The sequence below is a fragment of the Triturus cristatus genome, chromosome 1_2 (genome assembly GCF_964204655.1).
Source record: "Triturus cristatus chromosome 1_2, aTriCri1.1, whole genome shotgun sequence".
NCBI lineage: Eukaryota > Metazoa > Chordata > Amphibia > Caudata > Salamandridae > Triturus > Triturus cristatus.
The window spans coordinates 919,888,327-920,465,042 of record NC_140580.1 but is presented as its reverse complement, the minus strand read 5'-3'; the positions used below and the strand labels follow the sequence as shown (position 1 = coordinate 920,465,042).

Below are 576,716 nucleotides of genomic sequence, written 5' to 3'. Positions count from 1 at the left end.
TCGAATATGCCTTGCATCTCCATGTCCTCCAGCAACAATTGAAGGTCTTTCTTCATACCGATGGGAACCTCTCATAATTTTTTGTTTTTACCAAAAATAAATTATTTTTAACAAAATCTGTCCTACGTATTGTATTACAAAGACCAGGGGAAATTGTATGACAATCTCCCCCCCTCAACCTGTTTTCTGAGCATAGAACACAACAGCATCGCATATCGCCAGGATTCCCCATTCTGAACAGGGTTAGATTGGAGCCACATGGTGGTGGAGGGACAAGCCAATGACCGCCTCTCAAGGGCGGGGGAGAACCACCAAGATACACCCCTGGGTTGGATGGGAAACCACCACCCCAACCACTGGCCTAATTCCACCGACCCATTATTTGGTGTTCATGTCTTGTTGTGGAATTGTATGACAATCTTGTATACTAAAGTCATTGTCACTTACCACCAGAAATTGTTCAGGAGAACAAGGAATTTAAATGCCTTGAAGTCTGCGCTGTTCGTTTTGTCTTAAAACACAAACTCCCTTGAGTGCAACATACATTTTTATTAAACGTTACCCATCCTATAAACTTCACTTCTGCTAGAAAATATCTTATAAATATAATCGTATTTCCCTCATACAACACCCCCTTTTACTTCACTTTCTTGTAGTTCAAATACAACTAGACTTAAATGCTGACAATCAACTCCTTTGAGATAATCTTATACAATGAATCAGAAGTCGCCATGACTTCTAAATCCTAAAGCTACATTGATGCATGTGGGAGGACCACAATTGTCCTAATCAATTATACTGTTTATAATTGTCACTATCAAGACCATTTAAAAAAAAATCTTGAATCAGTGTTCTTCAGACACCCTTTTATCCACTACCTGGACAACGCTAGCCTCACAGGATCTCCTCCCATCTTAGCACACTTTAGTAAAATGCTCCCTCTTCCAGCTCAGTTTAAAGTTTTGGGAGCAGGCAACACGTTGAAGGAGGCCAGATGGAAAATGCCCCCACAATGGCAGCACTGGGTTTTGCTTTTTCCTTTTCTTTACCTTCGTGTTTGTCTCCCATTTAATTGAATAGTTATCCCAATCAAAGATATGCGAAATTGAGTATTTTTTAAGTAAAATAGAAAAATGTAAAAAAAAAAACGATATAGCTAAATAGGAGAGAATAAATACTACTCCTGTTTGCAATGCATTCAAAAGCATTTTAAGGGTTGGTATAAGTAACTGAAAGTGAAGCTTGTGCTAAAAAGTGATCCTAATCATGTACATTGAGTAAAATAAAATGTGGCAAACCCACCACACAGGACCAACTGGGTGGGAACAGTGGTGTAGTGTCAGCTGTATCCTGGGCTACCCATCATTGGCGTCCCCAGTAAATGCAGGAGTAGGCAGTTGAGCTTCATGCTTGAGGGATCCTTCAACTATCTCCCTCTAAGCGAGTTCTATACAAAAAATAAGGGGGGGGGGGGTAATACGTTTGTGATGTAATGACTATCCTCACGTATTTAGGAGTAATGTATCTCACAGAAGGTATAAAAAGTGTATCCAATGAGTGAATAGGCTTTAATGGTTTCACTCACTGTACATATAAAAATGCAGTAGGACATATTTGAGACCAATTAATTAAGGCAGGTTGACATGTTTAATCGCCAGCAAGATATGGCAATTTCACGAGGACATGTCAGAAAGTAATGTCTCCAAGTACGTGCACTGTAATAAAACAAATAGACAAATGTCCTATTTGTCTATGTTAAAAAAAAAAAAAAAATTGAGAGTTAATACAAGGCCCAAAAGGTTTACGTCTAGTACCTTGCCTTATTGTTGATGCTGCACATACTTCCTTTGTTTTCTTATCAGACCTATCTTCATTAACATTCTTCACTCAGGACACATCCTGCTCTATAGTTTTGGTCATGGTGATGGCCACATCTAGCAAGGGATTCTCCCATAACCCACAACTGGTCCTCAATTTTCTTCGAATTTATGTTAAACATTTATTGGCCCCTAAAGAGTTTCTCAACGAGGTAGCAAAGTTGCATGCATTTGCCAAACCTCTTAAAGCTCTAATGAACTCATCTAATCATTATCCTTTCGTGAGCAAGTATAAAAAGTATACCTCTCCAGTGTCACACTAATGCATGGTTTAGAAACTATGGAGACAAAGCTTTATTGAAATCCTGATAATCAACTACTCCCTCCCACAACCAAATCTAATTAAAATCCCTGGTCCTTTGATTTAAGACAATGCAATAGTATGCATGTTTCCTTTTTCATCTTTTCCTAACTTTTTTGAATCGGTTAAATATTCCTTCTCCCATCTTTTCCATGGAATACGAGGATATCCCTTGCATTGTATTTTTTTTGTGGTAAAATAATATAATTACTTACAGTAACAGAAGTAACAGCATATAACCAGAAACAAATAATAGGATTTCTGCAAAGATAGTGCAAGTATGTAATTCATTCTACAAGAACATACAATAACAAATCATCAGTATTGCTCCATCCATATGACATTACAAGGCATAGAATTAACCCTTTATCTTACAAAAATGGCTACTACACAATGAACATCAAAGTATAATCATCTCATACATACAGACAGCACAACACATATGAATTGAAATACCTGAGACCTATAGATTTGAAGTGAAGAAATGTGGTAGTTCATTGATAAAATGAACAATAAAACTTCCATGTATGAGTTAAGAAAGTAAAAGAAGCTTTTCATCACATGTAACATACAGCATAAGTAGAAAGACATACAAAACAGCAGCGAAAATGAAAACCTATAGACATTGACTACAAAGACAAAAAAGTAAAAATTCCTGAATAGTCAAGATATGCTTCCTAAGCAGTGTAGTTAGGAACAGAATTACAGAGTATGAGTCTAAAGGATATAGGGCCAGATGTACAACCCTTTTTTAATCCGCAATCCTCCCATTTGCTGCCGCAAAAACAGGGTAATGTTATGTACAAATGCTATCTTGTGAGGCACTGACTCGCACACTAGCATTTGCGACTCTCGCTATCAGGAAGGGGCGTCCCTTCCTAATAGTGAGTCACCATGCCATGTACTATTGCCTCAAAGCACTCCCGGTTTACCACCTACCTCAAGTAGGTGGTAAACCACTCGCAAAAAGGAAGGGGTCCCCAGGGGACCCCTTCCCCTTTGTGAGTATGTGAGAAAATATTTTTTAAGAGCAGTTCGTGGTCTGAAGGACCACTGCCTGCCCTTAAAAAAATTAAACTGAAAAGTTTAATTTTTCTTTTTTAAATGTAACCCGTTTTCCTTTAAGGAAAATGGGGTGCATTAAAATAAAGTAACTGATTTATTAAACAAGCATTGGCATAGCCAATAGGTCTCGCCTTCGGGACCTTTCAAGTGTTTAGCCATGCAGCACTTTATCCTGTTAATAATATGGCCACACAATTTTACGCCCTATGATGTTTAAGGACGCGATCCCTGTGTGTCATGGATAGAAACATGCTTTATAATGCACCTTGGTAACACTGGGCTGCAGAAGTCAGTGCAGACTATCAGTCTATGCAGTTCGACCAGTGGAGATGTCTGTTAAAAGAACATATCTTCCACTCATGTGGTAAAATGCAGGCGTGTGCAAATGGTGGCAACACATCATACTGTAAGTACACCAGCCAGAACATGTGAAGTATTCTAGAAGAATCCCCCACCAGGGACCTGTCAAGAGCGTCCCCCCCATTGCTTAATGAGCTGACAAGTCACTAATGGAACACACTCAGCTCAGCTCCTGATTTAAGTGTGTGCCAAACCATCATATTCAGAGCCCCTGGAACTGTGTGGCAGGGTACAGCCAAATTATGCGTCAGGGTTGACTAAATTAAGTGGCAAGAAATGGCAAATTATGTGGCATCATCCAGCACATTTTCTGATAGGATTAGTTCATTTTTCTGTCTTTTTTTTACACTTGTTAATGCTGTCTGGACATAGGTTGCACCTATGTTTAACACCCAGATCCTGATCATAACTTTAACAAAACCAATACATTCTGTGTTGGGAGTAAAAGGCCGCAGTTTAATAAACAATTCAATTCTCATGGCCCCCTTGCAGGCGGCATGGCAAAGATTTAGTCACGTGAGGTGCTGTTTTTTTTTAGTCCAAGTTCCCGAACCCTGTAATGGGCTGACCTAGCTACTGCCCCTTTAAACACTAATTGCCGCTTGCCTTTTTATCCTCAACAGCACATCCACAGCCCCCCACAAACCATTTAGAGCAAGGTGATTAAACATGCCACGTCGCCACCCACACAACACCGCATGCAGCCACGTAATTGGTAATAATGTGGCTCAATGAGGCAGCCTTATTAGTCCGGACAACAGAGTAGAATGTAATAAACAGCAAGTGATTTTGCGCTACATTAATACAGATAATGCGCTAAACTAATATATTCCACCCAGCAGCTGTGCAGCGCCAACTATGACTGTGCAGCGCAATGCAGACATTTTTTTTTGCAGTTTTATAAAGCGCGAACTCAACACGAAGGTATCAGAGCGCTTTACATGAGCACCAGTTGCATTACAGACAGAAACATTCATTTTTAGGCACGGGGAGATTAAGTTATTTGTCCAGAATCACAGGATGTTTTGAGTCTCCAGCCAGACTCGAATCTGGTCCCCCAGCCTAAAAGTCGGCCGCTCTAGCCGTTAAGCCACACATTGCCAATGAGTGGGCAACTTGACTCCTCTCTGCGCCTGCCCCACATTCATGTTGGCACCTATTCCCTGAGAGTAAGAATGATAGCAGTTTGCTGTACAAATGTTGGGAACAAGACATGACACCCCGTCACCTTTGATATAACGTTTTGGGCTGAAATGCTGCTGAAATTTGTGTTTACTTTTGCCCAGGATGAATACAACAGTCTGTAACACTAACATCAAATTGCAAGCAGAAAGAGGGTTCAGATTTGAGGGCACTCCAGACGTACCACGTGGTGTAAAGGCGCTAGGCTACTGTCAGCAGTGCAGCTGCTGTTTGCAGTGGCGCTGTGCCCCCAGAGCGTGAGGTGGCAGTGCACCCTGATTATTTCTGTCTTTTACTATCCAGCTGGCGGGAGAGCAGCCTTTTCCTTGCGTACAGGCTATTGGCGTCCTTGCTACCTGCTGTCTGGGTTAAAGGTCAAAGGGTATTCGGAATCGGACTATGAGGCAATGCCCTCTCATAAGCAGACATAGATATGACGTGCTTCCTGATTTTGCTTTTAAAATCAACTTTAAAAATTCTAACTCAGCTGAAAGGAAGGAGAAGGAATGTCTGGAGCCAAGTAGGCCTAGCGTTAGTGGCAATGCAGCAATAAACCCATGGCAGCAGGCAGCACAGACTATCAGTGTCACATATACGAGCCACTCACTTTGAAACCATTACGCCGGTCCGCCGTTAGTTAAATAAACGGAGGAAAGAGCAAGACGCAGCTAAGAGAACGCATAATGTCTGCTGAGCTGAAACAAAGCACACATGTTTTTAGCAAAATCGTGTACACGGTTTTAAGACCAAAGAGAGAAGATGTGAGCAGATATAAACAAACATATAACAGCTCACGCCAAGAGAAAAACAAACCAGCGCGGCTGCGCAACGACCGCGCTAATTAGAAACATGATCCCGAAGAGATGGCGCCCCTGCTCGTAACCGCAAGCCGTAGGCCGTGGGCGGATACATTTACTGGGAAAGGTGGGACATGCACCTGCCTTTGCCCAATTGCGTGCTTTTTTTTAGGAAGATGCACGCAAAGCCCAATAGAAATAATGCAGAAAAAAAAGATATGCACGAGCGTGTGAAAAGTCCAGAGTGATTCCAAGAGGTCGTTTTAATATCACAGAGCATGCGCGCTGCGCTATGCTCGACCTAAAAAGCACTCACAGACATGGAGGTTTGCTGACCCTAGCAAGCCACCATCCCTGTGAGTGTTAGCCAATCCCAATGGGGTCGCAAATTGCACCTGCCTCATTAATATTAATGAAGCATGCAATTTGCAACCCCATTAAGAATCTGAGACACTGTTGTGCATCCCAGTTTGCGAGTTGCAAATTGGTGGGTTCAACATCTGGCCCATTGTCTTCCAAATGTAAATCCGACAAGCCAAAATCATCTTTCTAGGGTATTTCACCAATCATTGGAATAGTGAGGGATTGCCAGAAGATCTTAGACACAGCAAAAATTATTGGGCTTCATAAAGTTTTACTGAAAACTATTCTAGGTTGATCCTGGCCTCTACCTTTCTTGAAAAGTCAGAAATAGCCTAAAACGACTCACTGTCAAATATTTTCAAGGCACTAAAGGGAAGGTTTAAATCAGTGCATATACAAAGACAGAATGTTTTATTACCTTTTATGTGATTTTGTTAAACTCGGTCCATAGGCTTTCCCGTCATCAACTAGTGGCTACCCTACCACCAAGTGGCAGGACCGGAAACTGTTTGTCAAGCTGTCAAATAGAGCATTGTGTGCTGGTACTGCACACCATCCCCACATCCCTGCATGTATGTGCATCCACTCTAGTCCACTTATGAAGATCTGTTTGATGTCTGTTACCTGACCAACGAGTGGGGTTACCAAGTCATCTGCAATAAGAAAAGAGCCTAAGGCCAGATGTACGACCCTATTTTGCAGACACTGTTGTACATGGCATTTAGCAACTCGCAAATTGCGACTCGCAATTGAGCGCAATTTGCGAGTCGCTAAATGACATGGCCGTAAATCTGGCCCTTAATGACTAGGACTAACAGAGATGCCAGGAAAGCAACTTTTCCTACACTTATAGTTTGTTTCTTTTTTAACCTGTGGGGAGACTGCTCAGCAACTGAGACCTCAGGAAGAAAAATCTATATTGGGTAGTGTGTGCCTAGTGTGGAAATATGGATTTTTATGATCAGTTATGTCCCCTATCTTGGACCCCAAAGGTTTCATGTATAAATCACAAGTACATGTATGTTCCCTCCAGTTCCAGTTATGAAGACGCAAACACATGTGCGTCCACCGTCAACATGTCCTCTTTCAGATCCGCCATGAATGGGCCGGATATTCCATTCCTAAGTATGAAAGGCCACCGGCTTTATATGGTTCATTTATCCCATTTTACAGTCCAGGCGAGTAGGCCCTGATTCTGCCATTAAGCCTTTTCCTGCCTTCTGCCTCTGAAAGCTCCAGTCTGAGCTCGCATCTGCATCCATGAACTTTGTCCTACTCCCTGCGCGGCTAACGGTGCCTGACTCGACCTGTCTGCTTGCCAAAAACTGTATTTCACCTTCGAGATTATCTGCTCCGCTCCCTATCCAATGCATTCCTGTCTAGTAGTTTAAGTAAACATTCTTCCAGCTACCGAGCAAAGGGCCCGGCTTCTCTGTCTTTATGCAAGTAATTCATAGCCCTGTTACTATGGAAGATTTCTGCCCTTGCATCTCATGTAGACACTTAGACGCTTGTACACGCACTCACAGTCAGTATAGAATAGATTTTGTTCGAGAGACCTTTCCTTTTGGATAACATAGTTCTTTAAACATAGGATGTTAGATATGATTTGGGATTAGGTTGACTTGACCCCCCAGACTTCTGTCTCCACATGTAGAGCTAAATGTCAAGTCCCCTTCACCCCCTAGTTGCACGTCAATCACACGTCATGCTGCTGCGCGCGCATCTCTGCCAAGTATTTCTGCTGACATTGCGAAATTCTTTCATGGAACCACCCTGTTGTGACATCATACCTAATAACGTTCTTTAGTTACGCCCAGTTACACCCATTTTAGTTACGCATGTATGTTTTTATCTTTGTTATCAACTGTTACGCCTCCTGCATCTGTTTCACTATAATGCCTCTTGTATAAAAATGATTACCTGTCAATAAAGTATGGTCCTTCACTTCCTGAACCTTCGTGGTGATGGAATATGGAGTCCATCAATTCGAATTGATTTTGGAATAAAGCCCGTTCCGAACCTCTAATACCACGGATTCTGCCTCTTATTTTACTGAGCTATTATTATAGATTTTCCGCATCAAATTAAGTACCGGTAATTAAATTATTTACCACATATATGGCGCCCGAATAGGGACACTTTCTCATCTCACGCGCCGGAGGTGCGTTGCAGGCCCGGTCTCCTGTCACAGCTGGACGGACAACAACGCGTACCCACAGGATTTCCTGTATCTCCCTCCTGCCGAGCGGGGGTAACTGAGGCTGCGATCAAAACCCAGACGAGGCGGTGAGAAGTGCGAAGTATCCCGACCAGAGCCTAGCTGAGAGAGCAAGATCCGAGGTATACAGAGGCCCACCAGTTTCCGAAGTTTCCGAAGTTTCGAGTCGAGTCCAGTCCGGTTCAAGTCCAGTTCAGTTCAGTTCCGAGGCCTTCCGTTCCGAGCTACCCGGTGAGTACCATTGTCGGGGAGGCGTTCTGACGTGCACATAGGTTGTGCCGGTCAAGACGGGTTTGGGTACACAAATCCGGTCTGCACTGTTTCAGCAGTGTATCTGTACTGTTTAGCAGTATATCAAGTATGTCCAGTATATAATTCAGAATTACCTAGTTAGTGCCGAGTATTATGCTTAGTGACTAGTTCCCTAAATGGCCATCATTGCTGTTCATTAAATGTTAAATGTTAAATGTTTTAAATACGTTCTGCATATTGTGGTGTGAATGACTGTTCATTATTGTGTTTTGTTGTATTAAACGTGTTCAAAATTAGGTATCAGATCAGTTCTCAATATGCCGCTCTTTTCGAAATTAAGACAGATCAAAACTAGAAAAGGGGTACTCGAAGAAGCTGTTCCCATTCCTCCTAGGGACACTCCAGGGTACTTCATGTATCATAAACATGGCCTAGACGCCATATTATTTCTTGATTTATGGGTAGACTACACCAAGGAATTACCAGAAAGTCAGAGGTGGCCCGCAGCTGGGACCTGGGATGCAGACTGCATCATGAAAGTAGAGGAAGAATTATGGAAAAAGAAAGCTAGACAGTCACAGAAAGATGCCATTGAATTATGGCGTAAAGAATCATATAGACGTACAGAAAAAGCGCTCAGACAGGAAGAGAAAAGTAAGGAGAATTCAAATAAAGTCTGAGAAAATCTATTAATTGAAGAAGGTACTCGAGTAAAATCAGAACAAGTAGACAGACAAAGAAATGCCCTTATGAATGGTATGTATCCTCTTCTGGCCGAAGGGTTACCTAAGGCTACTCCGGAGATACCAAAAGACTTGCCACCCCCATTGTTTCCGATAAAAGCACATCCCAAAGGGCATCCCAGAACCGCAGAAGATGTTTTCCTTTCCTCTTATTTAGACGACGCAGCTCCCGAGTATGCCAATACTGCGCCACATAGACCGCCTGCCGAGGGGGTTCAACGCCAAGACCCTCCTCCGTCTGTACCTCCGCAACAACAAACTCCGACGCAAGTTCCGGCAAGCACATCTGTTTCTACAACTGTATCCACACCTATGGTTGCTATATCACGTTCAACGAATCCTTTCACATCCAGCACCCCAGGTGGTGCTACAGGAGGTACATCAAACATTTTTTCCACGCCACCCAGAGTAAATAAACTTTCCTTTCAAGAATTAGCTCACCAACGTACGCCCAAACTAGTAACTCCCGACACGCTTAAGGAACTTCTAATAGATTGTAGATACGACCCTGTGCCCGGCAGAGAGGACGAAATGCTGCTGGCATCATTACGTATCCGACGAGCTGCAATATATTTAGGGAGGCTACCAGGAATGACTACACATTTAGAAAATATATATCATTTTGTCCAGTCAGGGCGAGATTCTGAGAGTATTAATAGAGCCATGGAGTACCAGAAAGTGGAGATACAGGGGGAACTGTTACGTTTCCTCATAAATTGTGTGATCAGAAATCAAGACCGACCAGGGGTAAATCCGGAAGAAATGCAAATTCTTACCACATGGAGTCGGAATATATCAGAGGGGAGACATGATAAACGATTAAGTATAGTAGCTATGTGCCGAAAGATCCGCAAAGAAGTAGAACGAATACACGAAGAAAGATTAGCAGTAGACCAGCCTGAACAAACCGAGGAGGAGGAAGAATTAGAACTGCCCACAGGACAGTTAGAAACCATGGCCTATGTAGGTAGAGGAAGATCTTGCAATAATACTAGATGCTTTACTGATCCGATACGTCCGATACGTCCAGATAATAGCAGAAATTTCCAAAACCCTATAATAAATATAAGGTCCCCTGAACATTCGTTCCAAGCCGCTGACAAATTACTCCGAGAACGAAGGGGTTATCATATACTCGATTCTATGGACGAACAAGAATTAGCCAGGTCAGCCGTTCACTGGGTTGATAGTCCCGGAAAATATAGTGATGATACACTAGCGCACACGTTTTTGAACCTCACCCCAGATGAACAGCGTTTAGCTGGTATCTATATGATTCAACAACTCCTTATATTATATAAAAGCCAACACTCTGATCCTGGTCCCTTACCTGATATATTGACTGAATTACTCACGAATAAATGGAGAGGTTCAGGTACTGAGTTAATTAGAGAAATACTAGAATCCAGAAAGCAGTACATTCTTTTTGTATGCCCCGAACATGTCTCACTGCCCATCAAGGAAAGAACGACGTATTACATGGATAGACAGAATCCCTTACGCGAAGTGCACCCGATAAAAGGTGAGGACAATCAGTTTAAACGTGTGTTTGTATACACACCCATATCCAAAATAGAATATTAGAAATGAAGAAAGTGGTACCCAGTCATGACAAAGACCCAGCGGGTTTCCACCGTGAAATTAAAGACATGTTGCTCATGGGAGAGTATACCTATCCCGACATTATGACAATATTGAAGGTATTAATGCCTGCGGGCATTTACGAAAAACTCAAGGAAAAGGATTGGGAGGTGGGAGACCAAAAGATAGATTGGACAGCATTAGAAAACGAAGAAAAAGCTCGAGGTCCAGGTTCAGGGCTTGGGGACAAGACCAAAACACTACCAGGTTTACTAGTACAGGTACTGCCACGTTTATTAACTACGAAAAAGGAAGACTGGGGTGCAATCTCAGCCTGTAAACAAAAGCAAGATGAAGACACTAGTGATTTCTATGCCCGATTCGAAAAATGTTTTGGTATAAATAGTGGAATAAAAGCAAGTAGCGAATCGTATCCACATCTGTTTGTGACAAAATTAGTTGAAAATTCCTTGCCCCAAGTTAAGAATAGAGTATTGAAATTCGAGAGTACCTGGCAAGGTAACACTCCGTCACAAATGTTACAAATGCTACAGTACCATCACAATAGAATTAGAGAGGAACAAGAACATGAACAAAGACGCATGAAAGACACGAAAATGAAAATGCTAGTTTCCCAGACAGTTCCCGCTGACGGTCATAAAAAGGGTATGACACAGTCCAGTGTTTCAGCAGGTCCTGTAAAAGGGACATGCAACTATTGTAAACAGCCAGGTCATTATGTACACGATTGTCCAGTTTTAAAACATAATATCGCCATAGGTAATACAAAAGAAAGACCACGGCCACTTAGACAGGATCAGAACCAACAAGGAGCTCCGCAGCATGCACAGTCCATGCCAGCTCCACAACAGTCTATGCCTGCTCCACCACCGCAGCCTATTGCTGCCACACAAACAACGACACAACAGATGTACCAGACCGCACAGTATGACTATCCTGATTATCAACGATACTCATGAAACAGCCTAGAGAGGGAAGTTGGCTTACCCCTTATCGAGGTCCCTGTAGATCAAGAAGGACCTTATGTACACAGTGAACTATTAGGCCAAGATAGAAATTTTTTACTTGATACAGGAGCAAGCCGAACAACCATAAAACGTAGTGAAGTTCCAGGGGCACCCCTCTCAGGCTCACAGAATATTTCCCTTGGCTTTTCAGGAAAACCTATCATTAACGAAGTATCACAGCCTCTTCCACTTACGATTGGTCCCTTGACACGAACTACAGATTTATTGCTTACTAAATCATGTCCAGAAAACTTGTTAGGTATAAAAACATTGAAAGCTCTAGGAGCTATAATATGTTGTTCTCCGGAAGGAGTAAGATTGTTTTTACGTGATTTCAAAGGGCACTATGTGTCCCGAGACATGGATCACCGACTGCAGACTTTACCCACACATTTATGGGCACAAGGCCCTACAGATGTTGGTTGCATGAACATTACACCATATCGAGTCACACTAAAGACAGGAGTGGTACTACCACGAATGCGACAATACAAGTTACCCCCAGATGCTGTAATGGCTTTACTGCAAATCATTGACGAGCTTATTACCCAAGGAGTGGTTGTGGAAACAGACTGCAATGTATGTAATTCACCGATAATTCCGATTCTTAAACGAACTGATCCAAAAGCCCCGCCAGTATATCGATTGGTTATTGATCTGCGCAAATTAAATAAATGTATTGTACCACAATACCCCGTAGTCCCAGACATTTCTTCATTACTGACAGCCATTGATTCCGAAGCAACATTCTTTACTGTAATTGATCTCAAGAATGCCTTTTTCAGCGTCCCAATAGATCCGGAAAGCCAATACTTGTTCGGATTTAGTTTAAATGGACGAAGCTTTAAATTCACACGCGCACCTCAAGGATTCACAGAAAGCCCCAGCATCTATAGCCAAGCACTGAAACGAGAACTTGACAGTATCCACATGCCAGTCAACACTGCCCTGCTTCAATATGTCGATGATCTGCTGATCACCGCTAGAAGCGAACCTGAATGTGAAAAAGCCTCACTGACGGTTTTACAATTTTTGGCCAAAAAGGGGCACAAGGTGTCCCCTTCTAAGCTGCAATTCTGTGTCCAGCGAGTTGTTTACCTTGGGCACTCGCTGTCCAAGGAGGGAAGGCAGCTTACACCAGATCGCATCCAGTTAATTGCTAACATGCCAATACCCAAGACACAAAAGGAGGTGCGGGCTTTCATAGGCCTCACTTCATACTGTAGGCAGTGGATCCCTCAGTATGCATTTCTAGCAAAACCACTCATTCAGTTGACAACGCAGGAGGCAGCCACATCGACTGTTCTCCCTTGGACTCAGGAACATACACAAGCTTTTGAAAGCCTAAAGAAAGCTTTATGTCAAGCACCTGTTTTAGCAACACCATGTTACAATAAACAGTTTACACTCTTTGTTACAGAACGCGAAGGTACTGCCTTGTCAGTACTCACACAGGAACAAGCAGGATCACACAAACCATGTGCTTATTTTTCTAGTACCTTAGATCCCGTAGCTCAGGCTCTGCCTGCGTGCCTGAAATCAGTGGCAGCAACAGCTTTAGCAATCCGACAAAGCGATGCCATAGTGTTAGGACACCAATTGACAGTACAAGTACCACATGCAGTAGAGGTTCTCTTGAACCGCACACAAACACAACACTTGACTATAGCAAGACTCACCGGTTACGAATTAACATTGTTCCAGCCACACATAGAAATCAGACGTTGTAGTACATTGAATCCTGCCACACTGTTACCAGTAAACGGAACAGACCCACTAGCACATGATTGTATTGAAGTTATCACTATCACGACGAAACCTAGACAAGACTTGACAGACGTCCCATTGTCAGACCCAGACCTGACGTTGTATGTAGATGGTTCATGTATGAGAACAAGTACAGGAGAGTTAGTGGCCGCGTATGCAGTCACAACAGACACTGAAGTCATTGAAACAAATTGCATAAATACCTTGTCAGCTCAAGCAGCAGAGCTCGTCGCTCTGACACAAGCCTGTATTCAAGCCACAAATAAAAAAGTCAACATATACACTGATTCCCGTTATGCATTCGGAGTTGTACATGATTTCGGCGTGCTGTGGCGAGAGAGAGGTTATTTAACTTCTCACGGTGCCCACATTCAGCACGGACCCCTCATTCATGCCTTATTAGATGCAATACATCTACCCACTGCAATATCAATTATGAAATGTAAAGCTCATACGAAAGTTACTGATATCATTTCCCAAGGCAATGATCTAGCTGACAGAACAGCTAAACAGACTGCTCAAACTCACACATCTGACATGACAAAGACAATAGTTCCGACACCAACACATTGCATGATGGTTAAGGATCCCGCTCTTGACGTAATTGACATACAGACACATGCTACACCAGATGAAATAAAGAAATGGACTGAATTAGGAGGGATCCAAACGGATCAAGGATGGATGACGAAGGAAAAATCTGTGTGGTTCCTTCCTGATTCAATGGTCCAAGTTATCATTAATACAATACATAGTCCAGCGCACCTAGGAGAAAAAGCTATGCTAGACAGCATTCAACACATTTGGTTCAACAAACATTTACGAGCAGCAGCTAAACAAAAAGTCCGTACCTGTATGATCTGTTGTCAGTTTAATCCAGGTAAAAGCATTCCCGTGGAACAGGGTGGATTTCAGCCTCCTGATCACCCTTTTGAAGTCCTCCAGATGGATTATATCCAGATGGAACGATGTCGAGGATTCAAATATGTTCTTGTAGTTGTCTGTGCCCTTTCCCGTTGGACAGAGGCGTATCCCGTTTCAGATTACACTGCCCCGACTACTGCCAAACAGTTGGTTCGAGAATTCTTCCCACGGTACGGTTTACCACGTGTTGTCTACTCAGATAACGGCCAGCCGTTCTCATCAGAACTAATGAAAAACGTTTCACTTTTGTTAGGCTATCAGTGGAAATTTCACTGTGTCCGACACCCCGAGGCAGCAGGTCTCGTGGAACGACATAATCAAACTCTGAAAATTAGATTGTCCAAAATATGTAGAGAGAAAGGTGTCGACTGGGTAGTAGCCTTACCAGTTGCACTCTTTTACATGAGAATGGTAGCGCACTCTCGAACAGGGCTATCCCCTTATGAGGTGATCTTTGGCAGACCACCAAATATGTGGGGGACGCCTATACCACGAAAAATAACTGATGTTGACTGTAATATGCTGACAGATTACTTGGCTTCCTTGATGTCTGCACTACAATCTTGTCGTTCACAGGTAGCTGCAGCCTTTCCCGACAACACCGAGGTGAAACCCCATGACGTAGTTCCCGGGGACCTGGTGTTAGTGAGGAACTTTGACCGGAAGTCTCAGCTGGATCCTAGGTGGAAATCGCCTCAACTCGTACTGCTCACCACGAGGACAGCCGTGAAGATCGAAGGTCGCAAAGGCTGGATACATTCAAGTCATATCAAGAAATTTTATGGACTTCCGTCTGATGTAAACGATACACCTCGCGTGTCTTCACCGATTGACTCAAAGCTTCCTTTGATTGAACAGAGTAATAAGGAACTATATAAACTAAAACTACGGTCTAACAAGTCAGACTATTTGATTGTTTAAGTCCTCTCCAAGGTGAATCGGTCGAATTTGTCTCTGACATGTATCCCCTAGACCTGAATAGAGAAAGAAACCGAAAGATGCAGTTGAAACAACATGCGTACTGTAAATCACTGCGTAGTCATTGCACAGTGACGTTATTAATTTTGTTTTTCTTAAGTCTTTTAATAATCACTGCAAGTATATTGTTGCACATATATTATCCTATTTCTAAACATGTTTACAATGTTACTGCTGAACATTCTTTTAGTGAATTACCCCCGCATGAGTTGTCCTATAGATTTGCGCTGCGCAATAACACTTTTATCAGTATGTTACATCATTCCCATCAGGCTAGCAATGCTACAAATTGTTGGATATGTGGCCGACTCCCTCCCTATCAGAACTATAAGGGAATTCTGCCTCTCTTTCCATATCCGTTCACACACAATGGCTCCTGTGGAGCATGGTTTAGTTTAATTAATTCCTTAGATTCAAACTCAGTAACTTATCAAGACAATTGGGTATGGGGAAACCTGAACCTAGTTTTACTCAAAGTCTGCTACCCTAACAAGGAGGGACTTCCCAAAAGAACAGGAACTGATCTAGAAAATGAAGTATATGGATTAGGGAATTTCACGCTTAATCTCATGATCCTGAATGTTGAATCCGAAGCTGCACCAATTTTGCCCGCTATGTCAGTATTTCCAGTTAAAGGTGAATTATGTGTAAGAAAGAATGGTTCCATACATATGGGCCATAGTAGATGCACCACTGTAATAGAATTCAGTGATCAAGGCAAATCTACATTTAGAGCTTCTCGCCATTCCTACTTCGTATGTGGTCAGACTGCATATATACGTTTGCCTCTAGATTGGGATGGTACCTGCTACATCGGATTCCTTTTGCCACCTGTTTTCCTAGCTCCTCCAGATTATCATAGAAATACTCATTTAGTACACAATAGAGAACGGAGAGATCTCCCAATAGTCGACTACACTGAAACAGCATGGGAAAAATACACAGATTTCAATAAAGGTCTCTTTCCCTATATAGGTACAGTTACCAATAGTAAGCTGATACGTAGATTAACCAGAACCCTTGAAGCAGTAGTGAACAAAACTATTTCCGCCTTAGGCAATTTAACAGAAGAGCAGTCTGCTATGCGGATTGTTGTGCTTCAAAATCGTCTTGTCCTTGACGTCATCCTGGCCGATAGGGGCGGAGCTTGTAGGGTCATCGGATCAAGTTGTTGCATTTTCATACCAGAAAATTCGCCATCTGTATATAAAGCCATAACTCGCCTTCATAAGATTGTCAGCCAGATACACCAGAATCCAGGCACCTGGACTTGGTCCGGTTGGTTTTGGAGTGTATTGTCAACCTTTGGATGGAGGGTCCTATCCTTCCTAGGTATTGGCTTTCTCATACTATTCAGTTGCTGCTTATGCCTACAATGTGGACCAGCGATTTGTGGTCTGTGTGCCACATCGTGTATTCCACCACCAAGATTTCATTCATCCCAGAAGAAAAAAGAAGAACAAATGATGCTATATGAACAGATCAACGGATTGATGAAGATTGATATCTCTTAAGGGCAAGTAGGGGACAAGGAGGGAATGTGGAAATATGGATTTTTATGATCAGTTATGTCCCCTATCTTGGACCCCAACGGTTTCATGTATAAATCACAAGTACATGTATGTTCCCTCCAGTTCCAGTTATGAAGACGCAAACACATGTGCGTCCACCGTCAACATGTCCTCTTTCAGATCCGCCATGAATGGGCCGGATATTCCATTCCTAAGTATGAAAGGCCACCGGCTTTATATGGTTCATTTATCCCATTTTACAGTCCAGGCGAGTAGGCCCTGATTCTGCCATTAAGCCTTTTCCTGCCTTCTGCCTCTGAAAGCTCCAGTCTGAGCTCGCATCTGCATCCATGAACTTTGTCCTACTCCCTGCGCGGCTAACGGTGCCTGACTCGACCTGTCTGCTTGCCAAAAACTGTATTTCACCTTCGAGATTATCTGCTCCGCTCCCTATCCAATGCATTCCTGTCTAGTAGTTTAAGTAAACATTCTTCCAGCTACCGAGCAAAGGGCCCGGCTTCTCTGTCTTTATGCAAGTAATTCATAGCCCTGTTACTATGGAAGATTTCTGCCCTTGCATCTCATGTAGACACTTAGACGCTTGTACACGCACTCACAGTCAGTATAGAATAGATTTTGTTCGAGAGACCTTTCCTTTTGGATAACATAGTTCTTTAAACATAGGATGTTAGATATGATTTGGGATTAGGTTGACTTGACCCCCCAGACTTCTGTCTCCACATGTAGAGCTAAATGTCAAGTCCCCTTCACCCCCTAGTTGCACGTCAATCACACGTCATGCTGCTGCGCGCGCATCTCTGCCAAGTATTTCTGCTGACATTGCGAAATTCTTTCATGGAACCACCCTGTTGTGACATCATACCTAATAACGTTCTTTAGTTACGCCCAGTTACACCCATTTTAGTTACGCATGTATGTTTTTATCTTTGTTATCAACTGTTACGCCTCCTGCATCTGTTTCACTATAATGCCTCTTGTATAAAAATGATTACCTGTCAATAAAGTATGGTCCTTCACTTCCTGAACCTTCGTGGTGATGGAATATGGAGTCCATCAATTCGAATTGATTTTGGAATAAAGCCCGTTCCGAACCTCTAATACCACGGATTCTGCCTCTTATTTTACTGAGCTATTATTATAGATTTTCCGCATCAAATTAAGTACCGGTAATTAAATTATTTACCACACTAGGCAAACTGCCTGAGGAGCAATTCTCAGCCAAACCATGCATTACTTTAGCAAGAAAGAGCGCAGCAACAGTAGTGACCTTGAGAGGTAGCACACAAGGCTGTCTAGTGTATGTCTGACACATACATGACTGGAGAATACAGAGAGCTCATCCCTGGCTCTGACAGAGTGTGGATTGGCAACAGATAAATGTAGGGCTCTATGCAGGTTTAAGCAATGGGTGATGCATTTTTTGACTTGTATTTGTTTTATTATTTCGTTGTACAGATTGTGGAATGTACATGGATATTTTTCTTTAGTATATGATTGGTTTCCCTTCTCTCCTCTTCCCTGTTGTCTAGTACTACGTGGTCAAGACTCATGGGCCTACTTTATCCCAGCACGCAGTGATACAACTTTCGTTAACTCATTCGGCATCAGGTGTGTAGCTTTTAGTAAACGTATGACGGGTTATATGTTAATGATACAACATGGTGACACAGGACTTTTCAACATACTGTAATAATACTGGTTTATGTTTTTCTAGAGTTCACATTTACCCCTTGGGCCCTCGTGTTTCGGCTTGACTGTTCCAGCTAGCCACAATAATCAGGTAGTTCTGTAATACTGGTCAGTTATGCTCTACATAAGACATAGACTGAAGGGCCTTACTCCTTTTGAGATGTATCAATAGTGGTGATTTGACAAATTCTGACTTGAAATACGGATACCATGATGCTTTCCTTTCCTCCCTTTCCTTTCCAATCTTACGGCTTTGCTCTTAAGTTCACTATTAGCATATCACAATTTTTAGGTCGAGCCTGTAACAGCGCATGCGCTGTTCTGGCGAAGACTTTATGTAAGGGCTTTTTGAAATTTCCCCTCACGCTCGCACACGCTCGTGCATGTGCTTTTTTTTTTGTCCCCGGCTATTGGCGTTTGCGTGCGTCTTTTTACCAAAGACAGCACGCAATTGGTCAAAGGCGGGAGCATTGCTCCGCCCATGGCCTATTGGTTGTGGTTACCCACACAGGCACCATGTGTTTTGAATTATCGTGCACAGATGCGTGCGCGATAATTCAAAACACATGTCTCGGTGTGGCGCGCGCACCACTCTTCTATTCTACTTTCTCAGCCATGCCGTGTCGGGGAAGGTAATGAGCCGCAGAGCCCCGAAAACATATTTTCTATTTAGTTGTAAATGTTACGTTTTGTTTGCTGGGTGATTTGTAAGAGCTGCTTTGTTTGCATGTAAAAAGTGTTTGCTACAACACCGAGGGGAACCTTGAAATTTCTTGCGGGCAAGATTAACTTGTTGGCAGCGAACACAACCCCCTCGTACGTGCTTTCACATGTAATCTTCTTTGACATGCGCTGGGCATTCCTCGGGTGAATCACGCTGCGTGTATATCCAGCTTTCCCACCCTTTCCGTGCTTTTAAACCCTACGCTTCGAAAATCACGGGGCCCGTAGATGCTTTTGCAGCTTTTATTAGATTCGATGGGAAACCTGAGCGGTTCTGTCCTTGTTTATGAACCGTGACATCTGAGCATTACACGGGTGCTGACCCGGGGGGTCAGCACATCGCAGAAGATGTTAAGCTGGCATCCTTCGCCAACATTTTCAGTGTCAGCACTCTCCTTTCAATAGTGTTTAACAGTTCATGAAAAAGTTTAGTATGATGTACAATTAGATCACTTGCCCGATTAGTAAAGTTCTCCTTTTCAGGTTTTTGTGGATGTTAATACGTGGATTAAAATTAAATACATTTGGCTATGGTACTTTTCCATGACAATGAAGGAAATTATACACTGGGCATTTAAACACTGATAACTAAACACTTACAAGATATCAAAGGCGAGACCTATTGGCTATGCGAAAGCTTGTTCTACGTATCAGATTCCTTTGTAGTCTTGCACAAAATTTGGGTGATTATTGCACCATAAGTTGGGCCTTACTATGATCTATCACTTGTTGCGTTGGTCTCTTCTTGGTTGTATTGATCTGAATTGGTGACTTCATATAACCTTTACAACATGCAGGCATGGGAGTTGAACTTTGTGCACATTTTCTACTGAAAAATACAAAACTGATGTATGTATTTATTGAACTTACAGCCTCAAAAAAGTTGTGTTAAGACGAAACACATGTCCGCTGTCGTCTTATGTACAAACAATTCAACCACTGCTGAACTTTTAAATCCTTCGATGCATGAAAGTGAATTGGCAAAAGGGGCATTTGGAAAAAAAAGATATCCATCGATATGGGAAGCGATGGTTCTTCATTATTTGATTCTCATTGTTAGGATAAAAAAAGGAGCAGAGGAAACCTAAAAGGACCAATCTGTTATCAAGTGAAGATAATTTTTATGGAGAAGTTTTAAGACAATGCAAAGGAAGGATAATGCGAAATAAAGCACAATATTTTAAGGATAATTGGGGGGAAATGCTGGCTGTAATACAATCCAAGAACGTCCAAAAATTCTGGAATTTAGTGAGATTGGGTACTCATGGCAAGGAGATCTGAGCAGGAAGTTTGGTTATGAAAGAGGCATGGGTCAGTTACTTGTCTTTGATGTATAATGGTGAAAGTGGGGCTGAGGTACCCTTAGTCATTGACAACCTCTCTTCCTTGTTTTCTGTGTCGGCAGTGAAGCATATAGTTTCAGCGATCAGACTAACTCTGGCTGCAGGTCTGGATGCTCTTCCAGCTGTAACAATAAAATCCAATATTCACTGGTGGGCAACTTTTCTTTCCGAAGTGTTTAAGTGGTGTACGTCAGCTAGGGCTTACCCAGGAAATTGGAAAGATGCAATAATAAAACCTATTCATTAAAAGGGCGGCCCGGTGAACCCAATGAATTATTGGCTAATAAGTTTAATTGATGCGGGTGCTACAATACTACTTCAGGCTCTTAATGAAAGTTGTGAGGAGGCCGATAAGATTTCTGTGGAACAGGGTAGCTTTAAGGCAGGACACTCCACCTTAGACCAATGCTTTATCCTCTGGACCTTAGCACACAAATCTAGAGGAGTGGGGAGACTTGTATACATGTTCTGTGGATTTTTGGGCCACGTTTGACCTAGTCAGTCAGGAAGTGTTGTGGTCTAAATTACAATCTCAGGTTATCCCACACAACATTTGAACAATGCTTTTTAGTTCACATGCAGTCGTTGGATGTAACTTGTGCCTTGGCTAGATTTTTAAAGGTTTAAAAAGAAATTGTGCCTTAATTGCACTCTGATTGGGCTCATGCGGTTTCAAGAAGAGTTAATATCCTTTTAAAGAGTCGGTATTCCCACTATCAGTATAAACTTTATATAGATGTGTGTTTTGATTGTATTTATATTTGTTATAGATATATCATGAATTTATATTTTACGAGCTTGTTATAAACATTATTTTTGACTAACAGAAGAGCTGGAGGGAAATCAAAGAGAAACTTTGTCATTTAGTAAAACATTATGCTATCCCTAAGGGATCCGGTCTCTTGCCAATTAAAAAAGTAAACTGCTCACATTTGCATTGTTCAGAAGTATTACAAAGCCATCTATGGTGGTTTGGTATGAGCGTCAACTAGCCTTTCAGGAGATATTACCAAATGTTCTACTGCTTTGACTGTTCATCCAGCAGCTGCGTCAATGATCCACCAGAAAGTATTGTAAGAAACACATAAGGAGCTTGACATGGGGTATCACATGTTATGCAGGACTCACATAGTAATACAAGATGCTAGAACCATCAAGCTCACATTGCTTCATTGACCATGAAGAGCAAGTTGCTTGCCTTCAGTAATGATCTTTGTGCCTCATTATTTTTTTCACACCGTCAGAGGCAAAGATGAGGCTGACAAGATTAACAACATTTACTCTTTAACAGAAATATTTGGGACCTTTTTTTAAAAAAAAAAAAAAACGCAGGACCACTCCCGCCTCAGAAAGTTGAGATAGTGAGGAATTTGCAAGTAAAATATCCACCAGAAAGATCATTACTGAAGCGAAGTACTTTGTTCTTCTGATGGCGACTTCAACCTGCAGATTGTGCACCCTTTGAATCAATACCAATCCAGTACCTCCAAGGCGATGCCTCGGAGGAGATGGTCAAACAAAGAAGTCCTGAAAGACAGATCTGGCAAAATTTTCATTTCTGCAGAGTTGAGACAATAATACCTAATGAGGTGTAGACCGAAGCCCATGTTGCAGTTTGGCAACCAGGACTGGAACACCTTCTGGACTGTGATGAAGAAGCAGGTTTCTTGCTGGTGGAGTAGACCCTAATGCCCCGAGAAGGCTCCTTCTGGGCTAGGGCATTGCAGACCTTGATGCACACCATGATCTGCAGGATTGGCGGGCTGGGAGGGGGAGTTTGTCTGCTTTTGAATTACCTTGCCTTTTTTAGGAGAAGCATAGCCAACGAAAAGCTGACCATCAATCCAGTATCTGGTACTCAAGGAGCTGTCAATGGAAGAACTAAGGCTCCAGTTGGTGCAATCTCTCCTCTTTAATCGAAAGAGGAGGTTGTAGTATGTTGGTAGGGTGATGCAGTGACTCACATGAACCATTGTAATAATTTTGAGCAAGAAATACGTTTTGGTTCTAAGGAGCACCCATTGTAACAACCTTGAGCAAGAAAGAAGTGTTGGTTCTAAGGAGCAACCATTGTAACAACCTTGAGCAAGAAAGAAGTTTTGGTTCTAAGACCAATTTGTCTTGAAACATTTTGGTAAAAGGCCAAACTGTGACAGAAGATGAATCCATCAAAAACAAGAGCACCAGGTTAAGGTACCACAGAAGCAAAACAAAGGAAGAGGGAAATAAACAGGCCAACCCCTTCAGAAGATGCATAACCATAAGAGAATTAAACAATGGTGGCTTGTTTGGTAAATAAAGAAAAGCAAAAAGGGCCTTTCACTCTGCCCAATTCAAAAGTCAAAATAGGACAAACACCCAGAATAAACTGACAAGGTAGAAGGGCAGAGGGCTGACAAAATCATGCCCACCACCTCTACAGGCAGATCAAAAGAACTCTGATTTCCCACTCAATTTCTAGTCCTCAGTGCGGAAGTTCGGATGCATTACTTCATCCTCCCACTGCAAGAACATGTCAGCCATGAGCAAAAGAGAACAGAGGGCGTACCAAACCTGTATTACCAGTTTGGTGTGACTAAGTTTATCTGTGCTCATTACTGATGGCGCTTACTCGGAATCAGAGGGTTCCTGCATCAGAACCTACAGCGCACAAAACTGTGGGCAGAGATTATTCCTTGGACTTGCACAGACATCCACCCGAGGACTGCCCCAAAATGGGAAGATGGACAGGAATACTTCCAGATGAAGACGCCACTTGTGATTGGCAAGATGACGTCAACTTTGATCATAGGCTCAAGGAGCCTGTGATATAGGTTATGACAAACCAGATATCCTGAGCACGAGCCCAAGACCACAGTTTCAGAACTTCTAGGCACAGACAAAGCAAGCCCACAACATCATGCTTTGTTGTATACCACATTGCAATCTTATCTGTCATCAGGACTTAGACTGATCAACCCTCGATTGAGGACAGGATGCCTTGAGGGCCAAGTGGATTACCTGGAAATGAGTCAGACTGATGAAAGACTTCTGCTCTGAAGGAGATGATAGGCCTTTGATCACCAGTGGATCAAGAGGACATCCCCAGCTGAGGGAAAAGGCACCTGTAACCACCTTGCCACTGCTAGCCAGTGGCAGAAGGGCTTCCTGCATGCAAAGTGGTGCCACGCCAGCCACCACAAGTCTCTAACAGTTCAGCAGGATCCCACATTGCTCATCCCACTGAAAGCCAAGACACCACTGGAACAGGTGCCATTGTGTGTGCCACCAGCATCATCAGGATACAAGAGCAAAAGAAAGCATAGAAGGCAGAGGACTGTCAGGGAGGGAAACAGAGCGTCCTACCGAAACATCTATATCTTGCCGAAATCCCCATACTCACTGTGGAGGTGGTAACACCGTGAGGTAGACAGTGTCCAGATCTACCCTAATGAAAAGGAGATGCTAGGAGGGAAAGGAGGTAGGACGGGGGAAGGGTGCGCAAAAGCCCCAGGTCGAAACATCATGAAATCATAGCCTGCAAGTCGTCTGACACCAGCTGCTTTGATCCTGTATTCAGCAGACAGTCATCGAAATAAAGCGACACAGGGATCCCTGAACCTGCAAAAACCTGCTATGGCCACTGACCTTTTGTTGAGATTTGTGGGGCTGATGCTAGCGATCACCCCTTCCAACCCCCAAAGAGAGTAAGAATATTGTGCTGCAGAATGCAGACATGGTCATTTGAGGTGACATAGGGAACTGGGGGAATTTAAAGCAGCATCATCAGGAAGGGACAATTTAAAGGACCCAATAGTTCAAGGTGATGGATTGCCAGCATTCCACATCAAAAGACTCCGTCAACCGTACAGACAGCACATGCTCCCTTGAGGGTGGATTAAAGCAGTTTTGCAGGCAAAAGCAGTCAAGGAGGAGGGAGAAGAGAACTGCTGCCCTCAACTGCCTTTGGAGCCACTACAGTCCTGTGCTCCAAAATAATTTGTTGAACTGCTTCACTGGCTGAAAGCACTGATGTCCCCAAAAGGGCAGGCCTCGAGAGTATCCCCTTAACATTTTAATACTGCTGATGAAACTGGGAAGCAGGGTAAGCCAGTCTCAATGACCGAGCCGTTGTTTGACCATGCTTGAAGCTCACCAGCACTGAATCCACTTTCTCTCCAAATAGGCAGAGTCCCTCCAAGGGCATGTCTATAAGATTCTCTTGTACATCTACCAAAAAGCCTATGGAACCCATCTAGAAATGGTGTTGAATGACTATGGAAAAGATCAGGGACCCTAATGCTGAATTCACTTGTCCATAATGCACAACTTCTGAGACATCATCGTAAAGATGGTCCGGGAGGTTTGAGGTGACCTTTTCCATCTCCCATAGGACTGGGGAGTAAAGGGCCAGGGGCCCAGTTGCATTTGTGAAAAGACAAGACCTTCATTCCCATTGCCCCCGTCTTCTTCGACTCCCTGTCCATAAATGTAAAAGAAAAAAGATAGAGTCCCGCTTCTGTTTGAAGTAAGAAGATTCCTGTATCACAACACTCTTCAGAGTGGCGAGAGCAGTCAAAAACAGTGGCAGGTGACCTGGTGGTTCAGCATAGAGGCAGATGCTTGCTTGCACCATGCAACCATAATATGTTCCATCAACACTTCATTAACGGGAAGTCTAGGTTCAACAATGGGGGATGCTGCCTGTAGAATTCTTGTGAGGTTAGCCTTGTTCTCCTCTACGAAGGCAACTCAAAGAGCTTTGTTAAGCACATTCGTAAAAGAGGCAATTTCCATGGCAGGCCCAGAAGGACATTCCAAGTTCACCTCTGGTTAAGTGTTTAGGTCGCAGACATTCTACAGGACTGGATAGTAACCAGCATCCATCCCAGTGGTGGGAAGAAGGCTGCCCACTTCAGTGCTATCATTGTTGGTGCACATTGTTTGGTATCTGAATGGAATCCAAATCAGTAACATTTGATTTTGCAGCTAGTCGTCGGCTTTATTTTTCATTGGTATTTATGAATTCAATAAAATAATTTCAACACAAAAACACGGAATCCGAACCATATATCCCCTTCAGCCTGCCAAAGTATTCATCATAAAGTAAGGGCCTGTACGGGAACGTGTCCTCCATTAACATTTTTGCTTTGGGAGCTGAATAAAATGTCCTTGGTCTTCAGAAACGTAGTTGCGTTTTGTGGTAGATCTTAAGTCGGTTGTGTCAGGTATAGTGTCAGTGGCAGGCCAGCTCGCAAGACTTTCAATGGAGAAGGAGGGTTGGCCAGCACCAGACCAGAATCACAAAGAGTGCCAATGGAGTCAACTACACCAGAGAAGGAACTGACAGCAGAATTCCAGATGGGGGCCCCAAGGGTCATAGGGGCCCACATGCAAACTAGAGATAGCTGGGGTGGAGCGGAAGAGGACCAGCACCGCCTGTGTGAAACCCGCAAACTGTATGGGGTCAGCGCCAGGGGCAGGAAACTCCAGGAAGGAAGCAGGAGACTCCAGTTCTGGAGTTGGCACTAAATCCTCCACCAGGTCCAGGTACATCTCCACCTGGATGGGCTCAAAGGTCTATGTTGCGGGCAGTTTTGGGGAATGGCACTACTGACTCCAACACCTATCTTTGGGTGGAATTGACATCAGAAAGCTAAAGAATACCTCTTCAATTGTGCACTTTCCTAGAGTACTCATCATGGGAAGCATACTTCTTCAATGATTTGCTGGTTAAAGACAAGGCGGAGCATGATCTGGAGCAGTACCTGGGTCAAGAGCAGCACCATGGCCTATGTTTATCCCAAGCTTATGCTAAGAAGATCTTAGCCTCCTGCTCTTTGAAGGCCTTAGCGGGCATGAGGCCATGTTTAGCACACCAGAGACAGTGACAGTCATCTTGGTTTCAGAGAGTGACGTATGAAATTATTTTGGGAAAAATCTTCAGTGGATAGGAAATCTGGATAGATGTCAAAGGGTGCAGAAAAAAGTAACTTACCTCAGTGTGCCAGGGTAGCAGCTTATACGACTCTGTTCTGTCATGGGTGTAGGAGGACAAAGTTGATGATTTGGCCCTGGAGTAATGAGCCGTCCTTCCTTTCAGGGATTCTTTCTTAGCCTATGCATAGTAGGTCTTGATCAAGAGAATCATCCATCTGGATAGCGTCTGCTCCTGAAGTGCTTTGCCTTTCTTGGATCCACAGTACCAGATGAAGAGCTGGTCACTCAGTTGTATGTCTTACATGCGTTCTCGGTAAAAGTTGACCATCTGCCTAAGATCCAGCATATGAAGCTGTTCCTCCTCCTTTGTTGGGTGGGACAGAGGAAATGTGGGAAGGGGGATAAAATGGCCTAAACGAAAGGGAGCCACCAATTTAGGCAGGAAAGCAGCCCTGGTTCGCAACACTAATTTGCTAATTAAAATGACGGAAATGGGGAAAGGGAGCTTAAGGCCTGTAACTCACTGGTCCTTCTCACTGAGGTCATTGCCATTAAAAACACCATTTTGAGGGTTAACATACGCAACTGAAAACTGTGAAAGGGCTCAAACGAAGGGGCTCAAACGAAAACCCCATCAAAAGTGTCAAAACAAGATTAAGTTCCCACAGAGGCACACCACAGCGAGTTGGATGGTACAAGTTAGTCCATCACTTGAGAAAATGCACTACAATAGGGGATTTAAATAGCAAAGACTGGTGTAGAAGACAGAGGAAAGTCAACAGCGCAAATACCCTTCTACATTGTTGAGAAAGTGAAAACTTTAGTATCTGTGACAGACGAGCCTCAAGAAGATCTACATTGTTGTCTGCACACTATGAAACAAAGCTGTTCCATCTCTCAGAGTAAATAGAATTTGTGGAAGGGGGGGACACTCTGATGAGTTTGCAATGACTACCTCTGTGGTGGCAGCTGAAAAGAGCTAAGGTGTGCCTGCCCAGTCTTCCTGCATGAAGATGGGGACCTTGGAGATTGGAGTGCAGTACCATTTCCCCTGACTGAGAGAGAAGGTCTGGTCTGGTCTGAATAGCAGCTTGAGTAGGGGCATAGGGAGAAGCACCAAAGGACAGCATACCACAGCCTTCATTACCAATCAGGGAGAAATCAGAATGACTTGGGCCTGGTCTTGGTGAATCTTACTGAATGAATGAATGAGTAATTTATAAAGCGCGGCAATACCCTGAGGTGTCTAGGCACTACCTGAGAACATGTACAGTTGGAATGAAGAAAATTTTAATACGTTTGTCTCTCTCTTTAGAACTGCTGGAAGGGTGTCCTAGAGTTTTGCTGTGGTCCAGTCAAAACTCTTTCCACCCCACTTAGTCTTTATTATCCTGGGGACAATCAGATTCCTGAGTTCTGCTGATCTTAATGGCTTAGCCGGAACATATGGTTTTAGAAAACTTGCTAGTTGAGTTGGGCCCATTTGATTAAGTGCTTTGAAAGCAAAGCGAAGGGATTTAAATTGAATCCACTTTGCTACCGTCAGCCAGTGCAGCTGAGGGAGGGCGGAAATTACAAACTTGGATTCAGGGATTCCTAGGAGAACCCTGGCTGCGGTATTTTGTACTATCTGCAGTTTTTGAATGCTTCGTTTTGTTGCGCTAGTGAGAAGGGCGTTGCAGTAATCCAGTCTTGATAAAATTAAGACTGATATAACTGTTTTCCTAAGTTCTAATGGGATTGAGGGTAGGACCTTCCTCAGAATTTTTAGTACAAAATAGAAGCTGGAGGTAGTGGAATTGATCTGGGCCACAAAGGATAGTTTGTTATCCATGATTACTCCCAGGTATTTTGCTTTTAAGACCGGCGTGGGTAGCGGTCTAAGCTGGGCCGGCCACCAATTGGTGGTCCAGAAATGAGGATTGTTGCCAAACAGTAAGACCTCTGTTTTGGAAGAGTTAAGTTTCAGACAGTTGTCTGACATCCAGTTCCCGATGTGGCTCATGCAGTCTTGAAAGCTGCTAGCCGTGGAGTTAGAAGAGCCACTTACAGAGACAATTATTTGTGTATCGTCGGCATACAATAACAGGGCGAACCCATGACTTTTTATTAGTCTAGCCAGCGGAGTGACATATAGATTTTAAAAAGTGTGGGGCTCAGGGAAGATCCATAGGAACCCCACATGGCAATGAGAAGGGGGGAGATACAAATGTCTAGTGCGACCCACTGAGATCGCTCGGGTAGGAAGGAGCCAAGAAGGGAGAGCACCTTGTCCCTGATCCCAATGATTTCCAGATGGTCCATCAGCAGTCCGTGACTAACAGTGTCAAAGGCTGCCGATAGATCCAATAGGACCAGGGCTCCGCTACCCCCGCCATCCAACGTCCGTCTGAGCTCCTCAGTGGACGTGATCAGCACCAATTCTGCGCTATGGTGTGCACGAAAACCAAATTGAGAGGGATCCAAAACTTCATTATTCTTGATAAAAGTGGAAAGTTCTAAATTGATAGCTTTTTCTACCACCTTCAAAGGAAAAGGGTGTCTGGAGATAGGCCTGTAGTTAAGTGGATCCTCGATATTCAATGTGGGTTTTTTTAATAATGGAAGTAAAGATGCTTTCTTCCATTCTAGTGGAAATCTCCCAGAAGTGATCATGGCATTAAAGATCACTGTTAAAGGGGGTGCAAAGGTCTTAGGCGATAGGAGTAAGATATTAGGGGGACAAGGGTCTGCTGGAGAGCCTGATTTAATGTTTTTTTCAATATTTAGTGACATAAACGAGGACAAAATGGCAGATGGTATCTCTATTGTAGGTGTAATTTTATAGTATTGGACAGGGGTTTGAGTGTGGCCACTAGGCTGTTGTAAAAAAAGAATCATGGAAAGCTTTGACCTTGTTTTGGAAAGTGTCCGCTAGAATGTTACAGAATTCCTGGCTGGCAGCGGTGTCTTGAGGAACTGCAAGTTTGGATAGTTTTTTTACCGTGGTGAGCAGGATTTTGGGAGATCGATTAGTTTCTCTAATTAGCTCGGTAAAATAGGCGGCTTTCACTTTAATAAGGTTTTTATATATCCAAAGGGATTCTTTATATTTCTTTTTTGTGTCGACTCAATACTTGAAGAATCAAGTGGATGGGGAGACCTGTAGTGCAGCTGAAAGTTCCACCTCAACTGAAACGTGTCACCCCAAAGCTCTTCTCAACGGATACTGAACTGCTGGCATGGAGTATTCGCTGAGGAGGTGAACGAATCTATTTGAGGAGTACCCCAGTGGGTGAAGATGTCCTGAACTACTTCTGGTAGGAGATGCCAAGATAACGTCAGCTCTGACTGTCGGCTCTGACATTCAGAGATCCGGCAGGTGTTTGGCTGTTAACCAGATCCCTTGACGTGTGCTGAAGACCACAGTCTCAACGTGTCTAGGCAAAGGAATTGAGACCCTTTACCCCCTTGCTTGCTTACGTACCACATTGCAGTTAAATCTGGACTGACTGACCTTGGATATAGGGGAAGAAAGCCTTGATCGCCAGCCCAGTCACCTGCATTTCAATTAGGCTGATGTGAATGACCTGCTCCACTGGAGCACAAGGGGCTCTGATCTACAGGTCCTCCAGATGAGCCCACCACCCTAGGGTGGAGGCGTCCGTCACTACCATGGTCACAGTCGGAGTGGGACTGAAGGCCATACCACGGTGCAGGTTCACCTTGTTCCTTTACCAAACCACATGGAGCAGCGCTTGGGGAGATTATGATGATATCAGGTAGGTCTCCCAAATGCTGAGACCACTTCATGCAGATAGGGTGACAATAAAGGGATGCATGATAATGCTAATATGGGTAGCGTAACAGATCAAACTTTATACTTTTCAATAATTCAATATGGAAAATGTGACGTTTGCATGTATAATTAATGTAATTTAATAATAATGAAGAGCCAGACAAGTCCTCAATTAGAAAAAATTGTTACTAGAATGTATTACAAATAGTATTACTACATCAACTTCATAATATATTTTATATGTAATAAATCAATAATGTACAAAATGGAAATACATAATTAACAAATGGATATTAAAAAAAAACTTCCTGAAACCTACCCTAGAAAAACCCCAGTCAGATGAAAAATCCTTCACTCATCCTCTCTCATACATATACACATTTATCTACATACCAAATGTAACAAGCATTGGCATAGCCAATAGGTCTCGCCTTTGGGACCTTATAAGTGTTTAGCCATGCAACAGTTGCATAACTAAATACTTATACGGTCCCAAAAGCGAGACCTATTGGCTATGCCAAGCGGCCCTGCGGCCGCGAAAGTGCAAGTGATCGCCATCGCGATCAAATATCAAAGCGGCCCTGCGGCCGCGAAAGTGAAAGTAAATCGCGGTAAAACTCGGGGCGCGCGCCCGCGCACATGCACTGTAGCTCTAGGCTGGCCTGGTAGCACTTTTTGGAGCCCTCTCAATAAGTCTCGCCAGACCAGCGCATGCGCTGGGTCAGGCGAGACCTAAAAACCCTCAAGATATGGGTGTCAACATAAAGCATGCCACCACCCTGAGCCACTCTTAGTGGGGCTTGTATTTATTCTTTCACTTTGTAAATGTCTGTTATTTTTGTATCTCAACGCACGTTTCAGTGTACAAAGGTCCACTGACCATCCACCTACATCAGGACACTAAATCAAATAGAAAACAATCTTGAGGTAATTTGTGTGAAAAAGAAAGGGGTAGGGGAAAACCTGGTTTACAAAACGTGTCTTGTATACAAGCTGATGTAAGCACTCTATTGACTACCTAGATGCAAGCACGTCTCCCCCACAACAAGAATGGGCCTATTGGAACCTCCAGGGCTGGCCTCCAAGATCCATGGACATCTAAAGAAAAATCCTATAATGATGGATGAGTAACACTTTGATGATGGAAGAAACTTTCTGTATGCAGAGACTGGAATTAGCCAAAGTCCAACTATTGTAATTTTATTTAGTTGTATAAGCCTTGAGTCCCCAAAATGATCCACTTTATACTCCAAAATACTCCTTCTGATACATTGGAAGGAGTTTGCCTCTGGTCGTGCTGGAACCCCCTGGTCGAGTCAACCAGTGTTTGTTTATTTTTACTGCCAAGTATTTCCTTTCGCCTCATTTGGCCTCATGCTCTTTGATGACCATTAGGTGCATATAGTGGCAGGACTCACATGACCTGGGGTCATGGTCTGATCCGAGGCACCAAAGACAAATTGCATGGGGGTCAGTTATCAACATCGGTCCCTCAAACTCCCTATATGGCTTAAAGCCTGAGCACTTGGGAGACATTCTACTGCACTATTAGGCAATATCATTTTCTTTTGTGAGGAAAACTGCCAACTCTCAGGAGAGAGCGAGCTCTGGATAGGCATCAAAGGTGTCGAAAATGGAAACTGGTGTCACTGCAGCAGGGCGGGCGCTGTATGGGTTTGGTGACTCCAACCATTGTCATTTCCGATGTCGATGCGAAGCCAATCGTCCTCAACAAGTGACTTGAGAGGTTTGAAGCTTCCGGAATCTGTACGTAGAAGTATCCATCAGAATGAAGTCTACGATTGCTTTTCTTGCCTTCTCTTTATTTTGTTGGGTCAGGCCTATTGGATAGTGTGTTTATTTGGGAGTATTTGATTTCTGCCAGATAACTGGATTCTTCAATTGGATTAAATCTGAAGAACACCCTTTTCTTTTGATTGCTCAAACTGAATTCTATTTTTGTAGTTTAGCGTGCAAAATTCCGATATTCACGCGTACTCCATATTTCTACCAAGTTTGTCCAAATTTATTCCAATGTTTCGTCAATTTTTCACCATCACGTCAGAGACACAAAGTTTCTGTATTTTATGCATCTTAAATACTCTGAGAATGCCCATCCAGGCTTATCCGCAGGCAATTACTTGAAACTTCATGGCTCCAAAACATTTAAATCAACCCAATGCATTTCGGTCCGAGCGACCTTCTTCAGGGGTATCTATGGTATTAAAAACATGTTTCAATGAATGTGTACACAGAACAATTCTTATGCATATTAACTTTGCAAAAGCCATTTAACCCAAACATCCCTTTGTGGCCTTCAAAAGTGTAATTGAATCGTGTGTGTGTAACTCTTAAACACGATGTTCACTTTCCCATCCTACAATTTTAACGCTCCCGCTGAAACTGCCCCAGTTCATATGACACATAACTACATGTGCCCTCCTTGTCAACGTCACGCTTAAGTCTCTTTAAAAAATAAAAGATAAAATCGAACTAGTGTGACCCCTGCTCCCCGGCGAATATCCTCTCAAAGTTACCACCCCAAGTACTTACTCCCTTAAACAAACACTAAATCCCGCTGCGTACCTGCTACACACATCCTGAGTTTCAGCCAACATGACCTCCTCGTCTCCTTCCAGCTGGCTTTCTAATCGTGCCACTCCCAACGTAACTGGTTTTAACCTTATCCACCCACCTGTGTTTGAAAACTTGTCACGTGCTATCTATGCCTCGCCTTATTTCTTAAAGTGCCCCTACGACTAAATCCCGCGTATCACTGAAAACTAAACCCAGCCTGCCATGATCACCTCGTTCCCGTTGTTCATCATTGCTCAAGAAAATGATAATGTAAATAACTTCATCACCCCACACAGTCATCAAAAATTAAATAAACATAATTAAACAGTGTAATACAATTACATGACCTGAAAAATTACTCAAAAGACCATTGTAAAATTATCCAAAGTTAGTGGATAAGGTTAAAAACATTTACTTGGGGTGGTAACTTTGAGAGGATATTCGTCGGGGAGCAGTGGTCACAGTAGCTTGATTTTATCTTTTATCTTTTATTTTTTAAAGAGTCTTAAGCGAGACGTTGACAAGGAGGGCACATGTAGTTATGTGTCATATGAACTGGGGCAGTTTTAGCGGGGAGCGTTAAAATTGTAGGATGGGCAAGTAAACATCGTGTTTAGGAGTTACACACACAATTCAGTTACACTTTTGAAAGGACAAAGGGATGATTGGGTTAAATGGCTTTTGTACAGTTAATGTGAATAAAAATTGTTCTGTTTACATGTAAGAAAGTGGCTCTGTATATACTGTTCCCAAATAGGTACAGTGTGCACAGAGTCCACAGTCCCCAGAGGTTTGGCAGAGGCTAAAGTTAGATATAACCTTACTCTCTAAAGTGGTAGCTTGGTCGAGCAGTAAGGCAGTATCAGAGGACAGTGTAAAGCATTTGTTGTACACACACAGTCAGCAAATGGTCTCACACACTCAAAAACTGAACTCTAGGCCAATGGTTTTGTATAAAAATATATAGTTGTTTTATTTTAGAACCAACAGTAGGTATCAAAATATCCTTTCTCAGAAGGAGATGCTTTAGATAAATACTTTCAATATGCAATAGATTTTTGAATGCAATAAATACATTTGTTGCAATAGGCAACACAATTTCAAACAAATATAACATTGAGCTCAATGGGAATTTCTAGTTAAATGTAATAGATTACTTTTTGGATTACTTTTCTTACCACAGGACTGGATCCTAGAGTCAGTCTTGGGACATTTCCTGTAAACAGTTACGTAAAAACGTTTTGGTTACAGTTGTGATTTTTAAGGAATTTTATTGTATTTTAAAAGTTGACACTTAAAAACTTTTTCACATAGAATCACCAATGTTATCCTATGGGAGGAAATTCACTTAATAACCTCACTTACCTGCTGTTACTTTTTCTAACTCAGTGTTGGATCCTGGATCCAGCACTGGGGCATCTCCTGTAAACAGTTGAAAGAATGTGTTTTTGTTATACAGACGATTTTTAACGAATATTTGTAAGTTTGCAAAATCGACAGAAGAATTTCTGGTGAAAACCAGGCAATGTTATTCTATGGAAGGGAAATCAAGTTATAGGTAAGTACGGTTGTAATTACTTTTCAGGGTCAGTGCTGGGCACCAAGATCCAGCACTGGGATCTCTCCTGATAACAGGTGAGTAAATTAGTTTTCGTTATTCGGCTGATTTTAGATGAATATTTTAAAGTTTCAAAACTCGACACTTAGAAGAATTTCCAAGTGAAACCAGTCAATGTTACCCTATGGAAGAAAAGTGAGTTATTGGCTTTTGGGTAAGTACTCGACTGGCAGAGTTAAGGTTCTGGGCAAAGACTCAGGGGTCTCCCAGGGTCAGGTAAGTACAGTTGTTACACCCTCAGCGGCACAGGGGCAGCCGGGTGCAGAGTGAGTTAGGCCCAATGTTATCCTATGGGAGGCAGGGGGCCTTTGGTTGGTGGCTGCCGGCTAGCAGGCCACACGGCTGTGGGAGCTGGGCTCCTGGTCACTTGCTCAGGGCAAATGGGGGAAGTAGATTAGAGTAGAAGTTGCACTGCCATGGGCACTCGGGCGGCTGGGTGCAGGGTGCTTTTGAGCCGTAGGGCGCTCAATGGATTTCAATGGAGTAACTCAAGAACGAACAAAGGCTGCAAGCTCGGGGACGAAGATTCTTCAGGTGCGACCACCACTTCGAGAGGTAAGTTGGAGGATAGGTAGGCAGGAGTTGGCCACAGGGGGTCGCAGGGCGCCGGGTGCAGGGGTGACTTTTGGCGTCGGGAAATCTTACCCTCTGCTGGTCGCGGTTGGAGGGGTCCCTGGTTCTGAGGCTGCAGGCGTCGTCAGGAGCATTGAGGTGGGTCCTTAGGTGCTGGATTCGGGGTCACAGTCGCCTGGGAGACTTCCTCGTGGTCTTTGTCCACTCCAGCACAGGCCAGGCTTGGCGGGTGCAGAGTGTGCAGGGTTCGCGGTTCCTGGCTGGTGCCAGGGGTCAGTTACTTGCTTTGAGTGGTACCACTGCTCGTGGGAGTCACAGGTCGTTAGAGTCACAAGGCAGTCAGGTCCTCCGGGGTTTTTGAGGTTGCTGGCCACTGGAGATACCGGGGTTTAGCAGGAGCAGGTTCGGGGTCGACAGGCCGGTAGGGCTGGGGCCAAATCAGTTGGTGTCTTCCTCTTGTTAGCAGCTGCACGGCAGGTCTTCTTGTTCCTTGTTTCGGAATCTGGATTTGAGGAAGAAAGGTTCAGGGTGCCCCTAAATACTAAATTTAGGGGCGTTACAGGTAGGTAAATGGCAGGGACCAATGGGTCCCCTCCCTGGGGTGGGTACACCCCCTATCCTGCCACTCTCCTGTGGGATGGGGGGCAGTAGCCTAGTCCTGATTGGGCAGGGCTTCCCATCTTCAAGATGGCGAGAGCCCGGAGATGTGCTTCACCTCACCTCCACCACCTGAGGGGTGGGGTTGGCAGAGGCTGGCACACCTCCTTTCCTTCCTTGGGGTTTCCGGCCAGTCTTCCTGCCAGAGTGGGGGTCAGAACCGGTAGGGGCCAGTTGCTGAGTACAGCAAGTGGCCTGGAGAAGCTCACAAAGGCGGCATGCCTTTGAAGCTTCCCCTGCCTATCCTGGGGGAGGAGACCTAGCACCTCGCCCAGGATGTGCATTGTTGCAGGCCCAGGAGAGCGGATGTCTCTCTACCCAGGGGTCCAGCAACATGTCTGCTGTGTGGTAGCCTAGGCAGCCCCTCAGACAAGACGGGGATTGTAGGTTAGGTTCTGGTGGCATCTCTAAGATGCCCTCTGTCGTGCATCTTACAGTAAATCCCACACTGGCATCAGTGTGGGTTTACTGTGCTGAGAAGTTTGATACCAAACTTCTCTGTCTTCAGTGTAGCCATCATGGTGCTGTGGAGTTCGTGTTGACGACCTCCCAGCACCATATACTCTTAATGGCAGCACTGTACTTACAGTGCCCAGGAATGGACCTGGGTACTGTAGGGGCACAGGGCTCGTGCACCTGTGCCCACACCACTGGCATAGGGCACCCAGCTAGAGGGGTGACTGAGGTATGCCAGGGCAGTGTGTGTTGTGGGCATGGCACACAGGGATGTGTGCCATGTCGACTCTCTGTTTAGTTCTGCACCAAGACACTCAGCCTGCAAAGGCAGTGTGTGTGTGTCAGGGTACAGGGCCTCTTAGGGTGGCACAATAAGTGCTGCAGTCCTTAGGGGCCTTCTCTGGTCACAAGGCCCTGGGTACCTAGGGTACTATTTACCAGGGGCTGACATGTGACCAGAGATGTCAATTGGGTTTTGGCTGTTAGGCAGTTTTTAGGGAAGGAACACAGGCCCTGGGCACCTGATTGGCAGGAGCCCAGGGCACACCAAGGAAAAGTGCATCAGTTATCAGGCAAAAAGTGGGGGGGTTACTGCAACAGAAACCCACTTACTTACAGTACACATTCATTGAAACATGTTTTTTAATACCATAGATAACCCTGAAGAAGGTCGCTCGGACCGAAATGCATTGGGTTGATTTAAATGTTTGGGAACCATGAAGTTTCAAGTAATTGCGTGTGGAAAAGCCTGGATGGGCATTCTCAGAGTATTTAAGATGCATAAAATACAGAAACTTTGTGTCCCTGACGTGATGGTGAAAAATTGACTAAACATCGGAATGAATTTGGACAAACTTGGTAAAAATATGGAGTACGCGTGAATATGTACGTCACATGTGCATACTGCTGTGCATCTCCTTTGTGACATGGACATGATGTGCCACACACAGGACTCATAGATAATTGGATTCTTTCAGCAGTACAGGGATGGTAGCACTCCTGCAGAGCATACAAGAGATGAACCAGCTATTTTATCTTTGTATTCTGTGCAGCAGTTGTCCTGCATGCACTGTTCATCAGTACTCTTTTTTTGGGCAGAAAGGACAAGCACAGGTAAAGATGTTACCAACAAATGCAGCACAGTAGAATACAGAGAATATCAGTTTGAATTCCGATACATAAGCGATGCTTCCAAATGGCAAGTATGGAACCATGGGAGTTGTGAGTGGGGTATGGCATAGAAAAGTAACCATATGGTGCCAAAACACAGTAAGTGCAGCAAAATCAGTTTTCCAGTTTCTTCATTTTTTAAACTTTATAGTAATTTTCAAGACAATAAATCAAATGATATAGGAATTCCACATTATCCAAATCCATTCAAGACAGTCACATTGTTTTCTGATCTCTCTGCAATCATGTCAGGCGATAGAAACATAGAGCATAATATGCTGAGAGGAAGATGTGGGTAGTGGAAGACTTCAAAGTGGGTAAGGAAGAACACCAACAGGGGAAGAAGATATAAATATTAGCAACAATTATCTGAGTTATGAACATAAAATGTGTATTGTTATATTAGCGACTTGGTAATTATACTAATTTTAAGATTCCTGTGGATCTGGGATGTCCGCGCCTCTTCCTTCCAGGGACATATCCTACATCCCTGAATGATACAAAATATCAGACATAACCGCCATGTTTCCTCTCAGCGTTTGAGTTTGTCTCACGTGGGTGATAAATGTTCGAAAACTATCAAATTTAAGAACTCTATCCCAAAGTATAGCAGTTTTTCCATAGCAAAAGTGGTTCATATTTTACTCCACTACATGTTAATCTTGGGCACTATTGCCTGCTTCCAGATTTGGGCTATAGACAGTCAGGCTGCTGGAACCAGGAGAGAGATACATTTTCCCCAGTGGTGCTGTCAGCGAGAACACATTATTGTCTTCCGGGTCATCCAGAAGTAGAACGGAGGATTAAGTGGCAGTGGTATGCCTTTGATGTGGGATAAAATTCCACATCACAAAAACTTCTTTACTGGGCAGGACCACCATACGTGTATCATTGTTCCTCGCTTGCCACATCCTTTCTAGAATGCATTTAAAGTCCCATCCAGCAAGAGGACGATTGCCTAAGACACCTGTTCAGCCCTCTCTTCTAGGGCAGTCGCTGACGATATATTATTGTGTCTCTGCCTATTCTGCATGAAACCAGACTGGTGAACAGATATCAATTTAGGCAATACGGGATGGAGTTTTTTTTTTTTTTGAAAATTTTTATTGTGCAGAAAGAAGGGTACAAGCACGGGCCTACAACCGCTTGGGCCGGCCGCTAGTAGGTAAAAAGTTCAAACAGTGCAAACACAATGACTGGCCCACCGGGGCTCCGCACCCTACAGAAGCTCAGACTGCACATAAAGGAAAATCAGGATACACCATTTTAACATAAATAACAACTTAAAACAAAAAGCGAGGCAAGAAGACATGAGATGGGCGTGGGACCACAGCAGGGGCACTTCCATACCCGACCACCCGATGGCAGTCAAGAATAAGGGGAACTAAGAGGTAGGGGGGGGGAGAAACGGGAATACCAAATCTATACTCAGATGTGCCAGATAAGTAAGGAACCATCCAGGATCAGGGGGACAAGGCTACCTCAGACGTTTCCACCAGGGGGGGAGCACAAATACTTCCACGATACACATTCCACTGCCCCCAAATTCTACTCCAAGCCCCAGGTTTACCACGAGCCACATACACAGTCTTTTCCCTGAACATGCACCAGTCCATGTTCTCCTTCCAGACAGACACGGTGGGGGGCCGCTGCGAACCCCAAAGCTGCGCTATGTCCCTCTTTGCTATCATGTTCCCCAGGGCCGCCCACCGAGTCTGGGCCGCGTTATAGTCATTGGGCTCCCACACATTCATGACACAGCGACGCACCTCCGGCAACAGCGTGACCCCGGTGACTCGCCTCATAACCTCATGCACCTGACGCCAGTATTCCACCACCTCGCAGCACTCCCACAGGATGTGGAGAAAGGTGGCACTGAGCCCACAGCCACGCTTACAGAGCCCGTCCTCAGAAAACCCCATCGAGACCAATCGGGGACCCGTCACGTAAACGCGATGGAGAATCTTAAGCTGGACCAAACGGAGACGGGCCGGGATGGCAACCTCCTTAGGAGATGACAGCGCGGACTGCCAGTCCTCGTCGTCCAACTCAACCCCATCCCCCGTCCATGCCTCCCGTAGACGCACCAAGAGATCAGCCCGATTATTTATCAATTTTTTATAGATCAAAGAGATAGTACTATCGGGAACGTGACCGTCGAGTATGCGGTCCTCAAGGGGCGAAGAAACAGGGACCGTGGTCCCTTCCCCAAATACCGAGAGCAGGGCATGCCGAACCTGAGCGTAGCGGAAAAACTCCCTCTCACTAAGCTCATACTCACTCCGGAGCGCCGCGAAGGTCTTGACCGCGCCTTTAACCCACAGATCCCCCACTCTGCTAATGCCGATCGTGTCCCAGTGCTCAAAGCCTTTCGTCGTCCAGAGGCTCCCCAGGCGGTCTGAGGCAAACAAGGGAGTAGCACACGTTAAACGCTCACTCCAGCCCATCGCTACATTCGCCGCCTTCCACACCCGTACCGCAATCCTAGTAGGGCCCGTGAGGGTCCTACCAGCCGATCGGGAGTAAAGCGCTCTGTTATAATTACCGCCGGGAAGCAGGAATTTATCCATCTCATACGCCGGGTTCAGACCAGGAGCATACGTGGCATGGTTAATTGCCGACAGTTGGGAGGCCCAATAGTACCGTCTAATGTCAGGAAGCGCGATGCCCCCGTCATACCAGGGGAGAGTAAGCTTTGCCAGAGCGATACGCGCCCGCCCATCCCAAACCAGTCTCCTCTGCAGACTCTCCACCTCCCGAAAGTAGGCCACCGGAATGACATCAAAGAAGTTCTGAAGTGCGTAAAGAAATCTGGGAAGGGACATCATTTTAAACAGGGCCGCGCGACCAAGCGGAGACAGGGGCAACTTACACCACCGAGCCGTATCCACCCTCAAACGTCGGAGTGGAGACAGGAGGTTCTGCTCATAGCGGACCGCCGGGTCCAACGAAACATATACCCCCAGGTACTTAAAGCCGGATGAAGACGTTTGGATAGGAAGTAGAGGCGCCAAAAGGGGAGGGCCACCAGAGACAGGGTACACGCAAGATTTGGACCAGTTAATTATCAAACCCGAGTCTCTCCCAAAGGAAGTAAGGACATCAAAGAGAACATTAAGCGACTGTCGCGGCGAGGTGAGGTACAAAAGAATGTCATCCGCGTACAGCGAGACCCGATCCTCGAAGCCCGGGGCCCACCGGATCCCTCTGATCGAGGGCTCCCAGAGGAGCCAGGCGGCGAGCGGTTCCACGGCAAGAGCAAAAATCAGAGGGGACAACGGGCACCCCTGCCTAGTGCCCCTCCCGAGAGCAAAAGGCCGAGAAGCCCGCCCATTGACAACCACCTGAGCCATTGGTCCGGCGTAAAGAAGCTTCACCCAGCTAATAAATCCCTCCCCAAAGCCAAACTTCTCCAAGACAGCCCAGAGGAATGGCCACTCAATGGTATCAAAGGCCATCGTGGCGTCTAAGGAAACCAATACGGCTGGTTCAAAAAAGTACTCCGCCCTAGCTAGGACGCCGTGCAGACGCCGCAGATTAAGAGCGGTATTACGGTGGGGGATGAAGCCGCATTGATCCGGATGAATCAGATCACAGATAACGCTCAGCAAGCGGTTGGCAAGGACTTTAGCAAGGATTTTGGGTTCTGCGTTTAAGAGGGAGATAGGCCTATACGAAGCACAGCGGTCACGTGGTTTACCCTCCTTGGGAATCACGACTATAGTCGCCAGACGCTGGTCGGCGGGAAGGGAACCCCTCTCGATCGACTCCTGAAACATACGACGAAGGAAAGGCGCGATTTTATCCGGGCGTAGTTTATATAGTTCGATCGGCAAGCCGTTGGGGCCCATGGCTTTGCCCGAGCGAAGGGAGCTAATCGCACTAGCAATCTCATCAACGGACAAGGGGGCATCCAACTGCTCACGGTCCTCGACGGATATGCCGGGCAGGGCAATGTCCCGTAGTAGAAGACGAGAGTCGTCTTCATCTCTATCAGACACCGGGGAATACACCGCCCGGAGGTGGTCAGCAAAACATTCCACAATCTCGCCAGGCTCAGTCACACACACTCCATCCGCAACCCGGAGCTCTGGGACCACACGATTCACTCTCTCCTTCCTATCCAGCCAAGCAATCAATTTACCAGCCTTATCCCCGGCATCATACAACCTGCCCTGCTGCTCCCTATACATGGTCTTGGCAGCGTCAGTGACAAGGGACTTGTACTCGAACTGCTTCAGGCTGAGGGCATGTAGCCCATCCGGGGTGACACCCGTCTCCAAGGCCGCCTCCAACCCCAAGATGTCGGTCTCCAGCTTCACCACCGCCTCCATCTTAACCTTCTTAGCCGCCACTATCTGGGATAGGGCCTGCCCACGGAGTACTGCCTTAAAAGCTTCCCACAGGGACACTGCGGACAACACCGACCCATCATTCTCATGGAAGTATTGGTCAATCGACTTGACCAGGCTATCGCGGATCGTGGGGTTCCGCAGGTACCAAGGGTTAATAGGAGCGATCCGCCCAGCAGACCGCGTCCCAGTGTCAAAAAGCAACCACAGTGGGGAATGATCAGAAATACCCCGGGCCAGGTGCTTAACCTCTCGAATCCGGGCAGTCTGGGCCGCGGGCATAAGAAAGTAATCCAATCTGGAGAGACTCCCATGTGCCCCAGAGTGAAAGGTGTACTGACACTGTGTAGGATGCATTAACCTCCAGCAATCTACCAGACCGAAGGTCTCCAAGAATCCGCCAAGCCACGCCTGGGCAGCAGGGAGGGCCCTGGGCGGGTGGCGATCCCGGTCGCCCGAGACTACCGAATTGAAATCCCCACCCATAAGCAGAAGACTATCAGGAAGCTCAAGCAGCATTCGACTCAAGTCTGAAAAGGTGGAGTTCTGGAGGCCCGGGGGAACATAGACAGAGACCAAGGAAAGGGACTGCCCCTCCCACCGCCCAGTCAAAGCCACATAGCGCCCTCTATCGTCCGGGACTACCCTGGTGATCTCCAGCGGAAGTGAAGAACGCAGGAGAATGCCTACCCCTCTAGAGCCAGTGGTGAAACCAGAATGGGCAACGAGTCGGTAACCCCCCCTGTTCATGGCATGACAAACGTTACCCACCAGGTGCGTCTCCTGTAAAAACACCACATCAGGAGACATACGTCGCAAATACTGCAGCACAACACCCCGTTTGATACGATCCCCCAATCCATTGACGTTCCATGACATCAACCTCAACCCGTCCCCCCCCATCCCCTCCAAGAGATCAAGGGTCCCTCAGCAGATAGCGCAACGCCCAAAACTGGAACAGAACAAAGACCTCGCATTAAAAACAAAACACACAATCAAAACCCCCCAACCCCCCCCCCAGTTCCAACTCCCCCCACCCTGCACCCCTGCGACCCAAAAAACCACCCCAACTTGCAGTGTGCCTGTCGCCCCATAAACCCTATTCTACGGAAAGACCCCGGAGGAGGAGAGGGACCCGTCCCCGACCCCCCCCCACATAGATCATAATGAAACAAAATGCAAAATAGAAGTTGAACCCAGCCGAACAGTACAAAATGGCAAAGTCAAGGACCAAAGTCACTCCGAGGGAGACCCGCCATCCTCGGTACCAGCAAAGGGCCCAGGCCGGTCCCCGCGGCCCGGCAGCGAGTCAAGCCAGTCACTCACAGTCGCGGGAGAGTCAAAAAAGGTAGTCCGATCGTCGTGTTCCACTCGGAGCCTAGCAGGAAAAAGCATGGAGTACTTGAGACCCAGGTCGCGGAGGCGACGCTTCACCCCCTGGAAGCCCATCCTCTGTTTCTGGACAAGTTGGGTGAAGTCCGGGAAAAAGTTAATAGACGCATTCTCGTGGCGGACCGGGCCATGGGCCCGCGAGGCCTGCAAAATCACATCTCGGTCTCTATAGTAGAAAAGTTTGGCAACAATAGGCCTCGGGGGGGGGCCCCCGGCCGCGGCCGACCGCCCGGAACTCGATGGGCCCGCTCCACTGCAAAGAACTTACTCAGGCCAGTGGGGGCAAGCTGCTTGAGGATGAGCTCCTCCACCATGAGATCCACCGGATGGTTGTCGGAGGTCTCCGGGACGCCTATGACGCGAATGTTATTGCGGCGGGCCCGTCCCTCAAAGTCCTCCAGCCGCCGGGCCATCAGATCGTTGGCCGACTTGAGGTCGCCGAGAGTGGCCCGCTGGTCCGACACATCCGCAACCAGGGTGGACGTCCGCACGTCAAGCGATTGAACCCTCTCGTTGGTCTTAGAGAGATCCGCCCGAATCAGTGCGACATCAATAGCCACCGTGTCGATTTTACGGGCCAAGGCCTCATATTGCGTAGCAATGGTCTCCTTGATGCCGTTGATGGCGCCCATAATGTCCTGCAGGGACAGATCCGAAGAGACGGACGGGCCACCACCAGCGTCGTCCGGGGGGGCACCGGCCGCTCCAGGGGACCCTCTTCCTTGAGTATAGCGGTCCATGTTGTTCGTCTGGACCGGTCCCCCGCGGAGGGATGTCTTAGTCTTACGCCCCTCGGGGCCCCCCCTGCCACCCATGAGAACCACGCTCACCAACGGGGACCACCGGCCAAGCGTCAAGGGGGGCACCGGCAACTCAGTCAGGAGCCGCACCAGAGACCGTGATGAGGCCGGGCGAGAGAACCAAAGTCAACGGGCACACTGGTGGCAGGCGGAGACAAGGGCATCCAGCAGAGATAAACACCCAGCCGCTCCAAGCAGTTACGATCTCCAGCCCCTCAGGGATACAAAAGTGAAACCGAAAGTAATGGAGCGGCCGCTGGCACAGATCCGCTGCCGCTGTTGTTCAATTACGCCCCGGCTCCACAGTTCACCCTCGCACCGGGCACAGCCATCGATTGGGCCACGAAAGTTCAGACCACCTTAGATCAGGATTCCCAGGTCCGATTCGATTTCTGAAAGAAGGTCAACGTTCAGCCAGAATTCGCCTTCCAGATTCCATCAGCCAAGTCAGGATAAAGTCAGGATAAATTCCGAGGAGCAGCGAGGGTCCGGGGAGCCCTGTGCTCACGCGACCATCTTGGATGCGCGCTAGGCTCCTCCCCCTGGAGTTTTTGAACTAGTATCAAAGCGAATATCTTCACATTGCAGCTTAATAAATCTATGGAAGGGTAAGAGTTGAAGCGGGTCTTTATCTGGTTTCAGCAGTAGTGACAGGTGGGATGTGAGCATAGTATCGAGAACAGTTTTAGATGTGGGGAAATCAATTGAACACCCTAGCAAGGGGACTCACCAGAATGCTGATATACGCTTTATAAATAATGAGGCTGTCAAACCATCTGGGCCTGTAGACTTTTGGTAGGGCATTTATTTAATAGCCTTTTGGATCTCTTCTACAGTAATTTCTTTCTAAGCCGATACAAATTCCTCTCTGAGGTCTGGGAGGGAGTAATTGCTGAGATAATGATCTTGACTTTGCGAATCTATTTTTTGACGGCCGAATAGTATGGTATAGAATGTAAAGAAAACCTTTAGGATCTCAGCCATCGTAGAGTACTGAATACCTCTACCATAAGAGATCTCTTCTTTGTGATCCAGAATTTTGCTTGTCATGTTATGTTATGTGCTCTTATAACGTGCAACAGCTACTCCAAGGAGTGTCCCGGCGCGAATCCAAGAGGAGTCCCTGAGCTACACCGCCCTCAATTACGGAAACAGGACGGTTTTCAAATGTTTCTTGAAGGCTAACGGATCATGAGTATTGCGCAGAGAAAACGGTAGGGCATTCCAAGTCTGGGCAGCCTCAACAGCCAGGGAGCAACCGCCCATCTTGTGCTGTATAAAGCGGGGCACCCTAGCTTGAAGGAGGGCTGAAGAGCGCAGTTGTCTCAGCGGGACATAGAAGGAGAACCGCTTCTGTGGGTTGGCCAGCCCGAGACCATACAGGGCATGATGCACAATAACCAGGGATTTGAATTTAACCCGGTATGCTACGGGAAGCCAGTGGAGAGCGCGGAGATGTTCCCTCACGCTGCACGTCTTCGCGATTCCCAAGAGAAGCCTGCCAGCCGCATTCTGAATGACCTAGAGTCTATTCAAAGAATATCCAGGGATGTCTATGTACAACGTGTTAGCGTAGTCCAGTGGGAGAGAATCAATGCGCGGATGACCGTCTCTTTGGCCGGCCTAGGGAGGAGAGGTAAAAAGCTCCTTAATGTTTTAAGATGGCCGAAGCAGCTGCCTGACAGCTTTTTTACCTGAACGGAAAAGGAGAGGTTATCCTCAAACCACACTCCTAGGTTTTTTGCAGATATTAACCCCGGGCGTAGTACTCCGCTTCGCCCACGGAGTGTACGTAGTGCTGCCTGCTTCGCAGTTTTCGAAGTAGGCGTAGCAGGCAGCGCTACGCACACACCAGGCCGAAGCAGAGCTGCCTGCCGCCTGCCACCCGCCTCCCACCCGCCCTCCTTTTAAAATTATGTAAACTATAATAGAAACATTAAATAATAATGCCTTACCTGTAGCGCAGCGTCTCCGGGGCTCCCTCTTCCTAGTTGACAACTATGATAAAAACATTAAATATAATGCCTTACCTGCAGCGCGGCGTCTCCAGGGCTCCCTCTTCCTAGTTGACAACTTCTTTACACAAATGCGCATGCGCGGACGCCCGCACATGCGCATTTCTCGCAAGAAATGCGCATGCGCGGGCGTCCGCGCATGCTCATTTGTGAAAAGAAGTTGTCAACTAGGAAGAGGGAGCCCCGGAGACGCCGCGCTGCAGGTAAGGCATTATATTTAATGTTTTTATCATAGTTTACATAATTTTAAAAGGAGGGCGGGCGGGAGGCGGGCGGCGCGTAGTGGGGCTACGCGGAGCGCGCAAGTGTGCGTAGATTTGGGCACACTACGCGCTGCTCCACGTAGCCCAACTACGCCCACTACGCCCAGGCTTGGCAGATATACCATTAGAGGTAGGTAAGGGGAACCCAAGAGCCCAGATCCAGTTTCTGAAGCCAGGGGGAAATTTGCCGTAGAGAAGGACTTGTCTTCGTTACATTTGAGTTGGTCCGACGCAAGCCACTCGAAGACCGAAGACAAGCAATGCGTAAAGAAGGAGACAGAGTCCTCATCTTTTCCCCAGGTAAAGAGAAGCTGGGTGTCATCGGCGTAGGCTATCACCTTAGCCCCCAACCCCTCAGCCAGATAGACCAGAGGAGTGACGTAGATGTTAAAAAGAAGGGGGCTAAGGGAAGACCCCTGTGGGACCCCAGTGGTGACCGGCAGCGGTGGTGAGGCGGCTGGTGGCAACCAGACCTGTTGGGCCCCCTCCCTTCAAGAAAGGTCCTCAGCCAGCCCCAAGCAGTGCCTGAGACACCTATCTCAGAGAGTCAGGTGGGCAGCAGGGAGTGTGGTACCATGTCAAATGCCGCTGATAGGTCGAGCATCACCAGTGTTGCTCTCCCCCCGGCATCTAAGCACTCGCGGATGGCTTCGGATATTTCCACCAGCACTGACTCGGTGCTGTAAGAGGAGCGGAACCCAGACTGTGCTCGATGCAGCACATCAGACCCCTCAACAAATTCTGTAAGTTGTTTGGTCACCACCTTCTCACAGACTTTTGCTAAGCTGGGCAGGAGGGAGATAGGGCGATAATTCCCAGGGATGAGGGGATCAAGAGTGGGCTTCTTCAAGAGGGGAAGGATTTTAGCCTGTTTCCAGGCCTTCGGAACCTGTGCCTCACGGAGGGAAGCGTTTATAATCAGATTGACTTTGGGGTTGATGATCTCCGCGACTGCGGCAAGTAGTCTCGCCGTACAGGGGTCTGTGGCAAGCCCGATTTCAAGCCCTTCAGGATTTGAAGAGAGCTAGACAAATCAACAGATGAAAAGGCCAGCAGGAAGAGCCTGGTGGCAACAGGCAAGATGGCAATAGGCGCAGCGACAGGCGAGGGTCCGGGGCAGGAGGTGAAGGTGGCCTGAATCGTGCGTATTTTATCCATAAAAAAATTGGATAAAGTGTTACACCAGCCCACAGTGCCTGGGAGAGGACATGATTGTGCTGCAGGGGACGTAAAACTCTGCCATAGTTTGTATGGCAAAAGTAAATCTGTCTTATCCGCCTTGTAGTAGTTCTGTTTTATGGAGGGCATCTTTTTCGCTGCACTTTATCAAAAGGTGATCTAACTCTCCTCTGATTGTACGGAGAGCTTTCAGGTATCATTGACTACCGCTTTATGAAGGGATTCAGATTGTTGAAGCACATTTTCTAGGTCCAATTTTGCTCTCCTGAGATATTCTTTAAATGTTGCTGTGTGTGATAGTTCTCTCCTGAATACTGATTTTGCCACCTCCCAGAGTGTTGCCTGATTTACCTCTCCATTATCATTTTCAGAAAAGCCTATCTCGATTGCGTCTAATATTTTCATGGAGAGCAAAATCATGCAGTGCTATCTCGTTTAGCACCTGTGTCCTGGTGGTTGACCTCTGCTTTGGGAGAAACCTAACTTGCAACCAGATTGGGGCATGATCCGACAGAACCTTTGGGCCTATGGAGGAGTCTAGGGGCATATTATCAAGCCAGGCGATAAAATTATCGCCGCTTTAGCGGTAGAAAACTGCCGCTAAAGCGGCGATAATGGGCTTGATAATATGCTCTATGGAATTCCAATTGAAGCCCATGTTAAATGTGAAGGACGTCTAACATGGGCTTCAATTGGAACTGGAACATTAGAGTAGAAGGAATAGTCTCTCCCATCTTAATGTTGAGGACACCAAATGTCCAATAAATTAAGATCTTGACTTCCTTTTATAATTGAAGGGGTGATTGTGTGAGGGATCGACTTTCTCCTGTTCTATCCTAGGAAAGAACCAGGACCATGTTAAAATAGCCACCAATATATCTTCTGGTGCAAAATTTGGCAGGAGGTCGCAAAAGAATTATTCTTTATCTTTGTAGGGCGCAGAGACTGAGTACAGATGTTGAAGTATGAGCTAATCTAGCCCAGATTCCCAGAACTCTCCCATCTCTGTATTCACATTTTAAATCTATCACACCATGGCTAGCCCCTTCTAAAGAGTATTGCCACTCCCTTTGATTTTGTTTTACAGTGGTCGTGATATAGTAAAGAGGACCAGTAGGTGCACATCTCTCGGCCTGTTTGGCTTAGAGGTGGGCCTCTTGTAGGAGGGCCACATCTATGTCCCAGAGTTTAAAACATTGAAGAAGGGCCCTACATTTCATTGGTGAATTGAGCCCTGTATGTTCAATAAAATCATTGTTACTGGAGCCATCTATATATCCGAAGGGGATAAGTTTTGTCTGGTTTTCAGTCAGTGGTGATAACATTAAAGGCTCTATTGAAGCACCCAGAGTTAGATTTCTCCCGTCTCTCATAGTTCCACCCCCCCTCCACCCCAGTTATTGAAATATAGAGTTGATATAGCTGTCATTCCATGAAGTAATCTCCCATATGCAAAAAAACATGCAACGATACAACATACAATAAAACAAAGTAAGGGTTGAAAAACCAGGACAGTAAAAGCCTGGTCCGGCAGATTGAAATTGCAGACCAAAGTGAATGGGGCAAGCTCTATCAGGATAGAGTGGACACCAGCCCATGTTTGTGTAAGTTAAAGTCTGCTGTGCCAAAACTTCCACAAAGGAAGGCTTTTATATGGTGTCATTGAGTCTTGCATGGAGCGATCACCCTTTTTTCTTTTTTTTTTTTTTTAGATTTTTCAAAAACCTTTATTGAACATTAAGGCATGATACAGGTTTCAATTCCATCAGATAGCATAACATCTATAACAATCACAAATATAGTTGACACTGCGAGAGGCATGTTGACCAATGTGTACCACGGCTCGTCATATCGAAGGAGAGGTGGGGCTGCTTTATCGATGTAGAGTAGTCAGTCGGATGTTAAAAGTAAGTCTTGTCGGGCCATCTTCCGCAAACTGGGCATCGGTGATAGCGCAACTTCCAGTGAGTTCTTCCAGGTTGGCTAGTCGGTGGAGGTAGGAGATGAAAGGGCCCAATATATCTGGAGGTCTATTTGCCACAGGCATCAGGTTCCATAATTTGCCCCAAAGTACCGGCTTTGCACCAATGAATTGCCACCCTGCGAGCACCAGTAGCATCACGGTTAGTTTGCGATTAGCGTCAGAAATGTCCTTAACATGAGCCAGAAGACACAGGAGAGGATCAGGAGCTATGTGATGTCGCTAATCGCATTGCACACCTCTAGCCAGAAATCGAAGACCTTGGGGCACGACCAGGCCAGGTGCACAAAATCCGCACCGGGGGCCGAGCTGCGCACACATCTGCCACTGTCCATCAGTCTCATCTTGTGCAACGTGACAGGAGTGCAGTTGAGTCGGTGTAGATATTTGAAATGAATGAGTCGTAAGCAATAGTTGGGGGAGAGGCGATTGGTTTTATTGCAGCAATATTGCCACTGCGCGAGAGAGACCACCAACCAGGTCCGCGCCCCATGCGTCGCGAGCGCGCTCTGTGTCTATGGGGGAGGCCACCAGTGTGAAAGCATATAGCCTTGTGACCATTTTGCGTGGGGAAGTGGAGGAGTGGGTGTATTCGAGCGCAGCATTGGGCTGGGGAGCGAGTGGAAAGGCAGGGTTATTACTTTTACATGTAGCCCTAATCTGATAATAGAGCAGTTTGTCTATTGGTGCTGCATCAACAGGAAAAGTGAGAAAATTGTTATTGCGGTAGATGTCAGCGTTGGCGCGGATGCTCAAGTCAGCTGCACGGCGAGCCATGTCAGCAGTTTGCAACAGAAGGAATGAGGGGTTACTGACAAGCTACATTGAAGGTGCAAAGAGTTCTTTAGCACAAGTGTACCTGCACAGCTCATCCCAGGCCCATCGCACACATTCCAAAGGTGTCGATCTCGACTCAAGGGTTTCTATGTGGTAAAAACAGTGCTGTCTGCAGTGGCCAGATCTGCCTCGACCGCCCATGTGGCTGGAAAGGTGTTGGATGGATCCAAAAATGGAGAAAGCTAGCTTGGGCAAACAGCGCGTGGAGCCTGAGATCAGGGGCTCCCATCCCGCCATTGGCAAGGGGCAATGTTAGGACATCATAGGCAATGCAGGGCTGGCGTCCTGCCCAAATCAATGCAATAATATTGGAGCGTAGTCTTTTAAAAAATTGTGATGTAAGTGGAATGGGAATATTTAAAAGTAAGTATAGGAATTTCGGGAGAACGGCCATTTTAGCAATAGCGATACGTCTGGCTAATGAGAGGGGGAGTTTTTGCTAAGTATGGATCTTGGTTTCAAGTCAGTCCATTGCTTTGCCGAAGTTGGACTTCCACAGCTCGTCATATCTCTGCTCAGCCAAATGCTCAAGTATCTGGTGGAACCATTAGTCTAGATGAATGGAGAGTCTGTTGGAAACGGCTTGGTGATATCTGTGAGGGGGGAAGAGAACGGATTTGCTCCAGTTAACCTGTACCCCGGAGAGGCAGCCGAATCGGATCACCTTCCTAGTCATGGGAGCTAGATTCTCTTGTGGTTCGCGGTTATATATTGTGACTTGTCAGCGTACATCGAGGTCACCAGGGCACGGGATGAGAAGTGGATGCCCCAATTGGTGTGGTGCTGACGTAAGCGCGCCGGCAGAGGTTCCATAGTGATGGCGAATAATATAGTGAAGAGGGGGCATCCCTGCTTAGTGCCCCTCGTGATAGGTATGGGGTCGGTGACCTGCCAGTGAATCCTAATGTACGCCGTCGGGAGTGTATAGAGAAGTTGAATCTTTTGAACGAAGTTCAGACTAAAGCCCAATTGAGGAAGAAGATAAAAAAGAAAGGGGCATTCAAGTGTATCAAAAGCCTTAGTGGCGTCCAGGACGGGATCCACTGCAGGCAGGGCGGGATTGATCTGGTGAAAATGGTGCGCAGATTGTGTGAAGTGGCGCGACCTGGGATGAACCCCGACTGATTAGGATGGGTTATTAATGGCATGAGTGGGAGGAGATGATTGGCTAACAGAGTTTGTTGTCAGTATTGATTAGCGATAAGGGGCGATAGGAATCGCAGCTCTCGGGGATTTATCCGGCTTTAGAAGGAGAGTAATCATGGCCTTGCGGAGAAATTGGAGAAATCTGCCCGAGTCAAGAGATTCATTATACATTTCAGCCAGATGCTGGAAGAGAAGAGGCGCATACTCTTTGTAAAATGTGGGAGTGAGCCCATCTCAGCCAGGAGCTTTATCACCCCGGAGTCCCGCAATGACTTTGGTGATTTCTTCAAGGGTGAATGGCTCGTCCAGGTATTCCCGGTGTCCGTTGCACAGCCATAACAGCTTGATAGAGTCAGAAAATTGATCCAGGATCTCCGTAGGCATAGCCTCACCAGCAGTATATAATTACACGTAAAAAGCAGAAATCCTAGCGATGTCTGCAGGGGAAGTGTTCCTCCCGGGAGCCTCGTTGCAAAGTGCAGTGATATAAGAGGATGCATGTGGCTGTCTAAGAAGGTTTGCAAGGGTCTTGCCAAGGCGATCGCATAGTGCGAGCACGGGCTTCTCTGCCGAGGAATGTAACCTCTCTATCCGCTTCCTCGTGAAACTCAGTGAGATTAGATCTGATGGAGGCAAAGTGGCTGGGCTGGGGTCCTGGGATTATTGGAGATCAACGGTTTTGATGTCTTTTTCCAGGAACTCAAGTGTTCCTCTGATGGAATTTAACACCCCAGATTGTTTAGCAATGTATTCCACCCGAATTATGAACTTGAAGGCCTCCCAGAGTATCGAGGATGACTCGACGGAGGCGGTATTGCGCTCAAAATAATATATGATGGCACCCCAAATTTCCTCACGGAAGGCAGCATCACAAAGCGAGTTGGGGGGCAAACGCCATGTGAACATGTCGTTAAGGGTAAGCGGGAATCACAGACACAGGTGCACCAGGGCGTGATCAGATAATGTGCGGGCCAGGTGGTCCACTGAGGTGGCCCAAGAGGTGACATCATGGGTGATAAACCATAAGTCGATGCGGGACCAAGATCCGTGCGAGCCCGATATGCAAGATCCTTCGTGCACATCTGGGTGTGTTTAGCGCCAGGCGTCTGATAAGGAGTTGTCTTCTAAAATTGAGTGAAGGATGGCTATGGCCTGCGGGTGTTGGATGCGATCCCCCCGAGCGGTCTAGTGCCAGCGAGGGCACAATATTGAAGTCACCGCCCGTATCAAAGAGTGAGGTCCCAGAGTTTATGATTTGCCAGACTTGAGTGAAAAAGCTTGGGTCATCAATATTGGGACCATAGAGCGCCGCTAGTATCAATGGCTGGTTGTAGAGGGTGCCGGAAAGGATCACGTAGCGGCCCTCAGTGTCTATGAAAGAGTGGGTGCTATGCCAGGGGAGGCCCTTCCCAAAGAGGATGGTGACGCTGCACGCATAATTAGAGTAGAAGGCAGTGTAAGACTGCTCCCAGTGATGGGATTGCAGTCTGGATGAGGTGGCGGGGAGGAGGTGCGTCTCTTGGAGGAAACAAACGTCCACATTATGTCGGATGAGATATGCGTGCATAAGGCGTGTCTTCCCATAGTCGTTTAGACTCCTAATGTTCCATGTCAAAAAGGTGGCGTCAGTCATGTAGCAGCCGGGAAAAAATTATGCTGTAGCGTCAGTGGTCAACCAAAGGAAAACCAGTGTCCTGAGATGTAGAGCATTGTGGAATGTATGCAGCCTGTGACATGCCAAGAACAATACAAAAGTAATGACAAAACAAACCCCCCTGCCAGAAATGGAACCCAAAATTATAAAGCTAGGACCACCCCCACCCACTCCAAACCCCAAATAAGTTAAGCATCTGAACCACCCCCACCCAGGAAGCCCAAACTTGGAGAACTTAGTGCGGGTGTGGGAATTATCCCTTCAGGGTGCGTGGCCTCAGCCATTTACCCCTCGTCTTGTAGGCAGGGTGGCCGGGCTTTGCAAGACTGGGGGAGGCGACTTAAGGGCAGTACATACTACCATGTGTATACTTCATTGCGGCAGGCAGGGTGAATAGGGTATACGTAGAATGTCCCATATTCCTATAAAACGATACTAGACATTACAATTTTCAACCATTGTTGGACGCCTCAGAGAAAAGCAATCAAAGGAAAGTACATACAGCAATATGCATATGACATTTCAGCAAACAGCGTGAGCGGGGTATGTACAGAGAGAGACATACATAACTGTGAGGCAGGGCTAGGCGTGCTAGGTAGAGTCAATGTCACTTATGCGACTGTCTTCAGAAATGGTACGGCGGTTCCGCGGGGTGGGGGATTGGGGGACTTCTGTAGCTGCTTAGCAAAAGTAAGGGCGACCTTCGGATCAGTGAAAAATCTCGGGTTCGCCTCAAAGTCAATAAGGAGTTTTGAAGGGTAGAGCATGGCATAAGTGATGTGGAGCTGCTGCAGAATACACTTGGCGGGAAGGAAATCTCTGCGGGCCTCTTGGACGGACAGGGTGAAGTCAGGATAGAAGGATAGGACGTTGCCCTGATGGTTGAGCTCACCCAATTCCCAGGCCCTGCAAAGAATGGAGTCACGGTAATTCAGCAAGCGGACGATGATGGGCCTTGTAGGGGACCCAGCGGACGGATTGTGGGCCAAGAGACCTATGCGCCTATTCGATGATAAAGTGTTCCGACAGGACCGGTCCAAAGAGGTCACGGAGCAGGGATTCGAGGTAATCTTCCATTCTCCCGGTTGCACTGCACTCCGGCAGGCCAATGACCTGAATATTCAGGCACATGCATCAATGTAGGTTTTGCGATTCCTTAATTGCGATTATTAAGGAATGGCAATTAAGGAATTGCAAAAGCCTGTGCATGTAGGAATCCTATAAAATTTGCAATTCCCAAACATTCCTTAATTGTGACTCGCAAATTGCGAGTCGCAATTAAGGAATGCCTTCCCATTCATTCCTATGGGCCTACAGGCAATAGGTACTCGCAAATTGCGCATGCAATTTCAAGGGTGCAAGGGTGTCAAAAGGACACCCTGTTGCACCCCTGAAATTGATCTGTGCACACATGTTGCGCACACACATGCCCCAAGGGCATGTCTGTGTGCAACCTACAACTTTGAAAAATGCACTTTAGTGCATTTTTCAAACTTTTTGCAAATTACCATCAAGTTCAACTTCATGATAATTTGTGCCCCCCAGTTGCAAAATCGCTATTTTAAAGTGGTTAGTGCATCGCATTTAAGGAATCGCAAAATGTGATTCCTCAAATGCAATCGCAATTTGAGAAATTGCAATTAATTGCGAATTCTCAAATTGCGAGTGCCTTGAACCATGATGCATCACAAATGCCCTTTTTCGCGGGCGCAAACGGACGATTTTTGCGAATCGCACCATTTTGCTCCCAAAAACGGTTGATGCATGTGCCTGATTGTTCCTTCAGGAACGCGCCTCTAAGTACTCGTTCTTAGCGTGTATGACTTAGAGCATGGGTACTTACAAACTTTCTCTCGGGGGTCAAATTTACAGAGTGGTTTGTGGCCAAGGGCCGCACCGGTGGGGGCGGGGGCAGTGGGGGAGGGGGCGGGGCTAGAGCAACAACAAAAAAACTGTGACGATGAGGTTGAACACAGGCCCCTGCAGCGGACGCCTTCATCCACTGAGCCACCAGACCCGGCATTCACACACATCTCTATCTATCTATCTATCTATCTATCTATCTATCTATCTATCTATCTATCTATCTATCTATCTATCTATCTATCTATCTGTCGCTCTGTCTCCCTCCCTCCCTCTATCACTCTCTCTCTCTCTCTCTCTCTCTCACTCTCCCTCTCTCTGTCTCCCTCTCTTTCTATCTCTCTCTCTCTCCCTCTGTCTCCCTCTCTCTCTATCTATCTCTCTCGCTCTCTCTCTCCCTCTGTCTCCCTTTCTCTCTGTCTCCCTCCCTCTCTGTCTCCCTCCCTCTCTCTGTCACCCTCCCTCTCTCTGTCACCCTCCCTCTCTCTGTCTGCCTCCCTCTCATCTCAGTCCCTCCCTCTCGTCTCAGTCCCTCCCTCTCGTCTCCCTCCCTCTATCGGTCTCCCTCCCTCTCTCTTTCTTTCTGTCTCCCTCCCTCTCTCTCTCTGTCTCCCTCCCTCTTGTCTCCCTCTTGTCTCCGTCTCCCTCTTGTCTCCCTCCCTCTTGTCTCCCCTCCTCCCTCCCTCTTGTCTCCCTCCCTCCCTCTGTCTCCCTCCCTCTCTCTGTCTCCCTCCCTCTCTTTGTCTCCCTCCCTCTCTTTGTCTCCCTCCCTCCCTCTGTCCCCTTCACTCTCTTTGTCTCCCTCTCTCTCTCTGTCTCCCGCTCTCTCTCTGTCTCCCCCTCTCTGTGTCTCCCTCTCTCTCTGTCTCTCTCTCTCTGTCTCCCTCTCTCTCTGTCTCTCTCTCTCTCTCCTTCCCTCTCCCTCTCTCCTTCCCTCTCCCTCTCTCCTTCCCTCTCCCTCTCTCCGTGTCTCCCTCCCTCTCTTGCTCTCTCCCTTCCTGTGTCTCCCTCCCTCTGTGTCTCCCTCCCTCTGTCTCCCTCCCTCTGTGTCTCCCTCACTCTGTGTCTCCCTCACTCTGTCCCTCCATCTTGTCTCCCTCCCTCTGTCTCCGTCTCTCTCCCTCTTGTCTCCTTCCCTCTTGACTCCTTCCCTCTTGTCTCCTTCCCTCTTGTCTCCTTCCCTCTTGTCAGTCTCGCTCGTCTGTCTCTGTCTCCCTCCGTCTCCCTCCCTCTGTCTCCCTCCCTCCCTGTCTCATTCACTCTGTTTGTCTCACTCCCTCTCTCTGTCTCCCTCTCTCTCTGTCTCCCTCTCTCCCTCTCTCCTGTCTCCCTCCCTCTGGTCTCCCTCCCTCTCTGTCTCCCTCCCTCTCTGTCTCCCTCCCTCTCTGTCTCCCTCTCTCTCTGTCTCCCTCTCTCTCTGTCTCACTCACTCTGTTTGTCTCCCTCTCTCTGTCTCCCTCCCTCTCCCTCCCCCTCCCTCTATCTCTCGCTCTCCCTCTGTCTCACTCACTGTGTTTGTCTCCCTCCCTCTCTGTCTCCCTCCCTCTGTCTCCCTCCCTCCCCCTCTCTGTCTCCCTCCCTCCATCTCTCTCTCTCCCTCCCTCTCTCTGTCTGTCTTCCTCCCTCTCCGTCTCTCTCTGTCTCTTTCCCTCTCTCTGTCTCCCTCCCTCCCTCTCTCAATCAGTTTGTCTCCCTTTCTCTCTGTCTCCCTCCCTCTCTGTCTCCCTCCCTCCCTCTGTCTCTCTCTGTCTCCCTCTGTCTCGCTCACTCTGTTTGTCTCCCTCTCTCTTGTCTCCCTCCCTCCCTCTCCCTCAGTTCTCCCTCTGTCTCCCTCCCTCTGTCTCCATCCCTCTCCCTTCCTCTCCCTCTGTCTCCTTGCCTGTCTCCCCCTCTCTCTGTCTCTCCCTCTCTGTCTCCCGCTCTCTGTCTTCCCCCTCTCCCTCTCTCCCTCCCTCTGTCGCACTCTGTCTTCCTTCCGCTGTAAACTCACCCACTGCTCTCACTAGCTGCTGCCCCCCCTCACCTCACCCTGCTGTCCCTGTCACCTCACCCCGCGCAGAGACAGCTTCCCTGGAACACACACAGTCGCCGCACCCAAGTACTTCACAGGTCTTTTAAAGACCATTCACTTGTTAATGAGGCTTTGTTGAATTTCACCTCTTCTTAGCGCCCCTGCATCTAAACTCAATCAGAGTGGAGATGCAGGGGCGCTAAGAAGAGGTGAAATACAACAAAGCCTTATTAACAAGTGAAGGGTTTTTTAAAGAATCGCCCGGCCCCCATAGCTCCGCACTGCTGCAACCGGCGATATAAAAAAACAGAGGTATGTTGCCAGCAAGGTCCGCGGGCCGCCAAGGAAGGCTTGCCGGGCAGCTGGCGGCCCGCGGGCCGAACTATGAGTACCCGTGACTTAGAGGATCTTCTCCATTTTGAGGAACTTCTGCGGACCTTCGGCTCCGGCGTCCTCAGTGTCTGAGACCCTTAATTCGAGCTGGACAATATGGGCATCATGGGAGTCCACCCTCTGCTTGACCTGGTAAAGACGCGATGTTAGGTGATCTATTTTATCGATTGTCTTTAGACTGGATTTCACCTCTAGGAGGATGGTTCAAAGACTGTTGTCCTGTTCGCCAGGGAGGTCAGTCTAGGTGGATTGCATCAAAGGAGACCTCGCTGCTCCTGCCTGCCCCGCAAAAGTGAGCTTGGGTTGTCTAGTGTCCGTTTTCCCCATGGTGGGCTTGTAGGACAGTGGGGAAGATGTATAGCCAGAGGTGCTTGCCAATGATTGAGATGGCCCATGGCTTCTAGGCAGATTAGTCCGGGCGAGGATTCAAGATATTTGATGCGGCAGCTCCCAAAGAAATTAGTGCAAGGCGCAGAGGGGCCACGGGGGTGGCAGGAGGAGGTCCAAAGCCAGTTGTCAGGGCGTTAGAGGTGTCAGCGAGGGCACACAAGACAGCAGGTTTGTGGTAATGCTACCGCAGGCCAGGCTATGATGAGCGCTTGTGCGCCGGTGTGCAGTAGGTCGCAGCCAGTGTCCCCTTTGAAGCTGAAGTAGTGTGGGTAGATTTGGGGCCGCAAGGTGTCGAAGGGGGATTTGAGGGGCAGCCGAGCACCCCCGGGCAGATTGGGAGGGGGTGGGGCCAGCCAAGGGCAGCCATTTTGTGGCCTTTGGGCTACATTGGGGGTAGCCCAATTGTAGCCGAAATATAGAAAGGAGCTGAATTTATTTAAGGGGATTGCGCGCTTTCCCAGCCACCATGTTGGGTTTGGTGACCTGGTGGCTGGGAGCGCTGCATTGTGAGGTTTTTTGTCGGGTTAGGCCTAGTGTTGGGGATTCTATGGTGTGGATTATTCCCATCTTTTTCGGGTTGTACCTCGTGGCAGTGGATTAGTGGTAGAATGTCAGGTGAGGACTATAGGGTGTTGGAGGCAATCCGCCTCCTCAGCGAAGCCGGCCGTATGGATCTGCTATCTGGGGGATCGCGCCCAGTGAGGTGCGCGTCAGCGGGGGTGGCGGCCGCCGTGGTGGCCTGCTCGCCCCCCGCAAGGCAGCGAAGAAGGTGAGCGCGCGGATGCTAGGAGCGCGGCCCTGGGAGTGCGTCAGGCGGAGCGAGGGGCTGCGGGGGAGGAGGAGGCCCGGGTTGTGGACGGGAAGAAGGCCCGGCGGGGGGGCGCGTCTCGCGTCTCCCTCCGGGGCCGCATGTGAGAGCCGGCCGCTCCGGTTCGCAGTGAGCGGTCTCAGGGGGGAACTTGAAGAAGGGAGTGAGGAGGCCTGGGCCCGCGCGGCTGGGCCTCTGGGAGGCAGACAGGAGACAGGTGGCACGGCGGGGGAGGGCGGAGAGCCCCTCCCCAGCCCAAACGCAGGAGGAAAGGGGGCGCACGCAGGGGAGTAGAGCGGCCCCTATGATAAGCGGCAAGGTGGGCATGACGAGGCAGGCCACATATGGAGAGGAGGGCGTGGGGCCGGACGGGGGGGGGGGGGCATACAGGGCAGGGGGCTGAGGCCCCGGGTCCCAGTCAGGGAATGGAGATGTGGAGGGGGAGGGCTTCAACGGGGAGGGTGGAGGGCCTGGAGCAAGCGGCGGGGAGGCACCATCAGGATTTCAAGAGGGCCGGGGGCGCGGGGCCTGGTGCACAGGTGTGGGGGACATGTCCCTGTTGTTGTTGGAGTCGGATGGGAGCAAGAGGGACTGGGAAGGGTTGGATGTTTTTGATTCTTGGGCGGAGGGGGTCAAGGACGCCCACGTGGAGGGGAGGTGAGCAGAGAGCCTGGGGTGGGTTGTTTCCCCTTCCCCACGGGCCGGGGGGGTTGAGGGGTGTGATGGAGGGTGAGGGGGTGGCCTTACGGGGGGGGGTTAGGGTAGGGACGGGGGATCCCCAGGGGAGGGGGGGGTTGGGGCGGGGGGGTTGGTCTGGAGCGAGGAGGTGGGGGATGGGGAGGACGTAGGGGAAGGGGTCGACTTTAGCGTGGTAGGTAGGGCGTGGGCGGCTAGCACGTTGGGTGTAGGTGCGAGGCAGAGTGGGATAGGTAGGGGGAAGATGAGGAAATATGAATTTTGTGATCAGTTATGTCCCCTATCGTAGACCCCAACGGCTCCATGTGCATGCTATAAGTACATGTATGTTCCCTCCAGTTCCAGTTTTGAAGACGCAAATATATGTGCGTCCACCGTCAACATGTCCTCTTTCAGATCCGCCATGAATGGGTCAGATATTCCATTCCTAAGTATGAAAGGCCACCGACTTTATGTGGTTCACTTTCCACATTTTACAGATTCAGGCGAGTAGGGCCAGAATTCTGTCATCAAGCCTTTTCCTGCCTTCTGCCTCTGAAAGCTCCAGTCTGAGCCTGCATCTGTATCCATGAACTTTGTCCTACTCCCTGCGCGGCTAACGGGGCCTGATCCAGCCTGTTGCCTGCCAAAAACTGTATTTCACCTTCAAGATTATCTACTCCGCTCCTCATCCGATGCATTCCTGTCTAGTAGTTTTATGTAAACATTCCTCCAGCTACCGTGCAAAGGGCCAGGCCTCGCTGTCCTCATGCAAGTAATTCATAGCCCCCGTTACCATGGAATATTCCTACCCCCTCGCATCTAGGGTAGACACTTAGACGCTTGTACACGCACTAACAGTCAGTATAGAATAGATTCTATCCTAGAGACCTCTCCTTTTGGATAACACAGTTCTTTAAACATAGGATATTAGATATGATTTGGGATTAGGTTGACATGACCCCCAGACTTCTGTCTCCACATGTAGAGCTAAATGTCAAGTCCCGGAGGAGCCTAGCGCGCATCCAAGATGGTCGCGTGAGCATAGGGCTCCCCGGACCCTCGCTGCTCCTCGGAATTTATCCTGACAATATCCTGATTTGGTTTATGGAATCTGGGAGATGACGACCGGCTGAGCACGTATCTCTTTTCAGAAATTTAATCGGACCCGGGAATCCTGAGTTATCGTTGTCTGAACTTCTGAGACCCACCCGACGGAGGTGCCCGGGGCGAAGGTGAGCCGTGGGGCCGTGTCGCAGTTGAACAACAACGGCTGCGGCGCGGTGCCAGGGGCCGCTCGGCCACTTTCGGTTTCACTTTCAGACCTCAGGAGGCTGGCCGGTGGAGCGATTGAGGTGGCGGGGTGTTTCCCTGACCTCTGCACAAGCTTTGTCACCGCCTGCCACTAGAGTGCCTATCGCCTTGGGTCCCCCCGCACCGCCATATTGTGGCCTCGGGTGAGGCGCTGGTTTCCAGGGCCGGTATCCCAACTACTTTTGATCGGCGGTCCCCCTCGGAGCCCGTGGCCGCATGGGGGGCAAGGGGGGCCCCGAGGGGCGTAAGACTAAATCCTCCCTCCGTGGAGGATCGGTCCAGACCAACAACATGGACCGCTATACTCAGGGCAGAGGCTCTCCTGGAACGGCCGGTCCCCCCTCAGACGTCGCCGGTGGTGGCACATCCGTCTCCTCGGAACTTTCCCTACAGGACATCATGGGTGCCATTGATGGCATCAGGGAGACCATCGCCACGCAATACGAGGCCCTGGCCCGCAAGATCGATACGGTGGCGATTGATGTCACCTTAATACGGGCGGACCTCTCCAGAACAAACGAGAGGGTTCAAACTCTCGATGCGCGGACCTCCACCCTGGGTGCGGATGTGTCGGACCTGCAGGCCGCGCTAGGCGACATCAAGGTGGTCAATGAGCAGATGGCCCGGCGGCTGGAGGACTTCGAGGGACGGGCCCGACGCAACAACATCCGTGTCATCGGCGTACCGGAGTCCTCTGACGACCGCCCGGTTGACCTCCTGGTCGAGGAACTCATCCTCCAACAGCTGACCCCTGCGGGCTTGAGTAAATTTTTTGCCGTTGAACGGGCTCATCGAGTTCCGGGCGGGCGGCCACGGCCGGGGGCCCCCCCGAGGCCTATCGTGGCCAAACTGTTTTACTACAGAGATCGGGATGCGATTCTGCAGGCCTCGCGGGTCCATGGCCCGGTTCGACATGAGAACTCATCCATTAACTTTTATCCGGACTTTACTCAACTTGTCCAGAAACAGCGGATGGGATTCCAGGGGGTGAAACGTCGTCTTCGTGAGCTGGGCCTAAAGTATTCTATGCTCTACCCTGCCAAACTCCGAGTGGAACATGAGGATCGGACTGCCTTCTTTGACTCTCCTGTGGCCGTGAGTGACTGGTTGGACTCGCTGCCGGACAGAGGTGGCCGTCCCGGGCCCTCTGCGGGTGCCAACGGTGACGGGTCCCCTTTGGAGTGACTCTTGGTCCTTGATTTTGCCAATTTGCACTGCTCAGCTGGGTTGTACTTCTTTGGTTCAGTGTGTTTTGCTAGTACCTGTATGGGGGGCGGGCGGGGACGGGTCCCTTTCCTCCTCCGGGGTCTTTTTGTAGACTGGGGTTAGTTGGGCGACAGGCACACTGCAATTTGGGGGGGTTTTTTGGCCCGCAGGGGTGCAGGGTGGGGGGAGTTGGGTGTTGGGGGGGGTGGGGGGGAAGGAGGGGTTGTTTTGTAGTGTGGTTTTTGTTTGCAGGGCGAGGTATTGATTTTCTGCCACCTTTGGGACTTGTGCTACTTGCGGTGGGACCTCTGATCTATTGGAGGGGATGGGGGGAGACGGGTTGAAGCTGATGTCATGGAACGTCAATGGGTTGGGGGACCGTATCAAACGGGGTGTAGTTCTGCAGTATTTGCGTCGTCTGACTCCTGATGTGGTGTTTATCCAGGAGACGCATTTGGTTGGTAATGTCTGCCATGCAATGAACAGGGGGGGATACCGCCTCGTGGCTCACTCTGGTTTCACAACTGGCTCCAGGGGGGTGGGCATTCTCCTGCGATCCTCACTTCCGTTGGAGATCACGAGGGTGGTCTCAGATGACAGAGGGCGTTATGTTTGTCTGATTGGGAGGTGGGAGGGGCATCCCCTTGCCCTGGTCTCAATTTACGTCCCACCGGGCCTCCAGAACTCCACCTTCGCGGACTTGGGTCGACTGCTGCTTGCACTTCCGGATGGCCTTTTGCTTATGGGCGGGGATTTTAATTCGGTGGTTTCGGGTGACCTGGATCGTCACCCACCCAGGGCCCTCCCCGCTGCCCAGGCTTGGCTAGGTGGTCTGTTGGAGACCTTCGGCCTGGTGGATAGTTGGCGATTAATGCATCCGACCCAATGTCAATACACCTTTCACTCTGGGGCACATGGGAGTCTTTCTAGGTTAGACTATTTCCTTATGCCCGCGGCGCAGACGGGTCGAATTCGAGAGGTCAGGCACCTGGCGAGGGGTATCTCCGATCATTCCCCGCTGTGGCTTCTCTTTGACACCGAGTCGCGGTCTGCAGGGCGGATCGCTCCCATTAACCCGTGGTACCTGCGAGACCCTACGACCCGCGAGAGTCTGGTTAAGGCTATGGACCAATACTTTCTTGAAAACGAGGGGTCTGTGTTGTCTGCAATGTCCCTGTGGGAAGCCTTTAAAACCGTAATCCGCGGACACGCCCTCTCCCAGATAGTGGTGGCTAAGAAGCTCAGGAGTGAGGCGGTGGTGAAGCTGGAGACTGACATCTCGGGGCTGGAGTCGGCCTTGGAGGCGGGTGTCACTCCGGACGGGCTCCATGCCCTCAGCCTGAAACAGTTTGAATACAGATCTCTTGTCACCGACGCTGCCAAAACTATGTATAGGGAGCAGCAGGGTCGGCTGTATGATGCCGGGGACAAGGCGGGAAAGCTGATTGCGTGGCTGGACAAGAAGGAGAGAGTGAATCGTGTGGTCCCGGAGTTGCGTGTCTCGGATGGAGTGTGTGTGACTGAGCCTGGTGAGATTGTGGAATGTTTTGCCGACCACCTCCGGACTGTGTACTCCCCGGTGACTGATAGGGATGAGGAAGATTCTCGCCTTCTCCTAAGGGACATTGCTTTGCCTGGCCTTTCTGCCGAGGACCGTGAGCAGCTGGACGCTCCCTTGTCGGTAGATGAAATCGCGACTGCGATTCGGTCCCTTCGCTCGGGCAAGGCCATGGGTCCCAATGGTCTACCTATCGAACTATATAAGTTGCGCCCGGATAAACTAGCGCCCTTCCTCCGCCGTATGTTTCAGGAGTCCCTTGAGGCCGGTTCCCTTCCGGTCGACCAGCGACTGGCCACGATAGTCGTGATCCCCAAGGAAGGTAAGCCACGGGACCGCTGTGCCTCTTACAGGCCTATCTCACTGCTAAATGCAGAGCCTAAAATCCTGGCTAAAGTCCTTGCCAATCGTTTGTTGAGCGTCATCTGCGATCTGATTCATCCTGATCAATGCGGCTTCATCCCACATCGCAACACCGCCCTCAACTTGCGGCGTCTCCATGGCGCCCTCGCCAGGGCAGAGTACCTCTCCGAACCGGCCGTGCTGGTTTCTTTAGATGCCACGATGGCCTTTGACACCATCGAGTGGCCATTCCTCTGGGCTGTCTTGACCAAATTCGGCTTTGGGGAGGGATTTCTTGGCTGGGTGAAGCTTCTCTACACGGGACCCATGGCTCAGGTGGCGGTTAATGGGCGGGTCTCTCGGCCCTTCGCTCTCGGTAGGGGTACGAGGCAGGGGTGCCCGCTGTCCCCTCTGCTCTTTGCTCTCGCCCTGGAGCCACTCGCCGCTTGGCTCCGCTGGGATCCCTCGATCAGGGGGATCCGGTGGGCCCCGGGCTTTGAGGATCGGGTCTCGTTATATGCTGACGATATCCTCCTGTATCTTACCTCGCCGCGGCAGTCGCTTAACGTTCTCTTCGATGTTCTGACTTCCTACGGGAGAAATTCGGGTCTCACGATTAACTGGTCTAAATCCTGTGTCTATCCTATCTCCGGCGGCCCCCCTCTCCTGCCGCCTCGGCTTCCGATCCAAATATCTCTGTCCGGCTTTAAATACCTGGGGATACACATCTCGTTGGACCCGGTAGCTCGCTATGAGCATAATCTCCTGCTTCCACTTCGGCGTTTGAGGGAAGACACGGCTCGGTGGTGTAGGCTGCTCCTGTCCCCACTGGGTCGGGCCGCATTGTTTAAAATGATGTCCCTTCCCAGGTTCCTCTATGCACTTCAGAACTCCTTCGACATCATTCCAGTGGCCTACTTTCGGGAAGTAGAGAGCCTGCAGAGGAGACTGGTGTGGGACGGACGGGCGCGTATCGCCCTGGCCAAACTCACTCTCCCCTGGTACGACGGGGGCATTGCGCTTCCCGACATTCGCAGGTATTATTGGGCCTCACAGCTATCAGCCATTAACCATGCCACGTATGCGCCGGGCTTGAACCCGGCGTATGAGATGGATAAATTCCTGCTTCCCGGCGGCAACTATAACAGGGCGCTTTACTCCCGCTCGGCTGGACGGACCCTGACGGGCCCCACTAAGATCGCGGTACGGATTTGGAAGGCGGCCAATGTAGCCATGGGCTGGAGTGAGCGACTAACATGCGCTACTCCTTTATTTGCCTCCGACCGACTGGGAAGCCTCTGGACAACGAAGGGGTTTGACCGTTGGGACACGATTGGCATCAGTAGAGTGGGAGACTTATGGATGAAGGGCGCGGTTAAGACCTTCGCGGCGCTCCAGAGCGAATACGAACTCACGGAAAAGGAGTTCTTCCGATACGCCCAGGTTCGACATGCCCTGCTCTCTGTCTTTGGGGAGGGGACCAAGATCCCGGCCTCTTCGCCCCTCGAGGACCGCATACTTGATGGTCATGTTCCCGACAGTACTATCTCCTTAATCTATAAAAAACTCATTAATAATCGGGCTGACCTATTGGTGCGCCTTCGGGAGACGTGGACGGGGGACGGGGTGGAATTGGACGACGAGGACTGGCAGTCCGCACTTTCGTCCCCCAAGGAAGTTGCCATTCCAGCCCGTCTCAGCCTGGTCCAGTTAAAGATTCTCCACCGGGTGTATGTGACGGGCCCCCGTCTGGTCTCGATGGGATTCTCGGAAGATGGGCTCTGCAAGCGGGGATGTGGGCTCAGTGCCACCTTTCTCCATATCCTTTGGGAGTGCCGGGAGGTGGCGGAATACTGGCGTCGGGTTCATGGGGTCATGGGACAAGTCACCGGGGTGGCGCTGCTGCCGGAGGTGCGTCGCTGTGTCTTGAATGTGTGGGAGCCCAATGATTATAACGCGGCGCAGACTCGGTGGGCGGCCCTGGGCTACATGATTGCTAAGAGGGATATAGCGCAGCTTTGGGGCTCCCAGCGGCCACCCACCGTGTCAGTATGGAAGGAAAACATGGACTGGTGTATGTTCAGGGAGAAGACTGTATATGTGGCCCGCGGTAAACCCGGGGCATGGGGTAGAATTTGGGGGCAATGGAACGTGTATCGTGGGGGTATCTGTACGCCCCCCCTAGTAGACACCGATATTGCCTTGTCCCCCTGACCCTTGATGGTTCCTTGCAACCGATTGTAATAATCGAATATAGATGTTCCTTTCCCGTTACCCCCCCCTGATCTTTCAGTACTCCCTCCTGTTGATAGCTAATTGAAGGTTTGGAGTAAAAGTCCCCCGGATGTAGCCTGACCCACGCTTTTTGCCCGTATGCCTCGCCTTTTTTTTTTTTTTTTGTTGTTATTTATGTTAAATGTATGTCTCCTGCTTCTCTCGAGCTATCCTGAGCCATTTATGGGGCTGGGCCCTAGGGGTCGCCTACTGCTTTAACTAATGTACGATCCTTTCTGAATCTAGCGGCCGGCCCTGGTGGTTGTAGGCCCATGCTTGTAACTGATTTATCGTTTCAATAAAAATTTGGAAAAAAAAAAAAAAAATGTCAAGTCCCCTTCACCCTCTAGTTGCACGTCAATCACACGTCATGCGGCTGCGCGCGCATCTCTGCCAAATATTTCTGCTGACATTGCAGGATTCTCTTATGGATCCACCCACTTGTGACATCATGTATGATGACGTTTATTAAATTACACCCATATGTCCGCCTCTATTAGTTACGTATGCACATTTTATCTGTATTATCAACTGTTACGCCTCCTGCATCTGTTTCACTGTAATACATTTTCCTATAAAACTGATTATCTGTCAATAATGTATGCCCTTCCTTCCTGAACTTTCGTGGTGATGGAATAGAAGCCTGCAATTCGAATTGTATTCCTTTGTATAGGAATAAAGCCTTTTAGAACCTCTAATACCACGGATTCTGCCTCTTATATTTACTGAGTTATTCTTACTAGACTTTACCGCATAAAAAATAGTACCGGTAATGAAATATTTACCACATAAATTGGCGCCCGAATAGGGACACTTTCTCATCTCACGCGCCGGCGGTGCGTTGCAGGCCCGGTCTCCTGCCACAGCTGAACGGACAAAAACGCGTACCTGCAGGATTTCCTGTATCTCCCTCCGGCCAAGCGGAGGCGACTGAGGCTGCGATCAACACCCAGACGAGGCGGTGAGAAGTGCGAAGTATCCCGACCAGAGCCTAGCTGAGAGAGCAAGATCCGAGGTATACAGAGGCCCGCCAGGTTCCGAAGTTCCGAGCCCAGTCGAGTCGAGTCCAGTCCGGTCCAGTTTCAGTTCCGTTCCGAGGCCTTCCGTTCCGAGCTACCCGGTGAGTACCATTACAAGGGGAGGCATTTTACGTGCACATAGTCTGTGCCGGTCAAGACGGGTTTGGGTACACAAATCCGGTCTGCACTGTTTCAGCAGTGTATCTGTACTGTTTAGCAGTATATCTAGTATGTCTTGCATATAAATAAGTATTATCTAAATGTCAGTATTATGTCAGTAACTAGTTTTCTATTAGTTATCATCGTTCGTTAAAACTGTTAAGTGTTAAATGTTTTAATACGTTCTATATATTGTGGTGCGAATGACTGTTCATTATTGTGTTCTTTGTACTTTGTATAAAGTGTGTTCTAGTAATAAGGTCTAAAAATGCCGCTCTTTTCGAAACTAAGACAGATCAAAACTAGAAAAGGTGTACTCGAAGAAGCTGTTCCCATCCCACCTAGGGACACTCCAGGGTACTTTATGTATCATAAGCATGGCCTAGATGCCGTAATATTTCTTGATTTATGGGTGGACTACACCAAAGAGTTACCAGAGAGTCAGAGATGGCCCGCAGCGGGGACCTGGGATGCAGATTGCATCATGAGAGTAGAAGAAGAATTATGGAAAAAGAAAGCCAGACAGTCACAGAAAGATGCCATTGAATTATGGCGTAAAGAATCATATAGACGTACAGAAAAAGCGCTCAGGCAGGAAGAGAAAGGTAGAGAGAATTCAAATAAAACCCGAGAAAATCTATTAATTGAGGAAGGTACCCGAGTAAACTCAGAACAAGTAGATAGACAAAGAAACACTCTTATGAATGGTATGTATCCTCTTCTGGCCGAAGGGTTACCTAAGGCTACCCCGGAAATACCAAAAGACTTAACTCCTCCATTGCTCCCGATAAAAGCACATCCCAAAACACATCCCAAAACAGCAAAGGACGTTTTCCTTTCCTCCTATTTAGATGACGTAGCTCCCGAGTATGCTAATGCCATACCACCCACACCGCTTGCCGATGGTGTTCAACACCAAGAGCATCCGTCTGTATCCCCGCAACTACAAACTCCTACACAAGTTCCCACAGGTCCGTCCGTTTCTACAGTTTTTCCCGCATCTACAATCTCTATCCTACGTCCAACGAATCCTTTCGTGCCTAGCAACTCAGATGGTGCTACAGGAGGTACGACAGACATGTTTGCCACACCGCCGCGAAATAAACAGACCCTTAGAGATTTAGCACTCCAACGTACACCTCAATTAGCGACATCCGACATGTTTAAAGAACAGCTTGTGGATTGTAGATACGATCCAGTGCCAGGTAGACAGGACAAATTGCTCATATCATCACTACGTATACGACGAGCTACATTATATTTAATGACGATACCAGGAATGGTTGAACACCTAGACAATATATATCGCTTTGTCCAAACAGGGCGAGGTTCAGAAAGTATTAACGAAGCTATGGAATACCAGAAAGTGGATGTCCAAAGACAACTACTACGTTTTTTCATAAATTGCGTAATTAGGAATCAAGACAGGCCTGGGGCAGATCACGATACCATGCAAAGACTTGCCAAATGGGGTCAGAACATATCAGAAGAGAAACATGATAGACAGGCGTGTATAATCGCCATGTGTCGAAAGATCCGCAAGGAAGTAGAACGAATACATAAAGAAAGACGAGAAACAGACAGAGTAGAATCAGAAGAAGAGGAGGAGCAAGAATCAGAACAATTAGAAACGATAGCTTATGTAGGTAGAGGAAGACCCCATAATAATACTAGAGGTTTTAATGATCCGATACGTCCGATACGCCCAGAATATAATAGACATTTTCAAACCCCTATGTTAAATACAAGATCCCCTGAACACCTATTCCAAGCCGCTGATAAATTACTCCGAGATCGAAGGGGGTACCACATGCTCGATTCCATGGACGAACAAGAATTAGCCAGGTCAGCAGTACAATGGGCTGACAGTCCCAGCGAATACAATGATGATGTACTTGCACACACGTTTCTGAATCTTGACCCATACGAACAGCGTTTAGCTAGTATATACATGATTCAACACCTCCTTATATTATATAAAAGCCAACACTCCGATCCAGGACCCTTACCTGACATATTGACAGAACTACTCACGAATATATGGAGAGGGTCAGGTACTGATTTGATTAAAGAAATTCTAGAATTTCGAAACCAATATTTAACTTTCGTATGCTCAGAACACGTTCCAGTTCCCATCATGGGAAGAAAAATGTATCACATAGATAGACAGAACCCGTTACGTGAGGTTCACCCAATCAGAGGTGACGGTAATAACTTTACACGCGTGTTTGTGTACACGCCTATAACTAAACTGGAATTATTAGAAATGAAGAAAGTAGTACCCAGCCATGACAAGGATCCAGCAGGTTTCCACCGTGAAATAAAAGACATGTTACTCATGGGAGAGTATACCTACCCCGACATTATGAAAATATTAAAAGTCCTATTACCCGCCGGTGTTTATGAGAAACTCAAAGAAAAGGAATGGGAGGTGGGAGACCAAAAGATAGATTGGACAGCATTAGAAAACGAAGAAAGGGCCCGAGCTGCAGGAGCAGGGCTTGGGGAAAAGACTACAGCACTACCAGGATTACTAGTGCAGGTACTGCCACGTTTATTAACTACGAAAAAGGAAGACTGGGGTGCAATATCAGCCTGTAAACAAAAGCCAGATGAAGACACTAGTGATTTCTATTCCCGATTTGAAAAATGTTTTGGTATAAATAGTGGCATAAAAGCCAGTAGTGAGTCATATCCACATCTGTTTGTGACAAAATTAGTTGAAAATTCTCTGCTGCAAGTCAAGAATAGAGTATTGAAATTCGAAAGTACCTGGCAAGGTAATACCCCATCACAGATGTTACAGATGTTACAATATCACCACAATAGAATTAGAGAAGAACAAGAACATGAACAAAGGCGTATGAAAGATACAAAAATGAAAATGCTTGTTGCCCAGTCAGTTCCAGCCGATGGTCATCAAAAGGGTGATTCCGCAGGTCCAACGAAAGGGACATGCAACTATTGTAAACAACAAGGTCATTATATACACGATTGTCCAGTCCTGAAACATAATATTGCCACAGGTAGAACCCAGGAAAGACCACGTCCACCTAGACAGGATCAGAATCAACAACAAATCCCTCAGCATGCACAACCTAGGTTAGCTCCGCAACAACTAGCTCCGCAACAGGCAGCTCCACAACAGATCGTAGCACCACCACAAACGCAGCCGATTGCTGCAACACAAGCAACGACACAACAGATGTATCAGTATGCACAAGCAGATTATCCCGATTACCAGCGATATACATGAAATAGCCTAGAGAGGGAAGTTGGCTTACCCCTTATTGAGGTTCCTGTAGACCAAGAGGGACCTTATGTACATAGTGAACTATTAGGGGAAGACAGAAAGTTTTTACTTGATACAGGGGCAAGCAGAACAACTATAAGACGCAGTGAAGTTCCAGGGGCACCCCTCTCAGGCTCACAAAATATTTCCCTTGGATTGTCAGGAAAACCTATTATTAATGACGTAACACAACCTCTTCCACTCACGGTTGGTCCATTGACACGTACTACAGATTTATTGCTTACTAAATCATGTCCAGAAAACTTGTTAGGTATAAAAACATTGAAAGCTCTAGGAGCCATAATATGTTGTTCTCCGGAAGGAGTACGACTATTTTTACGTGACTTTAAAGGTCACTACGTGTCCAGAGATATGGATCACCGACTGCAGAATTTACCTACACATTTATGGGCACAAGGCCCCACTGACGTTGGTTGCATGAATATTACACCATATCGTGTCACACTGAAAACAGGAGTAGTACTACCACGAATGCGACAATACAAGTTACCCCCAGATGCTGTAGTGGCTTTGCTGCAAATCATTGACGAGCTTATTGCACAAGGAGTGGTTGTCGAAACCGACTCCAATGTATGTAATTCCCCGATAATTCCGATTCTTAAAAGAACGGATCCAAAAGCACCACCAGTATATCGATTAGTTATTGATCTGCGCGAACTAAATAAATGTATTGTACCACAATATCCTGTGGTCCCAGATATCTCTTCATTACTCACCGCTATTGACTCAGAAGCCACGTTCTTCACTGTAATTGATCTCAAGAATGCTTTCTTTAGCGTCCCAATAGATCCGGAAAGTCAATATCTGTTCGGATTCAGTTTAAATGGACGAAGTTTTAAATTCACACGCGCACCTCAAGGATTTACAGAAAGCCCCAGCATCTATAGCCAAGCCCTGAAACGAGAACTTGACAGTATCCACATGCCAGTTAACACTGCTTTGCTTCAATATGTCGATGATCTGCTGATCACCGCCCGAAGCGAACCTGAATGTGAAACAGCGTCACTGACGGTTTTAAAATTTCTGGCCGACACAGGGCACAAGGTGTCCCCTTCTAAGCTGCAATTCTGTGTCCAGCGAGTTGTTTACCTTGGGCACTCGCTGTCCAAGGAGGGAAGGCAGCTTACACCTGATCGCATCCAGTTAATTGCTAACATGCCACCCCCCAAGACACAAAAGGAGGTGCGGGCTTTTATAGGCCTCACTTCATACTGTAGGCAGTGGATCCCTCAATATGCATTTCTAGCAAAACCACTCATCCAGTTGACAACACAGGAGGCAGCCACATCGACTGTCCTCCCTTGGACCCCAGAACATACACATGCCTTTGAAAGCTTAAAGAAAGCTTTATGCCAAGCACCTGTTTTAGCAACACCATGTTACAGTAAACAGTTTACACTCTTTGTTACAGAACGCGACGGTACTGCCTTGTCAGTACTCACTCAGGAACAAGCAGGATCACACAAACCATGTGCTTATTTCTCTAATACATTAGATCCAGTAGCTCAGGCTCTTCCTGCGTGCCTGAAATCGGTGGCAGCAACAGCTTTAGCAATCAGACAAAGCGATGCCATAGTGTTAGGACATCAATTGACAGTACAAGTACCACACGCAGTAGAGGTTCTCTTGAACCGCACACAAACACAACACTTGACTATAGCGAGACTCACGGGTTACGAATTAACATTGTTTCAGCCACACATAGAAATCAGACGTTGTAATACGTTAAATCCTGCCACACTGTTACCAGTGGGCGGAACAGATCCATTGGCACATGATTGTGTCGAAGTCATTACTATCACGACGAAACCCAGACAAGACTTGACAGATATCCCTTTGTCAGATCCAGACTTGACATTGTATGTAGATGGGTCATGTACAGGAGAGTTAGTGGCCGCTTACGCAGTCACAACAGACACTGAAGTCATTGAAACAAATTGTATTAATACTTTGTCAGCTCAAGCAGCAGAGCTCATCGCTCTGACACAAGCCTGTATTCAAGCCAAAAATAAGAAAGTCAACATATACACAGATTCACGTTATGCATTCGGAGTCGTCCATGACTTCGGCGTACTGTGGCGAGAGAGAGGTTATTTAACTTCTCACGGTGCCCACATCCAACACGGACCCCTCATTCAAGCCCTATTAGACGCGATTCATCTACCTACTGCAATATCGATTATGAAATGCAAAGCCCATACAAAAGTTACCGATATCATTTCTCAGGGTAATGACCTAGCTGACAGAACAGCTAAACAGACTGCTCAGAATCAGACTCATACAACTGACGCGACAAAGACAATAGTTCCGACACCAACACATTGCATGACAGTTAAGGATCCCGCCCTTGATGTAATTGACATACAGACACATGCTACACCAGAAGAAATAAAGAAATGGACTGAATTAGGAGGGATCCAAACGGATCAAGGATGGATGACGAAGGAAAAATCTATATGGTTTCTTCCCGACTCCATGGTTCAAGTCATCATTAACACTATACACAGTCCAGCGCACCTAGGAGAAAAAGCTATGCTAGACAGCATTCAACACATTTGGTTCAACAAACACTTGCGAGCAGCAGCTAAACAAAAAGTTCGTACCTGTATGATATGTTGTCAGTTTAATCCAGGTAAAAGCATCCCCGTAGAGCAGGGTGGATTTCAATCTCCCGATCATGCTTTTGAAGTCCTCCAGATGGATTATATCCAGATGGAACGATGTCGAGGATTCAAATATGTTCTCGTAGTTGTCTGTGCTCTTTCTCGTTGGACAGAAGCCTACCCGGTTTCAGATTACACTGCCCCGACTACTGCCAAACAGTTAGTTCGAGAATTCTTCCCACGGTACGGTTTACCACGTGTTGTCTACTCAGATAACGGCCAGCCGTTCTCATCCGAACTAATGAAACACGTTTCCCTTTTGTTAGGCTACCAATGGAAATTCCACTGTGTCCGACATCCCGAGGCAGCAGGTCTTGTGGAACGCCATAATCAAACTCTGAAAATTAGATTGTCCAAAATATGTAGGGAAAAAGGTGTCGATTGGATAGTAGCCTTACCAGTTGCGCTCTTTTACATGAGAATGGTAGCACATTCTCGAACAGGGCTATCCCCGTACGAGGTGATCTTCGGTAGACCACCAAATATGTGGGGGACGCCTATACCTCGCAAAATCACTGATGTTGACTGTAATATGCTGACAGATTACCTGGCTTCCTTGATGTCTGCACTACAATCTTGTCGTTCACAGGTAGCTGCAGCTTTTCCTGATAACACTGAGGGGAAGCCCCATGACGTGGTTCCTGGCGACCTGGTTCTGGTCAGGAATTTCGACCGGAAGACCCAACTGGAGCCTAGGTGGAAGTCGCCGAAGCTTGTTCTACTAACTACAAGGACAGCCGTGAAGATTGAGGGACGTAAAGGGTGGTTGCACTCGAGTCATATCAAGAAATTTTATGGACTACCATCTAGTGTGAACGCTCAGCCCTGCATTCCCTCACAGACAGACTCAAAGCTCCCCTTGGCTGAATTAACAAACTCTGAACTTTATAAACTGAAGTTAAGGTCTAGCAAGTCAGACAATTTGATTGTTTAAGTCCTCTCCAAGGTGAATCGGTTGAATTTGTCTCTGACATGTATCCTCTGGACCGGAATAGAGAAAGAAATCAACAGATGCAGCTTAAAAAGCATGCGTATTGTAAATCACTCCGTAGTCACTGCATAGTAACATTATTAATTTTGTTTTTTCTAAGTCTTCTGATCATTATTTCCAGCATACTATTGCACCTGTATTACCCTATTCTTAAGCGTGCTTACAATGTAACTGCAGAACATTCTTTTAGCGAATTACCTCCGCATGAGTTGTCCTATAGATTTGCGCTGCGCAATAACACATTCATTAGTATGTTACATCATTCCCATCAGACCAGCAATGCCACGAATTGTTGGATATGTGGCCGACTCCCTCCCTATCAGAACTATAAGGGAGTTTTGCCCCTCTTTCCCTATCCGTTCACACACAATGGCTCCTGTGGAGCATGGTTTAGTTTGATTAATTCCCTAGATTCAAATTCCGCAGTTTATCAAGACAACTGGGTATGGGGAAACCTGAACCTAGTTTTGCTTAAAGTCTGCTACCCTAACAAGGAGGGACTTCCCAAAAGAACAGGAACTGATCTAGAAAATGAAGTATATGGATTAGGTAATTTTACACTTAACCTCATGATCTTGAACGTTGAATCTGAAGCTACACCAATCTTGCCCGCCATGTCAGTATTCCCAGTAAAAGGGGAATTATGTGTAAGAAAGAATGGTTCCATACACATGGGCCATAGTAAATGCACCACTGTAATAAAATTCAGTGATCAAGGCAAGTCTACATTTAGAGCTTCCCGTCATTCCTACTTCATATGTGGCCAGACCGCATATATACGTCTACCTCTAGACTGGGATAGTACCTGTTACATAGCATTCCTTCTGCCACCTGTTTTCCTAGCTCCTCCTGATTATCATAGAAATACCCATTTAGTACACAATAGACAGCAGAGAGATCTCCCAATTGTCGATTACACTGAAACAGCATGGGAACAATACACAGATTTCAATAAAGGTTTCTTTCCCTATATAGGTACAGTCACTAATAGTAAGCTGATACGTAGATTAACTAGAACCCTTGAAGCAGTAGTGAACGAAACTACTTCCGCCTTAGGCAATTTAACAGAAGAGCAGTCTGCTATGCGGATTGTTGTGCTTCAAAATCGTCTTGTCCTTGACATCATCCTGGCCGATAGGGGCGGAGCTTGTAGGGTCATCGGATCAAGTTGCTGCGTTTTCATACCAGAAAATTCGCCATCAGTATATAAAGCCATAACTCGTCTTCATAAGATTATGAGCCAGATACACCAGAGTCCAGGCACCTGGACTTGGTCCGGTTGGTTTTGGAGCGTGTTGTCAGCCTGGGGATGGAGAATCCTATCCTTCCTAGGTATTGGCTTTCTCATACTATTCAGTTGCTGCTTATGTCTACAATGTGGGCCAGCGATTTGTGGTCTGTGTGCCACATCGTGTATCCCACATCCAAGTTTTCGTTCGAGATCCCGGAAGAAGAAAGAAGAACAAATGATGCTATATGAACAGATCGATGGATTGATGAAGATCGATATCTCCTGAGGGTCCGTAGGGGACAAGGAGGGAATGAGGAAATATGAATTTTGTGATCAGTTATGTCCCCTATCGTAGACCCCAACGGCTCCATGTGCATGCTATAAGTACATGTATGTTCCCTCCAGTTCCAGTTTTGAAGACGCAAATATATGTGCGTCCACCGTCAACATGTCCTCTTTCAGATCCGCCATGAATGGGTCAGATATTCCATTCCTAAGTATGAAAGGCCACCGACTTTATGTGGTTCACTTTCCACATTTTACAGATTCAGGCGAGTAGGCCCAGAATTCTGTCATCAAGCCTTTTCCTGCCTTCTGCCTCTGAAAGCTCCAGTCTGAGCCTGCATCTGTATCCATGAACTTTGTCCTACTCCCTGCGCGGCTAACGGGGCCTGATCCAGCCTGTTGCCTGCCAAAAACTGTATTTCACCTTCAAGATTATCTACTCCGCTCCTCATCCGATGCATTCCTGTCTAGTAGTTTTATGTAAACATTCCTCCAGCTACCGTGCAAAGGGCCAGGCCTCGCTGTCCTCATGCAAGTAATTCATAGCCCCCGTTACCATGGAATATTCCTACCCCCTCGCATCTAGGGTAGACACTTAGACGCTTGTACACGCACTAACAGTCAGTATAGAATAGATTCTATCCTAGAGACCTCTCCTTTTGGATAACACAGTTCTTTAAACATAGGATATTAGATATGATTTGGGATTAGGTTGACATGACCCCCAGACTTCTGTCTCCACATGTAGAGCTAAATGTCAAGTCCCCTTCACCCTCTAGTTGCACGTCAATCACACGTCATGCGGCTGCGCGCGCATCTCTGCCAAATATTTCTGCTGACATTGCAGGATTCTCTTATGGATCCACCCACTTGTGACATCATGTATGATGACGTTTATTAAATTACACCCATATGTCCGCCTCTATTAGTTACGTATGCACATTTTATCTGTATTATCAACTGTTACGCCTCCTGCATCTGTTTCACTGTAATACATTTTCCTATAAAACTGATTATCTGTCAATAATGTATGCCCTTCCTTCCTGAACTTTCGTGGTGATGGAATAGAAGCCTGCAATTCGAATTGTATTCCTTTGTATAGGAATAAAGCCTTTTAGAACCTCTGATACCACGGATTCTGCCTCTTATATTTACTGAGTTATTCTTACTAGACTTTACCGCATAAAAAATAGTACCGGTAATGAAATATTTACCACAAAGAGAGTGGTGCCCAGCACACCAGACTTTACGTTAATTTTGCAGGCGGCAGACCGACGCAGGGCACCAGACTTGGCAGGGCTGGGAACGGCCCACTGGCACCAAGGAGAAGGGAGGGCTGAGCCTCGGGCAGCGTGCCCGGTACCGGCGGGGGATCCCGTCGAGGCTGGCAGAAGTAGGCCCACAGCGGGTTCACCGGCCCCACCACCCACGGGGCCGCTACGGCCCGAGGAGCACCTTCGGAGGAGGAACGACGAGAAAGTTGATTTGCGTGTGGTTCAGAGGGTGCAGTCGGCCCTGCCGGCTGTGAGGGCTGTTTGTTCTAAGGATGAGGATTTGATGTATGATGAGGATAGCATGGAGGAGGGAGAGTTGAGAGAAGGAGAGTGGGAGGGGGGCAGAGGAACGCTGTGCGTAGTATATTGCAGGTGTCACGACGCCAGGCGGAGCCCACGGGTCGGACATCGTGCTGGGAGGACAGGTCGGCCCCTCCAGGGGGAAGGGCAAGAGAACGGCGAGCGGAATCTCTAGCTCCAGGTAAACGGGTGGCTGGTGCGGCCACTTTTATGGTATCGGTGGGGGGGTAGGGTACGTGGGGGGCAGGTTACGGAAAGATACATATGTGATGGATGTTGGGGTGGGGACGGAGGACACAGACAAGGGGGGACTGGAGGACGCAGGTAAGGCATCCGGAGGGAAAGATGGCCCAGGTAAGGGGTCTGCAGACAAGGAGACTGATTGGGGCAAAGGGGATGACGGGTCTGGGGTGGACAAGATGGGGTCGGGCGACATATCGTCCAAGGAGGGGGGGGGGAGTCAAATTGGAAAGTAAGGAGTTGAAGATAAAACGTCTACCGTATATGGGTGTCATGAAACCTTTAATTTAATGTTGTCCACCAAGGAGCATATCTGGAAGGGAGAGTATGTGGAGATACTGAAGCTCCTACATAGGGAGGTCAGGGCCAAAGAAGGAATACGAGTTACAGAAACGGCTGAAGGTGCCGCTTACGATAGAGAACTGGACAGCGGCTTTCCTTATTTATGCCAGCGTGTACTGTGAAAAGTTCCAGCAGAGGTCGGTGGCCATGTTTAAATACATGGACGTGGTTAGAAAGGCCCAGATAACTGGGGGGGGGGGGGGGGGGGGGGATACGCCTGGGCTCAGTATGACGAAGAATTTCGGTCTCGCATGGCATGCGACCCGGAACCGAAATGGGGCGCGCTGGACTCAGACCTGTGGCAGCATACGATGGGGTTAGCTAGGTCTGGAAAGACCATTTTTACAGCCACCGGGTTGCCCATAGTGTATCAGCCCTTTCAGGCCTCCCCACTCGAGGAGGGGTGGGAGGCGTGGGGAGAGGACAGTCGGGATCCAAAGGGACCTGTTGGGACTATAATAAGGGTTCCTGCACACAGGAGTACTGTAGGTTTCGCCACGAGTGCTCGGGGTGTGGAAAGAGCGGGCATGCCTAGGTTAAATGTTGGGGGGTCAGGGTCAGCAACAGGGGGGACAACAGGGACAGGCTGGGGGGTTCCGGTATGGGTCCCAGCAACAGCCCGCGGGTAGACAAGGGGCCAAAGGGCTCGTACGCCGGTTAGGAGGGACAATTTGATCGCAGCCCTGCGGGGATATCCGGATGCGGGGGCTGCGGACCGTTTGCAGGTGGGGTTTCTAGAGGGGTTTTGCCTGGGGTACGACAGATCGAGGACACGACGATGGGCAGACAATTTGAAGTCAGAAAAGGAGCACCCCGAGGTGGTGCAAGATAAACTAGACAAGGAAGTGTGTGAGGGCCATTTGGCCGGACCTTTTGAGGATTGGCCGCTAACAAATTTGATTGTGTCACCCATTGGAGTGGTGCCAAAGAAAGAGCAAGGGCAGTTTCGCCTCATACAGCATCTGTCATGGCTCAAAGGTGGCTCGGTAAATGATTTTATTAATGAGAAAGAGGCAACGGTGGCATATTCATCAGTTGACGCAGCCATGTCGCTAGTAGTGACCGCGGGCGCAACGGCAATGATGGCAAAGTGCGACATTAAGTCGGCTTTCCGCCTGCTTCCAGTCCACCCAGACGATTGGGCCTTACTGGGGATCCAGTTTAACGGGCGCTGGTACGTGGACAAAGCATTGCCGATGGGCTTCTCTATGTCCTGGGCACTGTTTGAATGTTTCAGTACGTTCCTGCAATGGCTATTCTTAGCACGGACGGGTCACCAAGGAGTAACACACTACCTGGATGACTTTTTCTTCGTGGGCACCCCTGGCTCCGTGGACTGCCAGGAGGCGCTCAACAGGTTCCAAGAGATCATGGGATAATTGGGCGTGCCACTGGCGCCGGAAAAGACGGTGGGGCCTTGTACGGCACTTTCATTTCTAGGAATTGAACTGGACTCTGAGGCAATGGAGGAACGCCTACCTGCAGACAAAAAGCAGCAAATGCTGGAGCTGCTGGCAGCTATGTTGGCACGACACAAAGTCACAGTGACGGACATACAGGTGCTATCGGGTCACCTGAACTTTGAATGTAGGGTAGTGAGAGTAGGGCGGACTTTTTGTAGGCAACTGGGCAGGGCACTGGCGGGACGGAAACCTGCGCATCAGCACGTGTGTCTGTCAGCAGGGGTGAGGGAGGACCTGACGATGTGGCAGTTTTTTTTTACTGAACTTCAATGGCGTACCAATGATGCGGGAGGACGACATGGTCTGGGATGTGCAGATCTTTTCTGACGCGGCAGGTAGCGAGGGATTTGGACTATACTGGCAGGGAAAATGGTGCGCAGAACAGTGGCCCCCTGAGTGGGCGGGAGGGGGATGAAGCATAGCGTTTCTGGAGTTCTTCCCGCTGGTGGTAGCGATATCGCTGTGGGAGGAATTGCTGGCTCACAGATGGGTGACGTTCAGAATAGATAACATGGCAGTGGTGGAGATTGTGAATCGGCAGTCTGCGAGGGATGTGCAAGTTTTGAAGCTGCTAAGGGTGTTTGTGCTGGGCTGTTTGCGGCATGATATTGCCTTTCACGCAGTGCATGTGCCAGGATTGGACGATGACATTGCTGATGCTTTGTCTCGTTCGCAGTGGGGGAGATTCCGTGGGCTGGCCAAGGACGCGAACAGGACCCCAAACAGCATGCCGCAGCATTTGTGGTACGTAGGCAACACAGGATGTTGCAGCTGGTTCTAGGTTCGCTGGCGCAATCAACGAAGGTGGCATACACGGCGGCATGGGCAGAGATTTTAGGCTCGGGAGCAAAGGGGCGGTCTTCACTGGCAGGTCGGCAGGAAGATGTAATACAGTTTATACTGTCTTTGATAGAAAAGGGGCTCACGAGGGTGACGATAGCGGGTAACTTAGCAGGGATCTCGTTCATGGGAAAGCTTTTGTGGGGTTACGCGCAGTCGGTGGGGGAAATAGGGTCACGCATGTTGGAAGGGTGGGCCCGAGAGTGTGGGCGGGTGGCTCGGGCCAGGAATCCCCTGTCATGGGACCTTCTGGAGAGGGTGTTGCGGACTTTGCCAAAGGTATGCAGGGATGACTCGGAGCTTTGCCTGTTTTCCACGTTGATGTTGTGGATGTTTTTCAGGGCTTTTCGGGTTTCGGAGTTGTTGGTTCCAAATGGGGGGAGGGTTTGTTATGGACTGAGGTTTCCCTCCAGGGGAACAGGGTCTGCCTGTGGCTGAGGAAATCGAAAACGGATCAGAGAGGCGGGGGACGATGGGTCTCTTTACAGGCAGCCGATTCAGGCTTGACCTGCCCGTATAGGTTGGGGATGAGATGGAGGTCTTTAGCCTCAGACACACGGGGATTAGTTTTCAGGCATTCGGACGGACGGGTGGCGAAGGGGACCCAGCTCCTGGCAGTATTGCGGAAGGGTTTAGCCCAGCTGGGGATGGATGGCAAATGTTTTGAGACTCATTCTTTCAGGATTGGGGCGGCGTCGGAAGCAAACAATCGGGGTTGGGGGTGTGGGGACATTATGAGATTGGGTAGGTGGTCCTCCGACTGTTACCAGCTTTATGTGCGCAGCGCTCCCAGCCAATGGCCATGCGGTTATGTGTTTTCCCTGTGTTCATTCATGTTTTTCGTTTCAGGTTCAGTGATGGGTCCCCTCGCCAGGGAAATGGCCATTTGGATCGTGGGTCATTCTTTCGTGAAGTGGGCTCAGGTCCATGCCCGCACCAGCTATTTCGGGGAGAACCTGGGTTTTAACAAAGAACTTTTCAATGTTTGTTGGAAAGGGAAAGGGGGAATGCTCTGGAAAGAACTCTTGCAAGTGTTGAATAGGATGTTGGCGGCTGGTAGGTGGCCCGACGTATTGGTCATTCACCTCGGCGAAAATTCTATGGTGAGGGAGACAGGCTTGGCACTGATGAGGTGTATGAGGCGCGATTTGGACATGATCAAGCGGCAGTGGTCGGGGTGCGCAGTAGTGTGGACGGAATTTGTGCCGCTTAGAGTTTGGAGGGGTGCTGTGAATCCAGGGGCTGTGGACAAGGCCAGGAGAAAGGTTAATGTGGAGATGGTGCGTTTTTGCCGCCAGTTGGGTTTTGCCAGAATTTGACATAGAGACATTAGGTACGACACGCCAGAGTTTTTCAGGGGGTACGGGATCCATTTGTCCAGGCTAGGCATGGACTTGTTGGAGTTGAGGGAAGTACTGGCCAGAATGTTGGGGGTGCGTAGAAGCTGAACGGGGGAATTTTCTGGGCGGCTGTCAAGGGGTGGGCGGTCTGGGTAGGGGTTAAGGGGGCAGGGGTTAGGGCTAGGGGGCAGGAAAACGGGGAGGCGGCGTTTCGGCCTACTCTCCTGCCTTTTCCTGGGTGGCGGGGTTGTTTGGAAGTTGGCCAAGTTTGGCTGGAGTTTTGTAGTTTCTTGTTAAGTTTGGGGAGTTTGTGAACAGGAGCAGGGAAAGGGTAAACAGGCAGGAAGTTTACATTAGAGGTTCGTTAGTTACAGTTGCATAAAGGCAGGTAGGATTTTAGGTCATGGGAGGTTAGGATTTAGAAATGCTATATTGTAAGATTGTGTAATATTATTGTTATGGAAAGTTATTTATTGTATGTTGCAGGGTGGGGGTTTATGATGTGGGGATCGTAGGGGTGGGGGCGGAACAAGGAGTCGGGTAGTTTATGTATAGAGAGGTTTTAGTTTTGTAAGGCAAAGTGCCAGTGTTAATAAAATTGTGATACGCACCTGTTTCAATAAAGCGGCCTTTTTCACAAACAAAATGGGTGTCGGTGTGGCTTGCCCCCCTTTCCCTCCCAAGGGGGGTTTGGGGGCAGCCGAGCACCATGAGGTCTGCCCCCGGGCAGATTGGGAGGGGGTGGGGCCAGCCAAGGGCGGCCATTTTGTGGCCTTTGGGCTACATTGGGGGTAGCCCAATTGTAGCCCAAATATAGAAAGGAGCCCAATTTATTTAAGGGGTTTGCGCGCTTTCCCAGCCACCATTTTAGGTTTGGTGACCTGGTGGCTGGGAGCGCTGCATTGTGAGGTTTTTTGTCCCCGCCCTCTTTCCCTGGGGCTTGGGTGTTTTTGTGGGAGGCAGTCAGAGCAGGTTTTTCACTGGAGGAGTTTTGTTGGAACAGGTTCATAAGGGGTGGATATATTGGAGACTTGTCGCTTGGAACAGCTGCTGGCGGGGCTGTTTGGAAGTTGGCCAAGTTTGGCTGGAGTTTTGTAGTTTCTTGTTAAGTTTGGGGAGTTTGCGAACAGGAGCAGGGAAAGGGTAAACAGGCAGGAAGTTTACATTAGAGGTTCGTTAGTTACAGTTGCATAAAGGCAGGTAGGATTTTAGGTCATGGGAGGTTAGGATTTAGAAATGCTATATTGTAAGATTGTGTAATATTATTGTTATGGAAAGTTATTTATTGTATGTTGCAGGGTGGGGGTTTATGATGTGGGGATGGTAGGGGTGGGGGGGAACAAGGGGTCAGGTAGTTTATGTATAGAGCGGTTTTAGTTTTGTAAGGCAAAGTGCCAGTGTTAATAAAATTGTGATATGCACCTGTTTCAATAAAGCAGCCTTTTTCACTCACAAAATGGGTGTCGGTGTGGCTTGCCCCCCCTTTCCCTCCCAACGATCCGCTGTGGCCAGCATGCGGCGTGGGGCAAGCCAACGAGTAGGGACAGGCCTTGGGGTGGACACCCTCTCCCCACAGGTATGTGTGTGTGCGCAGGCCGGGGCGGCAGTCAGGAGTGCGGTGGGACGGCCAATCCAAAAACCCCAATTGCCGCTGGGGGGGCCAGGGGGACCGCCAGTTCCTGCAGTGCACAGCCCCGAGCAACAACTAGGAGGAACAGGCCACTGGGACCGGGATGCCGCGGCCGCGTCGATCCGTGCCGGCAGCAGGCGAGCCAACAGGGAGAGCTTTTGGGTCCCGCTGCGGCCTTACTTTAAGTGTCCCTGAGTCAGAGGCCCACCTCTGCCATCACTGCTCAATTCAGGCGGCCGTCCACAGAGAGTCTTCCCGCAGCCGCGGCCTCGATTGTCTCAACGCCTGAGGCCAGTCCATGCACAGGTGCAGCAGAGGCCTCCGCTTCGCCCATAGGCTGCGGCACCCGTGCCAACAGCAGGCTGGAGTTGCCGGGGGTGGGGGGAGCGGCTGCCACAGGAGCAAGACAGCCTCAGGGGAGCACTGCACAATGCCGGGCACAGGGATGCGCCAGGGAGGAGCCCCCAGCAGCACCAACAGAAGAGGCCGGCACCCGCGATCCCTTCAGAGCCTCCCGGAGCCGCAGTGGGGGTATGTGATGCTAGGTATCATGGTTGGAGGCTGGATGACTCCCTCTGATGACGGATCATGGCGGATTTCACAGACTCGGCTGGCAGACCTCGCTCAGCGCGCAGCCATCTTGCCGCTGGTGAGATCACGCCCCCGCAATCATCCTCTTTTATCCGCCTTCATCTGAGGTTACTGGTTGAGATTCTTTTTCACGTTGGCAGCAAAGTCATCTATTCGCCTTTTCAGCAGTTTTAGAGTTCTTGATATGCCAATCTTCTTTAGAGTCTCTTGGATCTGATGGGTATGACTCCTTTCAGTACCCGCTGGCAGCCTCAGAATTTCCGATCTGGTGGGGTATGTCTGCTGCACTTCATGCCTCTTTCTGTTAATTGTAACGATGAGCTGGAATGGGAAACCGCAACTGGAAGCATGTTTTTAGTTTTGTTTTGCAGGTGAGAAGTTATTTGTGCTTGGACAATGTGAGAGATAACATCTTGGAAAAGAGAGATGCTGACACCTCCAAAGTATATAGTTTCTTGCTTGCGAAGCGAAAGCCATTTTCTTTCCTGTTCTTGAATGTATTGATCTTGAATGAGAAAGTCAGGGGATAGGTGTTATACTTGTTGAAAACACCCAGTGGGTTCTATCCAATTGTACAGGTTGGACATCTGGACGATTAAGAAGCTGACCAAACAATGCTTGTACATAGGATTCCAGTTTAGTGGTGGGTTTATCAATAGGAACTCTGAAGAGGTGGATATTATTTTGACATGAGCGATTCTTGAGGTTGTCAAGTTTCTCTTGCAAAGGCTGAAGATGTTGCAAGGCTTGTTTGTCAAATTCATGCACTTATTCTGCTACTAAATTCTAAACCTTGTCATGTCAACTGTTTTTCTTGTACTGTGCAGGAGAGCTCTGGGATGGCTTTGTTGAACAAGTTACCTACCTTCGGTAACGTTCTATCTGATAGAGACAATATCTAGCCGCAGATTCGTTACCTTTAAATTGCCCGAGGTGTCAGACTGGATCCAGAAAAAGGTTCATGAGCAGTACCCCTGCAAGCCAGTAGGTGGCATCAGTAAGTTTCGCATGGCATCATCAGCATTGTACGTGTCACAAGTGATATCCGCGTCACCTATATAGGCGCCTTTACTTTTCAAGACTTTCCATGCCAGAAGCACAGAGCCATTAAGTGCACTGACACTGGTGTGTCCAAACTAGGGCCTTGAAAGGATATTGTCTCTACCAGATAAGGCGTTATCAAAGTGGAGTACCTTGATCATCTGATAGAGACTTCTTGCAGCAGATTCCTTACCTTTGAATAGATAATCAAGCAATACCATCACCGGTGGTGGGTCTGCAGTCAAATTTAAACTAGGAAGTCCTGCAGAACCGAACGGGTGAAAGGTCCATCCCTGCGGACCGGACTGTCCAGGCAGTAATGCTTGGTAAACGTGTGTAAGGAAGCCCACATTGCTATATGCCAGATGTCTAGGACTAGGGGGACAGAAGGTGGGTCAATGGACTTTTCTGTGGAATATAATACAAATCCCCTTTCAACGGCAGGCGTATGCTATCTTGGTGGAGGGACACCTAACTGCCAGAATTCGGGAGGAAGGTTGAAAGCCATCAACTGCAGCCTTTCAATCTCCACGCAAGAAGGCAGAGAGTTTACATGTTCGGGTGGAGGACCCTCCCATGCTGCTGCGACAGAGGATCGTCCCGAAGAGGTAGTCTGATCAGAAGATCAACACTGATGTTAAGAAGCTCAGGATACCAGACTCTCCGTGCCCAGTCCGGAACCACAAGGATGAATTGAGCCCGGTCTTTCCTGATCTTCATGAGAACTCTTGCAGGAGTGGTATGGTTGGAAAGGTGTACAGGAAGCCTGAGCTCCACTCGAGATGAAAAGGGTCTGCAAGCGAGAACCGCCGTGAAAACTCCAAGCGATACCAAAGGGGATGATGGACGGAGCGCTTGAGCAAATCAAACACTCACCCCCAGTCAACTGATCTGGGTTTAATCCATCATCATTCTTTAGCTCACTCCACCACCCCAGTTCAGACATGGCCATATGCAAATCAGTCTGACCCTGTGCCTCATGGGAACAGTCCAGCCTGAACTGCCATGCCATGTCTTCCCTAGACCGGAAACAAGCATCCTGGGACCGGTTTCGGGTTCATAACCCTCGTCAGCCAGGCTATCTTGAATCCAGTGACAAAGTGAGCAAGGGACCCACGTCTGGGCATACCCTTCCAACTTAGGGCGAACAAAGCGATACCAAAGGGGATGATGGACGGAGCGCTTGAGCAAATCAAACACTCACCCCCAGTCAACTGATCTGAGTTTAATCCATCGTCATTCTTTAGCTCACTCCACCACCCCAGTTCAGACATGGCCATATGCAAATCAGTCTGACCCTGTGCCTCATGGGAACAGTCCAGCCCGAACTGCCAAGCCATGTCTTCCCTGGACCGGAAACAAGCATCCTGGGACCGGTTTCGGGTTCATAACCCTCGTCAGCCAGACTATCTTGAATCCAGTGGCAAAGTGAGCAAGGGACCCACGTCTGGGCATACCCTGCCAACTTAGGGCGAACAAAGCGATACCAAAGGGGATGATGAACGGAGCGCTTGAGCAAATCAAACACTCACCCCCAGTCAACTGATCTGGGTTTAATCCATCATCATTCTTTAGCTCACTCCACCACCCCAGTTCAGACATGGCCATATGCAAATCAGTCTGACCCTGTGCCTCATGGGAACAGGCCAGCCCGAACTGCCAAGCCATGTCTTCCCTGGACCGGAAACAAGCATCCTGGGACTGGTTTCGGGTTCATAACCCTCGTCAGCCAGGCTATCTTGAATCCAGTGGCAAAGTGAGCAAGGGACCCACGTCTGGGCATTCCCTGCCAACTTAGGGCGAACAAAGCGATACCAAAGGGGATGATGGACGGAGTGCTTGAGCAAATCAAGCACTCACCCCCAGTCAACTGATCTGGGTTTAATCCATCATCATTCCTTAGCTCACTCCACCACCCCAGTTCAGACATGGCCATATGCAAATCAGTCTGACTGTGCCTCATGGGAACAGTCCAGCCCGAACTGCCAAGCCATGTCTTCCCTGGACCGGAAACAAGCATCCTGGGACCGGTTTCGGGTTCATAACCCTCTTCAGCCAGGCTATCTTGAATCCAGTGGCAAAGTGAGCAAGGGACCCACGTCTGGGCATACCCTGAAAACTTAGGGCGAACAAAGCGACACACAAATCTGTTGACATTGTGCATTCTCGGCAGAGGCAGACATATCTAACCAAGGCTCTCCCCACTACTGAAAGAGACCTTGCAACACCTCCGGTTGGAGACGCCATCTAGGCATTGACGGCTGAGATCATCCACTCTAGCGTTTAAAGAACCTGCCAGCTGTTGAACCACTAGGGATATGCTCTGCTGTTCCAGTCATGTCCAGAGACGCAGGGCCTTCTGACTGACCACCCTGTTTGTTGCAGTACCACATGGCAGTGGCGTTGTCCATAAACACCTGCACTAGCCTTTCCTTGATAAAGGTAGAAAGTCTTTCAATGCTATTCAGATCGCATGGAGCTCCAACATGTTGATTTGGAGTCTGGATTCCGCTGGAGACCAGAGTCCTCTGATCTCCACCTCTCCAAGGTGGCCACCACATCCCAGGAGTGACGCATCTGTCACTACAGTGAGATCTGGTTGGGGAAGGAAGAGGGGTCTGCCTCTAACCCAATCGCGGTTTGTTAGCCACCACTGCAGGTCCTTTGTCGTTCCCTAAGAGCTCTGGACCATGCCGGAGAGATTCCCCTGATGCTGCGCCCACTGGAACTTGAAGTCTCACTGCAGTGCCCGCATGTGCCATCTGGCAAGCATCACCAGCAGGATGCAGGAAGCCATGAAGCCTGGCAGCCTCAGAGCCAGGATCACGGAAACCCAGGATAGAGGCTAAAACATTGTTATAGCCTGAATATTCTGGACTCGCCACTCAGGAGGATACGCTTGAAACTGAACTGTGTCCAGAACAGCTCAAATGAAAGGGAGCGTCTGAGAGGGAGTCTGGGGTGGCATTGGCATGTTGATTGTGAACCCCAGCGAATGCAGGAGGTTAGCCATTGCCTGGAGGTGGGAGACGACAGCCTGGGGTGGACCCGCCTTAAGCTGCCCGTCATTGAGATAGGGAAAGACTGGCACCCCTAACCTGCGCAGAAGGGCTGCGACCACTGCCATCACCTTGGTGAACACCAGAGGAGCGCTGGTAAGGCCAAAAGGGAACAAAGTAAAGTGAAAATGTTTGTGGCCTACCGTAAACCACAGGTAGCGACGATGGACAGGCAGGACGACGATATGAAAATAGGAGTCCTACAAGTCTAACGCTACCATCCAGTCTCCAGGGTAGGCGAGAGCAGAGGCAATGTGTGCATCTTGAACTTCTTTTTGAGGAAGTAGTTGAAGGTTCGTAGAATAGGATGCAGACCCTTGTCCTTCTTGTGGACCAACCGCCTACTTCTGGCACCGGAACCCTCTCTATGGCTCACTTGGCCAGAGAGCTATGACTTTCTTTCAGAGCAGGGACAAATGATCCTCCATAAGCCGGCCATAAGATGGAGGGCTAGTCTCAAACGGGAGGGAGAAGCCACATTGGACAATCTGCAGAACCCACCTGTTCGATGTAATGGACTGCTGTGGTGGAGGTGATGGCGGATCTGGCCACCCATGATCTAGAAGGGCAAGATTAGGACGGTTTGGAGGCTGCAGCTGCTGGGGGTTGGGGTTGCTGGACCAGACCGCTGGCTACCCGATCCACGAGGCCTGTAGGAACCACACCATCATACACAATGAGGCTGGGAAGGTTGTGTGGCTGGGATAGGGCTGGTGCAACTGAAAGCCCCTTCTGTGGCCACGAAAGGAGCAAAAGGCGGACTGGGGACGTCGGGCAGCTGATAGGCCCAAGGACTTTGCCTGCGCAGAGTCTGCCTTGATTCCGAAGAGATGGGTGTAATCGAAGGGCATGTCTAGGAGGGAAACCTGGATATCCCACGAAAAGTCAGATGTTCTCAGCCAGGCCGTCAATGAAACCACTTTTCCCAGCGAGTCTGTCACTTCTAAGCCACTGCGTATAGTTAAGTTAGATGGGAAAGACGTAGCTAACTGCTAGGGAGAGAAAAGCCCGGGCCTCCTCCAGGACCTTTGGCAACACTTGTGTAACTATTTGCCACAGCGTGTAGGAATAGTGGCCAAATAAGGATGCGGTGTTCAATGGCCGCAATGCAAGGGTGTCAGAAGAAAACATTTTCTTTCCCAAGCTGTCCAGCCTCTTGGATTCCCGGTCTTGGGGAGCAGCAGGGAACGCACCATGGGAAGCGGAGGCTTGTGTTTTTTGTGCCTCTGACCTGAGTGGGACGAGGAGTACTTCGGACTCCTGGAACAGTCCTGAGACTTTTCTCCCCAGCAGGACCATGACTACAGTGGAGTCACGTCAGCTAGCAGCTTCAGGGACCGCTCCCTCGAAGCCTTCGGTGCCATGGCCTGGCAGTCGGAGCACGACTTGGAGTCTTGGTCGTGCTCCAGACACCACATACGAGCTGCGGGTCTGTCAACAACATGGTGCAGTGACAGGCGCCACAGGGTTTAAAATAGGTCTTCCTCGATGACATCGTCGACACACCAGGAGCAAAAAAAACACTCAAAAAAGGTCAACAAAATGTCACAAAAATCCTGTCAAAAACAGACGGGGTAGTTCTTCTCGCATCAGCGCTGACTGGCAAAAAAAGAAAAGAACGGACATCAGCGAGCCAAGGTGGCACCTATATAGGTGACGCGGTGTCACTTCCAGTATGGATAACACCATGCGGATCCGACTGGCGCGCAGGTGTACTGCTCACAAAAGATCTTCCAGATCCAGTTTGACACCTGGAGAAATTCAAAGGTAAGGAATCTGCAGTTAGAAGTCTCTATCAGATAAAGTCTGATATATGTATGAGATTCAAACAATAGGTTCTGGGTGGCAGTCTTGGTTCCAGGAGATGGAAATTCACAGCATCAGCACCTGCTGCTATGGGAGCTGGTTCGCTAGGGCCCTACGACAGGCCAGATCCTTGCACTTGTAGGCGTTTTCCAGTTTCCAATGAAAAACCAGTACTAGCTTTGGTGATATTTTATTGATTATAATCCATTTGAACTGAAAATCGGTTTAACAACAAGAAAGGACAAGGAGGAAATCGGCTAGCCTCCCAGAATCTATACAGCTCTACCAATGGGATTGTCAGGATATTCCTCCTTGTTGCAGATGCGTTCACAAATTTGTAAACTTGGCTCTCATTATATTTCACCTACATGTCATGGTCCACAAGGAAGTAACCTTCTGTGTCTTACAAAAAGTCACTTCTTTCAGCTCTAAGAACCAAGTCCCACAATCAATTGTTGCTGTTTTCCAAGTAGTTTTGCACACAAGACTATATCCACTCCGGAAACAGCCCACTACCGGGGGCAATCTATCAATTGTACATTGTATATGTTAGTTCATTTTCTCTGTATGAATGGACCACTCAACCTACTACATTCTTATTTATTTTAAACACAAAAACAAGTTTCTCTAGGGATGTCTCCAAGTTTGTGTTCAATAAATTATTCCTTCATGAACCTCTTAGTAGCAATCCTATTGATTTAGTCCATTGTAGTCCTTTTTTGAGCACACGAGATAGAGAGCTACAGCAGTCCTTGAACTTAGTGTATATCACAAAGTGTACTCCCCTTTGCCCTGGGTTGTGTCCCCCTCAGGTGCACCACATTCAGAGTAATTCTGTAAAATTCTATTTAAATACCACCAACTAGACATTTTTCAAACACTCAACAATACTTATGTACTTCCCATTTAGAATAAAATATATAATTTTAGTTTCATCAGTATAAAAAAATGTAATCAATGTAAAAGCGTGTTATGGTCTGTCAGTTTGGTGAACAGCTCTACTTCTGAATGTGCGGATTGTTCGATCTCAAGTTAGTGTATCCCAAGTTGAACTATATGAAAAAAATTGTTCAAGTATCTCGCTTTGCCACCTCCAAAGAAAAAAGATGTCAAATGTAAAACTGACAGTTATGGACATTTTTAAAATTATTAGGCTGCCTCAGCGTAGATATGCTTCTGTTTAAAGTTGGTTACATATATGCTGCACTAGGGGCACAAGCGCAAATTGTTTACCATAACAACTTTTCCTAGTAATCCGATTTTAAACTCATAAGAAAGATTTTCCAGGAGACCTCTGAGAAATTCTCACTTCTTGCACAGCTGCTCTTCGTTCAGTGTGACCAGGTATTCCCCATCTCCTCTGAACAAAAGACCCTCTATGTACTCTATTATAGCCACTTTCTTTTTACAGAAGATGAAATTGTTTGGATCAGCAGTCTCAAAATGTGATCCACGTGGTTAGATAAGAATTCCATAAGTGATTTTAAACTTGCTGTCTTAGGTTTAATTGGAGGATTATTTAGGTACTTGCATATACCTGGAATCTCATTGAAGGCCATTCTAATAGAGTCAGAATTAATTAGGAATTCAAACTCTTATTGACAAATGTAACCAGAGTCTAGCGCTTCATGTGTTGATGAATGTATTCTAACTTTAAGTTCTAATATTCTTCTATCACTGGTTTTATCACAATGTTTGTACATCAAGTTGTTTAGTCACCCATGTTTTGCAATCTAAGATATCAAAGGCTTTATGGTTATTAGTTTGATCTCTTTTTCATCTTGCTTTTCTTCTTTGGAAAAATGATCCTTGACCCAAGGTTGATCTTATATATTCACTTTCCCAATTATTATTATCTTTATAATTCAACTACTAGCCCTCATTCATTCACTGTGGGAGAAAAAGTAGAGACCGTCTCAGATCTGAGATTCTTTTGTTGTTCGATCAAAAAAAAACTTTTAAGCCTAATCTTTCTAAGTAATCAATAACATTCCCTATACTGTTAAGGCAGATCTTGGCTCGTTGATGGGACAAAAGAAAGACTCTTTACTAGTATTCTTTCTTGAGCTGTAAGGGTCCTACTGTAAAGGTGAATATTAGATATCTTCTCTACCTCTCATTATACCAATATCAGTCTCCTGGTAGTGATGTATTCGTGAAAAGCTATTTGCATCAGGCCCCAACAGCTCTCTCTCATCCTTTCTTCTGCCTCTCAGACCTTCTTTACTTTAATAAATAAAAATAAAAAAGTGCCTCTCCTTCAGAGATCTGTGCTTGCGTAGCTAGATTATCCCCACTCTTCCCTTCACCTGCTAAAATATCTCGAAGACCTCTTCCGAGGAAGAAAGTAACCACTTTCCTCACTCACTGAACCTTCTTAAAAGCGTTCTGTGGTTGATGCAGTTGTTGAAATGGGGGAGGAGGGGGGGGGGGGGTCAAAAATATATTCAGGGCTTACAGGTAGACAATCGCAGCTTTTAATACCTCACATCTTTCATCAATTAGTCTTTGTGAAATCGGATATTCACTGAAATCTAGTTTTTTTTAGATCTTCCAAATATTTCTACCTTTGGCACCTCTCTCTCTCAACTTACTGCCCAGTTCTTTGATTGAATTAGATTAACATCTTGTACTGTAGGTCTAACATCCAATCTCAGGAGCACTGAATGGCAATCAATGTTAAGTTCTTAAAGAACCTAATTTGATTATCGACAAAGAGATTCAGCTTGTTCTTTACTTGTAAACCAAGTGGAATGACCCCCCGAATTACAATACTCATTTACAAAACTTAGCATGGGACTCTGTTATTATGCTTTTCTTCTTTGAATTCAATAATGTTCCCTACTGTCTTGATGATAGTCATTTGTTTCACTGCTCATTTCTAGATGGGTTTACCTCCACTAATTTATTAAACATTTAATCTAAAAAAATTGAATGTTTTTAATCCTTGCATTACTATTGCACCTGGGCACCAGATGTACATTTTCATTACAGTCTTATACAGGAGAGCCTACTATTAAAGGACTTTTATTGCGACCTATGAAGTTATGAGAAAAGGGACAATAGAATCAGAAGTTTGGATTTTATTGGAAGAGATTTATATATAGCTATCAATATAGAAATGGTGGTCACCTAAATGAGGCAGAAAGGGACAAGGAAAACGGGTTAGTGTAGACACATCTTAAAAAAAAACCTCACCCAAGTTTGTTGAGTAATATATACGATTTTTACCTAGGAGAGCAAGGCCTTGCACTGTCCCAATGTTTTTAGGTCGAGCCTAGCGCAGCGCGCTGCTCTATGGGATGCCTATTGTGAGCGCTCAAAACTTCTCCGTGTGGGTCTCAATTCTCCCACACATTCGATTGGCCTTTGCGTGTGTCTTTCAATAATGAAAGCACACAAATGGCCAAAGGCGGGTGCATGTCCCACCTTTTCTCAAATGTTCACTCCCACGGCGTTTTGGTCTCGGAAGCGAGCAGCGGTGCGCAGGGGGCAGCTGCATTCCTTGACGCGTCGTGGATCAGGTTACTAAATAAACACAGCGCGGAAGCTTTCACTTTAGTGGGCGCATTTGTTGTTTTGTGTGGGCTTGTTTTATTTAACCAGCTGCACCTTTCTTTATAGGTTGCTCGCCATATTCAGGTTTACAAACATTTTTTTATTTTTTTTAAGCGCCGTGCTTTAACATTTAATATTTTTTTTCTATGTGCCACACGCACTACAGATTTAACATGGTGAGCAGATAATCTGGGTAACTTGAAGGCCAGGTGTTAATTAATAGGCAGGGGTGGCTCGGCTTATTAGCACTTTACAGTAGTATCGTGAACCCGACTGCAAGGTATTGGAGCGCTTTACGTGAGCAGAACTTCTAGTGGCAGATCGCCGCGCTTTGCTACTCGGCTCACTTGCCGGAAGCCATGACTTCTACAAAGGGCTCTCGCCCTGTTTTTCCTCCGTTTGTTACCCTGTGAAATGGATCCAAAAACAACACTTTGGCTGCAAATGTCTTCAGACATTTTTCTATGCGAACGTGCAGCCGTGGGTTTAGAAGTGAGATGGGGTGGCGGCAGCTCTTTTTCTCTTCCCTTTGCTTGCCCCATACATTTAAACTTTACCATTCTCCAGTGTTGTAGAGAATGCGCACTGCCTCAGAGACTTTTCTCTACGTGCTTTCGCCATGTTTTGGACAGCATTCATGGCATTTATTTTACACCAACCTTATCTTTCCCTTCCGTCTTTGCCTCTTTATGTTTAGGTCTCGCCTAGCAGCGCGCATGCGTTGCTCTGCGAGACTTATTGCAAGGGGGCTTCCAAAAGCTCACCACACGCTCGTGCGTGGCCTATTGCTTGCGGTTACCCGCACGGGCGACATCTGTTTACAATTATCGTGCCCAGACGTGTGCGCGATAATTGTAAACAGAACCCTCTTGCAAGCGCGCTCGCGCACTACTTGCGGGCATGTTTTAACCGTCTCCGTGTAAAGGGTTCATACCAGGTCATCTCTTAATAGAAGAAACTAACAAAACTACACCCTGATTTGTGCTCCATTTTCGAACTGCAGTACCCTTTTTGTGCCAGACAAGTAGAACACCTGCCAATGCGAACATCACTTAAGAACTCTTAATGCAAGGTGAGCTTGCAGGCAAAAGAAGTATGCGCGAGCGGACTCAAGCGCTGCAGCGACGAAAAGAACACTCCCGCTCCAAAGGACACCATGTACAGACAGCCAGCCAACACTGGGAGCAGATCACCGGCGGAAAAGGATGCGCAGGCACCGAGTCAAGTCTTGAGAAAAGCTTCTGCAGCAGTGCGAGGCTATCCCTGCCTTAGGCGGGAGGGGGCGCTGCTACTGCCAGCAAGATATCAAGAGGGCTCAGGCAGCGACTGCAAACTTCCAGACCTGTCGCGTGGGCACTTCTGCACTCCGGAGCGCACGAGCTAAACACGGCCATCCGAGTTAGACCCTGTAAGACTGGACAATGACAGAAAGCTCTAATTAGAAGGCGCTCTGAACCGGCAATAAAAACAAAGGACATGCTTTTCAACCCAGGCAGCTCAGTCAGTCTGCACTTCAGTGTCGGAGGTGGGCAGCCTGCCTTTGATCTAGCTGCCGGATTCTTGCGTGCCGTCTGGAAGTGCCTCGGTCCGGTGTGATGCACTTGCGATGGAGCCTGAATTAGAAAAGCACACCAGAGTCCGGATGAGACCTCGCCAACATCTGTGGAAAGAATGTGAAAAAAACCTCGGCTCAGATCCAAATTTTACATAAGGTCCACATCCTATTCCAGATCTGAGCCTGCTACAGTGGCGCCCGATCTATATTTAGCATAACTCTACTTTTAACAATATAATAATTTGCAGTTTCGTTGACAGATTACTAAAAATACACACCCTGAGTGCTCCATCCTTTCACTCTACATACCTGTGAGTTGAACTAAGATTAGATAGGAAAATAAGGATATAAAATCTAAGGTGAAATGAAAACCCAAATTAGGAATTTGTGCTAATCACCAGTGTGTCAGATGTGGTTTTCGAAATGTTTTTCAAACGCATTGCTTTGTAAGCCTGGATGGACAGTGCTTAATTTCAGTCAGTGGTTGCTGGTGGGATGCACTCAGCGGCGGCTCCTCTGCAATGGTGGAGGAGTGTCGCCCCACTGCCTGGCCTCGAGCCAGCAAATGAAAAACAAGCATTGGCATAGGATACCTATTGGCTATGCCAATGCTCGTTTTGGCTTTCCCGCTCCCTCCTCGCATTAGGAGCCCTCCCCCACCCTCCGAACAGAAATGCAGCTGTGGGTTTCTCAGTGCACGGCAGAGAGCGAACGCTGAGACCTTGCACTGCGGATTCCCCCTACCACCAGTACCCCCCTCCCCGTTGCCTACCTCGGCAGTGTGTGCAGGTCTGTTAACTCTTTCAACAGTGAGCAATTATAAGCAGCGTGCTGCAGATTTAAATTTGCCCTGCACTAAGTTCGCTGACTTGCTGCTGTTTTCAGACCCCTGGATGTTCTATAGACTTGGCGGTAAGATTTCTGCAATTTAGTTTCCGTTTTGGAGAGGAGGTAGGTGTGTGCTTTCGGAGTTGATGCAAATTTTTTTTATTTGCAGACCGCCTGCCTTTTAATGACACACACTCACACGGAGGGTAAAAAAACAAAAAAAAAACAGGGATGCCATATCAGCTTCTCCCCGAGCACCCGATCTCTCAGCTTTATTAGTATTTTTTTTTTGTGCCACTACAGCTGAGACTTCAGCTGTGTTGATAAACAGCACCAGGGAATCAGCATCTTTGGTGATTTAGACCGCCAAGAGCCATCTCTCATGTTCAATAACCAGACCATATTGAAACACCACTTCCATGTGCCAACTTTATTATATTTCAGTTGTATTTCCATAGCGCTTTCATACCCGATGTGAGGCCTAAAGGAAGCGCTTAATCCATTCAACAGACAGACTCGAGCAGAACTCACTGAGCCAATGGCAGCTATTTTTCTTCTAGCAGAGGGGCGCTTGTGGCCTTGGCAGCATCTCTTCCTGAGAGGCACCTTTCTGAGTTTTGGGTAAGGGGTGACTTTACATGACTGAACAAGAGTTGTCTTATCCTGGTGTCAGTGATTCCTGTAAACGCCTTTTATCGAGGAGTGGGTGTAATCATATAAACACTGGGTTGCTGTGACCATTTCCCCCTTTTTACGATGTTATCCAGGACCCTTTGAAAATACTAAAATTATGTATTCATTCATTTGACCCTTTTCATCCACTGATCTGTTGTTGTTATTCCCATTTTTCTTTTGCCCATTGCAGTAAGCACTATATAAATACAGTTACAGTTCACAACCTGATGCACTGGCTCATCCCACTTCAGCCATAGACTGATTTAATTGTAAGGGACGGCATTCTACTATTTTGCAAGGAGCACACCGACCCACCCATCTGTCCTTTCTGCGCCAAGTACTAATTATTGGCAATGTGTGTCCTTTGAAAGCAAGAAAATATTTCTTAGCCAGTGATATTTTTTTGTATTGATCAGGACAACTCCTCAACAATAAGGTTTTAGAAAAAAATACCTCAAAATAAGCATTCCCAAAGTCTAAAGGATGGCAGGCTAATACCAGATCTACTGGCTTTGCTAGTGCTTATAGGATATTGGTAAGTAGCTTGCTTTGGCTGATGTATCTGTGATTAGGTGATGTTCACTTTGTTTGTGGGCGATTGTAAACTTCCTTGGCAAGCAGCATTGTCTGTACCAGGGGTGAGGGCACAAGACAGACCATATACAATCTTTTACTTAGTCACAAGATCCTGGTTTTGGGTAAAATTATGAGTAAGATGTTGAGGATTCTATTTTATTTACTGGTTCTTGGCATTTAAGAGTCGGGATCCGGAGAACTTATTTAGTGAACCCCTCATGATAGTAAATCTTCCTTCCTATTTAGCTGCTCCTAGTTAGCTGCAATAGGCACTTTAGGCAACGAGAACCTCCTTTACATGGTGCTGAAATGTTATAGTGCTGTTGACTTGCATCAAGGCACTTGTCTTTCTGTCTGTGCATTAAAAAGCTGTGGAATGTGCCCATACATGTTTCCTGAGGCAAGCATGCATTCCTAAATCAGGCTGCATAACCCAGTCTGTAGTAATTATATAGCTCTTCAATCCCTGGCGGCATAGCACACAGGATAATGTGCTGCATGGCTAAACACTTATAAGGTCCCAAAGGCGTATTGGCTATGCCAATGCTCGTTTTAGAAGTGATGCAGAATTAAACTGTTTATTAACATGTTTAGATCATAAGGAAAAGATCTAAAGCTCAGTTATTAAGAATGACTTTAAAGAAAACCTGGAACAAATGAGAAATGTATTTACTCTGATTAGGAAGTAATAGAATGTTTTTGTACTGTGGATCCACCCTATTAATTTATACAGAGGAAAGAGCAGAAAATGTGATTTGTCTGAGTACCTAATCTCAGATTGCTCACTTTAGAATATTCCCCGGGCATCAGACTGGATCCAGAAAATCTTGAGCAGTACCTCAGCATGGCAGCAGGTGAAGTTGATTGGCTCCACATCATCCGAAGTGATGCCATGGTGCCCTTATAAGAGCCATCGCAGCACACTGACATCAGTTTCTTTCGTGACTGTTTCCACCACAAAAATACAGAGACATAAAAACTAATGTTTAGACTACTGTGTAGTTTCTAATGGGATCTTTGGGGTGAACAGCCCAGTTCCCACAGCAAGCAAGAGGGATGGTCAAGAGCGGCGCTAATTTGTAAAATATTAATTGCCAGGGCTCTGACCAGGAGGCCACTGCAGCTTGCACCACCCATTGCCCTGGTCATCGGTGGCAAAACAACTGCTAACCAGCTCTCTTGCATGTAAATGCAATAGTTCAGATTATTCCAGGTCCCCAAAGCAAGAGGAAAGGCTGGGGAGGCAGGTATGAGCAATTTTAATGTATATTGTATTCCTAAACAACCGTTGTTCTGCTCATCTCTAAATTAGATGAGCAGCGCCACCATGTGGTTCTAAGTATGGTGTTGACAATTGGGTGCTGGTGCAGAGCACCGGAAATCAATTAAAAGCTGGGGAGGAGCACCGAAAAGCACCAGCTCAAATTAGGCACTGGTCAAGAGGAATCTGTAGTTAGAGTCTTAACCAGAAAAAGCATTACTGAAGGCAAGTAACTTGTTCTTCTGATAGAGATTTTTAACCACAGACTCCTCACCTGAGAATTACCTAGCAATATTTCCAGTGAGGTGGGTTTGCGAAGTGGTTCACACCAGCAGATCCTAAAGGACAAAAGGGGACCATTTCCCATTTCATAAACCTCACTGCCCAAACGGTAGTGCTTCATGAACTTGTGAAGGCATGCCCACGTAGCGGCTTGGTAGACTTCCAGGACAAGTACCCCATGTGTCAACACAGTAGCAGCAGCCTTGCCTTTGTGGAATGGGCCCTCAAGTGGCTGCTTCTTATCTAATGAGTAGCAGATTTCAGAGTACAATCCATCAAGAGATGGTCCCCTTCTGCACAGCTTTGGCTCTTTTTCACTCTAGTAAAGCCGATGAAGAGCGGATAGTCTACTCGATGGTCTTAGGTGCGATCAAGGGATGGAGTTGTTTTTGGGTCCAAGCAATAGAGTCTCTCCTCCTCAATGGAAAGATGAGGTGGAGCGACAAACGAAGGCAGAGTAATGTACTGGCCCGACATGAAACAGCGCAACAACTTTTGGCAGAAAAGAGGCATACACACACAGAGAGAGTTTGTCAGGGAAAAAGATGGTGTACAGAAGGCAAACTAACAGAGCTTGAAGCTTGCGGACTTTCCTGGCCGATGTAATGACCATGAGGAAGACCATCTTGATGTTTTAGAGCCGCAGTGGACAGCTGCGTAGGGGCTCAAAGGAGAAAAACATGAAACATATGAGGACCAGATTAAGGTCCTATTGGGGCATCATGAAAGGGGGAGGAACAAGTGTGGCAAACCTTTCAGGAAACAAGTCACAACAAGTGACTTGAACAGGGAGGGTTGATCTGCAGGAAAGTTGAAATGGCAGACAGGTACCCTCAACAGTGCCCAGGGCAAGACCATGCCATGCTATAGACAAAACAAACAGCAACACCTCTGACAGCAGTGCAGAAAGGGGGTTCATCTGGTGTGAGGCACACCTAGCCACAAACTTATCCCAATAGCAGGCGTATACATCTTTAGTGGAGGGATGCCTGTCTGTCAAGATATGACAGATCTGGGAAGGAAGATCAAAATCCCTCAACGGTCACCGCTTAATCTACACACACATACACATAAAGGTGGAGAGTGCGCACGTTCAGGGGCAGGACCCTGCCCTTTTTCTGCAGCAGGAGACCCTCCCAGAGGCAGCCCTGATCGGAGGACTGATGTTCAGGAGGTCAGAATACTGAACTCTCCGTGCGTACCCACTCCTGAGCCAACAGAATGACTTAGCCCAGTTTGGTTCTGATCTTTTTCAGAACTCTGGTCAGGAGTGGTAGAATAGTGTACAGGAATCCCTAGTTCCACCCGAGATGGAAGGAGTCTGAGCGTGAACCGCGGTGGCAACAGCTCGAGCCAAAGTTCTCCCTACATGTGAAAAAGACCTTGTGCCATCTCCGGGTATAGTCATCATTTGTGATCCACAAGGGATCCATGGATGAGTTTATCTGCCCTGGTGGTGTTTAGTGGCAATCCCCCCCACTTCCCATCCAGGTGCTGCATGACCAGGAAGATGTCCAAGAGATATAGCCACGTCCAGAGGCGCAAAGCCTCCTGCTAGAGGGTCTACGATCCACCCAGCCCTATTTGTTGCAATACCAGACAGCTGTGGTGTTATCCGTTAACACCTGAACCAGCCTTCCCCTGATGGATGGGAGGAAGGCATTCAATGCCAAGCAGATCGCTCTCAACTCCAGCAGATTAATGTGGAGCCGAGTCTCCGCCAGAGACACCAAAGGCAACCCAAATGTGGGTCCAAGACAGACATCTGTCGTGACATGCCCCCTCACGGGTTAAACCCCATTGATTTGTTGGGAGACATGTCCCTAGCACACTGGGAGCAAAGGTTTTCATTACAATCAAACAAACAAAACGGACAACAAAAAGTCTAAAAGGTGGTTAAAAAAAATAAAAAAGAGACAGAGGTAGGATCTGCGCTGTTAGAAAGGAACTGAATATGTCAGTGTGTCGGGGTGGTGCCTTTATGGATACCGCAAAGTCACTTCCGACACAGACTATGTCGACCTGATCAGCGCCACCCACTGGTGTGCCGAGGTACTACTCAAGATTTTACAGATCCAGTCTGATGCTTGGGGAATATTCTAACATGGGGATTCTGTGGCTAGAAGTATCAGAAATGGAGTGTGCAAGGAGTTAAAAAGTTTGATAAAGGCTGTATGGGATATGCTTTGGCAATATGTATATGTGCATATTTCTATATGATGAAATGAATAAAGATATAGAATAATTAAATGAAAGTTAAGATCTTAGAATCTTTTTGTACATTATATGACTGGTGCAATATGTTCTTACAAATAGTAATGAATATGAAAGAATGAGAAGTAGGAATGACTTGGAGCCTAGGCTCTTTTAAAAAAAAAAATAAAAAAAAAAAAAAAAAAGAGTTCTGTGTGTCTTATTACATGTAGCAAACAGGTGCGCAAGAGGAAAAAGATGGGGTGAAAAAGAAAAACAGACTTAAGATGCAGAAACTAACAGCAGAAATGAGCCAGAAAGGAAGGGGGGGGGGGTGAGGGAGCGGAGGGAGAAACAATTTCAGACATAAAAACTAAATTTGCCGATGGGCAAACAGTCAAAGTCTCCGCAGGAGATAGTGTAAACAGGACCCTGGAGCTGAGAGAATGACTTGTCACAGGAGCCACAGATGGTGAGGAGACACCCACTGTAAGACACCGAAACTTAGCTTATACATTCTTGATGTGTTTGGGCAACTACTCCAGTACACACACATTCGAAACAGGATGGAAATGAGTTGCGTTCAGTAATGCCTTTTCTGGTAGAGTTTAACTGGATATTCCTCACCTTGTGAATATTCCCAGGTGTCAGACTAGATCCAGAAACTTTCAAAGCAATACCGTTGCATGTCAGTAGTTGGCATAGTGAAACTGCGATGGAACTTCCGCCCCTGAAACAGCATTGGGGGCCTCTATAAGCGCCACCTCAGTGTGTGGGCGTCAGTTTCTATTTTAACTCTGTCCGCGCCAGATATGGAGCCCATAGAAACCAACAGGTGACATTTTGCAGATGTTTTCAATAGATTAAACCTTATTAATGGACTCTAGGATTACATTCCACCAAAGGGGGTGGGGATTTGGTGAGGAATCTGCAGTTGAAGTCTCTATGAGAAAAGGTGTTACCGAAGGTAAGTAACTGGTCTTCTGATTGAGTCTAACTGTAGATTCCTCACCTTGTGAGCATATAGCTTAGCAGTACACCTCACCAGGTGATGGGTCCATGGATTGGCTCAGACCAGGAAATCTTGATGGACAGAACGGGCTAAATACCCACCATCAGACCAAACCCGGCTGTCTAGGTAGCAATGCTTAGTAAAAGTATGGAGGGATGCCCAATGTAGCAGCCTGGTAAATGGCCAATACTGGCACATTGTGCACCAGCAAAGTGGTAGCAGTCTTTGATCTAATTAAATGAGCATGCCAACCTTCAGGGGGTTTCTTTTGAGCTAGCCTATAGAAGATCTTGATGTATAGCATAATTCTTCATTCAGAAATATGTATCTTCTACACTGCTTTTAAATTGTTAGCTTCAGAGAAACCGTTGAAAAGTTGGTCATCTGGTTTATATTCCTCTGAAGAGCAGCGTAGAAACAAAGGGCTCTTTTCAAATGAAGACAGTAGAGCTGTTATTCCTCATTGGAGAGATGAGGTGGTGCACAGAAAGCCAGAGGTGATGGATTGCCCAATGTGAAAGGGCATAACAACCTTGGGCAGGAATGTTGCTTTTGTCCAGACGACCTATTTGTCTGGGAAAAATTAGGTGTACGGTTGCACTACAGACAAAGCCTGCAGTTCACTCATTTGCCTGGCTGATGTTATGCCGATGATTAACAGGCAAAGAGGACAGCTGGGCTCGAAAAGAGTGCCCATCGAGTAGGCGAGTAACAGGTTAAGTTCCCACTGCCGCATGAGAAATGGGAGTTGGTGGAAACATAAGGACCCACACCTTAAAAAAACAAAAAATGCATCACTAGTGATTTGAAAAGGGATGGCTGGTCAGCTATCCAGAGATGAGCTGCAGCCACCTCCTTCACTTTTGTTAACACCCAAGTTGTACTGGTCAGGCCAAAAGGGAGCACCAAGAAGTGACGCACTTGAAGCCAACCTGAAACGTCTGTAGGACTGCTGGACAGGAATATGAAAATAGGCGTCCTGCAAATCGAGAACACCCACCCTGTCACCTTGATCCAGGTCAGACAGAACTTGGGCCAGGGTCAGCATTTTGAACTTGTTCTTCCAAAGGAAGAAGTTCAGAAGGCAAAGATCTAGGATGGGACGGAAACCTCAGACCTTTTTCGGCTCCAGAATATAACCGGAGTAGCAACCAGTCCTGATGTTTGATGCTGGCACACTCTATATTGCTCTCTTGGCCAAGAGAACCTGAACCTCTCTTAAGAGTATGGACAAGTTATCCTCTGAAAGGTGTTGTGGTTAGGTGGCAGGTCCAAATGGACAGACAGGAAGACTAGAGAGTAGCCATGTTCCACAATCTGAAGCACCCATTGGTCGAACGTGATACTCTTCCATTCAGGGAGGTGAAAGGTGACTGGACTTTCTACCAGGTGATTGTGTGCCGCAGAGCACAAATTAAGGAAGGTTTGTGGCAGTTCCAGAAAGAGAAGTGGTGGGGGTTGGGCGGACTTTTCTTCCTGGGGGCCTGGATGTTAGTGGTCTGTTCCCAATCCTTTCGAGGGAGACGCAGGGGAGGCTTGCTGCTGCTGCTGCTGGGGTTCATATTGCAGCTTTGCTTGTAATCCAGTCAGAAGCTTCAAAAAGGTAATGTGGTTCGGGGGGGGAACCCGCGGACAGGCACAGCTTGGCCGAGAGTGCAAGCTGGCGAGTATCCAGGCATGGTGGCTGAGCATCACACTGGTACCGACTGCCCTACCCATAGTCAGTCAGTCATGTCCAGGCCAGACCTGATGGTGTATTTTGCTGCACCTTGCTCATCCAAGATCAGTCACTGTAATGTGACTGGATGTCAGAGATAGCTGGCAAAGTCTCTGCACACTTTATTCCATAGTGTGAGTGAATACCCACCCAGGAGGCAAGATGTATTCACGGATCCTAAGGCAAGGCATACGGACCAAACCATGAGCTTTGCAAATGTTTCTATGGGCTTTAACTCTTTAATCAGGGGAGTTGTTGGGAAGGCATCTCGGTTTGTTTGGCTAATGGATGCCTGCCCTACTAAACTCTCTGGGATGGGTGTTGAAGTAGAAATTCTGGGACTCTGGAATCGGATAAAACGATTGGATCAGTGTCTGCCATAGATGTCAGGCCCTTCACGGGACATTGACTGGTAGTGTTGGTCTTACTTCCGTAGGTGGCATTGGATGTGGCACCAGCCTTGAAGCCAGAGAAATTGCCCCAGATCTGAATGACTGACTGGTGTTGTGTCCAGTGGAGCAGTTGGTACTGGGGATGGATCTGCCAGTGGCAACCAGACTGGCATCCACCTCTGATCCTTGGGGCCTAAAGGAGCTCCAGAAGGACTCGGGTGAGGCACCAAAACTTGTATCCATGACCAGGCAAAAATCATAGATATGGTGCGGCGTCACCGTCCATTGCAGATTAGGCTGGACCTGCAGCAGAGAAAGTGTCTGTTCCCGGGCAGGACCTGCCTGGAGGTGCTTGGAGCATTGTGCGATTTCCAAGTGATGGGGGGGGGGGGGGGGGGTCGGGGTCGCAGGACGAAGGAGAGATATTTGGATTTAGTCTTACCAGAGACTCTAGATCTCCACCAGCCACAGGAGTGAGAGCGAGCAAGACTGCTTCTTTGACTTCCTAAGTTTGGTGACAGCAAACTGGCCTCTTGATAACGAATGGCCTTCCTATACATTTTGACAGAGCACTTGCATGGCTCAGAGCCCTGTTTGTTGGTGTGGCACCAGAGACAGTCATCATGGTGTCAGTAACTGACATCTGTAGAATACATGAAGAACATGGTTTGAACCCAGTTTTAGGGGATGACATGCTGCACACTATACGATTTAATTTTTTTTTAGGGAACAACTTGTCAGGTATGACCGGTTTTGAATGCTCTGGATCTGCATCAACAGGTGCGGAAAGAAGGAATCGACGTCAGCATGTGGAGGTGGCGTGTATATATAGAGGCATTGAAGCCATATATGGGTGGGGACAGTTCTGTAGCGGACCTCATTAACGCCACCTACCAACACGCAAGGGAATTGTTAAAAAAGTTTCTGGATCCAGTCTGCCACCTGAGGATATTAACAGGGTGAGGAATATGTACTAACAAGAATATAACTCTTAATGAAAAACCCATAGTTTAAAATTGTTGTTACTCAGGTACCTTTAGTTACTATTGGTCTGTATTTACCCATCGAAATAGCTGACAATCTTGCAATTTACCAGACTCCTTTGTTTTATGTATTCAACATAATTTCAAGCAAATAACCACAATAAATTTACTTTCTGGTGTACATTTAGGGCACTCTCCTTCAAACAACAATGCTGGGTGGCGTAAACAAAATATTTTACAACACTCCAGTGCCCAGGTAGGCATGGACACGCTCGACAAAACTGCATAAATATGCAGAATGAGCGAAACCAATGCAGTTGAAGCTTCTTTTGGGGGGTGACCCACTTTACAGACAGTACTTTTTACATGGATGGCTCTGGTGCGCAAGAGTGATGATGCTCATTCCCTTTATGGCCATCAGAATTTCCTCGTCACTGAAGTACTTGACAGGACCGACAATTGTGCACTGCAGAAATACAAATTTACTCCCTGGGTTTCTCATTTAATATCTCAGGTACAGTTCCTTATAAGTTGCTGTACTTGCACAATTTGAAAATGCAGGATACTGAATGCAGAAATAATACAAGTATGAAATTGATTTGTTCAGGATCCTGGTTTTTTGCTGGGTGTACAGATGAAGGCTTGCCAAATAACCTTGTATATTGAGACGCAGCAACGTGATACGCCGGGAGACAGAGAATGTAACATAATATCCCAGACAACATCCAACTTAAATTTAAGCCTGGCAACAGCTAGTGACAGCAAATTTAGATACCCAGCGAAAAGATTTATTTCACTTTTCCTTACCCTATCTATACAGAAGAGAGACATGGAAGGGAGCAATGAGAGGTCCAGTATGTTGCACATTCCCAAATCTGCAAAGTTCAAGAAAACGGTGCCCTAGTGACTCGCTCCTAATGTTTTTTAACACCCTGCAAACAGCAGCGTTCCCTTCACACAGCAGCAGGTCCTAGTGGTGATGTGGCTCCAGGCCAGAACTGAGGCAGTGCATGTATATGCTGCAGGACAGCAAGTTATGGCAGATAGTCCGAGAAGGCCAGCTGGCCTGAACATGGGAGTCCCTCAGCGCAGGGCCTGGTAGAGGTAGGCAGACGTGAATGTGGCATTTACCGCCAGGCTCACTGCAAGCATCACACGAATGAAGGTGTTCCCAAAAAATCCTAGAAGGACCATAAAAGGATAAAATGTTACATTTGGTTCAAATGGTATCAAAAAGTGGCAGTCAAAGTAGAAGGCAGAAGCAGATCAGAACAGACAAAATCATGCTAGCACTAGAGCAGATCTACACCATACTATCATCACTAGACACCAACATTTATGAGAAAACTACCCCAACAGTGGTTCCTCGGTATTAATAATCACAAACTGACAGTCAGCCCTTACTGTTGCAGAGATCTTTCTCATGGTCAGAGGTCACAGAAGTGCCCTTTTCTGACATGAAAAAGAAAAGTCACTTACTTGAAACACCAGTTCGTTATCAATGGTATTTTGATTAAATTCATAGACCCCGATTAGTCTGGCACACACACTAGATATCAGAATGCATAGGAAGTTAAGAGGAGAAAAGCCTCTCTAAAAAAAACATATGCCAATGAAAATTATAACTTTTACTCAAATTGGTAATCTTTTAGAAATTATCTAAATGAAAAATCTTCTAGACCTCCATTACAAAATTAGAAAGTGATATAAAAAGTTGCCATATTGTCTAAAAATGTTTTTTCTTTTCCTCATTTGTGTGACCCGGTTCCTTAAGCCTCAAAATGTAACAATTGGAATAATTTACCATTGATGTCCTGGGGACAGAGAAATACTGGACCCCAAAATTAAATGACAAACTGCCCTTCTTTAGCAATTATCTTGCAATGCTAGCGAGGCAGTACAGTCCAAGGTTCACCCAAGTAGGTGTTTCAAGTTAAGATACTTCAAATACAGAACAGCATCTCAATACTTATTAGTAACGGATTGTCCCTTTAGTGCTAACATCTCTGGATCTGACCTTTCATGTCTTATCTTGCCTAACCTTTCTCTTTAATCACTTCTAATACAGGTATCTATCCACATTGAATCAAATCTGCTGTAATCATCCATGAACTAAACAAAAATAACTGTTGGTCTATGAAGAATGCAAATACCCTGAGAATGCAAATACAGCCTAAAGAAATGGCCAGATCCCGAATCTTCCATATAGTAGCAACAGGAAACTCTCTGGCAGGCACTGTTGCTACTTTAACGCCTGGTGGGCCCCCCATCTAAAGGAACAAGTGTATGAGGCTTCAAAAGGGCAGGGGTCTGAACATGATGACTTCCAGGTCAAAGATGAACCTTTGGAAGCCTTGCACAAAGCCAGCCACAATGCTCAATGCCACCACAAGTGTAGTCCAATGGGCTGCATCGTGCACTTGGTCCGACTCACACTTCAGTAATCCAGAAACACACGGGTGTAGAGTATACATTGTCTCTCCATACAGATCAAAGAGAACCTGTAGGTACAGAACCCATTTCAGGGAGTGCGGGTGTACCTTTTGCACTGGGCGGGGGGCGGAGGCCACATAGGTACGTCTCCTTGAAGGATAATGGTAACTAGTTCTGTCTCTTCACAATAATCACAAGGCCAGCACCTCCAGTTCAACAGAACCAGGTAGAGAAAGCTGTTGCTGCTGTATGAAAGACATGTGCGCTTTTGGCGTCCCCTAGACCAGAGCACTACTCTGGAGTTTCAGGTCATTAATCATGTAAAATGAAACAGTTCCTTGCCTTTAAGACTAGTTTTATTTTTATTTTTTTTAAAGTTGTTTATTCAGGTTAGCAAGTCAATGACATTACAGTTGTTTACATTCATACTTCCATCAAAAAAAGTATGTTCTAATCAAATCAGACACTGTAAAACAGTAAGTAAACTAATATTGATTTCCCTTTACACCCAAATCCACTTTGGAAGAACATAAACAAAACGAACGATGGTACAAAAGGAAAGCATTAGATAAAAAACTTATTGCTCTAGTAATGGAGGAGCAAAACCTACGAAGGAAGCATCTCGCATTTAGTATTTGTGTACAGCAGCAAAAAATACACATATAGATCTGACTGTGGTACGGTGCAATAGGCGCAGGACTACACATTGTAATATACGGACTCCGGGATAGGCATTTCGTGGCAATACACCCTCTAGACAACGAGGCTCGATCTCAATCCCACCACCCACAGAAGTCATCAATGAAATTTGAAAGTGCACAGAGCCCAGCAGTACAGGTGAACACATTCTCCCGCCAAAGGGGGAAGACCCCGGCACTCAGCTGATTTATACACAATACACATTCGATTTGAAATTAATCATACGTACTGCAAGTACCAAATCGTAGAGAGAAGAACCAATTCCCATGGGGAGTTTCACAAGACCAACAAGTGTGAGCTGTGAATTTAGTTTAATAATTTTAAAGCACAGAGCATATCATCTTAGCATATTGCATCAAAAACTTAAACAGAACATCAGACAGAGAAGAATGTATCCCTCGTTAACATGTATATCCCAAGTCTTGTAGTTCTTATGAATGCTAAGTTTTGACACGTAGAGTGTTCTCTCTGAAACAGCCAACGCGCGTTTCGTCACCACCGTGACTTCCTCAAGGCTTCAAATATGATGTTCATAGAAGTATTGGCGATGGCTATGATAGGCCCGATTCCCTATGTATCACCGAGGTCCCCAGGGAGTAATCCGATGAGTCCAAGCCTCACTGTCCCCTGTGATCGCAAAAAACGTGGCTATAATTGTCTTTAAGTCTGTAGTGAAGCATATTATGCTTTGATGGGGCCGTCTACAACCTCCAAGGTTCTGTCAAATGTACAGATCCCATAAGCCAGACGTGGTATTACACAGTTTGGTAGAGAATGCACCCAAGAATTTTAGAAACACTGGTTTTTAAGATCCAGAAGTACTGAATGTCTCTTGTCGTTCGAGCCAAATAAAAAACGGACGGTCACCAGCGAGCTAAGTCTGCTCTGCTGTTCTTCAAATCTCCCGTGGATACTGCTTAAGGAGCCATGATAAGGTCCTGTAGTGTGGGTGTTACTTGGTTGGAAGCATTAGATCTCACACTTGGGTAATGAGTATAGTAGGCTTTATTACCAATTAACAGAATATATCTGCAGGGAGAGCACCGGGGAACATCCGACAGAATCGCGAGAAGGAAGCATCTCGCATTTAGTATTTGTATACAGCAGCAAAAAATACACATATAGATCTGACTGTGGTACGGTGCAATAGGCGCAGGACTACACATTGTAATATACGGACTCCGGGATAGGCATTTCGTGGCAATACACCCTCTAGACAACGAGGCTCAATCTCAATCCCACCACCCACAGAAGTCATCAATGAAATTTGAAAGTGCACAGAGCCCAGCAGTACAGGTGAACGCATTCTCCCGCCAGACAGTGTCAACCCATATCATCAGAGACCTCTCCAGACAGCGAATGTGTGGAATTAGGGGAGCTTGCTCTTTCTCGCGACCACTGTAGGAAAGGCTCCCAGATGTCTCTGGGCCGGGAAGCAGTCGGCATCGTTTCCCAATAGCGTTCGAGTTGCGTGTTACCATATGTCACATCCTTCACCCACTCAGTAAATTTTGGCAGTGATAGACGACCCCAGCGCACCGCCACCTGTCTCTTGGCATAAAGGAGCAATAGCGCATGTAGCTTCCTATTCTTTGGTATAGTATCTTGAACATACCCCAGCAACCCGAGGTGTGGAGATGGCGTATCTGCTCTGAGTAAGATTTGGTTAATAGCAATAAAAAGGTTTGACCAGTATTCTTCTAGCCTCGGGCAGCTCCATGCCACATGTATAAAAGAAGCATTTTCGGATCCGCATTTCCAGCACGTATCGTCCTCCCTAAGACCCATACGGTGTAACGACTTTGGTGTACGATAGTACCTATGTAAAAACTTGAAATGCACCAGTCGCAACCTATAGTTAGGCGATAGTTCCGTTAGCTGTCTGCAGCAGAAGGCCCACTGGTCTTCGGACAAGGGATCTTCCAATTCCTCATTCCATGCATGCATGGAAGAAGGTACAATGACAGGGGACTGTTCCTGCATACAGTTGTATAACCTGGACACGAGATTTTTTAGAAGATGCCTTCGAGAGCAAGTTTTGTAGCGCCTGGAGCTGCGGGGGTTCTTCTGGAAACTGAGGCCACAGTGCTTTACAGGATTCTTTGAGCTTGTGGTAAGTGAAGAGGTCAGAGAAGGACTCAGGTGGGTCAGCCTCTCCAGAACCGGGATCCCTGAAGGTGCCATTGGGGTAGATGTCGGCAAATGTATGCAGGGGCTCCCCCCTAATAGTGACGTCACCCCCTCTATCTTGTAGGCAGGGCATCATTGGATTGCCTCGCAGGGGAATGGCTGGCGCATAAAGAAGTGGGAGTTTTGCCCTCTTCTGTAATTCCCGCCACGTCCACCGGAGCATGTCCACTGTGTCCACGTCTTGTGATGGACGAGGCGCCTTCCCGTATAGTGCTACGCTCAGTGGCGATGGGGCAGCGACAGCCAATTCTACCGCAACATGTGGCTGACAAGGAGTGGGAAAAACCCAAAAGTGTAGAAATTGTGCTTGCGCACATAGCGAGTATAGTTTCATATGAGGGACCCCAGTCCGCCCTGCCTTAATGGGAGTGTAAGTAGCGCCCAAGATGACCTTGCCTGACCACCAGCCCAAACCAGCGTCAACAGTAGTGATCTTACTCGAGCGTGAAAGTGTGCAGTCAGGGGTATTGGGATGTTTACGAATAGATATAAGAATTTTGGAAGGACCACCACTTTTGCTAGGGCTATTCTCGCGACCAAAGACCGGGGGAGCTTGTTCCAGAGTTCTATCTTCCCTTCCAGCCAGTCCACCGCTCTGCCAAAATTCAGAGTCCACAAATCTTGCAGGTTGCGACTGATCCAAACCCCCAAGTATTTGACTGAGTCAGGTTCCCAGCGTAGGGGATAATCACATAACACTTCCGATGTTGTATTTGTCAAGGGGAATGCGACAGATTTGGACCAGTTGATGGATACCCCTGCCAGACCCTCGAAGCGGACGAACTCCCTCAACAGTGGGTTTAAGTTCACAGCGGGGTTGGTGACATACAGCGTGACATCGTCCGCATATAGGGAAATCAGCAGGCTGTGAGAGCTGAACCCTATACCTCTCGCTGTGTGATGTTGTCTGACTCTAGCCGCAAGAGGCTCCATGGCTATAGCAAAGAGTAATGGGGATAGGGGGCACCCCTGCCTAGTCCCACGGGAGATGTCAAATGGCTGGGATACAAGTCCGTTTACACGCACTCTTGCCCTGGGAGCGTCGTATAACAATCTTATCAAGTTGATTAAGAGGGGGGTGAAACCCATCCTGCCGAGGATCCTAAAAAGGTAGGGCCATTCTAGCGAATCAAACGCTTTTGTAGCATCTAAGAAAATGACCGCCGCCTGTATGGAAGGATGTAAATAGTGCAAGACTGAAAATATCGTTCTGAGGTTGTGCGATGTGGCCCGGTCAGGGATAAACCCAGATTGATCAGGCAGTGCCACCATTGGTAACAAGGGCTGTAGCCTGTCCGCGATGATTTTAGCGTAGATTTTAGCATCCACATTAATTAGGGATAAGGGACGGTACGAGTCTAATACTTGGCAATCCTTGTCCGGCTTTAGCAGCGTTATTAATGCTTCGCGCATCGAGTCGGGCAGGGATGCGGTCTCCAGGGCCTCGGCAAAGACAGAGTGGAGTCTGGGGGCCAATTCTTCGACATAGGCCTTGTAGAAGGCTGTCGTCAGACCATCTGGGCCCGGGGCCTTGTTTGCGGGCATACTTTTTATTACCCGAGCTATATCCTGGGCAGTAACTGGGACATCCATATACCGACGATGGAAGTCGTTAAACCATACGATGGCTATTGAGTCTAGGAATTCGTCTAGGGATGCCGGAGTAGTAGTCTGTCTGAAGGTATATAGGGTCGAGTAAAACTCTGCAAATGTGTTAAGAACTGCTTCCTGCCCTACAATGAGTTTCCCCTCACTGTTTTTAATGGAGTGTATATAGTTTGACTGTGTGCGTGGAGATATGAGTCTCGCTAGGGTTCTGCTTGGTCTGTCCCCTTCCCCGTATGTGCGTGCCTCCGCTTGTTTGCCAAGGAATTTTACCTCTCGTTGCGCCTCCTCATTGAATTTCATCAGTTTAGCCTTCATCTGTACCGCTAACTCGGGTGAAGGGTCACTGCAGAAGCGCGTGTCTAACTCTTTTAATTCCCTCTCCAAAGTGCTTAGAGTATTGCGGATTGCTTTTAGGGCACCTGCCTGTCTAGAGATGCACTGGCCGCGGACCACCGCCTTAAATGCATCCCACAGGACGGCCTCGGCAGTGACCGACCCTGCATTGTCTTCAAAATACTTCACAATGTCTGCTCTTATTTCTTCAGTGAAAGTGGAGTCGGTAAGCGTATGGGGGGGTAAACGCCAGGAGAACGCACGAGTAGGGTCATCTGGTACTTTTATCTCCAACAAGCAAGGGGCATGATCCGAGAGCGATCTGGCTGGAATGTCCACCCCCACCACCCAGGAAGCCACATCTGGTGACACCAGCCAGTAGTCCAGGCGAGACCAAGCCGCATGTTGACTCGTAATGCATGTCCCTACAGTGTCATTGGGGTGCCTTGATCTCCACACATCAGATAGTAGACCCTCTTCCATTATATCCAAGATAGCCTGACGGGCTCTAGTATGCGTAGGCCTCACTGCGCCTCTACGATCCAACGCATCATTAAGCACAACATTGAAGTCTCCACCCAGGACAACTGTTGAACAATCTAGTAACATGATCTGTGCCCATACAGCTCTGAAGAATTCTGGGTCATCCACTTTAGGGCCGTAAATGGCCGCCAGCACCAGTGTTCTCCCCTGAAGTGTGCCATGTGTAATAACGTATCTACCCTCCTTGTCTAAGATAGTGTGGTGCTCTTTCCAGTCTAGCCCATTACGGATGAGGATCGCCACCCCTCTAGCGTAATTAGAGTAAATGGCGGAGTACACCCGTGCCCATCTTGAGTGTTTCAGTCTGGGTGATGGAGCGGAGTTGATGTCTGTTTCCTGTATAAAACATATATCCACATTATGCCTAGAGAGGAACCCATGCATTAATCTAGCCTTTTTGTAGTCCCCGAGTCCTCTAATGTTCCATGTCAATATCCTAGCGCCTACCATCCCACTTCGCACTCTGCATAATATTTACAGTGCTGCTGCATAGCTTAGTATATACCAACCAGGATGCACCACTTGAGCAATGATAGAGCATAACCATATCACGTTGTGTGAAATCATTTCCATCGTACCAGTACTTAAGTAACTTTAAACTTCCCAACTCCCTCCCCCACCCCCCACCCGCACCAACCCCCCAATCAGGTTGTGGCAAATCCCCTCTGTATACACGCATAGCGTGTTGGCAACCTAAAAAAAAAAACAGTGGGAGACACCCCATGGGGGCGTGGTGCTCCAAGCGTACACCCCTGTTTGCACAGGATGGCTGCACTATAACAGTCCATCCACGTCACCAGTGCTGACCACCTCACACAGTTCACAACTTTCACCCTGGCGGAGCATTATAATGTTGGCTTATTCCAGCAACAAATCACCAAAAAACAGGGGCAATATCTCCGCGCCCTCTCATAATCCAAAACAGGCTCACCAGAGCAACTTTAGGTGTAGAGGAGCTTCTATCTGAACCTCAGAGTAAGACAACCTGTACATATTCGCAATGTGATCAGTCATTGTCACCCAGATGTCCGTCTTCCTCCCCTAATCTTGGTGACCTCTTTCTCGCCCCAGAACCACAGATATGTTTGGCAAATTTCAGTGCCGATTGGGCATCTGTGAAATGATGTGCGGTACCCTCATGCATCACCCTTAATTTTGCTGGATATAGCAGGGAGTACTGGACGCCAGCTTGAAGTAGCAGTTTTTTAGCCGGCAAAAATTCTTTCCGGGCGGCCTGCACCAAAGGAGTAAAGTCAGGGTAGAAGGAGATGTTGTTGCCTTTGTGCGTGATTTTACCCTTCTCTCGAGCCAGGCGTAAGATAAGGTCTCTGTCCTGAAAATTCAGAATCTTAGCAAGAATGGGGCGCGGTGCCTATCCCACCGGCGGTTTTTTCCCAAGCGATCTGTGCGCCCTTTCGACCGTAAATACCTGTGAGAGAGCTGGGTCGAAAATTTCGTGGAGCAGGTCTGACACGTACACCTCCATTCTGCCAGTGTTCGTTGTCTCCGGAATGCCCGTGATGCGAATGTTAGATCTTCGAGAGCGTGCTTCCAGATCATCAGTTTTAGCCCCGAGGAACTCCAGCTCTTTTTCTATATTTGTAAGACGTTGTTTGGTGTCCTGTCCAGCACTCTGTGTGCCTGTTTTCTAGGCAGTCCAGCCTGGTTTCGTGAGCGTCTACCTGTTTTTTCACCGATTCCAGCTGTGAGGACATGGCGTCAAGTTTGGTATCTATGCTTTTGAGGCTCGATCTAACCTCCATCATCAGTGGCCTGAAATCAATGTCCAAATCAGCTCCCTGTGAGGAAGACTCCGCCGATTCCAGGTCTGCCGCGTTTTGTTTGGCCTGGCGCTTTTGTTCGAAAGTAAGTTTGGGCTGTCTTGCATCATTTTTCGCCCCCATTGCGACGCCTCAGGCGTGTTCACTTTCAGTGTTTCACTACAGGCGTATATACACCAATGCCTGTTAGCTGCTTATCTATACGGCAGTGTCAAAGGCCGCACCTGGCCCCCCAGATGTACACCTCCTACTCCTCACGTACACTGCCTAGCCGCAACAGGGCCACCAAGTGCGCAGGGTTTGGTCTCGGGCTCCACTAGATTTCTCAGTGGGTTGTATGTCAGCGGCGGAGCACCCCTTCTCTTGGACACCAGGCCAGGGCAGGACAGTCGCAGATGCCTTAGTGCCCAGTCCTACAGAGTTGGCTTTGCACACAACGGTAGTCCCGCAGCGTCCACACCCCTGCAGGACCCAGGATTAGTGTACAGTACTGCAGCGCTGCCTCTGGTGTGCCATCACACAAGTACCCCGTGAGGCCTATGTCCTGGCCCTGTTGTGCCTTAGTTATTTAACTCACACTGGTGCCTGCAACTTCACTCAGCCTGCAGCTAGTGAATGTGTCCGCCACTCCGCCCGCACATATGCGGTGGGGCAGGGTCGGGTGCAGTGCGGTCTTCCCAGAAGCGGCGCCGCGTCCCAGGGCCAGTCTCCGACCAAGGGGGAGTGTCGTGCCTGCGCTCCCCGCTCTAGTCTTCGGGTCTCAGATCGTGTGAGGGTACCCTCCGGCGGCAACCGTTTGCGTGAGTCTTTAACATTAATTTACCGGCTCTCTCCGCAGTGTTTTCGCTTCAATGCGGGCCAGCTCCTAGGCCAGACCGGGGAGATCTCTCCCCCGGCCAGCCTCTAGCCGAGCACTGAACCCCCACACAAAATGGCGGTCCCGCCTTCAGGGCGCTCCCAAGTTAGGCCCGGGGGAGATATCCGCGACTACGCTCTTATCAGCCGGATATATATAGACTGGCGTTGCAGCCTCAGCGTATTAGTGTCCCACCGGTGCCGCTCAGAGGTGTTCCGCTCTCGCACCCTGGCTTGTACGTCGCGACACGGGGGTTACCTTCAGGCCCTTCGATCCCCGGACCGCAGTAGCTGTCCTCGCTCGCCCCAGGGCGGCAGGCTTCCGACTCTATGTCGACTCGGACAGGATGCCCAGGGTCACAGCTCGGCTTCCTCCCATCCGGCAGCCTCCAAAGTTCGATCGGTGAGGCACCAGGGCTTCCGCTGTCAACTGGTGTGCAAATCGGGACGCTGTGTGTGTCCGGAACAGGATTTTTGCAGGATTAATGAGTGCAGCCGGCGGAGCTCACTCACAGAGCGGCCATCTCGCTGCCCGGTTGGCCACGTCCCCAAGACTAGTTTTTTAAAATGTATTTTACAACTTATTTTCAAATAGTTTTCATGATACAACAGAACAACAGCCATGACATCCGATAATACTGCACAATGCTCAGCCTTTTTTCATTGTATAATCCCATCATAAGATACTTTAATTGCATATTCTCATCCACACTCCACTCAGGTACATATAATGGCTTGAGCAACCAATGCAACGCCTTCTTGGGCAAAGATCAGTATTATACATTTTTAGTAACAGTCTCCACTTCTCTCTGCTATGGCTCCCAAAAGTCTTTCAGGCATGCTTTTGGGTGCACTGTTTCACAACACTCGTCCATTGCATACTACAGTATGCCATATCCTGCACCTACTTTGCAATGGTAGGGGCCTGGGACACATCCACAGCACCACCACCCTCTTTTTAGCCAACAGTAGGGCCATGAATAAGAATTGGCACACCTTACAGAGTATAGCATCTACTAACCTAAATACACCATCTCAGGAGATGGAACACATCTCAAGTTCAGTCACCCTGCTTTCGGACTCAAGCAGGTCTGCCCAATACTAAAAAATGAGGGGAAAAGTAATTGCAATGTGTAGGAAGGCCACACTGATCTCTCTGCACTGTGCACACTTCACAGGGTGAATTAAGCAATGGGCTGATGTATAGTACAGATGATGTAAAAGCTTGTAAACCAATGTATGTCTATAGTTAAAAGTGGTCTAAGAAAACTACTCTGGGATTATCTGTAGATAGGTGGCTTGGAGAGATAATAAATATGTTATCCAGGTGTACTTCCTACATTGTTCTATGATGTACATTTTGGAAGCTTGGTTGACCCTAGTCATCTTCTTACACCCTCTTTTTGATAAATGACATAGTTAAAAGGCACCTCATTGACCTTTGCTCCGAAGTATCACCAGCATTTTTCTGATAATGGCTAACACAGGTGCACATTCCATGCTTGTTTAGCTGCACAATCTTGTACTACCGCTGTGTGTACTATTTCTTAGTGCATAAAATATTTTAAATGATTCAAAGGGACACTGCAAATAAATAGTCAAAGCGGGTTCAACTGTTTGGGACGAGGGAAGTTGGAGAATACTGAACTCATCTACTGCTTTAATTGGTGGTACAACAAAATTGCCAATGAGGTATCCACACATTTATTTTTAAATTCTTGTAAGTTTCTAATTTTACATTAGGAAATCGGTCAGCCAGTATCTCAATTCCCAGTTTGTTCAAATAATTCACAGAGGTTTGTTGAAGCAATGGGAAAAGTAGAGGCTTGCAGGTTATACTTAAGAGGGGCGAATAAGGAACATCTCCCATATACTCGGCGATTTCCAACCATGCCCAACACCTAATACCAATCACATCTACATCATTAAGACATGCCATTGGCCACCTGCATACTTAAGTTGAGATAGAGTACGGCATAGCTAACGTCTATTACACCTTGACATGCACCAAAGAGATAAAGTTACTAAAACAATTCTTAGCATGGTGTGAGATTAGATGATAAAGTTATAGATCAGGGACTGCAAGTCCTCCTCTGTTCACTAGCTGAGTTAAGACTTCCCACTTGATAAAGGGAAATTTGCCATCTGAAATCAGCCTGGTCAACCGTTGCGACTTCAGAAATCACTAGCAATTCATACAGGAAGTAACTTTAGGTAATATGACCTTTCCAATAATACACGCCCAAACATCGACAATAGGCATTTCAACCATTGCTCGACTACAGCTTTGAAATCCTTTCGGGTCACCTCAAAATATTTCTTTCTTCACCAAATCCACTGGGTCTCGAATTGAACACCTCAATACTTCACGACTGGCCTCCACCTAAGTGGGTATTCCCCGACCAATGGAGTAGCACTGTCTGTTAGTGGGAACAATTTTGACTTGTCTCAATTAATTTGCAACCCCGGGATTCTGATTATTCTAATTAGGTCCCTGATTATAGGGGCTACATTAGTTTCTGGATGTTGGACATATAACCCAATATCTGTGTATAAGGACACCAATCGGGTACCAGATTTGATATACATCCCCATCTGTGAATGGAACTTCAGCAGGCAACAAGCCAATAGGTCAATGGCCACGGCAAAAAAAAAATCTATGGGGACTGTGGACACCCCTGACGAGTGCCCATACTGTTGAAGTAGTTTTGCACCTTGAAGAATTTTCTGGATTCACATACATGCTGCGCTAAATTTCACATCTAATGTTTGGGTCTGGAATTTCCTTTCATAAATTTTTTTAAGAACTCACCTACCAGACAGCGCAAGCTGTCTGGTTGCAGGAGACCTGCATGGAGCTTACCAGAAACTACTTCAAGCCCGCCTATTGCTTACCATTGGTTGGATTTGTCACTCATTTGCTTGCTTCTTACTCAATGGTTTTGCTTTCCTCCTCTTCTTTCTCCCCTGGTGCATAACCACTTTGCCATCCCTTTGATTGGCTGACTTGCACACTTCCCCTGCTCACATATAGGGAACTTCGTTTTCCTATTTTTTTTCCGTATTCTTTCAACGCTCCAGAATGCACGTGTTTTGTAGCTCTCCATCATGTACTATTCCTTGCTCGCACCCCATTGCACCCGATACTTCATTACAGAATGAATGAAATTATAATACAGCACAGCTCTGCAAATCCAATCACCCCAGTGCCCATTTGGAGGTCTGTTGTTAGCAAATACCTTTTTATCTGTACTACAATTAGATGTACAATATACCTGCTTAAAAGGGATTTCAGCTAGCCCACTTCATCTATTGATCAGATAATGACAAAAGAAAACCTCCCCACAGCGAATGAACCCCGGCTGGGTGCGGATATATTATGGCATATATCTAACGAATACCATTCTGGACAAGTCACGTGTCTTTCTTTCAATACATTTAACACTGTCCTTTGTTGTGTTTTAGTCCTGAGGAAGACCAGACATGATGTATAGTCGATAACACTTGAACACGGGGTCAAAACGTCAACATTATGTTATGTCCTATATCAGCTAATCTTGGAAATATGTGATGGAGATATAAGGATTAACCTGAACAAAACCGGTTTTGGATATTTTGATTATATGTGGTTCCAAGGTCTCATGTCTGTGTATGTGATCACTGGTAGATTTTGATTTTCACTATGTACATGTTAATGTGGTATACTGTTCTTTATGTTTTCTGGACAGACCCTGAAAAGAGAAATATGTAAAGATATTGAATATGCTACTTACCAGTATGCATCTGTTCTTGGCATGTAGGGCTGCTGACATTCATATCTGTGCATAGATCGCCGCCTAGTGTTGGGTCCGGATGTTTGCACGTTGTTGTCCTGGAAGAGTCTTCGAAGTATCCTGGGATAGGTGACTCCTCCCCTGGACTACAGTGCGCATGGGCATCCTCTCCATCCTCAGATTGTTTTTCGCCATTGTGGCAGTGATGGAGTAGATACAGAAAGTGATGACCATGCTTACAGTAATTCTGAGAGCTGCAGCTGCTACAGGCGCCGGGGAGGAGGGAGGGCGATATGAATGTCAGCAGCCCTACATGCCAAGAACAGATGCATACTGGTAAGTAGCATATTCAGTTCGAGGCATGTGGGCTGCTGAATTCATATCTGTGCATAGAATACATAGCAGTGCCCTCTATTAGCGGCGGCTACCAGTGCCAGCTGCAGCGGTCTGAAAAAGAGTTTTGAGAACAGCCTGTCCTACAGCTGCCTGCTGTTTTGATTGCACATCTACACAATAGTGTTTGGTAAATGTATGTGTAGTGGACCAGGTGGCTGCTCTACATATATCATGCAGGGGAATGTTTCCTAGGAAAGCCATGGAGGCCCCTAACTTACGTGTTGAGTGGGCTCGTGGGGGAATCGTTAATGTGCGTTTAGCCTTTTGATAGCAAATTTGAATACATTTAACGATCCATCTGGCTATACCTGCTTTGGAGATAGCGTTACCTTTGTGGCGTGGCGCAAAGGCAACGAAAAGTTGTTTTGTCTTCCTAAAGATCTTAGTCCTGTCGATATAATACATGAGGGCTCTCTTCACATCTAGTGTATGGAGTGCTCTTTCTGCGACAGTTTGTGGGTTTTGAAAGAAAACAGGCAGTTCAATAGTTTGATTCATGTGGAACTGCGATACCACCTTGGGCATGAATTTGGGGTTGGTACGTAGTACGACCCTGTTGGCGTGAACCTGTATAAATGGCTCTTGAACGGTTAGTGCCTGGAGTTCACTAACTCTTCTTAAAGAAGTGATCGCTACTAGGAAAGCTACTTTCCAGGTAAGAAATTGAAGCTCGCATGAGTGTAGAGGTTCAAAGGGTGGACCCATCAGGCGTGTGAGGACCAAGTTGAGGTTCCACATTGGAGCCGGTGGGAGGCTTGGTGGAATGACTCGTTTGAGTCCTTCCAAGAATGCTTTGATGGCAGGCACTCTGAATAGAGAGAGGTGCTGCCTGGTCTGCAGATAGGCTGATATTGCGGTCAAATGGACACGTATAGAGGTGTACGCCAGATTGCATCGGTACAGGTGTAAGAGGTAACAAATTATGTTTTGTATGGATGCGTCTAGCGGGTTAATGTCATTATTATTACAATAAATGATGAACCTCTTCCATTTGGCTGCATAGCAATCTCTGGTAGTGGGTCTCCTGGCCTCCTTAATGATGTCCATACAGTCAGGTGGCAGGTTTAGGTAGCCAAACTCTAGGACTTCAGGAGCCAGATCGCCAGGTTCAGCTGTTGCGGATCTGGGTGCTGAATCTCTCCATGGTTCTGCGTTAAATGCGCGGGTTTGATCCGCAGCCTTTGATGCGGCACCACGGAAAGTTCGAGAAAGGTGGTGTACCACGGCTGGCGTGCCCACGTTGGAGCAACCAGGACGAGTGTCAGTGAGTGTTGTCTGAGTTTGCGTGCCACCAGCGGTATCAGTGGTGCTGGGGGAAAAGCGTACGCAAATCTGCCGGACCAGTTCATCCATATCGCATTGCCCTGCGACTGCGGATGTGGGAACCTGGCGGCAAAGCTTTGGCATTTTGCGTTTTCGCTTGTGGCGAATAGGTCTATCTCTGGATGACCCCACTGCTGGAAGTACGGTTGGAGTACTGATGGGTGTAACTCCCACTCGTGCATCTGGTGGCTGTGTCTGCTGAGCAGATCCGCCATCTGGTTGTCCTTGCCGGGGAGTTGTTCTGCCATGAGGAACATGTTCCTCTGAATGGCCCACTTCCACATGCTCTGAGCCAGATGAGACAACTGTGGAGAGTGTGTTCCTCCTTGTTTCTGTATGTAGTACATGGCGGTCATGATGTCCGTCCGGATCAACACGACTTTGTTGCACAAGTGTACTTTGAATGCCTTCATTGCCAGGAAGATTGCCATCAGTTCCAGAAGGTTGATGTGCATCTTCTTCTGTTGTGTTGTCCATAGTCCCTGCACTGTGTAGTGGAGTACATGAGCTCCCCATCCCTGGAGAGACGCGTCCGCTGTCAGTATTATTTGTGGAACAGGCTCTTGGAACGGTCGGCCCTTGCAAAGGTTTTGTGGATTCCACCAATGCAGAGAGTTGTATGCCCGACCGCTCACCAACACTAGGTCTTTCAGCTGTCCTTGAGCCTGATTCCACTGACGTGCTAAGCACTCCTGAAGCGGGCGCATATGTAGTCTCGTGTGTGGGACTATGAAAATGCAGGAGGCCATCATGCCTATCAACTGCATGAACACTCGCGCAGGAAGGGAGTGTTGGGGTTTGAACTTGGAAATCAGCATTTGCATGCTGTTGATCCTCACTAAATTTGGCTGAGCTGTGGCCGCCAGAGTGTCTATAGTCGCACCTAGGTACTGTTGTACGTGTGCGGGCTGGAGATGGGATTTTGGGTAATTTAGTGAGAATCCCAGACTGTGAAGGAGGTGAATGATGCGGGACATGTGGCTGGCACATTGCTGGGCTGACTTTGCTTGAACGAGCCAGTCGTCCAGGTAAGGGTAGACGTGTATGTGCTGCCTCCGTAGATGTGCCGCCACAGTAGCTAGGCACTTTGTGAAAACCCTGGGTGCTGTTGTCACTCCGAAGGGAAGGACTTTGAATTGGTAGTGCTGCCCCTGAACAGTGAACCTGAGGTATTTTTTGTGTGAGGGGTGAATGGGTATGTGGAAATACGCATCCTTGAGGTCCAGTGTGGCCAGGAAGTCTCCCTGCTTGAGCAGCGGGAGGACTTGCTGTAAAGTGAGCATGTGAAAATGCTCGGAGAGAATGTAGCGGTTCAGGGGTCTCAGGTCTAATATAGGTCTGAGTGACCCGTCCTTTTTTGGTATTAAAAAGTACAGGGAGTACACCCCCGTACCTTGCTCGTGGACGGGTACGACCTCTATTGCGCCTTTTAGTAGCATGCTTAGCACCTCCTGCTGTAAGAGCGTTAAGTGCTCTGAGGACATAGGACGGTGTTTTGGAGGTATTGTGGGTGGAGTTGAGGTTAATTCTAGGCAGTAACCGTATTTGACAATGTCTTTGACCCACCTGTCCGTGGTGATGGAGTTCCACGTGGACAGGAACCTTTGTAGCCTTCCCCCGACAGGTGTTATGTGGTCGGGAGGAAGGGAGAGGGCGTCGCTGTTTGTTCTTGGGGGAGGACCTGGTGTTGCCGTATCCGCGTCCTCTGCCCTTTGTGCTTGAGCCACGATAACCACCCCGGGTGTTTTTATCGTAGGAGCTTTGTGTGTTTCCCTTGTTGTAGGTTTGCTGTGACCCCTGTCCTCTACCTGCTCCTCTATTTCCGGGGCGACGAAAGGAGCCGCTCCGAAAGGACTGCGTTTGAAGAGCCCCCATGGACTTTGCAGTGTCCGTGTCCTTTTTTATTTTCTCTAGGGTGGCGTCAACCTCCGGCCCGAATAAGTAGTCGGGGTTGACAGGCTGGTTGAGGATGTTATTTTGTACCTCAGGTTTGAATCCGGAGATTCGCAACCAGGCGTGTCGTCGCAACATGACGCTAGTGTTTATGGCTCTGGCAGCTGTATCTGCGGCATCCAGTGCACACTTGATGGATGCATTTGTGAGGAGTTGTCCCTCCCTGATGAGGATCTCTGCACCTTCTTTGAATTGGTCATGGAGATGTTGGAGTAATTGTTCTAGTGTGTCGTAGTGTGCTCGATCGTAGCGGGCGAGGAGCGCCTGAGTATTGGCAATGCGCCATATGTTAGCTGCCTGGGCCGCAACCCGTTTGCCGGAGGTCTCTAGCACCTTGGACTCTTTGTCCGAGGGAGGAGCATCACCTGTTTGCGAGTGTGCCCGTTTGCGAGCATTCGCAACTACAATGGAATCTAGAGGTAACTGGCCTCTAATGTAGGTAGGGTCCCCAGGCGCCGACCTGTATTTCTTGTCGATTCTGCGGTTTATTACTCTTGCCCTGGTGGGTTCTTTGAAGATGTCCTTTGCTGGTTTGAGGACACCCTTTAACATGGGTAGAGTTTTTATATTCCTTGAGTCGGCGCCGACGTCGGCTGCTGCAAGCTCGGCACCGAAATCTCGTTTGGTGCGGTCGGCGCCGACGGGTTTTGCTGGCGTCGAAGGTGTGGTGGGCCTCGATCCGACCAGCGTCACTTTCGGTTTCTGGTGAACCAATGCAGCTTTCGGTTTCGTAGAAGGGAAACCAGCCTTTTGGGGTAGTAATGGCTGCCGCTGAATGTCCGAGGCCGGGCCAGAGGGCGGGGCCGAAGAACTGCGGGATAGGTCTTGGGTAAGGCCCGAAGGCGATCCCTCGACCGGAGCCATAGACTGGCGCACTGGGATATCCTCAGTCTGTACGGGTAGGCCTTGCTCGTCACCGGAGCTACTCTCTTCGGCCCCTAAGGCCTCATTGTAGTCTCCTACCTCGGTGTCGGCTTCATCTCTGGAAAAGAGTCGTTCTTCGACGTCTTCCGATTCGGAGTCGTGTTCGGAAGCGGGGCTGGAGGGTAGGTTCTCCACGTCTTCGACATCTTCGTCTTCGGCGCTGAAGATGTTGGCTGGGGCCGGTGCCGCTTGCTGCGCTTCGAGTCTCGCTGCTCGTCGATTCCGAAGAGTCTTCTTGGATCGGAATCGGGCACAGGCCATACATGTAGATTCGTCGTCATCCGGTGAAAGGCATTTGTTGCACACCGGATGGACGTCGATATGGGGATATTTCGCATTGCATACAGGACACCGCTTGAATGGTGTCCTCGATTCCATCGTCGATGACGGGTCGATGGTCAGGTAAAATGCGAAAAAGTTGGTTCTGGAAGTTAGTAAACTAACAATATACTATCGATACCGATCGGGAACAGTACCGACGCGAACTAAAGGCCTTTTGGCCTGGAAAAAGTTTTCCCTAACTTGAGTCAAGATAAGCACATCCGAACCCAATGGCGGAAAAAAACAATCTGAGGATGGAGAGGATGCCCATGCGCACTGTAGTCCAGGGGAGGAGTCACCTATCCCAGGATACTTCGAAGACTCTTCCAGGACAACAACGTGCAAACATCCGGACCCAACACTAGGCGGCGATCTATGCACAGATATGAATTCAGCAGCCCACATGCCTCGAACATATATATATGCGTGTTTTGATATATGAAAAATAATATATTTAAAACAATTCGATGTTTGTGTTGTGTCAGTGGATTTAAGATACTAATTTCTTCAAAGATTGGTATTAGAGTCAGATGTTAAATGGATTCATTTATAGGCCCTTACAGTTATTAATGTTTAATGAATAACATTATTTACAATTCCTTTACCCGACAGAACTGTTTGTAGTTCTTAACTGTATACAAAGACTATCATTTCTTGGAACAAACTATGTACTGTAATACTCCCATTTCTCACTGGAGTTTTGGTATATTCATCTTGATTAACTTGCATCCATTTTGAACAGAGACGCTTTCATACTGAAAATACAACACTGGTGCTCTGAATTTAGTCGGGGATATTTGTTTGGACATCCTGATAAACAAACGCTCCAGAAATAAAGAGCACTGGACATGCACGTTTATACTGAAGTGGACAACAAGGCCCCCCTAAAATGTCCAATGACTATATTCCTGCACTCAAAGTATGACTAAAAGAAAGCGATCACAATTTATAGCAGTGAAAAGAGTAAGTGTAGATGGACTCAAAGGAAAAGGGAAGGGAAAATATAAGTCAGCTTCATGATACCCTTCAGTGGCAGCAACACTTCTCTTAGCAACATAATTCTGAAAGTTAATTATAGAGGAACACCATCCTTTGTAATGGAGACATATTCACTTCGACTGTCCATAAATGCTTAAAATATTCCTTTTATATATCAATTGACCTCATCTAGGACTTCCAAAAAACAAGAACCAAAGTCTTTAAATTGTTTGGAAGTAGTTCAGACTTCTCCAGTGGTGCTTTAAAAAAGTAAAAGAGACTGTAAAGCACAGGCAGTACCTGCAGCTATAATGTCTAGAAGGATTCTGACTTTACCAAAGCGCGAGTGATTCGTTGATGTACACGAGTGCCTCAGTCAGCTTGCCTGTAAAGTCTGGAGCGCACATTTTTCCCCAACCCCATTTTGTGCATGAAGTAATGCCATTGTCCTCCCAGAAAGTAATTTTTTAGGCAATACCTAGTTTTACCCTTGCAATTCCTTTAAATGTGAGGAGCTCTAACAGAACTCCATTGCCTTCCAATGAAGGAAAGGATTATATTCAAATGACTATGTATAGGTTTCAGAGCAATTCATGAAAAAAGCCCCGTTTTCCTGCACAAGAAATTCAAACACTACATACCTAATAATAATTAATAAGGTCATGAAATCCACTGAGCGCCTCCACCCCACACCGTAGTAGTCGGTCTGAACCACGCTGGGGCAGGATAAGGATAGTTTTGCAGTTGGTACAACAGACTGGGTACTGAGATCATCTTAAAGATGGCAGATTGGCCGCATAGGGATAAAAGCAATAAGGACCAAGACCTGACCTCGGTCTAAAATTCGCCCTAGCAGGTAGGCTAGATTGCAGTTCACGAGACAGCTGGGACGTGTGTCAAGTACACTCCGAGATATTGAAATCAGTCAAGATAACCCCGTAGCCTAATCTATATACCCGGATGAGCCCTGCAATGGCAACAGTACTGACTTGCCAAAGTTCATGAAGAGCCGGAGGTCTCACTAAAGATCTGCATGATTCTCAATATCCGGGGTCCCGAAATTGCAGTGTCCATTATAAAGAACACCACATTGTTGGCATACAGTGCTATTCGCTGCGACACCTCAATCGACCATTCAAAGCCCCTTACGCGAGCGTCCACCCTTACCCAGGCAGCCAACAGCTTCACGACTAGCGCAAACAACAAGGGAGACAAGGAACAACCCTCTAGTGCCACGCCGGAGGGGGAACGGAGTAGACATCTATCTGGCCACACAAATCGAGGCAATCACGTCTGTATACAATAGCAGAACATTGGAAATAAATCTGGGTCCCATGTTAAAACGCTGGAGAAGCGCAAACGAATAAGTCCAACTTACAGAATGGAAGGCCTTATCAATATCCGCTAATAGTAATGCTGCAGGTCTCCCTAAGCGATCTACTAAAGCCATGGCGTTATGGGCAGGTCATATGTTATGACGAGTGGCACGGGAGGCATAAATCCCGCCTGATCCGGGTGGATTAGATCTTGCATGTGTGGCAACAGTCTATTAGCTAAGGTCTTTGCAAAGAGTTTGACTTCAGTGTTCAAAAGGGATATCGGGCGCTAAGAAGAATTAACCTCTGGCGGGCGTCAAGGCTTAGAAAACACAACCATCTCGGTGTGCCTCCAGTCTTGCAGTTTACGCATCTGAGTGCAGCCTGGGTTGCACCCAGCAAATGAGTACAGACCTGTTAAGTAAAGGCTCTGAAAAATTTGCTAGAGAACCTGTTGGGACCAGGGACCTTCCCAGGACTGAGTTCTGCAAAGGCAGCAGTGAGCCCCTCCACCGTTCCAGTATCGCCCTAGCTGTTGTGGACAATGACTCTGGAGGTACTGCATCTATGAACTCGCCAATTTGGGTGGCTGCAACACCTTCTTTTTTGGCGTATAGGGTCTCATAATATCCAGTAAATCTTCTAGGTACCACATCCGGACCGGATAACAAAGCTCCCCAAACAACACGCAGAGCAGAGACCTGGGGAAAGTCCAGAGAGACGTCTTGCTGAGTCTATGGAGTATTTTCCTGGATTTGTTGTCCCCACTACTATATGAGACTCTGGCAGGCCCGCCATGCACCCTTTGCCTCGTCCAAGAGCACCCTCTCATACTGTTGCTGGACCAAGCCTAGCTGCCATCGCCCCACCCCCTTCGCCGCCACCGTATGTCTTTAGCTTCAACATCTGGACCTCCAACTGAGATACCTACTTGAGCACAAAAGCGGACACCTACACCTCTAAGAGTGCGTTTCATCGCATCCCATTATACGATTTTGGAAGAGGCAGTCTCTGAGTTGAGGGAGAGATATTCTACCACTGCGTGATGCACGTGTGTTTTATATACCAGGTTTCGCAGATTCCATGGCGAGAGTCTCCATCGAAGGGGGGGTGGGGGAGGGACGTCTGGGACCCACATGAAGCCATAGAGTTACTGGGGAATGGTCCTACAAACCTCTAGGTAAAAACATCTACACCGGATACTCTATGTATTTGGCTAGCCAAAACCATCAAGTGATCTAGCCGAGAAAAAGAACTGTAGACTGTAGAATAATACCTAAAGCCATGCAGCTACAGCTCCACGGCAGTTCCATGGCCTCTGCCGTGGATCGCAGCCGGGACGCCCACACCTCACCTCAGCCCACCACCTATCGTACTCTGGGAACATATTATTGCAATCTCCCCCAATAATAGTCAAGCCACTCGGCAGTGTTACCCAGAGCATTAGGATGCGATAAAGGATTGTCCAAGTGGTGGGGGGGATTTTGGTGGACAGGTATGTGTATTGACATCCTAAAATGAGAGACTCCCCATAAAGTGTACCGGTCACAAAGACATATCTCTCCTGCATATCCACCCAGGTCTTTGGTGACAGAAAGGGGACCCAGCGATGAATAAGAAGAGCCACACCCCGCGACCCCCTTCACAAAACCAGAGTAGTATGCTTTCGTGAACCCAAATCAGGCCAGACATGGGACTTTAGATGCAAGAAGGTGCGTCTCTTGCAGTAGGAGAGGGTTTGCCTGTAGTCGTTTGGCCTGGCTGAGCACAGCCCTACGTTTTACTTTGTCTAGGACACCGCAAAAGTTCCATGTTAGAACACAGAGAGTCATCTGGCAGGACATACGGAATCTGCTTAAGCCATTTGGGCCAGAACTCGAATTGGCTTGGTTATATACGGACAGGGTTGAAGCCAGGTGGGCACTAGGATTGTGCATAACAAGTTTAAACAGAACTGTGTAACAGAACCTCCCTACCCTCCCCACACCCAAATACCTCCGTAACATTGAAGTATCTGTCGCGGATGGAGCTGTAGGAATATTTTAGGTCTAAATTTATCTGTCTCAGAACAGGCACTTTCAGTAATATGTCAGGCCAATTGACATTGGCAATTCTGGTTTGCTTCGTTTTGTTGCTGCACCAGTTTTTTTTTTTTTATGTTTGTGTTTTTTTCATGTAGAAGGCTTTTTAAAACTTTAGTCCAGACTCAAAATGCAAGTCAGGCATACTGGCTTAGCCATAGCTTGTTTAACGTTTTTGCCAATGCTGTTCCCTATCAACAGCATCGGCAAAGCCGAAAGGTCAGTTAATGCCACTCAAAAGCGAGAACTCCCTATTTTCTCTATGATAAATAGTAATATCAATACATCTTGTCTGGTTTTGTCTATATTTACTATTTAATAAAACCATGTCCCTACCACGGACGCCTTGTTTGTTATGGAGGGGGTGGATACTTCTCACCATCTCCATTATCTACATGGGATAGAACAGTCCTTTCCTTTCAATGGTTCCCTTTTAAGGTCTTGGTTACTTAATGGTGCATGCGCTGTCTGTTGCCAGACCGTGTTAGCGTACAGTGGGCTCAAACTCCGCCCTATTGTTGATCCGCTGGTTAACTTCAATGCCACTCATTTGCTTGCTTATTCATTAGCTTGTGTGGGCTTTCCCTACTTTTCTTCTGTTTGCCCCTCCCCTAGAGCATTAATGCATTACTTGTGTCCTTCCACTGCTAATCTTTCAGGCACTCCTTTTGAGGTCTCACCTAATTTGCTGTCTTTTGCAAGGCATAGTGTGGGCTAACCAAGAACATACAGGGGCTTGAAGCCTGTCCACTGCTTACTAATGGTTAGCTTCCCAGTCAGTCACTCATTTGCCTACTTTTTCATGTACCACCTGGTCAATCTTGTATTTGTCCCATGGAGCATTGCCCCCTTACCATCACTTTGATTGGCTAGCGTCTGTGCTTGCTTTTCAAGCACTACTTTTTTCTTTTCGGTTAAGCACTCACCGAGAGTGCATTTTTTCCATCTGGGGGATCTCGTGTGATTCTCTCTCCCTGCTGCTCTGTTATACGTGCGCTTCTCCACGCCCCTTCCATTTTGCACTTGGTTACCTTCCCTACCTCTGCTGCTTTCTTGCTCATGTGCTTCTCACCACCTGCTCCATGTAGCTTCTCCTCCCCACCTCACGTGTTGCTTTTACCGCCCCCCCCCCCCCCAAAAAGAAAGGACAGAAGATACACATTTTCATATTTTTTTCCTTTCTAGTGACTGTTCCTTTTCTAGTTGTATCCCATATTTATCTACAGATCTGTTTAGCCGGATGTTTGAAACTGTGATGTCATCAGGTGTGAAAGGGATGAAGGGTCCCTACTTTAGGGAATCGGTGTTGAGATCTCCCAATCTTCCCCAATTCCTCTGGGGTCTTGAAAAATACCTTGTTCATACATCTCTCCCTCTTAGAAGACTTTCTACTCTTCCTCTTGGGGGCCAGGTATAATTTGTGGTTGCAACTCTACATGCTCCTCTTCATGGCCTGTTTTCCATGGGTCTCCAAAGCACCTAGGTGAAAAGATACATCTGAGGAGCAACAAAAGAGCTTGTAGGACATTTTCCAGATCACAAGAACTTTTCAGGTAGGATATAAGTTTTCAAAATATTGGGGGGTGGGGGGGGGGGGGCAGTTAGGATCGGATTGCCTTGGGAAATTCAAAATCTGATAAGACCCATGAAAATATCGCAAAAGAAAATGAGGGTGAGACCAATCTTATTCCCCAAAAAGTGTAAACCCAAGTCTTCAATTGCTTTATGTCCATCATTAAAGATGAGAAGGATTCTTAGGGAATGTCTTATTCGTTTGTTTTATTAAAATGGCTACAGCATTACACGCACTAAACATTCCAACGTTACTTCAGTGAAAATAGCTTTTTTTTAAATAATGGCTCTCTGATCCACATCATGATTTTTGTTTTTTACATAGGGTGGTCCCTGAAAAGAATTTGAATTTTTAGCCATATTCAAAGTAAAGGGTACCGAAAACACTTTACAGTTCTCCACAAATACAGACCTAGACCTCGGAGGTCTCAAATTGCATGGTTTACTGCAAGTGTGAGAAATGTATATTCACAAACATGCAACAAAACAGGACTCCTATTTGTAAAGTGTGTGCCTGAATCAAAGGCCATTTAGTGCTAAATATCAGATAATTACTCATAGCCCACCCATATTTCCAACACTGATCACTGTGGAGAATGCATCACAGCAGACCAGAGTCACAACCTCTATACTGCAAAAATTGATACACCGACACAGGTCATTAGATCACACAATCTTCAAATTCAACGTCTGCTGTAACTAAAAGGTTTGGCAGTATTGCATAATCATCATCATCATAGTCTTTATTCGAAAATTCAAATTCATAAAAGACACAAATATCACAAAAATACAATTACAATAAAAGCATCATAATGGGTGCAAAGACCGTAGAATCCATCATATAATAAATATTAAAATATGAATATAAAAATACATTAAATAATAAATCCAACGACTAGATGGTGAAATAACATGGAAAATACAGAGAATTAAAAAGCAAGAAGATTCCATAGCCCTACCATGCAAAAGCTCGGAAAGAAACTAACAAAGTGAGCATGCCAGTTTATTCCTTAAATACCATGCCCAGCCCAAATATTTGGCAAGACCGACAGAAATAATCGGTAGTGTATCAGTGCGTAAAATCCTTAAGGCCACAAGACTACTCCTTGTGCCCAAAACTTTGCACAGTGGGGACAGCCAGATACGTCTTGGATCAACATAGGCGGGGCAGACAAACGGGAAGTGACCAATTGATTCGGACTGCATGCCACATGCAGGGCATATATCACTAACTGCACTTGACCACCTACTTGTAAGGGACCTGAGTGGCAACGAACCTGCTCGTAACTGGAAATATAATTTCCTGTCACTTGGTTTAGTAATCAAGTCCCAATAGGTTTCCAAAACTGGAGTAACCTTTACCTCCAGGTACCAATTAGTCATCCAAGAACAATTGACTTGGCTCCAAGTCTTATAATCAATATGTTCCCAATATAACGTTTTCAAGGCACTCTTGGAAGGGAATGTCGCAGACATTGGATCGCTCCACAGCCCCACCAAACCCAAGTCTGCAAGGGCCGCACGAAGCTTCCTCAGCCAACCGATCTTATGGGATGTATCAGACTTAATAACATCCAGAAGGCTCCTGGCATAGGAGGAGAGCTCCGGAGTAGACCACAACCTCCGCCAGAATAGAACCGGACGGAGATTGGCTAATTCCAGGATAGCTCTCCTACCTAGATCATATCTTAGAGGAACCAAAGGAGTACTCTGTGGAAGGCCTATAATACTGCGTAGGAATTTATTTTCGACTACCGTTAATAAACTTAACGAGTCAAAGCCCCATATCTCTGCCCCATATAAGGCAGAGTTTAAAGCCTTTGCCTCATAAACTTGAAGCACAGGTTTAATCTGCTTGGTAAGGGAAGTTTTAAACTCATTGAGTAGGACCCCAGTAATCTGCCGAAATTTCAAGGAGGTCATCATGACATGCTTACTCCACTTGTTGTCGTTAGTTATGTGCATACCAAGATATATAAAGCTGTTGACCTCCTCTAATGGCTGGGCATTCATAAAGAACTTCCTCACTCTATAACTAGGAGGTGGATTAAAAACCATGAGTTTGGTCTTGGATACATTTACTTCCAAACCATGTGCGAGGCAAAAGTCATCAAAGACAGACAGGGCTCTTTGCAGACCACTTGGCGTTTTAGACACAATAAGAGTGTCGTCCGCAAACATCAGTATTGGGGTAACTATCCCTGCCAACTTGGGAGCGTCTGTAGAGACACTAAGCATACGATCTACAATCCCATTTATATACAAGGAAAAGAGCGTCGGGCCATGGTACAACCTTGGCGTACACCGCGCTCAACAGGGAACTCATGAATAACTTCATCAAAACCTCCCCATTGGACTTCAGCAAAGTTGGGCTCGTGTAGTCTCATAACCAGGGTCAAAACTTCCGGAGGAAGCCCCAACTTTGCTAGGACAAGCCACAGCCTTGAGCGTGGAACTAGGTCAAAGGCAGCTCTTAAGTCAACAAAAGCAACAAAGAGACTGCCTTTCCCCAGAGTCACAACCTTCCAATATAATTGGATGAAGCGAAAAACCTGGTCCACTGTGCTAATGGATCTACGAAAACCAGCTTGAAATGTAGACAAGACCCCATTATCCTCTTCCCAATCTAATATTAAATTCAGGACCATCCTCCCAATGATCTTCTGAATTGTATCTATCAGACTAATCGGTCTGTAGTTACATGGGAGAGCCTTGTCGCCTTTTTTGAAAACTGGAATAATAGCACCCCCCCCAAGATTTTGGTACAGGGGCACCTTCAGCCACCGCGTTAGCCACTAGTGCAATGTACTTACTCCAGCAGGTTCGATTCTGGAGAAAGACATCGGACGGAACCCCGTCAGATCCAGGTGCACGTCCAGTAGCTACCGAAGCCAAGACTATTTGGACATCTTTGGGGCTGAAAGGACCTTTGCTGTAAAAAACATGTGGAATTGTCGCAGAGGGGATATGTAAAAGGCTACAGGCATATTGAGGCTTAAAATACTTAAACCACTCATCCTGTGTCACATAATTTAGGAGGGTGTCGGGCAGGCCACCCCTGTTCCATTTGATAATATTCCAAAACATTCTAGGATCCTTCCCATAACTTGCTCCCTTCAGGTCTTGCCAAAAGAGCTCATCCCAGTTTTTTTTAGCTTGTACAAGGCATTTTCTGTATGCCTGCCTTGCTATCTGAATGCTACTCAGGTGGCCGTTTGAGAGAGCAGCAGCTAAATTAGCTCTTGCATTTCTGCATTCCCCGTCATACCAGCGGAGCCGCCTAGGAGGGGGCTTTTTGTTTTTAGTGACTGGCTTTATAAAATATCCCTTTAATCCTTCAAAAAATAATTCATGAACGCCGGTTATTTGAGTCAAACCTTCACCAGAGGCCGCTACAACCTCTAGATGCAAGATAACTCTGGCCAACTCGGCGTCAATTTTTGCTATGGACATATCATTAGTTGCCACCTCCCGCCACCTGAGCCTACGCATGTTATTAGTAGGAACAACTTCTGGCGGATTAAGATCAGTTATATCAGCTATGGAAGAAATACCACTCCACCAGTGGTGAGTGACACAAATAGGATTCTGGTCGCTCTCAACTCTGGGTTCCACCACCATATCTTTGATGGAATGCCATAAGTTCTTACAGCAGAGGACATAATCAATCCTACTTTTAGAGCGGCCATTATCAAAAGTATTAGCACCCAACTTATCCCCCTGAGTTCTGCCATTCAAAGCCCTAAGACCATGCTCATAACAAAGGGAGTTTATCTGGACTATGACCTCCGACCATCGTTTAATTGGGGGGAGAGCCAGACCTGGAATATCCCATAGGCGATCCTACTCAGGATCAAGTCCCCATTCTGAATCCGAGGCTAATAGGGGTTCGAACGTAACGTTAAGATCTCCCGCAATGATCGTGCCATACGTACTACAATAAGTATCCATAAAGGAATCCAGAGTGACCAGGACTTGCGACCTTTTCCCCTTTGTCCCTCTGAGATAGAGGTTGAAAATAACCAGGTCCCGCTTTGAGGCCAAAGGCAGCCTAATTAGTTGAATATCCAGGGACCCGGACGACAACTCACTTGCCTTGGGAAATAGAGCCTGACGAGCCCAGGTAGTTAGGCCACCCATAGGACGGCCTTTAGATGCTGGGACATGGAAGTTTAAATAGCCTGGCAAGAACAAAGGCTCGACGGATCAGGTCTCCTGAAATAAGCGGACGTCAAAGTTACCCATGAACTCTACCCACGCGGGAGAATCCATCTTCGCCCTGAGGCCAGCAACATTCCAGGAGATCAAGGATCCAAAGCTAAATCCCAACAACCTATTCTGGGCAGCAAAACAAGATGTGACTACCTGTGAACTCACAGGCTGAATAGGCAGGTTCAACATTTTTCCCTTTAGAGGGGAGGGAGTACTAAACTGAGCCAGGGAAAGAACATCTGGGTGATCCCGTGACTTATCAACAGTAAAGCAGACACACCCGGTAACTGTTAGACTAAGATGACTTAGCTCCGGTCAATCTGTATCTTCCAAATTTCGCACACCATTATTACTATTGGAAGACAGAGCAAGAGACCCATAGTTAAATCCTCTCCCCATCCAGGCGTGGCCCCACCTATCCTCATGGGTAATGGGTTGCATATAAAAGAAGTGTAAATCATGCACCTGTATCCCCGAATGAGACCAAAAAGGAGCATGATCACATATAAAACTAGCAACACGGCAGTCTTTGAAGTTGATGATGATAGAGTCACCCAAAACATCTTTGGGTCGTGATCCTACCCAGCTAACCCTTCTAACAAACAAGATTTTCCCATCCATGTTGTTGGGGATAGGCGTGTTCTTATTTAGCCAGTGGATCACTTTGTTCTTTAGTTCTTCAAAGGATTCGGGTTTTGGACTTTTTGGTTTGGGGACACCAGTTAATACCACCACATAAGGAAGGGACTGGGGTGGTAGATGGATATGGGCCAGGGAAGAATGGGAAGTGCTATCAGTGGGTCCAATTTGTATGTCAACTTTAGTGTGATCAACCCCTGAGTCAATAATTGTCTGGGGAGCCTTCTTAGTAAATGCACAATTTTTATCCCTTAGCTTTGAAGGATCGAGGCCCGAGCTAACAAGTGTTGACACAGGGTGTTTACCAGAAGGATCAGGGGCAACAGATGGAGGGGTAACTGAGGATATGGAACTAAGGTTATCGCAAGCTTTTGTAGTAAGTTTAACTACATTCTTTAGTGAACAAAAGTTGTCAAGGATAGTCTGTTCTAGATTGTCAACTTTGTCGCTAACCAATTTGATTCTTTCCAGGAGGGGCAGCATTAAAGATCGAACCACCTGCTCAATCAAGGGAAGCATATAATTGGCCTGTGACCGATCCGGTGGGCTATTAAAGGCCTCGCCAGAGGCCGGACACTCCTCATGGAGGGGGATGACAGGCATAGACACATTTTTAGAGGTTTTAGGGATTTTACTCTGTCTTGTACCTTGGGCATCCACACCTCTCTTCCTCTTCGGAATAACTAATCTAGGTGCTTTGGATGCTTTATTATTAGCCCTAGTTAGCGGAAGGGTAACTACAGGGCTTTCAGGGCCCTCGATAGGAAGGGGGGGATTATTAACTTCAATGGCGCTGGCACTTTGCAAAGATATAATAGAACTAGGATCAGAGGTTCTATGCTGTAGCTGATCGCCACAGATTTGGTCAACTGACCTGGCTGGTGACTTAGCCCGTGCCAATGCGCCAATTGATGACCGCCTGGTATACATAGGCTCAACAGAGAGACGGCGTTCAGTGATAGAGATTTCATGTTCAAGCACGGAAACAGCTCTAGTAATGAACTGATCTAAAGTACCAGTCACTGAAGCAGTCCCCGTTGCGCGCTTACCTTTCCCTGCCATGTTACAACATACACGGGAATGAGCAACAGAACAAATACAGTAATTGGATACTCAACTTCGGCCACAGCAATCCACAAGTCTTACTTGTCAGTTACGTAAGCTCAGGGGATTGGCCAAGCCCAGCCTCTGTCAGCCCCTGACGGTCCCGCCCTTGTCCCGGGCTTCGCCCGGGCTCGTTCCCGCGCGCGTTCCGCGCTGCGGAATCGGTAAAAGACAGATATAGAGGCAGAGGGCGGGAGGCCGAGTAAGGCGGGCCAAGCCACAGGTGGAAACAGCAGAGGGTGCCTGGGTAATGAAGTCTTCCTCCCTTCCCTGCAGCAACGGCCGGAACCAGCAACGGAGGTTCAGCGCAGGCACAGAACCACAGATAGTCACACTGCTGGATACAATGTTGCAGCAAACACCAAAGGTCTTTCAAAGACGAAGCATAATCTAAACCTCCTAACCCTTGCTGTACAGAACTGGGTTGTAATTGTGACACAGCTAAAACATACAGGTTTTAAGAAACGCAGGTTAGGGTGGAAGACGCACTTGCTAGGAACGGTCATTCTGACCTCTTCTATCACAGAGATTATCTGTCAGCCAAGCACACAAACGCAGAAAGCACTGCACAAGAACCTAAACTGTCAAAATATTGGTGCAAGTAGCACTAAAAAAAAATGCCTACAAAAATAATATTTCGTATTAAAAACATCTCCCACAAATCTAAAGCCTATCACAACTAAGCAAAGTTTTAACATAAGCCAAAATGTTTTCCACCCTGCAAACCTCAAACAAACAATATAGCTGTATAGTTTGGTACAAACCTCGCCAGCCTCCAGACTCCTCAAGGTATCCCTTGGTCGTGGTGTCCACCTGGCAGTTGGATGAATGAGAAGAACTGTCTTCTTTTCTTCTTGATATCCCACTGTATACGCTCTGCCCATTGACAAATGTTTTCACATGCCCTGGAGAAATATACAAATGGTGACCTAGGTGCTCCACATATATCGGATTGAGCCTCATCTAATCATGCTGTACCAGGTTATCACAACACAGTCCCACTAACCCTGTTGCGTGATATTACTCTGTGCCCCCTCGAAATACTATACTTTTCTGCCGTGTCCCCAATTCATGGTTGCTTCTAAAGGTCACATGTCTACAACCCCAACAATTGGGTGCCATTTTACCGCTTTGGCTCAGCAAAGCGAGGTGTCGCACTATGATCTAATACTACCAGAAAAATGGGTGAAAAGGCATTCAAGCAATACCAGTGGAAACCTAATTCTAGCTAAAATGGATTCCAGTTAACACTGGTTCCCGTTTTCTGCACAACGGATATGCACTATCCCACTCAGACCATGTGCAGGTTAGCAGGCCGGAAGCAGGCCCCTAATACAGTGCTGCTGTCACGGAGTTCAGCCTGCCTGTACAAAAGCAGACTCCTTAATTGAAATTGTCTATCTATATGCAATAGAGTATTGTAGCAATTATGCCAGTCACCACAACATTAACACAGGGGGGCTCTGAAGAACAACTAACTCTTCATGTTACAGACTGGCAGACCAAGTTTGCCACCATTTACACTTATCAGATAAAAAACAAACACCTTACTACCCTCATCAGACTTCGAGTCACAAAGTTCAATAGCTATAGTTAGATACACCAATCCAAAGGTGGCATTGCTCTCTGTAGCAATCTCACTGACTTACCACCATGCTGTATAGGGAATGAGAGGAGCTCAGATGAGAATCCGCTGCTGTCGGGGAGGAGAGTCTCGTCCGAGCCAGTGGGAGTCTGTGGTGCTTCGTAATGGGAAGGAAACAAACGCAATTTCTGCCCCTTCAGGTTGAGGCGTGCTGGACTGATTAGGGGGCGACGGAAGAGAAAGGAACCAGAGCTGGAAGTGACTGATCCTGCAATGGAAGGAGATGGCGAGGGAATAGGAGATGTGGGGCAGCTGCCGGACAGGAGCGAGAAGTAATCTATATAAAAGAAAAAAAGAAAAAGGTTAAAGCTAAAAGCTTACCACAGTTAACAGATAGGTGTACTGAAAGTTTAAACATTGTTGTAATAATGATTTAAATGAAAGTATTAGCTTAGTTTTGATGGACACTTCCCTGTATCGGGAATTTACCCTTCTATAATAGATTCCAAAAATTACAATGTCTCTTGGGTAAGCGGCAACACCTAGGCTTTCTTTGGCATCTCTGGAGGGAAAGAGTGTTATGGGCATGTAGTACTTCAATAGGATCTATTGCAAGGACACCCCATCAGGGTAATCACTGCACTCTATAAATATAGATAATCATTCTGACTTGAGATACTGAGGAAAAGCAGCGAGTCCTGTAACTTATTTTATGCAAGGTATCCTTTCCACGTTTAGATCAAAGATCGGCTGTACTGCATTATTGTGGTCGTGCAACTTGGGTACAATGTCTACACAGCAGGCATTACATTACTTCTCCATCATGGAATATTGATTACACTCAATTATAGACTAATTTCACCCACTGTGTGAGAGCCAAACACTTTTTTGAAAAAGGAAATTCTTCCAAAAATAAAGTGTCAAAGTATTTAAGGTGCCAACCGCATGTTACCTTTTAGGACTGAGGAACATATCTCATTTAACTCACTCCATGGGCTATCTACTACTCAGGAATAGATATTCGAGGCCCTAGTACTTTGATACAATGCCATCAAGACACTCACCCCACAAACATACAACATGAAAATGCTTAATAAACAACACCTCCACTCTTGAGGTCTGAGGTCTCTATCAGCCAGCCTTTTAATCATGGTTACATTTCTAGAATGCTGCTGTGGTGAACTAGCCTGATGTATGATTAGCGCACATAACATGAACTCTCCCAAGAATGGAGATACATTTCTGATATCCTTCAATAAGGAAATGATTGAAAACATACCGCTTTACAAGTCGCTAAACAGACTTGATCTTTATTTGAATGGTACCGACATGAAAGGGCATCCCGTAGGAATTTAGTTCCATCAACCAACCTACCTCAGTAAGGCTGGTATCTGGACTGGGACAGCCTTTCTATTTTTTTTGTACTGGGAAACCTGACAAGGTTGATCGTCCATCCTGTGCTCCCTAGTCCTATCAATGTAGAAACTACTGGCCCACCTAGGGTCAAAGCGGTGTAGCCTTTGCTCCTTCGAGGAACACAGCCGAAAAAGAATGCAGGAAGCGTGATGGACCACATTAAAAGGTGACACCACTTTCGAGAGAAAGTGTGCCCAAATCCAAAGGATCAGCTTGTCATGGGAAAAAACGTAGCTGAACAGAATTCCTGAAAACCACTGACAAGATACGCAGAAGTGATGGCAATAATAACAAGGATTATGTTACTTACCCTGTAAGCATCTGTTCTTGGCATGTAGAGCTGTAGATTCATATGCTTTGAATACTCCTGCCATCTAGTGTTGGGTGGAGGATGTTTGTAAGTTGATTTTCTCTGAAGACGTCTTTTCCAGTCACGAGGTAAGGTGACTCCTCCTTTCGGTGATAGTGCGCATAGGCAACCACTCCATTGTTCGATTGTTTTCCCACAAGAGGGTGAGAATGGAGTAAGTAAATGTAGTACAGAGATGTCCATGCGTATATAATGGGAATAATAAGAACTGCAACAACCAGAGGTGTCCGGGGAGGGCGCATGTGAATCTACAGCTCTACATGCCAAGAACAGATGCTTACAGCATGTGTGCTGTAGATACATATGCTTTGCATAGCATTATTCTCCCAAAGCGGTGGCTAACCAGTGGGTTTTGTAGTTGTTTGAAAAAGTGTTTTTAGCACGGCTTGTCCTACATTAGCTTGTTGACGTGCGAATACATCCACACAATAATGTTTGGTAAATGTGTGTGGTGTAGACCATGTAGCTGCCTTACATACGTCAGCTAAGGGAATGTTACTTAAAAAGGGCATGGATACTCCTATTTTGTGAGTAGAATGTGCTCTAGGAGGTACAGTTAAAGTTCTTTTAGCTTTAACATAGCAAGTTTGAATACATTTGACAATCCATCTAGAAATAGCGGATTTGGAGATAGGATTTCCTTTATGAGGTGGAGCAAATGCAACAAAAACTTTTGTTCCATCAATATAGTATAATAGTGCTCTTTTGACATCAAGTGTGTGTAGCCCTTTCTGCTGCTGAATCAGGTTTAGGGAAGAACACAGGTAGCTCAACTGATTGGTTAATATCAAAATCAGAAACTACTTTTGGAAGGAATTTTGCGTTTGTATGAAAAAACACTCGATCTTTATGAAGTAGAAAGAAAGGTTCTTCCAAGGTTATTGCCTATAGCTCACCAACACGTCTTAATGAAGTGATAGCAATTAGAAAGGCAACCTCCCATAAAAGAAATTGTAATAAACAATTATGCAATGGCTCAACAGATGGACCCATAACCCTTGTGAGAACAATATTAAGGTTCCAGACAGGTGCAGGTGGTACCCTGAGCGGTATTATTATTTTAAGGACTACCATAACAGCTTTAATTACTGGACCTTTGAATAAGGATAAATGTGGTCTGTTGTACAAATAGGCAGGTACTGCCGTTAGGTGCAGTCGGTTAGAGGTGTATGCTAAGCCAACTCGCTGTAGATGCAAAAGATAACAAATAATATTTTGTATAGATGCATCCAGCGGATCAATTGTGTTATTACAAGATATAACAAACCTTTTCCACTTTGCTGCATAAGGTGCTCTAGTGGTAGGTTTTCTTGCTTCTATAAGAATTGTCATATAATCTGGTGGTAGATTTAGGTATCTGAACTCTATGACTTCAGGAACCAGATCGCTAGGTAGAGCTCCTTGGGATTTGGATCTCTGATTTCTCCATGGTTCTGCGTGAGAAGGTTGGAAGTGAAGTGCAGCTTTAGAACCACTGACAGTTCTAGTAGTGTGGTGACCCATGGTTGATGAGCCCATGTGGGAGCCACTAGAATCAGTGTGAGTGATGTCTGCCGGAGTTTACGAACCAGAAATGGAAGGAGAGGGAGAGCAAATATCCCATACCAGTTCATCCATAGGGCATTGCTTTTTGATAGATGGTGTGGGAATCTAGAGGTGAAGTTTGGACATTGAGTTCTCTGCTGTGGCAAAGAAGTCTCTGTGGAAATCCCTATTTTTGGAAGTAAGGAAGGAGAACCTGGGGATGAAGTTCCCATTCTTGTAGCCGCATCCTGCTGAGGTCGGCAGATTGGTTGTGCATGCCTGGAAGGTGTTCTGCTATAAGATTACTTTTGTGATGTATTGCCCAATGCCAAATGGTCAGAGAGGCGAGACAACTGTAGAGTGTCCCCCCCCCCCCCCCCTGTTTTTGTACATAGCATAGCATTCATGTTGTCCGTCTGGACTGGGACAACTTTCCCTAAGAGGTGAGGCTGAAAAGCTTTTAGTGCTAGATAAATAGCTAGAAGCTCCAAGTAATTGATGTGGAGACTCCTGTGTTTGGTGTTCCATAAACCCTGAATTGTTAGATGCTGGAGATGCGCACTCCAACCTGTGAGAGATGCATCTGCGGTTTGAACTACTTGTGGAAGCGGGTAGATTCCACGCGCGAAGAATGGTGAAGCGCATACGAAAACAATACCGACGAGGGTACAGTGGGTTGCGCACCGAGGGGATCCCGAAGAACGGCTTCGAACCGGAGCACCACACACACCACGTCCAAACTAGATGGTGTAAAGAAAACTATCCAACAATGAATGTGATGCCTGTGCACCCAAACACTGAAAGGAGGAGTCCCCTTACCTCGTGACTAGAAAAGACTTCTTCGAAGAAAAACAACTTGCAAACATACTGACCCCACACTAGATGGCAGGAGTATGCAAAGCATGTGCATCTACAGCACACCTGCCTCGAACACATCTTTAAGGTCAAACATCTCAGTGTGAAACTCTGCATTACAAAAGGTAAGGAAAAATTAAGGTCCCTCTGCAGGACAGAAAATAAGCAGGGCAAACACAGTTGAAAGTCCTTTTAAGAAACGGGTGACTTAAAAAAAAAGTTGGTGGATGAGGTCAAATGAAGAAAGGTCAAAAGGGCAGACAAGTAAACTTTAACTATGCCTTCATGACAGCCTTGCCGGACCAGAGACAAAACAAATAAAACTGCGGAGGTAAGGCCACGGAAAAGGACAGCGAGTTGCAAGTGCACCGATTCTGTAACAAACCAGAGACAACACCTGTGGAACGGAGACAATTTTGTGTTCTCAAGTCCAAAGATACAATCCAGTCTCTGGGATCCAAGGCCACCGGGACCAGAGTTAACCTCAACCTTTCTTTTGAGCTAGCCTGAGAAAGGTGTCTAGAAATCAGAGATCTAAAATCAGCCTCAGACCCCAGTCCTCCTTGGTGACCAAGAAGCATTTGGAGTAACAGCCTATGTCCCTCTCCACCTAAGGAACCACTCTGATCGCACCCTTGGCAAACAGCATCTGAACTTCTCTGGTCAGAATGGTGGCAGGATCCACAGAGGTCTGGCCACAAACCGAAGGAATATGTGGAGGGTAGACAAACAGGAGATAGCATAACCAAATTGAACCACCTGCAGGGCCCACTGGTCCAAAGTAACTGAAAGCCTGCTGGGCAGGCAAAATCAATTCGGATTACCACTGTTCCATTGGGATCATGTGAGGGGTAACTAAAGCAGATTGGTGTGGACTGCATTTTGGGAGTAGGGTAACTGCATTTAATGATGGCCACATATCCAACACTATCTCTGTAGGAGAGTAGGGTCTGCTTTCTATGTTCACCCCCACTTTTTGCTTTTGCTTCACTGGTTTTCGACTTAGATGTGGCTGTGGGCCTGCCAATCAGACCCACAGCCCTGCTGTTCTCTCTCTAAATTTACACTATGTACTTTAGGTGCATAACCCAATTGGTTAGGATCACCTTATTGGCCCCTGTACAGTGTACCTTAGGTACCCAGGGCATAGGTGTACCCTAGGCCTACCAGGGGCTGCAGCATGTATTATGCCACCAATGGCCTGGCCTTCCATTATGACACAACTGGCTGATCACTCAGCTGGGGCAAGGTCGTGTAATCACTCCTTGCTTAGGTGCAGTATTCCTATACCTACCTTATATATAGACACATGTGTACCTATCAGCCACTCCTATGGCAGGCCTTAACAATCCTGGAGGCAGAGTGCTTGGTAACATGTGAGATGGTGCTCTAGCATGAGCTGAGCCTGTCTGCAGCTTTCGGAACCATGTCCTTATAGCTGTTCTATGATATAGCCTACCATATACTCTTAAAGTGCCTTATAATCTTAAACGGTTATGGTAACTATGGTTTGGCTTTATCAAAACATGTCGTGTAAGGTGTCTAACACTTTGGAATAATACCCCCATACCATTTCTGGCCATGAGGATATTATTCCTCCCTTCTAGAGGGAGAAGACATGTTGTAACCTACTTACCCGGTTAAAGTTAACCAGAGCCCCAGCATCACAAAATGGATGCTGCTGCCACAGACACAAGTCTGACCTCCTGCTGCTGGGAGTCCTTCCAGCGAGGGAGGCTTGGACAATAGGTTTCCTGCCTTGGGAGGTGCGAGCACCACCCTAGACAGGATTTAGTGTATTGGGGCAGGGAGGGTTGAATGAAACTAGACACTGCCTGGGGCACACAAGGTGTCCCATGCATAGTCCAGTTCAAACCGGCGCTGGGGCACTCCAGCCCCAGCTCTGGCGCGAAACGGGACAAAGGAAAGGGGGTGTAACCACTCCCCTTCCTGGTCCCACCCATAGAAGGGACCTTGCAGGTAGCCCAGCCCAGTATATCAGTAGGTAGCTGAGCCCTGCTAAATTAGATTAACCTGAATCTGCAACTTGAACAGAAACTCTGGACCTTCGACATTCGACCTCAGGAAGAAGACTGAAGAAATCTCCCTTGTGGCCAAGGAGTGACCACCCTGGGCAACCAGGCACCATCCAGCGACCGCTGCTTGCTTCGCGACTGATCCTTCGAGGGACGACTGCAGAGACTGACCAGCGCCGAGACTTCCAGACACCTCTGACCCAGATCCACATCTACAGCGAAGCTGAGACCCGTGGAGGCGACGAGGGACGTGGGACCGGCGACTTGGGAAAAGTGGCTAGTACCTGACTAGCGCGACTTCCGAGGCTCCCTCGAGGCTGTGCTTGGGGAATTGAGAAGCCCCCATCCCGAGCACCATCTGCAAAGAAGACCAGCTCCCCACACTTCACGTGTTCTGCGTGGGGCCCTTCTGCACATGAGTTGCTCGACGTGTTGTCCGGTTGCTGGCCCGTTGGCTAGTGACCTCTGCGACGACAAACCTTTGTTTTCATCTTGCTGGTCCGGCTCCTCCAGACTGGCACCCGCTCCTCTGTGAAAGAGAAGCATCCCAGACCTTCCTGGTCTGCACCAGAAGCAAGTCCTCCATCCTGCGTGGGTTCCGCTTGCCAAGGCTTGTTGGGTCCTGACTCGACTTCGCCGACGCCGACAGCAAGAGCCTTCGTGGGACAGCTCACCTCCTGGTCCTGGTCGTCCTCGATGCCTCCTGGTACCCGTGACTGCTGCGACAAGCTTCACCTCTTCACCTGCATCTTCACGACATTGCCTGGTTCTTCCTGGTTCCTTCCCAGCTCCTGGCTGGTGACCTAGACTCTGTCCCTTCTGCTTGCAGGTATCCTTCCTTCTTGATCCCATCCTTGGGATCCACCGGACACTCTTCACTGACTGCCTGTCAGCAACTTTCCTTCAGGCATCCATAGGAGTCAACGACGAAACCCGACGCAAGTTCACACCTATGCACCCGCAGCCCGTGGGCTAGGTAACTGGAGTACTTCGGTGCTCACAAGGGTATTGACTATCCAAGGGTCTAGTTTCCGAGTCTCGACTTCCTAGCTATACCAGAAGTGTCCTAAAACTGTTAATTTCTAATAACTTCCATTTCTATCAACTTTTACGCATTACGCGTGAGTGTTTCCACTCTGCACCTGAATCCCATGGGCCTCCCACTTCCTAACCTTTGGTAGTATAGTGTAGCCCCAGCGATTCCCTAGGCCTAGGCCTATTCTATTTCCGTGACAGTGGTTATTATACCACTTACTTAGTATATGGTTTGCGTGGCCCCTAGGGCCTAACTGTATTACTTACCTGTGTGACGTAATGTATGCTTAAATAAGACTGTGTTGTACTTACCTCGAATCTCATAAAGAGTGCTGAGGGTTTGACTAGAATAAATACATTCTATTTTTATATATATCTGCTGTGGTGTCCTTTCATTTGGTATTCAAGGGATTACATATGGTATAACAGCTGGCTTCACATGCCATTCAGAGTTTAGCCTGAGACTGCTCTTGTCCATGCTACCACTAGGATAGCTGGTCTATAAGGTTGACTTTACAACCAATCACCATAAGGGTTGTTTGGACTGATACAAGGTGTACACTAGAATTAGTGACATCATATATCAGGCCAACTTCTCACAATCTCTTCCTCTGGAACAAAGAAAAGGCTGGACAGGCTATGAGGGCTGCCTTTGTCTGTGGGCAATGCCCCTTGAGTAACCTGGAACTCTTGGTGTAATGACGAGCAGGGGAGAGTAGTTCAAGAGTGAGCTGTAGGGCAGCCATCAATAAAACACTTGAGTCAAATCTGCCTTTTCGTCAAAGAACCTGGCTCATTCAAGCAACATGTCCATCAATGAAGCTGGGATGTCCCGGAGAATCCGGTAGCACACATCCAAGCACGCCATTTGACACCTTAGGTGGTACTCTTGGCACAGCGTTCTGAGTTTGTTGTGTCCAGACCAGCACTTAAGTTTGTACTTGGCCACGCCTTGGCTGTCATACTTTTACGAAAAAAACCTTCAAAAATCCTCAGGGTCAGGAGGCAAAATCTATCACCATATCCTAAGGCACCTGTGTGTATCGGCCCAAGATGCATACCGCATTTATGGATCGGAGGCCAAAAATGCCGAAAAACAAAACCTTTATTTAGGGCAACAATCCTTTTGGACTTTCTATTTGGAGGAGAAGCAGGGGATGCAGTTGGGGTTTATCTTACTTATCAAAGCCTTTACAACAGGACTCTCTGGAGTCTGATCTTGAGTTAAGACGCATGGGTCCCTAGGAGCAGGCCGATGGCACTAAGCAATCGAGCTGTTCATAAGCGGCAAAGAATAAGGGTTGGACGAGGCTGCACCAAAAGACTCAGTCAAGGCTTCATTAAGTGGCAGTTTTTAGCTCAGGTTTTAAAATCTCAGCAAGTGTACCTTAATCTCTACGGTTTGCAAAGGTAAATCCAAGGCCTTCACGAACCTAAATACTACCACAGCATAAAATGCATTCTTCAGTAGGTGGGGGCCCAAGGGAACTAATTGTTTAAGATAAAGTGTCCAAACCACTGCCATTTTGTTGTTGTGGGGAACCGGTTTGTGCACCTGGGTCGCACTGGAATCAGGACTGAACATGGCTTCCAACATTTAGTGCTACTGGCAAGGGAACAGCAGGGGAATCCTCCCAAGCCACGGCTGTGCTTTAGTTATTTTGTAGCAGAACTCAAGCTGAGATATTGCTGAAGCCTACGGCAGATCCAACACTGTAATCGGGACATAGCCTGAAACTGGCATCTCTTGAACAGTGGCTAGCACTGAACTGGGCATAGCCAAAGATGGCAGTGCCATACATTTTAAGGTGCGAACAGGGGGGGGGGGGGGGGGGGGGGGGACTGCAGTATTGCCTCCTTAATTGACTGTGAAATACAGTGGCCTAGGAAATTAGGGGTGCATTGCTAGATAACCAGAATAAAGTCTGTCTCAGGAATTCAGGAATACAAGCTCACCAGGCAAGCTGCTGAATGTATGAATGCTACGGGGGGGGGGGGGGGGGGGGGGGCGGCAAGCAGGCGGGCAGAACATGAGGCCCAGGCCGTGGAAAGCCACAATGGGGGAAGTCAGAAAGCAACACTGCATAGGAGACAAAAGGTGAGCTCAGTGCACTAGGCAAAGCAAAAGGGTTGAGCACACCTGGGTCACGTAAGTGGCCGGCATAGTCAGCGGTGCGGCTTGCGCCCGTTGCCCTCCCCCGCCCCTCCAGCCACATCCCAATCTGCTCCTTGGATGCCTAGTCGCCCGGTTTCTAGCCCGGTCCATGGTCAAATTCCCTTCTCCTCTGCTGCCTGGTTTCTGTGTTTAGCGTACACGTCCCCTCAAGCAGTTTGAGCAAGCTGAGCATTTGGATTATTTAGGACAAGCTGCTGTAGTCTTTGTTACCACACATCAGGCGTTTCAAAGCAGGAGACGCCTTTCACCTTGCACCCTTTACTTTCCGTCTGAACAAGCAGCCTAGCGCAGCTCAGCCCAGCTAGTGTCATGCACCAGTATTAATGTTGTGCTCAACACCTCAAAAGCAACAGACAGGGCTGATTCTGGTCCTAATGGTCTTAGGTTCATCTCGGACTTGAACATAAAGTCAGCAGCAGGTCCAAACTCGCCAAATAAGGCAAACATAAAAATAAATCATACATCGCTTTGGGCAACTTTTTTGGACACCTTGCAGGCTACTGTTGATGCAATGAACCTACACTCATCCAAATTAGACATCCAGGTCGATCTTCTTAACCTCATCGCAATATTAATCTCAGGAATCAATGGCAAGTTGGAAGCCTTAAACAGCTTTATATCGAGGGTACAGAGAGATCCTGATGCAACCTTTACCATTTGTCACTGTATGCAAATCCTAGAAAAGTGAAGCACATTACCCCACGTTTTGAGCACTTTGGTGATGGAGATGAAGAAAAGCAGCTGGCTGTTGACATCAACAGCACTACACGCTGCCAAAGGGAGCATCAGAACCCAGTCTGACGCAGATTTTCAACAAAGTAACAGAGACTACTGCTATAGAAACAAACTTTACCCAGAGAGCAAACCCACTTACGTGGAAGTAACTTCACGCTTGGTGAAATAATGTTATGCTTATTCTAGGACAACTGAACCAGCATTTCCTTAAAAAGCTTCAGATAACCACATATTGGAAGACTGGGAACATGCTCAAGAGATCTACGCACACATGTCCCCCATCGCAGCATCCCACAAAGGGAATCACAAAACAGGAGAGAGCCCCTTACACATGCCAATAAACATCGCAGGGCATGCTTCAAAACAATCAGGGGAAGCTGATCATGGTGTTGAAGCGAACAGCAGAGTTACAAAACCCATAAACCAACACAGAATGTCGACCAAGAGGGAATGCAAAAGCTTCCATAAAAGACAGAAAGGACATACAAAATCAGCAGCACAACCAGAAACACTAGTAATATAATCCCGATTTTCTCCAAGATTCAGGTCAGAAGGTGCAACTGGGAACAATGTGAATCAGCCCCCCTGCCAAATGCCCCAGAGGAGAGGTCACAAATAGGGGGCATGGGTGGTTCAAAATACAGGTGTTTTTACGGGGTTGCTTTGGCCTGTCAGACTAAGCATCCTATTCATCCATTTATGACAAATTTGTCTCAGAGGGTAGATATCGCGGGCAAGGAAAAGATGCCAGAAAGTAAAGAAACGTGCAGACTTTCCATCAGCACCAAAATAAAGACAACTTGATTATATCACACATCAGCCATCACCCAAACAGGTGCTGAACGAGTTTACATCTCACAAGCTCCTGTTTATACCTCAGAGGGCCCACACGATGTCCTAAATAGAGAAAGAATTATCAAACTACTCAGGAGCAAGCAACAGGAACCTGGAAAACTTGGTTTCAAAGGCATTTAATTCGCGGCTGTTTTTTTAAATCAAGAGTAGCACAAGTGACTCTTGAACCCACCCTGATATTGTTTGCATCATCTGAACGAGCTCAAAAAGTGTGTGGGAAAAAAAAAACATTCTGGAATTAGGGCATTCAAATTTCACTTTATCAAGACAACCGTTATCCAACTATCTTAACGTCTTCTGCGTCTGATACCACAGTCCGAAACATCCAAGTGAGGTCCTTGCAAACCTAATCCTTAGCAACATGACACTCCACTTCAGGGAACGAAAGGATACTAAGAACAATCACACAACATCAAGAGGAAAGAAAAAACACATTAAGTCACCCTGAATTTTCAGTATCGAGGAACCCATTGGATCCACAAACACCAGCAAATGTAAACAATCGGGCATCATCGGGGGTGGGCTCTCAATGTTAACCTGGAAGTGCCTTGTAGCCCTGCAATCGGCGACTTCCTAGACTGGTCACTCCTGGTACGAGATAAAAACTCATGCTTAGGAGATGCAATACCAAACTCCTAACAACTCAACCGGTCAATTCAAACGGACTGTAAAAACAGACCCGGATTTGCTCATGTAACATAGCAGGAGTCCAAAATAAAATCTATAAAGCTGAAACCGTAAATTAATATTATTTTTTAAACAGATTTTTATTGCCATTTCAAATACTTGGCATTGTATAATATACCTATTCATTTCTTACAGCAGTGTGATACTTGTTGTGTACTATGAATATCTGGCGGCAACATTTTGGCACATCATGGCAATAGTTCAGCACCCCTGTTCTCTCTATTTCCTTGGAGGATGCTACGACTACCTGAACCCAGCGCTATAGAGTCACTTCTTTCAACCGTATACTCGCTATTATATCCTATAAATTAATCCCCCCAGGTGTGTCACGTATTTATCTAAACACCTACTCAGCTGGCTGAGGGATAACCTATACTTGGTTCAAACCGATATTATAGGTCGATATTGGTATCCTGTCCATGATAGGGGATACGGAGACTGTATACCAATTGCATTACTTGTCATTTAGTGGAGTTCAGGGACCAGGGCTCATCCTTCATTTGCAGGAGTTTCTTTTGCCCGGTTCTCATCTCCCTCATTCTCCGGGTGTTTTAACAATTCCACTAATGCTGTCCAAGCCCTAGCTATCTCCAGTCTTTCGCTCCTCGTTTTCTTAGCTAGTTGCAATCGAACATCCCCCTCACCGTCTGCCCATTTTTAAAATTCTTTTTTCCACCGGAGTATGTTAGGACCATCCCTTGACTTCCAATGACTGGTAATGTCCCTTTTGGCAGGAACTAGGCCAAGATCCCGGAATTTACTCGTCACTTCATTTTTGGATGTGTGGGGGAACCAGTGTAAAAGGCAATACCCAGGTGTAACTGCTATCTCTTTGTCCGTTACATCTGCTAGGACCGTGGTCACCTTCTCCCAGAAGTCTATCAGGTTCGGGCAGCCCCAAAACATATGTATAAAGTCTGCTCCTATGATATTGCAGTGTGGGCAGGACGCTGTTTGCATATTAAAGTATTTATTAGTCCTGCCTGGGGTAAGGTAAGCCCTGTGTAGTACGTAAAAGTTAACCAATTCAAATCTAGCGTTTCTAGTGCTTTTTCCACGCCCTCTCCACCAACTCTTCCCAGTCCTTATCCGCCATGGGTTCACCCCAATCAGCTTCCCATTGTTTATGTACTTTATTCTGTGGGGAGATTGTTTCAGACGTGAGTCGCCTATAAAGGCATGTAACCGCCTTAAAGGTGCCAGCCGCTGTGAGTATATATTGGCACCCCGTCAAAGTTAGTGGTTCTGTGTATCCCTCGCTCCAATGTCTTCTTATTGCTGGGGTCAGGGCTGTATGTAGCAAAAAATTACCTCAAGGTATATCATATCTTTACCGAGGATTATTAAAAGGGATCAGGTCCCCCCCCCCCCCCCCCCATATAAGTCCCCTATCTTGGATAAACACAGTTCACCCCAGGTCTCTAGTCTACGCCAGTCGCCTCCATGAGGCAACACTTCACATACGATCAGCGGAATCTCTGGCGCATAGGGGTATTTAATTTTGGATCGTCGCAGGCTTCTGTTCCAACATTTAAGTGCGGTTTTCAGTTCAGTGGGGATATCACGTTCTTGTATGGGTAGCTGAAACAGTAAATTATGTGAGGAAACCTCAAATAATTACCCTACAGGAGACCTGGGCAGTACACACAAGTGAAGGCCCACAGCCACTTATTTTGATCAATGTGTTTATTAATCCTGAGCCCAGGGTAAAAACGGATGCCATACAAAACTAGAAACTCAAACCGGTTTTACCCCTGCATCACGGAAGAAAATATAATTGCCCAAAGTGAAGTTTGGAACAACCAAACATAGGTAATCCCAGCTATAAGACGCAAAGACCCCCAAGGTACTCACCTAGCCTCGTTTATTACAGCATTAGGCCAGGGCCTACTAAATGGTAGACTCAGCGAATATATAGGCCACCTGTTTGGACACATATCTCGCAAACGTCTACCACTATAAAAATCGCTCAGATGTTTCTCTACCCCTTTATAAACTTATTGGCGATTTTAGTGTCGACGAACGAGAGGACACTGACCATAACTCACAGACTAACAATGACCTGTGGGTTAAACACTCATGAATTGGCTAATGTTTAAATCTCCGTCTCGAACACAGAACCTGAAGAGACTACTGTGGCACACAAAGTCGCAGGAAGTTATCTTTTTTTTTACCTGTAAGCATTATTGTGGGGTGATGCTGCATACACACAGCAGACTGAAGGTTGCGGGTCACCGCATGATTACCAAAGGGAGAGACCCACCATGAGTAATGAAACATCCAATTACGCTGAAAAAAGCATTAAATAAAGAACACCGCGAATTACAAAATAATTATCTTGATAAAGACAAAGAAGAAAAGGTGCTAAAACTGCGAAAATCTTATCAAAGGGCAGTATGGAAGGCTAAAAACGAGCATATGGATACATTCTGGACAAAAATGGATTGCACATACAAATCTGGAAATAGCACAGCTTTTTGGAAAATTATCAATGAAGTTGATAATAACTGCACCACTGGCTTTAACGCACACATATAATGGAGGAAACTGGGGTCCAGCATCTCAGGAACCACTATCACATCACATCAGTGCCAGCCCCATGCATGAATTAAGACAACAATGTTCAAGTGGCTACTGAAGGGGAAACCCAGGTGCTGGAGCCACTAAACCCCCCAGGGCAGGTGGAAGAAGGTAGTCACTAGAAGTGCAACATACGCGACCTAGAAATTATCGTAAAGCAGAGCAGATGGAGCAACTGGCCCAAACGGCCTACCATCAGCTCTCTTTAAGTCCAATATCGAACAAACTCTGGGCCAGAAAGCTCACAATTCTATATAGCGCTATAAGCTTACAACAGACAATTTCAGATTCCTGGTGTGGCGCAATAATTCATCTGATCTTTAAAGGAGGACATAGAGCCACCCCTCCCATTATTGGTTGATCGCATCTTCTATGTAGAATCAAAGTACTATGCCAGCCTAGTACTAAAAGATTTAACAGCATAGGTAGATAGCCAGAGCTCATTTTCTGCAATCAAACAAGCTTCTGTGCAGGGCAGAGAACTTTATCCAAATTAGCTGCCTTTGCAGTCTGCTTGGAAAAATCATTTTATACCAGAAGTAGTCTATGCACTGACTTTATTGCCACATTTGCTAGAGTTTCCCTTGGCTTCCTCATCAACAGCTGGGATTCCGTCAACACTAAGGGCCATACAACTTCTGTATTCCACAACTTAGTTGAATGTGAAGATTGAAGACGGCACACAGCTCTGCCGTAAAATTTACACGACGGTCAGACTGAACAGGGAAGCGTTATGACACCCACGCTGTTCAACATCTACATTTCTTTTCTTACGACTATCCTTGATAAAACTAACTCCCATGCATCGAAACTCGGGATGAACCCTCACCCGCATTCAATATGATGATGATCTGCTTCTAATAAGCAGGACTCCCACGGGGCTGCAACAATTTCTGGACGCACTCTTGGTCTTCATGACACAGAACGGTCTGGATACCAACTTCAGGAAACCAAAATCGTGAAGATCAATAAGAAAGCAAGAACACAACTTGTGGCATATTAATGGCACGCGGGTCACTTGTGGTAGACAGTACTAATATCTTGGGGTACTATTAGATGCAAGAGGTGCATCTTCAACACACTTATTATCAATTAAATATAAAGCTGCTTCCCTGACAGCTGAATTACTACCCTCTCAAGATCCTTGCAGGGTCCAGTAATGGGTCCATCGCAGAAGGTGATGGCCGCTAAACTCCTCCAGACGATCTCATTCGGATGTGAAATTATACTAGACAAGGCAGTTGGATCATTTACTAGCCTAAACGTAAAAGACAGTGTACTGGCTTCCAAATCGTACTTCACCAGGCCAGCACGATTGGGGATCCGGTTGATAAAGCAATTTTCGGCGATTAAATGCTCTTTCCTCAAGATATGTTATAAATTCAAGTTGGCTGATGAAAACACAGTAGCATCACGAGTTTGTCAGGAAATAAATAAACAGGGTTTGCGATTAACATCGAGTTGGTTACTACATGAAGCTTTACAATCATTCAACTTATGGGAGGTCCGAGAATAACTTACTGTATATAAAAAAAACAATGTAATATGTCCAAGACGCTTTCCCTGAGGCTAAAGCCACACTGGCAAAGAGGGTGTATGCGTGGCAGGTCATTAATACCTACAGGAGCTCAGCCCCAGTCCTACTTTGACCAGGGATATGAGCACCATACAAACCTACAGTTTATGCAATTTCTACTAGGTATTCATCCGACGTTGGGCATGATGCCACCCTGGTTGAAAAAGGTAGATACAGTAACCTGCAAGCTGTGTGGCTTCGGTAAAGGGTCAATCATTCATATTCTCTGTATTGTCCTGCAATGCTGCTAGAGTGAAGAGCAGCACTACGAGGCATCTTCAATCACTAACATACGAATATGCAGACAAGCCCTCATCACAGCACTACATCCCGAGCATATTCAACAAAACGTGCGGATGGCAAAATATATACCTACATTTAGCAGAAAGGTAAAATTGGTTGAGGACCAGAGCGGACAATATAGAACCAACATTCAATGCCTGTCACAGCAATTGTCCAGATTTGCTTTATAGCATCCATACCGGATGCTCACCCTCACAGCAAGAGACCAGTGCAGGCCGTTCATTGGCCAAGAGACAATTTAGTATGCACTGACATTTCGGTATTCTTATACACAATGCCCAGTTTCAATCATACTCTGGCTGGAAATTTGCTCCTACATCACGAGATCATTGCATGTTGCTTATATGGATAAGAGTTATAATAGCTTTGCACTGCCACTATGGTATTTTGATCTTCAGATTGTACTGTGTGTGATATCCCGTGCAGTTTTATATGAAATTGTACAAAGTGTTTGTTTTTAATGCTTGTTTTTATCCCTAATAAGTGTGTTAAAGCCGAGAAAATAATGCTTTGTGCACTGATTTTTCATAACTAGGCACTTTTATAATTACATTTTTATAAATACATTTGAACGCAAGAATTTTGCCATATCGGTGTAATTCTAAGTGCACCTTATGAAGACAAACTTCAACCAATCCAGATTCTTGGAGTCTGACTCGGAGAATGCTGCCGGATTTGGATTTTCCAAGTGACGACTGCACGACTTTCCCCTGGTGACCGCTCAGCCCTCCACAGGGCTTGGTCGCCCCACTCACTGCTGCCGCTCCTGCCTGCCTTTGCCGCCTCCTGCCTGCAGATTCCTTCGCTCGCTGCCCGCTGCTCCTGGGAATTTCCCGCTGCTCCTGGGAATTTCCCGCTGCCCGCTGCTTCTTGGAATTTCCCGCTGCTGCCTCCCTGCGGCCCCGCCCCCCTGTGATTCCATTCGCCGCCCCGCTCCCGCCACCCAGCTGCTCCTCCCTCCCGGCTCCTTACTTATTGCGCCCCCAGAGCGACCGCGCACAGCGGGAGCGCCGATTGAGCGCCAAAGGTAAGCTCGTCTGCGCCCGTCCGCGCCTGGACCGCGCCCAGCGCCAGACCCCCTGGTCCTCGCCAGCACACCCTGCACATCTACGACGCCAAAACCCTCCACGCACTCAACGCCGGCCGAAACACCGCCTGCTACCGAGCCACCCCGAGACGCACCCACGGACCCTTCACCTGCCTGACCTGCCACTTCATCGGCCTCCGACCCAACACCGCACCTGCTAAACCGAGCCCCAGCAAGAAACACCTGATGTGCATCCTGCTCAACACCCGCTCCGTTCACAGGCATGCCGTCGAACTCTGGAACCTCCTCGACTCGACAGCACCAGACATCGCCTTCCTGGCGGAAACCTAGATGAACGCCTCCTCAGCGCCCGACGTCGCCATCGCCGTCCCAGAAGGCTACAAAATCACCAGGAAGGACCGCGTCAACCAGACAGGAGGAGGCATCGCCATCATCCACAAGAACACCATCCGCATCACGACCAACTCCGATGACATCTTCACCTCCGCCGAACACCTCCACTTCCAGATACACACCGACCCCAAGACCACGCTCAGAGGCACCCTCGTCTACAGACCACCGGGACCACGCACACAGTTCAGCGAAGACATCACAGACTTCGTCAGCCCGCACGCCATCCACGACCTAGGCCCCAAGTTCCTCAACAGCCGCCTGACCTTCCACAAGCCCACCCGCCAGCTGCGCTCCGCCAGCCTCGCTCTCGCCACCGTCCCCCGCATCCGCAGAGCCACCGCCGGAGGAAGATCCTTCTCCTACCTGGCAGCCAAGACATGGAACTCCCTCCCCATCCACCTCCGGACAACGCAAGACCATCTCGACTTCAGGAAGCAAGTCAAGACCTGGCTGTTCGAGCAGTAGCGTTCCCCCCCCCCCCCCCCAGCGCCTTGAGACCCTCCGGGTGAGCAGTGCGCTATACAAATGCCTATGATTGATTGATTGATTGATTGGAGCGGATGAACTGGGTGAAACCTCATTTGACTTCCTGTCTTTACAGTGAGGCTCATCTTTCAACTTAGTTTTGAACTTACCAGAGGACGGCAACCAGAACAGAGAATGAACATGAGACATTGAGCACAAGAAAAGTGATCAGTTCTGTTCAGTGGTGTAAAGCTTACCATCTCGCTCTCTGAAGGCCTTACATCAGGGAACAAGTTTTAAAGAAGTTAGAGTAATGTTTAAAGCCATGGCACCAAAGGAAGACTTCAGGTGTGCCCATTACCAACATCAAATCCGGTTCAAAGCTTACATTTGTGGTCTGTGTGTGCAGGGATGTCTTATTAGTCGCATAAATAATTTTGGGAAGTCAATAAAACACTGAAAAAGTTGGAAATCCTCTATACAGGGTGAATGTTGACTTGCTTTGGGTGCCCTGGAACCTGAGATTCTGTAGAATGACCACATCCTTAAGGCAAAATCTATAAAAGTCTTAGTAGATTTTTGAGTGTACTCTGTGATAGATATATGCATACGCAAATACTGAGAGGTCTAGATTCATTGTGGGAGTGAGCCTCCACCACCAAAATGAATCTGGAAACACTGGGTGGCGCTGACTTTCAGGCCAAAAAGACATAGTCGGTACTGGTAGTCTGGATTGTGGCCTCTGAACATTTGGGTGGTATAAACTATATATTTTTGGAGAAATGTCATTGACACACGGTTACCTTGTTGTAACGAGATAGATCGGGTACAAGGCTGTTCATAATTTTTCCTCCTTTACCCCCGAGTTAGAAACATTCAGATGAACGCCATGTTAGAGTTCTTTTACGCATCATTTTTGTATGAGACATTGGTGGGAACAAATGGTGGTTTCTTTGATGTTTGGAAATACTTGGCAACTTGCTTTTCTAGCACAGTGAGCAAATCCCAAAAAATAAAGTCCCAAGATTAGAAGCCTGATCTTTCTTTAGAGTTTAGTCTTCCCAAGGGATGATAAGCTATACCATTCTATAGACACTGGAGACCCCATTTTTAGGTCTCGCCTACGCAGTGCACATGCAGTACGTAGGAGGATCTTTGGCCGTCGTTCAGCTGTTTTTCGAAGCACATATTCGTGCTTGTGGCAGCATACAGCTTGCGGGAGTGTGCAGTGGCGCGCCACAAGCATGAATATGTGCTTTGAAAAACAGTAGGCTGCGCACGCGCACAAGTACTTGTTAATTGACTTTCGCAGCCGTGCTTGTGTTTCAGCGCTTGTTTTTCCTCGACTTCCACACTCCTATTTTCCACCGCTGTCACTAACAAATCTAAGCGGCACAATGACCTGACAATTTTACGCTTTTCCAGTAAGTTCCCTCAATGGGCAGGCTGCCATATTTTTGGACTATACCATCCCGGGGATATCTCCCTAAATCTGCTTACTTCCATTCGGCCTAGATTCTGCAAGCCTCTCTTTTGTCCATGCTTTGCTCTGATTTCGGGTTAGGAAGCACTTTGTCTGTGATAGTAGGTTAATCTCTAAATCTGCGCCCCTTAGTCTCTACTAGTGTGTTTCTTCAAGCTATACAGGGGCCTTCACTTGAAGTCCCTGTTTTCAGTGGATTAGCCTGGATCGCAATGTTGCACTTAAATTCCTATCTCACTGATTGTAGGCCAGATATGAAACTAGCTGCGTTCTTTCTTCAGCGTAAATAAACTGAGTGTGCCATCCTCAACGTGCTTGAGGGTTGTTAGTCCACATAACAGGCAATCGCACCGCAGGTATTGGCTTTTAGAAGTCGCGTTTATTCCTTTTGGAATAAACTGCAGAATAAAAATGTGACCCTATCCAGGTTTGAATTATTTATCGAAATTGGATCCCATAAGCCAGGCATGGTCTTATTTCTTCCATTAATACATGTTGATTGTATTTTACGTAGGATTCTAATGTATTTATGTGCTTCATTATTGAATCTTTTTCAAGTTTCTTGTTCTCGAAGCCGCCATGATGGCTTGTTATTTGCCTGTGTTCCTAATTTAAGTGACTGTTTTATTAATTTACGGCTTTCACTCCATTTTTTCCACTTGTGTGACCATTGACACCACACCTTGCTCACTGGTAGTCCGACAGTATAACGCTTTTCTTTTGGAGTGCGGTCTGCTACTAATCTAGACACCAATTCCTTTTCCGATTGACTCCTTTGCTCTGCTTTCACCAAATGGTGTCCTTTAGATGCTGCATGGGCCTTCTGCATTTCGTTTGCCTACCTTTAGGAATACTGCATAGTCGGCTGGCTTTTTTTTTTTTTTTGCATAATTCCTCACGCGAAGCAGGCAGGAGCGGGCGGACTTATTGGGTGGGGGCAAGGCAAGCCCGTCTGCGCCCTTCTGGGCCCAGGGGCCAGTTGCCATGCCCAATTTCTCACATATTCACCTGCCACTCTGAAAAAGATGCACACTTTAAATTGGTGCCTTTCACAAGAGGCCTTGCCTCCTCTAGTCGCACATAACCTTTTCCTCAAACGGAGTAGTTTTCCCGAACTACAGACCGCAACTGTTTATAACCAGAGACCCCGGAACCAGGTTAAACCTAGCGTTGCGCCTATGTCAATTTATTATCTTAATACGCGCTCCCTGGTCAAGCATCAGTTAGATATTTTTTTTACTGATAAACCTGACGTCCTGCTTGTGAGAAGTTGGCCTGATGTATGATGTCACTAGTTCTAGTGTACACCTTATATCAGTCCAAATACCCTTATGGTGATTGGTTGTAAAGTCAACCTTATAGACCAGCTATCCTAGTGGTAGCATGGACAAGAGCAGTCTTAGGCTAAACTCTGAACGGCATGTGAAGCCAGCTGTGATACCATATGTAATCCCTTGAATACCAAATGAAAGGACACCACAACAGATATATATATATAAAATAAAGTGTATTTATTCTAAGCAAACCCTCAGCACTCTTTATGAGATTAGAGGTAGGTACAACACAGTCTTATTAATGCATACAGTAAGTCACACAGGTAAGTAATACAGTTAGGCCCTAGGGGCCACGCAAACCATATACTAAGTAAGTGGTATAAGAACCACTGTCACGGAAATAGAATAGGCCTAGGCCTAGGGAATCGCTGGGGCTACACTACACTAGCGTTAGTTAGGAAGTGGGAGGCCCACGGGATTCGTGTGCAGAGTGGAAACACTCACGCGTAATGCGTAAAAGTCAATAGCAATAGTACAGTTTAGAAAACGGTAGATTTAGGACACTTCCGGAGTAGCTAGGAAGTTGAGACTTGAAAACTAGACACTAGGATAGTCACTATCCTGATGAGCACCGGAGTACCCAAGTTACCTAGCCCACAGGCTGCGGGTGCATAGGGGTGAAGATGCGTCGTTTTCGTCGTCGACTCCTATGGATGCCTGAAGAAAGATGCTGACAGGCAGTCAGTGAAGAGTGTCCGGTGGATCCCAAGGCTGGGATCAAGAAGAGAAGAAACCTGCAAGCAGAAGGGACAGAGTCAAGGTCACTAGCCAGTGACCACGTGGAACCAGGAAGGAACCAGGCGATGTCGTGAAGAGTTGCAGGTGAAGGTGAAGCTTGTCGCTGCAGCCAGGAGGACCAGGAAGCGTCGAGGACGACCAGGACCAGGAGGCGAGCTGTCCCACGAAGGCTCTTGCTGTCGGCGGCGTCGAAGTTGGACTAGGACTCACCAAGCGGAACCCACGAAGAACAAGGGACTTGCTTCTGGTGCAGACCAGGAAGGTCTGGGGTGCTTCTTCTTTGCAGAGAAGCGGGAGCCAGTCTGGAGGGGCCAAACCAGCGCAGAAGATTTCAGGGAGCGTCGTCACAGAGGTCACTAGCCAGCGGGCAAGCAACCGGACAGACGCGGCAAGCAGGAAAATGCTGAAGGGCCCCACGCAGGACTCGTGGAGTGTGGGGGGCTGATCTTCGGTGCAGATGGTGCTTGGGGTTGGGGCTTCTCAATCCCCGGTGCACAACTTCGAGGGTACCTCAGAAGCTGCGCTGTAAGTTACTAGCCACTTTTCCCAGGTAGCCGGTCCCACGTCGCTCGTCGCCTCCACGGATCTCAGCTCTGCTGCAGATGTGGATGAGGGTCGGAGAAGTCTGGAAGTCAAGGCTCTGGTCGGGCTCTGCAGTCGGTTCCTCGTAGAACGGTCGCAAAGCAAAGGGTAGTCTCTTGATGGTGCCTGTTTGCACAGGGTAGCCACTCCTTGGATACAAGGGAGATTCTTCAGTCTTCTTCTTTCGTCGAATGTCGAAGGTCCAGAGTTTCTGTTCAGTTTTGCAGGTTCAGGATAATCTAAAGTCTTGAGGCCCAACTCCCACTCTTATACTAATCTGGGGGGCTGGGATACCTGCTAGGTCACGCCTTATGGGTGGGACCTGGGAGGGGGTGGCTACACCCACTTCCCTTTGTCCAGTTTCGCGCCAGAGCTGGGGCTGGAGTGCCCCAGCGCCGGTTTGAACTGGACTATGCAAGGAACACCTTGTGTGCCCCAGGCATGTCTCATTCCTTTCAGCCCACCCTGCCCCAATACACTAAAGGCTGTCTGGGGAGGTGCTAGCACCTCCCCAAGCAGGAAACCTATTGTCCAGGCCTCCCTGGCTGGGATCACTCCCAGCTGCAGGAGGTCAGACTTGTGTCGTGGCAGCAGCATCCATTTTGTGATGCTGAGGCTTTGGTCAGAGGCTAACAGTTGAATTATGATTTTAACATGTCTTTCCCTCTAGAAGGGGGGAATAATATTCTCATGTCCAGAAATGGCATGGGGGTATTATTCCCGAGTGTTAGACACCTTACACGACATGTTTTGATAAAGCCAAACCATAGTTACCATAACCGTTTAAGATTATAAGGCACTTTAAGAGTATATGGTAGGCTATATCATAGAACAGCTATAAGGACTTGGTTCCGAAAGCTGCAGACAGGCTCAGCTCATGCTAGAGCACCATCTCACATGTTACCAAGCACTCTGCCTCCAGGATTGTTAAGGCCTGCCATAGGAGTGACTGATAGGTACACATGTGTCTATATATAAGGGTAGATATAGGCATACTATATCTAAGCAAGGGGTGATTACACGACCTTGCCCCAGCTGAGTGATCAGCCAGTTGTGTCTGATTGGAAGGCCAGACCAGGAGTGGCATAATACATGCTGCAGCCCCTGGGAGGCCTAGGGTACACCTATGCCCTGGGTACCTAGGGTACACTGTACAGGGTCCAATAAGGTGATCCTTGCCAATTGGTTATGTACCTAGGGTACATGGAGTCCATTTTAAAGAGAGAGCAGACAGCCTGAGACCCTGAATGGCAGGATCTCAGGCCAACTAAGTCGAAAAACCAGCTAGACACTAGGCAAAAAGTTGGGGGTAACCATAGTCAGATATCCACCTTCCTACACAACCCCCCCCCAAACGAAAGGAGATAAGGCTGGCCTTGACAAGGTAAGCCTCTATTGCCTGAGTGGCCATATAAGGAAGAACCAGCACTGGCATGGTTACCCCCTGTCTCATGGTCCACTAAGCAATCCCTCATCCTAAAGATATCATAGGGTCTCCACCATAGGGAATCTCTACCTTTGGTGTGTCTTTGCAAAGTAGAAGGCTGGTGTTGAGATGGAGTACTGAAGTGAGTGTCCTCAAAGTGAGGCCTCAGCTTCCTCCAATCATCCTCCACCATGGATGCCTTTCTTTCTCTAACTGAGTTGCACTGTGCTCTCAGGGTCAGCCTCTGGCTACCTAAAGCTGGAGGCTGGGTCCCTTTTGTGGGCTTACTGGAGGGACAGGTCAGGTTTGGGGCCCTAAGGTCCCATGTTTGCCTGTGCCCAACAGAATCCCTCTGGGGGAGGTCCCTAACTACCTGTGAAGGGGATCCCTCAGGAATGTTTTTACCCATCACCTGGCTAGGGCAACTAACCAGGCAATCCTCATTCTTTTGAAGGGGGGGTTCTTGTGGACAGGGGCCCTCTTGGGGTCCACTGGCCTCCCTGACCTCTGCAGCCCTGGGCTGGCTGAGGCAGGGTAGAGAGAGGCAGGCTACCTGCACCAGACTGGGTCCCACCTTGGAAGGGGCCACTGACATCAGAGGCTCTGCCAGGCCAGGCCTGGCTACCTCTGGGGCAGTTCCTTCACAAGGGGTGAGGTCAGATCCCTGAGGAGGCTGACCTCTTCCTAATGTCTGGGGAGAGGGAGACTTTTCTTCCTCCCCACTACTCTGTTTGTGTGGAGTGATCCATAGTTTCAGGCTTCACTACACCTATATCAGTCTGAGTGTGGGCTGAGACAATTACAGCCTTGCCAACCTTTTCAGGAAGGCACTCAGTTTGTGTTTGAGCTGTGACTGTCACAGCTCTGCCAATTTCTACAGGGAAGTCTGTCTGTGCCTGGGCTGTGGCTACCACTGCCCTTCCAACCTTTTCAGGGAGGAAAGCTACTTGGACAGGGGTTGTGACTGGCACAACCCCACTACCCTTTTTGGAAAGGCCTACCATTTTAGAATGGGTGTCTTGTTCAACTCCAGCCCAAGCTGAGAGTTCTAAGTCATTCCCCAGCAAGCAGTCCACAGGCAAGGTTGGAGACACTGCCACCCTTTTAGGGCCAGTGACACCTCCCCAGCTGAGACATACCTCTGCCATGGGATGACTGTTCTGTTTGCCATCAATGTTAGTTACCTGGTATGAGAAACCAGGCAAAAGCTGCTCAGAGGGAACTAGCCTATGGGCCACCATAGTGATGCTAGCTCCAGTGTCTCTGTAGGCCTCAGCTTTTCTACCATTGATGTAGGGTTCCTGTCTGTACCTACCCAAAGTGTTGGGACAGGCAGTGAAGTTGGCAAACCCCATGCCACCATCACAGACAAGAGTAGCTGCTGCAGGGGAATTGGCTAAGCCAGGATCCCCCTGTGTTCCCCAAGAAAACCCAACCAAATTTTTGGGGGCACTCCCACCACCTGGGGGATTACTGCTGACAGTAATAGGTGGTGTGACAGGAGTAGTTGGAGGAACAGTTTTGTTTTTAGCCTGTGGACAACTGCTGTCAGTTTTCCAATGCCCAGGTGTTTTACACACATGGCAGTAAGGCTTTTTAACTGTGGTAGAGGAGGGAGCTTGGGACCCACCACCCTGTGTGGAGTTTTGGGGCCCTGAGGAAGATTTCTCTTTTGCTTTATCCCCACCCTTCTCTTGAGGCTTGGTGGTATCTTTCTTTTGGTCACCACCCTGATTTTTAGGCCTAATCCTGGTCCTGACCCATTTATCTGCCCTCTTTCCCAATTCTTGGGGAGAGGTCAAATCTGAGTCTACCAGGTGTTGATGGAGAAGCTGGTTCTGACAATTACTAAGGATCTGCTCCCTCATAATCAAGTTGTACAATCCTGTATAGTCCTGCACCTTGCTGCCATTTAACCAACCTTCCAAAGCCTTAGTGGCACAATCCACAAAATCAGACCAGTCCTGTGTCTGTGTCTTCTGGGTGTCTCTGAACAACAACCTATATTGCTCAGTGGTTAAGCCAAACCCATCTATCAGAGCACTCTTCAGGACTTTGTAATTGTTTGCATCCTCATCACTGACTGAGGAGCTTGTCTCTACCTTTGTCAGAAAAGGAGAGCCACAAGATAGCTGCCCACTGACTTTGGGGTACCTGCTGTACTTTGCAGGCCCTCTCCAAAGCAGTCATCCATTTGTGGATGTCATCCCCATTCTGATATGGGGGGACTATCTTGCTTAGGTTTCTATGGTCATAAGACCTATCCCTATCTCTAGGAATGTTGCTGCCACCAGTGGGTTCTGACCCACACAATTTTTGCTCTCTAGCCAGAGCAAGCTTCTCTTTGGCAAGGGCAATTTCTTCCCTCTGAATCCTCAGATTAGCTTCCCTCATTCTGGCTTTATGCTCCTTTCTCTCAGGTGAAGTCATTCCCCTGTGAGAGGAAGCATTAGAGATGCTAGAAACATGGGAGTGGATGGATTCCCTTGAAGGGGATCTGTCCCTCCTGCTTCTCTGTGAAAGCCTACTTGGGGGTCTGTATGGGGGGACCCCATGCAAACTCCCATGTAAACTTAGGTTAGCCTGGCTAAGTCTTCCTACTTGGCCCTGGCTGTCTACCTCTTCATCTGAAGTCCCATCTGACTCCTCTGTGGTGGGTAGACCCTCCTCTGTGCCTAGGGCACCTGCCTGAGATGCCCTATGAGCATCATACTCCTCTAGGAGTTGTCTTAACTGAAGGAGGGTAGGGTTTGCACCCTGTTTTATTCCTCTGGAGGTACACAAGTGTCTCATCTCCTGGAATGTTAAGGTATCATATCTAGAGGGGATCTTTTGCAGACCTGATCCTCCTGAGAGAGCATCTACTTGATCTACTCTCAGAGACATGATCTAGTGAGGGTGTGGTGTGTGCACCTACCTACACTAGTTGTATCTACTAAACCTCTCTAGTAGTTGTAGTCAGGGTGTGTTACTCCCTTCAACCTACAACTACAAAGTCCAGTAGGACTTAAGTATAATAATCTATGTTATATGTACCTAGACAATATCTGTGTGATCTTTCAATTTAGTATCTCAAGATTACAATGGTATTACAACAGCAAGCTCAGATCCCAACCGCTGCTCACCAATGTGAGAAGTTGGCCTGATGTATGATGTCACTAGTTATAGTGTACACCTTATATCAGTCCAAATACCCTTATGGTGATTGGTTGTAAAGTCAACCTTATAGACCAGCTATCCTAGTGGTAGCATGGACAAGAGCAGTCTTAGGCTAAACTCTGAACGGCATGTGAAGCCAGCTGTGATACCATATATAATCCCTTGAATACCAAATGAAAGGACACCACAACAGATATATATATAAAATAAAGTGTATTTATTCTAAGCAAACCCTCAGCACTCTTTATGAGATTAGAGGTAGGTACAACACAGTCTTATTAATGCATACAGTAAGTCACACAGGTAAGTAATACAGTTAGGCCCTAGGGGCCACGCAAACCATATACTAAGTAAGTGGTATAAGAACCACTGTCACGGAAATAGAATAGGCCTAGGCCTAGGGAATCGCTGGGGCTACACTACACTAGCGTTAGTTAGGAAGTGGGAGGCCCACGGGATTCGTGTGCAGAGTGGAAACACTCACGCGTAATGCGTAAAAGTCAATAGCAATAGTACAGTTTAGAAAACGGTAGATTTAGGACACTTCCGGAGTAGCTAGGAAGTTGAGACTTGAAAACTAGACACTAGGATAGTCACTATCCTGATGAGCACCGGAGTACCCAAGTTACCTAGCCCACAGGCTGCGGGTGCATAGGGGTGAAGATGCGTCGTTTTCGTCGTCGACTCCTATGGATGCCTGAAGAAAGATGCTGACAGGCAGTCAGTGAAGAGTGTCCGGTGGATCCCAAGGCTGGGATCAAGAAGAGAAGAAACCTGCAAGCAGAAGGGACAGAGTCAAGGTCACTAGCCAGTGACCACGTGGAACCAGGAAGGAACCAGGCGATGTCGTGAAGAGTTGCAGGTGAAGGTGAAGCTTGTCGCTGCAGCCAGGAGGACCAGGAAGCGTCGAGGACGACCAGGACCAGGAGGCGAGCTGTCCCACGAAGGCTCTTGCTGTCGGCGGCGTCGAAGTTGGACTAGGACTCACCAAGCCTTGGCAAGCGGAACCCACAAAGAACAAGGGAATTGCTTCTGGTGCAGACCAGGAAGGTCTGGGGTGCTTCTTCTTTGCAGAGAAGCGGGAGCCAGTCTGGAGGGGCCAAACCAGCGCAGAAGATTTCAGGGAGCGTCGTCACAGAGGTCACTAGCCAGCGGGCAAGCAACCGGACAGACGCGGCAAGCAGGAAAATGCTGAAGGGCCCCACGCAGGACTCGTGGAGTGTGGGGGGCTGATCTTCGGTGCAGATGGTGCTTGGGGCTTCTCAATCCCCGGTGCACAACTTCGAGGGTACCTCAGAAGCTGCGCTGTAAGTTACTAGCCACTTTTCCCAGGTAGCCGGTCCCACGTCGCTCGTCGCCTCCACGGATCTCAGCTCTGCTGCAGATGTGGATGAGGGTCGGAGAAGTCTGGAAGTCAAGGCTCTGGTCGGGCTCTGCAGTCGGTTCCTCGTAGAACGGTCGCAAAGCAAAGGGTAGTCTCTTGATGGTGCCTGTTTGCACAGGGTAGCCACTCCTTGGCTACAAGGGAGATTCTTCAGTCTTCTTCTTTCGTCGAATGTCGAAGGTCCAGAGTTTCTGTTCAGTTTTGCAGGTTCAGGATAATCTAAAGTCTTGAGGCCCAACTCCCACTCTTATACTAATCTGGGGGGCTGGGATACCTGCTAGGTCACGCCTTATGGGTGGGACCTGGGAGGGGGTGGCTACACCCACTTCCCTTTGTCCAGTTTCGCGCCAGAGCTGGGGCTGGAGTGCCCCAGCGCCGGTTTGAACTGGACTATGCAAGGAACACCTTGTGTGCCCCAGGCATGTCTCATTCCTTTCAGCCCACCCTGCCCCAATACACTAAAGGCTGTCTGGGGAGGTGCTAGCACCTCCCCAAGCAGGAAACCTATTGTCCAGGCCTCCCTGGCTGGGATCACTCCCAGCTGCAGGAGGTCAGACTTGTGTCGTGGCAGCAGCATCCATTTTGTGATGCTGAGGCTTTGGTCAGAGGCTAACAGTTGAAGTATGATTTTAACATGTCTTTCCCTCTAGAAGGGGGGAATAATATTCTCATGTCCAGAAATGGCATGGGGGTATTATTCCCGAGTGTTAGACACCTTACACGACATGTTTTGATAAAGCCAAACCATAGTTACCATAACCGTTTAAGATTATAAGGCACTTTAAGAGTATATGGTAGGCTATATCATAGAACAGCTATAAGGACTTGGTTCCGAAAGCTGCAGACAGGCTCAGCTCATGCTAGAGCACCATCTCACATGTTACCAAGCACTCTGCCTCCAGAATTGTTAAGGCCTGCCATAGGAGTGACTGATAGGTACACATGTGTCTATATATAAGGGTAGATATAGGCATACTATATCTAAGCAAGGGGTGATTACACGACCTTGCCCCAGCTGAGTGATCAGCCAGTTGTGTCTGATTGGAAGGCCAGACCAGGAGTGGCATAATACATGCTGCAGCCCCTGGGAGGCCTAGGGTACACCTATGCCCTGGGTACCTAGGGTACACTGTACAGGGTCCAATAAGGTGATCCTTACCAATTGGGTATGTACCTAGGGTACATGGAGTCCATTTTACAGAGAGAGCAGACAGCCTGAGACCCTGAATGGCAGGATCTCAGGCCAACTAAGTCGAAAAACCAGCTAGACACTAGGCAAAAAGTTGGGGGTAACCATAGTCAGATATCCACCTTCCTACACTGCTGTTGACCGAAACATGGCTCACTGCTGACTCTGCCCCAGATATACTGGCAGCACTCCCCCATGACTACTACATCATCTTTGCCAATCGGTGTTCGGGCAAGTCAGGCGGGGGAGTTGCTGCCATTATTCATATTAATTTCAGGTTCTGTTCCTTGACATGTCTTTTTCTTACAGACACCGAGAACATAGTTATACAATTGGAATCAGCTAATGATTCTTTGGTCTGTGTCTTTTTATACAGACCACCTAAGCAGATGTCTCACTTCCCGCTAGCACTTAGCGAACAGATATCTAAACTTGTGACTGAGCATGCCAAGGTCCTCCTGGTGGGTGACTTTAATTACTGGTATGGTGACCCTCAGGATGGGCCCCAATCGGCAGAGATGTCAGACTTGCTCAGAAATTTAAACCTCTCTCAGTTAGTTTCATCCCCGACACATTCGAAGGGTCGGATTTTGGATCAAATATGGGCAAGTGGCTTTACTATTTCTATTCCTATAGCCTCACCCTGCATCTGGTCCGATCACCATTTGTTAAAATTCACATTGACACGATCTTCTACTAAGAAAATCAAAGCGATTGAAGGAGGCCTTGCCAGGAGGTGGAATTTTATTAATAAAGACGACTTTAACACACTAGCTGATACAGCTCCACCCCCTGGCCATGATGTTAACACCTCAGAAACAAAGGTATCCAAATGGTTGCTTGATGCTAGCAATAAACACGCCCCATTAAAAAAAGTCAAATTAGCACGCCGGGCAGAGGCACAAAGATGGTTCTCTGATGACCTTAAGGCCCAGAAATTGGCCTTACGCCAATTGGAGAGACAATGGCATCTGAAGTACTCTTCAGAAAAAAAATTACGATATACTCGGAAAGACTACAAGGAAAGCATTCTTACCGCCAAAGCAGCCTATTTCTCCAATCGTATTCTGAAATCTAATAAAAACTCTAAAGAAATATTCTCTATAATCGATGAATTATCCAACCCTGAACGTACTCTTTTGAAGGCCATCCCTTCTCAAGCTTTATGCAATTCATTAAATGATTACTTTATTGATAAGATTGTCTCAATAAAAGCTAGCATCCCCACCCATCTCTCTTCACTAGATCCCCCTGTGGTACATTGTAACAGGACTCTTAGCTGTTTTCCTCTCATTAGTAACAAGATCTTTCAAGATCTATTAGTGGAAATTAAATCAGGCGCTCCATCTGACTGCTGTTCCCCTCGCATATTGAAAGACTGCCTTGCAATTCATTCTGGTCCCGTACTTACATTACTGAATTAATCCATTTCATCTGGCATAGTCACCTTGGCTTTTAAAAAAGCAGTAGTAGTCCCCCTCCTGAAAAAGCCTGGAGCTGACCCTGTGCTCCTTTCCAATTACCGCCCGATTTCCTGGTTACCCTTTTTGGCCAAGATTCTAAAGGGCCACGTAGCGAAATGCCTCTCTAATTTTTTAGAGGCATCAAATACTTGGACCCTCATCAGCCTGGCTTCCGGCCTGCCCATTCTACCGAATCTGTGATCCTGACGGTTGTGGACATCTTGCGGGATAATGCTGATGGAGGCTGTCCCCAGGCCCTGGTCTTGCTGGATCTTTCTGCAGCCTTCGACAGGGTCGACCATATTATATTGGTCAACCGTGTCAGGAGGGCTGGTGTTCAGGGGACTGCGGCTCGTTGGCTTACTTCCTTCCTGGAGGATCGTTCTCAGGCTGTCCGTCTGGGTCAGTTTCTAGGACCCCCACGTAATACCACCTGTGGGGTCCCTCAGGGTTCGGCCCTTTCTCCCCATCTATTTAACATCTATATGGCACCCCTGATCCAGTCTCTTAAAGAAAAGAATGTGCTGGTTCTCAACTACGCTGATGACCTTCAGCTCATCCTCAGGGTTGATAGCTCCCACAACTCTATCACTGATTTCCAGGATACCATGTTATATATCCAAAGTTGGAAGGATCTTAATCATCTTAAACTGAATCCTGGTAAGACAGAGATAGTTCTCACTGGTGACAGCCATAAGCACTGGGGCCCCCACTACTGGCCCTCAGAGCTTGGCTCTCCTCCCGCCCAGTCCACGTCAGCCAAAACTTTAGGAGTATTTCTGGACAGCGACCTCTCCCTGGAAACTCAGGTTGGAGCTGTGGTGTCTAAGTGCTTTTTTCAAATGCGCAAAATCAGGAAAATTCACCGTTTCCTCACTCATGACGCCTTGAACCAGGCCATGATTTCTACGGTCGTATCCCATCTAGATTAATCCAATTCTGTATACTTGGGCATGCCTCACTACTTGCTTAAGCGCCTACAGATAGTCCAGAACCAGGCAGCACGATTGATTTACCGCCAACCTAAATGGCACACCGCTACCCCTTTGTTGAGGAAACTACATTGGCTTCCAATATCACAGCGTTGTGCCTTCAAAACGGGTTGCCTCATTTTTAAATCCCTGCATGGTACCAGTCCTGAGTTCATTAATAGCATGATACTCAGGCACATTCCCACACGCAATTTATGGTCCGCTCATCTCTCACTTCATGCTATCCCGGGTTTCAAACGGGTACGCCAAGGAGGTCGCAGATCCGCCACTCTTGCCCCCAAATTGTGGAATTCCTTTCCGCTTGAAATCCGATCATGCACCAACATTCTTCAATTCAGGAAATCTCTAAAAACATGGCTATTTATACAGGGTTAGCTTCTGTCTTTTCTGTCAACCTCTTGAGCCTCAGCGCCATGAAGCCAATCGGCGTATGTGCGCTCTATAAATCTCTATTAACATTAACATTTACATGAGCACTGGTTACGTTACACAAGGACACATTCATTTTTAGTTCTCGCCTACGCAGTGTACATTCACTGCATAGGAGGACCATTAGCAGTCGTTCAGCTGTTTTTTGAAGCACATACTCGTGCTTGTGGCGCCATACAGCTTGCGGGCGTGCGCAGCGGCGCGCCACAAGCAAGAGTATGTGCTTTGAAAAACAGTAGGCTGCGCGCGCACAAGCACTTGTTAATTAACTTTTGCGGCCGCTTGTGTTTCAGCGCTTGTTTTTCCTCGACTTCCACACTCCTATTTTCCACCGCTGTCACTAACAAATCTAAGAGGCACAATGACCTGACAATTTTACGTTTTTCCAGTAAGTTCCCTCAATGCGCAGGCTGCCATATTTTTGGACGATACCGTCCCGGCCACTTAGTCCGTCCACTTAAGCACACTTTTCTGCCCATAGGAATATATTGGGCATTACGCTCCCCCGCCATTTACCCATGGTCCTACTTTCACGTGTTTGCTTCTTTCCCGGATTTGTTCCAATTGCTACCCACCTACATTAACGTGATCGCTGCCCACTTAAACCGTTTTTTTCACAACGCGATCACACTCCCTCACTTTCTACCCATACTGGTGACTGGCTGTTCTCGGCGAGTTTATTTTCTGCTTACACACTGATCTCGGACCTTTACAGATTGGAATACCACCTAAAACATACGATATCCTGGTAAGTTGAACTCGACTGGCCTAAACTTTAAAAATGCTTCAGTTTCAGAATCTTTTGTTCAGTTGTTCGAAAAGTAAGCATAACCAGACTTCGCATTTGTAAAATTATGGATGAATGTATACATAACGGGAGTCATTGTAAATCATTCCTTTGCTCAATTTATTGTTCCCGGATTCTCTGCACGCGCTGCAAAATGTCTTTATCCAGGCTGGGATTTTGCTCTACAAAGCTTGTGTGGCCTATTTCTCCCATGTTATGCTGAAAACTAGATTATTCGTCATACTATGTATATTGTCTAACTTGTCTATGCATTGAGTTGATTTACCTCTGTGGGTGCTTCACCACCCTTATGTGAAAAATGAATGATGATAATCTCAATTATGATTACAACCACATCTTATGTATATATCTGTTCAGCTTGGGGCCATTAAACAGTACGAGTGCAATTTTCGCAACTGTAATCATAAAGCAGTTTTACCTTTATTCACTTATACTTGTGTTTGAACCCCTCCTTCTCTCCCTACTAATCCCACTTTCACACATGTGATGCATCGGGTGTTATTTACTTTTATATTTTTGTTTTTCACCTACTTTTCACCTACCATTTTTCAATTTTATACTCTCCCTACCTTCTCTCTACCTCCTCCTCACTTTTTCTCCCAGATCGTGATTGGTACCCCATCTGTTGATATGTCCACCCTATGCAATCTCCCTTATCTTTCATTTTTACTGTCAGCCTTGAGAAAGCCCTGGACTGCTGGCCCCTGAGTGAAACACATGTTGGCTGTCCTTTACTTCTGCACATGTCTTCAAATAAAGAAGACAAGAATTGGCATAGCCAATAGGTCCCAAAAGCGAGACCTATTGGCTATGCCAATGCTTGTTCCTTTCTTATGCCTTGCTGTGTCATAAGTCCATGGTCTACAGGCCAAATGGGGAGTCATTTCCAATGTGCCAAGGGGCTTTGCTACCACAACTCTGTGTCAGAATTCATGGCATGAAGGGGATCTACTACTTGTTTGCCAAATCAATCAATCAATCAATGACATTTATAGAGCGCACTACATACCCGTAGGGTCTCAAGGCGCTGGGGGTGGGGGGGGGGGGGGGGGGTGCCGCTACTGCTCGAACAGCCAGGTCTTCAGCTTCTTCCTGAAGGAGAGGTGGTCTTGGGTCAGGCGCAGGTCGGTCGGGAGGGAGTTCCAGGTCTTGGCGGCCAGGTAGGAGAAGGATCTTCCTCCTGTAGTCGCTCTTCGGATGCGGGGGATGGCGGCGAGGGCGAGGTTGGCTGATCGGAGGTGGCGTTTGGGAGCGTAGAAGTTGATTCGGCTGTTGAGGTAGCTCGGGCCTTGGTCGTGTAGGGCTTTGTGTGCGTGGGTGAGGAGGCGGAAGGTGATTCTTTTGTTGACGGGGAGCCAGTGAAGGTCTCTCAGATGTCCGGAGATGTGGCTGGTTCGTGGGATGTCGAGGATGAGTCTGGCTGAGGCGTTCTGGATCCGCTGGAGTCTCTTCTGGAGCTTGGCGGTGGTACCGGCGTAGAGGGCGTTGCCGTAGTCCAGTCGGCTAGTGACGAGGGCCTGGGTGACGGTCTTCCGTAGCATGCGTAGGATGTTGAAGCACGCCGAGGAGACGTTGTTGACTTGCCTGGTCATGGAGAGGGAGGAGTCCAAGATGAAGCCCAGGTTGCGTGCATGGTCTGTCGGTTTGGGTGCGATGCCCAGGGCGGGAGGCCACCAGGAGTCGTCCCAGGCGGAGGGCGAAGAGCCCAGGATGAGGACCTCCGTCTTGTCCGAGTTCAGTTTCAGGCGGCTGGTCGTCATCCACTCGGCTACCTCTTTCATCCCTTCGTGCAGGTTAGCTCTGGCGGCGGCGGGGTCGTTGGTCAGGGAGAGGATCAGCTGGGTGTCGTCGGCGTAGGAGATTTTCTATGCATAGAGGACAAGTCTAAAATCCTACATTGTATTTCGGGCATTCATATTTTCTAAATAAAGCACCCTTAGCAGGCTGATGCAAACTCAGTAAAAGTGCATACATGGATGTGTTGACAAGAGGCAGCTTGTTCCCTTTTCTTAAATATGTTTTTTGCCGTCCTCTGGTAGTTTGGTTTGGAATAAGGCTATATGCTACAATTAGCGATCACATCTAGCAAGTAGGTGTGGCTATGTTGAGAGAAGTCACCTAACAAAAACTGACCCTCTTCCTCATGGTGGCCAGCATTCTTTCTTTATATGCGGGTCTTAAAGGACAATACTATATTGCAGAGAGGTGGCTAATTGAAATTGGGGTTCGAACCTGAACAGTTCGTGCCAGAACCTGCAGAGCCACAGAAGGCCCTGATGAGTTAACACCCGTTAAGAGGGCACAGAATGAGGAAAACAGAGTTCCTGCATCATTTCCCTGAGAGAACCATAAAAGCCTGCTGAACCTGGAGCATGAGCAGATGGTAACCAGCTGCCCTTGTACCAGAAAGTCTAGGTCGGTGTGAATGTTCTGCTTACTCTTCATTGTTAATATTGTCTTTCGGGAGAAACTGGATCTTCAGCCCCCAGGAGAGCTCAAGAAGCTTCCTCCTAGATCTGGGCTGGAAGCAAAGGTTTAACCTGCTCCGAGAGCCCCGTAACCACTGGAGCAGGTTGCTGGACAAAACTGGTAGGTCCTGAAGAACTGCAGATAATGGTCACTAAGAAGGTTGTTAATGAAGAGATAGTCAACAAGGAGTGAGGGGACTGTTGCTGAGTGTGTAGCTGATAATGTTCTCCCTGGTGAGTGGCTATTGTGTCACTCTGCCAACAATGAGGTGGACGTAAACTATGCATGTTGGACTTTGAAGAGAAGTAGATGATTAGGTTGTCACCAAGGTTCCAGAAAATTCTTAGTCACGCACGAGGCCACAGAATGAGAGGTTGTTGACTAGTGGAAAAGGCTTCTTCATTTAAGACCTGCACATCAACAATGACTGCAAGACAGCACCAGCTGCAATTATCTTCTAAAGTCGGGAATAAGACATTCAATAGGTATCTAACCAACGGACTGGCTTAGTGGCAGAGACATTGTTTGGCAAACCAAGGCAGAGCTCTGAAAAGGATGACCTCACTACCTTCTTTGAGATCCCACTACATGCTAATTTAAATTTTTTGGATAACTTTGTCCTACGCGTGGCTTTCTCACTGACTCTGATAAAGACCCAACATTCCCCGTCGCTCAAGGGATTAGCCAAAAAAAAAAAAAAAAAAAGTCTTACATGTTTCACAGCACAGTGGAGCGAGATTGGTTGTAAGAACTGAGGAGCAGGGTATCGGTTGGAACAAATAGGTATAAAACCTAGGAAAGGAAAAAAAGGAAAACCACCACATACCCAGTGAGGTTAAGCCATCCAAGAGCAGACCTCAGTATTCCCTTTTACTGGATGTGGAACAGAAAATATAAGATACTGAAGACTTACGTCAAGTGCAAAGCTTCTTTGGCAAGAGTTTGAGTCGCACAATGACTGCACGTGCGGCAATGTTAAATAAGCATCTGTTTTTAACATTCATAACCAAGGAGTTCCAGCCAGGCGACTGCAAATAAAGCAGTATGCAAATCTATGAAAGATGCAATCCAGGAGTAGGAGGCTTCCTATTTCCCCCCCAGACCTAGTGAACTCTGGTCCGGATCGGAGTAAAACAAGAAAATGCAGCTCACCGAAAGGCAATATGTAATGTTAGTAGTCGCAAAAGGATAAGTTACTTACCTGTAATCCTAGTTCTCTTCCAGGGGTATCCTCATCAAAGTCATAAGCACTGAATATTCCCGCCCATGTGCGGGGACCCCGGAAATAATAAAATTATATATGAAGAACATATATATACAGCTCTGTATATGTATAAACATATATTATTTTTTCCCAAGCAAATGCAGCCCCCATAGAAGGCTAGACAATGTAGACACAAATACCCAGTAATGCACCATAGGTATAAAAACACACATAAATCTCTCTCTCTGTTTTTTTTTTTTTTAATGAGGTAAAAAACTAATGATAAAGACAAGAGAACACTGTGCAAAACACAGATCCACAAAACATTGCTAGCCTGCAGGCTGCATTGCAATACAATACCATAGAGACTGAAAAGCCTTGTACAGGTAAAAACTGTCACCGTGCCTTTAAGGCAGCCCTGACTCCAATATCCCATCATGCCTCAGGGGTGACAGTTGGATCAGTTGTTCTTTGCGGGACCGTAGTCCTAAACACAAAGATATACTTCCTCCATGTTAAATAATCCACTCCTCATATTTGCCTGGGGAGGCGGGTGGGTTGCTTATGACTTTGATGAGGATACCCCTGGAAGAGAACTAGGATTACAGGTAAGTGACTTATCCTTCTCTTCCAGGGGATCCTCATCAATAGTCATAAGCACTGAATAGAATAGCAAGCCCACCTTCCACCTGCAGGCAAATGAGAACTGCACTATACATGGAGTAAAACCATTGACAAATTCAGTTATTGAACAGATTCCTCAAGGAGGCTTGTCCTACTTGAGTGTCTGCTCTGGTGTCCGAGTCCAGACAATAATGCCTCGTAAATGTATGGACAGATCTCCAAGTGGCTGCTTTGCAGATCTCGGAGAGTGGGACATTATTGAGAAAAGCAGCGGTAGCCGCTTTTCCTCTTGTGGAATGCGCTTTAGGTCGAGCGACCAGTGGCTTCTGCGCCAGTTGGTAAGCCAATTTAATGCCTGACACAATCCACCTAGCAATGGAACGCTTAGATGCAGCAAAACCTGTGCGGACAGCACCATAGTTTACAAACAATTGGTCAGATTTCCTGACAGCCTTAGTCCTATCTAGGTAGAATTTTAGAACCCGCTTAACATCTAAAGAGTGCAACGCCCTCTCAGCTGGCGAGGAGGGGTTGGGAAAAAGGTTGGTAAGGAGATGGTCTGATTAACATGAAAATCTGACACCACCTTTGGTAAAAAAGATGGATGAGTTCTCATCACTACCCTATTCAGGTGAAAAATCGTGTAGGGTTCTTTAGCACAGAGGGCCTGTATTTCACTCACCCTACGTGCTGAAGCGATGGCTATTAAAAAAGCTGTTTTCCACGTAAGGTGCTGTAAAGTAGCTTTATGTATGGGCTCGAAAGGTGAACTCATAAGTTTTGAAAGAACCAAGTTCAGCTCCCAAGAAGGCGAGGGAGGCCTTACTGGGGGGTAAACCTTTTTGAGCCCCTGCAAAAAATCCTTCACCACCTGCAGCTTAAAGAATGATTGCTGCGATGGGGATCGCCTATATGCTGTAATGGCCGCTAAGTGAACTTTAATGGAAGAAAATTTCAACCCCACCCTGGCTAAGTGAAGAAGATAAGGCAAAATCACTTCCTCTTGACATTTTGTAGGGTTATACTGATGTTGAATACACCATACATAAAACCTCTTCCACTTACAGAAATAAGAGTGTCTTGTAGAAGGCCTCCTAGCTTCCTTCAGTATGGTCATACACTCGTGGGGAAGGTTTAAATGGCCATACTGGAGGACTTCAGGAGCCATGCTGTTAAGCTCAGCGAGGGAAGACTGGGATGGTAAATCTTCCCCTGCATTTTGGTTAACAAGTCCGGTCTGCACGGCAGACCCTTGTGAGGTCGGATCGACATGTGGAGGAGATCCGTGTACCACCACTGCCTCGGCCAGTCCGGTGCTATGAGGATCATCTTGGCAGACGAGTGTTACAGTTTGGTCACCACTTCGGGGGATCAGCGGGAGAGGCGGAAAGGCGTACACAAATGTCATTGACCAATCGATCAAAAGGGCATTCCCTATGGATCCTGGCCGATGGTATCTTCAGGCGAAGCCTCGGCATTTCGCGTTGTTTTCGTCCGTGAAGAGATCTATTTGCGGACGTCCCCACTCCTTGAAGAGGTCGTCTAGCACCTCGTCATTGAGTACCCAGTCGTCTGGATCTAGAAAATGACGACTGAGCAAGTCCGCTTTGACGTTGAGCTCTCCTGGCAGGTGCACAGCCTTTATCGAAATGTTCCTTGCTAGGCTCCAGTGCCACAGGGACTGAGCCTCCAGCGAGAGCGTCCTGGATCGAGTACCCCCCTGTTTGTTCAGGTAGTACATTGTGGTGGTATTGTCCGTTTGTACTAGAATGGGACTCGTCCTGATTGCGGGTAGGAACGCTTTGAGAGCTAGGTGGACTGCCCTGAGTTCTAGCATGTTGATGTGGTACAACCGTTCGCTGCTGGACCACAGTCCTTAGGTCTGCAGGGATCCCAGATGCGCACCCCAACCCTGCAGGAATGCGTCGGTGATCAACGTCTGAGATGGGGGTTCCTGATGAAAGGGAAGTCCCACCTATAGATTGAGTGGCTTCAACCACCACTTGATTGACTGCCTGGCCGCTGAGGAAAGACAGACTGTTTCCTCCCACAGTGAATTCCTTTGGTCCCATTTGTCCTCCAGATCTTGTTGGAGGACGCATCCTCAATCTGGCATTGGGCACCAGGAATATGCAAGATGCCATGGCCCCTAGCAGAGACGATATCTGTCGTGCTGTAGACAGATTGTTGGTGATAATCTGCTTGTCTTTGTGGAGAAGGGATAACCGTCTCTCCTCCGAAGGAAACACTTTTCCTACTGCGGAGTCTATAGTTGCACCGAGGTAGTGTATCCTTTGGGTTGGTGTGAAGGTGGATTTCTTGAAGTTCACCCTGAGTCCCAATCTGTGACACAAATTGAGGCAGCGTGCTAGCTGTGAGTGTACACTCTGAGGCGATGGACCTTTTATCAGCCAATCGTCTAGATAGGGATAGACGAAGACTCCTGCGCGCCTCAGTGCAGCCGCTACTACTGCCATGCATTTTGTAAATACTCGAAGGGCAGATTTCAGGCCAAATGGTAGAACCTTGAACTGATAGTGAGAGGTCCCCACTACGAACCTTAGAAATTTCCAATGACTCTGTACGATGGGAACATGAAAGTACGCGTCTTGCAGATCCAGCGAGCACATCCAATCGCCTCGCAGGAGAGGAGGATATATTTGGTGAAGCGCAAGCATGCAAAACTTTTCTCTTTTGATATGCTTGTTGAGTGTCCGTAAGTCCAAGATGGGTCTGAACTCTGCTTTTGTATTTCTTTTTTGAATTAGAAAATATCTGTAGTAGACTCCTCTCCCTCTCTGCGCCCTGGGAACTCTTTCTATTGCTGATTTGAGCAGAAGGGTCGCCACTTCTCTTAGCATCTTGAGGTGTTGAGATGATTGTACAGGGTGGATCGAGGGAGGGGGACTCCGGAAACGAAGAGAGTATCCATGTCGCAGTATATTTAGAACCCACTTGTCCTTTGTGATGGATTGCCACTCTGGAAGATGGTTTGCAATACTTCCTCCCACCGGAGCGGTGGACGGCATTGGAGGAAGCAGTCTCTCATTGCTTTCCTTGAGCCTTGTTTCCACTGCCGGCCTGGCGGTTATTTCCACGTCCCCTGGATGATCTGCGGGACTGAAATTGTTGCTTCTTCTGCCCTTGTTGGTCTTGATTTTTCTGCCAAGGAGGGGTTTGAACCCTCTGTTGGTAGCTACGCCTGTCGGTTCCCCTACGGCGACGGAATTCTTTCCATTTCTCTAGCCCCACGGCTTTCATGGTCTCGAGTTCTGACTTCATTCGAGCCATTTCGTCATCCGCATGAGAACCGAAAAGCGAACTACCCGAGAAAGGCAGATTCAGAATTCTTGCCTGTGCTTCAGGTTTCAGAGCAGTCAGCCTTAGCCAAGAGGATCTTCTAGCGGAAATCCCATGAGCATACGTGTGTGCTGCCAACGTTGCTCCATCCGCTGCTGCGCTGATCACCTGGTTTGAAACTAGACTGCCCTCGTGCAAGATCTCTTCAAAGTCCTTTCTGTCTTCGGAAGGTACTTTTTCTATAAATCTCTGAAGGGAGTCCCATAGTGATCTGTCGTAGCGCCCCAGAAGCGCTGAGGCACTGGCCACTTTCAGACTAGAGGCCGCCGAGCCACATACTCTTCTCCCCCAAGAGTCTTGTGATTTACTTTCCTTATCCGGCGGCACTGTGGATGACGAAACCACTGAATGAGTTTTTCTGGCAGCAGCCGTGATTACAGAGTCCGGTGGAGGGTCCGCCTTGAGAAATAGATGATCCTCAGGGGCCGGACGATATTTCTTAAGAATCCGCGCCGGCGCAGATTTGATAGTCGCTGGCATGAGGAAGATATCCATTACCGGTTTAAGCAACCCAGGGACTAAAGGCAACAGTGGACGAGACACCGCTCGCTCATGAAGGGTCTCGAAGATGTTTCTTGAACAGGCATGGGAATGTTCAATTTTGTCGCTCCTCTGCACAACACATCTTGGAAGGTGGTGATGTCGTCCACTGGCGATACTCTAGATGGTGGAGTATCTGAGAGTGTGGGCGAGTAATCCCTTCTGGACGAACGGCTTGACAAGGAGGATGAGGGGGACCTCCGCCGCCTTCTCCCGATCTGATTGACCCTCTTCTATGAGAGGTGGACCTGGATCGCCTTCTGGGCGAGCGTGAGCGCCTTTGTAATTCTCTTCCTCGAGAATGGGATCTTGCTGGTCGTGATGGTTGATCCAGAGTCCTTAATCTTGTTAAGGAATCATTAACTGCCTGAATCATTGAAGTGTTCTGAGGTATTTTCCTGATGGGGCTCTGAGGCAGAGTATGGTCCTCGTCTTGAGACGTATGCTCCACTGGAGGAGCTGGAGAGAGACCCAACACCTCCGGTGATTCGGATCTTGATCTCGAGCCTTCAGAGGCTGAAGGTGAAATTGAAATCGGACGAGATGAATCGTGCTCCGATGTGGTATATACCAATCTATGAGGAGATTTGCGTCTCGATACTGGCCTGAAAGTCAGACGAATGTGTGACGTTTCCTGGTATCCCACCTCGGAGGACCGTCTCGACGGTGATAGGCCTATCACCGGAGATCTGGACTTCGACGCCGAGTGGATAACCGGCGATGTGTCCTGCCTCGACGTCGAGAGCCTTGTCGTCGACGGAGGACTTGTCCTGGACGGAGGCCTAGAACCCAACGGGGAATCTCGCCTCGACGTCACTATCTCGACGCCGACTCAGACCGAGGCACCCGCCTCGACGCCGACTCCGACCGAGGCACCCGCCTCGACGCCGACTCCGACCGAGGCACCCGCCTCGACGCCGACTCAGACCGAGGCACCCGCCTCGACGCCGACTCAGACCGAGGCACCCGCCTCGACATCGAATGTTCCGACGATGATCTTTGTCTCGACGTCGTCAGCACTTTCGAAGACGATCGCCTTTCTCTTGACGGTGAATCAGGTCTCGACGTCGAAGATCTTCCCGGATCTTCTGACAACGATCTTTGCCTCGACGTCAATGTAGATTTCGACGTCGAACGCCTGCGCTCTTCATGCGACATCGACTTTTCTCTTGGTGTCGATTTCGACGTTGAGCGATGTCTATCCTTTGACGTCGAACGATGTTTTCTTGACGTCGATGAGCCTCCTTCGACACCGAAGGATGTTTTCTTGACGTCGAAGTTGCAGACGACGAACAAATGCGCTTTGCCGCTGGATCGAGCGTCGACGTGGACTTTCTTCTGGAAGCATGACTCCCCCTGGACTCCTCACCTCTCAGCGACGATCCCGCCGCTGGAGTCTTCGATGCCGAGCCCGACGCCGATGGAGAACAGGCAGAGACCAGTTGCTTCGACGTCGACCGCCCCGAAAGGCCATAAAGCCTAATTCTCTCTCTCTCTCTCTCCTTCAAAGTCCTCTTTGAAAGGTCCTTGCAGTGACGACAGGATGCAGAAGAGTGAGAATTCGGTAGACAGACGATACACACATCGTGTGTGTCTGAAGAGGCCCTTTTGCCACAGGATGGACACGGCATGAATAAAGAAGGCATTTTTCTGACAGAAAAAAATGTTAAATCTAGTCAGAAAACACAGGAAATACGCTTCCCCGACAGAATTTAACAAGAGGAAGCCAAAAAAATTACTATAAAAATAACAATTCTTGACTGGAAAGTCAAAAATGAAGAGAGCTGAATTCCAGGGTCCTGACTGAAGGAGCCGGAAAGAACAACTGACCCAACTGTCACCCCTGAGGCATGATGGGATATTGGAGTCAGGGCTGCCTTAAAGGCACGGTGCCAGTTTTTACCTGTACAAGGCTTTTCAGTCTCTATGGTATTGTATTGCAATGCAGCCTGCAGGCTAGCAATGTTTTGTGGATCTGTGTTTTGCACAGTGTTCTCTTGTCTTTATCATTAGTTTTTTACCTCATTAAAAAAAAAAAAAAAAAAAAAAAAAAAAAAAAGAGATTTAGGTGTGTTTTTATACCTATGGTGCATTACTGGATATTTGTGTCTACATTGTCTAGCCTTCTATGGGGGCTCCATTTGCTTGGGAAAAAATAATATATGTTTATACATATACAGAGCAGTATATATATGTTCTTCATATATAATTTTATTATTTCCGGGGTCCCCGCACATGGGCGGGAATATTCAGTGCTTATGACTATTGATGAGGATCCCCTGGAAGAGAATCTGGAAAATCGGTAGTGGAGCTAATCCTATGGATAGCCACTAATGGACTTCCAGCTAGTAGATTAAATGAATCACAGTTGTGCCATATATATTATGAGTTCTCCAACAATGTACTAGGCAGAGGAATACCTATTACCAAACAGAGGCCAACTATCCAAATGAGTTACAGCTGAAGGAATGCAGTGCTAGTGATTATTGGTAATCAAAACCGTCCCAAGTCCATTAGGGGAACACAATTTAAGAGCATATGACCTTTTCTCCACAAACTGAGTCAACAGAAGAAAGACTTCTCTAGGAAAAAGAAGTTCTCTCTCTCAGGGGATCTCCACTGATAGTCAGAAGCACTGAATAGTCCCACTCACATGCAGGAATCTTTCCGTGATCCCAGCAAGTGGGCGGGACTATTCAGTGCTTCTGACTTCACTCAGAGGATCTCCAATGATAGTCATAAGCCCTGAATAGCCCCATCCACATGTGGGGATCCTGGAAAGATACCCTCACGTGTGCGAGACTATTCAGTGCTAATGACCATCATTAGAAAGTTCGCCCGAGAGAGAATTCTGAATACAGGTAAGAAACCATTTCTTTCACATTTGTCTCGGGTGAAAAAGATTTGGTTCAAGCTGGCGTAAATAACTACATAGCTTCTTCTAGAAAAGCACTGATTTGATTTGCCACAAGCGCTTTAAGGTTTCAAAAGGGGAGATCTCAGAATGAATGTTCAAATAATCAGAACGGTCAGATCTTCTGTCCATACATTACTTTCAACTAAATGTCCATTGTAGGACAGAGAGGCACTACTACAGTCGTCAAATGAAGTCGGTAGTGATTACAGGGCTTCCCACTCTGAACCTCAAGAGTCTAACTACCCAATAGGTTAACGTTCGGAGGTTCATGGTAGCTCCACTATATATTTGCTGGTGGCACTGGGGTTCTGCACAGCTCCTTAAAGGTTATGTGGAAAGCACCCCAATGTTGATTAGATAGGGCAGAGATTTCTTTGAACCCTGATGTTTTTCTGTTTCAGCACAGCATCTCTGGAAACCAAAGCCTATAGAGGAATGGCGACTTAATTCTCTTAACCTCAACATTCTATAGGGTGATTGAATGTATTCTTATTGGGGTATTCTGAAAGGAAAAAACAATAGGCATTCCAAATTCCTTATGATCCATCTTCCTCCTTTGGTTGCTAAAGGTTTTAAAGGAGGCTTAGTAACAGCAGCTGAAAAGGACATTTTGGTTGCTTAACTGGTTGAAAAAGCTCTATCAAAATAGACAAATCGAGAGAGAAAATTGTTGAAAGGGACACGGCACAGAGTGGACAGTTTTCTTACCAGATCCAGGGGACTCCCTAGACTGCAAGATTTGGGATGAAGGTCGACTCCCACTGAACAGGTAACCTGAATCTGAAGAAAATAAAAACATCAAGTACATGGAGAACAAAATGCTAAAATACAAATGCAATGCAGCTAAAGGCATATCAAGAGCTGAACTGCTGTGAATCAGCAAGACATAGGTGAACAGTAGACTGTATTTTGTATACCACCCGCCCCTCACCACCTCCATCCAAAGACACTTCCCCGCTTCTACCCCCTTACCACAACCTGCCTTCACTACCACTCTCCCCACACCCTATCCTTCACAACCACTTTTTATTTTTTTTTATTTACAGATTTTTATTAATTTTCTGAGAAGGTCAAACAAATAGCTTCATAGATTAATGATTCGGGGAGCAATACATTAAAAGTGCAATTAGTGTCATAGCTGCAGTCTCCCATAGGGCGCCACTCAGTGACTCCCCATGGCCCTCATTCCCCAATACTAATTCCCCCCCATAGCCCCCGCTTTATGCAATTACACAATCCCTAGCAGCTCCATGTATATTATCGTTCGGAGTGCAGGGTCATCGTAGGCATGAGGGAAAAACAATAAAACATCCAGCCCCAACACCCCCCCTCCCCTACTAACCCTCAAGTCCCCTGTAGACCCCCCCCATCCCCTCCCCAAGCATGCCGCTGGCTACTAACTAAAAGGTTCCAGGTATTCCCAGTTCTTCTTCATGGACCGCCTGACTCCCCAGCACTCAAATTTGCATTCTTGGTAGGGCAGAAACACTGGAGGCAACCCCCCTCCGCCCTGCCATCGGCTGCAATGCACTTCTCGGTCAGTTAGAGCCCGCAATATCAGATGTCTTAAGCGCCCCCCTGTCTCAGCCAACACACTCTCCTCATCACCAGGCGGATGCTTAGTCAGTTCCACAAGCGCCACCCATGCCCTGGCCAGCTCCATTGATTTCTCGTTCCCCGTACGTCTAGCCATGCACATCCTGCAGTTGCCTTCACTCTCCGCCCACTTTACAAGCTCCCGTCTCCACCCCTCAAGGGAAGGTCCCTGCCTCGCCTTCCACCGGCTAGTAAGCTCTCTTTTCGCCAGCACTAATCCCAGGTCAATGAACTTGCTGGTGACCTTGGTCTACTCATGTAGCAAACAAACCCCTGGTGTCACTGCTATCTCCCTCTCCGTCACAGTCGTTAAGACAGATGTTGTCTCCCGCCAGTAGTCCTCCAACTGCGGGGAGCTCCAGAACATATGCAGGAACCCCGCCCCTTCTAGATTACAACGAGGGCAGGCAGATGTTCCCCCAAAGTAGTCATTCAGTTTGCTGGGCGTTAAGTAAGCCCTATGTAAGACATAAAATTAAATGAGCTGGAAGCGTGCATTTCGGGAACTCTTCCATGGCCTCTTAACTACCTCCCCCCATGTCTTGTCTGAGATGGGTTCCCCCAAGTCCGTCACCCAATTAAGTCGCAACGCTGTCAGGGGCTGACACAGGTCCTGAGTAATCCGGCGATAAAGACAAGTCATCGCTTTAAAAGTACCCGCAGCCATCACCACGTACTGACACGCAAGGGACGTAGCCGGTTCCAACAGACCCTCTCGCCAATACTTCCTTATTGCCGCAGATTGGGCCACATGAAAAAGGAAATCCCCTCGCGGGAGATCGTGACTAAGAGGTTGCCCTCCTCGTACAGATCCCCCAAGGTGAGTATGCTCATCTCCGCCCAAGACTGCAGCTTGCTCCGGTCACCCCCATGAGGCAATACCTCGCACATTGTCAGCGGAATTTCAGGCGCATACAGGGTCCTGACACGCAGCTTCCTGGCCACACGCATCCAGCACCGCTGCACCACGGCCAAGTCAGACGGTATCGCATCGCCTCCCGGGCTCACCCACAGCAGAACACAGGACAGCAGACACCAGTTAGGATCCGCTCCCCCCATAGTCTCCGGACGTTGAATGTGGCCCGCCACCCACTCCGTAAACCATTGAAATTGCGCAGCGTGATAACAGGCCTCCAGATCCAGCAGCGCAAGGCCCCCCTCCACCCTGTTCCCCACCACTCATGCCCTCAATCCACCAGTACCAAACCCCACCCCTCACACAAGACTCCACTAATGCAGTATTTTGTTACTCAACATCTCACATTGGCAGTGTTTTTCCAGGAGGCCCTCAGGTACTGTTCCCTTTACATATTTTAATTGCTGGAAGTTGCATAAAGACATAAGATATGCTCTACAAAAAAAAAACACCAAAAAAAGCATAGATATACAAGTGTGTGTGTGTGTGTGTGTGTATATATATATATATATATATATATATATATATATATATATATATATATATATATATATATATATAAAAATCTACTGGCGCTTGCCAGTAGATAGTTATAGTTAGGACCGTGTTACCATAGGAAATCTCAAAATTATATTTTGAATAACTTTGGCGCTGGTTGACGAATCCTCGCGAAATTTTCAAAACTAATGGGGCGCTCAGCTTAGCTCCTACCCTGAAAGTCTCGGGGGGGATTCGTCAAGCTGGGGCAGAGAAAAAAGGGGGGTCCAACGCGTTTTCCCCATGCATTTTCCCATAGGACCTTTAGTCGAAGGTACAGCCCGAACGGGTGAACAGAATTACTTGAAATTTGGCAAAGAGGTAGTCCTCAGGTCAGGGATGTACCTTTTGCATATATGGTGTCAATCTGTTCAGTAGTTCCTGAGAAAATTGCAGTTAAAGTACATAAATATCTATAGCCGCGCACGGTGCGCGCACCCTAACGTGCGCGAGCGTAATTCTGATTGGTGGTTACATGTCAGTCAACGTTCGAATCGGTCGAAATCAGGAAGTGTCGGCCGCCATTTTGTTTGTTTTGAGTGCGAGTGAAAAAGGAAGGTGGCGAACGTGAAAAGGGGGCAGGGTAGAGAGTTCCTGAACCCCTAGCCTTTGTCAGGGGGTCCCTGAAGGACGCCGAAGGCAGAAAAAAACATTTAATTTTTTTCTTTTTTTTTTTAAATCGCGGGGTGCGCGCACGGTGCAAAACCATAAAAAAAAAAATAATAATACGTAGTTTATTGTAAAATGAATATATAAAAAAATATAATAATAAATACATAACTTAGCATTTAAAAAAACATACAAATTCACTGAAAAAACCATAGGTTTCACACACATTATAGTTAGGAATTAGCATTTAAAAAACCTTGCAAATTCACTTAAAAAACCATAGGTTTCACACATGTTCTAGTTAGGTGGACATTTCACTCGTAAAAAAACAATGAAATTCCCCCGTTGAAGTTAGTTCAGATAACTATAACTCGCACGACCGCCATTCTATCACAAGGATGATGTCATCAGTGATGTCATGAGTGATGCCACTGACCATGTCATGAGTGATGTAATATGTGACGTCATGAGCAGTGGATTGCGGGCACGCAAGTTATAGTTATCTGAACTAACTATAACGGGGGAATTTCATGGTTTTTGTTTACGAATGAAATGTCCACCTAACTATAACATGTGTGAAACCTATGGTTTTTTAAGTGAATATATATATATACACACACACATATATATATACACACACATTATTTATATACAATATACACAAATATATAATTATATATATTTTTAACATATATATATATATGCATCGTCATGTGATCAAGGCCTCCAGTAGGCCGAAATGAGTCATGGCGGAGGTGCGTTTATGTTGGACTGAATAAAAAGTTTGCACCAATTGATGGTTCCGTGTTCGTCTTTGCATGAGGATTTATGAGAGTTTGAGACAAATTCCTTTGTGTGTATATATATATATATATATATATATATATATATATATATATATATATATATATATATATATATTTGCATGGACTACCAAAGCCTACTAAGGTATTAAAGGTAATTTAAGGGGGCATGTAATCTACTATAGAAAATGTACTATACTAAAAGTACCAGCATGCTATGCAAACTGCCACACCTGCTGCCTAATGGAAGAAATGATAAACTGATTTGCTGGGCAACGCCCCCTCTGATTAATTTGTTATTCCATGCCGAACTGCCTGTGACCAAGGAGCGGGAATACTCCGAAACGCGTAAGGCTTCATCAAAAGGATCGAATAAAAGAAGTACCTGGTGCTGTAAATACGCTGCTTTGGAGTGCGTCTTTAAACGGTGGTCCTTTGGTATAAAAAATTACATGCGGCAGACCGAGCCGCAAAGACTGCACCACCCGATTGAAAACAAAGGGGACCATGGAGACCTAGAACTGAGCGTAGTCTCCAGCTGGTGAAAGTGGCGAATGGACAATACCGTAAATACGGCGTTTCTTTTAAACGTAAGCCCACTGGAGGGCTCAGAATAAAATCGATATTTGCATGGACTACCAAAGCCTACTAAGGTATTAAAGGTAATTTAAGGGGGCATGTAATCTACTATAGAAAATGTACTATACTACAAGTACCAAAACTGCCACACCTGCTGCCTAATGGAAGACATGATAAAGTAATGTGCTGGGCAACGCCCCCTCTGATTAATTTGTTATTCCATGCTGAACTGCCTGTGACCAAGGAGCGGGAATGCTCCAAAACGCGTAAGGCTTCATCAAAATGATTGAATAAAAGAAGTGCCTGGTGCTGTAAATACGCTGCTTTGGAGTGAGTCTTTAAACGGTGGTCCTTTGGTATAAAAAAATATATCTTTATATACACGCACATACACCCACTCATACACACACTGTACTACAGTATTTAAGGACTGTCATCCATACATTTGTAAGCTGCAAACAGCCATTGACCTACTAAAAACGGAGACCTGGAGGGAAAAAAACAACAACAAAAACCACCACTTATAGCATAGCCATGACTTTAAATGTATCACTCATGTGAAGGGTTACATAACAGATCGGTTTAATTTATCACAGCAAACATAACAAGATGGATGGAGTGATAAAACTGTTCAAATGCTCACCCCCAGTCATGGGAGCTGGGTTAAATCCATTGTTCTTTTGCTCACCATGCCACCCCAGTTTGGACCCAGCCATATGCAATTCAGTCTAGACCCTGCTCCCCATGGGAACAGTCCAGCCGGAACTGCCAGGCCAGGTCCTTCGTGGCCTGGAAACTAGCATCCTTGGACTGGTGTCGCGGTATCACGGCTCTTCAGGCAGGTTAGCTGGAAATCAGTGGCACAGCGAGCAAGGGACCCACATACCCATGGCCATTTAGGGCAAACATAGCAAACACAACAAGATGATGGACAGAGTGCTGACACTTTCCCATGGTCAAGAGATCTGGGTTAAATCCATCACTCTTTTGCTCACCAAACCAGTCCCAGGATGCTTGCTTTCCGGGTGCAAATCAGCAGACCCCTAGTCCGGTTTTCCTTATGTACATGAATGACGAGTGATGGTGATGAAAAATCTAAACATAGCATGCTCCCGACGAAATGGACTACTGCCCACACTACGTACCACCATTACAGAAAGGCCACATGCACATATCTAAAACAATGGGTGAGAATCACTAATAAAAATGGGATGAAGTCCTTTTCTGAACATGGTACCTTGGGTACAGAAAGATTAGGTAATTTGCAAAAGTTAAAAAGGTCCTAAAAACCCAGACAGACACTGAACAGTGGTAAGTCTGTAGTCCGAGAGGCAAAAATGGAATACCAAATCAGTAACCTCAGACTGAGTTAGGGCTTGTCCTTCTACTGCTCTATCCGCTCCCTATTTATTCTCTCGGATCACTGAATCACAATAGAAAGAGGAGAGCGAAAAAAAAATGGCGGCCAATTTGCTGGTATGTTACCCATGCAAGCCAAAGAGATTGGAGTGCAGCCGCGGATACACCTGGAAATGGAGTACCACCACTGGGACCACCGGCAGATAGAGCACAAAGAGGTAATGTCCAAGCAAGTACTGTGATGTGACTGACAGTAGAGCACCTGGTAGAGATGTGTGAATGATTACACAAGATGTCAACACCACTACTGTAAATCGGTCTAGAGTAGCTGGGAATAAAGAAACCAGAAAGCACTGCCCCACAATCACTAGAGAAAAGGGAGGCCAGTTCTGCTTGTTTTTTCTCCTTTGAGCCAGAGAATCATTCAGTACAAACCAAATCAGTCCTGTTTTCCTCCTCTATGTAAAGAAGATTACTGATCCCGTCCAGGGTGCTCCTGCTTTGCAATTCTCCTTTTCTACAGAATCTGTGAATCGCTTCCAGGCCAGTTCTGGGTCATTCTTCTCTTCTACAGAGTTTATTGTCCTGTCTAGGTGTCAGTCCTGCTTTTCTGTTCTCTTTCCATATAATTTATCAATCCAGACAAGTCCTTTGCTCTGCTCCCTTTCCACAGAGTTGGTCGGTCCTGCGCTGGTCAGTCCTACTGCACTCGTCTCCCCTTCTAAACAGTTAGCCCATCTGTCATTTGCATTAGTATGAGCTTGTTAAATTATGCGCACAAAAGCTTGCACCGCAGAAGCATCACAGATTATCTGTCGAAACTTAGCTAATGTTTTTTGTTCAGGTATTCCTCGGGCACTTCCACGAAAGACAGGACAAGTGCCTAAAGGTAATTCAGGTCGCTGTGCAGCGCTATTTAAAACAGTTTGTAACTTTTTTTTTTAACATAGGCTTATATTTTCTGCAATTATTGTACTTTGCTGATGTGCAGAATGTCACCAGTGAGGGGTTTGAACCTTCTGTTGGTCGCTATCATAGGGATGGAACCTTCGATGGAATGCTTTACGTTTCCTCTAGACCCACTGCCTTGAGGGTTATCTAGATCAGATTTCATTTTTGCCATCTCATCTTCACCGTGTGCACCAAACAGAATTTCCTCTGAAAGGTAGGTCCAGAATCCTTTGTTGGGCCTCAGGTTTCAGGACTATGGGCGGACCCAGGATGAGCAGTTTGCACAAATCCTGAGAGCATATCCAAGGGCTGCAAGGTCAGAAGCATCAGCAGCAGAACCGATGACCTGGTTTGCAACCAGGCTACCCTCCTGAAGAACCTCCTGAAAGCCTTGCCTGTCCTTTTTTGGCAACTTATTCGTAAATCTGGACAGAGAGTCCCAGAGTGAACGGTCGTACCTCCCTTGTAATGCGGAGGCGCTGGCAACCTTCATAAAGGATGAAGAGGTGTTGTACATCTTTTTGTCTACAGAATTAATTTGTTTGCTGTTCTTTTCTGGAGGCACTGTTGAAGATGACACTGCAGTATCAGTTTTTCTTGCAGCAGCTACGATTAACGAATCTGGAGGAGGATCACTTTTTAAGAAAAGTGTGTCTTGGCTTGGAACCTTGTATTGGTTTAGCATACGTGATGGTGCAGCCCATAGAAATGCTGGAGTCAGAAAGATTTGCATAGTAGGCTCCAATAGACCCGGAACCAGAGGTAGAAGAGGTATGGAAGTCATTCTGTGATGGAGAGTCTCTATTATGACCGATGATGAAGTGACAGGTGTAGGAATGTCAATATTCAGCTTCGCTGTCCCTCTTACTAGTATGTCATTGAAAGTGATGAGATCATCCACCGGAGATACCCTGCCAGGGGGTGAGTCTGATAATGTAGGAGAGTAATCTCTCACTGATGAGCAAGAGGTCGTGGACCAGAAAGGAAACCTGTGCCGTTGAGATCGAGATGGGCGAGAACAACGAGATCTGGACGGTGTACTTCGATGGTGTACTAGATCTTGATTGCTGCCTCTGTTGGGTCCTGGACGATGATCTTCGTCTCTGTGGACTCTTAGATCTTTGCGGAATTCTTGTCTGTGCCCAAGGAATGCAGGATGGAGCCTCAGGAGGAGTACAGGCAGGAGTACGTTTCACTGGGGGTGTACGCTCAGAGAACCTGGCTGGTGAATAGGTCTGAGAATAATTGGACCCTGGGCACCGATAAGGATCACACCACTGACTAAGGCTTTGAATCCTCTGGGAGAAAGATTAATGGGTGAGTCAGTAGGAGACTTTTCTGCAACTGGAGACCCAGAATCACCTATAGACCAAATCCTAGCGTCTGAAGAGAGACAGGCTTCCCGAGGTCGATCTTCTTGCCTTAGACGTGGATCTAGACCTCTCTGCGCTGCACATTTCTCAACATGTACTATGGTCTTGACATGGATTATCTGTGTGGCACCTACTGGCTTGACGGCAAATGCCTCGACTTAGGCCTAGAAGTTGACTTTGTGGATCGACAGGGCTGGTGGCGATCTTTTCAACATCGGTCTCTTCAACGGATGCTGAGCGGGCACTTTTCACGTTGATCCCGACGCCGAGAGTGAGCAGACAGGCATTTCCCTCCGTGATCTCCTACCTGTCAATGGCAACGGAGAACCCATTTTTCACCGATTTGTCTCGAGAGGAGGGCTCTTTGAAGGAGGCTTGAGACCTCCCAAGGCCACATGAAGGTCTTATCTTTCCGCTCTCCTACAGGGCATGTATTCTGAACTTCCTCACGGTCCTCCAAAGTCCCCTTAGAGCTTTTGAAAATAAATTACATGGCACTGGATGATGAGAGAAAGGCAAACTGAGTGTGTTTAAGGTTGTGCCATCATTTTCCCACAGGAAGGACATTTGTTGAACAACGACTGCATTATGTGACTGAGAAAAATATTTTTCAGTCCGAAAAATGGTTTAAGGCACCCAAGGTTCTTAAAACCGTTGAGTGAAGGCAAAATCTTCTGCTTTTGAAGAGAATTTTCTGTCAAAAAAGTCATAAAATGTAGAACTCAATGCTCCAGGATCCTCACTGAAGGAGTCGGAAAAAAGAACGGACCTGTCACCTGTGGGGCATGATGGGATTCAGGAGGCCCTTAAAGGCACGGTGCCAGTTTTCTCCATTATGTTTTTAGAAAAAGGAATATGCTACTTACCAGTATGCATCTGTTCTTGGCATGTAGAGCTGCAGAGTTGTACACTTAGCATAGATCGCCATCTGGTGTTGGGCCCGGATGTTTGCAGTTTGTTTTTGTTCTTTGGAAGTCACGAGTTCGGTGACTCCTCCTTCGGTCCGTACTGCGCATGGGCTTCGGCTCCATCCTCAGATTGTTTTTCGCCAACAGGGAAATGATGGAGCGTAGTAATAACAGTGAGAAACCCATGTGTGTTGTATCTAAATAAGATGGACTGGAACGGATACAGGTAGCCGGGGAGGCGGGTGGGCGTGTACAACTCTGCAGCTGTACATGCCAAGAACAGATGCATACTGGTAAGTAGCATATTCCGTTCGAGGCATATGAGCTGCAGATTGTACACTTAGCATAGATTATATAGCAGTACCCAACCTTAGCGGCGACCACCGGTATCTGTTGCAGCGGTTTGAAAAAGTGTCTTTAGTACAGCCTGGCCCACACTAGCTTGTTGCTTGGAATGCACATCTACACAGTAATGTTTTGTGAAGGTGTGCGGTGTTGACCATGTGGCTGCTGTGCAGATGTCATCTAAGGGTATGTTCCCTAGAAAAGCCATAGAAGCCCCTAACTTTCTAGTAGAGTGGGCTTTAGGTGGAACAGATAATGTTCTTTTTGCCTTTTGATAGCAAATTTGTATGCACTTTACAATCCACCTAGCTATCCCTGATTTAGAGATGGGGTTGCCTTTATGTGGTGGAGAGAAGGAAACAAACAATTGTTTAGTTTTCCTGAAAGGTTGTGTTCTCTGTATGTAGAACAGTAAAGCCCTCTTAACATCCAGTGTATGTAAAGCCCTTTCCGCAACAGATTGAGGTTGCGAGAAAAAAACAGGTAATTCCACCGATTGATTGAGATGGAAGGGGGAAATGACCTTGGGCAGAAACTTTGGATTTGTACGAAGTATCACTTTTCTGTGATGTATTTGTAAGAAGGGTTCCTGTATAGTGAACGCTTGTATTTCACCAACCCTTCTAAGGGAAGTGATAGCTACGAGGAAAGCTGTTTTCCAGGTGAGGAACTGTAGCTCACATTTATGCATTGGTTGGAAGGGCGGACACATTAGCCTTGTAAGAACTACATTTAGATTCCATACAGGGGAAGGTGGTGCCCTGGGAGGAATTGCTCGTTTAAGGCCTTTCATAAAGGCTTTAATAGCGGGCACTCTGAACAGTGATAAATGCTGTCTGTTTTGTAGGTAAGCAGCAATCGCTGCTAGGTGTAGGCGTATGGATGAATATGCCAGGTTACACCTGTGGAGATGGAGTAGATAGCATATGATGTGCTGTATGGATGCATCTAAAGGGTTGATTGTATTGTTACGGCAGTAAACAACAAATCTCTTCCACTTTGCGGCATAGCATGCTCTAGTGGTAGGACGTCTGGCTTCCTTGATAATGTTCATGCAATCAGGGGGAAGGTTAAGGTACCCAAATTCTAAGATTTCAGGAGCCAGATCGCAAGGTTGAGCTGAGCTGGGTCCGGGTGCCTGATTTCTCCATGGTTCTGAGTTAGGAGGCATGGGGACAGGTGCAGTTTTTGATGTGGTACCACCGAGAGCTGTAGTAGTGTGGTGTACCACGGCTACCTGGCCCATGTTGGAGCTACCAGAATGAGTGTGAGGGAGTGCTGTTGTAGCTTCCTTACCACTAATGGAATTAGCGGGAGAGGTGGAAAGGCGTATGCAAATTTGCCTGACCAGTTCATCCATATCGCATTGCCTTTGGACAATGGGTGTGGGTATCTGGCGGCGAAGCTTGGGCATTTTTTGTTTTCGTGGGTGGCGAAGAGGTCTATCTGCGGATGCCCCCACTTGTGGAAGAATGGGCGAAGAACTTGTGGATGCAGTTCCCATTCGTGTAGTTGTTGCGTTTGTCTGCTGAGCAGATCTGCCATGGTGTTTTGTACGCCTGGAACGTGCTGTGCCAGGAGAAAGATGTTTTGAGGAATTGCCCATCTCCATATGCTCTGGGCTAAGCGGGAGAGCTGGGGAGAGTGTGTCCCCCCCTGTTTTTGAATATAATACATTGCAGTCATATTGTCTGTGCGAATGAGGACTGCTTTGGCCGAAATCTGTTTTTGAAAGGATTTTAGGGCTAGAAAGATCGCCAAGAGCTCCAGATGGTTGATGTGGAGCGACTTTTGCTGTGGCGTCCATAGACCTTGCATTGGGAGGTGTAAGAGGTGCGCTCCCCAGCCGGAGAGCGATGCGTCCGCTGTTAGAATCACCTGAGGAACCGGGTCCAGGAACGGCCGCCCTTTGGAAAGGTTTGTGGTGTTCCACCACTGCAGAGAGTGATGGGTGCGGCCGTCCACCAACACCAGATCCGTCAGCTGTTCTTGGGCCTGGTTCCACTGTTGTGCTAGGCACTCTTGAAGTGGACGCATGTGGAGTCTTGCATGGGGCACTATGAAGATGCAAGATGCCATCATCCCTATGAGCTTCATAAACACTCTTGCTGGAAGAGAGTGTTGAGGAAGGAACGTTTGGCGCAAGGCTTGTATGCTTGCGATTCTGGCTGAGTTTGGATAGGCAATACCTTTGGAGGTGTCTATAGTGGCCCCGAGATATTGCTTTGTGTGAGATTGTAGGAGGTGGGACTTTTGGTAGTTCACCGTGAAGCCTAGCTGGTGGAGCAGTTGGATGGTGCTGTTGGTATGTTGCACACATTGGTTGTAGGACGCGGCTTTTATGAGCCAGTCGTCTAAGTAAGGGAAGACGTGAATATGTTGACGTCTGAGGTGTGCTGCTACAACTGCTAGGCATTCGGTAAACACCCGTGGTGCGGCCGTGACCCCGAAGTGGAGAACTGTGAACTGGTAATGTTGACCGTCCACCACAAACCTGAGGTACTTCCTGTGAGAAGGGTGTATTGGAATGTGAAAGTATGCGTCTTTCAGATCCAAGGTAGTGAGAAAGTCTCCTTGAGAGAGGAGCGGGAGGACTTGTTGTAGGGTGACCATGTGAAAATGGTCTGAATGTGTGTATGCATTTAGAGGCCGGAGGTCCAGAATGGGCCTCAGGGTCCCGTCTTTCTTTGGTATCAGGAAATACAGAGAGTAGACCCCTAGATTTTGGGTCACCCCCTTGCTCCTCCTGCCGCCTCCTGCTCTTGCCTGCCAGCCTTGCTGCCTTTTTCCGACGCAGACGCCCTCCTGGCCCCTCGAGCGGCCCAGCCTCAGCAGAGCCGCCCGCTCGCCAGTTTCCCGCCGCAGCTCGCCACAGGCCCCGCCCACCACCGGCCCATTGGCCGAGCCGCTCCCGCCGCCCAGCTGACCCGCCCTCTCGTCCCCCTTCTTATGACGCCCCCAGAGCGACCGCGCAGCGGACGCTCGCAGCGGGAGCGCCGACTGAGCGCCGAAGGTGCGCCAAAGGTAAGCCCGTCTGCGCCCATCCGTGCCTGGCCCGCGCCCAGCGCCAGGACCCCTGGCCCCCAGCCCACCCGCCAGACGTACGACGCCGCCACCCTCAACGCACTCAACGCCGGCTGAATCCCAGGATGCTACCGAGCCACCCCGAGACGCACCCACGGACCCTTCTGCTGCAACGCCTGCAAGTTCACCTGCATCCGGACCAGCACGACTCCAGCACCAACCAAGACGAGCAACAGCAGCAGCCACCTGAAATGCACATCAACCCCAAGACCACCCTCAGAGGCACCCTCATCTACAGACCCCCGGGACCACGCACACAATTCAGCGAAGACATCGCCGACTTCATCAGCCCGCACGCCCTCCTCTCCGCTGACTACATCCTCCTCGGGGACCTCAACTTCCACCTGGAGAACAACAACGACCGCAACACCACCACCCTGCTGGACAACCTCGCAAACCTGGGACTCAAGCAGCTGGTCACCACCCCCACCCACTACGCCGGACACACACTCGACCCCGTCTTCTCATCCAGCAAGGACATCGCCTTCAGCCACGCCACCGGACTCCACTGGACGGACCACAGCTGCGTCCACTTCAGCTTCAGAAGGACCACGATCCACCACCACCAGCAACAGGCTGCACGCAGAAGCTGGATCAAGATCACAGCCGACCAGCTCGCGACCTCCCTGAGCATGAACCCTCCCACCAGCGCAACGAACCCAAGCCAGGCGGCCACCAACCTCGCGAAGTGGATCAGCAACTGCGCAGACGACCTCGCCCCTCTGAAGACCCCGCCTAGCAGACCCGGTAGCAAGAAAGCCCCATGGTTCACCGACGAACTCAAGAGCTCCAAGAAGAACTGCCGAGCCCTCGAGAGAACATGGCGCAGAGACCCAACACCGGACAACATGACTGCCCTCAAGCTCGCCACCCGAAAACACCACCAACTCATCCACGCCACCAAGAAAACCGCATTCAAGGAACGACAACAAAGCACACAACAGCAAGGAACTCTTCAACATCATTAAAGAGCTCTCCAACCCCAACGCCGGAAACAACGACATCACCCCTTCGCAAGACCTCTGCAACTCCCTCGCCTCCTACTTCCACAACAAGATCGCGGACATACACAACAGCTTCAGCACTCAACCGACGCACGCCACGACCGAACCACCGCGCCCCACCACCACCCTCCGCGCCTGGACCCCGATCAGCACCGAAGACACCGTCCGCAAGATGAACTCCATCCACTCCGGATCTCCTACCGACCCCTGCCCTCACCACGTCTTCAACAAGGCCGACGCCGTCATCGCACCCCACCTGCGGGACATCATCAACACCTCCTTCGACACCGCTACCTTCCCGGAGAGCTGGAAGCACGCCTAACTCGGCGCTCTACTAAAGAAGCCATCAGCCGACCCCACCGACCTCAAGAACTACCGCCCCATCTCGCTGCTCCCGTTTCCTGCAAAAGTCATCGAGAAGACCGTCAACAAGCAGCTGGCCGCCTTCCTCGAGACGAACGGTTCCCTTGACCTCTCGCAGTTTGGCTTCCGGGCCAACCACAGCACCGAGACCGCCCTGATCGCAGCCACCGATGACATCCGAGCACTGCTTGACAACGGAGAAACAGCAGCCCTCATCCTCCTAGACCTCTCCGCGGCCTTCGACACTGTCTGCCACCGTACACTAGTGCAGCGACTCAGCAACGTCGGAATCCAGGAGAAGGTACTGGAGTGGATCATCTCCTTCCTCGCCGGAAGGACACAGAGAGTCCGCCTCCCCCCGTTCAGATCTGAAGCCACCGAAGTCATCTGCGGCGTTCCTCAAGGCTCCTCGCTCAGTCCAACCCTCTTCAACGTCTACATGAGCCCCTTCGCAGACATCGCACGCCAGCACAACCTCAACATCATCTCCTACGCCGACGACACCCAGCTGATTCTCTCCCTCACCAACGACCCCGCCACCGCCAGAGCCAACCTTCACGAACGGATGAAAGAGGTAGCCGAATGGATGAAGAACAGCCGCCTGAAACTGAACTCGGACAAGACGGAAGTCCTCATCCTGGGATCCTCACCCTCCGCCTGGGACGACTCCTGGTGGCCCCCCGCCCTAGGCAGCGCACCCAAACCAACAGACCACGCACGCAACCTGGGCTTCATCCTGGACTCCTCCCTCTCCATGACCAGACAAGTCAACGCCGTCTCCTCGTCGTGCTTCAACATCCTGCACATGCTACGCAAGATCTTCCGGTGGATCCCCACCGAAACCAGGAAGACGGTCACCCAGGCCCTCGTCACCAGCCGTCTGGACTACGGCAACTCCCTCTACACCGGAACCACCGCCAAACTCCAGAAGAGACTCCAGCGGATCCAGAACGCCTCAGCACGACTCATCCTGGACATCCCCCGTCGCAGCCACATCTCCGGACACCTGAGAGACCTGCACTGGCTCCCGGTCAACAAGAGAATCACCTTCCGACTCCTCACCCACGCACACAAAGCCCTACACAACCAAGGCCCAGGATACCTCAACAGCCGCCTCAACTTCTATGCTCCCAAACGCCAGCTTCGATCGACCGGCCACGCCCTCGCCGCCGTCCCCCGCATCCGAAGAGCCACCACAGGGGGACGGTGCTTCTCCTACCTCGCCGCCAAGACATGGAACTCCCTCCCGACCCACCTCCGCCTGACCCAGGACCACCTCGCCTTCAGGAAGCAACTCAAGACCTGGCTGTTCGAGCAGTAGCGGACCCCCCCTCCCCCAGCGCCTTGAGACCCTCTGGGTGAGTAGTGCGCTATATAAATGCTTTGATTGATTGATTGATTGATTGATTGATTGATTGACGGGGACCTGCTCTATAGCGTGTTTTTGGAGGAGGGAGAGCACCTCCTGTTTGAGCAGTGTGGAATGTTCTTGAGACATTGGACGGTGCCTTGGTGGGATATTGGGTGGGGTAGATGTTAGCTCGAGACAGTACCCTGACCGAATAATTTGGGTAACCCATTTGTCCGATGTTATGGATTCTCATGCGTGGAGAAAGTTTTGTAGTCTGCCCCCGACCGGAGTGGGATGGTCGGGGGGAGCGGAGGGAAGTCATTGTGCGGGCGGGGTGGCAGAACGGGTGGTGTTAGTTTTGCCCCTGCCATTATTGTTGTTGCCTCTGTAACCACCCCTTTGGTAGCCCTTTGAGAAGGTATTTTGAGGAGGGGACTTGTAGGAGGTAGAGGCGCTATCGGTGGAGTAGCCTCTGCCTGTGCTACGAAAGGATGAGCGCCGAAAGGAGCGTTTAGGGGTCTGTGATTGTAATGCCTCCATAGACTTTGCTGTGTCTGTGTCCTTTTTCATTTTTTCTAATGCTTCGTCTACCTTTGGCCCGAAGAGAGTTTGTTGGTCAAAGGGGTGATTTAGTATGGATGCCTGGACTTCTGGCTTGAACCCTGAGATCCTGAGCAAGGCATGACGACGAAGCAGGACACTAGTATTTATGGCTCTAGAAGCAGTGTCGGCTGCATCGAGGGCACATTTAATGGAGGTGTTAGTAATTAGCTTTCCCTCCTGTATCAGGTCATGAGCTTTACGTTTGTGTTTTTCCGGGAGGTGCTGCATAAGAGCCTCAAGCTCATCGTAGTGTGCTCTGTCATAACGCGCAAGCAGCGCTTGTGTATTCGCAATGCGCCAGATGTTCGCGGCTTGCGAGGCGGTGCGCTTGCCAGAGGCGTCTAGAAGTTTGGATTCCTTATCTGGCGGTGGGGCCTCGCCTGAGGACTGGGAGTTTGACCGCTTTCTAGCTGTGGACACAACTAGGGAATCTAAGGGAGCAGGGCCCTTAATGTATGTAGGGTCTGTGGGTGCCGCCTTGTACTTTTTTTCTATTCTAGGGTTTAAGACCCTGGCCCTGACAGGGTCTTTGAACACCTCTGCAGCATGCTTGGTGACACCCTTAAGCATGGGCAAGATAGCTGTGGACTTATCCTGAATATCAAATGTATCCAGTAAGAAGTCGTCTTCCACTGGTTCACTATGCATTTCCACCCCATGGTAGTGTGCTGCTCTCTGCACTAAGTGGTGAAACCCTAGTGAGTCCTCTGGGGGAGATGGCCTGGATGGGTAGAGGTCGTCCTGAGGCACATCCGGTATGTCAGGGTTTTGGTAATCTTCCCATGGGTCTGGGGTCCCCGGTGGGGTGGGGTGCATTGGGGCGTCCGCCGGGTCATAATCTGGATCCCCGTAATCCGGATCTGGGGACGGGGTCGGGGAATGATGAGGCAAGGGTGGCGGGAGACCTGGGAGGGGGAGGAGGTGGAAGAGGTGGAGGAGGAGGTAGTGGGGAGGGCACTCTGAGAGGAGAAGTAGCAGAGTCCTTCCGCTTGGGCGGTGGAGGAGGAGCTGGCGAGTCAAGACGTCTTTTCTTGACAGCTAAAGTCAATAGCCCAGTCTTTGGATCCTTAGATAAGGTCTTTTGATAAGGATCTGGTGTAAAAATGTCCAGTGGCGCCGAATCGTCCGCTGGCGCCGATGTTTTCGGAGCCGAGGATTTTGGTGGTCTCTCTGCGCCATGCCTTTTTGGAACCTCCGTTTTTTTCGGCGTCGAGGTAGTTTTCGGCGCCGGAGCGTCGGTGCCGAGGGATTTGTGTTTGTGTTTTGTCGGCACCGAGAGTCCAGGCTTCGGCACCGGTGGCTTCGGAGTCGAGCTGGGCGTCACTTTCTTCGGTGCCGGACGGTGTTTATCGGCACCAGGCGTTGGCTGGCTCGAGCCCGAGCTGCCGTGAGACTTGTGAGGCTTCGACACCGGGCCCGAAGGTGGGGTGATAGAAGCTGTGTGCTTGGTTTTACCCAGGCCTACAGGCGAGGGTGTAACCTGAGTCTCTTTGGTTTTGGGCGTGGGGGTGGGAGGGGGAAGAGTACTCACGACCCTCTGCACCGGTGTGATGTCCTCCACGTCGGAGTCGTCGGCCTCGGAAGCGCTGACGACGTCTTCCTCCTGCTCGTGTGTTGTTGCCCCGAAGCTCCGGTGTCGTCTCCGAAGATATCCGGTGGAGCCGCGGTCGATGAGTGCGCCATGGTGCGTCGAGCTCTTCAATTCCGGATGGTCTTTTTTGATCGAAAAGACTTACAGGCGGGGCAGTCTCTAGCCTCGTGTTCTGGAGAGAGGCAAAGGTTACACACCTGATGGAGGTCGGTGTGGGGAAATTTAGACCCACATTTTGGGCACTTTTTGAACGGAGTCCTTTCCATCGGCCGGGACCGGAGTCGAGGAGGGCCCGAAGGCCGGTGCCGATGTGCGGAATGGAGAAAAGTGCCGCTTCGAGAGATGAAGATAGATGAAGAAACTCGAAGAACGAGGATTTTCTGTCTAGGCTGGAACCGTAGAAGTTCGAAGCTGGAGCACGAAGTATCACATCCGAGCCCGATGGCGGAAAAAAACAATCTGAGGATGGAGCCGAAGCCCATGCGCAGTACGGACCGAAGGAGGAGTCACCGAACTCATGACTTCCAAAGACTGTCCAAAGAACAAAAACAAACTGCAAACATCCGGGCCCAACACCAGATGGCGATCTATGCTAAGTGTACAATCTGCAGCTCATATGCCTCGAACAAACAATTTTTATTAACCACAAAAAGCATTGGTTCAGGCATTACACAGAAATCAGTGGCAAGGCGGGACAAAATCAATATAATGCTTCGCAACTTATGCAGAGTCAAATGACACATAGTACTTCTAGCACCTGATACCATAACTGCCATTACAGTGAGGACATCTTACATGGACAATGAACATTTGAAAACAAATATGCGGTATAGGCACTTTGCCGTACTAGTGGTGACTGCCCGGTGAAAGGGTCCCCACCATCCCATCCAGTGTATCCATCAATGTTCACCTATCCCTCCTCAGTTCCACCGTGGGAGAAATGCAAATATCACCCCTGTATTTATTCCACTTTCCCCATTTGTGGTCCCACTTTTTGGGGCAGCCTCGCCCCTTCCATTATGGTTTTTAATGCAGCCTATTGATTAACAATACCTTTCATTCCCATGCTTTTTCTTTTCAAATAAAGGCTCTTTAAAACTTCAAAGTTTCTTTTTCTGTATTGCAGAAATTCATAATTTGGGCATTTTTTTGCCTCCATTTCTAATATATATATATATATATATATTCACTGAAAAAACCATAGGTTTCACACATGTTATAGTTAGCTGGACATTTCACTCGTAAAAAACCAATGAAATTCCCCCGTTATAGTTAGTTCAGCTAACTATAACTCGCGCGCCCGCAATGCACTGCTGATGACGTCACATATTACATCACTCATGACATGGTCAGTGACATCACTCATTGCATCACTGATGACATCTCAAATGACATCACTGATGACATCACTGATGACATCATCCTTGTGTAAGAGTGGCAGACCTCCTCTTCCCCTAATATAACCTTTGATACAAACACTTAAAAAAAGAGAAATTTTAATTTTAAAAACAATGGACATACCAATACCGGTTACAACAACCTATACAGTAATTCTAAGATCCACATCCACTCATTCACCAACAGCCCTATACAGTCACTCATACATGTACTCACTCATCATATGTACTCATACACCTATACACCCTGTTACACAATGCCACTCATCCATAGAGTTACTCACACACATAGTCACTCATGCTAATAAAGAATCAAACATCCATTTACTTGCATATTCAGTTATACACACACCACCACACTTACTTCTACGGAAACTTACACATACTTAGTCTTTTAAACAATCACTTAACGAAACACATACTTATTCATACAGGAACTCTTTCAATCTCTCACTCTCACATATACTCGCTTATATACACCAATAGTCACATATACTAGTTTAAAACATATGTAGTTACTCATAGAGACACTATTGAGACAGTCATTCACTCACTAACACACCCATGCACACACTCATGCACCCATAGAGTCCTGCACACATGCTGTCTTCAACACATACAAAGACTGAGTCATTCATTCATGCACCTATGCACTACGTAATACCCCCCACCAAACCATACAGACATCAGACACTGATACTCAAAAAACCAACAAATAACCTATATAGACACTCATGTAGCTACTCACCAACCCATGCAGCCACTTCTACACAAAGAGAGAGACTGATACAGATATTTAAATATTTAAACATTACTCACTAAGCCATGTATTCACTATGATACACTTAATCAGTCAGTTACACAATCAATTTTTTAAAAAAAAAATCATCCATTTAGACACTTATATACCCATTTATTCTTCCATCGACCTTGAGATATACATATATAAAACATATTTAATTTTCAGAAACACACATTCACTGGATGATGTCATCAGTGATGTCATTTGAGATGTCATCAGTGATGTCATGAGTGATGTCACTGACCATGTCATGAGTGATGTAATATGTGACGTCATCAGCAGTGCATTGCGGGCGCGCGAGTTATAGTTAGCTGAACTAACTATAACGGGGGAATTTCATTGGTTTTTTACGAGTGAAATGTCCAGCTAACTATAACATGTGTGAAACCTTTGGTTTTTTCATTGAATTTGCAAGGTTTTTTAAATGCTAATTCCTAACTATAACGTGTGTGAAACCTATGGTTTTTTCAATGAATATATATATATATATATATATATTCACTGAAAAAACCATAGGTTTCACACATGTTCTAGTTAGCGGAAATTTTACTGATAAAAAACCAATGAAATTGCCCCGTTATAGTTAGTGCTGGCAACTATAACTCACGCGACCGCAATCCTCTGCTGATGCTAATACTGTATTTAGACACTTATTTGCCCATGTCTTCTTCCATACATTTTTAGCTATACATATATTACAAATATTTTTTTTTATAAAGACACATATGTCATCAGCAGAAGATTGCGGTCGCGTGAGTTATAGTTGCCAGCACTAACTATAACGGGGCAATTTCATTGGTTTTTTATCAGTAAAATTTCCGCTAACTATAACATGTGTGAAACCTATGGTTTTTTCAGTGAATTTGCAAGGTTTTTTAAATGCTAATTCCTAACTATAACGTGTGTGAAACCTATGGTTTTTTCAGTGAATTTGTACGGTTTTTTAAATGCTAAGTTACTTTACGCCATTCGAGGCGTGCGCGCCCACTTAACGCAGTGCGTTCCGTGCACGGTTTTTATCAACTTTAATAAGCCCTGTACATTTGGTGGCCTTCGGCCACCAAAAACACAGGGGGTGGGGTCAATGTGGATAGTGTTTTTTTTATTTCGATTTTATAATTTCATGTTGCCAAAATATAGTTTTTTTACTGATGTTATAAGCCCTGTACATTTGGTGGCCTACGGCCACCAAAAGCACAGGGGGTGGGGTAAGTGTGGATAGTGTTTTTTTTATTTCTATTTTTTACCGTACGCTTACGGTAAGCGTACGGTAAGCGTACTCGGCGAAATTGCCGAAAAAAAAATAAAACCGTTTTTGCTCTTGGGGGATGTTTGGGGACTCCCTCAACAGGACTATGTGGGAGGGAGTTGTCAAAACAGCCCCGTAACATGTTTTTGGGCATCATGTTTGATAAATAACACTCAGTGCGAGAGACAACATGGCGGACGCCGCTTCCTGGTTTCGGCCGATTCGAATGTTTACTAAGATCTAAGAGCCAATCAGAATCGCGCTCGCGCACGCCACCGTACGCGTACGGTAAGCGTACGGTAAGCGTACCGTAAGCGGGCTCAGATATATATATTGATTTAAAGGCTATTTTCTCAGAATCTACTGAACAGATTTACACCAAACCTACAAAAGGCACTTCCTTGACATAGGGACTACCTCTCTGCCAAATTTCTAGTAATTCTGTTCAGCCGTTCGGGCTGTAGCTGGTTCTAAAGGTCCTATGGAAAAATGCATGGGAAAAACGCGTTTTGGGACCCCCCTTTTATCTCAGCCCCCGCTTGACGAATCCCCCCGAGACTTTCAGGGTAGGAGCGGAGCGTAGCGCCCCACCTATTTTGAGAAATTCGCGAGGATTCATCGACCGGCGCCAAAGTTATTCAAAATAGAATGTTGCGGATTTCCTATGGAAAAGGGGTCCTAACTATAACTACCTACTGGCGACCGCCAGTAGGTAATATATATATATATATATATATATATATATATATATATATATATATATATATATATATATTTATTGTTTTAGAGGGACTACATACATTAAGGAGATTAAACATACATATATTCTTCTTAATATAGGCTCCCCAAAACAGATTGTTGGCTGACTGTGACATTGGCTGGACTTCAGTTTTGCACATGGCTGAGGAAGAGTGCACAAAGTATCTTGCTGCACGTGGTTAACATTAGAGGAAACATTGGAAAAAACCAAAGCCTGTCCCGTGAAGAACTGCAGAGTGAATTAGAAATGTATAGACCGTACATGGGCAGTTGCAGATCAGCTGCTGCATTTGGTGGTACCAAGTGAAGCGAGAGGTTGATTGCTTATAGTCAGCATGGCTAGGACAAGACTCTGGAAACAACAGGAGATTCCATACGGCAAAGGAGACAGCGTTAAAAGTAGTATAGACCTGCTCAAGTCGTTGCACTAACTTGTGCCTGTATCCTAGCCAAGAAAAAGATTTTAGCCGTGTACACGTACTCAAATTATGCGTTTGGAGTGACTCATGACTTTGGGCTACTCTGGATGCAAAAGGAGTCCCGAGCATTAAAAATTTCCAATACTTACTGAATTTGTTGAACGCTTTTATGTTACCCCACCAGTAGTCAAACGTGCTGCCCACCAATATCCTCATGATAAAGTGTACTGAAGAAGTGTTCTTGCTGATTCAGCCGCTAGAAAGGCTGCTAAGCCATACTGCTCATGCTCATATGTATGTATGTTTTACAAACAGACTGGCTTCCTGTATCTTCCCTGAAAGATTGGTCTATGTTACAGGAACAAGCCTCTGAGGTTGAGAAACCGTATTGGATCAAGCGGACGTTTGGAAGGGATCCCATAGGAGCATGGAGAGACAGGTAAGGGTGTGGGGTCCCACCAAACTTTCTACTAGCCAACCTTGCACGATTGTATCATGGAGCTGACAAGGTCAGTAAAGAAAGCGTAGAACATACTGCTGCCCAAAATCATTGCCACTCCTGTGTTACCTGCCAGTCCAAATTTGCCTGGAAACAGTCTGAGATCGTTCCCACCCTCCTTGGGGCCTATTAGTGCAACTGCTGAGTTTTATCTAGATGAAGTAGTGTGCTTCATACTCTACGTACCTGTGATCGTCTGTATGTTTGAGGTGCGTGGAAGCTTACCCGCAAGAGCAGATGTAATCACAGTTGCAAAGCACTTATTTATGGACGTTATACCATGTTTCGGAAACCAGAGTAGTTTATCAAGTGAAAAGGGGAAACACTTTATTTAATCCATAGTGCAAGAGGTTTACAAACCCCTAGGGACAGATCAGTGCTTCCACAGTGTACAGTAAGTCAGTGGGCAAAGTGGAGAGAAACAATGGTACTCTAAACAACAACATAGCCAAAGTGTGTTCTGAGACCGAACCAAAAATTCCCAATGCTCTGCATTTAGGTTTTCTGGTTCATTAGGGCTGTACCAACAAAGAGAACCAACCTAAGCCCGTACAAGATATTTATGGGACACCCCATGATGTCGCCCACTTATCTTCCCATCTTTGCTTGTTCCTAAACTAGACTTACAACTGAATAATGATGTTTTACTATATTGCAGAATGCTTATACACTGTACGCTTTCCATCCTCAGGTTCAAGCAGCTTTACACGAGTGCCCGCCTGAAGCCTGTTGTCCCCTGCAGCCTAGGGATCTGGTCTTTTAAAGCATATTTCTGAGGAAAATCTCCCTACAACTTCACTAGTGTGTCCCCTACCAGGTGCAGGTCCTCACCACCACAGCCATTCGTCTAATCCTTTCTGTGTACGTTTGCTGTACCTCCCAGCAACAACTACCCATTCTGGTTTACCTTTGTACCTGTATCAAGCCCCAGTTCACAGCTCTGTGCCGGAGCCGTTACTGTCTTGCCACCTGGTGCACTCTACAACACATTTTTCCATTATATATTCAATTGCATTAGTCTTTAAAGCATTGTAAATGATGACCTTACAGTGCACCAAGATGCAACAATCTTTTTTGGGGGTCTGCAATGATTCCCTCACTAACACCCTCCCAGAAAACCTTCTCACCCTTATTTCATTTGTTTTATAGTTCCTCTCATACCAGTGCAAGGTGTTGGAGTATTTTAACTCAATGAACCATATGTGTGTAAATCAGTGTATAAAAAAAGTAACATAAATCAAAGGGGACTACTTGATGTAGGATGGGGGGGGGGGGGGGTAAATCAAAGGGGACTACTTGATGTAGGATTGGGGGGGGGGGGGGGGGGGGGGGGTGTGTGTGTGTGTGTGCGTGCGTGTGCGTCACCACATTTCTCCGTCAGCTTCCTGCTCTCAGCACAGCGGGTGCCCCAGCCACGAGGACGAAAACTCGCAAATTCACGCCAGCCACAGTTTAAAGATTGCTGCGCACTCCAACCAGTATTCAAATTGTTTTATTTCATTCGTTGCAAACACGATCAATAAAGTTACTGACAAACGCGTTTCAGCCTCCTGGCCTTCGTCAATGTCAGTGATTCCCTGCTCACGCCTCTTATTTAACCATATCATTTCATTGGTTAACAGGGATTCCAATCAAAGAAAAAAATACAATAATGACAATAAAAAACGGTCTTGCAGAGACCGGATACTGCTTTGGGGAATTGTCAGTCATATTGGCACTATGTTCTCTACTGTTAGACAGAATGGCAATGTCACATTAGACCCCACGTTTTCACAAAATAATCAGTGGAAAACATCAAATCAATTCATTAAATAAAATGAGACACAGTATAGCATTGGCCTAACTGAATTAGCTGTTCACTGATTATTCGATTAATAAAAGTGTGCCCCAATGCGTTTATTTTAATCTGATAATGCTGATCTCTAAATAGAGTGGGCATATAACTGTCGTGGTTAGATTGTCATAATCCAATCGTATCAAAATAAAGCTCTGGATGAGCAAACTCAAATTGCTGCCGTCTGTTCTATTTTAAGTCGTTATTCATAGCTCTTGCTTTTCCCCCATTAGTTCCAGCTCTAAAGGTACAGTGCATTGTACATGTTTCTATTCTGCTTATCCAATAAATGACCACAGTTCCTCCTCTTGGTTCAGCCCTCCCGGGGTCCTGGTACGTAGTTCCACTATGAGTTTGGACTCCGATTGCCTGAGTGTTTTAACTCTATCTCCCCCTCTTTCTGCCGGTGGGATCTGATCTAGGCAATAGTATGTTAACTTATCACTCCTAGCCTCGTGCATGTTAGCAAAGTGCCTCGCCACTGGATATGTTCTGTCCCTATTGGTTATGGCTCGTTTGTGCTCCAATACACGTTTCTTTGCCGGGTGTATTGTGCTTCCGACATACTGTAACCCGCAAGGGCAGGTTAGACAGTATACCACAAAGCTGGAGTTACAGTTCAATAGTTTGTCAATGGGCCTTCTATCTTTCTTCCCAGGTATCAAATAGTCTTTAACCTTTTTGCAATTCTTGCAAGCCTTGCAATTCATGCATGGAAAAAAGCCCGCAATCAATGGTTTGATCCGGGATTTATCCTCAAAGTGGCTGCGTACCAGGATATCTTTCAGGGAAGCACTCTTCCTATAGGTGACATCAGGACCAGACGGGATCAATTTCCCAAGGATCCCATCAGTTTGCAGGATATTCCAATTTTTCTGGATGAGACCCCTTATTTTTTGTGCCTCAAATGAATAGGTCATGATTAGCCTAACTTTGCCTTGCTCTTCTTCCGTTTCCTTCTTATCTTAGGAGATTCTGGATCCCACCTGCCCAACGAATTATAGACCTATATCGCTGCTCCCTTTTCCCATTAAGATTCTGGAGAAACTGGTCACTAAACATCTGTCCAGTTTTTTGGAGACCAGTTCCTGTTTGGACGCGACTCAATTTGGTTTTAGACCAGCCCACGGCACGGAGTCTGCCCTGGTGACCGTTTTAGACGATCTTCGATCGCGAGTCGACACTGGACGAGCAGCCTTTTTAGTGCTGCTCGACATGTCGGCCGCGTTTGATACGGTCAACCACGACATCCTGGTCAGAAGACTTGAGGATGCCGGGGTGAGGGGTTTGGCCCGTGATTGGCTGGTCTCCTACCTGGGAGACAGGCGTCAGATAGTGGCCTTGCCACCATTTCAGTCTGACATTAAGGTGGTTAGGCATGGCGTCCCGCAAGGGTCTGCCATCAGCCCTATCTTGTTTAATCTCTATCTTCGCCCCTTGGTGAGTTTGATCAAATCATTTGGCATTGCGGTTATTAATTATGCCGATGATACGCAGCTCATCTTTTCCATCGAGGACAAGGATGCGGTGCCTTTGGAGACTTTTCATCAATGCATGGCATCAACCGCGGACTGGCTGAGGCAAAACTCTTTGCAGTTTAATAGCTCTAAAACAGAGGTATTGCACTGCTCGATGGATCGTGTCCCTCGGCTACTGCCTCCTGATTTTTGGCCCACTTCCTTCCAGGATGCACCTCTGGCAGCAGGTTCCGCCAGGAACCTGGGAGTGATGTTTGGGCCTAACCTTCAACTAGATTTATTTGTAAACAAAACTGTGACCACCTGCATGGCGCTGCTTCGTATGCTATGGAAAATTCTTCCACTGCTACCGGCCTATGCTCGGGCAGAAGTGGTGCGTGGGACCATACGGAGCAGGTTGGATTACTGCAATGCATTACTCCTAGGAGCACCGGCCAATTTGGTGGTTAAGCTGCAGCGTGTGCAGAATATGGCTGCCAAACTGGCTCTTTCTCGGCGCCGTTTTGACTCCTCTTCTATGGCGCTGGTGGATCTCCACTGGCTGCCTATTTCACAGCGGATTGTTTTTAAAGCACTTTGTTTAGTGTTTAAAGGGCTTCACGGGCATGGGCCTGCTTCGTTACAGGAAATGTTTGCGTGGTATGTGCCCACACGCTCCCTTCGATCATCATCAGCATATCTAGTGGTAATTCCGAAGGTTTTGAGGGCCCGGATGGGCGGGTGGTCTTTTAGCTTTGGGGCAGCCAAAAATTGGAATTCTTTACCCTTGTCGCTGAGAAGTTTGGGGGAATTTTCCTCCTTTAGGAAGGGACTAAAAACATATCTTTTCCCTAGGTCAGATTAAATTCTTCTGCTACTGTGTTCTGCGTGTATTGGTAAAATGTCTAAGCGCCAGGATACCCTTTGGGTGACAGTTTGCGCTATACAAATACGCGATACATACATACATCTGTTTGCTTTTGGGTTAATAATTCTAGCCTGCTTCTACTGCTAGCCTTGACTGTCGCTTCCTGCACATCTTGTGTAGCCCCTATCCCTAAATCTATCTAGGGATTCATTGGCGGCTTCTTGGAAGTCGTCTGGTCGGGAGCAATTTCTCTTAAATCTCAGAAGCTCCCCGTATGGTATACTGTTGATTAGATTGCGGGGGTGTTGGCTCCAAGAGTGCAAAACAGTGTTCCCTGCCGTGGGTTTACGGTATAGTTTAGTGCACAACTTATTATCTGCCACAAAGACTAGGAGATCTAAAAATGCTACCTCCTTTTCACTGATGTTACTAGTGAATTGTAAATTGAACTCGTTGTCGTTCAAGGAGCTTACATAATCTTCTGCCTCTGTGCGTGTACCTCTCCAAACTATGAAGAGGTCATCGATGTACCTTGTCCATAGGGCTATCTTATCTAGCCAAATTTCATTCCTGCCCGCCCAGGCCACGTGCTTCTCCCACCAGCCTACGAATAAATTCGCATAGCTGGGGGCGAAGCACGTGCCCATCGCGGTACCTTGTATCTGCAGGTATAATTCCCCTGCAAATAAAAAAAATGTTGTTGTGTAGACAGAATGATGCTATTGCTAATAGCATCTTGTTGTGTTCCTGAAACTTCAGGGCTCGGGTCTTTAGAAAAGACTCAAGGGCTGCTAATCCTTGCGAGTGTCTAATGCTGGTATACAGACTAGTTATGTCTAATGTGATTAGCAGTAATTCATTGTCCCAAATAATGTTTTGAATCTGGCGAATAAAGTCAGTTGAGTCCAAGATGAACGAACTGAGGTCCTTCACCATTGGAAATAGGAAAGAGGCTTTTTCTAGAAGGCTTCCCAATGAAGACACTATTGGGCGTCCTGGAGGTGCATTGATGTCCTTATGGACCTTTGGAAGGTGGTAAAATGTGGGCAGAACAGGGCATTCTACCCTCATGTATTGAAATTCATTGATCTCTAGAATTCCCTTGCTGTTCCACTCTTCAAGGAGATCATGAAAGGCCTGTACACTCTTGCTGTAATCCTCTCTCTTGATAAGTTTGTAGCTTTGTGCATCACCAAGTAGGCGAAGGGCTTCCTGCTTGTATCGCTCTTTCGTCATTATCACAACATTTCCCCCTTTGTCTGACTGTTTAATCACCAGTCTGGGGTCATCTCTGAGGGATTTCACAGCCTCCCATTGTTTTCTCGTGAGGTTGTATTTCCTTTTTCCACCAGGAGTGATACCTGCCATTCTGAATTTGTCTAGGTCCTTAATTACCGCCTCATGGAAGCAATCAATTGCGTCGTGTAGAGTCTGTGGGATAAATTTAGATCGTGGTTTGAACTCACTTTTCCCACTACTCTGTTCAATCCCAGTCCAATCCCAGTCTCTAACAGAAGCTGAGTGTTACTTTGCATGTCCAAAGCACTCTCCACTGATTCGGCTTCGTGCAGATCACGAATTGTTGTCAGAATTTCCAGATCACTACCTACTAGGTTACCCATGATAGATCCTTCTGTTCCTTGCTGTTTCTTCTTAGGGCCAGGGTGCATCGCAAATATCTTGCGTAACTTGAGCTTGCGGATGTATTGATACAGGTCAATGCGCGTAGTTGTATAGTCCCATTGAGTCGTGGAGCACAAACGAGCCATAACCAATAGGGACAGAACATATCCAGTGGCGAGGCACTTTGCTAACATGCACGAGGCTAGGAGTGATAAGTTAACATACTATTGCCTAGATCAGATCCCACCGGCAGAAAGAGGGGGAGATAGAGTTAAAACACTCAGGCAATCGGAGTCCAAACTCATAGTGGAACTACGTACCAGGACCCCGGGAGGGCTGAACCAAGAGGAGGAACTGTGGTCATTTATTGGATAAGCAGAATAGAAACATGTACAATGCGCTGTACCTTTAGAGCTGGAACTAATGGGGAAAAGCAAGAGCTATGAATAACAACTTAAAATAGAACAGACAGCAGCAATTTGAGTTTGCTCATCCAGAGCTTTATTTTGATACGATTGGATTATGACAATCTAACCACGACAGTTATATGCCCACTCTATTTAGAGATCAGCATTATCAGATTAAAATAAACGCATTGGGGCACACTTTTATTAATCGAATAATCAGTGAACAGCTAATTCAGTTAGGCCAATGCTATACTGTGACTCATTTTATTTAATGAATTGATTTGATGTTTTCCACTGATTATTTTGTGAAAACGTGGGGTCTAATGTGACATTGCCATTCTGTCTAACAGTAGAGAACATAGTGCCAATATGGCTGACAATTCCCCAAAGCAGTATCCGGTCTCTGCAAGACCGTTTTTTATTTTCATTATTGTATTTTTTTCTTTGATTGGAATCCCTGTTAACCAATGAAATGATATGGTTAAATAAGAGGCGTGAGCAGGGAATCACTGACATTGACGAAGGCCAGGAGGCTGAAACGCGTTTGTCAGTAACTTTATTGATCGTGTTTGCAACGAATGAAATAAAACAATTTGAATACTGGTTGGAGTGCGCAGCAATCTTTAAACTGTGGCTGATATAATATATATATATATATATATATATATATATATATATATAATCTACTGGCGGTCGCCAGTAGATAGTTATAGTTAGGACCGTGTTTCCATAGGAAATCTCAAAATTATATTTTGAATAACTTTGGCGCCGGTTGACGAATCCTCGCGAAATTTTCAAAACTAATGGGGCGCTCCGTTCAGCTCCTACCCTGAAAGTCTCGGGGTGATTCGTCAAGCGGGGGCCGAGAAAAAAGGGGGGTCCCAAAACACGTTTTCCCCATGCATTTTTCCATAGGACCTTTAGTCGCAGCTACAGCCCGAACGGCTGAACAGAATTACTTGAAATTTGGCAGAGAGGTAGCCATAAGGTCAAGGAAGTGCCTTCTGCAGGTCTGGTGTAAGTCTGTTCAGTATTTCCGGAGAAAATAGCATTTAAAAGCATATATATATATATATATATATCTATACGCGCGCAGGGTGCGCGCACCGTGCGAGCACCCTAACGTGCGCGAGCGTAATTCTGATTGGTGGTTACATGTTAGTCAACGTTCGAATCGGTCGAAATCAGGAAGTGTCGGCCGCCATTTTGTTTGTTTTCAGTGCGAGAGTGAAAAAGGAAGGTGGCGAACGTGAAAAGGGGGCAGGGTAGAGAGTTCCTGACCCCCTAGCCTTTGTCAGGGGGTCCCTGAAGGACCCCGAAGGACAATTTTTTTTTTTTTAAATCGCGGGGGTGCAGTAGATAGTTATAGTTAGGACCGTGTTTCCATAGGAAATCTCAAAATTCTATTTTGAATAACTTTGGCGCCGGTTGACGAATCTTCGCGAAATTTTCAAAACTAATGGGGCGCTCCGCTCAGCTCCTACCCTGAAAGTCTCGGGGGGGGATTCGTCAAGCGGGGGCCGAGAAAAAAGGGGGGTCCCAAAACGAGTTTTCCCCATGCATTTTCCCGTAGGACCTTTAGTCGAAGGTACAGCCCGAACGGCTGAACAGAATTACTTGAAATTTGGCAGAGAGGTAGTCCTCAGGTCAGGGATGTGCCTTTTGCATATATGGAGTCAATCTGTTCAGTAGTTCCTGAGAAAATTGCAGTTAAAAGCACATACATATCTATAGCCGCGCACCCTTACGTGCGCGAGCGTAATTCTGATTGGTTGTTACATGTCAGTCAACGTTCAAATCGGTCGAAATCACGAAGTGTCGGCCGCCATTTTGTTGGTTTTCAGTGCGAGAGTGGAAAAATAAGGTGGCGAACGTGAAAAGGGGGCAGGGCAGAGAGTTCCTGACCCCCTAGCCTTGGTCAGGGGGTCCCTGAAGGACCCCGAAGGCAGAAAAAAACATTTTAATTTTTTTTTGAGGTGCGCACACGGTGAAAAAACAAACAAAAAAAAAAAAATTCATACGTAGTTTATTGAAAAATAAATATATTAAAACAGTTATAATACATACATAACTTAGCATTTTAAAAAACGTACAAATTCACTGAAAAAAAACAGGTTTCACACACGTTACATTTAGGAATTAGCATTTAAAAAACCTTGCAAATTCACTTAAAAAACTATAGGTTTCACACATGCTATAGTTAGGTGGATATTTCACACATAAAAAAACAAAGAAATTCCCCCGTTATAGTTAGTTGAGATAATTATAACTCGCGCGACCACCACTCTATCACAAGGATGATGTCATGAGTGATGCCACTGACCATGTCATGAGTGATGCAATATGTGACGTCATGAGCAGGATTGCAGGCACGCGAGTTATAGTTATCTCAACTAACTATAATGGGGGAATTTCATTGGTTTTTTACGAGTGAAATATCCACCTAACTATAACATGTGTGAAACCTATGGTTTAAGTGAATATATGTATATATATATACACACATACATACATACATACATACATACTTAAGAGTGCTGTGTCTGGGGAAGCACAAATTCAGTATTCAGAACGTAATAGTTGTTAGGACTGAGTGCTTGGTCTGGGGAAGCACAAATTCAGTATTCAGAACGTAATAGTTGTTAGGACTGACTTTACTAATAAGCATTTATTTCTACCCTAAGAAATCCTTTAGGGCAAAATTAGAATAATGAAAGACTGGGGAAAAAAAAAAAACTTTCTTACCTAGATTACGATTAACTTATGAACTGAAAAGTAACAAAAGGATATCTGTGACAAACGTGGCAAACTATTGAGCTATGCGCATAAAATACTGTTCTGTGATCTGCACAGTACATGCTCTTTGCAGCAAGCATATTAACCCTCTGCACTACTTTAGATGAGTCAAAACTGTAACTAGACATAACGTGGATCCTCCCCAGCAGGTACATTATTCATCAGTTATCGTGCCACTTTTATTGTTGCCTGAAAATTGTTGGATATACAAGAACTCTGCAGTGCTTTTAATTCTAGTGCACTACTACAAAAGCAGCCTCTAGTAACAAAATTGCACAACCAAATCTCTGCCATTGGAACGTCATGCAAGAAAGCTACTGTGGCCGCTTTCCCCCTTGTGCTGGTGAAAAACTGTGTACGGCTCTTTAGTACACAGCGCCTGGATTTCGCTTACTCTGCGTGCCGATGTAATGGCTACCAGAAAAGTGGCCTTCCAAGACAGATGCTGCAAGGAAGCTCTGTGGATTGGTCCTTGACTACCTGCATCTGGAAAAAAGAAGGTTGATTGGGAGACCTCCTGTACGCTGTAATGGCAGACAAGTGGACCCTGATTGATGCATACTTTAAGCCTGATCTCGCTAAGTGCAGAAGATAAGGGAGAATGACATCCTCCTGCCCCTTCGTAGGATCAAGGTGATTCTCTCTACACCAAATGAAAAACCTCTTCCACTTAAACGCATAAGACGCTCTTGTGGAGGGTCGCTTCGCTTCTTTCAGAATATGCATGCAATCAGGCGGCAGACCTAAATGTCCGTATTGCAGGACCCCAGGAGCCATGCTGTTAAGTTCAGTGAGGGAAGGTTGGGATGCAGAATCCTCCCGCCCATCTTGGACAGCAGGTCCGGCCTGCAAGGCAGTCGCCTGTGAGGTCGCACCGACAGATGGAGAAGGTCCGGGTACCACCACTGGCGCGGCCAGTCCGGAGCTATGAGGATCATCTTCATGTCGGATCTGAGCAGCTTGGATACCACCTTCGGAATCAGAGGCAGGGGCGGAAAGGCGTAGGCAAATGTCCCTGACCAGTCCATCAAAAGAGCATTCCCCCTGGTCCCTGGACGGTGGAATCTGGACGCGAAGGCGTGGCATTTTGAATTTTCGTCGTCTGCAAACAGATCGATTTCTGGAAGACCCCAACAATGGAACAGGTCCGCCACCACTTCGTCGTGTAGCACCCAGTCTGGCTGATCTTCGAAGTGCCTGCTGAGTGAGTCTGCTTTGAGATTCAACTCCCCCGGAAGGTGCACTGCCACTACCGAGAGGTTCCGGGCGAGCAGCCAGTGCCAGATCGCCTGGGCCTCCAGGGAAAGAGGACGTGACCGAGTCCCGCCCTGTTTGTTCAGGTAGAACATGGTCGTGGTGTTGTCGGTCTGCACCAGGACTGAATCTGCCTTGATTGCAGGGAGGAACGCCTTTAGAGGAAGGTGGACTGCCCGGAGTTCCAGCATATTTATGTGGTAGCCCTGCTCTTTTGTAGACCACCGACCCTGTATCTGGAGGCACCCCATGTGGGCCCCCCAACCTTGCAGCGACGCATCTGTCACCACCGATTGCACCGGAAGTGGCTGGTGAAAAGGGACTCCCACCATCAGATTGTCCTGACGAGTCCACCATGCAAGGGAAGATTTCGCCACCTGGGAGAGAGAGATTTGGTCTCCCCAACGGCCTGTGGACTGATCCCATTGGTCCTCTAGAGCTTGCTGCAAAGGTCGCATTCGCAGTCTGGCGTTGGGAATGAGAAAAATGCAGGACGCCATGGATCCCAGCAGAGATGCTACCTGCCGGGCTGACGGCCTCTGCATCTGCTGCATAAGCCTGCATTTCCACTTCATTGAAGACAGTCTCTCCCCCGAAGGATACGCTTTTCCCACGCTTGTGTCCAGAACGGAGCCAAGGTAGTGGATGGTCTGAGTGGGCTGCTGCACGGACTTTGCCATGTTGAAGTGAAGGCCGAGAGCGTGCAACTGTCTCAGACAGGTCTGGAAGTCTTTCCTCACCTGTTGCTGGGATGGAGCCTTCAGCAACCAGTCGTCTAAGTAAGGGTAGACGAATAGACCCTGCTTGTGTAGGCAAGCCGCCACCACTGCCATACATTTGGTGAAGACTCGCGGAGCCGACTTGAGCCCGAATGGAAGGACTTTGTACTGATAATGCTTGCTTCCGACCACAAACCGCAGGTACCTGCGGTGATGTCTCGCAATTGAAATGTGGAAGTACGCATCTTGGAGGTCCACCGAACACATCCAATCCCCTACTTGCAGATGTGGACATATTTGATGAAGCGCCAACATACGAAACTTCTCCTTGACGATGACTTTGTTTAGGAGACGAAGGTCCAGAATCGGCCGAAACTTGTGCTCTTGATCTTTTTTGGGCACAAGGAAGTACACTCCTTTTCCGATTTGCGAAGGAGGAACTTTTTCTATGGCCTGTTTTAGCAGAAGGGCCCTCACCTCCTTTTGGAGCAGCTTTAAGTGGTGAGGACGGGACTTTTTTGGCGGTAGGTCTTTTGGACGCGCTCGAAAACGTAGCGCATATCCATTTCGCAGTATATTCAGCAACCAGCGATCTTTTGTGATGCTGTCCCACTCTGCCAGATGTTGTGACGCACTTCCCCCCCACTGGCGTGGGCAACGGTCGTAGAGGAAGCCACAGCTCATGACCTTCCTCCTCTTGTGGTAGTGGAGGACTGTTGCTGGTGTCCACCTCTGCCTCTGGAGGACTTTCCGCCTCGAAACTGCGATTTTCCTTGGGTTTTACTCTGAGACCACTGAGGGGTTTGAACCCTCTGTTGAGGCCCCTTGCGTTGGGTGGGTCTAAAACGGCGCTTGAATTCTTTTTTCTTCTCCAACCCCACAGCTTTGAGGGTGTCCAGTTCAGTTCTCATGCGCCCCATCTCCTCATCCGTGTGAGTGCCGAAGAGGGAGGTGCCAGAGAACGGGAGGCTTAAAATCCGTTACTGCGCATCCGGCTTGAGCCCTGTCAGCCGCAACCAGGACGACCTCCTGGCGCATACGCCGTGTGTGTAAGAATGGGCTGAGAGCAGCGCACCATCCGCCGCCGTGCTAATCGACTGATTAGCCACCAGTGACCCTTCAGTGACTATTTCTTCGAAGTCCTTTTGGTCCTCCTTTGGGAGCTTGGACTTGAACCGCTCCATAAGAGTCCCAGAGAGCCCTATCGTATCTGCCCAACAGCGCCGCCGCGCTAGAGATCTTGAGGGAAGCCGCTGCGGACGAGCAGGCCCTGCGCCCCAGGAGTCCTGGGTTCTGCTATCCTTATCCGGAGTAACGGAAGAGGACGCCGATACAGCATGACCCTTTCTTGCAGCCGCCACTATTACGGAGGCCGCAGGAGGGTCCATTTTTACAAAGACCGGATCAGGGGTAGCCAGCTTATATTTTTTGAGGATACGAGCCGGAACCGCTTTGACGGTTGCTGAGGTGAGGAAGGTGTCCATGACGGGTTCCATGATCCCTGGGACCAAAGGCAGCAGTGGACGAGAGGCAGACTTCTAGTGAAGTGTTTCGAAAATCACCGACGTGGTGACTTGGGGGACTGACATCTCAATCCACAACTTCTGCGCCCCCCTCTGCAGCACCTCATGGTAGGTGTTGATGTCGTCTATGGGCGAGACCCTGGACACTGGGCTGCCCGATAGCGTGGGTGAATAGTCCCTTATTGAGGACCTGGTGGACGAGGAAGATGACGTTGATGGTGACCTCCGATCGCGGCGATGATCACGAGCCCGTGAACCGGCTGAACGCCCCTCCCGCCTGGGGGAGCGCGATCTGCGTCGCCGGCTCTCAGGCGACTTCTCACGTGCTGGCCTGGGAGGACTTGCTCTGTCCACTGCCTCCACCAACCGTTGCAGCGGAGAGTCATGCACTTGACTGACATATTCCCGCAGTCTCCTTGTAGCCCCTGAGTCCTGCCAATGATGTGCTGGCAGCAGCCATCTGGGCGACAGTCGTACCGCAGAAATGGTCCCTTGAGTCTGAGGGGAAGACCTGCGGAGTTGGCTGGCAGACTCTCGTGGAATTGCCGGTCGTGGAGATGCCCCTGAACGTGAGGAGGAATGGCGCGAAGCCGACTCCGTCACCAGGACCACTGACCTGTCCGAGGCCTGCCTCGACGTCGAGCGTGGTCTTGACGTCGATCCGTGGCTTCGCCTTCTTTCTCGCCGGGACTCTCCTCTTCTCGACGTCGAACGACGCCTCGATGTGGACCGGCGGACATGTTCAGCCGGCGAAGAATGCCGCCTCGACGTCGAACGGCGGTGTGAAGCCGACGACGGAGGCCCTCTCTCCCTCGACGCCGAACGCCGTCTTGACGCCGGCGGAGATGCTGCCACTCTCGACGGTACCCTCGACGCCGAACGTCGTCTGGATGACGCCGGCGGAGGACTCTTCCCTCTCGACATCGATCGCTGATGGAGTCGCGACGACGGAGGGGATTGTGCCCTCGACAACGGAGGGGTGACACTCCTCGACGCCGATCGTCGCCGGGTTGACGACGGCGGAGAGGCTCTGGTTCTCGCCGCCGATCGCCGCCGAGTTGACGATGGCGGTCTAGACTTCGACGTCGACGACGTACCTGCTCTCGACGGCGAGCCCGCTGTCGAAGGTCTCTTCATGGAAACATGACCAACCGGAAGATCGTTTCTCAGCGCCGGTCCCGACGCAGAGGTGGAAGGACGAGAGGACTTGCTTCTAGATGTATCTCTAGGCCTCTTGGAGCCCTTCCTCACCGGAGATCGTCCTCTGGATGGTTGTGCCAGGCCATAAATGCGAATTCGCTCTCTGTCCTTCAAAGTTCTCTTGGACAGGCTCTGGCAGTGAGGACATGTCTTGGAATCATGATCCTCCGGTGGATACAGACCCTATGAGAGTCAGTCCTGGCCTTCTTCTTGCCACAAGCAGGGCAAGGATCGAAAAGAGATGGCATTTTAAGGTAGAACAAATGCCCAAAACTGCCTAAAAAAAGACAGCCTCCTACTTCTCTAGATGTAAAACGTCGAAGTAAGGGAAAAAACAGTTGAAAAACAGACAATATTTTCTGACAAACTCAGAAAAAGGTGGAGCTCTGTTGCCAGGATCCTTCCAGAAGGAGCCGGAAAGAACAACTGACCTAACTGCCACCCCTGAGGCATGATGGGAAGTTGGGGGTCAGGTGTGCCTTAAAGGCACGGTGTCAGTTTTTTGCTATGCAGCTATTAGTTAGCTTTTCAGTCTTTTTAGACTCGGTATTTGCAATGCAGTCTGGGAGCTTCCTATGCTTTCAGTGATTTATAAGAATTTCTGCTATTTTCTGAGCATTAAAACAGTTTCTAAACAAGTTATAATGTTGTTTCTCATGTTTATAATGCTATTTTTTTATGTATAGTGGAAATTCCTTACAGCATGTTTCAGCTCTAGTGTTTATTGGCTGCAGTTGCTTGTGTATACATATAGGTATATATGTATGGATATATATATGTGGGGCACATATAATATACTGTTTCCGGGATCCCGCACATGGGCGGGAATATTCTAATGCTTATGACTATTGCTGAGGATCCCCTCGAAGAGAATTGTGTGATAAGAGGCTCACAGTGCTCGCGCCTCCTGAACACTTAAATTAGTATCTATGAACAGATAGAGCAAATGTTGGATAGTGCGAAGAAATTTCACGAAATTGAAAATGACAAATTTCAACTGGAGTGACATCTGGTCTTAGTTGTCAGGGAAACTCAGGAATTGGGGAATGAGGAGCTTTGAAATCGCAAATGCTATAGTCTGAGGACAGGAACCTATTAAACGGATTGTGTACCATACAACGTGCTTTCAGTAATAAAGGCATTTTGTCCCTGCTTAGGATCATGAAGAATTGGATACTGAAGAAATTAAAACCGAAATAATATGCAATGGTTGTGTGGAACACAGCGACGTGTGTCATAATGATTAGGTTTACTATAAAAGTGCAAATACTCATATCTGCCTGAATGTAAATGTCCACAGTCACATTAATACAATTTTCTTGCACTTGCTTGAAGCCCACTAAAGCCTTCACATCGTTGTACATTCACACAAATTTTAAATAAACTATAGTTCCGTTATTCCAAGTTATACACTGCACATTTCTGCTGAACCATCCTTGTGACGAGTATCCTCGTTCTGAAGTTGGCATAACAAAGCAAGGATTTTAGAAAATATAATCAGCGCCTGTTCCTTCTCACATTCATTCCCACGAGAAGATCTTGGCAACTGCTCATTAGCGGCTATCTGTATATTTCACTTTTGTAACATGTTCTTTCTTCTATTCACTTGCAATAAGACCAATTGTGTTAATGTAACCACAACATTTATGGATTTCAGCATTACATGCTCCAAGACAGAAAGCTCTGGTCCATTGAAACTGCAATTGCATTGCTTAAATCTTTTAAGTTTCCTGGCGATTTTGCATAACTGCAATCTAGACTTCTGTGTGCTAACATCCTCAAAGTCCAGTGGTGCTAACTGCTTGTGCACAGCAACTATCACTATGAATAATTTCCAGTTTCAGTCTGGCGCTGGGGAACTTAAAAGGGGAGGAATCAGAGGTGAGAAGAATCCGTCAGAACTAGATCTGGTTTCTTCTTCAGGATCGAATCGAACATCGAGTCACATGCTTCAATTAGATAAGTAATAGTAAGCAGTACAAGCCCCAGTCAATATGCACTTTTCCCATAGTGGCTAATGAAAGAAAGTAGGCTAGCCTTATGAAAAAAAAGAGGACAAGGAACTGCTACTCCCACTGCCATATCCCCCCTCTGATTTTGCCTCCAAACTAATTCCAGGTAAATGTATGGTGATTTTTTTCATGTTGCTGCTTGACATATGTCAGACAGTGGGACTCCTGAGCAGAGAGCTGCTAATGTCACTACACTTCTAGTAGAATGTACTGTGACCAATTAAGTCAATGGTCGATCAGCTTTGGTATGGCAGAAAGGGATGGGATGGCTGCTGATACCCATCTTGAAATGCCTTGCTTGGATAAAGGTGACGCCCCCCCCCCCCCAAGATGTTTGGAAATTAAATTAACAGCTTGTCTATTTCTGGAAGTCCTTTGTTCTGTTTATGTAAAAATTTTAAAAAACTCAGCTCAAGAGAACGCAGGTCTCTCTGCCACACCACAAGTGTGTTAAAGAAATTCAAGAGAATGACTGGCTCCTCAAGATGGAAGTCGAACAGCACTTTTGGTATGAAATGTGGATTTGTGCATAGTATCTTCTCCTTAATGAATGCTTGGATTTCACTCTCATTTAGCTGATGTTAAGGTGAGTAGCAATGCTGTTTTCTATTAAAGATATTGGAGCCACTGTGTTATGTCGGGTCAATACTGCATGTTCAGGGTTGGATTATCAATATTCCCCGCCATCTGTTGCGACATGGCTGGGATTCCATAGTCTGTGCTCTGCGGTAATTTGTAATCCTTTCACCGGCACATCTGGTGTGGTGTATCTGAGACTTAGTTCTGTCTGTTAATTATCACTTGAAACCCTTGGCTACATTGTCACGTTACATTTGGCGACAAATGGCAGAAGACGACTCAAGTTTGGGCTGCTTAACCATCCACTTTGACATCGGAGAGCCCAACAGAACACTAGACCAGATCAACAGGCACTGCTTATATCCTGCACCTGAAAACAGTACACGTATTGCGCATTAGGCAGATCGTGTTTAATGTTTACATAAACCGAGCATTTGCGAGTTCAGCATTATTTTAAGTTATCTAGCGCGCAATTAGTGTGAAGGTAATTTCGTTGGAGCTGACCGCGTGTGAATGTTACATCAATAGTCCTTTACAATGCACTGGATCAAAATAAGCCTTACTTCACTTGGAAATTGCAGCACAGAAAATTATGGGCAGAAATTACCTTGATTTTACACAGAAAATACATACGAGTATGAGGTCTACCTCGAAATCTTTTCACGCTGTGGTTTGAGCAACTGTTTGCAATTTTTCATAGACTTTCACTTCAACAAAATGCAGAGTGCAATGATGCCAGCTGCGTTTTACATACTCCTGGATCACCACCCGAAGTGGAAACAATAGCACTGTGCTTTTGAAAGCTATATGGTTGTAAATGACAATGAATAGTTTGAAGTAAATAGGAGATTAGTTACTAAAACAGAGGGACAAAGAATCTGGGATCATCTACCTGAAGAAATCCCTAACAATGCTTGTTGTGGTCGATGTAACAACTATGTTGAGGCAGTAGAGATTGAAACATTACTTTAGTGAGGATCCAAGTTTTGATGTATTGAGACACCAATTCTACACGATAAAACAAATGGATAAGTAGTTTATTAATAATTGCGAAGCGGAGCAGTATATCTGAACTTTAACATGGGAATGCAACAGAACGTTGGAGCACCATAAGAGATCAAACAATGGTGAATTGCTTTGACCAAATCAAATTTTCGAGACTATAACCATTACAAAAGGACTTGCATGTTCTGCATTGGCATCAAATGAATTTAACAAGTTAGAGAGTTTTGTTGCTGCTTTGAATGCTATATCATCTAGGTCTGGTGGGTATGGCAGTGGTATCTTTATTAGAGGTTCAGGCAAGGGGAGTTTTAAACAAGGCATCTGTTTCCACTGTTGAGCAAACACCCACAATTGTCCTGCAGTTAATATATATATATATATATATTTTTTTTTTAACAAGTGCAAAGAATTAGGACACTTTCTTAAGTGTGGGATAATGTTCAAAGGAACATCCAAGTTAACACTATACAAGAGCTGAATGCATATAGTGACATGCAGCGCTGCAACTTAGTGCCATCAGTTACAGAGGATTGTCAAGAAAGTCAGACAAATTATTTAAAACAAAAATGCCAAGTATTATGTTGTTACCTACTGATATAAAACCTGTAGCATTGGTGGGTAACAAGATCGACATGCATGGTTATATTGAGGGATCAAATACAAGGGGAGGGAATCTACACCAACGTTTATGTAGCTAAAATAAGATTATAGTGTCCTAGAGTGGAGACCATAAACCTCTAAGGCCTGATACGGAGTGTTCCATTTCATTGATAACCCCGGAGAAGAATCAATTTGCAACACATTTTAAAAAACATGAGCAGTTATTCATAGAGGAGTTAGGATGTGTTAAGGTTTTTTTAAATAATATGATTTTAAAAGACCAAGGAATTCCAGTGAGCCACAGGGCGAGACAAGTACTGCGGAGTGTCTGCTAACAACTGTGCAAACATCTGTACAAGCTTGTAGCAGATAAAATGACTGAACCAGATTATTCATCTGAATGGGTCATGTCAATTGTAGTGGCTTAATGAAAAAGTGCACACATCTAAGGGCTTTGAACATCATTTTTTCATAGATTGTCATCCTTTACCAAAGATATTTGAGATTTGTGCACAGATCGGATGAGAAAGGACCTTTGACCATTGATTGCAAGTTAAGTTTCAAGTTTATTTATTTATGATCTTGGAACTCCAAAGAGATCCACATAAACTAAAATTCCAACATATAAAAAAAAAAAGAAAAAAAAAAAAAAAGAATTGTGCAGCATAATTTCTACAATCATACGTAAAATCCGTCAGTAAAAAAATCTCAAGATACAAAATATTAGAATATTTTATACAATAGGAAAAATTAAAATATCCTTTATGCCCTTGATACTATAGAACATCAGATAAAACCAAAGTTAATAATTGCATCCTTCATGTAATGTGCGTTAATACAAATTTAAGAAACACTTAAAGTTAAAAATCCTATGACAAAACATTTCATTTGGTGGCTCATATATAGAATCAGTTAGTGCAGAGCCTGAAAGAATAGATAATTGCAAACAAATTGGTCTCAACCATTTACGCCGACACAATAATAAAGCGGGGTAAATAAATAGCACATGATTAACGTCCTGGATGGAATTATTACACAGATTACAAATCGGGGAAGAACCGTACCATTTGGACAGTACATTATTTAAAGGAAGCATACCCTGCCTTAATAATAACCAAAGGCGGCACACTCCATGGGGCAGGTTCCAGGAAATATAAGCCTGCACTTTATTTATCACACAGGAGTCTATGGCCAGGTGGATACCCCTCTTTTGAATAAGAGCTTCCCTATCCCTAGTGAAACTGAATTCCCAAGTGGCCAGTTTCAAAGAGGCCCTTAATTGATATGGCGATAGGGTGAAAAGCAGAGACTCATCCAGTTGTCACAAGTCAACCGCAATTCTAAAATTTGTAAGAATTAATGACTGCTCCTTTAAACTTTCTAATATTTATTTCTGAATTAAAAATCTTAATGTGCCAGGATCACCCTTTGCCAGGCCTACAACCCATCGCACTATCCCCGCAAGACCCTGTACCAAACTACTTCTTAAGCCAAATCCTAACCTTAGAGCAGCCGTGGGGCAAGCAGTGTTGACTGAGGCTAGGCTCCTTAACATTTTGCCTTCTGTTGCATTTAAAAAAAAAAAAAAAAAACATCTCTCTACATCAAGCAATTCAATACCATACAACAGCGAAGCAGGGATTTTTGCACAACCCTCTAATAGAAGTGCTAAGTGTCTTTTTCCAGTTGATCTGTAGAAGGAGCCCAAGCTTTTACCCTGTATAGTAGCTTTACGGATGTTATTTTCTATATGGGCCTTGTCACTTAGGTTGCCACACACTGTTTTTCCCCAAGAAAAGATAAGATTTTACAAGTTCCAATTTTTGGCCACCCACAGACCATATGAAATTCCCATACTGCAATTTTTTTCTTCCGTGCATGCACATTATTTTACTTTTAGATATATTAATCTTTAAATAGGGGGCCTCTGCAAATTTATGCAGTGCCTGCAGACTATTTAATCCCCTAGGTGTTAGATCCAATATTATTATATCGTCTGCATAAAGAAAACATGCAATCGGTTTTCCCCCCAGTAACAGGGCAATGCCCCCCTCACTTTGAGCAAAATCGTGGGGAAGATCAGAGATATATAGGGAGAAAGGTAGGGGAGCCAAGAAACATCCTGGTTTTAGGCCATTTTCAGAAGGGATGGTTTGGGAGAGACCTCTTTCCCCTCCCATTAGGACTCTGCACCAAGTGTCCGTATGAAGAGCACAAACTAACTACAAGAGGGTGGCCGGCATACCCAGGTCTGACAGTTTTCTCCACAGCTGGAGACGATCTACTTTATCGAATGCTGTGGAGAAGTCTATAAAGGCTGTATACACCCTTCCTCCTCTAACTTTAACATATTTTTCGTTTATTACCTGTAGTGCAGTTAGGTTATCAATTGTTCCATGCTTTGTCCTAAACCCGGTTTGTTCCAACGGTAACATTTTAACGGCCTCCACCCAATCATTAATTTGTATCAAGAGGCATTTAGCAACAACTTTACCCACAGCGCCAAGAAGAGCAATTTGACGATAGTTGTGTGGGGGAATTTCGATCTCCTTTCTTAAACAGAGGGACTATTATACTCCCTTTCCAAGAGGGGGGAACCATTTTGTTTACAGAACAATACTTAAACACTGTATAAAGAATTTTACTCCACAGTATACTATTTTGTTTTAAAACTGTGATGGGTAATTCATCGGGGCCCATCGCTCCGGAAGAACACATCCCCCCTGATTGCCATTTCTATTTCAGATGGCGATCCATACGATGAGGGGTCTTCCTTTAGTGCGATATACTTAATTGCCTTTGCATTATCTGCATATAAATCTTGAATAAAGCGAACCCATTTATGCTCCTCAATGGTAGAGATCTAGCTCCACATCCCTCCCCGATAAGAGACCAAAACGTTGTTACTTGGCCTTCAAAGGCTGCTTCTCTCAAGTTTAATCCAAATGTTATCTTCCCTCTCTTTTCTTAACTTAACCTTTACCAGAGTCCTCCTCCTTTTAAGTAATAATATTCCATGATATCTTTCAGAGGAGTAATTCAAGTATTGTTCCCCAACTAGTTTATTTCGTGGTATACTGGCAGGAAGGGTCTGGGGACTACTTTAGTTCCTTTTCTTTGGTTCGACATCCTTGCAATTTCTACCGCTTGATTCATAAATGTGTTAAAACTGGCAATTTCTGTTCCACTCCAATTAGGCAAGTTCTCTACAGTGACCGCAAGACACTCTCAAGGCCTGAGATGGCATTGTTATTCCAATGACATCTCCATCTTTTCTTAGCAAAACTAACCGACTCACTATTTAATGTCCATGGATCGTGTGGAGACAAATTTAAATTTACGATAAGGTTTAGTACTTTGTGGTCACTACAGGAAGAGTTGAAGACCTTTAGGTCTTTTAATAAAAAGGTGGAACTTCCCACTAACACATAGTCCAAGAAAGATTCTCCCCTATGACTTTTACAAGTAAAGGTAGCAGGAGTATCCGAAGGAAATCTTCCATTTACTATAATGCCATCAACCTTCATTAATTCATTGATAAGCATTTTCCCTCTCTTGTTTGTTCTAATATTTTGTGGAAAGAGCGCTTGTGGTATCTGCAGAGATTCTTTTTCCTTATTTCGGAATCTATCCAAAGTAGAGTTCGAGATTTTACAATTCAGGTCCTCTACCAGAACTATATGAGGGGGAGAGTCTACATCATTGACTTTTTTAATGTAGGCGAGAATTGCCTTTAAGAGAACATGGTAAGAGGCATCTGGTGGAATATAGGCGTTTATCAACATTAGAGGTGGACTTTTTACATTATTATCGAGATTATACAAGGTTATTGCCAAAAAAAGATTTCGTAGTTCCATTTTATCTTATTTGACAATAAGCAGGCCACCCCTCCCTTAGCATGTCCCCTTCTGGACGGGGTTGCTTTACAGTCTAGAGTGAAATAATGCTTACATAGCAGTTCCTCTGTACACCAGGTCTCCTGAAGACAGATCACGATTGATTTCAAGTCAGGACACCATCAGATTCGCTTGTTTGAGGAATCTAAGTTCCTCACCACGTTTGTAACGCTTTTTGGAATTTTCGCTTCTTTCATATGCCTTTTGTTTTGTCCTTAGCTTTTCAAAAACAAATGTACAGTTTATTCGGAGACCAAAGTGGAGTACATGCACTCAAAGACTACATCTTGCTTTGACCAATGGTGTGAATTAATTAGGAGTCTAAGAAAGGATCTAGCTAGAGCCATTTAAGAAGCACCTCATTCTCAGAATGTAGAACAAGTGAAATCCTGATTAGGTCTTTGTGAATATTGTTCCAGATTGGTCAATGGGTTTGCAATTATTACTGAATCGTCGAAAAGCTCATTACGCAATGGTAGTTTCTGTCGGTGGATGTGGAAAAGGGTGCATTTGAGAATACCAAGAAGGTAATCGATCAATGCACCAGCTCTTAAAATGTATGTGAAAGGGAATACCTGTGTGATCAAGGTAGAGGAGAATGCTATGGGCATAGGGATGCTCCTGACACAATTGGATGATAACGAGAGGAGTTGGCCTAACGGCTAGGGCGGTCGACCTCGAATCTGGGGAACTGGGTTTGAGTATCGGCAAGGACGCTGAACATCCTGTGATTCTGGGCAAATCACTTTATCTCCCCGTGCCTAACAAAAATGAATGTGTCCTCATGTAACTGGTGCTATGTAAAGCGCTCTGATACCAGACACCTTCTGGTCAAGTTTGCGCTATATAAAACTCCGTAAAATACATAAAAATAAAATAAAGGTGATCGTACAAAAGCTTTTGCTTCTAGATCTTAAAGAAAGTCAGAGCTAGTCTATATGGCAAAAGAGGCTCTCGCGCATGAATGGACTGTGCAGAATTTCCAATCTTATGAATGGGGGCGAAAATTACAATTATGTACTAATCACAAACCGCTAGTTTATTTCTTAGGTGAGAAAAGGTAAAAAGATGATGGTTCGTTTTTTACCCTGAATTCAGTTTTGAATCCCACTTTATTACAGATCGAAACAATGCTAGGGCATGTCAAAACTGTGTAATTCAGGATTGGGGGACAGGATAGGGTTCAATGTCCAAGCCAAGTTGATGTTTTCCCAACTATCAGTCTTTGAGATGAGCAGAGGCTCCATAACGGATCTAAAAGGAGCAAAAAATAGGGTTATCAATTTGCATGGGTTGTGTGATGCTGGTGATGGATTGATGGAGGAGATGCAGGAGCTGAATCCAGGTTTTTGTAGTGCGTCTTTATCCATGGAGTATCTGAACCAAGATGCATTAGCAGAGAGGAATAAGGGTCTTGCGGAACAAGACCGAGTGTGAAGCATAGTGATTTGAATCCAAGTATGAATGACAGGGCTGTATCAGAGTAATGTGTTGAAGCTTATGTTGCCTTGCAAGTTTCTTATGCTTGTAATGAGCTTCAGAAACTGATGGTGAAACTAGCCATCGTCACTTAGCACATTTACGTAAGGGCTCACGAAGGCCCAAGAGAGTTCCTAAGAAGCCTGATTACGTGACTTTATTAAGTCTATATATGGTTTATGACTTTTCTTTATTTTGTATTTGTTTTAACTGTTCTGTTTGATACAGCTTTGTTTTTATCATTTTGTTTTTATTGGGGTGGGTCTTAGTAGGAAGTCAGGAGCACAATGTTATTTTGGGTCAATCCTGCATGTTCAGGGTTGGATTCTCAGCATTCCCAGACGCCTGTCCTGACGTGGTTGGAGGATTCCACGGACCATTAAACGCTCATTCGAGATCCATCCTGTCACTGGCAAGCACAGCTAGCTTCCTGTAGGTCTCTCACTAATAAAGCTCTGTTCATCATCACCAGTGATCCTTTGGTTATTTGACACATTGCACTTGCCTTAAGGATTTGAATGGGCCCTTCATTAACTGTGATAAACCATATTGAGCTTCCATCTTCTTGTTAGATATAAAGTGAGCTAGAAATCCCAGGAAAGACCCTGGACTAATTATTTAATGCCTTTAGTAGCCCATAGAAATGGTCGGGTAAGGATAGGTTGACATTTTGATACAGCTGTAAGATGTATGTTTAAGTTCGGACCTTTCTAGCTCTCTTAAGTAAAGCAATACTCGATGAAGGAGGACAGAAAAAGTTTGAAGACCTCTAGAAGAGATCCAGATGCAGATTCTTTCCCATTTTCACTTATACATGCAATTTCTGGACTCAGCCCTTGTCTGTGCAAGAATGTCTCTAGAATCCAGAAGACTATGTAGTCAAGAAAACTAATTATACTCCGGGGTCTTCCTGGTGGCTTCAGCTATCTTGGGCAGAGTGCAATTCTTGGTACTAGCATCCTGGGAGCAAGTTCGTATGATCCTACTAGAATGGCATCTGCGGCCGGGAGATGAAGTAGGTCGATGAACCAATATCTTTTTGTTGAGTTCCCATTTGTGGCCCATCTGTATTGTTAGGCTGAGTGGACCCACCTGGTTGTCTTCTGCCCGTGGGGCTATGCGATAGTGCACGGCCCAAGACCTTGGAACTTTATCTGGTAACAGTTTGTGTTCTTGTTCTGCCCTGCTTACTCATGTAGAACACTGAAGTTCTGTTTACAGTCTTTATCACCAAGAATTAACCTTCCATGCAGGCTAAGTAGGAGTGTTGCCTCCATCCAAGAGCCCTCAGTTCTAGACTTGATGCGCATGTTCTTCCCCGGTCAAGACCACACAGCCTTTCCACAAGGGCATATTTGATCAGATGTGGGGCCCATTTGTCCAATGTTGTTTTTGCCCAATTGTTCCAGAAAGCAGATATCCTCCGGTCCATGGGCCATGACTCCAAGAACATCATTGATGCGAGTTGGTGTCAAGAGCCAATTGCTGCGCCTAACATTGTGGGTCTTGGATTCGCTCTTTTGAGCTTTGATTGTGGATGGGTGCACATTGCCACCGATACCGATCTCTAGGATGTTGATGCCTATAGAAACTTTGTGATTCAAGTTGGTAGTGACATTCCCAAAATCATTCATAACACTGTGGCCAACTCCTCACTCTCATGCCTTGAAAGAGCTGAATGCCCCCCTTGCTGTAGCACTGCAAAGGATCAGGCAGTATTTGTATTGGTCTTTACGAGTGGGCGAATCTGGCCGATATGTTTTCCAAATAATGAGTCTACATCGACAGGCATAGCGACAATTGCCTTTGGATTTCTGGACTGGAGTATGTTGCATGGAGCCATCCATGACCGAAGCTCATGTTAGCAACATCAATGTCCAAGTCAACTGTAGCCGCAGAACCTCTTTTGCCCTCGGAGGATAGCTTGACCTCTTGTAATAGGTCAATATATGTTGAAATGTCAGACAAATTTGGAAGTTGTACCTCCCCAAGATGGCTATGGAGTATGGCTCTCATAAATGTGGCTACTACGGAGAATACTCTTACCAAACAAATGAACTGGGCCTTGGGTGTCCCATGAGACATACTAGGGTGGTGTCTGCATCTTGTACTTTTATCAAGTCTTGGGACAATTGTGGCAATAAATGATTGTTTCTCTATAACAATTATCAGGATTGCTTTCACAGATTTTTTGGTTGGTTAAAAAAATATATATATCATACCGGAAACAATCAACGTGAAATTTAGGAATATTGGCATTCACAGATTATAGCACCAAGCTGGTGGTCCAGAATACCCTTTTTCTGAGTGTGTCTACCCATTTAAACTCCTTTTTGGGGGTGGGGTGGGGGCGGGTAATTGTTAGGAACGTGTTGGAGTTAGTTTTGCTAGCAGACAGCTGCACCATCAAACTTGCAGGGGGATTGGTGGGGAGATAGAAACGCCAGATTGCCTGGTGGAGGGCTCCCAACAAAGTAACAAAAGCGTCTGTAAGGGCCTCGTTAAAAGTTAAGAGGGGCACAGTGAATGCTTTCCCTGAGTGAAGGACCTCTGTAAGAATATTGGTCTTGACTGCTAAGTTGGGGAGCAGCAGTTCAATGACTTTAGCAGCCTACACATTCCCATTTTGTAAGAAGCACACTCTTCAGTGGCAGAACTAGGGGGTGAGAGAAGCACCGACTCAGGGGAGATGTCTAGGCCACCAGCCTCTTGTAACTAGTTGTAAGAATTCTCCTCATGGTATGGCTTCTCAATCTCATAACCCACGTAGTCATGATTATCCAAATCTGTACAGGTAATGCAGAGTTAGCATTTTCCCTTGTGAAGGCTCAGATGGACGAAGTTGCGCCTCGACAGCGGGAGGCGGGACCTCAGTTGAGGTCGGACTGGCACGGACTCAGAACAATAGGCCTAGTCTTCAGGCATCAATAGAATAAAGTACTAGCGTCTAAGTGCCAACCAACATTGACCTTGGCGTCAGAGGTAGAGTCAGAATTGGAGCCGGAAGTGGCACCACGATGGGTCAGGAGGGTCTAACCGGTGCAGAGGGCGAACTGGCCGGCGGTGTCTTACATGACGGGTCTCGTGGCCCCATGTGGCCCAAAGGCGTGCCAGGGGAGCCTGCAAGGATCTGAAGAATCCGAGCACGGCCTCTTGCATGGCAGATGGCCACAGAAACTTTGGTTGTGCTGTAACAAGCTGTGGGATAGGATCTGACAGACTGACTTTGGAAGCGAGAACAAAAATTATAGAGCTGTCCTCACAGGAAAGCGAGAGTGGCGAGGAGGGGTTTAGTTCTGCTTGGCCTTCTTGTACTTTTTCTTCAATGTACCCGACAACACTGATCAAGGCAAAGACAGAGTTCTGGAATGACTCCTGCAAATTCTGGATTTGGATCGGTATCGAACTTTCAACTTGGGGTGGTCCCGTCACACAGTCTTCAATTGCTGCAGGCATTAGAGTTGTAACTCAACCAAATGTAAACCTGATGAGGGTTTGTCAGACATTTGTTTGAGATGGTCCCTTCATGGTTTAAAACCTGCAGTTTTGTAAGGTGACATCTCCTGTGGATATGGTTTTACACAAATTGAAAAGGTAATCCCAAAGAGACAAGAAGGTACTCTGGATACACTTCCTATAGTATGGAAAGAAAAGTACCTATGTCAGCGTGCAGGAGTGGTGCCTATATAGGCCCTGCACGTCAGTGCGGAGCCACCAACTGGCACACCAAGGCACTGCTGAAAAGTTTCCGGATCCAGTCCGATGCCTGGGGAATAGTCAGAAGGTGAGGAATCTGCATCTAAAAGTCTCTATCAGAAGAGACCCGTAGTATGATAACTAAGTCAAAATGTCGACATATCGCTTGTTTGACCTGAAGCAGATCAAGACTGCTACCAATTGATTTTGCTTGCATAAAACAGATATTGAAGGGATCACAGATGATTTTGGCGCGATTTTATGGCAATGTAAACACCAAACCATAAAAAGCACTTGCCTATGCGGCTGTGGACTTGTGTTTGATGGTTAACGTTTCACTTGCAGCAGGATAGTCAACAAGGTATTTTTTTGCGAAGGCTGGAGAGTGGACAGTTGACGCATGGACGAGTAGGTCAAGGGCATTGTGAAAGAGGGATTTGACAGAGAATATTTCTACTTTAACTCACGTTGTGATGAGGAAGAGATATCGGAGGGAGGACTCTAATTTTGGTAAGAGGTTTATATGAAATAGGTACACATTTCTCGTAAAGCCTTCAACATTATGGAGAATTCTGAGCCTTTATATGCCAGTTTGTCCTACCTAGGAGAAGTACTCTGTACAGACTAATACCACAAGGAATGGGCCTCATTGGCTTGGATTTTCTGAAGCCAGAGGAGCATACCCATGTGGTTTTGGCCAATACTTTTCTCCAGGTTTTTTTTCTAAGACTCTTACGGCTCAGCTAAAAGCAGGAGATAGATATTATTTGAATTGCACAGGTATCACAGGCCTTAAATACACTCCAATTTGCCACGTTTACAAGTTATCCAGATCAAGGAAGTAACAGCAGGAGTAGTACACAAAGCACTTAGAAAGGTTATTTCAGAAGAAACTGAGATTTGTATGAATACAGTAGGCTTATCGGTTTTCAGGGAAAACAAAGCTCTGGAGCTCCCCTTTCATGTAATGTGATGCAGAAATCAGAGGTCATCTGGCCTCTGGTAGGGGTAGGATTGAACAACTCATTGGCTGTTGTTCACATTCTTTTCACTGAGGCTAGTGTGTTACTAAAGAAATGGGTGAAGGATTTTCAGGCGTACTGTGAATTCATATTGCTATTCCAGGGTCACTCTGGAACTAACACCTCAGGTAATGACTGAAGCTGTATTTAATATGAAAAGAATGATGGAGCCACATGTCCTTATAGGGCAGGGTGGTGGACACTGGTTGGGTCCCCCTAAAGAACAAGTTACTTACCTTCGGCAACAATATATCTGTAAGAAACATTTGTTAGTTGTAGATTCCTTACCCTAGAAATACCCCCAGGCATCAGACAGGATCCGGAAAGTGCTTTAGTCAACAGTACCTCTGCGCGTCGAAAGGTGGCGTTGGTCGGCTCCGCGTTTGTCGTTGGTGTCGTGGTCGCCGGGATGATGTCGAGGTACCTACTTAGATGGCGCCCTCGCACGCCAACGTCAGTTCTCTCATTTTCCGCACCAGCCAACGCAGATCTGTAGAGAGCGGTACCTCCAGTCACTTTTTGAGCAACATTTGTCGACATCTTTTTCAGTCCTACGACTCCTGGTGCACGTAGAGATGCCCGGCTTCAAGGCTTGCAGTTCCTGTTCTCGACTGATGTCGGTTATGGATCCGCACCACGTGTGCCGCATTTGCCTGGAGCGCAACCAAGACCCCAAGTCGTGTTCTGACTGCCGGTGCATGGCTCCGAAGGCTTTGCGGGAGCGGTTACGAAAGCTTCTTGATCGCCGGCAGTCGGCTCTGCGCTGTTCGAGGTCCCGGTCGCGAAGGTGGTCCCGGGAGTCTTCACACTCGAAGTCAGGTAAGTCGAAGCACAAGAAGAAGTCGAAGAAGCATCGTCACTCTTCGACTTCTCCCCGTAGGTCGGCTGACGCGACTATGGATGCGGGCGGTGCCCCTCTCGCGGCTTCACGTGCGGAGCCTGAAGAGCCGACTCAGAGTTTCCCTCCCTTCCCGGGACCCAGAGCGACTCCTGCCCAGCTTCGTAAATTTTACGAGGCGATGTACGCCATATTTAGGCAGCCCGAACATGCCGGCGCGCCTTCGGGCCCCGCGGACTCGGTTGTGGGGCCTAGGCCTTCTCCGGCGGCAGGTCTGGCGCATCCCTCCCGGCGGCAACAGCCTGGGAGAGAACTTGCGCAACCATGTCCCACACAGAGTGGGAATAACGGCACAATATATGTGGAAAAAAAGTGAAAACAAAGGCACTCAGTTTTGTTGATGAATTCAAAGTGTAGAACAAAGTGGGTGGTGCTGGTGGGTTAATCCTCCTGAGACAAAGGATGAGTGTAATTCAATAGTAGCGCTATCCTCTGTAGAGGGGCGTCCCCCATTTTCGAGAGTCACGTGTGGGAGATTCTGTGAAACAAACTTGTGTGCAATAATACATTTTGATGATTTTGGATTACACAATTACGTATGGATTATACAAATACGGATTGAACTTTTTTGAAGAAAAAGAGAAAAGTTAAAATGTGAATGATTTGGACAACATCAATCAAAATTGGTCATGAAACTTAATCAAATTTGAATTACTTTGCTTTGAGTGCGAATGGGGGACGCCCCTCTACGGAGGATAGCGCTACTAATTAATTATATTCATCCTTTCTCTCAGGAGGATTAACCCACCAGCACCACCCACTTTGTTCTACACTTTGAATTCATCAACAAAACTGAGTGTGTTTGTTTTTACTTTTTTTCCACGTATATTGTGCTGTTATTCCCACTCTGTGTGAGACATGGTTGCGCAAGTGCTCCCTCAGTGTCCGGAGGGGGCCCGGACAGTGCTCTCCCAGGCTGTTGCCGCCGGGAGGGATGCAGCAAAGTTTACCATCCGTTGTGGGCTGGATACCGCCGACTCTAGGCAGGACGATTTCCACGTTGGTAGCCCTTCAACGCTATACCTGGATGAGATCGATTGGCTTTTCTGGGGATGTCCAGAATACCCTCAGGGACATGCCCTTTAATGGCCGTCGCCTTTTTGGCGACAAAGCGGACTCTGCTCTAGAGTGGGCTACGGCCAAGTCCTTGGGCCTCTCCAGCCGCAAAGAAATGGCTGAATTAGTGACAATTGGCTTTCAGGACTCATTTGGTTGTCAGGAAGGACATACAAAGGCATGTCATTGTCATGGGCTCTTTACAATGCAGCCCAATACTCTGGCCTCTAACGCAACACCCTTTACCTTAAGTGTGGTGAAGTCCAACAGCTGGAGGCCTATATAAAGGTAGGGTGCTTCTTAATCGATTACCCAAATGTTATCACATCAAGAATAGAAAGGTTGCCAGTGTTATCACAACTGCACTCTCAAACTGGGATAACCAAAAATCAAAAAAGCAAGAAAGCTTACACTATGGGAATAACAGGATTAAAAAACAAATGGATAGTTCAGAGAAGACGTGTGAGAGCACCATCATTTTCTATTATTCTATAACGGAGCTTTCTGAACGTGTGGGCTGGGACCCAGGGTGGGGCGGGGGGTGTCAGATTTATTTATTTTACATTCGGGTCAGATAAACAATTATAGTGCAAAACTAACTTAAGAATTTTGAAAATGTCGTAACAAATTAAGTTACTAAAGGAAAATGGCTACCATAATTAAATGACTCAAAATCTGCTCTGAAATGCATAACCTTTTTTGTGAGAACAGAATAAATACCTTCTTCCCACTTTGGCAACAGAAGAGACCAACATCACCTCATTGAAGTATCAACATTCCCATATCTTACAAGACACTTTGATGCATACCTGCTCTGGCCAGAGATGGGATGGTGCCAAGAGAAAGCGCCCTATTCAAGCGTCCACGAAGAGAGGAAGGGGAAGATCGCCGTGAGGTGCGGTAAACGTTCTGGTTCATCATCTGGAGCATGCTAGGAGGAGTCAGCAGAAACTGCAATGGATCAGAGGAATCCACTGGAACAGTATTTTGAAATGGGGTCAATGAATCACCAGAGAGAAACCTGCAAAATGAAGAGACTGGCTCAACACAACAGATGTTACCCATTGGAAACCACAAGTGGGCATCTATGCAGCTGAAGTCTCAAGCACAGAAACCTCACCTTTCCAAGACAGCTGCTGAGGTTTGTCCATAGACACTGTACCATGGGCACTAAAAGGTAAATAAATCTAATAAATAAAAATAAATTTGGGACTACCCCCCTTAGCTACCCACCCATAGCAGAAAAGAGCCCAGGAAAGCAGTTGCTACGTCATCATATCACAGACTAACTGATCACTACATAATATCGCAGAAACCCCTGCATGCCGCTGTGCACAGGACACTATGGAGGAGGGTAGAAAAGGAGACTGAAATGATGGGCAGCTTGACTATATCCCATGAGTGGTCCCACTCACGCTCACTGTGATCTTTACATAGAATGACATTTTTAAACACCAGTTTCTCCCAAAACAGGAATTACATCCAATGGTTTTGGTGCCAAGTGCAACAAAGCATTATGAGAGGAGTAAAGGAGGCGTTCCAATTCCTGCTCTCAAGGTATATTAAAATAAAGCTCACTTACCTGCACAGTACGAGTGGACACAACCCCTTGAAAGAGGCAATATCCTTGTGGCCACAGAGAACATGAAAAGTGTTGGCATTTATCAATTCTCTAAACGCAGATTAAGTCTATACTTGGAGAGTTTTGCACATTTCCTTCTGGATCCTCTCACCTGCCAAGTTTGCAATTCAGACACTCAAAGCAAATGCAGGTCTACAGGACTCTGGCAAAATCAAGAATCTTGCTCTACTCAATCTGAGACGGAACTCACAGATTCTTGACAATATATTGAAGATAATCCTGGACACACAATCTCATTTGGAAGGATGACTGGTAAACTCCTTAATCACATTTGGCAAATATACATGTATGGTTTTAGGGCAATCCAGAAAGGCATGTGTACGCTGTCTAGGCATCCAATCAGACAAGTTCTTTTGCTTCATAAAGATAACAGCAAATGGACAAATTCGGTGAATAACAATCCGCTCCTGCCATAGCAGAGCATTATCGGACCACTTCATAAGAAAAGGCGATGCATCCAGCAGAGAAAACTGTCAAACAGCAGCAGAACTACCCCCAAATTTTTGGCGCATTCATTTTAAATCCTACATTCCATGATGTGATAGATGCAAAGAAGAATGAAAGGCAAGCAGACATATGATAAAGCTCCAATCATAGAGGAGTCCGAAGGGAAAAGAATTAGAAAGGACATCATAAAAGATTTTTAACGCCAAAAGGATAAACAATTTATTATGTGGAAAGATTCACAAACTGAAGACAAAAACCATCTGATAGTGTAACCAGCTAGTGTCCCATCATTGCTAGATCTTGCGAATCACGGGACTCAAGGTGGCAGAAGCAGCAAACGTGCGTTGGTTATTTAAATAGATTTTTACAAAACTAAAAAAAAGGGATACCAGGGGATGCAGACAATGGATATTTTCTTTCAGTGACCTACAGTCCATATTTGGAAACATTTGGTGCAACCCCCCCCCCCCCCCTCCCCCTTTCCTTGCGCTGTCCAATACCAGTGGCATCCATCCTCCGGAAGTATTCTACAATTCCACAGTTTTGTTTTATTGAGCAGGCACAGCTGCCTGCTCCAACAAGTACCTTAATGAGCCATCCTTGGCAGTGACCAATTGAATAGGACACCATGGGAATCATACTAGAGCTACTGCTAGCCAGCAACCTTTCATTTTTTTGTCAATACTAACAAGCAGAAAAGGCTAGAAGGATGGCATTGTAGGTCTTTCCACCAGGCAAATGGATTAGGTAGGTTTGCGTGATAAACTAAGCCACTGTTACGAGTTTATAACCACAGTGCTCACAGAAATAATTTGATCTTTTTTACAGCTAGGAAACAGAAGAATGGAGCTAGATCCGATGATCTGAAACGGTTAAAAATATGAATTAAAGATGTCGGAAAAGTAGAATATGCTGAGCTATCCAGCAGATAAAGAACGCTGTTTCTGTTACTGTTCACATTGATGTAACTTCATCTGAAATATTTGTTTAAAAAAATAAAGATACCAGCAATAGTTCAGAAATGTGTGCCAACAGTATTGAAAAATGTACTTATCTGTGACAGAAGTTCTCCAGCATCAAAATCTTTATTACATTTGAGAAATCCCAAACATTTCTGCTAATTTGCAGGATTCTGATACACAGAATATTAAATCTTGAATTCTTCATTACTAAAAAAAAAAAGTCTATCTGACCACCTCATTTTGTTTCACGTTTATCTTTTAATAAAAACACATTAAAAATCCAACCCAAAATAAAATCAGTAATATGTAGTGCAACAATGCTACCTACACACGGTTTTCTTTCTTTGAAATTGGAAAAAACATTAAAACTACCATACTGGAAAATACATAACTGCATTAAATAACCAAGGAGCTCTGAAGCACCAAGAACTTACACAATGTAAGGGAAATGCGACTTACCAGTATGCATAAGTTCTTGGCATGTAGAGCTGTAGATTCATATACTTTGCATAGATCGCCATCTGGTTTTGGGCTCGGATATCTGCAGTTTGTTTTTGTTCGAAGAAGTCTTTGTAGTCACGAGCTAGGTGACTCCTCCTTACGATGATAGTGCTCATGGGCATCGACTCCATCCCCAGATTGTTTTTGCCATAAAGGGTGATGGAGTTAGTAAGAAATAGAAAGAGATGTCGATGTGTGATGTATCTAAGTAAGATAACACTGCAACAGATATAGGTACCTGGGGAGGCGGGTGGGCGTATACGAATCTACAGCTCTACATGCCAAGAACAGATGCATACTGGTAAGTAGCATTTTCCATTCAAGGCATATGAGCTGTAGATGATATACTTTGCATAGACTATACATCAGTTTTGTTTGTGGCGGTGGCTAACCTGTATCTGTTGCAGTGGTTTGAAAACGTTTTCTTAAGACAGCTAGGGGGAATGGTTAATATACGCCCGGCTTTAAAGTAGCATATTTTTATGCAATTAACAATCCACCGTGCAATACCTGCTTTTGAAATGGGATTGCCTTTAAGAGGTGGGGAGAAAGCAACAAAGTTGTTTAGTCTTTCGAAGGGATTTAGTTCTTTCAATGTAATAGAGTAGTGCCCTTTTAACGTCCAGCTTATGAAAAGCCCTTTCTGCCACTGAGTCTGGTTGAGGGGAAAATACTGGTAGTTCAACAGACTGGTTAAGGTGAAAGGCAGAAACAACTTTAGGTAAAGATTTTGGATTAGTCCTGAGAACCCATTTGTTGTGATGAATTTGCAAAAATGGTTCTTGTATAGTTAGTGTCTGAAGCTCACTCACTATTCTAAGAGATGTGATGGCTATAAGGAAGGCCACTTTCCAAGTGAGGAACTGTAATTCACATTTGTGCAGAGGTTCAAATGGTGGGCCCATGAGCCTTGTAAGGACAATATTAAGATTCCACACTGGAGAGGGTGGAACTTTAGGGGGAATTATTCTTTAAAGTCCCTCCATAAAAGCTTTAATAGCGGGTACTCGAAACAAAGACAAGAGTTGTCTGTTTTTTAGATACGCTGCTGTTGCAGCTAGATGTAGTCTTATAGATGTATATGCTAGGGTTACAGCGTTGTAGGTGCAACAGATCGCAGATAATGTTTTGAATGGAAGCATCTAGTAGATTGATTTGATTGTTTGTACAGTAAATTACAAACAGTTTCCACTTTGCTACGTAGCAAGCTCTGGTAGTAGGACGTCTAGCCTCTTTAAGGACGTTCATGTAGTCTGGCGGGAGATTACGGTAGCCAAACTCTAATACTTCAGGTGCCAGATCGCAAGGTTGAGTTGACTGGGATCTGGATGCCTTATCTCTCCATGGTTCCGAGTGAGAAGCTTGGGTGAAAGGTGTAGTTTTTGCTGAGTAACTACTGACATTTCTAACAGGGTTGTGGAGCCCATGTGGGAGCAACCAGGATTAGTGTCAGGGAATGCTGTTTGAGCTTCTGAACCACTCATGGAATGAGTGGGAGAGGCGGAAAAGCGCAAGCAAATTTCCCTGGCCAGTTCATCCATATCGCATTGCCTGTGGACAATGGGTGTGGATACCTAGACGCGAAATATGGGCATTTTGCGTTTTGATGTGTGGCGAACAGATCTATTTCTGGGTAGCCCCATATTTGAAAGCATGGAAGAAGAAGTTCCCATTCGAGGATCTGTTGTTGACGACTGAGCAGATCTGCGATTTGATTGTGTACTCCTGGGAGGTGTTCTGCAAGGAGATATATATTTTGTGGAATGGCCCATTTCCATATGCGTTGAGCTAAGTGTGAAAGCTGTAGAGAGTGTTCCTCCCTGCTTTTGTATGTAGTACATTGCTGTCATGTTGTCCATACGGACTAAGACAGCTTTGCCTACTATATGGAGTTGAAAGGATTTTAATGCCAGAAAATTTGCCGGTAATTCCAGGTGGTTTATGTGGAATGGTTTTTGTTGTGTAGTCCATATGCCTTGAATGGTATGGTTTTGAAGATGAGCTCCCCAGCCAGTGAGCGATGCGTCTGTTAGCATGATCTGTGAAACCGGGTCGAGGAACGGCCGCCCTTTGGAAAGGTTTTGTGTGTTCCACCAGTGCAGAGAAAGATATATGCGGCTGTCCAACAAGAGATCTGTTAGCTGACCTTGAGCCTGGTTCCATTGATGTGCTAAGCATTCCTGTAGAGGACACATGTGGAGTCTTGCATAAGGGACGATTAGAATGCAAGAGGCCAAAATCCTGATTAATTGCATGAACACTCGAGCTGGTAATGAGTGTTGAGGCTGAAATTGTGATATTAGAGCCTGTATGTTGTGTATTCTGACTGGGTTGGGGTATGCTAGAGCTTTGGAAGTGTCTACTGTAGTTCCTAGATACATTTGTGTGTTGGATGGTTGGAGGTGGGACTTGGTGAAATTCACGGTGAATCCCACGTCGTGAAGCAACTGAATTGTTCTGTGGGTGTGGTGAACGCAGCTGCTGTGTGACTTGGCTTTTATGAGCCAGTCGTCCAGATAAGGGAACACGTGAATGCATGGTCTTAAGTGAGTTGCAACTACTGTGAGGCACTTGGTGAAGACTCTGGGTGCTGTGGTCACTCCAAACGGGAGGACTTTGAACTGGTAGTGTTGACCGTCCACCAGGAGCCGTAGATATTTTCTGTGAGCTGGATGAATGGGAATATGGAAGTAGGCGTCCTGTTGGAGGGTGACCATGTGGAAGTGATCTGACTGAATATAGAGGTTTAGTGGTCTGAGGTCCAGTATTGGCCTGAGAGAGCCGTCCTTTTTTGGAATTAGGAAATATAGGGAGTAAACCCTTTTGCCCTGATGAGGCAAGGGGACGGGTTCTATTGTATGTTGTTGTAAAAGGTAGAGAACCTCTTGTTTTAGGGGGTTCAGATGACATTGGATGTTGCCTGGGAGGGATATTTTGGGGACTGGAGGATAGTTATAGGCAATAACCATACTGGATAATTTGTCTTACCCACTTGTCTGTTGTGATGGAATTCCAGACAGGTAGGAACTGTGAGAGACGTCCCCGACATAAGTGGAATGGTCGGGGGGTAGTGTAGGGAAGTCACAGCTTGGTGGTAGCGGAATTGCGGGTGTTACCCCTGGGCTCTTCTCCCATTATTGTTCCCTCTGTATCCTGCCTGAAAATATTCTCTGGAGGAGGTAGATTGATTGGGGCTTTTGGAAGCGGAGGAGGGATTTTCCAAAGCCACTGTTTTGGAGCCACCCCTGTAAAAGGAGCGGCGAAAGGAACCCCTGTTGGAAGGTAGTTGCAAGGCCCCGATGGTCTTAGCAGTCTTGGTATCTTTCTTCATTTTCTCCAATGAAGTATCGACTGTAGGTCCAAAAAGATGCTCTTGATCGAAGGGTGGTTTGAACTTCTTGCTTGAATCCGGAGATTCGAAGCAAAGCGTTCCTACGCAGTAATATGCTGGTGCTAATGACACGAGAAGCTGTATCAGCCGCATCTAGGGCACATTTTATGGAGGTGTTCGTTATAAGTTTGCCCTCTTGAATGAGATCATTGGCCTTCTTTTTGTGTTCCTCTGGTAAGTGCTGAATTAGTCTTTCCAGCTCATTATAATGCGCTCTGTTGTAGCGCGCTAAGAGAGCTTGAGCATTGGCAGTGCGCCAATGGTTAGCAGCCTGTGACGCTGGTCAGGAGGAGGGGCGTCGCCTGGAGTTTGGGAATTAGCTCTCTTGCGTGTGTTAGATACAACAACAGAGTCTAAGGGTACCTGGCCTTCGATATACAGTGGGTCTGTGGGAGCTGCCTTATATTTTTTATCCACCCTTGGTGTAAGTATTCAGGCTCTAACAGGGTCTTTGAATACTTCGGTAGCGTGTTTTAACATGCCTTTTAGCATGGGCAGGGTGTGGGTGGATTTTTGTGAGGGTGCGAATGTTTCCACTAAGAAGGTCTCTCCTAGGGGATCAGTGTGTAGTTCCACCCCATGGTAGTGCGCAGCCCTATTAATAAGCTGTGCAAAACCAATGTTATCATCAGGTGGTGATGGCCTGAAGGGATACAGATCAGGGTTATTGTGTAGATCTGGATCTTGATTATAGTCATCCCAGGGGTCTGTGTCCTGTAGTGGATCCCCATCCTCATCCTCCTCATCCTCATCCTCCTCATCCTCCTCATCCTCATCCTCCTCATCATCATCCTCATCATCATCATCCTCATCATCATCATCCTCATCCTCCTCCTCCTCATCATCCTCCTCCTCATCATCATCCTCCTCCTCATCATCCTCCTCCTCATCATCCTCCTCCTCATCATCCTCCTCCTCATCATCCTCCTCCTCCTCATCATCCTCCTCCTCATCCTCCTCATCATCATCCTCATCATCATCCTCATCATCATCCTCATCCTCATCCTCATCATCATCCTCATCATCACCATCCTCCTCATCATCACCATCCTCATCATCACCATCATCCTCATCATCACCATCATCCTCATCATCACCATCACCATCATCCTCATCATCACCATCATCATCCTCATCACCATCCTGTGGTGCAGGTGAGTGTAGGTGATGGAGAGTTTGCTGGTGAGATAAATGAATCAGGAGGAGGAGAGGAAGGTACATAAGGGGGAGAAGGGTTAGTTCCCATGTCCTTGCATTTGAGAGGTATGCGAGTCCTCTGGGAGGTCTAGTTTCCTTTTCTTAGGACGTTTGGTGAGAAGGTGGCCAGTTTCGGGGGTCAATATGCAGTGTTTTCTGCTTTGGAGCTGAAGAGTCTAGAAAAGAAAGGTCTTTGAGTGGTATGTCTTGTTTTGGCGCCGGAAGCTTGGGCGTAGAGTGTTCCTTAACGGGCTTTAGCTGTGAAGGTTTTGTAGGGGTTTTCGACTCCAAAACCTTTGGTGAGCGAGTTTTCAGCTCTGAGATTGTCCTCTGCTCCGAAGCTTTCAGTTTGTCCTGTTTCGGTTCCGAAGCTTTGTCTTTTGATGGCTTCGGTGTGGAGGTTTTCGGCGTCGAATGTGCCTTCGGTGCCGGCAATAAAGGGTGGGTCACTGGCTTGGTTTTAGGCTTCGGTGCCGAAGGTGTATGTTCGGTGCCGGAATGGGGCCGTCTCGAGCCATAGTCGGTACGCTTTTGTTTTCTTTTTATATCCCGGGCCTGAGGGCGGGGCGTCTGAAATATGTTCACGGTGTCGACCCGAGCCAGAGGGCGAAGGAGTTACCGGAGCCTTAGGTTTGGGGGCGGCCTGGGTGTTACTACTCACTATCTGTTGAGCCGGGGTGACGTTCTGCTAGTCTTCCTCGGAGTCGTCTGCTTCGGACATGGAGATAACTTCTTCTGCAGGTCAGAGTTCTGGATGGACATTAGAACCTGCTCCGAAGATGTCTGGAATCGAGCTGCTGCCGGCGGGACAGTTCGTGACATCAAGCCCGACGATCACGGATGGTTTTCTTCGAACAGAACGACGTCCAGGCCTCGCAGTGCTTTTCCTCGTGCTTGGGGGAGAGGCAGAGGTTACACACTTTGGTTTAAGTCTGTGTGTGGGAATTTAGCACCACACCCGAGGTATTTTTTAAACGGAGTCCGTTCCACTGACGGCCGGCGTGGGTAGGCCCAAAGGCCCACGTTGAAGCACTTGGTCAAAGATTATTTGAAGTTGGAAGATGCGCGTCGAAAGGGGAAACGCGATCGAAAACAATACCGTCGAGTGGTGAAGGATTGCGCATCGGAGGGGGTTCGAAGATTATACCGACCCGGAGCGCAGCAAATCACATCCGAACCCGATGGCGGAAAAAAAAAAAACTATTTGGGGATAGAGTCGATGCCCATGCGCACTATCCTCGTAAGGAGGAGTCAACTAGCTTGTGACTACAAAGACTTCTTCGAACTAAAACAAACTGCAAACATCCGAGCCCAACACAAGATGGGGATCTATGCAAAGTATATAATCTACAGCTCATGTGCCTCGAACACGAATTCCTCGGTCTATATTGAACTTCCACTCAAGGGCTGAATCCACCAACTAATATCTATGCCTTCATTCCAGTGGCTCAACCAAGGAAGAGAGAGAATAACTTATTAATTTAATGAAGTTGCCCGTAATGTAGAAGTGCGACATGCAAGTAACTTTATTCCGCCAACATAGGATATTCATGAAACATTGAATAAGAAGGTAAGCTCCTCTCTTCCCAAAGGTAGTGGAAGAATAAAGAAACTGAAGACAATGACCCATGCTGGAGTGAGCCATTTAGATATGCATTTGTAAAGCCTGTAGAGGTATTTGGAAGCATGCTTTCAATCCAAATCAATTTCAAATGCCCCTTCAATTTACAACTGCATAAGTGTTCTTAAAGCAGTAAGGATTTACATACAGGAGTGCAGAATGAAAGTATCACAGGTCGAACAACTATGTATTAATGCATGGAAAACAAATGCACTGCTCAGTTAGACAGTGTTTGCTCATCCCTCCTGATGAGAGTAATGCTTGCTGTGTCCTAAGAGAACAAATAACTTACCTGCGGTAACGCTCATTCTGGTAGAGACTATCTAGCTGAAGATTCATCAACTTTTGAATAATCCCCAGGCATCAGACTGGATCTGGAAACCTTTCAGCAGTAGCTCTGCACCTGAAGGGGATGCCGTTCTGCTGTGGAAATGATGTGCAAGGCCAATATAGGTGCCACTCTTACGCACTGAAGTCAGCTGGCTTAACTGTCCGCATCCCCAAACGCAGGGCCCCAAAAGCAAATTGGTAGACAGTGTGCAGATTCATAGACTTGGGAACTTAGCGGATAGAGTTAAATCACAGAAAGGGGAGGATGGAAGGGTTGTGAGGAACCTACAGCAAGTCTACGAGAAAGACGGTTATAGAGGGGAAGTAACTTGTTCTTCTGATAGAGACTGCTAGTCGTAGATTCCGCACCTTTGAAATCGATAAAGCAATACCTTTTCACAAGTAGGTCTTTGAATGGACTCAAACTAGAAAGTCATGCCCCTCCCCGACGAACCAGACTGCCCAGGCAATAAGGTTTCAGGAAAATATGACGGGACACCAATGAAGCCACCTGACAAATGTCTAGGACAGGGACTCCGTCTTGCAATGCAGAGGTGGCCGCTTTGACCCCAGTAGAATAATCACACAGCCCTTCTATGGCTGTTTTTGGCCACCGAATACACAAAGAGCCTGAAGCGCACTCACATGCTGTGCTGAGGTGACGGCAATGAGGAACACAGTCTTGATGGTCAGGAGCAGTAAGAGATCCATATATCGAGTGCCTCGAATGGAGTGCACATCAGATATGTCAGGCATACATTATGGTTCCATTGAGGTATGACAAAAGGGGAAGGGGGAAAACATGTTGCTACTCTTTATATAAAAATAAAAAAATAAAAAACAAATTGCATCATAACCAGTGACAAACAACAAGGGCAGATCTGGAAACCATAAGAAGGTCAAAAGGAACAAAAGTAACCCTTAACTATTCCTAAAGTAAAGCCTTACCAGGCAAGAGACTGAACATAATAGAACATCAGATAATTTGACCTGGGAGGGGTCAATCTGGCGAGTACCGCACCAAGTCACAAATCGGCCTCAACTACAGGCGCATACAGTTTAGCTGCCAAGATGACAACCACCACCTCTGGAGGAAGGTCGAAGGTGTTCAGCAGCCTCTGCTCAATCTGCAAGCATGAAGGTGGAGATTACAAAGGCATTGGTGCAGAACCCTGTCCTGTTGCTGCGGGGGTGGGTCCTCCTGATTGGAGGACATATACTCAAGCCCAGGAGTTCTGGACATTAAACTCTCCCTACCTAATCTGGAGGCACTAGGAGGACTTGAGCCCGGTCTGTCCATATTTTCTTTTTCTACTCTGGGAATGAGTAGCATCAGTGGAACGGCATACTGGAGTCCTGGGTTCCTCTCGAGGCCTTATTAACTCAAATGCGCAGAAACACTAACATTGGACGTTCTCAGCAGTGACTAATAAATTGAGCAAAGTTTCTCCCTATTCGTAGAAAAGACCTTGTGCCACCTCCTGATGTAGCAGCCATTCGTGATCCAGCATAAATGACTGAGCTTGTCCACCCTTGCACTCAATGATACGGCCACGTGGTTAACCACCAGGAAATGTCTGTGGTGGTCCAGTCATTTACAGAGGTGCAAAGCCTTTCGACAGAGTTGGGACTCTACCCCACCCAGTTTGCTGCACCCCATGGACATGGTGTTGTCCGTGGGCACCTGTCCAGCCTCCTTTTGATGGACGGAAGGAAGGCTTTTAGTGCTAAGTAAATGGCCCTCAGCTCCCTGAAGGTTGGTGTGGAACAGAGACCAGAGGCCTCATCTCTCCCAGATGCAAAGCTCACCACTGTCAGTTCTGGGTAGGGAAGGGAGAGGGGGTCTGCCCCTGAGCAACTTGTGGTACACTAACCAACATTGCAGACCTCTTGCAGTCTCCTCCGAAATCTAATTGAAGAGGTCCCCATGATATTTGGCCCACTGTGACTTTAGATCCCAATGCAGAGCTCGCATATACCACCTGGCGTGCTGGACATCATTGCTGGTAGTCTCAGAGTCTACCTCACCTAAATCCAGGACTGAGGCTGAAAGATTGGGATTATAACCGGAATGTCCTGGACTCTTCCAGGGGAAAGGCATAAAACTGAACCATGTCCAGAATGGCTCCAATGAAGGGGAGCAACCGAGGAGTTAGCTGTGACAGTGGCATGTAGATAGTGAACCCCAAAGATGACAGGAGGTTCGCAGTAGTTTGGAGGAGGTTGATGTCTGCGTGGGACGAACACGCTTCAACAGCCAGTCGTGGAGGTAGGGGAAGATTGACAAACCTGACCTCCATAAGTGTGCTGCCGCCACTGCCACTATTTTCATGCATGCCCAATAGGAGCTAGTGAGGCCAAAGGTCAGCACAGCAAACTGAAAATGCTCCTGTACCACTACAAACCGCAGGTAACACCGATGCACTAGCAGAAAAGTTATATGAAAATAGATGTCCTGTAGGGCCAATACTACCATTCAGTCTCCAGGTACAAGATCAGAAAGGACCTAGGTCAGGGTGAGAGTTTTGAATTTATCCCATTGGAGGAAGGCATTGAGAGGGTGCAAGTCAAGAAAAGGCCAAAAACCTCAGCCCTTCTTGGGTACCAGTAAGTAGCGGGAATAACAATCACACCCTCTTTCTGGCACTGGCACCCTCTTGACAGCCCCCAAGGCCAAAATGACTTGCACTTTCTGCCACAAAATGGAGAGATGGTCCTCAGTCAGTCACTGAGGGGACAGTGGCATTTGCGGCGGAGGAGAGAGAAAGGGCAAGACAAAACACTTGCAAACAATCTGTAGGACTCACCGACCCAACCTGACCACCTGCCAGCCCGGTTAGAATCGGGTGGGGAGCTGGAGGTCAAGTACTTCGGCTGCCATCCACATCACTATAGTGTAGGAAGCGGACTCTTCCGTGGCCAGTTTAGGAAAAGGAGATGTCTGGGGGGAGAGGGGGGATTAAAGGCTGCTAGCCTTCTGTAAGTCCTCATAGCAATTATCATGCTAGGTTTACGCAAACTCATCATCCGAGCCATGACCATTGTCAACGTTGGTCTCAAATAACGAATTGAGAGAATGTGTTTAGCCTGAAGCAAGCCAAGCGGGAGAAGCTGCGCCTAGGGCAGATTTGGGTGCGACATCGGCCAAGGTCACACGGGCATCAGAAAGGACGACCACGTTTTCTTAGGGCGAAGTTGACACTGGCGTCTACATGCCTGGGGTCAACGTAGGTTGTGGCACCGGAGCAGCAATCAGAACAAGAGTCGAGAGAGAGGTAAGAGTGTAGGTCAAGTTGGGCCAAGGGCGAATAAGTCAGCAGGATCCCAGGTGGAAGGCCTCTGGGCTCTTTGGTCCCCGAAGGAGCACCAGAGGGAGTTGACAGGGATCCAAAGAGCTAGAGCACGGCTGCGCAGAACTCTTCGATCTGATACAGCATGGCTGAAAAGCTTGAACCTCCGTTGTGCCAGAACCAGCTGTAGAATCAGCTCGAAAGTCAGCCAACTTTGAAAGGGAGATTGAGAAGGGTGGTGCCTTTTCAGGTGAATGTGAACAGCTCGAGAGAGCGGAATCCCGCATCAACCGTTTGTGTTTTTTACGCTTACCTGAGGACATTAAGTGTGACGCGGACCAACCTCTAAAGCTAATCGATGTGCAGTCTCCGCGGGTCTTGGGCACAGACTGGTTTTAAGCCCTGTAGTGACTGTCACAAACAAATGTGGTTTTAGGTGGTGACATCCCATGCACACTGTAAAAATTCAGTAGGAAAATGTCTCTGCAAGACCAGAAGGAGCTACAGATCTACACATGGAGTTGTGGGGAAATAAAAAATTGATGTCTGCATGCAAGAGCAGAACAGAGCCACAAGGCACCACCTACCAGCACACAGGGGTCCTGCTGAAAAGTTTGTAGACCCAGTCTGATGCCTGGGATCATTCAAAAGGTGAGTAATTTTTGGCTAGAAGTTATCATCAGAAGAACAAATTCAAGCTTGTCCAAGCTAGGCAGCCCAGAGTGCTCATTAAAACATGTATTTTGTTTGAAGGAAGTGGAGTTAACCTGCTGTAAAATGCTGATTGCAGGTTAGTTAATTTTGGGCCGCACTGTCATTATGCTTTTGTGTTTTGATGGCATCTTGAAAGTATCCTGCTGTCCCACAGGCTATCAGGGTCCACAGAGGATGTGCAGAGTTCTCTTCATGCCAAGTCTTGCCTCTCAGTTGTGTGCCAAATGAAGTTTTTTAAAATAAATTTGTCTGGAAGCCGATCTATACGCTTCTATTTTACTGAAGACTAAAAACCAGAGCCATCTATACTTCACTGAAAGTTATTTGTAAGTAATGGGAGACTACAGTCTGAGTTAAATATTCTGAAGGTATCAGATAAACCACTTAGCTGCTTTTTCAGTAGAGTAGATTTTTTGGGGGGTCACGTCCTCTGGTGGAATAGCCCTCTGGCAGCATAGCGGACTTTTCTTGTGCAACTGGTGTCTGCAGCATCACCCGATGGTAACAGGCTGTATATTCAATATCCACTGGTTCCAGTAAAGTTTCCAGCACAACACTAGCCAATAAGAAAGGGGTGGGTTGGAGCGGATTGTAAGTCTCAATAAAATCACTTTTTATAGCTTCGGTCTTGGAATGTTAAATACTTTAGCTGCTTCAATGCAACTAGTGTTTTAGCACTAAGAAACGGCCCTCAAAATGGGAGGTCAACATTGAATCATCCAGCGCAATGTTATTCCGAAGACTCGTAGTATCTTAAGAGTTGAATCAGTATACAGAATTTTCAGTGTGATTAAATGACCCAAGACTTAGTCACATTATGTGCTGAAACTGGAACTATAGAAGAAAGTATATGTTGGGCTGGGTAACAATTTTCAGACAGACTGTTGCAAGGTTCTTGCGGTTTAAAGTCAGTGGAGTAGCTTTCATGGTGAACAGTGACAAAGCTCCAAGCCAACTTTATCTGTTCGACAAGGTGTCTAATAGATAGGAGTTCATCTGTATTCCAAACTAAGTAGGACTTTGTTAAGGATTTTAGGGTGGCACTGAAGAACTGCAGCAGGAGTCCCAGGAACTAGGGGTGGAAAGTGAGCAGTCTCTGCAGGGGTTAACTTATAAGTCTCCAAGTGCGTCAGGCCCGATGACTTGTTAAGATCATTAGACTTCACAAATGACTGGCTTTGCTTGCCAGTACTTCAGAGCCTTGGGTGTTCATGAACTATACATGGACCTGTAATGTTGGTGTTCAAGAATTGCACATGGCACATTCAGTAGCAGCAAGGGACTGCCATGCCCTACAGAAAAGGCAAGCCACTATTAAGAACAGACATCAGAATCACTAAGTTGACGGAACAAAATGTATTCCATGTTAATGCATCCAAGAAACTGGTATAGGATATGTGAAAGGTACCCCTTGCATTTAGGGTGTCATTTCCAATGTAACTGAAGACCTCAAGAACATATCTGGAGCCCACTTAATGTATGCGTGGCTGAGTCCATATCCGACGTGGTATATTTTTCATGCAAGTATCTTCTGGCTCCAGTGAAAGACCTCTGATATGTCCATTTTTTTTCCTAAGAGCGTGTACTAAAGCAAATGAATAAAATAGAACAAAACAAAAAAAACAGGATTATGAATTGCTAACAGAAGCCTCAACTCTTCCACAACTAAACAACAGTATCCAGCATGTCAATGTACTTTGTAACTCATCAATCTAAAATAACGTGTTTTCTCCAAAACCTTGAGAATTTCCAAACATCTGATTTAAATGTTAGACGAGGGGAAAAAGCTGAACAAGTTATCTTCTGTAAAGCTTTCTGGTGGATACCCTTTCTAACCACAGATTCCTCACCATTTAAATTCTTCTCAGAGTCAGACTAAACCTGGTAACTTTTCCTGCAATAGCTCACATGTGCTGGTAGATGGCAACACTGAACTCTGTGGTACTTCATCCAATCTCTCGAAGTGATGACATGGAGCTGCATACAAGTTTGCCCTCCAAGCACAAAGGTCAGTTTATTAACCATTAAGTTTGTGCCCTCAGATGCGGACAAACTGGAATGTTGAAAGTGCGATTTCTAAACTGGAACCTAATGATCTACTACAAGTCCACTCCACAGTGTGAGGAGGAGGGCAGGCAGTGAAGAATCTGCGTTTAGGACCAGTATCCACCAGAAAGAGTTACTGAAGGCAAGCTGTTCAAATGTGTTGCATTGTTTGATACTTAAATATATTTGATAACTACTTGTGATGGATACTTCTAACCACAGATTACTCACCGTCAGAACTTATACCAAAGTAGTATCCTACCAAAGGAGGTAGAGTTCGAGAAGTGGACTCACCAGGACGTTCTGTAGGACCGGTGGGCAAAAATGACCTTCATTGTGTATCTGAATATCTAGAAGGTAGAGCCTGGTGAAGGTATGGATGCACATTCACATAACAGTGTGACAGTTCTGTATCACTGAATCACCCCTATCGAAAGTGGTATTTGCAGCTTTCACCCTGGTAGAGTGAGCAAAGAGGCCCTTAGGAGTCTTTCTTGGTCAGAGCATACACAGGTTGATACAATGGACAATCCACCTTGATGAAAGTCTGGGTTCACTGGTGCAAAGAAAGGAAAGGCAGTCCAGAAACAAAGAGTGGATAATCCAACTCTGTGTTCCTTAGCTCTGTCAGTATAGAAACTAAGGGTACATTTAGGATCCAGCCAGTGAAGCCTGTTCTCCTCAGATGGATTCGCCGGAGAGAAGAACACAATCAATCAGGGGATTGTAAGCACGCTACCGAAGAGCAGGTCTTGAGGGTCTTTCTGAAGGTGTTAAGGGAGGGGGGCGCCTGATGTCTGCCGGTAGCTCGTTCCAGATCTTGGCTGTGATGTGGGATAAGGATCTTTCGACTGCTCTAGCTCTGTGGATGTGCAGGGTTTCGGCCAGAGCGAGGTTGGTGTATCGGAAGTTTCTTTTGGGTACGTGGAAGTTGTTTCTGTCGTTGAGGTATTTTGGTCCATTGTTGTGTAGGCTTTGTAGGCGTGGGTGAGGATCTTTAAGGTGACTCTTTTTTCCATGGGGAGCCAGTGGAGTCACTGTAGGTGTTGGCTGATGTGTTCGTGCCGGGGGATGTCTAGGACGAGTCTGGTGACGGCGTTCTGTATTGTCTGGAGTCTGTGGCGTAGGGATTTGTTGATGCCGGCGCAGAAGGAGTTTCCATAGTCAACACAGCAAGTATGATGGACTCTCCCACATGAAAAACACCACTGCTGGTAGAAAGGATGGCAGAGTCGCTAACTTGTTGAGTGAAAATTGTTGCGCAAGGCAGCTTAACAGTGTGTGCAATCCAGTGATGCAACACATTGACATGTTGGAAATTGCAAAACATCAGACAGCCACTCAGTTGCTTCCACAAAATCTTCACGCATGAGGTGTAGCTTATAAAGGAGCCGTTGGGACAGCAGTCACCTAAAGAGGCAGCAAAGTGCATGGCAGATGTTCAGATCTAAGAGAATGGGATACCAAACCTTCAGAGCCGAATCCAGGGATACCAAGATTAGCTCAGGCCAGTCAAAAACATTTTAGAAAATGTAGGATCTGCAGCAGAGGTGGCAAATCCCGGAGTCCCATTGAAGGCGGAACACATATCCATGACACCTCGAGACAGGTGATGAGTGGGAATCCTGGCTCATTAAGCTGTGCACTAAGCATTTACAGTGGTCGTAAATACATCTAAGTCCCACTGTGCAAAGACACCCCGTTCCAAGAGTAGACACCACTTGTGATTGGTGAGGTCTGCTGAGCTTTTTCCCCCGAGATGTTCAGGGTACCCACCGGCAGACAGCCTGGGCTATCCCAAGTCGGTAGAGCCACAGGTCCTGCCACTGCTACAACCTCAGAGCCTCTAAACAGAAAACGTGGGACCTTGATCTGCCTTTGTGGTACACTACCAAATGACTCTGTAGACTGACATAACCTTGATGGGGGGGGGGGGGGTAGAATGCCTTCAGGATCATTTGTACTGTGCACAATTACAGAAGATTGATAGGAAGATACTGTTTATCTGGACCAGGTCTCTGATGTCAAAATTATCCAGATTTTCAAGAACTTTAAGCAGCAGAATGGTCAGCTAGATGTCAGGTTGGCCTCCACCATTGAAGGTCTCAGACAGCCACTTGCAAAATACAGATGCTGTCCAAGAAGCATTCCCAGTGTTAGGTCCATTGATCGATCCCTGCAGAGCCTACATGTGCTAGTGGATATGAGGCACAAGACATATGGATGAAACTGGGAGACCAATAAGTCTCAGACCCATCTGGCCGTAACCAAGGCACAAGAACAAGACACCAGCATCAGGGTCTAAATGTCTTGACTTGCTGCAGAGGAAGAAAAGCCTTTAATGCCACCATCTACAAGAAGGCAACTATAATAGGAATTCTCTGCAAGGGTTGAAGATGGAATTGCAAATCGTTGATTGAAAACCCCAGGGAAGACCACCATAAAACGGTCTCTTTCATGTGATCTGAGATTAACGAATGCAATCTTGTCTTAATAGCCAGTCGCTGAGGTATGGAATTACATATATTCTTCACCTGTAAAGATGAGCCTTAGACATTGGCATCATTTTGGTGAACACCAGAGGTGGGGCAGTTGAGGCGAAAGGAATAGTGACCTGGAAGTGTTTAAACCTCCATAGAAAATGGAGGAAATGCCTTTGGGACTGCACAATCGGTACATGAAAGTACATGTCCAAGGACACTATCCAGTCTTGAGGATTCAATGCCTTCAGCACCTGAGCAAGTGTCAGCATTTTGCACTTTTCTTTCCCGGAAAAGGCATTCAGAATCCATCCTGAAGTCTAACCCCTTAGTTAATGCGGCTTGTCAAACCCTGAAGCACTGACCCAATTTTTTTTATGTTTAGGGTACTTAATGCTTAAGACTTCACCGTTCACAACAGTAAGTGGTCTAAATATAAAGCATGTGTGATATAAATAAGCTTTTCACACAGTTTTGGTCTGTTTCAATGATGTGCACTAAGTCCGCCCGCACATGAGGCAATGTTTAAATCAGGAGATGTGGGGGAACGTAATGAAGTAAGACTTAGGCTACTGTCTGAAACTGCCAACGTGCCAATCCATCAAATAAAATAGCTTTCTTAGGCCCATCCTTTGACGATTGCAGGGAGTTTGGAGTAAGGAAATGTGTTCTGCATTTCATGTACACCACGCCACCCTGGATTTTACTGGATCTCGGTTTCATTCATGCCCAGAGTTGGTAGGGTTTCCTTGTTGCCAGCTAACACAGAGGCCAGATAGTGCCACCATTCACCATGTCAAGGGAGAAGAAGTCGGGATTCATCTACTCTCGGCCAGCCCAAATGGCAAAAGTACATCCATGTTTGCTTGATTGACCTTGGGTGGTCTAGGCCCTCAGAGGGGCATAAAGACTGTTAGAACGTTAGCAGTCAGGTTGTGACGATTGCAGGGGGATGGCGAAAGGGAAGGTGGGGAGAGCACATCCCGACCCAGGCTATACCTGAAAAACTTGGCTTGGGGGGGGAATTTGCTCATAGCCAGGGGGACCGCACCCCACCCTCCAAAAAGGAATCCCTGGTCTTCTGGTGCAGTGGTTCTTGACCTGTGGCCCAGTGACACTTGGGTGTCCGAGCACCTACTCAGGGGGTCCACAAATGCTTAGAAAATGAAGTAATATTAACAGATTTTCTAAGTGTATATAAAGAAAGAAATAACTAAGCAAAATTGATAATTAAAAATGTTCTGGAAATGTGTTGGAATTTTAAATTGGAGACTAAAATGGAAGTAGGTATCCTCAGATTGATTTGTGGGAGCAGTGCAAGTGCATCAAACTGAATACATCACTGGACGATGGTTGGCCTCAATTGAATATAGAAAAGATCCAACCTTCCCATTAAATTTTTTTAATTTAATTGACAAAGAAATATATTTAAAAATTATGTATTAATTTCTGAATTTGTTTGATAAATATTTGTTTCGATATTTTGTGCATTGTTTTGCAGTTAAAATCATCTAAATTGCTTAGATAGGGGTCCCCCGGATTCCAATAATGACTCAGTTGAAGCCTCCGATTCCAGTACTGATTGAGTGGGGGTCCACATTAGTTCTCCCCCCCCACCCTCCCATCAAAAGTGCAGGTATTGAGAACTCTCACCCCCAATATATCTCAAGTCTGTTGGGGTGGTTATTAAGACATGTCCCAAAGCTTAGACAGATCCACCCCACAACCCCATTTAAAAATAAATAAATCAATTTGCTAGTGTCCAATAGGCTTTCCGACTGCCCTGGACAGAGTAGGGGTGGCAAACCGGGGTGTATTCCTAAATCTCCATTCCTGGAGGGGAAAAAAAAGGAGGTGGGGGGGGATGTGAGAGAGAGCGAGAGAGAGAGAGAGAGGAAGACTGTAATTTGGTGGTGGGCGTGCCCAGGAGGCAGCAAAAACAATCCCTGGTAGCTCGTGGGAGGATTCCTGCATGGGGGATATTGCTCTTCTGCAGTGATCCGCAGACAGACTGGAAGAGGTACCGATGGAAAGCGGACTTTGTCCCATTTCCAGCTGTACCTCTCCCACACCGATTGGTTCTTGGAGGGCGGATATACTCCCCAAGCACCTATTCAAAGTGAATGAAGGAGCATGGTTTGAACAATTTAAAATATAAAGTTCTCAGTCAGGGTCCTGTTCAAAGGTAAGGGATCTGAAGTTTAGGATGGCTAAGGCTGCAAAATATTGGTAAATAGGTTTGCCTAGGTTTCAACTATGGGCAAGAACTCCACTGTCCACTACAGCAAATGATGCACTGCCCTCAGTAAAGGGCCTGATGGTAACTCCAACTTGGTCTCAGGTGATGAGTCTAGTGCATGAACATTTTTGAGATTGGACAGAAGCCTGCTTTAGTAGAATGATCAGGAGTACATTGTCTGCCTCCTCATAGTCATATGGAACCTCTTTGAACTAGTGAACTTTATCGGAGACCGAATCAAAATGGCTTCCAACCATGTGAGAAGTTGGCCTGATGTATGATGTCACTAGTTATAGTGTACACCTTATATCAGTCCAAATACCCTTATGGTGATTGGTTGTAAAGTCAACCTTATAGACCAGCTATCCTAGTGGTAGCATGGACAAGAGCAGTCTTAGGCTAAACTCTGAATGGCATGTGAAGCCAGCTGTGATACCATATATAATCCCTTGAATACCAAATGAAAGGACACCACAACAGATATATATATAAAATAAAGTGTATTTATTCTAAGCAAACCCTCAGCACTCTTTATGAGATTAGAGGTAAGTACAACACAGTCTTATTAATGCATACAGTAAGTCACACAGGTAAGTAATACAGTTAGGCCCTAGGGGCCACGCAAACCATATACTAAGTAGGTGGTATAAGAACCACTGTCACGGAAATAGAATAGGCCTAGGCCTAGGGAATCGCTGGGGCTACACTACACTAGCGTTAGTTAGGAAGTGGGAGGCCCACGGGATTCGTGTGCAGAGTGGAAACACTCACGCGTAATGCGTAAAAGTCAATAGCAATAGTACAGTTTAGAAAACGGTAGATTTAGGACACTTCCGGAGTAGCTAGGAAGTTGAGACTTGAAAACTAGACACTAGGATAGTCACTATCCTGATGAGCACCGGAGTACCCAAGTTACCTAGCCCACAGGCTGCGGGTGCATAGGGGTGAAGATGCGTCGTTTTCGTCGTCGACTCCTATGGATGCCTGAAGAAAGATGCTGACAGGCAGTCAGTGAAGAGTGTCCGGTGGATCCCAAGGCTGGGATCAAGAAGAGAAGAAACCTGCAAGCAGAAGGGACAGAGTCAAGGTCACTAGCCAGTGACCACGTGGAACCAGGAGGAACCAGGCGATGTCGTGAAGAGTTGCAGGTGAAGGTGAAGCTTGTCGCTGCAGCCAGGAGGACCAGGAAGCGTCGAGGACGACCAGGACCAGGAGGCGAGCTGTCCCACGAAGGCTCTTGCTGTCGGCGGCGTCGAAGTTGGACTAGGACTCACCAAGCCTTGGCAAGCGGAACCCACGAAGAACGAAGGACTTGCTTCTGGTGCAGACCAGGAAGGTCTGGGGTGCTTCTTCTTTGCAGAGAAGCGGGAGCCAGTCTTGAGGAGCCAAACCAGCGCAGAAGATTTCAGGGTGCGTCGTCACAGAGGCCACTAGCCAGCGGGCAAGCAACCGGACAGACGCGGCAAGCAGGAAAATGCTGAAGGGCCCCACGCAGGACTCGTGGAGTGTGGGGGGCTGATCTTCGGTGCAGATGGTGCTTGGGGTTGGGGCTTCTCAATCCCCGGTGCACAACTTCGAGGGTACCTCAGAAGCTGCGCTGTAAGTTACTAGCCACTTTTTCCAGGTAGCCGGTCCCACGTTGCTCGTCGCCTCCACGGATATCAGCTCTGCTGCAGATGTGCATGAGGGTCGGAGAAGTCTGGAAGTCAAGGCTCTGGTCGGGCTCTGCAGTCGGTTCCTCGTAGAACGGTCGCAAAGCAAAGGGTAGTCTCTTGATGGTGCCTGTTTGCACAGGGTAGCCACTCCTTGGCTACAAGGGAGATTCTTCAGTCTTCTTCTTTCGTCGAATGTCGAAGGTCCAGAGTTTCTGTTCAGTTTTGCAGGTTCAGGATAATCTAAAGTCTTGAGGCCCAACTCCCACTCTTATACTAATCTGGGGGGCTGGGATACCTGCTAGGTCACGCCTTATGGGTGGGACCTGGGAGGGGGTGGTTAGTTACACCCACTTCCCTTAGTCCAGTTTCGCGCTGGGGCTGGAGTGCCCCAGCGCCGGTTTGAACTGGACTATGCAAGGAACACCTTGTGTGCCCCAGGCATGTCTCATTCCTTTCAGCCCACCCTGCCCCAATACACTAAAGGCTGTCTGGGGAGGTGCTAGCACCTCCCCAAGCAGGAAACCTATTGTCCAGGCCTCCCTGGCTGGGATCACTCCCAGCTGCAGGAGGTCAGACTTGTGTCGTGACAGCAGCATCCATTTTGTGATGCTGAGGCTTTGGTCAGAGGCTAACAGTTGAAGTATGATTTTAACATGTCTTTCCCTCTAGAAGGGGGGAATAATATTCTCATGTCCAGAAATGGCATGGGGGTATTATTCCCTAGTGTTAGACACCTTACACGACATGTTTTGATAAAGCCAAACCATAGTTACCATAACCGTCTAAGATTATAAGGCACTTTAAGAGTATATGGTAGGCTATATCATAGAACAGCTATAAGGACAAGGTTCCGAAAGCTGCAGACAGGCTCAGCTCATGCTAGAGCACCATCTCACATGTTACCAAGCACTCTGCCTCCAGGATTGTCAAGGCCTGCCATAGGAGTGACTGATAGGTACACGTGTCTATATGTAAGTTAGGTATAGGAATACTACACCTAAGCAAGGGGTGATTACACCCAGCCAGTTGTGTCAAAATGGAAGGCCAGGCCAGGGGTGGCATAATACATGCTGCAGCCCCTGGTAGGCCTAGGGTACACCTATGCCCTGGGTACCTAGGGTACACTGTACAGGGGCCAATAAGGTGATCCTATCCAAACGGGTTATGCACCTAAAGTACATAGTATTAATTTAGAGAGAGAACAGCAGGGCTGTGGGTCTGATTAGCAGGCCCACAGCCACATCTAAGTCGAAAACCAGTAAAGCAAAAGCAAAAAGTGGGGGTGAACATAGAAAGCAGACCCTACTCTCCTACACAACCCCCCCCCCCCCCCCCAAACTTAGGGACATTAAACTAACCTTGACCAGTTGAGTCTTCATGTTCTAAGTGGAAATATCTGGAGAGTCCATCTGCATTGGCATGGTCAGTCCCAGGTCTATGTTCCACTGTGAAGTCCATCCCCTGTAGGGAAATGGACCACCTAAGAAGTTTGGGATTTTCACCCTTCATCTGATTTAGCCACAAGAGGGGCTTATGGTCTGTCTGAATCTTGAAGTGAGTGCCAAACAAGTATGGCCTCAGCTTCTTCAGGGCCCAAACCACAGCAAAGGCCTCCCTCTCAATAGCTGACCAACGTTTCTCTCTAGGGGTCAGCCTTCTACTTATAAAAGCAATGGGCTGGTCTTGACCATCTACATTCAGTTGTGAAAGAACAGCTCCCACACCTAACTCAGAAGCATCTGTCTGGACAATGAACTCTTTGGAGTAGTCTGGACTTTTCAGAATAGGTGCACTGCACATGGCCTGCTTCAGGTCATCAAATGCTTTTTGACAGCTTACTGTCCACTGAACTTTCTTTGGCATCTTCTTGGAGGTCAAGTCATTAAGTGGTGTCACTATGGACCCATAGTTCTTAACAAACTTTCTGTAGTACCCAGTCAGGCCCAAGAAAGCTCTGACCTGAGTCTGGGTAGTTGGAGGAGCCCAGTCCTTTATGGTCTGGATCTTGCTCTCCAGTGGTTGAACCTGACCCCCACCAACTAGGTGGCCCAAGTATACAACCTTGCTCTGCCCTATCTGGCACTTAGTGGCCTTGATAGTGAGGCCTGCCTTTTGCAGGGCCTCTAAAACATTCCTCAGGTGGACCAGGTGATCCTCCCAGGTGGAGCTAAAGACAGCAATATCATCAAGATAAGTAAGTAAGTAAGTAGCTTTATTCGATACAAACATATCATAAAAGCATTTTCCACACATTTTTAAAAAAAAGAACATTTTTAAAAAACAATCATCAGTATAAAAACATTTCATATCCGAAACAGCGTATTGGGTAAGGGGGGTCCTTCACTGGGTTAACAGTTTTCTTGCAGTTCTTAGACGCCAAGCCCAGCCCAAAAATTTTGCCATACAAGTGGAAAAAAAGGGTCTAGCATCTGTACGTAAAATATGCAGAGCTTCTAAGTGAGAGCGAGTTCCCAAACACCTGCACAAGGGCTTCAACCACCTACGTCTCGGAGCTACATAGACGCTACATTCAAACAGCATGTGGGACACAGACTCTACCCTTAGATCACAAAATGGGCAATAGGGTACAGTTTGAGCGGGCGGTTTCCAAGTGGACATGAACTCACATAGTGGAAGCACCCCCACCCTAAACTTAATGTACAGTGCTCTGTCCCATGAGCTCTGAATGGTATCTAGATAAAGTTCCCTTGACGGCGAGTCTTTGACCGACAGAAACAGAACTACAGATTTACAATGATTTATACTTCGGGCCCTCTCATTGTCCACCCATGCCCAATAAACCTTCTTTAACTGTTGTTTCGGGGGTGCAGATTTGTTGGCCCAAGCCTCTCCTAGGCCTAATTTGTAGAGCAGCTTTTTTACCTCCCTAAGCCAGATGATCTTATGAAAACCCGGTAATGACAAAATGTCATTCAAGGCTTCTGCATAGCTTCTTAGTTCCTGTACATTCCAGATCCTGGACCATAACAAAAGTGGGCGTAATTTTGCTTGGTCGCAGATTGCCCGGGTACCTGCATCTAGCAGCAATGGGATTGTTGGCGTGCTGTGGGGCAAACCCATTAGATCTTTATGGAAGTTGTTCTCAAGATGGGCCAAAGTGTCAACTCCATGGGTGCCCCACAGCTCAGCACCATAAAGTGCCGCACTTACAACCCTAGCCCTATAAATATCTAGGGGAGCCCCAATAGGTTTTAATACTGAGGCTCGCTGTTCCTTGAGCAACACACCTGCCACCCTTTTGTGAGTAAGAAGGATTTTTTGGTGGTGTGCCTTCCAACTCATGGTATCACTGATGCGTATACCCAGATAATCAAATTCTTTGACGCGATCAAGTGGGACAGAATCTAGGACCGGGGGATAGACGGATTTTTTGGGCGGGTTAAGGACTAAAAACTTAGTTTTGCCTATGTTTATAGCCAAACCCCTTCCTTCACAGAAGGTTTGAAAGCTAGAAAGCAGCGATTGAATGCCCATTGGTGATTTTGAGATTAGGAGGGTATCGTCTGCGAACAGGAGCGTTGGGATTTTCCTACCAGCCAGGGTTGGTGCATCCGATGGTTGTTGTAGAAGATGCTCCACCACTCCGTTAATATAAAGAGAAAACAGAGTGGGGGCAAGCACGCAGCCCTGGCGAACGCCTCTGTCCACGGGGATACGAGATGTTTTCTCTCCCTGTGTACCCCATCTAATTTGGGCGAAATTCCTATCATGAAATTTCACGAGCAGCGACAGCAAATAAGGAGGGAGGCCTAACCCATCGAGGACGTTCCATAAAAGTGCACGTGGTACCAGGTCGAAGGCGGTCCGCAAGTCAATGAAGACTAGATACAGACTGCCCCCTCCCAGCACCACCACTTTCCAATAGATCATTAGAAGGCGGAACGTCTGCTCGATTGTGCCTGTTCCTGTTCTGAAGCCCGCTTGAAGATCTGACAGGATGTGATTTCCATCTGCCCACTCATTGATCCTGCCCAATACCACCTTCCCTGCTACCTTTTGAGAAGAGTCCAATAAACTAATTGGACGGTAGTTCGCTGGGTCGTCCCTAGAACCTTTTTTGAAAATAGGAACGACCTCAGCACCCCTCCATGAATCAGGAAAAACTCCACCCATCATAACTTCGTTCAAAAGCGAGGCAATTAATCTACTCCAAATGGGTGGGTAATTCCTGATTAGGTCTCCGGGGATTCCGTCAGGACCCGCTGCTTTGTTCGGGACAATACCTTGTATTGCTCTCTCTACTTCTAAGCTGGTAAATAGGCCATCATAGCACGGTAGGATGATTGTAGGATTAGGCAATAAACCCATGGGTGGGCAGGCTAGCTGGGGGAGGCCTGGGGGAGCGGAGTACAGTTGTGAGAAGTGGTCGAACCATACCCCCCCTATAATGTTACAAGTTAGCTGCTGGTCAGTGGGCTTTTCCCTAGATCTTAATAGGTCCCAGAACCTCTTGGCATCCTTCCTGGTGCTAGCCTCTACTAAGTCTCCCCAAAAGTTAAAATCATAAACCTGTTTGGCTTCAAATATGGTTTTTTTGTAGAATTTTCTAGCAGCCCTAATAGCAACTGTGTCTTTGGACTTTAATGTCACAACAAGTTCCTTCTTAGCTTCACGACATTTTACAGTATACCACTTATCTGACTGTTTAGGCAAGGTTTTCGGGGGACCCCTACGAGAGATTTGGGGAACAATAAATAAGTCACTCAGTGCCAAAACAGTCTCAGTGAATAGAGGTAAGATCTTATTGTCGGTTGAGCTTAAAGTGTTCATCCGGGGCTCCACCTCTTCCAAAATAGACCCGGCTTGGGCCATCCTTGTTTCATCAGCCAAGACTTTTGCCCACTTTAAGCGCCTGCTACAGTTTGCGGGGACTAATTCGTGGGAAGATTTCCACTTATGTCCGAGTGGGCCTTGGCTTCCAGCCTGCCAGGGAAATGAAATAGATAGCGATAAGGGGTTGTGGTCGCTATCGCCCGACACTATAACCTCCATATCTAGGTGATATAGCCAGAGATTGTAATTAAGCATAATATAATCAATCCTAGACGTATGGTCTTGTCTGTTATAAGTGTGTGCACCCATATGGTCAGATTTGGATCGGCCATTTGTCGGTCGCAAATTATGCTCCATACAGAGGGCATTGATCTCTATTGCGTTTTGCGACCATTTTGGAATCGGGTCAAGATTCAAAATAGGAATACCTCTCCTGGTGTCCTCCTCAAAAGTGTCCAAGATATCTTCGCTGGCCAAGGGCTCAAAACAGCAGTTAAAATCGCCTGCAAGCATTATATAGGAGTCCGCTTTGCAAGCAGCCAGGTTGTGGTTTAGGCCTGTAGTAGGTAGATGGGATACACCGCCTTTGGCACCCCTCAGGTAAATGTTGAAGATTTCCATACTTCTTCCCCCTTTGTGAGTTATCGTTAACCACTGGAGATCCGGTGATTGAGTAATTCTTTCTTTCACCCTGAAGCCGAGAGTAATACTAATCCATATAATAAGGCCGCCTGACGGGCGACCTTTGGATCCCTGCTCCTGGACTGCAGGGATAAAAAAGGTGGAAAATCCCACTCGATGTCTTGGCTCCAAACACCAAGTTTCCTGAAAGAGGCAAATGTGAAAGGGTTCCAGAAAGTCGTTCCATTCGGGGATGTCAAAGTTACGACCAAGACCAGCCACATTCCAAGATAACATTTTTAAAACAGAGTCAGCTTTTGGAGAGACCTTGATGGGATCAATGGGCATAGGCATAGGAGAAACAATCGCACCCACAGGTCTTGAGGACCTCACCAATGGCTCATTTTGCTGGAGAATGGGGGTCGCATAGGAGACCAGGCAGGTAGAATCCGGGTAATCAAGAGAAGTAGATGCAGGGGGGGTCATGGAGAGCAAGTTTGACCAATTTACCCTGCTACAATTTACTATTGTGTCCAATGACAAAGTCACCCCATCAACCCTTTCATTCTTGGATCGTCCTACTCGGACTGGACAATCAATGGAATGATGCCTTTGTGAGGTTAAGAATTCCCTTCGGGGTTGTTTGGGTGGTTGCACAGGGAGTCAATCCACCTCCTCTAGGCCACCAAATCTGTTAAAAGTAGAGAGACCATTCCAATGAGGGGGGGTCTCCCGGTGACACCAGGGCCTATTCGGCCGTTGGTGGTGTTGGACCAGTGACCAATTATCCCCCTGGTTACAGATGGATCGGGGGGGATAAAAAAAGGATAGTGGTTTGGGTTTGACTAAGGAGTCATCATTGCTAGGCCAACTACAGATGTGGTGTGCCGTGTGTGGGTCTTCGAAGGTCACTACTATGCAGTCCCCCGAACTGGATTTCAGCGTTGGCCCTACCCAGGGGGTCCTGCGGACCATCAGTACGCGACTTCTTCTACCATTGGGAATTGGTCTGTTAACATTTAACCAGTGCATTATTTTGTTTTTAAGCGACCAGTGATTTTCGAATTGGCCATTGCCTATCATAGGAACACCCGTCAAGACAACCACATAGTCGTTTGCCTCTGGGGGAAGGTCAATATAGCCTCCTCTAAAATTATCTTTGACTGGGGGAACCTGGGTTTTACTGGGAATCGATCTGTTTAGTGTTTCGCGTTTGGGATGTTGCAGGTTGCGTGTGAGACCTTGTGGGGGAGACTTTGGTTTAACACAAGCTTGCTCCTCCATAACTGGCCTTGGTTTAACGCGAGCTTGCTCCCCCATAACTGACCTTGGTTTAGGGACAGATTTTATTGTGGATGGTACTAAAGAGGAGGCTAGATTGGTTTGGGGTGCGGTAGGTTGTGGCATTGAGTCTGCTGCAATAATGCCCTGATTTTCCAGACTTTTCAACCCAAGAGTGGCCAAAGCAATAATGCTCTTCTCTATTTCTAGCAAGTTATTTTCTATCCTTGATAGTCTTAGATCTAGAGGTAACAAAAGTTTTTTAAGTGTGTCCCAAACCACCTCTATAAATTCTTTATTGTTATTGGTTAACCCGTCCACTTCGGGGTCCACACCTACTGGGGTATTAAGGAAGGGAATAGATGTATTTTGTCCCTGCCCCTTACTACATGACTGGGTATTAGGGGTATTCACTACTCCAGCTTTGGGTGCTGTGATGTTGGTCACTAGTAAATCTTTTGGGACAGCAATTTTCGCTTTCTTGCGGAAATAAGCTGAGCGAGAATTGCGTTTCCTCTTCGGTTGTTTACCACTGGGGATATTATTAGACAGATTCGGGAAAAGTGCAATGGGGACAGGAGTGTGCACACTAAGAGGTGTCGATGGAGTTTCCTCATTCTTACTTCCCGAGGCAAATTGGGGAGTAGCCGGGATCGGAGGATGGTAAACATCTGCCTGAGTGACTATACAATGCGGGCGGGCTGGGCGCTCAGGGGTAACAGAAGTGGCTATGTGGCCTAGAGAGGATTTCTTAGAAAGTGCAATTACTTGGGACACTCTTCTGGCGGCATCTAGTTCTAGCGAGACCCGAGATTGGAGCTTGAATATCTCTTCGTCTATAGCTATGTTAGTGCGGGTTATAAAGTCATCCATGGGGCCACTAATTTGTGACCCACGTTTAGAAGACTTGCTACGGGTTACCCTTGGATCCATAGCGCTAAGGCACTGTAACAAAGGTAGATCTATTTCCCCTCAGTTATTAGTTTAGCTTCCAAAACTGTCGAGCCAAGAGGGGTGGGCCAGTCCAGTCCTCTCAGTCCTCGAACGGCCTCAAACGGCCCGCTCTTTGCCCGGTCTTAGCCCGGTCTTAGCCCCGGACGCTCCCGCGCGCTCCCGCGCAGCGTCACTCTCCGATATTTATGGGCCAAAGACCAATGGGGTATGTTGTAAGAAGTTGGGGGCGGGGCGTTCAGGGAGAGCGGGGCCAGGTGACTCAGCCTCCGGGACCGGGACTCCTGGGAAGGTGAGTCCCGGTTCACGCTCGCAGCCCTGATTCCTCACACGCCCCCACAGAGCAGCCAGGCAGGAGACCACAGACAGGCGATACAGGTGAGGGGAATCCGCAGCGGGACCCGCGAAGCGGGTTCCGCAAGTCGTGGGTTTGAGCAGCCCTCACACAGGTGCAGCGTCGGCCAGGACCAACAAACAAACAAACAGCGTCCCACGAAGAAAGGGTCCAGGTGCCTTTTAAGTTTGTAAAAAGGTGGGGGCGGGGCGTTCAGGGAGAGCGGGGCCAGGTGACTCAGCCTCCGGGACCGGGACTCCTGGGAAGGTGAGTCCCGGTTCACGCTCGCAGCCCTGATTCCTCACACGCCCCCACAGAGCAGCCAGGCAGGAGACCACAGACAGGCGATACAGGTGAGGGGAATCCGCAGCGGGACCCGCGAAGCGGGTTCCGCAAGTCGTGGGTTTGAGCAGCCCTCACACAGGTGCAGCGTCGGCCAGGACCAACAAACAAACAAACAGCGTCCCACGAAGAAAGGGTCCAGGTGCCTTTTAAGTTTGTAAAAAGGTGGGGGCGGGGCGTTCAGGGAGAGCGGGGCCAGGTGACTCAGCCTCCGGGACCGGGACTCCTGGGAAGGTGAGTCCCGGTTCACGCTCGCAGCCCTGATTCCTCACACGCCCCCACAGAGCAGCCAGGCAGGAGACCACAGACAGGCGATACAGGTGAGGGGAATCCGCAGCGGGACCCGCGAAGCGGGTTCCGCAAGTCGTGGGTTTGAGCAGCCCTCACACAGGTGCAGCGTCGGCCAGGACCAACAAACAAACAAACAGCGTCACAATAATCATCCAACCCAGTAAGGACTTGATTCACCAGCCTTTGGAAAGTGGCAGGTGCATTCTTCAAACCAAAGGGCATTACCACAAATTGATAATGTCCTCCTGGGGTCGAGAAAGCAGTTTTGGCCTTTGCACTCTCAGCTAGTGTGATTTGCCAGTAGCCTGCTGTTAGGTCAAATGTGCTCAAAAACTTAGCAGCTGCCAGTCTGTCAATGAGCTCATCTGCCCTAGGTATTGGGTGGGCATCTGTCCTAGTGACAGCATTGAGACCTCTGTAATCCACGCAAAACCTCATCTCTCTCTTACCATCTTGGGTGTGAGGTTTTGGCACAAGGACTACAGGACTAGCCCAAGGGCTCTCTGAAGGTTCAATGACTCCCAGCTCCAACATCTTTTGTACCTCAACTTTTATGCAGTCCCTGACATGGTCAGGTTGCCTGTAGATTTTACTCTTCACAGGCAGACTGTCACCAGTGTCCACCTCATGGGTGCACCAGTTTGTCTGACTTGGGGTCAGAGAGAACATATGTCTGTAGGCTTGCAGAACTTGTCTGCAGTCCTGTTGCTGATGGACAGTGAGGCTGTCAGAAAAGACCACACCATCAACTGAGCCATCATCAGGGTTCTGAGTCAACAGGTCTGGGAGAGGGTCACTCTCTTCCTCCTGCCCCTCATCTGTATTCATGAGTAGCCCCATGTCTGCCCTGTCAACATATGCCTTCAATCTGTTGACATGAAGCACCCTGTGGGGGCTTCTGGGAGTCCCAAGGTCCACCAAGTAGGTGACTTCTCCCTTTTTCTCAACAATAGTGTGGGGTCCAGACCATTTGTCTTGGAGTGCTGCTGGGGCCACTGGCTCCAACACCCACACTTTCTGTCCTGGCTGGTAAACAGTCAGTACAGCCTTTTGGTCATGCCAAGCTTTTTGGAGTTCATGGCTTGCCTCAAGGTTTTTAGAAGCCTTCTTCATATACTCTGCCATCCTGGAGCGGAGACCAAGTACATAATCCACTATGTCTAGTTTGGGTTGTCTGAGAGGTCTCTCCCATCCTTCCTTCACCAAACACAGGGGTCCTCTTACAGGATGCCCAAACAAAAGCTCAAAAGGGCTGTAGCCAACCCCCTTTTGTGGGACCTCTCTGTAAGCAAACAGAAGGCAGGGTAAAAGGATGTCCCATCTTCGCCTAAGCTTGTCTGGTAATCCTTTTATCATTCCCTTTAGGGTCTTGTTGAATCTCTCAACAAGCCCATTGCACTGTGGGTGATAGGGTGTGGTGAACTTGTAGTTCACACCACACTCCTTCCACATTGCAGTCAAGTATCCTGACATAAAGTTGGCACCTCTGTCAGAAATGACCTCCTTTGGAAAGCCCACTCTGGAGAATACTCCAAGCAGGGCCCTTGCCACAACAGGAGCTGTTGTGGTCCTCAGGGGAATTGCTTCTGGGTACCTGGTGGCATGGTCCACTATCACCAGTATGAATCTGTGCCCAGATGCTGTTTGTGGGTCCATTGGTCCTACAATATCTATGCCCACTCTTTCAAAGGGGACCCCCACCACAGGTAGTGGTATGAGGGGGGCCTTTGTGGTGCCACCTGATTTGCCACTGGCTTGGCAGGTGACACAGGAGCGACAAAACTCCTTAGTATCTTCTGACATATGGGGCCAGTGAAAGTGAGGGACAAGCCTGTCCCAAGTCTTGTTCTGGCCTAAATGTCCTGCAAGGGGAATATCATGGGCCAAGGTTAGAAGGAAGCCTCTGAACTTCAGTGGTATGACCAACCTCCTGGATGCACCAGGCTTGGGGTCTCTAGCCTCTGAGTACAGTAGCCCTTCATCCCAATACACTCTATGGGTACCTTGAGCATTCCCTGCAGCCTCAGCAGCAGCCAGCTGTCTGAGGGGTTCAAGAGAGGGGCAGTCTAATTGAGCCTGCCTCAGATCTGCCCTGGAAGGTCCCCCTGTCCCAAGAAACTCAACCTGATCAGGTTCAAGTTCTTCTAGGACAGTTCCTTCAGGGCTCTCAGAATCATCCTCCTGGGAGGGCTGATCCACCACCTGAGGCAGGGGGGAAGGCACAGCCTTAACCCTACTGCTCTTTCTCTTGGGTTGTGACTGGTCCATAGTTTCAGGATCCAGCACTTGTTCAGTGTTGCACTTTTTGGCCTGTGACCTGGTCACAGCAAGGACATGTGCATCTATCCCCAGCATTTCTGCATGGGTCCTATACTCCACTTCAGACCAAACTGAAGTTTCAAGATCATTGCCCAGTAAACACTCTACAGGAAGGTCTGAACTAACAACAACTTTCTTGAGGCCAGTTACCCCTCCCCAGGAGAAGTTAACAATAGCCACACTATGGGAGGTAGTGGCATTGCTAGCGTTGGTCACTAGGTAATTCTCACCTAGTATGATCTGTCCAGGGTCCACAAAAGCAGGTGTCACCATTGTGACACTAGCTCCAGTGTCCCTGTAGGCCTGAGCCATTCTTTGGTTGATAAAAGGTGTCTGTCTGTACTTGCCCAGGTTACTGGGGCCTACAGTAGAGGACAAAGCTAAGTCCCCATCACAGATCAGAACAGCCTGAGTAGGTACTCTGACTAGGCCAGAATCCTCCTCAGTTCCCAGGGTTAACCCTACTACACCCTTTTGCTGGGAACCACCACTTACAGCTGAACTAGGGGGTACAGTTGCCTTAGGGGCAATGGTGGCTGGGGGCTTATCCTTTTTGGTGCACTCACTAAACCAATGTGAGTTGGACTTACAATAGTTGCACCATGGTTTCTTTTGGCCATCTTTCTTCTTATCCTTTTTGGAACCACCCTCCCCCTGAGCCTTTTGGGGGCCTGGTGAAGACTTCTGGTCTTTTTGTTTCTGCTCATTACCCTTCTGGTCTGCCTTTTTCTGATCACCGCCCTGGTTCTGGTTTTTCTGCTTAACTCTAGTCCTGACCCATCTATCTGCCTTCTTTCCCAATTCTTGGGGAGAAGTCAGATCAGAATCAATCAGGTGTTGATGCAATAGCTGGTTTTGACAGTTGTTAAGTATTTGCTCTCTCATGATCAAATTATACAATCCTGTATAGTCCTTAACCTTACTCCCATTAGCCAGCCTTCCAGAGCCTTAGTGGCACAATCTACAAAGTCAGTCCAGTCCTGAGTCTGTGTCTTCTGGGTATCCCTGAACAACAACCTGTATTGTTCAGTGGTTAGGCCAAACCCATCAATCAGAGCACTCTTCAGGACAGTGTAATTATCTGCATCCTCATCACTAACTGTGAGGAGCTTGTCTCTTCCTTTCTCAGAGAAGGAGAGCCACAAGATAGCTGCCCACTGACTTTGGGGTACCTGCTGTACTTTGCAAGCTCTCTCCAAAGCAGTTATCCATTTGTGGATGTCATCCCCACACTTGTAGGGAGGGACAATCTTGCTCAGGTTTCTATTATCATAGTGCCTGTCTCTATCTCTAGGAATGTTGCTGCCACCAGTGGGTTCTAACCCACTTAACTTTTGCTCTCTAGCCAGAGCAAGCTTCTCTTTGGCAAGGGCAAGTTCTTCCCTCTGAATCCTCAGATTAGCCTCCCTCATTTTGGCTGCATGCTCCTTTCTCTCAGGTGAAGTCATTCCCCTGTGAGAGGAAGCATTAGAGATGCTAGAGACATGGGAGTGGATGGATTCCCTTGAAGGGGATCTGTCCCTCCTGCTTCTCTGTGAATGCCTACTTGGGGGTCTGTATGGGGGGACCCCATGCAAACTCCCATGTAAACGTAGGTTAGCCTGGCTAAGTCTCCTTACTTGGCTCTGGCTGTCTACCTCCCCATCTGAAGCCCCATCTGACTCCTCTGTGGTGGGTAGACCCTCCTCTGTGCCTAGGGCACCTGCCTGAGATGCCCTATGAGCATCATACTCCTCTAGGAGTTGTCTTAACTGAAGGAGGGTAGGGTTTGCACCCTGTTTTATTCCTCTGGAGGTACACAAGTGTCTCATCTCCTGGAATGTTAAGGTATCATATCTAGAGGGGATCTTTTGCAGACCTGATCCTCCTGAGAGAGCATCTACTTGATCTACTCTCAGAGGCATGATCTAGTGAGGGTGTGGTGTGTGCACCTACCTACACTAGTTGTATCTACTAAACCTCTCTAGTAGTTGTAGTCAGGGTGTGTTACTCCCTTCAACCTACAACTACAAAGTCCAGTAGGACTTAAGTATAATAATCTATGTTATATGTACCTAGACAATATCTGTGTGATCTTTCAATTTAGTATCTCAAGATTACAATGGTATTACAACAGCAAGCTCAGATCCCAACCGCTGCTCACCAATGTGAGAAGTTGGCCTGATGTATGATGTCACTAGTTATAGTGTACACCTTATATCAGTCCAAATACCCTTATGGTGATTGGTTGTAAAGTCAACCTTATAGACCAGCTATCCTAGTGGTAGCATGGACAAGAGCAGTCTTAGGCTAAACTCTGAATGGCATGTGAAGCCAGCTGTGATACCATATATAATCCCTTGAATACCAAATGAAAGGACACCACAACAGATATATATATAAAATAAAGTGTATTTATTCTAAGCAAACCCTCAGCACTCTTTATGAGATTAGAGGTAAGTACAACACAGTCTTATTAATGCATACAGTAAGTCACACAGGTAAGTAATACAGTTAGGCCCTAGGGGCCACGCAAACCATATACTAAGTAGGTGGTATAAGAACCACTGTCACGGAAATAGAATAGGCCTAGGCCTAGGGAATCGCTGGGGCTACACTACACTAGCGTTAGTTAGGAAGTGGGAGGCCCACGGGATTCGTGTGCAGAGTGGAAACACTCACGCGTAATGCGTAAAAGTCAATAGCAATAGTACAGTTTAGAAAACGGTAGATTTAGGACACTTCCGGAGTAGCTAGGAAGTTGAGACTTGAAAACTAGACACTAGGATAGTCACTATCCTGATGAGCACCGGAGTACCCAAGTTACCTAGCCCACAGGCTGCGGGTGCATAGGGGTGAAGATGCGTCGTTTTCGTCGTCGACTCCTATGGATGCCTGAAGAAAGATGCTGACAGGCAGTCAGTGAAGAGTGTCCGGTGGATCCCAAGGCTGGGATCAAGAAGAGAAGAAACCTGCAAGCAGAAGGGACAGAGTCAAGGTCACTAGCCAGTGACCACGTGGAACCAGGAGGAACCAGGCGATGTCGTGAAGAGTTGCAGGTGAAGGTGAAGCTTGTCGCTGCAGCCAGGAGGACCAGGAAGCGTCGAGGACGACCAGGACCAGGAGGCGAGCTGTCCCACGAAGGCTCTTGCTGTCGGCGGCGTCGAAGTTGGACTAGGACTCACCAAGCCTTGGCAAGCGGAACCCACGAAGAACGAAGGACTTGCTTCTGGTGCAGACCAGGAAGGTCTGGGGTGCTTCTTCTTTGCAGAGAAGCGGGAGCCAGTCTTGAGGAGCCAAACCAGCGCAGAAGATTTCAGGGTGCGTCGTCACAGAGGCCACTAGCCAGCGGGCAAGCAACCGGACAGACGCGGCAAGCAGGAAAATGCTGAAGGGCCCCACGCAGGACTCGTGGAGTGTGGGGGGCTGATCTTCGGTGCAGATGGTGCTTGGGGTTGGGGCTTCTCAATCCCCGGTGCACAACTTCGAGGGTACCTCAGAAGCTGCGCTGTAAGTTACTAGCCACTTTTTCCAGGTAGCCGGTCCCACGTTGCTCGTCGCCTCCACGGATCTCAGCTCTGCTGCAGATGTGGATGAGGGTCGGAGAAGTCTGGAAGTCAAGGCTCTGGTCGGGCTCTGCAGTCGGTTCCTCGTAGAACGGTCGCAAAGCAAAGGGTAGTCTCTTGATGGTGCCTGTTTGCACAGGGTAGCCACTCCTTGGCTACAAGGGAGATTCTTCAGTCTTCTTCTTTCGTCGAATGTCGAAGGTCCAGAGTTTCTGTTCAGTTTTGCAGGTTCAGGATAATCTAAAGTCTTGAGGCCCAACTCCCACTCTTATACTAATCTGGGGGGCTGGGATACCTGCTAGGTCACGCCTTATGGGTGGGACCTGGGAGGGGGTGGTTACACCCACTTCCCTTTGTCCAGTTTCGCGCCAGAGCTGGGGCTGGAGTGCCCCAGCGCCGGTTTGAACTGGACTATGCAAGGAACACCTTGTGTGCCCCAGGCATGTCTCATTCCTTTCAGCCCACCCTGCCCCAATACACTAAAGGCTGTCTGGGGAGGTGCTAGCACCTCCCCAAGCAGGAAACCTATTGTCCAGGCCTCCCTGGCTGGGATCACTCCCAGCTGCAGGAGGTCAGACTTGTGTCGTGGCAGCAGCATCCATTTTGTGATGCTGAGGCTTTGGTCAGAGGCTAACAGTTGAAGTATGATTTTAACATGTCTTTCCCTCTAGAAGGGGGGAATAATATTCTCATGTCCAGAAATGGCATGGGGGTATTATTCCCGAGTGTTAGACACCTTACACGACATGTTTTGATAAAGCCAAACCATAGTTACCATAACCGTCTAAGATTATAAGGCACTTTAAGAGTATATGGTAGGCTATATCATAGAACAGCTATAAGGACAAGGTTCCGAAAGCTGCAGACAGGCTCAGCTCATGCTAGAGCACCATCTCACATGTTACCAAGCACTCTGCCTCCAGGATTGTCAAGGCCTGCCATAGGAGTGACTGATAGGTACACATGTGTCTATATGTAAGTTAGGTATAGGAATACTACACCTAAGCAAGGGGTGATTACACGACCTTGCCCCAGCTGAGTGATCAGCCAGTTGTGTCAAAATGGAAGGCCAGGCCAGGGGTGGCATAATACATGCTGCAGCCCCTGGTAGGCCTAGGGTACACCTATGCCCTGGGTACCTAGGGTACACTGTACAGGGGCCAATAAGGTGATCCTATCCAAACGGGTTATGCACCTAAAGTACATAGTATTAATTTAGAGAGAGAACAGCAGGGCTGTGGGTCTGATTAGCAGGCCCACAGCCACATCTATGTCGAAAACCAGTAAAGCAAAAGCAAAAAGTGGGGGTGAACATAGAAAGCAGACCCTACTCTCCTACAAACCACATGGCAATTAGGAACAGTAGGTGAATCATTCAAAGTTACAGGCTGCACAGGGACCTCTGGAGCAGAGGCCAGTGCCAAAGTAGGGACACTACTGGCAGGGCAGTGCAGAAGAACTACCTGCTGACAGAGTTCCGACTGGATGCCTCGACGTGTCAGAGTGGTCTTGAATCACCTGAAGTAACTGCAGCACTACTTCCATAGAGGCATCCATCTGATAGTGTCGGCCAGGACTCAGAAAAATCAGAGCGCATGCGCTCAAATCTCAGAACGGGCCAGTTAGCCGCCGCCATAGTCTGAGCTTTTGAGTGCCAACCAAGCAACTTCTCTCTGGAGCAGGAGCGGCATGAGAGTGGGCAGGAAGTGAGTAGATCTCCAAGTTGTTTTCTTATGCTTGTGTTCAAAGACTCACCCAAGGATGGCGACTGGGATCAGGAACAGACCTGGGACGTTGAATAGGACTGGCCATGCTTCTTGTGCTCCATTTTTGCTACCTGGTTTTCTTTGGCTGCACTAAGGAGAATGTGAGTTGTCGGTGGAGCCACGGGATCACAAGGCAGACATGGTGTGGATCTGTAACAGACATCAGTCTCTTATAGGCATAGCTCTAACCCTGTATTTTTAGTGGAAAACACCCTGAAAACTGTAAAGTAAAGTCAGTAAATACACCAAACAAAATGGGATCAAAGCTCGCATCCACAACAAAGGGTGTGGAAAAAGAGGGACTGATGCCAGCGCAAAGGGGTGACATCACTTGCAGAGGTGGGACAGAGTAGTCAAACTCTGATGGTGCCACTTGCAGGTGAATGGAAACTATTGGAAGAAAGATTTCTGGATCCAGTCTGGTACCTTAGATGATTCAAAAAGGGAGGAATCTGCAGTTATAAGTTTGAATCGGAAAGATGTATAAACTGATCTGCCTTTAGAATTCAAAATATTTCAAATATGCACATGCCTAAAATATCTGTGGCATAAAGCTAGAATGTGCAGGTACCTGGACCCTAATTTAACACAACTTTCTAAGGAGACCCTTCACATTAAATAAACATGTCAATCCAATCCTCTGACCCATACGTGAGCAGCACCACCCATCATATAACTTTGATCTAGATTTCGAAGAACAAGTTACTTACCCTCGGTAACGACTTTTCTGGTAAAGACTATCTAGCTGCAGATTCCTTACCTTCGAATATTCCCCAGGCATCATATTGGTCCTGGAAATTCTGGAGAAGTACCTCTATGTGCCAAGAGGTGGCACTGAGCTGATCCACGTCAGCGTCGTTCGCACTGGAAGGGACATGCGCGGTGCCCATGTAGGTGGCACCTCAGCCCATTGACATCAGTTTCTTTTCGTTACATTTCCGATTCAGATGTACGGAGCCACAACAGAATGCGGATGGACCAGTGTGCAGACACGAAGGACCTACAAGGTCACTCTAGATGGAAAAGCCTGCTTGCAGAAGCAGGGAGGATTGGTAAGAAATCTGCAGCTAGATAGAATCTCTACCAGATAAGGAACCGCTGAATGTAATGAACTTGTTCATGTGATAGAGATCTCTAGCTGAAGTTTCCTTATGTTCGAATAAATACCCTGGCATTACCTCCCTTGAGGTGGTTCTGTGAACAGATTCAGACCAAAAAGTCCTGGAGGACCGAATGGGCAAAAAAACAGTCATGACAGATTGAACTTTCCAGACAGTAGTACATGGTCAAAGATGCCCACCTCGCAGTCTGGCAGCTATCCAATACAGGGACTCCGCGAGCTAGCAAGGACAGCTATGCATAGGCTCGAAAGGCGAGCACATCAGAAAGGTCAGAACTAAAAGTTCAGGTCAGACTAGTGCATGAAAAAGGGTTTTGGAGGAAACATGTTGGAGGCCTTTTCGAAAACAAGTCACAACAGGTGACTTGAACAGGGAGGACTGATCTGGCTAAAGCATGAAAGCCGATACAGCTGAAAGATAACCTTTAACTGTGCCTAATGCGAAGCCTTGCCAGGCTAACGAAAGAATAAACAACGCCTCAGACAAAGCTGCAGAGATGGAATCAACCTTTTTGGTAGCAGACTAAGCTACAAATTTGTCCCAACGGCAGACATATTATGTCTTGGTTGGGGGAAGCCAGGCTGCCATAATGTCATTGTGGACTTCTGAAGGGAGGTCAAAAACTGTCAGCTGCTGCCGCTCAATCTCCATATATATAGGTGGGTGCAGAACCCTGCCCTTTTTAGGTTTATATCTTTTTATTGTTTTAAGCCGGGTACAACAACCACCCACCTACAAGCCGGTGGGGGGGCAATGAAATAAGGAATAATTTAGAAAAGTTGAAAAGGGCAGAGAAAGGGATACCAAGAGAGGGGGCTTAGGTGGGGGAATGACCAGAGAGGGGACATGTACCTGGCAGGACTTGACCAATACTGATCAAAGAGCTGTTGTGTAAGTGGGGTAATAAGACGAGGAAGTGGATTTGTCAATCGGGTGAGGGGTCAGATTGTGTAAGGCTGAGTAAATGGGAGGGTGTTACCCCGCGGAACAATTTGCAACACCCATCTGGCTGATGTTATGGACTGCGAGTAGGGCATATGATGCTGAATCTTGCCGCCTACTGGTTGCCTGCAATGAGCAGGCAAACTAAAGGAGTTGTGGAGTCTGAGGCTGGTGAGGGTCTAGAGGGGTTAGGGGGGGGGGGGGGGGGGGGTATCGCCTCAAGAGTCACATTATGTTCACTGACCACCGTGCAAGGCTGGCGGAAAGGAACATGCTCTTGTCAAAAGGTATCCAGCCTCTTATATTTCCTATCCAGTAGTGTGATAGAGAGCGCATCAGGCATGACTTTGGAGGTGGAGGCCTGGACAATCAAGATCTCTGGGGTGGAGTGCTGGGTAAGGAAAGCTGGGTCCCCAGGAGCTAGACTGTAGCTGAGGGCAATTGTCCTGTGCAGGGCTTGGCCCATGACTAGAGTAGGATATCTGTGAGGGCTTCATTAAAAGGGAGAGGAGGTGCTGTCTCTGTGACTTCCGGCTGAAGCACCTCTGTCAAGGCATTCATCTGGACTGTCACAGAGGGCAGCGTAAGGTCTAAGACCTCAGCCATTCTTCTCACCACCATAGTAAAAGAAGCCCCTACCTTCATAGCCACATTAGGAGGAGAGACATAGCCAGTGTCTGGGGAGGTATCCAAAACACTGGCATCCGCCATTTACACATACCAGTTATCTTCCAGCTCGTCCAAGGGGTTAGGGTAGCCATAATGATCCTCAGATCCTCCACAATCAAACATCTCCCACATAGCCTATTGAAAAAAGTGAGCCCCAGTTCTGATTCAGAAGGTAGAGTTCCGGCCAGCTCTGGAGTAGACATCGGGCGATGCCAGGCCTACCCTATTTCAGAGTCAGGTAGGATGATAGAGGTCAGTGCTGCTGGGAACTGAAAGGCTCCAGGTCCAGAGCCGATCCGGATCCAGAACCTGACCCAAAGGGCTTAACTGGCGTTGGGAGCAGACCCGCTGGCAGGAACCCAGTGGAGACGTCACTGTACCCATGGGGCCCGAAGGTGCTCCAGAGAGGTTGGCCCACCCAGATAGGAGGTACATGGCCTCATAGAACACCTTAAATTGGGCTGGTGCTCCGGAAACATCTGGGAGGTGCGGACTCTGACTGCAGCAGACGTGTGGAAATGGGGCCTAGATTAGAGGCGTTGTTCCTGTGTTTCTTCAAAAGACTTAGACTGATGAAATCAAAACACTTTAACTTGTAACAAAACGATTCGGATTGCGATGACGAGCATAGTAAACGGCTCTGCAAGCCTGCCTGGGACCTGGAGTGTTGGCGTTGGGCAAACAGGAGCTTCAGGGAACGCTACCAAAGTATCCAGCCTGACTCCTAGGGGAATATTCTAAAGGTAAGGAATCTGCAGCTAGAAGTCTCTATCAGACTGAATGGTTACAGAGGGTGTTACAGAGGGTAGCAGATCACTCCCACTATCCTCTCTGTGCTGGGCCAGCCTAAACACAAAATATCTGAATTGAACAACCATCCTAAATCACATCTTTATCTACAACATCCCTTAAAAGCTCTAGAAAAATTAAGTCGTGTACCCACCAAACTGCTCCCAGCTGCACTCTGAATGAAACAGGCCACCTCGTGATCAAGTAGTAAATGTTTCTAAAGGACTGGACTTGGAGTCAGAGATAGTCAAAGCTTATGTCATTTATTTTAAACATCAAACAGCTGCCACAAAGAGCAGCATTTACAATAATTATATTAAATTAAAGACAAATTCACAGTGGTTTACAAATCTAGACCACACAACATGATTGCACATGTAGGACAGTACACGGCTCCCAGCACCATTCTAGCTTAGTGTTTGATTAGCTCGCAAAAGAAGGTACACCTGTTTCGGAGGGCCAAACATGTGTGCTAAAATTCGAGCTAACACTCGTTCCAAGAGTTTTCTCGAAGTTAAAAAAAGAAGGAAAAAAAATCAATGGTTGCAGAGATTAATCAATAATGGGAGTCTGTGGTTGACAGCTTCTGTAGGCAGCCTGACGCATGGCGAAAACATGCACAACTACACCAGTCTGTCTGCTAGGGTTAAATCATGCTTCCAAAATGACACTCAGTAAGTGCTGTATCAGTACCTGGCATGTTGCAACTAATAGAAAAGCATGGCTGGTGTATCACACAACTACCTTTATTGCGCTGCTAGAATAAATCTGTCTCTTAAAAGTAACTTCAGCATAACCAATCTCAAATTCGCAACACTTTGTACTTTGATATAATAATACTCTAAGTGTTCTACACTGGATAAAGCTAGTAAAAAAAAAAAACTATTTTTGCCACAGATAAAATGTTATCAGTTTTAAAGTCCCACATAGTAAGTGAAGAGAGGATGGATTTGCCTATCATTTAAGCACTTGCGCAACTGTATGTAGGAGACACCACAAAGAGCCACAGTTTCAAATGATCAAGACAGAGGTAAACAGCCAGAGTAAGAAAAAAAACTCACCACCTTTCTCCAGGCTTAATCGGGCACATTTTCTGTATCCCTGATGTGCATATCGAACCGTGTACTGTCCCACAGCAAAGAGTAATAATCAAAATAATAATAATAGTAATAATAATAATAATAGTGATTAATAGCAATAATAAATACAACTGGCACCAAATACTGAGCTCTAAGCCGGGAAACGTTGGTACCAAAGCAAATCATTGCTCACAACCCAATACTGTACCCAAGCACTTAAAACTTTCAGTATTTAGTACCAGCTCATGTCACATTATCAGTGAATTATAAAAAGGCAGACATCCTATTCTACTCAAAGTCGGTGTCCACTGTCAGTGATATATTTTCCAGTAATAAAAACATAGCATAAAAAAAACACATCCAACACAAAAAGTACCATTTTATAACCGGGGAGAATTTGACATATTTAGGTCCTAGCAGGGGAGGGAGTGGTGAAGTATGGAATCAAAAAGTAAAAGGGGAAGGCGGGACAGACTTCTACCAACTACACATGCAAGGGGTTAGTTAATTTGGATTATAATACTAAGGGACTAAAGCAAGTGCTACTCTGATCCGGACGCCTTTCAAAAACAGATTGAAAGCACAAACAGATGACAATGTGTCCAAGCTGTCAGGCAACAGATAACTTCCTGCATTGTCCAGGGCAAGAAACCTGCTGCATGCTTACATCATTAATCAGTCTGCACCTCACCACTTAAAATGTTTTTGTTTTTTTAAAAGCTAATAACTATGCCTCATTCTTCCAACATAGTACAAGTACAGGTTTAGTATGTAGACTAATGTGTACTGAACTACAAGATGTCGGCTCAGCACAGTATACAACGCGAAAGGGAGGGGAAAAATTATAAGTGGAAAAACAAGTGGCATTGCTGCTATCCCACCAATGGAGACCACCTACCCAATGAGTTACTTCCATAAGCTCATGCTAAAGAGGTTTATAATAATCTGCCACAAACTAAGATAAAAAGTGGTCCTAAAGAACAGATTTGATTTTAGGAGCATGTTTGTCAATCGCCAAATTATTTAAAAATCAAAAAACTCAATTTGAAAAAGAATCCGATATGAAGCAATATTGATGTCTGAGCCCCTAATTGAGGTGCACTGAACTAGGAAGTCTAGTAACCCCACACACAGAAAGACACACTGACCTCATCATTTGTGTAAAAGTCCTGGGCAACAGACAGCCCCTTGCATGAAAAACCACATTACACTGTTTTCCCAAGGTACTGTTCAAGGAAGGGTTATCCCATCAATTTGAACTCTGGACAAATCAAGAGATAGAAACCAATTCTTGCTCATTACATTTTAAACCAGTACGTGGAGCAGTAACTTCCTCCTTCCAGTTTGATTTTCACATGCATCAGATGGAAGCACTTAAAAAGCACTTTGGCAAAAAAAAAATAAAGTTGGCGTACATTGCTAGCACCATATTGGAAACTGTCCATGAACAAAAATGTTGCTTATTCATACATGCACAGTCCCATTCTTCCAACGTCATGAACAAGCATCTCAAGGGTCAGCGAGATTTGGAAAGTTATAAGATGAGGAAGAACCATGCTTTTAAGAAAAAGCAAGAGATTCATAGAAGAATATGAGGAAAGCTTGATAAAATGAGATGAGCAGGTGATAGGGAGGGGGAGGGGAGGTGGAGAGAAGGGAAAGAGCCAACACATCATGAAAGTTCAGGAAACAAGTGCGCTGAGGAATCCTCGCTGCGGTCACTGCTCTGACCTTCGTGGCCGGCCCCTCCGCTGTCCTGTGGGCTTCCGGGTGGCAACAGCTGCGGCAAAACTGACCAAACAGCAAACAGATATGGCGCCCAATTTGAAGGTGTCCATCCAGGCAAGAGTATTGGCCTGCAGGTAACGCTCAGTCAGGTGCAGCCCTGTCACCAGGACCCAGAGGAAAAAGGCAAAGGCATCGATCCGGCGCAACCTACAAACAACAAGAGGAAAACAATACAATATCGTTACTGTACTATATAGATTTCAAACCATTAACCAAACACTCAAAAGGTGCCATGACCAACGATGAGCAAATAAAACTGATTTCACTGCTGGACCATTTCCACAGTAGCATTACAAATCGGTAACTATATTCCAATATTGTGTTAAGGAACCTAAAGATTCTTATCAGCAAAGCGGTGAGGTGGAAAATAAGTTGTCAATATTAAAGCAGGTAACTTCTTTAGCAAAAACACCAAGTGCAGCACACACCGGAGTCCTGTTTAGACCTCGAACATGGTTAAGACTCAGGCCCCTTCCAGTTAAAAGGTACAAACCAAATAGCAAGTCCTAGAGTCAGTTTCAACCTATTACTGAACGTTTGCAAGAATTTTATTTGCTTGTCAATGACCAATCTACTGTAACATTTTGAGTGCTACATGGAATCTATTAAACACGATAGGGCTTCAAGCAGTAATCAGATGACCCATAAGCATGGCTAGTGGGGAAACAAATTACCAGTAAGTGCAGCTCTTAAGCGGCAGGGGCCGTTATGGATTCACCACCAGGTTCGAGGACTGACTGGGAAAAATTAAATCATGAAAATCTATGACAACTTCAGAACTGTAGGATTCTGTGGCAAATTATGGAGGGCAGGTGAATCTATGAAAGACCCCATCCTTTTCTTCTCCGGTGCAATACCTTTCACAGATACGCTTGCATGTGTCATATGAGGGCATGACAATCTCCACACTGCTCCTTGCATTAATCTCTAATAACAGTTCTAGCAAATTGGGTCAACCTTGAAACATTTCAACATTTCAGCATCTCCCTGGGAGCATGTGCTCCCAATGCCTCTCAAAGACGTCTTCCAGCTTTCGAGTGAGAGAAGAATACGGACTGAAATTCAGAAAGCAATTCCCCATTAGTTAAAGGCTGGACTTTGTTAGGATTACCAAAGTCTACAAACAACTGGCAGGACTTGCAAAATTATTTTGTTTACTCCAAGGAAAACTTCTCACCTTTAATATGTGTATAAATCAGTTGTTAGATTGCTTATACACAAAATAAGCGGTGGCTATCCTGTAACTGTTGGGGTTGTACGAAATAACGTTTTAAGTACTGCTTGACCCACATTAGCTTGTTGTCTTTCTAACACATCTACTCAATAGTGTGTGGTGAATGTGTGTGGTGTAGACCATTTTGCAGCTTTGCAGATATCAGTAATAGGGATATTCCCTAAGAAAGCCATAGTACCCCCTAACTTGCGAGTGGAATGTGTTCTAGGGGTTAATGTAAGATTCCTTTTGGCTTCTCGATAACAAATCTGAATACATCGGACAATCCACCTAGCAATTCCTGATTTGAAGATAGGGTTGCCTTTGTGAGGTGGTGCAAAAACTACAAAGAGCGGTTTGGTTTTCCGAAATTACTTTGTTCTTTCAATGTAATACAAAATAGCTCTTCTAACATCTAAGGTATGTAAAGCTCGCTCTGCAACAGAGTCGGGTTGAGGGAAGAATACAGGTAGTTCAACTGACTGATGTGAAATGCAGATACAACCTAAGTAGGAATTTAGGGTTGGTACGAATAACCACTTTATCTTTATCTAACGGGAAGAAATGTTCTTCTATGGTTAGTGCCTGTAGTTCACCTACTCTCCTCAATGAAGTGATTGCAATGAGGAAAGCGGTTTTCCAAGTAAGGAACTGTAGCTCACATTTGTGCATGGGTTCAAATGGCAGGGCAATTAGCCTTGTGAGGACTATATTAAGATTCCATACTTGTGCAGGTGGAAGTCTTGGTGGTATTACCCTTTTTAGCCCTTCCATAAATGCTTTGATGACAGGCACTCGAAATAGCGATATATGTTGTCTATTTTGAAGGTAAGCTGCTATGGTAGTAAGATGCAGTCTGATGGATGTATAGGCCAATGCGGACTGCTGCAAATCCAATAGGTAGCACAGTATGTTCTGTATGGAAGCATCCAGAGGGTTGATGTGATTGTTATTGCAATAGATAATAAAACGCTTCCATTTGGCCGCATAGCAGGCCCTTGTGGTAGGCTTCCTGGCCTCTCTAAAAATGTTCATACAGTCTGGTGGAAGGGTGAGATAACCAAGCTCAATGACTTCAGGTGGCAAGGTTCAGCTGTTTGAGATCTGGGTGTTTGATTTTTCCATGGCTCTGTGTGAGGAGACTGGGAGGTAAATGTAATTTTTAGGTGTGGTACCAGAGAGAGTTCCAACAGGGTTGTGAACCAGGGTTGACATGCCCATGTTGGAGCTACTAGTATTAGCGTGAGTGATGTTTGCCTGAGTTTCCGAACCACCGATGGAATGAGTAGGAGAGGTGGAAAAGTGTAGGCAAATATCCCTGACCAGTTCATCCATAGAGCATTGCCTTTGGACAACGGGTGTGGATACCTGGAGGCGAAGCTTTGGCATTTTGTGTTTTCAGGTGTTGCGAACAGGTCTATGTGAGGGACTCACCAAGCTTGAAAGTATGGGTGGCGAAGTTGAGGGTGAAGTTCCCACTCGTGTATTTGATACCTCTGCCTGCTGAGGAGGTCCGCAATCTGATTGTTGACTCCCGGGAGGTGTTCCGATAGGAGATACATGTTGTGGTGAATAGCCCACTTCCAGATGTCCTGGACTAAGTGGGACAGTTGGAGAGAGTGTGTGCCCCCCCCCCCCCTGTTTTTGTATGTAATACATAGCTGTCATGTTGTCGGTTCAGACTAACACCGCTTTGCCAGACAGGTGATCTGGAAAGGTTTTGAGAGCTAGAAAGATTGCCATGAGCTCTAAATGATTGATGTGGAGCATCTTTTGCTGGTGACTCCACATCCCTTGCACTGTGTGTTGTTGAAGATGAGCTCCCCAGCCAGTAAGGGATGCATCCGCTGTGAAAACGGTCTGTGGAATGGGATCTATGAACGGCCACCCTTTGATAGGTTTTGTGTGTTCCACCACTGCAGAGAGCGAGGAGTACGGCCGCTTACCAACACTAGATCGGTTAATAGACATGGAGACTGGTTCCACTGACTGGCTAAACACTCTTGAAGTGGACACATGTGTAACCTGGTGTGGGGAATGATGCCATCAGTCCCTGCAGTTGCATAAACACTCGAGCTGGAAGAGACTGAGTGGGATGAAATTTGAGAACAAGTGCCTGAATGTTTCGAATTCTGGCTGCATTGGGATACGCTAGAGCCTTCTGAGTATCTAGAGTGGCTCCTAGGTAATCCTGAACCTTGTTTGGCTGAAGATGTGATTTTAACATATTGACTGAGAGCTGAAGGGCTACTGACGTGTGCTTGCAACATTGCTGTTATGTGCTGGCTTAGATGAGCCAGTCGTCCAAATAGGGAAAGACATGTATGCTTTGTCTTCTGAGATGCGCAGCTACGACCGCCGGACATTTTGTGAAGACTCTGGGGGCAGTAGTGACTCCGAATGGGAGCACTTTGAATTGGTAGTGTTGACCTCCTACCACAAACCTGAGAAATTTGCGGTGAGCTGAATGGATTGGGATATGAAAGTAGGCGTCCTTTAAATCTAGAGTAGAAAGGAAATCGTCCTTTTGCAAAAAATGCAGTATTTGTTGCATTGTTACCATGTGGAAGTGGTCTGACTGTATGTAAAGGTTGAGTTCTCTGAGATCCAATACGGGTCTGAGAGAGCCATCCTTTTTTTGGAATTAGAAAGTAAAAGGAGTACACGCCCGACCCTTGATGTTGAGGTGGTACGGGCTCTATGGCTTGTTTGGGTAGCAGGGATTGTACTTCCTGTTTGAGAAGGTTTAGGCGATCCGGTGGAAGTCTGTGGGACTTTGGAGGAATGTTTGGGGGTGTTGATGTACTCCAGGCAGTAACCAGAATGGATAATTTGAAGAACCCATTTGTCTGTTGTTATGGACTGCCACTTTGGTAGAAATTGCGACAGTCTTCCCCCTACAGGTGTTAGGTGGTCGGGGGGGGGGAACTATTGGTAAGTCTCTGTTGTATTGGACGTCCAGGTACATGTATTAGAACCCCTACCTCTACATCTGCCCTCGTTCCTCTGAAATTGCCTCGATAGAAACCCTTGGAACCCGAGGGTTAATTATTGCCCTTGTAGGCAGACACAGTAACCGAGGAAGTAGTTTTAGATCCCGATCGATAAAATGAGCGACAAAAAGAACCACGCTCTTGTGGAGACTGAAGTTCTCCCATGGATTTCGCTACTTCGGTACCCTTCTTTATTTTATCCAATGAAGTCTCTACTACGGGCCCAAAAAGGTGTTCCTTGTCAAAGGGTGCATTTAGTATGGAATTCTGAACCTCTGGTTCAAACCCTGATATGCGCAGCCAGGCATGTCTTCTTAAAAGAACACTAGTGTTTACCGCTCTGGCAGATGTATCAGCAGCAGCATCTAGGGAGCATCTGATTTGGTTGTTAGAGATTAACTGGCCCTCACGAACCAGGTCTTATGCCTTCGATTTGTGTTCTTGAGGGAGATACTGGATGAGCTGCTCCATTTCATCCCAGTGTGCGCAGTCATAGCGTGCTAGCAACGCCTGTGTATTGGAAATCCGCCAGTAATTAGTAGCCTGGGTGGCTATTGTTTTCCCTAAAGCATCCAGGAGTTTAGATTCTTTATCTGGTGGTGGTGCGTCTCCAGTGGTCTGGGAGTTTGCTCTTTTTGGTGCATTAGAAACTACTAGTGAATCTAATGGTAGTTGGCATTTTATGTAGGCTGGATCTGATGGGACAGGCTTGTATTTTTTGTCTACCCTCGGGGTAAGGATACATGCCCTAACGTACAAGTTACTTCCCTTCGGTAACAATGTATCTGGTAGAGACGATTCTAGCCGCAGATTCCTTTAACGTAGAATTATCCCCAGGCGTGAGACTGGACCCAGAAAACTTTCTTGACCAGCATCTCTGCGCGCCGGTGGGCGGTACCTCGTGACTGCGGGCGTGACGTCAGCGAGGTCATATAAGCTCCACCCAGGCGCGCTGAAGTCAGTTTGCTTCGGAGTACTTTTCCGCGCCACAACGCAGAGCCATCACAACAAAACTGAGGAGAGCATGGGAACAGTGCGAAAAAAACCAGAGAAACAAGGAGAGAGAGAGAGAGAGAGAGAGAGAGAGAGAGAGAGAGAGAGAGACAAAAGAAGAGGAACAACCACCAGGGGGCACCGAGGCGCCAGGAGGCTACAACAGGAAAGCCAAAGCAGGAAGAGAGCAGACCACCTCTGAGGAACAACTGTGTAAGCCAGGTGGTAGCACCAGGCAGCAAAAAAGTACCAGAAGACCACATCAGTAAAGTCACAGTAGGGAGAGCAGAAAGCACCCCTCCACGGAACCACCGTGCCAGCCAAGGCAAGAGCCGGGATGGAGGCACAAGCAGTGGAAAGCGCTGTAAGAGAAAGAGGGAGAGAGAGATACTGCAACCATAGACCACACAGCAAAGGGCCACAAGCCCTGAACAGAGGGGCAACAGCAATCCACCCCCAGACTACACAGTCAAGGAGGGCCAGAGCATCTGAAAGGAGCAGGAGGCAAAGGACAGGCAAAAGAACCCCCAACGTAGAAGACTGCAAGGTGTCAGAAATTGCAACAACAAAGGGAAAAGAGCAAAAGCAGGCCCCTACACTGGAGAGAACCCAGCTGGAAGGAAGTCCGACAGGCAGAAAAGGAAAATGACCCCCACAGAAGACAAGCCAAGAGGGAGGCTAGTGCAGAAAACCAAGCTGAGGGCCCTCGCAGAACAGGAAGGAAGGGTGGGTCGTGAAGGAATCTGCGGCTAGAATCGTCTCTACCAGATACATCGTTACCGAAGGCAAGTAACTAGTACATCTGATAGAGACTACTAGCCGCAGATTCCTTAACGTAGAATAGATACCCTAGCCATACCCAGACGGGAGGAGGGCCTGCGAGAGAGCCTCCCCACCAGGAGAGACTAGGGCCCCAGCAGGGGACATGGCACAAGAACAAGAAGGAAAGGGCCAGGATATCCAAGTCCACCCAAGAGAAAGAGCGCCCCAAAAACTTTAAGGAACACAAGGGCCACCTCGAACCCAGTGAGAAGAGGTAGAACCAAAGGCAGGGCCCACCATAAGAAACACAGGCATAGAGATAGGAAAGAGCTGAATACACCTCGGCCGCAAGCAGCGGGCAAGGCCGGAACGGCGCCACTGCCAACAGCACATGCGGAAGAAGAAAAGCACTGTTGCGCGAAGCCCCAGCGGAACCAGAGGCAGGGGCACAAGGAAACACATCAAGATCACAACGGAGGAGGAGAACAAGCAGGCCTGCACGGGCAAGCGCCACCAGTAACAGGCAACACCACGGAACAGCGCACCCCGGACAAGGCAGACGCCAGCCGAAGGCAGAGGCCAGGGAGGGCCAGGACACACATTGACCCATGAAGAAGTCGAGGGACCGGCAGAAAAGAAAAAGACGGAGGACGGCCTAAGCCTGCCACCAGAACACAGAGGCCAAGGAAAGCCAAACTCTCTGGAGCATCAGACCGAGGACCAAGCCAAAACACAAGACAAAAATGCAGAACCGCTACAACACGATGCCGCAGACAGCAGGCCAGACCGGCCAAGCGACGTAGCGACAAGGGGAAGGACAGATCTAGCGCAAGCTGCTCCAGTACAATTGGCAAGAAGATCGCACCTGCGACATACCGTGACACCAGGTAGAGCAAGGAACTCGGAAAGGGTGACCACCCCTCCCCAGCACAGGACAGAGCTATGTAATAGCTACCAGTACCCCACATAGGGTAGGTAACGTCCCAAGAACCATGAGAACACCTCTTAGGAAAAGATTTCCGCTGCAGAGGATAAAACAGAAAGACCTGCAGAAAAAACCCGCAGACGGCTTACCAGCAGAAGACACAGAAGGCCCAATCTCAGGACCTACCAGGCTTACCAGCAGCCAAAACCACAAGTCAACAAAGGGCCGGAATAGCAGCCAACAGCACCAAGGGCCCAACAACAGGACCCAAAGGGCACAGGAACCATACAGAACACACAACCCTGGCTACCCGTTACAAGGCCCCAGGAAAAACAACGGAGAACACCTCCCAAAACACAGACCGACAGTCAGGTTGCTGAGGGGAAGGAGAAGGAGGAGAACGAAGCCCCGCAAGAAACCTCTGAATGGCAGAATCCGCAGGGGTGTGGAACAACAGAGTGCCATCAGAGGGAAGGTCAACCAGCCATTCCCTAATATTCTCAGGTAAAACACTATCCCGTAGCCAGGCATGGCGACGAAGGGCCACCGAAGTAGCCATGGTACGACCAAGTACCTCTGAAACGTCCAGAGCCGAGCGAAGAATAAACTTCGCCAGCTCCCGGCCATCCAACAATTGGTGCGGCAGATCAACGGAGGCACCCTCCTGAGAAGCAGAAGACATAAGGGAATCCGCCGAATCCCACAAGCAAGAAGTGGCCCTGGCCAACACACAGAGTGTTAAGGGCCCGCAAAGCAGCACTGGAGGAGGCGAAGATATTGCGCCTCCAGGAATCTAACCACCGGGCCTCCCATGACGGGGGTGACAACACCGATTACAAGGAGGGAAAGGCAGTCTCTAAAAGAGGGCCCCTGGTAGAAGGGTGGAGGGAAAGACAGACCGGATCATGCGGAGCAGGACAGTGGCAGTGCAGAAGACGCTGGGGCACCGGGTCCCCCGTGGCAGGACGCCCCCAGGCCCCCAAAAGAGAACTGTGGAGCGCAGCCTCAAAGGGAAGAAACAGCTCCCATCCACCAGAGCCCTGAAGGAGAACCTCCAGCAGATGATCTGTGGGGAAATGGGCAGCTGGATTGCCCATGCGCAAGATTACTGCAGCCGTGGAAATAGCCCGATTGAGGGCAGCACTCTCCTCCGTAGGGCCCCGCGGCGGGGAAAGCAGGTCCTCTGTGGGCGACGGCTGCAAGCTAAGGCGGCCGTCCCCCAGCCCAACCGGAGGAAGGAAAGGCCAAGCTCGAAAAGGAGGGTGGACCGATGAATGAGGAACCTGAGGCGCCTCCGGCAAAGACTGCGGGCGCGGTGACGGCAAAGAGCCATCCTTAGAGGACGCCGGGGAAAAGGCCACGATGCTGCGACCTGTCTCCGGAGAAGATGAAACCAACGACCGCCGAACCTCTGGAGAAGAGGGGGCGTTCGAAGACGAATCAACGACCCAACGTCGACCCAGCACTGTAGAGTCCACCACCAGCGCCAGGTCAACGTCGACCGGCGCCGAAGGGGGCACCGGAACGACCTCCGCTACAACGCGCGGCAACAGAGGCAGGGCCAGACCCGAGGCACCTAAGGAACGGCGTCGACTCGACCTCCAACGAGGCAGCCGCCTGCGTGGAGGGACGAGAGGGGCCCAAGGACACGCCCAAACCCTAGCCGGCTCCTGCAGCGCCACCAGGGCCAGCAGCCGCCGGCACCTGAGCGGTGTCACCTCAGCCTCGGACAAGGCCGCTGCCTGCCCAGAGGTCCGAAGGGGACTCGAGGACACGCCCGAGCCCCGGCAACCTCCTGCGAAGCCACAGGGAGCCCCGCGGGGGTTTGCGGCGAGGCAGAGGTGCCGTGGTCCGAAGGAGGGAACCCCGAAGGGCCGCACCCCAACGGCACCACATCCTCCGAACCGGTCAGCTCCGGAGCCGCCAGCGATGTCGCAGGAGTCCCCCGCACGCGGCAAGGGATGCGCAGACGTCCCAGGAAGAGAAGGAGAAGAAGGAAGCCACCGCATAGGACTCCATCTGGGCTCTAGTCGCCCCCGCGCCGGGAAACAGCAGATAGGGTGGCGAGGCGCGGGGCCGCACCACCGCGGAGAACCCACACCCCCAACAGGCCAGGGACTGGACTCTGGGGACAAACTGCGACACTTACCAACAGGTGAGCGACACCCTTTTGACCTGGGAGAAGATGTGTGAGATAGAAGCGGCAGTTCTTAACGTCGTCCGCAGGGGACGGACGCGGTGCCGACGCCGACCTGGACATGCGTGCCGAAAGGAGTTTCATCCGGTGCGCCCGCCGGGACATCGGCTTCATTTGCCGACACGCCTCACAATCTGTGGAGTTGTGGTGCTCCCCCAAACACCACATGCAGATGGGGTGAGGATCCGTCGCCGACATCTGGCGTGCGCACGACAAGCATGTCTTGAAGCCCGAAAGGCATTCGCACACTGTACTCAAGAAAAAATGCTCAAAGCGGAAAAAGAAGGCCCGAAACAGGCCAGGAACACAATTCGGAGAAGAAAACTAACTCCGGGATGGGGCTTATGTGACCTCGCTGACGTCACGCCCGCGGAGTCACGAGGTACCGTCCCCCGGCGCGCAGAGATGCTGGGCAAGAAAGTTTTCCGGGTCCAGTCTCACGCCTGGGGATAGTTCTACGTTAAGGAATCTGCGGCTAGTAGTCTATCAGATGTCATGTACGTGTCTCATCATGCCTATCAACATGTGTGTAGACTTCTGTGTGTTTTGTAGAGTCTCACAAAGAAAGTCCTCTTCAAGGGGTTCTCTGTGTAGTGGAACTCCATGGTAAGTAGCAGTCCTACTCAACTCAACAAATCCTTCACTTTCATCTGGTGGAGAGGGTTTGGTAAGATCTATGTCAGGGTCATGATCAGTGCGAGAATCCGTGTTATATTCATCCCACACATCCCCAGGCTGTACCCTCATCATTATTATCCCCATCCCCCCGATTGTCAGGTGTGTGTGCTCAGGTGAAGTTGGCACAGGTTTAGTATGGGGTAAAGAAGGTGAAGGAAGAGGAGGAGGGGAAGGATTTGTCCCGACAGTTCTTCAGTGGTATATGGTATTCCTCTTCTGTAGTAGCACCTCTTTTTAAAGTCACTTTAATGGTGATATGGCCAGTCTTTGGGTGTATAACCAGGATTTATTTTGGATCCAGTTCGTCGATGGGATGACCGGAAAACATGCTTTTTTGTCAATTAGGCGTCTCTGCGTGTTTCAGCTCCGATGGTTTCTTAGCCGGGGTTTTCGGATGCAAAGTTTGTTTTGGTGCCGAGGGAGAATGTTCGGTGGCAGTCTTTTTCTTCGGCTCCGAAGCCTTTGGCTCGGTGCCCGATTTGGCATGGGGCTTTACAAAGCCGGAAGGCTTTAGTATGCTTCGGTGCCGAGCCGGAAGGCAGGACTTCGGGAGCTTGTTCTCGGCGCCCACCGGGGCCAGAGGGCTTGGGTTGGTGCTGAGCCTTCTTCGTTGGAAGTGGAAGGTGGGGCAAGGTAGGGGCTGTACTCAAGATACGTTGTCCCTGAGGAATGTCTTCATCCTCATCGGAGCTATCTTCAGAAATGAAGATGTCTTCCTGTTCTTCATCGCCTCCGATGGGCTCATCGCCTTCCTCCTCGTCCGACTCGGGTCCGGAATGGAACCGACTTGTTGTCTCTGCATGTCGCGTCGTTGGGTCAGACAATCACGAAGAGTCTTTTTGGAGCGGAAAGCTCGGCACGCGTCGCCGTGGTCCTCTCTGTGGTCGGGTGACAGACACAGATTACACACCTTGTGTGCCTCAGTGCGTGGGTATTTCACGTGGCACCGAGGACAAAACTTGAAAGAAGTTTGTTCCATCGACTGCGAGTTGAACCAAGGGCTAGGCCCGAACGGCCTACCACGAGCTCTCAGATCGACATAAGGCAACAATACTGTCTAGTATGAATGTGATACCCGCCGAGAAGGACCGAAGGATCGACGTCGAACCGTAGCACAGCGAGTTACATCCGAACCAGATGACGGAAAAAAACAATCTGAAGATGGAGTCAATGAACATGCGCACTATCACCCAAGGGAGGAGTCTCCCACCTCGTGAATAGGGAAAACTTCTTCCAGAAAAACAAGTGCAAACATCCGGATCCAACACTAGATGGCGATCTTATGCAAAGCATGTGATCTACAGCTCACATGCCTCGAACAAGTTATTTACCTCTGGTAACTCCTCATCTGGTAGAGACATGATCTAGTCGCAGATTCCTTACCTTTGAATTTCCCAGGCGTCAGTCTGGGTCTGGAAGATTTTTCTTTGAGCAATACCCTTGTGCACCAGTAGGTGGCATCGGTCGGCTGTGTGTGAAGTCACCGGCGTTGTCATGTCCGCGTCACCTATATAGGTGCCACCTTGGCACGCTAGCGTCAGTTACTTTCACAACTTTCCACGCCAGAAGGGTGCAGCCATGAAGTGCACGGACACTGGTGTGTTTTGAACAACTAGGGCCATGAAAGGGATCACCCTTGCCCCTCAAAACCTGTCCGCAGTGCGGGAATGATGGCTGGGTCGGTAAGGAATCTGCGGCTAGATCAGGTCTCTACCAGAGAAGGCATTACTTGAGGTAAGTAACTTGTCCATCTGATACAGGCCTCCACCTACAGATTCCTTACCTCTGAATAGATACCTAAACAATGCCATCCCTGGAGGAGAGAATTCAGACAAGTTTAGATCAGGAAGTTCTGCAGCCAAAAAGGCCGTCCCTGCGTACTGGACTGTCTAGGCAGTAGTGCTTGGTGAACGTGTGCAGTGATGCCCACTTTGCTGCCTGACAAATGTCGAGGACTGGAACTCCATGTTGCAATGCCGTGGTGGCAGCCTTAGCGTTGGTAGAATGAGCCCTCAAGCATTCAGGAGGCTGATTTTTGGCAAGAGCATAGCTGATTTTAATGCAAAGGACAACCCAAGAGATGGTCCTTTTCTGCACCGCATGACCCTTCTTCACTCCCACGTACCCCACAAAGAGTTGGTCATCCACCTGGAACTATTTGGTGCAGTCAAGATAGAACGACAATGTCTTTTTTGGGTCCAGATGGTGGAATTGCTACTCTTCTTTAGAGGGCTGCAGGGGAACGCAGAAAGTGGGCAAGGTAACCGACTGCCCCACATGGAAAGGTAGTACTACTTTTGGTAAGAAAGAGGCCCTAGTACGAAGCATCAACCTATCAGGGAAGCTGGTCAGGTAAGGAGGCCTAGATGACAGAGCCTGCAATTCGTTCACCCTCCTGGCATAAGTTATTGCCACTACAAAGGCAGTTTTGATTCAAAGCAGCAAAAGGGGGCAGGTGTGCAGAGGTTCAAACGGAGCACACCTTAGGAAGGTGAGAACCAAATTAAGGTCCAATTGAGGCATGATGAAAGGGGCAGTTGGAAACATCTGTAAAAGCCCATTAAGAAATCTATTTACAATAGGAGATTAAATTAAAGAGGGTCGGCCAGGCAGCCTCAAGAAGGCAGACTGAGCCGAAAGGTATCCTTTAAGAGAGCCCAGAGCAGAGCCCTGCTCGGACAGGGTCAAAATAAAAAAACTGTAGAAAGGGAAGCAGTAAGAGGATCAATATATCTTTCTGTACAATATTTAACAAATGTGTGCCACCGGCAGGTGCACACAGTCTTGGTAGAGGGACGCCTGGATGCCAAAACAACATTACAGATTTCGGGAGAAAGACTTAATGTGGTCTACTGCCACCGCTCTATCTCCACGCAAGAAGATGTAGAGTTGACAGGTTTGGGTGGAGGGCCCTCCCCTGCTGCAAGGACAGAAGATACTCCCAATGGGGCAGCCTGATCAGAGGTTCGATGCTCAGCTGGAGATGCTAGGGATACCAGACTCTGTGCCCAGTCCGGAGCCACAAGAATGACTTGTGGCCCAGCCGCTCCTGATCTTCTTGAGCACTCTGGACAGGAATGGTTTTGACGGAAAGGCGTACAGGAGGCCTGAGCCCCACTCGAGACGAGTTCCACCTTGGAAACTCCAGTGCCTAAAACCTCTGACATTGCGCATTCTCAGCAGAGGCGAACAGATCTAACCAAGGCTCTCCCCAGCGCTGAAATAGACCTTACACCACCTCCGGATGGACACGCCATTCGTGATCCGCTAAGCATCAACGGCTGAGTTCGTCCACCCTGGCATTCAGAGAACCTGCCAGGTGTTGAACTATTAAGGAAATTCCCTGCTGTTCCAGCCACGTCCAGAGACACAGGGTGTCTGGACATAGGGTCCACGACCCCACCCCGCCTTGTTTGCTGCAGTACCACATGGCGGTGGTGTTGTCAGTGAACACTTGAACCAGCTTTCCTTTGATTGAAGGAAGAAAGGCTTTCAATGCCAAGCGAATCACTCGGAGCCCCAGCAAGATGAAGTGGAGTCTGTATTCCACCGGAGATCATGGCCCTCTGATCTCCACCTCTCCCAGATGGCCGTCCCATCCCATCCCAGGAGTGACGCATCCGTCACCACTGTGTGGTCTGGTTGGGGAAGGGAGCAGGGCCGGTCTCTGTCCCAATCATGGTGTGTTAGCCACTACTGTAGGTCCTGTGCAGTTCTCTCAGAGATCTGGACCATGTCGGAGATGCCCCTGATGCTGCACCCACTGGAACTTCAAGCCCCACTGCAGAGCCCACATATGCCATCGGGCATGTGTCACTCGCAGGATACAGGAGGCCATGAGGCCCAGCAGCCTCAGCCATTCTCACCAAAATCCAAGATAGAGGCTGAAACATCAGTATCGTAGCCTGAATGCCCTGGACTTGCCGTTCGGGAGGGTAGACCGTATCCAGAACAGCTCAGATGAAAAGGAGCGTCTGAGTGGGAGCCAGGTGTGACTTTGGCATGTTGATAGAGAACCCCAGTGAGTGCAGAACCCACCTTCAACAACCAGTCATCGAGATAAGGGAAGACTGACATACCTGATCTGCGCAGATGAGCTGCGACCAACCCCATCCCCTTGGTGAACACAAGAAGGAGGCTGGTGAGGCCAAAGGGGAGCATGGTGAACTGAAAGTGCTCGTGGTCTACTGTAAACCGCAGGTAGCGTCGGTGGGCAGGCAAGACGGTAACAGGACAAAGGGGGGTCCTGCAAGTCCAATGCTACCATCCAGTCACCAGGGCAGACAAGACCTGAGCTAGAGTGAGCATCTTGAACTTTTCCTTTTTGAGGAAGTAGTTGAGGGCGCAGGCCTTTTTCCTTTCTCTGAATCAGAAAGTAGCGGGAATGGCAACCACAGCCTACTTTTGGCACCGGAACCCTCTATAGCGCCCTTGGCCAAGAGGGTTACGACTTCCTCCTGAGGCAAAGGCAGGTGATCCTCCGTCAGCCAGTCGTAAGCTGGGGGCATGGCGGGAGGAGTAGTAACGAAGGGGAGGGAGTAGCTCCTTCGGACTATCTGAAGAACCCACCTGTTCGACGTGATGTTTTGCCAGTAGTGGAAAAGATGGCCGATCCTGCCACCAACTGTCCGCCCATGATCTTGAAGGGCCGGACTAGGAGGATTTGGAGGCTGAGGGGGCGGGGTGACTCGCCCGACTTCTGGCCGCCTGACCCACTGGGTCGGAACGAACCGCGCTCAAGGCCGTGCAGAAGTGCCTGAACTTGCGTGGCTTTGTGGCTGGGATATGGGCGGCACGACTGAAAGCCCCTTCCGAACCAGCGGAAGTGGCATAAAGAAGACAGGGGCGTGTGGCCACGGAGAGGCCCAAGGACTTGCCTGTAGTCCTTGTGTCCTTAAAGCACACCAGGGCAATGTCTGCTTTGTCTCAGACGAGACAGGTGCCATCAAAGAGCATGTTCATGAGGGAAGCCTGGATTTCCCAAGAAAAGCAGAAGTTCTCAGCCAGGCATGGTGTCGAAAAGCCACCGTCAATGAAATTGCTCTGCCCAGCGAGTTGGTCAGGTCAATCCCACAACAAATGGTGAACTTTGCTGCATATCTCCAGTCTGACACCACTTGGGAGAGGATGGCCCAGGCCTCCTCTGGGATCTGTGGCAGCACTTGCGCAACCTTTTCCCACAGGGAGTGGGAATAACGGCCCAATAGGCATGCAGTGTTCACCGACCCCAATGCAAGGCTGGCGGAAGAAAAGATTTTCTCACCCCCAACTATCAAGCCTCATGGATTCCCTGTCCGGGGGTGTGCCTTGTGAGGTAGGGGCTTGGACCACCACGCTTTTGGTGGACAGGTGGTTGGTGAGGACATTTGGGTCGCCCAGTGCAGGGCTATGGCAGTGAGCAATTGCCCTAGTCACAGGAGCCCCTGTGCCGAGCTTAGACCAATTTCTCAGAAGGACATCAGTCAAGGCCTCGTTGAATGGCGGGGGCGGGGGGAGGGGGGTTCGAGGAGAAGACCCCCAGCTGCAAGACCTCCGTCAAGATGCAAGTCTTGACTTCCACTGAAGGGACTGAAGGTCCAGGAACTCAGCTGCCCTTCTCACCACCATAGCATATGAAGCTCCCTCCTCCGTAGCCAGTCGGGGAAAAAGCAGGCCAGAATCTGGAGAAGTATCCAGTCCACCGACCTCACCCAATTCCTCATGCCAGTCTATTTCGTATTGAGGCTGGTTTTTATAAAGGGTCCAGCGACCCCCCCTCCCATCTTCCTCCGTTCCTAGCCCTTCAAAATAAGGCTGAGGAACAGACCTAGTACCTAAGGGCACCATTGGTGCTGTAATCTGCGTCAGTAGGTGCCGATCTGGCTCCGGGTTGTCGGGGATAAGAATAGGGCTGACGCCGTCATCAGGAATCTCTGGGTGATGGCCAGCACCGGGGTTGGTCACAGTGGTACGACTGGTATCAGTCTGGATACATGGGAAGGGGGGTAGGCTGGCATGGTCATCGGCATCAGGCACGCAACCCGATGTATTCCCCTCGGAGCATCCGTGGGTCGATGGCATGCCGGGAGCGTCAGGCCACCCAAATATGAGGCACATTGCATCATAAAATTCTTTGAGGTGTGCGGGGGTTGCTCTGGCTCCCAGGAGGGCAGGGAAGCGCACAGACTACCCAGGCACAGGTTCTGCAGAACGAGGCCTAGATCACAGAGGCTCCTCTTCCACATCAGCCGACCGGGCTAAGTCGCAGCATGCTGCAACTTCTTGCGTTTCTTATGCCCCTTACCTGACCTACTCGGCAACTTCCAGTGGGAGAACGAGGACTTAGGACTCAAGGAGCAGTGCCCGGACCTTCCTCTCAACCAGGACCTAGAACGAGACCTCGGGGGCCAACGACTTGGTGCTGAGCGCCAGGCCGCAAGCAGCTTTAGGGACTGCTCCCTCAAAGCTTTCAAAGCCATGGCCTGGCAGTAGGAGCATGACTTTGAGTTGCAACCGCACTTCAGGCACCAAAGACAAATCAGGCATGGATCTGTCACCAACATGGCAAAGTGGCAGGCACGGCACGGTTTGAATCCAGCAGTCTAAGCTACACACCAAAAAATGTTCAACAAAACATTGTAAAAAAGCCTGTCAAAAAGTGACAGAGGGTAGCTCTCTTCACGGATCTTCGCTGGCTGGCCTGGAAAGAAAGTACAGACGTCACAACAGCAGAGCCGACATTATGTGTAGCAGATAGACGGCACCTACTAGCGCGCAAGAGTATTGCTCGAGGAAAAAAATCTTCCTGAACAAGAGTGACACCTGGAAAATTCAAAGGTAAGGAATCTGCAGCTAAATGTCTCTATCATATTGGTCTTCCACAAAGGAGTTGATCAATGTGTGGGGAAAGAAAAGAAACTGTATTGGGTTGTTTCGTACATTTAAAAAAAAGTTTATTTATGGTATTTCAATATTATAAATACATCTCATTGCTGAATGTATAATGACACTAACAATCACCAGAGTACTGACCGTGCCCATCCTAGGTTTAGGTCCTAAATGCGTCACATCAGGCCAGTATAATTTACGAGAGCTCACTACATCGCAGCTTAATGTCCTACTTATTGCCTCAGGCTTTATTAGGAGTGCATTGGCGAGCTTGTTGTGCTCCCACGGCTTAATGTATTTGCTGAGTTAACCTCTGCCGTGTCAGGGGGACTATATTGTCAATACCATGTATCCAGGTCTTAATCAATGGGGCACTTTTTCCCCACCAGTTCATGGCCACCCTCTGCTTCGCCAACAGTAATAACATAGCATGGAGTTTAAGGACGCCTATCGGGGTGTCTTTCACATATCCTAATATTCCCAATGTTGGGGTAGGATCAGTCTGGATCTCCAAAATTTCATTTAACTTAGTGAAAATGGCAGCCCAGTAGTTTTCAACGGGGGCGGGGGGTAGGCAACTCCAGGCCAAATGCATAAATGATGCTGGTGTAACACTGCATCCCCTGGCGTCTGGCCGGAGTCCCATACAATTAAGTTGAGTAGGTCTTCTGTAAAAGCAGTGCAAAAACTTAAAATGAATCAGACGTAACTTGTAATTGGAGATAGCATCTGCAATTGGCCACAACAAAAAACCCACTGTCTGTTCTACATTCATACAATTCTTTCGGCTTAGTTACACTGCAGTACTCTGCATAATGTCATAAAGTCATGTTATGAGCTTCCGCAGCGATCGTTCCGCTATTATGTGTTCGAGGGCCTGTAGTGTGGGTGTGTGAGAGAAAGTGCCCTATTTCTTACATGGTATGCCCCCACTTTTTGCTGAATTGCTGATGTACTTTGACTGAGTGTGCCCTGGGCTCCTGCCAATCAGGTACCCAGGGCCTGTGTTCCTTCCCTAAACCTGCATTGAAGCATAAACCCAATTGGCATCTCTGGCCACATGTCATCCCCTGGTAAACGGTACCACAGGTACCCAGGGCACTGTGACCAGAGAAGGGCTGCAGCACTTATTGTGCCACCCTTTGAGGTCCTGTACCCTGACACTCACACACTGCCTTTGCAGGCTGCGTGTCTTGGTGCAGAACAAAACAAGGAATCGACATGGCACCCATCCCTGTGTGCCATGCCCACAAACCACTGCCCTGGCATACATCAGTCACCCCTCTAGCTGGGTGCCCTATGCCAGTGGTGAGGGTACAGGTGCATGAGCCCCGTACCCCTACAGTGCCCAAGTCCATTCCTGGGCTCTGTAAGTGCAGTGTTGTCATTAAGACTACATGGTGCTGGGAGGTTGTCATTACGAACTCCACAGCACCATAATGGCTACAATGAAGACTGAAGTTTGGTATCAAACTTCTCAGCACATTAAACCCACACTGATGCCAGTGTGAGATTTTATGTAAAATGCACAACAGAGGGCATCTTAGAGATGCCCCCTGAAATCCGACCAACTACTAGTGACCTGATGGAGTGGCTGCGTAGACTGCCACCACCAGACATGATTCTAGACCCCTGGTTTGAGAGCCTGCTGCTCTCGGGGGCCTGAAACAATGCACATCCTGGGACGAGGTGCCAAGCCTCCTCCCCAGGATGGGCAGGGTTCACGAAGGAGAGGCTTCCAAGGCATGCCGCCTTTGTGAGACTCTCCAGACCATTTGCTGCTTTCAGCAACTGGTCCCCACTGGTTCTACCCCCCGCTTTTGGCGGGAGAACCGGCGGGAAAAACAAGTGAGGAAGGGGGGTGTGGCCAGATCCACCCCTCAGGTGGGGGAGGCGAGGTGAAACACAACCTCGAGTCCCCGCCACCTTAAGGATGGGGGGGACCCAGCCAACCAGGGACAGGCCCCTGCCCCCCCCCACAGGAGAGTGGCAGAATAGGGGGTGTACCCACCCCAGGGAAGGGACCCATTGCTCCCTGCCCTTTACCTACCTGTAACGCCCCTAAATTTAGTATTTAGGGGGCACCCTGGACCTTGCTTCCTCAGATTAGAAACCACAAGAAAAGATAAGAAGGACCGAAGAGCCGTGCAGAGCTAACAAGAGGACGACGGCCACTGACTTAGCCCCAGTCCTACAGGCCTGTCTCCCCTTGAACCTGCTCCTGCGAAATGCTGGCGTGTCCTGCAGCCAGCAACCTCACAAACCCCGGATGACCTGCCTGCCTTCACTTTTTTTATTTTAAACTTTATTTATTCGTTTTTGCTTGCGAATAACCAGAAGAAAAAATAAATTGCAGACAGTCATTGCAGCATCTCCGTAAGTAACACAGACCAAAGCAATACACATCATTGATATATATAACACAGTACAGTTGCAGGAGGTACTGTTTGAGAGGTCTCCATATATCCTTGGGTCTTGATCTGCGAGGTAACAATTCCGCATAAATGGAACTCTGGTCTTGACTATAAATCAAATCATCAAGCCACTCTTTAAATTTAGGGGCACGTCCCCTACCCCATCTGCACGCTACCCTTCTTTTTGCTAACAGTAACGCAAGTGTGATATAACGGCGATAGGCCCGTGGAAGCTGCTCAGTATATCCCAGCAGTGCCAAAAGTGGACTACACTCGATGACATCCAACGTCATTTGTGCGAGTGCCTCAAAGATCTTTACCCAGTATTCCGAGACCCTGGGGCATTCCAACGCCAGATGTAAAAAAACAGCCCCTGGGCTGCCGCAGCAGTCACAGTTATCAGTGTCTCTCAGCTGGAGTCTGTATAACTTTGCGGGTGTGCAATATATACGTTGGATGTATCAAAAGTGGATAATACGCAATCTGCAGCTGGCGGAAATGCGCGCAACTTGCCTACAACAGTACCCCCATTGCTCAAGTGATAATTAAAAACCCAGATCAGTGGACCAGTGATGCATTGCCGCATGCGTAGGCTCTGGCTGAAGAGTACGTACAGTATGATATAACGTAGAGACCATGTGCCCATGGCCATCCGCAGTCAGCATACGATGGAACGGCGCTAGTGGCTCCGGTTCCTTGGGAAATTCCGGGAAAATGGTCCGCATACCCTGTGGTAACCGTAAATATAAGAATGTGTCTAACGGGCTGGGAGTTGTCTGTCGGAAGAATTGCTCAGCAGAGCAAAACTTCCCATGTATAAAAAGATCCCCCCATGTAACAATGTTCAGTCGGGCACATAATTTATGGAACCCCTTCTCTTGTAATAATGGCATCTGTGGATGATAGGAGAGAGGCATTAGTGGCGAATATATGATTGTGGCGTTAAGATGCCGACCAATGCTAAGCCATGCGGTGACTGTACTCGTGAGAGTGGTGGATTGCATGTTTCTGGCCGGAGCGGGTTCATGAATCAACCCACTCAACGGAATCGGATCCGCCAGCCAACTCTCCGCCGCAATTTGAGGCATATAGCGTGGGGGGTTTATCCAGCAATAGGCATGCTGTGCCTGTGCGCATTCAAAATATAGTTCAAAATCTGGCAAATCAAACCCGCCTTGCGCAAATGGCCTCATGAGTACTGTCCATTTCAGGCGGGGCCGTTTGCCTCCCCAAAATAATCTCAGCAATTCTGTTCTAAGGCAGGCGAAAAAATGTCGCCCTGGGGGATACGGAATATTCAGAAAGAGATAAGAACTGTGGGAGGATCACCATTTTTATCAAGGAGGCACGGCCAGCCATTGATAAAGGCAAAGCCATCCAGCGCGTGACATTGCAGAAAAGGCGGTCTATTGCCGTGCCATAATTAAGGTGTAGAATCTCGTCACGGGTATTTCCAATTTGAATCCCTAAATAGCGTAGATCTGTATCGCACCAGCCTAAGGGGAAATCGGGTGTAAATTTGGTAACTGCAGCCGTAAGGGGAAAAATCAGCGACTTCGCCCAATTAATTTGGACTCCCGAAAGGTGTCCAAACACTATAAATTCCCGTAAGATTGGATCAAGATTAGTTTGCGGATCCCTGACATATAGCGGCATATTGTCTACATAAAGCGATATTAGGATTTGTCGCAGGTTACAGCGCAACGCACGGTCCCGATGGTGTTGCCTCAATTTACAAGCTAAGGGCTCTATCGCAAAGGCAAAGAGCAGGGGAGATAATGGGCACCCCTGTCTAGTGCGCCGGGATATGGGAATTTCAGCAGACGTGCCCATTTATGAGAACTCAGGCAGTGGGGCAAGAGTATAGCAGGTGTATCCAGGAAACAAAGATCAATGGGAAGCCCATTCGGCACAGTATTGCATTGAGGTAATCCCATTCCACGGAATCAAATGCCTTCGTGGCATCTAGAAAGACCGCAGCCATGGGTAATTCCGGCGCTACATTCTAGAGGATAGAAAATAATGTACGGAGGTTATGTGAGGTGGCTCGCTGAGGTATAAAGCCAGATTGATCAGGCAACACCAGTTTATCTATTAAGAGAATCAATCTGTTGGTGGATTTTAGTGTCGCAGTTCAATAGGGAGAGGGGCCTGTAGGAATCACATGAGGTAGGTACCTTACCAGGTTTAAGTAATGACGTTATCAATGCCACCCTCATGGATGGGGGGGGGGGGGGGGGGGGGGAGTTTGCCATCCTCCATGGATTCAGTGTACACGTCCTTCCGCACTGGGGCCATGATGTCAATGTAAGCCTTATAAAATTCGGCTGGTAGACCATCGACCCCCGGGGCCTTACTAGATTTTTGTTGCATAATTGCCTCTCGAATTTCGGCGAGTTCAAAGGGGGCACTGAGGAATTCTCTGTGATGGTCCTCCAGCCATCCCAATGCTACATCTCCCAAAAAACTGTCAAGTTCTATTCTGTCCTGGCGTTGCGAAGTGTATAGTGTAGAGTAGTGTGTTGTAAAACAGGCTAATATGTCAGTAGTATCAATGAAAGCCTCCCCGTCAGGGCCTTGTATTTCCAGAATGTTTTGCGAGCCTCTAGGTCTCTTAATCATGTCCGCTAAAGCCCTCCCAGGACGTTCCCCCTCTCCATATCTCCTCGCCTTCCAATATTTTCGCCTAAAATTGGATTCCCGAGCTGCAGTATCTGCATAGTCGGCCAACTTCTCCTTAAACCTCAACTGTGTATGCGTGCCTCCTCCCCCTGCCATTTCGCGTTCCAAAGCTTTAACCTCAACTTCCAATTTCTGCAGTGTATTCCGCAGATCTCTTAGGACCCCAAAACTTTTCGAAATACAGAAACCACGAATGGTGACCTAGAAGGCCTCCCACAGTATTTCTATGGAATCAACCGAGTGCCTGTTTCTACTGAAAAAAAATCACGTATCTCCTCCCCCAACTCCATGTGAAAGCTTGCATCTAACAGGGCCGTGGGTTGTAATCGCCAATGCCGTCTGGGTGTACTGTATCCGGGCATAGTGATCTCCATCTTAACAGGTGAGTGATCGGAGAATGTTTTAGCCAAGTGGGTGATTGTTGTTATGGTGGGAGCTAGATCCCTTGACAGCAGGTAATAATCTAATCGTGCCCAGGAACCTGCATGTGTGTTACTATGTGTACCCTCTCTAGCCGTCACATGTCGAAGACGCCACGCATCTACCAGGTTGCCCTCCTGAAGTATCTCCCATAGTACAGCCTGTGCCTTGGTATAGTGATGTGGAGACGGATTTGATCTATCCAAGGTCGGGTTAAGAGCTACATTAAAATCACCGCCCCAGATCAGTTGCGTGGCGCCTATCTCCATTATCTTCCCCCATAGCACAGAGAAGAATTCAGGTGCGTCAATGTTGGGACCATAGCAGCAGACCATAGTAATTGTGGCTGTACCCAATCGCCCCCATACCAATACATATCTCCCCTGAGAGTCCGTGAGAGAGCCACCGAGCGTGAAAGGCGTATGTTTTTTATTAGGATAGCGGTCCCTCTCGCATAAGAGGAATATGAAGCAAAAAAATCTGTGGTCCGCCCACTTGCTGGCAAAGACAGGAGCTTTCTGAGGGTCCATGTGGGTTTCCTGCAGCATAGCCACCCGGATATGGTAGCGATCAATGTAAGAGACAATTTGCCTACGCTTTCGCGGATCTCCCAACCCCGAATATTCCAGGAGAGGAACCGTAGGCATGTAGCTTCACCAATTAAGTGTGAGCCGTGTTGCGGCATCCTTCTTTCATCAAATGACTATCTAATAAGCTACATGTGTGTGCTGCTAGGTCTTCAATTACTGTTGATACATACATTAGACATGACCAAAACCACCCAACTCCCTCCCCACCCCCCACAATGACATCCCAATCATGCCAGAGAATTCTACCCTCCTACCCTCCATCCCACACATCACAAACAGTACTACTGTAAAGTGAATCCAGTTAACCAAACATTGCATTATCTCGTATTTTACCAGGGGTTTTCCCTTATGGGGGACCTGTCTAGGTGGCCCAACCTCACCAACCCTGAGGCAATGATATGGGGAACCTGCCTCTGTCAGTCAGTGGGGTGTTCGGCACCGATTAGCCCTTGAGCCGGTATCATAGGGTGAACAGCACATATTGTCATAACACACATGTAGTAGTTTCTTTTCTGTAACTCCAGTTCTGTAGTAGGGGTATCTCTGTTATAGTCATAATCTAGTGAATAGTCCCGCCCATGTGCGTGGACCCCGGAGCAATAAAAAATAATCTCTAAAAGGTGACAAATCATGCAGACCTGCATACACCTTTAAGAGAGAATTTAATTTAAAGACAGATAATGCAGCCTATACCCACAGGCTACACTGTCCAGTACTTCAACTAGAATTCCACCAACATCCACAAACAGCCCTGCCTGTCTAGTTTTTCTCCACAAAGGAAAAAACCCTGCCTCTACCAGCAAAAGCCTCTGGAATGATAGAGAGGAAGGAGAGGACAGACAAGCCCCATAGGCTGCCATTATGTGGCTTGGAACAGGATACTGTGCCTTTAAGAAAACTTTCCAGTTTTCCAGAACTTTCCCCAGTATCCCAGAATGCCCAGCAGGTCCCATTTACTTTCAGTTCTTTTTGAAGGCGTAGCACGCCAGACCTGTAGCATTCTACATATGAATAAGTATCTCTCCACCGGGGAGGAGGGCGGGCGGGCGCTTATGACTATAACAGAGATACCCCTACTACAGAACTGGAGTTACAGAAAAGAAACTACTCCTTCTGTAGTAGGGGATCTCTGTGTATAGTCATAATCTAGTGAATAGAATGGCAAGCCCATCCCCACACAACAAAAGCGGTGGAGAACCCACAAGACACTACCACTACTGTGCGAACAGATTTCGCAGCGAAGCCTGCCCAACCTGAGCATCTGCCCTGGCATCCGTGTCCAGACAGTAATGCACAGCAAAGGTATGGACCGACTTCCAAGTGGCCGCCTTGCAGATTTCCGCAATCGGAACATTACGCAGCAAAGCCGTCGTGGCAGCTTTGCCCCTGGTGGAATGAGCCTTAGGTTTACCCCCTAAGGTCTTATTAGCCTTTTGATAACACAATTGAATGCAGGACACAATCCACCGAGAAATGGACTGCTTAGAGGTCGCAAGACCCGTCCTGACTGAGCCATAGTTAACAAACAATTGGTCAGACCTACGAATATCCTTGGTCTTATCCAGATAAAATTTCAACACCCTCCGAACATCCAGGGAATGGAGAGACCTTTCCGCTGGCGACGAGGGATTCTGAAAGAACGTAGGTAAAGTTATGGTCTGGTTGACATGAAAATCAGAGATAACCTTAGGAAGAAATTTAGGGTGAGTACGCATCACAACCTTAGCAGCATGGAATACAGTATAAGGTTCTTGACAACATAATGCCTGAAGTTCACTCACCCTGCGGGCCGATGTAATGGCCACTAGGAACGCCGCCTTCCAGGATAGGTGCTGCAATGAAGCCTTGTGAATGGGTTCAAAAGGCTCCTTCATCAGTCTGGACAGCACCACATTCAAGTCCCAGGAAGGCGAGGGAAGTCTGACGGGAGGAAACACTTTCTTCAAGCCTTCCAAAAAATCCTTGACCACAGGGATCTGAAAGAAGGAAGTCTGTGAAGGGCATTTCCTGTAAGCAGTCAAAGCAGCCAGATGAACCTTAATGGAATGGAAATTAAGGCCAGACTGCGCCAGATGTAAAAGGTATGGAAGGATGACATCTTCCTTACATGTCGTCGGATCAAAGTTCTTGGACTTACACCAGATACAGAACCTCTTCCACTTGTAAGCATAGGATGTTCTAGTGGAAGGTCGCTTAGACTCCTTCAGAATGTCCATACAATCGTCTGGTAGATTCAGATGGCCATATTGCACTATTTCAGGAGCCATGCCGCCAAACTCAAAGACGAGAGGTTGGGGTGCACCATCCGCCCCCCGAACTTCGTGAGAAGGTCCGGCCTGCACGGCAACCGCATGCGAGGCAGGAGAGACCGGTGAAGAAGGTCCGTGAACCACCACTGCCTGGGCCACTCCGGGGCGATCAGGATCATCCGTGCCCTGGACTGGGACAACTTGATGAGCACCGCCGGAATCAGGGGAATGGGTGGAAAAGCGTACAGAAAGCTGTTCGACCAATCGATCCATAGCGCATTCCCCAGCGTCCCCCGCTGGTAGTACCTGGATGCGAAGTCTCGGCATTTGCTGTTTTCGGCGGTGGCGAACAGATCTACGTCTGGAGTCCCCCACCTTGCGAAGACTTCTCCTAGTACTTCGTCGTTTATGACCCATTCGTGGTTTTCCTGAATCAGCCTGCTCAAGGCGTCCGCCTGAGCATTCTGCACCCCTGGCAGATGCGTGGCCGTAATCGTCAGTCCTCTGGCCAGCAGCCAGCGCCAGATCGCCTGCGCCTCCTGCGACAGAGTGCGCGATCTCGACCCCCCCTGCTTGTTGAGATAATACATCGTGGTTGTATTGTCCGTCTGTATCAGCAGCGAGTTGGTCTGGAAGGACGGAAGGAAGGCCTTCAGTGCCAGGAAGACAGATCTGAGTTCCAGGAAATTGATGTGGTACATCGCTTCCAAAGCAGACAACTTCCCCTGAATCTGCAAGTCCCCGGAATGCGCTCCCCAGCCCTGGAGAGACACATCCATCACGACACTCGTCGTGGGAATGTCCTTGTGGAAGGGAACCCCCTTGAGGAGGTTTTCTGCCGAACACCACCACTTCAGAGACTGAAGAGCATGCAGCGACAGGCGTATCTTGTCGTCCCAAGAGCCTGTCCTCTGATCCCACTGATCCTCCAAACACTCCTGCAGTGGTCTCATGTGCAGCCGAGCGTGAGGCGTGAGGAAGATACAGGAGGCCATCGATCCCAGTAGAGACGACACCTTCCGCACTGTTGTCGATGGAGCAGTCCTGAGGTCCTGAGCCTTCCGAAGGAGTGATAACCGTCTCTCCTCCGAAGGAGACACGCTTGCTGACCGCGTATCGATGGAGGCCCCCAGGTACTGTATGCACTGGACCGGAGTCGTGACCGACTTGGACATGTTGACGTGTAACCCCAGCTTGTGCAAGAGCTCGCACGTCCATCGGAAGTGTTCTTGCGCTTCCGTGAAGGATGATGCCTTGATCAGCCAATCGTCCAGATACGGGTAGACAAACACCTTGTTCTTCCACAGGTGTGCCGCCACCACCGCCATGCACTTCGAAAAAGTCCTGGGTGCAGATTTTAGCCCGAATGGCAGTACTGTGTATTGATAGTGATTGGCGCCGACTTGGAATCGCAGGAACTTCCTGTGTTTCCTCGCTATGGGCACATGGAAGTACGCATCCTGTAGATCTATGGCACAGAGCCAGTCTCCCTGTTGCAGCTGAGGGTAAATCTGGTGCAACGAAAGCATACGGAACTTCTCTCTGCGAATCCATTTGTTTGCCTGCCTCAAATCCAGAATGGGCCTGAACTCGTTCTTGTCCTTCTTGCGAACGAGGAAGAACCGAGAGTACAGACCTCTTCCCCTTTGAGACAGAGGTACCTCTTCTACCGCCTTTTTTCTCAACAGGATGTCTGCCTCCGCCTGGAGCTCTCTCAACTGGAATCGAGAGCTGACCGGCGGAATCGCTGGAGGCGGGCTGATAAACCGAAGACTGTATCCATTGCAAACAATATTCAGCACCCACTTGTCCTGAGTAATTTTTCTCCACTCTGCCGGAAAAAATTGAATGCTTCCCCCCACTGGAGTGGGTAACGGTTGAGGGGGAAGTAACCGCTCAGGGCCGAGACCCGGCCGGGCCCTTAGGTGTGGTAGTAGCCTGCTGGCCTCCTCTACCCCTCTGGCGTTTCTGGAAGGGCTTGCGGAACTGCTGCTGTTGTGGCTGCTGCTGTCCCGAGCCCTGCCCTCGCCCTCTGCCCAACGATCCGAACCTCCTTTGGAACGGGCGCTTCTTTTTCTCGGCCTTCTCCAACCCGACGGCCGTCAGGGTTTCCGCTTCAGCCTTCATGCGGGCCATCTCATCGTCCGCATGCTTCCCGAACAGGGTTTCCCCCGAGAAGGGCAGGTTGGCCACTCTTTGCTGCGCCTCTGGCTTGAGGGACGTCAGGCGCAACCACGAATGACGCCGCTGGTGGACGCCGTGACAGTAGGCGTTGGCGGCCAATAAAGCTACGTCCGCCGCTGCGCTGATCGTTTGATTCGACACCAGCATGCCTTCGCGCACCGTCTCCAAGAAGTCCTCCTTCTTGTCCCGTGGCAGGAGGTCTGCATATTGCTGCAGGGACTCCCACAGGGCCCAGTCGTAACGGCCCAACAAAGCCCCTGCACTCGCCGCCTTCATGGTGGTGGCGGCGGTGCCACACACCTTCCTGCCCGCAGAATCCAGCCAGCGGCTTTCTTTGTCGGGTGGAACCGTGGAGGCCGGGGCGGTCGCATGTTGCTTTCTTGCCGCCGTCACGATCACCGAATCCGGCTTCGGGTCCACTCTCAGAAATGACGGATCCGACTCCGGGGCCCTGTACTTTTTCATGAGCCTGGAAGGAGCGGCCTTCGTCGTCGCGGGAGTAAGGAACAGCTCCAAGGCGGGTTCCACCAGTCCTGGTACCAAAGGCAGTAGGGGGCGAGACAGGTGTTTTTTATGAAGCGTCTCGAATATCACGGACGTCGTGGGTGTTGGAACCGTCACCGTGATACCCAACTTTGCAGCCCCTCGCAACAGCACCTCTTGGAAAGACACCAAGTCGTCCACCGGAGACACCCTCGTCCCCGGGGAGTCCGACAGCGTCGGGGAAAGGCCTCTGTCCGAGGAGCGCGTGCGCGACCTGGACCTATACCTCCTACGGCGTCGTCTTGAGTCCGACGAAGACCATCCACGGCTCCGTGATCTTCTCCTCCTGTGAGAGCGGGAGCGCGACCTCTTCGGCCTGTCCACCGGTCTCGCTGGTCCAGGCGACCGTGGGCGTCGTGGTTTCGGGGTCCCCTGCGGCGGAGTCGGGTACCGTGGAAGGGAAACCGACCGCGGAGGAACCGGCGGCGGCCCCACAGGGGTGCGTGGCAGCGACAGAGGCTGGGGCGGCGGAGGCAGCGCCCGCGGCCGAGGTGGCGGTGGTGGAGGTGGCGGCGGTGGAGGTGTTTGTGGAGGTGGTGGTGGCGGTGGAGGCGGCGTCGGCGGGAGAGGAGGAGGCGACGGAGGCATCCGCGGCGGCGTATACACCACCGAGTACACCGATCCCGGTGACTCTCTTCCCTCGACGTCGATCTTCTCCTCGACGTCGATCTTCTCCTCGACGTCGATCTTCTCCTCGACGTCGATCTTCGCCTCGACGTCGATCTTCGCCTCGACGTCGATCTTCGCCTCGACGTCGATCTTCGCCTCGACGTCGACCTGCGCCTCGACGGCGACCTGCGCCTCGACGGCGACCTGTGCCTCGACGTCGATCTTCTCCTCGACGTCGATCTTCTCCTCGACGTCGACCTGCGCCTCGACGGCGACCTGCGCCTCGACGGCGACCTGTGCCTCGACGCCGATCTTCTCCTCGGCGTCGATCTTCGCCTCGACGGCGACCTTCGCCTCGGCGGCGACCTTCGCCTCGGCGGCGACCTCAAGCGTCTCGACGTCGATCTCCTTCTCCTCTTCATCGACGGCGAGCTGCGATCCCTCGACGGCGAATGCCGACGCCGGGTCCCATCTCGACGACGACCGCTGGACGGGGCCGACGACGGCGTCGTCGACGCCGCCGATGTAGTCGACGGCGGCCTATTCACGTCCCTCGACGGCGATCGTCGATGCCGCTTCTCCCCAGAGCCCTGGGGGGACGGCGAACAGACGGTCATCCTCCTCGACGTCGCTGTCGACGCCCTCGACGTCGACGGGGAGTGGGAGCGCTTACTGGTCTTCCTGCCCCTGGGGAGCCCCCCCAGAGGCCTCAGTATGGGCCAAAGCAGCCCCTCCAGACCCACCTGGTGCCTTCAGTCTTCGTTCCTCCAGAACTTGAAGCCTGATCTTCATTCTGTCTCTCAGGGTCCTTGCAGAGAACGAGTGGCAGATGGTACAGCTTTCAGGCACGTGAGACTGGGGAAGGCAACCTATGCACACCTCGTGTGGATCAGTTTTAGCCTTCTTTCGACCACATTCCGGGCACTTGTCGAACAAGCCAGGCATGTTGACAGTACCAGCTACTAAACACAAGAAAAAAATGACAAAAATTGCCAAAATCTCAATTAAACCCTTGAAAGGGGAGAGCTCAATGCTCCAGGGTCCTGCTAGCAGGAGCCGGAAAAAAGAACTGAAAGTAAATGGGACCTGCTGGGCATTCTGGGATACTGGGGAAAGTTCTGGAAAACTGGAAAGTTTTCTTAAAGGCACAGTATCCTGTTCCAAGCCACATAATGGCAGCCTATGGGGCTTGTCTGTCCTCTCCTTCCTCTCTATCATTCCAGAGGCTTTTGCTGGTAGAGGCAGGGTTTTTTCCTTTGTGGAGAAAAACTAGACAGGCAGGGCTGTTTGTGGATGTTGGTGGAATTCTAGTTGAAGTACTGGACAGTGTAGCCTGTGGGTATAGGCTGCATTATCTGTCTTTAAATAAAATTCTCTCTTAAAGGTGTATGCAGGTCTGCATGATTTGTCACCTTTTAGAGATTATTTTTTATTGCTCCGGGGTCCACGCACATGGGCGGGACTATTCACTAGATTATGACTATACACAGAGATCCCCTACTACAGAACCCATATGTCGTATCAATCCCAGACGCAAGGTCTGACCTCTCATACCCCTCTGTGGAGCAGCAGAGCTGCAGCAGATATCAGGCGCGTAAAACAGATAGCCAAACTAGGATTAGTCTATTGCATCAAAACTGTCTGGGGCAGGTGCAGTTTCCTTAGGCGCTTCAGGAATTCCTCAGCTTGTTGGAGCTTAGTAAACAACATTTGTTTTCCTTGATGCGTAATTCATAATCGTGCAGGATATAACAGCGCGCATTCTATTTTGGCTTGGCGCAACTTTTGCTTCACCGGGAGAAATCGTCGCCTGTCTTCCTGAACCGCAGCTGTGAAGTCCAGGTAAATTGTGAATGATGTGCCTTCATAATGCAATGTTTTCTTCTCATGGGCGACCCGCAGAATAGTATCCCGGTCTCTGTAATTTAAAATACGGGCTATAATGGGACGTGCAGCAACCCCCGGAGGAGGCCGAGGGCCTAGCGCCCTGTGCGCCCGTTCCACGATGAATTGTGGGGATAGGCTTCAGACCCAATGGTCTCCAGCAGGATTTTCTCTATACAAGACTCCATCTTCCCAGTGTTGGCGCTTTCAGGTATTCCTAGCACGCGGATGTTATTCCTGCGACTCCTTTATTCCAATTCCTCATTTTTAGCTGCTATCATTTTGAGAAGTTTATCCATTTGGGTAACATTGCTTTGGAGCTGCGTCTTAACATCCTCGTTATCAGAAATTCTGCGCTCAGTTTCCGTAATGCGCTCGCCATGTTGATCAATCTTGTGTACCAGGTTGTCTATACGAGAGTTCATGGAGTCCATTTTATCCGCCAGCGCTGTCAGGCCCTGCCGGACCTCAAGCATAAGTGCCTTCATTTCCCCGTTGGTACCAGTGTCACCCCCCGAGGAACCAGCTTCAGCTCCCACATCCATCTCCGTCTGTTGAGAACGCATAGATTTTTTATTCTCAAAGTTGATATGCGGTTGTTTTGTGTCTGGTTTCCCCATTATAAGCGTGCTCTTCAACGTCAGCGGCCACCAGGCAACCAGGGCTGCTTGGTCAAATGACCTGAACACGCTGCTGGTAGCACAACCTCTCAGACTCTGCGCCCTCGCTGCTCCTTCCCAACAGGCACCAGAGCACTGCTATCTATTGAGCGGCGGCTAGGGCCCCCAGACCCCAAACATACAGGGGCTTCCGTCGATCACACCGCCACTGGGATCACCAGCTATTGTGCCTTACTGCGGGTCTTGCAAGCCGCCCGGGCACATCCCGTACCGTCCCAACTGATGCAGCAGGCCCAGGCAGATCAGGAGTTGCGCCACTTTTTCTCAGCACACTGAGTCTTGTCATATCCATTGTGACTCTCAGGCAGCAGTCAAATCTGGGCCGTACAACTGATGGCCGGCCGAGCCCCCCGAGCAGTACCTCCAGCAGTGGGGACCCACGGCAGCATGCGATCAACAGGCACTCCCGAGGACTCGCATCATATAGTCCCCCCCCAGAGGGTGCAAAAAGGAAGCCCATCTCAGGCGCTTGGCAGTAGGTGTGTGTGACAGCAGGCTCAGCTCGGCTAGGATGCATGCACTGCAGGCCCAGAGGTCTCAAGTACCAGTGTTTCCGCCCACACCACAACCGTCATACCGGGGCGGCCCCCCAAGTGCTTTCACCGCCTGAGGCCCAAGAGACAGGGTGTGTCCAATGCCATTTCTGTCGCGACACTGGCTGAAGACCTCAACATGCGGGGCTCGCTACGTGCTCCCAAGCAGTTCCAGCTATCATCACGGCCTGAGACCCACATGCATCCAATGTTCGGCGAATGTACAAGGCCCAACGTGTCTGGCAGCAATCATCGGCCCGCAAGACTCCCCCCTGCCACCTTCCATCCGTACTCCCCAGGAAGGGCTCAGGTCAAGGAGCAAGAGGCATATTGCATATTAGGATCCAGAAGCGCAGAGGGGGACTAATAACAATGGCGCCGCCGCCTATGGCCGACCCGCCACCGGTGCGGTGTGCCCTGCTTACTAGCGCTCACCGTATATTTTGCGCCTCATCCGCACCCGCTCCGACTAAGTAATATTGCGCCGTCAGTCTTGCCACCCACGGGAGCACGAGCTGCCAGCTGCACTCACCCGGACAGTGCCAACCGGAATATTCCCTCGCGGCCCAGACACCACGAGGGGTCCACGCTCTTGCTTAGTCACAGCCGCCGCCAACCTCTGGCATCGCCCGTCAGTCCCCGCACGGGAGCCGCAACGATCCTGCCAAGTGAACAGGAACTGCCACGCTCGCCTCTCCAAGCACGTCAACAGGTGCCTCCTGGTCTCCGTGGGCATACACGCTGGATCTTACGGCAATTGGGCTCTATGGGACAGGATTATTTACGGATAATTTGGCCGAACAACGGGAGCCTCACACAGTGACAGCCATTCCGCTAGTGCGCCACCTAGCGCCTCCAACCTGCCTGTTTTCACCTCAAGGACTATGTCCCGAGAACACCGGGCGTGTTTAAACTGCAGCTTTTGGTGCCAGCCAGAAACAGTGAATCCAGCACACTCTGCACCCGCCGACCCCGGCCCGAGCTAGAGTGAACCAACACCACGAGGAGGTCCCCCCGGCAATCCTGACCCGAGATCCGGCAACTCCTGACCTGCCTCAAGCCTCCAGATAGCGCCTGCAGCCTCAAACCAGAAGACCCCCTCTACCGCGACCAGAGTGGGTAAGAAAATCCTACGTGAAAATGCACCCCTGCACCAGACACCCCACAACCTTGTGTGCCAAAACCAGCGGTGCCTAGCCAACCCACGAAATCCCAAATTACCCCTCTAAGTGGTGGTCGCACCCAAAAGGTCTTCATCCCCGAGCCTGCAGCCTTTCTTCAAACTGGAGGATCTCCATAGAAAACCACAAGGCACCCGATACCGAAACAGCACTCTGCACCCGGCCGCCCAAGTGCCGCTGAGGGTGCACTTTTGGTGCCCATTTGTTTCCCCCTTTGCCCTGACCTAATCCCTAGGAGCTTTGCTCCCACAGCCGTGTGGCCCGCTAGCCAGCAACCAACTGGAGACCCCCTATCCTCCATAGGATAACATTGGGCCACTGAGGGCGCAACAACAGTGCATCACTGACCCCGGGGGACCCCTGAGTCTAACTCCAGAACCTTAACTTCCACAGTTGTTTACTTACCTGCAAACCGATAACCTGTTTTACTTCCATAGAATAACACGGTCAATTTTCTTTTGAAAAAACGACTGTGTGGAGTTTTGAAAACTTGAAATATTCTTTAAATATCGTAACAATAACCTAAACGCATTTTCTCAGCTGTTTTCAGGAAATGTCCCAGTGCTGAATCTAGGCATCCAGCACGGAGTTAGAAAAAGTATCGTAAAAGTTACTTGCGTGCAATTATTGAACAAGTCCATTGATTTGAATGTACTATACCTGCTAAGTGTTGCAATCTGCTTCCTTACCTGTAAACCAAAACCAGTATAACTTCTACTGCAATTTTGAACTGTGTTCACACAAGTAATTTATTACTGCAAAGTATTTTTATGCTTACCTGTACCAGGCTTGCTTGGTTCTAGAAATAAAACAGTATATTTTTTTATACAAAAACAATTGGCCTAAAGTTCATTTCTTGAGTGTGTGAATTAATTTGCTGACCGAGTGTGTACATCAAATGCTCAACATTGTCCTCTGATACTGCCTTACTGCTCGACCAAGCTACCCCTTTAGAGAGTAAAGTTCTATCTAACTTTAACCTCTGCCTACCTATGGGAACTCTTGGACTCTATACACACTGTACCTCACTTTGGTGCAGTATATATAGAGCCAGTTTCTTACAGGGTGGAGGACTGTGAAGGGTGTTATGTAATTGGCAGCATGTCGCACAGATGCAATGGTGCAAAAATATCTGAGAGAACAGTGTTTCGGTTTCCTCCTGTGCTGGTGGTGGAGAGAAGAGTTCACTATCTGGGTATAGGTCCGCAAAGGTAATCGTGCCCAGCTGTCTCGCAAGGTCCACCGAACCTTTGACTACCACTGAGGGAATTTGTGGATTTTATGCCAGGGCCCAGAGGGGGCATATAATATCTCCAGCTGTGCTCGGTTTCGCAGTCCCTCCCACGCCTAGCACACTGTATCAATCATGTTTATTTCATTGGTTGGGCTTTGATATGGCTGATAAAGTGCCACTGGAAGGGGAATAGGTGCCACCCTGTCCATTTCCACCGTTACATGGGTCTGAAAAGGAATTGGGTGCAGCCAATAATGTAGGAATTGAGACTGCACACAGTAAGCAGGTTACGAGTTCCCATTAAACGCGTGCTTGTTTTCCAACCCATGTTAGAGAAAGCATTAGAGAGCGCAATGATTTAAAAAATGCTTGATGAAGAGGGAGGTTGATGAACATGTATAAAAATTTGGGCACTACTATCATTTTACCTACCGCAATTCTCCCTGCCAGAAGCGGTAACTTAGACCAAGTGCCGATTTTACCCTCTAGCCATGATATAGCCTGTCCATATTTCATTCTTCATAACTCCTGATCCCCGAGTAGCGTACCAGACCATCTGACCATTTAAGCGGAAATTCTAACATGAACGGTGTAGTTTTGTCAGTGGGAATAAAACAGATTTTGCCCAATTGATATAGACTCCCGAAAACCCTCCAAATTTCAGAATCTCTCGAAGTACTGGGTGTAAGTTTTCCTTCAGGTTCTTCATGTATAAAGTGATATCATCCGCATAGTGCGATATGATTAGCCATCTCGTGGAAAACCCCAGTCCTCTAGCTGCGTGGTGTTTCCTAAGTCAGGCAGCTAGCGGCTCCATAGCTATGGCAAAGGGGAGAGAGAACAACCATGCCTTGTTCCCCGAGTAATCTGGAATCGGGACGAGATTAAACCATTTAATCGAAGTCTGGCTGGGGGTTTAGAGTATAATAATTGAATTTAATGAAAGTCGGGCTTAATTCCAGCCTAGCCAGAATAGTAAACAGTTCAGGTCCTCCCCAACCATAACAATTCAATGGAGTCTAAATAGGACCGAAGTTCTTCCGATATTACAGCGGAAGTGGAGTATAAAAAGTGGAATAAATCAGTGTGAATTGATCTAGGATTTCCTGAGGGCCCCTACCAGGGTCATTATGGTCATCCATGATTTCCGTAATATATGAAGCGTTACACGGCAATTCTAAGTATAGTAGCGAGAGTTCTTCCCGGCCTGTCTCCTTCACCATACCTTCTAGCTTGTGTGTATTTGCCCAGGAATTACACCTCTCATAGTGCCTCCTCCTCATACTCAATAATCTTCCCTTTTAGCGCTGCCAATAAACTCGCCTTTTCGGTTAAATAATATTGCAGTTCTATATCTCTAATGCTGATCGCTAGGTTTGCGAGGATAGGTCTGATAGATTTCAATACCCGGCTTACCGAGCTATGCATTTCCCACGGATTACTACCTTAAAGGCCTCATAGTGACACGCTAGAAGGTACAGAGCCTGTGTTCACTGCAAAATATTCCTCTATGTCCTCTCTGATTTCTTCCCGAAACACCGCGTCAAATAGGACGTGGGCGGGGGGGGGGGGGGGGGGGGGGGGGGGCTGATCTCCAACTAAACACCCGTTGTGGCAATCCCAGCAGCAAGGGGCATGGTCTGACAGTGTCCTACGTAAACGCTCCACCTCGGTCGTCCAGGCTGCTATGTCCCTTGATACAAGCCAATAGTCGAGCCTGGACCAGAGGCGCTGTGATGCAGGTACCCTCACAGCCTTTTCCGGGTAGTACACCCTCCATATATCCGTCAGAGTACCTTCTGCTACAATATTATTTAAAGTCTCACTAGCTATAGGATGTATTCTGCGCGATGCTCCCATACTATCTAAGCAAACACAAGGTGATGATGGACGGAGCGCTGAAACTTTTCAGACACTCACCCCCAGTCACAGATCTGGGTTGAATCCATCAACACTCTAGCTCACTTCGCCACCGCCGTTCAGACCCAGCTATATGCAAATCAGTCTTGACCCTGTGCCTCATGGGAACAGTCCAGCCCGAACTGCCAAGTCTTCCCTGAACCAGAAACAAGCATCCTGGGACCTGTTTCTGGGTAACACCCTTCATCATGTTCAAATGAAGCAAGACCTTGACTTCGGTCATAGGCCTGCACTCTCCCCGACAGCTCCTGCTCTTCTTCGTTGCCACTGAGCCCCCTGCCCTGGGTGTTCGAGGCTGCTGCCTCAGAGTATTGCGATTTTGCTTAGTTCTGTATAACTGTTTTTTAGTTAACTGTGTTTAATTTTTGCCACCTTGCATCTGTCTTTCATTTTTTTTTTGTCATCTTACTTTATTTTCCCTCCTTACTGCGCCTGCCCCCTTGCGCCTTCTCCCTCTCCTGCTCCCGCCACTGCTGTCCCGGCCACTCCCCTCTACCCGCTTTCCCGCCTCCCAGCTGAGCCTTCCTCTCCTCCCCTATTTAATGCAGACCGCTGTGGGGGAGCGCTCGTAAGACCTGGAATTCGGTCATAGGCCTGCACTCCCCCAGACAGCTCCTGCTCTTCGTTGTTGCCGCTGAGCCCCCTGCCCTGGGTGTTTGAGGCTGCTGCCTCCGAGTATTGCGATTTTGCTTAGTTCTGTATAACTGTTTTTTGGTTAACTGGGTTTCGTTTTTGCCACCTTGCATCCGTCTTTTATTTTTTGTGTCATCTTACTCGATTCTCCTTCCTTACTGTGCCTTCCTCCTTTCCCGTTCCCGCCACTGCTGTCCCGGCCCCTCCCCCCTCTACCCGCGCCCGTTTTCCCGCCTCCCAGCTGAGCCTCCCTCCCCTCCCCTATTTAATGCAGACCGCTATGCGGTCGCGCCTAAGGCAAGCTACCACTCTCAATGCCCTCAATCCCGGAAGACACTCCAACTGCGTAAGATCCTCTCCAAACACCCCCCGAAGGACAGTTCTCGTGCTGAGCCTGCCGCAGTTCCTTCACCTTCGGCAAGACCCCCACCACTGCCGAAGGCCCTCACCACCGACACCCTGAAGTGCATCCTCATCAACATTCGCTCCCTCCAGCGACACGCCGTAGAGATCGGGAAACTGATAGACACAATCTCGCCGGACGTCGCCTTCTTCACTGAAACCTGGACCAACGCCACCTTCTCCCCGATATCGCAACTGCCATCCCTGATGGCTAAAAGATCCTGAAAAAGGACAGCCCCCACCGCCCAGGAGGAGGATTCACCTTCGCTCATAAGACCCCCCTCCGCCTCTCCACGTCAAGCACGAGCGACCCCCACTCCAACACAGAACACCTCAACTTCCAGACCAGCCCCAGGACCACGCTACGGGGCACCCTCATTTACAGACCACCGGGACCTCGCACCCAGTCCGCAACCACCATAGCCTAGCTCGCCGCACTCCACGCAATCACCTCCATGGACTACATTCTACTCGGGGACCTGAACTTCCACCTCGACAACCACAACGACCCCAGCACCACCGCCCTCCTCAACAACCTCACCAACCTCGGACTGAAACAGCTGGCCAACAAGCCCCACACAGAGCTGGACACACTCTCGACCCCATCTTCGCAGAAGGAACAAACATCCGGTTCAGCCACACCACCCAGCCTCCCTGGACTGACCACCACTGCGTCCATTTCACCTTCAACACCACCACCGCACCCAAACCCCCGCCGCGACTGCCACAAAGAAACTGGAGCACGGTCACAGAAGAACTCCTCTTCACCACCCTCCTCCAAGACCCCCCAGCACCACGATCGACACCCCCTCCGCAACAGACCTTTACCGCTGGATCTCCCACTGCGCCAACAAACTCGCACCCCTCTGACACCTCGCCAAACAACGCCCACTGAAGGCCGCCTGGTTCACCACTGAGCTTCAGGAAGGCAGACGCTCTTGCAGACGCCTAGAGAAATCCTGGCGAAACCAGAAAATAATGGAAGCACGGAAAAACCACAGGAGCGCCCTGAAGGAGTATCACCAGCACATAAGGGACACCAAACGGACCTTCATAAGAGACAAAGTCCAGACCAACCCGACCAACGCCGACCAACGCCAAGGAACGGTTTAATGTCATACATCTTTGGCACTCGTTTACTGGCCCCTTCATGCATGGCAAACTTCATGGCGGACTTGGCATCTGTAAAGTGGTGCACAGTTCCCTCAGGTCACCTTTAGTTTAGCCGGATACAACAGGGCGTAGGGAACCTCTGCTTGTAGAAGGATGCGTTTGGCTGGTGCAAAATCCCGTCTAGCCGCCTGTACAGCAGGGGTGAAGTCTGGAAAGAACTATATGCCATTTCCACTATGGCTGATGGTATTCGCTCTCTGGACCGACGCAGTATGGTTTCATGGTCCCAGTAATTTCGCAGGCATGCAAGGATCAGCGTGGGCGGAGCTCCCACAAGGGGCTTGGGACCCAAAGTGTAGTGGGCTCTCTCGACAGTGAACATGGTGGATAGATCTGGGCCGAATAATTCTCTCAGTAACTCTTCCACGATCGTCTCCATTTGGATATCGCCGTGGTTTCCGGAATGCCCGTTAAGCGAACGCTATTTCTGCGGGAGCAGGCTTCCAAGTCTTCATTTTTGGCTAAGATAATGTTGAGTACTTTGTCCATTTGTAGCAGTTGGTCTTATGTTTCCACTTGGAACTCATGGGCCTCAGATGTACGATTTTCCAGCTGATCCAAGCGGGTTTCATGGGCGTCTACTGGTTTCTTGACTTGGTATAATTGAGAGGTAAGTTTATCCAACTTATTATCTATTTTTTTGAGGCTATATTTCATGTCTAGTAGGAGAGACAAGGGGTAGTCATTGTGCCCACCCACCTCCGCCCCTGATGCCTGCTCCACATCCAGTTCGGGGTCCGTGTGCCTAGTGATCCTCTTATTTTCAAAAGTTAATTTGGATTGTTTAGGATCATGTTTCCCTATGTCATCCGGTGGGGCAGCACAAAGCTCAGTGGGCAACGGGTCTGGCAAGGGGTTTTCACTGTCTGTGTGTGAATGTACGCTGCCTTGAAGGTGCCCAGGCCCTCGCTTGCAGAATGTTACTGTATTCCACTTATGCCTTCACTCATCAAGAGGCAGGGAGTCACCGACGAATACTGCATGTGTCCCACCCTTTTGCAGTCCATTCCTCCCCTCACTGTGATTACCCCCTTCAGCCTCATCGGGTTTGTAGGAAGGTGGATATCTGACTATGGTTACCCCCAACTTTTTGCCTAGTGTCTAGCTGGTTTTTCGACTTAGTTGGCCTGAGATCCTGCCATTCAGGGTCTCAGGCTGTCTGCTCTCTCTGTAAAATGGACTCCATGTACCCTAGGTACATAACCAATTGGTAAGGATCACCTTATTGGACCCTGTACAGTGTACCCTAGGTACCCAGGGCATAGGTGTACCCTAGGCCTCCCAGGGGCTGCAGCATGTATTATGCCACCCCTGGTCTGGCCTTCCAATCAGACACAACTGGCTGATCACTCAGCTGGGGCAAGGTCGTGTAATCACCCCTTGCTTAGGTGTAGTATTCCTATACCTACCTTATATATAGACACATGTGTACCTATCAGTCACTCCTATGGCAGGCCTTAACAATCCTGGAGGCAGAGTGCTTGGTAACATGTGAGATGGTGCTCTAGCATGAGCTGAGCCTGTCTGCAGCTTTCGGAACCATGTCCTTATAGCTGTTCTATGATATAGCCTACCATATACTCTTAAAGTACCTTATAATCTTAAACGGTTATGGTAACTATGGTTGGGCTGTATCAAAACATGTCGTGTAAGGTGTCTAACACTTTGGAATAATACCCCCATACCATTTCTGGTGATGAGGATATTATTCCCCCCTTCTAGAGGGAGAGACATGTTAAAATCATACTTTGCTGTTTATCTCTAACCAAAGCCTCAGCATCACAAAATGGATGCTGCTGCCACAGACACAAGTCTGACCTCCTGCAGCTGGGAGTGATCCCAGCCAGGGAGGCCTGGACAATAGGTTTCCTGCTTGGGGAGGTGCTAGCACCTCCCCAGACAGCCTTTAGTGTATTGGGGCAGGGTGGGCTGAAAGGAATGAGACATGCCTGGGGCACACAAGGTGTTCCTTGCATAGTCCAGTTCAAACCGGCGCTGGGGCACTCCAGCCCCAGCTCTGGCGCGAAACTGGACAAAGGGAAGTGGGTGTAACCACCCCCTCCCAGGTCCCACCCATAAGGCGTGACCTAGCAGGTATCCCAGCCCCCCAGATGAGTATAAGAGTGGGAGTTGGGCCTCAAGACTTTAGATTATCCTGAACCTGCAAAACTGAACAGAAACTCTGGACCTTCGACATTCGACGAAAGAAGAAGACTGAAGAATCTCCCTTGTAGCCAAGGAGTGGCTACCCTGTGCAAACAGGCACCATCAAGTGACTACCCTTTGCTTTGTGAAACGTTCGACGAGGAACCGATTGCAGAGCCCGACCAGAGCCTTGATTTCCAGACTTCTCCGACCCTCATCCACATCTGCAGCAGAGCTGAGATCCGTGGAGGCGACGAGCGACGTGGGACCGGCTACCTGGGAAAAGTGGCTAGTAACTTACAGCGCAGCTTCTGAGGTACCCTCGAAGTTGTGCACCGGGGATTGAGAAGCCCCAACCCCAAGCACCATCTGCACCGAAGACCAGCCCCCCACACTCCACGAGTCCTGCGTGGGGCCCTTCAGCATTTTCCTGCTTGCCGCGTCTGTCCGGTTGCTTGCCCGCTGGCTAGTGGCCTTTGTGACGACGCTCCCTGAAATCTTCTGCGCTGGTTTGGCTCCTCCAGACTGGCTCCCGCTTCTCTGCAAAGAAGAAGCACCCCAGACCTTCCTGGTCTGCACTAGAAGCAAGTCCCTTGTTCTTCGTGGGTTCCGCTTGCCAAGGCTTGGTGAGTCCTAGTCCAACTTCGACGCCGCCGACAGCAAGAGCCTTCGTGGGACAGCTCGCCTCCTGGTACTGGTCGTCCTCGACGCTTCCTGGTCCTCCTGGCTGCAGCGACAAGCTTCACCTTCACCTGCAACACTTCACGACATCGCCTGGTTCCTTCCTGGTTCCACGTGGTCACTGGCTAGTGACCTTGACTCTGTCCCCTCTGCTTGCAGGTTTCTTCTCTTCTTGATCCCAGGCTTGGGATCCACCGGACACTCTCTCCTGACTGCCTGTCAGCATCTTTCTTCAGGCATCCATAGGAGTCGACGACGAAAACGACGCATCTTCACCCCTATGCACCCGCAGCCTGTGGGCTAGGTAACTTGGGTACTCCGGTGCTCATCAGGATAGTGACTATCCTAGTGTCTAGTTTTCAAGTCTCAACTTCCTAGCTACTCCGGAAGTGTCCTAAATCTATCTATTTCTAAACTGTAACATTGCTATTGACTTTTACGCATTACGCGTGAGTGTTTCCACTCTGCACACGAATCCCGTGGGCCTCCCACTTCCTAACTAACGCTAGTGTAGTGTAGCCCCAGCGATTCCCTAGGCCTAGGCCTATTCTATTTCCGTGACAGTGGTTCTTATACCACTTCTTTAGTATATGGTTTGCGTGGCCCCTAGGGCCTAACTGTATTACTTACCTGTGTGACTTACTGTATGCATTAATAAGACTGTGTTGTACTTACCTCTAATCTCATAAAGAGTGCTGAGGGTTTGCTTAGAATAAATACACTTTATTTTATATATATATCTGTTGTGGTGTCCTTTCATTTGGTATTCAAGGGATTATATATGGTATCACAGCTGGCTTCACATGCCATTCAGAGTTTAGCCTAAGACTGCTCTTGTCCATGCTACCACTAGGATAGCTGGTCTATAAGGTTGACTTTACAACCAATCACCATAAGGGTCTTTGGACTGATATAAGGTGTACACTATAACTAGTGACATCATACATCAGGCCAACTTCTCACAGGGTTGGCCTTAGATCCACCTTCAAACCCCGGGCGATGACTCTCAGGACGGAGGGCACTCTGCCGAGCCCTGTCTCCTTTCAGCCAATTTCCTCGTTTGAGGCCCAGCACCGCACCCCCACTTCCAGGGGAACGATAAGAGTCGCTGCACCCGGCGGCCTAAAGAGGCTCCCACGACACTCCAACGCTTCTCCGCATCCGTGACTTGTGCTGGTTTTCACGTCTTGACGATCCGCTCGGGGAAAGCCCAGCACCGGATAACCATGCCACCATGCTCCCCCGGGGAGCTCCGGAGACTCTCTCCCTCTTCCCGCTCCCCCCCGGGCAACGCAGCTCTGCCAGACAAAACCGCTGATCGGAGTGGCAGAAATTTCGGCTCAAATGGTGCCCACCACACTCTTCCGAAAGTAGGATTTTACCAGGATTATGGTACGGCCAGCAGAGCCCTCTCGCCGAGCAGCCATCTTGATGCTCGGCTTGACCATGCCCTGGGTTGTTTCGTACATTTTAAACTGCTGTTACATTAACTATTGCAAAAAGGACAATTGATAGACGGAATGCTGAACAATGTCAAACATTCACCCCAGTACAGAGATCTGGGCCCAAATCCATAGCTTTTTTGCCCACCATGCCATTCTAGTTCAGACCCAGCCATATGCAAATCAGTCTCCACCCTGGCTGATGAGGGGCGATACCCCGAAACCAGTCCCAGGATGCTTGTTTCTGGTCCAAAGAGGAGGCTTGGCAATGCGGGCTGGACTATTCCCATGAGAAACAGGATCAAAACTGATTTGCAAACTGAACTGAGGTGGCGAAGTGAGCTAAAGAACGATGATGGACTCAACCCAGATCTGTGACTGGGGGGGTGAGTGTCTGAAAAGTTTCAGCGCTCCATTCATCATCTCCTTATGTTTGCTGTGCTAAAGGTATTGCCAATCAGGGGAACAACTGTGCAGTTTAAGGGAAAGAGATATGTCACTTGGGAACAGAGATAGCAGGAATCCACTGCACATCTATCAAAATTGCATCAATTACGAGGCAAAAATTGTGGGTGACCATGTCAAAAAGGGGTCGCTTTCCTACAACGACTAGGACTGAAACCCTTTGAATGTGAAAGAAAGCAAAACCCTTTGCACTTCAAGGCGCATATATCACAAATAGTGTTACTGCCTCCAATACCTTTCATGCAAAAAGTAGGTGTTCTGCACAGCTCAATAATTACCAGCACCCCCCTTTCACTTTCACATATGCTTAACCTAAACTTGTTAAACTTATCAAATTCTTTAAACTTACCTGTTAAAACTATGCAGACAACACTCAGATTACTCTTAAAATGGAGGAGTCTTCTAACCTGGGGACATCTGAGCTTACCTTATTGCAGCAGACAGCTGGATGTAAAATTACACCCCATAAAAACACATTGCAAGTTGTGGAAAAGGAAAAATCTATGACTTAACTGCATCTTGGCCTAAGGAGACTAGTTCAACTCTAAACACACAGTTTTAATGTCAGCTAGTGGTGCAGGGGTCCATGGGCTTGATGGTTGTGCCAAGACTTGAAATCAGATATACTATGCATCACTGAGACTTGGCTCTCAGGAATCAAGGAACATTATAAAAAAAAATAAGAAAAATAAAAAATAAAAAAAATAAATCAAGGGCCAGATGTACAACCCTTTTTTGCGGCCACAAATGGGAGATCGGCACGTTTGCGACCGCAAAAAAGGTTCCGGGCATGTACAACTGCTATTTTGCGAGTCGATGACTCGCAAAATAGCATTTGCGACTCTCGCTATTAGGAAGGGGCTTCCCTTCCAAATAGCGAGACACCATGCCATGTACTGTTGTTTTGCAAACCCATTTGCGGCCGCAAAACACTCGCAGTTCACCACCTACTTCAAGTAGGAGGTATACCACTCGCAAATGGGATGGGGTCCCCTTCACCTTTGTGAATGGGTGCGTAAATATTTTTTTTTTTTTTTTTTTTTTTTTTTTTTTTTTAAGAGCAGGCAGTGGTCGCAAGGACCACTGCCTGCCCTTAAAAAAATGAAACTGAAAAGTTTTTTATTTTTTCTTCTTTTAAATGCAACCCATTTTCCTTTAAAGAAAACGGGCTGCATAAAAAAACTGCTTCATTTAACAGCAGTACCAGACATGGTGGTCTGCTGACCCCAGCAGGCCACCATCCCTGGGAGTGCTAGCCATTCCCAACGGGTTGCAAATTACGACAGCCTCGTTAATATTCATGAGGCATGCAATTTGCAACCCAATTGGGAATCTCAAACAGTGTCTGACACACTGTTGTACATCAAGTTCAGCGAGTCGCAAATACATCTGGCCCCAAATCCCTGTGTACTGTTCAGCTGTATTTGCACACAAAATATGCGGACGTGGATCTAGCTATGATCAAAACTATCTAAAATGTTTTAAATTAGCTGCAAATAGTCAACCTGAAAGATTAGCAGTAAAAGTCCAGACATCGCCTCAACTATATAGTTTTCTTGCATTACAGACCCACTCCCCAAAGTGGTTCTGCATTAAAAACATTAGCACTCGTAGAGATTGGAGTTGAATTATCTGGAGTGATTGTGCAGGGAGAGTATAAATGCCCATTTTGAAAATGCTACTCATCCTGTTGTTGAACGGTTCTCCAATAAATGGCACTCTTAAATTAAGCCAGGATCTCGCACATTTAAAAGGTCATGAGCTTTATTGGATTAATCCTAAATGCCCATCATGTAATTTTTTTACACCATCTCCTTTTCTTTGGACGGACCATTTCAGCAGCGTAAGATCACATACCAAGATACCAAGACAGGCAAATAGAGACGTACAACCGTAATGCATCTTCGTGGATGAGATAGATGGTACATTAATCAAAGATCACAACAACAGATGGACTTAAGTATTACGATAAATGAACTACAGTGTTAGATGTATTTGCCCCCAACAGTACTGCCAAAACCATACAGATTCGATGTTCGCGTACCTGGTTTACAACAAAACGTAACTCCTTACGCCAAAAACTGCGTTCTGCAGAATGGCACTGGTGACAAAATGACAATCCTGCCAGTAAAATAGCTTGGTAGATACTGAATCATGTGTACAAGCGGTCAATTTGGAAAGCTAAAATAAAAGATTATTCCTCATCGCATCTTCTCAGTACCTATGATGTATACAGCAATCTCTGCCTCAATCCGGGAGTGTAGATTTCCCACTCTCCACTGAATCTGGAAACCTTAATGGCGAACACTTTATTAAGACTATCTTGACCATTCTAGATATGTCACCTTAAGAGGTCCTTGTGATAAGCATCTTTAAGGTGCTTGAGAAAACTAAAACTAGCAAGCTTCAAAATGTTCTAAAGATTCCAAGATTCTAAATGTACAGAATGAACCCTTTATTGAAGGAACAGCCGCAAGATACAGAGGACTTTATCCAACTATTGACATAGATCTCTCTTGCCGTGTTTGGCAAAAAGGTTGGAAAGAGCAGTCCTACAGCTATCAAACTTTGCAGGAATTAATTACATATTACACCCTCTGCAGGAAGAATTTAGACCTAGTGGCAGAACGGAGACTGTGATGGTGGCTATACTGGATAATCTGTGGAGACATGCAGAGTATATACCTTGGACCCTAGTGCTATTTGACGTCTCTACAGGATACCGTGAACCATCAGATTCTACTGGGCTACTTAACGACCACTGGTTTGAAAGGCTTGGCATTGGAATGACTTTTTTAAATTTTTTTTTAGAGAACCTCCGTGGTAACTAAGGAAGAGTTCTCATATTCAACTCAGCCAATAAGTTATGGAGTTTCGCAGGGGTCAATCTTTTCCCCAATTTTATTTAATGTTTATATGGCTCTATTGGCAGAGTTTATTCACTTGCATGTTGGAGCTCTACATGTGTGCACAGGATACCCAAACTGTACTAAAAATCTCAAAGGATCCTGAAGCTACAGCACATCAATTCTCAAACGGTCTGACCCAGGTTAATAAACAAATACAGGAACACCACTTGAAACGTAATGGAAAAAAAAATAATGATGTCTCTTAAAACCCCTCATTTTGGAATATCTTCTTTTTGCCTAATTTGTTATTCCCCTAGCCAGCACCAGTTCCATGTGTGAAAGGTCTAGGAATCTATCCTTCACTAGCAGAAATGATCAAATCTGTGGTAAATTCTTGTCTATTTCAACTACAAGCTTTGAAACTGTTGCTATGCATTTCCGATTGTCCACCGAATGTGCAGCTTCCTAGTGCATACATTGACGCCAGACTAGGATAGTGTAATGCAATTTATCTTGATCTTCTGGACTACGTACTACAGATTATACTAAACTATGCAGCAAAGCTCGTTTTGAGTTTGAAGGCAAAACGGTAAAGTTTCACAAAGCCCTGATTTCCCAGCACCGCCTCCCAGTTGGAAAGAGGATTGGTTTTAAGTCCTTTTGTCTGATGCATATACCTTTGTACTATACAACACAAACAACTTTGATGGCAGTTTCAAGTGGTGTACTCCAAAACACTCTAAGAGATCCAGAAATGAAGCATTTTTGGTGGTCCCTCATGTTTAAAGAGCATCTTCAGGCCACCAAGCTTGGTCTGTTGCCACTGTAATAAGATGGAACGGTCTTCTGGAACATTTTAGGAACTAACCCAAGCTTCTTCACTTCAGAAGGGGCCTGATTATACTTGGCTACACCCAAAAATTATATAGATGTCTGCAGGCTTTTTAGATGGAATGCTTTTCAGTTTAGGTCTCAAAGATTTAAGTACCAGGATACCCCATGGGGTGATAGTTGTGCTTTATATTACTAAACAAACACCCACAAAAGTAGAGAACTGGGGTGCAATTATGAATTGCAAAGGCTCTCTCAACACTCTATTCAACAGTGACAAAAGGCATGTTCAGCAATACAAGAACATTAGGATCTTACCAAACCAAATTAGGTCATCAGCAGCTAGGCCAAGAGTGCAGTTGCATTGCAAGGTGGTGTAGATGTGGAGAAGCAATCTGTTAAAAATCATGGCAGTTGCTAGTCATTGAACTGCCATTGGTGACAAGCTGTCAAAGAGTCACCTTGGTAATGGGACCCAATCTTCTGAGAGCAATAACCACAGCATCTCTTGCGTGATGTAAAATTTGAAGGCGGCATAGCAAAATAAATGTTACAGGAGTGCTCTGAAACTTCCCAGTAAACTACTGCCGTACATGCATGGTCTCTTCCAGAGCGATTGCTTGGTCAGCCTCTCGCATTAAAGATGCATTCAATAGCCATCTGTCCAAGTGCATGGATTAATGTGTGCATTTTCTCAGGGGGTGAAGATGCAACATCATTGCAGCAAAACATCTGGTAAAAATGAGAGGGACAAATTTGAGATGCAAGTGCTGATCCTTGAACTTGTGGTGCTGACCATTCACATTGGCTGCGATACAGCAGGGTGTGGTAAAAGGGACCGGAGATTTAAGGTGAGACAATTAACCTTTATCTAAGAATGTTCTGTATATTGTTTAATCTGAAACCTTAGTCGGATGAGACAGTTCGCAACCGCCCAACTCACTCTCATGAACGTATAAGGAAGAAAATCCCTTATCTCCCTGGGATTTTGAAACAAGAATCATTCCAGCTTCTAGGAGCATGAAAGGAATTTCTTCCAGTAAATTCTAGAGAAGCATTTTTAGTAGGTGGGTTGGCATTGAAGAGGTGGGCGATTCTTTTGTGGTATTCTAGAAAATGACCAAATTCAAGGATGTTTAACACCCACCAAATTAAGGTTATATTGTGCCACACCGCCAGAAAGATTATCCTGCTTTCCCCACAGATATTGGAAAGTGGACCATGTTGTCTAAGGAATCATGCTGGTCTGAACTTTGCATAATCATCATCATCATCATCATGTTTGCCAAAACATTGGCCATCAAACATTGAGCAGAAGTCTGGCCTCTGCCGATGCGAGGCACTGCAAAGCTGAAAATGATTTAAAAGGAAAGCGGCACTGCACACAAGAAAGAGGGTTATCGAATGTAAGCAACTTGTTCTTCAGATAGAGGCTTCTAACCACAGATTTCTTGCATTTTGAATGGATACCAAAGCAGTACCAGTACAAGGGTGTGGGCCTGAGAAGGGGACTTCACACCAGGAAATCCCGCAGGACTAAACAGGCTAAAATATGCAACTCTCTGCGTACTCAAGAATCCCTGCCTGGTAAAAGTATGGTCGGAAGCCCATGTAGCAGCCTGGCAGATGTCCAACACAGAAAACTCTCTAGCTAAGCTCTTAATCAAGCCTTCGCCCTGATAGTGTCACCCTTTGATCCGTTCCTTCGTGGCCAAGGAGTAACAGTTTGATACACAGGATGGTCCATTGAGACAAATCTGTTTCTGAACTACCCATGGCTTCTTCACACTGGTGACTCAAAGTGATGGCCGTTCACCCAGTTGTCTGTAGTCTCACCAATGTATAAACTAACAGCCTGCTTAGGATCTAGCCAGTGATATATGTCCTCTATAGAGGGATGTGGTAGAAAGAAGAAAGCAGGGAGTGTGAAGACTACCCTACATGTTGGGGAAACGCCACCTTGGGGAGAAAGGAAGATAAAGTTCCAGGGACCAATATTTCTGGAAAAAAAGTAGTACATGGCAGATGCACAGACAAAGAAATAAAAACAAATGAGACAGTTTTCAGAGCCAACAGTCTTATGGTATAACTGAACATGGGCGCAAAACCCAAGTACATCAAAACAGAGGAGAACCAAATTAAGGTTCAACTTGGCATATTTAAAGGACAAAGACGAAATAAATGTGCAAGCCCTTTCAAGAAGCTCATCGCAACATGTGACTTAAATAAGATGAGCTAATAAAGCAAACGCAGAAAGACCAAATAAGTAACCTTTAACAGTGTCCACAGAAAACCCTTGCCGGGTCAGAAATATAACCAAGAGAAGCACATCAGACAACTTGAAAACGGTCAATTTGTATGGCCTCTCACCAGGCCAAAAACGTACTTCAAATACACTCAGTTGGTTCAGCTCTATCTCCACACATGACGGTGTAGATTTTGGAAGTAAGGATGCAGAACCCTGACTAGTTGCTGGTAAAGCAGATCCTTCAAAAAAGATAGCAGAAGAGAACAGATGCTTAGATTCAGCAACTCGAAGTATCAAACTCACTAGGCCCAGTCTGGGGCTATGAGGATAAGCGATGCTCAGTCACTCAGGACTTTCTTCAGGACTCAAGGAATAAACAGATGCGGCCGGAGCCTCACTGATGATGGAACACATCTCCAAGAGAACACTGGGGAATGCATGAGATTGAGAGTTCAGCAGTAGCAAAAAGAATAACCCAAGGCATGTCCCACACGGCAAAGATGTCGAGAACCACCTTCAGATGCAGATTCCTCTTGTGGTCAGCAGAACGCATGTTGAGCCTGTCTGCTCTGATGCAGAGTACACTCCATATGTCTGACCATCAAAGCTATCCCATAAAGGGCTGTTCATCAACAGAGTGCCAGTCACAGTGCAATAGACCCCCACACAGTTCTATTTGTTGCACTACCACGAGATAGTCGTGCTGTCAGAACCTGAAAAGATTTACCCATAATTGTAGGCAGGAAAGACTACTTGAATGCCAGGCAGATGGCAGGCATTTACAGAAGGTTGAGGAGTTTCTGGTCCACATAAGACCAGAGGCCTCTTATTTCCACCTCGTCCAGATGGAATTCCAACCAGGATGATAAGTCTGATACCACAATGCAGTGCGAGTCACGGCTTTAGAACGCAGACTGCGTGACTGCTTCTTAGAGTGGGAGCAGCAGGAAGCAATAGAATCCAGTTTGGACTTTTTGTTCTTGGACTTCGTCCACAACTTGCTTGATAACAGGGACCTCAACCAGGACTCTGAAGGCTCTTTGGACCGCGACTGACACAGTTCCTTATGCTTAGCGACTTACAACTGTGCATTACTTGATGGGCTTCACATGCACCATACAGAATTCATCAGAGGAGTCAGTCACGCTTGGATCCAGATGACTTTTCTTTGGTGCTTTGGCTCGGTCATCAATAGCTTTGTGCAGGTGCGGCAAAATTAAAAACCTGTTGTGTTCCAGGAACGTATTTGCACACTGTTGTGTTTGACATTTGGAAGACGGAAAAATCAGAAAGAGTTAGGCGCTTAACTCCATATCCTAAAAAAAATACAAAAAATTCTGTATCGTCACTGGAAGTAGGACAGAACCAACAAAGAGCCCAATGGCGCCCCCGTTGGTGAGCAGAGTTGTTGCTTGAAAAATTGCCTGATCGTATCTAGCACCCGTGACATTAAAAAATTGCGGAATCTAAGGTTAGAGATATCCATCAGAAAGTCTTAGTAGAGGCTAGACATCAACAATTGTAAGAGAAACCAAGATGTATCCATCTTATTAGTCATTCCTCTGGAGGCATGTTCAAGAAATGTGTGATGTAGCATAACATCACAGATGGTCACAGCACCATAGATTTGCAGCGAGGTCAACAACCGCAGTAACTGCATCTCTATCTTCATCCATGGGATGATAGGGCTAGCTACATCTCCATTACATCACTAATATATACACACATCGCAAGGCTGCTTTCTATTATAATAGATTGGCATCCAGATAGGTTAATAGAGGAGGCTTTTCCACGGATGATGCACGCAGCGGTCCGACATCTCGTGAGGGGTGTCCAGTTAGTGACCAAGACGAGGTCCTTCATTCTATCACATCAGGTAATGGGGTTGGATCGTCCCTTGGGGGTGGGGGGGGGGTTTCTTGGCTCCACACCTACACACACTCTAGGTACACTTAGAGTAAAGTTTGCATAGAAGAAGTACGCCAGATTACTGCCTTGTTTTATATGCCATTAAGGATAATGGGGTAACCCTGTGTCCCTCAGAACCTGGGTATTGATAATAAAGTCTACAGATGGTTCTGTCGGATAAACCAATAATGATGATTATTTGCAGGAGCGAAGTCTAATGAATTACTTTTTAGACATCCAACGGAACACACCAACAAAACTACTCATTAGTACAAATGTAGTATTTACTCATTAGTATATAGCTGTCACATATTAGGAGTTCACCAATATGCAACATATAAAACAGGTGACCATGGTGAATAAAGTGAACTCATAATATGTGATTTGTGATGTAGGGAACAAACGTCTATATAGACCAGGTTGAGGGTTTTTAAGGTCCTGTGGAGGAAATGGAAGGCTACATTTGAAAGGTGCACATGAGTCAAATGCAAATGAAGGAGGCCATTTTGCAAAGAAATCTTGCATGGTCCACATAAAGGTGTTCAGGAAACGAGAGGTGCAGGGGCCATAAAAAGAGCTGTAGAAGGGGTATTCCACCATAGGATGATATTGTTCGGAATTTTCCCCCATGGTGATGAAATATTTATTAGGTCCTAAAGAAAAGAAAGATGACCCTCAACCTACTGCGTGATCGCGTGCCGCCAAGGGCAAACTAAAGCAGTTTTGAATCTGTAGGTTCTGAAACCGATAGAATGATCAGATCCGGGTCCAGCTTCAAATGTCTAGCTCGTTGTGTTTGTCTAGGTGGAGGACATTGCCCGGTGGCTGGAGCAGGCAGCACCGTACTAGAGGGGAGGTCTCATCTTCGGTGGAGGTGTATGGCGCCGAGGCACCACAAGCAGACTTTTTGAGTGTGACTGACATGGACAGCTGTCGTTAAACCCTGTAGTTTCAGGGTTCATAACTACACATTGCAAGAATTTTGGTGGAAAAAAACAAGTTTTCCTGTGGGGTTCAGTCAAGAGACCCGTTTTGCTTTAAAGGGGTGCGGAAAGAAAAGAGCCGACGGAAGCATGCAGAGGTGGCGGTCTTATTGTGGCCCAGACGTCATATCACAAAACGATGAACCAGATGCTAAGCCGCACGACACCACCTGTCGATGCACGAAGGAATTGCTCTAAAGTTTCCGGATCCAGTCTGGCACCTGGGGGAAACAAACAGTGAAGAATCTGCAGTTAGAACTTTCTATCAGAAACAAAGTGGTCATTCCATTGAAGGACCCCAAAAGTCATTTAGCCTTTCTAAGGAGGACGTGAGAAATGTGCTCAATTGATTTACCAGGCATTATTAAAAGTTATGAAGGAGGGCTTTGGAGGGGGGGCGCTAGAGGGCGCACTGCGACATGGCCGCCTTTTGAGACGGCTCTGCCGGTCAGGCCAGAAATGCGGGAATAAACATATATAGCGGGCTTGCAACTCCCCGCAACTGACGAAATCTACAATCGGAGCACGTAGGCTTTGCGATGTAAGTGGCGGGAGGCGGTCCATGTGCCACTAAAGCCGACAAATCGAAAAAAATCAGCCAAGACTGAGCGGTGGACGGGCGCGAACAAGATGGCGGCGCCCTGTGAGATACAACGGTTCGAGGAGCGGAGGTAGCGGAAAGTGACCGTGGGACGCAACGAGGCGATCTAACGCCCTGCCCGAATTGCGCCTGGGGGACAGTTTGAAATATTGCACTGCAGATACCGGCTGATGGCCCTACCGGCTGTGTGAACGCCACGTGCAGGGTGCCGTCCCATCTAATGGCCCAACATGGAGGTCAGACCTCATGGTGGCGACTGCTGACGTGGAGGGAGCGGTCTGATGGCGGAAACGGCAGACAGCGGTTGGACTGTGGCTGGAGCTGCGCCTTGTCCGCCCGCACTATAGCGGTAAGCGCCATCCCCGCAAAATACATGCATGCTGGGGTATGAACTGCGCGCGGTGCCTTATGCCTCTCAATCGCGGGACACCTTTGTGGCACTGCTGGGGAGCCTGAGGCCGCCCCCCCCCCTTTCACACGCGCTGGAATGAGGGTATAAGCTGCCGGGCCCGGGCGAGATGCATAGAGGAGCTGGCGGGACCCATTGTGTGATAGCCTGGAGGCTTTCCTGGGCTCTGTGACCCGAGGGCTATGATTGATGGGGGTGCGGCACGGGTTCCACCGCGCATGATGATGTTCTGGAGGATCAGTTGCGGAGGGACCGCGTGATTGCCCCTCGGTTTGGCCACTACAAAGCTGGGTTGCCCTAAATAAGCGTGGAAGATGAATATTATGGCCTATCGCGCGCCGCCTCCCCCACTGGATGCCTGAACACTACCAGAGGCCGAGTCGGATGATTGAGGATGGGAGACTGTGCATGCTGAGCTGATCATCGCGCTCAGAGTAGGGAGCTGTGTTCCGTGATATCTGCGTTGGGCTACACTACTGAGTCAGCTTATCTCCTGGTCGCGGGCTTTTTCACAGCGTGAACATGGGGAAGGCAGACAAGATGCAAACCAAACTCCCCTTTGAAGCAAAAAAACATGCTAAGGGTGCGACAGCGCCGCCGGACACTGAACCTCAATCCGACACCGAGGTATCTACTGGCATGGAGGGTGTCCTGCAGGCCATACAGCGTAGCTTGCAGGATATCAATGGTAAGCTGGACACTATTACATTGCGAGTTGACAATATGGCAGCCAAGCTGGACAAGCACGGAGAGCGCCTTGTAGAAGCGGAAACTCGTATCGCGGCAGTGGAGGATGAGTCGCATGGCACGACGCGGAATTGCGCTGAAATGGAGAGACTACTGGAAGTTATCAAAAACAAAGAGGAAGATTTAGAAGCGAGATCCAGACTCAATAATGTACGAATCGCGGGAGTTCTGGAATCCACAAACACAGGTCGTATGGAAACCTATATTGAGGAACTACTTCGCAATGTATTTGGTCCGGAAAATCTCTGCCATTTTTGTGATCGGACGTGCGCACAGATCCCTTGCTCCGCGGCCGAAGCCTGGTGCCGCTCCGCGACCAATAATTGCCCGTGTCCTTAATTACAGAGACCGCGATACTATCTTAAGGCTGGCTTGTGAGAAACGTCAGATCAATTACCAGGGAAATGCCCTGGAATTTTACCCGGATTTCACCATGTCGGTTCAGCTGGCGAGAAGAGAATTTATTCCAGTAAAACAGAAACTGCGTGAATTAAAAATTGAATACGCCATGCTTTATCCGGCACGGCTAAGGGTGATGTATGAAGGCCGTTCTACCATCCTCCAGACACCGAAAGCAGCGCAGGAATTTCTTAAGAAGCTCAGCGCCAGGCGAAGAGAGCTGCGGCAGTTGGAACAAGATAAAGACCAGGACTAGCTGCGGACATGCGGTGCGAAGGGCCTCGAATATATGACATCGCGAACTGGTAAGATATATATGCCATATTTTGCGGGGCTGGACTGTTGTTGCCCCGGGCGGCCTGGCGGCCGCAATGTCACCGGTGCGTTAGGGACAATGGCGAACGGTAGCAAGTGCCCTATCACTAGTCCAGCCAGAACTGCCCTGAACTTTTGAACGGATAGTGTGCCATCTGCCAGCTATATGCAGGGAGTGGCTCGAGGGGACACTGCTGCTGCCGGGTGAATATCGTCTTTGGGCCCCACGCGTTTGCTTCACCCGGGACAGTAAGAGGAGATGCGGATGGCCTATCTGATTGGGCTCCATGGTTGCTACCCCAATGCTCTGGGTGGCGATTGGGCCGGCACCTGCGCCTTTGTGCATACGGGGGTGACATTCGGCGAGCTGTGACATTGGATCTGAACTGGGTGTCTAGATTCTAGTGGAGGTAGCGTGTTAGAACTATATGGTCAAACTGTCATGGCTGCTGCTGCAACATATGGACACAGGATGGTCTTGGCTTTGTATTGTATTGTGCACAATGTGTGGGGTTAAATACAGGCCAGTTGGATAACCTGGGGGTTGCGGGGTGGGAGGGAGTCTGCAACAACCACATATGCCCGACCACATCCATTACGATGGATGGAGTTGTGTGCTCTCGGTGGACCCCCTACGCGGGTGCTCCCCAACTTCAGCTGAGTTATGTTACTGTTTTCTTATGGGATATGTCTTTGGCATGGTTGGGATGCTAAAGTGGGTGGTGGGTGGGTGGATTGGTGTTGGGGAATGTTGTGCAGGTTTGAGTACTTGAGAAACATTGCTAAGTCCCAGATCCGCATGCAGATACATGCAACCATGGTGCTGCTTTTATCTATGAGCTATAGCGCAGACTGCAAACTGTCTAATTCCATAGATTTAAATCGGCTGTTGATGACTGATGTGAAGTCACGACCCAAACACTTAAACGTATTAACCTGGAATATTAGAGGTCTCAATAACCCCAAAAAAGTCAGGCAGGTATTTGCATATCTAGACAGACACCAGATTGATATTGCCCTCCTGCAGGAAACACACCTCACACCTACCTCTAGAGTACAGTTAGGGCGCAGATGGGCAGAGATTACACGCTGTTCGTCATTCATCGTACTCTAGAGGGGTTATTATAATGGTTAAAAAGGGACTGCAATTCAATATTGACGCTACCATTGCAGATGAAATTGGGCGTTCGGTTCTAATAACAGGAACGATACGGGGGCAGAGAATTGCTATACTAAATACATATGGTCCAAATATTGATGACCCTGAATTCTACCACAAGGTATGGCGCACACTTAGTGAGCTGCCAGACATTCCGGTAATCTGGGGAGACGATTTTAATATTGCGATGCATGACACACTAGACAGGTCAGGTACGTCGACTGAACCTCATAAAAGGGCCATGAGCAAAGTGCGAGATATTATGACTGATAGGCGTCTTAAGGATGTCTGGAGAACCTGGCATCCCACATGTATGGAAGCCACGCATGTATCAGCTGCGCATGGTAGCTGGTCGCGAATTGACTATTGGTTGGGCTCGTCGGAGATGTTGCTGTGGACGGAATCCATAAAACATCTCCCCAGAACGTTGTCGGACCACAACCCGGTATTCTTGTTCTTGGCTCTGCCGTATTACACGCCACCTCCATATAGCTGGAGGTTTAATGCCAAAGCTCTGTTAGACACGGTGTATATGGATACTATAAGCCAAGCCATCAAGGAGTACTTTGACCTTAATGCACCTTCTACAGATGACCCTGGCTTACTATGGGAAGCCTTTAAGGCCACTAATTCGGGGTATTTGCATATGCACCAATGCGGGCATCCTCAAAGATACAAGACAGCAGCTCACCATCAGAGAAAGTAAGCTACGAGCGCCGGAAAATGATTATGAGCGTACACATGATACGAAATTGCTAGGGGACATTAGGACAGTACTGTCGGAATATCAAACCAATGCAGAAAATGAACTGAAGTACATTGGTAAGTGCCAAGAAGCGAGAACATATGGTGAGAGCGGTAGGCCGGGTAGAAGCTTGGCAGCTAAAATATGCTCCGGCCGCGCGCCGCAGACGGTCCAAGCAGTCAGGGATGCTACAGGGGAGTTGAGGTATGATACGCACCGCATACTACAGGAATTCATGTGTACATATGAAGCATTATATGCTTCGCAATCCACGGCGTCGCCTGAAGAGATAATGGGTTATCTGGCTGATATCGCAATAGCATGGCTATCGGATGCGCAGAGAAAATACCTGTATATGCCTATTACAGAGGAAGAGGTTACGGAAGTCATTAAATCTCTGCCAAACGGGAAAGCTCCGGGCCTCGATGGGTTCACGTGTGAATTTTATAAGACATTTGTGGATCAGTTGGCACCTCACTTGGTAGAGATGTATGGAGATGCCCACGAAAAGCAGAGACTGCCGCCGACATTACGAGAGGCCATGATTATCACCCTATTGAAACCGAACAAAGATCCTGAATACTGTGATTCGTATCGGCCACGGTCCCTAACTAATATAGACACCAAGATACTGGCCAAGCTCATTGCAACTCGGTTGCAACCGCTAATGACCAATTTGATAGTGCCGGACCAATCAGGATTTATCCCATCCAGGTCTACAGCCATTATTCTTGGCAGACCGACTAGCCATAGTAAAGATGGTTATCCTACCTAAATTATTGTATCTATTTAACAATATTCCGATCCAGCCTCCTCCAGCAGTGTTTCGCAGGATCTCAACTATGGTTCTTCGCTTGATCTGGGCGGGTAAGCAAGCCCGGATCGAACTGCGTGCTCTCACACTGCCTTACTCACGGGGAAGGTTTAAGGTTCCGGACTTTTTACTTTATTATCTCGGTGCCCAAGCGCAATATGCACATGTTTGGTATCATCCAATTCCATATCTTACGCATGCGGCGATTGAAGGAGACGCACACCCGACTCCACTAAGGGCTATCCTAACCCACCAGAGGCCCCCGCTGCACAACCACAATATCAATACTATTGATACAACAAATAATGCCTGGCGAACTATGGGTAGAAAAGCGCGTAAGCTGCCACTGTATGCTCCGGCACTGCCTATACACCATCACCCTAAGATATCTGTTACCCAGGAAGAAGTGGGCATGGGACTGCTCAGACAGGTGGGCTTTGACACCATGGGAGATTTATACGAAAAGGGGTTTTTTAAACCACTTGCAGAGCTGTCATTCATAAGTAGGGCTCCCAGTTTTATGGTATTTATTTTTTTGCCATTTCCGTCTGTATTTATCCATATTTATTTTTTGGCCGTTTTTTCTGTATTTTTCCACATTTATTTTTGCCACAAGTAAAAGACGACGCTACAGTTAGTATTTTTCCACATTTATTTAAATTGACAATGCACACATGCGCTCACTTAAACTAGCGATTTATTGTGGCTTTAGCAGTGCTTTAAATGGTCCGGTACTCAGTAATTTGAAAAGGAGAGTACCTGTGCTTTTCAGTTCTGCTATAAAAACACTTTAGGATGGAGTACAAGCACTTATCAGGAGCAAACGTGTGCCAGCGCTCCTGTTTTTCCATCTAAAGCCAGATAGAAATCTGCCTTCAAATGTCTATGGTTTTCACATAGAAAGTACGTACCAAATGCAAACCAATGGGGCGCCTGGGCGTGCATTCTGAACACCCCCTTCACAGTGAGTTTGGGTCTCAGCTGTGGGGCGTGACAGAAGCAGGCACTAGGCTAAAGTCTGAAAAGCTGGCTGATCAGATGGCACTGCTGGGTATTGTGAGAAGCTGACGCAGGTGGGCAGTTTTACAACGTGGCACCCGAGGGTCGATAGAAGAATATAGCACTCATGTAAGTGTCAGTGAAGTGAGAGGCGCTGGCATTACTTGGGAATACTAGCATTCAACAAGTACCTAGATATGCATCAGTTTGTAGTGGGCACTGTACAACAGATTCAGAATAATGCTCACGGGCATAGGTGAAGAGTGGAGGCTGCAAGGGGCCTCTCGATGGCTACTTACTCCCTGCTTAGGGAAGTGACTGCATCAGTACCAACCTTTCGGATGTTGTCCTTTTTCCGGTTTCAGGACTGCTCCTTCTTGGCATGTGGTATTTTTGGCATAGGTTGGACGCGAGTGCGACCTTAGCACATGCAAAGCAGGGAATCCCGCCCTCGGTGCACTGACAACAAGCACTGTGGACAGGAGACCCCTTTTACCCTGCTTTATTTATAAAGGTGGGCGCCTCGGTGAGATCATAGGAGGTTATACTTAGACAGGCTGGGGCCTGTTGAATATTAATAGCTTTCCTCTGACACTGAATTAATGGTGTTTAGAGCAGACAGCGTGTAATGTGAGGACAGGGTCTGCCCTCGCTGTGCAGTGAATGAGTCAGGCTGACCAAACAGAAGATTGGCTCCTCTGCTGTTGACGGTGTTCCATCTCCAGCGGGGCTGTTGTATGCCATGCACATCGAGGCCTTTACTCGGGCTCCTGCTGCAGCACTGTGAATTGAAGGTCTTAAAACGTGCACTGTATGGGGCCTGGGACAGGAGGAGGCAGGGGCGTAGGAGGAGGCAGGGGCGTTTGGGGAGGCTACGGCATGGGGTGAAAGAACAATAAAGCCTCGTTAACAATTACTCGTGAACAAGTCTTTCAAAAGACCTGTGAAGTACTCGGTGCGGCTGTGTGTGTGCCCGGGAAGGTATTTCCAGCAGCAGGAAGGGCAACATTTTCCAGTATTTTGGCGTTTCTAAATATAAATACAGACAAAGGAAATAAAGATTTCCGTCTGTATTTATATGTAAAAATGGAAAACCGGGAGCCCTATTCATAAGTAATCAAACGTTACTATTCCAGTTTACGTATCACCGGCTACAGGGAGCGCTGAAGGTGTTATATCCGACACACCCTGCGGAGCCACCGCAGCTGACCACTCTACAGTTACTGATCACGACCCCCACTGCTAAGTGACTGGTATCCAGACTATATGCAACACAACAGGATGACATAGCAGACAATACGCATAAAGCGATGGGCACATGGAGTAATGTCCTAGAGGATCCTCTAACAGTGGAGGAATGGGCCATTGCTTGCTCTCTTACTAGTCTGTTGACACCGATTGGAAATTTGCGTATGTTACATTATAAATACCTCCACCAGTCCTACTACACTCCAGCGAGGCTTTATAGATATGGTCTGCGGAAGGACTCAAAATGTCGCTGTAATGCGGTAGTTGCAGATTTCATACATCTGGCATGGTATTGCGATGCAGTGGCTGGGTACTGGGAAAGAGTGATACATATGGTGGGGACAATGGTGGGCGTAAACATTGCATGCACTATACGTACATGTCTGCTGGGCCTGCTGCCTGAAATACGGGCAAATAAGCGTAAGTTCTGTATGGTTGCGTTGCTCCTGGCTAAGCGGAGAATATCGTTATGCTGGGGCATCAAGAGAGCTCCAAAGGTTAAGCAATGGATTCAAGACTTGACGTATTGCAAAGACACATTGCAAACATATGAGGAAGAACTACCACTGGGTTCTAAGCCTAGAGACTACTGGTAGTATTTGGTACAATACTTACAAACATACCAGGTAGACTAAATATGATTAACAGTCGCACTGTACATGATGAGATTCCCAGTAACATGGTTAAATTATCAACAATGGATGAAGAATGTAGTTGTACCATGGCCTGTAAGTTACATATATGTTGACTCTGTATGTTTTTTTTCTGGTTGAAACATGCTAAAAAAAAAAAAGGGCTTTGGAACTCAATGTGATGCACCTGGCATGCGCCACAGTAGCTTATCAGAGGTGTGGCAGTGGGGCGGGAAATAACCATGAAGGGGGCAAGTGTAAGGTATGAATTTTTCATGGAGATCGTGTGTGTGAAAACTGAAGAGGGAACCAAATTTAGGCCCGTCCTTGAATGACTAACTTACAATATGAGAGCTCTATATGAACAAGTAAACAACCCTGATAGGAATATTTGGCTCAACTGCAAAATGCTCTCTAGGTGGAAAAGATTGCTCCTGAAGTCAGTCTTAAAACTGCATACCTTGCAGTGGATTGGGAATGAAGGTGATGGCCTGCCTCCGAGACTTAGAGGAACATCAGACTGAGTTCTATTACCTACAAAAATGGAGGAATGAGGTTTCCAGGCTTCCTGCTGGTGTAGGAGCAGAGCTAAATAGAGTACTTATTTTCCTCTCTTAGGGCCACACTTAAACCTAAGGTAAGTTCCTCCTTGTCCTCTAATTTTAAACTTCAGTGTGAGAACTTTCTAGCTGAAAAATAAATTCAGATTAGATAGACATGCTTACATGTTAGGTACTGTAGTGTATTCTCAGTGTGACTCAGGGATTTTTTTAAACTGGATCAGATTCAACATGCTTAAGTTTAAAAGGGGATGCCTTTATGTACCATTACTTGCTTCTTTTTCGGGGAGACAAATAAAAATGGCTTTTTCAGCCAAAACCGTACTGCAGTATGTGAATCCACTTGCAACTTGATGTCCATGCCAGACATGTAAATTATTATGAATGTGAACATCATATGATGGCTAATATTTTCACCCCGATATTCAGATTGTACATCAATAATTCTGTGGTACAATAAAAAATAAATTTAAAAAAACTAGAATAGAACCTTAGAAAGATAATTGTAATAGGCAATTACTGCCCCAAAAGAAACCAGCACTGTGCCATGAGCAACAAAATGTAGGCTAAGGAATACATCACATTAAAACTACCAGGCAGCATCAGCATATTTTTCCATAGTCCTGAAAGGAAATTTGCTTAAAAAGAGAATGAAAACTGTGTAGCTTTCATAGAGGAGGTAAAGTTGTTTTTTGAAAATGTATGTTTGTGCATCCAATTTGACTAGTGTTATTGTAAGGGGCTTTTTTAGATGGGTTTGATGAATAGTGAAATGTGGTTGACAAAATCTATTAAGTGTTTATTAGACATTACACACTGGCAATATTGGTAAAACGGCAATCTGAAGGAAAGACTGCAGGAGCTAACAGCACACACTGAAAATATATGGCCACTCACCTTATTCGTCCAGCCAATCCCATGGCCAGGAGGCAGGCAAGGAGTCCGAAGCATGCAACGCCCAGCTGATGGCTCTGTCCGTAGCTCCAAGCATTCCTCAGGTGCTCAACAGCATGCTCAGGAACAAACTGAAGCAGCTCTTGCCAGCTAGATGCCTTCTGTGATGTGTCATTGACAGGGATCTCTATTTTGGAGTCATTGCCTGCTTGCACTGATGAGGAGGAAGGGGTTGGACTGGAAGTCCATGATGGGAAAGGGTCAACTGAGCCACAGAATGCCAAAGTCACCAGAAATGAACAGAGCAGAAAGGAGAGGATTCGCAAGAGCACCACATGGGCAGGCGTTGTTCCAGGGTAAGAAGCACTAAAGCTCTGCCGATATATTGGTTTTTGGGGGTGGGGAGGGAAGAAAAAGAAACAAACATGATCACACTATATTGCCTGTTCAAAAACACACAAACTGTTAGTCATGCAGTGTTTCCCTGTAAAAGACCTTCACAATGCACCCTAAAGAAAAGTCACTCTTGAATAATTTAATTTTTTTGTTGCTTTTACTAGGAAATATTGCTCTGATTTGTATTTAAAATGACATAGTTCACATTCTACTTCATAGAAGCATTCTATTTCACGCAGGATAGCCTATCCCTGAATTGCCTCTGCAAAGTTGGTATGGCTGGGGAGAAGTTGGACACACAAATATTAAATTAACCCATGTCAAGTAAGATAGCTGCAGCAAATTCTAGCTTTTTAGCCAATAGCATATAGACATACTAACTGGAAAAAAGCAGTACTACAAGTCGGAGGAGGCAGAGTACTACTAGCTACATGGCGTGGACTGGTTGATGGGGTCAGACACAAGGCAACTTAGCGGCATTGCAGCCACCGGACAGGATCACCAAAGAAAGACAGGCTTAGTCTCATGTCCGTATTACCTAGGGTAGGCTGGCACGTCCGAAAAAAAGTCACATGCAATGACTGCCCTGACTAACTGGGTCAATATCAACTCAACCCTATGACTCAAAGCTTAGTAGTTCCATACACAGTCAATCATATCGGGATCAAATCTGAAAAGCCAACTGAGCTGGGGTAGAATCACTGAAAAGGGTAATCATAGGCCAGCCACCCTCATCAATAGTACTGATTGCAAAACAAAATGACTGCATCACAATGTAAATTAAGTATGCAATAGTTTTGGCAATGATATAAACTGTATATAAGATATACATTTATCTCCAAACTATGCCCTTTCGGGCTTAGAGTACCGTTAAATTATGCAAAAAATTAGCGAACCATGAGTTGCCAACTTTTAGGTGGAGAGCAGTTCCTTTATGTGGAGCACTTAACTACAATACCAACACTCTAAATGTGCTCACTGGAAGTGTCTGTTTTTCTAGTAGGGTTTTTAAGCATAGGATAAGCACAGTGCCATCAATGCAGAGTTAGAAAAGGGAGAGAGCGTTTTCCAATTTTTCAGCAAAGTCTTTAAGTACAAGAGCTAGTGCTAGCCACGCAGAGCTGAAACATGACAAGCGCCTTTTGCCATTCCAAACACAGTATAACTGTTTTGGCTTTGTATAATATTCAAGCCAAGCTGGAATTAATGAAAGTAGCTCCTGACATAGGAGTTTCATTCGTACTAAGACCTTATGTCAATACCGGACTTTAACATCACTGTAGCCTTCAAGTGTGCGTAATCGCACTTTAGTACTAATTTCACAAAACATAACACAGTGGAGATCTTGTGAATCTAGCAACCTAAGTCAGAGGTCAACAACAGAGGATCAATAACACAAAAAGTGGGCTATCCATAAGCTGATTTCCAGAGGACAAGATCATTTCATGCACTATTTTGGTTCAATACAAGATTTCAGACTAGTTCAGAGTCAAAATATTACCAGGGTGGACGAATGAGGCAACTGCTTAATAACCTTTTCAGGTAAAGCACTATATAAAAGGTTATAAATATAGGTCAATTTAATTAAAACATTTCTTACGAAGGCTTCTACAAATCTAGCATGGACTCAGCGACCCTTGACCTACACTGGAATCCTACTTTGCACCTGCAATACTTGGCCTCTATATTAGAGAAACATTAGCTGTAGACCCCCCCCCCCACCCCCCCCCCCCAAAAAAGACATGACATTTCTACATCTGCATGCAGTAGAAACTGTTCTCAAATCTCAACTTCGCAATGCTTGGCCATCGATAAGGATGCCAAGAGTAGTACCAAATAGGATGGCACAATATATCCTATAATTAACTGGACCAGAGACCATGAAATCAGTTTCACATTGGCCAAAAGTCCTCAAAACCACATTATTTAGCTCAGCATGGAACTGTTAAGACATACTTTCCCATAGGTCTTGTCTGCATCACGACGCTTCAGCTGATAGTTTAGCAGATGGGCCCGCAGCTGCCTGTTCTGATGCTTAATGTAATACTCCACAGCAGCCTGGCAAGGGCGGCACAGCTTGTATGTCTGCTCCAGGTGGTGTTTATACACTTCTATCTCCTCATCATAATGGTCCTACCACAGAGATAAGAAAGCACGTTAGCCGGTTTTAAAAACAAAGGACAAAATATCAGATAAGAAAAGAAAACAGTTAAGCAAAGACGGGCGTGTTCAGAATTTGGGTGCAACAGCCTTTAGAAAGGATTGGTGTTTCTACCTCTCCACATCCCGGGGGGAAAAGTTACTAGTTCATGAGAGAAAGCAGCACCTTGAAGGTTTCTCCTACCCAGAAAAGTCCCTTACCAGGAACACTGGGTTACCAGTACCCCATAGCCTACAGACATGAAATGCTGAGTAAGTAAAACTTACCCTCTTGAGTACACTTGCTCAAACGAAATGGCAACTTACCTGTAGGAGTAGTTTTGCAGCCTGAGGAATTTTCTGTGTTCACATGCTGTGCACGAATATCGGAATCTAGTGTTTGGGTCTGGAATGGTCTGTTTTTCTTCGACACCATTTGGTGGCGTGTCTTTCTTCCCTATGACATCAGACGTGTGTCCTCGAAGTTCTGGTGCGTAGCTGCCATCTTCAGATTTTCTCCTGAGGACTTGCAAGTCTTTAAACATAGTTATTTGTGTGCTGCTACCGCTGATGGCAGGACCACAGTGAAGTTTCGGCACAGCGAGCAGAAATAATGATTTATTGCTTGCCCGAAGCTGTCCAGACGCTCGAGCGCCCAAGAGAATGATACCGCTCCGCCGTGCCCAGTTTGAATACAGCCTGGGGTCGAGCGGAAGCCTTTGAACTGGGCTACCTTCCCAGACGCCGCGATGCAAGCTACTCACCAGTAATTTCAGTTCAAAGAACTTTTCCCTTTGGAGAGCCAAGAAGTTTTACGCCATTCAAAGATAGAATTGGTATCACCAGTCCTCCTTGTCAAAAAAGCCACCCTGATCACCGCACCCGATCCCGGGGGGAGTGTTCCGGCGTATTTCACAGATGGTGCGGACCCTGCTTTGGGACGGAGGGAGCCCTAGAATAGCGTTGTGTAAGCTTACAAGAGGGGTATACGACGGGGGGCTGGCCCTCCCGGATGTCCGTCTCTATTATTGGGCCTCCCAACTACAAGTGGTTAATGAGTGGGTGTACCCAACGGGGTCGGAGCCGGCGTATAGGGTTGACAGGCATGTTATGCCAGGAGGAAACTGTGAGCAGCTGTTGTATTCGAGGAGGAGATGTAGGGACCTCCCATCGCATACCGGGGTGGTCATACAGTGCTGGCGGGAGGCCCATCAGTTTCTTGGGTGGGCAGGCACCCTCACTGGTCAGACGCCGCTCTGGTTTGGGGACCAACTACCAGAGGTCGCGAGACTGACCGGTTTCAAAGGATGGCGATTGATCGGGATAGATTACCTGGGGGATGTATGGAAGAGGGGCGCCCCCAGATCCTTTGATTATTTCCAGAAGGAGTATCACATGCACAGTGCTCAACACTTCATTACCTGCGCCTCATGCATGCCCTGGGTTCCTACCTGCGACGAGGCTCCTCACTCCCAGAGTATTCTCCCCTAGAGGACAGGCTCTTGCTAGACCCCATACCGGGGAAGCTAACGGCCACCATTTACCGTAAGCTCATCAATAACATGCCTGACCCCCTCGTCTCCTTGCGGGCTAAGTGGGAGGGAGATATCGGCGGCATGGATGACGAGGACTGGCAGGAGGCCCTGCAGGGCCCTCGCGAAATTGCCATCCGGATGCGGTTTCGCCTCATCCAATTCAAAATCCTGCATAGGGTTTACTATCCACGAACCAACCTATTTTCATGGGGCAGGGCGCTGTCGCCTCTGTGTGTGAGGGGCTGCCGGGAGGAGGGCACGTTCTTCCACATCTTGTGGGAATGTCCGAACATAGTACCTTTTTGGACCAGGGTGACGGACACTATGGCGAGGGTGGTGGCTGCTACTGCTGATCAAGGGAGACACGGACTGGTCCAGGTATCACGAGATCTGGCTGGCTACAGCGGCTGAGGTGGCAAAACGTAACATTGCGAGCGCCTGGGGGGCGGTTGCGCCTCCACAATGGGACCAGTGGCTCAGGGACCTGGACTGGTGTCAGAGGGCGGAGGAAACGGTCTATAAATCCAGGGGCTGTGTGAAGAAATGGTGGAGGGTGTGGGGCCCATGGTGCAGTTTCCGAACCTTCAGAGGCGGGGGGTGGGGGGGGGCAGCTGTAGCGGGACCTTTGGGTAACTCTCCCGATCCTCAACTCTGTAATGTAACACTGTTAGTTTATGTGCCTTTTGATCACTGCTTTGTCATGCATATGATCTTGAGCAATGTTAATAAAAAAAGATGTTAAAAAAAAAAAAAAAAAAAAAACACCCTAATGAAGACCTCTGATACAAGAAGTGCCACACAGAAGGTAGAAACGCATTGGTTACATTATCTCGTGAGGCGAGCCTAAAGAACCCAGGATAAATTCACGTCCAGAATTCTTGACATCTTATAGCCCATTTAGTACGGCTCTAATCTGGGTTCAAAATCTTGAGGTGACCTCCATTTGGCATACAAAACACTACTGTACTGTGAGGACTTAATGAAAGGAGTCCCTGCACCCCTATTTAAGATAAAAGTGGGACTATTTCTTGCCTGCAAAATTGCATTGTTTGATGCCTGCAAATTGTATAGCTACTTGTTCTGTATAAATTGTACAGTCAATTTTCTTGTTATATGTATAGATGTAAGTCTCAGGCATCTATTGTCTATATGTTTTGAGTTTTGATTTCTTTCTTGTATTCATTTTACACACTGTTTTAAGCATCAAGTTAGTCTTCAAGTAAGTCCTGCACAGGGACAACATGTCTTGGTAAAAACAACATAAAATACGTTTGAAGAGCATTTAATTGCAACCCAGGGATAAATAAAAAATCCACCTGGAAGCAAAGAAGATTGGTATTAATGGTGTCAGAGGTATCACGTTTTGATTATAGTATTAGGATTCCCACCTATGTACTCCTTAACAGAATCATTCCCCTGTTTTTTATCGGCTACCGCTGATGTGCGCATGTCTCTCCCCTTCCTTTCTGAGGAGGTGGGAGGGATGCTTGTGAACCCAGAAAATCCATCAAGCTGAAAAACAACTCCTAGAGGTAAGAAACCATTTAGTTTTGCAGCGTGAATCTTTTCTAGATTAACATGCTGTGAATTGATTTTGTAGCAGAATTTCACTCCTTAGAGAGGATGGGTAGAAATTAATTGGCGATTGAGAACAGGTGTTTTAGCACATTTAGTCCCATTTGAGTTTCTTTGTTGACTTAATGTCTACACAGTGTGTATGGACAACCACGTAACTGCCATAAAGATGTCACAGATGGAAACATCTGCAAGAAAGGCTAGGTTTGCCACCTTCTTTCATATGAAGTGTGGCCTTAGTTTCTCCTCTAGTTTCAAGCCAACCTTCTTGTAGCATGTCTGAACTGTTGCATTATCTATCATACAATGGTACCCTTAGACACTGGGGTCCCCATTATTGGTTGTGCAAAAGAAAGAAACAACCAACCATGTTTTCCCTTTCTTACACACTTGGTTTTCTGGAGGTAGCACACAACCACTTTCTGGACACCTAGTAAGGCACTTTCAGCATATCTCTGGCTGTTGGAAGAATGCTGTATAGTTTGATTCAAGCAAAACTGACACCAACCTATGAAGAAATTATGGGTTTGATCTCATCTCCACCCTGTCCTTATGTATCTGTAGGTATGGTTCATTGAGTGGTGAGTGCTTGTAGCTTGCTAACTCATATCAAGTGATGTGATGGCAACTAGGAAGGCTGACTTTGGAGTTAATCGTTTTTAGCTCTGCCTTGTGCATTGGTTCAAATGGCTCTTTCATTAGCTTGAGTGAGCGCTATATTTAGGTTTCACATGGGTGTGGGTGCTAAACTTGGGATTGCCACTTATGTTGTTCCTTCTAGGAATTTCTTGATGACTGATGTGCTAAGGAAGCTTTTGCCTTCAAGTCCCCTAGCATACGCTACAGTGGTGGACACGAGAACAAGAAGTGATGCATAGGTTAAGTTCCCATCCAGCAATTCAATTTAGGGATGTGATAAATGTGGTGTCCCCAAGTCTACTCATGAGTTCCCCCATATCGAACTGGTGAACATACCCCTTTCACTTTGCAGTATACCACTTCACATACTAGGTCTCCTAGCCTCAGTGAGGAACTGGTCAGCTGTGGGTGACAGAGCTGTCTGTCCTGTAAAGTAAGTCCTGAACTGCTTGAAGCTTTATTATTGCTCCTCTGGAGACCTTTACTAGGTTTGAGAACCATGATATACGTCACACCCATTATGTGCTATTAGGATGAGCATCATGGTGGACTATTACCATCAAATCAATGATATGGGAGTCGGTAAAGCATATGCAAATGTCCAATGAACACTGTATTCATAGGACATTCCCCTTGGATCAATGGAGTGGAATGGAGTCCCTGGATAAGAAATTGTGTTTCCTGGACTTGCAACACGTCTAGTTCTAGCCTCACCCCACACCTGTGAAAAATTGCACTTAGCACCTGCTGCTTTAGCTCCCATTCATGGGATTTCTTTGCTCATCGGCTAGCTTGTCTGCCTGTACATTTTGTACACTTGGCGGGACGATTACCACTAGGGTTTTGCATCTTTGGATGGCACACTTCCATGTATCCTGGTCCAGCTTGGGCAGAGGGTAACGTGTTGTTCCTCCCCTCTTGTCTAGCTAGAACAGGCTTCCAACAAAACGTTTGTGAGCTACTGGTAGCTCATGTGCAGCCTACCCTACTAAATTGGAACCTCTTTTTGGGTTGAATTAATATATGTATGCCAAAACTGTGTACCCAAGAGCAAATGTGTGTATTTTCAGAACTCATAAGATGATGTTTGGATGAAAACAATCTGAATTTCCAAAACAGATTTAAAGCCGATTTTTGTGTGATAAATCATGTGGGGAGACTTATTTAATATTACTTTCATACCAGGGGCACTGCAGCTGTGACTGGCATGTATTACCAACATGGAGGCATTCCAAATTGACAGAACCTTCTTTACATTACTGCTGGCAATCCTGCTTGATGCTTTGTGTGATCACTGCTGGTAATCTTGCATATGAAGGCCACTAATGTAATCTTATTTGATGTGGTCACACATTAGAACACTAATATTAGTAGCGCTTAATTTTCATTGAACGGAAGTTGCTCATATTACACAAAACGTTGGGAGACCCCTGAGCTAGAAGGATTAGTTACTTACACCTGTAATCCTAGTTCTCATCCAGGGGTATACTCATCAAAGTCATAATCTATGAATAATCCCCGCCCACGTGGGGGATCCCGGAGCATATAGAAAATACATATATATATGCATATGTGAAAACATATACATGCAGCCTAAAATGTTTCAAACGTGGCAATGCTGACTCATAAGGAAACAAGCATTTACAATGCAACGGTCTCGGCATTGTTAAAGTTAGAGCTATTGGCATTGCTCATGATATTTTTGTTTATGTTTTTGTTTTTAAAACATTTAAAGAAACGGCATTGTTATTTACAATGTCAATAGCTTAATCACTCTCAAATTAGTATGGACACTCCCTTGAACTAAGCTGACCAGGCGTTTTCCAAGCCAAATGATGAGGATTGTAATCGTCCCAGTTGGCGAATAATCTTGAATATTTGTCGCCCCCCCCGCCCACACACTCCCTGTGCCAACCTTCCATTCTTCACACATCAAGCTGCGCCTCTGAGTATCAAGCCCCTGGCACGCCACTGACGGCCTGTTGTGCTTCGTGTCTAGGCCGGAGGGGGCATCAGGGGATGTGAGAGAAGCACAGATGAGTGTTTCAAGTGCCCTCAGTGATCCCCTGCGGCCACTCCAATGTCACCTGTGCACACCAACTCTAGCCATCACCAGACTACAAGCACTCTGTCCTATGGGCGTGATGCCACCACACACTGCACCGGTGCCCCTCTCCACGTCAGAATGGAAGCGAACCCCAGCTGTCTGCTTTCAAATTTGCATCCCAGTGCTTGTTGCATTTTTCACCGGTTATAAGCCCAGGTCCTGAAAAATTGTGGTTTTAAGCACTATAAGGACACTCGTTATTAGTCCTACGACCAGCATGCGTCTTGGAAACTTTATTTTTGTTACAAGACCAACAAAAGTGGGCATGGAATGTTTCACGGAAACGACTTCTACCCATATCAAGGCACTGCTGCAAGCAACAAGCTGCTGCCAGAGGGCGCCCCCTGAAATCAGATAGTAGCACTGGAGAAAAACAGAGGCAACTGGCGGGGCAACTGTCTGGCACAACTGCCATGAGCAGGATGCACTGGCACTGCCAGAGGGGGCACATTGAAATAAGATAGTAACACTGGAGATAAACTGCCTGGCACTACTGCCATCAACATGGTGCACTGGCAATGCCATAGGGGGCAAAGTGAAACAATATGGAATACAAAAAGAAGTGTCTGCAGATTACTGAGTAGTTGGTGAATGACTCCTCTTTAGAGGAAAGCAACCCAAAAACACTACCACCTACACTGTTGACCGGGTAAAGGTACCCAGAGTCCCTCTCTCTCTATCACACGCTCCCACTTCACCCTGGCGATAACACTGGTCTATCTGGCTGGGGTGAGAGGGCAAAGGCGAACTCACCTCACGCTGCCTCGGCCGCGGCTCCCCCATGCTCCCGGGGACCCGCTTGTTGCTCTAGCGGCTTTGTGCTCCCGGCTGCCTCTCTCCTCTGCCTCAGCTGTACCCGAAGAGGATGAGCCACGCCGGTCCCGCCGTAGCTCGGAGGAAGCTGGAGTTGATCCCTCAGGGCCGGGGGTGGAAGGGGCGCCGTGCAGACCCCAGAGACGGGGTAGGTGACCAGCGATCCACCGAAATAGTCACACTGCCCCGCTCCTTGCCTGCAGCTTCCGCTTCCGGTGTCAGTAGCGTAGATGCTATAGCAATTCGAAAACAAGCAGTAAACGGCTGTGGAAAGAGACCCGAATGAAGCCCCGCCCAGAAGTCACCGCCCAGCGGGGAACACAAGGAAAGAGCAAAGCTTCCGACGCCGAGTAATTTAATAACGTGAATTAAAACCTTTCTAGCTGACGGCAGGGAGGCGAGGACTGTGCTTCTCTTTATCTACAGAGAAATCAACACAGCCAATCAAAACACTAAAAACGTGAAACTACATATCCCTCAGGATTTCCCCATAGCTCCTCAGGTTTCAGGGCTTAGTGCGAGGGTGAGGGGCGGGGCCGAGCCTTCCTCCAGCACCGCTGCTCGGCCTCAGCCCTGCATCCCTCTCCTCCCGATCGCTCCCCGCCTACCCGCCTGGAAATCCGCAGGCGCCTGTGGGTCAGAGGTCAGAGACCCTACCTGCTCCATTGTTGTATGGCGTGTCGTGGTGGCGGTCTGTTTACATGGCAAGTACTCGGCATGTGCTTTACACGTATAGCTTGTTATCTCTACGATATTACATATTTCGGTTAGACTTCATCCGATCTCGTCCCGAGGAAACCCGAGCCGGGTGCAACCAGCAGAGGAAAGAAAACCTCTCCAACCTCCCAAGAAGTGTTTGGGCTTGGAAGGTTCCACCACCCAGAAACGTTTGACACAAAGGAGCCAAATGGCGCATTGTACAGTACAATACTTCGAGAAAATTTACATTTAACAAGCACACCACTAAGCACACCACTGCCTTTCTCCGAGGCAGAGCAGAAATGCCTCGGAGAAAGGCAGCGGCATTTTCGGATTCGGGGGCGAGTTTGTCTTTTCTCTCCTCCAGCCATTGGCTGGAGGAGAGAATGAGACTTCTTGCAAAAAACACGCCCCCCGATCTGAAAAGGACGGGGCCTAATCGGAATGACTGACCTCTTCTCCAATGGCTGGCCAGAATTCAAGAGGCCAGCTAATGGAGAACAGGGGAGAAGAGGGGCGGGTTCAAGCCCCTCTTCTCCAAGTCATTAAATCTCGCGAGCGAGACTGCGCAAGCGCAGCCTTCGCTAGCCGAGACCTAAAAAGGAAGCACTAAGCCAATTGTCACACAACAATACTTTATTGCCATAAAGCAAACTTGTAATTGCAGGCATTTGCCTGTAGGCTGCAGTAGAGTATCAAGAAAACAAAGAAAACTGACACCTTGCCTTTAAGGCATTAGAGTAGGGGGACCGTGCCTTTAAGACCTGCAGGAGACCCCTTACTACCATGATGCACCACAGGTGACAGTTAGGTCAGTTCTTTTTTCCGGCTCCTTCTATTAGGATCCTGGAGCTTGAACTCTTCAGTTTTTTGACTGAAAGTTTTGTACTTCAGATTTTTTCAGAAAATTCGACATTTTCTGGCTCCTGAAAGCTTATTCTGCTGGTTTCCTGAATAATTTCAATTTTTTTTCCAGTCAGAATGCCTGCTTTATTCAGGAAATGCCCTTCCTGTGGCAATAAGATGGCACTGGCGGATCCACACTCTGTGTGTATTGTGTGTTTGCCAACTTCACACAATCCTGACCGGTGCCCCCACTGCCAGAAGTTTTCCAGGCGCACTCTGCACGATAGAGCGCGCATTAAGCTGCATGCCCAGCTGGAGAAGGAAAGAAGCCGTCGTGAAGGCGACCATTCATCCTTAAAACCACCCTCTTCAGCTAGACGACCTCAGAAACTGCTACATACCTCCTCTCCTGACCCCAGGAAGACCAAGGTTCCAGGAGATTCTCCGCCGCATACAAGTAAGTCGGCATCGAGGCACAGCCCTTCGGGCTCGAAGGCTGTTAGTCCGATGAGATACGGACAGTCTCCGTCGAGGCTTCCGTCGACGTCGAGACATTCTCCGCCGCCCTCGAGGGGGTCGGCGTCGAGAGCTGCGACGACATATGTCTCGCCGCAAGTGGGTCGATCGACGTCAAGGCATTAGACGTCGAGAAGATGAACCTCGACTCGACGTCATGGAAGCACACTGGACCGCCGGCGAAGGTAGACGTCACAGTCGCCATCTCGACGGCGAAGGTCGACGTCACCATCTCGTCGGTGAAGGTCGGTGTCGAAGTCACCGGTTCGACGACGACGGTAGACGTCGAGGTCTTCACCAGCCAATTGTCTAGATAGGGCTAAACGTGAATCCCCCGTCTCCTTTGGTGTGCAGCCAGGCGTTTTGTGTAATCCCTTGGTACAGAACATATGCCAAAAGGTAACACACTGAATTGATAATATACATTGTCTGAAACGAATCAGGAGGTACATTTGGTCTGTGATGTTATGTATACTTCTGTAGGACACTGGGTGTCCTGGCGCTGAAGCAGGAGCTGTATGGGTAGAGCCAGGACAAGCTGAAGAGCCAGGTCTTCGGTTTCTTGAAATATTCAAGAACTGAGGAGAATCTGATGTACAGGGGCAGGTCAGTCGACGCTTTAAGAGCGGGATAGGAGAAGGCACGATTGCTGGATCTAGTTCGGTGTATGTGGGTGGGTGTGTGCAAGTAGGGGTCCGGCTGAGTGGAGGTGTCTGGTAGGCTTGTGGAAGTACATGGGGCCAATATTGTGTAAAGCTTTGTAGGAGTGTGAAGAATTTGAAGAGTGCTTATTAGTGGAGGGAAACAGCCTTTACAATGAGGTTTTTACCTCGTTGTGCCTTTACCACACATTTTTTAGCATGCATATTTTTCAGCGAATATGCATTTACAACGCATGGCAATACCATGCATTTGAGGTAAGTTGGAGGGTGTGTGGGGGGGTCTCCCCCCACAAATACTTTGTTTTGAAATATAAAAACAATGCGTGGTATTGGCGTGCGTTGTAAAATGCCTATTTGCAGTAAAAACATGCACGCTAAAAAATACGTGTCAAAGGCATGCAAAGTAAGTACCTGCTTTGTACTGTCGTACAACCATTAGTGGATTGGGTGCCAGTGAGTCTCTTGGAGGCCGAGGGTGATATGAGGGCTGATGGGAGGGTGAGGGTGATTCTGGCTGCAGTGTTTTGTATGGTCTTGAGACTTCTGATCAGTTGAGAATTGATTCCATCACAGAGTGTATTGCCATAGTCTAGCTTGCTGGTGATGAGGGCTTCAGTGACGGTTCGAGTGTTGGTGTAGAGCTAATTGAAGATCTTCTTGGGCAGCTTGAGTGTGAGAAAACAGGAGACCAACACAGCACTGAGTTGGTTGCCAATTTCAATTCAGAGGCTGGATTAACGGATATGTGCAATTAAGCATCCTTTACATCTAAAATGGATGGCCATGTAGCGCCCCCTTTTCCATAGAGGTATGACCTCCTGTAGAATAGCCATTTTCCCCATGCCCTTATTGGTTTGGTTTTTATTCGTTTGAGGTTTAATACGGGCCTTAATGACAGACCTGGCTTTGGATTCAAGAAAGTAACCAGAGTATATCCTTCCTTCAAGTCCATTTTTTAGAAACTTTTAAAAATCGCTCATTTTAGTAGGAGCTTCACTTCCTGCTGAACAGGGAGTTAACTATTCTCTGTACAAGGAGTGAACTAGTCTCTGGCGTGAATCTTTGCACGTAATGGTATTGGATGGGTATTTAAAAAATAAAAAAATAAATAAAATCAAGCAGTTTGATGCAGTACCTCTGCTCTATTATATTTGGTTTCTATTTTTTCATGGTGATTAATCTCCATTTGTGGAGGACCCCCCCATCCTGCCACTACTGTCGTCATGTGCTGGGCTATATGTGGCAACAGTCACTTGGCTGCAGGTTTAGATACCTTCAGTGGCTTATCCTCTTCCCATTCCTGGCCCATGAAAATATATTGCTATTATGGTGGTGTGGCTGGTGGGCATCAAGCCTGGCTAACAAACGGGTTGGGGTGCTGGAATCCCCCCTCTGCCCGGTGGCCTTCTGGTCGGTATGTCCCCCCCCGCCGCAAGTTCCTCAAAATCGAAGAGCAAAGGTTGACTTTGCTGTTTTGTGATTCTTTCTATAAATTTGCTGTAGGGCCTCATCCACTGCCAGTCCAAAGAGGGTGTCACTTGTGAAAGGCAGACCAATGACTGAGACATGAACCTGGAGACTCGCAGCCAGACGAGTCTTCGCAAGGTTTTTCCCATGCAAGTCTGCTCACCATTGTCTGCGGAGTTGATAGACTTGAGGAAGGTGTTGGCGATGCTTTTCCCTCCTGCACAATTGCTTTTGCCCTTTTCTTGTACTCAGCAGGAAGGTGCTGCATGATCTGCTACCTCTCCTCTCACTGCTGGGGACCATATGGGTTGAGAAGTGCACTGGAGTTGGTGATTCTCTATTGGATAGCCATCATTCTCTCCCTCTTCCTGCCCACCATATAGACAAGTTTACTCGTCTGGTGGCACTTTAGTTGTTGTGGAGGCTTTACCTGCAGCTGCATTAACCTTGATGAAGACAGGGTCCCGAGAGGAGTGTATATTTTCTGCGACTTAAGGGTTCACAGCTTCTAGGAGGCCGATTCTTAAAAGGCCTGTCTTTTGGTCAAGTATGAGAGAGAGCACCGGTAGGAAAAGGTTCTTCTGCGATGGCATGAGTGTTTCAAGGAGGAAACACAATCCGGCCTGCTCCTTTTCGTGGTGCATCAAATACCTGCCCGCAGTTCTCTTTAGGAACACGTTGTACACTGCGGTGAGGAACTCGAAAAAGATAGGACTACTTACCTTCCTCTAGGGAGTCTTCGTTGATGTCTTGCCAATCTTACTTCTTTGGTTCTTGATCCTCAAAGGTTGTAGAGTATTACCCATGTCCTTTTAATGGAAGACCTCCAACTATCCTTCTTCGAGGGGCTCTGGAAAGGTTTACCTTCTCGTCTCAGAGCGATTGCACCCCAATGTCCTTGCAGGGATACGAAACACCTTCAGCACCATATCGAAATCAGTCTTCAGCAGAAGTACCACCATTTTGGCTTCCAGCAGTCGCTTCTTCTGTTCAATTTAGAACAATCGTTACTTGGCGTCAGCTGTGTTTTTCCTTTCAGAAGATGGCTTTGCGCTCTTTGGCTCTTTCACTTTTGCCCTTTCTTGCTCACCTGCTGTTTGAATGAGGGTCCCACAGACTTGCCTCCATTGTTATCCACGAGTTCAGACCCATGTAGCTCATTGTGTCTCTGCTGTCCTTCGATCTTTGAGTTCTTTGACATCAAGGCTGTCTTTTTTTTTTTTGTCCTCATATCATATATAAACTGCTTGCAGGACTTATCCGGTCTGCGATGTTAACGAGGCGCCCTCCGACCGCCTGCACTAGTTTAGGTTATCCAACCAATCCCCTTTAATCATCCGGGATTTAGGTGTTAATCATAGAACCGTGATGCTTGTCAGCCCTTAGGATAAACCCAGTCTCCTTTCCTGAATCAATCTTATAAATGGTGCCCAAAGCTTTGGAGGGCTAGGGCTAGAACTTATAATTTCCAGGCGAGCCATAGCCAGTGCAGATTTTAACCAGTCTTCAGCTTTCGGGGGGAGGGGGTCTTTCCATTTAAGACAGATTTCCCTACGAGCCAGCAGGATCAGACATAACAGCAGACCTCTGTGTGACTGTTCCAAATGAGCCGTAAACGCCTGATCGTTGGCAAAAAAAAAAAATCAGAGATCTATTCAAAACAATTTCGATTCCAAAGATCTTACAAAGATACCTACACACCCCTTCCCAGTATATTCCTAATTTAAGACATTCATAGAAAATATGTATATCATTAGCTTTAGGAAGTAAACACCTGGGGCATCTCGGTTCAGGGATTGGGGCAAATTTCGAGATCTTGTCCGGGGTGTAGTAGATTTGACTGGTAACAAAAAAATGGTTTTTCTTCAGACTAGCTGAGTTGGTGTATTTGTAAAGCAGAGTCATAGAGGGTTCCAAGAGATTTCCGATATCCGCTTCAAAAGGGGAGTTATTCCAGACTGCCACCTGTTGTGGAATACCTACCGTCTGCGTTGATCAAAAACCTATCCCAAATTGAAATTTCCTTCTTCAGATGTTGAATGGTTATAAGCACAGCTTCCACCTCTCCGTTGCCCCTAAAGTTCTCCTTTTCTGTTTCAAACCAAGATTTTAATTGGACGAACTTAAACCTTGAGAACCTCGGGCCTATTCTTGCTTTTAATACCTCCCAAGGATGTATACCGTTTTCATCCCCCAAGTCGGACCATTTAAGGACCCCCGCTCTTTTTATGGAGAGAGCCATACTGTCCTGAAGACAGGGGGGGGGGGGGGGGCGCCCCGGGGGAGTCCCATATCGGAGCCTGGGCAGAGTGATGGCCTATCCCGCATCTGGAACAGAAGTAATACCAAACTTCCAAGGCATTTTTGATCACCTTTAACCTTACTCTTTTGAAGAATCTTGGTGAACCGAACTTGTAGAGAAAACCACTCTTACCCCCCCCCTCCTTCTGAAATGGCCGTATGCCCCATGCACTAGCTGTTGGTTCACCCAGAAGCATCCTTATAGCCTTAAATTGAAAAGCAACCAGATACATAAGGATATCAGGGAGGGCATATTCCCCTTTGTGTTTAGGGAAACCTAGAGGGACCGCATTGAACAAATAGGTTAACTTCGGGAGGATGATCATTTTTACTAGGTTCACTTTCCCGAAGATGGTCAGAGGGAGATTCATCCATCTTGCGAACAGCTGATCTATTGCTTTTATTATTTTTTCCAAATTAATTGAGGGGATTTTTTCAAGATCTTTCACAATAATAATCTCAAGATATTTAAATTTAGTGCTGGTGGCCCCACTCCACTGATCGATGTTCCAACACATAACCTCCGTCTTTGTGGAGTTAGCCAAGTACCCGGAGATTGAACCAAAATCTTCCAACAGGGACCCAACCTTAAGCATTGTTATCTCGGGATTATCTGTATATATAACTATGTCGTCCGCATATAATGCAATTTTAGACTGATATTGCTGAGTCTTGAACGGTGGGATAGTCTCATCTAACCTTATAGCCTGAGCGAGAGGCTCAAGATACAGATCAAACAATAGGGGAGAAATGGGGCAACCCTGCCCAGTCCCTCTTTGGATTTCAAAGCTAGATGTGAGTAGGCCGTTAATAAGGAATTTGGCTGAGGCACCCTGATAGCACCCTCTCAGGGTGTGAATAAAAATTGGACCAAAACCCATCTCCTCTAGAACCTCCCAGAGGTAAGTCCAGCACACCCTGTCAAATGCTTTGGCAGCGTCTAGCGCGACCACTGCCAGGGGTACCGCTCTAGTGGTCGCCAGATCGATATTACCAATAAGGAGCTGGGTTTGTTCCTGAATATGTCTCCCGTTAATAAACCCTTTCTGGTCAGTATTGACCAGTCCGGGGACTAATTTACCCAATCTCCCTGCCAAGATGCCCATAAAGATCTTATAATCTGCATTCAGCAGGGAGATTGGACGATATGAGTCCGCTTTAGCTGGGTCCTTCCCAGGCTTAAGGAATAAGACAATGATTGCCTCCCTCCACAAGCTCGGGATATGGCCTGTTGGATTATAGATTGAGTGAAACAAGGATCCCAAGACTGGGATCACTTCTTCAGAGAGGGACTTGTAAACTTCATTTGGCAGGGCATCCGTACCGGAGGCTTTGTTATTTTTTGAAATCTTTATTTGTGTCCTTATCTCCTGCAACGTAATTGGGGAATCGAGAAAATCTTTATTAGCCTGGGTTAATGAGGAGAGGGATTTTGAGCTCAACCACCCACTAATTAGTTGTTTAGAGGGGAATAAATTATCCCTATATAATTCCAAAAATAGGGTAAGCATGGAATTTTGTATATCCCCTATATCGGATGATCTGCCCCCTTGACGATTTATCTCCAGCTCGGTGATATCGTTTTTTGAACGATCGGTTCTAGCCTTCCATGCCAGAAGAGCACTAGCCTTCTCCCCGTATTCGTAGTTCTCCATCTTGTTCCTCTCCCATTGTATCTTACACTTCTTATCTAGGATTCCTCGATAATTTTGTCTGGCCTGTTCAAGTTCACCCAGCACCTTTCTTTGTTATTCAGGAGATTTTGAAAGCTTAAGGAGTCGGATTCTAGTAATCTGATCTTTTCTTCACCCAATTTTAATTCACGTCCTTCAGCACGATTTTTAAAGCATATGAGGCTGTGTAATCTGCCTCTCAGGCTTGCCTTAAAGGCGTCCCACACAACCTCTATGGCTACTGAACCTAAGTTAAGATCGAAAAACGATGATGATTTGACTGCCTGAATTAAAATCAGGATCGACTAACCTTCCCCTGCTAAGTGTCCATCTTGATTGAATTTTTTTTGTTACAGGGGAATGATCCGATAGGTGGCTAGGGAGGATAGAAATATCTGGGCCCTTATCGAGTAAGCTCTTACTGACTAACAAGTAGTCAATCCTGGAGGAATGATGAAATCTTACTGTGGAACGTGAACCCAGCCCTCTCCCCTTTCAAAAACCTCCATGTATCTGCCAGGCCAAGATCGTGAATCAAATTCTTCATTACCCGTCTAACAAGAGGTGTCGTGGAGGGACGCCCCTGATTCGATCTATCTGTATGGGGGTCTAACAAGGCATTGAAATCTCCTCCGACAATTATCGGGGGAGCCACCAGCATAAGCCTAGACTGCAGTTTTACAATATATGAGGGGTCGTCCACATTCGGACCGTAAAATGAGGCACACGATAAAACAGGACCCCCGATATCCAACTGCGCAATGACCCACCTCCCCGATTGGTCGGTCTGAATGGATTTGATCGAACAGGTTAGCCCCTGTTTAACCAAGACTGCCAGCCCACGACTATTAATATTTTGGTCCGAAATACAAGCTTTGATCCAGGATACTCCTGAAAATAATTGATCCGACTCCCTAGCAGTTAGATGAGTTTCCTGCAGGAGGCAGACCAGAGCTTCTGCGAGTTCCAAGTACTTCATTATCAACCTTCGCCTCCGAATGCATCTTAAACCATTTACATTTCAGGAGAGAAAACCCAGACCGGCCTGACCAATTACTGCACCTGCCATCCGTCTACCAAGCCCTTTCCCTTTGTTGTCCATTCAATGAATAAACACAAAGTAAGATGAGGTAATTTTTTTCCCCCCTTTTTTATTCCCCACCCAGCTCTGGTGAACCCCCCCCCCCCGAGCCCCCCCTTCCCTCCCAGAAACCCATACGAGTCCCTAACCCCTTGAGGAACCCTCCCTTGAAAATGGGTAAACCCATTTGGTCACCCTCACCTAAAACCATACTAAAGAAAAATGGGGGGATAAGGGCAGGAAGAATAACGAGAAATATGATTTATCCTAATAAGGGCACATCTCTGTTTACTACACTTTGCTTACTATGCCTTCCTTAAACCAGCCATAAAGAGATCCACCTCCTCGACTGTATGAAATAAATGCATCTGATTATTATGCATAGCACGTAACTGAGCCGGAAATTTTAATTGCGCCTTAACTCCCAGGGACCTCAATTCCTCCAATCTGCTTCCCATCTCCCACTGCCTTGTGGCCGTTATATGGGAAATATCTGACCGGATCTGAATAATGAAAGCATCCGACCCATTAGGGGAGAAAGTCACAGACCCCTCCTTAAGACCCGAAGACAGAACTAGTTCCTTTACTGAGTAAGAGAGAACATTGACCAGGATCTTCCGGGGTTTCTGTTTTTTCCTAAAGGGGTCTCTGTGAATTCTTTGAATTTCTGTTGTCAAGTCAATATCAGGCTGATCTTTCAAAACCGACCCATTTAAAATGGAAATAACAAACCCCTTTAAATCGGATCCTTCTAAATTCTCGGGGATATTGAGGAGTCTTAAGTTGTTCTTTCAAGAGTGGTTTTCCAACCTTTCGATGTCATCCTTCAAAGCCTTTTGTTGTAAAGTTAACATCCCCACATCCCTTGCGGCCTCACTTCTATCTTCTTTGATCTCAGGGATTTCTGCTTCTAGGAGACCCGTCCTCACAACCACCTCATTGATCCTCTGGGACAAAACTTCACCGGACGCCTTAATTGCCGCCTGATTGGCTTCAGAGACCGAAAACCTACTGGCGAGCTCTGCTTGATTTAATTCCGATACCTTAAAACCACTTAGCATCTCCTTCTTCATGGTAATCAATATATCGGACAATGATTGCGCTTCGAAACCTTCTGCTACCTCAACGTTCCCCAAAGGCTTTCCCCTTAAAATGCCTTTGGTGAGGTCCTTAGACGGTACCGGCAGCTCCTCATCTAATGCCCCCAGAGCAGAAAACCGATTTGAGAGAGTCACAACTTGCTGCGAGGCCTTAGGTGCCGGAGGATCCGTAGAAAGCCCAGTTGGTGGCTTGATGGTTTGCTTAACCCCCCTTTGAATGCATTGTGCAAAAGGGGTCATGGGGGAGGAAGCACTCCCGTTACTTACAGCAGATTTTTGTTTAATCTTCTGCTTTACTGTGGTGAAGACTCCCTTTAGTTCATCTGGATTTGCCACAGTTGTTGTTTCATTAAGCTCTGTGGTGGTGGCCATAACTCTATAGTAAGTCTTAAGGGAGGGGGTTACTTTTGAGATAAAGGCAGGTTTCTTTTTTGCTTTAATTTTAGTTTTAGAAACCCCTCTTTGTTTTAATTCCTCGTCTTCTTCCTCCTCCCCGAATTTGGCCCCCGACCTCCTTAACTTCGCTTTAGTTAAATTAACGATGGAAGTTTTTTTGAGGGGTCACAATGGCCTGAGTAATTTCGGAATTTTGTAATGAATAAGCAACTCTGGTTCTTAAGGTATACCGGCCCACTCTGGGAGGAGAGGATATATCCTTTGGGTATCCCCCCTCTTTCACCTCCATGCAATTGCTAGTGGAATCGATATTCCCTCCCACAGGCCCCCCCAGACAGACTGGAGAATCTTCTCTGCCTTACCGGCACTTGAGCCCCCCCCCCCCCCCCCCCGAAATTCGTACAGCGCCTCCGCCGAGTAAATGGCATGCAGCTCCTACTTTAGGTACTAAAGCTGCATGCTCCTGCCGAATGTCACCCAGCAGCTCCAGCAAACCGCATACCTCGCCAGCCGCCGCCGTAGGTGCTATCTCTGCCCCCGCGACCCGGAACCAGAAGCAGGCGGCGTTGCGGCGTCTACGATGCCTCGCCGCCTCCTCCCACCTCGGAACTCTGACGGAAAGCGCTCGCGTACTGTCAATACAAGCGCTCGCGTACTGTCAATACAGAGGCCCGTCCACATTAGGCAAGCGGGATAAGGCTGGAGAAATGGAAAAATCGAACCGAGAATTAGTTCATGGCTTCAAAGTGCGCCCTCCTGCCCTCCGACCATTCTTCCAAACAAGAACCCGAGGTGAGTGTGGCCGCGACCGTTATCTGGCGGCCGCCATGTTCTTCCCCGATTTCATCATCAAGGCTGTCTTACTGGACTTGGAGGTCTTTGGCTGGGTTGTTACCTCATGCTGCTTCTACAGGTTAGCTTCCCTTAATGCTTTCCTAATGGCATTCTGTCTTTCCATATCGATGTGCCTCTTTTCAACACCAGATTCCTCTCCTTGAGCCAGTTCAGTTGCCTTCCATGTTATCCTCCTAGTCGTTGGACAGCCCAAGGTATTTAAACGAGGTCCGTTTCTTTTCAGACACCACCATAGCGTAATACAACCTGTTTTTTGCTCACCTTTACTCTTAGGCTGAACATCTACGCAGGCCTCACACCCCTTGGATTGGTGTTCCCTTGGAAGGCAGAGATTGCCGTACCCAATGGCGATCTTCTTGGGAGAATTTTAGGTGGCACTCAATTCTCCATTCCCCATGATGGCCCCACTTCAGTACACTCTTCATCATGCTTTCTTCTCATGGTCACGCTTATTCAGTGGAAACTAGTTATAGCATCCCTATAGTATACCTATGCTCCGGTGTTGCTCAGTGTATTTTCCACTTCTTCCCTCAAACTTCTAAATGATCAGTGGAAAAAGATATCTGAAGATGGCAACACAGATTAACTTCCGGTGCACACGTCAGATTACACGAATGTCCACCTTCAGGATAACCTTCTAAAGTTTCACCAACAAACAGGTGATATCAAAAGAGTCAAATACTTTTTAAGGATCTAGGAACACAACTACAGCTATGGATTAAGTTGGATCATACGGGAAAAGGTAGTCTGAAGATTATCCTGTGTGGATCAAAATAAATCCAACTTGATTTGAGAGAACCAGTCCTGCCATACAGGGCAAAAAGTCTGATAATTTTCGCAAAAATCTTCAAAGTTATATTGATTCGTGGGAGACTGGTGGGATGAGCATAGGAAAGTGAATAAAACATGTTTAAGTAATGGAATAAACACTGCCTACAGCATCAAGGGGAGCATTCATGTCTCCCATGCCTTCTCAAAACAACAAGAGAATGTGGGGTGCCTGCAATTTCCCATTTTCTTTGTAAGATTCATCTTTTAACCTGTGCCTAGTCGAGTAATTAATGGTCTTCATGACCGGAGACTGTGAAAGTGGTCATTGTTCATGGTTTTTTAACTGGACCATTGTGAACCTCTGCAGATAGGTATCAATGTCTGCTTCAGTTGTGGTGGATGGAGACATTAAGCTTGGAGTAAACCATAGTAAAAATTGTCAACATATCAGGGTTGGTTCTAAGAGTCTTGCGTGCCGTTTTAAATCTCAATTACCTCTTGTGAAGCCTAGTGTGGCATAGTAGTCATTCAAACAATCAATCAAGGGTTTGTAAAGCGCGCTACTCACCCGTGGGGGTCTAAAGGCGCGGGGGGTGGTGCAGCTCCAGATCAGTCGAAGAGCCAGGTCTCGAGGCACTTCCTGAAGGTGTGCAAAGTGGGGGAGCGTCTGATATTGACTGGGAGCTTGTTCCAGGTTTTTTCTGCGACATAGGAGAAGGCTCTTTCGCCAGCTCCGATTCTGTGGATTTGCGGGGTCTCTGTCAATGCGAGGTCAGCGGAGCGGAGGTTCCTTTTGGGTACGTGGAAGGAGACTCTTTCTTTGAGGTATTTTGGTCCGATGATGTGGAGGGATTTGTAGGCGTGGGCGAGTAGCTTGAAGGTTACTCTCTTCTCTATGGGGAGCCAGTGGAGGTCTCGTAGGTGTTGGGTTGTGTGCTCGTGTCATGGGGTTCCGAGGACGAGTCTGGCTGGGGTGTTCTGGATGGTTTAGAGCTGGAGTAGCAGGGTTTTGTTGATTCCGGCGTAGAGGGCGTTACCGTAGTCCAGTCTGCTGGTTATGAGCGCGTGGGTGATGGTCTTTATGCATTCGGGGGATCCACTTGAAGGTCTTGCGGAGGATGTTGCAGCAGGTGGAAGCAACAGTGTTGTTCTGGTGGGTTATGGTGAGGGAGGAGTCTAGAATGATGCCGAGGTTTCGGACGCGGTCTGATGGAGAGGGTGGGTTTCCGGGGGCAGAGTGATGTCCCAGGCAGTGGAGAGGGTCCAAGGACGAGGACCTCTTTCTTCTCAGAGTTGAGCTTAAGGTAGCTGTAGTTCATCCAGGCTGTGCCGTCTTTCATTCCTTCCTGGAAGCAGAGTCTGGTTTCTTCGGGGTTCTTCGTGAGGGAGAGGATGAGCTGGGTGTCGTTGGCGTAGGACACTATGCTGAGCCTATGCTGTCTAACGATGGCGGCGAGAAGTCAAGTCAACATCCTACCTGCTCCTTCTCCATCCCCATTACAAACAGTTGTGTTTTTTTTCCTCAGATAGTACCCAATATTCTTGAATTAAGAACATTTGTGAATTATATACTATTTTGCAATTTATTGCTTATGCCTTTGTACTGTTTTACGATATCGAAAATGCTAATAAACACATTTAATTCTAGATACGTCCCGCACACCTGCTTCTTCAAAGTTCATCAAGTCTAGTTATTTCGGGGTGCTATCCTGGCAAGTGCTATGTCATAAAGCACTGTGGAAATACGTCAGATTGCTGATATTTGCATATCAGTCCCAGGATGCAAACCACCACTTGTTAGATGAAAAACATCGTAAGCCAAAAAATTTCATAAATTTTAGTCCGTTTTAATCAATTTCCTTGTGAAGTTTATTGTCCGTTTAGATAAATAGGTGAAACATGGTTCTTCTGATGTACAAATGCGTGTATAATGCCACAGCCTTTAATACAGCATGTCGGATTAGCACATTTCATTATAATATTTAACCCAATGCATTTCGGCCTTCGTCAGGGGTAACTCTAGAGTAAAGAAAAAATATATCGTATCATGAACAGTTTCACAAAATCTAAAAAACAATTTTTCTCATAAAGTTAAAAAACACTCTCCAATGATTAGTCCCCCGTTTCTTGTGCACAATTAATTCCGCTGTTTGCTCAAAACCCATAACATTAAAAAGAAACAACCACCTTGAACTCAAAATCATCATATATTATTAAACCCCTATGTTACTCAGCGAGGTGCGCTACATTGTATCTAGTTCATACCTTCAACGTTTCTGCCATCAAATTCAAAGACGTTCGTCTGCTCCCGCCCTTGCGGGTTGCAAAAAGTTCTTAAATGGCTGTGAACTGACAGAATCTTATACCCCCACTGCCACGCCTTCCATTACCACGTGTGTATCCATCAACATAAACAAAATACTTAAAGAGAAGAACCACCTCTTCGTGTGTATCCATCAATACTTAAGAACTAAAATCACCCACTATTACCTCTGTGTGTTTAAACTGATATACTTAAACAGACATAGAAAAGATACAAAACAGTTCAAGATAACGGTTATTTTGTTCAGTGAATTGATATTAGTGAAAATGGTAATCCAAGTCATTCACGGGTGCTGGGTCGGTTAGGACATCGTATGCAAAGTAATTCAATTCTAGATACGTCCCGCACACCTGCTTCTTCAAAGTTCATCAAGTCTAGTTATTTCGGGGTGCTATCCTGGCAAGTGCTATGTCCTAAAGCACTGTGGAAATACGTCAGATTGCTGATATTTGCATATCAGTCCCAGGATGCAAACCACCTCCAATGATTAGTCCCCCGTTTCTTGTGCTGAGTAACATAGGGGTTTAATAATATATGATGATTTTGAGTTCAAGGTGGTTGTTTCTTTTTAATGTTATGGATTTTGAGCAAACAGCGGAATTAATTGTGCACAAGAAACTGGGGACTAATCATTGGAGAGTGTTTTTTAACTTTAACTTTATTTATGAGAAAAATAGTTTTTTAGATTTTGTGAAACTGTTCATGATACGATATATTTTTTCTTTACTCTAGAGTTACCCCTGACGAAGGCCGAAAGGCCGAAATGCATTGGGTTAAATATTATAATGAAATGTGCTAATCCGACGTGCTGTATTAAAGGCTGTGGCATTATACACGCATTTGTACATCGAAGAACCATGTTTCACCTATTTATCTAAACGGACAAAAAAACTTCACAAGGAAATTGATTAAAACTGACTAAAACTGAGGAACTTTTTTGGCTTACGAGGTTTTTCATCTAACAAGAGGTGGTTTGCATCCTGGGACTGATATGCAAATATCAGCAATCTGACGAATAAACACATTTAAACATAAGATAGTTCACAATAGTCTAGTTACAACCTATTTAGTTTTCCCAGTGCTTCCTTTTTTAGTGACCAGAAGACTTCTACCTCAGGCACTCATCTCTTACTCTCCATTCGGCCAGTGTAGTTCAAATAAACTGAAGTACCCCTGCTAGATTAGCAATTCATAGGCTTCACGGCTTAAGTGTGTCAAATATTTAAAGAATGCTTCCAATTCAATGTAGTGCAATTATCAAACGCCTCTGGGACTATAGATATTAGTCTCTTTTTACTTTGCGGGTCTTCTATTAGTACCTACAAGTGTTTTCACTTTAATGAACTTTATTTACTTAATTTTTTTTTATAAGAAACTAAAAGCCATCATGCATTAATTTCTTCAAAAATCAGGACATTTTTGCTCCTGCAGAAACACTACTGCTATCCTAAACCTGTTCAACTATGCAATGATAAGTCGGGCCTATCTTGAATTTTACAGAACACTAATGTTCCAGGAGGCAATGTTTCTTATAGGGGACTATGAACTAATGTTTATAATGATCTATTAATGTTCATAGACTGTCCTCTATCTTTCAATCCTTCAGACGTATTTTGAGATATTAATGATAAAGTCTACAATAGAAAGTGGGCAATAATTTTCATTAGATTTCCAATGTCCATTTTGCCCATGTCTCCACCCAGCTCCCACACTGAAAGCCCCAACTTTGGACGAACATTCCCAGATAAAACTTTTTGTAGAAAATTAATAAAGATCACAATATAACCACTGGAAACCTTTGATCAGCAGTAACTTTTTGGGGTGATGTGCACTAGGGGCAGCCAAGGTCTGCTAACCATATCCGAATTCATATTCAAAGGTTTGGTCCTAGGTATGAACATGTTCGTTCAGCTCATCTTGTAACTTATAAATGATCCTCTGACATCACATCTTGCCTTCCTCGTTGAGAATATCACCTGCCTACCTCAATAAACATGATTCAATTAACAAAGTTACTCAATATCAAATCTAGTATCACTTATCAAGTGGATCAATCACGGTATTGTAGCGGTCTCATCATTATTTCCTGCTATTTGCTCTCTGATAACGATTAACTGCAAAATATGTATGCATTTAGAGTAAACGGCAACAGTTATGATTAGGTATTTCAAACTATAATAAACAAATACTGAAGCAGATGTATTCTCTTTTAAATGTTGCACTCCTGGGTGCAGCTTTTCAAAACGAGAAGAGCTTGCAGCTCAGCATTAAGCGGTTTGGGCTTTTCATCACCGTAATGGTTTTGAGGTTGAGGGAGCCCAGGAACAGCTTAATGCTGAATCTAAGTAAACCAGTGTGAAGAGAGCTCTTCCTGCATCCACCTGCCTCAGGCCATGTTGCCCAGCAAATAAAAGAAAAGAGGAAGCAGGGCAATTTCCAGTGCAGCTGGCATTATTAGACTCCTCCCACTGCACACAGGAGTGTTATGTGTAGTAGAAGCAAGGATAGAGCGTGCGAGAGGGGGGGCAAGAGAGGGAAGAGTGAACTGAGAATCCTTGGGCGGTTGGTGTAAGAAGCAGCGCCAAGAGACGGCGGGCTACATTGGAAGAGGCCAGATCTAAGGTGAGCCCCGTGCGCGCTACGAGAAGGCAGCCCTCGTGGTGGGAGGTGCTGCCATGCCCGGCGAGAACAGTGAATCTGCCTGCGATGTACCGCTGAGGGCGAGCGGAAGACATTGAGAAGTCCAAGGCGGTCGATGCAGGAAGCGGCACAAGGAGTCGCAAGCTGGTTCGGAGGGTCCCTGCTCCAATGTGAGCCGGGCGCGCTACAAGAAAGGTGGCCATCGCAGTGGGAGGTCCTGCCAAGCCAGACCCGGAAAGAACAGTGAATCGACCTGCAGTGAGGGCACAACGGCCGGACAACCGCAAGACCCTGTTAGTTGAACGAGGCACCTTGTGTTGCGGCCCCTTCTGTCCACGGCCCCCTCTAACTGGCTCTAGGCAATGGTCAGTGAAGTTGCCCGCGGTGCGTTGGGCGGTTGGGGCCGTGACAGGCAGGGGGGCCTTGGAGCAGAGCCGGCACCCCTTTCATGTTGTGCAGAAAGCTTTGTGTTTTGCAAACACCGCTGTCTGCGGCTGATTTCAGCAGCCACCGGACAGGACCCAGAGTGGCAAACTTGTGGATGCATAGCAGAAGGGGCAGAAGTGGATGCTCAAGCATAGGCACCGGCGGCAGGGAAGTACGAGAGGAATGCATGGCGAACGGGGACTTGGCACTTGTCTGGTACATCAGCAATACTGGACATTAGCTGGCTGCAGGACACAGGGCCGGCCAGGTAGGTAGGATGTCCCACCTATGCCAAATCACAGAGGCATCCAGCGAGGAGGGCTACAAACCGTACGGGCCTGAGGCCAGTGTGTGGGACCCAGAGGTGGATCGAGGTGGTTCCGGTCCCCAACGGGGGTAGTGGCACAGAGGGCCTGGGGTGAACAGGGAAGGGAATCTGAGCAGAGCCCCAGATGCAGTCCATTGAGAAATACACCGTCCCTGACTGAGGAAGTAGTGGAGCAGCAGTGCCTGCGTAAATACGGACAGCCCGGTGTGATGGCGAAGGATAAGGGTGCTAAGGAAGTGTAAGCAAATAAGATTGACAATTATGCAATGCCACTCCATGGGGGAGGAGTGGCAGGGGGCCTGGAGCCTTCAGCTGCAGAGGAAGAACAGAACCACCCCCCCCCCCACACAATGGCGAAGATCTTAGCTGAGATCAGGGGGTCCAGAGAACTCACTCTAGAAAAGATTGACACAGTGGCGCTGGAAGTAGGGCTGCTCCGTATCGGTGTCCGTAAAATCTCTGACAGAGTGTCAGACACGGAAAAAGGTGAGTCAACACTGTAGTGGCCACCCTTCAAAAAAACTTTTGAGTTGGTCACACACCAAGAGTCTGGAACTGCGGGCTGAGGAGCCTGAAGGGTGCTCTAGGAGGAATAATATCGGCCTTGTGGGCTTCTTGGAGAAAGCAGAGGGCCAATCTATGAAATTGTTTTTTGAAGACTGAATTACGAACTCACTTCGCCCCCAAAAGACTGTGGTCTGCCAGGTAGGTACTTGGAGGATATGGTCAGTGGGCAGCTCACAGTGGATCGCAGTCCTCCTGAGCGAGCTGAGTGATTCGGCCTTGCAGCCTGGGGGATATTGGGCTCCTTGCTTTATGCAATAGTTAATGAGAAGACTGTTGTCTCCCGGGGTGAGGGCCCTAGGAGGGGGCCAGGTTGGGGCAGGCCTCCGGTGTGAACCCACTGCTGGATTGCGGTGGGTTGCCCATGGTTTAGGCCAGGTTATTGTTCAAAAGGGACATTTATTGCTCAGGTTGAGGGGTGGGGGGGGGAGACACGTGGTGGGAGAAACATTAGTGCTGAAGGCTGGGACAGGTGGGCGGATGGGCCTACCAGGGGATTGTTGGATATAACATTATGCACTGATGACCTCTAAATGGTAACGTATGATCTGAAACGTTAGAGGTCAGGGTCACATTTTTAAAAGACAGAGGGTGCACTTCTATCTATGCCGATATGCAGTGTTGATGGATTCTGCAAGAGACTCACACCTTGGGCCCCTGCCGGTCTGCTCTGAAGCGCAGATGGTGGGGTCAGGTATATGAGACTACTTACTCTAGCTATGCAAGGGGGTGTTGATATGGGTGCCACCCAGAATCCCCTTTGACACAAAAGAGGTGAAAAATGACCCTGAAGGTCGGTATGTTAAAGTGATGGGTATGTTGGATTCTAGGGAAATATGCTTGATGAATGTGTACGCTCCCACAACGGACGACCCACTCTTATGGCACCATCCTGCAGGTTTTGATGGAGAATGTGCAGGCGCTGTGATAGTGGCTGGAGACTTAAATTGCGTACTAGATAGGACACTGGACTGATATTCCCAAATGTTAACACTAAACCCGCAATGACAGAGGCACTGAGAGAGATGAGATGTGGAGCTCCATGATGTGTCAAGATTAGGTCACCCTCAGGAGAAGGTGTACTCCTGTCACATGCCAGCAACTGGCACGTATAGCCGCATTGACTACTGCCTAATGTCAGATATGGCCCTGCAGTGGGTATATAGTGCTACCTACTTGGCACGTTATATTTCAAACCACACTCCCCTTCTTATCAAACTCCATATGCAGGTGAAACCAAACAGTGATGCCTCTATGGAGAATGAAGGTAGAGGCATTGACAGATCAGGTGTTTGCTCACGAGGTCTCCTGAACACTAGATGGGTATTTCAGAGATCACTGGAGCAGCGCCTCGTTTAGGGCGGTAGAATGGGACGCCATGAAGGTGGTACGGAGGGGTGAATGCCTAAAAATAACTTACCAAAATAGACAGCTTGATAGCCTAGAAAAACGAAAGGTTCTCTTGGAGCAGGAACTAGTGGAGGAGCCCTTCAGTATACAGCCATGGTAGGAATGTAAAAAGGAGTTATTGGTCACCTGGGATAGGCTCGATAAGTTTGTGCGCTCCAACCATAGGAAGAGGCTACACAGAGAAGGGGATAGGGCAAGCTGCATGCTCGCGATGCTGATCAAAGGTGAAAAAAAACAGCACACCTATCGCAGGATTACGTGATCACCAGGGTAAACTGGTCTCTTCACAGTTGGCTATAGCAGAGGTCTTTGCGAAACATCTACACGGGGTCTAAACGGCCCCTTCCGTCACAAACTCAGGGGAGATGAGGGCTTATTGTGACATGATAGATGTGCCATGCCTGACTAGGGAAGACAGAAGCTCTGGATGCCCCATTAACCAAAGATGAAAGGATAGAGGCAATGAAAACTAGGAGAACCATGAAAGCTCTGGGCAGGGGCGGCCTACCAGCCGAATTGTATCACACTAGGCAGGGTGATCTAGCTGAACGACTACTGGAAGTTTATAATGAGGCTTATGGGAGGGGACTGCTGCCAGAGTCGATGAGGGAGGCATTAATAGTCATGTTACCCAAACCTGATGGGGACAGCTCAGAGGTTTCCGCTTACCGTCCTCTATCTATGTTAAATGTGGATTTGAAAATCTTAAGTAAAATACTGGCCACGAGAATATTGCCCATTTACCGCAATTGATTGATGAGGATCAATGTGGATTAATTCCAACAGGAACACTTAGTATAATTTACGCAGGCTCGCTCTCGTAATGCACTCCCCAACTTTGCAATTGGATCAATATGCACTTGCATTGCTGGACATCGAACAAGCTTTCGTTTCACTTTCAGGGGATTTTCTCTGGCTGGTCCTACGTAAAGCACGTGTGGGGGGATACTTTTGTTAAATGTTTTTAACTGCTGTATAGTGACCCTGCAGCCAGGGTTCGGGTGGGTGGGACCGTATCGAAGAGATTTGGGTTGTGCCGGGGGACTCGCCAAGGGTGCCCACTCTCGCCACTTCTTTTTGCAATGGCTATGGAGCTACTTGCTTGCCGCCTACGGATGACACAGCAAGGATAGGGTATACAGATGGTCCGTTACCTGGGGATCCGGACACAAGACTTTGAAAGGAAGAATCTGGACAGGATTATTGAAGGCTTGAAGCATAGAATAAAACAATGGAATACATTGCGGCTATCCTGAATGGGCCAAATAATAACCTGATCTAAACTGGTCAACCTGTCCAGATGTCTGTATCCCTACCACGGGACCCTATTTGACATCCCAAGGCGTGTCTTTGCGGTCCTACATAAAATGATAGTAGAGGTGCTGTGGAATACAGGGAGATGAGGGGTTAGTTTAGCAACATTGAGACGTACCCGGAGGAGGAGTGGCTTGAAGGTCCCATGCTTGAAGTGCTACTTCTTAGCATCATAACTCCAACATACAATCCATTGGTTGGATTACCTTGAAAATTGGGAACGTAGACTTTTGGGGGGTTTGACCAGACAATACTCACTCCCTGAGGCACTAATGATGGGATCCAAAGCACCGACGTAGAAGCCCCATATAGTCTGCATAGTATGTGGAGCCTGGGAACGGACAGTAAAGACGAGGAGAGCACCATTCGCACCAGACATGAATACCTGTACTCTGTGCGCATTCAAACTTATCGACAACACTATTTCCCTACGAATGTGGAGGGAGGGCGGTTGCGAGGTACTGGGGGACCTCTACCCCAATAACCAGTTTATAACTATGACAGATGCCTTCGAGACGTTTCAACTAGGGAATGGGCAGTTCTTGCAGTATGTAAAAATAGCAGCGACGGCATGAGAGATTTAGCCTGGGTTTCCAGAGGCCGGAAACTGATATCACACCTCTATAGGGCCATGAGGGAGAGATACCCCCACGACCGCGCTCCCGGTACAGGATAAATGGGAGTTCCAATTGGAGGTGCATTTTGACGCACACGCTTGGGAACTTATACATGATGGAGTTAAGTCCACCTCCACCAATGTCCGATTTAAGCAACTCCAATACAATATAATACATCAGGTCTACCCGACACCCAAACGGCTTCAAGTCATAAACCCTGAGAAATCATCTAGTTGCCCCAGATGCGGGGAACCGGGAGTTGATTTTCTGCACATGATCTAGAGGTGGCCAAATATTGATGGCTTCTGGAGGTCTATCGTCCATAGGCTTCACCTGGTTACGGGGTGGGAGGTCCCCAGGGAGATGACCTGATGTCTTTTGGGGCATTTCCCTTTCTGTAAGAAGAAAAAGCTGAGCAGGAAATTCCTCATCATCGGGTTAGTACTGGCTAAATGCCGAATAGTGATGGGGTGGCTGTCTCCTCGGAGCACGAAAATAGACGACTGGCTGAAAGATATGGCTGATTGGATTAATGCAGAGGGATGCCATATGAAGCTAACACGTAGGGATGAGAAGCTAGAGGAGGACATGAGAGAGTGGGAATTGCTGACACCACTGCATGAATTACCTCCATAGGGTATAAGGACACACACTCCAGTTGAATCCGATGTAGGGTACTAGAATAGGACACATAAGGCCGGTAACACCCGGTTGGGAATTGGGAAGGGCCCTAGACTGCCTGGTACACTTGCACTGATCTCACCGTAATACTGTATAGAACTGTGAAACCCACATACGAGGGCCAAATGATTAGCGTAATGTACGAACTAGGTGCATTCGCACCATTAGCTCCAGTTTGTTGCATGCTGTACGATGTATTGTTCACTGAAATGCTAATAAAAATTGTACATAACAAGAAAAAATCCTATTTGCTTATAAAATAATCATAATCTGTCATGTCTGTGTAAAACAATACTGTAGTTCAAAGGAATAGCAGTTTATAATAATTAGAAATACGTGATTTGGCTTTTCACAAAGCAATCTTCTCAAAAACACCCTCTCTTCTTGCCTCCAGCTTTAAATGGCAAGCTCCATGCTGTCCCACTCTTTCCATATCCTCTTAACCAGCAAGCATTGCACCAGATATCGAATCTTCTCCACTATTGCATCTAAATCTGTGTTGCGAGTTGGCAATCAACTTTTAGATAGGACCTTAACACCTGGCTCCTTCCTATTTATAGCTTTCCCTCCATAAGTTAGTATGTTATGGCGTTGTAGTTCAAAGCATTTTAGGCAATAGATAGCCTTACAAATACCACTTAACATAATGTACTGCAATTCCATGCTAATGGCTATACAATACTCTTTACAAACTAAACAAACAGTGGTCGTACCGCTTCTGAGACGTAGTTGCGAGGCATTTTATTCTGTTGCAAATGGAATTTTAACTCCCGTTTCCGTACATGCTGGTCAGTAGTAACAGTTTAAAGTCACATGGTAATAGCTCTGCACCTCATACAGAAGGGAGCAAATGGTGGTGTTGAGCAACTATCATAGTGCGGAGGATCATCCACTGCCATTTAATCTAAGCGTGAGCAATGTTACAACATACATCAAGTAGGAGGTCAGAAACCAGTGTATTCCTGGTAAATCTTCTGCAGGCCAATGCTGCTCTACCACAACTTAATTGCCTTGTAACTCAGACTCTCGCTTAATAAAGTAAAGGTGAAAAAAAACATTTGCACACTTGATAAACATTATATTATTACGCACCCAGCATCAATAGCATCTCACCTCATCCCTGGGCTGGAACGATGCCAATTGCCTGATCTTGGTGGTCTGGTTGTTGCAGCATTTCTTGCACAGGAGAAGATGGCTGTTGACCCACTGCTGGGGCTTGGCAACATCACAGAAGCTAGTTTCTCCAGACACTACATGGTTGAGGTGCTCCATGAACTGAGCTGGGATTGGCTTGTTATAGTCTCCATTCTGGGGAATAATAATAAACAAAATACCAATAACCTTAACCACAGCAAGAAATTATATGGACAAAAATAATAAATATGACGTTTGGGGGGGGGGGGGGGGGGTGAATAGACCAATAGAACAGTAGCTTCCTGCCAACACATTCTATTCGCCCAATAATCATGATGTGAAACAAGGAGAGATCTGGAATATGCTGGAAACCATTCTCCGAATGTGCAACACAATCCTGGTCAGGCTTAGACATGTAGGACAACAAGGGCATCAGAGTAATGGTCAGGAACAGTACTGACAGTTGACACCTGAATGGTGCTGGATTTGAGCATTGCTTCTATTCTGTATGGAATTTTGTATTCTCTGTATTGCAGGCGAACATCCTGGTTGTTTTGGTTTTATTCATTTAAGTGTTCGGTTTTTGAAGAAAAAAAAAAAATATATATATTACACCAAGCAACATTAGCAGCGCTAATAAAAAACATTGATAGAATTTTAAAACAGTCTTTGTTTCTACGTCTAAAGTGCAATTAAAAAAATTCTTTTAAAATTGAAAAAACAATGTCATTAGAAAAACCCATATATAAAACAACTGATTTTCTTAACAAGTTTTTTGTATTGTTCCAGTAATTCTAATAATCTGTATGGGACTCCGTAGGATTTTGACCAATTTCCTTAAAATACAGGATTTAAAAGTTTTACCCCCCTGCAGACTAGGGGGATTGAGGACCCACCAAGCCAGGTGGTTACTGCTTCTCTACTTGATCGAATGTTCATGTAGTTAAATATTTCTTTTAAGAAAAATCTTCCTTTCTTTAAGTAACTTTGGGCATGCGAAGAAGATATGTTGAAGTGATTCATATTTATTGCCACACAGTCTGCAGTCTCAGTTTTGTCTCTGATCTTTCCATGGAGGGATAATATCCTTTGTTTCACACATTCCGAAACGCATTCTCATGAATTGGTGTTTTAAGGTTAAAGAGAAATAAGCTGATAAATATTCCTGAGGCTTCCTTGTGCCATATGAGCTGATCACCGTCCAGGCGTGACGTCTTTATAATAAAAGTATTCTCATCTGCTGAATTTGACAGGAGTTTTATTGTGGAATTGATTGGTTTGTTAAAGGCCTTTTTCCCATAGCGGGCGTTCCAAATGTCTTCAGCACAAAGGACCTCTATCACCTGGTTTAGATAGCAACCCCAGGATCCTTGAATTTTGTTTGCTTTTTGATTATCTATTTCTTTCCAGCACAGATGGTCAATGGGCCTGATTTCAGATGCACGCAACCTCCAACATAGTTTGATAAATGCACCTTTACTCCGGAATATTTGGTTTGGCAGTCCGAACTCAAGACGCACTTGGGCAGCTGATGCACTTTGCTGGATGTGGAAGAGGTTTTTATAAACTTTTGTTTGCATTTTATTCAAGGCTGGGATTTCACGACCCCTCATTATTTCGGTGCCGTAGGATACTGTTGGCATTAACTGAGCTAGCATGCCAGGTAGTAGGGTGCCGTGGAATGGACAACTTAGTTTCTTTTTTAGTAGTTTAAAGCCATATATGAAGTTTTGTTCCTCATTGCGGGTGAGCTGCGATTTATAACTCAATTTTTGTTCCACCTTAAATCCAAGATATTTGTATGAGGCAACTGCCTCTACTTGGTTTCCCTCGAGGTGCAATATGCGTTTTATATTTAACGTCCACTAGCTTACAACCTTCGTTTTAGATCGATTTAATTCTAGACCTTGCTCTTCCATGTATTTGGCTAATGCGCTCATTCCGCGTTGTAAGCCGATTGGAGTTTGGCTTAGTAATACAATATAGTCTGCATACTGAAGGCACCCGATTTCCTCATTGACAAACAATGGTGAATGGCGGTTAGTTTTCTGGAGGGCATCTTCGAGATCAGATGAGTAAAGATTGAAAAGTGTGGGGGCTAGCATGCACCCCTGTTTCAATCTGTTGTGAGTGTCTATTTTTCTTTGTTATCCTCGAGCCATCCCCTATTTTTACCCACGTCCAGGTGCCTGTGTATAATTCTCTGATGGCATTTAATACCTTTGTTGGGATACCCCCAACTGTCCAGTTTTTCCCCACAGTCGTTTCCGGGGTACACTGTCAAAAGCGGACTTAAGGTCCACAAAGAAGGCAAACAGGCGGTTGTTCTTATGTTTGGCTTTTTCGGCTAATAATGTCAAAGCTGTGAGATTTGTTAAAGTGCCTGCAACGGCCCTGAAACCGGTTTGTGACCTTGGGATGCAATAGTTGTCATCTGACCATTTTTTCAAATGGGTCAGCAAGCAGCTCGCATATAACTGGGCCTCAACATCTATTAGAGCAATTAGTCTGTAACTTGTTGGCTTTGTGGGGTTTCCACCTTTGAAAATTGGGTGGAAAATGCTACCCCTCTATCAGGAATGCCATTTGTCAAAAACAGCTCGTTGAAAAATGGCGTGAAATAGTGAGCCCAATGTGATACTTCTCCCTTGAAGAGTGCGTTAGGGATTCCGTTGGGGCCTGCTGCACCCTCTGTTTTTAGTTTCTTTACGATTGTTGTCAGTTGGTCTACTTCCGTTAACTTGTCGATGGTTTCTTGTACTGCGCTCCACCTGCTGTTGATTCTTGCAATGTGGCTAACTGGAATTGTTTTGAACTCTGGTTCTTTCACATTGAAGTTATGTGGGCTACCCATATGTCCTCATTAATCCCTGCATTTTGTTGTCTATTTTTCCCAAAAGCCAGGGAGTTTATCTGCTGCCCAAAAAAAAAAATCTGTTCCGTTGTTTGCTCGCCAGAAGCTTATTCCAAATTGTGACCCGGTATCTGATTTTTGCTTCACGACAGTTTTTCTTGTAATGTGATCTTCATTTTTTTAAGCTCACTTCTATCTGGTCTTTCTCCCTCTTTTAACTGGTTTGAGACACATCTAATTTCTCGTTTTTGCTTACATAATTCTGGACTGAACCAGGGGTGGTAACTGTTTGTCCGGTTTGGCTTCCTATGGTGATATTGGTGCTGGTGCCTCTTTTTATGAAGAAAACTTTCCAGTAGGGCACCTGTTAGATTTTCCCAAGCATTTAATCTCTCACCCTGTGCTGCTTGTAATAACTCCTTGTTTCCCATTTCCTTAAATCTTCCTTCTTTTGTTCCTGCTTGGAAGTAAACTTCAGCCATCACCTTCTCAATCCCAGTTCCTCTCCATTTCATTCTTTTTAGATTGCATGCATGCACAGGGCAAGGAGATTAGTTCTTTAGTTACTGTCAACCGAGCTGTAGTTTGCTCCAATTGCATGGTTTGTGGAAAATGATCGCTCTCTGTACGTGGCATAATTTTGAAATTTAACATCTTGCATATTACGTTTTCACTCACTAGGGTATGATCAATAGTAGAGCTTTTTATCCCACTTAGAAAGGTAACTGCTGCCGGTGAATCCTCTTTTGTATTTCCATGTAGGTGTTTGAAGCCAAGCGTTACAAAATTAGTTTCCCTTTTTGTGCTGGATCCCGGGGTTATTACGTAGATTTGTGTTGAAGTCACCTGTGATAATAAACTGTGCTTGACAGTATTGCCTCTGCAATGATATTATTTTAAACAACAAGTTCATGTGTTTGTCTTTTGTCTCCCTTCTTGTATGGATATAGACATTTAAGAGGATGAGTGTTGTCGATGCCACATCTGTCTTGTTATATTCCAACTTCGTTACGAGAACCCAATTTGTCCCTATGAGTAGTTTTGCCAAAACATCTGGGTTTTCTAAGCGACTTTCTAGGCCATGGGCATTCTAAGAGTAGATGTTAAGGAATTTTTGATTTTCGATCTTCTTGTATACTTTTGCTCGTCAGGACTGCATGTAGGAATGGTGTTGTGATGACCCCATCCTTTTTTCTTTAACCCCCCCCGCTTTATCATGTGGCGTTCCTCCGTGCTTCTTCCAGGTGGAACCATGGTTAGGGGCCGGATTATTATTAGATTTTCGAAAGCTTTCTGATTTGTTGCTGCGCCAATGGCTCCCCTTAGTAAGGATCCCTCTCTTTCTTTTGTGGGGAGAAGCGGACATGGATAACGAGGGGTCTTCATCCTTTGCAGTTCGATCCCCCAGGCCTTAAACTGTTGCTGATGAGACATTATATGGTCTACTATTTCAGGTGAAGACCAGGTTGTTACTGTTACCTCTCTCTTATCATAAACAGATGTGGTTTAAATTCGATTGATAGCAAGTTGGTGGAGTTGATATAGGCAATGTCCCGTACTTACTTTATCAATTTTAAGATCGTACCTCTATTTAAAGTGTCAAAGTTTCCTCTTGAGATGCAATTTGGGAATAACACTAGTTTGACTGATTTTCAACTGTTGCGAACTGGGGGTCATTGTCCATCTTTTGAGTTGGAAGAAATACTTTTTGTGGTCTTAAGTCTTTCACTAGCCTATTTGTGCGTTTCTCCAGCAGTGGCGGTGTACCCCCGCCTTCCTGCCTGAGGAGACTTCTCTGCCTCATTTCCTCGTGGGTTACTGCCCTATTTACTGGATTTCCCTCGGACTTGTCCTTCTGATGAAACTTTGCCAACCTGAATATTGTTTGTGGGTTCCGAACGCATATGTGCCCTGGGAGTTTGTATGTCCGAGGCTAACTCGAGGTATTGTTCGATTTTTGATGTGTGTGGGGGGTTGAGGGGGGGTTAGAGGGTGGGCCAATTGTTCGCACATTTCCGATAGGATCAGTTCCAGGGCTTCCGGGTTGCAGAAATACGGGTTTGAGTTCTGTTTTGTTTACGTTTTCCAACATACGAGGCCTTTTGTTCTTATGTTGCGAGAATAGGTGCCATATTTTGTTTTTTTGACCTTTTCTCCCTTTATTCCGTGCTTTTCTCAGCAGGCCAACTTTACCTCCACTGTTTATGTTTTTTTGTTGTCCTTAGGGAATTTAGTAGCTTTTCTCTTGGCATTACTTTAGTTCATTCCTGTTAAAATCGATTTTTTCCGCAGAGTGGGTTTGGTTTTTTGGAGCACTATTCACGTCTTCCTTCAACGTATCTATTTTGATGATTTTTATGAACGTTCCCTCCAAATCGCAGACTTTTTCTCTTGTAGATGGCATGGCAGGTTGTGCTCTCACTTCCATCAGTATGTCCGTCAATATTGTTGTTAAGATTTGTGGATTACCACCTGTCATTGCACATTGGCAGTTAACTTGCTGCGTATAATTATGCTTTTGGGCTCTTGTAATCAAATCGCTGAGTGTCTGTAGCTTCTTGTTGATTCCTACAATATAGGTTGCCATTATGTTTAATAGGTCCACTTGAAGGTCGTGTTTGTAAGCTTGGTGAAAAATTGCTGTTGAGATTGACTCCAATGTTGATAGTAAGACACCCCAGGTTCTAGGAGGGACTCTGTCCTCCACGTCTTTGGGGTTTGGTGTTTGTGTTGGGAGATAAATGATTACTCAGTACTGGATGTTGGCCCTCTAGTGGGTGCGAGATGTTGGTTTCCCTCGACTTTTTCATTGTGGTTGTAATCTGACAGGTTGATGACCTTTTGTCTAATGAAGAAGTGCTTCCTGCCTTACTCACTTCTATCCCTATTATTTGGGATTTCGGAGTTGACACAACCTCTCCATTTACTGATGAGGTCCGTGGGTTTTTACACTTTTGTATCCTCCGGTTATGCAAGGGAGATGTTGTTGCCGATAGTTCTATTAGTGGGTGTTCCAGCGCTTCCCCAGGGGCAAATCGATTTAATGGCTGCTGTTGCTGGGATTGATCCACTCTCTGCCCATGCTATTCCCCAACTACTGAGGTTTAAGGAGAAAAGGGTTTCAATAAAAGTTTGATTATGAACTACTGCTTCAATTGTTATTTTCCTTGCTGAATTTATTGCTGTATTTATGTTGACTGAACTTTTCTGGGTTGCAGAGTCCAAGAAACCTTCTTGGTTTCGTCCTTGCTTTCTGTCAGTGCTGTCACTTTCTGATTGAAATTCTGTTGCATTTCCTGATCAGGTTGCCATGTTGGTGCGAGAACGCTTTCGGTTACATTTTTCCTTTGTGGTATGGGACTGGTTGTGCTTCCCTTTTTTGTTAGTCCTTTAGCTATTAGGAAGTCAGTTATCTTATACCCCTCTTTCTTTTTACTGTCGGCCGTCGCTGCTTTTTTTACGGCAGCAACTTGGCTGGGAGATTTCTCCTCATTTGAGTCATCCAGGATTATGACTGAGTCCTGTAAAGACTCCCGGCTGTGGGAGTCTTGCCTTAATCTCTTTGGTTGCCTCGGTTTCCCTGATCAGCTCTGTTTTTTTCCTGAGCGCATTTTGAAGCCTTTGCAACCTTTTTTCCCTCCACTCCTTATCCTTTTATAAATACTAGGTAAGTCCTTACTTCTTGTATATATGATGTACCTTTCTGGTGTGTATATACTCAGCCCTTGACTGCTGTGTTGGGTTCTGAGGGGACCCCCTGGAGGCCAAATTGTACTTAGTCCGCAGTTAAAAAATGTTAAATGTCATGCCTGCAGGGTGTGTCTTTTCCTGGGGATGCCTCTGGTATCTAACCCTCCAGCACACCAAGCCGCCCTGTTCACTAGATACTAAAAGCTGTCTGCAACAGCCGTTTTGAAGCCCAACTATTGCTCTACCCCACTGCACCCCAGACTCACCACTCCCTCTCACTCCACAGCCTATCGCTTCGGATCAAGTAGAGTCCTGCCGGGGTCCAAGCGTTGTTCTAGCAGTAGGGCACGGTTGACGGGTGAGGCTGCCTGCTGTCAGCGTCTGTGTTGTCTGTGCTGTCCCTGGCGGTGGCTGGATTGCGGTCCGCTCCGCTCCTGACAACCACCACCTGGCTCCTCCACCGGAACGAACCTCACCGGGACCCCTCCTGGCCGGCGCAGCACCCGCCGAAGGTCCAGGGTAGAGGACCGAGCACACAGGACTCAGGTCGGAACTCGGCGGCAGCAGCAACGGAGCTGGTGGGTAAAGCCGCGCTGCGGCAGTCAGAGCGGGAGCTCCGCAGTACACTCCGAACGACGATGACCAGCTGAGTCTGCTCTCTCACGTCTGAAGCACAGAGATGGCGTTTCTGGTCATCTCATCTTGGTTTTAACATACTTCCAAGATAGTGTCACGCATGGGCGTGTATGACCGCTTTATCACGTGGTGTGAAGGGAGTTGATGTTTTCTTTCCCTTGAAGCATTGCCGGTCTGTTTTATCTTCTGAACACCTACCGCCAGCACCAAAGGTGAGCAGTGAGCTTTGCTATTCATTTTGTGTTTGCTGCGTTTTTTTCTTTTCAGTAGTGCCAATTTGTCAGAATCATGGGACAGTGAATTTTAATGGATGGGACTTTTTGCAACTTGTGTGTCCCATGAAAATAGTTCAGTACATCTGATTTCATACCTGGGGACGGTGCAGGCTAATTATGATCTTTTGCAATATCTTTTTGTAAAATTACTACATGCCTGTGTTGTCTTTTTCCATTCTCATGTCATTAATGTTGGTCTGTGCAAATGAAACACTATGGGTCTCTATGTGTGATATGATACCCTTAATCAGAAACAGCACATGTATATACAGTTTTCACTCTATTTTGATTTTCGTCTGCTCCAGAATTAATTTTTTTCCTATTGCCCACTGAAAGGCTTTAACCTGGTGGCTTTGTGGTAAATACGTAGAAGTATTGGTGTATTTTTTTTAATACTATGCAAGTACAGTATTACTTGTATTCTCATTTTGTTGTGGTTACCCCCCCTCCTCACTTTTTGCTTCCTGTTTACCTGGAGGTATGACGCAGTTGGATCCTCTTGCCCCTATGAATTTGCCTGTAAGTTTACAATGGCAATGAAACATGTTGGCCGCACCCAACACCATGGTCTAAACATGTACTCCATTTTTAATCAGGAACCTGGGGAACATATATTAAAGAAGCTGAGGGATGCCACATGGACTCATTTTTAAATTTCTTTGTTGAGAGTAAGGGGCTAACAATCGCACTTTGAGGGCCCTTTTACATTTGTATGCAAAGGAGAGTGATGTAGGAGTCTAGCTTGGAATAGTTCATTACATTCATAGTATGGATGTATACACTTACACTATATGGATTCTTCCCGCTTAAATAGGAAAATGCTAATAATGTTGAAATGGTGAGTTCAAGCCAACAAGCTCCTCCTGGTGGTTGCTTCAGTGAGGAACTTCCATTTTTTTTTCCTCATCTGCCTTGTTATGGAGGGGAATCCGTTTGTTGACATCATGTTGTTCTATATACACCCTTAATGTAGATTGACCAAGTTTCATCAGAGCTGCACGGGTTCCTAGAGTTGGCCGGGTTCACAGTAGCCTTCCGACATTCACTTGTATTTATGGGGTGTGGTGCACTGAGGTTAGTTTTTTGAGCCACAATTTGACAGTACTGGGGCAATGATACTTGGGGAGAGGAGTTGGCCTGACGGCTAGGGCGCTCGACCTCAGACCTGAGGGAACTGGGCTTGAGTCTCGGTAATGACGCTGAACATCCTGTGATTCTGCGCAATTCACGTAATCTCCCCGTGCCTAACAAAAAATGAATGTGTGCCCTCATGTAACGTAACTGGTGCTATGTAAAGCGCTCGGATACCCGATTGGATTCGGGTCAAGTTCGTGCTATATAAAACTCTGCAAAAAATAATAATGATGTCCGTCCGCATTCTTGGGCAAGCATCCCCCCACCCCTATCTTCACAAGCGCCTCCCAACTCCACGCTCCATTTTCTAATATCCTAATCCTCCAGAAGCACCCTCAGATCTGCTCTTTTTCCTACTTTTTATAGTAGAACTCACAGTCTAAGAGCTCCCCTGTCAAACCATTTCACAAGAAGGGTTTCTCCTAGCCAGAGTCATGAGAACATACCAATATTGGAGACAAAGACTAACCTGAGGCAGAGGATGTGCAGGGAAACTTACAGTGAAACTACAGTTGGTTAAATGCCAGACTAAAGGAAAAGGGGCTAGAAAAACAAAACTGGAAGAGAAGACTGTTCCTTCAGGTACAACAAAATATCGACCAGCAATCTGGAGACTCCTAATATCAGAACAAAATGTGGGAATTAACATGCTCAACTAAGTTTGAATAGTCAGCAACAATGGGTGTATACCACACAATATATGCTAGCAACCTGTCACTCATACATTATATGGTATACGATCCTTGACCAACGTAGCCACTCTTCATCACATCTTAGCTAACTCAAGAACATTTCAAAGGTGACATGTAACTAAGGCATGAAAATGCTTGCTTGCAGATCCTAGGTGGACAGTTTAGAGTATTTATGAACTATTTCTTCAAATCATTTACAATGGCTGGTTATGTACAGTGCACACACTGAGCATGCTCATTAGGTGAACCTTTTATGGCATTTATGCTGGCTGCCTGGAACTATAGCAGACCAGATGTTGCTGCAGTGGCCTATACAGGTAACGGTGTGCATTCTCTGATCCTGGAGGAATCCTAGAGAGCTGCTTTCTGGCCCTCTCCAACCAGTGCATACAGTAACATCATTCCTCCATCACTACTGTCCCAACAACCTGGAATTTTGGACAACAGTAGTACAGAAACCGGCGAAGAGGCTCCATCGTAATTTGACCTGCAACTTAGAGATGTGTTTGCTGGGGTTCTTCTCTGCATGCAAGTCAGCGGTGGGCCCGGTGGTACCACAATGGGAATCCTCAGTTAAAGAATGGGCTAGGGCAAAAGAATTACCACTGTGGAGGAAGGAAGAAAGCGGGTGGGGTAGGGGGTGCAGGGTGGGGGGGGGGGGGGTTTGAGGAGACGCCCCATAGCGCATCTATGGATAGAGGTGCAGGATTACTGAGAATCCAGATGATTTGGCTGCACCCTGCTCCGACGATTCAGAGGCGGGAGGTGAATCGCCTGATACATAGACTACACAATGCCCTTGTAGGTGCTATTTGCTACCTAGTCTGAGGTGGGGGACCCACACAGGGGACTGTGTACCACATCGTGAGTTGGCCTGTACTTCTCTCTGGTGGTTTGCGACTAGGCAGTCTTTCTGACTGTAAGAGAATTTCTGCATGGCCTCCTAAGCCCGTACGTGGCTATTAAGGGATTCGATAATCACTTAGACTCACAATTAATTGTTTGGTTATGGTTTAAGGTATGTTCTGTGTCTTATTGGAAAATGCATACTGTACAAGATTGTTCTGATATATTGTAACACGAGTGGGGGGGGGGGGCGGGGGGGGGGAAATATACCTTCCGAGACACTGTATATCTATTGGAACATAGAGACCCAAATGCGACTATTACTAATCTTTACAGATGTAGACTGACTCCACATCGGTGTAGTGGATCATACTTATTGAAGAGTCGATATATTATATGTACATTTGGATGTGAGAAACCCTAAAAGAGATTTTTTTTAAATACGTTTATCACTTCAGAGTAATGCCTAAAGAGCTTCTACAATAACAGTACCTATTTTGTAGGCCTGGGGGGTTAATCCAGTCACTGGTGAAGGGACTCAACATCATTTATCGTGAATGGCTGTATACAGTAGATCGCTGCGAGTCCCTCACTTGTCTCTCCAGGGATAGTCTAGAGCATTTGTCATGACTGGTGCATCATCCAATGCTGCGGATTGTTCTGCTTCCCACAATGGTGACATGGCACTTTAACACCATTCCAAACAAGAACTATTCTTTCTACCCATCTACTAATGTGCTGTAGTGTCTCATAGGACAAATGAAATGCTATACAAATGTAATTAGAATACAATACAAGTCAATACATTGGTAGGTAAAGGAGCACAAAACACTTCGTAATCATAATGTTAAGTTTGAACTCAATGCCAAAGCTAGCATAGGCTAGATGGAGACTGCAAAACCACAAACCTCTGAGGGACAGTCGACATTAGAAGACGATAAAAAATCCTTAATGACCCATGCCACAAGATATCTACTGAAGGGGAAACCATTCCCCTCCCCACAGCTGCACATGGAGGTAGTTTGATCCAACAAAAAGAGCTCCTCCAACAGATAAACAATCAATCTCAGGAAACAGTTCGCCCATGAATCTAAAGCTGGTCCTAGCCAATGAAATGGCACATACTAGGCAAAGTAACACTCTAAAAGTAGATTTTAAGAACGGGCAAATGACTAGAACAAATATATGAAACTAAGATATCCACGTTTGCAATTCCTTTTTCAGGACGGCCTCCTGGAAGCCAAATGTATCAGGCCAGATAAACCATAACCAAGAGTCAGAGAATAAAGATTCATATTCTGAAAGCAGATTTTAACAAACTGAAAGATCCAGACAAAGATGACAAATATCAGTGATATGCTCAATTTACTAAACGTATATGTAATATGGAATGTCAAGTAATTTAAAACTCATTATGTGGGCCTCTTTCCACCATAGAAAACGCTTACTTTTAGGCAGGAGAAGCGTATCGACAGGAACACTCACTATTACATTTTGTGCCAAGAGTCCAAGACAAAGACAGCAACAGAAGGTGCAGAAATGCTTGAGTAACTGACAACCTAATAACCAACATAGTTAACACTTTTACAACAAACGTTTTTGCGATTGTTAGTTCAGATACTAGACAATTTTCCCTTTTGACTTTACCTCTTGGAAGCCATTATACTGCTCGCAGTTAGGACAGTCCCAGCAGTTCCGGTTACCGTAGGGGACTACGGTGTCCTGGTTGCAGAACCAACAGTTCACTGCTACATGGGTTGGTTTTCTCCTAAAGAATTGGAGGGAGAGTGAGAGAACTTAAGGAAAACAAAATCAAAAAGGAATAGAAAGTTAAATCACATCAAATACCAAGACTACACAACATTTAATAGGAGTATGGTAAACAAACCATCAAAAATAAAAACAGAAAAAAATTTTTTTAAACCCACACACAAAGCATAATTAACCGGTTTTACAGCTCAGTTTGTGACGTACAATTCACTGGGCCCTCAAAACCAAGCAGTTGTTTCCACTTCACTCTGGAAAGGTTAGTGGCAACTGGTGCAAAACCCTAACAAACATTCAACTTGATCAGACAATCCAGCGACTCATTTGTGAAAACAGGTGTTGAGTAAGGAACATGTGCCCTCGGACTTGGGGGACTCAAGTAAGCAATCGGCTCTTCAGTCTTCGAAGAAGAAAAAAAAAAAAACGAACAAATGTTTGCTGGACAGCTGCAAAGATGGGATACCAAGAACATTTATTTGGTGGACAGCCGCTTCCACAAGGCCTCATTCACTCTAAAGACTTGGGAATTCTGATATGTGGCTTTCTTCAGGGAAAAGTGCAAATAAAACCAGAATGCTAATAAGCAACCGGTGGAGGAAGACAGAAAAAAAAAGTCCCCTGCTTTTGAGCATTTATGGCGACTGACATGGCAGAGTGTATCCTTTTTTGGGATGCTAAATAAGACCAGTTCTCAGACCACGGCCGGCACGACTTAAAGGTCAAATCAAGCCAGGACACTGGCTGACGGAATACTCGTCTCGCCACCATCTAGATCTAGATATCTAATGTTACCTAAAGCTGAACCCAGCCACAACAGTTTTTTACTCCACCAAAACAGTCCCTCATCGCATCTTCAAAGCCAGCAAGCAAAACCAAGTCCAAGGATGGATTGAGGAAAATAATCTGGACAGCTTCAAAGCACTAAATTATCAACCTCACGCATCCATTTTCAGTTCCTCGTCAAAGTATCTGCACGGCAAAGATGACTGTCACACCTGTACCTTCTTCCAACAATCCGTATTATAAGCTGCTTGGCACAAAAGAAGGCTCGGCCTAAGTTTCATGACGTCTCCGGCTTCATTCCAACAACTGGCCTGTTCACTGTGCTGCCTACTTCAACTTGTCTGCTTGGAGCACAGAGGAACATTAATGATTTAAGGATAGGAAAAGGAACATGTTGATCGAATTATCCGAGGGCTGGGTCGTGTTGCAACACACATGCCCAGGTGCCCTTCTTGAGCAGCCTCACTCACAGAAATGCCATACAGAGGAAAAAAGACAAAAAAATAAAAATAAAAACAGCAAGACAATACCAGGTCTATACACCCGTTCTGAAAATGTGTTCCCTTAACTAAGATACCTGAAACAAGATTGACTTGAAGAGGAGTTGCATTTTTGAAAAACAAAACATTGGCAAAGCCAAAATGTTTCACCTATGCAAGACCTATTAGGATGGTACATTTTTTAAAGACATTTTGAACAGGAATCAGGGCTGATTTACAACATGGCTTAAAGTAAATAAAAATAAAGTGCTATGGCGCGGCCAGCGTTGTTTTTATTGTTTACTTTAAGCCATGTTGCATAGCAGCTTGCGCGGCTGTGCAACATCTTTAAAAAACATTAACGCAGCAGTAAAGATCTGCGAGAGCACAAACACGAGGGAGATGCAGGGAGCAACAACAGACAGCAGGAGGCTTAGGGGTGATAGAGAGCACAAAAAAACGGTCAATGGGAGGAGGGAGGGACACAGACTGCAGACACATGAAATATTCGAGAGTGCATGTCTAAAGTAACTGCAAGCAGCATGTGAGAAGTGGAAGGATACTGGGTGGGTGCAGACAGGAAGCTGTACTAGGTCCAGGTTCAGACACGACGCTGAAGCCCTAGGGAGGAAGCAGGAGGCACGGATCAATCGGAAGCAAGGAAAACAGAGGGACGTGGAAGCCATCCAATGTTAACTAATGGGCAGGCTCTAACCCCTTTTTAAGGATTTTTTCAGACTGCAGACACATGAAATATTCGAGAGTGCATGTCTAAAGTAACTGCAAGCAGCATGTGAGAAGTGGAAGGATACTGGGTGGGTGCAGACAGGAAGCTGTACTAGGTCCAGGTTCAGACACGACGCTGAAGCCCTAGGGAGGAAGCAGGAGGCACGGATCAATCGGAAGCAAGGAAAACAGAGGGACGTGGAAGCCAACCAATGTTAAGTAACGGGCAGGCTCTAACCCCTTTTTAAGGATTTTTTTTATTTTTTTATTTACAAGAGAATCTGCAAGCACAGCACAAGCACTGTGCAGGCAAAACCTAAGAAGAGCGAAGTGAAATAGTAGTAGGGAGATGGACAGCTCTAGACAACCAACAAAGAGGTACAAATGCTGGTGTTCCCCAATGTCAAGCAAAGGACAGTTTTTGCAGGGCCTCGGTGTTCCTTGAAGTAAGAGTCAACCTCCACAGATTCTTTGTAGAAGTTCCTTCCTTTTTAAGTTGCAGTTAACAGCACCACCACTCTACAGCAGGACTAGTTGTCGCCATCGACCACAAACAGAATCATTCTCCATTCCCATTTGAAGTGACATAACTATTTTCCACATCCTCAGTGTCACCAAGCGCTTACAGAACGAAAGCATCCTACATAGCACAGCTTCCCTTTTATAACACCCTAACTCAAAACAAGAAATTAATGGGATATGCATTTCAAAAAAGGGGAAAAAAAAATTATAACTTTCACAAGCATCAACGCTAGACACTTCCTCAAGAAATTCCTAACTGCATAGAAAAAAAACGAAAGCACAATTGAATTCCTGATAGTCACTCCACCTAACAGGACCTCTTCCTAGGAAATGTTTCATGAGGTATGGTAGGATTTCTAACACTTCAAGCTGTATCTAGAGCATCGATGATGGCGGCTTTGTCAGAGTCATCAAAAAAGTATTGATAGGTGTAGCTTTAAGCAATCGTGACATGCTAAAGCAGCCAGTGTTCACAACTGCATATTGTTCACTTTGACAATAGTAAAGATACCCCATGAACTTAGACATGCCCTTCTCACAAATCCTGGGTTTTTCATTTGAGACTACATCATTCACACACCAATTGCCTTCACATACACTCAGGTTTTTCAGAACTTGTATTTCTGCTGGTATGCAATTCGTTTTTGGGCACATACCTCCGTATGAAAGGTTTCAAACTGGTGAGAACCATTCAGATGACTGATACAAGTGGTATTCGCTAACCTACCTCTCAAACACAAGAAAGGTGTTTCTAGGGATGCTTTATTAGCAGCAGTGCGATGGGTTCAAGTACACACTAAAGCCTCTCTCTCCACCAACAAATCGTGCTCTTCTGCACCCTTCAAAGACCTTGATACGAAAACGATCACTCTTTCCTCCCCATCAACTCAGTCAAAACAGCACCTTGCCACTTTAAGCTCGCACCTGTTGTCAAAATGGTCTTCCTCAGTACGTCGAAATGACCAAGAGTAGGGTTTTTTCAAATTTCTTTGATTGCATCAAAAGGATTTTTCAATCCTGTAATCACTCAAACTTGGTAACTTCCTTCAGAAATAAACGTCATCAAAATACTCACAAAATTATTAACAAATTTAGTATAAACTTCTGTCAGCCCCAGAAAGGATATGCCTTGATCTTTGTCAGCAGGAATTGGTGCTTTCAAAATGCTTACTGTAGTCTAGATTTAACCCTTCTACTAGCATAGTATTCCCGAATAAATCACCAAACTCACCTGAAACCTTCAATTCTTTCTTGACCATCAAATCAGTCAACCGAGCTTCCCAATATCAACCTCAAAATTCTGTCATGACCGATGTGATCCTTCCCATAGGTCACTATGTCATTGCAAAAGTACAATATCTGAGGCACACTCTCCATAACTCCTTTCATGACTTGTGAGAAACATGTGGCTGCTGAAGCTAACCCAAAGGGCATCCAAAGGAATCTAAACATCCCCAGTAGTTTCACAAAAAAAGTTAGCCGATATATGATGTACAGATGACAAGTCCTTGACAATGAACATCCAAGCTTCAGTCAACCGCTCATTTCCGATATTTTTGGTGAGAGCTGGAGGTCCACTCCTGTTAAGATCTCGGAGTTCACCACACATCCTTAGGTGTTGCTACCCCACGCCAATTCATATACGCCAGACCCACAGGAGCAATCCATTCTCATGACTCAATCATCTAAATTACATAATTTTTTAAACTGTTTCTACAGGTCCCTTTTTAAAGGTCCCATCATCAAGTTTGGTATCTTCCTTGCTGTATGAAGGCAAGGCGTTGTTGCACCCTCCTTAGGTGATCTTGTGCTTAAACCCTCCAACAAACCAAATTCATCTTTCAACACAGCGGGAAACTCACAACAAATATCCTCACACTCTTCTATAATGGCAATCAAAAGAAGCTGTTTTGGGGTATCAGGATTTAAGACAAAGTCCATATCCCGACCTAATAAACAGGCACCACATTTGGCAACATAAACTTTACCTGCTATCTCTCGTTGTCATAAATTATTATCACCAGAGCTCTTTGTTTGTGACATGCAAAAATCTCAAGAACTCCTAGCAGAACTTTGCATGGGTGCACCAATTAGCTTTGGCCACTGCAAGTACCCCCTATTGTAAGCAACAAGGCACTCATTTCTATTTTTTTAGTTTACAGTTTTATTGTGTGCAGTAGTTATATGAAGCCATCTGACTTACTAATTAGCCCCGACATGACACTACAGCTGTCCTTCTTAAATCACATTCACGGGGGGGGGGGCACATCTATTAACATTGTACTAGCTAGTAAGAAACAAGTGGCAAACTTTGCACAAGGCAGCTACACAATGGAATGGCACATGTGAATATATACAAGTGTAAGTGGCAATGCAATAAGCCAGCATTGGATTGGCTTATTGCATTTTCTAGTGTGCATGTGTAAGTGACTAGATTGCATGGCATGTTCTTGCATAGGATAGTGTACATTTTTATTTTCACCAGCGAAGTTCCACATTATTAGCCTTTCTGAACAGTCCTAACTCCCCCCACTCTCCTCCTCTACCATATGCATTCCCCATTTAGTTGGGTACATATCCTTGCTTGTTGGAAAATGTGACTCCCAACCTCTTAAAAGTACTAGCGAAGATATGTCCCTTACTGGAACCAATGTCCGTAATTCAAGCTGAGAAATAGGTCACTATATTTCCTTATAGCACTCATCCTAATAGTAAAGGTTCAGCATTAATGAACCATAAGTAACATTCTGAATATCTAACACATAGGGGTGCATATCTTGCCCTAGCAGCAGACAATCTCATTTCCCATAACCATCATATGGTACTTTAAACTGGCTTGCAAAGGATTTGTGCTGCAGGGGTTGGGTCTACTTGTCAAGGGACAAAAACATGAAGCTGTGCTGTCCTCGACACCAAGCAATATGCCCTCTGTGCTGAACTACTAGAATTCCACACCCAATAACCAACCTGTCCTTTTACAAACCACATCTTCAATTACTCAGTGCAAAGGACAGACAAATATATATTGCATATATTGCACCCCAAGAGGGCACATCTTCAACCATAGACATCAATTAGTAACAAATACCTACAGCACCAAGAGGCTTTAGAACTAGCAAACACTGCACCATAAAAAAACAAAATGCCAGGAGTCTGCTATAAAAACTGTATTTACATAATAAAGACCGTCAGCGTAATAGAAGGCTCTGGCCAGTGCTAGCAAAAATAAGTGGTGTGGGAAAATACAAATGGAAGCTAACAACAAACATACATACACAAGATACTTGTGACAAGTTGGAAGCCAAAACAATGATATGTTCCCATGACACAAAAGTAATAGCTTCAGGCCCCAGATCCGAAGGCTTCGCTCAAGTACTTTCCTTGCATTTTAATAATACCTATTGAATAACACTGAAGTGGACGGAGTGTAGCTGGATTCAGACAATACCTAAAGAGGGGGGAGCGTGCAGCTTTGTGCAAGTCAAACGTGGGTCAGATACTTACCTAGTCGTGGTTAGTTAGATTCGTACACAGCTTGCACACTTTTGTATTGGCAGATAAGATCCAAATATGAAGAAAGGATATTCCATGGTGACAAAGTAACAGAACCAGTAATAAAACAATGGTCTAAGCACCCCAATCGAAATTTGGTGACGTAAATACAAATACTTTAACAAACAATAAGCAGTTCTCCTCTGAAAGGGGCAATAAAAATTAGATGAAGGGCAAAAAGTCATCTGGCGAAGGCATATATAAATGTATGGTACCATAAAATTCCATACATATACTGTGCAAAAGAAATTGGGTATTTCACAAAGTAAAAAGCACCACAGAACAATGTGTGTGACCCAAAAAAACATTCAAGCAGGTATCAATGAAGGCACAGTTACTTGGTAAGTGGTCGATGTGGCACAATGACCACAGCAGGAATGCCTCTGAGGACAGAAGCTGGGCTCTAGTGTAATGAAATTAAAATATTACATGGTATGATTTTCATCTGAAAAGTCTGTGCCATACGACAATTGCAATTTCTGTACGTTCTGTGCTCATGCCATTTACAGTCTTTTTTCTATGAAAGTTTACTTACTTTATTTCAAGCCATCATCGGACTCAAGCAGCTAGTAACCGCACAAACCCACACAGCCCAAACAAGTTTTCTCTGCCAATGGGAAAATCACCTACAGACCACACTCCAAAACTCTTCTGGACCATAACATCACTGCATACATCTCGCCTTCGCCCCGTCCACCACCGCCCTTATTTGCCCCTCCGTTGCAGATGGAACAAGGCCACTGAAGAACGTCTCATCGACTTACTCGGCATGGCCACTCTGCTAACACCAACAGAACCAAAACCACAGCTTGCAACCATAACCGATGGATCTCCAACTGAGCCGACACTCTGGCACCCCTCAAGAACACACCAGGCAAGCAACATTTGAAGAAAGCGAGATGGTTCACTCCCGCCCTCCATAAGTCCAGACACACCTGCCGACAACTCGAGAAGAGGCAGAGGAAAAACAAAACCTCAGAAACCCATGCAACCTTCAAATCTGCCGTCAACGCACACCACCTTCTCCTCAACACCACAAAGCAAACTGCTTTCCAGAACAAAATAAACGCCAACTGCACCTCACAGCAAAGAACTCTTCGCCATAGTCAAGGAGTTCGTCAGGCCCAACAGCAAGACCACAGACATCACATCCTCCCAGGACCTCTGCAACACACTCAGCACCTTCTTCCACCACAAGATCAGGCAGATCTACAACAGCTTTGACACCAAAGACCCCGCCACTATGCCCACCATCACCGCACACAAACACGCCACGCCCTAACAGATTGTGCTTAACTGGACTCCGATCACCACAGACGACACACTCAAGACCATCCACTCAGGACCACATCTTCCATAGAGCAGCCGCCTCCATCGCCCCCAGCTTTTCAGCACCATCAACTGCTCCATCGAAACCGCCACCTTCCCCGACAACTGGAAACACGCTGAGATCAACCCCCTGCTGAAGAAACCGTCCACTGACCCAACAGACCTCGAGAAATTCAGACCCATCCCCCTCCTCCCCTTCCCAGCAAAGGTCATCGAGAAGGCCAACAACGTCCAACTATTCAAGTTCATTGTAGAGAACCACATCCTGGACACCGCCCTATCCGGCTTCCGAAGCAACCACAGCACCGAGACCGTACTCCTCGCTGCCTCCTACGACATCCGCTCCCTCCTTAACCGGGGAGAAACCGCAGCCCTCATCCTACTGGACCTCTTGGCCGCCTTCGACACAGTCTCCCATCGCACCCTAATCACGATACTCCACGACACGGGCATCCGCGATAAGGCACTGGACTGGATCCACTTCTTCCTGACAAGCCGAACACAGCGAGTCAAATTACACCCGTTCCTCTTAGAACCTACAGAGATCAGCTGTGGAGTGCCCCATAGCTCCTCCCTGAGCCCCACCCTCTTAAACATCTACATGGCTCCTCTCACAGCAATTGTCAGAAGACACGGACTCAACATTGTCTCCTACGACGACACCCAGCTGATCATCTCCCTCACCAACGAACCTACAGCTGCCACGGAATTAAGGCAGTTGCTACCTGGATGCGAGGCAGCTGCCTCAAGCTCAACTCGGACAAAATCAAAGTACTCATCCAGGGACCCATCCCCTCAGCCTGGGATGACTCCTGGTGGCATGCCGCAGTAGGAACACCTCCCACCCCTACAGACCACGCACGCAACCTCGGCATCCTACTGGACTCCTCACTCTCCACGAACCGCCAAATCAATGCTGTATCCTCGTCCTGTTTTCACACACTCTGCCTGCTTCGAAAGACATTCAGATGGCTCTACACAGAATCTAGAAAGACAGTCAGCCCCGCACTCATCACCAGCAAACTTGACTATGGCAACGCACTCTATGCCTGCATCGCCCAGAAACAACTCAAGAAGCTACAGAACGTCCAAAACGCTGCAGCCAACCTGGTCCTCAACATCCCCAGCCACATCACCTCCGAAAACTCCACTGGCTCCCTATCAACAAGAGAATCTCCTTCAAGCTCCTCACTCATGCCCAGAAGGACCTTCACAAAGCAGGACCATATGAATCATTACCTTGCTTTCCACACACCAACCAGACAACTACGATCTGCCTATCTCGTTCTGGCCTCCGTCCCATGGATCCACAAGACCAGACCCAAAGGAAGATCCTTCGCCTATCTTGCTGCTAAGATCTGGAACACCTTACCCCTTCACATCAGGCAATCTGCGTCACGGACCCAGTACAGGAAGGACCTCAAGACTTGGCTCTTCGACTGAACCTCCACAACCACACAGATCAGCAGCCACCCAGCGCCTTGAGACCCTCCCGGATGAGAAGCTGCACTTTACAAACCCCCGATTGATTAAAGTTTTAACTTTTGTTATGTCTTCAATATCAATTTTAATTCCTTCTTTTATAAAATACTTTGCACTTTAATTATCAAAAAGCTCAATCCAAGTTTTAATTTCTTAAGCAAATCATCTATGCCCTTTGACTGTCTTCATGTTGCATGTCAGTCATTTTTAAAGGCGTTCTTTTTGGTGCACTAGAGCTATGCCAGATGGACATTGGCAGTTGCTGCATCTATTCTTGTTCAACTTCGGGTAAGGTTCCTCAAAATATCAGCTTTTCTTTTGAGATAAATTTCTGGGGTATTTTAGCCAACTATTACTGAATAACTAATATTTGCCCCTGAGAAAATGGAAATCTCAGGGCTGGGCTATTAGTGCCAATCAACATATGCAGGAGATGAAAAGTAAAAGGTCTACCCCTGGACAAAAAGTCGGCGTTGTGAAAGTTATTTAAATTTCGTTCTAGAGATATATATATATAAAACTAGAACAAACATTTTGTTATATATCGAATTGTAAATAACTTTCACAAACTAGCAACGCCGACTTTTTGTCCAGGGGTAGGCCAATTGGCCTTTTACTTTTCATCTCCTGCATATGTTGGTTGGCTCCATTAGCCAGCCCTGAGATTCCATTTTCTCTTTAGCGACTAACTTTTGAACCCTTGGGATGTATGAAGTATATTTCTTTTTTGTCACCACAAGGATTAATAGACATTTTTGCACCACTGATGGTCATTCTTAGCTGCTATACTATATTTGTTTCTCGCCTTTGCAGTTATCCAAGATGCTGAAATTCAGTTGTCCTGTAGATGACTCATTGATTTTTTTTGTTTGTTTTTTGTTTTATATAGCGCTTCACATGAGCACCAGTTTCGTTACAGATGGACACATTGATGTATTTATTTTTTGTTAGGCAGGGGAGATTAAGCGATTTGCCCAGAATCACATGATGTTGAGCGTCGTTGCCAAGACTCGAACCAGGATCCCCAGCTTCGAGGTCGACCGCTCTAGCTTTAAGGCAACATCCTCTCCTCTGTCATCCAAAAAGAGCAGAAACATCAGCATTATACAACTGGCATATTACTGGACTCAAATTATAAAAAGTTGTCTCTTGCTGTGCTAACGTTTGTGCCACTGGTATATATTTACTTGTTTCTTTCAAAACCGAAAGATTTTTTAAAGTGTCTCAAACTGTTCGCTGCAGTTTCTCAAGTACTGATGCGCCTACACTTTTTTTTTTTTGCAAAGTATATGAAGAATTTTGATACAATACATTTTACTTGTATATGCGCTCAATTCGCTATGCGTCCCTCCCTAATCGTGTGATTTTGAGCACCCTTTCTGAAGTCAAGTTCCTTACTGCTTTCGTTTCAGTTGTATACCCAGGTTACTGGGTTTAATCTGCACTTGAATATATGCAAAGATAAACAGATCTATGTGTACACATTCGGGAATACAATGGGTAAGAACAGCTTATCAGGGAGGTTTTCTGACAAAGGAGTGAACCCAGAACATTTTCGTCAATGGATGTAATCCACTAAGCCCTCCCAAGAGAAATTCAGAAACAAGAAGAGGATTAATGCCAGAGTTCGGAAGAGAATGAATTATTTATAGAAACATGTGTAAAAAAATTGTGATTATGCTGAAAGAAATAAAATCCAGAAAGTAAACCATATGAAGAGAAGAGATGATGGAACAAGGTTGGAGCGTAGCTGCTTAAGGACATCATGTGCCATTTCCTACTATTGTGATAGATGCCCCTTTTACAGAACGCCTTAACTGCTATGACCTAAATTCCCATAACTGCAGTAATTCCAGTTAGACCCCCGACAGATAAGGAGACACCCCGTCGACGGCAAAGTTCCCAGACAGCACAGAGGCGGGTGGGTGATGATGGGTAAACGCCAGCTGTGAATGGGCACGGATGGAAGCAGAGGAGTAAAGGACAGAGCCCCGCCCCCTCCCTCATTACGGAGAAAAGTCGGGAAAGGGAGAGGGCAAAGGGGCCACTGGTGACGCCGCCAAGACTAGCGGACCGCGGCCCCCACCCAGGAAGCGTGGGAAACGAGGATGACTCACTGAAGGGAGGCCTGGAGAGTTGTCTACGCAGCAGGAGGCTACCCCCAAAAGTAGGACCGAATATTGGGAAGGTGGAGAAAACACTAAGGATTGATATAGGACAGTGGAAAATGACCGAGTATCTCCCCGGTGAGAGATGGCTTCCGTACTGCAGACCCTGTCCCCTGAGATAAGTGGAGGCACCCCCCCCCCCCCCCCCCCTCTTGTCAGTGGCTGGATGGGGTGATATTTGGGTAGGGAAGCGTGGCAGCTGCCCCTACCGGAACTTGTCCTGTGGAAGAAAGCATGCAATGATGGGTTGATGGTCCCTTGTGGCATTTAGATCGTGGCTTTTATGCACACACAAAAAAATAAAAAAGACACACATTAACGATACACACGGCTTGTAAGCAACTTGCTGCGTACAGTGTAGAGCAGACTTCTCCAAACTGTAGCTCATGACTACTGGTAGCTCACCAGCTACCTGTAAGTAGCTGCCGTGTGCAGTTCAGCCCAAGTTGTAAACTTTGGTTGGCTGAATGGATATATTGTACACCAAAATTAAAACGTATGTATTTGAGACTAATGTGTATGTATTTTGGAGAAAAATGTTTAATTTTCCTAAACTGATATTTGACTGATAAATCAGGTAGCATTGTGGGTCACTTATTACTAGTATTGTTAACCTAATGCCAAAAGCCTTGTGACTATAGTCACAACGTATCAGCCTCAGTTAAACTCTGTATTGCCCATGTATAGGCATTCCAAATTATATTTTACATTACTGCAAGTAACACTGCCCGGAGGACAAGAGGTTTTCACTGCTGACAATTTTGGATGAGGTGGCCACCAAGTAATATTGTCTGATTGGTCACTATCGCAATATTAATATTAGTAGATGATTTTCATTAAACATAACTCGTTCTTATTGCAGAAGAGGTTGCAGACCCCTCAGATAAATTCCAGCTCTGCAACCTCATAATCTCTGTATGGCAGGATACTGCTCTCCACTACACATCACTGCGAGGGCAAGCATATCAATAGGATACCAGTAAACTCCTCTCTACCGCATACAATGCGACACGAGCGCAAAACCCTTTAACATGTCTGGCGTGTCCTACACTTGTAGGTGTGGAATTGCATGCATATGGTCTATGCCATTAAAATACAGATCTAGATCCTGTACACAATGTGCGACCATGTAGTACACACAGTATGCCTGGCGTGTCCTACACTTGTAGGTGTGGAATTGCATGCATATGGTCTATGCCATTAAAATACAGATCTAGACCCTGTACACAATGTGCGACCATGTAGTACACACAGTATGCAACAGACAACCCCATCCTACACGATACTCTTACCTCAGCCCCAACATTTATATTGAGCAGTTAAACGGTCATCCTCCCCATACTATAAGTGAAAGTTCAGCCCTCAGTACGCAAAATAGAAAACAAACTGTTCGCGACAGTCGGACACACGCAAACCATATGCAATGAATGACAGATGCTCAGATTCCCTCGAGTACACACAGGCATACTCTAATATAAAGACAGAAGATAACAAGGAGAGAATAAGTTCGCTGGCATTAGTGCAGTCTCTCATACATTGTACGCGTCTATACTGCCCCGCTACAACACCTCATTAGACTGCAGGTAGGTGTTTAATAGACCAGCACTCTAGCCCCCAAAACACGGTTTGACAGAACTGAATAACAACCCCGTACATAGCACGAATGAATGTCACAAACCCAGCCCCGCCCCCTCACAGGTGTAAAGAGTTCCCCCTGCATGCATTTTGCCTCACCTCCTCGCTACCCGGTACAGCAGCACTCCCGCAGCACAGGCCGTGATCCCCCCGGCCAAGCAAGCGGATGGGCTGTCAGAAAGCAGTTCTTGTACCCGGTCCATGCTGTTCAGCTCCCGGTAAGAGAGAGCTCGGGTACGCAGGCGTGGTGTTCGCGCGCCTTCACAAGGACTTCTCAGTACGCAAGCGTCCACCTAGCGTGAGTACACGTTCCTCGGCACGGCGCAGGCGCATTGGTCGCATGAGCGCTGAAGCTTTGGTGAGCAGGCGCAGAGTCATCCACCTTGTCCTGAAAAGGTGATGTGCACGGCGGGCTCGTTCTCCAACCTTCTCGCGCTCCTTCACTTAATAATCCGGCTTCCAGTTCCCCGCCCATCTGTGCCTTCGGACAAAAGAAGTGACTCAGATACGGCAGCCAATGAGGGGCCGTGGAGTGAAGGATCGGGGGCTGGGGAGAGGGGAAGCCGCGTGACACTCCGTGCGAGCGGGGGCGGGTCCCCGGACTGCCGTGCGTAGGCGGGAAGTAGTCTGAGGTTGCTGTTGAAATGGCGGTGTGTCGTGACCAGCTGGGGGGCTAAGTGCGTTTCGGCGACTGAATCATACTGCTACAAACGAAGTCCCCGGGCCTGGGGGTGTGGATTCTGCACGGTAGTAAAAGAGCTGAGAATATTCACAATCCTGATGTCTCGTAGACCGTATCAATGAAGAAACGCTGTTTGTTACGTTTGACCTATACAAGAGATTCTTCGTGACAACCTCCTAGAAATCGACGGAACTCCGCACACCTGCAGTCCGTGGAACCGTGTACAGTGTAATCCTGTCGACGTGATCCAGGCCAGGAAAGGCATCTGTGGCGGTCGTTTTTACTGTAGGCATAAAATAGCGTAGCCGAAATTCTAGCAATTAAGAGTAGGCAAACACGAGTGCTGCACACTCCAGTCCTGGCCAACAGGAACTCCTATCCTAACTACATCGGAATGGATTTATCATCTAAAATAAACCCTTTTGGAACGTCACTCAAGCAGACGATCTTTCACTCTTTCGCTCGCTCACACAATAGTAAGTATAGGTCATTTGTTGGGTACGTTAATTAAAATCATAGCAATGTACCTCAAATGAAGCATCAATCAAATACAACAAACAAGTCATTGAAAATATATAGTTCTTGCTCATTACATTACTGATTGTATTGATTTCATATAGTTAAACGATTACTTGTGTGTCTTTTTTATTGTTCACTTGCTAGTGTAAAATTATCACAGAATGACTTGGTAAAGTGTACATAAACACACCAGGTTTAGCTCCAGTACAAAAAAGAGTTTCTCCAGATTCAGGAACCCACAAACATAGAAAACCTCGCAGTTCCAGGGATTAGCAATAACTGCCTTCCCTAGAACCCACACCATGGAACACACCCAGCATTCTAACACTAGAACATACAATAAAGGCAAATAAAGAAACATTCGTAAATACAATTACAGCTAAACATATTGCATTGTCCCCATTTTACCAATATTTAACAAGCGTTTACAATGCAGTCAGCCTCACATTTGTGAAAGTTATTGCTGCTGGCGTTGTAAATGATATATATTTTTTTATATATGCTCATTGTTTGAAGTAGAATGGATGTATGTTGTCTGTATTGGAATTCTGTGTTTTGAATTGAAATCGTTAATTATGGAATTGTATTGCGTGGAATTGTGTGGTGTGTAGTATATATGCATTTTTGAATTATGCAGAATGGTGAATAGATGGGGGCAAGAGTTTATTTATAAAGTTTTATATAGCATGAACATGACCCACTAGGGTATTGAAGTGCTTTATAGTACACAGTATGTAGACAATAGATGATTGGGATAATATATATGTACATTAACAATTCTACATTCAATACAAAGGAGGTAGACAGTGGTATATGGATAGCGTAGGTGGCTAAAAGTCATCAAGGAGTTAAAGTCTCAGGATGCGAATTTGTTCATTAGAAGCATTTTTACTTCTTTTTTGAAGGAGGTAAAGGAAGAGATCCTGCGTACATCTGGTGGTAAGGAGTTCCAAATCTTCAGAGCGATACCTGAAAATGCTCTGCAACCAGATCTCTCTTTGTGGAAGGATTGTGGTTTTAGTAGTAGTGAACTCGCACTTCTCGATTGTCTGCATCCTCCCGACCGCTCTAGCTTTTGTGCTAAGTAACTTGGTGTATTGCTATGCAAGGCTTTATGGGTCATGCAGGCGATCTTTAGTTGTATTCTAGCCTTATATGGTAGCCAGTTCAGAGCTTTTAAAGTCTGAGAAATGTGGTTATTTCTTTTAGTTCCCGAGACCAGTATGGCTGCAGCGTTAAGTGATGCCCTCAACGGGGCCAGCTTGTATTTGGGAAGACCGCATAGTGGTGCTTCCATAGTCCAATCTTGGTAACACTAGGGCTTGTACTGCCATTTTTAAGTCTGTCTGTGGGAGGAAGGGTTTAAGTTTCCTTAGAATACTCATCTGATGGTTGGCTCCCTTGGTGGCATTATTGATTTACGCCTGCATATTTAAGTGTTTGTCTAGGGTGACTCCCAAGGATTTGCGGAGTCAATGATGATGGAAGTGCAGTCAAAGGCAGTTAGATGCTTCAGCCATAAGTCTATCTTGGGTGTGTGATTGGGGGTTGAGATGAGAAGGAATTCCTTTTTTTTTTGTGTTCAGCATGAGGGGATTGCCAGTGAGCCAACTTTGAGTGTTATGTAGAATAGCGTTGAGGTAGATGAAGTCATCTGGAAAGGTGATTTTCATGTACAGTTGTGTGTCGTCCGCATACAGGTGATATAGAATGTTCGCAGAGTTCAGCGTGTTTGCCAGGGGTTCCATGAGTAGTTTAAAACAAATGGGTGATAGTGCTGAGTCCTGTGGAACCCCTAGGGTGACCGTGGATGGTGGAGAAAGTGATTGCTTCATCTTGGTTCTTTGGGTTCTGTTATTTAGGAAGGAGGTGACCCATTGTAACACTGGGCCAGTTAGGCCCATCCTTACTTCTAGTAGGGACAGTAGGTTGTCATGCTTAACCATGTCGAAAGCGGAGGATAAATCAAGTAGTATCAAAAGACATGATTCGTTATGGTCAAACATTTTTAGTATGTCATCTGTTAATGTGGGGGAGTGCTGATTCAGTGCTGTGATCTTGACGGAAGCCGGATTGGTGTTTGTCTAGAAGGTTGTAGTTCTCGATGTGGTTGCATAATTTAATTTGTACACATTTTTCCAGCAGTTTCGCCAGAGTGGGGATGTTGGATATAGAGCGGTAGTTGAGATCTGTAGAGAGGGAGTTGGCTTTTTTTTTTAGTATAGGTGTGACCTATCCTATTTTAATGCAGTTGGCATCTAAGGGCAAAAGGGGAAGAAGGCAGAATCAATAGCTCAGTGCCCAGGATCAATTCAGGGCAGCCCACCAATCGCTGTACCATGCAAGTTTGTTGCTATAATAAAAAGTAGCTGTGGATTTTATAGGCCCAACCTCAACCAAAGGCCTTCAACCCACATAAGATAGCCACAGACTTGAAGAATATATGGAGAAACCTTACTGCTGGGGAAACTGCCGGCAGTGGCAATATGACTGTAGAAGTGTGAGTCCCTTATCAAGTGTCATTCTGCTTTTAGTCACATAAACATACCCCTCTGAAATTCTAAACATTCATTTCTTAAAATTAAAAACTTGCGTTATTTTCCATCCATAGGAGAATGTACATGTGTCAAGTGGGAACTCATTAAAGGAGAAAACCTCTTTTGTGACATGAAACCCCCACGTTACACTTCCCAATACAGTTCTGTCCTCACTGAAGGAAGCATAAAGAGGAACCAACACACGGGGAGTACGGGTAAGGAGCAACAAGATAAGAATGAGCAGCCCCCTAGAGAGAGGGGGAGGTGTAGAACGGAGCAACAAGGTGCTGTACCACCAGGGCAGGGGGCACAAAGAGAAGCAAATATGCAGGAAGAAAAGATGAAGCCATAAATAATAGTACTGAAGCGCGAACAGTGGAATTGATAGAATTGTCGCACATGCATTGAAAGAAATCCATTGTAGGAAATTACAGAAACATCTAACAGCATAAAGTGAGAGTCAAGATGTGACTGACAAAGTCTCAAGTTATTCGCTGAAAAAGGCTGGTAAAAAAAAGTCAATGGATGAATGGGATGGACCTAAAGAACGCTTGTAAACATATCTGGCTGATCGTTGCACTGTCAGACTTAGAACACTAATTGTAGTGAATGGAGATGGACTAGCAGGCCCCTTGTTCGCATTTTTGATGGAATAAAGCATTAATATATTTTCTCAAATTATAAGGAAGCTATCATTTTTTCCATCATAACTTTGTATATGTTTTTATATGGGCATCACAATTTTTGTGAAGTATTGGAAAAAACCATGTCAACATCTGTGAAGTGGTTTCCAAACCACCAACCCTTCTTATATTGTTTTGGCTTATACTGAAAGCTTTAATAAGCACTACAAAAAAGCAGGAGACAGATTCTCAATCTAGGCACTAAGGTTATGAAACAACTTCCTCACAAAGACGACGCTTAGCCCAATATTCCTTACGTTGACCAGTCAAACAATAATCTCCAAGCGCTACCTCACCGATGTTTGGTACGGGGCATTCTAGCTTTCCAGGACTTTCAGCTCAGTAACCATTTTTCTACTCAAAAAAGTTAGGTTCTCACTCTAGAAATGCCAATACACACAAACCGCACACACAAAACACTTCTGACTGGCCATAAAAAGATGGCAGTTGGTAGCAAGCAAATTAACAAGTACTTGCAAAGCCAATCGGTAATGACATGAATATGCAGCCTCAGACCAACTGACTAAGTCTTGGGATAGGTTTGGTAAGCATTGCAAAAACCATCGAAGATGGTCACCAATGCACAAACCCCTAAGCCAGCCATCTTTGAATGGGCTTTAGAATAAAGTGCATTTTAAACCAAACCGGGGATTTAAAAAAAGCCTCTTCAGGAAACTGAAGTAGTGCCAGTGTTTAAAATGAAGAATATTAAACATGCAAGATGAATCGTTAACTTGGAATACAACTCAAACAGAAATTCAAAATAGAAGGAGCACAAAAATAGATGCAAAGTTGAATATTTAAAAAGGGTTCGAATAAAGCAGACAGGTGAGATTGTGGGAAACATGCTTCTATTTTAAGACGTCTGCTGACAACATCCACTGTAGGAGACTATAGATGCCAGTATACATTGGAACACAGCAAAAGGACAATGAAGGACAGAGTAAATGTATCACTCTTTGCAGTGGGAGTGGAGAGGAAATGCCTTTCCTCTGACTATACTAATTTAAAGCCCAAAGCACCCAAGACTTTGTGTAAGTTGTATAGAGTAGATAGTAAGATTGAAAGGGATAGGTAGTTTATGTATGAAATTGTGAATGAACTCTAGAGTAGTAGGAGTGTGTGAGAGAGAATAAAGGGGAGAGAAGGTTATAGACGCTTAAAGAGGCTGCACTTGTGTACGCAGAAGACACTGAAAGACGAGTGTGTTTGTGGATTGGATTGTTTGGGAACTTTATGGCACAGAAACTGCTGAAAGACCTGAAGTGAACCTATTTGAGAAATGCTGAATCAGTCCATGCGTGTATAATGGAATTATGTGGATAGTAATTATGTGGTTTTAAGTGTAGTGGACTTGTGTGTCATGGTGTGGCATATATTGAGTGGAATTATGTGGCGTGGTGTTGAATTATGTGGCATGAGGTGGAATTCTGTGTTGTGGGTTGAATGTATGTGGTTTGTAGTATAATTATGTGTTGAATTTTGTCCTGTGGAATAGACGAAATTGTGTTGTGTGGCATTGAGTGCAATTATGTTGAGCTGAATTATGTGGCATGGTGTGTGTGAAGTATATTAGATGGGAGTGTTGCTATGTGGCATAGAGTAGATTTATGTGCAGTGTAATTATGTGGTATTGAAAGAAGTTTAATTATGTTGTGTGGTATGGACTTGTGGTGTTGAATTCTGTGGAGTGTAAATATGGGGCAGGTTGCAGAGTTGACATTTGTTGAGTGTAATGTATTTTGGAGCTGAGTGGATATACATGGAGTGTAATTATGTATGTTGGAGTGGAATTATTTGTAGTGGAATTATCTGGAGTTGAATTATGTTGCATGGAGTGGTATTATGTGTAGTTGAATTATGTGTCATGGAGCAGACTGGAAATTTGTTATGTTGAATTTGATGGATTGTCATTATGTGGCTTGTACTGAAATGATGTGGAGTTGAATTGTGTGGTGTGGCATAAGATTTTGAATTGTGTGTGTAGTGGAATTATGCGGTGTGCATTTGTGTTATGGAATTGTGTGGCACTTAATTGTGTGACGTTGTGTTGAGTTATGTGGAGGCTAATGCTTGTTGTCTTCATAAGCCAGCTGAGTGTGGGGCGCAGACTGCATCAGCTGGCTATATTGTCCAGTGATGTCTGCTGACCTTAGATTGCTGTGACTTGGAATGCACTAGAACCAGAGTTACCAACTTTGGAACTGGGGAACCAGGTTCGAGTCACAGCGTTGGCTCAACGACCTGTGAACACTCCCCTACCCCCCCCCCCCCAATCTGTGCATGTGGTTAGTGTAGGGTGGGCTGTCCCTAACAGTATAGCACCCTCTTTGCCAGCTGTTTTCAAGCTACAAATGCTGATCCTACATTGCATCACTAAGAGATCAATGGACTTCCTTTCTTCCATTCTACGAAGGACTCAGCAGAGAAATGCCTAGTTAGCATAACTAAAAAATAAATAAAAATGTAAGGCTGATTTTTGCATGGCACCTACTGTGTGCTTCTGCCGCCCCTCACTTCCACTAAGCCTTATGTGTGCAAATGGTGTCTCTTAGTAATGCTGGTGAGGTGGATTCATTTGAATCTGAGCCACATCAGCTCCTGATAGAGCTCCGGATCGCATTCCAGTGCGCTGGCAGTCAATGAAATCAAGAGTAGATAACTATAAGGAGAAAGGAAGAAGGTAGAGAAATAGTGATAGAAAAAAGACTGGCTGGAAGAAGAAGAGAGAAACAAGCATTGGCATAGCCAATAGGTCTCGTCTTTGGGACCATATAAGTGGTTAGCCATATAGCACAGAAGCTGCGTGTTTACAAACATCAGAAAGAAGACAGAGCAACCGGTCACATTTCGTTTAACAGTGGTAGCTGTTCTTGACTATTTTTTAACCACATGTGCTTGAAGTTTTGTGCCTATAAATTGATTTACATTTTAATTATAACATATTCAGCCTGTTGTAAGGCAATTTATTTCCATGAGGGCATTGGTAACTTTTAAAGATGGCGCCTGTAAAAAGCAGTGGTGCACCATATTTCTGACCTTAATGCAAAAGTATAGTCTGTTGGAAGCAGGTCACCCCTTTAATTATTCTGCAGACATATGTAGTTAAATAGTTTATACTAGGCCTTCCAAGTTCCTGCTTAGCCCACATGTCTCGCTTTGAATGGATTTAGAGCTCCACTAGACTATAGAGTTTAAACACGAATCAGTGGCCTTCAGCGTAAACACAGGTTTGAACAGCATGTATCATTTATGTATATTACATCTATTTATGTAGTTTTCAAAAGGCAAATAAATGAAGCCTGTAACTTTTACTTTCAGGTTGATTAGCATGCAGACGCGGAGTTGTGTTCATGCCGTAGATAGGGTTGTATGTCGTTACAACGCATTCCGTTGCAACACATGCCTTTACCACGCATACGTTACAACTGAATGCTTTTTCAACACGTAACCTTTACCACGAATATTCCTTTACCACGCATACCTTTACAACGGTTTTCGTTGTAAATTTATGCATGGTAAGGGCATACTCTTGGTAAAGGTTATACCCTTCCCCTGTACCCTTACGTGACTCCCCAGCCCCCAATCCTTATATTTACCCCTGCCCTTAACCCTCAATCCTTTTTTTAATTTACAAAAAAAAAATTCATTTTAAAACTAAAATTCTCCTTACCTCTTCACGTCGTCTCCTCTCCATCTTCCGTGGTGACGTCGTAAAGAGGAAGCGGAAGTTTCTGTCCGTTTCCTCTCAAAGGACACCGATTGCCTGCATTTCTCGATGTGACAGGTGAGGTTTTGGGGGGGGGGGGGGGGAGACCACCAAGCCCCCTTTTTCTAATTTTAGCCTTTACCAAACATGCCTTTACTAGGTATCTCATAGTAAAGGTATGTGTGGTAAAGGTTTTTGTGGTAACCACACATGCGTTGTAATGCATGCGTGGTTATGGTTTGTGTGGAAACGGCCACGTTGTAGTGGCCGTTTCCCGTAGATAGTGCAACACCTGTGAATTTATAGCAGAGGAAGCAGCAAACGTGTAAAGAAACAGTGAGCAGTGAAATTATAGCAGAGCAGCATAACCAACGCACCGTGAATTTAAGGCAGAGCATTGAACTTATATAGTGAATATTTACTGTGCGATGACAGCCGAAGCAGACCCGTAAACACACATCTTACATTTTCACTGCACCGTTTGAGAAAAGCAAACCCGTGGACAGCATAAATACAGAAAATGATTCAGTATTGGCAGAGGAAATCGCAAATATGCAAAACTGTTCCTGTTTTTTTAGGTGCATGAAAACGTACTTAAACATCTAATTTTGCTATTAGACCGAATGGAACAGACATAGACATTTTGGCAACGCCACGGGAAGACAAGCAGTTCAGAAGGGATAGCGAGGGCAAGACAAAACATGGGAGAAAAAAAACGGGCAAATGCAAAAAGCTGTGTCAAGCACTCGTGCTTGTGCTGGCATCCACCTTGCGGGAGCGAGCAGCAGCGCGCGGGCCATCTGTTTTTAACTAGCACGCGCGCCGCTGCTCGCTCCCGCAAGGGGGATGCCAGCACAAGCACGAGTGCTTAAAAAGAGCTGACCAATTTCTAAAGGTCATCTCCTAGAGCAGAGCATGCGCCCTGCCTAGAAAAGACCTAAAAAGGAATGAAGATGGCGACACAGTATGAGCCGGTGGAAGGGAAAGACAACGCATGGGGTAGATGATGTAAAAAGAGAAAAATTAGGTAGAAGTGAAAGAATGAAAGGTGGGAAAAGATGGAGTTAAAGGATGGAAAAAGAAGGTAAGGGAAGGAGGCTTGTGTCCGAACAAGAGGCGATAACAAGAAGAGGAAGATGGTAAGAGAGAAAGAGGTACAATGTGGTGGAAGAAGGACCAGGCAAAGGGTTAGAAGGATTGTGTGAGAAAAAGAGAGGAAGGAGGTAGCTGACGTCAGTAGTAGGCAAAAGAAAGAGGAAAAACAAAATGTGGAAAGAGGGCAGATGAAACAGGTAGTGATGGAAGCAGCAGGAGGCAAAAGAGGGGGAAGTGAAGAGGATGAAGAGGGGTAAAAAAAAAAGGGGGATGAGAGATTTTTACCAGTACGAGTGGGTAATATGAAAATAGAATTTTCACCATTTAAGTGATGGGTAAATTGATAAACTGGATATATGTTTTTATGTGGAACTCTTCGGAGTTCCAAATCATAATAAATTGATTGTGTGGGTATATTGGATAATGCTGCCATGTATAAGATAGCCACACTCATTGAAAGAAAAGGGGTTTTCTTATAGACTCTTTACCCCCCCACCCCTTTTTTAAATTGTATTTTAACATAACGGTGGTTTGCCAAATAAGGAGCACATACCCTGGCCCGGAGCGTGATTTTTAGAATGAAATATAAACTCAACGCAGACTTGTTGATATGGTATGTTGACTGGCGGTAATAGTCTGCGTTGTGTGTGTGTTGACCTGCACTCCTAATTAGAAGGGTATCTGAGGGAACATTTTATTCAAAGTAAACTGCTCTTTTAGTGTGTTAGCGTGCTCACTCACAAAGGGGTAAAGCCCGCCTTGGGTGATACGCGGTAAGAACTTTTAACATTAGACTGCTTTCTACTCGATAGTTTCTGAGTTACGCCCGGCTGTGCTCCCTAACTTAAGGTTTTACAATCTATGTTTTTTTCCCCGTTTTCAGCCACTAGTCCTTTCCTGTTGACACTAGGTAAACCATAAACTCCCTGTGTTCTCCTTTCACGTCTCCAGTGCATGTTCCCTCTATCAAGACCAGTGACACATCCGTTCGTACTTTACTTACAGGACCCTTGTTTACTGCTAATGGTCTCGCGGAGTGCTGTCGCACTTGTTGGTACTTCTTGTTCATCGAAACTTTATATTACCGTGACCTGAAGATAGGTGAGCCTCAACTTGCATATTCAGTAACATTAAGCTTCACAGCACCCACCTGCATTCTTGTTGATCGTCTCTCTCACACTCTCCTATCACCGGTTATTAGAGCGTGTGTCCAGTGAACTATCGTATGAACTCACCATTCGACGTTTTACATCAGCATGCCTCTATCACACACAGGTGCACTGCTTTTCCAAGCCGTATTGCTCAGTCTTTATTCTATGGGTTTTCCACCTCTTCTTTAAGGCTTGTTCACAGCGTGCACCACAGCATTGGTGTCTTCAATCTCCCGCTTCCCTTTTTTTCTTTCCCCTCTAATATTTGTTTCTATATTTCGTGACACGTGCAAATTCTATCATTAATCCATTGGTTTTATTTTTGACAATGTCAGCGTGATACATATATATTTCTTGTTTGTCATTCTCTGCTGTAGCTCCACGCTGAAGAAATACCATTTGTTCAACACACCCACTTGGATACTCCCCTGAAGAAGGGTTAGAACCCGAAATGCATTGGGAGTTGCATCATTTAGATCTTTTAATTTATACACAACATTAATGTCACAAACTTTCTGTTATGCTTTATACGTTGCATTTTGATTGTACAAAAGTGGCTACGGATTGACTCTGTTGTGAAAAGTTACACATAGGCACCCGTAGGATGCATTATGTTATTGTATTTGAAGAAACAATATACAATTTTTAGGTCTCGCCTTGCTATCGCGTAAGCGATCGCAAAGCGAGATATAGTAAGGGGCTTTTAAAAGTGCTCCGAAAAGCGGATTGCATAGCGAGCACGCGCACAATCACGCGCATCGTGCCGCCATGCAATCCGTTTGGCATCGCACTTCAAAGGGTCTGCTCTCCCGCCTGGAATGCGCTCCCCCGCCAAGCGAGCGCCACGCTCCGCCGGGCTTGTCTTGTTCCCTTTGCAGTAGCTTAGTTGCATTTTTCACAATTTGCACGTCTTTTTCACCGCATGTGCAATTTCTCGTGTTTACACAATAGAAGAACTGGGAGTCCAAAGAATGTTTAGCAACAATAGTGTAACCACTCTAAAAATATCGAACAAGGTGTTTGCTGGTGTCAACTAAGTACACAATGTGTCCATGAGTGTATGTACGCGTAAACAAAGTTCCCATCACCCACGACAAGTGGCTTGCTTCATCATTTGGGAACCGGGGAACTTGACCAAGGAACCATCTTCTACCAGATTGATGTAGATATTGGTTCGATGGATGTCCCAAATGTGTAACTGGATCGAAGGGGCCACAAACGTGATAATAGTGGGTGATGTATGCAGTGCAAGTGATAAAGAAATAGTGATTTAAAATTGGTTGTCAAGATACAATATGTGTTTATTCTAGTGCTACCTTGATACCAAGTTAAAACTAAACAGTGCTATACAGTTCAAACAAATAACTGTGTTCTTAAAGACTGGTCTACATGTTTCAGCTCTTGGATATACTCTATCCCAGCTTTCGTCAGGACCAGAAAGCTACTGCATATTAACGGTGTAGTGAATACAAAAAAACTCAAAAACATACAACCTGGACCATGATCTTGGTACAGGTAAATACCCGAATTACACTGGGTATGTGCCTCACCCCACCCGGCAACTGCTCAGGTATAGGAGGCACCGCTCTCTCCGTCGGTACCTCTCGCGGTGTATGAGCAGTTGCCGGGTGGGGTGAGGCACATACCCAGTGTAATTCGGGTATTTACCTGTACCAAGATCATGGTCCAGGTTGTATGTTTTTGAGTTTTTTTGTATTCACTACACCGTTAATATGCAGTAGCTTTCTGGTCCTGACGAAAGCTGGGATAGAGTATATCCAAGAGCTGAAACATGTAGACCAGTCTTTAAGAACACAGTTATTTGTTTGAACTGTATAGCACTGTTTAGTTTTAACTTGGTATCAAGGTAGCACTAGAATAAACACATATTGTATCTTGACAACCAATTTTAAATCACTATTTCTTTATCACTTGCACTGCATACATCACCCACTATTATCACGTTTGTGGCCCCTTCGATCCAGTTACACATTTGGGACATCCATCGAACCAATATCTACATCAATCTGGTAGAAGATGGTTCCTTGGTCAAGTTCCCCGGTTCCCAAATGATGAAGCAAGCCACTTGTCGTGGGTGATGGGAACTTTGTTTACGCGTACATACACTCATGGACACATTGTGTACTTAGTTGACACCAGCAAACACCTTGTTCGATATTTTTAGAGTGGTTACACTATTGTTGCTAAACATTCTTTGGACTCCCAGTTCTTCTATTGTGTATACATGTGCTGGATTAGGGATTGAGAACTGTTTGAGTCGTTAAACTACATCCCTTGGACCCCCACTCTTTTTTAGAGATAATTTACTATAATAACAATTTCTCGTGTTCCCTTCTTCAGAACTTAACCTCTTTACGAACATTTCAATCTTTCGTAACATATTTATTTTTCAAATGTTTTTAAGCACTCCAAGTACTGGTAAATAGTGTCGTTCGGGGGACAACCATCTTCTATTCCCCAAGACATTCTTCCTCAAACAAAACAACTTGTTTTGTTGAAATTCAAAGCCTCCTCCTGATCTCAATTACAACCTGCTTTATGGAGAATCTAGAAGCACTTGATGGAGACCATTTTGGTTCATCAGGGGGAGGGACGGATGTCAAAAAAGCATGTTCCTTAAGTTTTAGCACTCAGATTCTACTAACCAGCTGTGTCATCACGAGAACAGTGGAGGCGGAAGAAAAGAAGATAGCATTGGGCACAGGTCGTGGATTCAGGTAGATTCTCTCAGTGAATCTTCTCCCCTCAAGGGAGTTGTGTGCCCAGACTGCTGCAATGTGATGTAATGGTAGGTGGACTTGTAAAAAGCTGCTTACCACCCCTGAGGCTATCCAGGCGCTGTCATCATTGTGCCTTTTTTGCTTGATTAAATTTAGGCTTTAAAAGGCATTCACAACTCATTCCACATTGGAGAAACACAAATATCTATATTGTTTTTTAATGCAGGCACTGAGGAAGGCTTTACATTTTTGTATCGCTAAATTACTGAAACACATCCACCCACATATTCAAGGTGTTCCAGCGCCCTTGAAAACAAAACAACAGAAGTGCATTACATCATGGGACTGTAAGAATAATTTGCTTGTGCATTTCATAGAAAACGCCACCTACAACACGCTGCGGTGTTAGTAGGGTTGTCTTGTGTTTTATATGGAGAATGGAAGGGTGAATTGCTCAAAGAACTGTTTTCATATTGCTACCTATTTTTTTTTTATTGATTTTTTTTTAATTGTTTGTGAGACTTATATTGACTTATTAAAGTTATGAATAAAAGTGGTCCACTTAATGAACCATGCTAATAATTCTTGAAGTATTTTTAAAATAATGTCTTATCTCACATTGGCTGATACTTTTGTTCATTTTGCACATATGATTGACCTCAAAATTTAGATGTGACAAGCCCAATTTCTGTGACAATGAAATAGATGCCTTCAACTATTGGGCTCAATGGGGGGCATGAACACAACTACAGGTCTAACACGGGTTGAAAACCTTTGGTCTAAACGTAGGGGCTTCATCAATTATTATTCAAGGAAATGGTGGTTTAAGATTATTCCTGCCCATTTTTATTGAATACCAAAATATTCCCTGCCTGAACTCTTGTTTCTATTTTTGAAGCTGCATCCCTCTTAAGAAGCCTAAAAAGGTCAGAACATGGACAGAGATGCATGGCGTCCTGTTGAGGGGGATATGACCTAGTGTTTTGGGCGTGACTGACCATTTTGAGGTGAAACCAAGACTATTTGGCATGTTTGGTCCCTCTCTATAGTGGTACAACGAGCATAAAACGATTGAATGGAATAATAGAGCAATGTCAATTATTATGATTAATTCAAGCATTCCATTCATCTCATTATTGTTCTTTTCGGTACATCACACTACATGGAAAAGTTACACAGACCACATTGCACCGCAGAAAACCCTCACACCAAACGCTCCATCACACCACATTGAAGGTCTTGTTCCCACAGCTAAAGGTACACTTTTGCTGTAAGTTTACTATTTGTTTGCTATTCACAAACTACGAGTGTAGTTTTACGAGCAGTAGTTTTACGACTGCAGAGACTGTCCTATCTTCTAATGTGCTGAGTTCGCCACAGTCGTAAAGATACTGCATGTAAAACTACACTCGAAGTTTGTGAATAGAAAAAAAATAGTAAACTTGCACCAAAAGTGTAAGTTTACTTTTCTGAATAAGGCTCATGATAAAACACTCACCAGATGACAAATCTTCGGGGTCATTAGGAAAAGAGAAAACCTGCACAGAGAGAACAAGCATTTGCAATGCAATAGGTCTCGCAGGTTTTTAAACATAAATAAAACGCATTGTCATATACAATGCCAATAGGTCGAAAAAATCTCGCCAATGCGAGACCTTTTGCAGTGCAAATGCTTGTTTGAAAAGTCTCTATTTGTGTAAAATGTTCTTACATCAAATCTCATTTATTAGAACATATGATGTTGAAGAGTTTATGAAGCCTTACAGGACATAGGCTGTGCATCTCACAGACCTGGGAATCCAGGCCTTGAAAGGTAATAGAGTCTGGCCATAACGGTGTAATATGGGTGAAACATGTCCAGGTTTCCCAATACATTTTATAATTGGGACACATGTGTACCATCTAAATTTTAGAAACTGCAAGTTATTATTGAATCATCGGCCTCATTTGAATTCGGCCTTTTACCGAATGTGTTGCACTGGTAAGTCATGCTTAAGATAGACGATTTAGGATGTGTGCGGTCGGAGCCCGTTGGTCGGTCTGAAGCTCCTCATAATCCCTTAAGGACGGCATTTCTGCCGCCAGGGGCATGATGTTGGCTTCCGACAGCCTTTCCATGTCGGCCTTTGCGACATGGGAAGGCTGTCAGAAAGCGACATTGGGGGCCCTAGAAGCCCTCCTTTGCACCTATGGTGCCCCCATGAAAAATCCTGCACCGTGTGGCAGTCACCATGATGCCCAGGCCCCCCATATCCTTTCCCATTTGCGTGGGCAACCTCTGCTCTGGTATATTGTCTGTTCTGCCTGTTGATACCAGTCAAAGTTGTTTTATCAAGGACTCCACAGTTGGAGCCTCCCCAGCACCCCATACTCGGGCAATGTTCCTTTTTGCCACCACACCCGCCAGTGCGAGCCAGATCTTGGCCCATTTGGGACAGCCTGTCTCGCCCGTCACCCCCCGGATATGCCATCTCTCCTCTACCGGGACCTGGGACCCAACCACCATTGACATCACCTGGGCCAGGCCCCTCCAATATCTTTGAATCTTGGAGCATGCCCACAGTATATGAAAAAATGCTCCAGTCTCACCACATCCCCTGGCACACTCCTCAGGCGCACAATGTCGATTGCGATACTGCACTGTCCTGGGGGCATATGACCTATGCAAAATTCGGAGTTGAATATGTTATGTTATGTTAGCCTCATTTTATATCGCGCACAGATACTAAAAAAGTGTCCCGGCGCAGGACCCAAATAGCAAAAGAGGAAAGAATGTGAACGACCGAGAGCTCCTGCCCAAAAGGCATTTAGTGGAAGAGTAAAGTTTTTAATTTTTTTTTAAATAGCCTAGGATTATCCATGTTCCGTAACTCAAAGGGCAGGGTGTTCCAATCTCTGGCTGCTTTCACCGAGAGAGAGCATCCACCTAGCCTCATCAGACGGAACCTAGGGACCGCCACGAGGCATTGACCCTTCAAGCGAAGCTGCCGGGAAGGCTCATAAAACGCCAAACGCCTTCTGAGGTAAAAAGGCCCCGTCTGATAGAGAGCACCATGTACCGAGACCTTAAACCGAACTCGCTGTTCAACCGGGAGCCAGTGGAGTGTGCGAAGGTTCTGGCTGGCACTGGATCTAACTGGCAAGCCCAGTAAGGTTCTAGCCGTCACATTCTGTACGATCTGTAACCTTTTCAATTGGTAGGCTGGAAGTCCAAAATACAATGTATTGGCATAATCCAGCCTGGACAGGATAAGTGCCCGTGTAACCATTTCCTTGGCATCTTTAGGAAGTAGCGGCAGGAACTTCTTAAGTCGTTTGAGCATCCCAAAACACGCCCCCGCTAGTTTGCTGATCTGGATGTTGAATCTCAAATCCTGACCAAACCAGATCCCCAGGTTTTTTGCTGGACAGCCAGAGGCATTCGGAAGAGGAAAGCCAACAGGCCAAATCTCTTCCCTAAAATTAGAAGGAAAGGCCCCATAAAAAAGCACTTCGGATTTCTCCTCGTTGCACTTTAATTGGGCCTTAGCTAACCACTTAAAAACCTCTGCAAGGCATGTCCTGGCAGTAGAGGGAGAGAAATCCATTTTACTCCATGTAAAGAGGAGCTGGGTATCATCAGCGTAGACTATAATTTTCGCACCCAGCTCCTCCGCTAAATAAACCAAGGGAGTCATGTAAACATTAAAAAGAAGAGGACTGAGTGTAGAACCCTGCGGGACCCCCGTATCCAAAGTGCGCGGGGTAGAAGAAAAAGGCTTGTTGCGATCTATTGGCAAAGAACGATTCGATCCATTTCCAAACCTGCCCTGAGATGCCAATATGGGACAGCCGTGCCAAAAGTTGTTGGTGTGGCACGGTGTCAAATTCGGCCGAAAGATCTAAAAGCACAAGTTAGTCTGAATCTTGCCCTCACAGCTATTTCTCTGGGGGTCTGCAGGGCCTCTGCCCAGTCGTCGCCCTCAAGGAGACCCACATCTGACTCCCAGGCCGTCCTTAATGGTCCCATGTAGTCTGGGGAGTTATTTACCAGCTTTTTATACCTGAGGGATATAGCCCTATCTATCATTGGATGGAGTAGGAGTCTTATCCTCCAGTGATGTGTATTCCGGTAGCGGAACCCCCACTTTCAGGTGGCAGTGGAGTGCATGTAGCAATTGCAGGTATCGAAAGTGCTCACTCTCCCCCATCTGGAACTCTGTTTGTATCGATCATTTTCCCTCTTCTCCAGACGTCTCCCAGGAGATCTATACCTATACTGCTCCATCTAGTGAAGCCCTTCAGGCGAACCACCTCACCCAAAAAATCTCCCTCCCACAGTGGGGTTTGTTTCGTAAGTCTGATCTCTCACCCAGTCATGAGTCGCGAGCGGCTTATTACCCCTTCTTTTCGTATCGAGTACAGAAAGATAGCTACCTTTGCCCATGGCCAATCGATCGACCCGGTAAGCTGGTTCCTCGGTCGGAGAGAAGACGCACCCGTTGACAAGCTGTGCTGCCCAATAGTATTTTCTGATATCTGGCACCGCCAGTCCCCCATATATCCCCCTGTTGGAGCTTCCCAAGGACGATCCTGAGACTGCCTCCCACCCATAACAACGTGCGTTGCTGTGACTCGACCACTCAAAAGAACGCTTCCGGGATCGGAAATGGAGTGTTCTGTATTGTGTACAGTAAGCGCAGGAGAGCCATCATCTTAAACAGAACTGCTCTTCCCATGAGGGAAACCGGTAAACGCCGCCAATGAGCCACGTCTCCCTTCAATCTATCCAGTTGGATATATATGTATAACTGCTAAACTCCTCCTCCGATTTTGTAATCCAGGTGCCCAGATATTTGAATGACTCCTTGTGAACCAACTCCTTGAACGCCGACGTCCGAGCGGGAGGCTCCCCCGACAGAGCGAATACCAGGGATTTATCCCAGTTTATACAATATCCAGAGTACGCACCAAAAGACTGTATTATTTGTATGAGCCTGTGAAACGTCTGTCGAGGTCTGTGGGCATATAGCAGGATGTCATCCGCATAGAGGGAGATACGCTCTTCCCACCCCCCTCATTTGTCGATGCCACTCACCAGCAGATCCCCTCTTACCCATGAGGCCAGTGGCTCGAGTGCCAGCGCGAAAAGTGCCATGTGCCCCTATGCAATTCGAAGACCCTGGACATCCCAGTTTAGCCAGAAGGCAAATAGGTAAGGGCATTCAATACTGTTGAATGCCATGTGGGCATAGAGTGACAGGAGTGCTGCTGGTACATCTGCTAGTTTGTGAGCCGTATGCATTGCACCATACAGATGTCGGAGATTCAACCTGGTACTTCGGTGAGGCATGAAACCGGACTGGTCGGGATGTATCCGGTATTGTATTACCGGGCATAATCTATTCGCTAATACCTTTGCCAGCACCTTAGCCTCGAAGTTGAGCTGCGAAATAGACCTATATGAACTACAGAGATCCTGGGGCTCCACTTAGAAAGCATGCTTTTTTGAGATTTAGTGCAAATCCGTTCAATAGCTTTTGAGAAATTAGGGTTGAAACTATTTATATATCTGGATGCTTGGGTTCCCAGAAGGCATGCAAGCATCCTGCTATCTGATTGGCCAAGGGTCTTTTTTCCCCTGTCGGCCAACTCTCTCCCATGAGTCCCGTTGGAGCTTGCACTGTGATTGGCTGGCCTCAACATGAAGATAAATGTTGCTGTGGCCATTTCAGTTCAGGCCATAGGGACAGGGTACCTGTGTCCTAAAAAAAAAAGGTATAAAGGGGCAAGGTAGGGGTACCCTGACCACCTTGGACTGTATGGGAAGCTCCCAGAGGGACACCCCTGGGGCCAAATGTTAAGCAGAACCGTAGGGTGCCAGCCGGAGTTCCATAGGAGCACAGAGGGTAGCACTGGCCCCTATGAGAGTCTCACAGGAAAGAAACATTTTTAAAAAGGGGGGTGGAGTCAAAGGGGGGTGGAGTCTGAGTATCTGCTATGGGTTGCTGTGAACAAGCGAAAGCTGTGTGGGACAGGGTATTGGTTGGCTGTGGGAGTTGGGTGCAAGGCTTAGCTACAGGCCAGGCCCTGTGGCCAATCCCAAGCCACACACGGCCAGAGGTCTTTCGCCACATGGGTTGGGTACAGGGCTTAGTGCAGGCCAAGCTTTATGGCTATCTGCACGCTACACATTGCTGGAAGTTGGATCCCCGCTGGGGATCAGGGAGGGGTAGACATTGTTATGTATGGTAAGAAAGTATTACTTTACGTTAAAAAAATTCACTGAAAAAAAGAAAGGTTAAAGGACGTTATAGTTAGGTACGGTAACAATCTCTTCCTTCAATTAAAAAAGACCTAGGAAATTTACTTAAAAAACAAACTTTCAAGTGACGTTATAGTTAGGAGAAAGGTTAAAGTGACAGTTTAATTAGGTGAAAATGTCAGTGTAAACATAACGTTTTAAACTAATAAAACCTCTGAAATTCAACAGTTATAGTTATTTCAAGTAACCATTACTTGCGCCTTCACCATGTACTGATTATGACCTCACATAATGCAACACTCAAGACATCTACTGTGACATCCTTTATAAGATTACTGATAAAAACTGACCTGACATCGTTGATGACAGCACTCTGCATGGCAGGGAAGCAAGTTATGTTTACTTTAACTGTTATATTTTAGTGCTTTTTCTTGTTTAAAAGGTCACGTTTAAACTGACATTTTTACCTAATTATAACTTCACTTCATGCTTTGTTTTTGTCAGTAAATACATGTATATCAAACGAAAATTTATAGACATAGAAAGGTTACTGTCAGTTCGCAAACCTCCCCATCCGATTTCTAATAAGAAACAATTCTTAATTTACTATGCCAACATGATAGTTATACACTCTCATCTATTTCATAATAACTTAGTTGCAATGGCAAAAAATACAGTGGTTAAAAAAAAGAAAGTTAAATAACTCAAAACTAGTGTTTGTGGGGATTCATGGCAGCATATATGACAATAATCATGCTATTTTATATGCTCTGTAGGTACTACGACATCTGCACTTATATACATGCATCCCGATGTCTCACATTGTGTGTGCATAATGATAATCACAATAACCTTATTATAGCCTTATAGCCCGCCGTAGCGTGCTATACCGGCTATTAAAGACCCGCTGCAGCGTTAAAGGCCCGAACCGAAGGCGAGGGACTTTAACAAAAGGAGCGGGACTTTAATAGCGGTATAGCCCTGCTACGAAGGGCTATAAGGCTATTAGAACATTCTGCCACTAGAGGGCAGAATGTTCTAACATTAAACAAAGGCTTCTCGAAGCTCAAGGGGATTTAAATCCCCTCGAGCTTCGAGAGGCTTTTGTAAAACATTGGAATGTTGCTCTGCGGGCCTTTACCGGCCCGTAGAAGCATGGAGCACTCCATTGTCTACAATGGAGTGCTCCACATTCCAATGTTCTAATATAGGTTATTATTTCCACATGAGGATAGACTCTGAATACCCCCAGGATAGAATTGTCAGAGGATAGATTCACCTGCTCATCATGTATTTAGATGACCATATGTGGATCCTGGCATTCTGTGTTACATTACGGCATCCTAGTGGGTGTGTCCCTAAGTGATGTACTATTCACATCTAATCAGGCAAGTGCCCCTATTGGGCGGATACAGTTTGATCAATTCAGAATAGTGCCCCAACTAGTTAATTGGACATGATGGGACAGTCACAGAAGTGCCGGAAATCCCTTCACTTATGTCATGGCAACTGATGAAAGCATAACAAATTGATAATATCCAAGATATTCAATCAACCTAGGGACAAGAACAAAGGGAACTGTAATGGTCCTCCTAATGCTGGGCCTGTGTAATCGAAATTGAGCAAGTTATAGCAATTCACAGTCTTTGCAATTATTCAATAATGTAATGCCCGTTTCCAGGTCATGTCGGTCCGCATTTATCTTGTTATGGTTTCTGTATACAGCGACCATTGGTCTTAGTCCTTTGCTTTGTCAAAACATGTTTCATGGCTGTGCAATGGCATGAATATATGGTACTCCATATGGTTTAATTTACTGAAATAACCAAAGGTTAAAGTGACGTTATTGTTAGGTGAAAAATTCAGGTAAAATGTTAGATTTTAAATTTAAAAAATTGCTAAAATTCAATTATAATTAATACAAGGAACAATAGCTTGCGGTCTGCCATGCACAACATTGTATATGGTGGGAGCGCTAATTACAATTGCTATAACTAGTGAACTTCAGTGGTATTTAGAGTTTAAAATGTAACATTTTAATCAGTATAGATATATTCACTGAAAAAATCAAAGGTTACAGGGTGTTCTAGTTATACTCAGATTTCATTCGTAGAAAACTAATTAAATTTGGCAGCTAACTATAACTTATGCCCCCGCCTTGCACTGCTTATGACCTCACATATTACATCAATCATGGCAAGGTTAGTGACATCACTCATGACAAAAATAAATAAAACCACTTACATTGTGCTCACCGCATCACAGAGTCGGTGATGCGGTGAGCACAAGGTAAGTGGTTTTATTGATTTTATTTTACCTATTCTGTCATGGCAACTTCCATCCCCCCGCCCCGCCACCACCCCACTGCTCTTACGTGTGCCGGCTGCTCCTGAGGGGTTCAGGACTAAGGTGGACTTCTTTCCCCAACCAGTATTGCGTCAAACAGTGCGTTTGCAGAGTGGTGGAGAAAGGAGGCGTAGCCTCTGACAACCTCTTAGAAATCCAACCGTGTGGGATTTACTGGAGGGGTAGGACATCCTTGGGGTCCAACTACCCTTCCTGTCATCTCCAGTAAGTCCCACACTGCAGGATCGCTAAGAGGTCTTCGGAGGCCAAGCACCCTTTCTCCACCACTCTGCAAATGTGGCTCCAGGCGCCCTAGTGGATGGGGGGTGAAGTCCACTTTAATCCTGAGGGACCTTGGAGGGCCAATAAGCCCTCCTGTACCTCCAACTGATCAGGATTCCTGAGAGCTGATTGGAGGCCCGCCCCCTTTCTCCACCACTCTGCAAACGTAATTACTACTTAAATAATCATAGAAGTTCACTGAAAAAACAAATGTTACATGGATGTTATAGTTAGGCTCAGATTTCACTCATACAAAACAACTGAAATTCAGCAGTTATAGTTAGCTGACATAACTATCACTCGTGCCCCCGCAATCCTCTGCTTAGGACCTCACATATTACATCACTCATTACATGGTCAGTAACATCACTCATGACATCTCAAATAACATCACTGATGCCCTCATCCAGTGACTTGAGTGTTTTGAAAAAGTTTGTGTGTTAAATACATATACTAAGGTGTATTGGTAAATCAGTGGGTGTATGAGTGCCTGTATGGATGATTCAGTGGGTGCGTGACTGACTGTATAAGTGTGTGATTAGGTGTCTCTGAATGTATGGGTGAGTGACTGGTTGTGTGAATGTTTGTCTCAGTTTGTCAGTTGGTGTCTAAGTGGTTGTATGGGTGTGTGAGTGGCTGTATGGGTGAGTGATTGGTTGTCTGAGTACCTGTATGGGTGTTTGAGTGTCTGGGTGGGTGGGTGGGTCAAGTGATGTGTGCCTGCCTGTATGGATGTGTGAGTGGGATTGACCATGGGATGTTGATCAACGGTATCACCACCCTGGGCATCAATATGAGGTCTAAATCCCTGCAGATATATTTCCTGGCTGAGCAAGCACAATCATTAACTCTGGGCAATTCTGAATCCGTGCCTGTTTTGTAATTACGAACAGAAGTTTTGTGTTGTATTTGGAGAAGTCGGTGGACACCTCCCTTTGCGGCACCACCAGCGTTTTGGTAGCACGCAGGCATCCGCTATTGGAGGTTGAAGTATTGGCAGGCGTGCCCCCAGCTGTTTCAACTGAATTGCCTGAAGATACGGATGTGAGAGAAGCCACGAGATGGGAGTCGTAGGACCCCCGGCGTCACTGCGTACTTTCACACTGGGTAAGTTGCAAATAGTACGTTGGAAGCTGAAGCCGGGCTCAATAAAGGCTCGACTGTGTATGTTAGCCGTATATCATATCAAGCAAGTGTCCCCATCAATAAAACTCAATAAGATGAACGAGCAGGAGTGTGCGCAAAGGGAGCTAGCTGCTCTGGAAATTTTGACAAAAGCGGGAACCGGTCACAGGTCCTATAACACAGGCCAGATCAGATGCAACAGGAAACGAACTATGGAAAAAATCTACAACTTTACGAGAAACTAAAGAAAAGAGAAATTCCACGTTGGTGGGAGAGTGCATCCCTAAATCGATATGTACAAGTATCCCGTATTCCAAGATGGCTGCGAATTATGATAACACCTACATATGTGGATCCACACCCGGATTTACTTAGAGAGTGGGCGGAGCACAATACCCAGAGGTTTTTTATTTGTTGCAGAGTTTTATATAGCGCGAACTTGACCGGGTATCAGAGTGCTTTACATAGCACCAGTTATGTTACATAAGGACACACATTCATTTTTGGTAGGCACAGGGAGATTAAGTGATTTGCCCAGAATCACAGGATGTTCAGCCTCATTACCGAGACTCGAACTCAGGTCCGAGTGCGAGCGCCCTAGCGGTTAGGCCAACTCCTGTCCCCTAGAGTTCAATGGGTATGTTAAATATCCTAATAAAGTACGCAGATAGAGAGAACAGAGGTCCTCATAAAGATCAAATAATTGGATGTCATAATAGATAAAGAAAGCAATCAAGAAAAGATTTCCAAATTTAAAAAAGATTTACAGGAACGTTTGGCAAAATATGAACAACGGATTAAAGAGAGGAAGGCAAATACACTTTTGCGAGACCGTTTAGATTATCAGAGGGGTCAAATTTATACATTTGCCAAGCGCTTTGATACTATCAGAAGACAAAAAATGCAGGATATCAATAAAACTCAACAGGATCGAACCTGCAGTGACTTAAGTTCAGATACGGTTTCTGATGTTGAACAAGAAGATCTGTAAAGGGGTGCTTCAGGAAACAGACATTTTTCGGTTACAGATGAGTTGCGCTTTTTACAAAGGGATCAAAACAAAGATTACAATCCACAAAGGGGAAGAGGGAAACCCTGAGGCGGAGGAAGCAAAGGAGAGGAGGACAAGGAAGGTAGAGGACTATCAGGAGACTTAATCGGGAGATCAACCCTCTCGAAACGCAAGTAGACCCACAGACAAGTTCACTGCGAACAGTGGAAGTGTAGAACACCAAAGTCAATTTAACCGATATTTCCCTCACCCTCAAAGATATACATACACTTGGACTATCGTATTTCCACAGAAGTCAGTTCAATTATCCACAAACAAGAATTGATCCGTATATATTCAAGCGGAAACAAAATGGGGACAGGATGATTATCTAAGGGCAGCATATTCTCAATTAAATGACGGACAGTGCTATGAAACAATTACTATGGATGAAGATCAAACAGTGAAAGAACTATTGTTCAACAGATTGAAACATTGAAAAGACCAGGAACTTTTAAATTGGGACGAATATAAGTTTCTAAAACAAGATCATCCTAGCCTTCCAGTATTTTATCTCTTACCTAAAATCCACAAGAATGCCACAAACCCCCCAGGAAGACCAATCATTGCAGCACAAATAGCCTGTGGGAGAATGTATCAAAGTACATTGATTACTTTTTTAATCCAATAGTAATTACGTTACCTTGAAATAGGAGAAACATATGCTATTAATGACTCCATATCCCCACGTTATACACATGCATCAAACATCAAAATGGATTAAGGGCTGCTCAATATTATTTGAGAATGCGACCTATCAAATATACAGAAAATAAGATGTTATTGGAGATGATGAACCTATGTTTGGAAAATAATATATTTCTCTTTAATAATGAGCTCTCAGGCAACTTAGGGGGACTGCCATGGGCACCTGCTTCGCCCTCAGCTATGCACATTTGTATATGGGCTTGTGGGAGGAGCAGGTGGGAGGAGATCATATGTTGGAAGGGTGGACAGAACACATAACATTGTGGCTTAGATATATTGACGATCTATTTGTGCTCTGGTGAGGCACAGAGAATGAGGCTAATTAGTTTATCACTGAAATAAATAAAAATTCTCTTAATTTAAAATTCATGGGAAAAATAAGTCACAATTCCATAGAATTCTTGGATGTACTAGTACGAGTCAGTAATGATAAACTAAAAACTACATTATATCGTAAACCCACAGCAGGGAACACGATACTGCATGCTAAAAGTTTCCATCCTACCCCTCCTGTCTATAGCATTACCTTTGGTGAATTATATAGAGCAAGAAGGATCTGCAGTACTGACACAGATTATGAGATTACAGAGAAACAAATGGTTGATCGCTTTCAACGGAGAGGATATTCGGATGAGACCCCACGGATAGCATCCAACAGAGCACGTGCACAGAAAAGAGAAGTGGTTCTGTTTGCTCCCTCGTGCCAAGATTTTGGATCCAGAATCGGTACCGCATAGGTTCATCACCACTTATAATACCGAACATCGTAAAGTGCAAAAAACTCTATACAAGCACTGGTATTTGATAAAAAATTACCCTATACTTGAGTCTAGGGTAATGAAGCGCCCCCAAATGACATTTAGGAATGTCAAATCTATAAGAGACCATTTGGTAAAAAGTGGTTTCGAACTAGAGCCACCCCGGGGGACATGGTTAGCACGTAAAGAGGGTTTTCTAAAATGCTTCAAGTGCAAAGCTTGTGAAAATGCTAAAAACAAAAATCCTGAACCCGTTTAAGAAATCGATTCAAATCAAAGGATATTTAACATGCAGAACTTCTTTTACTGTATATGTATTGGAATGTCCTTGTCTCAAACAATATGTGGGAAGCACTACGCTTCCAGTACACCAGCGCATATTACAACATCTTAGAGCTATTGTCAATAACGATAGAAGTGTTCCTGTAGCGCGTCACTTTGAGAAAGTACATCAAAGTGACCCATCTGAACTAACAAATAGCTGTTTAGCGCATGTGCCCGTAAAGAAAAGAGGAGGGTACAGGAAAAAAGAACTGTGTAGACTAGAGACCTGCTTCATATTGGATTTAGACACTAAGGAACCTCACGGTTTCAGTATTGATGAAGAATTATACACCTGTCTAGGAAAGCCTGAACCATTGCTGCACACTTACCTGCATGATGCAAAAAAATAAGGGAGAAACCCTAATGCTAAGAAAAGGGAAGGGTTTGTCAAGCGCAAAAACAAAGAAATCCCTTTTCAACTAGAATGATTGTAACCGTGATGGATATACGGTTAAATATTATAACCTTCTTTAGATGCGGATCATATGGTATAGGTACTTAACATACATATAAGCAAGCAATAACATCTATAATTAATGCAAAGAATTGAGAGAAAATAATCAGTGTTAGGGTAGTTGAGATTTTATAACAGTGATTCCAAACAAGCAATTTCTTAAAGGACAATAAACAATAATGTGCTTCCATTCCAATTATTTTATTAAAACACTATTGGTTGTAAACCAGACATTTAAAACCCAACGATTAAAAACGGTTATCACAGTGATTTCATTACCAATTACATCTCTTTACCTTTATCTGTAATATTGTATCTAAAGGTAAATTACAAATACAGAAAGATTTTTTTAAAAAACAAACACAAAATACTAGTATTATATAAACAAAAAAACTGTCGACGCGGCGTTTCGGCGAGATTTTAGTAGTTCCTCGCCTTCTTCATGACAAATTTTATTTCAGTTTCTCTGGATAACAAAACCACATAATGGCATCAAATTAAAACATTTTCAATTTAATATATCAAACGTTTTAAGCACATTGAACTAAAACTAGCAACTTAAGAGAAATAACCTCCACATATTTGTAAATCATGTATATTAACCTGATTTGCACGAACTGTGACTTTTGCTTTATGACCTCCCAATCAATAGTACAAGCAATGTTTTTTGTGCGTATATCACATGATCCTTGGTGACTCGTATTTATTTATCTATTCATTTGAAGAGGATAGAACAACCTTATAGGCAAAAGAACATGAAAAAAGAGCCTTACCAAATAAAGTTATATTGAGACACTTCAACATGTTGTCTCTTGCGTCCACGTCCAAACGGAAGGGTCCCATTTCCCTCAAGTGGTATGCTGCTGATAAAATTCTATCAAAAGCTAGAGGACTGTTTAGACCATGGGTACTCACAAACTTTCTCTCGGGGCCAAATTTACAGTGTGGTTTGTGGCCGAGGGTCGCACCGTGGGGGCGGGGTCATTGGGGGAGGGGCGGGGCTGGAGCAAAAAAAAAAAACTGTGACCATGAGGTGGAACACAGGCCCCTGCAGCGGACGCCTTCGTCCACTGAGCCACCGAACCTGGCATACACATATCTCTCTCTCTCTCTCTCTCTCTTCCTCTCTCTATCTCCCTCCCTCTGTCTGTCTCCCTCCCTCTCTCTTTCTCTCTCTGTCTCCCTCCCTCTCTCTGTGTCCCTCCCTCTCTCTCCCTCCCTCTGTCTCCCTCACTCTGTTTCCCTCTGTCTCCTTCTATCTGTCTCCCTCTCTCTCTCCCTCTCTGTCTCCCTCTCTCCCTGTCCCCCTCCCTCTCTGTCTCCCTCCCTCTGTCTGTCTCCCTCCCTCTGCCTCTCTCCCTCTGTCTGTCTCCCTCTCCCTCCCTCTGTCTCCCCCTGACTCCCTCCCTCTGTCTCCATCCCTCTGTCTCCCTCCCTCTCTGTTTCCCTCCCTCTGTCTCCCTCTCTGTCTCCCTCTCCATCTCTCTGCCTCTCTGTCTGTCTCTGCCTCTGTCTGTCCCTCCCTCTGTCTCCCTTTCCGTCTCTATCTGTCTCTATCTGTCTGCCCCGTCCCTGTCTCTGCCTCTATCTGTCTCTGCCTCTGTCTGTCCCTCCCTCTGTCTCCCTTTCCATCTCTGTCTGTCTCTGTCTCTATCTGTCTGCCCCGTCCCTGTCTCTGTCTGTCCCTGTCTCTATCTCTGTCTGTCTCTATCTCTGTTTCTGCCTCTATCTGTCTGTCTGTCTGTCCCTGTCTGTGCCTCTATCTAGCTCTGTCTGCCCCTGTCTCTATCTGTCTCCCTCCCTCTGTCTCCCTTTCCATCTGTCAGTCTGTCTCTGCCTCTATCTGTCTGCCCCATCCCTGTCTCTGCCTCTATCTGTCTGTCTCTGCCTCTATCTGTCTCTGCCTCTATATTTCCCTGCCTCTATCTTTGTCTCTCTCTCTGTCTCTCTCTCCGTTTCTATTGCTATCTGTCTTTACCTCTATCTGTCTCTGCCTCTGTCTCTTGTCAGTCTGTCCCTGTTTCTGCCTCTATCTAGCTCTGACTGCCCCTGTCTCTATCTGTCTCTGCCTCTATCTGTTTCTGTCTGTATCTGTTAGTCTGTCCCTGTCTCTGTCTGTCTGTCTCGGTCTCTATCTCTAGCTGTCTCTGTCTGTTTCTATCTCTTCCTACTGCCCTCTGTCACCTCACCCGACTCTCACACCCTGCTGTCCTCTGTCATTCTTTGTCACCTCACCCCCGCTTGTGTGGCAGCTGAGGCAGCTTCCCTTCATGGGCACACACACAGCCCCACTCGAGTTCTTCACAGGTCTTTAAGAGACTATTTGCATGATAACGAGGCTTTGTTGTATTTCACCTCTTCTTAGCGCCCCAGCAGCTCTATTCGGACTATCACTTGAATCGCCCGGCCCCCACAGAGCAGAGTCTGTGTTTGCTGACACTGTAAAAAAAAAAAAAAACACGGGTATGATGTCTGCAAGGTCCACAGGATGCCAAGAAAGGCTTGCCGGGCTGCTGGCGGCGCGCGGGCCGTACTATGAGTACCCGTGGTTTAGACTATGCATAAACACTAATCTTCTATTTATGAAAGAACAATTTTAAGAATACACCCACCTACGTGGTCATCTGTGAACTTAACGTGACCCGCACTTCAACGTCTTAAAAACATTAATCCCAAATTCCAATTGAATATTGTCACTCACAATATCTTTGGTAGAGCGTTTGAAATCTACAAGGCAAGGGCACAATTTTAACAGTTGCCCTAACATGCTCTACCTTCTAGTCTCTTTTATAACGGTTACGCACCAATAATAAAAGAACCTCAAACAGGCGGTTTGTCTATGGTTGTAATGCCTGTCAGAGGATGGCCATGTAATCTTTCCACCTTGGTCCACCCTATATTAAATGTGAATACGTACAATTATAAATATAAACAATCTGTATCACTTTCTATAGATATTTAGCAAATAACCAAACTTCTTACCTGGCAATCCCCTCAGTATTGCCAAACTGCCACTATGCTTTTTGAATATTGCTGTTTGGCTTTGTTGCAGGTAACCAAATACACCGGTCATTAACTTCTGATCTATGAAAGACAGAGTTTTTCTTAGTTGTGTAAGTCTGGAACTAACAATGTTTATGTTATTTTAGGTCCCAGCTTCTATCTTAATTTATCCTTTAGTTTAAATAATTTTGTATATTAAAACTTCAGGTTTAGTCTGGATATCTAGCCTATGATTATTTTAGACAGATCACCTCGAATTCTACATGTTTAAATTTTATGGTATCTAAACTGTTTGAATCAATCCCTCCCTCTGTTCTTTGAAAAAAAGGGGAGCAGAAAGCAGATAAACTGATTCCTTGCTTTAATGCTTAGTTACTACTCGTTTTAGACAAATCACCCCAGCTGCTAACTGTTAAACTCAGTGATATCTAAAGATTATTTTAAGCCTGTCCCTCCCTGTGTTATTTAAACAAGGGGGACAAAGAGTAAGTAAACCAGTACCTTGCTGTGAAACACAGCGCATTCAAGACTACATACTCTACAATTACTACTTCTTACATGCTCAAGACATCTGCTTACCATGTCCACGCTCTGCCGGTTGTTCATTACGTGCCTCTGTTCTCCACTTGTGTTGAACACACCTCCTAGATTCTACTTCCTTTTGTAGCAGAAAATACAAAACAGGTGTGCGTCACATCAATGAGTGATTGTTAAATGTTTGTTTTACTGCTATAACTGGTTCGGCCATCTTAGAGTGGTCTAAGTAACCACTACCTGAATTTAATTACATAGCTATCGTATATAACGCGGTCACTACTCAGTATATTTATGATTCTTACACTGATCTGCTTTAAGATCTATTTCCCTTTTTTTCTTTTTATATATAAAGCAGGATGCACATGATGAAGTTAACAATTACTTCATGTTTGTCGAACTGATGTGTAAAAAGTTCAGGAATTTTGGTTCGGCCATCTTGAAGTGGTCTACGACCCCACTAACTTTACCTGATATTCAGGATGTAACAGGTTCGGCCATCTTGGGATAGTCTAGGTAACCACTGCCTAAGTTTAATTACGTGGCTATCGCGTATAGCGTGGAAACCATTCAGTCTATTTACAAATATCTTACACTGATCTGCTTTGAAACACAATGAAGTTAACAATTACTTCATGTTTGTCGAACTGTTGTGTAAAAAGTTCAGGAATTTTGGTTTGCCCATCTTAAAGTGGTCTACGACCCTACTAACTTGACCTCATATTCAGGATGTAACAGGTCCGGACAGCTTGGGATGGTCTAGATAACCACTGTCTAAGTTTGATTACGTGGCTATCGTGTATAGCGTGGAAACCATTCAGTCTGTTTGCAAATATCTTACACTGATCTGCTTTAAAACCTAATTATCTTTCTGGCAGAATGCGCATGAAAAGGTTGGCAATTACTTTACAAACCGCCATGTAAAAAGTTAAAGAATTGGTTCGGCCATCTTGAAGTGGTCTACGAGACCAACAATTCAACCTGATCTAATATCATAACTAACTAAGGAGTAAGGATTAAAGCTGACTTAATGTAGTCTGATGTCTCAAGTCAAAATGTTTTTTGACTGAAGACCACTGATATTGTGGGAAATCCTATTCATATTAAATGGCATGAAGATGTCTAAACGGGATTGCAATGGGATTCCTCTCAATTATTTGCATTAATTATAGATGTTATTGCTTGCTTATATGTATGTTGAGTACCTATACCACATGATCCGCATCTGAAGAAGGTTTTAATATTTACTCGTATATCCATCACGGTTACAATCATTCTAGTTGAAAAGGGATTTCTTTGATTTTGCACTTACCTGCATGTACATCTTTTCTTGCATGTGGTTTTTAGATTACTTACACAATAACTGACTAGGTAGTTACACAGCATTTTTTATTTTTTATATATTCTTTCTTTGTTTTCACATTTATTAATGCTTTATGCTATATCCACCTATGAGATAATAGGATTAGGATGATTTTCATCCATTGGAGAATTGATTGAGATATTTTATTCTTAGGCACTTGCCCATATGCACTCTACAAGTATTTAATAACAGGATTATATAAGCACTTGCACTTTACTTTTAAGGATACTTATGAGGTACCATGTCATTTACCGTTCTTTGGTATGGTAAATGAAATACTATCACTGCACTTGCATTATATTAAAATTTTGATAATAATTATCAATGCGAATTATCAATATCAATTATCAATGTACATTGTTTAGGTACTGTCGGAACTGAACGGTATATCTTAACAAGCATTTGCAATGCAATAGGTCTCGCATTACTGAAAGTTTGAGCTAGTGGCGTTGCTTTATTACTTGCAACACCAATAGCTCAAACTTTCAGTAATACGAGACCTATTGCATTGCTAATGCTTGTTTTTTGTAGGTACCTACAGTTATCGGTTCACCTCCTTTTCTTGTAGAAAAAGTACAAATAATTTCATCTGTTGCTTTCAAATCCATTTTCTTTTGGAGCTCTCATGCATCTAGACTTATCATGCTGCTTCTTAATAAAAATTTGGAGCTGTTTGCCAACTGAATAAAAACCTTGGGAAAGGGTTACTCTCGTGAATTATATCCAACCTTGCAAACTGCTTAGCAGAAGCGAAGTTCTGGATGGCTCAATGTTAAATCAGTCCAAATCCTGCAGAAACTGAATGAATTATACAGACCTCTTCAAACTCACACAATCTAAAAAAAGGGGCATGAAAAAATGACCTCTTCTGGGGTACCCTCAAATATTGTGAAGAATACCCAATCCTTTCCCCGCTTGACATTAAACTGAATTTTGACTGACATGTAAAGGCCATCACTAACCAATACTGCTCAAATTTTAAATAATTCATCCTGTACACAGATCGAAGAACAGTGGTCGAGCAGTCACTGGTCGTTTAAAGGATCAACTATGAAAATGTGATAATATGGTGCACTCCAAATAAATAACTAAATCAGGCAACCATGGTTAAAGATCTTACTGCAGTGCACACTGCTACTAATCTACACTCCATCTCATGCAGCTGTGACCATGCCAACGAGCTCTCAGTTAGCTGCCCCTGGAAACCAGGTGCCCCAATAAGACTGCATGTTCATCTCACAACAGAGTGCACAAATGCACCCTCAAAGTCATCCTACAAATTTCTGGAGGTTAACTTTCCTGAGAAGCATGGGATGCCCCTGGGTGTATCCTCCTAAGCCTAGGGGTAATCAGGAAATAGCATTAGGACAGAGATGAATACTCCACTTGGCAGAGGCAAGACAAGATCGACAAAATCTCAAGCTAATAGCTGAAAGCGGGCAACCCAAAACAAACTCGCCATATATAGTCAGCCACAAGTCAGTTTGACAGCTGTCTTGTCAAATCGAATCTAAAAAAAGCAAGATCCCAAGTAAGAAATTACTGTTACTTTCTGATGGTGTTAAGTGCGAATAACTAAGTTCTGAACAAACTATTATAACATCAGATAAAATGCACTTGGATCTACCCGCAATATAAATAACAATGGATTTGATTGAGGTTCCAAGGTTAAACAGTACGAATAGCTGGACTCGGCAATTCAGCACTCTGAAATTGTAACTTGCTTAAAGATCCTTCAACAGATGCATCGGAGTACTGCATAAATAGAACAGACTTAAATAGGAGTGCCGAAAAATAATTAAGCATTGGCAAAGTCATTAGTCCTGGCGTCAGCTGCCAGCCTTTTGGCTTTGTCAATACTTGCTTTGTTATAATTTTTACAAAACGTTATTGTTCGAGGAGCTACTGAGCTCTCAATCAATCTAAACAATTTTTGGCCTCAAAAAGCAACCAGCACCTGCGATTAAGGGTACATTGTATTGTATTGTAATTGCATTTATATATCGCTTACTACCGCTAACGAGCTTATTCAGCGTGCAGCACGCTAGTCTGGAACCCATAAAGGATTAGTCTAAAACAAGTTAAGTGCACATTTCATCAAATATGTGATGCGGGTCATTCTTCGCAGGGAGCCCTCGGCCTTGCATTTCACAAGTACCATCCACGCGCCTCGTTCCATTATTTAATTAATGATATGCGTGCATTGCGCGCGCTGCAGGTACTTCTCAAAATATATAGTCCTTATCGAGCAGTGCAATATTAGCGCCTGGAACTGTTTTGCGTTATACTTATTTTTATTTCCTTCGAAAGATGAAAGGTGGAGTCTGTCTGCTCCTGGTGCGCGCATTCTGCAGCAGGCACGCAAATTCTGTAAAAGGTGAGTAAATATACAACGCTATGTGAAAGTGCATGCATGATTGGTACTATGCACTATATTTTCCATTCGCCAACACTGACTTCATAACGGATAAAAGGGAGAGCTGACGCCGTTCGCACACTCTTCTCCGGTCCCTTGAACCTGCCGAGTTATTCTGTCAACTATCCAAAATATATATTTTGAACCGGAGATCTGCTAGGACATGACACAATGACTGCCCGAAATGCGCAACATGCCAGACTGGGTGTCAGTGCAGAGACAATTTAACACCTACACAGCAGTTTCTTTTGGGGTCTGGGTAAAATGAGTTTTAAAAGCCATGGTGACCTGTTAAAAAGCAGTAAAGTGTTGGCATCAGCCATGAGTCTGCCTCGTAAGCCTGGTCTCGTAGTGCACAGTGGCGAGGGCAGAGAGGCGCCGGTGTGTGCACACAACGTGTAGGACGATGGGTTATTATAAGGCAGCGTGCAGCCCCGCAAGTCTTCATTAACCACCCCTTTTCCAGATGCTCGAATAATAATAAAAACAAATCTTTCTCAGACACTTTTTTCTCTTCTTTTCACACCACAAGCACAACCAATTAACCCATTCATTGCCGGGAAAGTACACGTTTGCTGTATGCGATCTCTTTGTGTTTTGTGTTCACTTGGCATCTCGTAGTAGCCAAACATTTATTTTATCTGCAGCTTTGAAGGGTGATCCCAGACCTACAACTGTGACCCCCTTCGTACCACTCTGCGGTCCCCTCCGTTCATGTTCCTGTGACCACAGCATCGCTTCGAAGCTTCCGCCTGGAAGTTCAAGCGCTGTAAAGAATGTAGTTAAAAAGAATAAACTCCAGAATCTTGTGAGATCACGACTGAAAACAGCGCGATTAACTGGCAGGTGTTCAGTTAGTTCCCTACTTCACTAAACAAGAAAACACAGAGGAGCGGGGGTAGGGAGTGCGGCAGCTATGCAAACGCGCGCTGCTGCGTGTGCTGGCCACCGGTGGGAATGGGCAGAGCAAAGGCGGGACATGCGCCCGCCTTTGCCCAATCGCGTGCATTATTTTTATTTAAAAAACACGCTAAACCCAATGGCAGCCAGCGAAAGCCTAATCACACGCACAAGCGTGTGGTCAGCTTTCAAAGCCCCAGACAAAAGGGCTCTCGCTCTGGACGAGCAGAGCTGCGCACTGCAACGCAGGCACAAGCCCTAAAACGTAATAGCAATAAGGCATGAACAGATAACTGTTAAGTGCTGTTTTTACAGAATATTGTGATGAAATATTATATCTCAATGGATGTATTGCCACTCAAAGCTGGCAGCGATATTTACTGTGAAAAGCCTTTGTCAGTTTTTATGTTTCTTTAGAATCACTCGTTATATATAGAGGAAATTACGATGTTACTATGTCGTGAACAAGGTTGTGACGTACAACCGAAACGTGTTGACTAGCGTTCATCTTCAATAACATTTCGAGGAGCCACGTTGGGAGTGATGCGCCTGTTGTTTTGTAATTACGAACAGGAGTTTCTTGTTATATATATATATATATATCAGCAGCAACCACTAGTTATAGTTAGGTCAGCGTTTCTATAGGAAATGCCTTTTTTTAGGTTGCTAATATCTTTGGCAATGGTTTACGAATCTTCACAAAACTTTCCAAAAAGTGGTCTTTTTTGCCTAGTTTGTGCATGGAAAGATTTGGGGTTATCCGTCTGCTAAACAGAATTACACCGGATTTTGCAGTAAGCTAGATCTTGACTGGCAGATTGTGTTTTTTGTGAATTGGTGTAAATCCGTTGAGCAGTTTTTGAGAAATTAACGTTTAAAATAATTGTATACTCCTGGACAGTTAGGTCCTCAAGAGTCTCGCAGGAATGCCAATTTAAGTCAAACTCCTGATGTAGTGAACGCTCTGGCTGCCAGCAATATGAGAACATTTTTACTGGCAGCTACTACAGGTCTCAGGGACTTAGTCCCTTGTCTTAAAGTTTCAGGGTAGGGATACATTTGGTGGTAAGTCCTTTTCAGATCAAGTTTAGAAAAGTACCTACCACCCTTGAGCAACAACAGAAGCTCATTGATGTTAGGGAGCAGACATGTGTTCGTCGTCGCTATATGTTGGTTTAGTCTACTTAGGTCTACACAGAACCTGAGCATGTCATAGTTTTTCTCGGTTATGACCACTGGGGAGACCCATGCAGAGACTTCATCTGGTTCTATGACCCATTCTTTTATCACGTCATTTAACATTTTTTGACTTCTTGTGTTACAAAAACTGGCACTCTCCTCAACTTATGTTTCACATTAATAGTACCCTATGCCAAAACTATTCTGTGAACATATCACTTCATCTCCTCCAACTTTTTGCTAAAACATCTTTCATTTCACCTAACACTTTCTCTACACTTAAATCATCCACAGCTAACACTTGCTCCAGAGCATGAGGATCAATCACAATATGTAAGTCATATTGATGCAGGCATCCTAATGTTGTGATTAAGGACCCACAACATATAGAAAGGTAGTAAAACCTTTAATTAAACAAAGCCAGATGAAACGTGATCCTCCACTCGCTAGCTATAGATTAACTGACAAAGTAAGACTCCAGGCTGAACCAAGATTCTGTCAGAACTAAGATAAAAGAACCTTCTTAATATGAAAGGCATATAGCAAAACAAGAGCACATTAATGCACTACTCATTACTACATATACCCTGCATCCCTAGGCTCCATTGGGTACCTTGAGGGCAAAAATAGATGTCGGGAGGTGGGAAGGAAGGCCGCGCCTCCCCTCTACTTTCACCTTTAAAAAACACCAGCCCCAGTGGATGAGGTCCCCGGGGCCAAAATAGGCTTGGGGAGAAGGACCATGCGCCCCCCCATTCCCTTTAAAAAAAATAGATGGCCCTAGGAGAATGGGTCCACGAAAGCTGATAAGGCTCAGAGAGGCGGTTGCATGCCCCCCTCCCCTTTAAGCAAACACTGCCCCAGAAGGTGGGGTCCCAGTGGCCTGAGGGGGCTTGGGGAGGCTGCACGGCCCCCCTTCCGCTTTGAAATAAATACAGCATTGAGGGATGCGGCCCCCCAGGGCCCTAGAAGGCCGGGGTGCACGGCCCCCTACCCTTTAAAAATTGATACGGCCCTGGGGGAATGGAATCCCAAGGCCCTATTAGGGCTATAGGAGGGGGGCCATGCTGCCCCGCCCCGTTATAAGTGCATTGGGATTCGGGTGATAGGGTCTCCTGGGTCTGAGAAGGCTTGGGGAAGAGAGCCTCATGGCTTCCTTCCCTTTATAAAAAAAACGCAAGGCCCCATGGGAAGGGGTCCCCGGGTCCTGAGACAGCTAGGGGACGGGGTTTTGTGGCACCCCTCCCATTTTTTGTTATAATTAGCCCAGGGGGATGGAATCCCTGGGGCATTATAAGACTGGGAAAAGGGGGCCTTGTGCCACCCTCCCCTTTTTTATTGTGTTTGGCCCCCAGTGATGTGGTCCCCAGGGCCAGTTAAGGGTTGAAGAGGAGCTGCATTACCTCCGCCCCTTAATTTATATGCTTTGGCCCCAGGGGATGGGGTCCCCTGGGCCCGAAGGCCAACCCTCCTCTGCGCACACTCAAAGTCTGTGCGTGGTGTGGGGTTGGTAGCCTGCTAAGGGTTTAGCCACAGGGCCTGGCGGCAGGTCAAGTCATGTCCAATCGCCCGCTGTGCATGACCAAAGGCTGTGTGCAGCTTGGGTTTATCTGGCTGCAAGACAGGCCCTGTGGTTAACCCCATGCCACGCACAACCAAAGGCCATGAGCTGCATGGGATTAGTTGCCTCTGGGTGGCTGCCTGCGGGGAGTTGGACACATAGCCTGGCTGCCAACCCCATGCTACACGTAACTAAGGGTTGTGCACAGCGTAGGGTAGGCTGCCTGTGGAGGATGTGTAGGTTGGATCTGGGTGGGTTGGCAACAGGGCCTGAGCGCAGGCCAAGTCCTGTACCCAACCCCCTGCTGTGAAGGGCCAAAAGCTGTGTGCAGCATGATGTTGGCACCCTGTGGTGGTTTGTCACAGGGCTTGTCTCTGCGCGTGGTGGCTGGCTTTACATATGATAATAAAATATTACTTTACATTAAAAAAAAACTAGAAATTCACTGAAAAAAACAAAGGTTACAGTAATGTTATAGTTAGGTGTGATAAAAAGATTGGTTTTGTTTAAAAAAAATAACACATTCTTGTTAAATCTAAGGGAGCTGTATCTGTCATGGCATTAACGATGCTTCGTATTATTCTGAGCTATTTGAACTTACTTTCTGGCCTCTAATACCATACTAGTTTATAGAGTAATGTGTGCAAAAATAGCTTGGATGATGCTATCAGTGATGTGATCAATGATTTAATTGAGATGTCATAAATGATGTCATAGATCATGTTGTGAGTGATGTAATATGTGAGGTCATAAGTAGTGAGGTAGTGAGGTCATAAGTAGTGCATTGTGGAGGCACAAGTTATAATTGGTGAATTTCAGTGTTTTTTGTAGTTCAAAACGTTAATGTTGTTACTGACATATTCACCTAACCAGACCTTGACAAATCCACTCGTCCACTTGCTATGGCGAGTCATATTTTATCAGTATGAACTATATTTAGGGCCTACTCGCCCCTTCTGGCAAGCTGACTAACAACAGGTGTTCTGTTCACTCACTAAGTGAAGGGGCATTAAAGATGCCTTTAAATCTGGTTTTTATATTATCACATTTATTCTGTGTTCAGAGACAGAGGTCACAATTTAGTTTACACCTGCAGTTACTTTTCTTTCTCTAAATGCAAAATTCAAGGATTTTGTCAAGTGAACACTCTGACAAAAGTGCTGTACAAAACGTGTGAAATTGAAGGCTGTAGGATATCATGTTTTATTATATCACACATATAAATAGCTAAAAAGTAAACTTTACAAACATTTCAAAATACATTTCAGTAGTTATGAAAGCCCTTGTTTTGTAATTCTGTGTGATGATAACAAATATTTTAATAGGATGAAAACAAATAGAACACTTTACTTGGTGATGTGGAAATGATAAATATGTTTGCTGAATCCCAATTTTCACAGATTATTGTATATATACTATATAGATTTATAATAAACCTGCATGTTAGTGGGAACATTTTTGGCCATTGCAGTGGAACATGTGCCATCTGTAAATGACGGTGCACTGCCACCTCATGGTTTAATAATATATTTATTAAAAGTGATTTTTTAAAGATTAACTGAGAAACATTCCTGCCCTGATTACATACCTATTAGTGAACAAAGAAGCAAGTCAGGTGTCACGTGTACCCTATATGTGGGCTAGATTCTTATAATGTATTGAGCAAACATTTTGTCTATTGAATCAAACCAAATAGTTATTTTTGTACAGCAGAAATACTTAACTCACATATTGGAAGTTGTTCTCCTATGTGACAATGAAGAAAAAAGTAGGTTTGCAAAATAAAATATTTGCCTAGAATGACATAATAGGACCAGTTTATGGGCCAAATACATTATAGTTAGGTCGAGAAGATTATTCAAGTTACTAGACCTGCAGGACTATTAACATTTTTATGATTTTACGAGGTCAGCTAACTATACCGTTATTTTAATCAAAAGTTACAGGGACGTTATAGATGCGAATTAGTATTTGAAAAAATCTTAGAAATTCACTGAAAAAAAACAAAGATTACAGGGACATTATAGTTCCAAATGGAATTTTAAAAAACGTAGAAATTCATAGAAAAAAACCAAAGGTTATAGGGACATTATAGTTAGGCTCAGGTTTCACTTGTACAAAACCAGTGAAATTCAGCAGTTATAGTTAGCTGAACTAACTATAGCTTGCACCCCTCGCAATTCACTGTTTATGACCTCACATATTACATCACTCATGACATGGTCAGTGACATCACTGATGACATCTCAAATGACATCACTGATGACATCATCCAATCCTTCTCACCAGTCTCCACAATTCCCTCCGCCCTTACCACCCTAACTGACCCACCGCCCCCCACGGCAGCTCCACCTCCAGATCCTATTATTGACCAAACGACCCCTAAAGGAACTAACAGCTACCTTAGTCACTCCAAACTGAAAAACAACGCCAACTGGTCTAACTTCAAACCCTTGACTGAAACGAAGTCCTCAATATAATCATGAATTTAAAGCCATTGGCCACACTAAGAATCCCCTCCCATCCACGATGGTAAAAAATATCAACCACATCATTGCCCCTTTCTGGTCTCTACTCATCAACACATGTTATGTTAATTGGCTTGTATAGTGCATGAATCACCCCCGGGGGGGTCTCTCGGCGCTTGCGGAGTTGCAAAAGAAGGTGAAGTGACGTATTATGCCACTTTTATCCTGGGGATTTCGAGCTGGGATTTAGATCGAGATCTCAGGTCCCTTATAGGGATATATTGGTGGAGCCAAGTAAGGGGGACCGTTACCCCACAGTGCCTTGTGCGTTAGGCAACAAAGCTTGAACTTCACTCGTTTCCGTACAGGTAGCCAGTGTAGTTGTTGTAACAGTGGGAGCGAGGCTGATCTGTAGGGTGCGTTAGCAACTAAGCGAGCTGCGGTATTTTGTACCACTTGCAAGTGGTTTAGGGCGACCTCATTGGCTGCAACCAGTAGGGCGTTGCAATAGTCTAGTTTGCTCAATACCAGGGCTTGTACGAGAGTCTTACGAAAGGAGTCTGGGAGATTGGGGAGGGCTCTTCTCAGGAGGCCCAGCACCTGGAAACATGCACTGACTGTGTGGGTAACATGATCTTTCATTGTAAGAGCCTGGTCGAGACGCACCCCTAGGTTTTTTGCTGTGGTTTTTGGGGCGGGAGCAGTACCCAATTCATTAGGCCACCAAGTGGGTGCCCAGAGAAGGGGAGCTTCTCCGAAGAGGATAATTTCCGTTTTGCTGGCATTCAGTTGCAGAAAGTTACTGCTCATCCACTGTGAGATGGCCAGCATGCCAGAGGAAAAGGAAACTTGGGCTGTCTGAGATGACTTATCGGAGGAAACGATGAGTTGGGTGTCATCCGCATAGGATATTGGGACGAACCCGTGGTATCTCAGTAGCGTGGCCAAGGGGGGCATGTAGATGTTAAACAAGGTTGGGCTCAAACATGATCCCTGTGGCACACCCTTGGTCAATTTTTCAGTGGTGGACCGAAATGGACCCAGATTGATAGTTTGAATGCGGTTGGAGAGGAAGCTGGTTATCCATTTCAGTGCCATTCCCCCCAACCCTGCTTCCCTCATTCTACCAAGCAAGGTTTGGTGGTCGACCGTATAGAATGCGGCGGAAAGGTCTAAAAGCACCAGGAGGGTGGGTTGGCCCTGATCTAGCACAAGCCTGATGCTATCTGTGATGGCCACCAGAGCAGTTTCCGTACTATAATTAGCGCGGAAGCCAGTTTGAGACGGATCCAGGTAGCCAGCTGATTCAATATGGTCAGAGAGGTGTTTATTGACATGTTTTTCAAGGACCTTGCTCAGGTAGGTACTTGGTTAATTATCTCTTGCACAAGACTAGACCCTCTCTCATAGGCGGCTGTTTGTTTGCTTATGCTGTCTATTAGATCCTCTCAAATTGTTTTGTTGTTTTTTTTTTCCCTTTGATGTGTACTATAATTTATTCAGTCTCGCTTCATATGTTATTGCTTTCCAGATTTACTGTATTCTTTCACGATCATGTAAAGCACTCTGATATCTTCAGGTCTAGCTAGTGCTATATAAAACTTATAAATAATAATAACATAATCACTGTTGCACCCACTCACACCCCAAAGACTCTTTCATACACCCACTCTCACTCCCACAAAACCATTCACAGACCAATACCAGGACTTACACACTCATTTTTTTTTTTAAACAGACTTTTATTGAGTTTCATAAAATAACACATTCAATCCCCCCACTAACTGGCCACCAGAGGAAGCCTGGATGAAGTATAACGGCCAGCCCGCCAATCTGAGTACAAAGTCACATCTCTCTTCTCATAAGGCGTCTGTGATGCAACGCAGTCCGTCCGCAGGGTTGATCCAGGACAATGGTGTGATGCAATAAAAAGACCCCTCTCCCTTTCAAACTCCCCCAACAGAACCCCCCACCCCAACCACCCTCCTAAGCATGTCGCCAGCTTCTAAGTTATGCAAGAGGGCAATGAATCCTCCCGTCCCACCTGTCAGACTTCCCATCCCGCAGGACACAGCAGTGAGTGTATCAAAAGCACAGGAGGGAGCTGCCTATCATGGATCCAGTGCCCTCCCCTCGTCCTATACTCCCATGAACGTGAAGGGTTTCTCAAGGGCCCCGTGCCATATCTCCCTCCTCAAGAGCCTCTTCGTCATCTACAGCCGGATGTTTGAACAGCTCCAGGAGTGCCACCCATGCCCGGGCCATTTCTTGTGATTTCTCACTTCCATTACGCTGAGCCAAACATAGTCTATAGTTCCCTTCACTACCTGCCCATTTCACCATCTCCCTATTCCAGCGCAAGAGACTAGGCCCCTGCCTCGCCTTCCTGTGGGAAGTAATTTCCCGTTTAGCCAGGACCAGCCCCAGGTCAATGAACCGGCTGGTGACCTTATTTTTGGCAGTGTGCGGGAACCAATGCAACAAGCAGACCCCCGGTACCACCTCTAGCTCTCTCTCCATCACAGTTAGCAGCGCAGTCGTCACCTCCCGCCAAAAGTCTCCCACCCGTGGGCAGTCCCAGAACATGTGGAGAAATTTCGCCCCCTTGTGGTCACAACGGGGGCAAGTGTCCGACCCCCCCAAAATACTCAGCAATTTTACTTGGCGTGAGGTATGCCTTATGGAAAACATAGAATTGGATGAGCTGGAAGCGCGCATTTCGGGCCGCTCCACAATCTCCTCCCAAGTTTTTTCTGCAATGGGTTCCCCCAGATCCGCCTCCCACTTGAGTCGCAATGCCGTCAGGGGTTGGCGTATACCGCAAGTAATCCGCCGGTAGAGGCAGGTCACCGCCTTAAAGTACCCGCCGCCATCACTACATATTGACAAGCGAGAGACGTATCCGGCTCCACCAGTCCCTTTCGCCAGTGTTTCCTGATAGCCGCAGTCAGAGCTGCATGCAAGAGGAAGTCCCCCCACGGGAGATCGTGGCGCTCTCTGAGGTCGTTAAAAGGGAGAAGATTACCATCCTCATAAAGATCACCTATTGCCAGAACTCCCACCTCTTCCCAAGCCAACAACCGGCTCCAATCTCCCCCATGAGGCAACACCTCGCACATCCGCAAAGGGATCTCGGGCGCATAAGCGATCGCGACATGTGTCCTCCTGGCTAAACGCGCCCTGCATTGTCGTATCGTCCTCAAATCCGGTGGCACTGAAGCGCCTCTCATCGGGACTCGTAGCAACACACAAGACAAATGGTGCCAGCTCGGATCCGACGCACCCTGGTCCTCTGGGCGCCTAATGTGACCCGCCCCCCACTTCGTAAACCACTGAAGCTGCGCGGCATGGTAGTAGGCCTCGAGGTCTGGCAACGCAAGGCCCCTCTCCCCCCTGGGCCTCTGCAGAGTAACTAACGCCACCCTCCGTCTCCCAGCTCCCCAGATGAACCCTGTAATCAGAGTGTTCAGTTGTGCGAAGAGCTTACCCGGGATCCAAACTGGGAGGGTCCCAAAATAATAGAGAAACCTGGGCAAGATGACCATCTTCACCAAGGCGACCCTGCCGGCCACAGATAATGGGAGAGTCCCCCAGAAATCAAAACATGTTTTTGCTTCGCGCACTGCCCGCCCCACGTTGCCCTCCAACAGATCAGCGGGAGCATGATAGATCTGAGTCCCCAAGTATGGCAAGCACCGGGATTCCCACGGGACATCCCCTGGACGAACTATCCCGTCCGGCCTGGTAGGAAATAGACATGACTTGGTCCAATTCACCCGGAGGCCCGCCACCCTACCAAGGTCTCCAGCAAGTCCCTCGCTCCTCGTAGGGCTTCTCCAGCGTCCGGCAAGAACATGAGGAGATCGTCCGCATATAATGCTATGTGTTGCACTCGTCCCTCCACTAATAGCCCTGGAAAATACCGTCCTGACCTGGCGTGAGCAGCCATGGGCTCCATGGCCAGAGCAAATAATAAGGGGGACAACGGGCACCCCTGCCTCGTCCCCCGAGCGACCACACAGGCAGTAGAAATCAAGACCCCTGTCCTCACCCTAGCAGTGGAATCACTGTATAGCAGCGCCCTCCACTGTACAAAACATTCCCCCAGTCCGAATGCTCGCATTACATTAAAAAGGTAAGGCCACTCCAGACTATCAAAGGCCTTTTCGATGTCAACCGCAAAAATGCAGGCCTCCTCCTTGTCATAGGAGTCGGACCCCAAGATCCGCAGAAGTCTGCGTACATTCATCGCAGTGTTGCGGGAGGGAATGAATCCAGCTTGGTCCTCATGGCTCAGTTTCAGCATATGGGGCATCAACCGACTAGCCAAGATGCGTCTTAAGATCTTATAGTCGAGATTGAGCATCGCCAGAGGTCTATACGAGGAACGATCCCAAACAGGTTTACCCGACTTAAGAACGGGAACTATGAGGGCTTCACGCGTGGAGGTAGGGAGGGCACCCTCCCGGCGTGCCGTGTTATAAAGCGCCACCAAACAGGGAGCTAGTACATCCGCGTAAGCTGCATAAAACTCAACGGGGAGCCCATCAGTGCCCGGGGTTTTGTTCCTGGCCATGTGCTTTATGGCACTGCGTACCTCGCCCGCTTCAATGTCCCGACCCAGAGCCTCAGCGTCTTCAGCCTCAAGCCTTGGTAGCTCCGCCCTTGGCAAAAATTCCTTATCCCCCGGGTACCCAGGACCCGCCCTGCTCCGGTACAACTCGGTATAATACTGTAAGAAGTAATCATTAATGTGCTTTTGGGTGCAGAATACCTCAGCTCCCTGCCCCCGCAGTTCCATTATCGGGGTCCCCCTACGCACCGGATTGGCCAGCCAAGGTAGCAATGTCCCCGCCTTATCACGTTCCACATGCACCTTATATATGAAGGCCTTGTAGTCAAAGCAGTACAATCTCTCGATTTGGACTGCTAACGCTTCTCGAGCCTCAAGCAACCCCGCCTTCCTGTCCGGGCGCTCCTTCTCCGAGTCGCGCACCTGCCGTTCTGCCTTCTGGAAGTCTTGCAGCAACACTCTGCGCGCTCCCACTACCTCCCCTATACAGCGCCCCCGAACATAGGACTTAAAGGCGTCCCATTCGACCACCAGGGACGATGCCGTATTGGCGTTAAGTCGAAAATATTCCTCAATGGCCGACCCAATGGTAGCACGAAACACTGGATCCTCTAACGGGTCTGGTCGGAGTCGCCACGTGGGAATGGCAGGGCGATCCCGCAGCCAGTGTAAAACTGTCAGCAGTGGATTATGATCAGACGATGTCCTAGCTAAGTACTCACTATGTACCATCACTCCGTGAACATCTGGGGAGCTAAGGATCGATTCCAACCGAACATGGAGGTCGTGTAACGATGAGAAATAAGAATAGTCCCTCTCACCCGGGTGGTGCGCCCTCCAGGTATCAGTCAGCCCCCAATGTCGCTGCCAGTCTCGCCATACCATAGCCAGTCGATGTATTGGGGAATCTGCAAGAGGGGGATGAGAGCGATCCAGGGAGACATCTGTAATGCAATTAAAGTCGCCACCCAGGAGTACCGAGCCAGTCAACAAGGGAGCCAATCTCCCAGACAGGTGCACAAAAAAGGAAGCCTGATCCGTGTTTGGGGCATAGATACTCCCTAGAACAATGTCCCTGCCATCCAGTCGCACCGTCACCATAACATATCTACCTTCAGGGTCAATCACCTGCCACGTACTCTGAAACGGTACCCCCGCCCGAACCCAAACCAATGCGCCCCGTGCATATGCTGAGTACGTGGTACAGAACACCTGTCCCCGCCACCTCCGTTGTAGTGCCAACCCTTCCTGTTTATTTAAGTGTGTTTCCTGTAACAGTGCTATCTGCACCCCACGCCGACGAAGATAAGCATGAATCTTGTGGCGACGAGTCATACTGTGCATCCCCCTAATGTTCCAAGATAAACATTTAATACCTATGGCGGTAGCCATGACATGGTAAAGAAAATGCTGTGCGTCCTACCTCCCCCTGCGACCTGCTTGGTCCCACCCTCTACTCCCCCTACCCCAGCACCCCAACTCCCCCAACTCCCACACCCCAGGATAGGTTCCCTAAAACTAGCCCCCATCCAAACTAAAAGAACCATCAACCTTGCCAATATAGAGAGTGAGACGTGTGCCGACCCAAAGGGACCCAGAGCCCCCCTCCACCACCCCCGCCACGTGTGAAAGAGCCAGCAACAGCCCTTTGGGGGCCCCAACAAGGACGTTCAAATAGGACCAACTCCCCTGTGTACATTGGGGAAAATCCCCTCCAACAGTCAAACCTGGGCTACAGCACAAGGGCAACCTTCCCCGCCATCCGAACCCAGCTCAGCCAAACAAGTCCACCATCTGCGGGGTTACCACTGGATTTTCAGGTTCATCTGGAAAGAACCCAGAGCCCTCCAGCGCCCGGTCAGAAGAAGCAGAAGCCGGGCTGGTACCACCCTGACTGATCGCCACCACTGCCTGCACAGCTCTGTCTTGCTCAAGTCGACGGTCTGGCAGCGATAGAGCCCTCGACGGACTCACAGTGTCAGGGGAACGTCTCTCCGCAGCGCTCGCCAGCGAACTTCGCTCCGGCCCCGCCTGTCGTGTCTCCAGCCAGCACCACGCATCCTGCGGGGTGGTGAAAAAGAGGGTGCTGGGGCCATCCACCACCCGCAGCCGTGGTGGGAAGAGCATCGCATAGGGAATGTGAAGTTGGCGCAATTTCCGCTTGAGAGCAACAAAGGGGGCACGCTGTTTCTGAACCTCCCGTGTGAAATCCGGAAAAAGCATCACCTTGGAGTTATCGATTTGTAGACGTTGCCTCTCTCGAGCTTGCTGCAGGAGGTGGTCTCTGTCTCTGTAGTGCAGCAATCTCGCCACTATCGGTCTCGGGGGTGCTCCCGGATTAGGAGGCCGAGCCGGAACCCTGTGGGCTCTTTCAAGGGCAAAAAACGGGGACAACCCCTCCGGGGCAACCTCCGATCGAAGCCAGCCCTCCAGGTACCGAACTGCATCAGCTCCTTCCGCCCGCTCCGGAACTCCCACTATACGGAGGTTATTCCTGCGAGAGCGCCCTTCGCTGTCCTCTGCTCGCAACTCCAGTATCCGCACCCTGTTCTCCATCTGCGTCAAGGATTGCTGCAAGGTAGTCACCCTATCTGGCACCTCCTCCAGCGTCTTCTCGGTCGCCTTCACCCGCTCTTTCAACTTCCTATGATCATCCTTTAGCAATGCGAGGTCCACTCCAATAGTATCTATCTTTGTTTCGAGGGCCTCCCGGGAAGCCGTGATGGCCTGCATGATATCCGCCAAAGAAGGGTCGCTCGGAGTCTCCACACCGTGGGTGTGCATCGCGACCTCCTCGTCCTCAGACCGGTGCCCCCCTCTACATCCTGGAGCACCGCGAACCCCCGTCTCCTAGATGTTCGCCCCATCGCGGGCGCTCACCCAGGTCCACACCAGTCACCACCAGCCGCGAAACGCCGTCCGCTCCAGCAGCGAAGAAGCAATGCAGCCAATCCGGTCGGCAAGGCAGATGCAGCAGAGTGAGCCCCGGAAAAAGCACGGAGGCGCAGGGCAGCCACGCCGGCGTCAAACAAGCCAGGGGAGTCCAGGTACTGGCTCCCGCACCCCCACAGTCAGAATTAGGAGGATGGGGGCAGCACTGCGCCACCAACGCAACTCAGGGGTCAGCCAGCCACTTGCGAAGGTCCTCCTGCCCACCGCGCCTCCACAAGTCACCCTCAGTGCAGTAACGTGCCACCGAGATCCAGCTGCCCACGGGTAGAGCCCCAAAGCCTCCACTCCAATCGAGTATCTCCTGCTCACCGGTGACAAACACAAGGCAACGAGGGCAGGACCTCCTGTAGCTCCTCTAATGTCCGCCGTCACCACCAGAGCTGGCAACCCCTGCACGGGAGCCACGCACTCGTACTGCCCGCCACTCCCAAGGGCCAGTCAAGGGGAGGCCACCTGAAGGGGCAGCAGTGCACCGACCCAACTCCAAGCAGCACTGGAGGGCTCACAGCCGAGCTTCGCCGTCCACAGCAGGATCCAGCATCAACGGGGGCACTGGGCCGGACAGTCACTCACCATTAAGGCTGCCTCTCCGCCGCAGGAGCCGCCCAGCAGGCCCACTCCACTTCAGCTGGAGCCCACCATCGCTCCGGTCCGCAACAGGAGACAAGTAGCGGTTCCACTCTGTTGGCCATGCATGAGCGCCCTCCCGTCTGTTCCTTAATGTCTGCTCCGGGCCGCCATCTTAGGTCCAGGCAACAGCAGCGCTCGATCGCAGCCCTCCGCTCAGCCCACTCCTTGCAGGCTCGCCTTCTGCCATTCACCGCTGCAGGGCCAGCACTGAGGCCCTCCGTTGCTCCCCCAGGCGATGCACCGCCTCCAACACCCAGCAGGCGACAGCGGCCTCACCGGCAGGTCACGGCCGCCATCTTGGGCCGCTCCAGGCAGAAACGCGGCGGGGTAAATAAGCAAGCCCCATTCCTTCGCCAGGTCATCTCCACCGTCGAGGGAGCGCCCACCTGGTCACCAGGTATGCCCAGTCTGGTTGGGGGTTAGGGGCCCCCGCAATGGCACAGGATCTATTCAAAAGGAGGGAGGCCACGGAGGAGCTCCGAAATCCTCGACTGTCTACATCGGCATCAGGCCACGCCCCCCCAGGACTTACACACTCATGCACTGATTAATAGATCTAAACACACACATCCACTCACTTACCCAATCAGCCATTCATACACCCACTCAGTCACTAATACAGCCAGTCCCAGCAGGGGTCTCTGTGGGACCCTCCCACCCTATCTGGGGTGTCAGAGTATTCCTACCCTGCCCCCTTTTCATTATTTTTTACTTTGTTTGTGGGACTCGGCTTCAAACCGAGTCCCAAGATGGCTGCCAAACTTCCTGGTTAAAGTGTTGGCAGCCAATCAAATTTTAGTAAGATCCGCGAGTCCACTGCAAGGACTTGTGTCCCCAGATATCTATATTTTTTAAACTTTAGTATATCTAAAACTACTGAACAGATTTACACAAAATCACGAAAAATTACGCTTTCTGCACCAACTTCTAGCTTCCTGTCAAATTTGGTGTAATTCTGTTTAGGGGGTTCGGGCTGTAGTCGTGTAAAAAAAAAAAAAAATCCCCATAGACATAACATCGGGAAAACACATTTTGGGGCCCTCTTTTTTTCTCGCCCCTGCTTGACGGATCACCCCTAAACTTTCAACACAGCAGCTGAACCAACAAGCATTTGCAATCCAATAGGTCTCGCAATAGCGAGATTTAGAGCTATTGGCATTGTAAATGACAATGCCTTTTATTTGTGTTTAGAAAACCTGCAAATAATAAAAGGCATTGTCATTTACAATACCTAATGGTCAAAGTTTCTAAAATGCGAGACCTATTGGATTGCAAATGCTTGTTGTTTACAAGCGCCCCATGCTGCGCTTTCACGTGAATAGAAGCCACGCCCCTTTCGTTAGATGAGCCATGGCTACAGAAAGATCCGCAGCCGCTATTAAAGTGAAGGCGTGGTATGGGACACTTTTACCCCCAAAAAATAGTTTGGCAAGTTGACAAAATGCTTTTCTTTGTAAAAGTGCCCATGAAACCACCCATGGCCACTGAATGTGCTGAATGTTGCAGGAAATCATGTAGTGCCTGTAGTAGGAGAAACAATTAAAGAAAATGGTGCTACAGAGTAAATAAGTCGTACCGTGTAACAACCGACGTAAAAGGGCCAGTCCTCATGGAGGTTACAAATGAACACAAGGCGGTACTAACAAGCCTATTAACGAATCAGAAGCTGGCATTTACGAAAGACAATGACAAAAGCCAATGACAAATATGGGCGGAGAGTGGAAGGGGCTTCAAGTCCATACTCCAATACATCATGGCTCGCTGAACAGTGCATGCCCTGCCCATGCTCAGCCTAAAAAGGGGACTTTTTTAAAAATGTTGTGAAGATTCGTTAAGCGGCAGCAAAGTTATTGGCAAAACAAAGAACGCTTTTCCTATGGAAACTTTGGTTCTAACTATAACTACCTACTGGCAACAAACAACCATAATTGAACAACAAATGCGGGTGACACAGCAAAAAGAAAAAAAACACCGTCCACTAGAGGGTATGAGTCACGCACTGTGAGCTGGACCACATGTCCCAAAATGCACTTACAAAAGTATCCACTGGAAGATGTAAAATTAAAGTGAACATTATCCTCTGAACAGCAGCGGTGTGTATGGTGTTGGCTACCTTTGAGAAAGTTCTATGCAGAACGAAACGCGTCAGGATTGCCATGCTGTTACACAAAATAAGAAATTAAATATTAATCAACAACCAACGTTACGAGTGCGGCTCACCTTCTTTCCGTTGTGGTGAGTATGTAAATATACCATTGGTTTGGTCCCACCGAAGAGCGACGCACCACCACAAGAGCGCCATCATTGCCCACCTCGGACCTCCTTTGAAGCCCGTGAAAACGTTACAGGGGAATGCGGTGCAGCCGAAGACTGTCTTCGGTATTGGATCCCCATCAGCCTTGAAAATGGGACTGAATAGGGAGTAACAAAATGCTGTTGGGAACAACAAACCATAATTAAACAACAAATGCAGGGGAAACAACAAAAAGAAAAAAACACCGCCCACTAGAGGGTATGAGTCACGCACCGTGAGCTGGACCACATGTCCCAAAATGCACTTACTATCCCCTGGAGGATGTAAAATTAAAGCGGACATTATCCTGTGAACAGCAGCGGTGTGTATGGTGTTGGCTACCTTAGAAAAAGTACTATTCAGAACGAAACGTGTCAGGATTGCCATGCTGCTACACAAAATAAGAAATGAAATATTAATCAACAAGCAACATTACGAGTGCGTCTCACTTTCTTTCCGTTGTGGGAGAGTATGTAAATATACCATCGGTTTGGTCCCACCGAAGAGCGACGCACCACCACAAGAGCGCCATCATTGCCCGCCTTGGACCTCCTTTGAAGCCCGTGAAAACGTTACAGGGGAATGCAGTGCCGCCGAAGACTGTCTTCGGTATTGGATCCCCATCAGCCTTGAAAATGGGACTGAATAGGGAGTAACGAAATGCTGTTGGGAACAACAAACCATAATTGAACAACAAATGCGGGTGAAACAGCAAAAAGAAAAAAACTCTGTCCACTAGAGGGTATGAGTCAAGCACCGTGAGCTGGACCACATGTCCCAAAATGCACTTTCAAAAGTATCCACTGGAGGATGTAAAATGAAAGCGGACATTATCCTGTGAACAGCAGTGGTGTGTATGGTGTTGGCTACCTTTGAGAAAGTTCTATGCAGAACGAAACGCGTCAGAATTGCCATGCTGCTACACAAAATAAGAAATTAAATATTAATCAACAAACAACGTTACGAGTGCGGCTCACTTTCTTTCCGTTGTGGGGGGAGTATGTAAATAAATAAATAAATATATATATATATATATATATATATATATATATATATATATATATATATATATATAACCAAACATTTTCACGCAGAGAACTCTGGGTAGTTCTCAAGTTTAGGTGGAAAGCAGCTCCTGTATGGAGCACTCTCAACACCAGCGACACTCTAGATCTGCTCACCTCAAATGTCTGCTTTTCTATCAAAGTCTTTAAGCATAGGATTAGCACAGTGCCATCCACGCCGAGATAGAGACGAAGTCTTTTGCCATTTCTACAGCAAAGTCTTTAAGCATAGGACTAGCACAGTGCTGTCCATGCCTAGCTGTAAAATGACAAACGCCGTTTACTACTCCAGGCACAGTATTACAGCTTTGAATTGGTAAAATACCAACCTGAAATGAGTAAAAGCAACCCCTGGCACAGTGTTTTGCTCTACTTAGAGCTCTTCAGAGAGGTATAGCTTTGTCCAGACACAAGGGAGCACTCAGTATAAGTCAAAACAATAGCCTTTCACTCACAGAGTGACGCATAAATTATGCAAAAAAGAAGGAGAGAACTCTGGGTAGTTCTCAAGTTTAGGTGGAAAACTGCTTTTGTATAGAGCACTCTCAACACCAGCGACACTCTAGATCTGCCCACCTCAAATGTCTGCTTTTCTATCAAAGTATAGGATTAGCACAGTGCTATATATCATCATTAATAAAACTTTATTCGGTTTTTGTCAAACCATAAAAGTCACAGATAAAAACACAATACAACCTTTGATACATACATTTCAGAAAAAAAGCAGCTTAGTGTACTTAAGGTTCATGAGGACTCATCAGGACCATCCAGATCAAATCCTTTAAAAGTCATTATCATTAATCAAACTCAAATAAAACAATGCTCATTCAATTATATTTAAATATATAAAATGTTTGTTAAATGTTTCTAGCATGACACAGAATCCTGAGAGTAAACATATCGTTTTTTAAAGTGCAAAGTGCCTTTATCCAGCGGCAAAAGAATTTCGGACCCGACATGCAGCCTTAAAGACAAATATTTCTTAAAGTGGATAGTGACTTTTTAAAGTGCCAGAAGAGAATTAAAAATTCTAAAAGAGAGAAACATCATTTACCAACCAGAATCCTTAAACAAATTGCGGCAGAGATAAATCTATACATCATTTCACAGGTATATTCTGTTTGAAGCAGCCGAAGGTGGAATAGAGCTGGACTGCATTTTCTAATATTCAACACCCTCAAAAGTGGTCAAATGAATTCCCTGCGTGGAATGTCATATACCTGACAGAAAAAAAAGAAAATGCATCATATTCTGACATGAGTTACAGTCACAGGGGCAAGGAACCAAATGGGCATCCTGATATGTTTTACTATGGTATGACACTAGAAAGTGAGCAATGCCAAGTCTAAATCTTATAAGATAAACAATTTTAGACTGACCAAAAGGGTACAAAAAATATGGCTCAGATCTGTAATTGGTGACCACGGGTAAATACTCGGCTAATGCTTTTTACTAGCCTCCACGGATTTCCTACGCTCCATTAAAGAATTTAAAAATTCTCTCTTTAATTGGGGATTCGTAATGGAGATAATAAGATAAGGGTTAGTAAAACAGTCCTGCCTCCTTACGAGTGCCAGCTGGGTATTAACATAACAAAGCCACGGTATTTTATGTACATGGTCACACTTTCAGCAGTCCTGGATTATTGCTCGATTAAGGGTCAGTTCTTCATTTGCCCAGATCGAGTGCCATATCATAATTGAGGCAATTCGTATTTGATCTACCAGAGCAACATGCCCCAATTCCTTAAAACAAATAATGAAGGGCAGGCTGGTTGGGGGAGGGGGGGGGGGCAGACATTAATCTTCTGGAGAAATAATCAATAATTTGTAGCGTTGATAAGTTAAAGAAACCCCAACCCCATACAAAGTCACAGCACAACACCGAGTATTATAGATGTTGAGGAGGGTCTTAATTTGTTTAAACCCATGCTTCCTGCTGAACCTGAATAGGGCTTTGAGCGTTTTTTCGAAGCTCCTTCTCCTTACTTCTACGAGATGGGCCCATAACCCTTTTTGATTAAAAGAAATGCATAGGTAGGAGAAATTTGAGACCTGGGATAATTTTTCATTATTAATGAAAAAAGATCTTCTTTTAAAATGCGCTTTCCCCGCCACCATGATGTGTGACTTGGCAGTGTTAGTCTTAAGGACCAGCTCACTCATGAATTCATTGAATCTATTAACAAGGAATTGTAGCCCCACACCTTGTCTAGAAATTAATACACAGTCATCCGCATATAGTATTGCTGTGAGATTTCTTTGCCCCACCCTTGGTACACCGATCACCCCTTTATTCAGAAATCTCTCAAAATCATTTATGTAGATACAGAAAAGGAAAGTGGCTAACACACACCCCTGACGGACGCCACTGTTCATTTTGAGCGGGGGATGACAGTTCTCCATCCGCCCTGTATCTCACTCTTCCCATCACATTACAGTGCATCTGTGCTAAAAAGTGAACTGGGCGGCATCAATTCCCATTCCTAACATCTTTTTCCATAACTTTCACCTCACTATACCTGGAATGCTTGTTATTACATTGTAATATGTTAATTAATCAAACAATAAAGAATAAATGAAAAAAAACTCACTACACAGTCAATGCCCGATGTGATGTCCATGAAGCCCAAATATGAATGAGTGTTTTTTGCCAAGGTAGATCTACTTATCAATAGGTGGAGGTTTAGGCACTGCTCCACAGTACCCGAACCTGTCCTAAAACCATGTTGGATGTCCACATATTGCCCCTTTTCGTCTATCCATGTTTCAAGGCGGTCAAGGAGAACCCTGCCCATCAGCTTACATGTGATATCAAACAAGAATATAGGGTGATAAAATTTGGGGTTCGAACTATCTCCCTTTTTAAAAATAGGGGCAAATATTACAGTTGACCAGGATTCTGAAGGGCCTGTAATTATGACGCAGCTTAAAATATTGGTTAAAAGGAGGAGCCATAAGTCAGGTTTTGACAGGAAGAGATCGGCCGGTAAGCCATCAGGACCTGCTGCCTTAACTTTCTTGGTCAAGCTAAGGGCCTTTGTAACTTCCTGTTGCATAATTGTTACAGTCTATGAGGCTCGTAGAGACCTCGTCATTCCTATAAATAGCGGAAAAGTGTGCCACCAAATCATTTGGGGGGATTGTAACATCCATAGTGTTATTATGACTATCCTGGAAGAATATGGCACTGATCTTCCAGAAGAGACTACAGTTTTTAGTTACACTGCCTTCATGCAGCCTCTCCCAAGCCTCCTACCCGATGGCCTCCCTCCATTCCGCTAAAGTCTTTTTATACTGGCGTCTACAAGCTGTTACCATTTCTAGGTCCCAGGGCTTTTGTTTTATGGCCTCCATAAGCTTGTTGTGGGTCCTTGAGCAGTCACTGTTAAACCATTTAAAGTGCTTGCTAGCGCTGTGCCTTCTATCATTTTTTAATAATTCATTAAGTGTTGTGATGATCTCAGTAAAAGATCCTAACATGCTCTTCGGATTTAGATCATTTTCGAGGCATGTCAGGAATTGTGGCCTATTTGTGCCCAATAATTTTTCCAATATCAGCTTGCCATTCATGGACGCCCATTTACACATAAGACACTTGTTTGTATTATGTAGTAAGGGAGGCACCATTGGAGTCACTTTCCTGATATGTGTTTCAAACTGGATCAATAAAGGAAAGTGATCACTAAAAAAAAATTTTTTAAATTGAAAAATCTAGTGACTTAGGTCTATAGAAGTCAGAAAGTGAAATTAAATCAATAAGGCTACCCCGACTACTACTAAAGTGTGTGATCTCCTCCTGCCCAGCGCCAAAAATCGAGTCTAACATTAAGAAAAGGGAAAATTTGGAAAGTATAGAGTTCAAAATGTTACCGCAAGGGGTATGTTCTAAATGACACTGAACCTCAGGGGATTCTTCCATGTAAGTACTAGCAGATTCCTGTGACAAAATGCAGGGTCTACAATTAAATTCACCATCCCATAATATTATATAATCGGTATTCAACTGTCTATGTTTGCTTAAAGATATTTCAATTCTGACCACCATTTCATTATTAGCAGAAATAAAAGTAAACAAGAAAGAAAGGTTGAAAGATAATAACTGCGCTAAGTTATGTAAAGTGAGTATGCACCAGTATGAATGCTCAAGGGTATTAGATGACGACCACCCACCGTCATCAGCTGAGTGGGAAAAAGACCACTCAGTAAATAAGTACAAATTGATTAACATCCTGAGCAAAACAGAATCCAATACAATCAAAAAAAAGGCCACAAAGCATTCTTCGTAGGATTTTTCCGTTCTTTATTCGTGCCAAGATTTTCATAGGTATTCAATCCAGACCATCAACATTGCAATACACCATTGATGAGACGAACTTCTAGCCAACACGTGTTTTGTCTGTACGGAAATACCCACAGACTTCTTCAGGGCAAAATTATGTATATAATGGTCCTGTTGTCAGAGTAATTAAGGCAGGGGCTCACGATCCAATTGTGATCCCAAAGATACCAGTTCTTGTATCAAGATATGGTCCAGGTAAAAACACGTGTTTCGTCTGTATGGAAATATCCACAGACTTCTTCAAGGCTAAGAATTAAGCATGAAAACCAAAATTACGAACTCTATCTCTGTAACAGCAGAAATTCCCATCTGTAGAGTGTAAAAACAATAGGGGGTGACAGAATAAAACACCAGATGCGAAAGGCAGAAGACCACCCCTTATTTTTAGGAGCCCTATTAGAATAGACTAAAATTATATTCAGTGAAACCCCAAAGTGTGAGGTTATATCAACAAGCGTGCATACCCAAGAGAAGAAAACACCAACACTGTGCTGATTATTAAAACACAAGTGTGATTTTAAGAAAATTAATTAGTATCAAGCGCAATCCATGCTAAATTAAAAGTGAAGGAAGGGAAACTCAAGCACACATGGGTTACAGGAGTTACGTGCATAAATCAACATTGGCAAGAGACAACGGACTACAGTCAGGTATATTTCATATGAGAAGGTAAACCTGTCGGCCATTTTGGACTAGGGAGTATAAACTGTAAACACTTATTGTAATTCATATGAAACAGTACATTTAGAGCCCTCTGGCATAGAAACACAATAGTTGCTACTTGGTCTTAGTAAGCAAATTATACATAAATTAGCGCTAATGCTAAAAAATGTTTCAGAACCAAGTGGTTAGTTAATAATGAGTTACCAAAATGTAGTCTATTACGGTGTACTGCGTTTCACAATAGCAATTTAGGCTACATGGTCTACAATTCAACCGAGTAAAAACATGGAAACCATTTCTAGTCAGAGGTGGTCGAAAACGTTATACACTTTGCATTCGCCAAGTGGCTAGTTCACCAAGTATCACACCCCCACCATGTAATTCCTAGCTGTAATCAATGTTCACATGCTAGGGCAGAGACGATTGATATATTACAGTCGCTAATGTGCTCGGGCCACACCAATGTGAATACTGATTTGACACTACCCCAGCCAGTTACGTCAATAAGCCTACTGTTCAGCATGCAGATTTATACAGGCCGAGCCGTGTATTAGTATCTGAAAATCCTAATACATAGGCATTCGCCTAGTGGCTAATCATATGTGAGTTTATTTGGAAATTTTGTGGATATATATATATAGCAAAAACCAAAGGAAATGATGGACGGAGTGTTGAACATTGCAAGCACTCACCCCCAGTCAACTGATCTGGGTTTAATCCACCACCGTTCTTTTGCCCACTCTGCCACCCCAGTTCAGACATGGCCATATGCAAATCAGTCTGATCCTGTGCCTCATGGGAACAGTCCTGCCCGAACTGCCAAGCCATGTCTTCCCTGGACCGGAAACAAGCTTCCTAGGACCGGTTTCTGGCATTTCAGCCGTCTTCAGCCAGGCTTGCTTGAATCCAGCGGCAAAGTGAGCAAGGGACTCACGTCTGAGCATACCCTGCCAACTTATGGCGAACAAAGCAAAAACCAAAGGAAATGATGGACGGAGTGTTGAACATTGCAAGCACTCACCCCCAGTCAACTGATCTGGGTTTAATCCACCACCGTTCTTTTGCCCACTCCGCCACCCCAGTTCAGACATGGCCATATGCAAATCAGTCTGACCCTGTGCCTCATGGGAACAGTCCTGCCCGAACTGCCAAGCCATGTCTTCCCTGGACCGGAAACAAGCTTCCTAGGACCGGTTTCTGGCATTTCAGCCGTCTTCAGCCAGGCTTGCTTGAATCCAGTGGCAAAGTGAGCAAGGGACTCACGTCTGAGCATACCCTGCCAACTTATGGCGAACAAAGCAAAAACCAAAGGAAATGATGGACGGAGTGTTGAACATTGCAAGCACTCACCCCCAGTCAACTGATCTGGGTTTAATCCACCACCGTTCTTTTGCCCACTCTGCCACCCCAGTTCAGACATGGCCATATGCAAATCAGTCTGACCCTGTGCCTCATGGGAACAGTCCTGCCCGAACTGCCAATCCATGTCTTCCCTGGACCGGAAACAAGCTTCCTAGGACCGGTTTCTGGCATTTCAGCCGTCTTCAGCCAGGCTTGCTTGAATCCAGTGGCAAAGTGAGCAAGGGACTCACGTCTGAGCATACCCTGCCAACTTATGGCGAACAAAGCAAAAACCAAAGGAAATGATGGACGGTGTGTTGAACATTGCAAGCACTCACCCCCAGTCAACTGATCTGGGTTTAATCCACCACCGTTCTTTTGCCCACTCTGCCACCCCAGTTCAGACATGGCCATATGCAAATCAGTCTGACCCTGTGCCTCATGGGAACAGTCCTGCCCGAACTGCCAAGCCATGTCTTCCCTGGACCGGAAACAAGCTTCCTAGGACCGGTTTCTGGCATTTCAGCCGTCTTCACCCAGGCTTGCTTGAATCCAGTGGCAAAGTGAGCAAGGGACTCACGTCTGAGCATACCCTGCCAACTTATGGCGAACAAAGCAAAAACCAAAGGAAATGATGGACGGAGTGTTGAACATTGCAAGCACTCACCCCCAGTCAACTGATCTGGGTTTAATCCACCACCGTTCTTTTTCCCACTCTGCCACCCCAGTTCAGACATGGCCATATGCAAATCAGTCTGACCCTGTGCCTCATGGGAACAGTCCTGCCCGAACTGCCAAGCCATGTCTTCCCTGGACCGGAAACAAGCTTCCTAGGACCGGTTTCTGGCATTTCAGCCGTCTTCAGCCAGGCTTGCTTGAATCCAGTGGCAAAGTGAGCAAGGTGTATTGAAGAATGAGTGGGTGTATGAGTGTCTGAATGGATGATTTAGTAGGTGCATGAGTGACTGTAAAAGTGAGTGATTAAATGTGTCTTACTGAATGCATGGGTTAGTGACTAATCTGTGTGAATGTCTGCATCAGTCTATTCGTTGGTATGTAAGCGGCTGCCTGGTTTGGTGAGTAGCTACATGAATGTCTATATGGGTTAATGATTGGTTGTCTGAGTACCTGTATGGGTACCTAAGTATATATGTGGGTGAGTAGGGAGGTATTATTTCCCACATGGATGTGTGAGGAGTGGGTGATTCAGTGGGTGTATGAGTTTAGGAGTGTGTCTGCGAGGGGCTGTATGGGTGAGTGAGTGTGCGTATGGCTGTGTCAGTGAGTGAAAAGATATCTCAGTGGTATATGGGTGAGTACATATGTGAAAGGCAGTATATGTGAGAGTTGGAGTATAATACTGACTATATGTGAGAGTGAGTGATTGTGAGAGTGGCTGTATGGATGAGTGTGTGCTTGTATCAGTGATTGTATAAGAGAGTAACTATGAGTTAGTATCTGTATGAATAAGTGAGGTGGTGTGTGTATAACTGTATTAGTGAGTAAATGACAGTGTGATTGAGTTTTTGGATGACTGCTTGGTGTGTGAGTAACTCTATGGTAAGTGTCAGTATGTGAGTGTCTGTATGGGTGTAGGACTACATATATCAGAGGCTGTATTGATGGATGACTGCGTGTATGAGTGACTGTATCGGTGAATGAGTGGATGTGTGTAGACTTAAGAATCGGTGAGTGGGTATGTACCAACTGGTATTGGTGTGTCTATGGTTTCGAGAATGGTAGTCTGTATTTCAGAGCGGGTGTATGAAAGGTTATATTTTAGGGAGGAGGAGTTGCATCAGATATTAAGTGGATGATGTCATCAGTGATGTCACTGACCACATTTGCAGAGTGGTGCAGAAAGAGGCCTGGGCCTCTGACCAGCGCTCAGGAATTCCACAGTGTAGGACGTACCAGGAGGGCTACTTGGCCGCCAAAGTCCCTCAGGAGTAAAGTGGACTTCATCCCCCAACCAGTACTGTGCCAGGATGCACGTTTGCAGATTGGTGGAGAAAGGTGAGCTTGGCCTCCGAAGACCTCTTAGCAATCCCACTGGGTAGGACTTACTGGAGGTAACAGGAGGGGTAGTTGTCCCCCAAAGTCAACCTTGGTGGCCAACTACCCCTCCTGTTACCTCCACTAAGTCCCACACAGCGGGATTGCTAAGTTGTCTTAGCAGGCCACGCCCCCTTTTCCCACCACTCTGCAAACACACTCCCTGGTGCCCTCTTGGATGGGGATTAAAGCCCGCTTCGCTGCTGGGGGTCCTTGGGGGCCAACTAGCCTACCTGATACCTCCAGTATGCCCCAGATAGTGGAATTGCTGACAGGTGGACACAGGCCACGCCCTCTTTCTCCTCCACTTTCCAAACGTGTCTCTTGGCGCCTTCTTGGTTGGCAGATTAAGATGAGGGTTCCTGGGGTCCAATTAGCCCCTCAGGTACCTCCAGTAAGCCCCACACAGCTGGATTGCTGAGAGTGGTCCGAGGCCACGCCCTCTTTTTACACCACTCTGCAAACGGACCCCCTGGCGCACTACTGCTCGGGGGGATGAAGTCCACTTTAGTCCTGAGGTCCTCAGGATACAAGTGGTCCTCATCACCACATCAACAGTGTACCAAGAGGCGCATTTGCAGAGTGAAGTAAAAAGGGGCGTGGTCTCAGACCACCTCTCAGCAGTCCCACTGTATGGGGTTTACTGAAGAAACCTGGAGAGCTAGTTGGCCCCTAAGGCCCAGTAAGGATCTACGGGACTTAATCCATCCAACCCACAACACGCCAGTAGGTGCATTTGCAGTGTGCTGCACGGAGAGTGCGGGGCCTCCTGCGAGATGCCGGTTTTTTTCCCCTTTTTGGGGGGGGGGTTACAAGCGGGGCTGTGTGGCCCCCTTCTCTCCATATGTTCTGGGCCATAGGGACCCCATCCCCCAGGGCCTGCCACTTTTGATTTTTTTTTAAACGGGAAGGGGGCCGCTTGACCCCTTTCCCGTCGCCGATTTCGGCTCCTGGGACCCCATCCCCCCGGGGCATGTCCACATACCTGCCATAGAAAACTGCCATGTCCCGGGGGTAGGCACCCCGGGACATTGCTGGAGCCAGCCCTAGGGGGGTTGCGGTTCCCAGGGCCATGGAGGGCTCCAGGAAGTGGGGCCGCTCCAACTTAAACATAGCCCCAGGGAGGTTGTTGTCCCCGGGGCTTGGGGGAGCCCGTGATGGCCCCGCCCTTATTTTCAGTGTGCCCCAGGGTCGTAGTGGTCCCCGGGGCTTGGGTGGCCCGCGAGGCCCACCGCCCCATAATAAGGAATGCCCTGGGGAGGTGGCGGTCCCCGGGGCAGCATGGGGGGCAGGAGCCCCCATGGAGTTTTTCAGAAAAAGACCCACGGAGGTGGTGGTTCCCAGGGCTGTGGGGGGGCACGTGCCCCTGCACATTATGAGCCAAGCCCTGGGGAAGTGGCGGTACCCAGGGCTGCAGAGACCCCCGCGTGCCCCACCTACATAAATTTGATTTGCCCCTGGGACCTGGCCCACCCGGGGGCTTAAGGAAAATGAAGCGAGGGAGCCCGGGCTTTGTTTTTATTTCTACTGGATTCACGCACCCAGCGTTACTCCGGCCGAAATGTTTATTTTTTAAATTGTGTTTTGGGCCTGGGGGTCCCTGAGCAGGTCTAGGGGGTCAGGGTGTTTCTACCCTGCCCCCTTTTCTTGTTTTTTATCTTTTTTTTTATTGTTTTCTTGTGACTTGGTTTTACCGAGTCACAAGGTGGCTGCCAACACTTCTTGGTTTAAAGTGTTGACAATAACAAACAGAAAGGTGATAGAGGGTCCAAGGGATTTTATAGACTCATTCCGGATTAAATCCCCTAGTCCATATGATCAAACAACACAAGTAATCCGGGGTCTAAATATACCAGCTATTAATTAGGAATGAGAAGAGAAAGAACTAAATACATTTGTCATCAAGAGTGGTACCACAAGGAAAAGGATTATAGAGTGAAAAGACCCTTGTCAGGGATTGGATTCCCATCACTCACCAACGTGATCATTGTCATCATTTGGGTATCCATCCAACCTTCCATTAGTCCTCTTGATCATAGAGGAGTCATGGGTGGTTTATATTCTCAAGGGGGTCTTAAGGGAAAGACAGAAAGACCGAGAGAAAAATTCAGCTCTCATAAAGCTTAAAAGGAAATCCCCAAGTAAAATGTGGGAGTGATAAGTGCAGTGCAAACGTGTAAGTGTGATTATAAAAGTATTTGCAAAAGAAAAAACGATTGAAATATCTTTTGCAATCTTTGTTAAAAACAGTGCAAATTAAGCAGTTGTAACAAATCACTGCTTAGAGAACGGTCGACATGTTTCAGCCTACTGTACTAAAGGTCCGCGGCTTTCTTCAGGACCTGTCTGTTGATACAAAAGCTACTGCAAAACCAAAAATAATATCATGAAATGTGAAAAGTAATTGTATTATCTTGCAGCCCAGCTCCAGTGGATGGCGAGATGGCTTGATGCGCGCCATCTGGAGGACTCAGCAACTTGTGCCCCAGGACTCACCCACTCATAGAAGGAATCGTTATTCCACCCTGCCAGGAGGGGCAGGCTGCCAGCCCAACTCCTGATAGAAGTGGCCCACTACTGCTTCGGTTGCAGTCTGCGACTCATGTGTCATGTGACCCTGCATGCACCGTCTCTTCCCATTCTTGGCCCGCCTAGGAGGCATCGACCAGTTACTAACACGGAGTTATCCCAGTGGGTAGAAGCGGGTAGTTTAACACTGGGGGACTAATATAGCGATGGACAATTCCTGCCATATAAAACTCTAGCAGCGGATACGGGCCTTCTGCGAGGGCAGATTCTGTTATACGCGGCAGTGGTATGCGTGCTGCATGAGACATGGGTGAGATTGCTCAGGAACCTCCCACACACCTGACTGTCCAATATCTACATGAGCTGGGAGGGGGCCGTCGTCTGGTCAGATGGTTTGCGGAGTGATTACGAGTACATACTACACCGCGGTTGGAATCCCTTCAAGCCAACTGGGACGCTGACCTGCAGTGCCCTAGCACTGACCCTGAATGGGAAGATATCCCTACACGCATCCCTCGCAACGCCAGATCCGGCTCATAGGGCGTACTTGACCCCAGACAAAAAAAATACTTCAATCGCACTGATGCCGGTTGCCCTCGCTGTGTTGAGTTAGGGGGAGATTTACTCCATGTGTTATGGTCCTGCGCATCCATACAGTCATACTGGGAAGCGGTCACCAGAAACTTGGCACAATGCACAGAGCGCACGCTTAGCTGGTCGTGGGAAGTTTGTATCCTGGGGTTATACAAGAGATCTAAAAAACACAAAGTGACATCCCGCTCTATTGATCCAGGGCTAATAGTAGCCAAACACCTGCTTACGAGGCAGTGGAAATCCCCGGATGCCCCCCAGTAAAATCCTTGTATCAGTCTTTACAATGCTGGGCGCAGGCGGAGAGTATAGCGCTGCGGCACGAAGACGTGCTAGGCATCAGGAAGCAGCCGGTAGTGACGGAATGGGGCGCGATCCTGTTGGACTTCCGTGCCCTATGGCACAGCTTCTCTGGGGACTCGGATGCTCTGTCTGAGTAAGCGTCTGACTGGCGCCTGAAGCTCTGGACCAAGCACGCATGAGTAGCGAGCGCATAAGACACCGGCACAGCACCGTACGTTGCGTACAGCACTATGATCCTCCCCAACAAAAAGCACCCCCCTCCATTCCCTCCCCCCCGTCCCCCCCCCGTTGGCATACATCCGGATTCAACAACATGTCGCAGAATAACCTATTATGAAATAGAGTGTAGACTGGCAAAGACATCCTATTTAGCACAGCTATGTCCAAAAGCGCACGTGCGCAGACCAACAACAAGTAGTCAGGAAAGTGTAGTTCAAAATGATGCTCTATCCAATCAACCTTAACCCCTTCGCTGCTAGGCCTTTTCCCCTCCTGTGCTAAGCCCTTTTTGGGCTATTTGAGGTAGTGCGCGCTTAGGCCCCTGTAACTTTTTGACCACATTAGGTATCCACGCCAAATTTGCGTCCTTTTCTTCCAACATCTTGGGGATTCTAAAGGTACCCAGGGTTTGTGGATTCTCCTAGAGGGGTCACAGAAATTAGTCAAAATACAGCAATTTTTTTTTTTTTTTGTGAAAAATGTGAAAAACGGGCTGCAAATGAAAGCTTCTGGGTTTTTCTCTGCAAATGGTATCAAAAAAGGGTTTGTGGGGCTGAAATCACAATTTCTCCAGCTTTTAGGGAATGACAGACTTTTGTTAGAAAACCAACATTTTTTACACAGTTTTGGCATTTTTCTGGGACATACCCTATTTTTGCTATTTTTTGTGCTTTCAACCTCCTTCCAGTTAACGGTAGAAAAGGGTAACAAAACAATACTGGATCCTGGAAAGCTATACATTTTTGAAAAGTAGACACAATTCTGAATTCAGCAAGGGGTCATTTGCGTAGATCCATCAAGGTTTCTTTATAGAAATTTACAGGCAAATATAGGAGAAATTAAAAATTTGTTGAAAAAAGCAGCCTCTTGAGTCAACGTTTTTACCTGTAACTTCTTCGAATTATGACATCTCTTTGAAAGCAATGTACCGTTACATCCGGTAGACCTTCCTGGTTGTGTGGACATATAGGACTTGTAGGTTCATCAAGAGCCCAACGAACCCAGAGTAGAAAAATGAGCAGCATTTTGTAATGTATTTTTTTTTTGGTCCGGGTATATAGCAATTATTGTGGGAAAATGTATACTTGGAAAAATCGGTATGAAAGTCACCTATGTATTTCTGAAATGGGAACAAATTACAGAGTTCAGAAACAGTGCATATTTGCACATTTTCGAAATTGGGAATACTCATATTTGCATGACAATTATTGGTCATTTTTCAAAATGACTTTTTTTTTACACAATGTCTTTCATTTGGAAGGGAGAAATGCATCAAAAATCAACAGGTAATAACAGTTGCTTTACAAATTTGAACTACCCTAAGTCTCCCGAGAAAAATGGTACCTCACTTGTGTGGGTAGGCATAGTGCCCACGACAGGAAGTGGCTCAAAACCTAAGGTGAACACACCACATTTTCACACTGAAAATTTACACTTTTTTTGCAAAGAGTCTAGCTGTAGTTTTTGAACCCTAGCCCTGCCGGCACCTAGGGAAACCTAGCAAACCTATACATTTTTGAAAACTAGACACCCAGGGGAATCCAGGATGGGGTGACTTGACTGCCTCCCACCATGGTCTGTTACCCAGAATCCCTTGCAAACGTAAAAAATTGAAAAAAAACCCACATTTTCCCCACATTTCTGTGATGGAAAGTTCTGGAATCTGCGTGGATCCACAAATTTCCACCCACCCCGCGTTCCCCAAAGTCCTACGAGAAAAATGGTACCTCACTTGTGCGGGTCGGCCTAGTGCCCGCGACAGGAAACGGCGCAAAACGCAACGTGGTTTTGGAGTGAAAAATGACCCTTTTTTTGGCAAAGTGACTAGCTGTAGATTTTGTACCTTAGCCCTGCCGGCACCTAGGGAAACCTAGCAAACCTATACATTTCTGAAAACTAGACACCCAGGGGAATCCAGGATGGGGTGACTTGACTGCCTCCCACCATGGTCTGTTACCCAGAATCCCTTGCAAACGTAAAAAATTGAAAAAAAAACCACATTTTCCCCACATTTCTGTGATGGAAAGTTCTGGAATCTGCGTGGATCCACAAATTTCCACCCACCCCGCGTTCCCCAAAGTCCTACGAGAAAAATGGTACCTCACTTGTGCGGGTCGGCCTAGTGCCCGCGACAGGAAACGGCGCAAAACGCAACGTGGTTTTGGAGTGAAAAATGACCCTTTTTTTGGCAAAGTGACTAGCTGTAGATTTTGTACCCTAGCCCTGCCGGCACCTAGGGAAACCTAGCAAACCTATACATTTCTGAAAACTAGACACCCAGGGGAATCCAGGATGGGGTGACTTGACTGCCTCCCACCATGGTCTGTTACCCAGAATCCCTTGCAAACGTAAAAAATTGAAAAAAAAACCACATTTTCCCCACATTTCTGTGATGGAAAGTTCTGGAATTTGCGTGGATCCACAAATTTCCACCCACCCCGCGTTCCCCAAAGTCCTACGAGAAAAATGGTACCTCACTTGTGCGGGTCGGCCTAGTGCCCGCGACAGGAAACGGCGCAAAACGCAACGTGGTTTTGGAGTGAAAAATGACCCTTTTTTTGGCAAAGTGACTAGCTGTAGATTTTGTACCCTAGCCCTGCCGGCACCTAGGGAAACCTAGCAAACCTATACATTTTTGAAAACTAGACACCCAGGGGAATCCAGGATGGGGTGACTTGACTGCCTCCCACCATGGTCTGTTACCCAGAATCCCTTGCAAACGTAAAAAATTGAAAAAAAAACCACATTTTCCCCACATTTCTGTGATGGAAAGTTCTGGAATCTGCGTGGATCCACAAATTTCCACCCACCCCGTGTTCCCCAAAGTCCTACGAGAAAAATGGTACCTCACTTGTGCGGGTCGGCCTAGTGCCCGCGACAGGAAACGGCGCAAAACGCAACGTGGTTTTGGAGTGAAAAATGACCCTTTTTTTGGCAAAGTGACTAGCTGTAGATTTTGTACCCTAGCCCTGCCGGCACCTAGGGAAACCTAGCAAACCTATACATTTCTGAAAACTAGACACCCAGGGGAATCCAGGATGGGGTGACTTGACTGCCTCCCACCATGGTCTGTTACCCAGAATCCCTTGCAAACGTAAAAAATTGACAAAAAAAACACATTTTCCCCACATTTCTGTGATGGAAAGTTCTGGAATCTGCGTGGATCCACAAATTTCCACCCACCCCGCGTTCCCCAAAGTCCTACGAGAAAAATGGTACCTCACTTGTGCGGGTTGGCCTAGTGCCCGCGACAGGAAACGGCGCAAAACGCAACGTGGTTTTGGAGTGAAAAATGACCCTTTTTTTGGCAAAGTGACTAGCTGTACATTTTGTACCCTAGCCCTGCCGGCACCTAGGGAAACCTAGCAAACCTATACATTTCTGAAAACTAGACACCCAGGGGAATCCAGGATGGGGTGACTTGACTGCCTCCCACCATGGTCTGTTACCCAGAATCCCTTGCAAACGTAAAAAATTGACAAAAAAAACACATTTTCCCCACATTTCTGTGATGGAAAGTTCTGGAATCTGCGTGGATCCACAAATTTCCACCCACCCCGCGTTCCCCAAAGTCCTACGAGAAAAATGGTACCTCACTTGTGCGGGTTGGCCTAGTGCCCGCGACAGGAAACGGCGCAAAACGCAACGTGGTTTTGGAGTGAAAAATGACCCTTTTTTTGGCAAAGTGACTAGCTGTACATTTTGTACCCTAGCCCTGCCGGCACCTAGGGAAACCTAGCAAACCTATACATTTCTGAAAACTAGACACCCAGGGGAATCCAGGATGGGGTGACTTGACTGCCTCCCACCATGGTCTGTTACCCAGAATCCCTTGCAAACGTAAAAAATTGACAAAAAAAACACATTTTCCCCACATTTCTGTGATGGAAAGTTCTGGAATCTGCGTGGATCCACAAATTTCCACCCACCCCGCGTTCCCCAAAGTCCTACGAGAAAAATGGTACCTCACTTGTGCGGGTTGGCCTAGTGGCCGCGACAGGAAACGGCGCAAAACGCAACGTGGTTTTGGAGTGAAAAATGACCCTTTTTTTGGCAAAGTGACTAGCTGTAGATTTTGTACCCTAGCCCTGCCGGCACCTAGGGAAACCTAGCAAACCTATACATTTCTGAAAACTAGACACCCAGGGGAATCCAGGATGGGGTGACTTGACTGCCTCCCACCATGGTCTGTTACCCAGAATCCCTTGCAAACGTAAAAAATTGACAAAAAAAACACATTTTCCCCACATTTCTGTGATGGAAAGTTCTGGAATCTGCGTGGATCCACAAATTTCCACCCACCCCGCGTTCCCCAAAGTCCTACGAGAAAAATGGTACCTCACTTGTGCGGGTCGGCCTAGTGCCCGCGACAGGAAACGGCGCAAAACGCAACGTGGTTTTGGAGTGAAAAATGACCCTTTTTTTGGCAAAGTGACTAGCTGTAGATTTTGTACCCTAGCCCTGCCGGCACCTAGGGAAACCTAGCAAACCTATACATTTTTGAAAACTAGACACCCAGGGGAATCCAGGATGGGGTGACTTGACTGCCTCCCACCATGGTCTGTTACCCAGAATCCCTTGCAAACGTAAAAAATTGAAAAAAAAACCACATTTTCCCCACATTTCTGTGATGGAAAGTTCTGGAATCTGCGTGGATCCACAAATTTCCACGCACCCCGCGTTCCCCAAAGTCCTACGAGAAAAATGGTACCTCACTTGTGCGGGTCGGCCTAGTGCCCGCGACAGGAAACGGCGCAAAACGCAACGTGGTTTTGGAGTGAAAAATGACCCTTTTTTTGGCAAAGTGACTAGCTGTAGATTTTGTACCCTAGCCCTGCCGGCACCTAGGGAAACCTAGCAAACCTATACATTTTTGAAAACTAGACACCCAGGGGAATCCAGGATGGGGTGACTTGACTGCCTCCCACCATGGTCTGTTACCCAGAATCCCTTGCAAACGTAAAAAATTGAAAAGAAAACCACATTTTCCCCACATTTCTGTGATGGAAAGTTCTGGAATCTGCGTGGATCCACAAATTTCCACCCACCGCGCGTTCCCCAAAGTCCTACGAGAAAAATGGTACCTCACTTGTGCGGGTCGGCCTAGTGCCCGCGACAGGAAACGGCGCAAAACGCAACGTGGTTTTGGAGTGAAAAATGACCCTTTTTTTGGCAAAGTGACTAGCTGTAGATTTTGTACCCTAGCCCTGCCGGCACCTAGGGAAACCTAGCAAACCTATACATTTCTGAAAACTAGACACCCAGGGGAATCCAGGATGGGGTGACTTGACTGCCTCCCACCATGGTCTGTTACCCAGAATCCCTTGCAAACGTAAAAAATTGACAAAAAAAACACATTTTCCCCACATTTCTGTGATGGAAAGTTCTGGAATCTGCGTGGATCCACAAATTTCCACCCACCCCGCGTTCCCCAAAGTCCTACGAGAAAAATGGTACCTCACTTGTGCGGGTCGGCCTAGTGCCCGCGACAGGAAACGGCGCAAAACGCAACGTGGTTTTGGAGTGAAAAATGACCCTTTTTTTGGCAAAGTGACTAGCTGTAGATTTTGTACCCTAGCCCTGCCGGCACCTAGGGAAACCTAGCAAACCTATACATTTTTGAAAACTAGACACCCAGGGGAATCCAGGATGGGGTGACTTGACTGCCTCCCACCATGGTCTGTTACCCAGAATCCCTTGCAAACGTAAAAAATTGAAAAAAAAACCACATTTTCCCCACATTTCTGTGATGGAAAGTTCTGGAATCTGCGTGGATCCACAAATTTCCACCCACCGCGCGTTCCCCAAAGTCCTACGAGAAAAATGGTACCTCACTTGTGCGGGTCGGCCTAGTGCCCGCGACAGGAAACGGCGCAAAACGCAACGTGGTTTTGGAGTGAAAAATGACCCTTTTTTTGGCAAAGTGACTAGCTGTAGATTTTGTACCCTAGCCCTGCCGGCACCTAGGGAAACCTAGCAAACCTATACATTTCTGAAAACTAGACACCCAGGGGAATCCAGGATGGGGTGACTTGACTGCCTCCCACCATGGTCTGTTACCCAGAATCCCTTGCAAACGTAAAAAATTGACAAAAAAAACACATTTTCCCCACATTTCTGTGATGGAAAGTTCTGGAATCTGCGTGGATCCACAAATTTCCACCCACCCCGCGTTCCCCAAAGTCCTACGACAAAAATGGTACCTCACTTGTGCGGGTTGGCCTAGTGCCCGCGACAGGAAACGGCGCAAAACGCAACGTGGTTTTGGAGTGAAAAATGACCCTTTTTTTGGCAAAGTGACTAGCTGTACATTTTGTACCCTAGCCCTGCCGGCACCTAGGGAAACCTAGCAAACCTATACATTTCTGAAAACTAGACACCCAGGGGAATCCAGGATGGGGTGACTTGACTGCCTCCCACCATGGTCTGTTACCCAGAATCCCTTGCAAACGTAAAAAATTGACAAAAAAAACACATTTTCCCCACATTTCTGTGATGGAAAGTTCTGGAATCTGCGTGGATCCACAAATTTCCACCCACCCCGCGTTCCCCAAAGTCCTACGAGAAAAATGGTACCTCACTTGTGCGGGTTGGCCTAGTGCCCGCGACAGGAAACGGCGCAAAACGCAACGTGGTTTTGGAGTGAAAAATGACCCTTTTTTTGGCAAAGTGACTAGCTGTAGATTTTGTACCCTAGCCCTGCCGGCACCTAGGGAAACCTAGCAAACCTATACATTTCTGAAAACTAGACACCCAGGGGAATCCAGGATGGGGTGACTTGACTGCCTCCCACCATGGTCTGTTACCCAGAATCCCTTGCAAACGTAAAAAATTGACAAAAAAAACACATTTTCCCCACATTTCTGTGATGGAAAGTTCTGGAATCTGCGTGGATCCACAAATTTCCACCCACCCCGCGTTCCCCAAAGTCCTACGAGAAAAATGGTACCTCACTTGTGCGGGTCGGCCTAGTGCCCGCGACAGGAAACGGCGCAAAACGCAACGTGGTTTTGGAGTGAAAAATGACCCTTTTTTTGGCAAAGTGACTAGCTGTAGATTTTGTACCCTAGCCCTGCCGGCACCTAGGGAAACCTAGCAAACCTATACATTTCTGAAAACTAGACACCCGGCGGCTTCCAGGGAGGTATGGCTTGCGTGGATCCCCCAACGTTTCCTTACCCAGAATCCCCTGCAAACCTCAATTTTGCACAAAAAATCACTTTTTTCACACATTTTGGGGTGGGAAAGTAGTGGCATCACCGGGCTCACACAAATTTACCACCACCCAGCGTTCCCCCAGGTCTCCCGGTAAAAATGGTGCCTCACTTGTGTGGGAGGCCCAAGTACCCGCGGCAGGCAAGGGCCCCAAAGGTAGTGAGGCCACCTCAAGATGGCCTATCGCCAAACCACCTGGTTTTGCAAGGGGGGTCACTTTGGTTTTTGGCCCGGTGCGCGGCGGCCATCTAGGGAAACCTACCAAACCCAGGCATTTTTGAAAACTAGACACCCGGCGGCTTCCAGGGAGGTATGGCTTGCGTGGATCCCCCAACGTTTCCTTACCCAGAATCCCCTGCAAACCTCAATTTTTGCCCAAAAAATCACTTTTTTCACACATTTTGGGGTGGGAAAGTAGTGGCATCACCGGGCTCACACAAATTTACCACCACCCAGCGTTCCCCCAGGTCTCCCGGTAAAAATGGTGCCTCACTTGTGTGGGAGGCCCAAGTACCCGCGGCAGGCAAGGGCCCCAAAGGTAGTGAGGCCACCTCAAGATGGCCTATCGCCAAACCACCTGGTTTTGCAAGGGGGGTCACTTTGGTTTTTGGCCCGGTGCGCGGCGGCCATCTAGGGAAACCTACCAAACCCAGGCATTTTTGAAAACTAGACACCCGGCGGCTTCCAGGGAGGTATGGCTTGCGTGGATCCCCCAACGTTTCCTTACCCAGAATCCCCTGCAAACCTCAATTTTTGCTAAAAAAATCACTTTTTTCACACATTTTGGGGTGGGAAAGTAGTGGCATCACCGGGCTCACACAAATTTACCACCACCCAGCGTTCCCCCAGGTCTCCCGGTAAAAATGGTGCCTCACTTGTGTGGGAGGCCCAAGTACCCGCGGCAGGCAAGGGCCCCAAAGGTAGTGAGGCCACCTCAAGATGGCCTATCGCCAAACCACCTGGTTTTGCAAGGGGGGTCACTTTGGTTTTTGGCCCGGTGCGCGGCGGCCATCTAGGGAAACCTACCAAACCCAGGCATTTTTGAAAACTAGACACCCGGCGGCTTCCAGGGAGGTATGGCTTGCGTGGATCCCCCAACGTTTCCTTACCCAGAATCCCCTGCAAACCTCAATTTTTGCTCAAAAAATCACTTTTTTCACACATTTTGGGGTGGGAAAGTAGTGGCATCACCGGGCTCACACAAATTTACCACCACCCAGCGTTCCCCCAGGTCTCCCGGTAAAAATGGTGCCTCACTTGTGTGGGAGGCCCAAGTACCCGCGGCAGGCAAGGGCCCCAAACGTAGTGAGGCCACCTCAAGATGGCCTATCGCCAAACCACCTGGTTTTGCAAGGGGGGTCACTTTGGTTTTTGGCCCGGTGCGCGGCGGCCATCTAGGGAAACCTACCAAACCCAGGCATTTTTGAAAACTAGACACCCGGCGGCTTCCAGGGAGGTATGGCTTGCGTGGATCCCCCAACGTTTCCTTACCCAGAATCCCCTGCAAACCTCAATTTTTGCTCAAAAAATCACTTTTTTCACACATTTTGGGGTGGGAAAGTAGTGGCATCACCGGGCTCACACAAATTTACCACCACCCAGCGTTCCCCCAGGTCTCCCGGTAAAAATGGTGCCTCACTTGTGTGGGAGGCCCAAGTAACCGCGGCAGGCAAGGGCCCCAAACGTAGTGAGGCCACCTCAAGATGGCCTATCGCCAAACCACCTGGTTTTGCAAGGGGGGTCACTTTGGTTTTTGGCCCGGTGCGCGGCGGCCATCTAGGGAAACCTACCAAACCCAGGCATTTTTGAAAACTAGACACCCGGCGGCTTCAAGGGAGGTATGGCTTGCGTGGATCCCCCAACGTTTCCTTACCCAGAATCCCCTGCAAACCTCAATTTTTGCTCAAAAAATCACTTTTTTCACACATTTTGGGGTGGGAAAGTAGTGGCATCACCGGGCTCACACAAATTTACCACCACCCAGCGTTCCCCCAGGTCTCCCGGTAAAAATGGTGCCTCACTTGTGTGGGAGGCCCAAGTACCCGCGGCAGGCAAGGGCCCCAAAGGTAGTGAGGCCACCTCAAGATGGCCTATCGCCAAACCACCAGGTTTTGCAAGGGGGGTCACTTTGGTTTTTGGCCCGGTGCGCGGCGGCCATCTAGGGAAACCTACCAAACCCAGGCATTTTTGAAAACTAGACACCCGGCGGCTTCCAGGGAGGTATGGCTTGCGTGGATCCCCCAACGTTTCCTTACCCAGAATCCCCTGCAAACCTCAATTTTTGCTAAAAAAATCACTTTTTTCACACATTTTGGGGTGGGAAAGTAGTGGCATCACCGGGCTCACACAAATTTACCACCACCCAGCGTTCCCCCAGGTCTCCCGGTAAAAATGGTGCCTCACTTGTGTGGGAGGCCCAAGTACCCGCGGCAGGCAAGGGCCCCAAAGGTAGTGAGGCCACCTCAAGATGGCCTATCGCCAAACCACCTGGTTTTGCAAGGGGGGTCACTTTGGTTTTTGGCCCGGTGCGCGGCGGCCATCTAGGGAAACCTACCAAACCCAGGCATTTTTGAAAACTAGACACCCGGCGGCTTCCAGGGAGGTATGGCTTGCGTGGATCCCCCAACGTTTCCTTACCCAGAATCCCCTGCAAACCTCAATTTTTGCTCAAAAAATCACTTTTTTCACACATTTTGGGGTGGGAAAGTAGTGGCATCACCGGGCTCACACAAATTTACCACCACCCAGCGTTCCTCCAGGTCTCCCGGTAAAAATGGTGCCTCACTTGTGTGGGAGGCCCAAGTACCCGCGGCAGGCAAGGGCCCCAAAGGTAGTGAGGCCACCTCAAGATGGCCTATCGCCAAACCACCTGGTTTTGCAAGGGGGGTCACTTTGGTTTTTGGCCCGGTGCGCGGCGGCCATCTAGGGAAACCTACCAAACCCAGGCATTTTTGAAAACTAGACACCCGGCGGCTTCCAGGGAGGTATGGCTTGCGTGGATCCCCCAACGTTTCCTTACCCAGAATCCCCTGCAAACCTCAATTTTTGCTCAAAAAATCACTTTTTTCACACATTTTGGGGTGGGAAAGTAGTGGCATCACCGGGCTCACACAAATTTACCACCACCCAGCGTTCCCCCAGGTCTCCCGGTAAAAATGGTGCCTCACTTGTGTGGGAGGTCTAAGTACCCGCGGCAGGCAAGGACAACAAACGTAGTGAGGCGACATTTGGGATAGGCAATGTTGATGTTGCCTCACTACGTTTGGGGCCCTTGCCTGCCGCGGGTACTTGGGCCTCCCACACAAGTGAGGCACCATTTTTACCGGGAGACCTGGGGGAACGCTGGGTGGTGGTAAATTTGTGTGAGCCCGGTGATGCCACTACTTTCCCACCCCAAAATGTGTGAAAAAAGTGATTTTTTCAGCAAAAATTGAGGTTTGCAGGGGATTCTGGGTAAGGAAACGTTGGGGGATCCACGCAAGCCATACCTCCCTGGAAGCCGCCGGGTGTCTAGTTTTCAAAAATGCCTGGGTTTGGTAGGTTTCCCTAGATGGCCGCCGCGCACCGGGCCAAAAACCAAAGTGACCCCCCTTGCAAAACCAGGTGGTTTGGCGATAGGCCATCTTGAGGTGGCCTCACTACCTTTGGGGCCCTTGCCTGCCGCGGGTACTTGGGCCTCCCACACAAGTGAGGCACCATTTTTACCGGGAGACCTGGGGGAACGCTGGGTGGTGGTAAATTTGTGTGAGCCCGGTGATGCCACTACTTTCCCACCCCAAAATGTGTGAAAAAAGTGATTTTTTGAGCAAAAATTGAGGTTTGCAGGGGATTCTGGGTAAGGAAACGTTGGGGGATCCACGCAAGCAATACCTCCCTGGAAGCCGCCGGGTGTCTAGTTTTCAAAAATGCCTGGGTTTGGTAGGTTTCCCTAGATGGCCGCCGCGCACCGGGCCAAAAACCAAAGTGACCCCCCTTGCAAAACCAGGTGGTTTGGCGATAGGCCATCTTGAGGTGGCCTCACTACGTTTGGGGCCCTTGCCTGCCGCGGGTACTTGGGCCTCCCACACAAGTGAGGCACCATTTTTACCGGGAGACCTGGGGGAACGCTGGGTGGTGGTAAATTTGTGTGAGCCCGGTGATGCCACTACTTTCCCACCCCAAAATGTGTGAAAAAAGTGATTTTTTGAGCAAAAATTGAGGTTTGCAGGGGATTCTGGGTAAGGAAACGTTGGGGGATCCACGCAAGCCATACCTCCCTGGAAGCCGCCGGGTGTCTAGTTTTCAAAAATGCCTGGGTTTGGTAGGTTTCCCTAGATGGCCGCCGCGCACCGGGCCAAAAACCAAAGTGACCCCCCTTGCAAAACCAGGTGGTTTGGCGATAGGCCATCTTGAGGTGGCCTCACTACGTTTGGGGCCCTTGCCTGCCGCGGGTACTTGGGCCTCCCACACAAGTGAGGCACCATTTTTACCGGGAGACCTGGGGGAACGCTGGGTGGTGGTAAATTTGTGTGAGCCCGGTGATGCCACTACTTTCCCACCCCAAAATGTGTGAAAAAAGTGATTTTTTGAGCAAAAATTGAGGTTTGCAGGGGATTCTGGGTAAGGAAACGTTGGGGGATCCACGCAAGCCATACCTCCCTGGAAGCCGCCGGGTGTCTAGTTTTCAAAAATGCCTGGGTTTGGTAGGTTTCCCTAGATGGCCGCCGCGCACCGGGCCAAAAACCAAAGTGACCCCCCTTGCAAAACCAGGTGGTTTGGCGATAGGCCATCTTGAGGTGGCCTCACTACCTTTGGGGCCCTTGCCTGCCGCGGGTACTTGGGCCTCCCACACAAGTGAGGCACCATTTTTACCGGGAGACCTGGGGGAACGCTGGGTGGTGGTAAATTTGTGTGAGCCCGGTGATGCCACTACTTTCCCACCCCAAAATGTGTGAAAAAAGTGATTTTTTGAGCAAAAATTGAGGTTTGCAGGGGATTCTGGGTAAGGAAACGTTGGGGGATCCACGCAAGCCATACCTCCCTGGAAGCCGCCGGGTGTCTAGTTTTCAAAAATGCCTGGGTTTGGTAGGTTTCCCTAGATGGCCGCCGCGCACCGGGCCAAAAACCAAAGTGACCCCCCTTGCAAAACCAGGTGGTTTGGCGATAGGCCATCTTGAGGTGGCCTCACTACGTTTGGGGCCCTTGCCTGCCGCGGGTACTTGGGCCTCCCACACAAGTGAGGCACCATTTTTACCGGGAGACCTGGGGGAACGCTGGGTGGTGGTAAATTTGTGTGAGCCCGGTGATGCCACTACTTTCCCACCCCAAAATGTGTGAAAAAAGGGATTTTTTGAGCAAAAATTGAGGTTTGCAGGGGATTCTGGGTAAGGAAACGTTGGGGGATCCACGCAAGCCATACCTCCCTGGAAGCCGCCGGGTGTCTAGTTTTCAAAAATGCCTGGGTTTGGTAGGTTTCCCTAGATGGCCGCCGCGCACCGGGCCAAAAACCAAAGTGACCCCCCTTGCAAAACCAGGTGGTTTGGCGATAGGCCATCTTGAGGTGGCCTCACTACGTTTGGGGCCCTTGCCTGCCGCGGGTACTTGGGCCTCCCACACAAGTGAGGCACCATTTTTACCGGGAGACCTGGGGGAACGCTGGGTGGTGGTAAATTTGTGTGAGCCCGGTGATGCCACTACTTTCCCACCCCAAAATGTGTGAAAAAAGTGATTTTTTGAGCAAAAATTGAGGTTTGCAGGGGATTCTGGGTAAGGAAACGTTGGGGGATCCACGCAAGCCATACCTCCCTGGAAGCCGCCGGGTGTCTAGTTTTCAAAAATGCCTGGGTTTGGTAGGTTTCCCTAGATGGCCGCCGCGCACCGGGCCAAAAACCAAAGTGACCCCCCTTGCAAAACCAGGTGGTTTGGCGATAGGCCATCTTGAGGTGGCCTCACTACGTTTGGGGCCCTTGCCTGCCGCGGGTACTTGGGCCTCCCACACAAGTGAGGCACCATTTTTACCGGGAGACCTGGGGGAACGCTGGGTGGTGGTAAATTTGTGTGAGCCCGGTGATGCCACTACTTTCCCACCCCAAAATGCGTGAAAAAAGTGATTTTTTGAGCAAAAATTGAGGTTTGCAGGGGATTCTGGGTAAGGAAACGTTGGGGGATCCACGCAAGCCATACCTCCCTGGAAGCCGCCGGGTGTCTAGTTTTCAAAAATGCCTGGGTTTGGTAGGTTTCCCTAGATGGCCGCCGCGCACCGGGCCAAAAACCAAAGTGACCCCCCTTGCAAAACCAGGTGGTTTGGCGATAGGCCATCTTGAGGTGGCCTCACTACCTTTGGGGCCCTTGCCTGCCGCGGGTACTTGGGCCTCCCACACAAGTGAGGCACCATTTTTACCGGGAGACCTGGGGGAACGCTGGGTGGTGGTAAATTTGTGTGAGCCCGGTGATGCCACTACTTTCCCACCCCAAAATGTGTGAAAAAAGTGATTTTTTGAGCAAAAATTGAGGTTTGCAGGGGATTCTGGGTAAGGAAACGTTGGGGGATCCACGCAAGCCATACCTCCCTGGAAGCCGCCGGGTGTCTAGTTTTCAAAAATGCCTGGGTTTGGTAGGTTTCCCTAGATGGCCGCCGAGCCCTGGGCAAAAAACAAAAGTAACCCCCCTTGCATAACCAGATTACCTATTGTTACTACAGCGTGAGAATTTAGGAATAATACTGCAAAGAAAATGTGGCAGACAATTTGAGGTTTACAGGACAATGGGGATAAAAAATATTTTTCAAATCACTAGAGAGACATCACCATGAACTCCCAAAGGTTTTCGACAATATCTACAGTTGGTGGGTTATTCTTACATGGAAAGTGTACCTTGGCAGAGAAACAAAAAAAAAAGATTCCTGCACAACCATCTATTCCTCAAACACACACACATACTGGTTGGATTTGGCACGAGGGCAAGTCATGGTTCAGTGTATTAAATTTTATTAACAAGAGATTTCACAAATATGAAATGCACTGTCAATAATTAAATTCACAAAAAACCAAACCAATTACTTGCAGCTCGTGAGCTGTAAAGCCACGTCAAGGCACCAACCGCTTTACAGGCCATTCACACACCTTTCATACGTGATACAAACAAGACCATTCGCACCACCAGGTACAAAAGCAACACAGTACAAAAATCACCAAAAAGGGACAAGGTACACCCTGCTTCAAAAAAACAAATATTACTGCACAGTCATCTAACCCGCAAGCACACGCACATACTGGTTGGATTTGGCACGAGGGTGAGTGATGGTTCAGTAGATAAAATTGTATTACCAAGTGATTTCACAAAAAATGAAATGCACTGGTAATAATTGAAAGGGCAAGAAACTGAACCATTGACTCACAGCTCGTGAGCTGTAAAGCCACGACAAGGCACCAACCTCTTTACAGGCCATTCATACACCTTTCATACGTGTGAGACATACAAAACCATTCACACCGCCAGCCGCGGGCCCATCACATAACAAAACTCACACCGGCACACAGCGCCATTCAAGGGCCCATCACTTTCACACGCCCACAATCCAGACACAGCAACTACACAGGCAGAAGGATTGCGTGGAGTGGCACTCAGCTAGCAGTGTGTGTAGTGACCAGCAGAAAGTCACTACTCACACACAGCCAGCCAAGCACCGGTCGACACACACCGCTAGCCAAACGCCAGTCCACGCACACCGCTAGCCAAGCGCCAGTCCAGGCACACCGCCATCCAATCGCCAGTCCAGGCACACCGGCAGCCAATCGCCAATCCACCTACACCGCCAGCCAAGCTCCAGTCCACGGACACCACCAGACAAGCACCATTCCACGCACACCGCCAGCCAAGCTCCAGTCCACACACACCACCAGACAAGCTCCAGTCCACGGACACCACCAGCCAAGCTCCAGTCCACGGACACCACCAGCCAAACACCAGTCCGCACACACCACCAGTCCACACACACTGCCAGCCAAGAACCAGTCCACGCACAGCGCCAGCCAAGCACCATTCCACGCACACCACCAGCCAAGCACCATTCCACGCACACCGCCAGCCAAGCACCATTCCACGCACACCACCAGCCACGCACACCGCCAGCCAAGCACCATTCCACGCACACCACCAGCCACGCACCAGTCCACGCACACCGCCAGTCCATGCACACCGCCAGTCCACGCACACCGTCAGCCAAGCACCATTCCACGCACACCACCAACCAAGTGCCAGTCCACACACACCAACAGCCAAGCGCAAGCCTACACACACCGCCATCACATTTTGGATTTTTTTAGAAAAAAATAAAAACACAAACAAATTGCAAATAGATAAAAATCTTCTAACAGAAAATCAGCAACTAAATACATTGCACTAACACCAACATTGAAACAGAATCAAATTATACAAAGAATACAGACCAGCCAGTTCACTTTACCACTCAAGAATCCTCCCAAAAATTTTTTCGCGTGTGGTACGCTCTAAAACAAGCAGAGAGACACAGTGCAGGATGAGAGGGACAATCGGGGCAGTACATACGACTCTCCTTCCGCGTACCTCTTCGCCAACAGACTCTACATCTCCTACTGGGAAAATCTTTTGCGGGTGTGGGAGGAATGTGATCTGGAAAGTGGCGTTCTTTCAATCTAGCAACATCCTCCACCAGTCCAACTCTAGGAACACTTGCCTGTTCCACTACAACAAGGCTGCCTATTACAGACTCCTGAAACTTAACAAAAGTCATCTTTGACTCAGGGCAAGAATCCTGGAACACAACAAAAGCATTAAACATTGCCAAGTGGAAAAGATGGATAGCCAACTTCTTGTACCAAATGTAAGCCTTACGAAGAGCAGTGTAAGGTTCCAACCTCTGATCTACTCTGTCAACACCACCCATGTACCTATTATAGTCTAAAACACATACAGGTTTGCGCGCTTCAGCGACCTGACCCCAAACAGTCACAGGTGCAGTGCTTTCATCATGGATGGAAGTCAGCATGTAGACATCTCTCCTGTCTGTAAACTTCACAGCAAGAAGCTCCTGGCAACGCAACGCACTGCACTGTCCCCGCACAAGCTTTTGACAAACAAGTTCTTTCGGAAAACCTTTACGGTTACAGCGGACTGTGCCACAAGCAAAAGTGTCCACTTTGGCCAATTCCCTGAACAACCGTACACCAGTGTAGAAGTTATCTACATATAAATGGTGGCCTTTGTTAAAAAATCCTCTTCCAAGTTCCCAAACAATTTTCTCAGTCACTCCAAAAGTGGACGGACAACCAGGGAGGTTAAACCTAGATTCCTTACCGGTGTACACCCTGAAATTAGAGACATATCCAGTCCTACTGTCACACAGCATATACAGCTTTATTCCATAGCGTGCCCTCTTACTAGGAATGTATTGCCTAAAAACCAAGCGGCCCTTGAACAACACCAAAGACTCATCCACTGCAATTTCTCTACCAGGGGCATAAATCTCAGAAAATCGATCAACAAAGTGATCAAGGACAGGCCTAATCTTAAAAAGACGGTCACAATCAGGGTGATCTCGTGGCAACGCTAAACCATTATCTACAAAGTGCATCATCCGAAGCAGAAGCAAATACCTGTCACGACTCATGACTGCCGGAAAAATAGACGTTGCCATCAAGGGACTGCTAGACCAATATGAAGCCAATGATGGCTTCCTTAGCAAGCCCATCAAAAAAGTTAAACCCAAGAACTTCTTCATCTCTTCAACATTTGTGGGAGTCCACCGGGTAGCTCTAGAGTGTGGCTTAAGACTGGCACTGTTGTCCCTCAAAAACTGTTCGGCATACAAATTAGTCTGCTCAACAATCTCTGCCAAAAACACATCGTCCATAAACAACTGAAAAAAATTTACAGGCAAAAAGTTCTCGGTATTCACTCTAGACCCTGGAACACCAGTAAACTCAGGAAATTCCGGCTGCACCATGCCAGGGGCAACCCAGAGGTCATCACTTTCAACGGGAAGACTTGCAGCCCCAGCCTGCAGCCCAGATGTCTCTTGCCGCACTACACCAACGGAAAGGCTTGCAGCCCCAGCCTGCAGCCCAGATGCCTCTTGCCGCACTACACCAACGGGAAGCCTTGCAGTCCCAGCCTGCAGCCCAGATGTCTCTTGCCGCACTACACCAACGGGAAGCCTTGCAGCCGCAGGCTGCAGCCCAGATGCCTCTTGCCGCACTATCGGCACATCAGTCTCCTCCTCTAACACAGGCACTTCATCCGCGCTAAGAGTATCTTCATCATCCGATGACCCCATACGGAGAGAAAACTCACTGCCAGAATCGTCCCCTGCCCCCTCTCCCTCAGAAGCAGAGTCAGTCTCTGACCCAATATCAGAGGAAGACTCAAACAGCAAACCAACAACCTGCTGAGCAGTCATCCTGCGGCTAGCCATTATACCTACTAAGATGGAAGACTGCACAAACAAGTCAACAACAACCAACAATGTGCAAACCAAGTAAGTAAAGAAATGTGTACCTTATATCAATAAGATCAATGTACTCAAAAACTATACAATCCAAAATCAAAAGAGACAGCTACACTCACCAGAAACAAACTCTGCAGTGACACAGCAAAGACCAACGATATCAAACTAGAAAGAAGAAAAAAAAACAAATTACTCACAAGACAACAAAATACACATCATGCACCAATGCAAAAAGTTTTTGAAACTCAAAAACCAAACATACTGCTATTATTACACCATTTACAAAAAAAAACAGGCAGAGAAATCAAACACATTTGCATTGTACAAAAAAACAGTCTCTTACCAAACTACACAAACAGCAAAACCACCAGAACCAAAATGTCACCGTGAACAGAAGAAAAGCCTTCACCTAGAACAAAAAAGTAAACAAAAAAAACATTACAATTGGAAATCACAAAACATATAACAATAAACATTATAACATGCCATGTCACTACCCAAATGGTCAATCGGTTTGTGTGCCAGGTCAGGCAGAAAACAGCAGGAAAAAAAAGGCTATTCAGTCCCGGGGCAGGTGACCCAAATACATATAACAAATTGCACCCTGGAAGCGAGGGGTCACTTCTATTTCTAATTGAACTAATTCCCTGGTGTCTAGTGGGCTTTTCTGCCTCCAATGGGAGCAGAAACGGCAAAAAAATAAAACCGATCTGCCCACAGAGGGGGCAGAAAAGTCTTCAAAACATTTAGGGGCCCAAGGAAGCGACCCTTGCCCAAGGGGTCGCTTCCTACAATAATATTTATATCCCTGGTGTCTAGTGGGCTTTTCTGCCCCCCCCCCCAAAGAGCAGAAACGGACAGAAAGACGACCAATCTGCCCCCAGGGGGGGCAGGAAAAGTATTCTAAAAAATTAGGCCGCAAAGGAAGCGACCCTTGCCCAAGGGGTCGCTTCCTACATAAAGAAAAAGACATCCCTGGTGTCTAGTGGGCTTTTCTGCCCCCCCTGGGGGCAGAAACGGGCAGAAAGACGACCGATCTGCCCCCAGGGGGGGCAGAAAAGTCTCCTAATCACTTTACCACCCTAGGAAGCGACCCTTGCCCAAGGGGTCGCTTCCTACATAACGAAATAGACATCCCTGGTGTCTAGGGGGCTTTTCTGCCCCCCCTAGGGGGAGAAACGGGCAGAAAGAAGACCGATCTGCCCCCAGGGGGGGCAGAAAAGTCTTCAAATTATTTGGCCCCCAAAGGAAGCGACCCTTGCCTAAGGGGTCGCTTCCTACATAGCATAAACAATATCCCTGGTGTCTAGTGGGCTTTTCTGCCCCCCCCGGGGGCAGAAACGCGCAGAAAGCGGACCGATCTGCCCCCAGGGGGGGCAGAAAAGACTTCCACAAAATTTGCCCCCAAGGAAGCGACCCTTGCCCAAGGGGTCGCTTCCTACATAGTAAAAACAGCATCCCTGGTGACTAGTGGGCTTTTCTGCCCCCCCTGGGGGCAGAAACGCGCAGAAAGCGGGCCGATCTGCCCCCAGGGGGGGCAGAAAAGACTTTGCCAAATAATCGTGCCCAAGGAAGCGACCCTTGCCTAAGGGGTCGCTTCCCAACCTCCAAATACAAAATCCCTGGTGTCTAGTGGGGCATCCCTACTCCACGATCGCGACGCTGTGCGCGATCGTGGAGCAGGAATGCCCTGTATTGAGAGATCGGGGGAGAGGAAATACTCTTTCCTCTCCCCCGATGCCTCAATACTAGAGATTTCACCGCCGCGGCCCCCACCAGACGCCAAACACCTACCTCTGCTCCCCTCGGACGCGCTGGAAGAAATGGATTCCAGCGCGTCCAACGCTTCCTGATGACGCCGGCGCGCGCTGTGCGCGCTGACGTCATCAGAAAGCGTGGGGGGGCTCGGGGGGGGGTCGGGGGTGGCAGCGGAAGCTCTTCCGCTGCCACCCCCGTAAAGGGGGCCAAGATCGAGGGACAAGGGGGGGAGCGCCAGCGCTTCCCCCGGGGGCTGTCCTCATGACGGAACGGTTCCGTCATGAGCACAGCCCAACCGATGCTCATGACGGAACCGTTCCGTCATGAGCATCGAAGGGGTTAAGTTCATTATATGAGAGGTGAGAAATGTGTTATATACCCTGTTGCATGTATGTTTTGTTACAAACTGTTAACAACAACAACAAAAAAGGATTTTTGTTTTTGATATGCACGATCGCTCGGACTGTCTATTGATGGAAAATGCAAAAGTAGAAGCGGAAAAGGGGGCATATACCCCTGTACAGCCATGTAACTCCTGAGCGGTTATGTATTACATACAATGTGACAACAATAAACAAATTTAATTAAAAAAACATCGCTGGGCTACTGACTACTAAATTGTCCCTCATTGATCTGGCCCTATGAAATGTCATCATCGGCCTCTTGCTTAGTTTCTGACCTATTACAGGGTTGCTGCCCAGTATATGCCAGTTCCTTTGTAAGATCTGCCTCAACTCCCTGTGTGTATCATTAAAAGCTGTGGTAAACCTAAGTTCTTGTCCCGAGTCACACTGTTCCTTTTCTGACAATAAATGTTTGTCCCTCTCTTTTAGATTGGCCTTTTCCCTGACTTCCTTCAATGTTTTCTTATTATACCCTCTCGCTGCAAACCTTTGTTTTAATTCACACTGTGCAGCATCTAGATTAGCCCCTCCCTGCAGTTTCTACACATTCTCAAGTTTTCTGCATAGGGGATACTATATTTTAAACTAGTAGGGTGGAAGCTCTGAGCATGCAAAATCGTGTTGCTTGTTGTGCTCTTTCTGAAATTCTTTGTGTGTAGTTTACCATCTTTTATATACTCTCAGATCTAAACATTCTATCGACTGGTGACTCAAGTGGGCAGTAAAATGAAGATTGAGGGAATGATCTTTTCTACAAATTTCACAGCTGAACTCAATAAACCTCACCAGATGACAAACCGGTCATGGATAAAAAGAGACCATAAAATTACATTATTCGCCATCTCTTCAGGACATTTGGCGGGTAGCACCTGCTCCTCCCACCAGCCCATATGCAAATTTGCATAGCTGGGCACCACTGGATCATTGCTGAAGTAATTGCTGTATGTATATACAACACTAAGGGCCTAGTACTTAAAAAATGTCTAATGGCCCTCAACCCGTCATCGTGGGAGATACTCGTGTATAAGGACGTTACATTCAAAGTCATCAGGATGTAATCGTCCTCCCAATGGACATCATATATTTTGCCTAAAAAAACCCTGTATCCTTGATGTTAGAGGACTGATTTTCACTTGCTCCTGAAGAAAATATTCCACAAATTTAGATGTGTTCTCTAAAAGGCTCTCTATGGCTGAAATAATGGGCCTACCTGCAGGTTTCATTGTATTCTTGTGGACTTTTGGAATCAAATGAAATATTGGGAGTACTGGTTCATTGATCTTAAGACCTGCCATTCCTTTTGCATTAACAGACCTAGTGACTTCCACTGTGAGTTGTTTATGAAAATCATTCTTAATTCTAGCTGCCTCATTCTTTGCTATTTTTTAATAGCAGTCTGTGGCACTCAATTGTGCTCTGGCTTCCTCCAGATACATATCCAGAGGCCAGAGCACAATGTTGCCACCCATGTCCACCTGCCTCACCACTATATCTTTCCTGTTCTAAATTTTAAGCATCAATTGCTTATACTGTATCTGCATATTTCTATTTGGTGTGGCCTCAATAGCATGGTTCCTGTTCCGGAGACCCTTAAGGTCACTGATTACAGCCTCTGAAAACATATCTATTGAGTCTCTAGGCATGACTGGTGTAAAAATAGATTTTGGCCTGAACAGAGTTTTAGGTTTACCAAAAACATTAAGGCCCTTATCCTGAATTAACCAGTCATCTGTGGCTTCCTCTTGATTCTCATTAAGTAAAAAGTTTAAATCACATAGAGTATCTAGGTCTGCTGTGGCTAGATTGTTTCCTTCCTCCCAGATGGGTACGTTGCTCCCTTGTGTCATGTTCTTATAAAAAAACGCCATCAGTTTTAATTTTCTAACAAATTTATAGCAATCCACCCTAGTTTGTACATAATCAAATCCAGTCGGAATACAAAGAGATAATCCCAAGCTCAGAATGTTTGATTCTTCTTTCGTCAATTCCATATTGGTTAAATTGATCATATTAATCCTGTTGTCCCCCATTTCTATTTCTTTTTTGTTGTTACAGAATGTTTGTTGCTTTTTTCTGCCGAACCTTCTTCTTTTCTTCTTCCTCCCCCTCGCGGATTCCTGCCACGATCCACTAAGGGTCGGAGGTTCAGGTTAAAAGAAATTGCAATTCATCTTCCACTGGTGGGATTGGGGCCTTGTTCCTAATGTCCTTATTATCAGTGTCTACTTCAGAGCTGAATTCCGAGCTCGAGATGTCCCGCTGGACACTGGACGCTGTTGTTCGGCTTATTTGGGACAGTTGTGGCCTCTCAAATTATCGAACCTCCTGGCACATGTAAAGATATGCCCCCTCTGGTAGGCCAACCTATCTCTCCGTTACTTCGTTGCTTTTCGCTCCTTAACAGATTGTTCATATTTTTGTAAGCGACCTTGCATTTCTTCTTCAAACTTTTTTATCCCCTCGCCATCACTCTTAGTACTCAATTGTTCTTTGAGTTTTTCAATTTCTTTTAGGAGATTATCCCTATTTCGTGAAGATTCATCAAGCGGCGCCAAAGTTATTGGCAAAACAAAAAACGCTTTTCCTATGGAAGCTTTGATTCTAATTATAACTACCTACTGGCAACAGTTTAGGACAAATGGTTTCTCAGTTGTGGTATTCCATTAAATAGTTTTTCTGAAATCACATACAACCATGAGGAAAGGCATGTTTCTCATTGCATATGAAGCATCTCTTAGTGTATTCCAGAAGGAAGTTTCCAAGATATGAGTGGTTGTGTTAATTACAGAGTCGGTAGAAGGTGAAACAAAGTGTATCAGCAGCAGGAGACCCAGGTATAAACTTTCCAGCCTATATTTTAACCCATGTTCTAGCTCACCGGCAGTATTTTGCATTGTTTTCCATACCATTTAGTATTACTGCAACTAAACCAATTAAAAATGAGCACATGTCCGTTCTGTCGGATCACACTAAATATTATTAGTTCATAGAACAATCACTGAAGTTCTTGAGTGGACATGCACTGTGCCAACTACATAAGAACGTTTATTTGAGGCCAAGTATTATCCTCTTAAAAAAGAAAAGTCACTGAGGTGGAATACTCCAGAATCAGTGATATGCAGTTTATACCAGAATCTGTACTTTAATATACATAGAAAGCAACTCCCACTGAGTCATGTTATAAGATGCCCTTCTAATGCTAATCTTTCTTGCTTTTCTATAGCCAATAGGTTTTCTCAAGCGTTAGTAACACACAGAGCACCGGTTTCACTAGGGCAAACTTTCCTTAGAGGGAGATGCAAGAACTCTCAAAAACAACAGCAATACTACTAAAACAAACAGCCGAGATGGATGACCGCAATAGAAGGGGGAAAAGCAGAATTTGATGTGGAACGGTCAAAAAATAATCCTAACTCAGGACTACTCGAAACACACAGTAGACATAAGAAAACGGTTTCTTATACAAAGGGAAAAACTGAGGAAGGAAAACATCCTCTTCTCTTTCATAGGCCCTACGAAATTCAAAATCACAGATAGGGGCAGAGTGCACATCTTCGAAGACCCCAATGATCTATCCAACTACTTACGAGGGCCATCAACACAAGATATGGAGCTATCGCAAGCAAACGCGAACAAGAGAAGAGCCTCACCAGAACTAGGAGACAACGTGTGAAGCTGCTTTCACCTCATAACCCCGGACACTAACACATGTACAACCACCTACCTCATCCTCAATATCTATCTCACTAAGACTATTGCTTCTGGCCACTCGGCTACCTCAAAAACCAATGTCTGGAGCGACCTTCAGGAAAGACTGCGAGTTGTGAGCTGTTTGACACCTGGATGGAACAAACCACCGAAACCAAATTGCAGACATGCGATCTTAATGACTAGAAGCGAATACTAAAACAATAATATCCTTTTTTAAAGTAATGTTATGTCACAGACCTCCAGACTAACTAGAATGCAACTAGAGCAAATAAGATGCAAGTAACTGGGGACGCGAAGGAGATAAGCACTGTAGAAATAACAACCCAGGGAAGGGGAGCAGGAGCTTTGTTGTCACACGTCCAAAATTCAAGAAGTAGGACGCAGGGTGGGAGGGAGGGTTCTTGCGGGGGAAGGGGGCTTAATTTTCCGTATGTCATGTTAGTATTAGCACTGTTTGTCAAGCACTCGAATGTAGCTTCTACACCATGTACCCTCTTGTCTCCAAGTCTCCCCACCCACACAATCACGCACATTGTTGAAACAAAAGGAGCACGGGTAAAAGCGGATATACTCACAGGGAGAGACCTGAGTCAGGGTCAATACTCAAGAAACACTAAGAGCCAACCTGAGTACTATCATAACGAAAGGGGGCAGGGCCCGATCTTTACAGCCACAGCTTAGCATCACATAATGACCCCCAAACAAAATAAGGCACTATCTCACTCATCCAACCTGAAGATAGTATCCTTGAATATCAAAGGCCTTAACCACCCAGTCAAAAGGAGAAAAGTACTTGACTACTTAGCTAAAACAAAAGCGGATGTATTTCTCCTCCAAGAAACCAGGCTATCACAGGATGATGCAGAACGGATTAGGGCAAGATGGATAGGGCAAATGGCGTGCTCTCAGGCCGTAGGGAAAAAGCGGGGAGTGATCACCTTGATAAATAGGAACTCTAAGATAAGTTTAGAAGACTACAAATTAGATCTAGAGGGAAGAATCCTACTGAAACACCTGAAAAGGGGAGACAAAAAATTTCATGTACTTAATATATATGGTCCCAACACGGACGATACCATCTTCTGGGATAACGTGTCAGAGAGGAAGGAAGCGCTCTCACAAAACGAGCTAACTGTGCTGGCAGGCGACACATGGAGACACGAGAGATTACACCTTCTACTCAAACCCACACAACTCATATAGCAGAATTGACTACATACTGATCTCTGGCTCACACACCCACCTAATAGAGCATACGGACATAGCCACAAGAACAATATCAGACCATTCCTGTATCAGCCTACTACTAAACGGCCGCCATAATGAAGACCACCCCCGTAGATGGAGATTTAACAGCGATGTTTTAAAAGAACAAAGTAATAGAACCAGAATAGAACAGGCCATAAAGGAATACATTAACTTTAACGACACAGCTGATTCGGACCCCAAAATCATTTGGGATGCCCTAAAAACCACAATTAGGGGACTGATCGTGGACTTCAAAGGCAGGATGAACAAGAATGCCAAGGCCCGGTTAAACCAACTAGAGCTAGATATTCAAGAACTAGAATCATCACACATTTCAGACACAAAGAACGTGGGGGTCCTGACAGATCTTGCAAGAAAGAAATACGAATACAACAGAATCCTAAGCGAGAGACCAGGCCTGTGGGTAAACAAATACAAGGCAATTAACCTGTGCGAAGCCAACAAAGCAGGGAAAATTCTGACATCCTACTTAAAGCACAAACAAAGACAACACACCATCTCGGCAATCACAGACCCCCATAACACCACACACACACAACATAAAGAAATTCTACGCACATTTAGTGATTTCTACCAGGAGCTCTATAATAAGGACCAAACATTAGATGAAAAGAGCAGCTTAGAATATCTTAACAGCTTAAACCTCCCAAAAATAACACCGGAAGACGCACTCAGTTTGGAGAAAGAGATTAGCACAACTGAAATAGAAATGGCAGTTAAGTCTCTTAAAACTAATAAGGCTCCCGGACCAGATGGTTATACAGCCACCTTCTATAAAACATTTATCACGCTACTACAGCCAATGTTAAAAAAAGTTTTCAACCATTGCGAAGGGACAGAGTCTATCTCTCAAACAATGTCCGAGGCAAACATCATAGTCATACCCAAGGAGGGCAAAAACACTCAGGTCCCACAAATTTATAGGCCGATATCCCTGATTAACGTGAACTGCAAGATATATGCAAAAATCCTAGCAGTGAGGCTTAATAGGTTACTCCCAAACCTTATAAGGAACACACAAGTGGGCTTCCTCAAATCACGCATGTCACACGACAACACCAGACTTCTTTGCCACATTATCGACAGAGCAGCCAAGCAAGTCAACCCAGCAGTGGCTATCGCACTCGACGCAGAGAAGGCTTTCGACAGAGTATTATGGCATTTTCTATAACATTGCATGCAGAGTTTCAACCTAGGAAGTGCGTTCATAAAGAAAGGTATGGCACTATATGACAAACCAACTGCCCGTATAGTGGTAAACGGGGCCATCTCCGAACCTTTTAGACTTCACAGAGGCACAAGAAAAGGTTGCCCACTATCCTCCTCACTATTCCTACTTGCACTAGAACCACTAATCAAGGACATTGAGTCCAACAAGCGGATGAAGGGTTTTGCCATTAAGGATACTACAACGAAAACTAGCGGCATATGCGGATGATATTCTTGTCGTTACTGAAAGCCCTGAAAACTCCATCATGGCCCTTATGGACTCAATAAATAGATATTCGGCTTACTCCGGCTATAAACTCAACAGAGATAAGTCGGAATGTAAACCTCTCAACATACATACCACTAGAGACATATTGGGAGACTCAGGCCTCACTTGGCAAACCGGGTTCATCAAATACCTCGGCGTCTATTTTGACAAAGATCTTAAAAACACACTAGAACACAATGAGAAAATGCTTTTGAACAAGATAAAAATGCTGCTTGAGGGATGGTCACCGAAAGTTATCACATGGTGGGGGAGGATTGAAACAATCAAAATAATGGTCACACCCATGATCAATTACCTCACTAACATGCTCCCTCTAACCCTCACTGTGGATTTCCACTGCAAATTAGACAAGATGTTAAATAATTTTATCTGGCGAGACAAAAAACCAAGGATGAGTCTTAAAAAACTAAGACTGACGAAATCTCTGGGGGGCTTAAACCTGGCAGACTTCAAGACTTTCCAAATGGCCAGGGCAGTTACTGGATTCTACCAGACCAGGAATACACACCGGCGTGGTTAAAAATAGAAAGAGCCATGCTAAAAATCTAGAGCCAATAGCACTTCTATCAACCAACAGACACAACACTCTAATGAACACTATACTTACAAACACCAGCAACGCCCTACTGAAGGTTGATCAGAAGTTAGAACATAGTTTAACAAACTCGAGATGGGAATCAATATGGTCAAATAACAAAATAAAATACAAATGCAAAACACTCTATATGAAGACATGGGTGGAAGCAGGAATATCCCTCCCCATCCAGCTAGAAGATGAAGGGAGACCCATCACTTTCAGCTCGCTTAAAAACAAACACACCCTACCGGATATCGAACTATATAACTTCCTAAAGTTTAAGGCGGCATTGACCAGAGCGAGACTGTCCAATGCCATACCCTCAATCTTCCAATATATGTCCAGCATTAACAAAACGGGCCACCAAGTGTCACACATATATAGACTACTGCGCCAAAACACTTCAAGACTCAACGTCAAAGCACAAACTTACTGGGAGTCACAGCGAGGTAACACTCTAAGCGAGAAGGAAAGCCAAATATTATGGTCCTCCCCCACCCACAGTAAACTAACCCCGGTACTAGCTCAGACAAAATTCTGGATCTTACACAAACTACACTGGACCCCTGCTCGCCTAGCGAAACTGGGCATAAACACAAATGACCTATGCTGGCACTGTAACAGCGGGAAGGGAGATCTGGCACACCTCATCTTCTACTGCCCTAAAGTTAAAGCCTACTGGGAGAAAATCTTTGCCTTTCTAACTGACATGCTAGGGTGTTCCCTTAAGTCAGATTTCGCAGCCCTGGTAACTACCCCTATCACGACAGAACCACTATCACAAAGAGACAACGACCTACTCGATCTTTTGCTTACTGCAGGGATTAAAATGATTCTAAATAAATGGAAGGACACATCCAAGGCATCGTTCAAAGGGTGGCTTAACTGAGTAACATACCTTAGAGGTGCTGATGCGTTGTCCCTACAAGACTCACCGTGGAGACAGCCCAATAGAGGGATGTGGACATCTATGGACAAGTATCTAGGCACATAGGAACCTCAATGAAGAAAGCGGGTGTGACTTCGGCCTACTAGCTTTTAGAACAAAACTACCAAGCTCTCTCTCTCTATCTATGCTCCTATACACGTACCGCAGCTCAGGCCCCTATCTCCTCTCTACACACCGTAGACCCAGTACTAGAACAGAGGGGAAGGGCAGACTATAAAAGAAACAGAAGGAAGCGGAGGGTACCGTAGATTATAGAATTCACAGAACTTGTGCATGTTCTATGTTTTTGTATGGCTAAATGTTTAGTTTTGTATGTGCTGTTTTTGTTTTCATTTTTATGACAAAAACCTCAATAAAAATCATTGAAATTAGAGAGAGATGACTCCTCCTGCCCCTCTTTCTTCTCCTCATCCTGTTATATGGCTGCATATGTTGTTGGATGAGAGAATGAATGGAAGGGTAAGTTGGTAGATGTGTGAGTGAGTGGATGCTAAGTGCATGTGTGACTGGATGTATGAGCAAGTTAATATGTGCCAATTGATAGTGAGCGGATACCACTTAGAATTAGTTCTTTCAGACCATGCTACCTGTACCATCGTGTATGGGAGCAAAATGGAAGCAAAAGCTCCCTTTCTAATATGGCAATGCATAGTACAAATCACCTTTCTTTTTATGGTTTGCCTGCATAGGCTCATTATTTACTGCAGTATCTGAGTGTCCCCAGAGTTCAGACATACATTTCTGCTTCACAAGTGTGATTTAGTTCCATGGTCACAACTTTCATCAGCTAGCATACATGTTTGCAAATCCTGAGCGTGTGAATAAGGACCTACCTACCACTTATGCCCAGGGGTATCATTTTTGTGTGCACCTAATTTAAACTTAGATGTGCAGAATGTTTGTGAATTGCTCCCTCCATCAATAGTCTTACTACAGACTATATGATACTACTATACTATGTACTATCTTGTCTAAAGGATGATACAAAAGTTATTCGCTTACTTTTGCCACACATCTTTTAAACATATAATGCTATTCATGACCAGAAGCAATATAATTCATTTAATTTTGTTAGGTCTGGCTTGAAAGTGCAGACTGTTAAATATACAAATAGTGGGCTTGACATCCCTCTCACCTCATGCTACAGGCTGCTTGATGTATCATTTCATCTCCCATTGAGTTGTATGAGCAGTTCTTCTTAACCTTTTTACTTCTGCAGACCCCACTGAATTACAACTGGAATCAAGCCTGGTGTGGACAAAGAAGACGACCATGCAGGGCCTTTGTGTCAAAAGGAACTAAGGTTGTGACTGCATTAAATCTAGAAGACTAAGTTCTTATTACGATGCCAACTGGAAAGTGGTTCTCTGCCTATGGAAATATGTAAGCTCTACTGAAAAGGGGATGCATGCCCCCTTTCTTATCCAAGTAGTGCAGGTGCTTGGAGTCTGTGTGTGTGTCTGCCTATGTAAAGCAGTGGATGGGAAAACGTGCAGCGAGGAAGGGTTTTATGAGCAATGTAGCTGTGTATAAGTGCTAGAGCATTGATTGCTTAAAACCGGTTCTTTAGGTGTGCAGGTGAGTAGGAGTTTCAATAAAAGCACAAGCAATTCAAAAAATAAAAATAATCACTGCTAGTTCAGGTTAGAGTAACTGCATATTCACACGTGCACTGAACTAGAAATCAGCTTCTGAATAAAAACTTTTTTTAAATGCTTGTGATTATTTTGTAAACATCTTTATGGATGGTAATAATGTATATGTCAAATACATTGGAGACGATACAGCAGATTGTATTTATTATTTTTACTTGCTGAAACAAGTATCCTCGTAAGAGAAGCTGTCTGTATACAGTTATTTAGCTCAAAATGCTTGTGATTACTGATGGAAAATATGTTTAGAGTCCATATGGGCCGTAGACTTGTAGGGTGTCTGACGCATATGGGTAGGTGGACCCCTGAATAGGTGCCATGGCCCCCGGAGGTCCTTGGACCACAGGTCACACATTACTGGCCTAGAAAAGGGAAGAGCTTCAAGGTGTTAAGTACCCTTGCAGACGACTCCTAAACCTAGGCCTTTCAGGTTCCTTCATCAGCCACCCATCCCCAACCTTCCCTGACGTCCACCAAGCAGAGCTGTCCGAATTCACAGCCTCCCCCACCCTCGTGTGTCATCGCTCATCGCGCTGATGCGCTACTTTCTTGCCCCAGTCAGCTGTTTAACATGACAATGATATACATTTCCATGCAGTTAGATCTCTAGATAAAGAGAGAGGCGCAGAGGGAAAGCAAGAGTGTGTCAGCACTTCCCAGCATGTCCCCGATGTCCTTCTTCTCTAACAACCTATGAGCTCTTTCCTAAATGAAGACGTGTGTCACTGGCTGTGCCCCAGATTTCCCTTCCTCCAAAGCTCTCGTGCTCTGAGCACTGCAGGTAAACAGAAACCTCTGAAGAGGTCTATGTAAAATTTAGATTTTTCACAGCCTGCTGGGCAGAAAATCTGGATTTTATTAAGAACACGGAGGCTAATATTATGCAAATCTCCTTTATTGCCACAGCTCAGCAGCAACAATTGAAGAACATAGAACTTCAATGAACATTCTAAATAATTATCACCATAGCACATTAAATACCACTAGGTGGCGATAATTCTTTTGTATTGAAAAGAACTTTGTGGACTGAAGAGAAACGCTGTTTGTATTGTATTGTAATTACTTTTAAATAGCTGAGGGCCACAGTAATTGTGCTATTTTGCGGCCGCTGTGTTTTCTACCTAATTATAGATTGCTGTCTTTGCCAAATAGCGGCTCATCTGGTGCATAGTCTATAGATTTAAACAACAACTAAAATATTTCTAGCTCAAGTGGATCAAAAGGAAGTGTGGCGACACGTGTTACCACTAAGCGAGTGGAAGGCCCTTCAGAAAGGTTGACTGGTCATCTTTCTGTTGCCTATTTATGTATTTGGTGTGAAAGCGGTATTTGAGTAGAAATCTTTACCCAGAAAGTGTTAAAAAGTGTACTAATACTAAATATCCCCCATATTGTACCTTTTCTTGCCACATAAGTTAGCCAACCCTGCCACATAATTTGGTAATTCCAGTGGCCCTGTATATAGCAATTACTATCTCTGAGGTGTTAAGGTGAGTTACTCCAAGAGCACGTTGTAGCTTTCAGACAGCTCAAAAAGATGTGAGCCTGCAGGCTGCACAGAGTCCTCTGCTTCCATGTCCTATTCAAGGGTCCTCAGGCATTGTGCACCTGTGCAGGACCAAAGGAGGCCAGCAGTGCCTTGCTGTGTGCCTTGGTCATGCGTTGATGCCTACATGACACAAGCGCTGTTTCGCTTGGCTCCTCAAGGACTCACTGGCATCACGGAGAGACCCCACTGCCGATGTGCCACGCCGATTGGGGCAGGCAAGAGTAGGGCGCCTGTGCCATGACGCAAGCAGCAGGGCAGACAGAGGCTAGCACATTGGTGGGGTGGTCGAGCAAGGTACACCTGTGTGCGTTAGCACAATGAAATAGTCCCGCTGGATGCCGGCGGGCTGTATATATTCAGTGGGCACGGGCTGAGGAGTAAGTTCCACCAGTGCGCGCAGTCATCAAGTTCCCATGTGTGGTGTCCAATTATTGCAAGGTGTGGCCTATGCTGTGCAGCCACCAAGACCCGCCGTAGTACTCCTTGACTGCCAAGGGCCATCACTTCACTGGTGACGAGGGGGGCCAGTGAGCCTGCAGCCGACCTCACCAGCTTTGAGGTGCCAGAATCTAGACACGGAGGCGAGTGTGGCCAGTGCCGCCGTCATACCTACAGTGACGGTAGGGAGGCGTGTTACCACTGCATCCACCTATTGTGTCCGGCTCACCGCCGCAGTCCCGAACATCCTGCAACCCTGTCTTCACTGCAGCTGCGCGGCCTACCACGCTGCTCTGCGCCAGCAGACCCCTCTGTGTGAGCAACCGCGGTACTGCAATTAAGGCCCCCAAGGAGCCCGCACCTTCTTCAGCCACCCCATCAGGCACGCCACACGCTCATTACTTCTCACACACCACGTGGGTGCTCCCTGCAATGCGGCCTGCTGTCTGAAGAGAGTCAACATTGGTGTGGCAAGGGATTGAAGAAAGAATCACAGTAGGAGCAGGAACACAGATAACAAAGGTTTAATCAGCAGAAGTGTAGACACAGGAACCCATGGCGAAGAGCAGCTGGGCAGACCGATTCAACAATCCAACTGCCCCAGACTAGGGAACCAACAGAACATTCTACATGACACATAAAGGATTCTGTATGACTTATAAAAGTTCCACAAGTGTCTTAAAGAATCAAGGTTATAAACTTACTCACAATACCATACATCTCCCCCTCTATAGAAACAAACCAAAAATAAAATAATTCAATAAAGAACATAGTCTTGCAATTTAGCAGGCATCTTACATGTGCGCTGACTTCTAGAAGATGCACACACTTCACTTGGAAAAGATTTCAAATTGGGAGTGTCACCCCTGGATTCAATCCCAACAACGTTGTCAACAACAACATCAGATTCAGAACTTGAATAACCTCTACTAAAATCAACAACAGAAGGAAAAGGAACCAAACCAGCTGTTCCTGATGGTCTTTGATCTTGAACAGCCGAGTTGACCACAAATTCGTGACCAACAACAGCAGGATTAGAATAATTTTTGTCATCTCTATTAGCATACACATTCTTAAATCTCCACTTGACTTTCTGTAAGTTTGACTACACGATCCTTATTCCACCAACCTCTACCTTCTAACAAAACAGAGAGTTTACTAATCCTAACTATCGTACGGGTAACGAGAATTTAGATTGACCTTTACATACATTTTATGACTTCTTGATAAGAACCCAATCATTCACTGCAAAATTCTCAACTTTGATTCTTGAATAGCTCTCATACAGTTTTTTTGCAACATTTGTTTGGCAAATACTTTATCCCTAACCTGCCGTTGATTTCCCTCATGTTTCTTCTCCTGGACAGAGCAAAACACACTTCCAAATCTGTGAACCATTTGGGCATCATTTGCGAACTGGCTTCTCTTCCCCTGAGAGCTTTAAAAGGAGTCACACCTGTGGTAGAATGTGGCGAGGTGAGATAAGCTCAAACCTTTTCTTTCAATAAGTCAGCCACATTGACATTGGCTTTTATGGCAGTTTGAATTCCCTCTTTTAAAAAACGGTTGGTTCTCTCAACAAGTCCATTGGAGGAAGGGCTGTACAACGCGACGTGGCAGTGCTTGATTTCAAACCTTTCCAAAAACATAATCCATTATCTGTAACAATGCAACAGGGTGCACTTTCAATCTTAAAAATATTTTCAAGAAATGATATCACAGCAGTTGAATTAGCAGCCTCCACAAATGAATAGTATACGCGCTTTGAATAATAGTCAATTGCTAGTAATAAGTATCTTTTATCAGAGAGTAATACATTGAATGGCCCAGCAAAGTCCAGGGCTATTTTCTCCCATGGCGCTTCTGGAAATGAATCAGGAAATAGGGGTTTCTTGTTTACTTTCCAATGTTTGTCTGAAACTACACATTCAGGACAATTGCCAACAAAGATGGCTTCCTGTTTGTCCATACAAGGCCCCCAATAAATTTCTTTGATTTTCTTACAAGTAGCTGAAATCCCCATGTGTCCCTCATGAGCCATGCGAATAATCCTTTCTCTCAATAAGAGAGAAGGAACAAACAGACCATTTATTACTCAAACCCCGTTCTCAAATGACAACTCCTCACTGATCTGAGCAAAAATCCTCAATTCCTCACTAAGACTTTCCCCTGTAGGCCACTTGTTTTTAATAAAAAATTCAACCTTTCTCAAAGACTCATCTTGTTTCATAGATGTAGACCATTCCTCTTGAGTGACACTCCCAATGCAGTTCGACACAGCATCCACTAGGCCAACAACACAGTCTTTGTCGAAATCATCCTCCCCCTCACTAGACATTCTTTCCACCCTGGATGTATTTGACCACGTCTTTGCTGCAAATTTTGTCTTGATGCGAGGAAAGTTTGCTTATTACCGATTCTGAAAACACTGGGGCTCCGGCAATGCCGACCGGCATTCCTTGTATTACAATTATTGGACAACGTGCATAATGTTTTTAGGATTGTAACTTTTTAAAAACAAGTTTTAAGTCAAAGGAAATGTGTGACTATTTAATCACTTTTTATCTATAACTTGAAACATGATTACTTTCATAATCTGTAATATGTGCCATTTTTTATGTAAGACATTTTTTTCATGTGTGATATTTTAACTTTAACTGCTCTCTACGCCGTGAGGGGAATGGCCATCGCCTTTCACTTGCTGCCCTAGCGACGCTGCAGAGAAGGGGACTACAATTCCCATGATCCCCTGCTGGCGCGGCTCTGTGACGCCAGCAACAGCGACGCCGCAGCTCGGATAAAAGCGACCCCGCCCCACGCAATGCGGGACGCGCTCTCAGACTCTACTTACCTCTACTCTGCCGTGAGGGAAACGGCTTGCCAACTGCTCTCCACGCCGTGAGGGGAACGGCCATCGCCTTTCACTTGCTGCCCTAGCGACGCCGCAGAGAAGGGGACTACAATTCCCATGATCCCCTGCTGGCGCGGCTCTGTGACGCCAGCAACAGCGACGCTCGGATAAAAGCGACCCCGCCCCACGCAACACGGGACGCGCTCACAGACTCTACTTACCTCTACTCTGCCGTGAGGGAAACGGCTTGCCAACTGCTCTCCATGCCGTGAGGGGAACGGCCATCGCCTTTCACTTGCTGCCCTAGCGACGCCCCACAGAGAAGGGGACTACAATTCCCATGATCCCCTGCTGGCGCGGCTCTGTGACGCTGTTCTGCTTGGGTTTTCGGATCGGGTGGAACCCGCTCTACAGAGCCCTTCTGACCCAAAACAGAACGTTACCCCCTCCCTAGGGTCTTTTTACACCCAAATAACCACATATATACGTACCACCTAAGGACAGGGAATTCCTATATATATATATATATATATATATATATATATATATATATATATATCAAGACCTCACAGCCTCGCAATCTCAGCAACCACAGTCTCGCGGCCTTAGGCAGACCCAGAATCTCCTACCCATTCGGCAGCGACACACACACGATCTCGCGACCTCAGTCAGGTCCAGAATCTCCTACCCATTCGGCAGCGACACACAAAGTCTCGCGACCTCAGTCAGGTCCAGAATCTCCTACCCATTCGGCAGCAACACACAAAGTCTCGCGACCTCAGTCAGGTCCAGAATCTCCTACCCATTCGGTAGCGACACACACACGATCTCGCGGCCTCAGTCAGACCCAGAATCTCCTACCCATCCGGTAGCAACACACAAAGTCTCGCGACCTCAGTCAGGTCCAGAATCTCCTACCCATTCGGCAGCGACACACAAAGTCTCGCGACCTCAGTCAGGTCCAGAATCTCCTACCCATTCGGCAGCAACACACAAAGTCTCGCGACCTCAGTCAGGTCCAGAATCTCCTACCCATTCGGCAGCGACACACACACGATCTCGCGGCCTCAGTCAGACCCAGAATCTCCTACCCATTCGGCAGCGACACACACACGATCTCGCGGCCTCAGTCAGACCCAGAATCTCCTACCTACACGGCAGCCTTAGCACGAGCTCATCCTATTATCACTGTAGTACACGACAGGGGAATTGGGATTACTATATATCAGATCACACAAAGACCATTAGCGGAGCACAACCTGTTCTCCAGTTTGAGAGGCTCATTTCCTCCTCATCCAGTTATCACTTACCTGACCCGGATTAACCCCGGTTCATGTCGCATTAGCTCTGACAGAGAGGCTAGGCTATCCTTCTACGTAAAGACACATAACACATGCTAACTTACAACAAGCTAAATACTTTATTTAAATGCCACATGCACATTTACGGAACACATCATACATATATAACCTGCAAGGAAAGTAAAAGATTAAGTTATACACTTCAAAGAAAAAGGGATCAACTTCACCTTGAGGGTATGTCGCCTGTACTCAATGGTCATCTAGGTTCCCTTCTCGTCTATGCCTCGGCTTAGCCTGGAAGTCACCCCTCTGCAGTTGTGGGTCTGCTCCCTTCTCCCTCTCCGAGTCACTGGAACCTCGTCCTTATCGGCTACTCTCTCCTCTTTGGATTCAAGTTCGTCATCAGTCTTCCCTGGAATAAGTAATAGCTCTTCTGCTAACGGCCAGATGCCGCCTATGGTCTAGAAGCAAGTGCCCTTATCTCACTCAGACTTTCACTAATATAGAAGTGCATTCCCTCATGGAAATTTCCAGCTCGAAACCTGCCGCCCACCAAATTCCTGTACCTCCCCGTACCAAGGACACTTTCCCAGCCGGCCGGCCTGATGTAGTGTCTTCGGCATGAAGAAAAATACAATCCTTCGATAAGGGCCGGCCTGAACCGGTTCTCTCCGAGCGAATAACACCTCATAACTAAAACATCCCCCTCCCTCTGGAAAGGTCCCGGGCTGCCGGAGCAGAAAGAAAGATGGAGTCTCTCCCGTTTGAGGCCTACCAGGCCTGAATTCAACACAGCTCCATGAAACAACCTCACTATAGGGCAAATTATCCTCAAGGCTAACGAATCTATCCCCTAGGCTATGTGTGTAGGCCCTGAGCTAAGGGTAGGAGCACGGGATGGTGTCACAAGTGTCTAATAGATAGGCCCTACTCACTACTCCAGTCCTTAGACTCGGATGGAAAGAGACTGAAGTCATATGGATTGCTCTGCAACACCGGAAGGCCGGGAAAATCGAGCAGTACATTCCACCCTTGACTTCAGTCTATTATATATATACTAAATGGAACTAACATCTGTGGAAGAATAATATGAAACAAAACTAACTGATCTATGTCTAGTACCAGATGTGCAGAATTGAAGCAGTGAAGGGATACACTGAATAAAACAACAGATAGAAATTAAAACAACAAGAGCAATCAAAATGCCACCTAATGTGTGGCGTAGCATATTCATGTCTGGCAACCAGTTAAAGAGCCAGTCAAACCAGCTCTGATCAATGTGTTTCCTAACTTCATTAGTTAGGTCATGCAATTTATCTATGTGTGCACGAATGGATTGTGTATGATCAGATAAGTTAAAACAGCAGAGGCCTTCAAAGTCCGAGCAGCCATGTCCATGTTTAAGCAGAAGATAATCAATGGCTGCTCTATTTTGCAAGATGGCTCTACGTTCACCCTGGGCGTCTAATAGTAAGTCAGATAAGACTGTGGAAGTATGATTAATAGATTTGACCATCCAGCAAGCCATTTTCCCAATGGATTTAGCATTATAAACCGCCAAAGCAGGGACACCAATAATTGAAACAGCTAGACTAAGGTATTCAGACTTGGAATATAAATGCAAAGATGAGTCACAATCCTCCTGTAACGTAGTTGTATCTCGGAGCACACGAGAGTTGGCATTTGGATGTGATGAGAACATAAGTAAACTGAGTCTAGTAATGGCACACGGGCCTCCGGAAATGTTCGCAGGGACATAGGGCCAGGAAGTATTACCACATGAGAAAAGCCATCCGGCAGGTAGCAATATTGCACGATAGTGACTGGGAGTAACTACCAAACTATTGCAAGTCATATTGTTCTGGACTGAAACACATGTGGTCGGTGTCCTCTGGAAACACAGAGTTCGTTCATGAGATGTGAGAACAGTGGCGCCTCTTAACTTGAGACGTAGACATTCAGAAATTGCATTAGGATTACATGTGAGGAAAAAGCATAGATCACCCTGTGTAATGTTATACGTAGTTATTTGGGATTGGATGGGAAGTTGCTCATTCGGCAGTTCAGTACATAAAGGACAATATGCATGGGTAGCAAAATCACCCAGAATAATATTCGGACGAGCCTTTGAAACGTTAAAGATGCTTATTAACGTTTCCAGCGAGGCGGGGACAGCAACTAGGCACGTCGCTAAGATATCGTGCACAGATCTCATCGGTGTCAAACAGAAGTGAGGGGCATCAGTTACTCTTTTCGCCAGCAGTGTCCAAAAGTTCGATGACGAGTCCTACGCATTGAAGGAACGCAACACTCTGGTTCCCAATTCATCCCGGGTTAATGGGATCCCTTCTCTCTCTCCGAAGTAGACCGAACGGTGTCCAGTACCGACACATCCTGCAGCAACAATCCAAAGAATGATCTGAAAAAGAACCAAACACAGGCATTAATCATTCTCGTAAATAACATTTATTAGCTGGGACAGCTTCCCAGCTATCTTTCCCTGGCCTCATAACCAAAATGGTATTATCCTGACCGGTGGCAATAACCTCTGCTTGTTCAGGGGGATTCTTAGGCGATTGCACCCAAATCTTGGCTCCAGGGTTATCCGTAGAGCCAAAGCCTTTCTGGCCTCGTACAGTTAGCAAAGTTGGGGCAGTGCCTTTCATTATTTCACCACTGAAAACAGGCATAATGAGTAATTGAGCCACTCGGTCGGTGCGGTGTATCAGCAAGTCATTCTCACTGCTATTTAGCAGAAGTACCTTAATCTCTCCCTGATAGTCGCTGTCAATTACCCCTCCAAGTACCTGGATGCCTTTTACAGCCAGCCCCGATCTAGGGGCGATCAATCCAAAATTCCCCGGTGGTATATGAATACCAACACCGGTAGCAATGATGACCTGATTTTTGCTTTTTAGAACGGTGTCATCCATGGCATGCAAATCTAAGCCTGCCGACCCTGGGGTCGCTCTGCATGGAGCCAGAGCTCCGGAAGTAATTTCCCAATACATCACAGTTTCATTAATTACATTAGGCATAGTCTCAACCTTTGGGGGGAACAAACGCATAAGTGGAGATTCAGCATTTAAAAAAGGACGATTATTCAGGATTAATAGTGCTTGGGGTAAAAAGTCTCGCCAATTTTTATACTTGTCATCTGTTAATTTGCGTAGCTGATCCTTTAACAGGCCATTCAATCTCTCCACCAGGCCCGAGGCCTGCGGGTAGTAAGGTATATGAAAGATCCAGTCAATATTATTTTCCGCACAGAATTCCTGTACCAATCTTCCACGAAAATGGGATGCATTATCAGATTGAATTTGGAATGGCACACCATAATACATCATAATCAATTCTAATGTTTTAATGGTATTCAATTGGGTGGCTTGCTTACATGGAAAAGCTACCAGCAAACCACTATATGTATCGACAATTGTGCAAACATATTGACAATTTCTGCTCATGGGAAGGGGTCCGATGTAATCAATCTGCCAGATTTGAGCGGGCAATTTCCCGCGATGTAAATGACCTCTAACAATTTGGGGTACTTTACGCTGTCTGATATGCTGACAGACGGGACAATGTAAAATAACATTTTTGATTAGGTCCAGGGGAATATAAATTCCTCTATCAGCAGCCCACCTGCTAGTGGCCTTCTCTCCAAAGTGTCCTGCCTTCTGGTGTGCCCATTTCGCCAATCCCGCAATATCAGGATCTTGTCTGTCCACCACTGCCTCGGCAATTTTAGATTTCTCATCTGCAATGTTATGAAAAAATTTGTCAAGAGAATCTATTGGGGTGTGAGCATCCACATGGAAGATGGTAACAGTACTCTGTGGGAGCATTTCCCAAATCTCTTGCCATAACTCTTTTCCCCATAACTCTTTGGAGTGTAACCTCCAATTATGGGAATGCCAGGTCGGTAACCAAACGGCCAGTCCATTGGCAGTGGACCAGGAGTCGGTGAAAATATGGCATACACCAGGTAACTCCTGTTTCAAAACTTGATAAACGGCATAGAGCTCTGCGAACTGACTACTCTTCCCTTCACCAGTTGTGCTCAACAGTTTCTGTGTGATCGGATTATAAGACACCGCCTTCCAGTGCCGTGTAGTTCCAATAAATTTTGCTGACCCATCTGTGAACCACACATGGTTCCTGTCCTCGACGGACAAATCATCAAAAGGTTTACCCCACTTGACAGGAGACTCCTGTTCTAAAGGTACAGAACACTCACTCTCAGTCTCAGTCGATGGTGCTTGCGCCACTTGCTCATGTAAAGACGCAACTCCTTTCGGACCCACACGTGCCCTGTCTTGTATGTACCATTTCCATTTAATCACACTCGCCTCCTGAGCATGCCCAATTCGATGAGTTTTTGGTGAACTCAAAACCCACTGCATAATAGGAATTTCAGGACGCAAGAATATGTCATGTCCCAAAGTCAATTGCTCGGTATCCACTAAAGCCCAATAACAAGCAAGTAGCTGCTTCTCAAAGGGTGTATAACGCTCACCAGCATCAGGTAGCTTTTTGGTCCAAAACCCTAATGGTACTTTACACCTGCCTTGTTTCTGCCACAGACTCCAGTTTGCATAAGGGCCTTGCACAGACACATTCAAATCCACATCACCATCACGTACAGGCCAAAGATCCATAGCATGTTGAATTGCCTCTTTCGCTAGACTAAATGCATCTTGTTGTTGCTTACCCCATTCAAATGCATTCTTTTTACGTGTAACACGGTACAACGGGGCCAATATTTGACTCAAATGAGGAATATGCTGGCGCCAAAAACCAAATAAACCAATGAAGCTCTGGGCTTCCTTCCTATTCCTCGGAACCGAAAAATCAAGAATCTTCTGTTTAACTTGAGGGATCACCTCGCGGTGTCCCTCATGCCAATTAATACCTAAAAATTTTACAGCTTGGGACGGACCTTGTAATTTGTCCGGATTGATCTCCCAACCTTTCCCACGCAGACACTCAATGACTCTATCTAATTGTGTCTGAACATCCTCTTGTGTTTCGCCTTGGATCAAAACATCATCAATATAATGACATATCTGAATTTTGGGATGAACTGGTACCTCAGTCAAGTGTTCTGCCACCAGCCGGTGACAGATCGTAGGGCTATGCACATAGCCCTGAGGAAGACTTCTGAACGTCATCTGACGCCCGTTCCACGTAAAACTGAACTGTTCCTGACACTCAGGGGCAAGTGGAATAGAAAAGAAAGCATTAGCAATATCGATGGACGCATACCATGTACCTGGATGTGTTTGGATTCTTTCAATCAGGGTAAGAACATCCGGTACTGCAGCCGTCAAAGAGGGCGTGTGTTTGTTCAATTCTCGATAATCAACAGTCATGCGCCAAGAGTTATCACTTTTACGCACCGGCCAAACAGGATTATTCCAAGCGGAAGTAATTGGAGTTATAACGCCTGCATCAACCAACTCCTGAATGGTGGTACTAATCTCTGCATGGCCACCCGGAATACGATACTGCTTCTGACAAACCACTTTGGTCGCCTGGGGAACTTGTATGGGGGGCATCCTTAAACGACCAACCCGTATAGGTCTGGACGAGATATAATGCGTCGTTCCAAATTGGTAACATCCATCATCGAGATGCAACGTCATTCCCTTCAAAATATCAATTCCAATTATGAATTCTAGAAGTGGCACCACTAATACAGAATATTCCTTTCTAGGGATTCTACCTATTCTCATTTCAAGCAAAGTTTGAACTGCGGGGGTTTCTTTTCCTCCTAATCCGGTAATAGTAAAAGGCTGCCCTGTAAATTTCTTTGATTTTCCATGAATAAGAGTGGCCTCCGCTCCTGTATCAACTAATGCTCGGGCCCTTTGGATATTACGATGTCTCCAATAAATATCAATATCTACATAGGGTCTATTATCTCTGTGAGCCCATCTGTGTACCGGAGCTTGACCTATTTCCTAGTCATTCTTACTGCATTCTGTGTACCAGGACAAATCAGGATAAAGACTCTCACGTTTTTTAGGTATCGGTACTTCCTGTTCATATCCATCTCTATTACGAAATGGATTCCTGTCCTCTGCATTGCACTGCGAGTTTCGATCGGCCAAACTATATCTATCCTCCCTCCTTCTCAGCTCAGGGGATTGATCCCTATCATCTCTACGTCTGCTGTAAGCATGATCATTTCTCCCCCTTTCCTTTTCCCCCTCTCTCTCCATGTCCCGCTCACGACGGGGGGACAGATCACGTACAGGACGCCGATCATCACGACGATCAGAGCGCCGACGGCGATCATCATCACCGCTATCATCAGAACAACCACGATCACACTCAGTCGTTCGAACACGCCGGGCACCCTCCTTCCGATCTAAGCCCCGTTTGCGAAACATCTCCCACAAACGAGCAGTAGTCTCACCATCAATGTCCTCCCGACGCACACCATCAGCCAAAAGACCAGTAAAGATATCACGTCTAGTAAATTTATATTCACCAGGAGTACGAGTGTCAGGCCGGGACTGACGTTCAGGTTTAAACCACTCACCCAACTCACCGAGTTGGCGTACCGATTCCAACACCGTAGATAGAACATTACCAGTCTGGTTAATCAACAAAGTCATCATGACCTGCTTGTAGGCAACAGGAGAAGAGCGAATGATACGATTCCGCACAGAAGAAGTCAACATCCCATCAAGCAATCTGTCAGCAGTGCCCAGAAAAATAGCCGTTTTCATCACTTCCTCCTTAAGACGTTGCGCAGCATCACGCAAGGTATACCACGGCTTGTCATTGACAGGCCAGTCAGATTCAGTAGGATACTTCAAATTACAACCCTCAGTCGCCAATTGGAGCAAAGAAATCTGACCACCACCATTATAGTTACGAAAATGATCTTGTACAGTAGAATCCAAACTCAAAGAACAAAACTTCAAACAATCGCCAGTGTCCAACATAATACCAGCAGCGCCTAGTTCATAAAGGCGCACCATCCATGTGAGCAAAGCCTCACCAGTCCGCTGCCGAAAGCGCTGCAAAATATCACTAATTTCTTGTTGGGTAAAATCTTCCAAACAGTCCAAAGAAACACCCTGCGGAGCATTGGGAGACTGCTGCAACTTCCGACGAAAAACCGGATGCGCAGAAACCACGGGACGAGCATCACAAGGAGCCCGAGCAGTACTAGTAGAGGGACAATCAGTGTAAGAAGTATCGATCCCGCCCGAAGAACGAGCGCAATCACGGGGTGCACCATCAGAGGTGCGAGAAGTAGACTTACTTCCATGACGGGAACGAGAAAACTCATGCATAGCACATTCCTCACCCGAGGAACAAGACGTAGTCGAGTCCCAGATATTACCATCCCATTCATCAGGATTCCAATCCAGTCCAGCCTTCGCCACGGCCAGGCGCACCTTACGCGACGAAACCCGACCACGCCTGTTCTTGTACTTGTAACGAGCAATCCGCACAGCCGCCCTTTCAGCAACCGTTTGGTAAGTGTCAAGTTTGTCGGAAAGCAACTTGTTTTGACAGCGCAATAAAGTATTGGAATTCTGAACCTCAACAAAGTGCGATTCCGCATCCTTAAGAGAGATCTGCAATTTCAGCAACCTCTCATGCAAAATCCGATACGCAGATAGAACAACCCAACCTCTGCGCCCCAAAGCGGGAACTTCCTCACCCTTCAAGACAGGTGCCGTCTGTAAACAAGTAATCACGTCCGCCGGTTCCGCCGACTCCAAAGAAGAGTTCCAATTTTCACTCAAACCAGTAGAGTCAGCCCACTCTCGGGCCAAGGCACCATAAGGCGTTGAATCCCATCCGGGAATATCAACGGACAATTTAAGAGTAGATTTAGATTTCCTAGAAAACATCGCGAAAAAGAAAGAAAAAGAAACACAGAGAAAAGAAAGAAAGAGAAAAAGTATACACGCAAACACAGAAAAAAGAAAACCACGCACACGCCGAAAGCAAACACAAGACAAGCACAACGCACACAGGTTTCGTAAACAGTTCGTGACGCCAAATGTTCTGCTTGGGTTTTCGGATCGGGTGGAACCCGCTCTACAGAGCCCTTCTGACCCAAAACAGAACGTTACCCCCTCCCTAGGGTCTTTTTACACCCAAATAACCACATATATACGTACCACCTAAGGACAGGGAATTCCTATTATATATATATATATATATATATATATATATATCAAGACCTCACAGCCTCGCAATCTCAGCAACCACAGTCTCGCGGCCTTAGGCAGACCCAGAATCTCCTACCCATTCGGCAGCGACACACACACGATCTCGCGACCTCAGTCAGGTCCAGAATCTCCTACCCATTCGGCAGCGACACACAAAGTCTCGCGACCTCAGTCAGGTCCAGAATCTCCTACCCATTCGGCAGCAACACACAAAGTCTCGCGACCTCAGTCAGGTCCAGAATCTCCTACCCATTCGGTAGCGACACACACACGATCTCGCGGCCTCAGTCAGACCCAGAATCTCCTACCCATCCGGTAGCAACACACAAAGTCTCGCGACCTCAGTCAGGTCCAGAATCTCCTACCCATTCGGCAGCGACACACAAAGTCTCGCGACCTCAGTCAGGTCCAGAATCTCCTACCCATTCGGCAGCAACACACAAAGTCTCGCGACCTCAGTCAGGTCCAGAATCTCCTACCCATTCGGCAGCGACACACACACGATCTCGCGGCCTCAGTCAGACCCAGAATCTCCTACCCATTCGGCAGCGACACACACACGATCTCGCGGCCTCAGTCAGACCCAGAATCTCCTACCTACACGGCAGCCTTAGCACGAGCTCATCCTATTATCACTGTAGTACACGACAGGGGAATTGGGATTACTATATATCAGATCACACAAAGACCATTAGCGGAGCACAACCTGTTCTCCAGTTTGAGAGGCTCATTTCCTCCTCATCCAGTTATCACTTACCTGACCCGGATTAACCCCGGTTCATGTCGCATTAGCTCTGACAGAGAGGCTAGGCTATCCTTCTACGTAAAGACACATAACACATGCTAACTTACAACAAGCTAAATACTTTATTTAAATGCCACATGCACATTTACGGAACACATCATACATATATAACCTGCAAGGAAAGTAAAAGATTAAGTTATACACTTCAAAGAAAAAGGGATCGACTTCACCTTGAGGGTATGTCGCCTGTACTCAATGGTCATCTAGGTTCCCTTCTCGTCTATGCCTCGGCTTAGCCTGGAAGTCACCCCTCTGCAGTTGTGGGTCTGCTCCCTTCTCCCTCTCCGAGTCACTGGAACCTCGTCCTTATCGGCTACTCTCTCCTCTTTGGATTCAAGTTCGTCATCAGTCTTCCCTGGAATAAGTAATAGCTCTTCTGCTAACGGCCAGATGCCGCCTATGGTCTAGAAGCAAGTGCCCTTATCTCACTCAGACTTTCACTAATATAGAAGTGCATTCCCTCATGGAAATTTCCAGCTCGAAACCTGCCGCCCACCAAATTCCTGTACCTCCCCGTACCAAGGACACTTTCCCAGCCGGCCGGCCTGATGTAGTGTCTTCGGCATGAAGAAAAATACAATCCTTCGATAAGGGCCGGCCTGAACCGGTTCTCTCCGAGCGAATAACACCTCATAACTAAAACATCCCCCTCCCTCTGGAAAGGTCCCGGGCTGCCGGAGCAGAAAGAAAGATGGAGTCTCTCCCGTTTGAGGCCTACCAGGCCTGAATTCAACACAGCTCCATGAAACAACCTCACTATAGGGCAAATTATCCTCAAGGCTAACGAATCTATCCCCTAGGCTATGTGTGTAGGCCCTGAGCTAAGGGTAGGAGCACGGGATGGTGTCACAAGTGTCTAATAGATAGGCCCTACTCACTACTCCAGTCCTTAGACTCGGATGGAAAGAGACTGAAGTCATATGGATTGCTCTGCAACACCGGAAGGCCGGGAAAATCGAGCAGTACAGACGCCAGCAACAGCGACGCCGCAGCTCGGATAAAAGCGACCCCGCCCCACGCAACGCGGGACGCGCGCGGGCGGCGCCCGTGCGAAGCCCGTGCCAAGGGTAGGCCCGTCCTTGCCCGTCTGTGACCGCCAGAGGCCGGGCAGGGCCACCTCTCTGATATTCAGGATTTGATAAACTAAAAGAAAAAGAATAATAAAACACTATATTTATCATGGCAAAAAGGAAGATTAGTGAACCATCTATCAATAGACCATGTACCCCGTTAGATTTATATTTGGTTAAGGCAGTGAATGTCCTATCAGAGGAGATAGACCGCACGGAGAGGCGGCTATCTATGGGTCATTGCCAACTGGGTGTCGCACAGGGGGATGAGGTTATGGCATCTGCTAATCCACCAAGCGATTTAATGATCAATCCACAGATATCTGAGGTGACACTTACGGCCACTGCCAACGAGGGAGACATCATCGAAGATTGTACTCAGATATCCATGTCTCCCACATTGTTTACTCCAGCGTGCCCATTGCCCATGAAAAATACTAGGTGATGTGGCAGAAAGAGCACCTTGGGACAGGAAAATCCAAAACCTATTCTTAGGCCAAAAAAAGATAAAAAGGATAATTCTATAGGAAAACCAGGCCTACCACGTTAAAAGTCGGCTAAAACAGTCCCTTTACAACATGATTTAACCCTAGCAGTTATAACTGATAAAGTTATAGGGCCCGATTCACAGAATTAACTTAAGACAAAATCCTTTTGGTATTCACAGAATGCACTTACTACTTTTGGTATTCACAGAATGCACTTACTACTTTTGGTATTCACAGAATGGATTTACACTACTAACTTTACGCCCGCACTCGGGCCGGAAATTCCGGCCCGGAGGCGGAGCTTCCGGCCGGAGGCGAAGCTTCCGGCCCAAAGGTGGAGATTTCGGCCATGGCTAAATCTCTGCCACTGGCCGGAATCCCCACCTCCGGGCCGGAAGCTCCGACTCTGGGCCGGAAGCTCCGCCTCTGGGCCAGAAGCCCCGCCTCGGGCCGGAAGCTCCACCTCCGGGCCGGAATTTCCGGCCCGAGTGCGGACGTAAAGTTAGTAGTCGTAAATCCATTCTGTGAATACCAAAAGTAGTAAGTGCATTCTGTGAATACCAAAAGTAGTAAGTGCATTCTGTGAATACCAAAAGTAATAAGTTTAGGATTTTGTCTTAAGTTAATTCTGTGAATCGGGCCCATAGAATTACTAAGCCACTCTATGACAAATTGGATATCCTCATTAGAGAAGTTAACAAGATAAGTGGTTCCATTACAAAAACTAATGAAAGACTCACTAGCGAGAGTATTAGGACGCAAATGTTAGAGGTTAATCCAGCACTTATTAACAACTGTCCTGTTAGAGAACTCAGTATTAATCCAAAGGATAGACCCCCCATCATAAATGAGGCAAATAGGGTAAACTCAAAAGCCTCTAAAGCACCGTTAATGAGTAGAATAATTGATATCCACAGTTCAGCCTCACCCACGAGAGATAATGAAGAAGTAAAATTATGTATCTCCAACATACTGGGCCCCGTAAAATTGGGAGAGTTAAGAACTGCGACCCCTAGGGACGGAAGATCCTGTGTGTCTGTAAACCTACCGCCTGAGTGTAGTGCCTATGTCGCTGTCCTTACTAATGTACCCAAACTCCTAGTAGGACAGACAGAAGATCACGGCTCTCTCTTGAACAAAGTGGTGTTCTGGTTGACTAAAAATTGTGGATATCCAATAGCCGGGGTAAACCAGATCCTGACCACACGCAGAGTGAGCTGGGTCGGCCCATTACAAAAATGCTTTGAAGGTGATTGCATTATTATTAACTTCCGATCCCCAAGTTGGGTTAGTAAAACTCTCAATAATGCACCCCCTCCTTCCTGTATGGAATATAATATCACTCTTTTTCCCTTAGGGTATTTTTATAGACACTTAATGCCAATACAGGAAACTGACAGCCGTCCCAGAAATAGATCCCTCCTAGCCCCTCTGAACTCTTGCTCCCTATTCCACCCTGCCATTTCATTGGCTAATAGATTTCAGGCCCTGAGTGACCTCAACACTAATGATTGACGTAAGGGACATCCACAGATGAACCAGGTACAACAGGTCCGATATGTATGTGCTGAACCTGTATGGGGAATGGAGGTTGAAGACATTACTAATTTGGGTAAGATGGAATCTTTTGAGATAAAGTCGGGTGGTGGGCATATTCCTAGTATAACTCTGTTATCTCCCACCACTGACAACTATGTTTGTCCCCCTTTAATCTCATCATTCCCCAATGATAAAGTAGAAGATACTGTACTAGGTATTGGTCATTTAGTAACCTCCTGGAATATATCAGGTTTTAAGAGTAAGGTAGGTACCCTGGTTAGATTTTTATCTCAGCCCAACATGATATTGTATGTCTCCAAGAGACATGGTGCACAGAGCCAGTATATGTAGAGGGTTATACTACTCATTCGTTACCGGCCTTGCCATCAACTTCAGGTAGAGCCGGGGGGGACTTTTGATTATGATTGCTATCAACTTGAATAAATGTAATATTAAGTGCTGTATTACTGTTGGTGCTTATGCCCAGATTATGTGGTTGGAGTCCATGGCGGGAAAAGATGTAATTCTGATCAACTTTTATAACAATCTGTTCAACTCAACCCGAGGGTCAGTTGTTTTTGCCCTGGAGCGAGAAGTTGACAAGTTGATCAGTACCATTAGGAACCCGCCTACTATTCTTTGGGTTGGTGATTTTAATATCCAGGCGTGTCCCTTATCTTTGACTAAAGTATGTGGGCATAGGAAGGGGGAAATCAAAAGCGATGATTATATGCATTTCCCCCTCTGTGATTATGGTGTTGCTTTAAATAATGTTGCTGCTAAATTGGATCTGGAATTGCTGGATTGTTCTATGGACAAAAATAATGTGAAATGTCCTACATTCACAGGGAGAAATGTAAGGTCTAATATTGATCATATTTTAATTTCTCTTTCGCTGGAAATGGGTCATGGGCACAGAAACAGGATTAACGGCATTTTTAGATTTACTGCTAAATTGAGCCGCCGCCGTATAAAAGATATGATGGCAATTTATGAAGCAAGATGTGTTTCTGCCGCCCTTTACGGTGCTGGCGTTTGGGGACACACTCAAGCGATTTCTCTTTTACAAGCAGAAAATGCCTTTTTTAAAATGCTTGCTGTGTGCCCCCCTTCCGCCTCTACGGAACTTATTCACCGGGAAGTGGGAATTGCCTATATATCAGACATTGTTTCATTACAACCTCTCCTCCTATGGAAATTAATTTGGTCAAAGGAAGAGACTAGGTTCAGCCAATCTATTATACAGGACTGCGTTAAAATGGAAAATTGTTTAAAAATACCATGGCTTAAATACATCTCGCACTGGTACAAAACTCTTTTCAATTATGATATACGGCTGGACCCCGGGTGTATAGCCTGTGTTTCTAAAAATGAGATAAAATCAACCTTCCGTACACAGCAATTGAAGGTCCGTTTTAGTGTACTCAATAAACAAACTACCTTTATGCTCTACCAGCAACTGGAAATTAAAGAGGATTTCCAATCCTATCTGTCAGTTGTGACCAGAGCATCACACCGTTATGTGCTGACACGTTTAAGATTGGGTACATTACATCACCTTGTCAATTTTCCAGTCATGAAACAGAGTACTGCCCAACGATGCCCATGTGATGGTACATCTCACCAATGCTGCTGCCATTTTTTATTAATTTGTAATTTTTACTTAAATTTTAGAAAGTTTTATCTGAAACCTTTTTTCTTATCTTATAATATCAGGTCGGTTAAAGATGCCATGAAGTTGCTTTTTAAATTAGAGGATCCAGGATTGTGTTTTCATTTAGCTACTTTTATCTTGAAATCCATTGGTATTAGGAAATCTATGTCCACTTATTTTTGATCCTGAGTCTATTTGGATTTCATATGTACTGTATTATTGCATTTGCACTTTTGTCCCTGCCTAGTTACATCTCCCATAAAACCTATTTGTAATAGGCAATTTATACTTACTGTTTCTTTTTGCCAGTGAATAAGGATACTCATTCATTTCAAAACTTTATTCGATTCAGAACAAAAGAATCATAAAAGTCAAACAATTTCATTTACAAACATTATTTCAAAATCATTTTTAAAAGACATTCTTACAATTATAACACTAAACTGTTAAAATTCATTAGCTAAAATAATCACAAAATAAAACCCCATAGCTGTTACTTCCAATCAAATTAGATTATTTCATTGGTTCTTCGTGCCAGGGCATACATTGAAGTGCCAGTTAAAACAAATAAGAAAATCAGAAAATCATGCTGCAATAATATACAATATACATAATCAAGGGTCAGCTTCATGGTGCCAGATTTAACCGTACCGTTTTCTAATCAAAAGTGACACCCGTAGGGAGGAGGAGCCAAGATGGCGACCGGGACGGCAGCGTAGACTCCCGGCTCCGTGAACCTCCGCATCCCGCACGGATATCCTGCATGAGATCCTTATTCTGCGCTACGAGATCGTGTTCGTAAACGAAAGTGGCAACCGATCGTGTGACCCTGAGGTTTCTGACTGCAGTACCGCCGGAGAAATCAGCGGTTGAACTTTGCGGCCCGTGCGGTCCCGAAGCCGGGACCTCGAGTGGACGCCTTGGCCGGGCGGCAGTTTAACAACAGCGGCCTGTGGTGACTGGGTGGAGGCGGTCCGCCGGAGTGGTGCTCCCCTCGGCCTGCATTTTGCTGTGGTCGCTCCCCTCTGCTGAGCGCTGCGGACCGAGGACATGCCCGGGTGTGCAATTCTCGGATTCTGTGGTGTTTGCCCCTGCCTTTGACGGTGAGCTGCCCGGACGCCGTCCCTGGTTCGCCCTGATCCTTGCGGGCTGCTCCCGGCTTTTCGCGGGAGCTGGTCCGTGGCGGAGACGACTATTGCCCGTGACCGCGCAACGGTTGAATCTGTTCCTGCCCCAGGATCCCTGTCTTCAGCGACGTGGACCTTGAGGCGTTGGTCCCGGGGTCCTGGCCCCAATACGAGTCGGGCCTTCCCAGCGGCCATTTTGTCACTATGCAGCCTATCATCCTGTCCGCTGGGACGCAGCGGGACTGGGGGTGTGTGACGGTCGGGAGTGTGGCAGAGCGATCGGAGAGAGCTGCTCTGGGGTACGGCGACCTCCTGGAGGCCCTTGGTGCCCTTCATTACTCCTTGGCTCATGGCGCCGGGGTCCTGGGGAGGAAGCTAGATGGTGTGGTATCAGCGTTGGGACAGTGGCGGCATGCTGGTCCACAAGTACACAGTGGCTTTCCACACTGCACATAGGAGGAAGAGGTTGCGGCCCCCCCCGCGATTAGTGTACAGCCGGACACTCCGGACAGTATGCTACCGTGTGGTCGGCTAACTGTGAGCTTGATCTGCTCCGGAGGTATTGGACCTGAGCGGAAGATGGTGGCCTTGTCCCGTGCGCGGTCTCCGGCGGCCCAGGGACGATTCCAGCAACGTGTGTCTCATTTGACTGCTTCAGCCTGTCTGGACCTTGTGTGCAGTGCAGATCCGGGGGCAGCACTGGAAAAGACGCCCCCCCATGAAGCGGTCCGTGCTGATGCTCAGAGACTTCCACCCCACCTGTGTGCGTCGCTTCCCGACTGTTTTTGGACACTCCTGTACCTTGGGACATCGGACATGGTGCTGGGTCGAGGGGCAGGCATGGGCAGAATCGCAAAGAGCGGTCAAGGCTGAGGCTGATCCTTCGGGAGTGGTCACCTAGTAGGCAGGCGGACTCATGGTTGCGTGCTCTCATGGTTATTCGCATAGTTGGTGCATAATGCTCCCCACTCCCCCCCTCCTTTTTTGATATGATCAACTTGGTGCTGCTAATTGTTTGCTGTGGGGAGACTTCACCGTGCGGGAGGGAGAAGCCGGGGGTATGTTTTGAAGGCCCTCCTCCAGTTTATTACATTCCTTCCGCCCCCCCGTCTGGGGGGGCTCTTTCTTACTCCTTTTTTCCCTGTCTCTTCTATATTTCGGGTCTAGTTCCAGGGCGACAGGCACACTGCTGGGGGGTGGGGCCATACTCATTCGCAGAGGTGCAGGGTGGGGGGATGGGGGAGGGGACTCTTTAGTCTTTATCTCTTTTTCCATGGCCTCTTTTTCTTCTTCTCTGTTTCCTTTTGCTTGTTTTTCTGGGATCAGCGCGGTACACCTTTCTTATTGTGAATCGTTTGCTCTTAATGTGTGCCACAGTTTCCGGGGGGTTCGCTGGGCTTTAGGTACGGGGACCTGTAGGCGCAACTATCTTTGATATTTCTCCCCATCCGTACTTTCCCGTGTCTGCGCCATTGATTCAATGTATTGCTGCTTGCTGCTTACGTCTCTTATCCTTGCCCCTTATCGCTGTTGGGAAACTGTTTGGCACCTGATCCTATTGTTTTGTTTTATTATAAAATGAAAAACCCTTTCTCTCCTGGTGTCCTACCTGAGCGACTCATTGGCCGGACTATACTGTATTGTAGACTTTGCTCTCCGAGGTGCCGCCTGTGTTTACATGTGCTTTTATTGTTCTGATTGCTTAGCGGCCGGCCCCGGGGGGTTGTAGGCCCATACGTGTAAATGATTGAAACGTCAATAAAGGTTTTTAAAAAAAAAAAAAAAAAAGTGACACCCGTATAAAATTTAGCATGGCACAGCAGACACCAGGTGAAGATAGGGATAGTAAATAATCATAGCCCTCTTCATAATTGCATGGTTGCTTTTCCTTAAGGATCGGCTTAATAAACCTGATTCTCGGGTCCTTATATAGGGAACAGAAAAGAACAATATGCATCGTGCTTTGGCTATCTTTGTCATTACAAGGACAGGGGGGCAGTCTCTCACACCAACCCCCCTGTTTAGGAAACGCAAGGAGAAAGTGCAGGGTGTGTAACCTAAACCTTGTCAGGTAGAATCGCCATTGCACATGGTTTGTGAAGGATAAATAAAACTGGTGCAGCAAAGTAGCCTTAGGAGCATAAGGGCTAACCAGGGAATTCACAAACGGTGATTTCCAATAAGTTGTTTTAATTACAGCTTTGATATTTCCCTGTATATTTTCGGGGTTGTCAAAAATGTCACCCAGGCCTAATTTATGAAACATTTCATTTACATAAGATAGCCAGGGGATCTGTTTCATGTTTGCCAATTTTAAACAATCCCGGAGGATATCTCTAGTGAGCTGCAAGTCCTCTGATTGCCATATTTTGCCCCATAACAATAAAGGTGAAAGGCGAATGGTGTCACTCACATAACTTAGACCTATTTCGTTATGAACAAATCTGTTTGAGGAACCTGATGGAATAGCCAATACACGCTTTAAAAATTTATTCTCCATGATCTGTAATGAGTCAGGGCTTTCAGTCCCCCAAACTCCTGCCCCATAAGTAGCAACCGACAAACATTTAGCTTTATACAGAGTTTTTAAATGTATGACAGGTTTTTGTCCTAGTTTGCCACAAAAACGAAACAGACTCTCTATAGAGCGACTAGCACTTTGAACTCGAGTCTGCATTAACGGGGCCCAACTTAGTTTGTTGTTGAAGAGGTTACCCAAATAATTAAAGTTTTCAACCTTTTCAATGGTAAAGTTATTAACTACAAACTTTCTAGTTTTGGTGCCCTTTGGGCCACAGACCATGGCAAAGGATTTGGCAAAGTTTACCTTAAGGTCTAGGTCCAACATGAATTTGTGGAAGGCATCAAGACAGTGCTGCATACTGTTTCCTGTGAGTGTCATAAGTACCGTGTCGTCGGCGTGAGAAAGCATTGGAATGCTCCTGCCGTTGACCTTTGGAAAATCATGACAGTTATCCAACAGGTATTTTTCCAGACCATTGGTGTACACAAGAAACAAAAAAGGAGCTAATATGCACCCTTGTCGAACGCCCTCAGTTGAGAGGATAGACTTAGTTTTCTCTCCCCCTGGCCCAAACCTTATGGCTACAGTAGTTGATTCATGGAGTCTGCGGAGCAAGGTGACCAAGGGTTCCTCGAAACCCATGACCTCCATCATTTGCCATAGCTTGCTCCGACACACAGTATCAAATGCACTTGAAAGGTCCATGAAGGCAAGGTGGATGGAGGATTTCCTTGCCTTCATGTATTTGCCTATGATCAGGGCCAGGTTCAGGCACTGTTCAACAGTACCTTTACCTTTCCTGAACCCATATTGCGAATCCACAATAAGGCCCACCGAATCTGCCCAAGTTTCCAATCTAGCTAAAATGACCCTACCCAGTATCTTACACGATGCATCAATTAATGAAATTGGGCGATAGCATCGGGGATCTGATCTATCGCCCTTCTTAAAGATTGGCACCACTACTGCCTCCTTCCATGATGCCGGAATACGGCTGATAACAACTGCTCTAAAAACATTTAATAACAGGGGGGCCCAAACCTTAACATTATATTTAAAAAAGTCCAAAGGCACTAGATCAGGGCCGGGTGCTTTTAATAGTATGCCTTTCGACAGAGCATCTTCCACTTCTTGTAAGGTGAACGATGCGCTCAAAGACAAAGAAGACTGAGAGACCACCAAATCCCTAACGTCTCCTAGTGATGGTTCATTGGATAAAGTACCATGTGGGTTAAAAATGTTCCCAAAATGTGATTCCCATGTTTCACATGCAATCTGCATCACAATGTTATCCTTGCCATTACTTGTAAAAAGGGGGCAATTGATAACTTCCCAGAAGAGCCTGCTGTCCTTCAATTCCGAGGCCTTCTCTAGATCTTCCCAGGCTTGGTTTTTTAGGTCCAACTTCCTTATTCTTATGGCTTCTTTATATGCCAGTCTAGATGCTCTAACCACTTCTATGTCCCTGGGTTTTTGTTTTAATGCCGCTTTCAAGGATCTGTGTGTTGCCGAACATGCGGCATCAAACCATCTAGGACCAAGCATTTTGCTTTTACCAATTGGTTTTGTGAGGCGTTCGGCTACATACCCACATAAAGATTCAAAATTCCCTATAACCTTTTCAGGTGTAGTTATAGGTGTTAAACATGCCTCGTACTCAGAGCTATATCTATTTAGGATCTCAGCCTCAAGACCTGCCGCGTCTATTTTGCCCCATTTAAGTGTGATACCTTTGTTCCTACTATACTTTACAGGTTGCTCCCAGACAGAATGTTTGGGTTTAACGGGACAAAGCAAGGATAAATTTAGAGGATTGTGGTCGCTAGCAGCATTAGCGATTACTTCCAACTTGTCAACATGATGGAGGTGTCCACTAGAGACAATTACAAAGTCAATAAAACTCATCATACCTCTACTTCCCTGAAACGTCGGTATTGGAGCAGAATTTGGACCAACCAAGGGTTCCACTATACATAGATCATTTAAGATAATGATGTTGTTTAGAGCGTCCCCCTGGGGTGTATGTTTAAAGTGTAACAAGGGTTGATCATAGGAGTCACTCAAACCACACGCCTTCGAGTCCCCGTAGGTGCATAATGAGCAGTTAAAATCTCCCACCCAGATGACAAATAGTAGGGGTTGCTCGAGGCGTGCCCTGGCTATGGCCTCCTCCAATTTCAACATTACGCTTGTCTCTTTGTTGTCAAAGATGTTGTAATACCAATTAATCAGCAGCAATGGTTCAGGAAACAAATTAACCAGCATTAACACTTGAAACCATGGGGAGTCAACTATCTTAGAAGTTACAAGTTTACATAGTTTTAAAGATGTTGCCATCATTAGGCCCCCTTTTGCCCTACCCGCTTGTGAGGGTATCGCAAGGGTATTAAAAGCTTGAAAGCCCTCGATGTTCTGAGTGGAGCGGCTCCAAGTTTCCTGAAGGCACAGGATGTCATAGTCACCCACAAAATCTAACCATGCCTCGTCCTCCACTCTTGAGGCGAGCCCAGCAATATTCCAGGAAATAAGGCGCATCCTTACAGCGCTTTGGTTTTTTCTGCCTAATTCAGGTAGCACTTCCGGATTGTGCCTTAAGATGATTGGACTTGATTCGCTTTCTTTAGTATGGCCAGCCTCAGGGACTTGGGGGTTGGATGTACAATCGTCACCAACGGAAACATTTTCCCGTGAGTTATCGTCACAGCTTTCTCCCTTCTCCCTCTGGCTCGGCTCTCCTGATATCAGAGCATTAGTATCACCGGGAGAACTTAGTGATAGTCAGTCTATCTCTTCCATGCCCGCAAGTGCATCAAAGCGGTTTCTTAGGGGGATATTACTTGAAAACCGTCCTAGATAATCTTCCCCCTGGAATCGTGGTCTTAGTTCATTATACCGGGTTTGCAAGGAGTTGTTATTGTTATAGATTGATCCCCTAAAGAAACCGTCACACTGTTGCCGAGGGCCCCAGTTGTTTTGGATTGGCCAATCGGCTCTATTTCTCCAGGCCCACCCAGGATGTATTTCACTGTTCGATGTCTGCCCAGTGTTTTTATAAAGCAAAGTCGCGGGAGGAAGATACAAATTTGGATAAAAATATTCTAGACCTATACATTGAATATCCCCAGCTCTAGCAAATCTTGGTTTACCACAAATGATATTTTTTACCCAAGTATCACTGAAGTTGATCAGAATACAGTCCCCCTCTAGGTCCTTATCACTTGGGCCCACCCAGGGAACTCTGCGTACGCTAAGTATTTTTGTTTTAAATTCAGGAGGGAGTGGTCTGTTATTATTGAGCCAGTATATTACTTTGTTGTTTAATTCCTGGTTTGATTCCATTTTATTAAACAAACTGGGGGTACTCCTGTGAGTATTGCCATAAAAGGAGCTGAATCTGGGGGCAAGTTTACAGGTGGTAGTTTCCTTTTATGTGCTCTCTCGTTGTCATTGTTTGCTGCAGGCCCCTGCGAAGATGTTTGTTTTGACCCTTGGGTAGTTCCCTGTTTAGAAGTAAGAACTTCTGGTGTTGGTACTATGCTACCCATATTTTGGTTAGGGGGCCCCACAGTGCCCGCCACTACAGGTTTGGTACGAGCTAATGGAACAGGTTTTGTTCGTGCTAAGGGGACCGATACTGCCTTAGGGTCAACAGGTATAAGTGTTTCGGGTGGTTTGCTGGCATTTTTATTCTCTCCCCCTTTCTTTGAATTACTATTATTGGCGATACTGTTTTTATTATTGTTATTAGTACCCTCCGCCTCGTGTGATTTGTTTTTAGTTACTAGAGTTTCAAGGGAGTTGGCGTTAAGAGAGATAAGGTGTTCCAGTTGGTCTAGTTTTAGATTAACAATTTGAATTTTCTCTAAAACAGGCAGCAAAAGCATCTGAACCGATTTCTCAATTACCCCCAAGAGACGATCATTATTATTGGTGTTAAATGAGAAAATTTTCTGTCCTGCGTCAACTGGGTGAGTGCCCTTTTGTTTAGTTAAATTTGTCGGAACTTTAGATGGCGCTGGCTTCGCTGACTTAGTTCTAGTTCCTTTTCTATGGTTTCCCCCTCTTTTACGTTTGTTCAGATTGTTTGGTTCCCGCTCACAGTCTACTACATGATCTTGTATATGGATGGGCCCATTACTGCTCAAATTGCCGTCTAAGGCGTTATCCCCCGTAATACCTGATGAAATAGGTATAAGAGTAAATGTGGGTGCTTCAACTTGGGAGTCCCCTGGGTCTGCTATCATGATCATCTGGGAGTCAGGGAGTGCCACTAGATTTGGACTAGCCTCTAAGTTGCTATCTGCACTATCTGCACTTTTCTCGGGAGTGGGTGCCTTATTGGGTGTGATTTTAAAGGCAATATCTCCCAGGGATGAGCGTTTGCCTGTTATTAGATCTAAGGACAAGCGCTTTTCGGTAAGGGTTATTTCTTTTTCCAAGATAACAGTTGCCCGAGTTATAAAATCGTCTAAGGTTCCAGTGGCTTTCCCATTGTTCGTTTTTACAGTAACCTGTCTACCCTTCCCTGAGCGCAAGGACATCATGTGGGTTCTAGGAAACAACTAAATGAATAATAATACTATAACTTACAATCAAACAATTTAAAATAAGAGATCTGGGATAGAGAGGGAGAGCAGCCCAGGTGGAGCGGGCGCGAGTTCCTGGGACTCCTAGAAAATGGAGTCACAGCCCTCTTGCTCGCAGCCCTCAGCCCCTGTTTTACCCCAACAGCAGCTTTAGTCCAATGAGGAAAGCGCCCCTCTGCAAAGCGGGACCCGGACTGCGGGTTCCGCGAAGCGTGGGCAAAATTGCGTTAAATGTCCTCAAAGAATCCAAGATGGCAGTGGCAGGTTTGCTAGGAGGTCCCACGGAGTATGAGGTAAGCCGGTATTTGATCACCCGGTCTTTGGGGGCGGGGGTGGAGAGGGAGGGAGAGCAGCCCAGGTGGAGCGGGCACGGGTTCCTGTGCCTCTTGAAGATGGAGTCCCAGCCCTCTTGCTCGCAGCCCTCAACCCTCAACCCCTGTTTTATCCCAAGCAGCGGCTTCAACCGAAGAAGAGAAGCGCCCCTCTATGAGGCGATACCCACACAGCGTGAAGGAAGTTGGAATTAATGTCAACAAGCAAAGAAAGGAGGGAACAAAGGAGTGTAAAATGCTCCCACAATGAGAGGCAACAGAAATTATCACAGTACCTTAGTCAACAGCCCGAGTGGAAGGGCAGAATCCAGGAACATACAAGTTAAGGGGGGTGGCCCTGCCCTGGCTCCAACTGGCGATGACGGGCAAGGACGGGCCCGCCCTTGGCCCGGGCTTCGCCCGGGCGCTGCCCGCGCGCGTCCCGCGCCGCGGGGCGCTTGGGAGGCTTAAATGCAGCCCGGGCGCTGCGATGACGTTAGCAGTGGGCGCCCGGGACTAAGCACTCTGGGGGTTGAAGTTTCCCAAGAGCCGTTCCCCTCACGGCAATGATGGTAGCAGTGTCCGTGGTGTCCGTGGTGCAAGGGGCGATCAGGTGAGCCCGTGTGTCGAGCCGTTCTCCTCACGGCGTGCTCGTACAAGAAGATAGATTTCCGCCAGGTCCGAAGGAGCGTCCCGCGCCGCGGGGCGCTTGGGAGGCTTAAATGCAGCCCGGGCGCTGCGATGACGTTAGCAGTGGGCGCCCGGGACTAAGCACTCTGGGGGTTGAAGTTTCCCAAGAGCCGTTCCCCTCACGGCAATGATGGTAGCAGTGTCCGTGGTGTCCGTGGTGCAAGGGGCGATCAGGTGAGCCCGTGTGTCGAGCCGTTCTCCTCACGGCGTGCTCGTACAAGAAGATAGATTTCCGCCAGGTCCGAAGGAGCGTCCCGCGCCGCGGGGCGCTTGGGAGGCTTAAATGCAGCCCGGGCGCTGCGATGAAGTTAGCAGTGGGCGCCCGGGACTAAGCACTCTGGGGGTTGAAGTTTCCCAAGAGCCGTTCCCCTCACGGCAATGATGGTAGCAGTGTCCGTGGTGTCCGTGGTGCAAGGGGCGATCAGGTGAGCCCGTGTGTCGAGCTGTTCTCCTCACGGCGTGCTCGTACAAGAAGATAGATTTCCGCCAGGTCCGAAGTACTCATCTGTACTGTATTAATGCATTTGCACTTTAAGTATTAAGACTATTATATGCCTATGAATTCCGATGTATTTATATCAAGGATAGCTTCGCTTTTATATGTTGTCCGTTATTATGTCTGTGCTTATATGGCTGATGTATATCAACCGAATAAAAGTCATTTGAATTTGACTGTTTTATATGGCATTTGAATAAAGCTTTCCTTGACTTGACTTGAACTGGATTACAAGGTCAAGGCTATATTCTTGTAACCTTGACAACAATCGTACCAATCGTGCAGAAGCCTTCCCCAAACCATTCCCGTCTAGTAAAAAAACTAGTGGTTTGTGGTCTGTAAAAATTTCACGTCCCCCAAATATATGTTTAGAACTTTTCTACTGCCCAAACCATCCCAAACACTTTCCGTTCAATGGTGCTGTAACTGCTCTCAGCAATAGTTAAAGCTTGTGAGGCAAACGTCATAGGGCCACATGCATCAATGAGAAAACTGGTCGCAAACGGGCAGATTAGCAGAATCTGCCCCTTTGCCACCGGTATATTTGCATTTGGGATGCATCATCCCAAATGCCAAAATCGCAATTTAAGGAATCTCTAAATAGCGATTCCTTAAATTGCGATTGCATTTAAGGAATCCCAAATTGAGATTCCTTAAATGCAATGCATTAAAGTTAAAAAATTAGCGATTTCGCTAATAGGGGGAGCAAATTACCATGAAGTTGAACTTCATGGTAATTTGCAAAAACTTTGAAAAATGCACTCTTGTGCATTTTTCAAAGTTTCATGTTGCGCACACACATGCCCTTAGAGCATGTGTGTGTGCAACATATGTGCACAGATCATTTTCAGGGGTGCAATAGGGTGTCATTTTGACACCCTTGCACCCTTGAAATTGCATGAGCAATTTGCGAGTACCTACTGGTACTCGCAATTTGCTCATGCAATCTCCAATTCATTCCTATGGGCCTGAATGGGACGGCATTCCTTAATTGCGACTTGCAATTTGCGAGTCGCAATTAAGGAATTTGTAGGAATCGCTATTTTTATAGCGATTCCTACATGCATAGGCTTTTGCAATTCCTTAATTGCGATTCCTTAAAAATCGCAATTAAGGAATCGCAAAAGTCTTTGTTGATGCATGTGCCAGATAATGTTTTCCTGACCTTCCTCCCACTGCCCGAAAACAGCACCACACCTTTAAGACTATCATCCACAGAAATAAATTGTTTGCCATTGGGTACGAATGGGTGCAATGCGGGAGCATTGGCCACTAACAACTTCACCTTCTCAAATACCTCTTGTATTGTGTCGTTCCATATAAATTACATTCCTTTTTTTAAGTAGACATCTTAAAGGTTGAACTATGTGAGCATATCCTGGAACAAATCTGGTGTAATATTCACACAGACTAAGAAAAGAACATAGAGCATCTTTGTCTGGAGGAGCAGGAGCATTACGTATTGCCTCCAAATTGCAACATTTTGGCTTGATACCTTTGTCTGAAATTAGGTGTTGCTCTGCTGTGTCCTCAAGGTGGCGCGCGCTGAGCCAGCGTGCCACCCATTGAAGCTGCGCGGCTAGGGAATATTGCTTCATGTTGGGTAGAGACAGTCTGCCCTGCGCAGTCAGCGGATACATCTTAGCTAAGGATACTCTGCTCCGTGACCCGTGCCATATAAACTGTCTCATGTCCGCTTCCAATGGGGGCCTAAGGTGCAGCGGCACGTTTGTGAAGAAATAAAGGAGACGCGGTAGGACCACCATTTTTAACAGTGCGATCCTACCCATGACCGCCAATGGCAGGGTGGCCCAGAAGGACATCTGAGTCCTCACCGTCATGACAGCGTGAACTAAATTCCCCTCTAGGAGGTCCTGTGGGTCTCTGTATATAAGAACCCCCAAATATCGGAATGCGCCAGTCTGCCAGTGCACAGCCCTGCCATTGACCACAAAGTGCGGATCAGGAGTAGACTCCACAAACGGGTACAGACATGACTTTTCCCAGTTCACGGCTGCATTACGTCCCTGAGGTATATTGACAGGTCGTCCGCATATAGGGAGACCGCATGCATGCCATCCCACAGTGGGATACCCCAGTCATCTTGTGTGAGACGTAGTGCCTCAGCCAGTGGCTCAATGGCAAGCGCAAATAACAGTGGGGAAAGCGGACAGCCCTGTCTTGTACCGTGTTCTATGGGGACTGATGCTGATATGTATGGGCCTGTCTTCACCCTTGCCATGGGCTGCGTGTACAGCAGCTTAATGAGGACCAGGAAGTCCTCCCCCAGGTCATACCTGCGCAGCACAGAAAACAGGAACCTCCATTCTAAGGTGTCAAACGCCTTCTCCAGGTCAAGCACAAGGCATCCGGAATGCACCCAACTAACCCCAGCATAGCGCGCCACCCGGAAGAAGCGTCGGAAGATTAACGATGTGCTGCGAGCGGGCACAAAGCCATTTTGGTCCGCGTGCACTAACTGCGGCACTAGGGGGGCCAACCTATTCACCAGTATTTTTGCCAACACTTTATAGTCGGTGTTGAGTAACGCCAATGGGCGGTAAGATCCAATCAGCTCCGCATCTCTGTGAGGCTTGAGCAGGGACAGCAACAGGGACTCACGGAGCGTGCTCGGGAGCACACCCATTTCCTGTGCATTGTTATAGACACTGAGCAAGTGCGGCACCAGTAGCAGCAGATAAGCCTTGTAGTATTCTGCCGGGTTATCCGTCTGGGCCTGGCGCTTTGCCTGTAGCTAGGGAACTGATAGCACTGTGAACCTCCAGTAGCGTGAGTGGCTCGTTCAACTCATTACATTGGTCTGCTGTGACCTGATGGAGTGGTAGAGGGGCAAGAAAGGGTTTTATGTCTTTGAGCATTGCGCGACTCACCGTTTGATACTCTCTGGTGTAATGCGCAGAGAACACACCATGAATTTCATGCTGTGTTGTGAGCAGTGCTCCTGCCACCGATCGTAGCCGCAGTATTGGTGTCTGCACATACTCCTGCCGGATCATGCACGCTAATAGTCTGCCTGCTCTATCAGCCGCCGCATAAGTGCGTGCAGCGTGTGACGCGTAATTCAGACAACGCAGACGCTCCAGCACGTCAGTATGTTTAGCCCTCTGCATATCAATTCTGGGCTGCACATCAGCACCCTGGGCCAAGGCAGCCTCAAGCTGGGTCAGCGAGTCTTCAATTCGCTTCACCTCTTCGTATAGCTGCTTCCTGATGTTCCAACTCAGCCCCATGCAACACCCCCTGACCACCACCTTGCAAGCGTCCCACAGAATGCGCTCGTCTGGGACTGACCCCATATTATGGCCAAAGTACGTGTCTATCGCTGTGTGCACTGCTGTTCAAATCGGCGGGTCCTCTATTGCCTGAGCCTGGAGCCTCTACAGATGAGCAGTTGGTCCCCCATCTATACCCTCCAGTGTCAGCACGTGTGGGCTATGGTCGGAAAGCGTTTTGCCATGGTAAGCCGCAGTGAGGCATCTCGACAATAAAGGCGCGCTTGCAACAAAATTATCTATGCGCACATGCAGCCTGTGTGAATGTGAGTAGTGCGAGTACCGCAGTGCCCGTGGGTGAAGTGATCTCCACACATCTGATAGATCCCACCTTCGTAGCTACTCTCCTAGATTCCTAGCGTTGGCTGTCGCAGCCGTCTTCGGTAAGGGCGGAAATGACCTGTCCAGTGCCGTGTCTAAAACCATGTTAAAGTCTCCCCCTAGTAACCAAGGAATATGACACTAGCGTTTAAGTAGATCCGTCAGTGTCTGCCAAAAAGCCTTCTGATCTGTGTTGGGAGCGTATATAGACCACAACACCAAGTGTATCCCATTTAGACGACCTCTGGCAAGTATGTATCTACCATAGGGATCGATAACAACCTCTACTGATTCAAACTGGATGTCAGGCCACACCCAAATCATAGCTCCTCTGGCATAAACAGAGTAGCCTGTGGCTAGCACTTGACCCCTCCACCTCTGTTGCAATCTACTGACTTCTGGCTGGGAGATGTGCGTCTCTTGCAAAAGTACCACATGAGCCCAGTGCCGCTCAAGATACACGTATGCACCATATCTGCGGGCTGGTGTGTGAAGCCCCCTAACATTCCAAGTGAATACGTTTGTGGGTGGCATAGGACATGTTGAGTGAGTAACGTGCTTCACAGGCTGCCATCAGCACCACGGGTACAGCCATGACATCGGGCATTGCTAGTAAATACAAGGTATTGCTGCAGTGTCCAGGTGGGCAAAAGTTCAATAACTCGAATAGGGGATATGGGGGTAACCCTTAACCGGTTCAACTGGGGTAGGGCAGAATCACAACATGCGTCCGCCCAAACTGTCAAGACTGCCCTAAGGCAAACCACGGCAACACACGCCGCTATAGTCAAACTAGAGGGTGGGGTGGGCTAAGTTGACAAGGAACGGTGTGTATGGTATTAGATCCTTTTTGAACGCGTGTGGGTGTGCGCTATGCAGCAGTGTATAGCATGCATGCGTGGTCAGCAGACCAGTATGCATCCCCCTCTAAAGAGGTCCCCCCAACCGTGTTATTCCGTGCAGCATAATAGGGCAGCCCCAGGAGGAGCCGTGCATGTGATGCAAGTGATGTGAGCGCTCAATATAATACTTGCGTGACCGCAAGTTGCATTGCGCCGTTACATTAGATCATCAGCAGTCTGAGGCGTTACATCTGGAAATGTCTGCGAGTCCTTGGGAGTTAGCCATATGGCCTGTGTGCTGTCTTCACTCAGCGACTGTTCGGAAGAGGCGTCGGTGTCTCTGCTGCTCCGCCTGTCTCCCAGATCAACCACCACCTGCAGTGCGTTTCTCCACTCCCGAAGTACCTGTTCTCGGTCTGGAGCGGCCGCCAACTGCACCGGGGATCCCGCTAGATGTGATCTGCGCCTGGCTCGACGGCTTCTTCGCACACCCGTCCTCGGGTTTGCACTGCCCTGCCTCTGTGAAGTGTGATGTTCTTTCGAAACCAGCCATTCCCATGCGTCCCAGCTGTGTTAAAGAAGTGTGTGGATCCATCTGCAACCACCCGTAGCCGAGCCGGGAATATGAGGGAGTATTTCAAGTGTAAGTCACGCATTCGTCTCTTGACTGTCAGACATGTACTCCGCTGCCGTTGCACACCAAGGGTGTAGTCTGGGAAAAAGAAGACCTGCGAGTTACACACTTTGATGGTGTCCTGTTTTCTGGCTTCCCGGAGCACTGTGTCTCTGTCTTTAAAAGTCATGAGGAGGATCAGAAAAGGTCTTGGCCCAACGCCCGGTCAAGGGCGGCCCGAGGGCACCCTGTGCGCCCTTTCCACCACGAAGAAAGGAGAGAGCACTCCCTCAGGCATCAGGGATTTCAGCCAGACTTCGGCATGCGCCACTGTGTCTCCACCTTCTGTGCCCTCCGGCAGACCCACCACCTGCACGTTGTTCCGCCACGATTGGCCTTCTGCGTCATCCATTCTCTTCCAGGGGATACTCATCAATAGTCATAACCACTGAATTATCTCCGCCCATGTGCGGGAACCCGGAGCATATACAAAAATACATATATATGTGTATGTAATAGAAAAGGAGTACATAGTACGAGATAAATATACACATATACATGTATAACATAAAAAATATGCAGCCCTAAACATACCCAATAGGCTAAGAAGCCAGATTCACATGTATTTCTCCAGTATGAAAATAACCCATAAACATATAATGTAAGAGAAGGACATGTACAGTAATAGCATTCCGCAAAAAAACTTTTATTTTCATCAAAGAAAACAGGTAATGGCAGGCAATTAGCCTATAGAAGGCTGCATAAATCAATAACATCCCTGTACAGAAAAGGAAACTGGCACCTCGCCTTTAAGGCCTCAGAGAACCTGAGCACTTTGCCATTAAGGCCTCCAGGAGACCCTGCTCCCATCATGCACCACAGGTGACAGTTAGGTTAGTTATTTTTTCCGGCTCCTTCTGAGAGGAACTTGGAGCTTGAGCTTAACTGATTTTGACTTTTTCTAGTCAGAAATTATATTCTAACTACTGTTTTCGATATTTCTTGATACTGGTGGTATTTATTAGTCTTTTTCTGACTAATTGGTCATTCTTTTTAGTCAGATATGCCACCTTTATTTTATAAATGTCCTTCCTGTGGGAAGAAGATGGCCAAATCCGATCCTCATTCGGTCTGCGTTGTGTGTCTACCTTCTTCTCACAACACAGAGACATGCTACCACTGTCTTCATCTTTCAAGAAGAACATTGAAAGACAGAGAGAAGATCAGGCTTCTAGGTTTGCTGGAGAGAGGAAAACATCATAAAAGTGGCCCAGAAAGTCATCATTCATCTGGAGGGCCCTCCTCTCCGAGAAAACGGCGAAGATCTGCATCACCAGAAGCTAGAAGTAGGAAAAAACATCACAGCATGTCGTCGACGTCGAGACCAACTAAACAACTGAGGTCGACGTCGAAGACGAGATCGCCGTCGAGGAAAGTAAGTCGACGTCGAGACCTACGACTCAAGCGAGATCGACGTCGACGCAAGTGAGATCGACGTCAAAGACCAAATCACCCTCGAGAAGTAAATCGATGTCGAGACCTGCAAAGCAAGTGAGATCGCCGTCGAGGACAGGATCGCCGTCGAGAAGTAGGTCGATGTCGAGACATGCTTCGGGCTCGAAGCATGATAAATCACTGTCGACGTCGAGGCACCCATCGACGTCAATGCAGAGGTAGACGTCGAGAGCTCCGCCCCTTTTCAAGGGTCAGCGTCGAGACACTCCAAATGACCCTCTCGGACCCGTCAGAGGTCTACGTCGAGGGCAGAGTCAACGTCGAGGATACCGCATGACCACCAGCGGTTGACGTCAAGGGGACCGACGTCGAGGACTTCGTCCCATAGATCTCCGCCGTCCAGAGTGTCACCTCCACGGTCATCATCGATGGTGGCTCATTCTGGTTCGACGTTGAGGCATTCGACGTCGAGGGACAGGCGAATTATCCCTGCGGAAGGCGTAGGAAGACCAACGTCTAGATCACGGCTCTCGACGTCGAGGGAGACTTCTTCTTCGCCAGGTATAACTGTCATTCAAGTTACACCAGAGGGCTCTCCGGTGAGCAAATCACCTCTTATCAACATGTCACCCAGATGGTTGGAGGACATTAGACACTGGAAGATCCAACCCAAACCTAATGAGAGACCTCTTACCATGGGATGCTCAAGACCTCCTGCTAGTATGTCCCCGAGGCGTTCCAGATCTCCATTAAGACAGCGCTCACGCTCAAAAGAGCGCTCAAGGTCCCGCCGTTCACATACGCCAAGGAGAAGACAGAGGTCTCCTACAACGACCGCATCAACAAGGTCATCATATAGAGACTATTCTCGTACTATATCTTCAACTCCACCATCCAGGGTTTCCCCTGTGGATGATATTGGGACATTCAACGAGGTGCTCTGTAGAGGTGCCAACAAGTTCAACATAGCCATGTCTGTACCTCAGGTTACTACATCCATTATATTTGAAACTTTACATCATCCGGCTTCGGCAAAGCCTCTGCTGCCTTTGGTGCCAGGATTGTTAGAGCCTGCAATGAAGACTTTTTTGACACCTGCCACAGTGGGCTCGGGTCCCTCAAGAATTTCAAAGAAGTACATAGCCCCAGACCAAGATCCCTTGTTTCTGCGGTCTGACCCTCCACCGGATTCCCTTATAGTCGCCGCTGCCAGGAAAGCACATTCCAATACTTCTATATCATCTGCTCCTCCAGAGAAGGACAGCAAAAACATGGATTCTTTGGGACGGAGAATGTGCAGTACGTCAGGATCTGTGATGAGAGTGGCTAGTGCAGCCGCACTACTGGGGCGATATGACCGATCTTTATGGGACTCTTTAACAAGTTTCACAGAAAAATTACCCAAGGAAGATCAAAAGGATTTCCTAGAGATTGTGCAAGAAGGTGGCCTGGTTGCTAACCAGATCATTAGTACAGCGCCCGATTCTGCAGATTTGGCAGCTCATGGATATGCACATGGCATTTGTTCACGAAGATCAGCATGGCTTCTTCTCACGGGTCTCAAACCCGATGCTCAAAGAAAGATCGTTAATCTGCCCTTTAATGGATCATCGTTGTTTGGGTCACATGCGGACGACGAAATGGCAAAAATGAAAACTGAGTTGGATACTCTCAAGGCTGTAGGCCTTGAAAAGAAGAAGGAATTTTCGTCCCTATGACAAACGCTCTTTTCAACAGCGAGGTCAATCCTCTAACTGGTCGTGCATCTTTATAGTACCAAACGCACGATTACACATGCGTCCACTACAACAATGTTTGGAGGACCAGTGGATGCAAGTACCAGGGTGCTGGAAGGATCAGGTAATTCTCCATCAATCAGCCAAGAACTCCATCCGGTGGTGGATGAAGCGATCGCACATGATGAAGGGAGTCCCTTTCCACCAGGACCCTCCAACCCAGACTTTAGTCACAGACGCTTCTCTCCAGGGTTGGGCTGCTCATATGGGCCCTCTGCAAGTACAAGGTCTATGGTCCGACTCCGAGCAGAGCTACCACATCAACCTGCTAGAGTTGAGAGCCGTACATCTAGCTGTCAAGTCCCTGTTTCCGTCGGTCAAGTCTCGCTCCATTCTGATACAAACGGACAATACAACGACGATGTATTATTTGAACAAACAAGGAGGTACCCGATCAAGAACACTCTCCATAGAGTCTCAGACCATATGGAACTGGCTTCTAGCGAGAGACCTGTCAATAGTAGCTGTTCATCTACCGGGCTCTCTCAAATCCCAGGCGGACTTTCTCAGCAGAGACTATGTCGAAGCCCACGATTGGGTTCTCAACAACGAAGTCACTCACAACATCTTTCGAGAATGGGGGAATGCCAGACATCGACCTGTTTGCAGACGCGGTAAACGCAAAATGCCCGTCTTCGCATCCAGGTTTCCCCAGCAAGGATCTCAAGGGAATGCCCTTTTGATCGAATGGTCTCAGAGCTGCTGTACGCTTTTCCACCGATCCCGTTGATACCAGTGGTAATCAACAAGTTGTACAGGACCAACTCCAGGATGATCCTAATAGCCCCGGAGTGGCCTCGCCAGTGGTGGTTTCCAGACCTCCTTCAATTATCGGAAGTGCCACACAAGAGGTTGCCATGCCTCCCGGATCTCCTATCCAAACAGGTAGGGAGAGTATTCCACCCCAACCTATCCTCCCTCTGGTTGACAGCATGGCTCCTGAAGTCATCCAATATGGACACCTACAATTGAATCCAGACTGTATGGCTATTCTCAAAGATGTGAAAAGACCTTCCTTGAGGAAATCATATGCCTTCAAGTGGAAGCGTTTCTTCCTATGGTGTGTGGACAATGGACATGATCCCATCCGGGGTCAGAAACAGGTGACTTTACCCTACTTGCTGCATTTGACTAGATCTGGTCTTCAGTTCACTTCTATCAAAGTCCACCTTGCAGCAAACACAGCCTATAGGAAGTCCCCCAACCAGACTTCTTTGTTTAGAATTCCGGTGGTAAAGGATTTTCTTGAGGGCTTGAAAAAGGTCTATCCACCAGTCAGGTCTCCCTCTCCTCCATGGGAGCTTAACATTGTGTTGACAAAGTCGATGGGGGCTCCTTTCGAGCCTATTCATAAAGCTTCCTTACAGCATTTAACATGGAAAGTCGTGTTCCTGGTAGCCATTACATCTGCTCGCAGGGTGAGTGAGATCCAGGCTCTTTGCTGTAAGGAACCTTATACTGTGTTCCACGCTAACAGAGTAGTTCTCAGAACACATCCTAGCTTTTTGCCTAAAGTAGTCTTGGACTTTCACATTAACCAGACTATCACTTCACCTACCTTTTTTCCGAATCCTTTATTTGGACAGAACACAGACACTGAGGAAATCAGAACGTTTGTTTATTAACTATGGTCCTGTTAACACAGGTTCTGCAGCTTCCAAAAGATCCATTTCTAGATGGATAGTTTCTTGTATTCTTCTGTCATACCAATTGGCCTACAAATCCCTTCCGGGGAAGCCTAAGGCCCAGTCCACTAGGCTCTCCTGAGGAATGTCCCCATGGCAGAAATTTGTAAAGCGATCAGTTCATACCTTTACTCGCCACTACTGTTTAGATGCTGAGACGCAGGCAGATGCTCAGGTTGGGCAAGCCTCACTGAGAAACTTGTTTGCTAATACTGTTTAACATGTGTATGTCTATTAAGTTCGCTGTTTTTTGCTCGTCCGCTCGGAAGTGGGTATGGGCTTGCTACTCTATTCAGTGCTTATGACTATTGATGAGTATCCCCTGGAAGAGAAGGATAAGTTACTTACCTGTAATCCTAGTTCTCTTCCAGGGGTATACTCATCAAAGTCATAAGCAACACTCCCGCCTCCCCGGACGAGCATTAGCAGTTTACTTGTTCTTCTTGCATCTTTAATGCAGGTTCCTACAGGTTTCTGATACCGTGCAAAAGAACTGACCTAACTGTCACCTGTGATGCATGATGGGAGCAGCGTCTCCTGGAGGCCTGAAAGGCGAGGTGCCAGTTTCCTTTTCTGTACAGGGATGTTATTGATTTATGCAGCCTTCTATAACCTAATTGCCTGCCATTACCTGTTTTCTTTGATGAAAATAAAAGTTTTTTTGCGGAATGCTATTACTGTACATGTCCTTCTCTTACATTATATGTTTATGGGTTATTTTCATACTAGAGTAATACATGTAAATCTGGCTTCTTAGCCTATTGGGTATGTTTAGGGCTGCATATGTTTTATGTTATACATGTATATGTGTATATTTATCTCGTACTATGTACTCCTTTTCTACTGTATACACATATATATGTATTTTTGTATATGCTCCGGGTTCCCGCACATGGGCGGAGATAATTCAGTGCTTATGACTTTGATGAGTATACCCCTGGAAGAGAACTAGGATTACAGGTAAGTAACTTATCCTTCTGCGCTCCAGAGAGCAGAGTCTGGTCGTGAGGGCACGAACTTCCACGGCCACCCCCTCGGCTGCCGGGGCCACAGCTTGCAGCTCCTTCTCCAATTCTTGAACTCTTCCAGTCATCTTCCTGTGGTCCGCATGCAGGAGAGTGAAGTCCAACGTTACCATATCAATGCGGCATTCAAGGGATGTGCGAGTTCGCGCCAATGCCTCTCCGATCTACGTCACCGCCTGCAGCACAGAGTCTATCTTCGATTCCAGGCTAGTAGCTCTAGAGGCCCCCGACGCTTCGGATTCCTGATCTGAAGGCGCTGGGCCTGATGCCAAGCGCGCGGGCACCGCTCCCGTTGCTGCAAGTTGCCTGCCCATTGCACTGAGTATGTAATGTCCTTAGCGCTGGGAGCGAGCCACTGCCCTGTGACATCTCTCACCTGGGCCCACTGCAGAAGAAGTTCGCCCAGCAGGCAGATGCGTATCCTGCATTGCCCCTCCTGCTAACACAGTCGGGCCCGCACACCCACCTCGTCAATCCAATTTGGGGGTGCTGTCTTTGGCCCATGTGCTGCACCCCAGTGAGCGGTGCAGCATGTACGCAGGTAAGTATGCTCTCTACACCTGTCCACGGGCGGTCCACTGTCGCACTGCCTGGTAGGTACCCTGCTTCACACCACTGCCGGCGCCCCAGGCAGCGGGGGGGGCACCCGCGCGACTCAGCAGTCAGCAGCCCCACAGCGATCACTCATCTTCTTGATGTGCACAGTTCAACAGCCGATTTGCCTCAGCCTTGGGTCAGGGTGTTCCAGACAGTGCAGTGCCCAGTATGGCCAGGAGCCAGCGTTCCGATGTCTTACAGGCTTGCAGTGTCGCCTCTGCTCTTCCTTTTTTCCAGCAGGAGGGCGAGACCCACTCCAGGCCTCTGCTGCCATCGCAGCAGGAACCCGTGCCGCCCCCCGTTAAGGCCGTGGCAGACAGCGCTCCCCCCGCTCCTGGGGCAGCCCCCAGCCGGCTACCAATGGATGGCGCTTCACACGGGTCACAGCTCACCGACTCGGGGCATCAAGGACACTCCGCACCTCTCCTTCTAAGGCTTGGCCCTTTTCCGATAGGCGCAGACCACCACTCGTGTTCGGACAGCCACCTCCAGGCAGCACCCAGCTCTCCGTGCCCCCCAAGGGTCTCTCCTTGCGTCCCGGGGCCTCGCGGCGGTTCTCAGCTGGGCCAACAGGTACTCGCTCCCACAAGGCACCAGACCAGACCTCACTCCGCAGTTCGTAGCCGGGGACCGCCTCACCTCCAACTCGCCGTCGCAGTCAGCTGGGGCCGCCTCCACCCTCCGACACTCACTGCCGCCGCACGGCTCTCAGCGCAGGACAATGGCGTCGCTCCAGTTCAGGCGACCATTGTGTGGCGTGTGCCGTGTCTAGGAGCTCCAGACCTGCTGCACAGGTTTCCAGCAGCCCCTCTGTGCTGGTGGGTAGCTTAGGTCTGTTCGATGGCGCTGCTGCGCACCGGAGAAATGCTAGGATCTGCGAATCTCAGGGCAGAGCCGCGTTAAAACGCGTCCGCCATCATGGCCAGCTGGCACGCACCCTACAATATTTCTCCCATTAACTGCTACATATACTTTTGTTCTTATAGACCTGCCCAGGCACTTCACATCACTGCAAAAGAAACCTAACAAATAAATGTCTTGTTCCCCGAAAGCCTTGGGATTGATATCAGGTGCCGAAAGGCGTATTTCTTCAGACCAGAATCTGTAAAAGGTGTGATCCGCAAGTATGGTAACTGGCGCTCCAGAATCAGCCACTACAACAATAGATTTTCCATCAATGATGGTATCCACCAGTGGCTCTTTAATTTTTCTGTGGACAACCACCAGAATCTGGAAGATCTACCATAAGTAATATGTTAACAAATTTAGCACTGCATTCTTGTATGTCGCACTCATGACTGTCCAAGTTTATATCAGAAACTTTAACTCTATTGAAACTTGTAGTCCCAGTGGATGTTCCCCTACACACACCTTGAAAATTCCCAATTTTACACCAACGCATGCACTTCTTGCCTATGGCAGGGTAATTAGAGTTGTTGCCTATATGATTCCTAGAACCACAACGGAAACAGGTTGATTTTTTTGATACTTTTTACCACCAGGCTTCTTTGAATTAACTGCACAAACAATACTTTCATCATACACAGCAGTTATAGAGGCCTATGACGCATGGTTGACAGCACCTTAGAAGTCACTATTGACCTCTTAATACTCTTAGCAATTTCTATTGTTTCTATCAAAGTGGTCAATAAACGCTCTTGTATTTTTAAAAAAAAACAATAACACACAAACTGATCCCGAATCTAGGTGTCTACATTAGCCCCAAATTCGCATTTCTCTGCTAAAACTCTCAACGTGGCAATATAGTCTTCAACTGATTCCTCAGAAGATTGTTTGCACATTGCAAAATTGAATCTCTCTAAGAGCACACGAGAGGCATCAGAATATTGTTTTTCCCTGGCTTCTAAGTAGACGTTCCAGGGAGTGTCTTCGGATAATGGAGCAGGAAAACGAAGAGGATTATCAAAAACTCTTTGCCCAGCCACCCCCAAATGGTTTATTAGTAAAGTCATCTTCCTGGAGGGCAAAAAACCATCAGCATCAATTGCTGTTAAATAGTGTTCAAACTTACGAAGCCACTCTGACCACTTAATATCCGGCTTGCCTTCTTTCTGTAAAAAAGGGGATGGTTGGATTACTCCTTGACTGCTGGCCATGTTTCAAGAGAAAAGGAAATTTCCAAGACAACACACAGGAAGGTATTATAAATATTGTATATATTTTAAAATGGAACTCGATGCGATGTGTGGAAAAATAATGTGCCAAAAATAAAATATTCCTTTTTTTTTTTTTTTAAATATGTACCTTTTATAAATCTTGACAAAATGTTAAAAAGTTACCTCTTGAAACAAGTAGAAGATATTGGTTTGCGAATCACTGATCCAGGTGTCACACTTAATGACAGGTGTGCAAATCACCGACAAGTAGAACAACAACTGTCAGCAAAAGATGAAAATTACAGGTGTACGAATCACCGGTCCGGGTTTCGCACCGAAAAGCAGGTGTGCGGATCACCGAAAATAAAACAGGTGCACAAATTGCATTGACTTACTCACATGTAAAGGTATTAGTGGAAATGGCAAGATCCTGAAGATCACCGACAGCCGGTGATGCGAGTGAACCTTCGCCAAGATGGCCATCGTGCATGTAAAGTCATCACGCTCCCCAGGGCTTTAAGTGGGCCGGGTCTGTCCGGGTTTTTTTTTGGGGCCCTCGAAACAGGTCTCTATCGGGCTCTATTTTCGTGGCTACTAAAGGTAGTGCCCGTTTTGAGGGCCCAAAAAAAAACTGCCGGTGCTCAGACTCTGCCCACTGTTGCTGCACTGTTAGGTAACCTGACCCCGTCTCCCTTCGCCATCCTCCACTTTGCTGAACTTGTTGGGAACCTATCAGCTCAGTGGTCACGGCCTGACGTCACTACAGAAGGCCCCTCGGCGTGCACCTAGCTGCCTTGAATGAGTCTCCCCTCCTGCAACATAGATAAACACACGAGGCTCTGACTCTCCGAGGTGCCTTGCACAAGTGCCTTCCCCCGCACTTAAATGCCGTGGTGCAAGAAGGTTGGTATGAGGAACGTGTTTCTGAACCTAATTTCAATGTGCTGTGGTGCGTCTCTGTCCCGAAGGGTCTTGCACTGGAGCGAAGGTTCCACAGTGTGAACCTCTCTCGTGCATGCTGCTGCCAAGGTACATTCTTCAGCCCGGTTCTTAAACTCTTTTAAAAGTAGGCGCAGCGCCACCAGGCAAGTAGGAGCCTGGCACTGTCATGGTTGGCATTCCATGCCCACGTTACTGTACGAGTCTCGCACACGGCCCCTCGTGGCTTGCAGCTTTCAGCTCATAGTTCCATGAAAACAACACGCTTCTAGATTGCTTTTCTTCGCCCTACCTGTAATGTTCCGCCATGGGCTAAAACCCGTCCGTAGCCTTCCGTACACCCCCCTCGCCCCAGGGGCAGCCTCAAGGGTGGCCACCCTCCCCCATTGGCGCATCCTCCTTAAACTTCTGAAGTCAAAAGGAGGCTTGAACGAGCACATTTTTTGTAGGTCGGTTGGTAACTTGTACGTTTAATGGGATACAGGACGTTAAAGTGACAAGCGTTGTTAGCAACGTTTTCGAAGAATAACAGCCAGAAGTAGCCCCCTCGAGATGGTTTACTCTTACTTACCTGCTACCATTTAAGGGAGAGTGTCTTTTGGCTATTCATTAATTAATATATGCGTGTTAATTTACAGTATACAGTGTATATAACATGTATCCGCAGAGTAAAGTACAAATAGCCTGCCGGGGTCCGAGGAACCTCGTATTTGCGCAAGACGTATACCGGCTGCGAAAGAGGCTTTGGGTAAGAATAATAAAACATTAGCGGTACAACTTGGTCGAGAGAAACGCGACCGTAACGGTGGAGTTTATTTCTCCGACTTTTGAAAAATATACACATTTATTCAAATGCAGTCGAAGTAGCGAATGGACAGACTTTCGGTCTCGGGGGGTTTGGAACAGCGATGCGGCGGCTTTTACAGTTTCAGTTGGGCCCTGCTGTGCCCGGGATGCGTTTTGGAAAAGGGAGAGGGCGTGACGTCATTACAATGACTGGAACTATAATACCCGTGCTAATAAAATATATATATATTTCTTACTATCATTATTATTATTTTAATGTATTTTTCAGGTTTTTTTTTCAAAACGTTGCATCGCGCATAATGTACAGTGGGCGATAAAACACAAAATATGCGCAGGCCGCGGTGATTCTCGCCAGCTCTTCCTTGTTGGAAAATCCTAGATTCTTAGAGTTGGGCACCATGTGTTCAAACATTAAAAGGCCAGCGAGGTCAAAGCTACTCTTGGGTGTTTTTGTTTATGGTTTTTATGTGGGGCTGGTGAAAGCAACACCCCAACGCGTGTTTTTTAAAGTGTTTGGTATTTTTATGGGTTATACTTAATAAATATACCTTTTTGCCTATTTTATTATCCTTTGCTGGATGCGACTTCATGATTTTCTTAAGCACACAGTGCTAGTTATTTTGATTTAGACCACGCCCCTACTCGGATAGGCCACGCCCCTTCAAGACATTAACCACGCCCCTTTTAGAGCACCCCCAGTTTTTTTTTCCCACTTAAAGCACTGACGCTCCCAGTATGCAAAGCGGCACAAGAATGATGATCCTGTTGCGCAGCTGTGTTCTGACTTCGGACGTCCAGAGACAAAGAGAGATGACAATGCCAAAGTAGAACGTAGACACTGAGAGGCACGCTCCCATAGCCAACACAATGCTGGAGCAAGGTATGTGTGCAAGGCAGCGCGAGCCAGACAGGCAGGGAATTCAAATGTATGAAGGCTCGAGCAGAGCAACGGTATCACACAAGGAACACGGTTTCACTCAGAGAACAACTGGAGCACACTGCCGTACAAAATGTAAGGTGACCCACCTTCGGGAAAACTTGCAAACAGAACTTCACCATTAAGACTTCTTCGCAACGTCGAGAAGTCAAACAGCCGGTGGGTTCTTTCCTTCAACAAATAGACATGTAATCATGCAGCAATCCACCCCACTTCTGGTACCAAAATATGGCATGGGTTTGAAGAAAGAATCACAGTAGGAGCAGGAACTCAGATAACAAAGGTTTAATCAGCAGAAGTATAGACACAGGAGCCCATGGCGAAGAGCAGCTGGGTAGACCCAGTCAACCAAACAACTGCCCCTCACTAGGGAACCAACAGTACATTCTACATGACACACAAAGGATTCTTGCATGACGTATAAAGGTTCCACAAGTGTCTTAAAGAAACAAGGTTATAAACGTACTCACAATACCACAATTTGCACCACACACGCTGCCTTCCAGGCACAAACTCTGGGTCTGGACATTGTATGCTAAAAGCCACCAGTAAGAAAGAACTCACTGTTGGGCCCTTGGCCACATAGGCGAGGTGAGATAGAGGACCAGGCGTCTCTGGCACCACGGCTTTTGGCACTGTACTCTGAATTCACAAGCCAAGGCCCTGTTTTACCAGTATCCACCTCAGGCTATTTGCCTCAGCCTGTCACTGTCCTCAATATCACAAGACTAGGACAGTGCTGGTGCCACGAGGTGTCCCATGGAGGTGACACCCTGCCCATCTTCCATCATGGCAGCTATTCCAGCCATTTGTAGTAAATGGGCGCCGTCCACACTAGCACCCAAATGGAAGGACTGGACAGAGCGATTGAACTTCAATTGTTAAGGGGCTGGCATATCTCGAGAGAGACAGAGAGCCCTGCTACTGCATTTGGGTGGGAAGGATATCCACAGAATTTACAAAACATTGGTGGAGGCAACACAAAAGACATATCATACGCTACTGAATGATCTCAACGCACACTTCTTGCTGATGGCCAATAGAGATTACAAGCGCTTTGTCTTTCGGCAGCACCGCCAAGAAGCAGAGTAATTCATAGACACCTTCCACGGACGATTGAAAGAACTGGTATACCCCTGCAGATTCCAGGATGAGCATGAAGAAATTTGCGCTCAGATTATTCAAGGGTGCTACTCCGCAAAACTAAAAGAAACAATTTTTCAAGAAATAGGGAAATCCCTACAAGACATTGTAACAATAGGGAGGTCCAAAGATTTAACGAAAGCCCACGCATCGCACATGGAGACAGCTCTAAATCGATCAATTAAAACAGAACAAGTCAGTGTGATCAAGTCAAGCTCAACGTCAATACCCCCCAAGCACTTCCCAGAAAGGAAAAGAAAATGTGGATACTGTGGAGGATGTGCCCACCAAATGAGTAACTCTCCGGTAAAAGTCAAAAAATGCGCAGCGTATGGGAAATGCAACCACTTTGCAAAATCGTGCAGGTCATTTAAAATAAAGAAAGATTGTGAGAAGTTGGCCTGGTATATGATGTTCACTAATTAAAGTGACCACCTTGTACCATGCCAAGCAACCCTTATGGTGTGGTTGTAAGTCAACCTTTTCGGACCAGCTGCCCTAGTGGTAGCGTAGGCTAAACAGTCTTATAGGCTAAACTCGTTTAGGCATGTTAAGCAAGCTGTTTCACCATATGTAACCCCCTTTTATACCAATGAAAGGACACCACACAGATATATATTCAAAATATATATGTATTTATTACTCAAAGTATCCCCTAGACTCTTTATGAGCACAGGAGCACAAATCGTTAAACAAGAAAGTATCACAATATACAGAAGTTGCACTTTATATGGATAGGCCCTGGTGGCCGCTCAAACCATATACTAAAATAGTGGTATAAGTACCACGAACAGGAAATGGAAAAGGCCTAGGGCCTCTAGAATCGCTGGGCCTACAAGGAGCTAACTTCAGTTAGTGACCAGGAGGTCCACGGGTCGCGTGTGCAGTGAGGAAAGTTACACGCGGGCGCCCATAGGTTTTCAATGGGTGCGTAAATGTTCAAAAGTTACTGCTAGAAGGGTCTTCTGGTTGGACTACGAATTCAAGACTTCAAACCTACACATTAGAGATGTTACTCTACACTTGTGCACCAGAGTGCCAGCTTTACCTCACCCACAGGAAGCGGGTGCATAGGGCTCGAAGTGCGTCGGGTTTCGTCTATCTGTTCAATGGAGCCTGATGACAAAGATGCTGCAGGAGGTCGGTCCAGAAGAGATGCGGTGGATCCAAGGATGGATCGGAAGTGTAGAAGACCTGTAAGCAGAGGGGACAGTGTTCACAGTCACTAGCTAGTGACCGGCGTGTCACCAGGTAGGTACCAGGCGATGTCGGGTGCAAACAGGTGAAGAGGTGTAGCTTGTCTCTGCAGCCACGTGGTCCCTGAAGGTCGACGACGTCCAGGAGTCGGTTCACGAGCTGTCCAACGCAGGCTCTCGCTGTCGGCGGTGTCAGCGACTCAGAGGAAGCAAACAAGCCTTGGCAAAAGCAGGAGTCGCAGGAATCGAAGAAAGCTGTTAGCTCTGACCAGCAAGGTCAGAGGGGCTGCTCCTTTGGAGGGAAGCAGGGGCCAGTCTGGAGCAACCAGACCAGCATTGTAGTTTTCAAAAAGGTTTGCCAAGATGGCCACTAGCCAACGGGCCAGGGACCGGGTAGGCGCGTCGAGTCGCAAAGTGCAGAGGGGCCCCACGCAGATCGTGGAGATGCTGGAGGGCTCACCTTTGGTGCAGATGCTGCTCGGATGTTGGGCTTTTTAGGACCCAAAGCACAACTCGGAGGGAGCCTCTGTTGTCGCGCTTGCAGCTTGTCGAGTGTCTTCCAAGATGGCTGGCTCCACGTGTCTCGGTGCCTCCACGGGTTCCTTCTTTGCAGGGACTGTGGATCGGGCTGTGAGAGGTCTGGAGGTCCAGTTCTTGTCGGTCTCTGGGCTCGGGCTCTGGCGGGAGGTGGTGGCAAAGCAGACGTCGATTCGCTGGTTGGTGCTTGCGTTAGCAAGATGGTCACTCCCTGACCATAGGGGAGATTTCCTTCAGTTTTCTGTGCAGCAGAACGTCGAAGTTCCCGTCTTCTTCTTAGTTTCAAGTTGATTCCAGGATGTCTAAAGTCTTAGGACACAGCTCCTACCTTTAAGCAGATTCTAGGGGCCAGATTACCTGCTAGGTCCCTCCCTAAGGGTGGGACCAGGAAGGGGGGTGGTTACACCCCCAATCCTTTGTCCAGCTCGCCCCAGGTCTGGGGCTGGTGTACCCCAGGACCTGTTTGAACTGGCATATGCACCGAGGCTCCTTGTGAGCCTCACAGTTTCAAGAGAAAGATTGGCAAGGAGGAAAAGATACAACAATGTTTTTGATCAAGGACACATTTAATTATCCTTTCATGTGTTTATATATTCACATTTTCTTTTTTATCATTTTATCACTGAGCATATACAAATTGTATTTACAAAAACAACACCTCTGAAATGAAAAGAAACTAACGCTACTGTACACCAAAAAATATTTCTGATTGTAGAGCCACCTTTCAATAGTGTGAGCTACCCAGAAGGCTCGTACATTGCATGTAGGAAAGTCTATCTCCCAAGATTCAAAAGCCACGGTAAACTTATTAAATCCACCAAAAGTTCAGTTGATTTAAGGTCCTTCTGTACACCAAAACTGTCGACGCGGTCGCGTTTCAGCCAATCAATTTCTTGTGGCCTCTTCAGGACAAGAGCAACAGCAGCACTCTACATGAAATAAATAATAAACTCACATAACGTGTAAAATACATAGACACCAACAAATACCTTGCCGATATCTACACACAGGTCTCGTTCACCAAACTAAAATACAGGAAGTACCACCACCACAATATACACACCGAATGCAGTGCGACGTGAATTTCAAAGTGAAAGGTCCCTCGGTTTTACACGTCAAAGCCTTGTATATTTCACCCTAAAGGAAAGTGAGTAAAATCATTGGTGTTTCAGGTGGTTCTGCTTACTAGAATCACTTAAAGAAAAATAGCTAATAGGAGGGATCTCATTGTTCTCTCTATAGAGCTCTACACTGACCTTAACTTAATCGCCTTGTTTCGCGCATCCAGCATGAGAACTCCATGCTCATAGGCGGTGGCGCGTGAAGAAATCAATCAATGGCCCAACTCTAAAAACAAGGATAGTACTTTAGATCCGGTCTGCTGTGGAGAGCCACTCTATTGCTCAAGTGATCAAACTTTGTACCTTATTCACGCATAGTTGTACTTGGCGCCTCACTTGGGTTCCTTAAAGGTGCTATCAGTTCAACGCGGTATTCAATCTGAAGAGTTAGAAAGTAAGCAATACAATACGCGGGGATAAGAATAAAGGTCTCAATTCCATATTGGAGCAAACAGACGGATACAATCTGTTCCTACCTTATAATTCTCTCCTTTCTTCAGATTCTATTCAGCGGTTAGCCGTGTACGATGGCTTGCTCTGAACCACGGTTCCCAAGTCAAAACTCAGGACCTAATTTCTAGATAACAACAGAGAAAACGGACTAGCACATCTCCCCTAAACAGAGTGAAGTGAATCGGCCATTTTAGAAAGGGAAATAGTTAAAGGTCAACTGATTCAGTTCGTTGATCTCTCCCTTTAAACGGGAAAAAAATAAAATTGAAAGAGAAAATATACAAAGCAAATTAAAATAATAATGCTCAAAGTAACAAAAATAACTTAATCAACTAAATACTAGTGCAACGGTGTAAAATAATCGAAAGTGCTAACTAAAAAATAAAGTGAAACCGCCACAATTATAACCCTTGTGTCAAAAAGCAAAGTTAGAGAACCTGTGGGCATAAAAGGCTTACAATCTACTGACGTATAAAAAAACATTTTACATATATACATACATCTATGAATAGTGACCACACATATCAGGTATTGGCTGGCTAAACCTTACACCTTTGTCTGAGCTTAAAGGCAGTCCTCATATCTAAAGATCTTATAATATTAGGGCCCATATTTCGTCTCTGTCATTTAAACCATCAATGGCTGTGCGGTACTTCTCAATCAACTGTGCTTCTAGACGGTTCAAAGTATTTTGTAACATGGCTTTGTTTATCGGACGCATGACCGTTAGAACGGTCCACCTCAATTCATCTTCCTCATGCCCGTGTTCCAAAAAATGTTGGACCAACGGGGCACCGAGAATTTTGCACCGAATTCGTGATTTGTGTTGTTGGATGCGTAATTTAACAGCTTGAGTTGTCTGGCCAATATAGCTTTTTTTGCATGGACATTCGATTGAGTAAATCACATTCTTGAAATTACAATTTGAGAAAGTCAGTTGTACATGTTTTTTATCTCCAATCATAATAAATTTGGAGTCATTTGTCTGTGGACACACCACACAGTTTTAACATCTAAAGTATCCCTGCACTTGGATTTGATAAACTAAAAGAAAAAGAATAATAAAACACTATATTTATCATGGCAAAAAGGAAGATTAGTGAACCATCTATCGATAGACCATGTACCCCGTTAGATTTATATTTGGTTAAGGCAGTGAATGTCCTATCAGAGGAGATAGACTGCACGGAGAGGCGGCTATCTATGGGTCATTGCCAACTGGGTGTCGCACAGGGGGATGAGGTTATGGCATCTGCTAATCCACCAAGCGATTTAATGATCAATCCACAGATATCTGAGGTGACACTTACGGCCACTGCCAACGAGGGAGACATCATCGAAGATTGTACTCAGATATCCATGTCTCCCACATTGTTTACTCCAGCGTGCCCATTGCCCATGAAAAATACTAGGTGATGTGGCAGAAAGAGCACCTTGGGACAGGAAAATCCAAAACCTATTCTTAGGCCAAAAAAAGATAAAAAGGATAATTCTATAGGAAAACCAGGCCTACCACGTTAAAAGTCGGCTAAAACAGTCCCTTTACAACATGATTTAACCCTAGCAGTTATAACTGATAAAGTTATAGGGCCCGATTCACAGAATTAACTTAAGACAAAATCCTTTTGGTATTCACAGAATGCACTTACTACTTTTGGTATTCACAGAATGCACTTACTACTTTTGGTATTCACAGAATGGATTTACACTACTAACTTTACGTCCGCACTCGGGCCGGAAATTCCGGCCCGGAGGCGGAGCTTCCGGCCCGGAGGCGAAGCTTCCGGCCCGAAGGTGGAGATTTCGGCCATGGCTAAATCTCTGCCACTGGCCGGAATCCCCACCTCCGGGCCGGAAGCTCCGCCTCTGGGCCGGAAGCTCCGCCTCTGGGCCAGAAGCCCCGCCTCGGGCCGGAAGCTCCACCTCCGGGCCGGAATTTCCGGCCCGAGTGCGGACGTAAAGTTAGTAGTCGTAAATCCATTCTGTGAATACCAAAAGTAGTAAGTGCATTCTGTGAATACCAAAAGTAGTAAGTGCATTCTGTGAATACCAAAAGTAATAAGTTTAGGATTTTGTCTTAAGTTAATTCTGTGAATCGGGCCCATAGAATTACTAAGCCACTCTATGACAAATTGGATATCCTCATTAGAGAAGTTAACAAGATAAGTGGTTCCATTACAAAAACTAATGAAAGACTCACTAGCGAGAGTATTAGGACGCAAATGTTAGAGGTTAATCCAGCACTTATTAACAACTGTCCTGTTAGAGAACTCAGTATTAATCCAAAGGATAGACCCCCCATCATAAATGAGGCAAATAGGGTAAACTCAAAAGCCTCTAAAGCACCGTTAATGAGTAGAATAATTGATAACCACAGTTCAGCCTCACCCACGAGAGATAATGAAGAAGTAAAATTATGTATCTCCAACATACTGGGCCCCGTAAAATTGGGAGAGTTAAGAACTGCGACCCCTAGGGACGGAAGATCCTGTGTGTCTGTAAACCTACCGCCTGAGTGTAGTGCCTATGTCGCTGTCCTTACTAATGTACCCAAACTCCTAGTAGGACAGACAGAAGATCACGGCTCTCTCTTGAACAAAGTGGTGTTCTGGTTGACTAAAAATTGTGGATATCCAATAGCCGGGGTAAACCAGATCCTGACCACACGCAGAGTGAGCTGGGTCGGCCCATTACAAAAATGCTTTGAAGGTGATTGCATTATTATTAACTTCCGATCCCCAAGTTGGGTTAGTAAAACTCTCAATAATGCACCCCCTCCTTCCTGTATGGAATATAATATCACTCTTTTTCCCTTAGGGTATTTTTATAGACACTTAATGCCAATACAGGAAACTGACAGCCGTCCCAGAAATAGATCCCTCCTAGCCCCTCTGAACTCTTGCTCCCTATTCCACCCTGCCATTTCATTGGCTAATAGATTTCAGGCCCTGAGTGACCTCAACACTAATGATTGACGTAAGGGACATCCACAGATGAACCAGGTACAATAGGTCCGATATGTATGTGCTGAACCTGTATGGGGAATGGAAGTTGAAGACATTACTAATTTGGGTAAGACGGAATCTTTTGAGATAAAGTCGGGTGGTGGGCATATTCCTAGTATAACTCTGTTATCTCCCACCACTGACAACTATGTTTGTCCCCCTTTAATCTCATCATTCCCCAATGATAAAGTAGAAGATACTGTACTAGGTATTGGTCATTTAGTAACCTCCTGGAATATATCAGGTTTTAAGAGTAAGGTAGGTACCCTGGTTAGATTTTTATCTCAGCCCAACATGATATTGTATGTCTCCAAGAGACATGGTGCACAGAGCCAGTATATGTAGAGGGTTAAACTACTCATTCGTTACCGGCCTTGCCATCAACTTCAGGTAGAGCCGGGGGGGGACTTTTGATTATGATTGCTATCAACTTGAATACATGTAATATTAAGTGCTGTATTACTGTTGGTGCTTATGCCCAGATTAAGTGCTGTATTACTGTTGGTGCTTATGCCCAGATTATGTGGTTGGAGTCCATGGCGGGAAAAGATGTAATTCTGATCAAGTTTTATAACAATCTGTTCAACTCAACCCGAGGGTCAGTTGTTTTTGCCCTGGAGCGAGAAGTTGACAAGTTGATCAGTACCATTAGGAACCCGCCTACTATTCTTTGGGTTGGTGATTTTAATATCCAGGCGTGTCCCTTATCTTTGACTAAAGTATGTGGGCATAGGAAGGGGGAAATCAAAAGCGATGATTATATGCATTTCCCCCTCTGTGATTATGGTGTTGCTTTAAATAATGTTGCTGCTAAATTGGATCTGGAATTGCTGGATTGTTCTATGGACAAAAATAATGTGAAATGTCCTACATTCACAGGGAGAAATGTAAGGTCTAATATTGATCATATTTTAATTTCTAGTAACAGTGCACACCTGTTTTCCTCACCATGGGTAACGGAGCAACCTATAAGTGATCATAATAGTATCTCCCTTAACCTATTTACTTGGGGTTTTAAAAACCTCATTGATGTATCTACCAGTCCATGTATTGCCGTTATTAGATCTAATGGTGTGCGGATAAAATGGACAGGTTTGAATCCAACAAAAATCCAGAGTGATGTCATTAAACAATGTCAGGTTGAACTACAACTCTGTTTAGGGGAGGAGACTGATCCTCAATCTTTGCTTGAAAATTTTATTAAGATCAATAAGGTCATTGAGAATCTTTTGACGAAACCTGCCCATGGTAAAAGAAAACCCAAGGTAGGCTGGTTCGATAAGAACTGTACAGCTGCCCTACATCACCTTAAACAAGCCCTGGGGTGTAATCCACGAGATTGGGATAAAATCAGGACTCTACGAATAGAGTATAATTCTGCCCTGGAGATAAGAAAAGCTGAACTTCGAGATGATGCATGGGGAAAAATTAAGTTATGCAGCTGATACAAAAAATAGTAAGCTATTCTGGGATACTGTTAATAGCTCCTTCTTGAAAGATGATCATGTACCAGAATTAAACTCCCACATTACCAGTAACTCCTGGGTCGAACATTTTTCAAATATTTTTAATTCTATCAATAGCAATACCCTGCCTGCCATATCATATGATATGCCCGCTCAATGGCCAACTATACCTCTGATGATTAGTAACGGGGAGGTTTTAGATGGTATATCTAGTAGTAAGGGTGGTAAAGCGCCCGGTCCAGATGGAGTTCCGATTGATCTTTAGAAGAACAACATGGATTTATGGTCACCCCTTTTAACTAGAGTTTTTAATGTTGCTTCTGAAACAGTATTCCCAACATCATGGGGACAGTCAATAATAATCCCAATCTATAAGAAGGGAGTAAAGACTGATGCCCGAAACTATCGCCCAATCTCATTGTTGGACTCTTCTATAAAGATTTTGAGCAGGGTCTTGCTTTCAGGATTATAAGATTGGGCTACAGAAAAGACGATCCTCTCACAAGCCCAATACGGGTTTAGGAAAGGATTAGAGCAGTGTGTAAACTTAGATCTTTTGATCGGGAAGTATACACTGGCAGAGGAGGGCAACCTATACCTATGCTTTGCCGATCTGAGTAGCGCCTTTGATTTAGTCGACCACTCGATTTTATGGCCCCTCTTGCTAGAAATGGGTGCCCCAAAAGATATAGTCTACTTTCTAGCAAGATTATATGAAGTTTTAACTAGTAAGGTGCGGTATGGATTTTCAGGCGAGTATATCCGCCAGGGGTGTGTGCTGGCTCCATTACTGTTTTCTTTATTTATTAATAATGTTGATGCCGCCCTGAAAACATTTGAAGCTGATGCACCAAGGATTGAAGGAAACCCTATCCCAATTCTTTTATACGCTGACGATGAGGTTCTATTATCCCGGACCCCTATTGGGCTCCAGCGTCTTATCGACAATTATATTATATTTATTACTAAAAGGAAGCTTTTAATTAATAAATCAAAAACATTTGTAATGGTTTGCAGCAAGAACCCAATAACTGCTAGACGATTTTACATAGAGGATTCTAAAGTATTAACTGTAAAATCATTTTGTTATTTGGGTATCACTTTCGCTGGAAATGGGTCATGGGCACAGAAACAGGATTAACGGCATTTTTAGATTTACTGCTAAATTGAGCCGCCGCCGTATAAAAGATATGATGGCAATTTATGAAGCAAGATGTGTTTCTGCCGCCCTTTACGGTGCTGGCGTTTGGGGACACACTCAAGCGATTTCTCTTTTACAAGCAGAAAATGCCTTTTTTAAAATGCTTGCTGTGTGCCCCCCTTCCGCCTCTACGGAACTTATTCACCAGGAAGTGGGAATTGCCTATATATCAGACATTGTTTCATTACAACCTCTCCTCCTATGGAAATCAATTTGGTCAAAGGAAGAGACTAGGTTCAGCCAATCTATTATACAGGACTGCGTTAAAATGGAAAATTGTTTAAAAATACCATGGCTTAAATACATCTCGCACTGGTACAAAACTCTTTTCAATTATGATATACGGCTGGACCCCGGGTGTATAGCCTCTGTTTCTAAAAATGAGATAAAATCAACCTTCCGTACACAGCAATTGAAGGTCCGTTTTAGTGTACTCAATAAACAAACTACCTTTATGCTCTACCAGCAACTGGAAATTAAAGAGGATTTCCAATCCTATCTGTCAGTTGTGACCAGAGCATCACACCGTTATGTGCTGACACGTTTAAGATTGGGTACATTACATCACCTTGTCAATTTTCCAGTCATGAAACAGAGTACTGCCCAACGATGCCCATGTGATGGTACATCTCACCAAAGCTGCTGCCATTTTTTATTACTTTGTAATTTTTACTTAAATTTTAGAAAGTTTTATCTGAAACCTTTTTTCTTATCTTATAATATCAGGTCGGTTAAAGATGCCATGAAGTTGCTTTTTAAATTAGAGGATCCAGGATTGTGTTTTCATTTAGCTACTTTTATCTTGAAATCCATTGGTATTAGGAAATCTATGTCCACTTATTTTTGATCCTGAGTCTATTTGGATTTCATATGTACTGTATTATTGCATTTGCACTTTTGTCCCTGCCTAGTTACATCTCCCATAAAACCTATTTGTAATAGGCAATTTATACTTACTGTTTCTGTTTGCCAGTGAATAAGGATACTCATCTGTACTGTATTAATGCATTTGCACTTTAAGTATTAAGACTATTATATGCCTATGAATTCCGATGTATTTATATCAAGGATAGCTTTGCTTTTATATGTTGTCCGTTATTATGTCTGTGCTTATATGGCTGATGTATATCAACCGAATAAAAGTCATTTGAATTTGACTGTTTTATATGGCATTTGAATAAAGCTTTCCTTGACTTGACTTGAACTGGATTACAAGGTCAAGGCTATATTCTTGTAACCTTGACAACAATCGTACCAATCGTGCAGAAGCCTTCCCCAAACCATTCCCGTCTAGTAAAAAAACTAGTGGTTTGTGGTCTGTAAAAATTTCACGTCCCCCAAATATATGTTTAGAACTTTTCTACTGCCCAAACCATCACAAACACTTTCCGTTCAATGGTGCTGTAATTGCTCTCAGCAATAGTTAAAGCTTGTGAGGCAAACGTCATAGGGCCACATGCATCAATGAGAAAACTGGTCGCAAACGGGCAGATTAGCAGAATCTGCCCCTTTGCCACCGGTATATTTGCATATTTGAAGTTGAACTTCATGGTAATTTGCAAAAACTTTGAAAAATGCACTCTTGTGCATTTTTCAAAGTTTCATGTTGCGCACACACATGCCCTTAGAGCATGTGTGTGTGCAACATATGTGCACAGATCATTTTCAGGGGTGCAATAGGGTGTCATTTTGACACCCTTGCACCCTTGAAATTGCATGAGCAATTTGCGAGTACCTGCTGGTACTCGCAATTTGCTCATGCAATCTCCAATTCATTCCTATGGGCCTGAATGGGACGGCATTCCTTAATTGCGACTCGCAATTTGCGAGTCGCAATTAAGGAATTTGTAGGAATCGCTATTTTTATAGCGATTCCTACATGCATAGGCTTTTGCAATTCCTTAATTGCGATTCCTTAAAAATCGCAATTAAGGAATCGCAAAAGTCTTTGTTGATGCATGTGCCAGATAATGTTTTCCTGACCTTCCTCCCACTGCACGAAAACAGCACCACACCTTTAAGACTATCATCCACAGAAATAAATTGTTTGCCATTGGGTACGAATGGGTGCAATGCGGGAGCATTGGCCACTAACAACTTCACCTTCTCAAATACCTCTTGTATTGTGTCATTCCATATAAATGTCATTCCTTTTTTTAAGTAGACATCTTAAAGGTTGAACTATGTGAGCATATCCTGGAACAAATCTGGTGTAATATTCACACAGACTAAGAAAAGAACATAGAGCATCTTTGTCTGGAGGAGCAGGAGCATTACGTATTGCCTCCAAATTGCAACATTTTGGCTTGATACCTTTGTCTGAAATTAGGTGTTGCTCTGCTGTGTCCTCAAGGTGGCGCGCGCTGAGCCAGCGTGCCACCCATTGAAGCTGCGCGGCTAGGGAATATTGCTTCATGTTGGGTAGAGACAGTCTGCCCTGCGCAGTCAGCGGATACATCTTAGCTAAGGATACTCTGCTCCGTGACCCGTGCCATATAAACTGTCTCATGTCCGCTTCCAATGGGGGCCTAAGGTGCAGCGGAGACGCGGTAGGACCACCATTTTTAACAGTGCGATCCTACCCATGACCGCCAATGGCAGGGTGGCCCAGAAGGACATCTGAGTCCTCACCGTCATGACAGCGTGAACTAAATTCCCCTCTAGGAGGTCCTGTGGGTCTCTGTATATAAGAACCCCCAAATATCGGAATGCGCCAGTCTGCCAGTGCACAGCCCTGCCATTGACCACAAAGTGCGGATCAGGAGTAGACTCCACAAACGGGTACAGACATGACTTTTCCCAGTTCACGGCTGCATTACGTCCCTGAGGTATATTGACGGTCGTCCGCATATAGGGAGACCGCATGCATGCCATCCCACAGTGGGATACCCCAGTCATCTTGTGTGAGACGTAGTGCCTCAGCCAGTGGCTCAATGGCAAGCGCAAATAACAGTGGGGAAAGCGGACAGCCCTGTCTTGTACCGTGTTCTATGGGGACTGATGCTGATATGTATGGGCCTGTCTTCACCCTTGCCATGGGCTGCGTGTACAGCAGCTTAATGAGGACCAGGAAGTCCTCCCCCAGGTCATACCTGCGCAGCACAGAAAACAGGAACCTCCATTCAAGGTGTCAAACGCCTTCTCCAGGTCAAGCACAAGGCATCCGGCATGCACCCAACTAACCCCAGCATAGCGCGCCACCCGGAAGAAGCGTCGGAAGTTTAACGATGTGCTGCGAGCGGGCACAAAGCCATTTTGGTCCGCGTGCACTAACTGCGGCACTAGGGGGGCCAACCTATTCACCAGTATTTTTGCCAACACTTTATAGTCGGTGTTGAGTAACGCCAATGGGCGGTAAGATCCAGTCAGCTCCGCATCTCTGTGAGGCTTGAGCAGGGACAGCAACAGGGACTCACGGAGCGTGCTCGGGAGCACACCCATTTCCTGTGCATTGTTATAGACACTGAGCAAGTGCGGCACCAGTAGCAGCAGATAAGCCTTGTAGTATTCTGCCGGGTTATCCGTCTGGGCCTGGCGCTTTGCCTGTAGCTAGGGAACTGATAGCACTGTGAACCTCCAGTAGCGTGAGTGGCTCGTTCAACTCATTACATTGGTCTGCTGTGACCTGATGGAGTGGTAGAGGGGCAAGAAAGGGTTTTATGTCTTTGAGCATTGCGCGACTCACCGTTTGATACTCTCTGGTGTAATGCGCAGAGAACACACCATGAATTTCATGCTGTGTTGTGAGCAGTGCTCCTGCCACCGATCGTAGCCGCAGTATTGGTGTCTGCACATACTCCTGCCGGATCATGCACGCTAATAGTCTGCCTGCTCTATCAGCCGCCGCATAAGTGCGTGCAGCGTGTGACGCGTAATTCAGACAACGCAGACGCTCCAGCACGTCAGTATGTTTAGCCCTCTGCATATCAATTCTGGGCTGCACATCAGCACCCTGGGCCAAGGCAGCCTCAAGCTGGGTCAGCGAGTCTTCAATTTGCTTCACCTCTTCGTATAGCTGCTTCCTGATGTTCCAACTCAGCCCCATGCAACACCCCCTGACCACCACCTTGCAAGCGTCCCACAGAATGCGCTCGTCTGGGACTGACCCCATATTATGGCCAAAGTACGTGTCTATCGCTGTGTGCACTGCTGTTCAAATCGGCGGGTCCTCTATTGCCTGAGCCTGGAGCCTCTACAGATGAACAGTTGGTCCCCCATCTATACCCTCCAGTGTCAGCACGTGTGGGCTATGGTCGGAAAGCGTTTTGCCATGGTAAGCCGCAGTGAGGCATCTCGACAATAAAGGCGCGCTTGCAACAAAATTATCTATGCGCACATGCAGCCTGTCTGAATGTGAGTAGTGCGAGTACCGCAGTGCCCGTGGGTGAAGTGATCTCCACACATCTGATAGATCCCACCTTCGTAGCTACTCTCCTAGATTCCTAGCGTTGGCTGTCGCAGCCGTCTTCGGTAAGGGCGGAAATGACCTGTCCAGTGCCGTGTCTAAAACCATGTTAAAGTCTCCCCCTAGTAACCAAGGAATATGACACTAGCGTGAAAGTAGATCCGTCAGTGTCTGCCAAAAAGCCTTCTGATCTGTGTTGGGAGCGTATATAGACCACAACACCAAGTGTATCCCATTTAGACGACCTCTGGCAAGTATGTATCTACCATAGGGATCGATAACAACCTCTACTGATTCAAACTGGATGTCAGGCCACACCCAAATCAGAGCTCCTCTGGCATAAACAGAGTAGCCTGTGGCTAGCACTTGACCCCTCCACCTCTGTTGCAATCTACTGACTTCTGGCTGGGAGATGTGCGTCTCTTGCAAAAGTACCACATGAGCCCAGTGCCGCTCAAGAATACACGTATGCACCATATCTGCGGGCTGGTGTGTGAAGCCCCCTAACATTCCAAGTGAATACGTTTGTGGGTGGCATAGGACATGTTGAGTGAGTAACGTGCTTCACAGGCTGCCATCAGCACCACGGGTACAGCCATGACATCGGGCATTGCTAGTAAATACAAGGTATTGCTGCAGTGTCCAGGTGGGCAAAAGTTCAATAACTCGAATAGGGGATATGGGGGTAACCCTTAACCGGTTCAACTGGGGTAGGGCAGAATCACAACATGCGTCCGCCCAAACTGTCAAGACTGCCCTAAGGCAAACCACGGCAACACACGCCGCTATAGTCAAACTAGAGGGTGGGGTGGGCTAAGTTGACAAGGAACGGTGTGTATGGTATTAGATCCTTTTTGAACGCGTGTGGGTGTGCGCTATGCAGCAGTGTATAGCATGCATGCGTGGTCAGCAGACCAGTATGCATCCCCCTCTAAAGAGGTCCCCCCAACCGTGTTATTCCGTGCAGCATAATAGGGCAGCCCCAGGAGGAGCCGTGCATGTGATGCAAGTGATGTGAGCGCTCAATATAATACTTGCGTGACCGCAAGTTGCATTGCGCCGTTACATTAGATCATCAGCAGTCTGAGGCGTTACATCTGGAAATGTCTGCGAGTCCTTGGGAGTTAGCCATATGGCCTGTGTGCTGTCTTCACTCAGCGACTGTTCGGAAGAGGCGTCGGTGTCTCTGCTGCTCCGCCTGTCTCCCAGATCAACCACCACCTGCAGTGCGTTTCTCCACTCCCGAAGTACCTGTTCTCGGTCTGGAGCGGCCGCCAACTGCACCGGGGATCCCGCTAGATGTGATCTGCGCCTGGCTCGACGGCTTCTTCGCACACCCGTCCTCGGGTTTGCACTGCCCTGCCTCTGTGAAGTGTGATGTTCTTTCGAATCCAGCCATTCCCATGCGTCCCAGCTGTGTTAAAGAAGTGTGTGGATCCATCTGCAACCACCCGTAGCCGAGCCGGGAATATGAGGGAGTATTTCAAGTGTAAGTCACGCATTCGTCTCTTGACTGTCAGACATGTACTCCGCTGCCGTTGCACACCAAGGGTGTAGTCTGGGAAAAAGAAGACCTGCGAGTTACACACTTTGATGGTGTCCTGTTTTCTGGCTTCCCGGAGCACTGTGTCTCTGTCTTTAAAAGTCATGAGGAGGATCAGAAAAGGTCTTGGCCCAGCGCCCGGTCAAGGGCGGCCCGAGGGCACCCTGTGCGCCCTTTCCACCACGAAGAAAGGAGAGAGCACTCCCTCAGGCATCAGGGATTTCAGCCAGACTTCGGCATGCGCCACTGTGTCTCCACCTTCTGTGCCCTCTGGCAGACCCACCACCTACACGTTGTTCCGCCACGATTGGCCTTCTGCGTCATCCATTCTCTTCCAGGGGATACTCATCAATAGTCATAACCACTGAATTATCTCCGCCCATGTGCGGGAACCCGGAGCATATACAAAAATACATATATATGTGTATGTAATAGAAAAGGAGTACATAGTACGAGATAAATATACACATATACATGTATAACATAAAAAATATGCAGCCCTAAACATACCCAATAAGCTAAGAAGCCAGATTCACATGTATTTCTCCAGTATGAAAATAACCCATAAACATATAATGTAAGAGAAGGACATGTACAGTAATAGCATTCCGCAAAAAAACTTTTATTTTCATCAAAGAAAACAGGTAATGGCAGGCAATTAGCCTATAGAAGGCTGCATAAATCAATAACATCCCCGTACAGAAAAGGAAACTGGCACCTCGCCTTTAAGGCCTCAGAGAACCTGAGCACTTTGCCATTAAGGCCTCCAGGAGACCCTGCTCCCATCATGCACCACAGGTGACAGTTAGGTTAGTTATTTTTTCCGGCTCCTTCTGAGAGGAACTTGGAGCTTGAGCTTAACTGATTTTGACTTTTTCTAGTCAGAAATTATATTCTAACTACTGTTTTCGATATTTCTTGATACTGGTGGTATTTATTAGTCTTTTTCTGACTAATTGGTCATTCTTTTTAGTCAGATATGCCACCTTTATTTTATAAATGTCCTTCCTGTGGGAAGAAGATGGCCAAATCCGATCCTCATTCGGTCTGCGTTGTGTGTCTACCTTCTTCTCACAACACAGAGACATGCTACCACTGTCTTCATCTTTCAAGAAGAACATTGAAAGACAGAGAGAAGATCAGGCTTCTAGGTTTGCTGGAGAGAGGAAAACATCATAAAAGTGGCCCAGAAAGTCATCATTCATCTGGAGGGCCCTCCTCTCCGAGAAAACGGCGAAGATCTGCATCACCAGAAGCTAGAAGTAGGAAAAAACATCACAGTATGTCGTCGACGTCGAGACCAACTAAACAACTGAGGTCGACGTCGAAGACGAGATCGCCGTCGAGGAAAGTAAGTCGACGTCGAGACCTACGACTCAAGCGAGATCGACGTCGACGCAAGTGAGATCGACGTCAAAGACCAAATCACCCTCGAGAAGTAAATCGATGTCGAGACCTGCAAAGCAAGTGAGATCGACGTCGAGGACAGGATCGCCGTCGAGAAGTAGGTCGATGTCGAGACATGCTTCGGGCTCGAAGCATGATAAATCACTGTCGACGTCGAGGCACCCATCGACGTCAATGCAGAGGTAGACGTCGAGAGCTCCGCCCCTTTTCAAGGGTCAGCGTCGAGACACTCCAAATGACCCTCTCGGACCCGTCAGAGGTCTACGTCGAGGGCAGAGTCAACATCGAGGATACCGCATGACCACCAGCGGTTGACGTCAAGGGGACCGACGTCGAGGACTTCGTCCCATAGATCTCCGCCGTCCAGAGTGTCACCTCCACGGTCATCATCGATGGTGGCTCATTCTGGTTCGACGTTGTGGCGTTCGACGTCGAGGGACAGGCGAGTTATCCCTGCGGAAGGCGTAGGAAGACCAACGTCTAGATCACGGCTCTCGACGTTGAGGGAGACTTCTTCTTCGCCAGGTATAACTGTCATTCAAGTTACACCAGAGGGCTCTCCGGTGAGCAAATCACCTCTTATCAACATGTCACCCAGATGGTTGGAGGACATTAGACACTGGAAGATCCAACCCAAACCTAATGAGAGACCTCTTACCATGGGATGCTCAAGACCTCCTGCTAGTATGTCCCCGAGGCGTTCCAGATCTCCATTAAGACAGCGCTCACGCTCAAAAGAGCGCTCAATGTCCCGCCGTTCACATACGCCAAGGAGAAGACAGAGGTCTCCTACAACGACCGCATCAACAAGGTCATCATATAGAGACTATTCTCCTACTATATCTTCAACTCCACCATCCAGGGTTTCCCCTGTGGATGATATTGGGACATTCAACGAGGTGCTCTGTAGAGGTGCCAACAAGTTCAACATAGCCATGTCTGTACCTCAGGTTACTACATCCATTATATTTGAAACTTTACATCATCCGGCTTCGGCAAAGCCTCTGCTGCCTTTGGTGCCAGGATTGTTAGAGCCTGCAATGAAGACTTTTTTGACACCTGCCACAGTGGGCTCGGGTCCCTCAAGAATTTCAAAGAAGTACATAGCCCCAGACCAAGATCCCTTGTTTCTGCGGTCTGACCCTCCACCGGATTCCCTTATAGTCGCCGCTGCCAGGAAAGCACATTCCAATACTTCTATATCATCTGCTCCTCCAGAGAAGGACAGCAAAAACATGGATTCTTTGGGACGGAGAATGTGCAGTACGTCAGGATCTGTGATGAGAGTGGCTAGTGCAGCCGCACTACTGGGGCGATATGACCGATCTTTATGGGACTCTTTAACAAGTTTCACAGAAAAATTACCCAAGGAAGATCAAAAGGATTTCCTAGAGATTGTGCAAGAAGGTGGCCTGGTTGCTAATCAGATCATTAGTACAGCGCCCGATTCTGCAGATTTGGCAGCTCATGGATATGCACATGGCATTTGTTCACGAAGATCAGCATGGCTTCTTCTCACGGGTCTCAAACCCGATGCTCAAAGAAAGATCGTTAATCTGCCCTTTAATGGATCATCGTTGTTTGGGTCACATGCGGACGACGAAATGGCAAAAATGAAAACTGAGTTGGATACTCTCAAGGCTGTAGGCCTTGAAAAGAAGAAGGAATTTTCGTCCCTATGACAAACGCTCTTTTCAACAGCGAGGTCAATCCTCTAACTGGTCGTGCATCTTTATAGTACCAAACGCACGATTACACATGCGTCCACTACAACAATGTTTGGAGGACCAGTGGATGCAAGTACCAGGGTGCTGGAAGGATCAGGTAATTCTCCATCAATCAGCCAAGAACTCCATCCGGTGGTGGATGAAGCGATCGCACATGATGAAGGGAGTCCCTTTCCACCAGGACCCTCCAACCCAGACTTTAGTCACAGACGCTTCTCTCCAGGGTTGGGCTGCTCATATGGGCCCTCTGCAAGTACAAGGTCTATGGTCCGACTCCGAGCAGAGCTACCACATCAACCTGCTAGAGTTGAGAGCCGTACATCTAGCTGTCAAGTCCCTGTTTCCGTCGGTCAAGTCTCGCTCCATTCTGATACAAACGGACAATACAACGACGATGTATTATTTGAACAAACAAGGAGGTACCCGATCAAGAACACTCTCCATAGAGTCTCAGACCATATGGAACTGGCTTCTAGCGAGAGACCTGTCAATAGTAGCTGTTCATCTACCGGGCTCTCTCAACTCCCAGGTGGACTTTCTCAGCAGAGACTATGTCGAAGCCCACGATTGGGTTCTCAACAACGAAGTCACTCACAACATCTTTCGAGAATGGGGGAATGCCAGACATCGACCTGTTTGCAGACGCGGTAAACGCGAAATGCCCGTCTTCGCATCCAGGTTTCCCCAGCAAGGATCTCAAGGGAATGCCCTTTTGATCGAATGGTCTCAGAGCTGCTGTACGCTTTTCCACCTATCCCGTTGATACCAGTGGTAATCAACAAGTTGTACAGGACCAACTCCAGGATGATCCTAATAGCCCCGGAGTGGCCTCGCCAGTGGTGGTTTCCGGACCTCCTTCAATTATCGGAAGTGCCACACAAGAGGTTGCCATGCCACCCGGATCTCCTATCCAAATAGGTAGGGAGAGTATTCCACCCCAACCTATCCTCCCTCTGGTTGACAGCATGGCTCCTGAAGTCATCCAATATGGACACCTACAATTGAATCCAGACTGTATGGCTATTCTCAAAGATGTGAAAAGACCTTCCTTGAGGAAATCATATGCCTTCAAGTGGAAGCGTTTCTTCCTATGGTGTGTGGACAATGGACATGATCCCATCCGGGGTCAGAAACAGGTGACTTTACCCTACTTGCTGCATTTGACTAGATCTGGTCTTCAGTTCACTTCTATCAAAGTCCACCTTGCAGCAAACACAGCCTATAGGAAGTCCCCCAACCAGACTTCTTTGTTTAGAATTCCGGTGGTAAAGGATTTTCTTGAGGGCTTGAAAAAGGTCTATCCACCAGTCAGGTCTCCCTCTCCTCCATGGGAGCTTAACATTGTGTTGACAAAGTCGATGGGGGCTCCTTTCGAGCCTATTCATAAAGCTTCCTTACAGCATTTAACATGGAAAGTCGTGTTCCTGGTAGCCATTACATCTGCTCGCAGGGTGAGTGAGATCCAGGCTCTTTGCTGTAAGGAACCTTATACTGTGTTCCACGCTAACAGAGTAGTTCTCAGAACACATCCTAGCTTTTTGCCTAAAGTAGTCTTGGACTTTCACATTAACCAGACTATCACTTCACCTACCTTTTTTCCGAATCCTTTATTTGGACAGAACACAGACACTGAGGAAATAAGAACGTTTGTTTATTAACTATGGTCCTGTTAACACAGGTTCTGCAGCTTCCAAAAGATCCATTTCTAGATGGATAGTTTCTTGTATTCTTCTGTCATACCAATTGGCCTACAAATCCCTTCCGGGGAAGCCTAAGGCCCAGTCCACTAGGCTCTCCTGAGGAATGTCCCCATGGCAGAAATTTGTAAAGCGATCAGTTCATACCTTTACTCGCCACTACTGTTTAGATGCTGAGACGCAGGCAGATGCTCAGGTTGGGCAAGCCTCACTGAGAAACTTGTTTGCTAATACTGTTTAACATGTGTATGTCTATTAAGTTCGCTGTTTTTTGCTCGTCCGCTCGGAAGTGGGTATAGGCTTGCTACTCTATTCAGTGCTTATGACTATTGATGAGTATCCCCTGGAAGAGAAGGATAAGTTACTTACCTGTAATCCTAGTTCTCTTCCAGGGGTATACTCATCAAAGTCATAAGCAACCCTCCCGCCTCCCCGGACGAGCATTAGCAGTTTACTTGTTCTTCTTGCATCTTTAATGCAGGTTCCTACAGGTTTCTGATACCGTGCAAAAGAACTGACCTAACTGTCACCTGTGATGCATGATGGGAGCAGCGTCTCCTGGAGGCCTGAAAGGCGAGGTGCCAGTTTCCTTTTCTGTACAGGGATGTTATTGATTTATGCAGCCTTCTATAACCTAATTGCCTGCCATTACCTGTTTTCTTTGATGAAAATAAAAGTTTTTTTGCGGAATGCTATTACTGTACATGTCCTTCTCTTACATTATATGTTTATGGGTTATTTTCATACTAGAGTAATACATGTAAATCTGGCTTCTTAGCCTATTGGGTATGTTTAGGGCTGCATATGTTTTATGTTATACATGTATATGTGTATATTTATCTCGTACTATGTACTCCTTTTCTACTGTATACACATATATATGTATTTTTGTATATGCTCCGGGTTCCCGCACATGGGCGGAGATAATTCAGTGCTTATGACTTTGATGAGTATACCCCTGGAAGAGAACTAGGATTACAGGTAAGTAACTTATCCTTCTGCGCTCCAGAGAGCAGAGTCTGGTCGTGAGGGCACGAACTTCCACGGCCACCCCCTCGGCTGCCGGGGCCACAGCTTGCAGCTCCTTCTCCAATTCTTGAACTCTTCCAGTCATCTTCCTGTGGTCCGCATGCAGGAGAGTGAAGTCCAACGTTACCATATCAATGCGGCATTCAAGGGATGTGCGAGTTCGCGCCAATGCCTCTCCGATCTACGTCACCGCCTGCAGCACAGAGTCTATCTTCGATTCCAGGCTAGTAGCTCTAGAGGCCCCCGACGCTTCGGATTCCTGATCTGAAGGCGCTGGGCCTGATGCCAAGCGCGCGGGCACCGCTCCCGTTGCTGCAAGTTGCCTGCCCATTGCACTGAGTATGTAATGTCCTTAGCGCTGGGAGCGAGCCAATGCCCTGTGACATCTCTCACCTGGGCCCACTGCAGAAGAAGTTCGCCCAGCAGGCAGATGCGTATCCTGCATTGCCCCTCCTGCAAACACAGTCGGGCCCGCACACCCACCTCGTCAATCCAATTTGGGGGTGCTGTCTTTGGCCCATGCGCTGCACCCCAGTGAGCGGTGCAGCATGTACGCAGGTAAGTATGCTCTCTACACCTGTCCACGGGCGGTCCACTGTCGCACTGCCTGGTAGGTACCCTGCTTCACACCACTGCCGGCGCCCCAGGCAGCGGGGGGGGGGGCACCCCGCGCGACTCAGCAGTCAGCAGCCCCACAGCGATCACTCATCTTCTTGATGTGCACAGTTCAACAGCCGATTTGCCTCAGCCTTGGGTCAGGGTGTTCCAGACAGTGCAGTGCCCAGTATGGCCAGGAGCCAGCGTTCCGATGTCTTACAGGCTTGCAGTGTCGCCTCTGCTCTTCCTTTTTTCCAGCAGGAGGGCGAGACCCACTCCAGGCCTCTACTGCCATCGCAGCAGGAACCCGTGCCGCCCCCCGTTAAGGCCGTGGCAGACAGCGCTCCCCCCGCTCCTGGGGCAGCCCCCAGCCGGCTACCAATGGATGGCGCTTCACACGGGTCACAGCTCACCGACTCGGGGCATCAAGGACACTCCGCACCTCTCCTTCTAAGGCTTGGCCCTTTTCCGATAGGCGCAGACCACCACTCGTGTTCGGACAGCCACCTCCAGGCAGCACCCAGCTCTCCGTGCCCCCCAAGGGTCTCTCCTTGCGTCCCGGGGCCTCGCGGCGGTTCTCAGCTGGGCCAACAGGTACTCGCTCCCACAAGGCACCAGACCAGACCTCACTCCGCAGTTCGTGGCCGGGGACCGCCTCACCTCCAGCTCGCCGTCGCAGTCAGCTGGGTCCGCCTCCACCCTCCGACACTCACTGCCGCCGCACGGCTCTCAGCGCAGGACAATGGCGTCGCTCCAGTTCAGGCGACCATTGTGTGGCGTGTGCCGTGTCTAGGAGCTCCAGACCTGCTGCACAGGTTTCCAGCAGCCCCTCTGTGCTGGTGGGTAGCTTAGGTCTGTTCGATGGCGCTGCTGCGCACCGGAGAAATGCTGGATCTGCGAATCTCAGGGCAGAGCCGCATTAAAACGCGTCCGCCATCATGGCCAGCTGGCACGCACCCTACAATATTTCTCCCATTAACTGCTACATATACTTTTGTTCTTATAGACCTGCCCAGGCACTTCACATCACTGCAAAAGAAACCTAACAAATGTATGTCTTGTTCCCCGAAAGCCTTGGGATTGATATCAGGTGCCGAAAGGCGTATTTCTTCAGACCAGAATCTGTAAAAGGTGTGATCCGCAAGTATGGTAACTGGCGCTCCAGAATCAGCCACTACAACAATAGATTTTCCATCAATGATGGTATCCACCAGTGGCTCTTTAATTTTTCTGTGGACAACCACCAGAATCTGGAAGATCTACCATAAGTAATATGTTAACAAATTTAGCACTGCATTCTTGTATGTCGCACTCATGACTGTCCAAGTTTATATCAGAAACTTTAACTCTATTGAAACTTGTAGTCCCAGTGGATGTTCCCCTACACACACCTTGAACATTCCCAATTTTACACCAACGCATGCACTTCTTGCCAATGGCAGGGCAATTAGAGTTGTTGCCTATATGATTCCTAGAACCACAACGGAAACAGAACAATTGTCCTCAAACAGGTTGATTTTTTTGATACTTTTTACCACGAGGCTTCTTTGAATTAACTGCACAAACAATACTTTCATCATACACAGCAGTTATAGAGGCCTATGACGCATGGTTGACAGCACCTTAGAAGTCACTATTGACCTCTTAATACTCTTAGCAATTTCTATTGTTTCTATCAAAGTGGTCAATAAACGCTCTTGTATTTTTAAAAAAAAACAATAACACACAAACTGATCCCGAATCTAGGTGTCTACATTAGCCCCAAATTCGCATTTCTCTGCTAAAACTCTCAACGTGGCAATATAGTCTTCAACTGATTCCTCAGAAGATTGTTTGCACATTGCAAAATTGAATCTCTCTAAGAGCACACGAGAGGCATCAGAATATTGTTTTTCCCTGGCTTCTAAGTAGACGTTCCAGGGAGTGTCTTCGGATAATGGAGCAGGAAAACGAAGAGGATTATCAAAAACTCTTTGCCCAGCCACCCCCAAATGGTTTATTAGTAAAGTCATCTTCCTGGAGGGCAAAAAACCATCAGCATCAATTGCTGTTAAATAGTGTTCAAACTTACGAAGCCACTCTGACCACTTAATATCCGGCTTGCCTTCTTTCTGTAAAAAAGGGGATGGTTGGATTACTCCTTGACTGCTGGCCATGTTTCAAGAGAAAAGGAAATTTCCAAGACAACACACAGGAAGGTATTATAAATATTGTATATATTTTAAAATGGAACTCGATGCGATGTGTGGAAAAATAATGTGCCAAAAATAAAATATTCCTTTTTTTTTTTTTTTAAATATGTACCTGTTTATAAATCTTGACAAAATGTTAAAAAGTTACCTCTTGAAACAAGTAGAAGATATTGGTTTGCGAATCACTGATCCAGGTGTCACACTTAATGACAGGTGTGCAAATCACCGACAAGTAGAACAACAACTGTCAGCAAAAGACGAAAATTACAGGTGTACGAATCACCGGTCCAGGTTTCGCACCGAAAAGCAGGTGTGCGGATCACAGAAAATAAAACAGGTGCACAAATTGCATTGACTTACTCACATGTAAAGGTATTAGTGGAAATGGCAAGATCCTGAAGATCACCGACAGCCGGTGATGCGAGTGAACCTTCGCCAAGATGGCCATCGTGCATGTAAAGTCATCACGCTCCCCAGGGCTTTAAGTGGGCCGGGTCTGTCCGGGTTTTTTTTTGGGGCCCTCGAAACAGGTCTCTATCGGGCTCTATTTTCGTGGCTACTAAAGGTAGTGCGTTCTTTATTTAATTTTTTTTCGGACCCGTTTTGAGGGCCCAAAAAAAAACTGCCGGTGCTCAGACTCTGCCCACTGTTGCTGCACTGTTAGGTAACCTGACCCCGTCTCCCTTCGCCATCCTCCACTTTGCTGAACTTGTTGGGAACCTATCAGCTCAGTGGTCACGGCCTGACGTCACTACAGAAGGCCCCTCGGCGTGCACCTAGCTGCCTTGAATGAGTCTCCCCTCCTGCAACATAGATAAACACACGAGGCTCTGACTCTCCGAGGTGCCTTGCACAAGTGCCTTCCCCCGCACTTAAATGCCGTGGTGCAAGAAGGTTGGTATGAGGAACGTGTTTCTGAACCTAATTTCAATGTGCTGTGGTGCGTCTCTGTCCTGAAGGGTCTTGCACTGGAGCGAAGGTTCCACAGTGTGAACCTCTCTCGTGCATGCTGCTGCCAAGGTACATTCTTCAGCCCGGTTCTTAAACTCTTTTAAAAGTAGGCGCAGCGCCACCAGGCAAGTAGGAGCCTGGCACTGTCATGGTTGGCATTCCATGCCCACGTTACTGTACGAGTCTCGCACACGGCCCCTCGTGGCTTGCAGCTTTCAGCTCATAGTTCCATGAAAACAACACGCTTCTAGATTGCTTTTCTTCGCCCTACCTGTAATGTTCCGCCCTGGGCTAAAACCCGTCCGTAGCCTTCCGTACACCCCCCTCGCCCCAGGGGCAGCCTCAAGGGTGGCCACCCTCCCCCATTGGCGCATCCTCCTTAAACTTCTGAAGTCAAAAGGAGGCTTGAACGAGCAAATTTTTTGTAGGTCGGTTGGTAACTTGTACGTTTAATGGGATACAGGACGTTAAAGTGACAAGCGTTGTTAGCAACGTTTTCGAAGAATAACAGCCAGAAGTAGCCCCCTCGAGATGGTTTACTCTTACTTACCTGCTACCATTTAAGGGAGAGTGTCTTTTGGCTATTCATTAATTAATATATGCGTGTTAATTTACAGTATACAGTGTATATAACATGTATCCGCAGAGTAAAGTACAAATAGCCTGCCGGGGTCCGAGGAACCTCGTATTTGCGCAAGACGTATACCGGCTGCGAAAGAGGCTTTGGGTAAGAATAAAAAAACATTAGCGGTACAACTTGGTCGAGAGAAACGCGACCGTAACGGTGGAGTTTATTTCTCCGACTTTTGAAAAATATACACATTTATTCAAATGCAGTCGAAGTAGCGAATGGACAGACTTCCGGTCTCGGGGGGTTTGGAACAGCGACGCGGCGGCTTTTACAGTTTCAGTTGGGCCCTGCTGTGCCCGGGATGCGTTTTGGAAAAGGGAGAGGGCGTGACGTCATTACAATGACTGGAACTATAATACCCGTGCTAATAAAATATATATATATTTCTTACTATCATTATTATTATTTTAATGTATTTTTCAGGTTTTTTTTTCAAAACGTTGCATCGCGCATAATGTACAGTGGGCGATAAAACACAAAATATGCGCAGGCCGCGGTGATTCTCGCCAGCTCTTCCTTGTTGGAAAATCCTAGATTCTTAGAGTTGGGCACCATGTGTTCAAACATTAAAAGGCCAGCGAGGTCAAAGCTACTCTTGGGTGTTTTTGTTTATGGTTTTTATGTGGGGCTGGTGAAAGCAACACCCCAACGCGTGTTTTTTTAAGTGTTTGGTATTTTTATGGGTTATACTTAATAAATATACCTTTTTGCCTATTTTATTATCCTTTGCTGGATGCGACTTCATGATTTTCTTAAGCACACAGTGCTAGTTATTTTGATTTAGACCACGCCCCTACTCGGATAGGCCACGCCCCTTCAAGACATTAACCACGCCCCTTTTAGAGCACCCCCAGTTTTTTTTTCCCACTTAAAGCACTGACGCTCCCAGTATGCAAAGCGGCACAAGAATGATGATCCTGTTGCGCAGCTGTGTTCTGACTTCGGACGTCCAGAGACAAAGAGAGATGACAATGCCAAAGTAGAACGTAGACACTGAGAGGCATGCTCCCATATCCAACACAATGCTGGAGCAAGGTATGTGTGCAAGGCAGCGCGAGCCAGACAGGCAGGGAATTCAAATGTATGAAGGCTCGAGCAGAGCAACGGTATCACACAAGGAACACGGTTTCACTCAGAGAACAACTGGAGCACACTGCCGTACAAAATGTAAGGTGACCCACCTTCGGGAAAACTTGCAAACAGAACTTCACCATTAAGACTTCTTCGCAACGTCGAGAAGTCAAACAGCCGGTGGGTTCCTTCCTTCAACAAATAGACATGTAATCATGCAGCAATCCACCCCACTTCTGGTACCAAAATATGGCATGGGTTTGAAGAAAGAATCACAGTAGGAGCAGGAACTCAGATAACAAAGGTTTAATCAGCAGAAGTATAGACACAGGAGCCCATGGCGAAGAGCAGCTGGGTAGACCCAGTCAACCAAACAACTGCCCCTCACTAGGGAACCAACAGTACATTCTACATGACACACAAAGGATTCTTGCATGACGTATAAAGGTTCCACAAGTGTCTTAAAGAAACAAGGTTATAAACGTACTCACAATACCACAATTTGCACCACACACGCTGCCTTCCAGGCACAAACTCTGGGTCTGGACATTGTATGCTAAAAGCCACCAGTAAGAAAGAACCCACTGTTGGGCCCTTGGCCACATAGGCGAGGTGAGATAGAGGACCAGGCGTCTCTGGCACCACGGCTTTTGGCACTGTACTCTGAATTCACAAGCCAAGGCCCTGTTTTACCAGTATCCACCTCAGGCTATTTGCCTCAGCCTGTCACTGTCCTCAATATCACAAGACTAGGACAGTGCTGGTGCCACGAGGTGTCCCATGGAGGTGACACCCTGCCCATCTTCCATCATGGCAGCTATTCCAGCCATTTGTAGTAAATGGGCGCCGTCCACACTAGCACCCAAATGGAAGGACTGGACAGAGCGATTGAACTTCAATTGTTAAGGGGCTGGCATATCTCGAGAGAGACAGAGAGCCCTGCTACTGCATTTGGGTGGGAAGGATATCCACAGAATTTACAAAACATTGGTGGAGGCAACACAAAAGACATATCATACGCTACTGAATGATCTCAACGCACACTTCTTGCTGATGGCCAATAGAGATTACAAGCGCTTTGTCTTTCGGCAGCACCGCCAAGAAGCAGAGTAATTCATAGACACCTTCCACGGACGATTGAAAGAACTGGCATACCCCTGCAGATTCCAGGATGAGCATGAAGAAATTTGCGCTCAGATTATTCAAGGGTGCTACTCCGCAAAACTAAAAGAAACAATTTTTCAAGAATTAGGGAAATCCCTACAAGACATTGTAACAATAGGGAGGTCCAAAGATTTAACGAAAGCACACGCATCGCACATGGAGACAGCTCTAAATCGATCAATTAAAACAGAACAAGTCAGTGTGATCAAGTCAAGCTCAACGTCAATACCCCCCAAGCACTTCCCAGAAAGGAAAAGAAAATGTGGATACTGTGGAGGATGTGCCCACCAAATGAGTAACTCTCCGGTAAAAGTCAAAAAATGCGCAGCGTATGGGAAATGCAACCACTTTGCAAAATCGTGCAGGTCATTTAAAATAAAGAAAGATTGTGAGAAGTTGGCCTGGTATATGATGTTCACTAATTAAAGTGACCACCTTGTACCATGCCAAGCAACCCTTATGGTGTGGTTGTAAGTCAACCTTTTCGGACCAGCTGCCCTAGTGGTAGCGTAGGCTAAGCAGTCTTATAGGCTAAACTCGTTTAGGCATGTTAAGCAAGCTGTTTCACCATATGTAACCCCCTTTTATACTAAGGAAAGGACACCACACAGATATATATTCAAAATATATATGTATTTATTACTCAAAGTATCCCCTAGACTCTTTATGAGCACAGGAGCACAAATCGTTAAACAAGAAAGTATCACAATATACAGAAGTTGCACTTTATATGGATAGGCCCTGGTAGCCGCTCAAACCATATACTAAAATAGTGGTATAAGTACCACGAACAGGAAAGGGAAAAGGCCTAGGGCCTCTAGAATCACTGGGCCTACAAGGAGCTAACTTCAGTTAGTGACCAGGAGGTCCACGGGTCGCGTGTGCAGTGAGGAAAGTTACACGCGGGCGCCCATAGGTTTTCAATGGGTGCGTAAATGTTCAAAAGTTACTGCTAGAAGGGTCTTCTGGTTGGACTACGAATTCAAGACTTCAAACCTAGACATTAGAGATGTTACTCTACACTTGTGCACCGGAGTGCCAGCTTTACCTCACCCACAGGATGCGGGTGCATAGGGCTCGAAGTGCGTCGGGTTTCGTCTATCTGTACAATGGAGCCTGATGACAAAGATGCTGCAGGAGGTCGGTCCAGAAGAGATGCGGTGGATCCAAGGATGGATCGGAAGTGTAGAAGACCTGTAAGCAGAGGGGACAGTGTTCACAGTCACTAGCTAGTGACCGGCGTGGCACCAGGTAGGTACCAGGCGATGTCGGGTGCAAACAGGTGAAGAGGTGTAGCTTGTCTCTGCAGCCACGTGGTCCCTGAAGGTCGACGACGTCCAGGAGTCGGTTCACGAGCTGTCCCACGCAGGCTCTCGCTGTCGACGGTGTCAGCGACTCAGAGGAAGCAAACAAGCCTTGGCAAAAGCAGGAGTCGCAGGAATCGAAGAAAGCTGTTAGCTCTGACCAGCAAGGTCAGAGGGGCTGCTCCTTTGGAGGGAAGCAGGGGCCAGTCTGGAGCAACCAGACCAGCATCGTAGTTTTCAAAAAGGTTTGCCAAGATGGCCACTAGCCAACGGGCCAGGGACCGGGTAGGCGCATCGAGTCGCAAAGTGCAGAGGGGTCCCACGCAGATCGTGGAGATGCTGGAGGGCTCACCTTTGGTGCAGATGCTGCTCGGATGTTGGGCTTCTCAGGACCCAAACACAACTCGGAGGGAGCCTCTGTTGTCGCGCTTGCAGCTTGTCGAGTGTCTTCCAAGATGGCTGGCTCCACGTGTCTCGGTGCCTCCACGGATTCCTTCTTTGCAGGGACTGTGGATCGTGCTGTGAGAGGTCTGGAGGTCCAGTTCTTGTTGGTCTCTGGGCTCGGGCTCCGGTGGGAGGTGGCGGCAAAGCAGACGTCGATTCGCTGGTTTGTGCTTGCGTTAGCAAGATGGTCACTCCCTGACCATAGGGGAGATTTCCTTCAGTCTTCTGTGCAGCAGAACGTCGAAGTTCCCGTCTTCTTCTTAGTTTCAAGTTGATTCCAAGATGTCTAAAGTCTTAGGACACAGCTCCTACCTTTAAGCGGATTCTAGGGGCCGGACTAGCTGCTAGGTCCCTCCCTAAGGGTGGGACCAGGAAGGGGGGTGGTTACACCCCCAATCCTTTGTCCAGCTCGCCCCAGGTCTGGGGCTGGTGTGCCCCAGGACCGGTTTGAACTGGCATATGCACCAAGGCTCCTTGTGAGCCTCAGGCATGTCTGTTTCCTTTCAAGCCCTACCTGACCAATACACAAAATCCTGTCTGGGGTGGTGCTCGCACCTCCCCTGGCAGGAAACCCTTTGTCCACGTCTCCCAAGCTGGAAGGACTCCCAGCAGCAGGAGGGCAGACTTGTGTCTGTGGTGGCAGCGTCCATTTTGTGGAGCTGAGGCTATGTCTGATTTTACCCGGGTTTCAGGTTCTGTACATGTCGTGTCCCTCTAGGAGGGTGGAATGCTAACCCCATCGCCAGAAGTGGCGAGGGGTTAGTATTCCAATTCGTATGACACCTTACTCGACATGTTTTGATAAAGCCAAACCAAAGATAGCATTTACCGCGAGGTTCATAATGCACATAAGAGTATATGGTATGGCGATATCTGGAAACGGTAGAAGGAAGTTGTTCCGACCACTGCAGACAGGCTCAGCTCATGCCAGAGCACCATCTCACATGAAACCAAGCACTCTGCCTTCAGGATTGTTAAGGCCTGCCATAGGAGTGACTTATAAGTTAACTAACATGTGTCCCATTTAAGGTTAGGTATAGGCATACTACACCTAAGTAAGAGGTGGATACACCAACTTACCCCAGCTGAGTGATCAGCCAGTTGTGTCAAATTGCTAGGCCAGGCCAGGGGTGGCACAATACATGCTTCAGCCCCTGGTAGGCCTTAGATACACCAATGTCCTGGGTACCTAGTGTACACTGGTACAGGGGCTCACAGGGAGATCCAGTTCCAATGGGTTATGCACCTAAAGTGCATAGTGTCAATTTAGCAGAGAGAACAGCAGGCTGGGGGTCTGATTAGCAGGCCCACAGCCTCAATACGTCAAAAACCAGTGAAGCAAAAAGCAAAAATTTGGGGTGACCATAGGATAGCAGACCCTACTCTCCTACACAACCCCCCCCCCCAAACGCAGGGACATTAAACTAGCCTGGACCAGTCGTGTCTTCATGTCCTAAGTGGAAGTACCTGGAGAGACCATCTGCATTCCCATGGTCAGTACCTGGCCGGTGCTGCACTGTAAAGTCCATCCCCTGTAGGGAAATGGACCACCTAAGCAGTTTGGGGTTTTCACCCTTCATCTGATTTAGCCACAAGAGGGGCTTATGGTCGGTCTGAATCTTGAAGTGAGTGCCAAACAAGTATGGCCTCAGCTTCTTCAGGGCCCACACCACAGCAAAGGCCTCCCTCTCAATAGCTGACCAATTCTTCTCTCTGGGGGTCAACCTTCTGCTAATAAAAGCAATGGGTTGGTCTTGACCATCTACATTAAGTTGTGACAGCACAGCTCCCACACCCAACTCAGAAGCATCTGTTTGGACAATAAACTCTTTGGAGTAGTCAGGACTTTTCAGGATAGGTGCAGAGCACATGGCCTTCTTCAGGTCATCAAATGCCTTTTGACAGCTTACTGTCCACTGAACCTTTTTGGGCATCTTTTTGGATGTCAGATCATTAAGAGGAGTCACAATGGACCCATAGTTCTTAACAAACTTCCTGTAGTACCCAGTCAAGCCAAAGAAAGCTCGAACTTGAGTCTGGGTGGTGGGAGGAGACCAGTCCTTGATGGATTGTATCTTACTCTCCAGTGGTTGAACTTGACCTCCACCTACAAGGTGGCCCAAGTACACAACCTTACTCTGCCCTATCTGGCACTTAGTAGCCTTGATAGTGAGGCCTGCCTTTTGCAGAGCCTCAAGTACCTTCTTCAGGTGGATCAGGTGATCCTCCCAGGTGGAGCTAAAGACAGCAATGGCATCAAGATATGCTGCGCAAAAGTCATCCAACCCAGTAAGGACTTGATTCACCAACCTTTGGAAGGTGGCAGGTGCATTCTTCAGACCAAAGGGCATCACCAAAAATTGGTAGTGCCCTCCTGGGGTTGAAAATGCTGTGTTGGCCTTAGACTCCTCAGCTAACCTGATTTGCCAATAGCCAGCTGTCAAATCAAATGTGCTCAAAAACTTAGCAGAAGCCAGTTTATCTATGAGCTCATCTGCCCTTGGAATAGGATGTGTGTCTGTCCTAGTGACAGCATTGAGTCCTCTGTAATCCACACAGAACCTCATCTCTCTCTTGCCATCTTTGGTGTGAGGTTTGGGGACCAGAACCACTGGGCTAGCCCAGGGGCTCTCTGAGGGCTCAATGACACCCAGTGCCACCATTTTGTGTACCTCAGCCTTTATACAGTCCCTGACATGGTCAGGTTGTCTGTAAAGTTTGTTCTTCACAGGAAGACTGTCACCGGTGTCCACCACATGGGTACACCAGTCAGTTTGACTAGGTATCAGTGAGAACATATGCTGAAATGATTGTAGAACTTGTCTACATTCAATTTGCTGATGCTCAGTGAGGTTGCCTCCAAGGGTCACTCCTTCAACTGAACCATCTTCAGGGTTCTGAGACAACAGGTCTGGGAGAGGGTCAGTCTCTTCCTCCTGTCCCTCATCTGTAGCCATGAGCAAGCCCATGTCTGCCCTGTCAACATATGCTTTTAACCTGTTAACATGGAGTACCCTGTGGGGACTCCTGGGAGTGCCTAGGTCCACCAAGTAGGTAACCTCTACCTTCTTTTCCAGGATTGTATGGGGTCCAGACCATTTGTCTTGGAGTGCTGCTGGGGCCACTGGCTCCAACACCCATACCTTCTATCCTGGCTGAAACTCAACCAAGACAGCCTTTTGGTCATGCCAAGCTTTCTGTAAGGCCTGACTTGCCTCAAGGTTTTTGGATGCCTTCTCCATGTACTCAGCCATCCGGGAGCGGAGACCAAGTACATAGTCCACTATGTCTTGCTTAGGCTTTTTTAGAGGTAACTCCCATCCTTCCCTCACCAGACATAGGGGGCCTCTTACAGGGTGCCCAAATAACAATTCAAAGGGGCTGTAGCCAACTCCTTTTTGTGGGACCTCTCTGTAAGCAAACAGAAGGCAGGGTAGAAGGATGTCCCATCTTCGCCTGAGCTTTTCAGGTAATCCCTTGATCATACCCTTTAGGGTCTTGTTAAATCTCTCAACAAGCCCATTGCATTGTGGGTGATAAGGAGTGGTGAACTTGTAGTTGACACCACATTCCTTCCACATAGCTGTCAAGTATCCTGACATGAAGTTGGTACCTCTGTCAGAAACCACCTCCATAGGAAACCCCACTCTGGAGAAGACTCCCAGTAGGGCCCTGGCCACAACAGGAGCTGTTGTGGTCCTAAGGGGAATTGCCTCTGGATACCTGGTGGCATGATCCACTACCACCAGTATAAATCTGTGCCCAGATGCAGTGGGGGGATCCATGGGACCCACTATATCTATCCCCACTCTTTCAAAGGGAACCCCCACCACAGGTAGTGGTATTAGGGGGGGCTTTGTTGTGCCACCTGATTTGCCACTGGCTTGGCAGGTCACACAGGAGCGACAAAACTCCTTGGTATCTTCATTCATGTGAGGCCAGTGAAAGTGAGGGACAAGCCTGTCCCAAGTCTTGTTCTGGCCTAAGTGTCCTGCTAGAGGAATATCATGAGCCAAGGTAAGAAGGAAGCCCCTAAATTGCAGAGGTATAACCAACCTCCTGGTTGCACCAGGTTTTGGGTCTCTAGCCTCTGAATAAAGGAGCCCATCATCCCAATACACTTTATGGGTACCTTGAGCATTCCCAGCAGCCTCAGCAGCAGCCAGCTGTCTGAGGGGTTCAAGAGATGGACAGGATAACTGAGCCTGCCCCAAGTCAGCCCTAGAAGGTCCCCCTGTCTCCAGAAACTCAACCTGGTCAGGTTCAAGCTCTTCAGGGACAGTTCCTTCAGGGTTCTCGAGATAGTCCTCCTGGGAAGACTGATCATCCTTGGAGGCAGGGGGGGAAGGCACAGCCTTAACCCTCCTGTTCTTCTTCTTGGTAGGTGCTTGGTCCATTGTTCCAGGAACCAAGACCTGAGGTTCAGTAAGGCACTTTTTGGCCTGTGACCTGGTCACAGCAAGGACATGTGGTGATATACCTAACATCTCTGCATGTGTCCTGTACTCCACTTCTGACCATAGAGAACTCTCTAGGTCATTGCCCAACAAACATTCTACTGGGAGGTCTGCACTAACCACAACCCTTTTGAGGCCAGTTACCCCTCCCCATGAGAAGTTAACAATAGCCACACTATGAGAAGTAGTGGTATTGCTGGCATTGGTCACCAGGTAATTCTCACCTGGTATGTACTGTCCAGGATCCACAAAGCCTGGTGTCACCATAGTGACACTGGCACATGTGTCCCTGTAGGCTTGAGCCACTTTTGTATTTATCAATGGAGTCTGTCTGTACTTGCCCAGATTACTGGGGCTCACAGTCAGGGACAAATCCATGTCCCCATCACAGGTCAAGACTGCCTGTGTAAGGGTTCTGTCTAGGTCAGAATCTCCTTCAGTTCCCATAGTGATTCCCACTACACCCTTTGTCTGGGGACCAACACTGCTAACAGTACTACTGGGAGCAGGTGCCTTAGGGGCAACAGTGTTGGGGGCTCCACCCTTCTTACAATCACTAGTCCAGTGAGTTGTATTCTTGCAAGACTTGCACCAGGGTTTCTTTGGACCTTCTTTCTTCTTTCCTTTAGATTGTTGGGACCCACCCTCATTAGTACTAGTTTGGGGCCCTGTTGAAGACTTCTGGTCTTTGGATTTCTGGTCATTACCCTTTTGGTCTGTTTTCTTCTGATCACCCCCTTGGCCCTGGTTCTGGTTCTTTTGTTTAACCCTGGTTCTGACCCATTTGTCTGCCTTCTTTCCCAATTCTTGGGGAGAGGTCAGATCCGAGTCAACCAAGTGTTGATGCAGTTGCTGGTTTTGACAGTTATTTAAAATCTGTTCTCTCATCATCAAATTGTACAATCCTGTATAATCTGAAACCTTACTTCCCAGCAACCAACCTTCCAAAGCCTTAGTGGCACATTCAATATATTCAGACCAGTCCTGAGTCTGTGCCTTCTGGGTATCTCTGAACATTAACCTGTACTGTTCAGTGGTTAAGCCTAACCCATCAACCAGGACACTCTTCAGGGCTCTGTAGTTTCTGACATCCTCCTCTCTAACAGTGAGGAGTCTATCTCTGCCTCTACCTTCAAAGGAGAGCCATAAGATTGCTGCCCACTGGTCTTCAGGAACCTGCTGTACTTTGCAGGCTCTCTCAAGAGCAGTCATCCACTTGTGGATATCATCCCCACTTTTGTAGGGGGGCACAACCTTGGACAGGTTCCTATTATCAAAGACCCTATCTTTGTCCCTCGGGACAATGCTGCCTCCAGTGGGTATAGACCCACTCTCTCTAGGTTGCCTAGCCTTGCTCAGTTTCTCTTCCATCAGGGCTACTTCTAGCTCCTGTTTCCTGATCCTCAGCTGGGCGTCCTGCATTCTGGCCTCATGCTCCCTCCTCTGAGGGCTGGTCATCCTTCTTCTGGAATGACCCTGAGAGCCTCTAGAGGCATGAGAGGCATTAGAGTTACCTGAGTGATTCCTCTGTCTCCCAAACCCCTGGTTAAGTCCACTAGGGAGATTCAATGGGGGGAACCCATTGTCATTCCCAAATAGTCTTAAGTTAGCTGAGCCAAGTATAACACTTGGCACTGGGCTATTTCTCCCATCAGAATTACTACTACTATTATACTCATCCCCCTTGTCATTCTTGTCCCTATGCTGATCCTCATCATCTGTAGTCTGATTCTCAACTAAGGGCGACTGTTAGGAAGGGGTGCTTCAGTAGCATCTTCAGAAGGCGGGCCTCCTGTTCCAGTCCCTAAGGGGCCTAACTGGGAGGCTTTCTTGAGAGCTCTCTGATCTTCATCAGTTTGCAAGAGTTCTCTGAGTTCAGCAGAGGTAGGGTTCCTGGGCTGTTTAAGGCCCCTGGAATTAGCCAACTGCCTGAGCTCATTCTGGTTTAGGGTAGCAAAGATGGATGGTGCCCTCTGGGGGTCACTCTCGACAGAGATGGGTACGTTGGACCCCTCTGCCCCAGCCATTGCTCTTACGTGTGGGTGGAAGTGTTGCAACTACCTACACTTGGGTTTTCCTACTAAACCTATCTAGTAGTTGTAGTCAGGGTGTGCTACTCCCTTTGCTCTACAACAACTAAGTTCAGTAGAACTTAAGTATATAACTAACTTGTTTTATATGTACCTAAAGGTACCTGTATGATCTTTCAATTGGTAACAAAGAGATTACAGAGGTAAAACAACAGCAAGCTCAAATCCCAACCGCTGCTCACCAATGTGAGAAGTTGGCCTGGTATATGATGTTCACTAATTAAAGTGACCACAAGTGACCACCTTGTACCATGCCAAGCAACCCTTATGGTGTGGTTGTAAGTCAACCTTTTCGGACCAGCTGCTCTAGTGGTAGCGTAGGCTAAGCAGTCTTATAGGCTAAACTCGTTTAGGCATGTTAAGCAAGCTGTTTCACCATATGTAACCCCCTTTTATACCAATGAAAGGACACCACACAGATATATATTCAAAATATATATGTATTTATTACTCAAAGTATCCCCTAGACTCTTTATGAGCACAGGAGCACAAATCGTTAAACAAGAAAGTATCACAATATACAGAAGTTGCACTTTATATGGATAGGCCCTGGTGGCCGCTCAAACCATATACTAAAATAGTGGTATAAGTACCACGAACAGGAAAGGGAAAAGGCCTAGGGCCTCTAGAATCGCTGGGCCTACAAGGAGCTAACTTCAGTTAGTGACCAGGAGGTCCACGGGTCGCGTGTGCAGTGAGGAAAGTTACACGCGGGCGCCCATAGGTTTTCAATGGGTGCGTAAATGTTCAAAAGTTACTGCTAGAAGGGTCTTCTGGTTGGACTACGAATTCAAGACTTCAAACCTAGACATTAGAGATGTTACTCTACACTTGTGCACCGGAGTGCCAGCTTTACCTCACCCACAGGAAGCGGGTGCATAGGGCTCGAAGTGCGTCGGGTTTCGTCTATCTGTTCAATGGAGCCTGATGACAAAGATGCTGCAGGCGGTCGGTCCAGAAGAGATGCGGTGGATCCAAGGATGGATCGGAAGTGTAGAAAACCTGTAAGCAGAAGGGACAGTGTTCACAGTCACTAGCCAGTGACCGGCGTGGCACCAGGTAGGTACCAGGCGATGTCGGGTGCAAACAGGTGAAGAGGTGTAGCTTGTCTCTGCAGCCACGTAGTCCCTGAAGGTCGACAACGTCCAGGAGTCGGTTCACGAGCTGTCCCCCGCAGGCTCTCGCTGTCGGCGGTGTCGGCGACTCAGAGGAATCAAACAAGCCTTGGCAAAAGCAGGAGTTGCAGGAATCAAAGAAAGCTGTTAGCTCTGACCAGCAAGGTCAGAGGGGCTGCTCCTTTGGAGGGAAGCAGGGGCCAGTCTGGAGCAACCAGACCAGCATCGTAGTTTTCAAAAAGGTTTGCCAAGATGGCCACTAGCCAACTGGCCAGGGACCGGGTAGGCGCGTCAAGTCGCAAAGTGCAGAGGGGGCCCACGCAGATCGTGGAGATGCTGGAGGGCTCACCTTTGGTGCAGATGCTGCTCGGATGTTGGGCTTCTCAGGATCCAAAGCACAACTCGGAGGGAGCCTCTGTTGTCGCGCTTGCAGCTTGTCGAGTGTCTTCCAAGATAGCTGGCTCCACGTGTCTCGGTGCCTCCACGGGTTCCTTCTTTGCAGGGACTGTGGATCGGGCTGTGAGAGGTCTGGAGGTCTAGTTCTTGTCAGTCTCTGGGCTCAGGCTCCGGCGGGAGGTGGTGGCAAAGCAGATGTCGATTCGCTGGTTGGTGCTTGCGTTAGCAAGATGGTCACTCCCTGACCATAGGGGAGATTTCCTTCAGTTTTCTGTGCAGCAGAACGTCGAAGTTCCCGTCTTCTTCTTAGTTTCAAGTTGATTCCAGGATGTCTAAAGTCTTAGGACACAGCTCCTACCTTTAAGCAGATTCTAGGGGCCGGATTACCTGCTAGGTCCCTCCCTAAGGGTGGGACCAGGAAGGGGGGTGGTTACACCCCCAATCCTTTGTCCAGCTCGCCCCAGGTCTGGGGCTGGTGTGCCCCAGGACCGGTTTGAACTGGCATATGCACCGAGGCTCCTTGTGAGCCTCACAGTTTCAAGAGAAAGATTGGCAAGGAGGAAAAGATACAACAATGTTTTTGATCAAGGACACATTTAATTATCCTTTCATGTGTTTATATATTCACATTTTCTTTTTTATCATTTTATCACTGAGCATATACAAATAGTATTTACAAAAACAACACCTCTGAAATAAAAAGAAACTAATGCTACTGTACACCAAAAAATATTTCTGATTGTAGAGCCACCTTTCAATAGTGTGAGCTACCCAGAAGGCTCGTACATTGCATGTAGGAAAGTCTATCTCCCAAGATTCAAAAGCAACGGTAAACTTATTAAATCCACCAAAAGTTCAGTTGATTTAAGGTCCTTCTGTACACCAAAACTGTCGACGCGGTCGCGTTTCAGCCAATCAATTTCTTTTGGCCTCTTCAGGACAAGAGCAACAGCAGCACTCTACATGAAATAAATAATAAACTCACATAACGTGTAAAATACATAAACACCAACAAATACCTTGCCGATATCTACACACAGGTCTCGTTCACCAAACTAAAATACAGGCAGTACCACCACCACAATATACACACCGAATACAGTGCGACGTGAATTTCAAAGTGAAAGGTCCCTCGGTTTTACACGTCAAAGCCTTGTATATTTCACCCTAAAGGAAAGTGAGTAAAATCATTGGTGTTTCAGGTGGTTCTGCTTACTAGAATCACTTAAAGAAAAATAGCTAATAGGAGGGATCTCATTGTTCTCTCTATAGAGCTCTACACTGACCTTAACTTAATCGCCTCGTTTCGTGCATCCAGCATGAGAACTCCATGCTC

The 576,716-nt window shown here is 46.8% G+C and overlaps 1 protein-coding gene and 1 long non-coding RNA gene across 2 annotated transcripts; one reads left to right on the top strand and one right to left on the bottom strand.

The window, feature by feature from the left end:
- Positions 1-104,651: 104,651 nt before the first annotated feature.
- TMEM201 (transmembrane protein 201) lies at positions 104,652-398,446 on the bottom strand. The gene is made up of 11 exons (XM_085609763.1): positions 398,199-398,446; positions 385,304-385,424; positions 373,509-373,703; positions 342,874-343,050; positions 340,525-340,895; positions 279,432-279,635; positions 235,151-235,362; positions 182,029-182,100; positions 137,230-137,502; positions 136,345-136,485; positions 104,652-105,727 (listed from the first exon to the last, which is right to left on the bottom strand). Exons 1-11 carry the CDS (start codon positions 398,300-398,302, stop codon positions 105,630-105,632), a joined length of 1,968 nt encoding a protein of 655 aa, XP_085465889.1. The 5' UTR covers positions 398,303-398,446; the 3' UTR covers positions 104,652-105,629.
- Positions 398,447-398,624: 178 nt separating this feature from the next.
- On the top strand, positions 398,625-402,515 carry LOC146868329 (uncharacterized). Its single transcript, XR_014962862.1, has 2 exons — positions 398,625-399,257; positions 401,912-402,515. It is a non-coding gene; the product is annotated as an uncharacterized LOC146868329 (long non-coding RNA).
- The last annotated feature ends 174,201 nt before the right edge of the window (positions 402,516-576,716 follow it).

What these genes read in the sequence shown, in the direction of transcription:
- TMEM201 (XM_085609763.1), bottom strand. Translation starts at nt 398,302, where the DNA reads ATGGACCGGGTACAAGAACTGCTTTCTGACAGCCCATCCGCTTGCTTG. An exon ending in CCCATCTCTGGCCAGAGCAG is followed by an intron (nt 182,101 to 235,150) that starts GTATGCATCAAA and finishes TATTTTCTTCAG; the next exon opens with ATTCAGGTTACCTGTTCAGT. An exon ending in ATTCCCTATACAGCATGGTG is followed by an intron (nt 136,486 to 137,229) that starts GTAAGTCAGTGA and finishes ATATTTCTCCAG; the next exon opens with GGCATGTGAAAACATTTGTC.